The 433053-nt window shown below is 42.7% G+C and overlaps 1 protein-coding gene across 2 annotated transcripts; it reads right to left on the bottom strand.

Moving 5' to 3' along the window:
- Positions 1 to 95911: 95911 nt before the first annotated feature.
- Positions 95912 to 360906, bottom strand: SHISA9 (shisa family member 9). 2 transcript variants are annotated; one of them, XM_077141758.1, is made up of 5 exons: positions 360329 to 360906; positions 348901 to 349028; positions 120626 to 120781; positions 112599 to 112646; positions 95912 to 96421 (listed from the first exon to the last, which is right to left on the bottom strand). In XM_077141758.1, the coding sequence occupies exons 1-5, from the start codon at positions 360889 to 360891 to the stop codon at positions 96042 to 96044; spliced, it is 1275 nt and encodes a 424-aa protein (XP_076997873.1). In that variant the 5' UTR covers positions 360892 to 360906; the 3' UTR covers positions 95912 to 96041. The 2 variants fall into 2 exon arrangements, with proteins under 2 accessions (XP_076997873.1, XP_076997874.1); XM_077141759.1 differs by lacking the exon at positions 112599 to 112646 and having other exon boundaries at positions 360329 to 360891.
- Positions 360907 to 433053: the final 72147 nt, after the last annotated feature.

Here is a 433053-nt window from a genome sequence, read left to right on the forward strand (position 1 = left end):
CAGCCACGTTAGCAAGACGGCAAGCATTTTCTGAAGACCATCAGAAAGAGGAAACAGACTGTGACATCTACCTAGTGTGTGCCACGTAGCTTCTTCATGCACAACAGTTCATCATCATAACATGAAATAAGTATTATTATTTCCATTTTCCAGATAGGAAACCATGGATTAGGGAGGTTAAATGACACTGAAAATCACACTACAAATGCATGGTGGAGCTGTAGTCCAAGTCCAGATCGCATCTGAAGAATAGAAAAGTAGAGATCATCCTGGAATGGACGTTTAGGATTACAATATAACATTTTTCATAATGCTGAAGTCAAGGGGCGAAAATCTACTGTAATGGAGGAGAACAGATGAAATAGCAATGTGGGAAGATTGAAATAAATGCATTCCTTTCTCTTTTTAAAATTTTAACACTCTTAAGGGGACTTAAGTCACTTTGTAAGTTTTGAAACATTAAAATGTATTATGTATAATGTGATTTGCTCATAAAATTATCATGTTTGGTGTATTTAAAGATGTGAGAGCATAGGAAAAAAGAGAAGAGTTTGGGGAAAATAGCTTTTTCTCTCCTTTTTTGAGAAAAATTAAAACATTCGGAAAAAAATCATATTAAAAAGAAGTTTTCTATTTTTTTTCACCAGATGTTCACAATTCTATTTGCAGCCACTAACTTTTCCCTTTCTCTGTTAACTTTTGGGAATCCTCAAACTGGCTCCCTCGAGTTCCCTCACTTGCCAGCGGTCAATGTTCAGCATGACCTTCCCATGTCTTCAGCATCCTTTCCTTCTCTTTGGTGTTGGACGCTTCATGGTACATTTAATTTTTCTGGTCCTTCCTCAACTCCCAGCCTTTTGTCCATGTTCCAACTCAATAGCTCTTTCTTGGTTCTGCCTCTTCCTAATTAGTCTTTGTGGAGTAGTTTCATGTCTGTGGTGGTTCCTGGTGGCTAGTGGTCATCTCACTTAACTGAGCTCTGAAATAGGCTCGGTGGCAGGGTTAGAGGACTGCCTCTTTAAGGCTTTTAAAGGGAAGAGGCTTCCCTCCTACCACATCTGCAATTCTGGAGGATGCAGTTAGGGTTCCTGTCCTGGTAAGAGGAGTGTGGGCTGGACGTTACTCCCAGTTGGCCTCTTAGCCAAGTTCCCTCCCTATTGCCCCCAAATGAGGCTAGGATTTTCAAAGGAGTTTGGCCCAAACCCCTGAAATAACCTACATGGGGTTATTTAAATAGGGGTTGCTTAAATTATGAAGTGTCTATAAAATGAAATACTATCCAGCCATTGAAACATCAAGATAGAGCTGTGTGTACTAACTATGGTGCCATTTTTAAGGAATATTAAATAAGTGAAGCAAAATGCAGAATAGTATGGAAGTATGTTGATTAACATAAAAGAGGATATAAATGAGGTGATAGGTTCATATTTGCTTGTACAAAAGTTCATAACATATCTACAGAAAGAATATTAATAAGCTATAATAGTGGTATGACCTAAGGGACTCAAGGTCAAGAGTAGGAGAGACTTAATTTTCTCTGAATACCCTCTTTTAGTGCTTAATTTTTTGTTATTTGCATGAATTATCTTTTCATAGTTAACTACATAAATACACAAATAGATAAATAAATGAAATTTTAGAAAGAGTTTTATACATTGTAGGAATTCCATAAATATGCCTTAAATAAATTCAATGAAAAAATTGCTAATAGATCAGGGCCCCCATTTCACATGATGGCATGTTCACTTAAGGTGAATCAGAGTGTACTTATTTTCCCTGAGGAAGGAGGGTAGGTGAACTTGGTATGCCTTCAAATGGCTCATGCAGTCATTTAGTCTTTCCTACAACAAACATTAACTAAAAACTTATTATACGATGGCATTAAAAAGGATTTTTGTGCTGCAAAGGTGAATAAAACAGTTGAGGCTCTGGATTTGACAGTGGATTTGACCACTGCTCTATATTGCTATAATATAATGTGATAAATCTGCACCTTGATGATGATAGAATTATAGGTAAGTTTGAAGAAGAAATATTCAACTTTAAGATCTTCTAGTTCAACCTCTTGATGATAAAGTTGAGGAAACTGAGGCTCAGAGAAGGAACCAAACCTCATCAAGGTCACAAAAGGGTAAAGTGGCAGAACCGGGTATATGAGCCAAGAATAATTGTTCAGTATTGCTGTGTAACAAACAGCCCCAATAGCTCACAAACATACATTAATGAGCATTTATTTAGCTTGGGTTATGGATTGGTTAGGGTGGGCTAGGGATTGATGGGGTGGCTCTACCCCACATGCCACTAACCCAGTGGGCCAACTTGGGCATATCTTTCTCCTGGTATGATAAAGATGCAAGAGAGCAGGTGAAAGCATGCAAGGGTTCTGAAAGCCTAATCTCAGAACTTGTGCATCACTTCTACTTCCTTTTCTTGGTTAAAGAGAGTCATATGGCTGAAATTAGAGAGGTGGAAAATTATTTTATATTTTTTTTGTGAGAGAAGCTGTAAAGAAAAAAAGTGTAGATAGAGGAAGAGGGGAAAGACTTGGGGCCAACAATGCAATCTACTTCATGGGTTTCAACTCATGTCTTTTGGTCCCAAGTCCAGTGGAGAAGGATGCCTCATTAAAAAAGAAGTTGATAATATAAGAAAGTCCAAATACCCTGGTGGGTAAGAAGGGCACCTGTAGACTATGCCCTTGTAATCACACTGGCAGTGATAGAGTAAAAATGGATCCTTACTAGAATATTGGTATATAGGACCTTTTCTTTCTTTTCAAAGTCATTCCAACTTGCCTAGATTCAGTAGAGGTCTGTAAGAGTTCAAGGGGGTGGAAGCAAGGGGTCCCTGCTCCAGGTGCCATTTGGAATTGAGAGTATGGGGAATGGTTTAGAAATGTATTTGGGGGAGCAGAAGGGTAGTTGCTCTCCCCTTGATAATTTTCAAAAGTGGGATTTTTTTCAATTATTTGCTTAGAGCTAATATTTGAATATGGTGTTGTTATGAGTGTGGTTGAAACATTTTAGATGATACAAGTCTCAAAGTGCAACTCTGAGGCACAAAAAATAGCAAGCTATGATGCTTCACTGGTCTGCTAACAAAAAGTATAGGCCGGCTCCACTTTCAACAGACCCCACCCCAGCCAGGTGTCTTCTCAAGGCTCCCTTGCTCTTTGATTAGGAACTGGCTGCCTTCCAGTTCAGTGGGCAGGGAGAAAGGCCGGTAGGACTTTGGCTTGTAGTACTTTTTGAAATAGAAAGACTAACCTTGAGTATTACTTTTAGCATGATAAGTCCAGGTGTTTCTTGGGGGCAAGACTTCTGAAAATTGGTAAACACTATTGCAAACACTGAAATAACTTTTATCACACTGTTTAACACCTGAATTATATGTATTGTTTCTGGGAAAGAAGTAAATTTGGTTGGTGAATATTGCAAATTTTTTCAAGATAACTGTTTTCAGGCATTCTGAAATGATTCAGTGAGTTACTGATAATAAGTTACAGAGAGGAGGGAGATGAGAATAATAACAGTTACCCATTTATGGAGCACTGATTATATAGGAAATTTCAACCAAATCATTTTTCCTACTATCTCAATACAGTAGGGACATGCATGTGACTTAATATCAGCCAGACTCTTCCCTGGAACTTTGACTCTTGGGCAACCTAATGATGCAAGGACAGTGGAAACCACTGGGATTTGTCCATTCCAGTGTAGGCACCAATATGAGACCATCAAGAGGTTTCTGTTGCCAAGGCCTTTTGGAGCTGTCCAGATACCTAGTACTGTCCATTCCCTTCCCTACTGAGATCTACTCCATATTTTTTCTAATATTCTCTTTTTTTTCTTAACCAATTGGAGCCAGATTCTCTTGCTTGTGATCAAAGCTGACAATGTAACCCTAGGAGGTGGGTAAATTCTGTTGTGTTTTAAAGGTAAAACGAAACAAAACAACTGAAGTTCTTAGGGTGAAATTATTTGCTAATGTCACCAAATGTTGGTGGGATGTAACATTGGGATTGGAACCCAGCTTGTCTAAATCTAGAATTTGTTCCCTCTTTCCTTTCTTGGGATTGCTTATGAGAAGGTGTCAGAGTTCATGCTGGAAATTGGACTGGAATCCTACAGGTGATTTCTTTCCAACTCTTGAGCTACAGAAACTCTGTGAGCTAGTTGAACTGGCTCAGTGTGGAGCAAGGAAGATACTAATAGATCAAGATTCATAGACCAAAGGGAGGTAATTGCTGATTCAGAGCCAAGGGCCAAATGTTGGATCTGTTACTGAATCACTGGGAGCAAGAGGCTTCCACTTGAGGCTTATGAGAAGCAAAGAGATTTGTGGACCCAATCCTGGGGTGCTGTCTTTGTGACAGTGCATTGCCAGGCTGGCTCCTGTCCATCAGACACTTCACAACATTTTATTTCCAAATGGGTGTTTAGTACAAATGTAATAATAATGAGGAGCAGCATTTATTAAGCACTTATTTTATGCTAAGCACTATACTGTGTTTTGCATGGATTGTCTCCTTTAATTGTCACATCATGATTGGTAAAATATTATCTCCATTTTAGAAAGGAGTAACCAGACAGAAAGTTAAAGAACTTTACTAATGTCTCATAGGTGGGATTCAAACCTAAACATTCTTATGGCAGCAGTACACTCCCAAGCAAACATAACAGAAAGATTCTCAGACCCTGTGGTAGTTAGATTCAGTTGTCAACTTGGCCAGGTGAAGGTGCCTAGTTCTGTTGCTGTGGACATGAGCCAATGGTACGTGAACCTCATTTGTTGCTCATTAAATCTGCAGTTGGCTAGGAGGCGTGCCTGCTGCAATGAATGATGTTTGATTTCATTGGCTGGTGCTTAGATGAGAGAGCTCAACGTAGCACAGCCCAAGCAGCTCGGCATTCCTCATCACAGCACTCGCAGCTCAGCCCAGGCCTTTGGAGATGCAGAAAAAAATCACCCCGGGGAAAGTTGTTGGAACCCAGAGGCCTGGAGAGAAGGCCAGCAGAGACCATCCTGTGCCTTCCCATGTAAGAAAGAACTTCAGTGGAACATTAGCTGTGTTTCCTCTGAAGAACTAACAAAATAAATCCCTTTTATTAAAAGCCAATCCATCTCTGGTGTGTTGCATTTCGGCAGCTGGCAAACTAGAACAGACCCTCCAATAACTGATTTATTATGCCACCTACTTCTCATAACTGTGGTCTGGGTTCTGGGGTCACATGAATTAGGACATTGGCTGGCTGGTGCATCTTGGATTTTATTGGCCAGGTGATATCTCCCATGACAGGAGCATTTAACAAACTTCCAGGCCAGGTTTGATTCAGAGGGAAAGGATTTCACAGATTTTATAGCCCCAAAATCTGCCTCCAAAATAATGTCTCAAGTTTTCCCTATCCCACCCAATTTTGTCCTTCCCCCCAAAGGATGGGATGAGTATGAGGGGATGGGTAAAGGGGTCCTCTTCTGGAGAGACAGCAGTTACTATTTCCTTTTTCTGACCTGAAGTGTTTTATCTCAGCCTTTGACATTCAAAATAGGCCTTGACCAATCTCCTTTATAAATCATATAGTCTAGGTTTTTGTATGCAAAACCCAACTACAGCCTATAGGGCCCCACCTGGCTCTGAGCTTGGACCTATACTCAGCTAACTGAATTAGCTGCTGAGAGAAGGAAAGCTGGAAAACCATGATGCAGATGTTTGACTACTCAAAGTCTTTCTGGCTCTAGCACTGAGGGAAGGTTGCAGGTCTGAAGTTCTATGCTCATTTTCAGCTGTCTTTTTGTACCAAGCCACTATATGATCGTTACTATTATTCCCGTCAACTCTGGCTGATTTCCCAAGCTGGTTGGGAAAACTCAGTGAAGGCGCTGAGTTCCTTCAGGGTCATTAGCACAGCTCTCAGATGAGGATAACATACTACCTGGCTGGCAAAGTCATTAGGACTATTAGAGGAGATGACATTTGTGACACGTTTGGTATAAATACTAAGATATATATAATATATACACATAGACAATATATAGACATAATTCTGTTACGTTGTTTAGCAAGCATTTGTTGAGTGCCTATTGTATGTATGTCAAGTATGCTGTTAGGGAATTGTGATATCATATTTAATTATAACAAATCCCTGAGATTAATTGCTATTGTTAGCCCCATTTCACAGATAGAGAATTCCAAAAGTTTAAATACTCAAGGTCACATTATTTTTTAAATATATTTATTAATTTAAAAAAAATTAACAACAAACGAACTAAAACATTAACATGTGATCATTCCATTCTACATATATAATCAGTAATTCACAATATCATCACTTAGTTGCATATTAATTATTTCTTAGAACATTTGCATCAATTCAGCAAAAGAAATAAAAAATAAAAAGACAACAGAAAAAGAAATAAAACAAAAACAGAAAAAAAGATCATACATACCATACTCCTTACCCCTCACTTTCATTGATCACCAGCATTTCATACTAAATTTATTTTAACATTTGTTCCCCCTATTATTTATTTTTATTCCATATGTTCTACTCGTCTGTTGACAAGGTAGATAAAAGGAGCATCAGACACAAGGTTTCACAATCACACAGTCACATTGTGGAAGCTATATCATTATTCAATCATCATCAAGAAACATGGCTACTGGAACACAGCTCTACATTTTCACACAGTTCCCTCCAGCCTCTCCTTTACATCTTGAATAACAAGGTGATATCTACTTAAAGGGTAAGAATAACCTCCACGATAACCTCTCGACTCTATTTGGAATTTCTCAGCCATTAACATTTTGTCTCATTTCACTCTTCCCCCTTTTGGTTGAGAAGGTTTTCTCAATCCCCTGATGCTGAGTCTCAGCCCATTCTAGGGTTTTTCTTAATCCTCAAGGTCACATTATTAATTGGTGAAGATTTTTGTTATTGTAACTATTATTATTATTATTTTTGTCATAGATGAGACCCAACCCTCTACCAGTGCCTAAATCCCATTTGTATATTACATAAACACACTCAGAAATTCTCAGACATACATTATGAAATATATACACTCATTTAATTATAGTATTTTCCTTCCCCCTCTATCAATAAAATGCCTTTCTCCTTTGTATTATTCCTTTCCATGCCCCTCTAATCTGATAAGCTAACCCATGGAAGATGCTAACAATGATTTTATTGCAATAACTTCCTGAAGGTAGCTGCACTTTAACAGGTGACTTCTGGGCACCACAATGTAAAAACTGTCAGAATTATTTGGTTTTAGGAAAATGAATTTCAACCCTATGACAGAAAGACAAAGAGAGAATCCTAGGAAAAGAGCATTCACTCAATGAAATGTTATTGATCACCAACTATATGCCACACACTGTACAAGATTCTAAAGACAATGCCATAACACGAGAGACTTGACGTCACAGGTATTAGAGTCTCGTGGTATTACTGTTGTTCTCCATTACGCCCTTCTAGTATGACCTAAAGATGGATATCTTGTTGGCCATAATATAGGGATTATAATCCCATTTGGAATCCTCATTGTGGATTCCTAAAATCTGAGAGCTGTGCTGCCCAATGTGGCAGCCACTAGCCACACTGGGCTATTTATATTTGAACTTGAATTTATTAAAATCAAGTAAAGTTGGAAATTCAGTTTCTCAATGGCACTAGCTACATTGCAAGTTCTCAATATCTCCAGATGGCTAATGGTTACCATTTTGGATGGCACATATATATAACATTTCCATCATTGCAGAACATTTCATTGGGAGCATTGGACTAGGGACCATCAAAGAATGAAGACAGCTTAGAGATCTCTAAATCTGCCCTCTCATTTTGAAAATGGTGAATCTGAAGACCAAGGAGAGGTGGGTGGGCACAGAATGTGTCTGTGGTTAATCCCGCTACAACTGGAATCTTTGAGTGTCTCTGTTGAATAATCACTCCCTCTTCACCTAATTTGTCAGCCTTCCATCACAAAGCAATAGTGAAGAGTCATCAGCTTCAGATACAACACTACTGTGAATACTCAGGGTAGGATTTGGCGTTTAGAAGAGGTCCTTCTCCAGAGGAAACTCTGCTATTTCCAGAGGGATGCATGGGTATCAGTGTATAGTCAGGGTTCTTTAGAGAAACCAAACCAGCAGGAGATATCTGTGAATACGAGATGTATAAAAATGTCTCACACAACTGTGGGGATGCAAGAGTCCAACATCCATAGCACAGACTGCAAGGCAGGCAATTCCGATGGAAATCCTGACAGACTCCACAGGAAAGGCTTGCTAGCTGGAAAAGCAGTGAAAATCCTCTCTTCTCCCTTAGAGGTCTTCAATTGATTGAATCCAATCCATTGGATTGGATTCTTTCATTAATGGAAGTCATATCATTAGTTGATCATAGATGTAATCAGTCACAGATGCCATCACCTGACTGATGCTTTAATAAACCAGCCTTCTAGTTTTTAACCAGACACGAACTATCCTTGCAGTAATAGTCAGGCCAGTGCTTGCCTGACCAGACAACTGGGCACCATCACCTGGCCATGCTGACATCTGAACCCAACCATCGCAATAAGTAAAACAGAAACACTAATAATGGCAGCTCCCTTATGTGTGGTGACTAGTACAGTGCCAAGTATTTCATGTGCATTCTCTCATTTAAACCTCCTCGCCCATCCCATGAGTTTGGTATCATTATCACAGAAAAGGAAACCAAGGCTCAGAAAGGTGAAGTCACTTTCCCAGCATCAGCCAACTACAGAAAGAAATCTGAGTTGGAATCCTGGTCTCTCAGTCCCAAAGCCCATCACTATTTTGCCTACTTTCTAACCTCACATTTCATTTTAAAGCCTCGTCTTAATGGCTTAAGCAACAATTACAATTGCAGATTTTCCTCTTTCCTCGCCTTGCTTCAAATTGAAAGATCAAAACAAATGTAAAACCAAAATTTAAACTAGAACCATCCCCACTGGAAAAGCCACACATGCTCTGTTCCTTGGCCCTGATTTTAGCAGCACTGTGTTCACCATCCCTGCACTGAGGCCCTGGGAATGCTTCGGTGGGACCAGGTGTTCCTTTTCAAACTCAGGACTGTACCTCATGGACGGATATGAAGGGTTAAAATTCAAGCCAGAGGGTGCACGGGTGGTTCAGTGGTAGAATACTCGCCTTCCATGCGGGAGACCAGGGTTCAATTCCCGGACCATGCACGCCCTCAAAAAATAAAAATTCAGTGCAGCAGTACACTTTCTCCCCATCCATCGCCACCACCTTACAAGACAGGGAGAAAGGAAAGGCTCAAAGGCCCACTAGAAGTTGGATTCTTTCCCACCTCAGCCTGCTGTGCCGTTTCAATTCTGTGTCAGACAAGGAGGCGAGTCAGCGTTATTCTTGTGCGATAAAGTGTTAACATCTCTTATTCATGTAGGGTTTACCTCTTAGTGTCATTGTGACAACTGAAATATTTGTTTGAGGGCTCTCCCGACAGGTCTCCCAGGGCAGGAAGAAAGCAGCTGGCTGGAGGGCTTTCTCACTAAGTTTGCTTTGCAAAAATAAACATGGTGGTGAAATGAGTCCACGGGGACAGCCTGAGTCCTGTTGGGACCAGCAGCCTGGGAAGGTGGACTAGACGCATACCTTCTGGGATTTTTGAATGTCAGCTAAACAATTTGGGCTTGATTTTGTAAGTGACTAAGGATTGTGGAAGTGGCTTTTTGTATTGTTTTTAGCAGAAGATTGTCATGATCGGGGTTTATCTTGTAAATTTTAGGCACCTACTATGTACCAGGAACTCTTCTAGGCTCTGTGAATGCAGGGGCGAACTATTCAAACAGAACAGGCTTTCAGGAAGCTTATATTGATCTAGTATGATGGCTCACAAATGGGGGAAAACAGCCCCCTGCCCCCAGGGGACATTTGGAAATGTCAGGAGACATTTTGGATTTTCACAACTGGGGGGAGGAGTGTGTGCTACTGGCATGTAGTGGGTAGAGGCCAGGGATGCTGCCAAAATCCTAAAATGCACAGGACAGCCCCCATAACAAAGAACTCTCTGGCCCAAAATATCAATAGTGCTCAGGTTGTAAAACTCTGATGTAGTAAGTTATAAATTCATGAAGCATACAGACTTCTACTTCTTACATAAAAATTACAGAAGCTAACACAGTGCACAGATTAGGTAAATAGCAGATCATGTTAACTAGGGTATGCATGGGATAGCTTTAGAAATTGCCCATTCATATACTGTTCTAGTTTGCAAGCTGCCAGAATGCAATACACCAGAAATGGAATAGCTTTTAAAAAGTGGAATTTATTAAGTTCCAGGTTTACATGCTCTAAGGCTGTGAAAATGTCCAAATTAAAGCAAGGCTATAGAAATGTCCAATCTAAGGCATCCAGGGAAAGAAGGCCAATGACATTCAGGGTTTCTCTCTCAACTGGAAAGGCACATGGTGAACATGGTGCCATCTGCCAGCTTTCTCTCCAGGTTTCTCATTTCATGAAGCTCCCCAATTGTCCAAGGGGTGACTTCTTTCTTCATCTCCAAAGATCTCTGGCTGTGTGGACTCTGGTGTTCTGGTTGCTCTCTGGTTCCCTCTTAAAGGGCTCCAGTAAGCAAGCCCACCCTGAATGGGGGGAGACCCATCTCCATGGAAACCATCCAATCAAAAGTTATCACCCACAATCGGGTGGGTCACATCTCCATGGATAATTGAAAAGCTCCCACCTAGCAATATTGAATAAGGATTAAATAAAGAACATGGCTTTTATGGGGTACACCACAGATTCAGACGGACAGATATATCAGTATTAGATATAATGTATTTCACACAGGAAAATTTGAGCACCTGGGGTAAAAAAAAGATTTGTGACGTTCTAGGTATCAGGCAGATTTTGAGATAAGCAGCTAGTACCTTTAACGTTTGCCAGGTGAAGGAACGAACAGCAGCCAACAATCATTCAACACCTAATATGTATATGGTATGTGTGATGTATCATCTCATGGAATCCTCCCAACAGCCCTGTAAGGGAGGGCTATTGTGGTCTCCATTTTATAGGTGAAGGAACTGAGGCACAGAAAGGTTAAGAATTTGCCTGAGGTTGCACAGCTAGTAAGCATGAGAGAAGGCAGTTTGACCCCAGGTCCTGCACTCTTTACCCAGTATCCTCTTGGGGAAGTCCTCCCCACTAAGTGTGATATGGGGGTTGGAGAGTTGTTGATAAGCATCCTCGCTGTGACCCAAGCCAGGCCCATTGGACTCTGGCCTGGAACATTGACTTGAACTTCGAGACATAGTTCAGAAAAATTGAAGAGAAATGGTTGCTACAGTTTCAAGACTTCCTGTCATCTCAACTCCAGGTGTCATCCTGGGTACCCACTTTGTTGTCCATCCGTGAGCTCCCCTTTTACTCACCAACAAATTGCTTTTCTGCTTATACAAGCTATTTTGTTTGCAACCAGATGATTCTGGTACAGAGGAGAGTTTCTGGACCTCTGGGGCTCTGCCGGGCTCTGGAAGCAGGAGTCCATCTGTGCAGGGGAAAAGGCTAGTAGGTGTGAAGTCAGGGCTGACGCTCCACTCAGGAATGGGGGATGGAGGGGCAGAGAGGCGAGAGGAGGAGCAGCCAGGCCTCCCATCTTTCTAAGACCAGGATGGCGGGAGGTGCGTGGCCTTGCATCAGGCTGCCTAGGCTTAAACACCAGCTCTATCTTACTAGCTGTATAACTCTGAACAAGTTAATGCCTCTGAATCTGTTTCTCCTTCTTGATGGGGGGGGGGGGCAGTATATTAATACCTGCTTTGTACAGTTGATGGAAGAACCAAATAAACTAACAGTGCATTTCCTTACTTCTAAGGTGCACATTTTTCACATTTTTACATTTCTGAAATTGAGATGCATTTCTGAAATTGAGATACATTTCTGAAATTGAGATGATACAATGGATGTATCACAAGCTTTGGATGGCTTTTTTTTTCCTGTTAGTGGTGCATAAAGTCAAAATAGAAGTTATCGATGTCATCTGAGGTTCATGGAGATATAGTAGGCCTAGAATGGTGTAAGGGCTTTAAATATTAGGGATTATTGTTTCTATTGATCTCTCCAGCTTCCAGCACATCATAAGCCCTCAGTGAGTGTGTGTTCAGAGAAAATCCCGGATGAGTTTGAGCCTGACCCATTCATGTCTTGGAGTACTTGGACCTAGTAAGGAGCAAGGAGAGGTCAGAACTCCAGGCCCCTTCCTGGGGAAGGAGGTCAACAGAAAGCTACAAATTAAATCCCTATAAAGGAAGAAATGATAAAACTCCAGTTGCAATAAATCACTCTGGACAGGTTCTCTGAGTTTTCAGGCAACTTTTACAATTACATTTCTTCTCTGTTCCATGATGTGCAATACAAAGCCACTGACCTCTCTAACCCAGCTTCCTGGCCCACCAACAACCCATCCAGGCTGCAGGTGACAACCAGGGACTCTACAGTAGGTGGGCATTTGCTCCATGCCCATTCTCTGTCGGCTCGTGATAAGCCTTTTCCAAATGTGATCCTCATCTCTTCAGTTTGGCCACAAAATTGAGCATTTGTGGCTCTGTTGGTTATTGTCACTGTAATTGTGTCAATTACATGACGCTTTCTAAAATCAGATTTTATTAACTCTAACTTACAGAGGCATTCATAAGTGGGCATGCAGTTGATCTGGAAGTTTTTATCAATATCTGCTCCTGCTAAATAGTTGACCATAGAGACGGTAAGGTGAGTGTGATGATTAAGAAACTGTGTGCTGGCATCTAACAGCTTGGGTCCATGTCTTCACTCCTAAATATGTGACCTTTCTTCTCAAGAAAGTTCCCAACTTCTTCCAGCCTCAATTTCCTCAGCTGCAAAATGAGAATAATAATAGCTAACAATATTTATGTACCAGGCACTCTTCCATGCAGTTTAAATACAATCATTCATTTAATCCTAACCAATAAGGTAGAGGTCCTATTAACACCCCCATTTTACAGATGAGGAAAGTGGTGCCTGGAAAGGTTAGGTTACTTGCCCAATTAATGACTCGACTGTGGCAGGCTTTCTCCAGAGTCCATGCTCTTAACTTTAACTCTAAACTGCCTCCTGAACCTGAGAGGAAGAACTGTGGTCGATTAAATGAGACAATGGATGTGAAGTCAGCACTAGGCTTTATAAGCATGACAAATGTTGGCTACTCTTGAGGCAGCATCTCTTTATGGAGCTCTTACTTAGCATGGGCCATGCATTGTGCTGTGTCCCTTAACAAGCATTGTCTGTCATCCTCATAATAACCCTAGAAAGTAGGGAATTTTATTTACCCCATTAGATGAAGAGCAGGATGGAGAGGTTTCTTCCATTCAAATAATTTTGTATCGGGAGCACTGTTGTAGGTGCTGTGATAGAGGTGATTTACCTAAGGGCACTCAACTACCAAGTGGGCAGGTCTCCCTGACTCCCAGTCCTATTTTCTATCCATTGCATTCATGCCTCCAGCAATATATCTGCTTTGAACAAAGATCTACAGACAGATCATTCCTGTGTAGACCACAATGACCCAGCACATACTGAGTTCCCTAGAATTGATTCTAAGTTGCCAGAGCAGGAAAGAAGCATGGGGACCTTCTAGTTCCAGTCTTCTCTTTGCAGTAGAAGAAAGGAGGTTAAGACCTGCCCAGGGGATGCAGCTCATTGTTAACAAGGCCAGAGTAAGATTCTTTGGCCTCTGCCTCCCAGCCAAGGCACCTGTCCTGAGTTGGACTAAAGAGAAAGCCAAGCCCTTCATGGAGCCGGGTCTGGAACATGTCAGTTTAGAAGTTACTTTGGGTTTCATTTACAATACAGGATACCAAGTAAAATTTGAATTTTAGATAATGGCGAAGAAATTTTCAGTGTAAGTATGTTCGAATATTGCATGCGACACACTTACACTAAAAATATTCTTCGTTGATCTGACGTTCAAGCTTAACTGAGTTTGAATATACATGCATATATAAATTCCTCATACATATTTTATAAAATATCTATCTAGCTATATAAGTTTTTCTTTCTAAATCTGGCAACCCTATGGATGTCCTTGGTTTTGCCTACAGAGCAAGAAGAATCAAACAGACACACAGAATGCAGACACGAGAGAAAGAAAACATCTTTCCGGTCTAAACTCAGCCCCTTCTTGCATTCTGTCCCTTGAATTCCAAGTGGACTCCTCCACTTTACAATCAAGCAACCTTGGAAGATAGGTCTTAGCAGAAAAAAATGCGGATGTTGAAGTGTAAAATCAACACCGTTAATTTAAAAATAGTGAAGAATTTAGTTAAAAATTTCAATCCCATCTCCCAATTTTTTTGCTAGAATTCTCCAAAATTGACTGGTTTAAATGATGCATGATTCCACAAAAGGTCGTTTATTTTATCCCCATCTTATAGAGTTAGAATACCTCTGTTAAATAAATAGGACTTTGAGGATGAAAACGTGAAAATCAGGAGAGTTATCCCATGGGCTCAGGGGAAGGGAAGGTGACTGCAGAGGAACACACAAAGGGCTCCAACTGAATTGACGTTTTAATTTCTCAAGCTGTGCAATGGATACCTGGGTGTTCATTTAATTGCCCTTTATATGTTTTTTAATGTCACGAATATTTTATAGTAGAAAAAAATATTTTATAAAAAAACAAAAGCCTGCCTCCAGTGTTTGAACTCACAACTGTCTAAACATAGGTTGGGTGGGAAAGCTTAAACATTTGTTTTCTTCCATTTCTTTATTTATTTAAAATAAAGAACTTGAGTTTTTTTTTTTTTTTTTTTTTTTTTTGAGGTTTAGCCTGGAGTTCCAGGACATGGGCCATTTGAATCTTTGTTTTCCCAGTATAAAATTTTCAGCAGTTAGAACAATGCATGACAAATAGTGTTCAATGTATATTGAAGCCATGAGTGGGAAAACCCACTAAATCGATGGCTGAAACCTTTCTCTTGCGTTCAGGTATTCTCCATCTTTCCCCCTGTCCTTGCCCATTATGGACATGATTATGCCTGGGCATTATGTTGGGAGTGGGACAGGATTGGCAGACAGGAACTTGAAGGTATTATAGTCACTGGGGTAGTTAGTCTAGCTTTGTGAAAGCCTCTCACCCTCTGGCATATTTGGTCTAGAACCAAACGCCCGGAGGTCATTGCTCAAGGAGCCAGTATGTGACCCACGGAGTCTCCACCACTTTGCCTTCTGAAATGGTCTGCCTGGAACCACGTGTTCTAGTTTGCTAGCTGCTGGAATGCAACACACCAGAGATGGATTGGCTTTTAATAAAAGGGGATTTATTTCATTAGTTCTTCAGAGGAAAGGCAGCTAACTTTCTGCTGAGGTTCTTTCTTATGTGGGAAGGCTCAGGGTGATCTCTGCTGGCCTTCTCTCCAGGTCTCTGGGTTCCAACAACTTTCCCTGGGGTGATTTCCTTCTGCATCTCCAAAGGCCTGGGCTGAGCTGCGAGTGCTGAGATGAGGTATGCTGAGCTGTTTAGGCTGTGCTACATTGTGCTCTCTCATTTAAGCACCAGCCAATTAAATCAAACATCACTCATTGCAGCAGGCACGCCTCCTAGCCAACTGCAGATGTAATGAGCAACAGATGAGCTTCACGTACCATTGGCTCATGTCCACAGTAACAGAACCAGGTGCCTTCACCTGGCCAAGTTGACAACTGAATCTAACTACCACACCACGTGTCCTTGTGCCCCTTGGAGCGTTGATTATGAGGGGTGGGGAAGGCCCAGCAACCATTACAGTGGCTTCCAGCCTCTTGCCCTTTCATTCCACCTCACTGAATGATGCCATTTGAAATTTGAATAGCATTTTTCATCCACATCATCACTCACGAGCACCATAACAAGGTTTTCCTTCAAGAGGACAGTCCCAGAACAAGAACTAGTTTGATGAATGTGAAAGACCAGTTCATACATCCTGCTGCTTTGGGGGTTTAAAAGCCCCATCACATTCTGTGTTCTGTCCTATTATTCATGTGGTGGCTCAAAATAATTATTTCCTGAGAGGATCTTAGCATTTCAGATGCATTTTGAATGTCATGAAAGCATGGACGAAACATGAGCATTAGATGCAGCACAAGGACAAGACAGAAAACAAATTGCCTGGTCTCTGTGATACATGGCATCCAGAGTAAACAAAGTGAGCCTCAAGAAAGTGAGTTCATCTTATTTACCATGAAATCCAACTTTAATTGCAGGCAAGGTCATTTATCATCCTCACCTAAAATCCTGGAAATAAGCCATTTATGTTTTCCTGAAGAGCCAAACTTATAAGGTGGATTTAAGAGATGTTTTTTTAAAAAGGTAAGTATTTTTTTTTAAAAATAATCACTCTCATAAAGTGACAAAAACTGCTTTCTGGTCATTTCCTCTCCATTAAAGACATCTAAACCACTTATTGATTGCTGTAAAGAGCGAGAGAAAAAAGACCGCATACAAATTGAATAAGGACTTAGAGGTTTATTCCATCAGAGCTATAATTCAAATAGGCTTTGTGAAGAATTTTTGTCTAATTAGTCATTGTAATCAGGTACCTGTGGGAATAAGTGTTCATGCTTAGAGCAGACAACCAATTAATCATGTCTATAGTCAGCATAATGGCTGGCATCAAATCCCATGCTCTCTAGACTCCTATATGGCAAATATGAAACAGGAAGCTCTCCTGTTCTTTTACTGAAATGGGGGACAAACCCCCTTTCTGCACTCTAAGACCTCCATTGTACTCAGCCCTGAACCCTGGTGGTCTCAGCCATAAACCAAGGTAAAATCATAGCAAGAAATATAGATAAAGCACATGAAAAGCTATGCCATTCAGGAATGCATAATATACATTTCATAATATAGTAACTAATATTATTAAAAACAATTACCAGAGGGTGGATCAATTATATATTAATTGCATATATTAGTTGATTTAATCCTTATACAAACTCTGAGATGTAAGACCCTTTTACAGATGATGAAACTGAGCTGTGGAGTGATGAAGTAACTTGCTCAAGTTTGCACAGATGGAGCTGAAATACAAACACAGACCAGCCTGATGAACATCTGTGATTTATTTTATTTAATACCATGGAACCATGATGTTAATATATTAAGTGAAATAGGATAAAATCTATGCATGCAGTATAATTATCTCATTCATAAATATTTATTAAGTGCATCCTAATAACTGGACCCTAGTGTGTGTGTGTGTATTAGCTCATTTCAAGATAGGTCTACAAATTCTTTGATGTTCCTCACTTCTAATAAATAGGTTAAGTCAGAAGTTATGGTGTATGTCTCCAGAGACAAGGTTACAGGAGGCCCCATGGGTTCCTGATTGCCCTCTTGCTCTTGGCTTGCTCGCTTTGGGGGACATTAGCTACCATGAGGAGCCCTTTTATGAAGAGGCTCACATAGAAAGAAACTGAGGCCTCCTGCCTCCAGCCATATGAATGCAGCATCCTGGAAGCAAATCTTCCATCCCTGGTTAGGTTTCTTATGATGGCAGCTACAACTGACATCTTCACTGCAGCTTTATGAAAGACCCACAGCAGCCTGTCACTCCCAGACTCTTAGAAACCAGCTGAAATGCTGAATGTTTGTGGTTCTTTTTTTTTTTTTTTTTTTTTTTTTTTTTTTTTTTTTATTTTTTTTTTATTAATTAAAAAAAGAATTAACAAAACAATTAGAAATCATTCCAATCTACATGTACAATCAGTAATTCTTAATAACATCACATAGTTGCATATTCATCATTTCTTAGTACATTTGCATCGATTTAGAAAAAGAAATAAAAAGACAACAGAATAAGAATTAAAACAATAATAGAAAGAAAAAAAAAACAAAAAAAACAAAAACAAAAAACCTATACCTCACATGCAGCTTCATTCAGTGTTTTAACATAATTGCATTACAATTGGGTAGTATTGTGCTGTCCATTTCTGAGTTTTTATATCCAGTCCCGTTGTACAGTCTGTATCCCTTCATCTCCAATTATCCCTTCTCTTTTTTTTTTTTTTTTTAATTAACGGAAAAAAAGAAATTAACCCAACATTAAGAGATCATACCATTCTACACATGCAATCATTAATTCTTAACATCATCACATAGATGCATGATCATCATTTCTTAGTACATTTGCATTGGTTTAGAAGAACTAGCAACATAACCGAAAAAGATATAGAGTGTTAATATAGAGAAAAAAATAAAAGTAATAATAGTAAAATCAAAACAAAACAAAACAAAAACCTATAGCTCAGATGCAGCTTCATTCAGTGTTTTAACATGATTACTTTACAATTAGGTATTATTGTGCTGTCCATTTTTGAGTTTTTGTATCTAGTCCTGTTGCACAGTCTGTATCCCTTCAGCTTCAATTACCCATTGTCTTACCCTGTTTCTAACTCCTGCTGAACTCTGTTACCAATGACATATTTCAAGTTTATTCTCGAATGTCCGTTCACATCAGTGGGACCATACAGTATTTGTCCTTTAGTTTTTGGCTGGATTCACTCAGCATAATATTCTCTAGGTTCATCCATGTTATTACATGGTTCATAAGTTTATCTTGTCTTAAAGCTGCATAATATTCCATCGTATGTATATACCACAGTTTGTTTAGCCACTCTTCTGTTGATGGAGATTTTGGCTGTTTCCATCTCTTTGCAATTGTAAATAATGCTGCTATAAACATTGGTGTGCAAATGTCCGTTTGTGTCTTTGCCCTTAAGTCCTTTGAGTAGATACCTAGCAATGGTATTGCTGGGTCGTATGGCAATTCTATATTCAGCTTTTTGAGGAACCGCCAAACTGCCTTCCACAGTGGTTGCACCCTTTGACATTCCCACCAACAGTGGATAAGTGTGCCTCTTTCTCCGCATCCTCTCCAGCACTTGTCATTTTCTGTTTTGTTGATAATGGCCATTCTGGTGGGTGTGAGATGATATCTCATTGTGGTTTTGATTTGCATTTCTCTAATGGCCAGGGACATTGAGCATCTCTTCATGTGCCTCTTGGCCATCCGTATTTCCTCTTCTGAGAGGTGTCTGTTCAGGTCTTTTTCCCATTTTGTAATTGGGTTGGCTGTCTTTTTGTTGTTGAGATGAACAATCTCTTTATAAATTCTGGATACTAGACCTTTATCTGATATATCATTTCCAAATATTGTCTCCCATTGTGAAGGCTGTCTTCCTACTTTCTTGATGAAGTTCTTTGATGCACAAAAGTGTTTAATTTTGAGGAGTTCCCATTTATTTATTTCCTTCTTCAGTGCTCTTGCTTTAGGTTTAAGGTCCATGAAACCGCCTCCAGTTGTAAGATCCATAAGATATCTCCCAACATTTTCCTCTAACTGTTTTATGGTCTTAGACCTAATGTTTAGATCTTTGATCCATTTTGAGTTAACTTTTGTATAGGGTGTGAGAGATGGGTCTTCTTTCATTCTTTTGCATATGGATATCCAGTTCTCTAGGCACCATTTATTGAAGAGACTGCTCTGTCCCAGGTGAGTTGGCTTGACTGCCTTATCAAAGATCAAATGTCCATAGATGAGAGGGTCTATATCTGAGCACTCTATTCGATTCCATTGGTCGATATATCTATCTTTATGCCAATACCATGCTGTTTTGACCACTGTGGCTTCATAATATGCCTTAAAGTCAGGCAGCGCGAGACCTCCAGCTTCGTTTTTTTTCCTCAAGATGTTTTTAGCAATTTGGGGCACCCTGCCCTTCCAGATAAATTTGCTTATTGGTTTTTCTATTTCTGAAAAATAAGTTGTTGGGATTTTGATTGGTATTGCATTGAATCTGTAAATCAATTTAGGTAGGATTGACATCTTAACTATATTTAGTCTTCCAATCCATGAACATGGTATGCCCTTCCATCTATTTAGGTCTTCTGTGATTTCTTTTAGCAGTTTTTTGTAGTTTTCTTTATGTAGGTTTTTTGTCTCTTTAGTTAAATTTATTCCTAGGTATTTTATTCTTTTAGTTGCAATTGTAAATGGGATTCGTTTCTTGATTTCCCCCTCAGCTTGTTCATTACTAGTGTATAGAAATGCTACAGATTTTTGAATGTTGATCTTGTAACCTGCTACTTTGCTGTACTCATTTATTAGCTCTAGTAGTTTTGTTGTGGATTTTTCCGGGTTTTCGACGTATAGTATCATATCGTCTGCAAACAGTGATAGTTTTACTTCTTCCTTTCCAATTTTGATGCCTTGTATTTCTTTTTCTTGTCTAATTGCTCTGGCTAGAACCTCCAACACAATGTTGAATAATAGAGGTGATAGTGGACATCCTTGTCTTGTTCCTGATCTTAGGGGGAAAGTTTTCAATTTTTCCCCATTGAGGATGATATTAGCTGTGGGTTTTTCATATATTCCCTCTATCATTTTAAGGAAGTTCCCTTGTATTCCTATCTTTTGAAGTGTTTTCAACAGGAAAGGATGTTGAATCTTGTCGAATGCCTTCTCTGCATCAATTGAGATGATCATGTGATTTTTCTGCTTTGATTTGTTGATATGGTGTATTACATTAATTGATTTTCTTATGTTGAACCATCCTTGCATACCTGGGATGAATCCTACTTGGTCATGATGTATAATTCTTTTAATGTGTTGTTGGATACGATTTGCTAGAATTTTATTGAGGATTTTTGCATCTGTATTCATTAGAGAGATTGGTCTGTAGTTTTCTTTTTTTGTAATATCTTTGCCTGGTTTTGGTATGAGGGTGATGTTGGCTTCATAGAATGAATTAGGTAGTTTTCCCTCCACTTCGATTTTTTTGAAGAGTTTGAAGAGAATTGGTACTAATTCTTTCTGGAACGTTTGGTAGAATTCACATGTGAAGCCATCAGGTCCTGGACTTTTCTTTTTAGGAAGCTTTTGAATGACTAATTCAATTTCTTTACTTGTGATTGGTTTGTTGAGGTCATCTATGTCTTCTTGAGTCAAAGTTGGTTGTTCATGTCTTTCCAGGAACCTGTCCATTTCCTCTAAATTGTTGTATTTATTAGCATAAAGTTGTTCATAGTATCCTGTTATTACCTCCTTTATTTCTGTGAGGTCAGTAGTTATGTCTCCTCTTCCATTTCTGATCTTATTTATTTGCATCCTCTCTCTTCTTCTTTTTGTCAGTCTTGCTAAGGGCCCATCAATCTTATTGATTTTCTCATAGAACCAACTTCTGGCCTTATTGATTTTCTCTATTGTTTTCATGTTTTCAATTTCATTTATTTGTGCTCTAATCTTTGTTATTTCTTTCCTTTTGCTTGCTTTGGGGTTAGCTTGCTGTTCTTTCTCCAGTTCTTCCAAATGGATAGTTAATTCCTGAATTTTTGCCTTTTCTTCTTTTCTGATATAGGCATTTAGAGCAATAAATTTCCCTCTTAGCACTGCCTTTGCTGCGTCCCATAAGTTTTGATATGTTGTGTTTTCATTTTCATTCGCCTCGAGGTATTTGCTAATTTCTCTTGCAATTTCTTCTTTGACCCAGTCGTTGTTTAGGAGTGTGTTGTTGAGCCTCCACGTATTTGTGAATTTTCTGGCACTCTGCCTATTATTGATTTCCAACATCATTCCTTTATGGTCCGAGAAAGTGTTGTGTAAGATTTCAATCTTTTTAAATTTGTTAAGACTTGCTTTGTGACCCAGCATATGGTCTATCTTTGAGAATGATCCATGAGCACTTGAGAAAAAGGTGTATCCTGCTGTTGTGGGATGTAATGTCCTATAAATGTCTATTAAGTCTAGTTCATTTATAGTAATATTCAGATTCTCTATTTCTTTGTTGATCCTCTGTCTAGATGTTCTGTCCCTTGATGAGAGTGGTGAGTTGAAGTCTCCAACTATTATGGTATATGAGTCTATTTCCCTTTTCAGTGTTTGCAGTATATTCCTCACGTATTTTGGGGCATTCTGATTCGGTGCGTAAATATTTATGATTGTTATGTCTTCTTGTTTAATTGTTCCTTTTATTAGTATATAGTGTCCTTCTTTGTCTCTTTTAACTGTTTTACATTTGAAGTCTAATTTGTTGGATATTAGTATAGCCACTCCTGCTCTTTTCTGGTTGTTATTTGCATGAAATATCTTTTCCCAACCTTTCACTTTCAACCTATGTTTATCTTTGGGTCTAAGATGTGTTTCCTGTAGACAGCATATAGAAGGATCCTGTTTTTTAATCCATTCTGCCAATCTATGTCTTTTGATTGGGGAATTCAGTCCATTGACATTTAGTGTTATTACTGTTTGGATAATATTTTCCTCTAACATTTTGCCTTTTGTATTATATATATCATATCTGATTTTCCTTCTTTCTACACTCTTTTCCATATCTCTCTCTTCTGTCTTTTTGTATCTGACTCTAGTGCTCCCTTTAGTATTTCTTGCAGAGCTGGTCTCTTGGTCACAAATTCTTTCAGTGACTTTTTGTCTGAGAATGTTTTAATTTCTCCCTCATTTTTGAAGGATAATTTTGCTGGATATAGGAGTCTTGGTTGGCAGTTTTTCTCTTTTAGTATTTTAAATATATCATCCCACTGTCTTCTACCTTCCATGGTTTCTGCTGAGAAATCTACACAAAGTCTTATTGGGTTTCCCTTGTATGTAATGGATTGTTTTTCTCTTGCTGCTTTCAAGATCTTCTCTTTCTCTTTGACCTCTGACATTCTAACTAGTAAGTGTCTTGGAGAACGCCTATTTGGGTCTAATCTCTTTGGGGTGCGCTGCACTTCTTGGATCTGTAATTTTAGGTCTTTCATAAGAGTTGGGAAATTTTCAGTGATAATTTCTTCCATTAGTTTTTCTCCTCCTTTTCCCTTCTCTTCTCCTTCTGGGACACCCACAACACGTATATTTGTGCGGTTCATATTGTCCTTGAGTTCCCTGATACCCTGTTCAAATTTTTCCATTCTTTTCCCTATAGTTTCTGTTTCTTTTTGGAATTCAGATGTTCCATCCTCCAAATCACTAATTCTATCTTCTGTCTCTTTAAATCTATCATTGTAGCTATCCATTATTTTTTCTATGTTTGCTACTTTATCCTTCACTTCCATAAGTTCTGCGATTTGTTTTTTCAGTTTTTCTATTTCTTCTTTATGTTCAGCCCATGTCCTCTTCATGTCCTCCCTCAATTTATCGATTTCATTTTTGAAGAGGTTTTCCATTTCTGTTCGTATATTCAGCATTAGTTGTCTCAGCTCTTGTGTCTCATTTGAGCTATTGGTTTGTTCCTTTGACTGAGCCATATTCTCAATCTTTTGAGCGTGGACAGTTATCTTCTGCTGCTGGCGTCTGGGCATTTATTCAGATTTCTCTTGGTGTTGGACCCAGCAAGGTTGTAATATTTTTCTGTGAAATCTCTGGGTTCTGTTTTTCTTATCCTGCCCAGTAGGTGGCGCTCGTGGCACACGTTTGTCTGCGGGTCCCACCAGTAAAAGGTGCTGTGGGACCTTAAACTTTCGAAAACTCTCGCCGTCCTGGGGGTTCGCTAGCCGAAACGGCTTGAGCCGGCCCGGGGTCCGAACGCAGGGAGGGTTGCTGGTCGCCGCAGCCAGGGAAAGAGCCCGTCCGAATTTCCTAGTCGGCCCTGGGCAACACGCGTGGCGGGAGGGCGCCAGCGGCAGCGGCCCGCCCGAGAGAGTGCACGTTCCCCGGGAGTCACGGGTTTGGAAGGGGCCTCCCCCACCCGTCACCGTTCTCCGCGGCCTGGGGGTTTCCGATCCAATTCTCTCAGTTGGTCCGGGGGCTGCGCGTGGTGTGGGCGCCAGCCGTCTTTGTTTCAGGGGACCGCCTCTCCAATTCTCCCAGCCGGCCCGGGAAGGGGGAAGGGAGTAACTCCGGCCGCTTGCCACCCCGCCCGGTAAGGCCCGCGCGCCTCGGCGATCTCACCCGAGCTGCTTCTCTCAGCCAGCCAGCCGTTCCAGGATGGGGTACGCTGTCTTTTTTATCTCTGTTGTGGCTTTGGGCGCTTTCTGTATCGTTTCTACTCCCCTAGTAGGTGTCCTGGAGAAGAAACTAAGATCCGCGCGTCTTACTAAGCCGCCATCTTCCAGCAGAGTACTGTTTGTGGTTCTTGTTGCTGTTTTTGCATGAGCAGGTACTGGGAATTGAACCCGGGTCTCCAGCATGGCAGGCAAGAACTCGGCCCACCCAAATGCTTGCTGTTTTAAGCTGCTAAATTTTAGGATAATTTGTTGAACAGTGAAGATTACTAATATTTTGTGTGTGTGCAGGTGAACCCATGTGTGTGATCCCATAGTAATCCAAGAAAATTGTAGAATAGCTTTGTGGAGCCTCCTCTGCATCTGTTCCAAAGGCTCAGCTGCTCTTTGTCATCCTCTTCCATTGGTTAATGGCATAGTCACTCGCTTGTTCAACAGAGCAATGAACCCCCGGTCATGGTGACTCCTTCCTGTCTCCACTCCTCCCTCCTACAGATTGACCACCAAATCATGTAAACACCATGTCCTATTTGGTATCTGCTTTCCATCTATTACTACTCTAGCTTATTCATTTCTTTAAAAATACTGTCTGTAGCATCTTCTTTGAACTCCTACTAACACTTCAAGGCCCTAGAACTCGTCATTAATACTTGCTTCCCCTGCCACCTCTGTATCGTTCACAATTCCAGCTTTGCAATTTCTGATTATCTGTCCATCCTATCTGCCCATGAGTTCCTGGCAGGCAGGGACTGAACTGCTCTATCTATAGCAAGGGTCTGGTAGGGGCTGTGCCTTGAAAACATTACTGGTTTTAAGGATTATCTATTGCTATGTAACAAATAAGTCCAAAACATTGTGGCTTAAATACTAAACATTTATTATCTCACAGTGTTTGGTTGGTCAGTATCTTAGTTTCCCATCTGCTATGACAAATACCAAACAGTGGGTAGGCTTAACAACAGGAATTTATTGGCTCATGGTTTCAGAGGCTGGAAGGCATGCTTCTTCCTGGAAACAATAGCATTCTGGCTGGCTGTCTCTCTTGGGTTCCTTGTGGAACCCTCCCTGTGGCATTTTTGTCTGTGTTCAGTTTTCTTTGCTTTTAAAGCCTTCTGCCATATTGAATTAAGGCCCACCATTATTGAGTTTGGTCACATCTTAACTAATAAGCACATATTCAAAGGTCCTAATTACAAATGGGTTCAAACCCACAGGTCTAGGAGCTGGTACATGAAATGGCCTTTTGTGGGGGTCATCTGACTCAGTATCTCTCACAAGGTCTTGACTGGACCGTAGTCATCATCTCCAGGCTTAACTGGGGGATGGTCACATACAGGCTCACTCATGTGGCTGTTGGCGGGACTAGGGTCCCCATTGACTGGCTGGAGTCATCCATGCCTCACCACGTGTCCCTCTCCCTAGGACAGTCCACAGCATGGCAGCTGGCTTCCATCAGAATGAGCAGGGGAGACAGCAAGGGGGGAGCAGACAGAGGCAAGAGTCTTTGTAGCCTAACCTCACTCAGAAGGGACATTCCATCAATTTTGCCATTTTGCATTTATTAAAAGCAAATTTTCAGGCAAGCACACTCACAAGAAAGTGACTACAAAGAGCATGAATACTGGGGGTGCAGCCACTAGGTGTCCCCTTAGAAGCTGTCTTCCATAGTCATCTTGGTTTGTATCCCAGAACAGGGCCAACTTTGAGTGTCCGTCACCTGGTTTCTTGCAGAGCCATCTTCAACTCCTCCTGCTCTGAACCCTTCTTGGAAAAGAATAACTGACTCCTCTTCACATGGAAATCAGTGAATAACAGTCCTTCACTTAGCTCAGTTTATCCATCCATTTATTCTTCCATTTTTTCAGCCCTCGGCATACATTTCAGTTCCTCGTCCATAAAATAAGGTTAATAATAGGGCTCATAATGTTGTGATGATTAATAGTGCACGTAAAAACTGTTAGCATATTTCTTAAAACTACGAATGACCAACAAATGTTATCAGCTATTAGTATTAGTGTTGTTGATGATGATGTTGTTATTTGCCCGTGGAGGTCAGTATCTGAAAGGCAGCTTCCATTGCGGTGGGTCACGAGAAGGCACCACTCATACCAATCCCCCTCAGAACCCGAAACCAGGAAACCCGAGGAGGAGGACGTGGCAACCCTTTGGGGCGTGAATGTAGGGGCCCCAAGACAGAGGCTGGAAGTGGACTGAGGATGAGAAGCAGGTTCTGACCCAGAAAGCTGCAGTGTGGTCAGAAACCACGCTGGGAAGTGGGACTTTTGCATGTTTCCTGCTTTAAACATGTTTTCCCAGTTGGTTTTCTTTAGCAGTTAATAAGGGCTTTTAAAAGTTAAGGATATCTCAGCTATACTAAGGGACCCCAGTGATGATATCCTTGCAGGCTGTTGAAAGATTAAATCCAGGAAAAGGAAGGGAAATAGCATTTATTGAGTGACAGTGATTAAGCGACGGGTGCACTTTAGGTTCTACTTCCATTATCTCATCATTCTCACCCAATCGTATTAGGTGAGTACTTAGTCCTATTCCTTTGTTTTATTTCATGTTATTTTATTTTACTTTATCTTGAGGTGAAATTCATGTGACATAAAATTAACCATTTAAGATGGAAAAATTCAATGGCAACTTAGTACGTTCATAATGTTGTCCATTATCTAGTTCCAAGACATGTTCATAAGCCCAAAAGGAAACCCCATATCCATTAAACAGTTACCCAGAGCCCTTGACATCCACCCATCTGCTTCCTGTCTCTCTAGACTTACCTATTTGGGGTATTTCAGTTATATGGGATCATACAATAGGTGAATTATGGGGCCTGGCTTCTTTCACGTAAATGTGATGCTTTTGAGGTTCACTCATGTTGTATCATGTAGCAGAACTTCAATCCTTTTTGCAGCTGAATAATATTCCATTATATGTGTAAGCCACAATTTGTTTATCCATTCATGTACTGGTGGATACTCAGGTTTTTTCTGCCTTTTGGCTCTCATTAGTAATGCTGCTATGAACACTAGTGTGCAAATACATATTTAAGTTTCTGTGCTCAGTCCTTCTGGGTATATACTAAGGAGTGTAATTGCCAGATCAAATAATAATTTTATGTTTAACTTTTTAGCAACTGCCTTTGCAGTCCCTTTAGTAGACGGTGAAAATAATGTGAATGCTTTATATCAAAGCTCCTCAGACAGAAAACACCTTGTGTTTTCACTGGATCACATTTCCACATAGGAAGGCTTCCTAGAGAGGGATTGAGCATAGCAGGAAGCATTTCACTCATTCTGGGAAGTCAAGGAAGGAAGACACTTTAGGGAGAGTGTGGCCAGGCTGGGTGGATCCCCTCCCTCTTAGGGCCTTCTCCTCTGGGTGGCTCTGAGTTTAGTATTGGGGAGAGAGGCCAGATCCCACGGTGATATCATGAATAGAGGCAGAAGCAGATGGCTCCGTCTGGCTGCAGCCAAGGACCTGCTTGGAAAGAGCTAAGACCAAAAGGACTGCAGTGATTTGTCCTAGGGTGGGGGCTGGCTGCCTGTATTATTTTTTTTTTTTTTTTTTTTTTTTTTTTTTTTTAAAGGAAAGACAGAGAGAAGGAAGGAAGGATAGAAGGAAGGAAGGAAGGAAGAAAGGGAAACATCTTTTAAACATTTGCTTGTTTTTATTGTATTCTGTTTCTCCGTTTTTGGTACATGGGCTGGGGCCGGGAATCGAACCGAGGTCCTCCGGCATAGCAGGCAAGCACTTTGCCCGCTGAGCCACCGCGGCCCGCCCTGCCTGTATTATTATTTGCCTTTCCCAGTTAGAGAAGCTGGTCTTTGTCAGGCTTCATTTAAGTAAGACTTGCTCATTCCTGGATAGACTTTTTAATTTAGACACATGCACACTCCCCCCGACACGTACCCATGCACACAAGCTAGGCTATGAACTGTCTTGCCTTCTAAAGGACAGGTTAATTTCCTGCCTGCACAGCTCAGTTCTGTCAGGGCACAAACAAAAGATTGCATGGACAGATTGCTGGCTTTTCTGTTTCTCCATTAACAACTGTGAGTCAGCCAGACAAAGAGACAAGGTTCTGTATTCTATAAGGTAATGAGAAAGGAAATGACCAGCCCAGATCATGCCATCCCCCCTCACTCTCTAAAACCTTCTTTGTCTACCCAGGATCCTTTAAAATTAAGCTGAACTCCTCACTCCGGGCATTCAAATCCCTGTGCAGTAGTAAAAATGCTACCATGATCAAAGCTAATCCCCATACATCAGGCATGTTTCATAAACTATCCTTTCGGTCTTTTCAGTAATTTTGCGAGGCAGACGAGATTAACCTCATTTTACAATGAGTAAGGGAAGGCATGATCAGTGGTTGAAGCTATGTCTTGGCCTGATTCCAAAGCCTGTGCCCCCTCAGCTCCACGGTGGCCCCCAACTTCATTCAACAACTCATCAGGTTCACAACATTGTCACACACACACAAATCCACACCATCAATTACTTAATCATTTTATTTGTCATCATGTTTAATGCCCATTTCAACCTCATGCCAATCAGTAAAATAATATTATGATAAAAATTAGCAGAGCACTTTCAGAAGTTTAAAAGTCCTTACTTGTGTACCACCAGGAGTATTTTGTGCATTTCTCGTGTCTTGTTTGACAATACACTGCAGCTCATGATTCAAAGTGTTGTCCAAGGGGTAATGATTCAACATCACCTGGGAGCCTGTCAGAAATGCCGAAGCGCGCCCCATGCCAGATATAGTGAAACAGGACCCGCCCCCCAGGTGAATTGTGTGCACAGTAAAACTTGAGAAACCTTGGCCTATATTATATGATGTCATGATGTAACTGCCTTCACCCTTTCTGACCTCTCCTCTGTGTCATCTGCTCCCATACGGCCTTGGCCGACCTGGCCACCCCCTCCAAGCACTCTTGGTCCCACTGGTTACCTACATGGCCACGCAGATGCTCAAGGACATTTCCAACAGTGAGCTCTGGCTTGAAGTACCTGGGCAGCACAGGGCACTGCCTCTGGCATGCAGATTGCACATTTTCCATGGAAGAGTGAATACACGTTTTTAGAGAAGCAGGAAGAAAGGGAAAAGAAAGAGGAAAAAAGAAAGAAAAGAAGGAAGCAGTAGTGAAAGAAGAGGGCAGGAAAGGAAAAGACAGAGAGTAGAGATAAAGAAAATAGACCCAGGAGAGAGAGAGAAAGGAGAAAGAGAGAGCGAGAGAAAGAGTTATGCAAGGGAGAGGGAGATTCTACTATGGGAGAGAAGTGCCCCATTTTTGTGCATTTGGCAGAACTCGCATTTCTGCTGAATGAAATCTCGTCCCTTGAGTGACTTCCCCCTGGCTGGTGGCCAGCACGGAGAGTGGAAGCAGGAGACAGTGACACGGGCACAGTTATATTGATTCCAAATAGACTCCCCGGGGAGCACATCAGAATCATTTTCAAGATTCAATTGAATTGACTGGTTCTTCAAATTAAATTCTTTCATTGCAGCTCAGCTCCTGAGCAATCACCCAGTTCTGTCCTAAAGGGGCTCCGATTCCCAATTAATAAATGAGATATTGAGTAATCTGACTTTGCATTTTGCCAGCAGGGCAAACCAAAGGAGAGAGGAGTTGGGAAATGGAAGGATCTACCTCTCTGACTTTTTTCCTGCAGGGCCTGCCTGGGTGAGCTGGTTTGGGGGAAGTGAGGTGGGGGAGCAGGGTTAAATTTGCAGGGAAGCTCCAAAAATGAATCCTTGTTCCAGGGGAGCTGGCTTCTCTTTGCAGCTTGTTACATCATAAGATCCCCCTCAGAAACAGAATCTGGGGGTGGATTGGGTCTCAGAAGTCATAATATCTTGAGATGCAGGAGTAATAGAGAGAAAGGTGGGCAAGAACCTGCTACTTCTGGGCTCTGTTCTCCCCACTTCCAACACCTTGAATTCTTTTGCTTGGAACCTGGTGCGATTTCACATCCTGGAGGAGGCGAGCAGCTGAGCAGCTCTGAAATAGGGGCGGCATTGGAATGGAAGTGGAGGCGGAACATCTGGGATGGGTGAAGTTCTTTCAGGAAACCACGTTTTCACCTGGTGCTCAGCACACACCATCTCCTTTCAGTTCTCCCAGTAACCCTCAGGAGAAGTCCCACTGTCACCTGCAATTCAAAGATGAGGAAACAGAAGCCCAGAATAGTGAAAGTGTTTCTGTGAATAGTGGTGGGGATGTGGCATTGCCAGGATTGGAACCAAGATCTGTCCATCTGCAGGTCTACAGAGGTCACGTGGTGGGATGGATAAGAGCGCGGACCCTGGAGCCAGCCCATCTATTTTTGAATCTTAGCTCTTCTGTCTATCAGCTGTGTGATCTTGAGGAAGTAACATACAGTCTCTGAGCCTCAGCTTCAGGTCTGTAAAATGGAGACAGAAATGGTACCCTCTTTACAGGGTCACTAAGAGGAAAGGAACCTAGAGCCTAGAGCAATGACTGTCCTAACAACACAGGAGCTGATAGGGGGGGGTGGTGAATTAATTTTGTACCCTTCACCACAAAGCAACATTCAATGCAGTAAAAGAGTGAGAGTGCATTTTTGGGAGGGTATAGTGTAGACAAAGGAAGAGGGTTATCTCAACTAGGGTTGAGGGTATTGTGTAGACAAGGGAAGAGAGTTATCTCAACCTTTATTGGTTGAGCAGGAAGTTGTCAGGCTGCACTTCTGCACATCCTGGTGCCCACCTTTACCCCAAGGCAGTTTTTGCCTTATTCTTGCGGCTCTACAGGAAGCCAAGGAGACTGGCCATTTTGGCCAAGTGGGTCTGTGGATCAGTCTCCAGGCACCTCATGCAGGGCACTTTCCACCATGCCCCAAACCAGAGCCTGCAGGTGTGCAGAAAGAAGGGCTTCATGTGCCCTCCTGATAACAGAGCTCTTTCCGTTGCTCCAAAGCCATAACCAGGCTAACCCTCAGTGTGGGGGCCAGCGCGTGTTAGAGCCGACTTGCAGGTCCTCCTCCCTCAGGGCCCAGTTAACTGAATGCACTCCCCCAGGGGCTGCAGGTCGGCATCTCCCCAGACACAGCCTGGCTCCAGCACACAGGCTGTACTCTGACCTTAGGTGCCAAGCAAGCTGGGTGCAACTTTGCTCAGTGGTTAAGAACCCAAGCCCTGGAATCAGGCAGAAGTGAGTTCAAATCTCAGGCGCAGACTCTGTAAGGCTTTGGGGCCAAAAACTCCCAGCTCTACCCTTTACCCAGCTCTGGGTCCAGGAGAAGTAAGCCCCAAGTTTCTTTACCATAAAATGAGAATAATATTTCCTACTTCTTAAAGTTGTGGGGATGATCAAGATAAAGTAATCCATGTAAAACTTTTAGCACAATACCTGGAAAGTAATCTCCTAATAATTGTTTAGCATCACTGGTATTATTGATATTGATAATTAGTAAAATTAACAAGTATTGTATTACTTCTCTAGGGCTTTTATAATCAGTTGCCTCAAACTGGGTAGCTTAAAACAACACACATTTATTCTCTTCCAGCTCTGAGGGCTAGAAGTCTGAAATCAAGTATGCTGGCAGTGGCATACTTTCTCTGCAGGTTCTAGGGGAGAATCCTTTCTTGCCTCTTCCAGCTTCTTGGACCCCAGGCATTCATTTGGTTTGTGGCACCATAGCTCTAATCTCTGCCTCCATTTTCAAAGGGCCACCTTCTCCCTGTGTGTTTCCCTCTCACTCTTCCTTTTCTTCTAAGAACGCCAGTCTCACTGGATTAGGTCTCACCCTAATCTGGTATGACCTCATATTAACTTGATACCTCTGTAAAGAGCTTATTTCCAAATACAGTTATATTTACTGGTACAGGGCTTAGGACTTCAACAGGCCTGTGGTTGGGACACAATTCAAAATAATTATTGATGGAGAAGTCAAGTTTTCAGGGGAACTTTTACCAATATGAGTCCATCATCAGTTCCTTCTAGCCTACCAGGTCCTGAATTCCTGAGCCACCTGAAGGACCGAATGGTGGCCAGGACGGCTGCTGAATGTTTACATAGAAAGGGACCATCTGGGTATTTGAATAATGACCTCCTCCTTTTTTTCAGTTGAGAAACAGGTGTCAGTGGATGGAACCTGAGCATATTTCCTCTACCCTAAGAGGTTCAACGGAGACAAGGATTTCTTAGAGCACTGATGGTTCTGCCCGTGTCGGAGGGGGCACCTGCAGTTTACGTTCTCCCTCTTCTTCTAGTTGTCAGGTAACCCAGAGCCAAGCACCATAATGCCCTGCATGCTATTTCTTGCTAAGTCAACCATTTTGGTCTTTTGCCCGAGAGACTCTGTACGTGCTGTATCTTTGTCTGGAATCCCTTCTGCCAGATGTGAGAATGGCTCTTTCTCATCTCAATCAGGTATCTGTCGCCTTAGAGACACCATATCTCCAGCTGTTCCACTTCCAATCACATCTCCAGCCTGGGCACTCTCCCTCTCCTTCTATATCTTCCAAGGGCAAAGAGAAACTCCAAACACAGACTTAGGTCGATTTGGTCTCAAAAAACCCCACAGTATAAGTTTATGCCAATTTCCTATAAAATTATATGGCAAAATGTTGAAAGGGGCTGTATGGACGTATAGATCCCACTGATTAACACTGCAAGTATAAATAAGTTCTTGCATGATCTAAAAAAATATATACATATGGCAAAATGATCAAGACCTTTAAAAATAGCCATTCTTCCTCAACTCAGCAGTCTGACTCATAGTACGAGCCTATGGAAATAATATAGGATACACAGAGTGGTGAACAAGACCGTTTATTAAGGTAGCATTTACAGAAGTGAAAAAGTTGGAAATAACCTTAATAATTAACCATCGGGGAATGGATTTAAATGTTATTGAACATAAGTATGTTAGTACATCTGGCAGGCATTTTGAGATTTTAATACTGTGGGAATGCCATTAGAGTGAAAAAATCTGGATATTCATCTTTATTTACAGCATAATCCTAAATGGACACATGGGAGACGATAACTGAAACTAAAGGTTATCACCAATAGCTACAGTTCTCCAAAGAAACAGAAACAACAGGATATATTAAGAGATTTATTTTAAAGGACTGGATTTATTTTAAATTATGTGACTGTGGGCGCTGCCAAGTCCAAAATCTGTAGGGCAGGCCAGCAGGCTGGAAATTCCAATAAGAAACTATGTGTTTGCCATGCTTCCAAAATCCAAATGGGAGGCCATTGGGCTGGAAACTCATAGAGTTATGTTGTTGACTTAAGGGAGAATTTCTTCTTTCTCTGGTGACCTCCCTTCTTTGTTCTTATTTAAAGACTTCAACTGACTGAATGAGGCCCACCCACCTCACGGAGAGTCATCTCTTTACTTAAAGTCAACTGACTGTAGATGTATTCCCATCTGCAAAATACCCTCACAGCAACATTTAGGCTAGTGTTAGCCAAAAACACTGGACACCATACACAAGCCAAACTGATGCATGAAATTCACCATCACAGGCAGGAATATGGTTGATTATTTTCTTTACTTTCTTTGTATGTTCTCAATGGTTTTGTTTTTTTTTTGTTTTGTTTACAATGAACATATAATGCGTTTATAATAAGCATGTAAGACTGTAATCTACACAAAGGGTGTTTTTAAGGCCCTTTCCTGTACCTTGCTGCCATGAGCAACTGTGAAGCCCACAACAGCCTGTGACCCTCCACCCTAAAAGTCACTGGCCACATTCCCAGTGTTTCTCGATGCAGCGAGGCGGAGAGCTGTGTGTTTTCCGCCTGCTGCTCAGAAAATAGCAAGCACAGCAAACAACAATAATGGGTCCATATCACCAGGATTTGTTACTAAAATTGCTAAAAAATATGACTTGAGGATGTAACCACTTATTTACCCACCATCAAAAATCCCAGCATCTTCTGGAAAAAGAATGGAGCATGGGGAATTTTGCAGAGGAAAAAAAAATCTTAAATCTTTCCTTACAAATTAACAGGGAAAGAGGTGGGGTTGATAGTAGAGGAAATAAATACTTTTTCTGTTATTACTACTAAACACACAACAAAGGAGCTGGATTTGACAGCATGAGAGCAACAGGTGAGACCTACAGAAGGACTGGAAATTGCAGACCCTTTTCAGATTTGCAAGAAAGGGTGGGGAAATCCTACTCCTCCTTTAACAGAAAAATACAGAGTCTGATATAGGCCCAAGAGAAGCGGACTTGTCCCATAACGGCCTCCGTTGTGACTGGCAATTCAAAGCAAAGCTCTAGGAGAATAGGAAAGGAAAAAAAAATGTCCTCTATCAATTGTGCTTTCCTCTGAGTTTTCAGACTTTCTCTTTGGCTCACCACAGGCATTGCTCTCTTTTTGTACAATTGGGTGGTGAATTTTTCATCACTATTTTTCCCATCCTCTTGACTTCCAACTCCTGGCAAAAATCCTGCACATCGCTGTTAAACCACATCTGCTAGGCACCTGAGAAACGCCTCTCACCTGCCCAGCTCCCTGCAGAAAGGAGAACAGCAGGAAGAAACTGCTCACAGCTGGTGCCAGGCCTACTATGCAAACCAAGGCCAGTCTCAGCCTGGGCTCCAGTTCTAAATTTCCACTGCTCTCTAAAGGACTGGCCAATGTCAGGCAATGCCTACTTGATATCTTGGGCCCATGCCAGGGCAGGACAATCAGCCAGAGTTTTGTGAAGACTCTGTTGAGAGCTTGGGGATTGATTTTTGAAGCTCTTATTGAGTTCAGTACTTTTCCAGAAGGGTGGGAGGCCTGGATTGGCTGAGCAGCTTCCCTGAATTCAGGCTGATAAAACTATCCAGGATCAGGCCAACTCTCTGTCAGATAATGGTCTCAAACTGGTGGTCCCTATTCAAATTCAGCTCATAAATGTATTTTCCTTGGCCCAACTAGTGATTTTTTAATTTAAATTACTTGCCAAAATTTTAAACGCAGATGTTTCCATATGAAAGTCTGCATTTCTTACTTTTTTTTCTCAAAAATTAAAATATTTAGTTGTATAGTGTTGTGGTCGAGAGCATGAACTATGAGCCAGATTTCCTGGCTTAGAATCCTAGTTCTGCCACCTACTTAGCTGTGTGATTTCTGGCAAGTAACCTAACCTCTCTGTGCTCTACTTTCCACACCTGTAAAATAAAAATAAAAATAATAGCACCTCAATGAATTAATATAAACAGAGCTTTTAAAATAGTGCCTACCATCTGTAAATGTGAAAACAGTTATACTATGTAGGGGTTGGTTATTATTATTAACACTAGGCCTGCATTCACATGACACTTATCCCCCTCCATCTAGAAGGGCATGCCCACTGCATTTCATTATGCTTCCTATTCAACTGGCTTCTCTCATCATTTTAACTGCCTGGCCTCTGGAACTAAAGTTTTGCGAACGCTGCTCTCAAATGAAGATATAATATGGGCCTATGTGGGGTCTTTATAAACCCATGAGTGTAATCATGCCTTGGGCAACATATCAGGATCCTACAACTGCAAATTTCTTGGCACCAGAAAGTCTATAAGCTGCTTAGGTGGGATATTATTTCCTGCCCTTGTCTTCGCCATATACCTTGCTTTGGGCAACTGAATTAAACTAATTGATGAGGTATTCTTAGAGGTCTTGGCATGTTTTCACTGGGCATCTTGTACTTTCTCCATCACTGTTGAAAAGGAAAATCTCAGGCTAGTTGCTGTTCCCTGGAAGAAAGGGAGTGACACATGAAATAGGGTTTCTCTAACTAAGACGATCCAGTCAAACCCAACAGAGAGTCCCAGCTGACCCACAGAAATATTTACAAACCCAGCAGAGATCAGCTGATCCCAGCCTAGATCAGCCAGTCCTCACAAACCTACGGTCACATGAGATATAATAACAAACAAATGTTGTTTTATGTCAGAGTTTTGAGTGGTTGTTACGCAGCAGACACTAACTGATACACTGGCCAGCAAAACCCTTTAATAGTCCCGAGGACCAAAGGGAACATTGTAACAATTTCTGGGATACAATGATGATGCTGTCTATGGTTAGATAAGACCAGAAGTTCTCTGAGAACTGGGCTGCTCTCTTACTCACATGGTCAAACATCCAAGAGTTGGAGTGTTAGAGAAGCCAGTTGACAGCTGAGTTCCCCAACCCTTCAGACAACTTGGGACAAAACCACACTACACAGCCTGGTCCAGCCCACAGTCCTTCCCCATGAATTTTTTCAGATGCCCGGGCTTATTTTCTCATGGTTCTTGTCATCTCCACATCCTGATAGAAACAATATCACCAGGAATGTTTGGTTTGGCTTGGTTTGGTTTGAAGTTCATTCTGGATACACAATGGGAGAATGGACTAGAGGAAAGTGAGAGCAGAGGCAGAGGCAGGACAAGTTAGGAAGCCACTGGAGGTGTCCAGGTGGGAGTTAGTGTGTCTTGAATGAAGAGTCCAGGAATGAAGAAGGAAATAGGTGGCCAGACTCAATAACAAAAATAATATCAATGACAACACTCATCAGGTGCTTGTTAAGGGTCAGGCACTGCTCTGAGAGCATGACAAATTTGGTCAACAGTCTAATGAGTTCAGTACTATTAAGCCCTCCCCTCCCTTTATTGTATAAATGAGGATGCTCAGCCTAAGCAAATTGCCCAAGGTGACTTAGCCTGCAAGTGGCAGAGAGAAAACTCAAGCTCAGGCAGTCTGGGCTCTCAGCCATGCCCAGTTCTGCCACTGCGTTATTTGAGAGCTAGGTAGGTGGTAGAGCAAACAGGACCTTCTGGTTGCCTACCTAGGAACTAATATTCATAACAATTCAAAAATAACATGGTTTTCTCATGTGTTCTAAAGAGTGGTGTGTGTGTGTGCACGCGCATGCAGGTGTGTGAACACACACTTCCCGTTTACAATGACAAATAACGCAAAGGTCTCTGTCATTTTCCCTTAATTTGGGGTAAGAGAAGACTCAGAAGAGAATAATTATCATGAACTATTTGAAGGATTGTCATGTGGAAGTGTTCTCTGGAGACCAAAGAATTAGAATTGGGACAAATAGAAATTTCTTCAAGATGATTTTATTTTAATATAAGGAATAACTTTCCATGGTCAGAACTTTACTTGGATGGAATGAGCTGCCTTGGAGTTCAAGGATAGCTGCCACTAAAATTGCCTAAGCAGGGACTGGGCATCACCTGACATAAACGAAGAATAAGATATTTTAGCAGGGTGTGTGTAGATGTTGTGTGTGTGTGTGTTGCGCGGGGGGGGGGGGGTAATGAAGAGGGAGGGAGGGAGTAAAGTGTGAGGGGAGTAAACAAATTATTTCAAAACAATTACAGGACCATTGTCTGAAATTACTTGCTCTGAATTTGCCTCCCACAGCTGGGTACTCATTTTAATCCTGTGGAATAAATGGAGGCTACTTGGAATCTGTTTGCCTTTTTTATTTTTCCAGTAAATGCAGTAGCCAAGCTTCAACAAAATAAGCAGCACTACAAAGGCAAAAACAATGACAAAAAAAAAAAAAAAACCAGAGTATTCTTGCCTTTGCCTTCTTGCAAACAGAACCATGTTTGATGAGGAGCAGCTTTCCTACTCTTTAGGGCAGAGATCAATGCTGGCTTTTCTGCTAAAGCAAGCAAGCATTTTCTTTTTCTTCCTTCCTTCCTTCCTTCCTTCCTTCCTTCCTTCCTTCCTTCCTTCCTTCCTTCCTTCCTTCCTTCCTTCCTCCCTTCCTCCCTTCCTCCCTTCCTCCCTTCCTCCCTTCCTCCCTTCCTCCCTTCCTCCCTTCCTTCCTTTCCTTCTTTCTTTCTTTCTTTCTTTCTTTCTTTCTTTCTTGCTTGTTGTATTTGTTGATTGCTCACTTGCTTGCTTGCCAAAATATGCTGCTGGAACAGGGACACAGAGTGTCCTCATTCAATTGGATGTCCTAGCACTTCCCCCTTGGACCCGATTTAAAAAGTGCCTTGAAAGAGGTCACTCACCACACAGCCCCACAGGACACAGGACACAAGACGGCCCCAAGTCCATTATCCCCTCCCTGCTCTCGTCCTGAGCTTGATGTTTCGATTTTCTTTCTGTATCACTTCCCCCTCATCCAAGAGGCTGGTGGTATCTGGTAGAGACCAGATGACCAGTTACGGATAAGGAGTGGACCTCTGGTACATGGGCTTGACTGCATACTGGAGGCCACCAGGAAGAGATATCAAGAGAAATGCAGACTGGATATTTGAGAAAAAATTGAAAAGATGAAAAAATTTATCAGATTTGAAACTATGTCACTACATCTTAATATAAGCACAGAGGTAGGTACCAGAGATCAAATGAAAATATCAGGTAAATGTGAACACAGGGTCATTCCAAGAGGTGAGATTCAAAGGGAGGAATAAAGAGAGTGACCCAAACCTTTTTTGATGAACTGGACAGGGACACCCCACTCCTCAATTGTAGGGTCCCAACTTCTGACGTGAACAAGTGTGGTAGGTGTAGCTTGATTTAGAAGCAGAGGTCAAGGCAAATACACATATTTTAAGCAGTAATTGAGTCTCATCTGTGACAGTTCGGAGGCTCCTAGAAATCCAGATTTCAGCCCACCTTTGGTTTTTACCTAGTTCAACACCATGAACAGAACACAGAGACCATGGTAGCTCCACGTTTTATCTCTGCTTTTCCTTAACGTCACATCTTAAAGAGAGAGAAATTTCCAGAACTGGTAATAATCGTAAGAAACATCATTCAAACTACAGAAAGTAAAAGAGGGGAATTTATAGACTCAAAAATAAATAGGTCATGAACCCCAAGAAAGTAAATGCAATCTTCGCAGGAGGCTGTGGGACCAAAAATGAAAAGCCACTACTTTCTCAATCTCTCTCTGCAGTAGTCCCATGTTGTTTTCTTCACAATGTTTCCTAGGAAGCTCAGAGGCAAGCTTGTCATTCATTTATCACAAGGGGATTAGGATGTAATAGCATGCATTTTTAAGCCCTGTTTCTGGTTCCATTTTTCAGCTTTACTCTTCTATTTTTAAATTACTTTGAACATATTTTGAATTTGGGATTTCTCCTTTTGCGTTATATGACATTGTTTCCTGGAAAATAATTCAGTCAAATAAATTAAAACATGCACTGAACAAAAGGAAAAATAATGTATGAATGCACTGATATGAAATTATTAGAATATGCAATTCCTAGAGTTAGAAACTGAAAAACAGGTTACCAGGGGCTGGAGTGGGGTAGGAAATGGGAATCTAATGTTTAATTGGTACTTTCTGTTTGGAGTGATGGAAAAATTTTTGTCACAGATGGTGGTGATGGTAGCATAGCATATTACATGTAATTAACACCACTGAATTACATATCTGAATATGGTTAAAAGTGGAAATTTTAGGTTGCATATATGCTAACTAAAAAAATTAAAAAGCAATTGGAATATACAACACAGACAGTGATCTTTCATTTAAACTATAGACTGTAGTTAATATTATAATATTATAACTATATGGTTTCATCAATTGTTACAAAGGTGTCACCTTAATGCAAAGTGTTAAAAATAGGGTAACCTGTGTGTGAGGGAGAGTATATGGGGACTTTGTAATTTCTGCATGTTTTTTTATATATCTTCAAATTTGCTAATAAAGAAATTTAAATGTACTTGAGCATACGCAGACATGCATGCCCATATGTGATCACAAGATCTACACACAAGAAAAGAATTGAGAACACTCTATGAATGACATGAAACCAGACCAAACACATAACGTGTGTTTGGGTAATGGAGTTAGTGAGGTCATTTAGCTGTTCCTGGGGACACTTTCAATGTCTAGACCAGCCGTGGAAGGTGTGATTTGTGAAGACAGCGGCAACGATAAGTTCCATCCCACATGCCCACGGGCGATGGGACGTTGCCACTCCACCCATCAAGACCCAGAGTCTGTGTCTTCACATCTTGACTCCTGGTTGGCTGGAAGACTTGCTTTGACCAAGATTAAGTGGTGGAAGTGATCTTGTGGCAAGTTTGAGCATCAAAGAGAACTCGCACTGTCCACTTTCATGCTCTGGACGGCTTCTCTGAGATGGCCGTGGAAGGAAGTTGGTCTAGCCTGCTGAAAGAGGAGCATCTGCATGAGAAATAACCAAGGCACCCCAGGCAGCAGCCAGTGTGTTCTTCCACGGCTATGGCGGTTCATAGAGCGAGTTAATGCCAGAGGCTGGACTCCTCTAACTTAGTGCCTCTGAGCAGTGTGTTCAGCACTGCAGCTGCCCTCGGCGGGGAAAGGCAGCTGACGCTCCTCTGCGATGGAACAAGGAGAGGACCACGCTGAGTGTCAAAAGATGCAACTCTAACCCAAGCCAAGTCGAACCCTTGCTGTGCATCCATAAGCCAGTCAGGTGACCCCTCTGGGTTTTAGTCCCCTCTCCTACGTGATGAGCAGGTTGGAGAAGTGAATCCCCGAGGTCTCTTTAAGTTCTAATCATTCCTGATCGTGCGGCTCTAAACTCATGCCTTCCCAGCTCTTTAGTCACAGCAGGATCTCAGGGCTTTTACTGTGACAGGCTGGAAGCCAGCGAGGGGGAGGCGGGGGGTTACATTTCATTCTGTCAGCTCCCCTTCTTCTAAAGGGTAACATTGTCACTCACAGCTTATCTTGCTGTGAACTTTCCTTAATGGTTTAGTTGGACTCAGGCTCAGATTAATCATCCTGGGCAACAGGCAACACGACAAACTCATCACTAATTAATTGGCAGTGACACGAGACACCCTGTTCCCTGGTGCAGAAGGTCTTTTTCTAATTCCGTCTCCATCCTCTGGGTGTTCCTTTTGGCTAAAGGCACAGGTGAGCACCCACCGTGAGAAGCAACACCAAGACGCGCCCTTGAGGAACGTGTGTTTCTGTTTCCATCTTCATCCACCAAATCAATTCTGCTTTGGCCTTTTTTTCCATAAATGAAAATGTTTGCCCTTTCATAATGGGAAATAATCAAATATTATTGCTACAAATGCAATACTTTGGAAGTGAGGATTAGGTCATACCATAAATAGGCTCTGAATTTTGACATTTTAAAAGTTTCTTTTTTTCATCAGAGATGCAGTCACTCTTTTCTATGCAATACCATCTCACCTATAGTCACCCCTGAGTCTCCAGGGCATAGAACAGTAAAGGTCGTTCAACAATTGACTCTCTCTTATAAGAGAGTCTTATTGTCTTATAAGACAACTACACTTACTTTTTCTCCTCTCTCGTCCTCTATTAGTTCCTCACATCACAGTACTCTTGCTTTCATCACCACATGAACAATCCACAATTACAAGGGGCATTAACACAAGTCAGAGTAGGCAAGGAAGAGGATTTTTTGCTCATGTGTCCAGAAAGGAAGTTGGAATAGCTCACAGAAATCAAGGAAAAGATTTGGGCATTTGGGTTTGAAAATTCATCCAGAAGCTCAATGCTGCTAGAAATGAATCAATTAAAAAAAAACCCAGTTGCACTCTCCTTTCTCTCTCTCTCTCTCTCTGAATCTCTTCTCTGCTCCTCTTGGTTTCTATTTATTTGTTGACTTCACCTTTTCTTGCTACAGATGGACCTTTCTTTGATGACTGAAGAACATACCTTTAACCAACTCCAGGGTTACCTCTTTCTAGATCCCTGACTCCAAAAACAAGACAGCAACTGTCCTACAAGGTCCAGGAAGAAAACAGGCCAGAGGGAACTCAAGTTGGCCCGTTTTGGACCACTTGCACAAACCTGAGCTAAACCCATGGTTATGAGGGGTGGAAAGTTTTGATTTGTCAGATTCTCACTTTAGTGGTCAGGAGGGAGACATGGAAATGTGATAGGCACTCGACACATGCTGCCAGGAGAAAGCAGGAGGGAAAGCAGGCCGGGCACACAGGAACCAGTGTACTCCCCTTCCTTGGTGGACTCTCCAATATCAATGGACACATGTCAGTCTTCCTCTTCCCTTACCCACCTGCAGCATTTGACCCTGTTTACCCCCATTCTCTCCTGAAAATGTTTTTTATTGATTTAGATGATACCACCCTATTCTAGTTTTTCTTTTGTCTCCATGACCTTTCATCCCCTTATGTTCTCTTCTTGCCTGATTTTACCTGTCCTGTGTTTCTAATTCTCATTATCTCCTGGCCTCTTAGATAGAAACTTCTGCTGACATTTCCCACATGAGCTACCGAGTAAATCCTGCTGCCTACAAACAGTTCCACCTATGCCTCACACTCAGATGTCCAGGACTGAACACAACAGCTTTCCCCACAAATGTCTCCTCCACCATTGTTTCTTCCACATTCCTCGGCCCTATGAATGGATCAGTATTCCTCCATTAGCTAAGGCAGAAACTGAGAAGCTTGTCTTCATCGAGACATCCCTTTCCCTCACCCCAAGGTTCAAGCAATCTTTCCTTTCACTGTCAGCACCTTAGTAAAAGTGACCATTATTCCTCAGCTGGATTTGTACAACACTCTCCTAAGCGGACTCCCTGATTTCAGCTTCGCTCCCTGGAATCTAGTCTCCACTCTGCAACCAAAATTTGATGGTGCTTTCCCTCTGCATATAACTCAGCGCACACACAAAAGAATCTGCAAGGGTCTGGTTCCCAGTTGCCTTCCCAGCGTTATCTCTTTCTCTTTCCTTCCCTCACCCTCGGTATTCACAATTCCTTAATGATCTTTCTGGTTTCAGCTTCACTGCCTCTGCCTCTGGGAATCCTTCCCTTGCCCCCATATTTAATTAGGCTCTCATAGTACCCTGTTATTACTCCTGTTGTAGGTCAGCTGTACAGTTTGTGAATGACATACTTACTCCCTTCCTGCTCTATTAAATCATTAAGTTCCTCAACTTAATGATTTAAAAAAGAGTAGTGTTTTTGTGTATTGTCTACTATTGTCAGTGCATTAATACTTGTTTAATGAATGAACCAATGAAGTAAAGAGTGAAAAGGTGTGCAAACCCATAGCCACACTTCAGTTGCATATGACTATAATCCATTCAATGTGGGCAACTCAGGTCTTACTAAACACAAAACCAAACAAACAAAACAAAATACAGCTTCACCCTTAATGGGGATCTGTAAAACTACTAAGAAGTATCATCTTATGGCTCTAAAGAAGAAGTTTATTTGTACCTTTCTGCTAACTTTACTACATTCTTCCCCCAAATTTATTCTATCCATCAATGTCTGCTATGCTTTCCATCAGTGAATGAAGATCTTTTTATTAATGATCATCCTTCAGTGACAAACACACATCAAAGTGCTTAGTTGGACTTTGCAAATGATACGTTCTTATTACTCTTTTCACTAATGTAAGGTTAATGGTTTCCTAATTGCTATAATAAACACACAGCTGCTATATTTTACCAGGAAAAGTGTTTCACTCAGATCTGTATGTCTATTTTATCTGGGCTCTTGACTGAGATTTTACACTGGTGTGAACCACTTTTAATGATTAAAAAAAAATGTTTGGCCATAGCTGTTGCTGAAAAATGGGGTGTTGACTTGTAAATGGATACATCTGGTTTAAAATGAATGAGTAAAATGACAGAAGAAATATATGCATATATTAAAAAATAATCCATTGCAGAACTAGAAAAATGCGAGGGCATCCACCAACACACTCTGATGGGAGGGAGAAGCAGCTGGAAAAAACTGATAATAGATCTAGAAGGGCTAAAGAGCGAATGAGCTAGGATCATCAGCAGAGTAAGTATTTAAAAGGTAGAACAGTGAAGGCAGGCCATTGATATCAGAAGATAGGTTTTGTCTGACATTCATCCTTAGGATAATGACTATGTATGGATCTTTGACCCAGAAATTCTTAATAAAGAAGGCCCTCCAGAGTGTAATCTCTGGCCAGAAAGGTGGCACTCTGTCTCAGATGACTTAGAGCTTTCAGGAATCAGCTTGTTCTCATATTAAAAAAAAATTTTCCACTTACACACCTTAAAGGAAATCCCTCTTAACTTCACATCTTCTCCTCTACTCCCTTCTTTTAAAAACACCAGAATTAAGGCCTTTATGATCAAAATCTGCATTTGTTACCAAAAGAACATGAAATTTCACTTGGGTTAAAGACTTATTCCCTGGCTGCCAATACTGCTTAATATAAATTTCATTAATAATTATGAGCAGGGACAAATAAACACCATACATTTGAAGAAACATAACAGTATGAAAGAGCATTTCAAAATACAATAACAACAAATTACTCTGTGGGGAAAATGAATAGAGTAAACCAGAAGGAAACTTACTAAGCTATCACATCAAGGAGAAAGAACAGCTGCTAAGGGAAAGAAACAACCAGAACTCTCAAAAGCCAAATTTGAAAACCATGGTTGTCAAGCTAAAAGCCAAAATTTAATAGGTGGGTTCTATGCATGGTAGAGTGGATACCACTGAAATTTGTAAAATGGACTGGAATGTTAAGATGAGGGATTCTTTCAGAACTGGTACAATAGGTCATAAAAGGGGAAAAAACATTAAGATAGGTGTCAGATAAACCCACAGGTCTAATATCTGTTTAATAAAAGTTCTGGAAGTAGAAAACAGAAGAATGAAAGATAACAAATGATTAAAATAAATAATAAAAGAAATTTTATCTGCGCTGAAGAAAAGGCTGGAATATTTCATTTATCCACAAAATTTTATCAAACCACCTATATGTCAGGCACTATTTAAATGTGGGATAAAACAGACAAAGATCACATCCAAATACAGCCCCCGACCTTATCTGAATTTCATACAGTAAAAGAAACTGCTAAATTCTTCTTCAGCCCATAATGGAACAAGAGGCATTAGCCTAGCCTTCTCAGTTAATAAGTCTAAAACTAGACAAAATATATGTAGCAAAAGATTTTCAGACAGTGGAAATCAGATAGCACAAGACTATGGCTCTGAAATAAGGAAAACTCACAGGTGAGCCCCAGGATCACACAACTTTCTGTCTTGGGAAAATTTCCCCAGCACGAAACAGAGATTTGGAATTTGAGAGAAGTCAGCAATTTTACTAAGTTAAGGAGGCAAAGGCTGGACTTTGGGGCATGGGAAGCAGCTAGAATCTGTGAAGCGGGACATGAACGAGAGAGACACCATGCAGAGAGGAGAGTCCTACAAGTCCAAACGGGGGTTCGTTGCAAGTCCAGGGCTGGTTGGCCCATCTCCAGATGAGACAGCTGAAGGTTTACAGATAGCAGCTGCTGAGGGTTGAAAATGGTACAGACGCTAGAGGTCAAGCAGTACTGGAGGATGAATGAGGACAAGAGAATTTGTTATTCTGATCCTAAATGGAGAGAATTTGTAAACATAGCTTTAACATAACTGAAATCCAGCTGATGCAAGAAAGACTTCATTTTAGGGTTAAGACACACCTCAGAACAAGATCTGTTCTTGACCTGTAGTACCAGAGCTTGAATGTAAGACACCAGTCTCCTTTAGGGTGGAGGGAGTTTGGAGGTTGAAACCACCTAATTTGGAGGGATTTCGTAAGCACTTTTTCAGAGATCTGTGCTAAGGCAGTATTAAAACAAACCTTTACAATTGTATGGTAATCAGCAGCAGTTGAATTACTTTGAAAATAAGAATTAACATTCTTATGAAAAGCAGAATCCAATGACTCTATATTATCTGCTGTGTCCACTATTTAATTAGAAACTACTACCCATACAAAGAAACAGGGAAAAGCCATCTTTAGTCAAGAAAGAAAAGCTGTCAAAATAAACTAAACTTCAGATGGCCCAAATGGGGTATTTAGCAGACAATTCACAGATTCAAGATTTTCAAGTGGCTGTTATAAATATGAGCAAAGATACAAGGAAAATAATTCAAATATTAGAGAAAAATATGGTACCAATAAGTGAACAGACAGAAAATAGCAGCAGTTAAACGGAAAGTATAAGAAAGAACCAAATTAAAAGTCTAAAACACAAATGTACAATAATTGAGATGAAAAATTCACTGGATTTGAAAGTCAGTGATTTCAAAAGAATCATTAGAAGTTATCCAATAAAAATAACAGAGAGAAAAAAAGATTATAGGAATATTAGCATCTTGGGGGACAATATCAAATGATCTGACATTCATGTAATTGAGGTCTCCAAAAGAGAAGAGCGTGAGATTGGGACAGTAAAAAATCCAAAGAAATAGTGGCTAAAAAATTCACAAATATAATTAGAAAAATAAGACATTGTTATAGTGCCAAGGAGCTCAGTAAATACAAACACAACAACACTTAAGAGATTTATAGTCAAACTGCAGAAAACAAAAGATAAATAACTCTGAATGCAACAAGAGGAAAGCAGATACATAACTATACAAAAGATAGGGATAAGAATTGTTTTTGACTTCTTATCAGAAACAATGGAGGCCACAGCCAATAGAAAAATATCTTTAATATGCAGAAGGAAAAAATAAAGCCAGGCAAACCAAAAGTTATATCCAGCAAAAACTGGCCTTCAAGATTAAGGGTGAATTGTAGGCACTTGTAAATAATTTAAAGCTGAAAAAAAGACATTACCAGAGGATCTTCATTAGGATAAGAGCTAAAGAAGGTCCTTCTGGCCAAAGAGCAATGATACCAGATGGAAACTTGGATCTGCATTACAGAATGATGAGTATTGGAAATGATAAATATGTAAAAATATATAAAATACCAAGCTTTCCTTCTCCTCATAATTTCCTTAAAAAAACTGAATGAATAAAAATAACATTTGGAAACGATGCTAAAAATATACATAGGCATAAAAAAAATGGTGGCTCTGCATGATAGAATTATACTGTTATTACATTTGTAAGGTGGAAGCAGGAAATAGAAAGACAGAAGTGGGAAGTGGTCCAAGTGTGATCTGAAAAGGGGGAAAAGAAAGCAGAAAGTATGAAGTATTTGGTGTGAAGTATGAAGAAGCACAATATGACTCTATATAAACTATATGTAATATTGATAGACCTAAAACAATCACTAAAAACAGATGAGGTATGATTAAGAAGTCAAGAAAAGTATAATAACTAAAAAATATTTAAATAAACCAAAATAATAAGGAAAAGTAATAGAAACAAAACAGAAACTAAAAATGGAAAAGAAATAGAAAGATGATCAACTTAAACATAATCAAATTAATAATCCCACTAAATGTAAATGCACCACACAAAATTAAAAATCAGGAATCATGTTGAATTAAAAAATCTATGCAACATACTTTTAAATTTTTAAATGTTTTAATATAAATACACAGAAATATTGAAATTAGAAAGAAGGAAATAGTCATACTGTACAAACAGTAAACATATGAAAACAGGACTGACCATATTAATAGATTTTAAGATGAAGAGTTTTAAAGAGATAAAGAGAAACATTACATAATAATAAAATGATGATTTTGTCTGAAATAGATAAGACTCCCAAAAGTGTGTGCACTAAATTACAGTGTTAAAATTTATGAAATAGAAAATTAAAAATAAAATAAATAAAAATAAAAATAAATGTATGAAACAGAAACTGGCAAAAATACAGAGAAAAATTTTTCAAAATCATAGTTGAAGATGTTAATGAGTCCTTCTCATAAAATGATAGAATAAGTAGGAAAAAATTTAATAAGATTAAAGAAGTTGAAAACAACACTATGAACTGACCTAGTTGACACAACAGAACCAATAATTGCAGGATATTCATTCTTTTCAGGGGCACTTGAAACATTCACTAAAGGAGGATATATGCTGAGCCATAAAATAAGTCTCATTAAATTTGAAAAGATTGAACTCTCACAGGTATATATTTTAATTAAAACAGAATTCAGTAAGAATAAATGATAACCAGACATCTAAAAAATTCTCCAGATATGTGGAAATTTGACAACATAATTCTAAAGAACCAATGGGCCAAAGAAAAAGATCACGAAGAAAAATTTAAAATAGATTTTGATATAAATGATAATAAAAATCCAGCATATCAAAATTTGTAAAAACACAATTAAATAAATGTTATGAATGTCAATCTTCCAAAAGAAACCAGGCTTAAAATCTACTATTTAAGATTTTGCCTTAAGACTCTAGTAAAGATGAACAAAGTAAACCTAGTGGCAAAGAAGTAACACAGGTAAGCTAGAAATCAATGGAAATAAATTTTTAAAAGATAAATAAGGGAGAAAAATTTTAAAGCCAAAAGTTAGTCTTTTGAAAAGATCCACAAAATTGATAAAATGCTAGAAGGATATCAAGAAAAAAGAGGGAAAACAAATAATTAGCAAATTAGGAGTGAAAGTGGAATATTACTACAGATTCTTCAGACATCAAAAGACTACAAGGGAAAAAAAAGACTATAAGGGAATATTAATATTTTTTATGACAAAATATCTGACAACTAAGATTAATTGAACAAAATCCTTGAAAAATACAAATTACTAAAATGGATGTAAGAAAAAATAGGAAATCTTAATAATTCTTTATCTATGAAAGAAATTTAATTTATAATAAAAATTACTTAAGGCACAGATATTTTTTCTGGTGAATTCTATAAAATATTTTCAAGTGGACTAATGCCAGCTGTTCTAGTTTGCTAGCTGCCTGGATGCAGTATACCAGAAACAGAGCAGCTTTTAAGAGGGGGAATTTATTAAGTTGCAAGTCCACAGTTCTAAAGCCATAAAAATGTCCCAACTAAAGCAAGGCTATAGAAATGTCAAATCTAAGACATCCAAGGAAAGATACCTTGGTTCAAGAAGGCCAATGACATTCAGGGTTTCTCTCTCAACTGGAAAGGCACATGGCAAACATGGCAACATCTGCTAGCTTTCTCTCCAGGCTTCTCGTTTCATGAAGCTCCCCTGGGGGCGCTTTCCTTCGTCATCTCCAAATGTCTCTGGCTCTGTGGGCTCTCGTGGTTCTCGTGGCTCTGTCGCTTTTTCCAAAATGGTTCCCTCTTAAAGGGCTCCAGTAAGCACCCCACCTTGAATGGGTGGGGACACATCTCCATGGAACCCATCAAATCAAAAGTTACCACCCACAATTGGGTGGGTTATTTCTCCATGGGAATAATCAGAAAGCTCCCAGCCAGCAATATTGAATGAGGATAAAAGGACATGGCTTTTCTGGGGTCTACCACAGACTCAAATTGGTACACCAACCTTTCACAGATATTTTAGATTAAAGAGGATGAGGGAACAGTTCTTACATTATTTTATGAAGCTAGTGTAATCCTGATATCAAAAGAAGACCAAAGCATTGCAAAAAAGAAAATTCCACAACAGTTTCCCACTGGAACAGAGATGCAAAAATATTCCACAAAATATTAGCAGATTAAATCCAATAATATATGAATTTTATGACAAGTAGGGTTTGTTCCAGGAATATAAGGTTAATTTAATATCCAATGGAATTTACCACATAAATAGAATGAAGCAGGAAAAAATATATGATTTCTTAATAGATGCTGAAGAAGCAATTGACAAATTCACCACCCATTGATAATAATAAAGAAAACCCTCAGGAAGCTATAAATAGAAGAAAATTTCCTCAAAATGACAAACGGCATTTTGAAAAACCTACAGTTAATGTCTTATTGAATGGTGAAAAATTAAATTCTTTACTCCTCAATAAGAACAAAGCAAATATGACTGATCTCACAAATTCTATTCAACATTTTACTGACAATAGAATAAGCAAAAGAAATAAAGCACAAATATCGCAAAAGAAGAACAAACATAAAAAGAATTTATGTCTTCATTCATAAATAATGTGTTATCTTTATAGAAAATCCTAGAGAAACCACAAAAAGACTGCAGTCACTGATAAGTGAATTCGGCAAGGTAGCAAGATAAGGTTCAATATATAAAATCAATTTTATTTCTGTATGTAGTCCACAATTAGAAAATGAAATATACGTGTCAATTACCAAAGCTTCAAAAACATAAATATTAGGAGTACACATTTTAAAAATATACAAGGAGGGTACAAGGGTAGTTCAGTGGTAGAATTCTCACCTGCCATGTGGGAGACCTGGGTTTGATTCCAAGTCAATGCACTTCCCCCCAAAAAACAAAACAAATAAGCAAAACAAACAAAAATTCAACAAATGGTGCTGCAATAACAGAATCTCACTTGGAAAAAATAATGAAATGTGATCCCACCATACAGCATTTGGTTGTTTAAAATATATATACATATTTTTAATGCTATATATATATATAAGAACTCTATAATGAAAACTAAAAAATATTTTGAGAAGATTTTAAGAGTAAAGAAATGAAGAGCTACACCAGATTCATGAATTGAATGACTCCTCAATTTTTTTAAGCCTTTGATTTCCAAATCTACCAACAATTTCAATTCTATCCAACTAAAAGCTCAGGAGACATTTTTTTTTGTAGAAACAGAAAAACCAATCATAACATTTTTACAGAAATTTGGAAAACTTAGACTAGCCAAAACAATTCTGAAAAAGAACAGACCTGTAGAGTTTTTGCTACTTTTTCTAATGCTTATAAGAAAGCCAGTGTAATCAAATAGAATAATATTGGCATGAAGGTAAACGAATTATAAAATAGAATAGAAAGTCTAGGAAATTATCTACATAAAACTGAATTCAATAATGGTGTCAATGTAATTAAACGAGGAAGGAATGGTATCAATAACAAATGGTGCAGGAAAAAAGTGTATTCTTTTTTAAAAAAAAAACTCACCTTTGTATCTTCATATTCAACAAAATGAAACTGAAGTGTATTGCACAACTAAACATGAAGTTAAAACTGTTAGAATCTAAATTCTTGCCTGCCATGCTAGAGAATGGGGTTCGATTTCCAGAACCTGCCCATGCCAAAAACAAAACAAACAAACAAACAAAAACTGTTAGAATCTATAAAAAGATTTGTATGCTATTCTAGTTTGCTAGTGGTTGGAATGCAATATGCCAGAAACAGAATGTCTTTTAAAAAGGGAAATTTAACCAGACACTAGTTTACAGTTCAAAGGCCTAGGAAATGTCCCAATTAAAACAAGTCTATAGAAATGTCCAATTGAAGGCATCCAGGGAAAGATACCTTGGTTAAAGAAGACTGATGAAGTTCAGGGTTTCTCTCTCAAGTGAGAAGACACATGACAAACACAGTCAGAGTTTCTTTCTCATCTGGAAAGGCACATGGTCAGGGTTCCTCTATCATCTGGAAGGACACATGGCAAACATGGCATCATCTGATAGCTTCTTCTCCTGGCTTCCTGTTTAATGGAGCTCCCTGGGAGACATTTTCCTTCTTCATCTCCAAAGGTCACTGGCTGGTGGACTCTGCCTCTTGTGGCTATGTCATTCTACTCTGCTCTCTCTGAATCTCTTTCATTCTCCAAAATGTTTCTTCTTTTATAGGACTCCAGAAAGTTATCAGGACCCACAAATGGGTGGAGACATGTCGTCACCTAGTCCAGTTTAACAACCATCTTGATTAAATCCCATCTCCAGGGAGATGATCTAACTACCGATTCAAACATATAGTATTGAATAGGGATTATTCTGCCTTTACAAAATGGGCTTTAGATTAAAACATGGCTTTCCTAGGGGACATACATCCTTTCAAACCAGCACATATGCCAATTAGATAATCTAGATGAAATGGACAAATTCATAAAAATGCACAAATTACCAAAACTGAATAAAGAAGAAATAGGAAATCTCAACAGACCTATAACTAGAAAAGATCTTGAGCCATTAATCAAAAACTACCAATGAAGAAAAGTCAGATGGTGTCAGTAGTGAATACTACCAAACATTTAAAGTCAAACTAACAACAATCTTACTCAAATTCTTCAAAAAAAAAAAAAAAAAAAGAAGAAGAGGTGGGAACACTTCCTAATACATTCTATGAGGCAAGCATTATCCTGAAACTGGAGCCATACAAAGATAATAGAAAATCTTAAAAGATAAAAGAAAATTATATAATATCCCTCATGAATATAAACAGAAAAATCTTCAACAAAATACTAGCAAACCAAATCCAGAAGCACATTCAAAGAATTATGTACTGTGACCAAGTGTCGTTTATCCCAGGAATGAAAGAGTGGCCCAACATAAGGAAACTAGTAAGTGTAAATAAGCATATTAATAGAACAAAGGAACAGACACAGAAAAAGCATTATACAAAATCCAATACTACTTAGAAAACCAAAAATAGAGGGAATTTCTTTAACATGATAAATAAGGCATTTAGCAAAACCCACATCTCTTATCATACTCAATGGTGAAAGACTGAAAGGTTCCTAAAATTAGGAATGAGGAAAGGATGCTCACCATCACCACTATTATTCAGGATTATACTGGGCACAAATCAGATGAAAAAGAGCTGAGAAAATCTGAACGGTTAAATATGGGCAATTCTAAAGTTCTAGAATAAGTTAGAACAAGCATCAAAGAAGAGCCTTAACACAAACCCAATCAACAATAAAACCCTAGACAAGAGGGAGAAAGGAACCTTTAGAGTTAACGCATCAAAATAATCAGATGCCTAGACATCAACAAAAAATACAAGCCATACGAAGAAACAGGAAAATCCAGTTCAGTCAAGGGAACATACTGAAATTTCAGAGGAGAGAGACGTTGGAATAATTAATCAAAGATGTTCAAACAAGTATCCTAAATAAATTCAAGGAGATGAAGGAAAATATGCATAAAAGATACAGGATATTAAGACAATGTGTGAGCATAAAGAAGAACGTGAATGTTGAATAAGAAACATAACAGAAATTATGACAATGAAGGTACAATAATAGATATGAAAACTGCACTGGATAAGAAAATAAAGACAAAAATAAATAACAGGAGGGATAAGGGTTTTGGGATGTTTTGTGTGTTCTTTATTATTTTTGTTTCTATTTTTTCTGGAGTATTGAAAATATTCTAAAATTGATTGTGGTGTGGAATGCACAACTATTTGATGATACTGAGAGGCACTGATTGTATACTTTGGATGATTATATGGTATGTGAATGTATCTCAATAAAATCATATTAAAATACACTGGAGACACACTACAGAAGATTTGAACAGGCAGAAGAAAGAGTCAGAAACTAGAAGCCAGGACTATCGCAATCATACAGTCAGAAGAAGAGACAGAGAAAAGGATAGAAAATATTGAGCAGTGAGTGTCTCAAGGATTTCAATGAAAGCATGAAGTGCGCTGACATATATGGCATGGGTGTCCCAGAAGAAGAAAAGGGAAAAGGGGAAGAAAGAATATTTGAGGAAATAATGGCCAAATATTTCCCAACTCTTATGAAAGACAGAAATATACATGTCTAAGAAATGCAATTACTCCAAACAGAATAAATCCTAATATAGCTACTCTGAGACACACACTAATCAGAATTTCAAATGCCAAAGATAGAGCGAGAACTCTGTAAGCCACAAAAGTAAAGCAATTCATCACAGACAAGAGGTCCTAAATAAGACCAAGAGTTGATTTCTCATCAGAAACCATGGAGGTGAGATGGCACTGGTATGATATATTTAAGGCACAGAAAGGGAAAAATTTCTAGCCCAAAATTCTTTATCCAGCAAAATTGGCCTTCAAAAATGAGGAAGTGTTTAAAATATTCACAGATAAACAAAAAATGGGAGTTTGTCAACAAAAGGTCTGCCCTACAAGAATTACTAAAGGGAGTTCTGCAGTTTGAAAGGAAAAAACAGGAGAGAATGGATTGGAGCAGTATAAGAAATGAATATCATCAGTAAGGGTAACTAAAAGGATAAATGCAAAACCCAATAGTTCTGTATCCTGGATATGCAACTCTACTCTTTATTTCATGTAAGAATTAGAATACAATTGAAGAGAAAGGCATATTCCCTGATAATGGACATGGAAACTATAAGGTGGTAAACTGGGACAAAATGTAAGGGGAATGGAGGTATATGAAAGCAGAATTTGGGTATGCTATTGAAGCTAAGTTGGTATCTTTTCATATTAGTGGGTTATAGATGTACGTTGGGTAATAAAACCCCCAGAGTAACCACATAAATAGTATTTTTAAAATATACAGAAACAGGAATGAGAAAGGGATGAGTCAGATACATCACAAAAGATCAATTATACAGAAAGGAGGTGGCAATAAAGGAAAAAAAGAGGCAAAAAAAAATATGAATACAAAAACCAAAGAATAAAATGGTTGAACCAAGTACTGCCTTTACAATAATAACTATGAATGTTAAAGGATTAAACTCCTCAATCAAAAGACTTAGGTTGGTAGAATGGAAGAAAAAAAAAACATGATCCAACTATATGTTGTTTACAAGAGACTCATCTTAGACCCAAAGACACAAATAGGTTGCAAGTGAAAAGATGCAAAAAGATATTCCATGCAAATACTAAACAAATAAGAGCTGAGGTTGCTATGCTAATATTGGACAAAGCAGACTTTAAGTCAAAAACTGTTATAAGAGAAAAAGAAGGACACTATATATTAATAAAAGGTGAATTCACCAAAAAGAAATAACAGTCATCAATATTTATGCATCTAACCAAAGTGCCCCAAAATACTTGAGGCAAAACTGACAAAACCGAAGGGAGGACTAGATGTTTCTACAATGATAGTTGGAGAGCTCATAGACAACTCTCATCAATAGACAGAACATCTCCACGGAGGATCAAGAAGGAAACAGAGGACTAGAGCAATATGATAAATGAACTAGACCTGCAAACATAAACACATCATCGCACCCCAAAGCAGCAGGATATACATTCCTCTGAAGTGCACATGACTCATTCTCCAGGATAGACAGCAATGTTGGGTCACAAAACATGTCTCAGTACATGTAGAAAAGTTGGAATAATACAAAGCATCTTCTCCAACCATAATGTAATGGAGCTGGAAGTCAATAGGTGGAGAACTGGAAAATTCACAAATATATGGAAAGTCAAAACACACTCTTCAACAGTCAGTGAGTCAAAGAAGAAATTAAAAGGGCAATAAGTAAATAGCTTGCGAAGAATGAAAATGAGGCCACAATGTTTCAAAACGTATGGGATACAGCAAAGTCAGTGCTGAAAGGGAAATTTATAGACCAAATGCTCAAAATTAAAAAAAAAAGAAGAAAGAACTAAAATCAGAGACCTAACTGCAAACAGCTTTGCAGTTATTTTTTTCTAGAAATAACAAAAAAAAAAACAAATCCGAAAGCAAACAGGATGAAAGAGGTAACAGCAATTAAAGCATAAATAAAATAGAGAATTTTAAAAAGTTGTATAGAATTAGTAAAACCAAAAGTTGGTTCTTTGAGAAGGTCAATAAAATTGACAACCCCTTAGCTATTCTGCCAAAAAAAGAGAAGACACAAATAAATATAATCAGAAGTGAGGTGGGGATATTACTACTGACCCTACAGAAATAAAATGGATCATGACAGCATATTATGAACAATATTAAGCCAAAAAATTAGACAACCAAGGTGAAATTGACAAATTCCTAGAAACACATGAACAACCTACACTGATTGTAGAAGAAGGAGAAGCCCTCAGCAGACCAATTACAATTAAAAAACTTGAATCGATCATCAGAAACCTTTCAACAAAAAAGTCCATGACCAGATGATTTCACTGGTATATTCTACCATTCCATAAAGCATTAATACTAATTAATTCTTTTCTATCATTCCAAAAAGAAATAATATCAATTCTACGCCAACTCTCCCAAACAAATGAAGAGTATGACCTAGGTCATTGTATGAAGCCAACATCACCCTAATCTTTAGCCAGATAAAGATAGTACAAGAAAAGAAAATAACAAACCAATTTCTCTTATGAATATAGATGCAAAAATCCTCAAAAATACTTACAAATCGAATCAAATAGTGCATCAAAAGAATTATCCACTATCATCATTTGGGTTTTATCCCAGGTATGCCAGGGTGGTTCAATGTAAGAAAATCATTTCATGTAAAACACCACATCACCAAAATGAAGAGAAAAAAATTACATATGGTCATCTCAATTGATGCAGAAAAGACATTCGGCAAAATTCAGCATGCTTTCTAGATAAAAAACACTTAGAAAAATAAGAATAGAAGGTAATCTCCCCAGATCATAAAGGGCATATATTAGAAAACCCACAATTACATCATACTCAGTGGTGAAAGACTGAAAGCTTTCACTCTGAGGTATGGAAAAAGACAAGGATGTCCACTTTCATTACTGTACTGGAAGTACATTAACTTGTACTGGAAGTTCTAACTAGAACAATTAGGCAAGAAAAAGAAATAAAAAGCATCTAAATTGGAAACAAAGAACTAGAAGTTTCACTATTTAAAAATGACATGATCCTATATGTAGAAAATCCTGAAAAATCTACAGCAAAGCTACTAGAGCTAATAAATTTAGCAAAGTGGTGAGATAAAAGATCAATACACTAAATAGTAGTTTACATTACATTATAGTAATGACCTATCTGAGGTGGAAATCAAGAAAAAAAATCCATTTATGAATAGCAACTAATAAAATCAAATATCTAGGAATAAATTAAACCAAGAATGTGAAAGACCTATACGCAGAAAACTACAGAACATGACTAAAAAGAAGACTTAAATAAATGGAAAGGCATTCTGTGTTCATGGATTGGAAGACTAAATATCTTTAAGATGGCAGTCCTACCCAAAGTAATTTACAGATTCAATGCAATCCAAATGGAAATTTCAACTGCCTATTTTGTAGAAATGGAAAAGCCAATTATTAAATTTATTTGGAAGGGTAAGGGATCCGAAATAACCTTTCTTGAGAAGGTTAAAATTGGAGGACTCCTCTTTCTGATTTTAAAGCAGATTACAAAGCTACAGTGGTCAAAACAGCATGATACTGGCACAAGGGTAGATATATGAGCCAATGGAATCCAATGGAAGTTGATCTTCAAACCTCTGGACGATTGATTTTTGACAAGCCTGTCAAGTCCACTCAATTGGGAAAAAATAGTCTGTTCAATAAATTGTGCCGGGAGAACCAGATATCCACATATAAAAGAATGAAAGAGGATCCCTGTTCTCACACATTCAAACATTAACACAAAATGAATCCAAGACATAAATATACAATGAATCAAAGGAATAACTATAAAAGTTTCCTAGAAGAAACTGTAGGGAAGCTTTTACATGATCTTATTAAGGTAATTGTTTCATGGACTTTACACCCAAAGCACAAGCAACAAAATAAAAACAGATAAAATAAAACTTTTGCTTTTAAGAAGCAAAGTACCACGTGTTGACAAGGATGTGGAACAACTGGAAGTCTCATGTATTGCTACCAGGAGTGTAAAATGTTACAAGAGGGCAGGCCACGGTGGCTCGGGTGCAGGAATGCTTGCCTGCAGTGCCAGAGGACCCGAGTTCGATTCCCGGTGCCTGCCCATGTTTAAAAAAATAGATATATTACAAGAGCTTGTTAGTTTTCTCATAAAATTATATATATACAGAACATAAGACCCAGAAAACTCCTAAGAATTTATTCAGAGGAAATACATGTCCATAAAGCAATTTGCCCCCCAATATTCATAACAGCATTATTCATTAGATCCCAAAACTGGGATCAACACCAATTTCCATCAATAGATAAAGAAATAAACAAATTGTGATACATTCATACCATGGAAAGCAATTGAGCATTGAAAAGGAAAAAAAAAAAAGACTATTGACACAGCAACAACATGAATAAATGTCACAGACATTATGTTGAGTAAAAGGCAGACAAAATAATGTGTTTATATGAAATTCTAGAACATGCAAAACTAATCTATAGCAATTGAAATCTGACCAATTCTCATCTAGCTTGAGGAGGGGGTAAAAATCAACAGCCAAGAAGCTCAAGAAAATTTCTGGGGAGATAAAAATATTTCATGTCTTGATTGGGGTGGTGTTCACACAGATATACAAAGCTGTCAGCCTGTATGATTAAAATGAGTGACTTTATTTTATTTGTTTAAATTTCAGTAGAGTTCGTAAAAATCATTGACGACAAAACAATGCTAAAATGTTGAAAAGAAAGAAATCAGAACTATACCGACCTTAGGCTTCTCATCTGCTAAAGTGATAGAGTAATGTCTTAAATTCCAATAGAATATGATTTTGAAGGTTTATTTCCATATCCAGACAAAATTGTATATGCAATGCAATCTCAGTTGTATAGAAGTTTGTATAGAAAATATCTGAAAACAGTGATGCCACTTATTAATATGGATTATTCTCTAGATATAGAAAATAAACTATGTATTAAACACCTAACACTACTTATCATGGGTTTTTAAAATGTCACTCTTGATTCTCATAGCAGTTCTGTGTGGTAAGGTTTATTTTTTCTTTTTTTGTCCAACCTTACACAGCTGATACAGATTAGCGCTGGACTCAAGCCCATGACTTCTGAATGGAAAGATGCTTGATTGCATGCCTTGCCACCAGATTCAAGCTATTTAGATTTCCAGTTTAGTAACAGATACCCCTGCTGCATCAAACAACCATTGCCCCAACTCATATTGGACCCAAAGCCCAGCATTCTGGGTTTGACTTCCAAAGGACCTTGGGAATTTGTGCATGACTAGAGGTAATTGAATTCTCAGCATCGATTGATGTCTTTCTGCTGTAGGGAATTAACAAGATCTCCCTGAGACCTGTTTGATTCCGCTGGATCTCTTCCAAAGAAGAAATGCTATCATTGCTAAATGCTTTCCCAGCTTCAAGGCAAGATGAACGATTTTTTCAAGCATTCTGATTCACACAGAGATAGCATGTCATGGAATTTGGGCTACTTGACATGACCAGGAACTTTTTCTTCCCTTCTTCTCTCAGGGTCAGCCAGGGAGTAATTTGGCTCCCTTCTGTCTGCCCACATTATCTCTACTTTGGGGAATTAACAACCACTTCACTGCACAGCTGCTAGAGGCTGGAATAATTAATTAAACTTTAAAATAAAACCATTTGCAAACTTCTACATCTGAAACTATAGGAGAGGGTTGCCTCCTCAAGGCATTTAAGCTGGTTATCAAGGGAAAGGAAACTTTCTTTGCAAGAGTATGTTAGCATCTAAAGGACATTTCTTAAACATGTGTGTGTGTGTGTGTGTGTGTGTGTGTGTGTGTGTGTAACATTAAAGCAGAAAAATTTTGTTGTATATAACAATTGGAAATTTACCTACAACATGAAAATGGATACTAATGGAGAGAGTGAGCACCAGGACACCAAATTATAAACAGATGAATAAAAATGACAATTCAAGATGTTACCAGGCCCATCTTCCCTTCTTATCAGGTGCTATACCAACTTTTAAATGGTCCTGTGACTATGGCAGGAATTCACATTTTTATGCTTGCTTTTATGAGGCTTCTATGAGAAGTAAGCAAGCTAATGGCACCTGTTTTAGATCCTTATCTAGCCAAATGCCTTACTTTTGCAGGTGAAGAATAGTGACCTTCTCAAAGTCACAGCCCCTGATTCATTTGTAAAAACAACCACTTTGGAAGAGCTTAGATTTATTTTCTTCATTGATATTTTCAGTTCTAATCAATTCAGAACTGATAGTCTGAAAACCCTGGGGGATTGCCGGATTTGACAGTGCTTTCTGATTCCAAGGACTTGGAGCATTTATAACCACCCCGGAGTTATGGAATTTCTGAGGCTTCTGGGAAAGAATGAGAGTTCACTCAGCCTTTACTCTGTTCCTGGCCCTATTGTCTCTTTGTATAAATAATCTCATTAAATTTGCATAACTGCCTTGTGAAATAGGCACTCTCTTTTAATAGATAGAGAAAATAGCTTAGAGAGTTAAGCAACTTACTCAAAATGAGACAGCTATTCAACGGCAGACCTGAGATTTCAAAATGCCCTGATTAGGACCCATCATTGAGATGTCTCATCAGTAGAGTGGCAGTTTCTTCAGTTGCATTGGCATTGGGAGGAGTGGAAAGACTGCATGGCCAGAAAATGATACCTCTGTTTTAAATTTCTCCCCCAAATGGAGGTTTGCAGCTGATGGTGGGTCAAGACAGCATAATGCATAATCAAATGGTAACCTAAGCAAGAGTCGGGGATTAAATCATGTCCCCCACAAAGGGCAGATTCAGGTATCAAACCCTAGTCCTGTGGATGTGAACCCATTTCTAAATAGGACTTTTGACGATGTGACTAGTTAAGGTGTGCCCAAGCTGAATGAGGGTGGGTCTTGATTCAATGTGGCTGAACTCCTTATAAGCAAAAGAAACTGGACAAGGAAGAGAAGCCATGGGAGAGACACAAAGCTGGAAGCCAATGGAACCCAGAAGAGAAGAAAATGCTGTCATGTATAACGCCATATGATAGAAAAGTCAAGAAAACCCCAGAGATTGACAACCATCCAGGAGATACCAACCTGGGAGAAAGCAGGCCTTCTAGTCTCTGAAACTCGGAGTCAATAAATCCCTGTTGTTAAGCCAACAAATTGTAGGGTGTTTGTCGTAGCAGCTGGGACACTAAAATGGCACGTCTCTGTCACTGCTATGATTCTGTGGCTTTATAAGTTCAGAAAATGAGAAAGAAAGCTATAACCCCGGTCCCCCTAAGAGTTTAAAATTCCAAACAACAACAGAGAGAGGAAGAGAGAGCAAGACAGAGAGAGACGAAGAGAGGGAGGGAGGAAATCAGTGAGCTGATGGAGATCAGTAATATCTTTAGCTGTCACTCAGGACATAAGTGATACTAAAGGCTGTAGGGAAAATGACCAAATAAATGAGATACATGTATAGTCCTGGTGGTTAATGATGCAATGTGAGTAGATCAGAAAGAAGAGGAGAGAAAGGCAATAGGCTTTTCCTGAAATAGAGATCAGAAATTTTATTTGTTATCCATCTTCCATCTGTACATGTATCATCTCACTTACTCCTCATATAACTGGTATCCACCTCTCTATAAACTCAAGAGTGCAAAATCTGGGGTTTTGTTTTCCCCTGCAATCTTTGAGTTTGCATCTACCTCACTGGCAAAATCTCCAATAGCCCTATCTTGGGTTTCGCCTATCAATTTCACTCACACCAGGAAGAACTAGGGTTTTATGCAGTTCTACATGTGGGAGAGTGGGGGATTGGGGTAGTTGTCCAACTTGCAGACTCAGTAAGAGCAAAGAATGGCATTTAGATATTTGCTATCATCATTGATTCTTGCTGCCTTAATGTACTGCTTTTTTAAAAAACAACTCTATTGAGGTATATTTTTACATATCATAAAATTCACCCATTTCGATGTTACAATTCAATGATCTTTTAGTAACTTACCAAGTGGTACAGCCATCATAAATCAGTTTTAGAAAATGTTTACCAACACCCCCCACCATAAGATCCCTTATTCCCATTTATGGTTAATCACCATTGCCACCCCCAGCTCCAGGCAGCCACTTATTTATTTTTGTTTTCTAACTTTTCTTGACATTTGTATCAATAGAATCATACAATATGCAGTCTCTGTGTCTGATTTGGTTTCATGTCACATAACGTTTTCGAGGTTCATCCATAGTGTAGCGTGTTGGTACTGTGCTCCTTTTTGTTGTTGCATAGTAATCCATTATTTGTATATACCACATTTTTTCTATCCATTCATCAATAGCCAAGCAAAGACTTGTGCATGAAGATGCATAGCAGCATTATTCATCACAGCCCAAACTAGAAACAACCTAAGTGTCCGACAATTGTATTGTTTTTCTTGAAGGTCTGAATCTATGGTTTCCAAGCCACTTGAAGGTTTTGATTCAGTGGTCCTGAAAGAGTTCAGAGCATTTGTATTCTGAGTTTTTATAGGGGATGAGAATCTGTTCTACAGACTTCAACTAATGTTGATCCCTTCCCACTGCCTTGATGCTACAGTTCCTGGACAACCATTGTTGTTATTTGATATCCTTGCCTGATAATTATACTTGGCCAAAGATGCCCAGATATAGGTTCCACATTACAGCTCCTCACTTCATGTCATGTTTGAGCCACCCTTCTGCTAGCCACCGAATTCAAAGCCCCACCTCTTTTCTTAGGGTCTGAGGTCAGTGGTCAGTTCACTCTTCCTTTTAAATCCTCAAAATCCAAATGCCTGATGCATTCCCCCTTTACAAGAAAGTAATTCCATTGACTCTTCTTCCCAAGCGAGACTCCAGACCCCACTTCCACACAAGGATCTCCTCTCAATGGCTCAAAAGTGATTTCCTCTATAAGAGAGATTCTTCAAGTGATTTCAAGGCACCAAACACTATCCTTCTAATTAGAAGCTATTTTTAGTGTCCAATCCCTCCCATTTCCTATTTATTGAATATATATTTTTGATTATTAAGATAGAGAAAAAAACATATTCGCTGACTACTGAGGCTTGACACAACCTACACAGTCACTCCATGATATGTGTACCATTATTATCCTTACTTTCAAATGAGCATGTTGATTCTCAGATAGGTAAGTTGGCCAAGGTCACACAGCTGGTAATTGTAGATCGAACATTTCCACTCAATCTTCTTGACTCCAAAGCCTGTGTATTTTCTACTGCAATTTGCTGGCTTCTGTCCGCCTTGCTTCTTTGCAGGGCAAGGATTTCCACATTCCCTTTAAAATGCAATTTAATTGTAAATACATTCCTGCAAAGCGCATTCTATCTCCCTTATTTTCTCTTTTCCTTCCTCACTCTCCAAAAAGAGAGTCATTAGGAAGGTACATTTTGTTTCTAAGTCTGCTTTGCCTTGTACAAAAGTTCTCCTTCCAAAAATTTAGTGAAGATACCCTGGAGAGTCACAATGGTGTCCTAATACACTCCCTGCTGGATCTGTGCAATCCTAGAGTTCTGAGTAACTCATCAGCCTCATACCACAAAGCCCTCCTCCTTGTCTCAGCTTGGCTGCAGCCTGAAGACCCTCACCATCAAGGGGAAATGTAAACTAAGGGCAAACTGTATTTTTCATCAAATAAACAGTTGGATTCTGTTGGAGTCTGGTGAGCAAGGCAGGGCATTGCTTCATTTAAGCCCTTATCAGAGCCTAGCAAACACGTCCACCCCAGGTGGCTGGTTTTAAATTTTCTGTGGAAGGAAAAACAATGATAATTGGGTCAGTCTCTCAGGGTCTCATCTGGGTGTCCTTGCATTGAACTACAGCTCGGTTTTGGCAAATGCCAGGCTTGCTTTTGGAGAGATTTTCTAGAAGTTTTGCCACATCTGTAGGGATTATAGGAGAATGGAACTGGGATTGCATTACAGATCCCTTATTTACAAGGTCTATGTCCTTGGGCAAGCTACTTCACCTTTCCGAGTCACAGATTCCCACCTACCTCTACAGCTTTATTTCTAGTCATTGCTTCCTTTATTCATTCACTTTATCCATACTGCCTCAAATGTATGACCCCAGGGCCTTTGCATATGCTGTTCCCGTTGCAAAAACACTCACAGAACATTAGAGTTGTTAGAGGCCATTTTATCTACCTCCTTCATTTTATAGAGTAGGAAACTGAGGAACAGAGGGGAAAATGATTTTCCCGAGATCACACAGCAAATCAATAGCAGAAGGGTGCATTAGACAGAGGCCCACTGTTAAGAAAAGGGTGGGAGATAGGGAGTGAAAAGAACATGAACATCCCCATCATAGAAGAAATGCTTTCAGTATGTGAACACCAAAAATTCAGCATCCCTGGAATTGTGGAGAAAGACCTGTTATGTATTTGCTTTGCCCATTTCATGCCCAAGGAAAAAGAGACTAAGAGAGATTGGATAGCATTTCCAGTGTACACAGCTGTTAATTGACTGATCTGGGATTTAATTCAGGGCTCTGCATTCAAAGCCATCCTATACAGCCTAGAAGAATTCAGGCAGGCTGCATCACCCTTACATTGCTTTGCTTACAAACATGCATAAGCCTGTTCCTCTCTCAAAGACCAGCTCAAATTCAACACCTTCTGAAAGCCTCCCTTGATTCCCTTCCTGAATAAAATATCCTCTCTTATCTCTGCCACCATGGCCCTTTGTATGTACCACTGTGGAGCTCTGCTGACTCAGTTTACAGTGGTTTGTGCACGTGGACCTACCCACCACTCCATTGTTGCTTGCTGAGGCTGGGACGATGTATTAACCTTTACGTCTGTCCAATGTAAACAGAGTTGGGCACATAACAGATGCTCAGCAAAAATCTATTGAATATGTAACAAAATTAGTGGTATTGATTTTCCTCAAGAATTGTCATCTACTCTGACTGCATGTTGAGTTTAAAAAGAATTAAAGGACCCCCAGGATTGATACAAAGGCATTTAACTTATTAGGACAGAAATACCATATTAAAACTGTGCCACCATATTAAGAATGAAAATATGCTGACACTGAGGATGGAAGTGAGACCATTAACACTATGGAGAGGCACTCCCTTACGTTCTCCTACACACAGGCAACGTTAAGTACGGATTAGCATCCCGCACAGCATGCATCTCTCAAAGAGAGCAGTAAGGCAAGACTTATTCATGTTCACTTTCCACCATCTCCTCATCACCACCCCCAGTGCTTACCACAAAACATCTGTTCAGCCCCAGATGAACTGAGTATGTTTCAGGGGATAACCTGAAGGGTTGGGTATCCATCCCTGAAGCACTCCCCATAAATTTGTGTCTCAACTGCACCCAGCTGCATCTCCCTTGGTGTGAGTCCTTTAAGCTTTTGCTCTCTGCTCATGCTTTCCAGGTGGAATCCTTTAACCACAGAAATTCTTGAGTCACAGGAATGTCTGTCCCAATACTTGGGAGAACAGGTGCTGAACCAAGAAAGACTGAGAAGCAAGCAAAGAAGCCCCAGTCAAAAGCTCCTGAATGCACCAAATGCTGAACCAAGTTCTCACAACCACCGGCAGGGTCTCATCAGTTCAATTTTACCGATAAGAAAACCCAATCAGAAATATAAAGCAGTGATCCCAAGGACACAGAGAGAAGATGGGGTGGAGAACAGACCTAGGTTGGCTGTAAAAGGATTCTGTCAGTTAACATTGCCCCTCTTGTTATTCACTTAGATTACTTTCTTCTTTTCATAACCATAAATAACACTGCCACAAACTTTTCTTTGTTTTGGTACAGAAAACTTTGGCTGCATTTAGGATTGCTGTCTTGGAGGTAGCATTATGGATATTTTTAAGGCTCTTGATTGATGTTGCCAAATTGCTTTCCAAAACGGCTGTACAAATTCACACTCCAGCAGTGTAAGAGAGTATCAATTTTACCACACCCCCATCGATTTGGGTATTCTCATTTTTTGGAAATGTTGCACATTTGCGAGCTGAAAATAGTATCTCAATTTTAATTTGCATTACTTTCATTACTAGGAAGGCTGAACATTTTCCCATATGTTTTTTTAAAGCAGTTTTGTTTCCTCTTTGTGATTATTTTCCTGTTATTTTAGCTTTCAGGATCTTAGTAATTTTTGTGATGGTTTTGTAAGCTCTTTTACGTCAAAAATATAAAGCTCACTTCTTAGAATATTGTCCCATTTTGTTTCCTTTTAACATTGTTTAAACTAAAGGACTTCTTTTAAAATGCAATTAAATACATCAATCAGTCTTTTATTTTGCGATTTTTATTCACCCACAGTCCTCTCTGTTCAGCATCTTGATAAATGCTCAATTTCATTTTATTTGCTTTTTAAATTTTTATTAAAATGTGTGTCTTTTACTCTATCTGAAAGCTTTATTTTTATATTTTTTCAGTGTTGAACCTGATGTGAGGCTCAACCTGAATTGCCAGTTTTCTAGCTAACATTTTTCCCAGCACTGCAGTGAATGATTCGTTGCCTTCTCCATGACTTCTTTTTTATGGCAGTTTTGTTGAGATATATTCATATAACATACAATCCATCCACAGTGTACAGTCAGTGGTATGTAGAATAAAATAGGTGTGCATTCATCACCACAATCAACTTTAGAACATTTTCATTACTGCAAAAAGAAAAATCCCACACCCCTTAGCAGCCACCTGTCAATCTCTCTATCCTTCCCCAGCCTTATATAACCACTAATCTAATTCTGTCTCTACATATTTATTTATATTTAACATTTTATACAATGGTATCATACCATATGTAGACTTTGTGTCTGGCTTCTTTCACGTAGCATCACGACTTATTATTGTTGTGGTTGTTAAATTAGAGAACCTGTAGTTTTACATAAAAATTATGAAAAAATAAAACGTTCCCATATACCCCCCCTTCTGTTGACACTTTGCATTGGTATAGTACCTTTGTTACAATTGATGAAAGAATATTAAAATATTACTGTTAACAGTCCATTCTTTGCATTTCATGGATTTACCCCTATACCACCCTATTATTAACATCTTGCAATGGTGACATATATTTGTTTTAGTTCATGAAAGAACATTCTATTTTTGAACTATTAACCAGTCATTGTCTGAAACAGGTTTCATTGTGTTACACAGTCCCATGTTTTATCATCTAGCTTTTCTTCTACTAACACATTCAACCACATTCACACATATAATTCAGAACTCTTCATTACACTGACAATAATGTGCTACCATCACCACTATACCTTTCCAAACATTTACAATCAAACTAATTAACAATTCTACACAAATAAAGCATCAGCTCCACATTAGCTATCCCTATACTATCTCTTGGTAACCTATATTCTAGATTCTAACTCTAGGAGATTGCTTATTATAACTAGTCATATCAATTAAACTATATAATATTTGTCTTTCTGTGCCTGGCTTCTTTCACTCAGCATGATATCCTCAAGTTTCATCCATGTTGTTGCATGCATCAGGACTGCATTCCCTCTTACTGCCTACTAATATTCCATCACATGTATATACCACGTTTTGTTCATCTGTTCATCAGTTGAGGAACACTTAGGTTGCTTCCATCTACTTCACAGCAAATATGAAGAATGCTGCTATAACATTAGTGTTTAAACGTCTGTTCACATCCCTGCTTTCCGTTCTTCTGGGTATATACCTCATAGAGGGATGACTGGATCATACGGCAATTCTATACTTAGCTTTTTGAGGAACCACCAAACTGTCTTCCACAGCGGCTGCACCATTTTACATTAAAATGATTCACCAAAAGCAGTGAATCAGTGTTCCTATTTCTCCATATCCCCTCCAACACTTGTAATTTTCTGATTTTTTCATAGTGGCCATTCCAGGTGTATGAAATATCTCATTATTATATAGAAAATGGTTTTGATATGCATTTCCTGATAGCTAGTGATGTTGACCATCTTTTAATGTGCTTTCAAGCCATTTTTATTTCTTCTTTACATATTCTGAATATTAAATCCTTAATGGATATGTGGTTTCCAAATATTTTCTCCCATTGAGTAGGCTGTCTTTTCTCTTTCTCGGCAAACTTCTTTGATGAACAAAAGTTTTTAATTTTGAGGAGGTTTCATTTATTTATTTCTTTGTTGTTGTTGCTTGTGCTTTGAAACCATTGACTCCACAAGATTTGAAGATGCTTACCTACATTTTCTTCTAGGATTCTTACAATCCTGGTTCTTATATTTAGGTCTTTGATCCATTTTGAGTTCATTTTTGTATAAAGGTGTGAGAATAGGGGTCCTCTTTCATTCTTTTGGATATGGATATCCAGTTCTCCCAGCACCATTTGTTGAAGAAGCTTCATTCTGAGTTGCGTGGACTTGGTGGCTTTCTCAAATATCAATTGGCCACAGAGGGGAGGATTTATTTCTGAACTCTTAATTCAATTCTATTGGTCAATATATCTATCTTGCCAAGCTGCTTTGATTACTGCAGCTTTGTAACTTGCCTTAAAGTCAGGAAGAGTGAGTCTTCCATCTTTATTCTTTTTTATCAAGATATTTTTGGTTAATCATGGTTCCTTACCCTTCAAAAACAAATTGATAATTGCCATTTCCATTTCTTCAAAGTGGACTATTGGAGTTTTGATTGGAATTGTGTTGCATCTGTAAATCAATTTGGGTAGGATTGACATCTTACTATTTAGTCTTCCAATCCATGAACATGGAATATCCTTCAATTTATTTAGGTCTTCTTTCATTTCTTCTAGCAATGTTTTATAGTTTTCTGTGTAGAAGTCTTTCCTATCCTTGGTTAGATTTATTCATAGATATTTGATTCTTTAAGTTGCTATTGTAAGTGGATTTTTTTCTTTATTTCCTCCTTAGATTCTTCATTACTACTGTATAGAAGCACTACTGATTTTTTGTTTGCTATTCTTGTATCCAACCACTTTGCTGAATCATTTATTAACTCTAGTAGCTTTGTTGTAGGTTTTTCAGGATTTTCTATATATAAGATAGTGTCATTTGCAAATAGTAAAACTTCTATTTCTTCATTTCCAATTTGAATGCACTTTATTTCTTTTTCTTAATTGCTTTAGCTAGAATTTTAGCATAATGTTGAATAACAGTGGTGATGGAGAGCATCTTGTTCCAGTGAAAGTTTTCAGCCTTTTACCATTGAGTATGATGTTAGCTGTGGGTTTTTCCTATAATGCCCTTTGTCATCTTGAGGAAGTTTCCTTCTATTCCTATCTTTCAAAGTGTTTTTATCAAGAAAGGATGCTGGATTTGTCAAATGCCTTTTCTGGGTCAATTGAGATAATCATGTGGTCTATCCCTTTGATTTATTAATGTGGTGGGTTACATTAGTTGATTTTCTTGTGCTGAAACACCTTTGCATACCTGGAATAAAGCCTACTTGATTATGGTGTATAATTCTTTTAATGTGCTGTAAGTACATTTTGTAAGTATTCAATTTGTAAGTATTTTGTTGAGGTTTCTGCATCTATATTCATTAAAGAAGTTGGTTTGTAATTTTATTTTCTTGTAGTATCATTGTTTGGTATTAGGGCAATATTGGCTTCATAGAATGAGTTAAGTATTGTTCCTTCCTCCTTTTTTTTTTTTTTTTTGGCATGGGCAGGCACGAGGAATCAAACCCAGGTCTCTGACATGGCAGGCGAGAACTCTGTCTGCTGAGCCACCATGGCCTGACCCCTCCTCCTCATTCTTGTGGAAGAATTTGGGAAAGATTGGTATTAATTCTTCTTGGAATGATTGGTAGAATTCAATAAGTCATCTGATCCTGGGCTTCTCTTTTTTGGGAAATTTTTGATGACTGGTTCCTGTGATTTCAGGAATCTGTCCCATTTTCATCTAAGTTGTCTAATTTGGGTCTAACGTGATTATTTTGTAGATAGCATATAGATGGACCACACTTTTTTATCCAGTCTGCCAATCTGCGTCTTTTGATTGATAAGTTTATTCCCTTAACATTCAGTGTTATTACTGTTAAGGCAGTACTTACTTCAGCCAGTTTATCATTTGGTTTTTATATGCCACATCTTATTTTTGTCTCTATTTTTACCCTTTTAGTTACCCTTATTGATAATCTTCATTTCTACTCTCTCCTCCAAGCCTCACTCCCCTGTTTTTTCAGAATTTGCAGAACTCCCTTTAGTATTTCTTCTAGGACAGGTCTTTTGCTGAGGAATTATCTCAGTTTCTGTTTATCTGTGAATATTTTTAACTCACGTTTTTGAAGGACAATTTAGCTGGATAAAGAATTCTGGGCTGCCAGTTTTTCTCTTTCAGTGTCTTATATATATCATACCACTGCATTCTTGCCTCCATGTTTCCTGATGAGAAATTGACACTTAATCTTATTGTAGTTCCCTTGTGTGCTGGTTTGAATCTGTTATGTTCTCCAGAAAAGCATATTCTTAATTATCATCCAGTATTTCTGGGTGGGAGCTTTTTGATTATTTCCATAGAGATGTGACCCACCCAGTTGTGGGTGGCAACTTCTGATTAGATGGTTTCCATAGAGATGTGTCTCCACCCATTTAAGGTGGAGTCCTTTATTAGAGAATCATTTTGGAAAAAGCTTCAGAGCTATTAGAGCCACAAGGGCCATCGGAACCTGCAGAGCCAACAGAACAGACAGAGCTCTGTGGAGGCCACTGGAAAGAAAGCTAGCAGATCTTGCTATGTGTCTTTCCAGCTGAGAGAGAAACCCTGAACATCACTGGCCTCCTTAAACCAAGGTATCTTTCTTTGGATGCCTTAGATTGGACATTTTATTGCCTTGCTTTAATTTGGACATTTTCACAGCCTTATAATTGTAAACTTGCAACTTAATAGATTCCTCTTTTTAAAAGTTGTTCTGTATCTGGTATATTACATTTTGGCAGCTTGCCAACTAACACACCTTGTATGATTAATTGTTTTTCTCTTTCTGCTTTCAGCAATCTCTCTTTATTTTGGCATTTGGTTTTCTGATTACTAAGGTCTCAGAGGAGGTATATTAGGATTTATTCTGTTTGGAGTACATTGCACTTCTTGGACATGCGTCATTCATAAAAGTTGGGAAATTTGCAGCCATTATTTCCTCAAATATTCTTTCTTCCCCTTTTCCCTTCTCTTCTCCTTCTCGGACACCCATGACACAGTTGTTTGTGCACTTTGTGCTGTTTTTCAATTCTATGATAGCCTGCTCATTTTTTTTTTTCATTCTTTTCCTATCCATCCTTCTGTGTGTAAGATTTCTATTGTCCTATCTTCTAGCTTGCTTTTTTTTCTGCCTTTACAAATCTGCTATTGTATGGATGTGTATTTTTTTTAATCTCTTCAATTGTATCTTTCATCCCCATATGTTCTGCTATGTTTCTTTTCATACTTTCAAATTCTTCATTAGGCTCACCCAGCATCTTCTAAATATTTTTTATCTTGTTAGCCATATTTTCCTTCATCTCTTTGAATTGATTTAGAAGGTTTGAACATCTTCAACTAGTTGTTCCAAGTTCTGCATCTCCTCTGACATTTTGATTAGTTCCTTTGACTCAACCATATCTTTCTGCTTCTTAGAACTTCTTGTAATTTTTTGCTCATGTCTAGCATTTGATTATTTTGATGAGTTTAATCTGCAGGTCAGTTTTTCTCTCTTGCCTCAGGTTTTATCATTGTTTGGCTTTGTGTTAAGACTTTTTTGTTTTTACTCTTATTTCAACTTATTCTAGACCTTTAGAATTAACCATGCTTAACTGATCATATTTTCTCACCTCTTCTTCATCTGATTCTTGCCCTGGATATTTGGTATGATTTTTAAGACTTCACTACTTGTGCAAATGTTTCAACCCCAGGAGAAAGCTCCCTTTCCTCTGTTCCTTCTCTGGGAATCTAGATCTGTTCTATTTGCTTTTGTATTGCCTCTACAGTCATGTTTTTATACTCCTTCCTTGACCCTAGTTGTTTCTGCCTGGAGGGAAAACTCTGGGAAGAGGGTCACCACAGAGGGGACTTTCCCAAGTCACTATTTCTAAGCCAAATCAGGGCCAGGAACCCACAAACGGGGCACAGATCAGTTTCAAAGAGCCCTAGGGAGAAAGTTAGGAAAGATGCCAAAAAGCCTTCTTGACAGTTCCCCAAAAGTGTGCTTTCCTGGCCTGCCCAGGAGATGGTACTTTTCAGCAAACATCCCCACAGCCCTAAAGTGGCCACTGTCAGGGGTAGAGAGGACACAGCGACTGCAGCTAGCCCTTTCAGGACCCACTGATCTAAATTTGCCTATCAAAAGCCATGATCAGATTGTATACTTTGGATGGTTTGTATGATGTGTAACTATAACTCAATAAAACTACATTTAAAACAAACAAACAAAAAACCCTCTTTAGTTATGCTAGAAAATAAACCCTGTTTTCTTAAGCTAAAAAAAAAAAAGCCATGCCCAGTACTCAGCCATGCCCCTTCTCGGAGAAGAGGGCTTCCACATCCCTCTCTGTCTGCAGCAGCCAGCCAGGGACTGGCTCCCCAGGTGGCTCACCTCAAGAGTCAGGGATGGACGCTGGCAGTTGCTGTGGAGTGAGAAAATCACAGTTTTTCTTACAGTTTCTCAATCTCTTCATCCTGCTCTTTCCTGGTTGCTGTACAGTGCACACTTGGTTTCCAGAGCCCCATAACAGATGTTTCAGACAGTTTCTGCCTGTGCACCAGCTGATTTTGGAGGAAGAATGATTCCTGGAAGTCCCTCCTCTGCCGTCTTCCCCATCCTGTGACTTCTTATCAAAAACGAAGATCTCACTCCTGAGAGTGACTGTTTTTCATCCTTCCCTTTTCTGAGCTGTTCAAGGACCTATGCAGATGTCCTTTTGTCTCTCTGTTCTACCTGCCTATCTAATGGTTTCCTCCTCCAGCAGGTTCCATAGAGCTACCCTAGGCCTTCTAGCTAAGTATCTTTTCATCTTGCAGGGTTTGTTTTTGCATTTGCAATGTCTGCCTACATTCTATGAGACCTGGACCTCCCTGAGCAATTCCAATGGGAAACAGCATCAGCCAGTGCCTGTGGGAAGGCTACTAGTGCATTTGAACCTGCCGACATTGCCCCTATCAAAGCCAACTCTTTCTAGGCTGGACAAGCCTCTAGGTGGGAACAGGATCTACAGGATTCTACAGAAGCACTGTAAGCCCTGGGAACCATAGATCCCTCATCCTGGTCCAAGAGTGGGGAAAAAAATCATCCCATTAAATAGAACTAAATTGTTTCCCAAAGAGGTAAATCAATCAAGTCTGGAATGGAACAATGAATAAATAGTAATATGTGCATATTTTAAAATAGAGAGCTAATTTTCTAGAAGAAATAGCTAACCATTGAAATCTCTGTCTTTGAGGAGATACCCAAAAGGGAGGGAGAAGTGATGGAGAAGAGGACCTTTGCTTTTCTGTACAGAGCTAATGGATATTTCTAGCTATGTACATGCAATTACATTGATATAAAAACAACATCATTTTTTAAATGATCCACTGAACATGCAATGCAAAAACAAAACAAATGCAAACAAAATATGCGTTCACTTTCTGGTTTGGTGTTTGGGGAGCAGGATTGAATTTTCCTCTTTTGATCCTGTATTTAAGAACAGAAATTTTCACTGTCCAAGCCTGAAGATGGAGATAAATTAAAGTTTAGAAGATTGATCTCAATGTAAATTGATGCCGCAAACATTCTCCACACATTAACACATTATTCCTTTAAAACAAAGTCCCCCAAATATGCTTGTTTTTTTTATTTGTTTGTTGCTATTGTTTTTTAATTATCTGTTGCCTCTTTCCCTTTGAAAAGGGCCATTTGTGTCTCCCATACTAAATTATCTACACTTTAAGACAACAGACCAGGGTGGCATTGGTTTCCCTAGCCTCAGCCCGTGTCATGTGGTTTAATGCTGTGAATATATTGAATGAATATTTGCTGAGTGAGTAAATGCATGAAAAACAAATGAATAGAAAGTTGTCAGGTCTCAGGAAGTCAGTGTGATGGTGCCCTTTCCTCCATGCAGGCATAGATTAAAACTTTCTATGATAGCTAAGTATCTTACCACTGCTTTGTGTTCATAATTCTAGAAATCAGCCCTTTTAATTGAGACAACACTTGTAAAATGCATAACACAAGACCTGGCCCATAACTAGAGACCATGTCCAGGTCATTTTTTACTCCATCTTTCTCCTTGATGATTAAAATCGCTCACATTTATGTCTCACATTGACTTTTTCAAAGAACTTTCACACATCTGTTTTATACAATGATAGGATCATGAGGGCAATGCTATCCTTCTTGATTGACAGGCAGGGAGCAGAAACCTGGAGATACAATGTGACTTGTCCAAAGTCCCATATCTGATAGCTGGTGGAACCAGAACTCAAACCCAGTTCTTCTGTCTCCAGGTCCAAACAACTTAAGATCTAACACATCTGCCACACCACTCTTTCATGGAGCAGGAGCCATGAGCTGTGATGCTTCCAAAGACAGGTGGAGACCTGGTGACCCTGGGTGGTTCTGATGTTGAACGCCAGGGTTTAATTACAACTTATCCAGAGCCTCTGGGACTCAAGCCTGGGAAATGTCAATACCAGAAGTAAGTATTCTTTTCACTCAACTTTTATTGCTATTCCCAAACTATCAGCTCAAAATGAAATTATTAGAAGGAGGGAATTCTGAAAAATGTAACTCAAAGATGCAGACAAGATAGACATTCTGTGAGCATAATAAAGTATGAAAGCAAAACTAGCATGATATTAATCTTTGCAGTACAAAAGGTTGACTGTCTTTTAAATACTCCATCCTGAGGTCAGACAGCCAAGAGGAACTCTGCCCCTGATTTTCACCATTTGACAAGATTTGAAAACAATTCCTCTCTTTGCCCCTGCCTCCATTTATCTATGGAAGTTGATCCAAGGATTGTAAATCAGCAACCCAAAAAGGAGGGCATGGTACAGTGGGGCAGGGGGAGGTTCCAAAGCTCAGCATTGTGTGAGTAGTTATGTCAATATTTGTAAAATTTATGAATAAAATTCCACTTTAAGAAACTGAGGAAAGAATGTAGATCTTCTCCTTGAAAAAATACAACCATGTAACAAGAATTTTTCATATTTTATATATTCGGACACCTCATAGATTTTTAAAGACTTTTTATTTTGAATTATTTATAAACTCATAAGAAGTTTGTGAAGTAGTACTGACAGATCCATATACCCTTCATCCAGCTTTTCCCAGTGTTGGCATCTTACATAACTACAGTATCTTATCAAAACCAAGATATTAATATTGGCACAATCCCACACAATAATTTATATGCAATTTCAGAGGATCTGTGGATCCTAGAAAGCTATCCAAAAACTTCATGGCCATAGAGTCACCAAGTTAAATGTGTTTTCCTTCGTTTATGCCAACTCTCCTCACCAAGGAAACACCTAAGAAAGCTGTTCATGATAACAGGTACTTTTGGTTGAACAGAGGGGAAGGGAGTGAAGGCCCTGGTAATGAGGTTTAAGAGATGAGACATATTCTGAATCCACAGGAAAGATTAGTCATGTTGCAAGGCAATTTAAGGCTGGTGAACTGTGGCCTCCTGGTACCCAGATGGAGATGGGGAAATAAAGGAGTCATCCCATGGCTGTGCATGGGGGTGGGGGTCTAGGCCTGGGTGCATCTAAGAAGAGTAATTTAGAAGGAAGAGAAGAGAGGGACATAGGGTGTGCGTGAGAGATCATTGATGTTCCCTTCTGTAAGGTGGAATAAGAAAAGATTAAATTTACAAATTTCAATTGGGTTTTCGTAGTATATATTTTACACCCCGCAACCTTCATTCAGAGACTTTCAAACCATGCTTCATGTTGAGTGGCCTATTACATGGGATTAGAGCTGGTATCTCTTTCTTCCTTCCTTCCTTCATTCAACAACAACAACAAAAATTTAGAGCCAACTCCCTGAGCCAGAATAGAGAGGCTCTACAAATCCTACTATAGGCCAAGTTGAAAGAGTAAATATGATAGAGCTTCTATCATCAAGGATCATTCATACTAGCAGGCAAGGCAGTGGGTCACAAATATGATCCCATCTAATAAGGTCTCTAATATAGACAAAGTGCAGTGAGAGATAAAAGGGTCTAGTGTGTTTGGAAATGGAAGGAGTAAGGAAAATGATGCTGGAAATTCATCAGAGGGCTGAGGATGCCAGAATCAGGAACTGGACTTTAAGAACGTTGTATGAAAACTAAAATACTCTGGCTGTACTGTGTACACATTCAAGCTGTCTCACATCAGCAAAGAGCTGGTATCAACTCCATTCTTTCCAGGCTCTGAACATATCAGGATCAGTTTTCCTCATTGGATGACTGATAGTCTGTGTTCTTCCAGATTGTTCAGGGGTATTTGAGAGTGGTGGAGTTGTTGGTTTCCTCTCAGTCTAAGCCTTAAACAGAATTCCTGACTCTTATCACCACTTGCTAAGTCTCTGTAGAGGGAGCCCATCTGCACTGGATTATTTAATTAATGCCTACGTTATCTCTCTATGTTAGCTACTTTGAAGCTGTTGTCATTTATTTGATATTAAAGCTGCTCAGTGATGTACCCTCAAGCTATACTTGCTGGCAAACTCCCATATACTGACATCCTCTAGCACAGAACTTAGAGGCAAGGCAAGAGATATTTTGACATCTGAGGGTGTTCACATTTGGTCCTGAGAGAGTTGGCCCCTGATGAGTTTGAATCTCATCAACTCCCATCACACAGTCTTCTCCATCAAAAACCTCTTGAGGTCATGGAAGTCATGGTCACCAGCTCATATGCCTTCACAGTCCTCAGATAAAATGTTTTCATGATTATTTGACTTCAGGACTTGACATTTGGTGGACTTATGGCACTGTTAATCCATCACTGTCTTCAGGCATGAAGTTATAAAATGTTAAAAGCAATGGTTTGGGGTTATTTAAAAAAAGCACTTCATGAATGTGATCATGGAGCTAGGATATGGATGCCCAAAATTTCATTCCTGATCCACTTCAGAATACGTCCTCAAACTCCATGAGCCTGGAGAAAGTTGTTGAGAGTCTTGGGCTCTGGAATCAGGGAAAACTCCAATTTGAATTGGGCTCTGGCACTAATCAGCCATGTATCCTTGGTCAAGTCACTTAAAGTCAGAGCCCAGCACAAAATACGAATGCTGCCATCATCACCATCACCGTTACCACTAGGTATCAAAATATTATCAAAAAAACCACCACCATCGTTGTCATTTAGTATATCACCATCACCACCACCACCATCATTATCAACAACCCTATGGATATGGGCTGTTAGATACCCCTTCCCTGGGCTCCCCCAAATTCTAAACTTTCCCATAATATCACATTTTACCTCTAGATTCCTCAAGTGCATGGACAATGTAGTCTTATCACTGTTTCCTCAGTTCCTAGCAATGTGTTAGGCATCCAGTAATTATTCAGTGAATGAAGGTTAAATAAGAGAATGGACAAGTAGAAGGGAACCAGTTATTACTGGCCACCTATTATATACAATATGCTTTACAAACGTATTTCTAGTCCTCAAAGAAACCTTGAAATCTTTTCATTTCTATTCCCATTTCTCGTCTGGAAAAATAAAGACTCTGTAAAGTTAAGTGACTTTATCAAGTACACACAGTCACTAAGGGGTAGTGCTAATAGTCTTTTCATACCAGGATGATTCCCTAATGAACCAGAGAACTTATTTACTCAGAATCTTCTTTCCTCTGTCTATTCTAGGTAATCAAAGTTAACTGTCTATAAATGGGGCTGGAGGAGAGGGGCATTAAAGTTGGGATGTAGATGGCAGATGGCCAAACACTAAATTACATGGCCTCAGGGCTACTAAGATTTTCTACTCAAAATCTAGCCACTTAAAGAAAATGCACACTTCTTTTTTTTCCGTTTGCAAAACTATCCAGCCGCACAGGGTGTGCTGAGAAATCTGGTCCTGATGTTTTTATTTGCAAAGAGAGCTGCTAACAAATCTTATATTTCTTTGCAAAGAAAATGGCAAACATAAGTTTAAGTCACCCATAAAATAAAGTATTTAAGCTGAGTTTTCCTCCAAAAAGCATATAATAGGGAGATTTCAGATTTAATTTGCTGCTGAGTGGCACAGAAAGGAGTCAAAGTATTAAGAAGAGAGAGAGCTTTCCAATTCTAAAGGTCAAGTTAAGGTTTTTTACATAAATGTTTGATGCAAGGTGGACACTCCTAAAGAGATAGAAACATCAGCAATAACATCTGGATTGTTTCTCAAAGCCATAATATTTAAATTGGTAGAAATGATACTTGGAGGAAATGGTATCTGCCAACATCCTTCTGCTTTCTGAGCAGGAGCAACCAAAATAAGATGATGTCATTGTAAAAGTAAAACATAACATAGTCCCAGAGACCTGAATCCCAGGGATAATGATGGTGTGATGATGGTGGTGCCATTTTGAGCATTCACTGTGTGGTAGTTAGATTCAGTTGTCAACTTGGCCAGGTGAAGGCACCTAGGTCTGTTGCTGTGGACATGAGCCAATGATACGTGAGCCTCATCAGTTGCTGATTACATCTGCAGTCGGCTAGGAAGCATGCCTGCTGCAATGAATGACATTTGACTTAATTGGTTGGTGCTTACATGAGAGACTCAATGTAGCACAACCCAAGCAGCTCACCATACCTCATCTCAGCACTCGCAGCTCAGCCCAGGCCTTTGGAGATGCAGAAAGGAATCACCCTGGGGAAAGTTGTTGGAACCCAGAGGCTTGGAAAGGTCAGCAGAGATCATCCTGTGCTTTCCCATATAAGAAAGAAACTCAGATGAAAGTTAGCTGCCTTTCCTTTGAAGAACTAATGAAATAAATCCCCTTTTATTAAAAGCCAATCTGTCTCTGGTGTGTCGCATTCTGGCAGCTAGCAAACTGTATACCAGCACAAGTGATGAAGTTAGACAGACCTGGGTTCAAATTCTTACTTCTATACTTGAGTGGTGCTTGTGTGGGACAACAGAAGTAGAAGTGAAAGAATGGCAGTGATGGCTTAATTTAGATTGACCCCAAGATACATGAATCCTTTGTATGAAAAAAAGAGAGAGAAAGAGAAGGGAGAGAAATAGTTTCAGATATGGAGAACAAGAGAGAAGAGAGAGAGGATAAAGAAGAAAGAATCTTTTATGGTAAATCAGACTTTAGAGGCTGTGAAATACATAGAAAGGAAGAAAGACTTATTCAGAACCCACATAAAAAGAGAATGTGTATGTGAGAAACAGAGAGAGAGAGAAGAGAGTGTACAAAAGCAAGAGGGAAGAGAGAGGAGAGAGAGAGAGTAAAAAAAGAGTTGAGGGGATGACACAGAGGCAGAACCAAAAAAAGAGGAAATGGAAGGGAAACTGGGGGAACAAAGCAATATGAAAGGGGCTTCTGCTGGCAGGAAGAAATAATAGACCCAAATTCTCTCTATTGTGCAACTTCTGCACAATTCTAACTCATGCCTAATTCTCCACCACCCAGTATTAATCTGCTGATCAATTATGAGAATATGTTGCCTCTGGGCTCACCTGCTCAACAAAACTAGCACGTAATGAGATGGAAAGAAAGGGCTGTTCCTTCATTTGCAAACGTACAATTCTCTCACTCTGCTCCCAAAGTTTCCACTAAGGATTCACTGGGAAGCTCCAGAGAGAGCAGAAGTTTGATGTCACATCAGAAGGATTTACCTCTGGGACTCTTTGGTTCTTGGCAAGATGTTCAGACCAAGAGGCCCCTTTCTGGAAAAGTGTTGTGGAAATTTCTGACAATCCTCTACATGATGGATGGAGAAGTTCAGAAATAACAAGTAAAATGAATAAGCAATCAGTCTATTCTTGAGTCTTCTAATTGGATGTCTCAGAGTCTCCTGGGATTCCCTAAACTATAGCACTGTTCCCGGCGTCACCCAATGAACAACCAAGGCTGGAGATGTCATAACCCATAACAAATATTCTAATCGGGATTGATGGTCACTCTGGAAGCAGTGACATGTTGCCCTCTTATCTACACCTTCCTCATGATCCATGAAATATGGACATGAAAAAGTTCTTAATAAAAGAATTGATTTGGGTTTGAATTCCAGACCTGTCTGATTCAAGCTCCATACTTTAGGAAATCACTTCACCCTCCTGAGCTTCATTTTCCTAATCTAAAATTAGGGTTCATAGTTCCCACCTCATATGATTTTTGTGAAGACTCGTGCTAATATATGCAAATTGCCTGGCACATAGTAGACATTCGATAAATAATAGCTATTAGTATTTTTATTATAGAGGGCATCTTTGGCAAGGATGCACAGAACTGGCAGCCTGACAAATAAGAAGCCAGAGCTACATTTTGAGAACAACCATTGGAGTGTGTGGTAGCCCTAATTAGAATTCTCATTAAGTTTTGATAATGAGAAATGTGTGAGAAGACACTTTTCAATCCCCCAAGAGAAAACAGGAAGTGGGAGCACATCTAAAAAGCAAAGCAAAGCAAAGCAAAGTTACTTTCAATGGCATCTCATGCTTTTCTTCTTAATCTTGGCAAGTATTCAGAGTACACAGATGAGACATCTCTCCTGTTTGCACCTTTTGACCTGATGACAGTGTTTCATATTTCTGTCCAGGGATAATTACTGCCCAACTGGGTATTTTTCCCTGCCGGCTTAAGAACTGATGTGCCCTCAGGATAAATGAGGACATCAGAATGGAGTATGATGTGAGGAGACGGACTTGCACATGAGGTTCAGGGATACAGTTTTAAATGGCAGGATTGCCCTGGGGCACCCCTTTATAAGAGCTTTGCCCTGTGACACGGCTATGGGGGGCAAGTTAGAAAGACTATGCAAGGATGAAGGCATGTTTCCCATGAGCTTCTGTACTGGCATCAGGATTGGGTTATGATCCGGGTTCATATCACTAGAAATGCTAATGCCTTTGTTTTATTGAGCGGGAGGGAGCCATGCACAGAATCAAGTCAAAGATAAAGAAACGCAATGCTTTTAAGAAATCTTTGAGATCTCTCTGCTGCCATCTCTAATGTCTCTTGTATCTTTGGACAGATTTTCCCATAAGCACTGATACCATTGTTATGGTGGCAGGAGAGACATCAACTCACAACCTGCAACTTCCAAACAGTTCTTGCTATTCATTTACCAACTATTTATTGAATGCCTACTATGTTCCAGGCATGGTTTTATGTGCTGGAGATTGTATAACTTCGTGGAGTTTCTATTCCAATGAGAGGAGACGGAAAATGAAAGTAAACATGAGTAAGTAAAGTATATAGTAGTTTAGGAAGAACTAAGTGCTGAAAGAGGACAAGTAGAGCCTGTTAAGGTCAGGAAGGAAGTAGGGTGCACAGGCAGGGAAGAGGAGGTGAAATATTGGTTGGGTGTCAGAATGGGCTTCACTGAGAAGGTAAAATATGAGCTGAGACTGGAAGGAAGTGAGGAATTGAGCCAAGGAAGAGAGCAGCAGGAAGAGGGGTCCTGCAGGTTTTCTCAGCATTAGCACCGTTGACATTTGAGGCTGTGTAATTCTTTGTTGGGGGTGAGGAGAGCTGCCCTATGCATTGTAGGATGTTTCACAGCATCCCTGGACTCCACCCACTGGATGCTAGGAGCATCTGTCCCCCAGATGTGGCAACCAAAAATATTCAAACATTGCCAAATGTTCCATGGGGGTATAAAATTGCCCTTGGTTGAGACCGCTGCCAAAGGGCTCAAGGTAAATGCAAGCTTAGAGCATTTAAAGAGCAGCAGAGGCCAGTAGTGGCTGGAGCAGTGACTGAGGGGGCGGACGGGGAATGGGTGGGGGTGGGATAGAGCATATAGTCCTTTCAGCTTTGATACTTTAACTCTAGTTGGAGTGAAATGGAAGGAATTGAAGAAAGAGTAAGATGAGTTGTCTTAAGGGAAGATAGTACGTACCAGGCATTGTTACAGAATATTTTGTCCATTGTAACCAAACCTAGCTCACAGAGTTGGGATTTGAACCTAGTTCTCTCTGGCAAAGTGGGAAGTAGACAGGTTACCTATCCCTACTCTGTCATTAACTAAATTATTGGGCTGCTGGATGACTATTCCAGGCATAACATTCCTACCAAAAATTCAGGCTGGTATCAACAAATAAGGAGGTGTCAGCCTGGGATGCCCCCACACACTAGAACCTGGGCAAGGTGCTGCATGCTGGTGCTTATTTAGAGAAGGTGATTCCAAGGAGAAGGCCAAGGAGCAGGGAAGAGTCAAACAGAGAAGAAAAGCCAACCCCACACGGTTGTAGGAATTGATAATCACTATAGACAAGTGGGTTTTTGGGCCCACTAAGAACCCTCTGAGAAGCAGGTAGAATGCACTCCAAGAAATGGAAATGGGGACTATACACCACCAGTTCCCATCCGCTACTGGTCAAAGTTTGGCTCATGAATTATCCACCCTCACACTTCAGGGTCTGTATATGCCTCACACAGTACTCGCTGGAATATTCTCTGCTATGGTACAGAGGGATGAGAGGTTGAGATGGAGCATCTCTTCACTCAAAGGCCATTACTTATCTGGAAGGAAGTGAGGAATTGAGCCAAGGAAGAGAGCAGCAGGAAGAGGGGTCCTGCAGGAAGAGGGGTCCTGCAGGAGTAAATGGTCTGAGAATCAAACCCGTGTTCCCACATGGAAAGCAAGCATTCTACCACTGAACCACACATGCACCCAGGCCATTGCTTTTGAATCATGGAAGCTCCTCTTAGAGTTTCCCCATCTGCCATTCTGTCTGGTCCTTACAGCAACTCTAGGGGGAAACAGGTTGGTGTAAAGAGCCCTATTTCTGCAGATGCAGAAAGATGCTTAGGAACCCTTCACAACTAGGCCAGTGTCACACAATGTCACATAGCCAAGCCCAGGCCCCTGGAAGAGATCCTTAAATGGGAAAGACCCCAGCACCCACATCAGAATCCCTGGTGTGCTCCTTAAAATGCAGATTCCTGGGCCTCAAGAGCTATTTAATCATGAGATTCGAGTCTCAGAAGAACTGTTATGAACAAGTCACCAGAATCCACCTCTCCATCTGCAGCAGGACCCTCAACGTGAAGATGAAATGGCCGAGGGGGTTCTTGCCATAACATGGTTTCTGGGGCCCTGGATATCAATCTCCCCCAAGTCCAAAGCTAGTCCTCCCCCAAAGACTGGAAATCAAAAAAGGAAGTTGTTACTAAATGAGCACCTAGCATATGCCATTCCCAGAGTTGAGCACCATGGGGTAGAAACAAGAATATTTAAGAAGGGAGAGTTCCTGGCCAAGAGACAAGAGCAGTCCTAAAAGATCACTGGAGGCCATCTCTATATCACATGGATGAGGAAAACAGTGTCCTAGATCACACAGCCTCTGAGCAGGAATTAAGACCACAGGTTTTCTGGCTCCTATCCATTTCTCAGAAAGTCCACCTACCTGCCAGAAAGCAGGAAACCACCTGTGTGGCCCAGGCCCACCCAATGTAATCAACCCCAAATTTTCTTTGCCATTCCCAGGACAGCCCACTCAGGACAGCTTTCTGCACCCTTTTCTTGTTTTTCCCCCAAGCATTAGTTAAGTTGAGGATGGTTTTCCCATTATCTCCAAGGCAACTTCTGTTACACCTGAGGGTCTCAATCAGATTGAACCCCCCAGAACCTCCTAGATTGTGGCAAGCCTTGGAAATCAGCACGGGGGACAGGACGTGGACAGGGCAGTTGAGTGCATATCCTCCAGGTGATGTGAAATCTAGGTGTGGGGTGGGGGCAGGAGGGTGTAAGACAGAAGTACAGGAAGTAAAGGAGGAGGGAAGTGAGGGCAAAAGAAGCAGAGGAGAAGTGACTGCGTCAAAACCAGTGCCAGAGAGAAGGGGAGACAGATAAAGAGCGTGAGAATGTTCAGGCACAGGCACAGAAACTGCAACTTATGTGTCTGCCTTTCCCACCACATGCCAAGATCCTCGAAGGCAGGGCCTGTGTCTGATTCATTGTGTCCCCAATGCTTAGCTCTGAACCTGGCATATAGCAGATGCTCAATATATGCTTGTCAAAGAAATTGGTGAACATAAACAACTCCAGCCAGAACAAACCTTCAACAAAGTATCATTATGACTAGTTTGTAAATGAGAAAATTCCAAGCTAGATGAATTTGGTTGCCCAAAGTGACACCGTCTATGAAAAGGTAGGCTGGGATTATATTCTAAACCAGGCTGACTCCAAAGCCATGCCACAATGTCTTCTACTAGCCATGTTTTGGTGGGGCTATTCTCTAAACTCCCTGTATTTATGAACCAAAGAAAACTCATCTTGTCTAACTGCATTAGTCAGGTCAGGGCTAATGTCCCCCAAAAGTCAGAAAAGGGAAGTATAACCAACAAGGTTGGTGCCCCCCCCCCCCCAAAACCCTCATGTCCCTTCTTTTATTTCTGTGCACCCCTCCCCTTCTGTGTATTTTTTATTCTAACTGCCAGCATCTGAGACTTCTTTTGGACCACTGCTTTGGGGCCTGGTATCTCTTTTCCACTACATTCATTGAGCCAGAAGTTGCTGGTGGTTTCCACCACCTTAGCTAATGGCTGGTGCATATACATGTAGGAAAGCCCAGTTCCCTTACTGGGGTGGGTACAAATGCAGAAGAGTGATGCTCTCCAGTGCTACTATGTGGATGGTGCCTGAAATTGCAGTCTGGCTTGGCTTCTTCCCTTTGATTAACTTCCAGTTTCCTTTACCAGTTTCTCCCATTATCCCTTTCTTCCTTGCACACGAATCCTTGTCTCCTGATCTGTTTCTCTGGACCAGACTCAGACAAAAGAGAAAATAAAACATGTCACCCTGTGCCAGTTTGCAACTGTTGTGTACCCCAGAAAAAAGATACCCTTTGATCCTCATTCAATATTGCTGGGTGGGGTCTTTTTTATTGTTTCCATGGAGATGTGACCCACCCAATTGTGGGTGGTAACTTTTGATTGTTTGGTTTCCATGGAGACGTGTCTCTACCCATTCAAGGTGGTCGTTTACTGGAGCCCTTTAAGAGTGAACCATTTTGGAAAATTTTAGCCAGAGATCTCTGGAGATGCAAAAGGAAAACACCTCTAGGGAAGCCTTCTGAAATAAGGAGAGAAAGCTAACAGATGTCACCCTGTGACTTCCCAGCTGAGAGAGGTGTCCAGAGGCCAAAGACCCCAGCAGATGCCAGCCACGTACCTCCCCACCCTGACAGAGGTGTTCCGGATGGCATCAACCTTTATTGAGTGACGTTAACCTCTTTTGGTGCCTTTAATTTGCAACTTTATAAATTTCCTTTTTAAAAGCCATTCCATTTCTGGCATATTGCGTTCCAGCAGCTTTTAACAAACTGAAACACACCCTATTAGCCTGGTTGCCAATGGAAGGGACTCAATGATAATCAGATGCTTTATATTAATAACAGCTCCAGTTTGGTGAGCATCCGCTGTGATTAAATGTTTCACATATCTTTTCTCAAATGCTCCAACAACACTGCAAGCTCTGAGAAGCTCAGGAAGTTTCCCAAGGTCACATAGCTGGAAGAGTTAGTGTGAGTATTCAAATCTGAGGTTATCTGACATCAAGGATTCCCCTACCTATGATGGCTCTCTTTATGGAGCTTGCTTATCTATCTGTCCATCTTTTATCTTTTTATTTTGGAGGGGGTGAGGGGGCAGCAGAGGAATCTCTATATTCTCAAGGCCCAGGACAATGCCTATCATTGTGCTCTGTATTTATTGAATGAATAACTAAAGGAGGTGCTTTGGACAGAACCAAGCACTCAGAAGTTTTCTCCAATACATCTAATGGCTGAGTTCTGAGAAAGCAACAAATATACCAGGAAGAACAAGGAGACTCAGGCTAAAAGTGTTCACTTTTGTACCCTGAATCTGAAGACACAACTGACACTCAATTTGTGGAATTCCTGTGCATTCATTTCAAGTGTCTTAGATAAAAGTACAGCAAAATACAAAAACAAATTTACAGCATCACAAAAGCTTCAAATTACCTGAAAATAAGGCACCTGCACATCAAAATTGCCTCTTTACAGTCTTCCCATTTTGTACCTTTTTGGATGAAGACAATGAAATATTCTAGTAGGATGTTGAGATATTTTTTAAAAATGAGGTGCCCTTTTATGTTGGATTTTTTGAAAGAGGCATTATGAGATTTGAATCTAACTGAAGCCTCTGAACTTGCAAAGAGGAAAAATTCAAGAGGAGATGACAAAATTATTTCTAGCAACCATGACATTTCTTGATGTGAAATGCTTTCTTTGAACTGTTACAACACAGCACGAGTTAGGATTTGGAGTCTGACAAGAAAATAAGTGAGATGCCAAGCTGGCAATGTAGACACTTTTCTCTTACAAAGGTTTTGCCTCAATGACTGAATGCAGACAGTACCAGCAACTTTAAGATGGTTCAGTGGGATGGTAGAAATAGTGGAACCAGGAAAACACAGGTTATAGCTCCAGCATGTGCCGTGTGACCTTGAGTAAACTGTTTAATTATTCAGTTTCACTATCTACAAAATGTGATTAATAACCCATTTGGGATTGCTTGGAGGATTAAAGATCAAGTATATAAAGCTCTTAGCACAAAAAAGAAGATTAGTTAAGATGATGATGTGATGATGATGATGATGGTGATGAAGGTAGCAGATAATATTGAGTATTTTTATTTGCAAGACACTTTGCTCAGTGTTTTTTTTTTCTGTTGTATTTACTAAGGAAATTATGAAGATGAGCCTCGAAATTTCAAGACTTAATAAGATAGAAGATTATTCTTCACTAACATAAAGTTTAATTAGTGGTGGGAGTGGTGGTGAGGGAATTCGCTGCTCTCCCAAACCATTCAGAGACTTGGGGTAAACAAGGCCCTGCTATGTTCAACATGTATTTTCTAAGATTGCCCTGAGCACTGGTATCCATCCAGCAGATGAGGAAAAAGATGGGGGTGTCATGCTGGAGGTTTTTATGGGCCAGGACTGAAGGTGACCTATATCATTTCCACCTATATTGGCCAAAATTCAGTCATGTGGCCATTATCTAGATGCAAGGGGAGAAGGGCCAAGAAACAAAGTTGCTGTCTGGGCAACCACAACTCCCCATCAGATCTTTTTGGACAGCCAGCTATCTTGCACTCATACATTACCTAATCAAGTTCTCACACAATAAACCTGAATGGTGCATGCTATTATCCATATTTTTGAAGATGGAGAAGCTGAGACACAGAAAGTAATCAATGACAGGGTTCAGATTTACTCCTGGGATCATAATTGTGATATAGATGTCACATGCTGCTGAGATATCCACTACTCACGAAAGACATAATAGCTTAGGTGTTTATACTGGTGGAAGCTCAGAGATCATCTGTAGCAGACAGCCTCTGATCCTTGCTTTCTTGTCTTCACAGCCTTGTGCAATCCCCAAACCTTGAGCAAATTGCTTCTAACCAGTAGAATATGGCAATGTTGAGGGGTTGTCACTTCTACGCTTAGGTTACAAAAGATAGTAGTGACTTCTGTTTTGCTAGCAGAATCTCTCCTTGGCTGGTTTTGATGAAGCAAGCTACCATGTTGGAGAGGCCCACAGGCAAGGAACTGGAGGGTGGCCTCTGACCAACAGCCAGCAAGGAACTGGCTCAATCCAACCATCCTGGAGGAACTGAATCCTGAAAATAACCATGCAAGTGAGCTTGGAGTAGGTCCTTCCCCAGTTGAGCCTTCAGATGAAAGTCCACTGATTGTGGCTTCATGAGAAACCATGAAGAAAGGAACCCAGCTAAGCCATGCTCAAATTCCTGGCCCACAGAGACTGAGATCACAACTGTGCATTGTTTTAAGTGGCTATGTTTGGGGGTAATTATATAGCTTGCCACAATAGATAACTCACATACCATCTAAAGACAGGTTCTTAAGCTTTTTACTACCATAGTCCTCATTAGTAATGATTTTATACCTCCACCCCAAAGATCCCTTGATCTGAAATATTCCTTCTACTGAGAAAATCACATTCATTACATGAGAATTAATTTTCTTTCTTATATTTTAAGTTCATCACAGCTACACCTAATAGGGTCTGGCAGTAAACTCAGGTCTCTGACATGCTCTTGACATCACCAACAACCAAAGAAATAGAAGAAAAGGCACCACATCAAGTTCAGATACATTTTTCCCAAAGCAAAGAAGTTTGATGTTACTTTCAATTCCTCCTGCAGCACTTTGGAGTATGTGATGATTTCTGAATGAGGTTTCACAACACTGAAAATAATATTGTCTGGGAATCATGCTCAGAGCTTTATGGAGGGTATCTCATTTCATGCTCATAAATACCCTTTAATGGGTACAATTATTATGTCCACTATTGCGATGCTCCAGAGATCCCACTCTTACCCAAAATGTTAACACTGCCTCCTAGTGAGAGATCTTGTTATTTAATGTATTAATTTTAACAAATATGTTGCTGGTTTCCCAAGTCACACAACATTCTTTTGGCTTGTCCCAGAGCCACCTCTAGGTCCTCCTTTCCTTCCCACGTCACCAGCCCTCAAGCACGCCGAAGACCAAGTCCGCTCTTTGGGCAACCTGTGGAAGATGGAGGACGAGCTTAAAGAGTGTGAAGAAAACAAGGGTGGAGGCAGCATCAGGCCAGTTTCATGCCTCCAGGGCAGAGGCAGCTGCCAGAAATTGGGGGATCAATGGGCCTTCCTGACCCAGAGCAGCATCCTTTTCCCTTGACTTCACCCTAGTTCCCTGGAACAACTTTGCTCCACATTATGGCTCTCAGTTTCGACTCCAAAGGAGGCAAGCACAGATAGGGATCATGCAGGAATGAAATGGATCATCTTGAAAATGGTCGACTTTGGAACTAGACACATCTGGGTTTCAATTTTGACCCTGCCACTCAATAAACATCTGACCTTGAATGAGTCCCTTCACCTCTCTGAACCTTTCTTTGCCATCTCGAAAATGGGCATGCTGGCTTTTTCCTCAGACCATGGGGAAGAAAAGACAAAGGTATGTCTTAAAGAAGGCATATTCTAAATATTAATCCTTGTTCCAATGGATGTGACTCCACCTGTAAATAGTATCTTTGACTGTGTTGAAGTGAGTCAGAGTGGGGACTCATTTGTAAATAGCAACTTCATCTTTGGAAGAGCCTATTTAGGTGTGGGCAACTAAACCAGGGGGGGGTCTTGGTCCATACTATGGGAGGCCTTATAAAGAGAAATTAGAGGAGGCCATTGGAATAAGCCAGAAGTCAGCAGAACCTGGAAGAACAAATACAAGCAGAGAGACACCACCACGTGTTGGGAGGCAGAGCTGTAAACCAAGAAACCCTAAGGATGGTGGCAAGCAAGCACCAGCGTCTATGCTATAGACACCAGGGGGAGGGCATGGCCTTGCTGCCGCCTTAATGTGTGCTTCTAGCCCCCCAAACCATGAGCCAATAAATTCTTACTGTTTGAGCCAACCATGGTGTGGTGTTTATCACAGCAACCCTGGAAAGCTAAGACAGTGCCTCTCCCAGTGTATGGTATATAATAGGTGCTCAAGAAATGGTGACCAAAGCCCTTGTTGCTATAATGATAATGATTACTATCTTTCCCAGGCTAAGATAGTCTGAATTTATGAGGAAGGAAGACCTAATTCCGTTTTATGTGATGAATACATCTCTAGTAAAGTTGATTACAAAAACAAAAAAACAAAAAAAACAGACCCCCATAGGGTCTGACAGTATCTGATATGAAGTCATTGGAGATGGGAGATCCAAACTGGTGGGCACCAAGGTAGGGAGAGCTTGTTCTGAACTGGGGGCCCTGACTTTTAACTGTTTTCAACACGACTTCAAATGAGTAGGGCTCAGGCAGGTCTGACGAGAGCTTCCTGAACCTATGTCATCTGCCTTTCTCTTTGGACAGGGGTGAAGAACTGGGTATGTTGTTGCAATCTACCCCAGAGCCTTACTGGCCTCATAAGGAGGAGGGAGGGCATTTAGTTTGACTGCTTAAATAAATTCCACAGCACAGTGGATGGGTAAGAGAGTGACTCAAAAAGATCTAGGCTTCAATGGGCACTGCCCCTGATGTGCTGGGTTACTTTGTGCAATCTGCTTAACCTCTCTGTGCCTCAGTGTCTTCTTCTGCAGTGGGGGATAATAAAATAGGGTTATCAAAAGGATTTAATGAAATAATAATTATGATAAAAGCTAACATCTAAGTGTTTACCAGGTATGAGGACTGTCTTTATATCTATTATTTTATTTCTCACAACAGCCAGCAGTAGTAGTATTATCATACGTATTTTAAAAATGAGACAATCGAAGCATGGAGAGGTGGGTTAGTAGCTCTAAGTCCCGGTAGTCAATGGCTGGTTAACCTGGGACTCACAAACTATCAAGGGGAATTCTTTCATTCATAGAAACAATTCAGTGGGTTTGCAAACTTCAATGGAGAAAACCTCACCTCTATTTTCTCTAGCTTCTAACTGAAATTTAGCATACCATTCAAGTATGAATGTAGACAACAAACCACAGTGATGCTGGCACTGACCTGGGACTTTTTCACCAACAGAATCATAGATACTGTTATTTCACATGGTGGCCATAGCAGAGATCTCAAAGAATTGTTTTACATTCATCTCTACTTTGAAACCTGCTACTAGACCATGCCATTTTGTGCAGTGGCAAAAATACATTTATATTACCAGATCACAAATGTGAGCTTTAAAAATAGTTTCATGACTGTATTTCAAACTAACGGGATTCTTTTGTAATTCTGTTGTATTATCTAGTACGCATATTAAAATGTTATTAAGAGAAGGCACCCATAGGTCTGCCAAAGAGGGTCATGGCACAAAAAATGGGGTTCAGAACCTCCATACTAGCCCATGGCTGACAGAACAAAACAAAGCCCTCATGATACTTCCTGGCAAGGGCTCAATTTGCAGAAGTCGTGGCTCTAACAATTATTATTCCACCTGGCAAAATACTGGCCATCAGAGGCAAAGCCTGGAAGTGGTGGGGAGCCCATGCTTGCTGACTATCAAATGCCAGAGATGAGGAAGTGAAAGAGCAGCATCAGAGATTCTCTACCACGATCTCCTAGAGATGAAGAATAGAGTCCCAGAGACTCCATTCTACAGAGAACTAGTTCAGGTCCCAGTGCACATAGCAAGTTGGTGCTGGAGTCCATACCTCCCACCAGGTTTCTGGGGTCTCCTCTTTTCACCACAAGATATGACCCACCCACATTTGACAGGAAGCAACAGGGTGGACTTGGGTTCCATTCCCGGTGCCTGCCCATGCAAAAAAAAAAAAAAAAGAAAGAAAGAAAGAAAGAAAGAAAAAAAGGTGAGTCTCTCTCTTTGGAACCACACACCTCCACCCCATTCCCTCACATATCCCAGTGTCTTCAGAATGAGCCCACATCACGCAATGCCTCTTCCAAGTGTGATCCAGGAGTTACGGCCTCAGTATGATGGGATGCTTTTAACAATACTGAATCCTGGGCCCCAGTTCAGACACACCTCACTGAAGCTCTTCAGAAGAAGCTTGGAACTCAGTGTTTTCATCAAGATTCCCCACTGATTCACACTCTAATCCAAGTGAGAACTACTGGCATATATAATTAGAGTATGAGCTCTCGAGTTCAAATCCCAGCTCTATCACTCACTACTTCAGTTACTTTCAGCAAATTGCTAAAACATTTAGAAAGATCCTGCATCACCAATGTAGTACCTACCTTACACAGTTGGGAGGATCAAATGTGACAATGCATGTGAAGTCTTGCACAGCATTTGGTGCTAATGAGCACTTCACACACATACTTAGATTGTCATTGCCCTAGTGGAATAGTCTGCCCTCCCCTTTCCCACAGAGGCAGGATTCTCTGCTCTGCTCCTTATCCATGATGCCGCCATGTTTACTGTCAGCAGCTCCACCCCTAATAACCAGAAAAGCCCTCTGATAACCAGAACCACACCCCAAAGAGAGCCCCTGGGATCTGCAGCACCAAATGAAACTGTGGCCAATGAAGGATCTCCAAGTCCCAGAGAAAGAAACGTGTATCTGATTGCAGATTGCGGCCCACAGTTCCCTTTGCTTGACATTGATGGCATCTCTAAGTATCCAAGGGAGTGGAAACTTCACCCCCAGGAGGCCTCAGACCTCTGGCTTTGAGCAGCCACTTGAAGTTCCTGTCCTCATGCTTTGTGCCCTTAGGACCCCAGGGCAATGCCTGATTTCCAGCTGCCAGTCAGGGCATCTCCCACCTTGGGCCTTCTCCCAAGCCATGGAACTCTCTGCCTTTGCAGACAACAGCTTGGGAGTGGCATCAACAGTCCCTGGAAGCAAAGTTCAGTTGAAGTCTGATGGGAGTTGGATGTGTTAATAACCCATCTCCCTTACCCCATGGGTGGAATAATTCCGAGATGCATGTTCTGTACCATCTTCAGAGTTTCTCTGCAGGAACAAGTGCCAATTGCCCATCTAAGTAACTGGCTTGATAGTGTGTCCTTCCCTGGTTGCTTTCTCTTCCCTCTCTTACCTCTCAATTCCCCTTCACTTCTCAAATAAACTACTGCATTTGAATCCTTATCCAGACCCTCTTTCTGAAGGAAACATTAAGACAGTTTGAAACCTGAAAGCTTCAAACGCAGTGCTAACAGAGGTCAGACAGGAAATGAAATTTAATAAATAGCAGAAGAATCCAATCTTCCATCCTCTCAACCCTGGTCACGTTTCAAAACAAAAATCCTAAACTCAGCAAGATTCTTGAACATTAAGAATAAATTTAGTTATGATGATGAGACTAGAAAAGGCAGAAAAGTGAACTCAGAGATGTGACACAGACACAAAACGACTTCAAATTAAAAAGTCTCCTAGAAAATGTGTTTAAATCTCTGTTAACTAGAAATTTCCTTTACCTTCAGCCATCCCCTATAAACCTTGAGCATTAGAGTTTGAGCTCTCTCTGTTAATATTGATGTTCCCTGCTAAAAATCCAGATTAGGAAGGAGGGCCCAAGAGAGGTAGATGCCAAACCCAGCAGTATCACATATAATCAGTTTTATTGCCAGGTAAGAAATTCATATTAATATAGTGAATACATATGTTTACAAATAAACATTCTTAGAAAACAAACAAATGTGGTTTTTTTTTCTTCATTGTAGGAAGTATTATTGGTATCATAAACTCTGCAGTTGTTGACAAGTATTAACACAGGTTTACTTGCAGAACATACGGTTACTAAAATATTCGCACATAAAATATGCTCCATTTACACAAAAATACTGGAGGGAATTAAATGGGAATGCCAGGCGGAGCCCAAGGCGGATGGAGGCTGAGACGCTCTGGAAGGGAAAAGGAAAGTCAAACAAGTGGTCCCTTTAGGGTAGAGTTCGGTGGACAGCTAAAGGAAAGAAGTTGAGTCTAGTGCAGGGCATGGGATGGAGGGGACGGTCTCTCTGCTTTATTCTGGTTGCTTTCTTCTTAGTCTCCCCACCCCCCACTTGTTTGACCTTGTCTTGGAACACAGCACAGACAGTTCCATGGTTGTGAAAGGTCCATCCACCCTTCCTGATATCTAAACATAAATAGACCTTCCCTGTCAAGAGTCTCCCGCCTCCTACACACACACATACACTCTGTTCAGCTCCCAAGGTTAATGAGGCTGAGACGTGCCATACCCTTCTCAGGGCTGCACCCATGCCACATCCTATTGATCAGGTTGCACCTTTACTGCCAAAACTACAGCTGCCGACCCCAAGTAGCCAGGCTCCCTTGATGAAGCTCACTCAGAAGAGAAGCAGCATGGAGAAGAAATAAAATAATGTACATTTAGAGACCAAGAAAGACCCTTAATCAGGGTTAGGATAGGGCGAGAGGAAGCGGGTCAAGGGCGAGGAGTAAGTAATGATTGGTTAAAAGGGAGACTAGATTTTCACAACATTCTGAGCTGGAGGGAATGTCACAAATGCACGAACCCAGTAGTTCCTGAAGAGTGGGCTTTGCACGACTCATGGATGCAAAATGATTTTAGGTAGTATATGGGCATGGCGTTAATGAACATGGGGTCACATAGGAAGTGATTCCTTTTTCTTTTGTGTTTCAGTCCATCTGATTACTTCAAGGACAAAGTCTCCGTTGGGTGCTGGTATGTCATTAACACCTGCTAATCTCTTTTTAACAGAGAGAGTGCATGCCTGGCTTTAGAGTCAGACCCTTTAAAAAGCAACAGTTTCAAGTTAGAATTCAATAATGTCATTTTGTTGCTTTGTGGTTACTTTTATGCTTACTTTCCGTTTATGGCAACGGATACTGGCTTTCTATTTGTGATGATGGCGTGGAATTTTCCTTTTAACAAATCTATTAAGAATGCATCAATGTAATTCAAATCTTATAAAAGTAATACACAGATATGCCAAACATGTATACTGCAGGTATGTGGACAACTAATGTCAAGGAAACACTGATCAAATCCATTGGTGCTTTTCTCCACTCTGAGGATCACTGGGATTTGGCCAAGGAATCTGAGAAGGTGGGGCATTAAATCTCCCACCCTTACTTTATCCGGCATAGAGCCATTATTATTATTAATTTTTTTTTTTTGGTGGGGGGGAGATGCATGATCCAGGAATCAAACCTGAGGCTCCTGCATGGAAGGCAAGCATTCTACCACTGAACCACCTGTGCACCCCTGGAGCTATTTCTAGATGGAGACCTCCTATGGCTGGCTCTAAGTACGATTTCGGTTTTAAAAATGGACAGAAGTTTTGCTGTTTCAAAAAGCTTGATCTAGCCCAAATCTCCCACATTGCAGACAGGGAGACTAAGACCCAGAGAGAAAAAAAATACATTGCCAGTGTCCCTGATCAGCTGAGACTGAGAGAGAATGAACACCCGGTTATCCTGATTCCATCATGTCAGGTTGAAGAGACAGGCAGGGCTGAGAGAGAGCAAATGTTGGAGCTCAGGATTCCAGAGAATGCTCTGGGTCTTGTTTGACCAGACTACCTGCAGCTTTTGTCACAGAGGAGCTGGGCAGTCTCTTGGAGGTTCCTTTTCATTAGCGACAGCTCGTAGGGGCTGGTTGAAAACAGCTCACTTTCAATGAAAATCTCTTCTCCTTCAACGCTACTCTTTGGGCTTTTCACTAAACCAATCGAACTAGTAGGAAACTGTTTTTCTTGGGGCAACCACGGGCTATGGACAATGAGAACCAATCTGAAAGACAACCTCAGGAAATTCTAAATGGAGAATGAAGGCATTGAAATAGCTGGGGAGGTGATTTAAAGGGACCATGGGAATTATGGAACCCAGAAATGTTTTGACAGGTTTGGGGGTTAGAAAATGGTAGGATTTGTGGATTTTTGAGCATTGGGGGGAAATGGGGAGAAAGTCTTCACCCTTAGGTACCCCTGACATTGCAGCAGCCCCTCTCATAGGGTATTTATGAGGTGGGCTCACCAACGAAAGGAAGGATGGCAACATCTTCTACTACTGCAGAAAAACAGAAGGGAGGAAGTCCAGGGGAACACAGGGTGCACTTGGGAAACAAGACTGTCATTAAACAACAGTGACACATTGAAGGCACCACCCACGCTTAACTCAGTTTCATTCCAAAGCAGTTGAAGTTCGGCAGCGGCGGCGACAACGCGCTGACGGGGAAGGGAAGTCAGGGACAGAGTTATTAGAGGACTTGTTTCTGGGTCTGGTTTCCCGTCTCAGAGGCAAGGGAGAAACACAGGAAGTCGGAGACTTCTGGGTCCTCTTCTCACCTGTAGACTTTTCCAGCTGTGGATTTTGTTGGTGTTGATGGTGTCATTTTTTGATTTCCTAAGTCTTGAAGATTTGGGCCAAAAATTAATCTGCTGCTCCTGTCTGTTTTGTGTTGGGCTTATAATTTTGTTTTTCTTTTAAAAATTTATTTCATATTCTCTGGACCCTCTCCCCGCCATAAAAGTCTATTCCCTCCCATTTCCACTTTATGGGACTTTACGGGAGTTCTCCAAAATGTTCTTTCCTTCCCATCACTGTCAGTGGGTTCAGGGTCTGTTTGTTTTTTGTGTGTCTGTTTGTGTGTTGTTGTTTTTTGCTTCCATCATTGATGATATGAAAAGTACTGTAAATATAACAGTTAGGAGTTCAGTAATGTCTTGCACTTGTCAAAATGTTGTGTCCACATTGCCACTTCTTGGGATTAGGAAATGCTTGTAATGTGCACAACTTGTAACTTCAGAACAACTCCTCTTCTGAAGCACATTTTTCTCTTGTCTTCACTCTCCTTCCACCCCCTTTCACCCTGGCGTTTTCACCTAGAAACAGACAGCGTGTGGCAAATGGCATATGTGCTCAAATGGACAATTTCTCTAAATTGTGCTACGATCACTTTTTCATCACGAATTACAGTTTCAACTTGAAAGGAAAAGGAAAATTAGCCCCCTAGTTTGGGCATGTGAGTTGGCCATCTTGGGCCCAACATCCAAGAGTGTGCCTCAGTTTACCCTTTGCTGTATTGCTGAGAGTCCACGCTTCAGTCTTCCACTGCTTCCCGCCGACACATGTTAGGCATGACCCAGGAAAAGCATGATTCTGTGTCACTGGTAGGTTTTTAATTGATTTGTGTTAAGAGCAAGTGTGTGGGTGTGTTTGGGGGGGGCAGGACAGGGCGGGTGTAGGCTGGGATATTTTTTGCCTCTCTCAGTTGAGTGTGGTCTCCAGGATGCTCCCTGTCGCAAAAGCTCAGACAGTCACTTCTGTTTTGCTGTTGGTGATGAAGTATGGCTGTGGGGGTGGGTAGTGCTGCGTGCGAGTTCCCAAGGGGTCGCTGGAGCCCGACTCTGCCGTGCCGAGCTTGCCCTTGTTACCATACGCCTGCCGCCGAAGAGACTGGTCATTGGGGTCCCAGCTCTTAAAGTTGGGGGTAGAGTTGTAGGCCAGGGGATGTGGGAGCATCTTAGTGGTGCGGGACTTCTGTCCATTCGGCTTGGCAGGGCCGTGCTCTGGGCTGAAGGCTCGAGGCTCATCCTCCACTCTCACCGGATGCAGAGGTAGGCTGCCCTTAGCCGCTAGCTCAGCCAGGTGTCGCCGCTTGGCATAGAAGTCGTCACTGACCTTGTCAGCTGTGCATGGGGACAGGCGAATGAAGAAGAGAGGAGAGAGCAGGGAGAGGAAGAGAAAGGAGAGAGAGAATTAGGGATTGGCAGGTAAACCTGAGAACAGCCTAACAGTGGGCCAACAGTTCAAACAAGACACACATTGGAAACTCCACCTGGAACAAGACAGAGGGAAAGGCAGCGCCACGTGCTTCTTGCAAACAAGAGCCAGACCAAGAGGTTGAGGGCAGCTCCAAGGAAACGTCTAGATTCCCCCCAAATAATATTTCCACTATCTCACTTAGGACTCTGCTGTCCATGGCCTTCGTATAAAACTTATGTTGTTTCTACATGATTAAGTGATACATTCTAGTTAGAGAAAGAATTGACCATGTTGAGAAATATTCATATCTCTCACCTACCGCTCAAGACAGCAGATATCAATACTTGAGGGTATTTTCTTCTGTGTTTTCAATTAACAGAGTTTTCATGGGGATTTCTATTTCTTGGCTTGTTTTTGTTTTTTGCTTTTAATAGTTAAAGCACACCATGTACAAATCCCACTACACTTACATTGGCCGAATTTCTATTTTCTAGCACCATCAGCGTCTGCATATGGAAAGTTGTCACAATCAAAAGGTATGTTTCATAGGATTGTTTGGAGGGTTAAATGATGGGATGTGTATAAAAGTGCTTGGACATTAGCCACCGCCATTATCATCATCATCAACTTGGATTCCATTTCTCATGTAAAATTCTATCCAGTGTTTTTCCATGTCGTTAGAAATCACTAATAAATAGCACTTTAATGCCTACTAAATATTTCATTGAGTGGAACTATCTCAATTCAATCAATCCCCTATTGATGAACATTCAAGCTCTGCCAATAGTTTGCTATTATAAATAAGGCTAGACTCTTCCAACCTAAAGCTTTTCTTCTGTACTTAGAAAATGGAATTAAGAATAAGTCTAAAAATATTTTCTTTATCTACATGGGGAGTTGGCAAATTATGGCCCATAGGCTAAGTCTGAGCCACTACCTGTGTTTTTAATAAAGTTTTAATGTAACACAGCCGAGGCCATATGTTTCCATATTATCTATGACTGCTTTTGCACTGCTATGACAAAGCTGATTACTTGTGACAGCGACTGTATGCCTCACAAAGCCTGCAATATTTACTGCCCAGCCATTTACAGAAAAAGTTTGTTGTCTCTTGGTATAGATTATGTGAAGTGGAATTACTTCCAAGGGGTATAAACATTGTTAAGTCTCTTGATACAAATTGCCAACCATTCTCCAAAAGGATTGTAGCAGTTTGTACTCCCTTTCACGACATGCTTTCCAGCATTCAATATCATTATTTATTATTTATTTATTTAGCTAATTCTATGAGATCTCATTTTATTTCATTTTCTCTTACAATTTATATATTTTAAGAGTCTTTACACTTCTAAAGTTAATTTCTTACAAACAAACCTTTGAACCTACATCTCTCTGGAGACCAGACATACCCTTTCATCCACATTGTCAACATCCCATACCCTTGCCACATGTGAATTTATGTCAATTAATGGAGACCATCAAACTCCCATGTTTTTTTCTCATTTGATCCTTTAAACAACTCCAAGACCCCGAGAGGTAGGGAAAATGGTGATTATTATCCTTGCTTGCTAGACTAGGAAATGATCTAGCTCAGGGACATACAATGATTTCACAAAGCTTTCTCACAGCTAGTGACTGAGCCAGGATGAAACCAAGTCTATGAGCCAAGTCTATGGTTTTTGATAGACCAGAGAGGGAAAGCTCTGGGATATGCCCCACTTGCCCTTGCTTTGTCCTGGCAGACATCACTTGTTAATCACAGCCCTCTTTCTGGTAAGCCTGGCCTCTGCTCAGAATCTTCTTCTACATAGCACTCCAGGAAGCTAATAGTAACTCTCTAGGCTTAATACCATTTAAGTTGGGCTTCTGTTCCTGTAATGCAAATAGTTCTTATGTGGGGCTCTCAAGAGAAACTTTTCCTTTCCCTAAATTCGAGCTATCTGAAGCTACAAAATGTCAGCACCAAAGGAACCTTAGAATCTGCTATTTAAGATGTGAGGCGCACACATTCCTGAAAAATCATGAATTGCTTAAGTTAAGATTAGGGCTGGAACTAGAACTTCAGCTTCCTGACTTCCAAAGGAAAGTTCTAGGTTTCCAAAGCCATGTTGCTTCAACAGAAAGTTACTCTGAGACTCCTCCTTAGACATCAAAATCCCTTTATCAATACCTCCTGGACAGTTTCACTGGCCTCTCTCACTCAAAGTGTCTAAGCTGGAATTTATCAACTTTGCTCATACATGTTCTTATAGCCCTTCCTTATCTCTTGGGACCACCAACTACCTAGTAACTCCAGCCACAAAGTTGGATGCAGTTGTAAATTTCCTCCTCCTACTCTCCCCAGAACATGCAGAATCACCAAGTCCCTCCATGTATATCTAACAAATATTTCTCACTCCTAATTCCTTTCTTCTACCACCTTTGAACAGTGCTCTACAGCAGCTACCAAACTGGCCACGTACCTTCAATTTTACCTCTTCCAATCCATTATTCACACTGCAGCCAAAGGCATATTTCTAAAATGCAGAACTAATCATATCAGTCATCTACCAAAACCACCTCAAGTTGCTTGGCCAGTCTTTTAATCATTCATCAAGTAGAAATAATGAATAACCACTTATCATTCTGCTATACATTGGAAAACAAAGAATAGAGTGGGCATATACTAGGGAGGGACAGATAGTAACCAAATAATCCACAAATTATATATAAAAGTATCTTAGTTTCCCAACTGCTAAAACAAATACCATGCAATGGGTTGACTTAACAACAGGAATTTTTTGGCTTATGGTTTCAGAGGCTGGAGGGCTTGCTTCCTTCCAGGATTGGTATTTCCTGACTGGCTGGAAATCTTTGGGGTTCCTTGGCTTTTCCATTACACAGCAGTTCACACATGGCAGTGTCTTCATTCTCTTTTGGGTTCCACTGACTTCCAGCTTCAGACTACTCCCCTATGGCTTCATCTCTCTATGTCTAAATTTTCATCCTCCTTATAAATGACTCCAGTAATCTAGATGAAAGTCCAACCTGATTAAATTGGGCAACACCTTAACTGAAGCAACATCTTCAAGGGATCCTATTGACACTGGGTCCACACCTATCAGAATGCATACCAAGACCAAGAACATATCCAAACTGGGGTACACAAGTCAACCCACCACAAAGTAGGTTTGTAAGAGAATTATCCAAATTTATTAATATGTATAACAAGGTACCTGATCTGGTCTGAGAACCAGATGTTCGAGCTGAGATGTTTTACCCCTTCATTTGCAACAGGCTCACTACCATGCATCTTTCGAGAGTTAGCTAAGGTGTTGCCTTCCCGGATTCCATTAGGCTCTCTCAGTGGCCTCTGTTTTCTCTATTGTGGCATGACTACACTGTTTTATAATTTTCCATTTTCACATCTGTTTCCTCCCGTTAGACCATGAGTGCTTTGAGAGCAGGAACCTTATCCTTTCATCTGTGTGGCTCAGTTTTCCACAACCCTGACTGTACATGGGATTCACGTGGAGAGATGTTAAAGCATTCAGATACCTGGACCCCACCCTAGACCATTTAAATCAAAATCTCTGAAAAGGTTGCCCAGAAATACTTTTCTGAAAGCTCTCTGGGTGATTTTAATGTGCCAGGGTTGAAAACCAAAAGTAAAGCCCAGTATCTAGCATCATGCTGGCATATACTTTTGTCTAGAGAACTAATTGGAGGTGGTCTTCCATCTTACTTCTCCATTTGGGGGCAGTCAGGTTAGACTTTCTTGAAGAAATGCTCTTTTAGTTGAGATTTGAAGGTGAAGCAAAACAGAAAGAGCATTCTAGGCAGGGGACTATTTGGTATATTGCAAGAATGGCCATATGCAGATCTTTCCATCAAGAGGTAGAGTCTGTTTTCATACCGCTTGAATCTGGGCTGGTCATCTGACTGGCTTTGACTGTAGAATGTAGCCTAAATCATGATATGCATGTTCTGAACTGGCCTGGTAGAAGCTCTGCAGCTTTTCTTGTCATGGTTTTGGAACCCTGCTTCCATGTGAACAAGAAAGCCCAGGTTTAGCCTCCTGGAGGATGAGAAATCCACAGTCCAGTTCCCAAGTTCACCATAGCCAACAGCCTGCATGAGTAAGGTTCTCCTAGATTACACAGCTAGTAGGAGACCTGCCAGCTGACCACAAATACTGAGCAAGACCACCTGAAAGCAGTCAATAGAGCACAACCCAGCTGACACAGAAGCATAAGCCCAAGAGATATTGTTATGTTAAACTACTGAGTTTGGGGTAGTTTGTTATAAAACAATAGGTAACTGTGGTAGTTAGATTCAGTTGTCAACTTGGCCAGGTGAAGGTGCCTAGTAATATTGCTGTGGACATGAGCCAATGGTATGTGAACCTCATCTGTTGCTGGTTACATCTGTAGTTGGCTAGGAGGCGTGCCTGCTGCAATGAGTGATGTTTGACTTAATTGGCAGGTGCTTAAATGAGAGACTCAATGTAGCACAGCCCAAGCAGCTCGGCATACCTCATCTCAGCACTCGCAGCTCAGCCCAGGCCTTTGGCAGTGCAAAAAGAAATCACGCTGGGGAAAGTTGTTGGAACCCAGAGGCCTGGAGAGAAGGCCAGCAGAGATCACCCTCTGCCTTTCCACATAAGAGAGAACCTCAGTTGAAAGTTAGCTGCCTTTCCTCTGAAGAACTAATGAAATAAATCCCCTTTTATTAAAAGCCAATCCATCTCTGGTGTGTTGCATTCCGGCAGCTAGTAAACTAGAACTGTAACTGATACAGAACAGTATTTGCAAATGCTCTGATGCAGGAAACTGAGAGGATATACATGTGGTGGAATGGAGAAAGCAATGGAGAAAGCAATGGGCCACAGGATCATCTAACGTCTTGTAGGTCAGACTGTATCACTCACATCTACATATGTGTCTGACCATTTTCCCTCCACTAGACTCTAAGGTGGATTGGTAAGAGAATTATCCAGGTTTACTAATATGTATAACAAGGTCCTGACCTGGTCTGAGAACCAGAGGTTTGAGCTGAGATATCTTACCCCTTCGTTTACAACAGGCTCACTACTATTCCATCTTTCAAGAGTTAGCTAAGGCGTTGCCTTCCCTAATTTATAAAGCAGTGTTGAGCAGGCACCAATATGACACCTGGGGACTAAAACTATCCTCCAAATAGATATATTTTCAAGATAATTTCAACAAGGATGGGATTGGAGGTTAGGTGCACGAACAGTTCCCATAACACGGAAATGCAATTGTATGAAACCGCCTGGCCAAAGTATTTCTGGTCTTCTCTGATTTGGATTCAGAAGGGGTGGGGTGGGAAGAGACACTTTCCTGGCCACTCTCAGCCATGTGCAGTGTGGATACTGCCTTCAGTACATTAAAAAAACTCCCCTGAACAAAAGAGGATTCATTGAGCAGCCTTGTAAACCCCATTAATAAATGCATTAGCCTAATTAGCCCCGGTACCTGGTGGGCAGATGGTTGGTATGCCAACTAAGAGACAGATGTGTGAGCCTTGCAACAACATTGGTCCCCTCCAGTTTGATTTCTCTTCATTTAAAAAGAGGAAGAAAGAAAGAAAAAGGTGCTTTCCTTCCAATGAGCTTAATTGCCTTGAAGGAACCAGGGCAGTAAAATTAACTGTACCTTCCTCCATCTGTCTCTCCCTTAATTAGCAGCAGACACTTGCACAGGTGTAAGGAGGAGTGGTGTCTCGCTTCCATGAAAATGGAAAGAGCCAGGTAACAGCCAGTTTTCAAAACAAGCTGCACATCTGAGGTCTCAGCAGGTGGCCTCCCACCTACCTTCTTTCCTTGGGCCAAAGATATCTTTAAGAGCGGTTCCTACAGCTCATCCTCATTTGGTGATATGATTGAGTCCCAGGTGATGGATTTCACCAGGTAAGTAATGCCCCGATCAAAGCTTTCACAATTCCTCATTTGATTTGTTCCTGCCTTGATTAAGAATATGATGAAATGGAGTGATCAATCCTTCCACCGACACTCAAGAATAGAAGTCAGAAACTAGAATACAGGTTACCAGGGGCTGGGGTGGAGATAGGGTATGGACGATTAATGCCTAATTGGTTCAGAATTTCTACTTGGGATGATAGAAAAGATTTGGTAATGGATGGTGGTGACGGGGGCACAATTATTGTGAATGTAATTAACAGCACTGAAATACATATTTGAATGTGGTTAAAAGAAAATTTAAGTTGTATATATGTTATCAGAATAAAACTTTTTTAAAAAATGGTTGTACAACAAAAACAATGAGCCCTCATGTTTACTATGGGCTATTAACAGTAGTATTAATAGTACAATTATAATAATATTCTCTCATCAATTATAACAAAGGTATTGCACTATTGCAAGGTGTTAATAATAAGGTAGTATATGGGAACTTTCTATTTTCTGTATGATTTTTTGGTAAACATACCACTTCCAAATTAAACATTTTATATAAAAAAGGAGAAAATCCAAATCCTATGCAGTGGCCTACAGGGTCTGCTGGGCCTGGACTCTGGCTACTTGTCCACCCCCATTATGGTCCCACTACCCAGGATTCCTCTCTGTTCCTGAATGCACCGAGCGTTTTGCCATTTCAGGGCCTCTGGACCTGGCCCCTGTTGTTCCCTCTGCTGAAAATGCTCTTCTTTTCTGTCGCACATCTGAATCCTTCTTATCATTTTGTTCTCTGATCAAAGGTCACCTCCTCAGAAAAGGTCTCCATGAGGACCCAGTCAAAAGAGACCCCCCCACACACATTTAGGAGGTATCTTTTTAGTAACCTGTGCATTGTCTGTCTCCCTGGACTAGAACATACGCTCCAATTAGGGCAGAGCTATCATCTGTTCTGCTCACGGCTGTCCCCCCAACCTACAGCCCAGTGCCTGATGCACAGTAGGGGGTTGGTAATATGCATTTGATGAAGGAAGGCATTAAAGATATTTCCGTTCCAATGACAGTCTCTAAAATACTAGAAATGAGCAGGATGCTTCACCTTCTGATCATGTCATCCATATTGCAAAAGATTAGGTGATCTGTTCTTTCCAAGGATTGAAGGGCTGGAGCTTAGGTTAAGTGTCTTTGTGTAACCATGCTGCTGCCCCAGCTCCAGATTCCTGCCTGCAAACTTGCAGAGGCCTGAATATCCATCATCAGTGCCAACTCAGGCGAGGTTGATCAACGTCACTTAAAGAGGACAAAGGTCAGGTAGAGTCTGCTCAACACAGCAGAGGGCTGGGTGCTGCCCTGGCTTCCTTGCCCACTCCCCCACCTGATCAGTAGTAAATTAAAGCATAATAGCTTACCTTTATTAAGTGTGTTCTCCATGTCAGGTACATCCTAGGGGTTTACATTGTTATCCCTTTAATCTTCTCAACACCCTAATGAAGCAGTTGCTATTACTGGTCTCATAAATGGGGAAACTGAGGCTGTTAGCGCTTTGGCTACTTATCCAAGTGATGGAGCTGGGGTTTGAATCCAGCATACTTGGCTCTGATGGCTAAATTTATGGCTACAAGGTACACCATTTAGTTAGCCATTTGTTTGCCTTGCAGAAGATGGGGCTTGTTTCCTTGAGAAGGGCCTATCTGCAGGAAAATATTCCTCCAAAATTAAAGAGCAGGCCATGAGAATTATGCAGGGCAAACACTCTCCTTGATTATTCCTCTCAAGACATCAGGGATTGAGGCACGGTACACATATAAATATCATATTCTCAAGAGGAAATGTCAAAATGCTGCGGATAGAAGTTTAATGAAGTCCCAAATCCCCTCAAAGGAAAATATATTTCTTTTGTTCCTCAAGGTGAGGCAGAGAAAGGAGCTGGTGGCAACGTCAGATTCCCCTTGCCCAGTCTAGGCTTCTCTGGAGGTCTCCAGACACTGGCTGGAAGGCTGGCTAAAAACAAGCCAGAAGATGGACTTCTGTTGCTGAGCTGGGCTGGTTAAAGGGCTTCTGGAAGAGATTAAGATTTCCTGGTCATCACTCAGAGCTGGACACTCTGCCAGGTGCTTTACAGCTGTCATCTCATTTAGTTGACCCCTTGCCAATGAGGTAGGGCTCTTCAAAGTATATAATACTTATTCCTTTCCTGGCATTGAAGTGGGAGCATATTTTGAGATATCAGCCAATATTTCTTTTCCCTGGGCTTTCATTATGCCTGTGCCATCACCCAGAGAACAGCAATTAATTTCCATGAGGACAAAGAGCAAAAGTAATGGTTTTGCATCCCACACTAAACTTTTGTAAGATCTGAGTCTTCAGCGGTAAGATCTGGGAATGTTCAGAAAGGGGGTTTAATGAGACTGAGAGCTGGAAGGAATCAGTACACGAGGTTTAAACAGCAAATAACAAAGTTTGGAAGAATGCCTATCTGATTTTTATGACTGTAAAATCTTCTTTACTTCATGGTGGAAAAAGTATGAGCTTTGAGAGTCAATGGATCTGGGTTCAAACCCTAACTTTTCCATTTAATCCATTAGGCCCTTGAGCAAATTACCGAAATTCTCTAACTCTCACATATAAGATTGAAAATGAAATTGCCTTGCCTATATTGCAGGGGGTTGAATGCAATAAAGAAAATTATGTGAGGTCTCCAACAACGTCCTAGTCTAAAAGTAGGTACTCAATGGATGTTACCTACTATTGCTGCTTTTTAAGAAAATAAAACGATATAAAATGAGGATAATAGAATCTACCTTATAGAGCGTAGGGGAGAATTAAATGAGACAAGGCATGTAAAAGCATGAAACATTAGGCATGGTGCATAGCAGGGCTGCTTAAATATATACCCCGTCTTTATCCGAGGAGATGTAGCAGACTGCTATTTGTCCACCGGATCCATTCCACCGATTTTTCTTGCTTGCATGGCTCCCGGGCTCCAATTGGCCTGGAAGCTGAACTTGGCACGTGACTGTTCTCTCACCAGTGGGATGTTAGCAAAGTGATGCAACTAATTTCTCATTTCACCTCACTTGCATAAAAGAAAATTGTTTGCCCTGGGTTTGCTCTCCTCCCCCTTCTCCCAGGCTAGAATGATGTTATGGCAGCAACCAGCTATACCAGTGCAGATAAGGAATATACGGCTGGAAATGTTGGCACAACAAGGTTGGAGGACCCTGAGTCCCTGAGTGACCACCTGGAGCAGAGCTGCCCCACCAACCTGGACCACTCACCTGGGACTTTTTATTACATGAGAGGGAAGCATACTTCTTGTCTTCCTTGGGCCACTGTATTTTGGGGACCCTTTGTTACAATAGGACAGTATTTACTTTTACTCAGACAGGAATGTTTAAAAATGCCCAGGCATTTCTCTCTTCTTTTGAAATACACACTATAAAGCTGTGCAGCTTCCTGAGGCTGTCTCAGCAGGCAGAAACAAGAAAGGCAGGGAAAAAGCCTAGCTTCCAAGGCAGGCAGGGGCCAGGGAGGAACAGGAAGGTTTATCTTGATGGTAAATTAGCCCTGTTTCCCCTGGTCCAGGACTTTGTTGAAGAGATATAAGTAGGGAGATTCATAATTGAACCAGATCCCAATGAAGCTCAGGGTTCTGGGCAGTTCCCGTGGGGTCCTATATCTCCCCTGAAGCCATAGTGTTTTAAGAGAGGGAATTGTAAAGGGGAGCACAGGAGCCAGGCCCTCTTTTTGTCTTAACCCTGAGGGCTCCCAAAAGGGGGCATTGCTGCCTCTGCTGGGAGAGGCTGAGACCCCCTGGCTTGGGTTTTGCAGCAAAGCCATCCTGGCTGTACCCTTGGCCACCTTTATGCCAGCTGCAGGGAGCCCTCTGGGGGGCCCCGGCAGGACTCTGTCTCTTCCTTAGGTAGTCCTGCTGTGCAGTCACCACTTTCTGAAAAGCTGTTGGACAAAGGTGGGCAGGTTCCTGCACCAGCCGTGGCTGACCCCCAGGGTCCTGGATGGAAATTGTGTTCACTCACTGCCTCTCCATCCATCCTGCATGGCTGCTCCCGGGATGGAGGTAATTCTTTCCAGGAATTCAAGGTTTGGTTTGTCCGGCTGTTAAAACTGTATACAACTGGTGGTTTTTGTAATGAAGCAATTTAAGGTAAAGAATCTTTAGTCCTACCCACCTCCTTCTACCTTGTTTGAGCTTCATAGGACGACGCCACAGTGGATGGGCATGAACTGCGGTGCCCTGTGACGGGGCAATAGGTTCAATGCATTAGTGGCCTCAATTCTCCACCCTTCCTGGTAGCTGCACTCTTTTCCATGTGCCTTTAAACTCCTCCAATAAAGAGGACATAACACAAATAGAAATTTGAAAAAAACATTTGCTGGGTTTTGGTTCCTTACTTGAATCTCTTCCATTATCATGAGAACATATCTGGGCCTTCCTTCTCTGAAGATGAGACAGGTGGCACAGAGCCAAGTCACTCCGATGATTCCAGCTAAAACCTCCTAGATCAACCAACACCCAGTCAACTCCCAGGCAAAGGGGTGAACCTAGCTGAGACCCGAAACTCAGCTCAGCCTTAATCACTGGCATGTAGAATCCTGATCTAAATAAATATTGAGCTAAATAAACTCTAAGCCATGAAATTTGAGGTCGTTTCTTACACAGCATTATTGTGACAATAGATAACTGATACAGATGTAATCATTTGCCACTCTTTTTCCAGAAATAGCCCACAATTCTCAGATGGGAATCTACTCCCATGTGCTTTGGATGACAAACCCCTCCACTCATCCACCCCCAGCTATTCCCCAATGACTCCAAACCACCCACCTCACTGTCCTCACCATAATTATTTGTTCAGAGGTAGGAACATGACAAGCCAAGCTAATTAGAGCAAAGCCTGGGATTTTTACCTGTAGAGACAGAGGGGGCCAAAGAGACCAATAATCCCCAACTTTCCATTTTATAGAAGAGGCAATTGCAGCTGTAGACTTAAGGACAGGCAACTGGGTAAAATTGGTGTTGGGTCTAGAACACAGGTCTCTTGACCTGTATCTACTTGGTTTTCTGCTATTTCACACTGATTTCTATCTGTTTGGTTTTCTCTTTGTTTCTCAGTGTCTGTTCAGAAAAGACAACAGGAGTCCCTTCAAATGCTACACCCAGCTTCATTTGAGTAATTAGAAAAAATGTTTGTTGAGTTACCACAATGTGTTATACACCATGGGCATCGTGTGAGGGGCTGGGGAAGTTTGGAATGAGTGGCCATCTGGCTGGCTTAGTCTCAGAGGGACTTGCTTTCAAATTAGTAAAACATTTATTGTTATCTTGATGCACGAGAATTTTCTGAAAAGTAGAGAACCTCCTCCACTTGCTCACATCTTGCCCTGTGGGTTCCCACGGAAGCTGCCCACACTCTAGGGCTTGCTGTGTGCTTTTCAAAAGGGGCTGAACTCAGGGGCTGCTGAGATTTGATTATTATTTAAAAACATCACTTCACATCGCCACCCTCCTCTCTCCTTCATCCGTACCCATGGTTTACACCAAACCAGTAACCCAAATCAGGAAATTGCAAGAGCCTGAATTTCATGAAGTAATGTTTTAAGGCTACTTTCAGGTGATGGCTTCCCCCGAATTGTCTCTAGAATTTGTGCACTTCAACTGGAACTCAAATTACACATTTTCTATTGCCTTGAGCCTCTGTGCTCTCTTGGATGAAAATTTCTCACCAAGCTATATCAATTTTCTTGGAAGAAAGACAGAGAGCTAGCACTTACTAACTACCTACTATGTACCAGACCCTATTTTAGCCATTTTGCCCCATGTAAATCCTCCTAGAGAAAGGTGATAAAGCAATATCATCCTGTCCATGCAACAGATGATAAACCAATGCCCAGAGATTTTAGTAATTTGGCTGTCAAATTTCTCTGCCACAGCTAAGAAACCAAATTCAAGTCTATCCAATTCCAAATGTTTTACCTTCCAGGTATTGTTCCAACTTAAAGTCCAATGAAGAAAACTAACAACAAGAATATCCTTACTTGGTTGCATGCTAGCATGTGAAAATTGGTGCTCTGGGGTGGTCTGTGTTTACGTCTAGAGTTGGGTCCCAGAAAAAGAAGGTCCAAGTTTTAGTGTCCATAAAAATCACCCAAGGGTGGGCCACGGTGGCTCAGCAGGCAAGAATGCTTGCCTGCCATGCCAGAGGACCCAGGTTTGATTCCAGGTGCCTGCCCATGTTTAAAAAAAAAAAAAATCACCCAAGGGGTATAGTTATAAAAACATGAATATGCTGAGACTCCACACCCAGAAGTTCCAGTGTCTCAGGAGTAGGTGGGGCCCAGGATTTACATTTGTATCAAGCAGCTTTTGTAATTCTCAGTCAAGTCTTTAGACCACTCTGAGGTCTGTGTACTGGTGCTGGGTCTGATGTAATTGGCCTGTGTGACTTTATCATTTATTTCAGGGGGGACTCAGTTTTCTCATCTATATACACAGAAAGCCTGAGTGAAGTGTATTTCTTTCTGAATGACTCCATTGCATGACTAAAAATTATCTCTGAAGCAGACGTATGTGGAGATTTTGTGAGAACTGGTGTCTTTGACATTTATTTAGCATCTATTATATTCCAGGACCTGCGCGACAAATTCTGTTTGCACCATCTCATAAAACTAGACCCCAAGCCCTCTGGAATGGAGATAGTAGCGTTGCCCCTACTTCGGCAGTGGTAGAAATGGAAGTTAAGAGCTGTAGGTGAGCCTGGGCACACAGCCTGACGCCAGTCAGAACCAGGGCAGCTCAATCAGTTTCCCCAAGTTCAGGGCTTCAATGTGCCACTGGACTAAAGGGCAGATCAGGTGCAAACATTTATTTTTCAAGAATGAACAGTTTTCCAAAGACATTGATCCATTTTGATTAGGATAGCTTGAATTCTCACTCTTCAACCAAGAATTCTGGAGGTTCCCAGGACGGGGCATGGATGGGGCACCAGCAGTGGCCGGTAGGGGGCGACGTGCACAGAAGGCCCTATGCAGGGAAAAATTAATAGCGCAAACTTTGTGTGATGTTTGCCCCTCCTGTCTGGTTCCCCACCAAACTGAGTTAAAGGCAATGCAAGTGGCAGCAGGCAACTTGTATCTTCAGAGAAATTGTCCTTCCTCCTTCACAACTACCGCTTCCTAATCCAGCCTCACCAGGAGACACACAGCCTCTGCCACCTTCCACCCACTCTGTCTTCCCAGCAACACCAGTGCCACTGGATGTTAACTAATTTTCCTTACGAGAAAAGAGATCAGTTGTCAAAAGTATTGAGGAAATGATGGGTTAAACTGAGTTTAACAGATTTCATTGCCACGCGATTTCTCAGTGCCTTAAATGTGCTCACCTGCTAATAACTGTAAAGCAATACTAGTTAGAGCTATTGGGCATTTCCATATGTCAGTATTGTGACACGTGTTTTCCATGTATCTCATCGTCATAACAACCTAGGAGGTAGGTTATACTATCATCCCCATTTTTCAGATCAGAAAATAGGGGCTCAGAGAAGGTGAATGGCTTGCTGAAAGTAACACACCTAGTAACCTATAGAGGGGAAGGACAAGACTGGAATCCAGGTGTATCGGGTTCTAAGCCCATCACACTCTGCTTGGCCCTCCCCTTTTAGAAGGTGGCAGAGAGGGGGAGGTGTTGGACATGCAGACTCTAGTCTTGTTTTCCTGCCTCCTGAAGACCCAGGGTCTGCAGACTGAGGTAGAAGTACTAAAAGAAGGATCAAGGATCTCAAAAGAATTTGGACTTGGCCCTGTTTTGGATGCCCTTCCCCACCCCACCCCCACCCCCACCCCCCAGACAAGGCAGGATAAAGAAAGACGTATTCATCAGAACAGGTGGGGCTAGCCTGGTTTGGGTAGAAAAACAGCTTCCAAGCCCACGCTTTTGACCTGCTCTGAAATATTCAGACAATAAAACGGGCTGACCTAAGGACGAGGATGCTGCCTGCCTCCAGGCTCTGTCACGGGGATCATAATAGCTTTGTTTTTCACAAGGGAGGAAAAAAAAAAAGTTAATGCCTCAAATTAATAGGTCTGTCATGTTCCAAATTGTTTGCTTTTCTAAAAATGGACTTTGACATGTGAACAGTTATTATCTAATGCAAGACCCCCAAATCTGTCTCTCTCAAGACAACTGGGTAGTCAGCAGATTCTTATTAGACAGAAGAGTTAAAGCTCTCTCTCTCTTCAGTGCAGGAACACAATGGCCACCCAGAGCTCGGGTTGTTTCTGAGCCTCTGGAACCCTGTCCAAGCGGGCTTTCTCAGAACCCTGAGCCCACGTAAAGGTACCTGGAGACCTAATCAAAGGGCCTTAGATACTCAGCAAGATTTCTCTACTGCAGTCGTTCTCAAAGGGTGGTTCCCCAGAGCAGCAGAGGTAGCCAAGAACCTAATAGAAACATAAATTCTCAGACCCCACCCAAGACCTACTGAGTCAGAAATTCCAAAAGTGGACCCAGCCATGTTAAGCAAGCCCTCCAGGTGATACTGATGCACCCGAAGTGGCTCAGATTAAAGGAGCACTGGTCTATTGCTCCCTTCTCCTCCCTCAAATTTGCTCACTTAGCACATTCTGCAGTCTCTTAATTATCCCTCCACTCCATTCTCTTCTCTCAACCCCCTACCTACCCCAGTACAAGTCACCATCCACTGGGATGAAGGCAAGCGACTCCCAATGCCCGTCCACTTCCAATCCGCCCTCCCGTGACCCAGTCTCGACTTGGAAGCCAGAATGATCTTTGGAAAATACAAAAACAAGCAAGCCAGTATTCTGTCCGGAAACCTGGCCATGTCTTCTCATTTCTCTGCCTTCAAGGTCATTAAAGAGCTCTGTGCGCACCTCCTTGGGTGGGCTACCTCGTCCCCCCACATCCCCACCAAAGCCAACAAAACATAGGAGTGAAGAAAGAACAGACCGGAGTTTCAAGTCTGATTTGAAAAGAGCCCAGCATAGGGGCAGAGAGCTTAGGTATTAGAGTCTGATAGAGACAGGCTCAAATCAGAGCTCTGCACTTAGCAGCTGTTTGACTTTGGGCAAGTGATTTAACTTTTCTCATACACCCATGACTTATGTCTAGGCGGAAATGGCAATATCCACACAGCAGGGTTAATGGAGAAGTAAATGATGAAATGGACATAGAGGGCCCAGCACTCTGCCTGGCCCACAGTAGGGAGTCGATAAATTGTAGCTATTGCCCAGCCCCAGTCACCCTGCTAGGAAGCCACACCCTCATGTTGACCAACTCCACAGTGCCTGCTGCTTCCCGTGATGCCTCAGGAAAGTTAAAAGTGGCTTTGTGATCCCTAAATGGCCAATCATTCACAAGACCCTGGGCCAATAACTTGACTCTGTTCCCCCTCAAAAGTTGTGCTTTGTCCCCTGCATTCATTTACCTTGTGCTCTGCCAATGTGGTATTCTGGGAAAAACAACCATTTCCTGGACGTCTTACCTGACATAATACCCTAGTTTCCTGAAAGCTGCTGTAACAAAGTACTTCAAAACCAGGTGGCTTAAAAAAAAAAAACCAGAAATTTATTGTCTCACATTTCTGGAGGAGAGAAGTCTAAAATCTGTAGGCGAAGAGCCTTCCTTGCTTCTTCCTAGCTTCTGACGGTTTGCTGGTAATTCTTGGGCTTCAAACTTTGTCTCATTACATGGCCTTCCCTTCTGTGTCTGCACTTCTTCTCCCCTTCTTATAAGGACACCAGTCAGATTGGATTTAGCCTCATTTTAACTCACCTGTCACGACCCTATTTCCAAATAAGGTCACATCTGAGCTGCTGGGAATTAAGACTTCAACATATCTTTTTGGAAGACTCAATTCAACCCACACTAGATGGTTTCTGATAGTGGAGTTTTCCTTCAGGCAATGAACACTGGGAAGGAGAGGTAGCACACTGTTCAGCAACTGCCCAGAGCACAGACAAACCACACCCCTGGCCCCATGCACACACAACACCTACACACTTGAACTTAGACGAACTTGCAAGGGCCACTGAAAGCCAACACACATGCGTACTGGGTCACACATGGGCACCAGGATTTCTCTGTGCCTTTACTCATTCATATTTAACCTGACAACACCTGGACAAACGAGCTACAAAAAGCCATACGGTACCTTTGGGTGACTTAAGTGTCGCCACTGCCCATTCACCATCACAACTTCCTAAAAAAATAACAATTGAGAGATGCTGATCTGCTTGCTGGGCTTTCCCTCTTTTCTGCGCCCTCAGACAGGGCTGTCCAGCTGTAGCCTCCAAAGGGACAGGCCTCAGGGGGTGGGAGAAAAGACAGGCATGCAAATGCAGCTAATGCTACAACCTGTGCCTCTTTCTACAAGGCTTTGTAGCAGTGTCAAGGTAAAGCTTGACAGATCAAAAGAGGTATTTTGAAAGGGACCTAAGAGTTTTCAGTTGCTTAAGGTAAAGAGAATTCTTAGGCAGTAAATCCAGCTCTAAGTCCTTAGCCCGCCAAGGAAGAAAGGAAAATGTGAGTTACTTGAGGTCACTTTGGCTGATGACAACACTCTGTTGACATGAGACGAATGTGTGCCCCTGTTTTATTGTCATCACCCTCCTGAAAAGGGCCACAGTATTGGCTCCAAATTCAAGGTTGGGGCAGGCACTTTAAATGCTGGGTGGCAGGTCACATTGAGAAGGGCCTGTGCGTATTACAAAGTCCACGAATTCCACTGTCTCCATATTGTCCCTCTTTCTAAGATGTGGAAATTCCCCTAAACACTAAAGGGATCAATCTTGTTATCTGATAACCCCATAATAAATTATACATTGCTTTATGGAACAGATGTGTGCCTGACATTTGGTTATAAATCAGTTTCTCCAAGTTGAGTTCTTTTTCAGATGGACCAAACGAGCCCTGGGGAGCTCAAATTCTTGGCAGAATCCTAAGGTGGCTCTTTTCCTGACGTCACGGATGGTGAGCAAGACCAATGAGACAACTCTCCCCCTCCTTGACAGGTCTTGTCTGTAAGATTGGGTTTTACTCAAAACAAGGCAAACCTACCCATGTGTGTGAGGAGCAGCCTCTGCCCATTGAGTGGTGGCCTGACCAATTAGCAGATGCCACTAGCCACCCTTTCCTTTCTTAGGAATCTATCTGGGAAGACCAAGTCCTCCACATTTCTACACAATTTCCAGAGATATATCAGGCTGCCAGCTGAGGCGACCCAGGGAACAGTCTGTGATCTGAATGATTATGGAGCACAGATTCGGCCCCATTTAAACATTTTTGGTTGGCCTCTCAGGCATGCCAAAGGACACTCAAATTGCCACATTTCCCCTGTGGATCTGAACTCTACACTCTCATCGCTCACAACAGAGGGGAAATTGGAGTGACAGGAGAAGAGTGATGAGGTTAAAACTAAGTGTGACCGACTCTCCCGCCACCCTCAGATGACTTGGTGTTTCTTCTCCCTCTGAGCCATGGGCACTGACATCTGGAAATAGTGATGCTGCCCCAGATCTTCCTGGGTGGGTGGACTCAAGGCTGGCTGAGTCAAAGTCACTGACCCCAGAAAATACATCTTCCAGCCAAATCAATTGCATCCCTGTTTGCCTTGAATGCAGGGACCATGTCTTCATCACCCCTGCTCCCAGTACCTAAGACAGAGCTTCGTTCTGACAAGGTAGTGACAAGTTTTGCTTGGTAGACCCATTGGTAATGAGGGCACTTCATATAGTAGCACCCAGTCTAATAAATATATTGTGAAGGCCCTACTATGTCCTTGGTGGCACTAGCAAACATTAAATGAATCCCAATTGGGTGAAAAATTAAATGCCACTTAAAAGAGGGTAGAATCATACCAGTTTTGTGGCTAACATATCACTTAGAATAATATATTCATGGTTCACTCATGTGGCATCGTGTTTCAGAACTTCATTCCTTTTTATGGCCGTATAGTATTCCATTGTCTGGATATACCACATCTTGTTTATCCATGCATCTGTTAATGGACATTTAGGTTGTTTCCACCTTTACACTATATGAAACTCCCATAATAGGTAAATCCATAGAGATAGAAAGCAGATTGGTGGTTAACAGGGAATTCAGGGAAGGGAAATGAGGAATGACTTAATGGGAGGTGATGAAAGTATCTTGGAACCATGATAGAGGTGATGGCTGAACAACACTGTAAATGTAGTAAATGCCATTAAGTTGTTCACTTTAAAGTGGTTAATGGTTAATTTTCTGTTATGTGAATTTTACCCCAATAAAAAGAAATTTGACTCACAAAAAGGGGGGGGTGACTGGGCCTCCTAACCCTGCTTTTCCTTCCTTTAGTTCATGGAAGGAACACAGGAATCTGAAGCACACAATCCTGAGTCTAACTCTTGGTCCTGCCATTTACTAAAAGTGTGACTTTGGGAAAATTACTTAACTCTTTTGAGCCTATTTCCAGATCTGTAAAACAGCAAGGCTTCCCTCAGAAGTGTGCTGTTCAGGAGTTCAGTGATATTAGCTTCCTTTATGCCCTAGCTTTTAAAAGAATTAAACTAGTAATGGTCAGCCCATAGCTGGCAGCCTCAAGCATCTCTTAGGAATTTCATATGATTTCTGCAGTACAGGTGAAGAGGGCATTCATGCCATGTTGAAGTGCATTGATGCTGGGTTTTAAAAAGTGGTATTGGAAAATATTACATTTTTCTGGCAAAATAGCTGCACTTGTCTGTCAAATGGCCACAGAGAAACTATTTTTTTATTAAGATTTTGAATGAAAAAATAGGGCACTGCAGCATTTTATTTTGATGCTGGTACATTCTGGCTCTTTCTTATCCCTGGTCATCAAGGTTTCCCTGATCCATGTAAAGGGCACATTGTGTCAGGAACCTCTGGCAGCTGAGGAGTTAAACTCTTAGACATGTAGAAGGGAAGCTGGACCTGGAACCTAGAGGAGATAAATGCCAAAAATTCAAGCAATGTCTGTTTGTAAAGACCACTTGGAACTGTAAACGAAGGTGGTCTTTCTCCAGTTCTGGATGTGGGCGCCATCCTGCTCTGAATTAGCAGTTGACCCTTAGAGAGATTTTCAAACACCTACTCTGCAAACATCACCCTGTGATACTCACACAGTCACCTCAAGGTGGGTGGGCTCTCACATAGTAACCATCCATCATGTGGGTGTTTGGGGCCAGGGAGCATGTACTTAACTGAACTTTTAGGTTGAATCTGGCCAAGTCTATAGAAAAACAGACTTCTTGACTTTAACCCTGATTGAAAATATTGCTAAAATGTTTGGGTATCCCACATTTCTGACTTAGTAAGGAGAACCAATTGAGCAAAACTGAATCTTTCTTTGATGAATTGTATACCCAAACGATTGAGCCTCAATCTACACTGTCCCCAGACTGCAGATGTGGAAAGCGTAGGGGGATGGGCTCTTTGCTGGCACTTAGGATGGCTCCAGGAAGCCATTTGCTGTCTTGTTTGTTAGCTTGTTTGTCTGTTTGTTCATCAGCTCGCCACATGAGTTGCTTTCATATCATCTATCTTTCCCAACAAACTGGAATGAAAAATGTGGATCTAGGTCTCCCTCCCTCCAAAATGAAATCTGGAAAATTACACGGTAATCAAGGTGGCACTGTATCTTGAAGATTAGAGGAAGAATATGACCAGCAAGGAGCTCTGGTCTGAATACTTTAATATATTGCAGTAGATGCTGAGGTCTAACTATGTGCCAAGCCACTATGCTAAGAACTGTACATGCACTATATAGCTGATCTTCCCAACAACCTATTAGGGATGCATTATTATTATTATCCCAATTTTATAAATGGAAAAATGAAGACCTTTAGAGTTGTCACTTTTGCAATTATTTAATAAATATCTGAGCCAGGTCTTGGAGATGATCCTGACTCATTCCAGTGGTCACGCTACCTTCTGCCACTTTGCTGATCACCTCACTCATCTTCCTTGAGGCGGTGCCTACCACAGGGTGTCATTCATTGGTTCTACAAACATGTATCGGGGCCCTTAGTAAGTGTCCTACATCATGTTAGGTGCTTGGGATATATCAATGAACAGGACAGTTTGTGCTGTACCTCAATGGTACCCACAATCAAGAGATACTCAAGACAAAATGTTTGGAAAATGAGTGAATGAATTAAATGAATATAATTTACCCCATCACCCCTTCTAGTAGAGAGTGCTATGCAGTTTAGCCCTCAGGGTTTTCTTAATGTGCTAATTTCCTACCAATAGGTGGGGAGTGAGCCCCTTGGGGGCATATAAACCACATCCCTCAATTATAGGGAGAAAAGACCTTTCTTTAATTGAAAGAAATTTAATTTCTTTAATGAATGAGGGTAATTTCAACAAATAATAATAAAATAAAATGCAAAGAAAAGCAGATTCAGGGAAAATTTGTTTCAGGAACACCCAACAATCAAAACCCTTTTTTCTCAAAGAGTTGAGCTCTTTGATTTTACCTGGCAGTGAATGAATAGAGCATGTTTCATGGCCCACTGGTATTCTGAGCTAGAATGAGTGGAACTGTAATTTTCTAGTTTTAAAATGAGAATGGACCTTGGAGACCATATGGTTCAGCTTCCTCATTTTTCGTGAAAAATTTGGGTCCAGAGAGCTTTAGTGTCTGATTCAAAGTCACACAGCTCAGTAAGCTACACTAGGGCCTAGATTAAGACCAAGTCTCTGGTACCTACCATATGTTCTGAATATTAAAGCCACTAAGAGAAATTTAATTTCCTGAGGTATTTTTGAACTTGAAAGTTAACTCTAATGGGTGTCCAACCCTCTCTCTCATCACTGATTGAATTTTTAAAAATGAATCTGGTTATCAGGGGTTGCAAATCTTTCAACAGCAAGCCATTTTTTAAGCAACTCCTCTCCTGGGTGGTAATGATTTCATTAATGAAATGCATTTCATCATTCACACCATGGTCACATTATGCCTTAATAAAGAACCCTTGAGAGAACATTTATTATGGGATTTGCATTTCATTTGTGTAGGCAGATGCTGGACTCCTGGGTCAGGCTAGTCCCTCCTCAGTCTTCTCACTGATGCTTCATTTGCTAGAGATTCATAAGACCCTCTGTGACTCCGGTAAAAACCCATAAACTCTGATGATAGTCAGAGAGAAGGACAGAAAAAGAATCAACGAGGATTGGGGAGGGTTCTTCAAGTGGGATCCTTCAGGGTTTTCTAGAATATCAAGGGGTGTCCTTATAAAACCCAGCTATTCTTTCTGTGTCAAAAACAAGCTGTTTCATCCAATGATACAAACATTTCAGGAGTTCCTGATTTGTGGAAGAAAGTGTTACTCCAAAGTGTCAAATGTATTGTCATACATCAAGTTTAGTTCCAAACTCCTTACAGATATTTGCTATGTAAAGGAACCCTGCATAAAACATTGAAAGAATCAAGGAGTTCTGTTGGAATAGCCATCTAATATTTATCCAAAGAGCTACTGGGTGTTGAGGGAAGGAGATACTGGACCTAAGTTCAAGGAATGGGTTGCAGAGGGTAATGTGGCCAATTGGAAAGCAAAAAGATATCTGGCTGATTTTTCATGCCAGAAGAAGAAGCAAATGTAACAGCAAATGCTGTCTCCCCAACTAACTGGCTCAGAAAGGGAGGTAGGTCACCAAATAGTGTGCGAAGGCATTAATGATTACGTGGGCAGAAATGCCCTGGCACTTGCTCTCCTAGGCAACGGTTCTCATCCCTTTCCTAATAATTCTTTGGTCTACCTGAACATGCCTAGAATGCATATGCTATGCAAACACGTAACACAGAATGGAGGGAATCTTTGGTTATGGGGTGTGGTGGGAGTTGAGCAGGATGTAGAAATTCAACCCAAAACCTGATAACTGTATATAAGGTCATACAAGGCTCTAGATTTGGAAAAGCCTGTGTCATCTACACAACCTCTGCCCTTGTTATAATAAAGTTGGTTTTGCCCCTGTCTGAACAGTTCCATCTGGAAATCCTGGGAGACAGGGAACGTGGATTCCTGAAGATAAACTTCTGGAACGAACACTTACTAAGGACCTATATTGCATGTGTGGTACTAGACTAGGCACCAATATTTTGTTTTGTGAATCTGATTTCTGTACTTCATGGTTACCACAAACATCACTGCCTATGACAGTATCGAGACTTTGGTTTCCGATGTTAGTTTGTAAGGGAATTGGGATATTTCATACTAGAATCTCATTATCAAGTGTTTTCCATACCATCTCTAACAGGGAGCTTGGAAGGGGGAAAGAAAAGAAGATAAGAAGCTGATAATAAAGAAAGCACCTGGTCTGTGAGGTTTTCTACCTCCTAAAAGCAGGCCAGGAACCAAAAGTATGTGGAAAGTACTCCTCTTATAAATATCTAAAGAAGAGAAGGACCTCCACTGAGAAAATGGAGTTCTACTCCAAAGTGAATTGTTTCATTACTCTGGGGCTTCTGGCAGCCAGTTCTGCTGGGAAGGAGGATGTCTAAAGAGACCTGAGCATTTTGTGAGATGGAAATCAGGACAGGGTTCAGCCATGGACTATTAGCAAGGAGACAGAGGAGCAGTGGAGAAGCGCAATGACTAACATATGTTGAACGTTCACTCTTTGTTAAGCCAGAATAGGAGTCATCTCGGTTTTGCCTCTCATGTGCCTCACCTTTATGTGCCTTTTAGAATAAAGGAGTGAGACCCCTTAGGAGGGGATGAGTGTTGTCTGAGGCCACACAGGTAGTAAGCAGCAGAGATAGGATTTGAATTCAGGTCCCCCTGGCTCTTCCAGCTTCTCCAAAATAGGCTCACAGAATGGATGGGTTAAGTAGAAAGCCTGGCTTAAAAATCTCTCCTATGAGAACCCACAGGGCACGGGGAAGAGGAGCGGAGAGGAATCCTCCCTTGCATTAAGAACGCACAGGAACTTAGAGAGCAAGCAAAGGGCTTAGAGGAGGAATTTCAGAGCAAGCAGTTGGGAAGGGACTTGGTTTCCCTAGATATTGGGCTGATGGAATGCTTTTCCTCCAATGCCTCTCATCCCTGCCTGGCTTCACATTAGAATCATCTAGAGAGCTGTTCAAAAATGTCCATGTCTGGGCATCATCCCAGACCAATTCAATCAAAATCTCTAGGGAAGGGCTGGGGTGTCAGTTAGTGTTAGCTGCTCATCAGGTGATTCTAACAATATGCAGACATGGTTGAGAATTACTGGCTTAGGGAAGCCTGAGATTGCTACAGACCATCACAACTCAGAAATCACAGCTTTGCTGTGACTTCCGTCCAGAACTCTGCAATGAGCAACTTGTTCAGGAGCCTGAGTAGCTGTTACCCTCCTCGTGTGTGAGGGAGAGGAAGAAACCGAAGGTGAGCCAGCTAGTGGGAGGGCAGCGGCACGAGCATAGGCTCCGGAGTGCTGAAAACCAGGTTCCAGTCTCACCTCTGTCTCCCGCAGCCTGTTTGATTTGGGGGCACATGAGGTTAGCCCCTGAGTCTGTGTGCTAATCGGAACATTGGGACAATTCTTGCACCTCCCTCTTTGGATTGTCTGGAGAAAAATGACATGATGCATGTAAAAAGTCTAACGCAGCACCTGGCACTTGGTAAGAACTCCATTACTAGTTGCTCCAGGCTGCCCATCCCAAGAAATATTTACATCTTGAAGTGCAGAGGCTACCTGTGATAGGAAGGCACATCCTTTTCTGACCTCTCCAAGGTGGAACTGACTGAGTGGATGACCAGCTTTACCCACTAAAGGGCAAGGCATTCCTGAGGCGGACAGACACGGGTTCTAAGTCGATTCTAGGTTCACCGTGAAGATTCATTAGGGAAGACAGTGGATGATGAAGAGGTTGGTCATTAGAACAAATGAGCATTGAAGGTCTCCCCAGGAAACAGCCCTCGCGTGCACCCCACCCCCACCCCAAGCACCCTGCCCCCACCCACCAAGGGCAGGACTGAGGTGGGTCAGAGATAGCAGCTGAGGGGCTTTGGGTCCCAGGCAGAAAGAAAGAGAGAGAGAGAGATGCAGATAGGTGTGGGGGGGGGGGGAGCAGAGGGGAAGAAAAGAGAGAGAAAGAATTAGGAAAAGAAAGTTAGAGAGAAAGAACTCCAGATGGAGCAGAAAATAAAGAGGAACAAGAAACAAGAGGGAGATCCATGCAGGAGCCCTTACCGACTGCCTTTAAGGACGCATACTTGTTGAGTTCTTTGCCTGGTGGCTGCTGTTCGTAAGGGTTGGAGATCTGGCCCAGGTTGGGGTAGGAATGCGGGTGGCCCATCTGCTGGAGCAGCGGCGAGGTGGGGACCGCATTGTTCATCTGGGTGGTGTCTGCAAGTGAAGAGACAGGGGAAGATGGTCACAGACGGAGCAGAGCCGTCTACCCGCCCCCACCCTCGCTGTCCCCGGAGACCAGCGCTCTCCCCAGCCCTTGGGACAAAGGTGGGAGAAGAGCAGAGGGTGTATAGATACACCGGGAACTGGCTCCACAGTCTTCACCGGAGGCCAGTGGAGGATGGGTGGGGTGTTTCTCTGATAACAACTCTCAGCAAGTGCCCAGAACCTTCTCCACTTCCCCCCTAAATGACCACGTTTCAATCCTATCATTTTAGGAGTCACTTCTGTGATCAGACAGTGAATGTATATGAAGGTACTCAACCCCACGGAAATGCACGACAGAAAGACAATAAGGAGCTATTTCTGCGCAAAGATCGGCAAATATTAAAGGGACACCAGTACTGGAGAGATTATTGGGAATTGGGCGATTTTGTAAGCTGATGGTGGGTGTGCAATTTGCTACATTTTCAGAAAGTAATTTGTCAGTCTACATTAAAATTTATAATACATATTTATGTTGACCGAACAATACCACTTCTAAGGATTGAACCACGGAAATAAAAGCACCAGAATATAAGGATGGTTGTTCCGAGCTGGTTTTACATTATTGTCTATAAAATGAAATTATAAGAAACATGGGAATAATCTGAATTCCTATCAATGAGGAAATTGTTAAATACTTTATTATACGTCCATATTGTGGAATACCTTGCAGCAGTCAGAAAAAACGAGTTAAAAGTGAGTTAATTTTAGACATACCAAACTTGATAATTTCTTATGGTTTATATTAAGGGAGGGAAAAGCAAACTTAAAAATTATAAAAATAATATAGCATTTTTGTTAAATAAAAGAGAATCTATGCCTATTTTTGCCTGCTGTGGTTTGAACAAGCCATAAAATACAAAGACCCCAATTGAACAGTGGCTACTTGGGAAGAATGTGATTTACGTGGAGAGAGTTCAAGAAGCTCTCCCTGAGGAAATGTTCTCTGAGCTGAGATATGGAGGAAGAATCCATGTGTTAAGTGTTGTGGAGAGCAGAGGGTTCTAGGGTGGGTGTTTAAGCAGAGGAGACAGCATGGGCCAAGGTCTCAAAGCTGGAAGGAACAAGGCATGTGTACAAACTTAAAGGATGTCACCTGTCCTTCAGCCACACTTGGCCAGAGGATTTCCATCATCAGCCCCAGAGTAATGGATGCACAGGAAGGAGACAAGAGCTAAATGGGAGACATATAGTCTAGCGAAATAACGATGGCTCGGTTTCAGGCAGGAAATATGGGTTCTTTCAGCTTTGTGGAGCATATATACCAATCTGCATGTACACTGGAGTAGATTCTGGTTCTACACTGAAAGAGCTCCTTTAACAGGCAGATGCACCCATTTCCCAACTACTAACAACTCCCAGCTGCCTCCATGTCCACAGGATTGTTCTCAACTGATGAGAGCTGTCACCTGTGGTGTTAGAGGCCTCCCCCATAACTCCTGAGGTGGCCACAAACAGTGCCTGGCTGACACCAAGACACAAAGAGCAGCCCCCTTTCCTCAAAGTGGAGAGAACTTTACACTCCTGAGCTTCCCCTGGATTGGGTGAATCTAGAACCTGTGTTGACAGACCTTTTCTGTCAAGGGTCAGATTGTAATATTTGCAGGCCATATAGTCTTTGTCAACACTCCTCAGTGCTGACATTGTACTGCAGAAGCCACTCTAGACAATCCGTAAGCAAGGAGGTGTAGCTGGGTTCCAGTGAAACCATATTTCCAAAAACACGTGGTGGCTGGATTTGGCCTAAGGGACATGATTTGATGATCCCTTTTGCGTCAGTTTGAATCTGTGGTAGACCCCAGAAAAGCCATGTCCTTTAATCCTCATTCAACATGGCTCAGTGGGAGCATTTTGATCATTTCCATGGAGATGTGACCCACCCAATTGTGAGTGGTAACTTTTGATTAGATGATTTCCATGGAGGTGTGTCTCCACCCATTGAAGGTGGAGTTGCTTACTGGAATCCTTTAAAAGAGGAAACATTTTGGAGAGAGTCCCTTTTGTAGAGCCACGAAAAGCCAGCAGATGCCACCGTGTTCACCAAGTGCCCTGCCAGCTGAGAGAGAAAAACATTAAAAGTGATCGGCCCTCTTGAAACCAAAGTGTCTTTTCCCAGATGCCTTAAACTGGACATTTCTATAGACTTGTTTTAATTGGACATTTTCTCAGCCTTAGAACTGTAAACTTGTAACTTACTAAATTCCCCTTTTTAAAAGCCATTGCATTTCTGGTATATTGCATTCTGGCAGCTAGCAAACTAGAACACCTTTTGTAGACTTTACCAGAGACCCCATCTTTGTTTGGCTTTTGTTGGCAAAGATCTTCCCTATTTTGTTTCCCTCAAAACCCTAGAGGGTTTTTTTTTTTTCACTTTATTTTCTTAAAAGTACTCCTTCAAAGTCACATGTACTTGAACCCCTGTCTCAGGCTCTTCTTTATAGCCAGCCCATAAACTAATTAATTAAAATCTTATTATTAATAACTTTATTTTTGGAAATAGCTCCCAAACACTAGTCCGTCTAGTTAAAGAATTTATACTTCCCAATCCTCTTATCTGGTCACAGCCTTTTCTGCCAACTCTTTACTCCCCCATCCTGAGACTCCACTAGGCTCAAACCCTGTTTCCACACCAGCTGAGCACTTTGTTAGAGAAAAAATAGCTGTAGAGATATTCCGTGGCACTTGGGAGAGTATTTTATATTATTAAACAGAATACTTAAAATGCCATTTAAAAATATTTGCTTTTCAATTACTTTTCCCAAGCCCTGAGCTACCTCCAGGGCAGGGAGCAGTTACTTCATTTTTAAGTGTGCATGAGGGAGAAGGCCCACCAAAATTATCCCTCACAGAAAAAGAGGAGAGGCTGCCCCAAAGTCATGCTCCTGTTTGCACATTCAGAACCGCAGGAAGCAACTTTCTGACAGTTTTAGATAGCCATTTTGTCTTTGCTTCCAGGCACTGAGTATTTAGAAATATCGAAATCCAGTCTCAAAGCAGCAATCAAGAATTATTAAACAGCCATTTATGACTGGGTTTTTTAAATGTTATGTTCATTTTCCTAGACAGAAAGCTGTACCAGACCTGGCAACCAGTTGCCCTGAGAATTTTCCACAAATACATACCAAGCTTAGGAGGAGAAACGAAAGCACAGGAGGGAGGTACACTGAGGTTGGCATCCAAGGAAAGTAGATTCATGGAGTGAGTGAAGTGTGTAGAGCGGGCATGATCTGGGTTCTAACTGTGAGAGCCTGCCCTTGTTAAGTTGAGAGGAGAAATAAACATATGCATATAATTACATACACACACACAACACATATTTACACAGTCACAACCAAAGAGGAGTCTCGTGAGACCAACAAGTCTTGCCCAGAGCTTCTAGACACACTCCAGCCCCAGGTGTTTTACCCGCCTCTGTAGAAAGATACTCCCTAAGTAATGCCAAGAGAAAAGTTTCCCCTGCTTTGTCCTAATTTTGCAGCACTTGATGACCCTAAGAAATAACTAATGAGTGCTTCCTGTTCTGTGGTGCTGGACTCGGTCAAGACCACTGGTCAGCAAAGAAGTTGGTGGCGTCCCTGTGCTTTCCTTACTTAGATGGAGAAGGGGCCTCATATATCTGAGAACCATTCCCAAAGAGAGGTAAAATACAATTACTAATTGAAAGCATCTGGCAGACTCACACCAAGGTTACCGCAGTGTAAGTGCAGTTAATTATGTGGTCCCTCTTAGTCACTAGACAGAGAAATAAAACAGATGCCATGTTGCTAGGGGCAGCTAAGGTAAAAACACGCAGTTTAGAAGCATTGAGAGAATGCTCCAAGGTTCTCAGTACACAAGTGACAAATAACTACCTGGAATAGAACAGTTTGGAGGGAGAACAACACAAGCCACTCCTTGAAGAAGTGGCACAATCCAAGGAAGATCCACAGAGAGCGGCTCTAGATGGTCAAATGGGGTTGTTTGGTGGCGCACGTGTCATGTGCCAAGTCCTTGGTAAAGAACTTCTCGTGCACTTTAATCAGCATAACTCCATGAGGTACTGATATAGGGACAAGACATTTTTTAAATAACCATTTTATTTTGGAAGAGTTTTAGATTTACTGAAACAGACAGCATGAAGAGTTTCCAATTAACCCACATCCAGATTCCCCTAATCTTAATATTTTACATCAGTATGACACATTAGTTACAATTAAGGAAACACTATTGAAACATTAGCATTACCTAAAGACTATACTCTATTCACATTTCCTTACTTTTTACCTACTATCCCTTTCCTGTCCCAGGATCCTACCCAGGATAGCAGGTGACACATAGTCTTCATGTCTCCTTAGGCTCCTCTTGGTTGAGACAGTTTCTCAGACTATCCTTGTTTGCGGTGACCTTGGCAGCTTTGAGGAGAACTGGTGTGTTCCTCGTGATTATCCTGGTGTCACGGGTTTTCAGTGGCAGGAAGACCACAGAGGGAAAATGTCATTGTCACCACATCACAACAAAGATACCCACTATCAGCATGACATCACTAGTGATGTTCACTGGTCACCTGGCTGACATATGGCTTTCTCTGCCATAAACGTACTCTATTCTCCCCCTTCCCACATTGATTTCTTTGGAAGGAAGTCCCTGTGCATAACCTACACTTAAGGATCAGGGAGTTAGGTTCCATCTCCTTGACTGCCAAGTACCCGTATAATTTATTTGGAATTTTTCTGCATGGGAGATTTCTCTTTTTTTCTTCCATTTATTCAGTTATTTATTCAATCATTTATTAAGATCAGGGTGGACACTGATACTCGGTTATAATCAAATACTGCTTTATTTTGTTGCTTACATCCTACTGGCTCTGGCTATTGGGTGCCTTTTGGTGGGCTCCTGTGTCCCTTTGACATTCACCAATCATTTTCTTTGAGCACTTATTTTCTGGCACTATAAGATGCTCCAGGCTCATCTTGGATAGTTCCTGTCCTAGTCCTGGAATCAGAAATTTCTTCGAAGGGTCCTGGTTCCCTTTATTAGAGAATGTATTAGAAACCAAGGTGGGCACTAAGTGTGCTCATTGCATCCAGTCCCCTTCAGCTGACAGAGCAAGAAATATTTGCATATACTTACCCATATATATATATATATATACACACACACACACATATCTATAAAGAATTCTATGTATAGCCATCTATACCTAATTATGATTTCATAGTGACATCTACAACTCTAATCCATTACGGTACAGAGACCATTCCAGCCTCCTCTCCCTGCTTATCTATAACCTCCCACCCCAACAATGTACAACCTGACTTCTACCATCCTCCATCCAATTATTTTATTGTTCACTTCAAGTATACAGTTGTAGCAGTATCAGAATTGTTAACCATTACCCCCATGAGAAACACCTTTATCACCTACAGTACAGTGCTTATAGACAATATATATTTTTCTAATTATTAATATATTTTTCTCTCTTGTCTTCTTAAGTAAGTGATATTTGCCCTCAATAGTTTAGGGGCTGTGTTTGCCCAAGTGAGGTGGGGACATTAGCATTTATTACAGAAAGAACAAAGAAAAATGATGATGATGTTAATTGTAATGATGAAAATGGTGAAATCATACTTTTATACATTATAAACATGTATAGAAGGGTTATTCAGTGCCAGGCACTATTCCATGTGCTAACTAATCTCATCTTCCCCAAGAATCCCTATAAAATACTAGTATTAATCCCATTTTGTAGATAGAGAGACCAAGGCACAGAAAAGTTTTACCCAAAGTCAGACTGTTAGTTAAGTGGCAGAGCCAGTCTTTGAAACGAACTCTAAAATATCTGCTTTCAGGCATTTTCTTATTGTCCTAGAGGGAGTTGATATTCAAATTTTGGCACGCAAAATTATTTTGAAGCCAGATGATAATGACCTTTCAAGCCACACTACTGTCTTTGGAAGTTTTTTTTAAAAATTCCTTTATCTTCACTCTTTAGCATATTAAGGATCAGACTTGATTGATAAAACCAGAGGTTTTGGCAAAGGTGGACCAGACAAGAAAAGGGATGGGAAGCCTGACTCCTCAGGTTCTGGGACAGCTTGAAAGGAGAAGAAAGAAAGAGACAGGGGAGACTAGGATCATGTCACACAACTTTCCCTCTTTGGACTTCAGACCCATGGATGGGGGAAGACTGTTGGACGAGTTGAGGGAAATGCTATGAGCAGAATCTCTTGCTCTGCTCTCCGGTTTGGGGCCCTGGGAGGGGGAGGTGCTCAGAGTGAAGAGACGCTGAGCTGTGCCATGGAAGCTAAGCCAGGTAGGAAATGGAGTGGCATGGTCTGACTGAAAGATGGCCTAGCTGACACTCCCCCAAAGACCTTCACAGAACTAGACAGTGTGAGCTCAGGAGCCGTGCCATGGAACCTTTCACTGTGGGGCACTGGGGTCCTCACAGAGGCAGGCAATACATTTCCTTCACTTTCATTCCTTTCTCCTTACTCTGCCAAGCAGGTGGTCACCTCAGGACAACTCAAACAAAAGTAATATACTCAGAAAGGGCAAAAGGAAAAGCATGGTAGCCATGTAAAAACGTTTACCCCTGTTTGTCTAGAAATTACAATCCCATTTTATAGATAAGGAGACCAGAGCTGAGAGACGTTAAGTGGCTTTCCCAGAGTTACACACCATGTTAATAACAGTATCAGAACTTGATCCAGGGTTTGTCTAATGGAAAAATTGGTGAGTCCTCCGTTAAGCTAGGCTGCCCCAAGTTTGCGGTAGAAAGAATAGACTGGAGGTCCAAGTATGAACCTAGTCTATGAAGAGAGATTCCTATATCTTGAGTACCTTCTTGCTTCCTCCAAAATTTTTCACTCACATGAGGAACCCAAATCTATGCCATTTTCTTTATTCTTTTATCCAGAGAATGGAATTTACTGTTACATCCAGAGAACAATCAGGGCTTTTTCCTATTCTGAGAATCCTCTTATTTCTTTGCAGAACCCACCTGCACCCTGACCTCTCTAACTTGGATCATCCATCTATTCCCCCCAACATATTGAGTGCCTACAGTGCTAGACATTGTCTTCGTAGACAAGTTCTGGCTCCTACATGATTTGCTAATTAGAGGAACTCATAAAATATTTCCAAAGTGTTTCAAGCTTGAGAGGACCATGACTCCCTGTTGGCCCTCCCCACTCTTCCCAGTGTACTCTCTGGGCGTTATAACGCCATCTCAGCTGTCTCTCTCCATCAACATCCTGAAATAATGATTTTGATTTTGAGTTGGTCAGTTCTGAGGTTAAATTCTGACTCTTTCCATTTATCAAGAGCATCTTTGGATGCATTATGTAGCCTTTTGAGCCTCGGTCTTCTCAGCCCCAACATAAGAAGCATAATAGTTTCCTCATGGGATTGCTGTGAGGTTTAGAGACAGCATGTCTCCCATACTTAGCATTGCACTAGAAACACAGGGGACATTCAAGAAATCGTACCTGTATGGTAGAGTTATATTACTTTCCATTGTCCAGAAAACCAAGGCAACGTGATGGGGGTGAGGCATAGCAGAAGAGGGTATTAGGTTTCCATAAGGAACTCTCTGGGCTCAGAATGCTTGATTTCAAATTATTCAGTTGTCTTAGAAACTGGACTAACAGAGGAAATGAACAAGAGATATCCATGCAAGGACCAATTGCACTGGTAATTCTCATAGAAGCAACAAAAACAAGTAAGAGATTAGGTACTCAGAAACCGTAAAAAAGATCTGACTTTTAGCTCCGTTTTCCTTTCTTTCCTTTCCAAGCCCTTATGTCTGGCATTCTTTTGAAGGGAGAACCTGAAAATTATAATTTGAAAAACCATGCATATTTCCTCTGGCCATGAGCAAGGGAAATAAACACATGCAATCCAACTCAAAATTACCCTGAATTTGTCCAAAGAGAACATAGCAGGCTATGCTCCCACCAGAAAACATTTACGCAGGAAGAGAATTAAATTCATCTTATTGTATCTTAGTGGCAGAGGAACCAGCAGGGATCTTCAGTGGAGAAAAAATACACATATTTAATTGTAAAACCCTTGGCAGATGGGGTATTTGTATTACCCAAGTGTATGCCTTTTTCTAATGAAAACTTTTTTTTTTTTTTACCATTTAGGGTGACAAAAGTTTGAAACTGGAGTTGTTAAACAAATATTTATTTAATGCTCACTTTTGACCAGTTTTTATGCAGGCTCTGGGGAACTGAGGTTCATTTCAAGGGCTCAGATTGCGCTCAAAGAAGGTTACAGTCTAGGGTAGAAGGCAGACCAGCAACAAGGCAGGTGAGGTGGAAGAGTTACAGTCAACATGGTTATTGCCACTGTGATGCTTTGAAGCTGTATGTACCCCTGAGAAACATACTCTTAAATTTGATCCATTCCTGTGGGTGTAAATCCATTGGAAATGGGACCTCTGGAAGACGTTGCTTCAGTTAAGGTGTGTCCTACCTCAACCAGGATGGGTCTTAATCTCTATTACTGGAGTCCTCTCTTTATAAGAGAATGAAATTCAGACAGAGAGAGAAAGCCCCAGAAGCAAGACGCTGAAAAGGAACTCTGAAGAGAGGAAAGAGACCAGGAGACACGTCCATGTGACAAAGGAATCGAGGTAGCTGGCCCCAGAATACCACAGTCTCTGGGGAGAAAGCATTGCCTCGATGATGCCTTGATTTGGATATTTCCCCAGCCTCAAAACTGAAAGTGAATCAATTCCCATTGCCTGGCCCTACCCATTTCAGGGTATTTGCTTAAGCATCCCAGGCAGCTGAAACAGCCATCAACACAAGATCCTGTGAAAACTCAAAGGAGTGGCACCTAAGCCCCTTTTTAGAAAGGAGAGCTTTTTCATCTGCATTTAGAGAGAGAGATGGAGAGAGAAAGAGAGCATCAAAGACACTTAAAGAAAGAGGAGGACATTTTTTAACTTGAAATACCATGGGTTATACGTTCAAGAAAATACCATCGTTGGCGCCATTTCTGAAACAGGACATCTTTAGGGAGACTTGGCTCACTGTCACACCAAAGTTTATTTTATGTCCACAGCTGCCATTTTCCCGGAAGTCAACAGCATGAGATAGTATAACCGTGAGCATCTGCCCCTTATCTCAGTAGCCCCAGGAGTGCAATGGGAGTTTAACTTCTGGTTTTCTTCTCTTCCTTCCCCTCCTTCCTTTTATTTTGTAATTTTGCTTTCTCCTCCATTGTGATCATCTGTTTTATCAGCCACACGGTGGGCAACAGCCAGCACCCTTGGCCTTCTTTGTTCCTCCTCCCAATGTATTGTGGGATTAGAAACAATATACCCAAGTTTGCTAAAATAATTATAAATCATTTACTGTAAAATAATAATACATTTTGCAAATATGTAAAAACCTTATTTTCTTCTGCAAAATGCCCTCCTTCTACCTCTTTTCCAAGGTAACTCTGAATCATCTTTTAGGTCTCAGCTTGAACATTATGACCTCTAAGAGAACTCCCCAACCCCACTCCATCACTAATTATTCCTGTAGCTCCCCATACTTCCCTTCTTGAACCACATCAACACTTTTATTTCTTTTGAAAGCCTGTTTTCCTCATACCTCCTTGAGGTCAGGAAGTATGTCCATCTTCCTTGGCACTCCATTTTCAGTGCCTTGCCTAGCTCTATGCATGGAGCTGAATTCTAAGATGTAAAAGGAGGAGGGAAAAAAACATTTTTCAGGCACCTGCTCTAAGATAAGCATCATTCAAGGTGCTTTTCCTAAAAGGTCAGATATTACCCTAAGAAAAATGTATGCTTTTTCATATATAGTTTAGCAACAGCCATTTTGGTAGCTCTGAAATTTGATTTCCTTCTTCAGACTTTGGGTTCAGTGGGCAAGTATTCTGTTTATGGACCAGTTGATACCTGGAGCAGCAAATGACAGCAACAAAAAAGCAAAGCAATATATAAAATGAAGAAACTGGGCTCAATATAACCAAAAAATAAAGATACTCCAGGGCTGATTAGGGATTAGAAGAAACCGTTGTTCCCACAAGATTCATTAGAATTAAAGCATGGCTTTTCTAGGGTACATAAATTCTTTCAAGCCAACACACCCACTTATCAAATATCACCATGTGCCAAACCCAGGCCAGGCATCATTTGAGATACTAGGGAAAGAGAAATGGATAAAATCCATCCTTGACTCTTAGAAGTTCACTGTCCAATAGGGGAGCACATAGGTAAACAACTTCTCTATAGCACATGTGGTATTAAAAGTAGGTACAAAGATCATAGGTAACTTCTGCTTCAAGATGGGCCATACCTTATAGTAACCCCTCCTGTACTGAGTACTGAGAAATAATTATCAAGATATAAAAAAGTAAACATGAAACTACATATATAAAACCACAATAATATATCACTATACACTTTATATGAATATAAAGGAGAAAACAAACTTGACAATGCGATGTGAGGATGCAGAGTAACTGAAACTCTCATACACTGTTGGTAGGAATGTAGAATGGCACAACCTCTAATGGTTTAGCAATTTCTTATAAGATTAAACAAATACTTACAATACGGCCCTGCAATCCCACTCCTAGGTGTCTAAGAGCAATGAAACCTACAGTCACATAAAAACTTGTACATGAACGTTCAAAGTGTATTCATTCATAATATCCAAAAATGGTGCATAAGCCAAATGTCTTTCAATTAGAGGCCAAATGTCTTTCAATTGGTGAACTTATAAAATGGTTCAAAATCCACACAGTGGAACACCACTCAGGAGTAAAAAGGAGTGGACTATAATTATATACATTATGTTAAGTAAAAGAAGCCAGACTCAGAATACCAGATACTGTATAGCTTCATTATATGGCAGTCCAGAAAAGGCAAAAGTATATATAGAGAAAACAGAGACTGGCTGCCAAGGGGTTGGGATAGGTGGGTTGGCTACAAAGGGGCAGCCAGAGGGAATTTGGGGGGCTGATGGACCCATCCTGTGTCCTGATTGTGGTGGTGGTTACATGACTTTGTGCATCTGTCAAATCTGATAGAATTTGTTCATCAAAAGAGTGAATTTTACTCTGTGAATTATAAAGTGTACTAAAAATATATTTTAAAAATACATAAAGGCATCACCCTACTTGGAAACAAAGAATACTTCTGGTGGACTAGAAACTGCTAGGAATCTCTGAAATATGGGGCCTAGATGGAATCAGATTAAAAAAGGAATTCACAGCCCAGGATCCAAGCCAGAGATGACAGCTTCAGGAGATGAGTTCAAACATTTCAAATATCCAGAGGCAGTGGTGCTGGCAACAGGAGAGGGCAAGGGTATTAGGTTAATAGCTGTCTGCTGCAGTGGAAGTAATGAGATAAGAAGATCTCAAAACATCTTGCCTCTTGCCAATCCCCTGGCTACCCTCCATCAGGCAATTATCATGATTGTGAGATCTGGAGTTGGATTCTCAGAGTAGTGGTCCAAAGTGGGTGTGGATGCTCAGGAAGAAAGAATCACTGTCAACCATAAGAGCAGTTGCCCAGGCATCCCACGCAGACACTTTCGGTCCCTCCACCTCCTCCTTCTGCATAGAGTGTAGATCAGAAGCTACATGTCACAACAGGTCCTCTCTATCCCCACACGTGAAGACAGAGCAAGAGTACTTTTAACATGGAATTTCAGCCACAACCATTAGCATCTAATCCAGAGTCGCTGAACATATGAAAACACCAAAACTGCAAAAATGAAAAGATAAATTCAAAAAGTGAAGAACTTAAATCTAAGGAAACAGACAATCGAATAAAAAGAACCAAACTTTAAAATAAGTGTAATTAACATGCTCAGATAAGAGAGGCTATCACATGCATGAAACAGGAACAAGTAGCTATGAAAAAAGAACCCAATCAAGTTCTTCAAAAAAGAAAAACAGAGTTGTTGAAACACAGATAAAGAACTTCCTAGAGATTTAATTATATCTGGAGGATTCAGGGAAGGCTTTCCTGAATTTGCCATCTCTCAAATGGGAGATCATTTCTAGCATAAGAAACAGCAAAGACAGAGGTAAATAGCCATGAAAAAGCATGCTGTTTTTAAGAAGCCATTAGAAACTCAATGTTGCTGCTGCTTACAGAACATGGAGAAAAGATCCTTGTGGCTCTGCCTTAGTTACTGGCACTAGTCATGAATTACTTTGCAGTAAAGTGTTTCATCTTCTGAGCACGCAAATACATAATATTTGCACTTTCAATTCATGTGCTTCATTTTACTCTTTATCATCTATTGACACCTGGGGCAGATCATATTATCCATGGATGGCTGTCACAATATCTCCCTATCTCACATGTTCTTTTTATGTGATGTCCACACTCCTCCCATTGAGTGGTGGGCCTCTGTCCCCTCTTCTTGAAACTGGGCAGGTCCTTGTGACTGCCTAGACCAATAGAATATGGCAGAAATGATGCTATGGAAATTCCATGGTTAGTTTACAAAATGCCAGGTAATTCTGCTTTGCTTTCTTGGGACACTAGCTCTTGGAACTCAGCTGCCATGCTGTGAGGAAGACAAAGCCATAGATGCTCCATCTGACAGCCCGTGCTGAGGTTCTAACTGACAACCAGCATCAATTGCCAGACATGTGAGTGAAGAAACCTCAAGATGACTTCTGCCCCAGCCACCATCTGACTGCAACTGCATGAGAGACCCTGAGTGAGAACTCCCTACCTGAGCACAGTTAACTCCCAGAACTACAGTAAATAAAAGAAAATGATTATTTTCGTGTTAAGTTACTAAGTTGTAGCTACAGCAATAGATACTGAAAAACATCTTGGTCTATAGACTTGAAAACAATGGGTTTTCATTTCTTTAAAATAGTGTCCAATTTCAAGTTTACAGGAAATCAAGTGAGATGAAATTTGACCTTAAATCCCAGCCCTTACCATATGTGGAACAATCAGAGGAGAAACAGGACTCTCACATCCTTGAAACAGTGTTATAAACCCATCTTGTCACCATTGCCAGCTGTAGGTGGGATGAAAGAGAGGAAGGAAAATGATAAGGAAGGATGCAGAACCAAAAAGGTTCCTCTTTTAGCTCATTTTTCTAGACTACTCTGGAAGAACGAAGGTTTTGTACAATGAGCACTGGACTTGAAGTTTGGCCTTTGGATCTTAAATCAGTGACTTTACTTCTCCAAACCTCCCCTTCCTCATATATAAAATAAATGATACTTTTTTATAGTGAATGCCCATCCTCAACAATATCTAGTGAAAAAACCTAGAAGGGTAAAGGAAAAGGAGATATTGGGGTGGGTTAAACCTTTACTTTAGGATGAATCACAACTTAGGATGTCCCAGATTGAATAATTTTATCTATATTTTCTCCAAGCTTTATAGATACACCAGCACTATGTAGCTTCTAGTCACACTTGCTGGTCCTATTTCTTGTCTCCCTATGCTAGACCCCTAACATCCAAAGGCAACTAGGCATCACGCCTAAAACTGATAGTTTGGGGTGCATGCTTTCATCCTTTTGATTCTTCCTTCAAAATATTTCCCAAATTCACCCATCTCCCTCCATCTCCATCAGTTCTTTCTTAGGCCAACCACCATCATCTTCTAACTGGACCTCTGACTGGGATTCCTCTCTTTGGCCTGCCTACCTCCAATTCATTAGCCACTCAGAAGTCAGGGTAATATTCTAAACAAAGGCTATCACATCTTACCTTGAAACCCTCTAATACATTCCCATTGTACTTCAGGGTAAAATAAAAATCTACACCATCTGCTACAAAGTCCTGCATGTTCTAGCACCTCTCCATCAATTTCTGCCCCCCAGCTATACCTGCCCTCTCTTGGTCCCCAAATACCCACGTTATTTCCCACCCCAGAGCCTTCACATATATTCTACCGTGGCTTAGAATGCTTTCTCTTCTCCTGATTTCTCATTCACCTTTCTGAACTCCTCTTCTATTTTCTTAGGAAAGGCTTTCATGAGCCTTCTTAGGAAAGGTTTTCATGAGCCTTCTCCTCCATATAAATCTGGACAATAGTGACAACAACCTGTACTTTACCATTGTAATCCTCATAGTGCATTAACAAATTTATTTGCACAATTATTTAATTAATCTCTATCTTCTCCACCAGATGTGCAATGATCATATCTGTTTTGCAAAATGTCGGGCCCATGGTAACTGCTTGGGGCATGTTTTCAGATGAAAAGATAATGAATTAGCACTGACTGCAGGACCCCATATTTTGTATTGGTTGACTCTGTGATTCCATCAGGTGTCTTCTAGGGCAGGAATAACTTGCCATATGAAAAGGAGAATGCTCCTCCAAACCAGCTTCCCAAAGATGAGGAACTTTGCATTCTACTCAGTCCTTTGTACAGTGTTGGTAATCCTGAATCCATGAGGGCAGCTTAGTCTTTCTGTTTCCATCATCCACTTATAGATGAGGAAGGGGAGGTTTGGAGAAGTCAAGTCACTGATTTGAGGTCCAAAGGCTAAACTCCAAGTCCAGTGCTCACTGTGCAAAACCTTCCTTCTTCCAGAGTAGTCTAGAAAAATGAGCTAAAAGAAGAACCTTTTTGGTTCTGTATCCTTATCATTTTCCTTCCCTTCTTTCATCCCAGTCAGAGGGACAGTTAGAAGATGCTGGTGGTTGGCCTTAAAAAGAGCTGATGGAGATGGAGGGAGATGGGTGAATTTGGGAAATATTTTGAAGGGAGAATCAAAAGGATGAAACCATGCACCCCAAACTATCACTTCTAAGTGTGATGCCTAGTTGCCTTTGGATGTTAGGGGTCTAGCGTAGGGAGACAAGAAACAGGACCAGCAAGGGTGACTAGAAGCTACATAGTGCTGGCATATCTATAAAGCTTGGAGAAAACATAAATAAAATTATTCAATCAGGGACATCCCAAGTTGTGATGCATCCTTAAATCTCTCTTAAACCTGAGAGTTTAAGATCTCACTCGATCCATTTATCTTTTTTGACTCTGAGCACATCTGTCAGCCTATGGACAGGTTGCTTCTAGGAAAGGGGTCTACCCCTGGCCTAAACTTCTGTGACCAGCTGCAGGGTTGGAGACACATAGGATTTGACATGGTCAATATCCCTTAATTGGGCTATGGGTAGGCAATTTACCTTAGAAGTGAGGAGAGGGCAGACACTCTGGGTCTATCTACTCTTCTTTATGGGAGCCAAGTGTTAAAAGTATAAAAATGTTTAAAAAAAAGAGTTTATATTCATTGAAAACATACTTCAAGTTCATAATAAACGTCTAGCTCTAAAAGCCCCTTCTAGCTATACAGCCTAGGTTCTTGGGGTAATAGAAGTTAAGGACCTAAGTTAAGCACTGGCCATTTGCCTCAGAGACTCTTAGGAGAGCTTCCTACTCACCAAATATCTCTCTCATATTGTAAAGCCATCAGTGTTCTGGGGGAGATCAATACAAAGAAAGAAACCTAAAAAGATGGTCAAGTTTTATCCCTCCAATTCCATTCTGTTTTCAACAAAATACTTTACACCCACATCCTTTTCCCAGGAAACAGTAGAGGGAGTTTTTGGCTGTGACCTCTATTTGTGTTACGAGATCTCTATCTACTTTCATCCAATGGTTTTATCTCATTCTTTAACTTTCCGATTGGCCATGGATTCTTGGATTTCTACACTGAACCTCAAAATTCCTAATTCATAGAACAAATAGGGAAGAATAGACTTTCCCTTTTCACAGCCATACCTTCATTTCTAGAGGGTCATCACTGGGGCTGAGGCCAGGACACAGGCTTAGTTATCAGAGGCTTCTCCTTCAATTACTTGAGAAGGAAAGGAGATGGAATGTGGGCTCTGTCGTCCAACTGCCTGCCTGGGTTTAAATCCTGGCTCTGCCTTTTAGTAGCTATAGGACTGCATAAATGACTTAACACTTTAAATTGTTTCCTCAACTGTAAAACAGTAATAATTATAGTATCTACCTTGTAATGAGGACCTGAAGATAAAATAAGATGAAACAAGAAAAGGTGCTTGTGCTGGTTTGAAAGGATGTATGGACCCTAGAAAAGCCATGTTTTTATCAAAATTCCATTTCATAAAGGTAGACTAATCCCTATTCAATACTATATATTTGAAACTGTAATCAGATCATCTCCCGGGAAGTATGATTTAATCAAGAGTGGTTGTTAAGCTGAATTAGATGATGACATGTCTCCACCCATTTGGGTGGGTCTTGAGAAGTTTCTGGAGTCCTATAAAAGAGGAAACATTTTGGAGAATGTGAGAGATTCTGAGAGAGCAGAGCAGAACGACATAGTCACGAGAAGCAGAGTCCACCAGCTAGGGACCTTTGGAGATGAAGAAAGAACATGCCTGCCGGGGAGCTTCATGAAACAGGAAGCCAGGAGAGAAAGCTAGCAGATGATGCCGTGTTCACCATGTGCCCTTCAAGATGAGAGAGAAACTCTGACTGTGTTTGCCATGTGCCCTTCCACTTTGAGAGAGAAACCCTGAACTTCATCGGCCTTCTTGAAACAAGGTATCTTTCCCTGGATGCCTTAGATTGTACATTTCTATAACCTTGCTTTAATTGGGACAATTTCTGGGCCTTAGAACTATAAACCAGCAACTTATTAAATTCCCCTTCTTAAAAGTCATTCCATTTCTGGTATATTGCAGCTAGCAAACTAGAACAGTGCTTATGCCTAGTCAGAACCCTATGGCTATTAGGGAGCTGTTGTTATTGTTATGGTGGCATTTAGCCACTCCAAGCCTTTAAGTGTCAATCCTTAGACCATCCTACATTTCAATATCAGGCCCATCTCTTTCTGGAATTATTAATAATATGACTGCGAGGGCAACAAAAAAGAAACCAGCTGGGTTTGAGAAATTGGACCTGGAAATAGACCAAGATAGTAATTGTTTGTCTCAACACCTAAGCATCATCTTTCACATTGCTAGCCCCAAACCTGGCTCCTCTCTAAGGCCCCACAGACCCAGGGCTGGAGGCTGGCTTCTCTGGCCCACTCTCCCAGGTTCCTGGCAGTGGTTTTCTGGAGATGGGGAGGACTTTCCCAGTGTTTCAGAGTTCGATAACTCTGCCAAATGGCCAAGTAGTTAAATGTTGAGGGCTGTAAATGAGGCTCATCTGTCAGTTGTGGGCGGACATCAGCTCCATCTGCTGTGCCAGGAGCAGGGAGAGGAATTGGAGGAAGCAACTTGTAAACTGTGAGCCCAAGATGGAAGGCAGACGCTTCTTTAGGAGATAGTAGAACTGTGTATCTAGAAGACACTTCCAGTCCCTTCAAACACTTTAGGGTGTGTCCATGATCACATGGCAAAAATGTGCCAGTACCAGGATGAGAGCCACTTCTTCAGGATTCTAGACTTCTGTCTCCATACCCATGCCTGCCCCTTCCTTGTGTTAACTCATGAGTGGAGGAGACGATCTCAGCATCTTAAGAAGGATAAAATATCCCAGCTCTCTTTTCAATGCTCATATTTGTTCTTTAAACTCAAGCACCTTTATACCTCTACATAACCTCAGCATAGACATGATCATTCACTCACTCTCATTCATTCATTCAACAGGTATCTTTGGAGTGTCTGTCTCTAGGTGTAAAGTATCATCGCAGGAACTGTGAATCAGTGAAAAAAATGGGCCCAGTTCCTGCCTCCTGGAGCTTATAAGCTAATGAGAAAGACAGATATGAGGTCTAAAGAAAATCATCATGCATGGATATAGACTTAAAAATAATGTCTGTTTTTTCAAGAACATTTATTATTTTGGTTCTGCCTAAATCACATGTGAGCTTTGCTTTTCCCACATGCAAAGTTTTTTGTATATAGTGATCCTTTTCGTTGGGCAGATGGCCATAGGGCAACCAAATTCTCAAGGGGTGGGTTTGTGCAGCAGAGACAGACATCTAAAGAGACAAATTCTAGGCTTCTAAGCTTCAACACAGCATTTCTATGGACAAGAATTTGTTGAGCTAGCTGTTGTTTCTGTCCCGAAGATACAAGAAATTCTGGGCTATTGAAGAGGGAAGAGTTAGGTAAGAGAACAACTGAGTGAATTGTCAGCTTGGGTTCTCTGAGTTGGAGTCATACAGGCTACTCAGAGTAGAGACAAACTACAGATTTCCTGAATTCTCAGATCTTCAAAAACATCTTAGGAGTTGCTCCCTCATCTCCCAGTTTGGCCATGATTCGGAGATACCGCCAGCTGGAGGTCTGAGCGGGGGAAAGGGAATGCAGAGAGAATGAGGCTTTCCCCAGTCCACAAATGAGAAGGATCCCCAGCCCCAAGCCCTCAAAGATCAAAAGCTGGAAAAACAGTCTATAATTGGAGTGGCGCATCCTCCCCAGCCTCGGAGTAACCACATGAATGAGTCAGCACCATGGCTTAGTTATTGTCTCAACAGCAGATTAAAGACAGTAAGAAGTGAAGAGATGTGGGTGATCAGAGAGTTCCTGCTCTGTAAGGCCATTATCTGTCTTGAGCTTCAGTCCACCCCACCACCCACTCCTCCATGTGAGGTTATAATATAACAATAAGCCTGCAATTATATTTTACTTGTGAAAAAAATAGTGATGACTCAGAAAGCCAGCTCACAGATGTAACTGGCACCACTGGTTATGTAAGCGGGTGGGGGCCAAGGCTTGGGCTGAGTTCAAAACCCCCAAAGTGAGTCCATGTTTTTGAGACTGCTTGGGTGTGCCGGGCCAGTCCCCTGGTCCTGGCTAGCCTAAGATTGTTGGACTCAAGAGAGGTGACACCAGACAGAGGTTAAGATCTGGGTTCTGATGAGAGGAAGCTATAAAACCTGGACGGATCTAAAGGTCAGGACAAAGACACAGCAGCGGACAAAGCATGGGTCATGTGACCAGAGACCAAAGAGGTAACTGATGTTGGTCAAGAACAAAATGAGTGATGTGTCCAGGGGTAGAAGCCTGTGAGGACAAATAACGATCACAAATAAGACCTTTACCCAAATATGCCTTGATGCTATATAAGCCCACTTCAAATTTAGATGCAATTTTTTTTTCAATTTTATTGAGATATATTCACAAACAAAAACCACCTGAATTACACAATCACTGACTCACAGTACCATCACATAGTTGTGCATATATCCCCGTGATCAATTTTAGAACATTTTCTTTACTCCAGAACAGAAATAAGCATAAAAAATAAAACCCAAATCCTCCCATATCCATTACTCCCCCCTATTGTTGATCCATAGTGTTGGTGTAATAAATTTGTTACTGTTGATGACGTACTTTTTCTTTTATTGTGGTAACATATATATGACACAAAATTTCCCATTTCAACTATTTTTTAAGTGTACACTTCAGTAGTATTAATTACATTCACAATATTGTGGTATCATCACCACTATCCAGTACCAGGACTTTTTTATAACTCCAAACAGAAACTTTGTACCCATTAGGCAAAAATTCCCCGTTCCTCCCTCCCCTGGTCCCTGGTAACCTCTAATACACTTTCTGTATCTATTAATTTGCTTATTTTAGATATTTTATATAAATGTGAAATCATACTATATTTGTCATTTTGTAACCTGGCTTATTTCAGTCAAGACAATGCTTTCTAGTTCCATCTGTGTGGTAGCATGTATCATATCTTTATTCCTTTTAATGGCTGAATAATATTCCATTATATGGATAGCCAACATTTTGTTTATCCATTCACCTGTCGATGGATTATATGCAATTGTGGAGACCAGAGTGAAGGTAGAATGAATTGACTAAGGGAATGTAATTAGCTGATATAAATTCTTAACCTCAGGTAATAAAAATCACATATCAGAGATTAAACTAAATTACAAAAATGCAAAGTTATATTTCAGAGAGAGAAAGAGGATATATATCTGGGTTCAAATGCCAGCTCTGCTACTTATTAGCTACATAGCTTTGACCCAATTAGTTACTGCTTCTTGTTTGGTTGCCTTTAAGTGATATTCTAATCAGAATGACACTGTATCACTGGAAGCATGAAGTGTCAGGGTGGGGGGCATTTTTTATTGTCAAATTGATAATGAGGAGGTTCCTGGCATTGTGGAAGGGAATTGCTAAATGCCCTGTAACGTGTGGGGTCCCACCTAGGGGTCTGTCACACCCCACAGCCTAACAGTGCCATTGCTGAGGCACACTGCAGGGTCCCTTTAAGCGTGACATGAAACCCGCTGCAGAATGAGCTTATCCAGCCCTGGCTCTCTTATGGGTCATGTGTGATCCTGACCATCTGCCCCTTGCCAGTGGTGGGCACGGAACTGAATCTGTGTCCAGCTCAGCACTTTGTCACTGGGCCTGAACCACCCAAGTCACAGAACTTTCCAGACTCCAAAGTGCCTTTATCATCCACTTCTCACTTCCAGCCCTACAGCATCTCTATAGAGTAGGAAGAATCCCCTTTCTAAAAGGGGAAAGTGAAGACCAGAGAGAACATCACACACTGATCTCGGAACTGAGCCGGTCCATGATGGTGCCCCATTCTGAAGACCAGGAACCAAAAATTTCTCTAGTGTCCTCCTGTGAGCTCTGGAAGTCACTGGTAAAGAGAGAAGAATATCGCTTTGTCCAGGTGAGGAGGCTTGCTTTCCCTGTTTCACAGCTGCCTCTGGTCAAGACTCAGCACAGCAATCGCCTTGGTTCCTCTGAGCCTCTCAGACTCCCCTGGCCTCCTTACCAGGAAGAAAGAAGGACCTGAAGTGCCACCTTAATATGAAACCATCTTCTCCTTCCTTTCATGCCCCACGTCTCAAAGAAGGGCGTCCCCACTCACCCACTTCTCGAACCCAAAACTTAGGCCCCATCCTGGACTTCTCCATCACCTCAGACACAATCCCTACTGACTGACCAAGTCCGTCGATTCTTCCACTCTTGTGCATAAATATTCCCCACATTTCTCAGCGCCCACTCTGCCTCCAGTTCTCCTTCCATTTTCCCTGCCCTAGGTCAGGCCACCACCATCTCGCATAAGGACTGCTGCCCCAGGGAAGAGGGAAGGGCATCAACCACCTCTCAGCTTCTCAACTTCCAGGAGCTCAAGAACCATTTCTACTAGGGAGGGAAGCTTCTAGGAACTGCTTTTGTGACAAATTTTAAGTTCCAAGAGGAGGAGGGATATCTACGGTCTCAGAATCCAGCACAAGGCTGGGCCCGGCGTAAAGACATTTACTGTTGGATAAACAAACAGGAAGCTGCAAGTTTTCATACGAGAAGCCTCACAATAAAAGAAAACCACATTTTTCTGTAAAAAAAAATCACTAACATTGTATTTTTCACATGGAAAGAAAGCTAGAGGCATAGAATAATATACATGGAGTTAAAGGACTTTGGAAATCATCTAGTCCAACTTCTCATTTTACTAAGGCCCAGAGAGGGGGTATGGCTTGTTGAACCCCCACTCCCCAAACCAGCCTGTCCCCAGGAGAAGAAGGGTGGGACAAAACTGCTCCCAGCTGAGAACTACTGCACTAGCCCATGAGGTCCATGAGGGCGGGGACTGTGCCTTCCTGATTTTTATATTCTTATTATGCAACATGGGTTTTGGAACATGGGAACCATGCAGTCAATTTAATATGTAATTATGAAAATACATATGTGTATGTGGTAGGGTGTGTGGGGAGGGAGTATGTATGCATGCGCACAAAAGCTATTTCCATATGTGGCTTCCAAAATACATTTGTTGCAAAATAAATGATGTTTTAGGCTTCTGGGCTACATTCAATCCCTCTATGCATTTGTGTTGCATTGTTGAAACAGAAGTAACCAAAAATGTTGGTGCTAATCAAAATTTAACAACCTTTTGTTTCTGGATTGGTGATTGTGTGTGTATGTGTTCATCTTTTCTGGCTGATAAACAGTTCCCATTCAAACAATATTCTCGTGGAGAAGAAAATGTATTTTCCGTGAAACAAGAAAACCCTTTCTTCATTCCAGCAAAGGGGCATTATTGAGTCATTAAAGCCTCATTATATGCTGAGCCCCTAATATACTGGTCTTTACTTGGGAGCACATGGCAATCACAAGGAAGAAATTTTATTGCCAGATGAACAGATCGGGAAGTAAGATATTATGAAATGAGCTATTAGGCAGCAGATAAGTAATTAGGTGACAAGCAAAGTACATTATTTGGCATTTCAAATATTTCATTTCATCACCAGTTCATTAAAATCCCACCTCCTCTCTCATGGCCCACCAGGAATTTACAAGAAGATCATTTACCAAAAAAAAAAAAAAAAAAAAAATCATCAGGATAATTGAATTGTGATCAAGTCATATGATAGTTTTTAGCACTTTTCTATGAGTCTAAAAAGGCAGGCAAAATGAGATTTGAATTGTCACTGAAAGGCTGACTGACTGCTGTTCTCCCCAGCATAAAGGTGATGATAAAGTGGTGTTTTCATCATTATTTTGCAAAAAAAAAAAAAAAAAAATAGGAACAGAGAGGTCATAGATGGTACCATAAGAAGGGAAAATAGTGAATACCAAAAATCAAGATGATTGTGCATTCTTTTGAAAGGCTTTCCACATTAATTTTATGCTGTGCCTAAAGACTGGGCTCAAGCTAATAAATTCCCCTGCAATCAGCAAGTTACCTGACTTCCTGTTTAATCTTCTAGTCCTGAAGCCAAATGGCATCTTTAAGTAAGGACTTCTTGTATGTCTACTGCCCTAAAGATGTACAGATGTTATAATTAGGGAACTTTCCATTCCCTGGGCATCTCTGAAGGATGGGCATATAGTTAGGGCCCATTTAATATTCATGGATTGATTAATGTGGTTATCAATTGATACAATAAGAGCAATATGCAAAGCAGAGACCCTAGTTATAAATAAAAGGCTTGAGTCCTAAAAGTTAAAACAAAACAAAACAAAATGTATTCTTCAGTTCAGTTCATTGTTTTTTCTCACCATGGACATTCACTTGAGAAAGGCAGAAGAGAAGAGGAAAGGACAGGAGAGGTGGGTGGGGGAGAGAGAAATAGGGAGAGGAAAAAGCAAGAAAACGTTATGTACATTAAAGAATCCGAAACAGGAGGATAAATATTTTTGCTTTGACTATGTCATCTAATAGTGGCTATAAATCTAGAAGTAAGTCCTACCATTAGTATCATTTGCCAAATGTGGAAATGAAGGATCACAGAGGTAAAGTGATTTATTCAGCATCACCGTTAACTCTGCCTCTTCATCTGTGGTATGCATGTGCGTGTTGTCTACACACAAATGTAAACTTGGCCATGTCCCCTCCCTAAAATGCTCCAATGGTTTTCCATTCTCTTAGGGTAAAGGTGACAGTCCTTAATAGGGCATACCCAGCCTGTCCCACCTGGCGCCGGCCCGCTCTCCAGCCTCCTGTCACTCCACTGCCCCACTCACTCACGACACTTGCAGCCACCTGGCCTCTTGCCAGTTTCCCGAATGTCATCTGTTCTTTTACCTCCCATGGCAGGACCTTTGCGAATACTGCTGCCTCTGCCCAAAACACCACCCGTTCGTCTACTCACTCCTGTCCAGTTACCTCCTTCCCTCCTTCATCCCAGCTTAAGGGGAAACTGACTCTCCGGGATTGTGTCCATGGCCTCAGCTATTGGCTCTCACAGTACGGCTCACCTGTGACATCCATCCCACTTGCACTTGCGCCCCAGTCTCTGTGATTTATTGATTACTGTACCCCTTCCATCAGACTGCAACCCGCTAAGTTCAGGCACCAGGTGTACTCTGCTCTGCACTGTTTACCTTGCACTTCTCCCAGTATACAGCAAGTAGAGGGACTCATTTAGGATTCTTCAAAGGAGTGAAGAGCTAAACAAACGTATAAATTTAAGTGCCTATATTTTGGACTTCACACTTATGAATCCAGAACTAGTTTGTACACCGCTAGAGACCCAGGGCAGCCCCAGAAAGCCCCAAGAGAAGAGAACGATTCAGAGCTGGGGCACAGAGCATAACCTTCCACCAGGAGCGATCAACCATCGTCATTAGCTTTGGGTAGACTAGTACTTGGACTGTATGACAAAGACGGCATTAGTCTCTGACTTTGGGTCCAGGCTGCTTGTAATTGTTTGAGAAATCCAAAGCCAGGAATCTGACAAAATGTTTTGTTTATTCCTGCCTTAAAAATGATACATCAGCTGCTGGCTGGTGGTTTTCATAAATTCTTCAGCTACAGTTACATTTTTCAATCCACATTTCACATTGAGGACTCTTTATGAAAATGACTATAAGAGGAATTTAATGGGATTATGGTTTTTTTGAAGCTTTATCTCCCTAATTAATACCCCAGGGGGGAGAACGTTTTTTTCTAACATAACGGCCTTTCAGTGTTAAAAGGGCTTAATATTATGGTAAAATATGTTAACTTCCCTGGCACTCTGACCCAACTGATAGAAAGAAAAGGGAGCGCATCTGTCTTCCTGGAGCTTCTGCCACCACAAATGGTGTTGTTTTTGGTATTTTCATAATGAACTAATCAACTGCTTATTCGCTAATTATGTCTACATTAAAAACTTATTACTCTGGAAAAGGGCTGCACTACAATTGACCTTCCATCTAGAGTTTGGAGAGGTGAGTATCACAAGACAACTGGAAGACAGAGGAAATGGCCCAACCAGGAGCAGGATAGTTTTCTCCTCTCTGGAACAGGTGCAAGGTCTTCTGAGGGGTCACCATATGCAGAGAGATGAAAGTTCAAAAGCTTGAAGCTATTCCTACTCTGCTAGGGGCCATGCCTCAGTAGGTTTCACTATAATTATCAAAATGGTACAAAGAACTATAATGATGACATCACTTATCCAGCAAAGTATTTGCGCCAGGCACAATGCATACTTAATAATATCCACATCAACTCTATGAGGCAATATTAATGAACACTCTTACTGATAAAGAAACTGGGGCTCACATAGAGATGGTGACTTGTTCCAGACCACAGGGCTGGTCAGTGGCATAAGTGGAATGTGACCGTGTCCTTCTGACTGCACCGTCTTCTCCCTGGACTCTTAGCCTGCCAGGGGATGTGGGCAAAATTAGAAAGTAGGTGCCCATGAGATCCACAGGAAATGCAAGCTCTCTAGCTGCTCCTAGGCTCTCACTGCTTCCTGACCAGCTTTCTCGAGGGCATATATTCACAAGTGTCTCAAAGATCCCCTCTTCCCTTCCCTAGTGTTGCAGGGAGACAATGCGTTCTAGCCGCGATACCTGGGCACACAGGAAGACTACATTTCCCAGCCTCCCTTGCGGCTAGACTGGAAGCATGTGATTCACGCTGGCCAATGGGGTGTGGGCAGAAGGGATGTAAGCCACTTCCGGGCTTGCACCTCAAAAACCTCTAGGAAATGCCTTCGTGTGTTCTGCTGTGGTGACTTTTGGAGGACGTCTTGGATGCGCTGGTACAAGATAGAGGCCGGCTACCCAACGTGCGGCAGAGTTTGAGTAGGTAAAAAAAGTCGTGTGTGTTAAGGTTCTGGGTTTCCTATTTATTCCTTGCTGCTGCACAACCGAGTCTAGCCGAACTATACCTGGAGGCAAGTTCTTCAAATCGCCTCCTTTCCTCTCAAAATCGCTGCTGCTTTTAACTTCATTGTACCAACCGTCTTAGTTTGCTTGGGCTGCTGTAACAAAGTAGCACACACCTACCTGGTGGCTTAAACAACAGGAATTTATAGTCTTAGAGTTCTGGAGGCCGACGGTCTGAAAAATCAAGGTGTGGGCAGGACGAGGCTCCCTCTGAAGTCTGCAGGACTCGGGTGGTGGCTTGTGTCAGTCCAGGGCCTTCTTTACCTTATGGTATGACCCTGTCTCTGCCACCAAAGTCTGGCTGTCTTTGCTCTCTGTCTGTGTTCGCGTTTCCACTCCTTATAAGGACACCAGTCATATTGGATTAAGACCATCCTTATCCAATTTGGCCTCATCTTATCAAGAACATCTTCAAAGATGGTATATCCCAAATAGGATCATATTCATGACACCAGGGGTGAGGACTTGAATATATCTTTTGGAAGGACACCATTTAATCCTTAACACCAACTTCCCAAGTGCAGTGGGTGTCACTCATGGCCCTGATTTATACTCTCCTGCCACCAATGGGACCTTGTCTCTCTAACCATGTTATAACACAGTAGCCATGATATGCCTATGGCCGTTTAAGTTTAATTAGACAAAATAAAATGAAAAATTCAGTCCCTCAGTTGCACTAGCCACATTTCACTAGCTCAGTAGCCTCACGTGTTGCCCATGTTGGGCAGCACATATGTAGAGAATCTACTTCATTGCAGAAAGGTCTGTGGGGCAGCACTGGACTAGACCTGTTACCACCTCCATCTCTGATCATTTTCGGCCTCTCTCCTTCCCTGGGCTATTTCTCTCTGTTTTCATATTTGTTCTCTCCTTTAAAAAAAGAGCACCCCCTAAGGTAATCATTGCATCTCTCCATCCTGTGTTCAATCAGTGGACATTTATTGAGCACTTCCTTATGCTCGGCACCAGAGATATGATGGTCATCAAGACAGACATGGGTCTCTACCTCAAGGAGACTACTGGGAAATAAGAATTAAATAAATTCAATGTATATGAAATTGGTATATGGTACTTTCCATGAAGGAAATCGACACATTAGCTGAGACTGAGATTACAGGTGGTCAGGACAGTGCTTTACACGGGATGACATTTGAGCTGAGGCCTGAGCAGCCATCAGCCATGGAAAGAGCATGAAGTGCTTGAAGCAGACTGAACAGCCTAGAAAATCTAAGACGGGAGACCAAGAAGAAGTGGCCAAGTTCCAAGACAGAAGCTTGGAGATGTCAAGGGGGAGAATGCTCCAGGAAGAAGGGAGTGAGTATGCCAGATGCCATAGAAGTGGATAAAATGAGAATGAAAAAGTGTTCTCCTAAAGAAAAAAACATTTGAAAGAGTACTCTTCCCACTGGCTCCTCTTCTTCCCTGCTTCCTCCAGCATGGTCTGGCTTCTTTGCCCAGAAGCACCCTGTGAGGTCACTAACAGCTTCCCACTCATCACATTCAGTGACCTCCCCTTTGCCCTCATTTTTGGCAGCTCTCTACAACATTTGGGGGAAAAGGCAGAGACAAAACAGACAGAAATTCCTGACTTCAAGGCTGTGACACTCTATGGGGGAGAAAAACAATACAATCTGCACACATATAATGCCAGGTAATACTGAGCTCTGTGGACAAAATTAAAGCAGGGGAAAGGATGGAGAGTGTGAAGGGGTGGGGGAGAACTTTTATTAGAAAAAGTTGAGAGGAAAGACTTTTTCAATCTTGCCTTGCAGGGCATAACAAGAAGCAGGCACTTGATCCTAACGGCACAGAAGATGTCATAAAACTGTTGAGCAGGGGAGTGACATGTCCAAATGTTTTATCAAGAGGGTTGAGATGTGAAGGAGAAGTTGGTCAGTGCCTTCTAAAGAGGGAGCAGGAAGGGGCTCCAGGCAGAAGGAACAGTGAGAGTAAAAGCCCAGATGCGAGTAAAGGTAACAGGTCTGAAGGAACTCTTAGTGTCCTGACATAGCTGGAGTTTAGAGAGAGGGAGTCGTAGAAAAGCCACCGTCTTGGGCAATTCCCTTCACTTCTCAAGACCTTGATTTTCTGATCTATGAAATGGAAGATAATAAAACTGACACTTGCGGGATTAAAGGGAGACATGTATAGAGTCCTGAGCACACCCTCCTGCAAAAAGTTCCCAGTAGAACCCAGTGGCTGGGAAATCATGGACTCCAGATTGATTGCCTGATAATAACTGCTATTTTCTAGAAGGTTGTATTGGGCCCATCATGTGGGGTCAAAGTTGCTTCTTGGGCCCGACTTAAAAGCACCTTGCTGTTTTTATAAAGATCTGTTGACATGATTTATTGGGAACCATGACCACTAACATTTTTAAGTGCTCAATAAATCCTACAAGCATCCTGGTAAATTAATCTTAATAAATCCACAGCAAGAAGGACTTTGTTTGTTGACCAGCATATGATGGTGTGTCTTTCCTCTTGTCTGTTGTGGGAATGGATGTTGTGTGTGAAACTGAGCTGCCTGAAGACAGAGGAAAAATACATTATAAAGTGCCTTCTCCACTCAGGGTCTAAAGTATCTGCACATACGCTGCATATGTGCAGATACTTTATACCTTGGCCTCAGTTTCCCTATCCATCCAATGGTGGAGGGGATGTAATAGTTTCTATCACACTTTCATGGTTTTTCCAAATTCACCCTACCTATACTACTATTTATTTAATAATTCTTATGATGAAGTCAGGTCTAATATTATTACCTTGACTTAATCTAAGAGCAAGATCTATAAAATTGGTTTGATGTGCTAGCTACATTTTACTCTCATAAATTAGCCATTGAAATTGCAATGAAGCTCATCTGTGTACCCCCAGAAGTCTTCTCCTGTGCACCTAGGGGCACATGTATTACACTGAGTTGATGGATCAATGTTCTCGGGAGGCAGTGAGGTATAGAGGCAGTGACTCTGGAATCTGGAGTCCGCCAGCCTGAATTCTTCTCATGGTTCTTTTGTTTTCTGGGTGATTTGGAGCAGGGCACTTGACCTCTCTGAGCTTCAGTTTACTCATTTTAAAGATATTTAGAGAATAACATTTAACACTTTAAGATAAATAGATAATAAGGTTTAAGGTTCACCTTCTAGGCTTCTTTTAAGGGTTAAATAAAATGAGCCAAAATTCAAGAAAAAATTTAATCAGTATCTGGCATATAGTATGTGCTCAGTAAATATTAGTTGTGTTATTCTTGCTGATACTTCTCCTCTTTTTCTCTAGAAGGCATTAGACGGTGCCAGGATTGTGACAGGTGTGATTGAGGGGAAATTATGCAAGACTGGGAAAAGAGCCACCTGGAAGGATTAGAGGGAATAATCCCAGGGCTCAGTCAGAGATGGAAATAGTTCCTGTTCTCACCAGCCACAGTGGAAACCTCAAAAGTCATGGTGCATTGGGTAGAAGACCCAGAAAGGTTCCGGCTTAGTATTGGGCCAAAATTATTCCTAGAATAAATGTTTCTCTGGTCTTGACTAGCAACATTTAAATACAAGGCATAAAGACAAAACTGTTTCCAGCTACCTAATCTGCATCCCAGAACAAAACTCAATAATATTCATGGAAATAGATAAATATCCCTCTCTCTCTCACACACACAAGGTAAACTTTTAAATGTCTGGTATTCAATTTTAAAAAATCAGACATGTAGAGAAGCAGGAAAAATGACTGATAGTTGTCATAAAAATCAATCAATTGAAACTTACACAAATAATAGAATTAGTAGACAAAAATATTAAGCCACTTATTATAACTGAATTCCACACATCCAAGAATTTAAAGAAAGGAGTAAGAATGCTAAATAGGAGCATGAGAGATATCTAAGAGACTCAACTAAAGCATCTAGAGACAAAAACTACAATATATGGGATGAGAAATGATGTTGCCTTGAATTAAAAGCAAATTACATGATGCACAGTAAAAAATCAGTAAACTAGAAGACATAGTAATATAAAAGATCTAAAATGAAACAATGAAATTAAAAGACTACGAATACATGAATGAACGGCAGCAACCTATTGTAAAACTTCAAGTGGCCTAAAAATATGTTGACTCATTCCCCAAGGGAGAGAAGAGAAGGGGAGCAAAAAATATTTTTAAATTAATAGTCAAATATTTTCCAAATTTAGTTTAAAAAAAAACACGATACATCCACAAATCCAAAACTTTAACAAATCAAAACCACGAGAAGTATGAAGAAAACCACACAAAGGCACATCATAATCAAACTGCTGAGTAATGATAAACAGAAGATCTTATAAACAACCAAAAGGAAAATGACACATTACATATGGGGAAACACAGATGAGAGGCAGACTTCTCATCCAGGAACAGCGCAATCCAGAAGAGGAGCATAGATGGAGCATTTTCTGGGCCATAAAATAATCTCAATTAATATAAAAGGGTTCAAAGCATACATAGTACATTCTGAGACCACAGCAGTAACAGAAAAGTCCCTAAAACCAGTAATATAAAAGTATCTAAAATCCATAAATATTTGGAAACTAAATAACACACTTCTAAATAACCTGTGTCTCAAAGCAAAGAACAAAAGGGAAATGCTAATGGATTTTGACATGAAAAGGCAATATATTGAGATTTATGGGATGCGTCTATAGCAGTTCTAAGAGGGTGACTTGCAGCATTAAATGCGTACGTTAGAAGGAGCCTTTCAAAAGTACGACCTCAGCTTCCAACTTAGAAAACACATAAGGAAGGAAAAAATCAATCCTAAAAACTTTTCCAATAGCTGAAGGGGAGGGGATATTTTGCAGCTCATTCTAGGAGGTAAGAATTGCACTGATACCAAAACAAAGGCATGATAAGAAAAAAAACTACAGACGAATGTCATAAACATACATGCAAAATTCCTCAAAATGCTTTTATTAAATCAAGTTCAACAATATATAAAAATTACTAAATAATGATTAAATGGGGATTATTCCAGGAGTCCAAGGCTGGGTTAGCATTGGAAAATCAATCAATGCAATTCATAACATTAACTATCTAAAAATGAAAGTCATATGATCATCTCAATAAATGCAAAAAAGTCATTTGATAAAATCCAGCATTCATTTTGAGTAAAACTTTGAGCAAACTAAGAATAAAGGAGAACTTCAAATTGATAAAAGCACCTATGAAAAGTGTACAGTCTATAACATCCCCTGTACCATGAGGAACAAGGCAAGAAGAGCCACTTTGGCTATTTCTATTCAGTATTTTACTGGAGGTCCTAAACAGCACAATGAAGCAAGAAAAAGAAAAGGAATCCATACTGGAAAGGAAAAATTTTAAATGCCTTTACTTGTAGGTGACGTAATCTATTGTGTAGAAATTCTTTGGAATCTATATACATATACCAAAAGAAATCTATTACAACTAATAAGTGATCTTGGCAAGGTTGCGGAATACAAGATTAATATACAAAACTCAATGGTATTTCCCTAGAATAGCAATGAGCTATTGGAAGTTTAAATTTTGAAAGTAACATTTATAAAAGCATCAAAAATATGAACTATTAGGGGTGAATCTGACAAAAGATTTGCAAGACCTTTGCACAGAAAATACAAAACCTTAAAGAAGACCTATTAATGGAGGGATATATACTGTGTTAATGGCTGGAAAGATTCAATATTGTTAAAATGGCAGTTCTCTCCAAGTTAATCTGTGGATTCAGTGCAGTCAATCCCACTCAAAATCAAACAGTTTTGGAAATGACAAGCTGATTCTTAAATTTCATATGGAAATTCAAAGGAAAAGAATAAAGTTGTTTTAGAGTTTATTAAATAACTTTTCTAAAGTCAGAGGTAGATCATGCCTCCCTCATCCCTTCAGTGACACCCAGGATTTATTGAGCACTCATTCTGTCCCCATAATTTGCTCCGATCAAACACTGCTGAAGGCATTTTCTCATTTCATCCTTACCATGACCCTAGAAGTTTAACATTATTAGCTTCCTTTTGCAACAAGAAAACCAAGTCTCAGTGAGGTTAAGTGACTTGTCCAAGGTCACCCAATTTATAACTATCTTCTTTAAGAACACAGTATTAAGGAACAAAATAATAAATGCTAATTTGGAATTTATTTTTCCCTTCTTCCCTTCCTTTCCCTTCCCTCCCTCCCTTCCCTCCCTTGCCATCTTTCTCCCCCCCCATCTCTTTCTTGCAAATAAAAAACATTCTGAACAAGACATGCAGCTTAAGAATTAAGATAGATAAGAATCATCTTTTGACATAAAGGATAACTACTCCATGATAAAATAGGATGTATTCAAAACCCCTTCCTCTTTTGCTTATATCAGTATATTTTTCAATGTAAATGACTAATTTAATTTACCTTCCTTTCCAGAGCACTTGCAATTGAAATAGTTTTCAAGTGTTCTGACATCTACTTTGCTTAAACTCCCCTATTTTCTTATGGCAGTTATCACATACTTACATGATAATAGCCACTTTCCATGTCAAACGCCATTACAATAAAATCCTGTGGGTAACACTCTGTCATGGCCCAGTAGTGGCCTATTTATTTCCTGGTCCATTTTCCATAACCCAAATCTATCACAGCAAAGAATTTAGACAAGCCTTGAATTTGTTTTAGTGGAATTTGGTTTATCACTCCAGCAATCAGTCCCATGTTTTAAAGATGGGCACTGCACCCAGCAAGGTGACTGCTGCTGATGCAAGGTATAAAAGAATACCCCCTACCTCTCAAAATGTTTTTCCTTGACAGTCTTATAAGAATTGCCTACAGGGCGGGCCACGGTGGCTCAGCAGGCAGAATTCTCGCCTGCCATGCCGGAGACCTGGGTTCCATTTTTCTGGGGGGAAATTCTTGCCTGCCCATGCAAAAAAAGAAAAAAAGAATTGCCTGCAAATTTGATTTGTCTCATAACAGCCCCTATATCCAAACAAATATCTCCCTTCTCTGTGCCCCAAGAAAGAATTACATCATTCTACACCCACTCATACATTCTAAAACTCAAACTTCTTGCTTCTTCTACACCAGCTAGGCCTCCAGAGAACATGAGACCAAGCTGCATACTCACTGTCCCCAGGATAAAGCTCTCTCCCACCCCATTCCACACACCCACCCTTCTGGCTTCGTTTATTAAACCTGACGTTATCTACTGGGGAATGTTCGTGGCCATATGGGCTGATTCATCCTCTGGTGACAGCCACGTTGGAGGTCCAGCTCTGCCATTGCATTTTCCCCATCACCAGAATAAAGCCCCCAGGGTAACAGGTTTGTAGAGACTCCTCATTTCTACCACTGGTGGACAAAAAGACCTAGAAGTGGTTTCCTTTCCTTATAGGGGAAAGTCCAAACCCTCTACCCCAGGCCATGTCTAACTTTATCTTGCCTGAGGTGAGTACTCAAGGATCCACTGCATATAAAAGAGGATGGAAGATGTAGAAGGCAGGGGTTGAGTGATCTGGAATGCAGAGACAAGAAAGACTATTTGGTCACTTCCTGGGTCCTCTTATGTTGTCATATGGTTCTGGGGATGGCTGGGACAGAAGCGCATCCTTGAGTACAGGGGGAACATGGGTCTTAGCTGTAGGGGGACAGATCAGAGATTGAGGTGGGAAAACTGACGAAAGTTGTTCAGAGAAAGACTGAGAAGTGTGAGAGTACGAGTCTCATATTGGGCTAGCCACATGGGTGCTGAGTCTGACGACATAAAGGCTTGGGCAGTTCAAGCCATACAGACCTTGGGAAAAATCCTGGTTGATGTCACAAAGACTGAACCATCAATTCAGCAAAGCATCCTCTTGGACTTCTGACCATCCTGAGAGGTTATAATTTTCCATATTCATCTTCAAAAGCCTTCAGCAGCCTGGAGCACCCCACAGCCTATAATTCTCTCTCTTCCCAGCTCCCTGGAAACCAGCCTGAACAGAAATGTCTGAGAATTTCCATACCTTTGGCATGAGCCAGAGTTTGCCTTTTCTAGAAAATTATTTGCAAACCTTCAGCTCATTCCTCAATTTCTTCTGCCATGAGGAATGGGGTTAGGAAGAGAAACCAGGGTCATTTCAATCCCAATTTCCACCCAAAGGCTGAGAATCAACTTGTTTCCTTGAAGCCACCCAGTTTGAAAAAGAGAGTGTTGATTTCTTGCCTACTCTTTCTGAGCCAGAGGCAGTGAAATTAAGAGGCATCAGGGAGAGATCCCTACTTCCCTTCTGTCGGAATGTTCCTAGCAGAGGTATTCCAGTAGACCTATGTATGGGTGTGACAAGGAGGCTGTTAAATGTTAGTTTTAGAATGCTGGGTCTTTAAACTGAGCCCGAGGGCTGTTCAGACTGTCCCCAGAGACTACATACTAGGATTGTCACATGAGACTTTGGTTCCCATGCTCCATGTGCGTGTATGGGCCTTCCAATTTGACTGTATTGGCCAAACATGACCCAGTTTTTGTTAGATGCACCTCACCTGATCCAGAATACACCTCACTCCATCATCTGCTTTTGGGTTCATCATTTTGTATGAAATTCCAGCTCGAAGGAACGAGCAACACCTATGCAGCATAATACACAACTGGGGGAGGGACTAATCCAATCAACAGGTATAAATTATGTAACTCTTCCATGAAATATACTCTAGGCATAGTTAGTAACAGGCAAATGCCTAGAAGTAGAAGACACAGGAGGCCTGACTTGCAGAAAACATATTACCCAATTGAACAGTCCAAGATAGCAAGTACTAAGGAGTCCAGCTCCTGGCCAAAAACCTATGTGTGTTTCTTCAGGGCTGACCATGGGCAATTACAAAGGCTTCACCTGGCGGGCCTCATGGGGGACGGCTGCCTCCTCAGCTCAGAACAGGTGCACAGCCAATGCACTGCAGTCTCTGAAGGGGGCTGCAGAAAACGACTCAGCCTTCCACTTCCTGCTCTTAGGCATATCTGTGTCCCCAATCTGAGGCCTTCCTCAGGTGCCTCAGCTGAGACCCACTTATTGTGGGAAAAAGGAGAGAACTTGAAGATACTTTCTCCACACTGATTCAGGAGTTTTCCATTCCTAGTTCCCTCTCTCTTCCTCTCAGCTCCCAGGGCTATAAAACTGTAGGAACCCATATTTGTGGGAGAAGGAGAATGAAGAAGAGAGGGAGGCAATATGAGTTACGGAAGCATTCATAGAAGGGAGAAATCTCTGGCGACAGGCCAGTCATGGGGAGCTTTACCCAGGGGATGGATATGAACCTGGGCCTTGGAGCACAGGTAAATGATTGGGACATCTCCATGAGCCTCTGCGCTCCCTAGGATGAGTCATATATAGGTATCTGATACCAAAGGAAGGCTTTGGTGGCAGAAAATTATAGCAAATGTTTGTCAAGAGAAGAGTGTAGGCTCAAAGTATGCTTCTGGTTAATGAACCAAGACCCATTCATGCCCATTTCTGTCAATCTCCTGTGTAAAATTTGACTGTGGTTTTACGCAAAGGGAAGACCATTTCCAGTCTTGAGCTCCTTCTCAGATTTGGACAGAACTGAGCTCCCTTGCCTTGTTTCTCTGAAACAGTTATTCTCAGGAACTCTTATGAGCCACTGGGGGTCTGAAGACAAATCACCTGGAATTTTCAGCCTCATGGACCAAAGGAGCCTCTACCTCCTCCACAGATAGGAAGGGGCAACCTTCTAGGAAACCCCAGAAACTTAAGCCCTGAAGTTCCTTCTGGACACAAAGGCAAGGAACTGGAATTTGTGGAGCACATATAATGTCCTAGGTACTTCACAAGAGTTAACTTACGTAGCCTTCGTATTGATCCCTAGAGAGGGGTATTAGTTCCCCAGTTTTACAGTGTAAGAGTTCCTATTTTATTTGACAGCTTTTAGTTTAGTTTGTTTTTGTTGTCAGGTTTTTGTTTGTTGTGGTGATCGTGCAATTTTAAAATCTAAAACCTCACCCTGTGTGTGAGGAATTCCCCCATTTTATCAGTCTTGGAAAGAGACACAGCCCACCTCCAAGAAATTGCAAAAGCCAATACTTGCTTTCCCAGCCTCCCTTGCTTCGGGGACCTACACTTGGCCAATCCGATGCACCAGCCCTAGACTGAATTGGGAGCTGGCAGCACAAGGAACAGGGGCAGAGAAGAGGCTCTAGGAGTGGTAGCACCGTGGGAACAGCCAGTGGCTGCTGGGCGGGGCAGCAGGACCTCACAGGACTGCTTCTGCAGCCTGATTTTGATGGTGGTTCTGGCTTCTGGGTCTCTTTTGGCTTCTCATTTCTGAGCCTCGTTGCCCAGACTTCCTGGAAATTCTCTGAGTTCCCCAATATCCCTTCAGTAAATTCCCTCTCTGACTGAATCACTCAGAGTTGGGTTCTTTTGCTTGCAACCTGGCTGGTTCAGACTCAAGGATGACAAGAAGGTATCAGGCAGTGAGCAGCAGAGCTTGGGATTCAAACGCTGATCGAGCAAAAGTCAAAGCCCATTATTTCTACTGTTTTCCAAGGGGAACATTGGAAAAATTGTCATCTTATTTTACAGATGAGAGACAGAGAGGAGAAATAACCACCCTGCTGAGAAGCCAACAGAGCTCCGAATGGGTACTAGGTTAAGGGCTCAAGCCCCCAGTTCTGTTTTAATGTACGATGAAGCCCCTGCCCCACCACTCTCTACCATCGTCTTCTGACATACAATTTTTGTTTTAAATTAACTGAGGAGTCCTGTGTTCAAAGGAGCAAGTAGAAGAGCTCAGAAGCAGGAGAGGGTAGAGACCAGACATACCGAATTGGGGGCTCGCCAGACCTTGAGCAGCTATTTCTGAGATCTTAGGCCAAGAACCAGATTCAAGTCTGTGCTCCCCACCAGTCTCTGAGATGCTGGGAAAGGGAATGAATGAATGTCTGGTTTCCTCGGGGGCAGGTACCTCTCATGGGGAGCAAGCCGGAAGGACACCTGAGAGGCATTGGGGGTCATTCAGCAGTAACATTAAACTGCTTTTATCCTTAGTTTTCACACGTGCAAAATGGGGACAACACCACTACCTGGTCAGGTCTGTGAGAGAATCAAAAATAACAATTTTAGCACAACATAGAGCACATCATAAGTGTTGCACTCTGTAAGTGCCTTACATACATTAATACTTTCAGTCTTACCAAAACCTCATGATCACTGTTTTGCTGGTGAGGAAAAGGGTCACAGAAAGGGTAAGTAAGTTGTCCAAAGTCACACAGCAAGTGATTAGCAGAGCTAGGATTTGAACCCAGACATTCTGGCTGCAAAATCTGTGATCTTCGATGCTATGCTAATCGAGTATAATAATATATGCAAAAAAGCTTTGTAACTGTAAATTGCTTCGCACATATTAGCAAACAGTGCACTCGATGTCAGGTTAGATTAGCGGCTCTAAGGAAGGAGATTGGCTGTCTTGCAGCCCCAGTCTCCAGCACCATGTTTAGCCTACAGTGAGTAAGGAAAACATTTTAATGGAGTGAATGAATGGATGGATGAATAAATGAATGGACCAGTAAGATGAAAATTCAGATAGCGGCAGAGGAAATGGAGAGGAAAGAGCCATTTGGGACAGAGAAAGAGCAGAACATAGAGACAAAGCTCTACAAGGGAATCTCTGACGCATGCTTAAAAAATCCTCAATCAGGTTTTACAAAGGAAATTTGCACATTCCTTCTCTATATCTGCAGAATAATGTTCAGTTCCTTCTTTCATGCCTTTATGTTATGTATTATACAACACATAATTTGTAGTTGTGCACAGAGATGACAGAATTCATCATTGTACATATGCATAGTTATGCAGAGTTCTGTGTATAAACAGAATTCCACACGTTTTCCCAGCTATTGGTGTACGTACTGTGCAATGACATAATTTAGGTGCGCATACATTTGGACATATCAGTGAGAGTTTGAAGAATGGTGTGCATCTACAGAGTTCAGCTTATACCCCTTAGAGGTACCCCTTAGAGCTTACCATGTGCCAAGCACTGTCCTAAGCTCATATCAAGAATCACTCATTTAATCCTCACAGCAGTTGGGGATGCACCCACTTGTGCATCGTGTGGCTCTGTCAGTGCTGCACACAGATTTCTGTTAGGTTGGCACAGGCTCAGACTGGCTGTCAATTTTCTGCTGCTTAACCCAAGCTACATGAATAATGCCAGGAAGACACACTTTCCCGGACTGGAAGTAGTAGCAATGAATTAAAAGATAGATCATAAAGTCTTTTCAAAATACCATCCACTTAAGAAACAGCAGACACCCAGCCTGCATTTTCTTGCTGGGTAAACACGTTCCCACCACCCTACCCACTTAAATAAGGCTCATTCCACTTTGGCATCCCCGCAAACACATTTTTTTACAGTTTCTTTTTCAAAAACAAGATTGCTCCCTCGGCAACTGTTTCCAAGCACATTCGCTCATTCTGGGAGAGGGGAGGAAAGAAGCAGAGAAAGGCTTGTGTTACTATACGGAGAATGCAGAACAGGAGAAGGGGGAGACGGAGAAGTAGGGAAGAGGCAGGGAAGCTAATGGCATAGTAAGGTGTGCTGCTCCAAAATGGACTAGGTTAAATGCCCCCTGACCTAGCAGTGCTTTCCTTGGGATCAGTCGTTGCTAGTTTAAATATTATGGTCTGGGCAACCCCATCTAGCACTCTCCCATCCTCCACCATACACACTGTTAAAGGCCACACGAAGGTGGAGCTAACAAGGAGATCAAAATGATTCCCCTGAGAGGGGACATCTTGTTAACAGTGGCATTTTCTCACTACTATGTTGACCACTTATAAGGACAAAGTAGTAGTACCTGAGTACATGGGGGAGACCAGAGGAAAAGAACTAAGCATTCACAATCCATTTCATTCCAATCTATCACTTTGATACTAATAAATGACTCTGTTCCGGCCAATTCCTTCCATTCCATTCTATCTTAAAGGGTCACTCCACATCATTCCCGTGCATTCCACTCCAATCTATTCCATTCTCATCCGCTGCATTCCACTCACATTCCAGTTCAGTCCGTCTGTCCTGATCTCCTTCCATGTCTTCTCGCTCTGTTCCACCTCAGTCTCTTCTACTGTAAGCCGGTCTGTCCCAATTCATTCTTATTGACCATTTCAATCCATTCCGCTAAAATCTGCAGAAAGTATTTCATGAGCATAGACCTTTGTGAGCGGCCCTGTATGTCATGAGGGATATTGAGAGAGTGGCAGAATCCCCGCTTTTGCATTCTTCTCGGGGAAGCAGAAATAACCATTACAGAACAACATGGGAACCATGTAGGCCTGTCTGGTTTCATAGACCAGGTGAATCAAGAATCATGAATAACGGAAAGATGCTAAGCCTGAGATCCTAATTCTCAAGGTAAATCATGAATAAGAAACCAAGACTGGTTTGTTGCCATGTGGAGTAGAGTTAAGAGTTTAAACTTGCAGCCAGACTAAATAAATGGTCACCTTCCAGATCTTTCCCTTAAAAGCTGTATTAGACAGGATTATGCTGCTGTAACAAACAGCCTCAAAAATTTCCCTTCTTTATAACAACAAAGTTTTATTTTTCACTCATGATTCATCTCTCTCATGTGTTGGCTTGGTCTCTGCTCTGTGTTATCATCTCTGACAAAACCCAGGGTGACAAAGAAGCCCCTGTGGAACACTGCATATCACCCTGGCCAATACAAGGCAAACTATGTATTCACTCTTAAAGCTTCCACCCAGAAGTGCTGTGCCTCCTTTCTGCTCACATTTCACTGTCCAAAGCAAGTCATATGCTTCTACCCAGTTCCAGGTACAGGGGAGAGAAGTCACGCTTTGCAAAGGACAGAGACCAGGGAGATTCTCTTGTGCTTTGGAGGAGGGTCAGAATTATGGGGCAGGCAGAGCTAATGACTAACTCACCAGCTGGGTGCTCATGGGCCCATAACTTCTTTGAACATCAGGTTCCTAATTCCTATACGATGGGAATAATTAAATCACACCTCATAGATCTGTTGTTAAGCTTAAATGAGATAGGTACACAAAAATCTTGGCATATAGTAGGTGCTTAATAATTATTAATTCCTCAAGCCTCTGCAGCTATCTCCCAGCCAGTCTCCTTGAAAATACATCAGAGACACAAGCTAGATGGCTGTCATCTGGGAACAGAGAGGAGTTTTCACCCCCACTCTCAACCTTCAGATCTGTTGCCTCTCTTTGCAACAGGAGCTTCAACCACGTGTTTGTTGATGATCCATCTGCTTCGCAAAACTAATTATATCACAACACTGATTTCTGATGGGCATAGACCAATACCCAGAGATGCTTCGTTCCCAAACATTGCATTAAAAAGTACCATAATCCCTGGTGCAGAAGTGTAACCAAAATGAACCATCATCAAGTACAATATTTTCTCATGCTCCAGAGAAGGCTGGCAAACGTCCTAGAACATCAGGCTTTGGTCCTCTCCACAGGACTTTATTTAATTGCTTTCTGGAGTTTGTAATGGGGTAGAGACCTGGTTGTATGGGGCATGTTTTTGCCTTATCTAAATGCTCTGTGGGCAGCAGGGCCCAAGGACATGCCCTCTCCCGTCTTGGGAAGTCACCCATTGGAATTCCACCACAAGATTCTAGAATGGTGGGTGCAGCATACCTCTACAATACACTGCACATTTGCAACTCGTAGAACAAGGAAGAACTAGAACAAGAGTAAGAAAATCTCACTGTCCATTAATTTATACAGCCAACATTTATCGAGCACCTTCTCTATGGTAAATCTTGAAGCAAAATTATGATTCTCCACCCATGAGTGGATTGCAATCACCAAGCTTTCCATTACAAACTATTGTAAAAAATATATATATATTGAGAGGCAGACCCTGCTACAGACACATACTGATTGTTTTAATTGATATTTGTATTGGTTTCTTGTTGCTGCTGTGACAAATTACCACAAATTTAGTAGCTTAAAACAACATAAATTTATTATCCTACACCTCTGGATATTGGAAGTTCAAAACGGGGCTCACCAAGCTAAAATCTAGGTGTCAGCAGGGCTCTGTTGCTTTCTGGAGGGCAGAATTTGCTTTCTTGCCTTTTCTAGCTGCTAGGGGCCTCCTACATTCCTTGGCTCCTGGACCCCCTCACTTTTCCCAGCACTGGCTGACTGAGCCCTCACACTGCATTACTATTTCACACTTGTGCCTCCCTCTTCCACATTTAAAATAACCTTGTCAATACAGTGGCCCTCCCAGATAATCTAGGATATTCTTTTTATTTTAAAATCAGCTGATTCGCAACTTCGTTTCCATCTGCAACTTTAATTCCCTCCTCCAGGTAGCACAATATATTTACAGGTTCTGGGGATTAGGATGTGACCATTTTTAGGGGGCCATTTTTCTGCCTACACAGTATCCATTCTGTATTTTTCTGATAGAGCCTTAATGAGTGCCATCCTTCCCTGGCCAAGGACTGAACATATGGCCAAAGGAAGGCAGGCCAATCAGACACCCTTTCCCTGGGATTTGAATCTTGAGTTGAGTCACCCATTATGGGAAATGGTAGAAGTTCAATTATTTCAACGACATGGTACCCTGAGAAGACCCATTTAGTCCAGCGTCTCTCAAATCTCCCTGGTCTCTGTCCTTTTGAAGTGTGGTTCTCTAGCATTCCCTTGGGTTCCGAGAGCTATCCCACAGTTCTTTCAATAGATTCATTATTTTTTTTAAAGTCACCCAGTGTTAGTTTATGTTGCTTGCAATGCAAGAGCCCTGACAGATTTAGACTCAAAAAGAGACACAGGGAGATAAGCGGAGAAACCCAGAAAGCCTAAAGAGAAACAGGGACAAAAACAGAGCAACCTTTCCTGACTTATATGGAGGACAGCTGATTTATTTTGGACATTAAAAAAAAATGATTCTGAAGTAAATAGTTTGGGCAGATGTATTTATTTCTAGGGAGCAGTAGACTTGTTATATGCATCGTTGGTTATTTTCACAGTTCCATTGTTGGAACTAGCCCGTTTCATTTATTTATACCAAGTAAAAAAAGAAGAAAAAAGCAGTAGGATAATATGCATGAAATAAGGTTTCCGTTTTGTTTTCTTCCCTGATCTTTTTCTCACACCATTTAATAGAGAAGCCACACAAAGGATGTATAAGCCATTCATTCATTCATTCAATAATAACACCTACTATGTGCCAGAAAACCTAGGGATGCAGAGATTTAAAAGTAAGACTTGCTGGCTTCGAGGGTCCTATTTATTCATTTCTTAAACTTACCAGCTATGTGCCTGCTAGTTCACGGTCCTGTATTCATGGAGGGTAAAGTCTATGAAGGAGGCATGTACTAACGTGCAGACAGCAAGGCTGTCTATTTCCTGAATGAGAAAAGTACAGTTGGCTATTTAATATGCATGTAAAACTTATTTAGTTCAAGTGTTTGTAACAGTTTAATTATGCAGCCATGTAAATTTGGAAATATTCTTTATATAATTAGAAATAGATACTAATTGAGAAGGTTTACAGGAACATGTCTTGGTGGGTGAGATATATAAAGACACAAGTGAAATACGGAGGGTAAAGTTACTGAGCCTTTATATTGTGATCCTAAGAGAAAAATGAGCTGTTGGTCATTCAGCCAAATGGAAGGGGAATATAGTCCATTGAAAAGCAAAGAGATTGTGTACCACTGTCGGTTGTCCCATTTTTGGCATTTTCTTCTCATGTTAATGATAGTATAACCAGAAAGCCCATATGCAAGTGAAGTAATAATTAGGATAAAGAAATCCAGAGTTTGCTAGTTCTACCATAGAAGGATTGGGATAGAGTGTGGAAGAGTTTTGAGATGACGACAGAGAGTAAAATAATGTGGAGGAGAATTTAGGGAGTCAATAAAAGAAACAGGCCAAAACCGAATGCTTAGCTGGGAAGGGATAGACACCTACCTCGGGCTGCTTCCAGGATGATGGTTGAAACCCAACTAAGTAAATCAAGTCTTCATGGTTGCATATTGTTTCACCTGCCTGGCTCCTCACCATCACTGCATGGGGAGAGCCGTAGACAGTGCTCCTCAAACTGTATTATAATGTGTCACCTCATTGTTAAAATTCCTATTTTGATTCAGTAAACCTGGGGTAAGATCTGAAATTTTGCATTTCTAAAAAGCACTGAGGTGATGATGAAGCTACCAGTCCCCAGAACACACTTTGAGTAGTAAGGCTAGAAGTGGACTGATCTCGTTCTCTTGGAGGCTGTTAGGAGCCCTCTTCCTTATCTATGCTCCAGGTCTCTTGCTCCTGACAAAGAAAGCCAAGTCTGCTCCAAGAGAGAAGGCTTGGAGAGAGAGTGGGTTCACCACAAGGAATAGTGAGAGAGCAGGAGAAGAAGCCTAGTTCATATCTGGGAAGGCATTATAGGAGACATAACACTTGAGCCACTCTTGAAGGGTGGGTAGAAATTAATCAAGCAAACAAGGTACAGGATGGCAGTACATGCAGAAGAGATACTATGTGAAAAGACACAAGGTGTGTGCAAATGTGGGGTAGTTGGTGAAATACTGGAAGGTCAAGATGAGTGAAGAGTAAAATGCTGCCTTTGAGGGAAACAAAAAGCGGGCCTCATTACAAGTTCTTTAACTAGAGTTGACACACTGAACAATGAGCTAAGTTAAAAAAATGATAATGATGACTATTGAGTACTTACAACATGCTAAATACTAAACATCCCAGCAATCCCCATTTTACATTTGTGAGGTTCAGAGAAATAAATTAAAATTCCAGGTTTAGGGACCTGGAATTTAACCAAGGCAATTTGATTCCAGACATCATCTGCTTCAACATTAACCTATAATACTGCCCACCTAGCGACATAGTGGCCACTCTATTCCTGCTTGGAGGTGGATTCGGGAAATTCTCCGTGATCCTTTGCCCAGTGGGCACACGCAACAAAACCCAAGGCCTCAAACCAAAGACCTTCCACCTGAGCCCCTCATCTCTGTTTCTAGGCTCACAGCCTAACCAAGTCAGTTGGAGTCCCCACTCTTTTACAAAGACAGTTCAAGAGAGCTTGGGAAGGAACACTTAGTAAGAACGAGACTATTTTTCATATGTTATTTTGGACATGAGTTGTCACCAAACAAAGCCCAATGTGGTCAAGGAAGCTCATGTAATCAGCTGAGAGCATCACTTCCCCCTAAATATCCCATCATTTAACTAGAGCAGGAAACAACTTCCTTTAGAGCACCTGCTGCTTCTGCCCCTGCTGCTGCTGCTGGATGAAAGGGCACTGCACTACCATCACTGAGGGTAGAGCAGCCACTGACGTCAGAAGTCAGGTCTGCTGGAGTTACATAATCCCGGAGGCTGCTCGGGCAGCAAATAAGGCCATTTTTAACCTTAGGAGGGCTAAAAATAGGCAAATAGAATGTTATTTCCCCATAAACTTTTTAAGCTTTAAATTGTATTTTCAGTGACCCTAAGTTAGGATTGGGCTTGGCCTCAGGTAATTTTCTCACAGTTGAATTATTATCTCTAGAAAATAGATATGGTATATATGCATGGTCTGGTAGTGGTACACATGTGTGTATATGTGTGTGTGAGTGTATGAATGAGGATGTATATGTGTATTTGTATGTGTGTGTGTGTGAGGGGTGGATGGATGGGTGGATGGATGAATGGATAAACAGATGACAGATGGATAGATAGGTACATGATGGATGGACAGACAGACGGATGGATGGATGGATGGATGGATAGAATGAATGTGGGCTCTGGTTTGCTGTGGTGTTGTGGTAGAGGGATGAGTGTCAATATGACTGGGGTGGTTAGATGAGCATGGGGTGTGTATATTTTGTGGGATGGAAGGTTTTGATGCAGAATGTGGTACATGTCTGGCTAAGAGCATGCTTTGGGTAAGAGTAATGTGGTGATTGTGTATGGCACGTGTTTATTGATGTGTTTGCAAGGGTATGTAAAAACTGTGTAAACCTAAGGCATCACATGTGCTCTGCAGCTTCCCTATGTGAGGAATTGGATATATTTCACTGAGTGTGTATGTGGGGAATGTGTATTTGGGTATGTTCAGGATGTTTGAGTATACACTTATGGATAGGAGCCAGAAATACGGAGTTGAACGTGTGTATTCTAGAAGGGGTGTGTGTGTGTATGTGTGTGTGTGCGTGTGTGCCATGAATGATAACACCAGGAAAAATGGTCAAAGAGCACTGAGAACCCTCTCCTATGGTTATGATCCTCCTGCAACATATTCCCAAAGACCTGTTGGAAGGTGTTCTCCAGAATTCTGACCCACTGCTCTGCCTTGACTCTGTGGGGCTACACTCTAACTGCTCCTGTGACCAGAGGCAAAGTGTTTGGGGATAGGTAGCATTTCTTGGTACATATGGACTCCTCTCAAGCTCTGGTCTGTAGATAGGGGTTTTCTCACCTGATGAAGATTGTAAAAACAAGCAAGGAAGCAAACAAACAAATCACTTCTCATCAGAAATAGCCTAGATTTTAAAAGTTCACACTTTTCCATGAAAATTAAGAAAATACAATGTCACTATTTTATGGTCAGAGCTTGAACAAATACTTTCTCTTCCTCGTTCTAATTTATTTATTTTACCCACTCCAGCCACATATGTACTGAAGAGTTCTTCAGTGGTGCTCCACAGCCCTTAGTATAGGGTTGAGCATTAGCATACCATCCATGACCCCCCCGTGACCTGACTCTGACCAGTTCTGATTTCTTGCCACTCTTCCATACCACCACATGTTCTAGACTCATGCATCTCCTCACTTCTTCTCAAAGGAGTGTCAACAAAGAAACTCATGTTGCTGCCCTTTGTGCTGTATAAAAATTACTCAGCATCCTTCTGCAATAATACCAATAAGGATCAGGAAGGACATTGCTACTCAACTCATTCATTCATTCATTCAAAATATGTTTGAATAATTACGAGGTTGCAGGAACCCAATTTATACAGTGGTCAGCCAAAAAGACATGTCCTCCTCCCTTATAAAAAGCTTATAGATTAAAATGAACTAAAATCAGACTTTTCTCCAGAAACCTAGTCCTATAACCTGTGCTCCTGAATCTGGAAAGAAAGAGAGAGTGAATAAAAGGTCCCATCCATCCAGGTGGTATTTGATTAATCAGGACTAAGAGTGTGAGTTCAGGATTAGGCACCTCTGCATTTGAAACCCGACTCTGCCAACATTAAGAAATGTGATTTTCCCAGAGTGATTCCATCAGTGAGGGGAAAAGTATTTGCAAAGCCCCCTTTGGGGACGGGTGAGAACGGGGAGAAATTCAACTTCCCCAAGTTGAGTTCTTGATATTCTCACAAGCACTGTGGACAACCAAAGCTATAGGCTGAGCCCCCAGTCTTGGGGTTTGTTCATATGAAACTTAACCCCACAAAGGATAGGTCAAGTCTACTTAAAATTTAGGCCTAAGAGTCACCCCCAAGAGAGCCTCTTTTGTTGCTCAGATGTGGCCTCTCTCTCCAGCCAACACAAGCAATCTCACCACCCTCCCCCTGTGTACGTGGGACATGACTCCCAGGGGTGTGGACCTTCCTGGCAATGTGGGACAGAAATCCTAGAATGAGCTGAGACTCAGCATCAAGGGATTAAGAAAAACCCTAGAGTGAGTGAGCTAAAACTGAGCATCAAGGGATTGAGAAAACCTTCTCAACCAAAAGGGGGAAGAGTGAAATGAGACAAAGTGTCAATGGCTGAGAGATTCCAAACAGAGTCGAGAGGTTGTCCTGGGGGTTATTCCTATTCATTGAGTAGATATCACCTTGTTATTCAAGATGTAAGGGAGAGGCTGGAGGGAACTGCCTGAAAATGTAGAGCTGTGTTCCAGTAGCCATGTTTCTTGAGGATGATTGAATAATGATATAGCTTTCACAGTGTGACTGTGTGATTGTGAAAACCTTGTGTCTAGATGCTCCTTTTATCTACCTTGTCAACAAACGAGTAGACATATGGAATAAAAATAGATAATGGGAGGAACAAATGTTAAAATAAATTTAGTTTGAAATGCTAGTGATCAGTGAAGGCGAGGGGTAAGGGGTATGGTAGGTATAATCTTTTTTTTTCTCTCTGTTTTCGTTTTATTTCTTTTTCTAGTCTTTTTGTTTCTTTTAATGAATGGATGCCAATGTTCTAAGAAATGATGAATATGGAACTAAGTGATGGTATTGTGAATTACTGATTATCTTTGTTAATGTTTTATATCATTTGTTAAATTTTTTAAATTAATAAATAAATTTTTTTTTAAATGATGGATATAGCAGGGCACCCATGGGGGAGCCTGTTTGCTCAAGTGCATCCATATTAGCAAGAAGCAAAGACCCCAGACCCAGATCTTATTTAACTAGTTCTGCAGAAAATAAATAAATAAGTGTGATTTTGAGCAAGTTTCTTAAACTCCCTGTGCCTCAACTATTCAGGGCATAAATCTGCCTCAAAGGGTTGAATGCAATGATTCATTAAATGAATGCAATGATTCCATTAAAAAGGCTCAATTCATGTTGACTTTAAAAGGATGTGCACCTCATACGTGGGCTATGGTTAAAAGGAAAGCATCAGCACTACCACAGCAGCAGCAGAGGTGCAGAATGAGGAGAGGAACCAGAGTTAAGAGGAGGTTTAGATTTCCTGTTTGGTGAGGGTGTGTTTGTTGGTTATATTTCTCTTGGAAAAAAAACATGATCTAAAATTGCGAGTGTGGATGGCCTGTGGACTTTGAACTTTGGGCATTGTGCCAGTTTGAAAAGGTTTATGTACCCAGAAAACCCATGTTTTAATCCTAACCCCATTTTGTAAAGGCAGCCATTTCTTCTAATCTCTATTCAATACTGTATGTTTGAAACTGTAATTAGATCACCTCCCTGGAGATGTGACTCGAATCAAAAGTGGTTGTTAAACTGGATTAGGTGGAGACCTGTCTCCACCCATTCGGGTGGGTCTTGATTAGTTTACTGGAATCCTATAAAAGAGGAAACATTTTGGAGAAAGAGAGAGATTCAGAGAGAGCAGAGAAGAATGACATAGCCACAAGAAACAGAGAGTCCACCAGCCAGCAACCTTTGGAGATGAAGAAGGAAAACGCCTCCCGGGGAGCTTCATGAAACAGGAAGCCAGGAGAGAAAGGTAGCAGATGATGCTGTGTTTGCCATGTGCCTTTCCACTTGAGAGAGAAACCCTGAACTTCATCGGCCTTCCTGAACCAAGGTATCTTTACCTGGATGTCTTAGATTGGACATTTCTATAGACTTGTTTTAATTAGGACATTTTCTCAGACTCAGAACTGTAAACTAGCAACTGATTTAATTCCCCTTTTAAAAGGCATTCTGCTTCTGCTATGTTGCATTCTGACAGCTAGGAAACTAGAACAGGCATTATACATGATGCCCAATGTATGCAGGCGGCTGAAGGATGCAGTGACTGAGAAGTAAATTGGCAAAGGATGGTGTATACATATGATCAAATATTGTGCTGCTACAAAAAGGAATGAAGTCATGAGGTGTGCAACAACTGTGAATGAACGTGTGGGACATTTGGTGAAGCAAAATAAGGCAGAAATGATGGTTTTGTTTAGAAAATGCTTATAAGAAAACAGGGCCTAGAATGTAAGCTTCTATAGCAAACACATTTAGTCAGGAGTGGTAATTATTATTTCTGGATTTCAAGAAGCTGTTATTTATTTATTTATTTATTTATTTATTTATTTATTTATTTATTTATTTATAACCTGATAGTTACAGATAAGAACTAAACTGATCAGGTCGGAGTTAAAGTAATTCAGAACACGGGTAAGGAAGACATTGTCTATATTTTAGAGCCACACATACTCTTCGAAACCAAAAGAAGAAAGGTTTATTTGTTCTGGAACCTAAATTTTCTGTAGCACATAATGTAACTCAAAGTGTCTGGATAGCTCATTTGAACAATTGAAATACAGGGAGCCTAGAATAAGAAAGAGGTCCTTTAATCCTGTATAGCTTAATGTAATTCCTGGACATCCTAGAGTATATTAAGCAGATAATCAGAAAGTATTGGCAAAGTCCCTTAAGGGATGGGAGAAAAAATACGGAGCTCTTAAACTTTACTATTAGGGAATCCCCTGATACTGTGTCAAACTTTAGGGGCATCCAAATCAATAGGCCAAGCCCTTGATCTTGAGGCTTACCTTGATGAAGCTTATGTAGGTAGTGGCGAAGCTTAGACTACCTATAGGCATGGCTAAGAGTTACTTCATGAGGACCTCTGTTATTGCTCAGATGTGGCTTCACTCTCTCTAGGTCCAACTCTGCAAGTGAAATCATTGCCCTCCTCCCCATGTGGGCCATGACATCCAGGAGTGAAAGTCTCCCTGGTGGCATAGGAGATGACTCCCAAGGATGAATGCAGCCCTGGCACCATGAGATCAACAATTCCATCCGGACCAAAAGGGGGAAAAGAAGTGTAATTAATAAAGTATCAGTGGCAGAGAGAGTTAAAATAGAGTCGAGAGACTACCCTGGAGGTTGCTCGTATGCAAGCTTCAGTTAGACATTGCTACCTATCATGACCTGCCAACCTCCAACCAGGACCATTCCAGCCAATCCTAAAGAACACCTAGGGCAATTTATAAGATTCCACAAGGGTTCCATGCACTAGAGTAACTTTCCCAAAGCCTACAAGCTCCAGATGGGTCCCTGAACTAAATAAGTCCTGAAACCTGAAACCTAGAGGGTTCAGCCTCTCCAGAATATCAGATAGTTCCATCTCCCTACCCCATATTATTGACAGACCCTTCCAATATGCAAAACTTAGAATGGCCATAGCCCAAACATCCCTAAAGAGTGGGACAGAAAGATCAAAGGTGATGGAGTATAACAGAGAAGATAGGATTTAACAAATAATTATGATTGCTGAATCGTTAAATTGGTATCTCTTTTAGTCTCCAGTATCTTAGAGCAGCTAGAAGTAAAAACCTAAAATTGTGGAATTGTAACCTATGCCAAACTCTGAAATATGTTCTACAACAAATTGTGGTGCTGTGCTTTGAAATTTATTGCTCTTTTGTACATATGTTATTTTAAAAAAAAAAAACAGTCAATTGTGATGATAAAAAAAAATATTATTCCTTCTAGCCTCCTATATTCTGGAGCAGCTGGAAGGAAAAATCTGAGAGGATCCTATGGTAGCCCATGACAGACTCTGGGATCTGTCCTGTAACTACTTGTTGAACAGTGCCTTGGAAACTATTGCCTATTTCTTTCTTCATTTTGTATATATGTTATATTATACAATAAAAAAAAAGTTTAAAAAATTCACTTAAATTCCTTCCAGTGGGCTTGGGTTATGATCCTTATCTTTTCCTGAAAACAGAAATGTGGACTTCAGTTAAAGCCTAGTCCTCTAGTAATAGTTTTCACTGTGACTTTTTAATGATGACCTAAAACCTAAGCTCCATGAGGACAGAGAGTTTTTGTCTGTTTTGTTCACTGATAGATACTGTCAGTATTTAGAACAGTGCCTAGCACTCAGTAGGTATTCAGTAAGTATTTATGCACGTAATAAATACTATACTAATTCTCTGGCAGCAGCCTCCAGAGGTTAATTTGTCCAATCATTATTATTATGAATAGCTGCCACTTTCCACATACTACTATACAATGTGTTCCTATACCTCATCTCTAATTCTCTTCACAAAAATCACAGAGAAGATCTGATTAGTTCATTTTATGCCTGAATAAGTTAAGACCACTTGCCCAAGACCACATAGCTAAAAAGCGGTCCAGCTGGGTTTTGAATCCAGGCCTGCTTACAACGCTGTCCTGCAAGCTAGGCACACCCATGCTTTCCTGGGGAGAGGCACAGAGTCCTTTTTCCCTCTCCACCCTCTCCTCCCTCTCCTCTCCTGGTGGGGTCTCCTCATCTGGATGGTGAGGGGCACAAGGGAAGAGGCTGGCACACAAAACAATGGGGCTGAAGAAACCACTCTGTCAATAACTGCTGGAAAATCATGACGCTAATTAAGAAAGATGTTCCTTGTGCTGCCAAAAGCTCTGTCTTCTGGCAGGGATCAATAAATCAAAAATAATTGTTTACTTTGCCCAGGCTCCTTCCCTTCTCTCCTGCTTGTATTTTCTCCTTCTTTCTTTGTATAATGTGAAAGTTGATGAAGGAGCCTCATTTTCACTAATGAAAGAAACTTAATTTTTTTGGGCACGCTATCCCTCATTAAGAAGAGCAAAATCCACTTAGTGGTGGTTTCTGTTGCCCTCCATTTGTCCACACTGGGTCTGAGATCAGCAGAAGGCCAGTTTTAGCATGAAATTTAAGCTGCCATTAAATGTCTTTCTATTGTTTTCGGAAAGACACTTAATAGATGGTAAAAGTCAGTAAAAATGGCAGATGCCCTTTTTTCACTCTTGTTTCTTGTTTCTTCTCCCCTTCCCTCCAATAGTGTAAAACAGTGTTGAGTCTCCAACAAACTTGGAATCTAGAAACCAAGTTACCCACTGAATAGAAGAGAAATACCAGAGCAGCTACAGGTAATGCTGACTTAAAGAAATAACGCGCGCGCGCACACACACACACACACACACACACACACACACACACACACACACACACAAACTTCCAGGCTAGGGTATAAGGTTCTTGCTCAGCCAGACACACAACAACGAAAGTAAAGTAAGAAGGCATTGGTCATGCCCATCCTAGGACTGATTGACATGTGTTACCCTGTCCTACCCACCCGAGGACATTTTCTGGCATATGTAATAGGTCAAGTGGTATGCTAATAAATTTTTAACAACCAGCTTTCTGGGGAAGATGAAAGTCCAAATTTGTAAGATTTGCCAATTATCGTAGTGGAAGTACTTCCACCATGGTCAATTTCAAGCAATCAACATGATGTTGCTGAACATAGATTTGGGAAGAGATGTGCACAGTGGTTCTCGTGAATCAGAATAAGCAGATTCCAGCATCCCTAGTGGTACTGGCTCAGGCATCCTTTGTAATTTATCTTCCCATGTGGTTCAGACAATGGGAGAGAATTCATTGCTCTGCATTGGCACTGCTTGCTTGATGGTTGGCTCTTTTCTTCAAGGAGAATAGACATGTTTTCATGATGGTTCATGCATCATCAGTCTCCTGGGAATCAGTCCCCTGCAGCCAGATCACCTCAGGAAGTAAGCAGCAAGGCTAAGGAGCACAGCTGGGTCCTGGTGGTTAGACTACAGTGTGACTGTCCACTGAAGAAAAGGGCAGCTGGCCCACTGGCCTTCCCTCTGCCTCATGTGAGATCCTCATCACCCTGTGTTGTAACTGTTTCCTTCCTTCCTTAATAGTCTCTTTTGGTAGGCTCTGAATTCCAAAAGGAAAGGTATGGGGATGTACTCATCCTTGGCACAATGCGGTGTTAGGGCAAAGTTTTCATTAATACATTAAGTGAGCAGGCTAATTAGAATAAAGGAAACAGCTACCAAGGGCCTTTATCCACCTTCACATGCTGCTAAATTCATCCCCACTAACTTGAAGATGTCTTCTCTCATAAACATATAAAAGGGGAAATTAGGATGGCCTTACAGCCCCTGATACAGATGCCACAGCTTCCTGAATCATGCCCCCTCCAAAAAAATCCCTAACCAGTGTGCTAATGTACTTTCACTGGGTTCTTGAGTAGGAAAGTCTTTGCATCACCATGGAAACATAAGTGAACTAGTGAGTTGGTAATAAAATAAAGTTAATAATCAGATGGTAATAAAACAATGAACTTGTGGTAAACCAAGAGACAGGAATGCTTTGAGCCAGATGATGACCAATCAAAAGGATTGTTGAGAGAGGGAGAGAGAATGCATCACGCCAGACTTCCCAGGGGGGGCCAGGAAACTGTATAAAACTAATATCAAGACGTGGAATTTGAGTGTTGTAGACTGCTTGTTCCTACTTTTAAAGTACCCATTGTAACTGACCGCAGAGGGTTATAATACATTGGGTTCTGATTACCCACATTTTGACAGAATATGAAAACCAAATGCAGCCTAGAGGAACTCAGGAGCTGCAAAAGAATTAAACTGTCTGGTGCAGGCAGCAGAGACTGGGGCACTCAAACTTTATGGCTCCAGAAGGGACGAAGTGAATTTTTAAGGATTTGGGATAGGAGGAGATCCAGTAAGTACTTGGGGCTACACCATTCCTCATGGTTATGCTAGACACCCCATTTCTAGCACAATTTCCATGATTCCTGGGCTCCCACTTCACTCAAGGCTAAACTCAGACGAGAAAGAGCTGGAGTCAGACCTGGGCAGAACCATTACCAACTGGCCATGGGCACAAGGATGGTGCTTCAGACATGTTCCCAGAATGGGGGTTCTGGGAATTTAATTCAAGTAGAATAGAAAGTTCTGTTTATTTCATCTTGTGTGATGAAGAATCTTTCTAAAATCTGAATTAATTTCCTGCTTGGAAAATATATAGCTCTAGCCCTCCAGGGTTATCAATAGGACTCCCATTCTCACCAAGCAGTATCACAGCTGTAAAGGCTATGGGAAGCACTCCGAGCCTTCTCTAAATCTAACATTTCATGCCGAAACCCAGGATGGCTTCCTTGAGAAAAACTGATCGGTGAGGAACCTCTACTTTGCCACTGCCATCCAAGCAAACAACACCGGACACTAATTCCATGGCTGAGACCCTACATCGTGCAAGCTCTAGAGCCTTTTATTCCATCTCCAGTCCACAATATTACTCAAAGCCACATGGAAAACATTCTTCTGTTGCAAGAGTTTCAATATCAGCTTCTTACCCCAAAATCTCCCCCTTTTACCTCAGCGCCAGGAAGGAAGAAAACCAAAGCCCTCACATGGACTCCTAACAGCAGGAAGCAGCCATAATGAACACTTCACTCCCTTTCCTCGCACTTTCTCCCTGGCCTGACCCAACAGTTCTTCCCTACCCATTCTTTCTTTCTTTCTATATGTATATAAAAAACCAAAGGCTGGAATGTTGAGTAACACCCCTTTCCCCATGATGTGACTAGCCCTTAAAGGGTATTCCAACAGCTGTTCCATAATGGGCAGCCCCTAAAGGATATTCCCACAGTAATTCCACAGTTGATCCTACACCCACCCTCGGGCAGCTGCATCCACGCCACAGCAGTTACTGCCCTGCCTGACTGCAGTGGTCTTTAACTTTTCACCCTGCCCAGACCCTCAGGTATCAAGATCCTCTAATTGCTCTCCCCTGTGGGCTGAAGTCTGACTTCAGACCTCCACCATGCTGGTTCCTGAATAAATTCCTTCACCTGTGGAGAAATAAAAGGTTATGGGAAGCACTGAGAGCCAGTTGCTGGCCACTTTGTGTTTAAACATATTCCTGTGACTTGTCTGGTTTCTTATTTGACTCACAACAAGAAAAGGGCGGAAACCTCAATTAATTAAAAGGCTATTAAATGGGAAACTAGGTGAAAGGTACACAGAAGCTCTCTGTACTATTTTTGCAACTTTTCTATAAATCCTAAAACTATTCTAAAACAAAACATTTATTAAAAGCAAAAAAAAAAAAGGATGAAGTGATTTGTAGCTTAATGATATTTTGCATAGGGTCCACGCTATCACTCAGCCCATAAAGAGATCTTTCTACCAGACAAGATTAATTTGACTCTCCTGTTTAAGACTTTCCATTGGCTTATCTCCAATATATTGAAAATGAAAAGAAAATGACAGGAAGGAAATAAACCAAAATGACAGCAATGATTGCTTTTGGATGGTGGAATTCCATAGGTAAGGTGGAGGAAAGATATATTTCTTTAATTTTTCTTTGCCTTCTAAATTTTCCACAATTACCTTTGAGGGAAAGGGGACTTGCAAAAGGTTTCACTGTTGCCCTGTCATCTACACTAAAGTTCCTTATTGTAATATGCCAAGGTTTTCATGTTTTGGACCAGACAACTTCTCCAGTTTCATCATCCACTATCCTCCCTCCCTCTTAAGATACCACCAGGTCTAGATAATGCTAAATACCCACAGTTGTCTCAGACACGTTCTGCTGTTTCCAAAACTCTGAGACTTTGTACATTTACTCCTTCAGCTTCAAATGCCTTCCCCTGTCCCTAGTTCAATGTTTCGATGTTTTCCTTCAAAATCTGGCTGAGATACACTTTTCTTGAGAAGCCTTCCCTGACCCCACCAAACCTCCTTAGAGAATTCACTGCTGTCCCCTCACTGCTGTCCACACATCTCTTTCACTGACTTATCACACTGATTAGTACTGATCTGTTTGCAAGTTTAGCCAGACTTGAGACTGCTGAGGACAAGGACAATGGCTGATGTCTCACTGCATCCCCAGCATCTCCTATAGTGCCTAGTATATGGAACTTGCTGTGATAAATCTTTGTTGGGAGGATTTATTGAATGCACTAGCAAGCAGATGTTTAGCTACCTCCAGGAGGGAACACTATCTACTTGCAAAAGAGGAAGGACTGACCAAGAGCCAAAAGCCAAAGCAGAGAATCAGAGCCAAGCTGGGAAGTCAGATCCGAGGTGACTTGGGCCATGACAAAGGCAGAGAAATAGAGATGATCAAGAACCTCCTCTGAGTCAGAGTCAATGGCTTTAGAAGTGACTCTGAACAGCAAGGGCCACCTCCTCTGAGATCTCAAGGTGACAGTTTTAAAGTTGCCTTGCTGTGAGATGTCAGGTAACAGATTCTGGTCTTACTTGTCTTGTTTATTCATATGTATCTTGGATTGTGAGGAATAAAAGGCCCAACAGATATTGTCAAATCTAGTGCTTTATAAACTGCATTGCACAGAAATCTTGGATTCTGTGGAAAATTTCAAAGATCGGATATGTGGGGTCAACCAGTGCCCAGACCATGCTCTCACCCCATCGTGCACACCTCAACCAAGGTGGCTCCATTTGTCACAGGCTTACATATTGGCATCCCAGAGAAAGTTCTTTTAGAAATGGTCCTGCTACTAAAATGAAGGGAGAGAGGGAGAAAGATAAAGTGAGAGAGAGAGGAAAGGGAGGAAGGAAAAGGGATGAGAAGGAAGGAAGAGAAAGAGACACAGTGGGGAAGGAGGAAAGAAGGAATCACGGAGGAAGGTAAGAGAGAGAAAGAAAGGAAAGGAGAAGAAACTGAGGGAGGAAGGGCAGAAGGGAGGTAATGGATGGAGGGATAAGACGAGTGAGGTGAAGGAAAAGGAAGGAAAGATGAAAACAAACTCCTAAGAAAATTCAAGCCTGTCATGAGGAAATAAAAGCCAGGAGAAAGACGATGTTTCTGAGGTTCAGAGGAAGGTGATGGCAGTCAGTAATGACAACTCTGGCCCTGCAATTCCTCTTATGGTAAATGCAGTACACCATTTTTGTGGGTTGACCTATATTCCATCCCCCACCCACCCAAGGTCATGTTCAAGTCCAAAGTTGGTCCTATGGATGTCAATCCATTCATAAATAGGATCTCAGAAGATCCTATTAGTTAAAGTGAGGCCGAACTGAATCAGGGTGGCCTTAACCTAATATGACTTAGTCCTGGTAAGAAGAGAAAATTTAGATGCCGGAGGAGACAGACAGGGAGGCAGATGGTCAAGCAAAGGAGGCAAAGACTGAGTTATGGATTGCTGGTGAGCCGCTACCAGAACACTACAGATGTTGGAGAAAGTATGGTCCTACTAACACCTTGCATTTGGATTTCTAGCCTCCCAAACTGCAAGACAATAAATTTCTGTTGTTTAAGGCCAACTAGTCTGTGGTACTTTGTTACAGCTGCCCTGGAAAACTAGGACAAGGGCAGAGGCTACCTTGAAGTGTTGAGAGACCCTGAGGCAAGGACAGAGCTAAATCTTTCCTCCCTCTACCTCACCATGCCAACAGGGTGCCCTAATAGATGCTCCAAGACCAAGATGTCCATTGAAGTGATAAGCAAATTTGGACATAGGTACTGGTGGATTTAAAACTTCTAATAGGAGATCAGATTCTCTGTCTTTCTCATGATCCATGAATTCTGCAAATAGAATATTGTCAAATAGGGGATCTCTATGACCTGCTAAAATGAATACGGGAAAGTGATTCATAATTAGAGCAGTGACTGTTTGCATGTAGATAACTTCTGGCGTGCTTGGAAAGCCATTATCATCCTAAATGCTTAAGCACTCCCCTCTGAGGTAGCTATAATCCCGAATCATTGAAAAAAATCTATTCAAAAACAGTGCAAAAGAGAACTTGAATGAGGCTGAGGTGGGGTCAGTGGAGTCTGAGGTCTCAGAGTTGCCATATTGGTTCACTAACTATGCAATTTCTGAAGACCTCACATGTGTCAGGTACTGTCCTTGGAGATGGACATACAGAGATGAAGGAACTGCTTGGTAAAGGCATAGAGAGAAGAATGACAGTTATGACTATCTGGGAGAGTAATTTGATACAGCTGGAGTTCAGAATGCAAAATCAAAGGCATGAGGCAGGGAGTACGTTCAATTATTTAAACACTAGGTCCTCCATTGAGGGCTTTCTAATGAACCTTCTCAGTGTGATCAGGTTCAACACCATTCACACTAATAGGTTTTAGAAGTGAAGCTGTCTTTCTTTTGTCCCAACTCGAAGACACTTAAATTACCAGTTCATCCTCCAAATTTCTTGAGACATGACCTCACATTTAACTACCACTGCAGGATATGAGAATTGTGCCTACCCTCGTACAATGGCCTCTAGATAGAGGCCACTGCCTGTTTACTATTTGGGCTCAGACAAATATGTTTCATTCAACTCCACTTCACCAGATAAGAGAGTCAGCATCATTGTCAAGACAAAAGAGGACCTGGCTTTGTATGAGCTGAGACAGGCTTGAAAATTTCTGGAAGGGAAACAAAAATATATCCTGCTGAAATTCCTACAGAGATGGCAAGTGTGTGCCCTCTGTGCCACTGCTTCCACATTTTGGGTGACAATCCCTACTCTTTCCTGCTAAGCCCAAATACTACCTCAGAAGCCTTCTTAACCCAGCTCCCCAGGAAACCACTACTGACAAAGAGGAGTTATTGCCTTTGAGGAAACCTTCCCTACCCCTTTAATGTATCCTTGACTGAGAGACATTAATCAAAATAAATGCCTTAATGGGAACAGGAAAGAAAGGCTACTTAATGTGCCATTTTCCTTTATCAGTAAGAAGAATTCTATTTATCATTTTTCAGTAGGAAGAATTCTGATCTTGGGGTCACCAGATGGAGTTAGCAACTACCAATTCAGAAAGTGATTCTTGTATGTTTCATTCAAGAGGGAAAAAAGAGAAAGGGGAGGAAATACACATTTACTGAGCCTCTACTATGTGTTACACACTTTACTAAGAATAGTTCATCCAATCCTCACGAAAACCTTATGTGGCAAATATTGTCATCTACATTCTACAGAGGAGTTTCAGAGAAGTTAAATGATTTGCCAGGTGTCAAACACCTAGGAGATGGAAACAGCTAGTAGATGTATTAATGGAAAACATGACAACAAAAGAGCAAGTGCTTCAGGGTGGTTATTCCTAGAGAGCTCTGACAGCTCAAGAGCCAGTGTGTTTTCTAAAAGGGCCCTTCCAGGCCCAGATCTCTGAGTTTCAAATGGCTTGGGACATGAGGTTAAGCTTACAGGTGATGATGAAAAAACCCCGAGAGTCAAGCGCTGGAACTTTTCCTCCAGGAGGTCAAAATCCTTCAGGAATAAAATGGCAGTTTCATCAGACTAAACCCAAAGGAGTACTCTGTTACTTAAATTGCTGATTTTGCAACCTGGTTTATTTCTCCTTGTTGGCCCTTGAGAGGGAGTATAATATAATAAATGTATTACTCTTGTTGTTATTGACATTATTTTATATTATAATAATATGCCGATTATTATCATTATTATTATTATAACAATTGCATGGGGTGGGTTCTCCAGAAACAGATGATGAGACAGAATTTCGGGTGCAATAAGTTCATTGAAATCAACGTCTGTGAAGAGAAGAGGGAAGAAACAAGATAGGGCAGAGGGAGAAAGTAAACAGTGATGGGGCTTGAAAAGCCTGGGACAACCCAGCTAGGAGCTCAGGAAGAAACAGTGACTATGACACCCCCTTTCAGTCCAAAATGTTCCTGCATCTCTGTCCCCCCCAGTCACTGGACACTGGCTGTCCCGAGAAGAAAGTGACGAGACAGTTGTGTACAGCCAAGGTAGACCCTGAAAGAGCTCTCTGTAACCGGGCAGCATGTCCTTCTCTGAAGATGGATCCACATGGTGCATCTTCTAATGACAACTACTAATGAGGGATGAGACTCGACACTTTATGACGCGTCCATATCCATAGCGTATTTGCTCCTCACAATTCAGTTCTGACCATAGCATGCTATAGTAGATTCTACTTTTGTTCAAAACTTCTGCAGCTTCCTTACGGAGGAATTACTTCTTATCCCCCGGACCTCAGGCTTGGTCACATGGTTTGCTTGGCCAGCAATGATCAGGTACCATTTCTGAGTAGAAGTGTGAATACAACTGCATGTGCTCTGCCACCTTCTCTTTTTTTAATTTTCCTTTGCTAAGAGTCCAGGATGTCCCACGCAGGGACTGCTCTTTCAGCACGAGCCCCAGAATGAAGTTGTGTGGAACAGAGCTGTAGCCATTCCACAGTGGAGATAGAATCCTTGGTGGTTTTAAGCCACTAAGATGTGGGGCTGTCTTTTGTTACCACAACATGAAGTAGTCTAGACTGAAACACCTCCCATCATCTACAAGACATGAACTCCATGCTCCTCAGCAAGGCTTTACAGAATCCAGACCCTGCCTACCTCTGCAGTCTCACCTCTCACCAGGCCTTACCTCCATGCTCTGCTCCAGCCACATGGGACCCATTTCTGTTCGTAGAAAACTCCTCTCCCTTCTCCTGCTCAATCTGTTTGCTAGACTAAATAATAGCCAGCACATACTGAGGCATGAGCATGTGCCAGGCACTGTACTAAGGGTGCAATGAGACTTTTGTCCTTCTAAATGAAATTAAGGCAGGTATCACTACTGTTCCTTGTTTTACAAGTGGGGAAACTGAGGCTGAGAGGTTAAGTAACTTAATTTCTACTTAGCAGTGAAACACAAGGCAGGGTGGTTCTATTACCTGCCTCTTAATTCCAGTGCTGTCCCGTAGCAATCTTTCTATGTCCAGACTCTAACAAAGTTTCATTCTCATAGTAGACACTCAATAAATGATAGCCCTGGTGATTCAAGTTCAGGACGGTCAGAGGGATCTTCTCTAGTGCAGACAATGAGGGTGCGCATTGTATAGAAAATGTTAGAACAATAATAAAATAAAATAACATTTGGTAAACTTTATCATATGACCATGCACCGGCCATTCTAAACAATGCCAGTGATAAAATATTCTTCCCTGCCAATGCAAACTGTCCCCAACTTCCTATCCCCTTTGGTACAGGTCTGAATGGTTTTGCTAAATGAACAATGAAACAGTTAATAGCATTGACGATAATGAGAAAGATAAAGATGTAGCAGTTAACAGGGAACAAGCCAATTACTTCCATGAATTTCAAAGCAAAGCTCGCAGCCTAGTTGGACATGTTTCTTCCCTTGGAAAATGTGGGTGGAATGAGGTGAAACTTGCTGAATGGACATGGTCTTGGGAAAGGAAGGAAACCATCTAAACTCCCAATCCAAGGAGCTCTGCCTCAGCCAGCAACCTGAGATGTGGACTGGGGACAGGGAAATGTCCCACCTTGGTGTCCCCACCTCTGCCTATGATTAGAGCTGCAGAGATGGAGGGGTGACTCTGGAAAGACTGGAAAAAAAATTTGGCAATTACCCAAGTTTCAACAGCCCACTGCCCACCAAACTGTAAACTGTCAGTGACTTCAGGTAAAAGGGAAAGGAAAGTCATGGTTATTCCTTATGAGTAAATTCTGTTTCTCACCATGGATGAACATTTCATGGACATTTATCATAATAGAGGATGGAAATTTCCAGATTTCCAGCCCACCTTCCCTCCACATCAGGACAAAATCCCCTTTTATCTGGTAAAAACCAAAGTCCAAAAAAAAGAAAGAATTTTAAAAGATCCCCGTTAGCTCTGTAACCCCAACCTGGGAGGCTGGGTTGTCTATCCGTCTGCCTCCCTGACTCCAAACTAGATTGTGAATTCCCAGAATATGGAGATGATACCTCCATCATCTTTGGTTCCTACCTAAAAAAAACTAGTCCTTGGCTTATTGAATGAATAAATGATGCCTTTGTTTCTTCCCGTTATGGTTTAAACTAGGTGTCCCTCTCCTGGAAAACCTCCCCCACGTGATGGACCTGGCCACCGGGAATGTCCTCCTCGTGCATGGAGGGACCTAGAGATCTGGGCTGGGAGACAAATCCAAAACTGTTTGGTTTCACCCAGAAATGCTTCATCAGCTGCCCACCCTCTCCCTGATGTCTTCTCCAGTGACCTTACAAAACAGTTGACTATGTGAGTGAGATGATCTCTAATAGAGGTGAATTGTTTCCAATACCTTTTCCAAACACCCGAGAATTTTTCTCTTCATGAGGAAGGCACATGCCACAACTGACTTTAGAACCGTGTTTCTCAAATGGAGGAGACTTTGCCCCCAGTGTGGACAGCGTCCAGAGACACTTTCAGTGTTCACAGCGGGGTGGGGAAAGGGCAGGGATTCTGCTCAACATCCTACAGCGGCCAGGGCAGCCCCCAGCAAAGACGTGTCCAGCCCACAATGCCAGTTCTGCCAAGGTTGAGAAACTTTGCATTTAGAGACATGGGAGGTTGGGAACCGTTGTGAGGAAGTCACAAATCCTGTGGCAGAAAAAAAAATAGTAATAAATGTAACAATAAAGTAGTAAAAAGATAATGGTAAGAGCAGCAGCAGCAGTTAGCACCTACTACATTCCAGACACTGTTCTAAGTGCTTTACACGTAACTCTCTGAATCCTCACTACAGCTTTCGGGGAGGTTCTATCACTATCCCCAGTCTAAAATGAGAAAACCAAGGCATCCAATGTCACCTGGGCAATGAGACCCAGAGCTGGTGCCATTTAGTCAATCTGGCTCCAAATCTGTATTCTCAATCACATTGGGATATTGAAAATCAGGGAGGGTTTCTGATCTGACGTTCAGACAATGTATTCACAAAAGCAACACAAGCTCCTGTGTCTGCTGCTCAGGTTACAACACCACAAAACAAGGAGTCCGCAGTTCCCTAGGTTTCTGTAGAAGGAAGATTTCAGGACTGAACACTGAATAGTGACTAATGTTTGCAGTTGGTTGGAACAAATGGCAAATCCATGAGTCCGAGCTCGGTTTCTATTTCCACCATGGTGGGTAATGAAGGGGGTTGGTGCAGTGGAAAGAACATGCTGTTAGGAAGCAGGAAACGTGGATTTGGGGAACAGCTCTGCCATGAATATGTTACGGGACTTTGGGCAAGAGACTTAAGCTCTCAAGCTTGATCTTTCCTTTTTTTTTGGTATTTCTGTCTTCTCCATTTTAGCTAAACTGGTTGTTGTGTAGAGCAGTTGACAAACTATGGCGTGCAGGACAGTTCAGCTGTCACATGTATTCTTGTTGGAACATAACCACACCCTTCTTTTATAGATAGTTCATATCCATTTTTGCACTATCACAGCAGAGTTGAGTAGTTGCAACGGAGACCATATGGTTCCTAAAGCCTAAAATATTTGCTTTCTGGTCTTTTACAAAAACGGTTTCCAAGCTCTGATGTGGAAGCAATTCATTGGGGATTCATTTTAATCCATAAAATTGGAAAATAAAAACCCACACCTGCGTTACATACTATACTGAAATATTGTGACATTCCAATAAAATGACGTATGTGGAAGTCGTTTGAAAAAGTGCCAAGAAATGCATATAGTCGTAATAAATGATGGGGATGCAATGTGACAGTGAAAAATATATAGAGGATGGGAATCATGCCTGAGTTTGAATCCCAGTCTGACCAATTATTAGTGTTGGGATCTTAGGAGAGTTATTAAATTCCTTGAGCCTCTGTTTACTTAATGGAGGATAATATTATTAAATGAGGTGAGGGCAGATAATGCATAATGAGGATAATTATACTTAATCCATAAGGTCACTGGAAGGATTAAATAAGACACAGTCAATGATTTATTGATTTGCTGGTTGGCTATGTCCGGCCGCTCCCCCACGGCAGGCCAGGGCGCAGGTACGACTCCTGCCATCCTGGCAGTATTATGGGGTGGACAGACTCTGGGGAAGGCGTTTCAGATCATGCAAGTTCTTTGAAAACTGCTAGGGCCATTCACATTAAGTGGTATCATTACTATTCTGCGACTAATGCAGTTTTTCTTCTTCATAGCCCTAATTAATGCATAAAATTAGCTTATTTTTCCTTTATATATTAACTGCCACCAGAAAGGAGGCTTTAAAAAGAAAGGAACTCTGTCTTCTCATTCACTCCTCTTTCTAGAGCAAATCAATGCCCTTGAGTCATTGGTAAGAGGAGACCAAACCATACACATAAAACCTCTCTTCTGTAAACAGCCAAGTTCTGTTGAGCTATTATTTTTTGCCCTCGCTACAGAGGCCCGCGTGTGGGTGCAGGCAGGGAAGTGAACGTGGACATGACAAAGTTGAATTCTGACACCATCATGGGCACAGACATGGGCATACAGAAATGGTGCAGATGAATTTTAACAGCATTTGGGAACCAAAAATGTTCATGCCCTAAGCAGAATAAGGGGCTTCCAGACCCCAAGTCCACCTCTCACCGGGACATAAGGCAGACTCACAAGTCACAGACCAAGGGTGGGCTTTGGGCCCAGCTAATCTGCATATGCAAGAGAACTTGACATAATGCTTCTCAAGAGCATCCCATGCCCCATCTCATTTAATTCTCCCATCAACCCTCCGTGATCAATCTTATTATTATCCTCATTTTCCAGATGAGCAAATTGAGGCTTAGAGAGGTGAAGTTCAAGGTCACTTAACCAGTGGGGCTTCCCAGCTGCTTGACATTGAGCAAAGCCTTCATCCCTCCATCCTGCTGTCCCCTCATCTGTAAAATCAGAGTAACAACACTCATTCCTGATAAGTTTATTAAGAGGATGAGATTAAAAAAAAGAAGAAGAAGCATGTAAATACCTGGCATTTAAAAAGGGATCAAAAGATACATCACCTTTCTCCCCTCCCCCCTTTGTTTGTCCTCCCTTTCTTTCCATTTCTTCCTTTTATTCTCTCTTCTCTTCCCTTCCCCAGGAGAACCATTTTGTCCTAAGCAAGGTTCTGGAATCAAAAGCTCAGCGGCAAGCAGAGCCCGCATCCTCACGTGACTCCACCACCAGGCTTGCCAGTGTGCACCAAACCCTTAATAGTGTTTACACTCCATCTGGGCACCTGATTATCTTAAGGATGCCAAATTCAAAATAGCACAATCTCTGTGCGCCCCAAGAAAGGGCCCATTCACAGACACGGGCCTCGGACGCCAGAGAAAAGTGTCTAAGAGAAGAACTGAGGCCCTGTGGTACTTAGAACAAGCAGGGCCTGAAGGTCAGCGTGAGTTGAGGTCTCCCTAGGATCCCCTCCTTCCCATCTGAGTTTCTCGGGGTATATCCACCTCCAAAGTGCCATGCCTCAGTCTCATGCAGGGCCGGTCTGTGATTGTGGGGTTTAATTCTTGCAATGACCCCCTGATGTAGAGGTAGCTAACCCCATTTCTCAGACAAAGCACTGAGGCTTAGAGGAAGTTTGCTCTTCTAGAACAGAATTCCTCAGCTCATACTGCAGCCCAGAGTCCCAGGAAAGGGGTCTCGTGTGCAACTTAAGCTCATCTTTTGGAGAAAAGGCAAAGAGAAACCCTACTATAAGGTTTTTCCTCCTTTTCCTCTCTCCCGCCACTTTCTTCTTCTCTTCCTTTTCTCTTTGCTTTTTTCCCCCCTGCTTTTATTCTCTATCCCTCCTTTTTCTTGCTTTACCCCTCCTTTTCTTGTCCCCCATCTTCTGCATTGATTAACTGCCTCCTGTGTCCAGCCTTATGCCACATATTGAGAATGTGCCAGATCAGCTGTCTCTGCCCTCAAGAAACTGATATTTGGATGGAAGGGGGAAAACAGCAAATAAGAAAACCACAGTAATGAAATAAGCATTATGATGTGCTGAACCAGAAGGGGGGTGTGAGGTGTGGAGGAGGGACCCCCAGGGAAGGCTTCCTCTTCCAGGCAGCCTCCATATCACCACCCAAACTGCTGAACATGCTGAAGATGTCCCCATCCACATGTATGGGGCTGCCAAGGCTCTGCCAACCTCTTGATTTCTCAATACCTGCACTGAGCTGCTTAAGGGCTTCCCACTGGCTAGGCTATGTCATGGACTCTGACCCCTCATCGCCCCCTGCCAGTTTCTAATAGGGCTGACCATTGCCGAGATATCCATAATCATTGTTAAGAGAAAAGGAATGTAGTCTGCTGTCTGTCCCAGACCACGGTCCTAACGCCAGCGCAATGTGGGTCCAACATTAGACCCACATCAGAGCTGACCGATGCCCAGTGTTCATGGGCACAGTTTCATAAGCAGTGAGCAAACATTTAGTAAGCACTCACTATGTCTTTGCTCCAAGCTGAGAGGTTTCACAATCAGCAAGCACCTCCTATAGGGGTGGTCTTGTGTAGGATGGATAACGTACTGGGTTTGGAGCCAAACACATCTTGACCCAAATTGTGGGGTTTGGGATGAGAAGCTTCAACTCTATGAGGCTCTATGTCTCATCTTTACAATGTGGATAGTAACACCTGTACTGCAGGACTGTTCACCAGAATGGAGACCTGTACATTGTCTCATCACCATAAAAGTAGAACATGGTGGATGATACTTATTAATTCTAAATATCATGGGTATAGTTCATCATAATCATCACAATGGCCCCGTGAGTTAGGTTTCATCACCCCCTCATTTACCAGGAATGAAGTAGAGACTCAGAGAGTTGAAGTCACCTGCCCAAAGACACATCGTTGAGAAAATGGTGAGACCAGGCTGGAGACCCTGGCTCGCAGTTCAGCGCTCTTTCACTCAGGATGCCCCATCCCACAGCACAAGTTACTGTCAGGAAATCAGTGGTGAATTCACACTTCAAGTTCCATTACATTGGCCCCCAATGGGTTCACAGTTGTAATAACCTGTCTGGAACTCAGGGGACCACGTGTGTCCTAGATGTGATTCTGTCCCTGTCTTTTCCCTGCATTCCCTGGAAAGTCACAAGCACACCGCAAATAGCAAAAGTCTCCAGACTCTTCATGCTCTCCCAGGTTCAATCTCTCTTGGGTTTGGGAAACTGATACCATCGCTCCCCCAGCCTTCCCCACCCAGGCTAATGAGCGCTCATTGTGGCAACCTCTCTCCAAAGCCCTTCTTTCCTCTCAGCTTGAAAAAGCTCCAATTTGATGATTGTTCATTATCCCCCCATTTAGACAATTTTCAACACACAGTGGAACCTTTAAACAGTGTGAACAATGTTGTCAGTCTTCCACGTGCTGGCTCCGCTAGGCATTAAGAGGTAAATTGACTGCGCAGCGGGAGGGGAATTAGGAACACGGTTTCCATTAATAGTAACAGGGGAGCAAGTGAGCCCCGAAGTTCGGCCATGGGAGGGGGCGTCAGAGACCCCTATATACCAGGGACTGGGTCAAGTGTGTGTCAGGGTTCAGAGCCCCCACATTAGTCCCTTTCCCCACCATGGGGAGTTACCAGCTTTGCTAACTGCAGGGCACAATGGGATAATGGAGAAGGCAGCAATCATACCTTGAGCACGTTCTGTACGCAAAACCACTTTTACTAATGTTATCTCATTTTATCCTGGGAATAATAGGAGTCTCATTCACACTTGGTGGAAGAGAACATAGGGGTGAATATCCAAAGTCCCACAGTTAGTATGTGATTGAGCCAGGATTTGAAATGTGGTCCTAAAGTTCTATAACTAATAACCATTTTTACTCTATGAAGGACTTGCTTCCTGAATTCTTGCTAATATCTCTCTTTTGCCTAAACAGGGCTGCTTTCCTTGGAGGGAGGTGGAGGATTATAAATGCATAACCTCCTATTATAATCCAAAAGGAAGCCTTTGCCCAACCTTGCTGGACTTATTTTTTGCCAGCTGTGCTCTCCAGTCACCCCATCCCTTTGTCCTTATGAAACTAGGATGCGTTCCCCTTATCAGTGCCATTCAATCCCGTGCTTCTTGCTATTTTGCTTAGAATAGCCACTTCTCTGCCTCTTGAGTAGGTATCAAAGAAACAGCATCTGAGCCACTATTCCCCCATCTCATATCCATAACAGGCACCATTAATCAATTTCCCACTGAGAAGCCACTACCAATGGATCACATTAGGCACTCAAGATTTAATCTGTTTGTCATTTTATGGCCCAAGCCAATTGCAGCTCCTAAATACATGAATGGATGTATTCCTTTATCGAACCCAGTCTCTTCTTTCCTGCCACTCCTCGCAAGAGAACAGAAAATCAAATCAGCTATATTCTAATTTATGAGTTTACTCATATCTTTTATTTTTCCTATCCACTCAGCCCACCCCCAAAGATTTCTAACCTGGAAAAATGGGCTTAAGTCCTTAGTTCTATCACATGTGTTTGAGTTATATGACTTTAGGCAAGTTGTAAAACAAACATGATACTATCTTTCCTACAGTTTGGTTTGCAGATCAGGTGAGAACATAGAGCATCAGAGGCAGTGTCTAACGCAATGGCGAGTCCACTGAATTCAATACCCTTCTCCCTCATGGCCCCAACCACCAATACCCACACCTGCCTACCTGCTCCTTACAGAAAAGGGGGCTGGGTAAGGCTATGCCACCAACCTGCCCATCCAAGTGGCACTCTGCATATTTCTTTTCAGATTTTGAATAGACACCCCAAACATCTTAGGAGCATCTCTTTCTTCTTCCACCACCACAGACTGGCTGGTTTTCCACATCACAGAGATTTCTCTGTTGCATTCCTGCCAGCATTTAGGAAGGAGGGGACTGTCATGTCACCCTGAGGAAAACCACGTACCAGGTTCAAGAACAATTGCTGGTGGCTTGGCAAGAAATGCCCATGTCCTGAAGGGACAGCAAAAGGGGACCTTTAGGGAACCAGGAACTGGCAGAACCACACAATTCTGCAATGGTGGGCTAAACAGCCTGCAGCTGGACCGCATAAAGAAGCTGAATTTCCTGCTCCTAAAGCCAGTGTCCATCTCAGTGCATTTATTCCTTCGACAACAGCCATAACGGCAAAAGCACTGAGCCCCACTATGGGCCAGGCTTGTGTCAGGTCTACCCTGTCATTACTCCATATACTTCTGCCACGAGCCACCTGCTGAAAAATTGATCTTAACATGGGACATGCATTGAGAATGTCCAACGCGCTGGGCAATGGGCCAAGCACTTTATTTGAACCATCTTGGTCAATCCTCAGATAATTCCATGAAATAATATGGTTCCCATCATTTTCCCAATGGGGAAACTGAGGCTGAGAGAGAAGGATGCTGAATATGTCTGCTGATAGATCCATCCTTTCTCTGTGTGCATGTTAAGTTAGTGCTCTATTATAAAATTGTGCTCACTGTAAAAACTTTGAAACAAAAATGTACAAAGTGAAATATTAATGATGCCTTTTCCCATTACTTAGCCCCTTCCTCAGAAATTAATATTGGTGCAGTTTAGTGTGAATCTTTGTGGGCACTGCCTTTGCCAAAAAAAGCATATTAACCATAATTCATCATATATTACACCATTCTTCTATTAGAGTTTTGTGTTAATATTTTTAATGTTTTGGACATTAAACTCTTCACCAGAGTTAAAAATGAATACTTGATTATTGTAGGAAATCACAGAAGGCAGAGACAGATTGTTTTAACTGCCCATCACGTCACTGCCCAGCCCTGAACTGTACCACTGTAGCTGGGCTATAGTGATGGAAAGGGCTGGAGATAAGCAGACATAAATGGAATCCAGTTCTCTCCCTTATGAGCTAAGTAACTTGAAAAAAATCCCTTCACGTCTTTGGGTGTCATTTCTCCCATCTGTAAAATGGGCTTTTAATGCCTGCTCAAAGAATTCCACGTGCTTAGCAAGGTCACTGTCATATGATGTTAGAAACAAAAGTTTCTCTCCGCTAAGGGCAGCACTACATGGTGTGATCAGCTTCGTCCCCCACACACCCTTCCTCGAAGGAAGCAGCCTTTCCCCAGCATCCTTGGTATTTCTTTCCTTCTCCTTTGCAAACTTCCAGGACTATTTCTTTGTCTCTTCTTTCTCCTCACTCCTCTCTCTCTCAGCATGTTCCTCTCTCATTAATATTTGCAAAAAGTCAGGCTGCTGGGTTTCATTGTGTTTTCACGCCTTGTTTTGCCACCTTCTTAGCAGAATTGATTTGACATAAATATTTATGTATAAAAATCTGTTCCCCCAGTCCCTGGTGTTCTCCACCCTACAGCCTACCCTAGGGAGTCTTTGGGGCACTGCCAACCTGGTGCCTCCATCAGCCCAATGGAGAAATGGGGCCGTACGACTTCATCCTGAGTCATGAGGTAGGAAGGGATGTTTGATGGGACTCTACTCAATCAGCAAGTCCCCCGGTAACAGGTCTGCACTGATAGGCCGAACAACCCCACAGATCTAGAATGGAATGTATCAAGTTCCACTGCGTTACAATAGACAGACCCCTGAGAGCTCCCTGCTGGTGAGAGCAATTCTCCATTCAAACGAACCTGGCCAAAGATAAGAAATATATATACTTAATTGCGTATATGCATCTTTCCTTATTTTGATTCATTTTCACATCCCCACATCTACCTGTTCCTCCCGTGGCCAGCTATAGTCACACCCATTCTGAGACCACCCTGTCCTTATCCCTTTATGTCATGTTCCCAAACTTCCCGGAGTCCCTTCCCCTATTTACAAAGTCATCTACCACTCCTCTTCCAAAAAAATGTATCTCTTAGTTTTATCTCCTATTGAAGGCAGGCTTCCATGTTCCCTTAAATATGTACATGCAATTCATTGATTAAAGCATTACTAGTCCATCTTGCAGATGGGTAAGACTCAAAGAGATTAAGGCATTTATTCAAGTTACTAAGCTGGTAAGGGAGAGAACTGGAATTCTGTTCACATAGGATCTTGGCAACCCCAGGGGTCTTTCTCCCACTACACTAAAGCTGCCTTTAGTGCAGTTCAAGGTGGGAGATGTGGTGTGATGGGTAATTAAAACAACCTACCTTTGCAGCCTTTGTGTTGCTCATGCTCAGACAACAATGAAATATTGGCTTCCATTTAATATTGCTTATCTGATATAACTAGTTGTCTGGAACCCAGCCCAATGTGTTTGCTTTGAGCTAAGCATAAGACCCCCACCATAGCTCCCCAGGGCTCTGCCCAGAAGGAATGCCGTTTTGAGTACAACTCAGGTCCCAGGGTCACTTCCCATGGAGGAAACAGCAAAGAGAGAGCCTGCAGCCCACATCTTTTGGAAGGCTATGAAGAGAGGCAGTAGGCAAGGACCCTAAGGTAGGAAAACTTCAACTATAACCCTGGATTATCAATCACACACTGTTTGACCTAGCCAAGTTATTTAATCTTTTCTCAATCCCAATATTACTTTATCTGTACAATGAGGATGATATGTGGTCCCTCCTTCATAACGTTGTCACAGGGAATAAATAATGTGGAATACCACAAGAAATGACAAAGGAGATATAACTTCAGAAACTGCTGAGATTAGAAGAATGATGAGAGAAGAATATACAAAGAAAGTTTCGCCATAAATTATCCACCCAGATGAAATGGTCAGTTTTTCAAGGGAAATTATACTACTCAGATTGACCCAAGAAAATGTAAAAACCATAGTTGACCAAAGTCCATTTACAATTGAAAAGTAGTTTTATGGAGCTCCTCTTTCAACTTGTCCATAAGTTTTGAAATTTTCAAAATCAAAAGCTAGGGGAAAAGTCCACTCATAGAAAGACACTATCCCAAAATGGTTTTTCAGCCAAATTCTAGCAAACCTTCAAGAAACAGTGTTTTAGTTTGCTAAAGCTGCCAAAATGCAACACGCCAGAGATGGATCGGCTTTTAAAAAGGGAATTTATTTAGTTACACATTTATAGTTCCTCAGAGGAAAAGCAGCTAGCTTTCATCTGAGTTTCTCTGTCAATGGGAAGGCACATGGCGATGTCTGATGGCCTTCTCTCCTGGCTTCTGGATTCCAGCAGCTTTCCCTAGGGTGATTCTTTTCTGCATCTCCACATGTCAGGGCTGAGCTGCGAGTGCTGAAATGAGGTATGCTGAACTGTTTGGGCTGTGCTGTGTTGAGTTCTCATCTGACCTCTCTCTTTTAAGCCTCCAGCTAATTAAATTAAACTATGCTCATTGAGGAAGTCACACCCTTTAGCCCACTGCAGATGTAATCAGCCATAGATGAACTTCATATGCTGATGATTCAAGTCCACAGAAACAGAATGGGCCAAGTTGACACATGAACCTAACTATCACACACAGTCACCTCCATTTTACTCAAACTGTTCTACAGCATTGGAAAGGATGGGACATTTCCCTAGATTTGTGATGGCACAAGGACAATCTTGATACCAAGACTGGACAAAGACCACAAGATAGGGGTCCTCACCCAATTCCTCTACTGGAGAAAGACCATGCAAGAAAACCAATCTCCATTAAAAACAGCTGCAAAACAGAAATGAAAACCCTAACTGAAATGATGCATACTAAATGCCCGCTGTCTGTTCACTAATTGGCCTCAATTAGTATGATGTCATGACTTACAAATAAGGATGGTATCATGTCCTGGCAACTATAGCTATCATTATTATAAAAATGACAGTTTCTGTTTCAAGTCCTGTAGCATTTTCAGCTTTTCCAAAGTGCTTTTAAGAATGAAATTTATGGAAACCACTGAAATAGAGAAACTCAGGAAAAGAATGTAAATCTTAAAAGTCTTGAAATAAAAGTTACCTAATACAATAATACAAAATCAACACAACAACAAAAAATGGAAGCATAAACGCCTGAGACACACATACATATGCGTGCACACAAGACAGAGTATTAATTAAATTGAAGTGTGAGACATGCTAGGGTAGAAGGGTCATAGGAAAAAGTACCTGTGAGCAAACCTCATTTTTTGAAATTTTTCATAATAAAGAGTTAAAAGATTCCACTTCAATTTTATAGTTAATAAATGAATTTTCAAAAAAGAAGAATTAGAGGTACTATTTAAAAATATAAATGTGACCAGCAGAAAAACTTTAAAACTGACTACAGAAACCACTGAAATGAACAGGAATTTAGGAAAAACAGAGGCCCCCAAAATATCTAGATTGGTGATTTTCAACCTTGCAGTCGATTCAAATACTTGGGGAAGCTTTGAAAATTTTTTGATACCCAAGCTACATGCCAGACCAATTACATAAGAAATTCTGGGAGTGGGAGCCAGGCTCCATCAGTGATTCCAATGTGTGCCTAATCTCAAGAAGCACCAACCTAGAGCAAAATAAATTGGGGGAAGGGAAGAGGATACAAAACATCAAGGAAATATGAAGAACAGAAACATTACAAAAATGATAGAAATAGAAATGAAATCAAGCAATCAAAAGAAAAAAGACACTTAGACTGGGTCAAAAAAGTCAAAATCGATCCCCCATTGGCATGCCACAATGAGATTAAATGATGTATTATTTAAAAGAGCACTGTATCCGAGTCAGAAAACCTCTGAAATCAAGGGCACCAGCTAAGGCTGTGTGATCTTGAGCAAGATACCTCCCCTCTGCCAGTGTCGGTTTCCACTGGTGTAATTCAAGGACCTGGCCATCCCCAGGGAGGCTCAAATGAGATAAGGATGGAAGAAAGCATTGTAAACATCAGGGTAGCAGATCTTGCTTCTCAACCTGTGGTCTGCAGAGCAGCAGCCATGGCGTCCCCTAGGAGCTTGTACCAATGTGAGATCTCAGGACTCTCCTTGGACACACTGAGTCAGAACCTTCAGTTTAACAAGATTTCCCAGATGATCCGTGCACACATTAAAGTTTGAAAAGCCCTGCTCCAGGTGGCCGTCTGACCTTCCCAAGAGTTAGGAAGACAAGAATGATCGCCTGTTCCTGCTGCCTCATGCGTTTGCACTTGCGGCTCCCTCTACCAAACCGCTCTCCAACATTCTCCTCTGGCTGACTCCTCCTTTATCTTTGGGTCTCAGCTTCGATCAACTCCAGGAAGTGCTCCCGGGTATGCGTGAAGTGCTCCAGGGCATGCACACACACAAGCTTGGGTGACCTGCCCCTTCTTTGCATCTTTGTATCACAACCTTTAACCTGCTATATTGTATAATTCTTGGCTTATGGGCTGTCCTGCAACCCTAAGCTGTGAGCCTTTTAAGAGCATTTCAGTAAGCACCTACAAGGTACAGAAAGGTCTTGCATATCCATATCTTAGTATAGAAGATGTCTGTATTCTTTTCCTATGGCTTCTGTAACAAATTGTAACAAACTTGGTGCTTTAAAACAATAGCAATGTGTTCTCTCTCAGTTCTGGAGGTCAAAAATCTGAAATCAAGATGTCAGCAGGCCTGTACTCTCTCCAAAGGCTCTAGGAGAGAATCTGATCCCTGCCTCTTCCAGTTCCTGACAGTTCTGGAATCTCTGCCTCCTTGATCATATCACCTCCTTCTCTTCTCCATGTGTCTCTTTTACAAGGGCATTTCTCATAGGATTTAGGATGCATGCAGATAACACAATATGAGCTTATCATCTTGAGATCCTTAACTTCATTACATCTATAAAGATTTTTTCGAAATAAGGTCACATTCAAGGATTAGGACATGAATGTATCTTTTGGGGGACCACTATCCAGCTACACACTCTCAGATTAGTTATCCTAGAAGGTGTGCTGAGTTCATGAATATCCACTTTACAACTGCAGAAGCTGAAGCTCAGCATGTTTAAAAACAAACAATAAAGATCTTCCTGGCATCACACAGCTAAAATATCACTGGAACAAGCATCTAGATCAGATCAGCGTCCTACAGACCAAGCTGTTTGTCCTGATATATACAAAGGCCCTAACCTATATTCATAGGTGTAAGGCATTTATTACATATCTACTATGTGCCAGGAGTTGTGTTAGGCACTTTATGTCTACGAAATCTCCTTTTTCCAACAACCTTGAAGGGTAGACATTGTCACCATTTTACAGATAAGGAAACTGAGACTCGGTTAAGATAAGGAATGTGTCCAGCATCTTAAGGTGGGGGCAGTCACATGGGAACCAGGATCTGAACACAGGTCTAGCTGACTCCTTTCATACATTCAGCAAATAGTTACCGAGTGTCCACCACGTGTCAGGCATGACAGGGTTCAAGACACACGCTTTTCTAGGAACTTTCCTGGGCACAGGCTCATGAAGCTTAGCAGCTAGCTCTGAAACAGTGCTCTCTGCCCACTGCTCCACACTGCCTGGCTCTCAAACCACAAATCTCCTCCACCTTCTCAATCTGAAACCTCCAGCAGTGTCCCCTTGACCATGCAATAAACCATCTTCCCCTTTACAAGCTCCCTCAGAGCCAACAGAACGTTAGAGGCAAGAACAACTTGGGAAGCACCCTTGAATGGGAACCCAAGGACTTGAGATCATCATTTTTTCCCAACCACCATCACCCCTTATGTCTCGTGCCAGGTAGACTCCACTATTAATTTTTTTCCAACCTAACAAAACTTTCCTAAGTACCCAGACACTGGCTGGAGGAGAGAAAGTGTTGAGTGAAGCATGAATATAAAATAGCATCAAAGAAAACAGTAAGTTGCAGTCCCAACTTTAAGGAATTTAGTCCATATCTGTAGCCTATGTAGCGCACTACAGATATAAACCCAAGTATAAGGCGGAATGGAGAATTAAACTGAAAACTTGACTTGGAGATCCCAGAGTTATCCATTCAGGAAGTAGTATCTGAATGGAGCCTAAAAGTCTGCCTAGATGTCTACAGGAAGAGATGAGGAGGGCTAGAAATAGTGGGAGGCGAGAGTATTCTTGAGCAGGAAAGTCAGAGGACTTTGTTCATAAAAATGTCAGCATTGGAAGGAATTGTACAAACAGTTCATCTAGAGTTTGCAAACTCAGATGTCTACAGGTAGGGCTGTTGGCCACTTGGTATGAACCAGTGTCATGGGTCTACCAGTTAGTCATGGCCAAGTCCAGTGTGATCAAGCCATCATACGTTTGTATTATTTGCTGCCCAGGGCAACCCTTTATAGGAACCAGGCAAGAAAATAAATGAGTGAGTGAGTGAGTGAAAGAAGACAGGTGAAAATAGTTAGCCAGCCAGAAAGATGAATAGCTATGACTCTAGCCAATGATAGATGGATGGATGGATAGATAGATAGATAGATAGATAGATAGATAGATAGATAGATATGATATATATGATACATATAGATAGGGAGATACAGATTAGATGTAAATAAGAAAGAAAGAAGAGGAAAGAAGGGAGGGAAGGAGGAAGGAAGGAAGGGAAAGAAGGAGGGAGGAAGGAAGGGAAAGGAAGAAAGGTAGGGAGGGGGAGGAAAACAGAGAGAAAGAAGAGAGAGAGAGAGAAAGGTAGGAAGGTAGGAAGAAAACTATAGGGACAGCTAAATGGATGGATGGGTGAATGGAACTAGATGCAACACTTAGTTAGACATCAACATGTATAAAGCCCCAAATCAAATGTTGAGTGAAAAAGAAAAGCAAGATGCAAAATAAAATGTAAAGTATGATACAATTCATATATATCAAAGCATATACATACACTCTACATTGTTTATCGAAACATACATCTATATGTAGAAGTTGAAAGGTATGATTAGGTGTAGGAAGGAAACCCATGAAATTCATGATTGTAACTGCCTGGTTGGGAGAGGGTAGGATACAGGGAAGGGGTGATTTCAATACTATCTGTAACCTATTAGTTCTCATGTTAAAAAAAAAATTGAATAAATAGGACCAAATGTTAACAAATATCTCTTCTGGGTGGAGAGAACCTGAGGGATTGTCACCCAATTCTTAGTACTCTTCCGTATATTTTAGTTTCCTCAAAATAAAAATTATAATTTAAGAAAAAATAAAGTTGGAAGTGGAGTAGACTTCGATATAATGGTTTTGCTAATTGTTAAGTCTCTGTGCTCTGGGAGCAACAGTCATTTGTTTCTAGGAATGTTTTGACCAACATAGGTAATCTCCAGAAGTTTTCCAGGCACGATTCCAGGTTTGCAGCAGGTCCTCATTAAGTGTTTGCTGAGTGAATGAATAAATGAACAAATGGCAGAATAAATGAGTGGTCCCTGCTATAATTTAGGACAGAGCCTACATTGACTGGGCATCAATTTAAATGCCCTCCTGATTACAGCCACAAAACCCTCTTCCTCCCTAAGATACAGTCCTGGGCCTTTTTCCAGTTTCTATTGTGTTCAGTCCTTTCTACTCCCTGGGTTCCAAGAACATAACCACAGAATGCAAATAAATGAGCCCAGTCATTTTGAGGACATTCTCAGTTCCCTGGCTGGGTCCCTGCAGCAGCTGAATATTAAGCACATTAACTCTGACCTCCCTGCCCAAATTCCTTTGTACTGGATGCAGTAATGAGCCTCTGAGGCAAGACAATTTTTCCCAGGGCTTCAGTGTCTATTCCTGTCCAATTAGAGACACCTACAAGACCTGAGGAAGGTTGCCAATCAATTCAAAGATGCTGGACCAAACAAACCAGTATGATCCTCTCCTACCCCTGGTGCTGGGAAGTCAAGATGATGTAGTGACATCCAGGCTCGGTCAGGATGGGAACCCCCTAGAAAAACCAATCTCTCTAACCCCACCCCTAACCCTAACCCTAACCTAACTTGATTGTGAGGACCCCCTTACCCAGACACACAGTAAATGCTGTCCCAATGGTCCTTTGAAAACTATCACTGCCACTATCGCTACAGCTGACGAGAATCCTGTTGATTTAGGTCAAACTAGATCTGAAAATCAGGAAGATGTGTTCAGATTTGTTGATTTACCATCAGTGAGCTGGGAAGGGATAAGGGCAAAAAGGAAACCTAATTCCAAGTGGCACAAGTTTTATTAAAGAGTAAAATGTCAATCCCACCCATTTTTTGATCTCCACAAAGGTAAACTGGAGCAATGAACCTGGGTAGCTTTCAATGGTCTCTTAAAGATACTACTGAGCATGTCTTCCCAACATGGAAATCATTGGGAAGCACAAAAAAATGGAGCCACAACCAACCCAGACTCACAAACAGGAACAAATCATTTGTTAAGCCTAAATCAATCCTAAATTTGCTTACATAAATAACAAAAAAACTCATGGTTCTCAATGAGAAGTGCCGTTTAGAATCACCTGTGTTTGTATGCCCAGGACTCAACTGAGAGGCCCCAAATCAGTGGGTGTGGGGTAGGGACCTGGAATTTTGAAAATATTTCTCTAGAGATTCAAAGGCCCAGCCTTGATTTAGGTCCCTTAAAACTAATATATTTCAAAACTGTGGCTAATGAATAAGAACCAAACCTTTTTCCTTCCTCCTGTCCTTTCTTCATTTTGTTCTTACTTTCTTCCTTTTTTCCCTCTTTCTCTCACTCTTTTCCTTCTACCCTCCCCTCTTCTCTTCCTTTAATTCAGCAGACATGCATTGATTATCTCTGATGAACAAAAACATCAGACTGCTTTCCAAATGTAGCAAGAAACAAAGTTTATTTAGCTTCTGTTATAGGTTGAATTATTCCCCCTAAAAGACATGTTCAAATATCAACCCCTAGTACCATGATTGTGACCTTATTCGGAAGTAGGGTCTTGGAAGATAAAATTAGCTAAGTTGAGGCCAAGCTGCATTAGGGTGGGCCCTCATCCAATCTGATGTCCTTATAAAACGAAGAAAACGTGGACACAGGTACAGAGAGGGAAGAAGGCCCCGTGACCATGGAGGCAGGATTAAAATGCTGCAACTGCAAGCCAAGGAATGCCAAGGATTACCAGCAAACACCAGAAGGTAGAAGCGGTGAGGAAGGATTCTGACCTACAGATTTCAAAGGGAGCATGGCCCCACGAACACCTTGATTTCAGACTTCTGGACTCGAGAACTATGCGAGAATAAAGTTCTGCTGTATGAGGCCACCCAGCTGTGGTAGTCTGTTAGACAGCCCTTGGAAACTAAGAGAGCATCTGACTCAAGTATTCCAGGTCTTTCTCTACCCAGGTTTGGGCCATAGTTTCCACCACCTGTCCCACCCTACATTCTTACCCGTTTTCTTTTTAACAGTGTAACTAACTGGACTTTGGATGGTGTGGCGGAAGGTGATGAGGCCTTGGTTTTTGTTTCATTTTGTTTTGTTTCTTTTTCTGTATTAGAGAAGTTGTAGAATTTGCAGAACCATCATGCATAAAATATTGGGCTCCCGTCCACCCCCCCCCCCCACCAACACCCTGCATTGGACATTTGCCACAATTGATGATAGCACATTTTTTATAACTGTTCTATTAACTAAAGTCTATGGTTTAACTTAGGGTGCACTGTTTGTACAGTGTATTTCCACGGGTTTATTTTTATTTGGTTACCATATATACCGTATATATGCCACATATACCGTCTATATATTTGGTTACTATATATATATCCAATATACAATGTAACATTTCCCCTTTTAATCATATTCAGACATATATTTCAGTTCTTCTAATTGCGTTCATAATGTTGTGCTCCCATCACCATCATCCATTACCAAAACTTTTCCATCATTCCAAATAGGAACCATGTACATTTCAAGCCTTAACTTCTCATTCTCTAGCCCTACCCTGTCCGCTGGCAACCTGTATTCTAGATTCCAACTCTATGAATTTGCTCTTCCAAATGTTGCAAATCAGTGAGATCAGACAATATTTGTCCTTTTGTGTCTGTCTTATCTCACTCAGCATGCTGCCTTCAAGGGTCATCCATGTGGTCACATGTATCAGGTCTTCATTACTTTTTATGACTGAATAATATTCCCTTGTATGTATACACCACATTTTATTTATCCATTCATTGGTTGAGGGATACTTGTGTTGCTTCCATCTTTTGACAATTGTGAATAATGCCACTATGAACATCAGTGTGCAAATATCTGTTCAAGTCTCTACTTTCAGTTCTTTTGGGTATAAACCTCGTAGTGGGATTGCTGGGTCATATGGTAGTTCTATATTTAGTTTTTTGAGGAACCACCAAACTGTCTTCCACAGTGGCTGTACCATTTCACACGGCCACCATCACTGGACGAGTGTTCCTATTTCTCCCCATTCTCTCCAACACTTATTACCCAATTTCTTTTTTAATAACAGTCATTCTAATGGGTGTAGAATGGTATCTCCCTGTGGTTTTGACAACTAATGATGTTGAGGATCTTTTCATGTGCCTTCTGGCCATTTTTATATCTTCTTTGGAGAGGGGCCTTCCATTTTGAATTGCAGATCCACTTCCTAGCTGTGTCTTTCGGCAAGTTTCCTAACCTCTCCGGACCTCAGTTTCTTCATTTGCTAACACAAGGTGAAGTAGGCCAGATGGCCCCTCACCCTCAGGATGACCATGGTCTCCCTCCCTGCTTCAGACATGGTACAGCCACACACTGACAGAATCAAAATCTTTGGGGAAAGGCAATACAAATTGTCTGCCATTACTTGGATTAGACCAAGATTTAATTTCAACTACCTGATAGAAGACAGGCTCAAAATAGGAAATTACTTTAGGATTAGAAAATTAAATTTAAAAATAATAGAAACATTTAATATCTGTTATGGTCTTTCTAAGTATCAGCCACTAATGCTAAGTATTTTACACAGATGATCGCAATGAACCCTCAAAACAGGTCAGTATTATTTTCAGTCCTACCTAACAGATGAGAAAACCAAGGCACAGAAAGGTTCGATAGATTATCTTAGAACCTTCTCCAACCAGGATTGAAACCCAGGCAGCTGGAAGCCCGAAATCACCTTCTCAGCAAGCAAGTGAGGTGCATCTCTTGCGCTCCTGAGTTCATGAGCTGAGCTTCTCATTTCCTACAGTTAAATCATAGGAACTGAATTTTTTGAGCACCTTCAGTCCTATTAAGAGAGGATCGATTACCACTAAGGAGCCCAGCAGCACTGGCATCTGCTCAATCTATATAGATCCCTTGTGTCTGGGACATACAAAGGTTCAATTCAGCTCCGTCTGCTCACCAAATTTCCCAGATTCCCACCGGATAAACGAGGCCTCGTGTCATCTCTGATCAGTCTCTCTTCTTATCACAGTTCTTTGGCTGGCTGGCTGGCCTCATTTTCCTGTCACACAATCAGGACACTGTTTCTGATTCTCCTAGCCACCTTTTATTCTTGCTAAAGTTTCAGGTCCCCCCACTCTGAGCTTTGGGATACTGAAATAGATCCAAGCATTCACGGAAGCTGCAGAGGGGTCTCTTTTCAAATGCCACTCGTTCCTCCCAGAGAAAAGAAGAGCAAACACCGCCCACATTTCACACCAGCCATCCAGGTTCACCTTTCTAGCACAGCATTCATCTCTTTTGTCTCGTGCATGAAAAGCCCTTTTCAGCAGGGAGACTTCAGGGCTGCTTTTACAAACACTGCCCTAGGCCCATCTAGGGAAAAAGCCGAGTTCAGACAGCTCGGACTTCTCTGTGCTCCCTCTTCCTCAGGGTTGGCTGTGGCAGGAAGGGGCTACTGCGAGGAGTGACGGGTGGGGAAAATGTCCTCCACCAAATGGCTGGGCAGGAAGCTCCTGAAATCCCATGGCCATCTCATCTGCAGTTGGGTGTGGGAAGCAACTTGGCCAGGAAGCATGTTCACACATGGCTCTTTCAACGTGGCTGGGAGGACATTGCAACACAGTTTAAAAACCAAGCCATGAGTTTCTTGAAATTTTAAACAGAAGCTCTCCCTACAACCCAGCGATTCCACTCTTAGGTATCTACCCAAGAGAAATGAAAATGTATGTCCACATAAAAATGAGTGCACAATGTTCATAGCACAAACTGAATAGCCTAGAAGTAGAAAGAACCCAAATGCCCATTAATGAGTGAATGGATTTTTTTTTAATTCCATAGTATGGAATACTATTGAGCAATAAAACTGGAATCCATGTGCTACAGGCTCAGCACAGACAAACACCAAAAATGTTATGCTGAGTGGGTGGGCCACGGTGGCTCAGCACGTAGAGTTCTCGCCTGCCATGCCGGAGACCCAGGTTCAATTCTCGGTGCCTGCTCATGTTAAAAAAAAAAAACGTTATGCTGAGTGAAAGATGTTAGATACATTAGATACAAAAGATCATACATTGTCTGATCCCATTTATAATATGACATGTCCAGAAAAGGCAAATGTGTAGAGACAGAAAATAGATTAGTGGTTGCTAGAGCTGGGACAAGAATAAGAGATCGTATTGGGGTGATGAAAATGTTCTAACACTGAATTGTGATAATTTCACCAGGTAAATTTTAGGAAAATTGTGCCTCCATTAGGTTTGTTGGTTTGTTTGTGTTAGCCATTAAACATTCAGGGTTTTTTAGATAACCAAATGATGTGTACAGATTATTATTCATTACCCAATGGCTACCCCTGGGAGGCCCAGGTGTGGAGTGAGTGAGTGCCAGGGCCACCCCTCAACTGGGAAAAGGAACAAGGTGTTCACTGACCACAATATTTGGTAATTAAAAAAAAAAAAGGTAATGATTTAATTTTTTTTGACTCCTGAAACATTCATAAAATACGTCAAATGACACCAAGGTCAAGAAAGCCAGGTCAAAACAGCCACCCTAAATCCTCTGTGCACCTGTCCCAGGCCTGGAGATAACAGTTTCATTTATTCCATCCCACATGATGCTGCTCAGATGATCCTAGAAGGTCTTGGTCACTTCAGGGCACTACATTTTAGGAGGAATATTGAAAAACTGAATATACCCAGGGAAACTGTCTCAACCTCTGGCTTATGACATTTTCTTGTGGTATGATCAGTTGCCATGTGCATTGCTTTGAATCATAAAATACCAAAGTTTGAAAGTGGTTCGCTTAGAAATTAAAAAAAAAAAAAAAAAGGACAGAATCAGATTCAAGATCTCTCCAGTGGTAAAAGCAATCTTGCTCTCATCCCAATCTGCTCTCTGGTTCCTGTCCTGATTTTTTTTCCATTTAGCATTACATTATAAACATTGTGCCAGAGATTAATAAATCTACCCTCCAAAGCATCCTGAGCTAAAGGCAGACTTCCTTACCAGAGATCCTTTCCTTCGCCACCCTATTTAATTTAGCATCTCGTCCACCACTCTCTTGTCCTCCCACCTGAAATTCTTTTCTTCTGAGCTTTGTTTACCACCTCACACAGTGTTCTTTTTTTACCAGCTGACTCCCAAGTGGCTGCAACGGGACCTGGCATGTGATAGGTGCTCAAGAAATATCCACTGAACCAAGAGTGAAATGAGTGAAATTCAGGATACTATAAAACCATAACTGGAAGCTGTTTCTTAAAAAAAATTTACAAAAAACTCAAATCGAACCAACTTCCATCTATAGGACTTAGTATAATGTAGCACTTTGTCCTATGCCAGACTAGACCCCTACATACAAGCCCTCCCTAATCTAGCTCAGTTTGACTCAAGATTAAAGATCTACCACGGGCCTCACACACCCATTGCCACCATTTGGTTTCCTCCATCCCCATTTGGTCTCCTAAATGTTCTACTTGCCTTTCGTTTCACAGCCACCATTTGTCCTCCAATGCACTTTTCATGGCATCCCAGGCTCTTGGTGGCCTGACCTCAGCTACCTGGTCAGTTTCACCTGCACCATTGTCTCACCCTGCTGGGCTCTCATTCAGGAAAATAACAGCCCTAAAGCCTGCTATCCCTGACTCTCCCCCCATGACTTCTGGAGCCTGTTTCCTGTCTTCCCCTTGACTGCCCATCTACTTATTTGATCTGTACTCCATCTAAAGTTCAACTCTAATCTTTATTTACAAGTAAGATTATTTGCTTTAGCCCCTCACTCTCTGAACACTTGAAGACAGAGAAGAGTAAACAAGTTTTGATACCTATTATGTGAAACAGAAATTTCACTCGCAAATGACAAAAAAAAAAACTTAAGCCAGTGCAAACCAAAGAACAATAACAACAAAAAGGAAAAACAAAAATGAATTTATTAGTTCACACACCTGGAAAAGTCCAGGCAGGACCAGATTCAGAAACTCAAACAATATGATCAGAACTTTCTCTCCCTTTCCTTCTCTTGGCTCTGTTCACTCTGGGTTGGCTCAGGAAAACCTTCCCTACCTGGTCACTAGTTATAATGGACTTCACACCCCTGATCTCAGAAAGCTGGAATGGGCATATTTCCTGGTATTTTTAGTCAAAGTCTCAGAGAAGACAGGGACAGGCCCAACTAGGGTCACAGGTCTATTTTTTAATGAACCCCTGTGCCCATGGTGACTCAGCCCTCTGGCCAGGATCAAGGGACAGTCCCTGGAGTGGGTGATTTCGGTCAAGCCCATTTGAGAATGGGCTGAAAATGGACAAGACTGGTCACTCAAAGGAAATAAACAGTGCCCACCACATCTAGTGCGTATCAGGCAGCATAGCAGACCTTCACAAACACCCTGGGTAGATATCAGTATATCCCAATCAGGAAACTGAGGGTCGGAAAGCTTAAATGGGTTGCCCAATAGTACAGAGCTAGTAAGTGGTAGAGGTAGGTTCTGACTCAGAAACTTAAACACACCTCAAACTCCCTGCTATACATCAGACTCTATACTGGCCCCAGAAGATACAGAGATGAGAAATATATGATCTTTGCAGCAGGGAGACAGACTTGCCAGCTTACAATTATGACATAATGTGGTAACACGTGCTATCATTCACACCAAGCTCTGGAAGTTGGTGGAGCTTAAGAAGCAGAGAGCTCCACTCTTGAGTCACTGAAATCTGGGTTCCGCTTCCAGCTCTGCCACTTACTAGCCATTGAGCCTTGAGAGAATTGCTAAATCTCTCTCAGGCTCAATTTCTTTATCTGCAAAGAGAAGCAGGAGGGCTGGGGATCCTGCAGGGTTAAAGGCAAACAGGCAGGAAGGAGTACGATGCCCACTGAAAAGGAAACAGAGAGGCTCAGAGAGAGGAAGGAGCCAAGTCTGGCTGAGATACAAGAATAAATTGTGTCCATGACAGACGCCAAATGCTGGAATCTTCCAAAGTCAATATAGCATACGAGATGGTGCTCTCAAATACAGCTCCATATTCCCCAACCTCGGAGCTCAGTCCCCCAAGCTGGGCAGGGCCAAGTTTCCAGCAAGCCCAAGAGGATCTGAGAAACCAGTCAGGACCGAGCTTCTCAGCCCCTGGGCAGCTCTTCTCAGCAGCTGAGCTTGATTCCTCCTGACAGCACAAGCAATTGCCAAGCCCAAAATGAAACCAACTGCTTAGAAAGTTCAGCTCCCTTTCCTTGCTCTATTTTCTCTCTCCCCACACTCGCAGCCATCCTGCTGGCACGGACCCAGACCTCCCTCCTCCGGAGTCTCCCCACATCCAGCCTAATTGGGAGGCTGCGGGAAGCCCCGTGGGGACATCCTGCCCACCCTCCCTCCTTCCAAAGCTCTCCCTACAAGAAGAAGCTTTGCAGAGATGGAAGCAGGAGGCCGGGAGACCTGTCGTGGTAAGCAAAGAAGAGGGAGGCTGCTGGCTTAAAAATGCAGTTCAGACAGATCCCAGCAGGGAGCAAGCGTGGCAGGGGATTATAATAAAAAAGCGGTGTCTCCTCCAACCTTAGACACCTTCAGCCCACAGATGCAACATACATTAGGAAACAAGGTCCAAGATAAAAGAAACTAATTACTTTACTAAGCTGTACGCTCATAAGAAACATTTCAAAAGTGTAAATATAAAGAAATGCATGTCTCAGCATCACTGCCTACAATGATAATGAAAATTAATACCATGAGCTGATGCTAAATAAATATTGATTTTTATCTTCGTTGTGGTTCTTTGCTGCTAAGCATTTCTCATGCTTTAATGTAATCTGCACTACAACCTTGTGAAGTAGTACGTATGCCCATTTTATGGACAAGGAAACCGAGGCTCCATTAAACTAAGTAACCTATGATGGCAAAGCCAGTAAGCAATGGAGTAGGAACTCAAAATAGGGTCTATCTGAATCCAAAGTCCATACATTAAAAACAAACAAACAAACAAAAATCAGCTTTATTGAGGTATAATTTACACACCATAAATTTGTTCATTGTAAGTGTACAAGTATGTAATTTTTAGTAAATTTATAGCATTGCAATCATTACCATCATCCAGTAAGAAAACTTCTCTATCAACCCAAATGCTTCTTGCACCCATTTTATTATTAATCCCTGTTCCCACCTCCAGCCCCAGGCAATCTATAATCTACTCCTATCTCCAGAGTTGCTTTTCTGGACATTTCACAATGGAATCACATAATATGTCTTTTACATCTAACTGTTTCACTTAGCACAGTGCTTTTGAGGATTTTCCATGTCATCACATATAACAGTGTTTTGTTCCTTTTTTATTGCTGAATTGTATTCCATTTATTATATGGATATACCACATATCTATTTACCAATTGAGGGATATTTTGGATCATTTCCACTTTGGAGCTATTATGAAGAATGAATAAACGAGTAAATGATGTGAACATGAGTATTTACGTTTATGTCTTTGTATGAACATATGGTTTCATGCCTCTTAAGTAGATTCCTGTGAAATTGTGGGTCCAATATATAGTAAGATTATATTCAACTCTGTAAGAAACCTACAAACTGATGTTCAAAGCTGTTACGCTGTTTTACATTCCCACCCAAACACATACTATTAAACATTACTATATCCCATCTAGGAGTCGATCTGAAGTTCAGACATGTCTGTGAGTGTGAAGAATGGATACACCGGGATGCCTACAACTATGTTTTTACCTGAGTCGATTGCACAAGGGCTTTGGCTGGGTACAAAGAGATGTTCATGCCCCAGAAGAGAGATGAGAGTGAAGCAAGAGCCAGATGTGTGGCCTCTGGAGCTATCTAGGAGGGGATGAGTGAAGAACCAAAGCCTGTGTCTTCATGACACCCTAAGGTGCAATGTCCAAGCAGGGTAGCTTTGGGGTTCAGATAGTACAGTGTAGGGGCAAGGAGATGCCTTCTTCCCTCTGCCCTGTCTTCAGAGTTGGCAACTTCGTTAGCATTGCCAGAAAGAACCCATGGCATGGTGGCACCGGGGAGCCCGCTTCAGAGGCAGCTGGGAAGCACCCTCTAGAGCCTCTCAACCTGCAAACATTGACAATGAGGCCAAAGAGGAAGAAAAAACATGGTGGACATTGTGAGTTGAATTCAGATTACCAAAAGCAAGTCTTCAGTAAACCTGCCCCAAGAATCCCTAGACATAACAGAGGGAGACTTTGCATGGGCAGAAGTCCTCCGTGTGTGAATGCGGACAAGAGCCAGAAAATGTGGCCAACATCTGCCACTGTGACTCCACCTTACCAGCAAGTGGGGTGGCCTGTAAAAGTGGAGTGGACAGTGTTCAAGGGCAGAGCTGACTGTCACCTGAGCCTCTGTCTGCTCCGCAGAGACCTGCAGACCTGGCTTCCTTCCCATCACCCTCGCTCCTTGCGCTCACCTGCTCGTGGGACCTTAACAAAACTCTATGGCCTGGAATGGGCAATAACTCACATCAGAAGCATCGTCACTTCTCCTATGCATGACTAAAACTCTATAAATCAGTCTCACTAGAGAGAGAGAAATCTCCAGGAGAATAGCTTTGAGAAGGGGGCTTTCAGCCTGCCCCGGGAGATGGGCAAGCAGGAAAGGCAGGGGACAAAGGCCCAGAAAAACTTCTTCTTTGGCATATAGTCAGCCTTGAACCCACCTGAACTCCAATCCCATCTCCGCTCTCGACTCATTATGTGACCTTGGACAAGCCACATACTCTTGTTGAGCCTTAGTTTACTCATGCTAAAATGAATAAACTAGGGTGTGTGGATGGTCCCGTATTAGAATGTTCACCTTTCATACAGGAGGCACGGGTTCGATTCCCGGACCATGTAAACTGCACCCCCTGCAAAAAAAAAAAAAAAAATATATATATATATATATATATATGAGTAAACTACCTCATAGGCTGTTGAGAGGATCTGAGATAATATATTCCAAGAAATGAACACATTGTGTGCCCTTGATAACAGTGGAAACACAAAGGTTTTTGCTTTTCTAAAGGATATACAGCATTTAGCTATATGCATAGTCTATCAGGGACTTTCTCCTCCCTCTGCCAAGACATGGACCTGTCTCCCTTAAGAATGGAGAGTCTGGAAGTGGAGTTAGCAATTTATCCTTTAAATTAAGATGACTTTTGGCCCAGGCAGAATAATAATTATTTTCCCAGCACAGCAACTGTACTGGATGCCACATATTGATTGGGGATTAACAGGGACAAAACGAGTCACAGAGAGTGAATTCTCCCCAAACGTCAAGGGGAATCAGTGAAGCATCGTAGAGCAGGGAAACGGGGAGGAAAGGAGAGTCAGAAGGGAGAGCACAAGGAGGAAAATCAATTACGACGTCATGGATGAAATGTTTTCCTGAGTCCCAGCTGCAGCCCTAACTTTGCCGTGTGATCAAGTTGCCCAAGAAGGCTGCATTAGGGCATCCGATGAGACAGATGGAAAATGTGTCCTCTCCCTGGCCCGTCAGTGTCTCAGAGTGAAGAAGGGACTACGGCAACCACATTTAGAGAAAACAGCCAACCTGGCCTACCCAGGTGAGAACAGTGGGGTCTGGCAGAGATGAAAGAAAGCCTGACTCTGGGACCCACAGGGCTGGGCAGAATTCTACCAAAAGGGCAACTTTAGTCCCCTTGACACTCCTTCTGAAGCCTTCTCTGCTCTGGCTGGTGAGCCTAGAGCTGTGCTAGGTGCTGGGGATGCAACAAAGGATAGGAGGAGGGGATCATAAATGGTCATTGGCCAGGGAGACACAAGGGTCTCTGCGACCTGGGGACAGGCACGGATATAGTCCCACTGTGCCTCATTCAGATCTGTTGTTCCGACCATAAAGGATTCAAACTCAAAAGCCTGTGGAAGGAGCGAGCATGAGGACAGGAAGGGAACCTCGATCAGTAGAATGGATTTGGGGTGAATTGGGGAGCAAATGTTTGACTGACAGGAGGCAGCCCTTTTCAGCACCGCCCCATTCTCCATGCAGGAATTCGGGCTTGGTGTGGCCAGATCCTCCCGACATTTCCAGAAAAGCCCAAGTCTGGAATTCAGGGTGAAATTTTCTGATTTTCAAAAGCCAGCAACAATTTCAAACAGATTTTTTTAAACATGGTTAAATAACCCAAACACAGGATGATTTTTGGCCAGATCTGGCCCCACGGTCTCTGGTTTGCAACCCTGCACTCATCAGCATGCCCCTACTTTTAAGGACACTTGTGTGACCCTTTCTCCTAGAAGGTAAACATCTCGAGGACAGGAGCAAACTTCCAGTCTCTTTAGACTCCTGGACAGTCCTGTGCACAGGCCCAGGTTCAGAGTATGGGTAAAGCAGGCAAGCACCCATGGTTGTAACCCTCACAGTAACAGATGCCAAAAGGAATGTTTGGACCCAGATTCTGGTGTGTCACCTTACGCCAGTAGATGAGGCATGCATAGTGCCACAAATTCCTAGACCTGTTCACCTGGGCATATTGTTAGAAATAATCATCTGCTAATGCCAAGTCCCTATCTACCCTCCCCCACATCCCCCCACCCCACCCATAAAAGGGTGCAGCCCAAATCTTTAGGAGAGTCAGTATATATACCTGGGAGGAGGATGTGTGCTGAAAAGATACTGCAGATTTATTTTGTTTTGCAGAGTGTTGAGAAATATAAGTTGAATTACTGGCCCACATATAAGCCTAGAAGATTTTAGTCTGCATTTTGGAATTCTCTTGAAGAATCAGCTCTAGCGGCTCTGAGCTAGACACACAGCAGCACCTGGCGGGAGCTGAACTGGGGCCTTCTGTTAAATGGCCATGTGTCCTTCACTTTGCCACAGTCCCCACCTCTCCCTGTTTTCTTGCACCCAGCCTGGCCCCTAACCATGCATGGAGTTTTGACCCTACCTTAAGGTGTGAGGGAAAGTAGTCACAGATATAGAGACCACAGGCTCTCTAATCTCCTGGATTTTGCCCCATTCCCCTTGGGTTCATTCTCAACACCACAGCTGGATTGCAACTTGCAAAACATAAGTCTGATCATACCACTTCTCTGCTCAGTACCCCACAGTGACTCCTAGCTCAATCAGAGGGAAATCCCAAGTCCTCAAAAGAGCCCACAGGCCAGGTACAATTGGCCTGCCCTGAGATAAAGACTCCCAGTCTCCTGCTCTTCCCCCACCTCTCCACTCCCCCATCCCCATACCATCCTGCGACTCACTGTATTCCAGCCACATCAACTCCTCACTGTTCTTCCGATATCCCGGATATCCCCAGCAGCTCCTGCCTCAAGGCCTTTGAGCTTGCCATCCCCTCTGCCTGGTACTCTCCTCCCCCAGATATATAAGCAACTCACTCCCTCACCTCCTTGGAATTGTGGCTTGAAATGTCACCTTCCCATAAAGACATCCCTCATCAGCCTACTTAAAAATCACTTTCTAATTTTCTTTTTATTGTTCCCCATCACATTTACTACCTTCTAATATTTTAATAATTTGGCTATTTATTTTGTTTCTTATCTGTCTCCCTGTACTTAGAATGTCCCATGAGGGCAGAAATATCTGTGTGTTTCATTCACTCTATTTCCCATCATCTAAATCAGGGGTCAGCAAACTTTTCCAGTAGAGGGCCAGATAGGAAATATTTTAGACTTAGTGGGCCCTACTTTCTCTGTTACAACTACTCCACCCTGCTATTACAGCACCAAACAGCCATTGCTATAAACCAGTGGATGGTGGTGGCTACCTTCTAATAACAACGTATATGCCAAAAGAGGCAGGCGCTGGACTCAGCCTCGATCAGCCATAGTTTTCTAATCCCTGTTCTAGAACAGTGCCTAGAGCCGACTAAGTATTCCATAAATATTTGCTGAATGAGTTCAACGGCACGAGTCTCAGCTCCCTACACACAATACTCTTCTTTAAACTACCCCTGAGCTCAATCCTTCACTACTCTACACACCAACCCATCCTGCATTTGCAGAACCGGGGATCAGAGAGGCAAAGAGAGCTATTCAAGGATCACCGAGCCAGGGAGAGGCAGAGCCAGGCCTGATTCCAGAACCACCTTGCCTCCTTGCCATCCCATGGAAGGCGGGAAGCAATGATCACAGGCAGGGAGTGGGCGGGAACCCACAGCCTGGTCCTTGAAGGGGACTCTGGACATTCTATCCAGTGAATCTTCCAGAAACTACTTAATTCCTTTGGGTTAATTCAAGGTCACTTTCTCCAGCCCTTCTTCCTTTCTAGCCTGGAAGTGGTTCATAGTTTACTCCAAGGGAAAAGGCCCCCTCTTGCTTTCAGAGAACAGGATTCAGAAATCCAGAAGGCAAAATGAAAGCTCAGGACCAGCAAGTCAGAGGGAAACAAGAGTTCCTTAGATTCCTGGGGCTCTGATGAATGCCAACACAGAACATTCAATCCTGAATTAGAATTAAGTGAATCAATAATAGTCCTTAATTGCAAAAGCTGTATTTATGGATACCAATCATGCACCAGGGATTCAATTTGGCAGTTTATATTCATTATGTTTAAATCTTACTACAACCCAACAAGGAAAGCATTTTTACTTCATTTCTACAGATGAGGAAACCAAGGTTCAGAGAGGTTGTCACTTTTGCTTGAGATCACACAGCTCCTAAGCATCGCAGTCAGGACTTGGTTTATGTGTCTCCTCAGCATCCACATTAAGAGCATACACTCTGGAGTCAACCAGTCCTCATTCAAAACCTTGGACAGGGGACTTCACCTCTCTGACCCACAATTGCTTGATGACATTGGATAATAGCAGTAGTATCTGTGTTAGTTTGCTAGGGCTGCTGCAGCAAAGAACCACAAATTGGGAGGCTTAAAACAGGAGAAATTTATCGTCTCAGTTCTAGAGACTAGAAGTCCAAAATCAAGGTGTCAGCAGGACATTTCCATCTGAAACTATAGGGAAAACCCTTCCTTGCCCCTTCAGTGTCTTCTGGTCGCCAGGAATCCTTGGCTTTCCTTGGCCTGCAGATGCATCACCCCAGTCTCTGCCCTCTCCATCTCCCCATGGATGTCCCCCTGGTGTCTGTCTGTCTCCATGTCCAAATGTTCCCCTTCTTCTAAGGACACCAGTCATATCGCATTAGGCGCCACCTTGACCCAATCTGTCATTGTAATTAACTCCATCTTCAAAGATGCTATTTCCAAATAAGGTACATTCTCAGGACTGGGGGCCAGAACTTGTACAACTCTTTCGTGCGGGACGCAATTCAACCCCTAGTAATATCTAATTCATAAGGTTGTTTAGAAACTACTGCAGGTAAATCACTAAACACAGTCCCTCACCCACGATGATGCTGGTTGCAATTACCACTAGAACACTAGAACAGTACTATGTCTACCAGTTTCTTTTGCTTTGACTCAGAATCACAAGGTTCTCATCATTGGCAGGACCAGTCTCATGAAGGAGGGTGTTATCTATTATGATAGTCTACTGTTCTAAAACTCTTCTCCACCCCACAGTCTCCCAGTGCTGTTCAACAGCACCCCAATTCGGAAGGACATTCCTGGCAAAGTAGAAGCCCCTAGAGACGATATGACTGGACATTGCTGCAGGACCTATCTGGTGGCCCATGCCATAAACTGCCTCCTCTTTGCTTGGGATAAAAAAGGGAAGAGCCCTGTTCTAGTGGTCAAGGGTCCTACAGATTGAACACTAACTCACTGTGTGACTTCAGGCAACTCCCTCACCCTTCCTGTGCCTCAGTTTCTTCCAATATAACATGAAGCGGTGGATCTAGATGCATTCCAGGACCACTGTAGATTCTATGCAGGGATTCACTCACTGTGCCACTCACTCAGGTGCTCACTCAACCGTTCACTCGACAAATATTTATCAAGTGCTAACTACATACTAACTATTTAGGATAAAATATAGGTACCACCCATACCTCTAACTTCTAGTGGGGGAAGATAGATAATAAACGCATAAGTAAATATATAAGTTCAGATATTGATATAGGCACCCCCCCAAAAAAAAAACATAAAGTGGAGATAGAAGAGGGAATAAAGTAGTTACTTTAAACAGGTGTCATGAATGTCCTCTCTGAACAGGTGACATGAAAAGAGGGAGTCAGCCATGTGAAAATCTGGGGGAAGAGAGTTTCGGGTAGAAGAAACAGAACATTCCAAAGCCTGATGTTAGAATTAGCTTGGGGTCTTCATGGAACATCCTCATTGAAAACACATTTTGTGAGGCTAAAGCTGAGCAGGTGAAGAAGTCTATATCTAATAAAAGTCCATGGAATGAAATTTCCAAGATAAGCTCTGCCTTGACTTCAAAGAGCTACTCACAGCAGGTGTAGGCACCATGCAAAGTCTTTAGGTATCTACAAGAACACCAAATGGATGATGCCAACTTTACTCAGACATTTCCTACACCTAGAACTACCTTCCCTGTCTTCTCTACATCTCTTAAGGTTCAGCTTGGGTATCAGCCTTGCCTAGGAACCTTTCCCTCAGCTGGGTTGGATTTCTCCCTCTGCACTCCCATGGAAGCCTACATCTCTCACATGGGGTCACACATTAGATAATCTTTGGTATAACTGCTCACTTCCTCTACTAATCAATCAGCTTTTTACAGGCAGGGACCATATCTTTGTCTCTATGCTCCCTTTAAATCGTTCAAGATCCAGCACATTGGAGGTGCTCGGTGTATCGTCAAAACCAGCTTCCATTTATTAAACGTCTACTACAAGCTAAGCCTGCACAAAGCACTTGAAGTTCATTTTCGCATTCCATTCTCTAAACCACCCTATGACTTAGGTATTATTATCCCCATTTTATGGGTTTGGAAACTAAGGCTCAGAAGAGTTAAGTGACTTGCTCCAAGTTGCACAATTAACCCCTAGTGCAGCGGAAATTCAAATTTGTCTTCGTTTTGCCTGAGCTGCTATCATGAATACCATGCAATGGGTTGGCTTACCCAACAGGAATATTTTGGCTCATGGTTTTCAGGCTAGCAGAAATTCCAAACCAAGATAACTGCAAGGCTTGCTCTCTCCCCAAACAGTGTAGTGCTCTGGCTCTGGCTGCTGGCAGTCATGGGGTTCTCTGGTGCTCTTGACATATGACAATGCTAATTTCCCTCTCCCTGCCCTTCCAGGTCCCTGCTGACTTCTGGCTTCTGGCACCCCTCCCCACACCACCCCTCCATGGCTTTCTCTCACTATGCCTGAATTTCTTCTGCTTATAAAGGATTACAGAAATCCAGCACACCCTCATTCAGTCAGGACACACCTTAACTAAAATTAACACCCTCATGAAGTCCTATTTACAATGGGTTCATACCTACAGGAGTGCAGAGTAAGGAGAGGTCTCAATTGTGCACCTAATTCAGTCTACCACAAAACTCAAATGCTCCTGAATCCAAAGCTTTCCTTATTTATTACCAAAACAGTGGTTCTCAAAATGTGGTCCCTGGACCAGCATCACCTGGGAACATGTTGGAAAAGTAAAGGCTTGACCCTCATCCTAGACCTAATGAACCAGAAACTCGGAGCACAGGGTGCAGCGACCTGCATTTTCATCAGCCTTACAAGTGATTCTCAAATTTGAGAATCATTGCACTTGAATTTATTACTTCACAGTATAAACTGGTTAATGTTTTATTGAGTATTCACTCCATGGCAGATATTATGTTAAATTCTGGAGATACAGTGGTGAAAAGAAACCATCATCAGCTCCTGCCTTTATGGAGTGAATTGTCCAGTGATTGTTGAACGAACGTTATACCCTTTCATACTTGGAAACCCTAGGCTAGGGCTTTTTTAAACTGATGACTGCCTCAACCGCAACCCTTTCTCTTGACATATGCAAATTGTACAAAAGTCCCTGTATGCTAGAACAGTCCTGAGAAGGACACTGGCAGCCCCCCAGTACTTCCTTCCTTAGTTTCTCTCCCCTGGAACCCTGAGGTAGCCATACATCCCTTGAGAAACGATCATCTACCTCTCCCACTCATTGCCACTTCCCCACTTAAAAAAAACATGCACTGCAGAATGTAAGGGTAAGTTAACCAACCCAGAAACGACACAGCAAAACTGATCACTTCTCTGGTTAGTTTGGAAACACATAATTAAATTGTTCATTGTAGGTTAATGGATTCAGTTGTCTCCAACAAGAAGACCCATGCCACTCTCCTTCTGAGAAAGAGGTTCCAGCTACAAGGTACCTGCAAGCATGGTCACAAACAGTGACTGCTCAGAAGGTTCTGCTATTCTCTCTCACAATTATCCCTGGAGCACAAGAAGTAGTTGACAAACCACTCTCTTTCAAGGAGGAAGAGAGGGAATGATGAAGTCTACAGAGAAGGGAGGAGAAGAAAATGAAGAAATATGCATTTACCAAACACATATTATGTGCCCAGCATTGTGCTAGCTGTTTACGTATATGTTATCTTTAGTTTTTGTAACACATGCACAGTTGTGATAATATACCTATTTTAAAAGAGGAAACCAGGACTCAGAGAGGTTAAAGACTTGCCCAAGGTCACACAGCTTGTAAGGAACAACGCTTGAACAGGTCAACTGGACTACAGTGACCATGCTCTGATAGACTAAGGGACAGTTTACTTCTCATTACATGCAAAACGAAGTTTACAAGCCAAATCGCAGTCAGGTCCAGAAAATTCCTTCACCAGGAAAAATATACTTCATCCCCAATTTCAAAAACATGAATCTCATTTAACAAGGAAAATAATATGTTCGGTATTAATACCGAGACAAAATGGAATTAAATTTGGCTTTTCCTCTGACTTTGAGAAAACATTCAGAGTATCTTTTTCTATTTTAGGCACTATTACAACCAGAGCAGTCAAAGTGAATTAGTTTGGGGGATATTTTTTTTTTCATTTTTGCCTAGTCATCTGTAAACAAGATCTATTAAAATAATTAAATGCAAATTCGGTAATTTCCGCAACATTTAACTCAAAAATAGCAGAATTTATAAGAATGGGTATATTTAGCACTAAATTGGCTCTTAGCTTACTTTTGTCTAATGGCCTATTTTAAAGTCATCTTCCGAGGATGAGAAGTTCAGTTGGGTGCTTTGTCAACTGCTTCATGAAGTTCCAATGGGGCAAAATATATCCTCTGCCCTCACCCCAAATCAAAGGGGCACATGTGGTGATTCTGTCACATTTTACCTTTTCTCCTTGCGTATGGCAATGACAATCTTTCCATTCCCAGAATCTCTCTGTTGGCACTGTGGCAAATACCCAAAAGAGAATGGAAAAGTACCAGGATGCCTGGCCCGCCTCCTTGAGACTGAGACCTGACTGCAGGGTATGCTGTTAGGACATTCCTTTATTGGGTGTGGCTGGAGCTGGGCAGAGGAGGGAGGAGGCAGACAGAAAGAGGAGGGCGAGCCACACCTTTTGAAATCCTCTTCTCTGCCAGAGGAAGGAGCATCTGAGTCCACGACAATTTCATCTGAACTGCTTTGCCTGTGCTGTCTCTCTACAGCCTCGTGGTACAGTGCAGGCTCCACAGAGAGGCCTTGCACAGTGAGATACAGAGGGTGCAAAGGCAGAGGGTGGGGGAGGCCCAGGAAAAAAGTACCAGACCCCCGAGGAAATTCTCAATGCACAAAAGAAAGTCTGGAAAAAAGATTCTAGGACAGATTCGGAACAAGAGCTACTCAAAGGGACTTGGCTTTCCCTGGGCTTTCTCAGATTTATAATCTCCTGCTCCCGTATCACCATGACCACCCCTCTCCATGTACAAGTTATACCTTGGATTTTAATAGTAAGTCACTCTTTCCAGATCCTTACTTGGAAATCCACGATGGCTAATGCTCATAGAACCCCTTCTTGGGTGGACCCTGCCCATTCCAAATGCTGAACTGTATCTAGAAGTAGTCTGCCATTTATTATACTTTTACAATGAACTTGGTATTTTTTGAAGGAACTTCTTTTAATGCATTACTCAGTCAATCCTAACCACAGTCCTGCAAAATGAGATTTATTACCATCCCCATTTTATGGTTAAACAAACTGAGGCCCAGCGATGGAAAGTAACTAAATAAAAGTCACCCAGGAAGTAAGTGGCAAAGTCGGGATCAAACCAGAGTTTCCACAACCCCTCTTCACACTGAGAGACAGGACTTACAACAGAAAGTCCTCCCCACTGAGACATCTTGTCACCTGAGGTTGAAATGAAGTCCCAGGTCAAGGCTAAGAGAGAAGTCTAGTCAGCTGAGCTGGCTGCCACATGTTTCCCATTCCCTCTGACTCCTTTTCTGCCAGCTGATCCTCAGGTAGACCTGATCCTCTGGAAGACCCCAAAGTTGCATCCCTTTCCATCTCTGCCCAGTATTTCCACAAATGGGCTTTGATACCATATTCCATCTCTCATAATCTCTGTAAGCCTGATTCTTAGGGGTAAAAAAATAAACCCTCTTTATAAAGCATTAAAATCAGACTCTTTCCAACTTCCATACATTTGTCATTTTTCCCACGTAGGACATACACACAACTTCCATATATTGGTCATTTTTCCCAAAGAGGACACACACACTTTTCCCTGCCTTTCCAAGTTTATTTTCCTCAACTCTGATGCATATAAAGTATCTTAAATTTCTTTCTAATCCATCTTCCTTTCTCCATTTCGACTGTTACCACTCTCACCTCCTAATCTACTCTGGACTTCTTCCAATCCATCCTCAACTTCATTTTTTCTACACTCTGAGTAATTTCCTCAGATTCAACTTTCAGTTCACTAACTCCTTCTGAAGCTCTGTCTAATTTGTTTAACTCAAAAATTGAGTATTGAATTTCAATGATGACATTCCTTATCTCTGTAAGTTTTATTCATTTTTAAGCCTTCCTATGAATTTTTACTAATATCTCATGCTTGCATTATGGCCTCTCATCCTTCTTTTATCTCTGATTGTTTTAAACAACTTATTTTATAGTCTCTTTGAGATGGTTCTATCATCTCAAGTTCTTAAGATTCTACTTCTGCTTATTGTACTTGCTAACTTTACAATATGTGAGGTGCTTAATCGTGTGGCCTGTGTTTTCATTAGTAGTTCGACTACAACTGAGGTTCTTACACTCTTTGTAAAACTTCTGTGAGCCAAGGGATGTACAAGTACCCCTCCAAAATGGTTTTACTCACCAGGGTTTCCTTGGCCCTGGATTAGTTACTTTAATTTTTCACATTAAGATTTTTACACTAGGTGAATATATCCCCACATGGTAGGAATTTTGCCTTTTGCTTTCTTCCCAGAGGGTTTCTTTTTCTCAACCTTGAACTCTAGGCAGGCAACAATCTTCCTCATAGCTTCCTTGTAGATGTGGGCAGAGTTTATTTTTTAGAGCTTTCAAAAAGGAGGCAGAGTTCTAGCCCTGTGTGGTGGCATCAGTTGCAGTTTTGCACATCACACTGGCCTAAAGCTACATTTTCTGTCTTTTGGTGGGACACTGGCCCTTATCCCTTAGGACTTATATCCCACTTGGAACTCTTCTTTTATGGTTTCTAAGAATTTCCCTTTCTTTCAAATATGTGTTTGTGTGTCTATATGCATATAAAAATGTATATGTATCTATGTCTATATATGTGTATGTTATGTGTATATTTATATACATTTATATGTGTATTTATATATATATATATATCTGCACTAGTTCTATGTGTTTGAAGAAGAAAGGGGGAGGGCTGGGCAAGTTATCTACCATGTTGCTATTCCCTTCACTCCCCATATCACAGCAGCCTGAAAAATACTCCTCAAACAAAAATTCTATCCTGGTACACATACATACAGCCCTGCTTACCTTCATTTAATGTTCCCAGTGAATAAAGAGCCAAATCTCCAGCCTCCTTTCTCATAAAACTCAATACCCTTCTCTGCTCTAGAGCCCTCCCAGCCGTCCTCTAACAAACTGGTCTCAGACCTTTCCACCATGGACCTGCACACAAACTATTCTTTCTGCCTGGGATGTTCTTTCAGCCCCTCCCCCAAGTCACTTTCCTAGTTAACCTCTTGCCATTCTCTAAAGCCCAGTTTGAACATTGCTTCCATGGACAAAAACTTTCTGAACTCAAACTACGTCAGGTCACTTGGTTATGTGTCCACCCACATCCTCAACATCTGCATGGATGGTTCTTATCACAAGTATTATTTTTTTTTGAGTTTTTTTAAAACTTTTTTTATTAATTAAAAAAAATTAACAAACAAAACATTTAGATGTCATTCCATTCTACATATACAATCAGTAATTCTTAATATCATCACATAGTTGCATATTCATCATTTCTTAGTACATTTGCATCGATTTAGAAAAAGAAATTAAAGGACAACAGAAAAAGAAATAAAATGATAATAAAGAAAAAAAACTATACGTACCATACCCCTTACCCCTCGCTTTCATTTACCACTATTTCAAACTGAATTTATTTTAACATTTGTTCCCCCTATTATTTATTTTTATTCCATATGTTCTACTCTTCTGTTGATATAGTAGCTAAAAGGAGCATCAGACATAAGGTTTTCACATTCACAGAGTCTCATTGTGAAGGCTATATCATTGTTCAATCATCATCGAGAAACATGACTACTGGAACACAGCACTACATTTTCAGGCAGTTCCCTCCAGCCTCTCCACTACATCTTGAACAACAAGGTGATATCTACTTAATGCATAAGAATAACCTCCAGGATAACCTCTCGACTCTGTTTGGAATCTCTCAGCCATTGACACTTTGTCTCATTTTACTCTTCCCCCTTTTGGTCGAGAAGGTTCTCTCAATCCCTTGATGTTAATACTCTTCCACAATTATTATTTTAATCTCATAAAGGTTAGTTTGATTTCTAACTTTCCCATTGTGACTCTAACAAGGAACCCCATCTGGTTTTGGCACCACTGTATCCCCAGTGACTAGAAAAATGAATAGTTGTCAAATACAAGTGAGAGCCCTCACTCCAGCCCTCCCCGGCACCCTCAAAAATCTGCACCTGAGCTCACCGCGTTTTCCCTGCAAGCCTCTTCTAAAGCACGTTATCTGGGAGGTTTATTCACCATGTGATCAATATACGCTTCTAAGTAACAAGGGGTCCTTGAGTTCATAGGAATATATTTCCACAAAGCAATAGCAGCTTCTCTCTTTGCTATTTGCAAAGAAAACCAGTGTGGACTAAAACTCGCTGGGTTTGAAGACAGATACATTCCTAGAGGTTTGGTCTTGGATCTGCCCTAATCTCTATATGAGTTTGAGCAATTTGATCTTTTCTGTGCCTCAGGTTCCTTATTTTATAAAGTAAAGGGGTTGGCCCAGATAAACTGTAAGAAACAGTTCTACATTTTGAGAAAACTATGATGCTATGAATCAGCTCATTGCAAGAAGATTGTCTTCACTCTTCCTCCAGTACCCACTGGCAGCGTGGCCCTGGGCAAATCACTTGATCTTGCTGTCCTTTGGTTCTCATATTTGTAAACTAGAGCTAACCACAGGCCCTGCCTCCCTTTCCCTTTGTCACCAGACATTATCCACCAGGTATGATGGAGGCTATTTGTGCCCCTCCCAGATTCTCTTTACCAGGAGCACCATCCCTCCACCAGCTGCTATTTAGTGATGGTTGCTAATGGGCTCATTAAACCCTCTTTTATGGAACATTGAACTTAGGAGCCAATTTACCAGGGAGCTTACTCCCCTCAACCCTCTGGAGCAGCCCACAGTCAATAACTGACGGACACAGGAGCAAAGAAGGCCAGCCCTCTTGCCTCAGTATGGGGCCAGCTATGAGATACAATTGACGTTCCAGGGATCCCCGAGGGATCAGAATGAAGATAAGTTGAGACTGCCAGATCCTTGAGAGCCCCTTCCCCTGGGTGATCCTGCTTTGCCAATCTGGAAAACATCTCTGTCATTAAATCCAGTAGATTATAAGAAGGTGTGCTAAGAAGTAATCTGCAATCCAATCCTACTTAGGGGGAGATGTGTGCTATGATTACCTAAATAATATGTCATAGATGTAGGGATTAGTGGCAGAGGAGTGAGGCAGCATATTTTTGCCACCTCATATCAAAACCATACCTCGAAGACCTGCTATAATGTCTAATTTTCCTTGCACCAGAAAGCCCTTCCTCATGTTCATCCTAAATAATTCATATTGCAATTGCAGTCCAGCTTTCCTTAGCCTATTCACAGAGGCCATGAGGACTGGCTTGTCAGCCTCATCTGACCCTTTTTACATTCATGATAAAGAGTGCTATAAAGTTGTCTTTCCCATCTCTACTTCTTCCCTGTGCTAAATGATCCCTTCCCAGAGCTTTGGATATAAATTTGGATGAGGCACTCCCTCTCCATATAAAATGACTGCAAAGAAGACTAGATCTCTAAGAGGTTCCACCTTGGGGGAATCACATTTTCTATCCATTCTTGGGTATAACCAAAACTCCCTGAATTAAATCAAGTGAGAATAATAACGGTTTTGAAAACCTCAATCCTACATAACTTAGCAACTCTTCTCCCACAGCATATCTATTTTACATCTCTGGTGATTGACTTTAATTCATCTGCAAACTAGTAACTAGGAATTCTGGGTACATAACAACGAAAGAAAAGAATGTGCACCCTGCCCCCCAATGCAAAAAAACACCATTGCTGTCATACCTCCTTTTCTTTTAGGAAATTTCTGCTCCCCTAATGTCCATGGTCTTGGTGAAACTGTCAATCACCTTGTCTCACCCTCCCTTACCAGCCAAAGAACAGACACATGATCCAAGACAGGCCAATGGATCTCTTCCTGGGACTTTTACTCTCAAATGGAATAAGACAGGGTGGAGATAACGGTGGTCACTGGCCAAATGATGGTGTCCAGACAAGACCGTCCAATTGTTCAGCTTCCTACATACCTTAGAGTTTGCCTGGTTCCCAGCTCCCTTCTCTTACCCATTCAATATATTTTCATTTCACTTACATTAGCCAAGGTTGGTTTCCACTGCTTGCATCAACGAACGCTAATGTGTAGTATTAATACTCCAAGAAGGTGTTTCCTGGATTTTTAAAACCTTAATTATATATTTTAAAATAACTATTTCACACTTGGGTTGGCATTACATAAGTATTCGGGCCTAGAAATCAATGGCCAGGATTTCCCATGTATAAACCAATGCCCGGACAACAGAATTTTTGTCAAGGAACCACAGTAATCTGAAATTGCTTCTGTGATGTTGATCTAATGTCTCATTAAAAGTAGGCGAATCAAGGGGAATGCAAATGCTGTCAAACTGAGCAAGCATTGTCAGGAGAAAACGGATCTTTCAGGAGAAATGCGTTGTTTACAGGGTGTCCTGACTGACACACGCATCCTCCTCTTGTTAAAGCACTTTGCAAAAAATTGAGTTTAATTTGCTAATTGCACAGTGTAAATCATTTAGCAGTGGAATGGGTTTTGTGTTGTCATGTTTAATGACCCACCTTTTTTGCACGCTACTTTAGTTCATCATTCCAGAACGATAATGATAATAACAGAAACAAAAACAATACGTAGTGTGGGCTTACAACGTGCAAGATGCTGCACCAAGCACTCTGCCTGCAACACCTGGTTTCTGCCTCGCAAGACCCCATGTTCTGTCATCCATGTTCTCTAGATTGAAAATGGGTGCTTAAGGAGAAATAATTCCAAGTGTGCACAGCATATAGGAAGCACGGTTCGAATTCAGACCTGTGACCCCAGCCACTATATCATGCCATCAGCAAAGGGTCTTCTATGTACAAGGGGCTGTGCTAGGCATACATTCTATGCCATGAGGAATCCTCAACACAATCATCTGAACTAGATTTTAGATCCCCATTTTACAGAAGAGGGAGCTGAGACTCAAGAGGGTTAAGTAACTTGCCCAAAGTCACTCAGCTAAGTTCAAACCCAGGCTGCTTGGCTGCTACAGATTCCCAGCTCTAACTTTTCTGTTGTGCCTGCTCAAGAGAAGGTTACACACGTGCTCCTCTTTCTGCTTCTAATTAATTTAACAAGTATATTTGAAGAGTTTTAGCATCCCTGCCCAGAGTCCCTAATGCTGGGTTTCACACCTAGCAGATTATGAGTTGATAGAGAATAGATCAAATACTTAGAAAAGTGCCAGGCCAACTCTAAGTGCTCTGTATCCATTTGCTCTTTTCCTCTCTTATCATTATTACTTAAGAGAATCAAACCTTGTTTCCAAACATCTCACAAGCACCTGTTTCTGCTCCAACCATTTAGGTGCTCATTACAACCATTACTGTTTTATTCAACAAAACAAGCCCCCTGGGATTTCTATTGTTTAGCCATCTATTCATCCTCCCTGGCTTCTTTTTATTTGTTTTGCCCCACTTTTATCATCATAGTGTAACTTGCTGCATGTCCTTACAAGTAATCTAAATTGAGGGATATATCATATTTATATATTTTATCTATCTATAGAGGGATAGCTATAGATAGATAAACTTGCCTGCCTGTCTTTCTGTCCATCTGTTCATCCATTCATCCATCCATCCATCTATCCATTGGGCTTTTCTTTAATTTAAACTGGACTTCTGCCCCAACCCCAATTAATCCAAATTGACTAACACTGGCTATAATTAGAAGTGGCAGCAACAGGTGCAGGAAGAGGACGAAGCTCTGACTTCCCTACAGGACCCTGTTTCAAGCCTTTTGTCTAAATTCCTGCCCGAGGCTGGCACACCAAAACCCAGTGCTCCCTTAGACAGATTCTGATGGTTGGCCTCTTGCCAGGCTGGCGGAGCTACAACTTTTCAACTGGGCAGGGAGAACATAGTAGAAGTTTTGGGGGGCACATCCCACCATCTGCCTTTCTAAGAATGGCTCCCCACATACAAAAATGGGCCTCTGCAACCATTTTTAAATGAAGCTATCTCTTGTTCCTGATCATTCCTGATTGGGCCAGAGGTGATCCCCCCGACACAAGCTAGACCAATCATATCCTTTCTCCTGGAAATGTGAAATAGGGTGTTAGAGACTGGCCTTCATCTGGGTTTGTATTTGAACTAAGTCACTGGGGGGATTGCAATTGCAACTTTGAGGTGGTCACCTTTTGTCACATGGATGAAATAGAGAAAGGAGGTCTGGACATAGGGAGGGACTGAGGAGGTGAGAGAGAGGGGGAAGCAGAGGGAGAGGAGATGAAGAAAGAGGAGGTCAACTGCAGAGCAAACCTGAGCTCAGAAACTGTTCTGACTGGAGAGAAAGGCAGAGGGATAAGGCTTCATTCTGTGGGGTTTCCAGTTCCTGGCCCTGGGACCCCATGACACTGAGCTGCACTGCCATGGTCTATGAGATATCCCTGGATCTTGAAAAAAATAAAAGCCCTATTTGCTTTATTAGCTTGAGTAGGTTTCTGCTTCTTGCCTCAAAACTAGTCAACCAAGGCAAATTATTACTACTACCAGTAAGATCTTATGCTCATGGGATCCTTAATTCCAAGCAATGACCCTCAATGTTATTTATTCATTAATTCAACAAATATTTGAGGGCCAACTATGCTCCAGGCAACAGGACAGACAGTGAAGATACAGTGTCAGGCAAGCTAGAGACTTTTCATACTCTGTGAAGACAATGATAAAGTAGAACAAAGTGGAATAAGGGTTCCTGGAAAAGAAGGGAAGCCAAGACAGGAAAACAGTTATCACACAGTGCTATTGCTAAGGCCACATAATGAAGGTCCAAGAAACCTATCCATCCTCCTCCTGGAGCAACAGACAGGCCTTGGGGCAGTTGGAATGTGGAGGGAAGAGAATGGGGAAATGGGAAAAGGATTGGATGAGGGGCTGCAGAATAGTCTGAGCCTTCATTCCAGTATTGACAAACTATCTGACCTCAAGACAAGTCTCCAAACCTCTCTGTGGTTCCAAACTTCTAAAATGGCAGGCAGCTTGTGTGTGTGTGTGTGTGTGTGTGTGTGTTTTGTGTGTGTGTTTTGGGGAGGAGGTGTGAATAGAAAGTACCCAGGTTAACAAGTTGTATCTTATATAACTCTATATCCTGGAGCCTCAAGCAAAGGAGCTCATACTTGGAATGCTTTCTGAGGCAGAGGCAGAGTAGCATCTTAAAAAGACCGTGGGACCTGAAGTTAGACCACTGGTTCTCAACTGGGGATAATCTCGCCCCCCCACCCCACCCAGGGGAATATTTGGAAAGGTCTGGAGCCATCTTTGGTTGTCACAAGTGTAGAGGGGAGGGTGTCTGTTCCTGGCATCTTGCAAGTAGGGGCCAGGCATGCTGCTAAATGTCCTACAATGGAGAGGCCAGCTCCCACCACAAAGAATGATCCAGCCCCAAATGTCAACAGAGCTGAGATCGAGAAACCCTGAGCTGGACAAATCCTGGTGTTGCCTTAACAACACTGTGCCCTTTGACAGGCTACATTTTTCTTTAGACCTTATTACATCTTCAGTGGAATGGGAATCAATCACACCTTCAGTATAGAGATTTTATGAGGGTTGAATAAAATAATGCATGTGACATGTCCTGCAAAGGAGAGAAAACCAATGGTGACAATAAATATCATTAACTGAACAAGCCACTCCAGCATAGCCTCACCAGGAACCTCCAGGCTGAGTTTTCATAACTAAAAGGATCCCCTGGGTAGCCCATGGCCTAGATGCTTCTACCAACCCGGCACTCTCCCCACCTTCCTAGCTCTTGCAGGCGCTGGCACAGCACATCTTGAATTCAAAAGGCCTTTCTAAGGGGTCAAGCCATGAGGAGCTGCTTGGGATCCCTTGGCTTCAGGATCCAGAAGACTAGTTCCTCTTGCCATCCAGTCCCTCTGCCTCTGGAAGGAGTGATACCAGGTGCTGGAGATCAGAACATGGAAACTTCTCAAGTGTGTGATTATATGGCATGAGATGTCATCATGCCATTTATTCTTATTTCTTCATTGCTAAAGGGAATATAGGCATATCTTGGAGATATTGCAGGTTTGGTTCCAGACCTCATCATAAAGTGAATATCACCATAAAGCAAGTCACACAATCATTTTTGGTTTCCCAGTATATGTAAAAGTTATGTTTACACAACATTGTAGTCTTTTATGGACTGACTATGATCCGGTGGGCAACATGGGGCTGGGGCTTTTACCTGCAGGCCTGGAGAGTTATGGCTGGAGGCCAGGACTTTCCTAACTTTAGTGTGCATCAGAATCACCTGCAGGGCTTCTTACCCCCAAGACCGCTGAGCCCCACCCCAGCGCTTCTGATTCGGTAGGTCTGGGGTAGGGCCTTAGAATTTGCATTTCTAACAAGCTCCCAAGTGATACTCATGCTTCTTCTCTGTGAACACACTTTGCAGACTACTCTTAGCAAATACGCCACATCCAAGTGATGTGATATCCTGGTGTCTGACAAGTGTCAGGTATCTACACTGAAGAGAAGTATTGGAACATGGCAGAAAACTTTTGTCCCCATCCTTCATCCCTGACCATCTAACAAGCACACACTCTAACTTCTCCTAGCTGTGACTGATCCTTAAGGAACAGTAAAGCCTACTATATATATATATATATACACATATATTTAAAAGGGGGGGAGTTTTGAGCTGGCCCACATCTGCCTCTGCATCTTGCCAGCTATGTTTCAGATAGATCATTTCATCTCTCTGAGCCTCAGTTCCCTCCTCTGTAAAATGGGGCTAAGAGTCCGAGTGGCCCAAGCATGGCTCTTGGAAAGATTGAATGAGTCTATGCATGTCAGTTGTATAAGCCCCGCTCTGTGGTGGGGGCTGGCCTCTCCATTGTAGGACATTCAGCAACATCCCTGGCCCCAACCCTTACCCCCCAAATTCACATCCTTCCTGGAACCTCATAATGTGACCTTATTTGAAAATAGGGTCTTTTAGGTATAATTAGTCAAGAGAGGCCACACTGGATTAGGAAGAGCCCTAAATCCAAAATGACAGGGGTCCTTACAAGAGGAGGAGAGACAGAGAGACAGAGACACACCCAAAGGAACGGAAGCCAAGAAAAGAAGGAGTCAGAGATGGGGGCAGAGCAGTGACAAGCCAAGAATGCCGAGGGTATCAACCACCCCAGAAGCCGGGAGATGGGCATGGGACAGAATCTTCCATGGAGCCTCCGGAGGGAGCATGATTTCAGATTTCTGGCCCCCAGAGCAGTGAGAGAATAAATTTCGTGTGACGCACCCTGAGCGTGGTGCTGTTTTTGGTGGCCCCAGGAAGCTAATATGGAAGTGTAGCTATTGCCAGGCTAAACATCCCAGTGAGTCAACCATCAGGCGGGATGACCCCGAGATTGATATGCGGTGCCAAGACAGCAGGACGAACTCTGACCCTGGTTTTGCCATAGGGTGGCTGAAAGGGAGTGGTGTATCCTGCTAACTGCCTCTCCTGGTCCTGCAAAGCCCTGCATTCCTCCAAAAGCACCCAGCCGCCACCCAGCCGCCACCCAGCCACGTCTCCAGAGCAGAAGATGGCAAGTAATCACACTACTTGCTTCTGGACACCGTGGTGTCTCCCGAGGACGTGCCTCCTTAGCTTTGATCTAGCAGGCTTACCTGCTGTAGGTCCCAGGTTTCCTTCCAGCCGCCGCTTCTCAGCATCACTGAACTGGATGTGACACTTTGAGGACACCGGGGAGTTTGACTCAGCCAGCCAACTGCCCACTGGAGACTGGCGGGCACTCAAGCCTTCAGAAGGGTCTGAACTGAAATGAGGAATGAGGACTCATGTGGAAAAGCAGGGTTCTCTCGCTCAGCACCCCTGCAATTTTAATGGCTTTTTTTTTTTTTTTTTTTTGCCTGCATGGGCAGGCACCGGGAATCCAACCTGGGTCTCCGGCATGGCAGGCGAGAACTCTGCCTGCTGAGCCACTGTGGCCTGCCCTGCATCCCTGCAATTCTAAAGCAGCGCAGAGGAGAACTTAAGCAATTCGAGAAGCTAGGTGTCAGAAAGTTCTGGGTTCAAACCGGGGTTGTGACACTGGGGTGCTGTATAAGCCCCAGGAATCCCTCAACCTCTCTGAGCCTTAAACACTTCATCTGTGGAATGGAGATATGAGGAACTGCCTTATGGGGAGGAGTCAATGAAATAATCTACATTTAAGTACTTCTCAAAGTGTCTTCCTAGCATACTGAAAGTGTTCAAAAATGCCCTATTTAGCTGATTCTCATCCCCCATATTGGAAAAGCCCAAAACACTGAATCACAGTGTTTGGGTTCACAAAACCCAACCTACTGTAGATCTTTCCCTTGTCAGCTTGAAAGATGAGTAAGGAGGTGTAATGTGTTAGCTCCTGAGGACTTCGGGGCTCCATGAAATGGATGGATACTCAAGAGAGAGTATCCAATGGTTAGAGGTGGGGGACAGAGGGTAGGAGAGATCCTGAGAATATTTCATCCATCCCCTTGACTTTGTGGGCACTGACCTTACTATAGCTCACGTCTCTTCTCTCAAGTCCCCAGGTAAGTTAGCGCTGAAGGCTTCCTGATAACAAGACACACTTGGGTTTGAATCTCAGCTCTACACTTACCAGCTCTGCAACCTTAACCAAGTTATGTAACATCTCTTGGCCTCCCCTCCTTATCTGTAAAGTGGGGAGAAAAACAGCACCTACCGCCTGGCCTTGCTAATGAGCTAACCTATGGAAAAGCTTAGCAAAGAGTGACTGAGAAATGGATGCTAACTATTTATTATTACTATTATTATTATTATTATTATTATTATTATTATTATTATTATTATTATTATTGCCAAACCCCCAAGCCTCTAGCACACACGCCTTTCTTGCAGATGTGTTAGCGTGGCCGTAGTCTGCATGCAACTCTGCAGCCTCCCTGGGACAGGAACTCCTTCCCCAGCAGAAAAGCTCTTCCCACTGCGGCACGGTCAGGCTCCCTTCATATTCTGGAGAGTGTCCCTCCCCCGAAGGGAACTGAGGACAAGAATCACTCCAAAAATCTGCCCGCCAACCCAGAGTCGGCCCGGCTGGGCTGTCCAATCACATGTGTTCCCCCTGCAGTGGTTTCCTAGGTAACCAGCACTCCAGTGCCAACCCAGAGAGAAGAGGTGCTGGGCGAGGGGAGGCTGAGGGGACAGGAAAGAGAAAGGCACCCACAGAGGCAGATCTGCCGATAAAGGGTCAGAGACAGGGAGGGCCTGACTGACAAACAGGGAGAGTCATGGAGACAGAGGTGGGGGACTCAGAGCGGGAAGAAGCAGGGAAGGATGCAAGGGGGGAACCCGTCTCTTTTTGCTGTTTATACACATGCACATACACACCCACCCACACACAGGGCTGGTTTTTTAAAGGAAAAATGGTTATAATCACAATCTCCAAAATGAAGCTCCCAGGTGGTAAGACTTCTCGGTGACACTCTCACTGGTTCGGAGACCCACACAGGCCCCTGGAACTCTTTTCCCTCTGCAGGTCACTGGGGAAGCTGGGCTTCTGCATGGCTCACCCACAGTATTTGTTGGGACTCAGCCTGGCAAAGCCATGCCTCAATGTCAAATTGATTTACGGAGCTCTAGGATAGGATGGAAGGAGACCCTGGGAGACAACCAGTCCAGACTCCATCTAAAACCAGGACCACTCCTTGCCTTGCATACTGCTGTGCAAGGGCTTGTACTTTGGGAGATACCCCCAGTGCCCCTTAGTGATGGAAAGAGTGAGAATGAGTGCACACATGAGCGTGTTCATAATCCTCTCGTGAGCATTTTAATTTTTAGGTCCACACAACTGCATGATCTATTGATAGAGTATTTCCTCCTGCGGACCAGGCACTCTTTTATATGCACTGCCTCATTTCCTCTTCACAACAACCCTATGAGGTTACGACAACTGCTGTTGGCCTATTTTATGAACTGAGAAACCGAGGCACAGGAAGGTAAAAAGTGCTGAGTCCACACCATGGATGGGGAAACTGAGGCAAGGGAAGGTAAAGAGTCCTATCTAAGCTTCCATGCTATCACTGGGGAAAGAGAGACACAGGAAAGTGAAGAGAGCTGTCTAAAGGCTCACACCATGGGTGGAGAAGCCGAGGCATCACCAGCTGAAGAGTGCGACTCAAAAGATCACACCATCGATGGGGAAACAGAGGCACAGGAAGGTGAAAAGAGCTGTCCAAGGACTCCCTTCTCTCAATCATGGAGCCATTACTGAAAGCCAGGGAGCCCTATGCCAGACCCTCCCGAAAGAATAGCCACATCTGTGCCAGCCTAGAACTGACTGGATGATAGAGAAGGCAAACTAGTAAAAGATGACTTGAATATAGCATGGCTAGGGTGAAGGCAGTTTTCTGAGGATTTGGGGAAGTGGCCTCTAAAGTCATATCTGAAGATTGAAGAGGAATTGGTGGGAGGATAGATGGGGGCCAAAGGCAGGAGCACAGGGACATTCCAAGCAGAGTAGGTAACAAGAATGCAGGCTTACTAGAAACCCCAGGCAAAGTGTAAAAGTCTGGCTGGAGTTTGACTGTGGCAGGGATGCAGGAGCAGATGAGATTAGAAAGGTGGGCAAAGGCCAGTAAAGGCAGGACCTAAGCTGCAATATCGAGTTTAGACTCTATCCAGAGGGCAAAGCCATTGATGATTTTCTTTATTTTAGGACAAGAATGATAAGATCAGTTTTGTCTTCTAGAAAGAACCCAGCGATTTCAGCCAAGAAGGCAGATTGAAGGGGGCAAGGCCAGCTGGGGAGACACTGAATCACGTCTGATTCTCACCAGCGAGGCACATACGGAAACCAAGGCACAGAGAGGAGAGGCTATTTGCCCAAAGTCTCTCAACTGGAGAGTCATGGAGCTCGGATTTGAACTTGAGTTTATCTAACTCCAGAGCCAGCCCTTTAGCACCAGCCCCCACCCCCATCCCACCCCCCAATCTGGGTATCACTAATTGGCTCATAAATCTCTTGGCCAACAGGAATCTGTAGCAGATTCTGCAATGACCATTTCCCCTGCATCTGGACAAGATCTCACACCATCATTGAGAAAGAAAATACGAGTAAGTGACACTGAGTATACACCCGGTCTGACCCGCTTGGGAGTTTTCCACTTCTCGTGTTTAATTCTCCATGGAGTGTCATGACCCCATGTCCCCAGAATCTTCCCAGGCACTAGCTGCTCCTTCCTACTGAGCATTAATCCTAAGATCTGAAGCATCTAAGACTCTAGGAGACCGTGATGGTGCTTTAGCCCTACTCAGAAAAGATACTTTCTCCAGATCCCATGTCCATCCTGTGATCTAAAAGAAGTGATTTAGAATAAGCCTCCTAGAGTACTGAGGGTGAGATCCCTGGATCCCAGGAGAGCAATGCCAACTATTTGCCGAGGGACCTTTAACAAGTCTGAGAAACAGTTTAAAATATATCTTCAAAAACTATCTGACAACAGATGTCCTGTTTTTAGTTCACTGGATTGAAAATCATTTTTTTAACTGCATATATTTGTTGAACACCTACTGCGTGATAACATGATGAAAGGTGCTTTACATTCATTATCTGTTTCATTCTTAAAACACCCCTATGAGGCAGGAATGGTTAGGATTCCTGTTTTACAGATAAGGAATGTAAGGCTTAAGGCTTATGGCGGTTAACTGCCTGCCTTATTAACCAAATTGTCAATCAATTCATTCAACAAGTTAATTGAGCACCTACGATGTACTTTTCCAGATGCTAGAGCCACCCCCACTGAATAAAACAAAAAAACACAAACTGAAAACATGGTCCTTATGGAACTTATATTCTAGAGAGCAGAGACAGGAAGTAAATAAACATATAAACATATACAGATAAACATACATAGAACTCAAATAAACATGATAAACAATGATGGTGATAAGTGCTATGATGGAAAAAGGAAAAAAAAAAAGGAAAAGTTGATATTGTATCAGGCAGGATTAGTTAGGTTATGGTGCAATAACAAACAACCCCCAAATCCCAATGGCTGGCCCATTTCTCACTCACACCACATGCCAAATGCAAGTAGGCAGGGGTAGATGTCGTCACTCAGGGATCAAGGCTGATGGAGGCGTCTTCTGAGCGTGGGTTTCCTCTCAGTGTGATAACTATGGCAGGAAGAAGAGGCATGGAAAATCATGCACTAGCTCTTAAAGCTTCCACCAAGAAGTGATACATGTCACTTCTGCTTACATTTCATTGGCCAAAGCAAGTCACATGGCCAGTGCTAATTACAATGTGGGTGGGAAAGAGCAACCCTACTCTGTCCCTGGAAGTTGGAGAACCAGAGTATTCTGAAGAGCCCTTGTGACTTGCACAGTGAGGAACAGAGAGTAACCGAGGGGACTGCTTTGAGTAGGGAAGCCGGGGAAGGCCCCTTTGATGATAAATTGCAGGATTAGGATTTGAACCCTGATTTTTCACAAGCCCCTGCCTTCCCCTAACCCAGGATACTAGGATGAATTATCAATGGACAAAAAAGACAGCTCATCCACCACCTGTACACAAAACCAACGTGCACATTGAGATGCGGAAGTCAGTCCATTGTCAAGGTCCGGTTCCGATTGATGAAAGACCTGCTAAGTCATCCTGACAAGCAGAGATTCTAGCAGCATCAGACAAGAGTCACTGCTTTTGCCTCCTTGGAAAATTCAAAGGTCGCACATCTTGGTTCAGAAACTTATTTTCTTCTACCTAAGAGTCATAGGGTGGAAAACATGACGAACCTTCTAACCTTCCATGGCAACTGAATTGTTATATTAGGCAAAACACTAAAAGTGGAGAAGAAACTTCACCTGAGGGCTACAAACATGGGTAAAAAGGCCACACGAATGCCTGAAGTTAACATTTTTAAATCAAATGGTTAACAGATGTCTTTCTCATGTGAACAGAGATAGCTTCAGTCGGTTGTGCCCTGGACGTGGCTTTGACCTGCAATTGTTTCCTCTTTTCTCTGAAAAGCTCACTGGCCGCCTTGCTTATAGGACATCCCACTCTGACCCCAGCCCTGAGCTGTGTCCATGCCGGGACCCAACTTACATGTGGTGAAGAGATGGGTTTGAGAAAAGGAGAAACGGAGAAGGGAGTGGGGGAGAAAGGGTGGGGAAGGCAAGGAGATGAAAAGAGAGGGGGGAAGGTGGACAGGAAGATAGTGACCATTAAATGGGCTCATTTTCTAGGACACAAAACAGGGGGACAATAAGAAGGGAGCAAGTAGGGGAGATGCAGGCTCATCGGCTCTGCTGGCAGAGCAGGACCATGGACAGGGAACCTCGGGTGGGAAAGGCAAGATTCTGAAGCTGCAGCCTGGACTGCCTCTGTCCAGGGGGAGGGTTTAGCACTTACCAAGTGGTTACTCCTCAACCCTGAGGTTGAGAAGTGGGGACTCGGGTCCCCATTTCACAGCTGAAGGCACAAAGGGAGGGCTACAGACTGTGTCATTCCAATCTCAGCTCAGATCCCACCACCACGTCATCAAGCCCCTTTGTCCCCTCTGTCTGTGCACCCTCCCTCCCCAGCCAGTCTCTCCCTTGAGCCCAATTGATTTCACTTCCCAGGACTTGCCACTAGCAGAAGTCCCCTCGCTCCTGTATCTGCTCACTTATGTCTCGCCTGTCTCCACGATGAGAAGACGAGCTCCCTAAGCCCGGGCATCTCCTTGCTCTCAATTGACCACTGCATTCCCAGCATCCATGCAAGGGCCTGGCACACAGTAGGTGCTCCACAAAGATACTCGATTGAACAAAGGAATGGCCATACCCGTCGTGCACAACTCTGCGTCTCAGCTTTCAGCAGCGGAAGAGTCAGGTGCTGCTTTAATGGGCACAGAGTTTCTGTCTGAGATGATGAAAAAGTTGTGGAAATAGCGGTGGTGATGGTTGCACAACATGTAATTAATGCCACTGAATTATACACTTAAAAATGATTAGAATGACACATTTTATGTTATATATATTTTACCCCAATAAAAAAATTAAGTCAGAAATAAAGGAGGTAAGAGGTAGAAGCAAAAGCATGAGTCCAAACAAAGGAGGTAGCAGGAGAGCAGGCAGCTCCGGAGCCCACATGGAGCTGCCCCAGCCAGGAAGCTTTGGGCAGAAGTCCTGGGCAGGGCAAGCCCAGGGCTGGGCTGGGTGAGATGGACTATCAGGCCCGGGGCCAGGGATACCCAGAGACCCCTGCTTTTCAGGGCCCCAGAAAGCTCAGTGCCCAGCTTTTCAGCAGCACCATCCCCACACGCAGTCTCCCGGCAGCACATTTCCACGTGCCTCTGCCCCATCATCCTGGGTGTCTCCGTCTCCCTTCACTGCCTAGGTGCCCTTGGCTGGAGGTCGTCACAATCCTTGCTGCAAAGTGGATAAATGAAAATGCACACCCAAAATAAAGTAGCCTGCTTTTCTGGTGTGAGGAAAGGAGAGGATGCCAAAGGACAGGGCATTTATGAAGACCTGCTGCTCAGTTATCTCATTGATGCCACACAGTCAATCATCCGGGTAAAAAGCAGTATTGTCCCCCTTTACAGATGAGGAAACTGAGGTCCAGAGATAACAATGGCGATGGTTAATATGCTTTGGGCCCTCTGTAAATGCCAGACACTGTCCTAGCACTTCACATGAATTTTCTCGATTTCAGGTCAGAACAATGTACTTTTATCAAACCCATTTTACAAACAAGGGACTTGAGGCACTGGGACACGGAGCCACCCAGCTGGTAAGCAGTGAATCTAAAGCACACCCACGCTGGGGGGCGGGCTCCCAACATGGTGGTCTTTCCATCAGGAGCAGGGACTAGGGTGAGGCAAGTGAGGCACTTTCCTCAAGTGCAAAATGTATGGGGGTGCCAAAAAGCTCAGTAAGCAGGATAAGTAATATTTTGATGCAATAGTTTTAAAAATCAAAATCAATTTTAAAAATCCATGTAAATAAAGATGCAATTTGTCATCATGTTCGAGCTTAAGGCCATAGGAAAAACCAGTCACACTGGCCTCACCCTAGCCAAGGAAACTCCTCTGAGTAACCTGGTCTGTGGCTTATAACGGCCCTGATACCTCACACCCTCAAATAATAAAAATCTAGCATTCATGGCAGCATTTTAGGCTGTCAGAGCTCGTTAGCAAACATTCTGCAATTGAAGTCTCAGTAAAACCTGTCGAGGAAGTCAGGACCCATATTGGAATACCTGCTTCTCAGCTACAGCCTCAGGACCCAGAGAGGTTAAGCAACCTGCACTAGGGCACACAGCCGCATCAGTTGTACTTAGATGCAGCCCTTATTCTACTCCATAGCACTTTGCAGGTACAAAACCAACTATCTTCTTTGCCTATGAGATTTAATAAGATTTACCTGAATTCCTCCACTCTCTGTATAGGATCCCTACAGTTAGAAACAATTTGAGCAACAGATTTAGCAAATAAAAATACAGATTGCTCAGTTAAATCTGAGTTTCAGATAAACAATGGATAATTTTTAGTATAAATATGCCCCATGCAATATTTGGGACATACTCATACTGAAAAGTTATCCAGTGTTTATCTGAAATCCAGATTTAACTTAAAATACAGGGTCTCCTGTATTTTATTTAGTTGCAAGAGACTTAGGATGATAATAAAAATCAGACCTAGCACTTAACTGGGCACATACTCCTATCATTTCCCTCCCTCACTCCCTGTCCTGTCCCTCTGACTGGCCTTTCCCCAGCTCCTCAGGCACATCAAGCTCTTTCCAGCCTAAAGAACCTTGCTTTGGTTCCTCCATCTGCTTGAAATGCTTCCTACCTCCTCAGAGAAGCCTTCCCCACCACCTCATGTCCTGTCTCTTTTGCTGCCTCAGTCTCTTGTGTTTTTTTGCAGCAGAAATTGCAACTTGCAGTTTTTGCATTATATGGCTAGTAACTTGGTTTGGAGCTGACTCTCTCCAATGGATTGCAAGCTCCAGAGGCTGTGTTGGCTGGTCCCATCGTATTCCCCTCTCCTAGCACAGTGCCCCATAGTAACTGGTGAATACATCTGTTGAGTTGTCCCTAAAGCATCTGCATCCCTAAAGCATCGTGTGCTTCCCTGAAGCATTCTCAAAAGTCACCCCATGCCTGAGTTCCCTTTAACCCAGACAGTGCACAAGCCTGCAAAGTTCAAAGGCTTTTGCTGATAGTCAACCATCTCAGACCTTGAAACTCATCAACCTTCACATTACTTCCCTGAACAACAATAACAACCAAAAAAAAAAAATGTATTATATAACTCTAGATGGGGGAATAGTCATCAAAAATATTTCCTTGCCTAACATCATCCTGTTATTATTTTGACATCTGTGTAGGCTGTGGAATAATTCTTTTAACTCTGTGTGTGGGGCATATTTATGTCTCTGGCTGTAGCATGGAACATATGCAAAAGGCTTCTGAAGGCTATTCTAGTAGGTCTTGCTTGTCGCCATATCAGGTCTGTGAAGAGGATCTGAAAAAGCATCTCTGCTGTTTACTATATCTTAACGGGGATCCGTTTCAAAGTGGCAGGGTGATAACCAAGCCCTGCCTTTATCATCTGCAGGCAACTTTTGTCTCGATAGAAACAGCTGCATTGGGGCCAAAAGGTCTCCATCTCATGACACTGAACATGAATTGCAGGAGACTGTCTTAGTTTACAAGGCTACTATGACAAAAATCACACAATGGATTGGCTTAAACAATGGGAAACAACTGGCTCAGGGTTTTGAGACTAGGAAAGGTCTAAAACCGAGGCATGAGCAAGGTAATACTTTCTCCTTGAACACTGGCATTCCGGGGTGGGCTTCCCCTGATGCTGGGGTCCTCGGCTTTCCCCACCCCACAGTGATGCCCACAGAGACGTCCTCTCTTTTCACATCTGGGTCCTGCTGGCGTCCAGCTCCCGGCTCCTCCCTGTGGCTTCCTCTCTAGAAGGTTCCCGGAAACAGGATTAAGGTCCATCCTCAGCCAGGCGACCGTGCCTTAGTTAAAATAACCTCACAAGAGGCCCCATTCACCATGAGTTCACAGCCACAGGAATGGATTAAGATTAAAAGCATGTTATTTCTGGGATACACAGCTCAATTTGCCACGGGGACACCATCTGATCTCAAATTGTAGCAGCAGCAGGAGCAGCTGCACTGGTGGGACCTGCCATGCTCAGGTACTCACTGCACGAAGCTGGTTCCAGGCATTATTTCATCAAATCCTCCTCTTCACCCTCCGCAGTCAATTCCATTCTCCCCACTTCTCTAAAGACAAAACTGGGGCCCAGTGAGAGGTTAAGAAACTTCTCCATGTCCTCAGAGCAGGAGATTTTTAACCTATTTCTTCCTTCTAAAGGTACATATGCATTCTAGCTGCAGGACAATAGCATGTCCGTGTCATAGGAAGGAGCAGGAAAGAAACTAAGTGGTTTTCCCAATGACCATGTACATCAGCCTAAGGTGGCCCAGTGGGCACCAGGAAGGAGTGGAGAGAGCTGGGACCTTGGAGTCAGGCCCATCTAGGGTGCAATCCGGCCATGTGCACTTAGTTGACGTGTGACTCTGGGACAAGGCTCATGCTTCTCTGACTCCCACTTACCTCATTTGTAAAATGGGGATAATAGTCACTCCTACCTCATGAAAAACTTTTATTGACTAATATGGTCAAAAAATGCATGAAAACACCTTCCCAAACATCCATGCCCATTACGTATTGAACTGTGTCCTCCAAAAAGTCATGCTCAAGTCTTGTGAATAAGACTGTATTTGGAAAAAAGCATCTTTAAAGATACCATTAGTTAAGATGAGGCCAAACTGCAGTAGGGTGGACCCTAATCCTGTATGACTGGTGTCCTCATAAGTAGAGGACGTTTGCACATAGTCGGTAGGAGACAGAAGGAAGACGGCCATGTGATGGAGGCAGGGGCTGCATTATGCCACGGACTGCCAGCGAGTCACAGCCAGGACGCTACAGACTTCAAAGGAAGCCTGGTCCCACTGACACCTTGATTTCAGACTCCTGGCCTCCAAAACTGTGGAACAATAAATTGCTGTTGTTTTAAGCCCCCCACAGTTTGTGGTCCTTTGTTACCACAGCCCCAGTAGCCTAAGACAGTGTCCACACGCACAACCCATCAAACACCTTGGCCAAACGATCCAGGGTTACAGATTTCCCCTTGGTGGGCTGGTGGGTTGGTTGGTTTGGGTATTAGGTGTACTGGTCCTGACCCGGATCGCTGCTCAGCGTGGTGGCAGCTGGCATCGTGGAGGGAGCTGCTGTGCAGCGGCTCTGAGCACATGCAAAAGCCTTCCATGCCCCTCCCTGCGTGACAACCCTTGCAGCTATATTGGGCTTGGAGGGCAAGCCTGGGAGAGACCCTTCGTGGCTCTAGCCACTTTATTCCCAGCATCACAAGCTTTTCTGTCTGGGCCTCACTCTTCTCAACTCTAAAATGGGCAAGTTGATGACCACCTATTATGAAAATTGTGGGAGGAAATGAAGGAAGTTGTAAAGCACCCCCTGGTTCAGGCAGAGCTTAACAAGTTCTTGTCATGAGTTGCCTTGCTGTGACTACCAGGGAGCCCCTGAGTAACAGGCACAGGGCTGTACCCTGGTAACATCCAGACTTGCAGATGTTGAGGACCATTGGCTGCCTTTCCTGTTGAGGAAAGTCAATCACCCTAGGTCAGGCCTCAGAACCTGTATCTTCAACAAGCTCGTAGGTGTTCTTATCACCAGGCAATACGCAAGGCAAGTGACGTGGCCAATCACTGGGCAAATAATGCCTATGCCTGGGCCCCACGCTACCCCCAGCTCTTCTGGATCAGAATCTCCAGGGGTGATGCCCACACCCCTATATGTGAAAGTAGCTCCCCACCTGATATTGAGGTACACTCCTGATTAAGAATCATTGCTTTGGGGCAGCAGTTCTCAAACTGCAAAGTATCAAAGCCCATTGGGAATGTACTTGAAATGCAGACTCTCAGGCCCTTACTTCCCAAATATGATTCTGTGGCCAACACCCCACATGGGTTGACTCAAAAATCTACGTTTTAACAAGACCTATCCCACAAGTAGTTATGATGCAGGGAACTCAGGGACTCCCTGTCTAGAAAACATTATCTTCCAAACTTGTAGGATCTAAGAATGACCAGGGCCCTTGCCTTCCAGAAGTGAGAGCCCCGTTCCGTACTTGGCAGAATTCTGAACACCCCACATGGGTTGACTCAATCAACCTTCATTACAACATTACAAGGCAGGAGGCACATTTCAGAGTGAAGGAAACCAAGGCATAGAGAAGTGAGAGTATTTACAAGACCTCAGAGCTAGTAAGTGTCAGACCCTGGATTTGAACTCAAGCACCCCAGCTCCAGAGCTGTGCTACTACCCATCAAATCTCACCACCTCATTACTGATTTAGCTCTAGTCTTCATCCATGGTTAAGAGTCCCTCCTATATCCAAAGTTATCTACATGTCTGACTCTGATGTCTGTAGGTGATCCCAACTCAGAGGGACCAACCCTGTTCCCACTGGCCAGGGGAAATGGGCTTAGGGACAGGCCTCTAGTTCCTGGCCTTGAGGACCTCGCAGGTGGTTAGGGCCTCCTTTAGACAAAGCCTGGTTTATCTCTACCCTGGAAAATGCACTTCTCTCCTCTTTCCAACTCCTCTTGGAGCAAAGTGGATATCCCCCAGCAAAATTGCTGTCATTTAGTACTGAGCAAAGCATACAAGCTTTCCCTGCAGTCCTGCTGCCCTGGTAAAGCGGATTCAGAGCGCAGCCCATTTAAGTGCATGGCCCCTATAGCTCACACACTCATTCAACCAACATATACTGAACATCTGCTATGTGCCAGGCCCTGAGCCCTGCCTTGGGGAATCCATGCTGAGTCCCTGCCATCCTGGAGCTCATAATCCACCTCGGGAGACAGATCTGCAACCCAATAAGCACATTTGTCTCCCAAGTATTGTGCAAGCCGTGTGTTATGGCTGCAGTAAGAGGCTGCAGGTCAGCATGGCACCTCCCCTGGCACCGCTTAGCAAAGGCTCCTTAGCTGTTACCAAGGACAGTCAGTAGTTTGTTTAGACATTTTTAGCTGAGCCTAAGAAAGATTTTAAAAGCCAAACAAAACACCTTGTTTGAATAGCATGTAACAGAACACGGACTTTGCTGCATTCTTAGCAGTTCCGGTGACTTCTCTGTTGTCCAAGAATGAGCTCAGGGTTTCTCTGAGAGGCACACAGCCTCCACAGTTCTGTGAAGGAAGCAGGGTGGGAGGACAAGGAGAGAGCTTTAGAATTCTGCTCATCACTTGTAAATCAGAGTTGAATGCTGGCTCATTCGTCAATGGATCCAACAAAGTCGTACTGCAGTTCTCTTCGAGGTGGGATTCCAAGTGTAGAAGCCAAGACGCTTACCTGTGATCATCCTTAAGACTGTAGGGAAATAAGGGCCCCAGGGCACAGAAATAGAGGGAGGCAATCCTTCATTCATCCCTTAAACATTTGTGTGGGGCCTACTGTGTGTTAGGGCCTGTGCTAGAACTGGAGAGACAGTGAGCAGCGAAGATTAACCCAGCCACTGCTCTCACTGAGCCTAAAGGAAACAGAATGGCACGTACTTATGGGCACAGAGCCTCGAACAAGATGCCTGAGATCTGATCACAGTTCTGTATTCATACAGGTGATCATGGGCAAATCACTCAACCCTCCTGGCTCTCCAGTTTCCCCATCTGTAAAATGGGCATAACCATAGAACCTACCACATGAGGTGGTTGTGTGGGTCTTATCAGCTAAAATGAATCAAGTGCTCGGAACAGCGTCTGGCCCAGGAAAACAACATCTTCTACTGTCATCGAGATGGAAAAATGAAGGAGGGGCCTATCAATTGACCAATGACATACACAAATGTAAGCTGGCTCTTGTGATAACTGGGGCACTCTGAAGTTATAGGATAAAGGGACTTGATTTGGAGAGGTCAGGAAAGGTTTACCCTAAGGAAGAGATGTTTGAGTGGAAAATTGAAAGACAAGGGACAGCAAGGGAAGACTAGAGGGAAGAGTGAACCAGAAGTGGGAGCAGCACATACAAAGGCCCTGTGGCAGGAGGGAGCATAGACATTTCCGAGACCTGCAAGAAGGTCAGTGTGACTGGAAAGCACAGCGTGCAGGGAACATAGTTCAAGATGGGGGCTGGAGGTGCAGGCAGAGGCCATAGAGAGGCAGCTCATGTTGAAGATTTTTCTCTATTCTAATCATCTGCCTTGAGGCAAGTCTAAAACCTCCTCATACCAAGCAAATCATTATTTGCCTTTTTATTAACCATCTCTAGAGGAGTCTCACAACCCCCCCTTCACAAAATCCTACAGTTGCCCCGAAAATAAGTCAAATTTGTCAGCTATTTTTAAAAGGAGGTTAAGATGGAAAGTCAAAGGCATTCTCCTTGATTCACCAATAAGAATTTCCAAGGCTGTGTGTGTAGTCAAATGACTTACAAGGCTCCTTGGTTCCCAGAAATATCGGGGAGTTTAAAATAGAACAGTCATCATTTGCTGCTGAAGAAACTTCAATGCCACACAGAAAAAGTGGAAGAGAAAGGAGAGAACGAACACTCGTTGGGGGCCAGCCATATACTGGGTTTGGACTGGGCAGCGGGCTCCTTTTGAGTGTTTCTTATTTAATCCCCACATTGCGCTGAATAAGAAAGATTATTGCTATTCCCTGTTTTACAGCTGACGATCTGAGGCTCTTACATGGCTTGTTCGAGGCCAGTGTTTGAACTAAATGCCTGAACCTAGTGGCATTTTCTGCTACCCTTGATTAGTGGTCAAGGTGATGAAGACAAAGGGATGGTTAAAGGTGGAAGGTCAGTTTAGCTGGTCCCCACCCATAACGGTGGCCCATCATGCTGGTTTGGCTGTGAATAGGAGAGTCCCACATCCCAGGAAACCCCTCAGTAGTGACCATGCCTCTCATACCAAAGCAACCAGGAATGTCCTCACAAGGTAGGGCCCTGGAAAAATTTTGAAATTGGGTAATATAACTGGGCATGGAGGCTCCATGCTTAACAGTGAACTTGTTCAAATGCCTATACCCCCAGAAATTCATGGGAAAGGAAGAAGGTGAGAAAACGATATATTAAGAGCTAATGGCACATAGAGAGACCATGTTTTCCAAACCCAAGGATGGAATCTTTATTCAGTTTTCAAATATCTGTTGAACTCCTACTAAGTGCCAGGAATGGTTCTCTGTGCTGTCATCTCTGATGACAGGGATACAATGTCCCTGTCATCACACAGGTTATAGTTCAATAGGAAAGATACAAAAATAAGCAATCCTATATAAGCAACATAACATTGGGGTCTGGTCTGGGCGTTAAAGGAAATAAAGCCACTGATGTGAAAGAGAGTGAGTGGGGTTGGAGAGGAGAGACTTCTCTGCCTGAAGTGGTCACAGAAGGGGTGTCTGAGGAGGTGACATCTGAGCTAAGAAGTAGGCAATGAAGCCGCGTCCATCATCTGGGGGCAGAGTGGCCCAGGCACCGAGAGCAGTAAGTACAAGTGCCCAGTCACTGAGGCAGGAACAAGCCTGGTGAATTTTAGATACACAGAGGGAAGTCGGGGACTCTAGAACACCGGGAGGAAGGAGGAGAACCCGGGGAGATGATGTCAGAGACAGGCAATGGGCGAGGCGCTCTGATTGTAACTCAGGCTGGATGGAAGCCTACAGGAAGACGCCATGGCGAATGGTATGCTCTGATCCCATGTTCTAAATGAACCCTTGGACCACTGTCTGGATAATGGATTGTGGGGACTAGAGTGGTGGCAGGAGACCTGTGAGGAGGCTCTGGTTGTGACACAGATGATACATGATGGAAGCTAGGACCAGGGTGGAGGCGGCGGAGATGAAATGAAGTGATAACATGCAAACTACACTGCGGAGGTAAGATCCTGGAGCCTGATGATGGATTGGATGCAGGGGACGGGTGTGTAGGGGAGACATTCCTAAAGAAGTTCTAGATTTTTAATAGTCATGTCAACTAGAATAACTCACTTAACTTCTCTGTGTCTTAGTTTCCCCAATAATAAGTGAGCATTTATTTATTATTATTAACCCACTCCCATTGGTTCTGGGAGAACCAAATACATGCCTAGCTCAGGGCCAAGCCCAGGTAGCATTAGGAAAAAAAACTAATGTGTTTTTCCATTAGGCTGTTCGAAGTTTGGCTGTCACTGGAAAAGAACAACATATGGTTAAAGAAATTTAGCTGAATTCAGGGAAACAGAAACAGCTCTGCAGCAACAAGGAGCCATGTGGATTTCTTGGTTCATTGAACTCATCTGAATAGGGTCTGTACACAGTGTCTGCCAGTCGGTTGTATTTTTGCCATAGATTGGGTTCTAGACTCGATTGTTTCAGTGCAGTTGGCAGCTTCAGTGTCTGAGATGTGGTTGATCTGTTACTCATCATCCGTCAGCGTGGGGCAGGGATGACTCTGTCCTACTAATGACTGCTTGTAGGGCTCTCAGGAGACAAAGTCCAACAATGGGGTTCAGTGGCCTCATTTCTCCACTCCTTCGCATATAATCTTTAATCATCTTTAGAGCCTAATAGTTCGGGTGACATGTTCAGCAAGATTTATTACAGACAAACTATTTCCTTCCCACATCCCTGAAGTATATTCAGAAAGGGCGGGGGGGGGGGGGGGAATCTCTGCATCACTAATGGAAACATAAAGCTCCTCAGAGATGGGAAACCTGGAGTTTCATAGCACGCTGCTTATTTTTTTCTTTTCTTGGTTTATTATTACTTTTTAATAACTGGGGGGTTTCCAGCTTCTTTGGTTAAGCTAGATGTATTTAGTCCTCTTCAAGGATCTGAGACTTGCAATGAGAAGAATTTAATTTTTTTTAATGTTTTAGGAATGCAAAAACTGTACAGGGGCAACATTGAGAAAAAATGGGTCTTGATCCAAAGCTGTCCTTTCCCTCTGGATATGTGGGCCGGCTTCTGACACTCCCTTTGTTTGCTCAGTTGTTTCTTTATAACCGTCTTGCCCTAACACATTTGCTGCTCATTTCACTAAACCTTAAGAAAGACAGAGAGAGAGAAAAGGGGAGAGGAAGGAAGGAAAGGTAGGAGGGAGGCAGAGAGGGAAGGAAGGAAGGAAGTAGATGGAAAGGTGGGTATTAAGAGCTAATGCTGTATAGACTGAATTTTGCAAACCCCAAACTGGAGCATGTAATGCCACATTGCAGAAGGTAACAGGTTTTCTGTGTGTACATTCTAGCAAACGAGTGCAACAGCATCATTTCATTGAATCCTCACAACCACCCTCAGAGATAGGAATTACTATTTCAGATGATGAAATCTAGACCCAAGGTCACTCAGCTAAGAAGTGGTAAAACAGAAGAGGAACGAAAGCACACTGCTCTGCATGGTGGGGGGGGGGGGTGCCCATTGGGGTGACATGGCAGAATATTTGAAATGGGGATTATCCTGGTGAATACTTCCTGATGAATCTTAGGAGACAGGATTTCACTTGGAAAGATCTTGACCTTGGAAGCACAAAAACCAAACTATTCCCTATTACTGAATTGTGGAGGCATGAAGGGCATACAGTGACTTTCCCATGCCCTGGTTTCCCCCATTTAATTTTGAAGATAATGCTTACTGCATTTTCTAGCACAAAGGTAATATATGTTTACCATAGGAAATTATAGAACTATTGAGAATCCAAAAAGAAAAAAAATAAAATGTTTATCCATCATATCCCCACCTGATATTAATTTCAACATTTTGTTTTATACCAATATTTCTGTATATAGTTACAACACAGGAAGGATATTGTGCACACTACTTTGTACCTGGGCTTTTAAAAAACTTATCAATATATCATAGACTTATTTCCATTTTAATAGTTATTCCATATCATCTTGGTGTGGTGCCATAGTATTTTCTTTATATAAATCATCATCTTTCAAGCTGATTTCTTTAAGATAAATTTCTAGAAGTTGTTTCTCCTTTTGAGAAGAAGTTGGATAACCTTTATCCTTAAAGACTTTAGGGACAAATTAAGAGAACAAATCAAAGGAAAAAATATCAGGAGTGGGGTTCCAGGTGCTGTACCAATCCACAGAGGACGGGGAACCTGACTCCCGTGTCATCCCCTCTCCAATGGAAGCATTGCTCAAGGTGAAAATCATCTAGCATCATAAGCTGGGGTGGGGCAGAAGGGTGAAGTAAGGACACTTGGACCGCACTGCCCCAGGAGGAAAAGCAGCAGGAAGAACAGAGGATTCATTATCCTTTCAGAATTTTTTCTTTGTCTAATTTGCCCCTTTTGACAGGAAAGACTTAAGCTACAGATATAGAAGAAATTCATGCTGTCAAGAGCTGTTCTTGTTTTAGTTAAAACACAGGCAGCTAGTGTTCTACACAATCCTTCCTCCCTCACTACCATCACTGATTTCATGGGGAATACAACAGAAGACATATTTTCCTCCCCAGAGCAACAGGGGCAATGCCAGGCTAGGTCATTTCTCAGTGAATTTTCATTTCAAACCTGGAGCAAGAGAAGCAAAGGAAGTGATAGCCTACTGAAATCTTACTGAAAGCCAAACACAGGGCTAGGTTCTTGAGAAGTCATAAAATGAAACCTAGGTCATCTGGTCAACCGGCCATCTGTGACATAACAGACAGGGAAAGCGAGATAGAGATGCTCATCAACTTGCCAGAAATAACACAGCTGTTAAGGAGTGTAGTCAGCCCAAGACCTAGTGGACTAAACACCAGGTGTGCCAACTCTCCAGAGCAGACTGGAACATCCATTGATATTGCATTTTACTTCTAATCCATAAAAGAGCTCCACAACTTCTGGAGATTTACCTTGCAAAATATCAAAAATACGCCTGCAAGTCTCTCTCTCTCTCTCTCTCTCTCTCTCTCTCTCCAAAATTAGAATGGCTGCTCAAGGCTTTGGAATTGCCAATACTTTCGGACCAGAGCCTGCTGAGCCTGAAATAGGACTTTATTTATATCCAATAAAGATTTCTTTTAGGATTACTTTTCCCACCAGAGATTCCAGCACCTTGCACATTGCCCTGTGGACCAGAAACACTCATTGAATTACTAAAGGATTTAATGAATTGAATGATGGAATCAATGAATAAGTAATAGGAGAAATAAAATATTAAATGAATGAGTGAATGTACTTAATTGAATAATTAATTCATGTCTGAATGGTCTACTCAGTGAAACCCACACATATTTGACCAGTTAGATCTCGTGACATCCACACCCTAAGCGTTCTAGCTTGTTAAATTTATTGTTTCATTTTTATTGTGGTAACATATGCATAACACAAAATTTCCCACATCAGACATCTTCAAATGTACAACTCAATGGTATTAATTGCATTCTCAATATTGCACTACCATTATCAAAACTTTTTAATCTATCAGACAGAAACTCTGCACCCACTAAGCAATAACTCCTTATTTTCCCTCCCCAGGCCCCTGGAAACCTCTAATCTAATTTCTGTCTCTGTGGACCTGCTTATTCTAGATGGTTCTTATAAGTGAAGTCATGTAATATTTGTCCTTTTGTGTCTGGCTTATTTCACACATGATATCTTCAAGGCTCATCTATGTTGCAGTGTGCAGCAGTACCCCATTTCTTTTTATGGTCAGATAATATTCCAATATATCTGTATACCACGTTTTGTTCATCCATTCATCTCTTGATGGACATGTGGGTTGCTTTCACCTTTATGAATAATACTGCTATGAACACTGGTGTGCAAATTCCTGTTTTCAGTTCTTGGGGGTATATCAGCTAAAATTGGCATTGCCACATCATATGGTAAGTCTAACTTAATTTTTTGAGGAACTGCTAAACTATTTTCCACCTTGTCTGCACCATTTTACATTCCCACTAGGATATACAAGGATACCAATTTCTCGTTAAACTTACCAACATTTGTTATTCTCTGTTTTTAAAATAATAGCCATCCTAGCGGGTATGCAGTTGTATCTCATTGTGGTTTTAAGCTGCATTTCCCCAACGACTAATGATGTTCATGGATTTCTCATGAACTCTAAAGCTTGTCTTGGAAAAGAGTTCTTTCTCTTAGACACCTAGACCCATAAAGTACTTTTTAAAAATGTTTTAAGTCCATGAGCCATTTTCAATGGATCAAAAGGCTTATTGGAAATTGTACTCCCAGGAGATGCCTGAATTTGCTTTGAATTATACAGATGCTTGCCCTCCTTATCATGCTGAGCAGAAGTTCTGATGATCCCATCTGATTTGAGTTATGCTTATTACTTCATCATCATTCATTGTTTGAGATATGTCATTTATCAAAACACAGAGCTTGTGTGGGAAAACAAGAAATTAGTTATTTGGTGTGCAAATGGTTGGAGATATGCTACCTCCAAACTGAGGCCTCTAAATCCATACCAAGAAAAGCCTGGTGTGGGGGTTCTCTTAGAACCTCCAGAAAGTGTCAGAAGACTTGACGGTAAATTCAACTAACCACTAATTTGGCATGCTGGACACTGGAAAACAAATGGGCTTTTAGAGTTTGCTGGATTAGGTTTGAATTCCGCTTTCACACAGTGTAAATCCATGCACATTTCTCAACTTCTCTGAGTTTTGGTTTCCTTCTATGTGAAAAGACACTTAGAACTTGACCTTAAGATGATGATCCAGGGAAAAAGATGCTATGTAAGTACTCAGCATAGGACTTGGGACATGAAAAGTCTTTAGTAAGTTTTACCAATTTATCATTCAATAAAAATAATAACATTTATTTTAATTAAAACCCATTGTGGTAGCCTCAGGTAAGAGAAAGGATGTAAAGAACCTAGCATAGATTTTGGCATGCAAGCGGTACTGATAAATGTTTGTTTTTCATCACTTTTCCCCAGATGGTCCCATTGGGGATTTTTGCATGTATTATTTTTCTGGAGGGCAGAACCATGCAGTAAAAATGTAAGCTCCTTCCAGAAAGCTACCAGCATAAACCTAACCCCCAGCACCTGTGTCAGACATCATAGAGACCTCTGGCTTGGCACCAGGCAAACAGACAAGCTACAAACTTCTTTCTCTGGTTCAAGAAAGTCTGATTAAGATAAAAACTGCAAATCAGCTATCGTCTATGGCTGGCTACATTCCAGCATCGGAAGCCACAGCTGGAAACCCATTGGAGAAAGAACCTCGCATGACCCGTCATCTCCAACGTCCATCCCATCTGTCAGTCCATTCTCTGTGGGCACTGGGCTGGTTGGATGGGAACACACGGCAGCAGAGGCCACTCTAACCCAGAGCTTCCAGGAGAACATCCTGGCCTGGAGGAAATGATGCTTCCTATGAAGCATGACAGGTGAGCGGAAATTAGCTAGGCAAAGGCAGAGGTGGAGTGCTTCGAGCAGAGGAAATAATGTTATCAAAGATTGGAAGGGGAAAGAGGACAAAAAAAAGTCCACAGAATTGAAAGACGCTGAGGAGGGATAGTGTGAAAAGTGTGAGGAAAAAGGAAAGTTAGAAGTCAAATAGACCACCGCCGTATCCGCAGAGTGTCATGGGCTGTGGCATGTAGTGTCCCCAACTTGTTCGAGCAACGGGGAGCCAAGGAAGGCTTTGGCAGGAAGAGGCTCAATCAAATTTCTTTTTATTTTTTTCTCCATTTCTTTTAACTTCTTTCTCATTGTATAATATAAATATATATACAAAGCAAACAAAGAAAAAAGCAATCATTTTCAAAGCATTCTTCAACAAGTAGTTACAGGACAGAACCCAGAGTGTGTCATGGGCTACCATTCCATCCTCTCAGATGTTTCCTTCTAGCTGCTCCAGAATCTAGGAGACTAGAAGGAGTAAATATTTTTTATCATCTCAATCAACTTTCTCTGTGAAAAATAACATATATACAAAAAAGCAATAAATCTCAAAGCACATCATCACCATTAGTTATAGAACAGATTTCAGAGTTCGGCATGGGTTAAAATTCCACACTTTGAGGTTTTTACTTCTAGCTGCTCTAAGATACTGGAGACTAAAATCAAGCTTCCTCTTATGAAGCTTGTCCTGACTGCTATGTAGGGAATACAAGTTCTCCCAATGGCTTTCTGTGGGAATAACTATGGGTTATTCACACCTTTCCTGTATTCTGTTTTTCTGCAAGATGAGATAAGAAGACTGATGATACAGAACCATAGCGAGAATCCATCCCGGCCTTCTCCAGGGATGGCCCAGGAAACACTCTGAGTCATGTAGCCCCCAGCTCATGAAAATATTCTAGAAGCTTTGCTCTCTGGGCATCTGGATCCCAGATCCAGGGTACCTGTCACACTTAGAAGCAGCTCCAACACTTCCATCTGAACCTGAATTTAGGTTCAGAAAATAGAGCCTCCCTCATTAAAGTCCCTTCTGGCACAAATCCACTATGACTCTACGTTCATCTTGAATACAACCAGGCTGTGTAATAAATACACAACCACACAGGAAAAGCTGCCTCTCCCCTTGAAAGGGAGAAAAGAAATAGATCAGATATCTGCCTTGCACCAGCATCAGCTCTGCAACTTTGGCCCCTTTCGTGATATCTGATTAATATGCTATTGCATTTGCAGCAAATGAATGGGCTTTGATGGTATTTGGAGGCTGCCTCCCCAATTCCACTGCGAGAGAGTTACGAGTTTAAACAAACATTGACATATAATAAATCCATGCCCCTGCACACTCGTCGGAAAGTCTGACTTAATAGGTCTGACTGTCTTGAAATTTGGATTGAATTCATAACAGTGATGTGAGCTGTCTTATCAGGAAAGACAGGCTGCAGCTGGAGAAAGGACAAAATCCTTCCTTCCCAGACATGGGGTGGTCTGTCTCATGGGGACAGCTCACACAAAAGCTACCTCGTCCCTCTCTGCCTCATTATCCAACTTTATTTTCTTCCCAGGGCGTATCTGGGTCTGAAATTATCTGGTTTGCGTTTCTGTTTACTGATTTATCACCTGTAGAGTGAGGCTCTGACTGTTCACCATTGTAACCCTAGCATTTTCCACAGAGCCAGGACCATAGTAGACACTCAATAAATTTCTCGAGCAAATAATTAAATACAGAGTCTTTCATAGCTCACACCGTATCCATGAGCCACCCTAGCTATTTAAGCCAAAACAGTAGCAGGGAGTGGCTTGGGTTCTGGACCCAGAATGGCTGCACTGGAAGCTCTATTCTGCCGCTAACTGTGGAACCCCAGGCAAATCAGTCATCTACTTGCATCTGTAAAATGGGTTAAAACACCCATTTCATAGAACTTAGAACAGTGGCTAGTAAATCACTCAAAATATTACTAAATTAATATTTTGCATGGGTTTATAACTTTTATTGAACTTTTTAAAAACTTTACTCCCACTAATAACAAATATGTTTAATCTCTATAACAACACTGTGTGGGGGATGCTATTATTATCCCCACCTCCTAGATCAGGAAACTGAGCCACAAGTAACTTGCCCAAGGTCAGACAGCCCTAAAGGGCAGGGCTGGGATTCAAACCCATGTCTTTCTGGCCACATAGATGTCCACAAGTGCTGGGTGGATTTGACATCTGCTTGCCTGGAAGAGGGGGCTACTTAAACTACACCTAGGACCCTTCCCTCAGTAGGACAGTCACATTCCACCCAGTAAAAGAGATCACATGTTGAATCTGCTAAACCCTGTGAGCCAGTTTCCAGGCAAACTATAAATAGAGCCCTTCTCCTTTAATTCGGAGACAACAAATACCCGTTTCTTTAGCCAGGCTGAGCTCTGGAGCATGATACAAGGAGAAATAAAATATTCTTACAATCAGAAAGGGGGCCAGCTGGGTAAGCAAGGACCAGGTGAGGTATAAGGAAGTTAAACAGAGAAGCAAGCTTTTCTTTAGTATCCCAGAGAAATGAGGGACTGATTTGGCTGGGAAGGATGCCAAGGGGACTTCCTGGAGGAGAGGAAATTTGGATTAGGTTTTGGAGGATTGGTCAGCAAAATCAGTAAGCCAGCTAATAAGGCATTCTTGGCAGAGAGAAAAGCAAAAGACTCAAAGTGTGAAAGCGTATGGTTCTGGACTAAAGAGTATTAATTTAAGGAGCAGGCAGAATTCGAGGAGGTTGTTGGGGCAGAGAGAGTTCAGCCTGTGCAAGGCTAAGAAGTTTGAACTTCCTAGTGCAGGAAGTGAGATGTCAATTTTGGCTCTTTGGCACAGGAGCCCTTTAAAATCCAATCCCAGAGTCACAGAGCAACCACATGTGGTAGGGAATAGCTAGTTGTTTGCTAAACCCATTTCTCTTTCCTCCTGGGTGCGCAGTTTGACAGCATTTCTCTTGCAGATGGCCATGTGACTGAGTTCTAGACATCAGAGGATGGGTGGGTCTGATGTACCCACTCCAAGGCCAGGCCCATGGAAACCTCCAATCGCCAGCCAGAGAGGGCCACCATCCTCGCCGTAGTATGGAGATGAAAGTTCCTTCATCATCCTGGGTTGCTGAAGGACTGCATGGAGCAGAGAACCTCATCCCCACCCCTGCCCCTGCCAACGGCTGCCCAAGAACACATGCTTGGACTTACGGTGAATGTAAAATAACTTTCTATTTCACTAAGCCCCCGAGATCTCAGGGCTTATTTGTTACAGCAACTACCATTTCCTTCACTAATATACCCTAGTTCATTCCACATATATTCTTTGAGCATTTGTTATGTGTCAGAGATTCTTCTAGACATCAGTGATATGGAGGTACAAGGTAAATGGTCCCCGCTCTCAAGCAACTTTGGTGGGAGGAGGCATATCATAAACAGGGGAGGAAATAAGATCACTTGGACTGTGATAAGAGCTACAAAAGAAATGACGTGATGGTGTGGCTAGAGAATGGGACAAGGCACTTAGCCTTTTTTTTGAAACAAAAATGCTCCATTTCAGAACCCAAGCCTTCTAGAGACCAAAGATCCAGAGAACTGTGATAAAAGGGCCACTCTTGAGATCCGCTTCATCAAAAAATCAGGAAATCTTTCCTCTCTACCTTCTAACTCCCAACTCAGATGAAGCCGAATGCTCTAGGCTGGGGAAGCCTTCACAAGAACAACCGAAGCATTTGTTCAGAGCCTGCTAAGATGCTTGCAAAGTGTGCCTACGCTTGGCTGAACTACACTTTATGCCATAAATTGCTATTGTATTTGCCATTAATTATGATCGAAGCAGATTTCCATTTCCTTAATCCTACAGACCAGCCCCCAAAGAAACAAACTCCATCAATGAGCAGAGAACCAACCACCAGCATGGCTTCAACATTTTGCCCAGTAGCATGTGCTCAGATTGATGGGGACGCCTTCCAGGGATGAGTCAAAGAAGTACAGACAGGTGGAGGTGAAGGTACCAACAGTTCTGGGACTCCTGATTTTTCTTGTGATCAGCATTAAGGCTGTGTTCTGCAGCCCTTCTAGCCAGCAGATTATGGAAAAGCTTGGCAATTCTACTAGTTCTTAAGATACAGAAATACTTTCATGCTTGTTGTAAATAGCCACTGCCCTGAGAATCCTAAGTGGCCTCCCACCCCCACCAATTACCCAGATGCTAAACTCACTCCCTCAAAATCCTCAAGACCTTCTCACAATCCAGAAACCAGAAGGCTAAAGCCAGGCATTTGGCAAGCAGCTCCAAGACCTTGCTGATTGATGCTGCTCATGTGATAATATTTGTTGAATATCCTTGGCATTACCCCTGAACTTGCATCAGAATCCCCTAGGGGGGCTATTAGAATTTCAGATTCCCAAATCCCACCAAAGACATACTGAATTGGACTCCAGGGTGGGGGAGGGAGATGCACAGGAGTCGACTTTTAGGAAGCTTCCTCAATGAGTCCTGGCCTAAGCACTGTTTTGACACTTTGTTAAAATGAGGGGAACTGGTTTGTGCATTCATTTGATCACATCAGCTTTGAAACTTGAGCAGAGCCTCAGAAGCCTTAAAACAAACTCTTCCTTAGGATTAGAAAATACAACAGAAGTCCTATCAGGTGCTGCCTGGCTCCAAAGGGGACAGGAACAAACAGAGAGAAGACAGGACCTGAGCTGAACCCTGGCGCAGCCTCATAATGGGACTGCAGATGTCGGGTTGGGGGTGGGCAGAGCCCAGGAGGAGCCAAGCAGGAGTCCCAGGTCTGGGCCATCCCCGATGAGAAGAGGAGCCCAAGGCTCCAGCAAGTGTGGGATAGCGAGGCAAGCGGAGACCAGGCTGGGTGGATGGGCAGGCCGTGCGTGCTCCACCAGGGAGGAGAAGGTGAGCACAGCAAGTCCTCTGGGAGGCCCGCTCAGCCCCTGTGGCTACCCAGACTGCTGGGATATAAAACAACCAACATCAGCCTCGGTTGTGAACTGCTGGGAGGAGAAGATGCCTGTGTTTTGCTCAGGACTGCCCCCGGGTGCCTTGCCCGGTCCCTGCATAGAGCTGGACATCAGTGATGCAGCATTTGCTGAATGAACGGAGGGAGGGATGAAGGGCCTTGTATGTGCCTCTGTGACTCTCCTCACTTCTAGGTTGGGGCCACTAGCATGAAGTCCAAGATCCCACATTCATTCCCTGCACCCAGTGCTAACAAATTCAGGCTTGCTCTCAAAAACAGCTTGGCAAGGAAAGCAGTGCAGCTCAAGACAAGCAACGATTGTTTTTGACTCCCTACAAGTTGCATGTTTGTTTTCACTTGCACCCAAACTCCAACTCCAAGCGTCCGCAGACCCTAGTTTGATAGGAAGGGGAAAAAAAGAAACTCTTCTTTACTGAGTGACTCTTCTATATTCATTAAATCGAAAATTCTTCTGGGAACCTGCTATGGGTTGGGCACCAAAGAAGGTACTGTGTTGATACAGTAGGAAACACAATAGAGGAGGTCCCTGTCCTCTCAACATGTGTATTCCAATGACAGAGTCAGGCTGTAAACAGGAATGAGATAATGTGGAGTATGAAAAATGCAATGAAAACAATTAAACAGGGAGATGCAAAAGAAAGAGTCAGGCAGGGAGACAAGCTTTGTAGAAAAGGAGCTGATTTGTAGAAATGACCTTTGAGCTGAAATCTGGATGAGAAGTAGATGGTGAGGCAAACATCAGAGGGAAAAGCACACCGGGCAGTGGTAACAGCAAGTGTAAAGGCCCTGGGGTGCACACAGGTGTCACGTTTGAGCAGTACAAAGAAGCCCACTGTGATTGGAACTGGGTGGTCAAGGCAGAGGAAAGGGTGGATGAGGCTGGAGAGGGAGGCAGAGACTAGCTCAAGCAGGCCTTGCAGGGCAGACAGGAGCTTGCCAGGGGAAGGGTTCCCACTGGGGTGGTCACATGACATGCTTTGTTTTAAAAGGAAACTAAGGCTGCAGTGCGGAGAGTGGACTGTAGGGGGAGCAAGATGGAACCAGGGAGACCTGGTAGGAGGCTGTGGCAGACCACCAGCAGGGACATAGGAGTGGCTGGGACCAAAATGGGGACTTTGCAGGTACCAAGAAGCAGAGAGATTCAGAGACATTAAGTAAGTGGGGTTGACAAGACTCTAGAGAGAGAGAGGAATCAAGCCAGCCAACAACCAACAGGGATGACATGGAATGGCTTATCATCCCCATTCCTCAGATAAGGAAACTGAGGCTGAGGTCCCAAAGCTGGAACTCTCGGGGCCAGGACCTGAAGCCAGGTGTGTGCGGCCCCTGAGCCCCCATATTGTCTTCATTCTGCCCTCCTCTTAGGCAGTTTTTCTCTGCAGTCACAGCCAAAGGACAGGTGCACGGGTTTGTTCATCCCCTGTGCACCAACTGATCCTCATCTGGGGAGGAAAAATGAACCTTTGCACTAGTTAATGCCACACTGCTTGTTGATTTAGGCAAATTCTTGGCAGCTCCAATTCATCTTCCAATGGGTAATGTAATCAGGGCCTGCATTATACGGTATCTTTCTCTGGGCTCTGAATATGCCACCCTCCTTAGTCTCACAACCTCCGCCATGAGTTATGGAATTAAATAAACACATGGCATTGACACATCGGCCAGGCAGATCTTTTCCCATATAATGAAACCGGGGGTGGGAGATTTCAACAAAGCGCTAGAGTCAAGATGCTGGACAGGGAAAGGTTGGACGTAGGAAGACTAGGAGGCTCCTTGTTGAGTTCAGGCAAGATGTGAGAGCAGGACCCATGGAGATGCCAGCATGAACAGGGCCAGATGGCGGCAGCCCTTTGTCCATCTCATTTAACAGAGCGACTTCTCCCCATCCTCTCCCGCGGCATTCTGCCCAGTACCTTGAGGCTCTCTTAGCCGTAACTCATACCCTCCTTGGCTGCTGTCCTTGCCCTTGGGTCAGACGCTTTGTAAAGCCAATGCTCATGAACATCGAGTGACACTGCTGTTTCTACCCTGTGAGAACTAAGGGGGGGAAGTCTGCCTGACAAGTAATTCTTTTGTATGTTAAAAAAACACTCGTCAGAGACTTAGGGAATGCGGCTGAAGTTCCTGAACACATCGCCACGTACACACGCTTGCCTGCTGACTCTCTCTGCCTCCAGACACCCATCCTGCAAAGCCTGGTAGGAATGCCCTTTCTGTTTCAGAACCTGGGGTTTCCGACATTTTCAAGTCTAACCTTTGAGTGGTGGAGGCATGTTCTCTTCGCAATGGCAGAGATGCAGGAAAGCAAACAGAAACACACCAAGGCACTTCAGCTTTAGGCTCAGAGCTGGCATAGCATGGTCACCTCGACCATATTCTACTGGTCAAAGGCCAGACCAAATTCAAGAGGAGGGGAAGCAGACGCCTCCCTTTTGGTAATAGAAACAGCATCATGCAGGAAGAAGTGGTCTGCAATTCCAATCTGCCCCATCAGTCTCCAAGTGGCCTATAAAGATAAATGTAAATTACTTCCTGCTCTCACATCTCACTAACTCTGGTCTGAGGCTGAATAGCTATGATCCAATTTGCCCTCATCCCAGAAAAAAGAACATCCCAATGACCGAACATCTGTAAGATGTGAGTCAGCGGTGCGGCTCCTTAGCAAGCCTAGCAACAGGGCCAGGAGGTGGAACAGAAGCTGTGAGGTTGGGTGACTCCTAAGGAGCGCAGAGGATGCTCCTGCCCCTCTACCAACTCCGTGCCTCTTGAGTTCCCCCCATCCTGCTACATGGGCTAGAGCCCAAGGAGTCAAGCAGACTGTTTACCTGGTGGAGGTGAAGACTCTGACCCCAGCTGAAGTTACCTTAACAAGCTTCCTTCACTTTATCCACTGTAGGCTAAGCTATCTTGGACTCTGATCCTGAAAACAAGGGAGGTAGACTGGAGTATGTTGAGAAGATCCGCCTTACTGTGGACACCCACCCAACTCGCTGTGACCATTCCTATTGGTCTCCCACTCACAGACATATCAGGGGCCCTGGAAGTCTGTTTATGAAACAGGGCACTGCTCCCATGCCTGAGGCTTAGCTTACTTGAATGCAAGTGGGCTCCTGACCCAAGCTGGGCCAGAACTCTTTCTTCAGCATTTGGAATTGGGATATTCACTCCTGCCTAGAGGCTGGCCTTGTCATAGTTTGGGAAGTATGGGGTTGGCAGCTTTGCCCATTAGAAGACCGTATGAATCAGAGAACCAGAGAAAGACAGACTTCAGAGAAGAAAAAAGTATAGAGTGGGAAAGAAATCTAAATGGCTTCCAAATCTCTGGCTTGAGTAACTTCTTATACTGATATTTTATTGTTTTCACTTGTCCAACATTCATTCCTCTTTTATCAGGTACTAGGAATGTGGATTTCCTTTGGAGGGACACTGTTTCCCCATTCATTTCCACATCATTTGCATGAAATTGGCCCCTAATTCCAGGACAAGCCTAGCCAAATAAGAGCATCAGATTCCTCTAGCCACAGTTATAATTTCAGGGATGGGAACATGAGCCAATTAGAGGCCATCAAAGTTAACGTCAGGAGCCAGGCAGAAGAGACTACAGGAAGAGGCATCCTCTCATTTACACTAGACTTGAAGCTGTGGCTATGAGCCAGGCACTGCTGCCACCATCTTGTCACCAGGAGGGCAAAACCTGCCTGAAAAGGGAGCCAGCACAGCAGAAGGCAGGGCTGAGAGCTGGAAACCAAGGCCAGCTGACATCACATTGCTTGAGTTCTTTGATCCAGCTGTGACAAAAGCAAGATCTTCCCCTGAACTTTTTTTTACACAAGCCCATAAATTCTCTTTTTATCTTAGCAAGTGTTCGTTTTTCTGTTCCTTATAACAAAAGTCGTGACAGTGACTTCCCTGAAGCCATGTGACATTCCTACCCAAGAGACAACCCCATAAACTAGTAAATCCCTCTTAGGAAGCTTCAATAGTTTCTCTTACTAACAATCAATAGCCATAACAATTCAGTACTCTTCTACCCTCTATCATTTGAAGATGAAAGGGGTGGGATGGGACATTCTAATGTCTGCTCTGCCCAGGGCACTGTGCTAGGCATTTTCCTTCATTAAACAGTCAGCTCTGCTATTGGACAACATATGCATTCCTAAAAACCACTGCTCCATTGAAAATCATGCAATAAAAACCACAGGGTTTATGGGAAATGTATTAGGGGCACAATACTCAAATATTTCATCAGTGATACAATGGAAAAAAAAAAAGGTAGGGACCTAAATAAAAACAGTAGCATAGTTTTACACACTAGATTGTTAAGATATGTTAAGAAATGACACAGTGAATATGGTACTTTATTGAAAAAGACAAGAAATCTGCTTGTAAAAGTGGGCGCTGGAAGGGTTATAGCTTATGAGCTATTGCAAAGTCGTGAGATTTGGACAAAATCTTAACCACAGATGTGTGTGTGTATGGCCCAAACTCAGGTAGCTGGTAGATGCTTGAGATGTGTGCCTATGTGCATTTTTTTATCCTTACATGGCTCTGTTCAGCTGAGTGTAGTTTTCTGCATTCACTTATTGTTTCCTATGGATGAAATGGCACATAAGCAAATGTGAAATTCATGTTATGTGCAAATTGTTCTTCAATATATCAATCTCATCGAGACAAATTCATGTTTTCAGAACAAGTGTCAGCAAAACTGTCAGCATCATATGAACCTCGCCTTAACTTTATGGCATGGACATTATTTTTTCCTATTTTTAAAATGAAGAAATTGAGGCCCCAGGGCCAGTGAGTGGCAGAGCTAAGATTTTCAAACCCAAGCTTGTCAGACTCTAAAGCTGCCATTCTTACCACACGATATGCTGTCCATGAGCACCAGAGTTTCCTTGGGATACTTCCAAGTTACCCTTGACTGTCTCCCTGTCAACTTGGTACAGTAAGTAGCAATGACACCATGGTGCTCTCTCTGCCTCAGTCATCCCATCTATAAAATGGAGCAGCTTCCATTTGCTACCCACCCACCTTATGGAGAAGGTGCAGTGTTGGCAAAGCAATACAGCTCATACAGCTCACAAAGCATGAGAAATAGGGGCTCTTCATCCAAACCCCTCCAGAGAGGAAATTGAAGGCCAGAGAGAGCAGGGGACTCACCAAGGTTACAACAGAAAGGCGGTGACAGAAGAGGGATTAAAATCTGGAACTGCGGATTTCTAGCACAGTCGTTTTCCAGTAAGATCCATTATAGCCGTGGTGCCCAGTAGGACCTGGCTTAGCCGCTGTTTGCTGAAACCAGCCCCTCTCCCTCAACACAAAAGAGCTGACAAGAACAGCCAGCAGGTCTGTGCTCAGCCTTTGAAGCCTTCCAGTTCTGCAAAGTCACTTGGCCGCACATAAACCCATGGCTCATTATCCTGACACTGAGTAATAACCCTGTGCTGGGAGCCAGGCTAATCAATCACTCAACCAATATTTCCCGAGAACTCCCGGTCAGTGACTACCTCCCTTCTTACCACAAAGGGACCTTCACCCATCTCCCCCTTGCATTCCTCTCCTACAAATGTTTTTATAGAGTTTGCCTACCGGGCAAACTGCATTTATTAGAGAACAATTCATTCTTCTCTACCATATTTTATTCATCAAAGCCTTAAAGAGCTGCCAATGAATGCCTCTGAGCCACTAGAGATAACCACACTTTACTCTGTTGCTGTAATTCTAGCCAGCAGCAGAAAAATGTGGTCTGGATCACAGGATGGTTCTAGAAGCAAGCTCTGAAATAAAATTCGGTGCAAGTAGTTTATGTGGTAGGTGATCTCAGAAAGGGGAGTGGGGAAGTGGGACAGGGCAAGGAAGCAAGACAATGCAGTGTAAATGGGCAGGAGGTCACGGTGGGCCACCGGAGCGCAATCCTGCAGGACCCCCTGGGCAATGCTGCAGAACATGCCTCAGAGTTGCCTCTGAAAGATGAGCCTTTACTTCCAGAGACACCCACCCTCGAATGCAAGAGTGGATGCCAGAGAAAGCCTTCGGATGGAGAGAGTGGGAGGCTCTTATAGAAGGATGTATTTGGGAAGGGAAGTATAGGAGAAGAGCAGGACACCAGTGAACCTGCTACCTGGTCATAGGTAAATGCTCCCTTTTTAAAAGACAATTTAAAATATTTTTAAAAGTCTTAATAGATGACATTAAGTGCCTACTGTGTGCCAAGCACTATGCGGACCACACAGTGGGCATTATATCATTTAATCCTGACAGCAGCAGCATGAGGTAGGTCCTATAATTACTTTCATTTTATAGATGAGGAAACTGATTCATAGGGAACTTAAGTAAATCGGCAAGGGTCAAAGGGCTGGGATGAAGATGAGACTTAAATCCGCATGTGTGCTGACATTGTGTGTGACATTGTGACATCCAATGCCATTGTCTCTCTCCTATCTTACTACCTTCTGCCGGCAGAAAGCACAAAGGTGATGAGACAGAGGTGGAGCTATCTAATTCTGAAGGGAGAGAGATCTGAAAGAGAGCCAAGTACCCATCTAGGAAGGTTATAACCCAGGAAAGGTCTATGGAGTAGACTGCTGATACAATTGCATCCATCCCTCCATTTTCCAGGAACAGCACCTCTACTTTCCTTTGGGAAAGGACGCCACCCCCATTCACAGGCAACATTATGTAGTTTTGAAGGGCTGATCCCACCCCCTGGCTTTAGCACATGACCCAGACCTGATCAGTCAGAAAATTCCACCACCACCGCTACAGTGAATGGTTCATGGGAAGTCATATGACCCCAGCTGTCCAATGACAATCTAGCCCGGAACTTTTATATGGGAAGAAGCAACGCCCTTTCTATTGGGGTTGCAGAGCTGAGGTACACAAACCGCTGAGGGAGACGCCTGCCTGACAATGAAGCCACAGAGAGATAAGCAGAGCCCAGAGATAGAAGCATATTCTTTAATGAACTTTGTTGTGGTTTAATTTATGTACAATAAATTGCATCCATGTTAAGTGTAGAGCTTGATAAATTTTGATGCATTTATAGTCATGAAGCCATCATGACAATCAAGAGATGAATATTTTCATCACCTCCAAAAGATACCACATGCCTATTTGCAGAGGATTATGCACCCCAGCCCAAGGTAGCCACTGGTACATTCTCTGCCACTACAGTTTTTCTAGAAGCTCATGTGTATAGAATCATACAGCACAGGCTTGAGTATCTGGCTTTTTTTCACTCTGTATAATGTTCCTGAGATACAACTACATTTTTGTGTGCTTCAATATTCATTCCTTTTTATTGCTGAGAATTATTTCATTGTGTGGATGCACCACAGTTTGTGTATTCATTCTCCTGTTGAGGAACATTTGCGTTATTTCCAGCGTTGGGCTGTTATGAATAAAGCTACCATGAATATTAGAGTATATTTCTTCTTGTGGGCATAAGTTTCAATTCTCTTGGGTAGATACATAGGCATGGAATTGCTAGGTGTGAGCTAAGTATATGCTTAATTTCAGGTTTAATTACATAAGAAACAAAGGGCAGACTTTAACAATATCTTTTGAGCATGCATTTCTAGCTGGATCCCTTAATTTTTTGTTACATGATCCAATAATGCTATTAATTTATTAAGCAAATTTGACATGGGTTGTACTGCTACTCATAAGTGAAGACTATTGATGGATTCCATTTGCCAGTTAATGACCTCCATAAGTGCTGGCTAGAGTTTCCATAGAAAGCTGGGTATTCTTCACCAAATACTTGAAAACCAATAATGCAGCCCAACATTGAGAATAGAAATCTTGGGGCTCTCTAATGTTTTGCTGTTCCAATAGGTGGACTATGTCCCCAAATTCTCAGGTACAGTGATTTGGGGCTTAGAGAGGAGACATGCAAATTCTCCAGGTCTCTTCTAGACCACAAAACTTCAGTTAGCTATGGTATCCTGGAGGCAGAGTCAATGACTTTTAACCCTGCACCCTAAGATTATAACTTTGGATTCAGAAGGAGGACTGGTTTCCCCTTTCCCTGGTCAATGTCTTTGAGCTTCACATCCCTATAACATGGAGATAATGCCAATTATCATAGCTAATGGAAGTTTTCTATTGTGTTAAGTTCTTTGTAAGCATTTTATAGGTAATCCCCAAAGCAGCTCTATGAGAAGACTACCATTATTACTCATATTTATGGAGAGGGAAATTAAGGTTCAAAGAGGTTAATAAGAGCTAGGAAGAGAGAGGTAAGATGTGGTCTATGCTTATCTGACTTTAAAGTAGGCAGCCAAGACTGATTAGATTCTACTAATCAGCAAATGCATATTGAATGTCTATTATATTCAATGCCCCATGTCAGAGGGTCTCACTCCTGGCTGCACATTAGAATTCTCTAGAGATTTTTTTTTAAATCCAGATGTCTAGGCAACTTAATTGTGCCTGAACAATTAAATCAGAATATCTGAGGATGGAACCAAAGCATCAGTATTTTCAAAAGCCTCCCCCTCCAGGGGTTCTAATGCACAGCCAAGTTTGAGAACCAGTAGTTCTAGGTCAGTGGTTTTCCAACTTAAGCATGCATCAGAATCACATGGAGGATTTGTCACGACAGATTGCCAGCTCCCATGCCCAGAGTTACTGATTCAGTAGGGGTCTGAGATGCATCCTGAGAGTTTGTATTTCTAACAAGTTCCCAGGTGATGCTGCAGCTGCTGGTCTGGGAACCAAATAAAAAAATCAGTTCTCACCTTTATCCATAAATGTTGGCTAGACTTTCTAATGAAAGCTGGGGATTCTTCACCAAGTTATGATACAGTGTGGTAAATATTATAATAAATGACATGTAGGATATTCTAGAAACTCAGAGAAGGGGGACATCAGATATGCATGGAGATCCAGTGAAAATCCAAGAAGAGATGATGTTGTACTGATTTTTAAAGAATCCTCTTAAAATACTGAAATCAATCCCAAGGTAACTGAGAGCATAAATTAGCTAATATAGGAAAACACCTATGTAACACAAAAAGTGCCTGGCACATGGGAGGTACTCAATAAAAGCTCTCCCAGACCAAGTCACATGGGGTCCCACTATCTTCTACCCAGACATCCCACCCTAAGATCTGCTGCTGTTCATTAGCAGTGATGCTCACCACGTTTGCATTTAACAGAATGTACCTGGCAATTAGATCCCAGCTCCAAAGCTGCTACCTGCAGATGAGCAGAGAGCTTACTCCACAGATAGATGCCCATCTGGTATGGAGAAGCATTGTATGTTCCTGCAGATTCAGCCTGCCCAGGCATTGTTCAAAGTGCTTTATGTACAAGTTGCACAAAGATGGATATTATCTTCCCTAGTTGATAGTTGAAGAAACAGAGGCTCAGAGAGGTAAAATAACCAGGTCAGCCCATAAGTGGTGAATATGAGATTTGGACCCAGATCCATCTCATTCCAACCTACTCTTTACATTACACTACATCACCTCCCTCGGAAAATCCTGCCTGGTCTGCTCCAATCCCAGCCCTGTTGGGAATGGGAAATCCAAACCCTTTAATATTTGATACATGACACTGGCTTCCCTGCAGTGCCAACTGGCCAGGAATGCCAAAAAGGGTGTCACACCTACACCCTGAACCAGCCAAAATCTGTCTCTGAACCCCCGCCTGCAGAGGCCCTCAGCCAGCTGGGCTGTCCAGCACCTGGATTCCAGCTGCCAAAGGCAAGCAGGTGGACGCCAAACTGGAGGAAGCCAAGGATGAGCGCTGACAGCTTCTCTGCTGCAAAATAAGTGTTCTGGGATTGGCCTTTTCCTATGGCTGCTAATGACAGGCTGTGTGATGCCTCCTCTGTCCTAGAAAGAGCATGGCCTCTGCAATCAGCAGACCTGGGTTCAATGTCTACGTGTGCTTGAGGTAGCTGTTGACTTTCTCAGAGCATCTATTTCCATCTTTAAAATGGAGATAACTATACCACTGGGTGTTTAGGGGGATAATAATAATAATAAAATAGATATGAGACATGGAGAGTTTTAGGCAGTTCCTAGTACATGGTAGACTCCCTATCACCACTAGTCCCTCCACTTCCTTGGTCTCTCCTTTCCCTGAATTGGAGGTGGTAAATCATAGTTCAGAGAGTGGAAGGGAAGGAACCTCACCCCCTTCTACCTTCGCACTCTTATCTCCTTCTGTCCACATTCCCCCTCAGCCGATAGAGAAAAGGATGGTCAGTTACTCCAATTTCCATGTTCCTCTCCCTCATCCCAGCTTCTAGTCCTCCTGTCTCCCATGGGAAAAGAAGTTTCTAAGCTGATTGTTCAGAATTAGATGCATTGACTGAGCCATGGTTTAAAGTGGGCCTGATAACTGGGTCCTAAAAATCAGAAGCCAAGCCCCCCTCCCTCTTTCCCTTCCTGCCCCTATGCTTGGAAGACTCTCTTTGCTTTCGTCTCTATAGGGTAAGCATGCTGACAGTGGGATATCTACAGCAGTGTTGTGTATATCCAACATTGCGGACTGGATAGTTCTTTGTTCCATATATGTTGGGCAGCAGGGGGGAGGAGTGGGTGTTCGCTCCTGTTTATTGTAGGACATCGAGCAGCAATCCTGGATTCTACCCACTAGATACCGGTGGCCAATCTTTCACCAACGGTGGCCATCAAAAGTGTCTCAGTTCACTGCCAAGCTCACCCTGAGTGAGAGGTGCAGGGGAAAGCAAAATTGTCCCTGGTTGAGAACCACTGCTCTAGAGGAGGATCTAGTAAGCATGAGCTTTGTCAGGGAAGAGTAAGACAAGCCATGAGATAGAGTGAGCAAGTCCAGCATCTCCTTGGCACAACCAACCCTTCCAGATTCAAGAGACCCAGGAATAGAAATCTCTGATGAGGCTTCTGGACCTGAGGTTCATGTACCAGCACAGGTCACCGGAGAAGCCCAGGACTGAGGAAACCCCAGGTTCTTGCAACTATGAACAAAAGCAGGACTTTGTGTGCTTGTATGTAATTCCATCATATGAGGACTTGAGGGGAAGAGGGAGGGTGATAGGAATCTGGATATCTGATTCAGCCCCAGATGCTTCACAACAGTAACTGCAAAGGTTGTGGATCTATCCCTGTAGGATGTCAGAGGTCTAGTATAGTTTGGCCAGCTTGGTCCATATAATGCAAATGGGGAAGGGAGATGGAGCCACAAAGGATATGTAGGAATCAAGTCCCAAAGAGTCTTGCGTGCCCTACTAAGGAGTATGGACCTGGTCCTGCAGTTTGAGGTGATTCAAAGTTCACTTGGACCACCTGCATCAGAATCACCTGCAGGCTCCTGCAAATACAGAGAAACCCCCCACTACTGAATCCAGGTCTTTCAGGATGGGGGCATAGAAATGTGCATTTTAATAACAGGCACATTAGAATTTCATATCCAAAGCTGAGAGGTGACTGGGAGTCAATAAAGTGTTTTAAGCAGATGTCTACTTTGAAAAGATGGCCAGCTGCAGGGCTTCTCCTGAACCAGAAATAACTATGTTAGAGGCAAAGAGATGGCAGTGAGAAATCTTGAATGTCTTGCCTGGGACTCTTCTCTCCACCCCTCTGCAAATTGCCTTCATCCCCATGGAAACTACTCCTCTTCTCTAACCTTTTATCATTGATATATACCTTATATCAAAAGTATAGCTTGTAATGGAAGACCCCTGAGGTGGAGGATTTGGGTGCTGGGTAAAGGCTAGGAGGTAGAATAGACATATGAGAGTAGGAGAAGAGAATGAGAGAGAAGAACCGGAAGGACACAGGAACAGCACAGGATCTGGCCTTAGTTAACCATTGTCATGGCTTCCTAAGGAAGTAGGGCCACCCAGGATGAGCCTAGATTCAAATCGGAGGCCAGCTCCAATTTGTTAGATTTGGGGCCAGGGATTTGGGGTTGAGGAGTGGCTGTTAGGGGGATGCCAGGCCCACAGGGGCTCAATAAACTACCCACAGTGAATCCTGCCAATTATGAATGCTTCTAAGACAGGCAGAAAGGATGGGCAGCAAAAGCTGGCCTCAGTGAGCCTCCAGCAGTGCTTGCCACTGTTCAGCCAAGGGTCAGGGCTCTGAGCAAGGTCCTTATTGGTGAACAGTATAAACTTAAGGCTTAGGAAAGATTGAATGGCCTTAACTGGTATAAGAATAAGACCAAATCCAGAGCTTTTTCCTGTAAGTTGCCAGAAGTCTTTGAGAACGGAATATGGGCATGAGGGGGTTGCCTTAAGTCTCAGCTGATCCTTTGTTGGATGAGGGTTGCCTTAGTTTTCCAGGGCTGCTACAACAAATACCTCAGACTGGTTGGCTTAAACAAGAGGAATTTATAAGAGCTCACATTTTGGAGGCTAGATTCCAAAATCAAGGTATCGGTAGACTGTGCCTTCTCCAGCCTGTAGTGTCCTGGTGGTGGCTTGCTGGCCACCAGTCTCTGCCCCCAACACAGGGTGGTCTGTCTTTTTGTGTCTCTTCCCATGGCTTGTGTTTCTGTGTCCAGGTTTCCTTTTCTTATATGGACCCCAGTCATATAGGATTAAGGCCCACCTTGTTTCTGTTTGGCCTCATCTTTAAAAAAAAAGATACCATTTACAAAAGAGTTCACGCCCACTGGACCAGGGGTTAGGACTTGAATATGTCTTTGTAAGGGACATGATTCAACCTACCATTAAAGGGGTTGGAGGAGTCAATTTCTAAGGCAAAGACATTCCAGGTTGAGCACATGAATTGGTACAGCTTGAGTGGGGCAGACATTAGTGGAATCCATGCCCTTGCAATGCTGATATCACACAAGGTTGTCTTTGAGCCCTGTCTGTTATGTATAACTTACAGTTGCTCTGAACCTCAGTTTCTCTTTTCTGTAAAATGGTGATATAACCTCCCTCATGATGTTACTGTAAATAAAATAAGATAATCCACGAAAAGTGTTTAGCCCAGTGCCTGGCACATGGATGGTACTTCAGTATCAGCCAACTATTATTACAGTTGATGATGACGATGATAACATTATATCAAAGAGTACGGACTTGGGCAGTGCGATGGTGGCTCAGTGGCAGAGTTCCCGCCTGCCCAGCCAGAGGCCGGGGTTCAATTTCCAGAGCCTGCCCATGCCAAAAAAAAGAGGAGGGACTTTCAATAAGGCAAATCTACATGGGACTTCCAGCTTAGTCAGTAGCTGTAAGACTCTCAGCAAATTCCTTAACTTTCTTCAGTTTCAGTTTCCTCATTATGAAATAGGTCAAATGCTTCCATGGCAGCTGTTAATGTAGATAATGCATGGAAAAGTGCCTGACACAGAATCCCAGATCCTATCCTTTCAGACAAACAAAGTAACCCATGGGTCAGGACTCTCCCCACCCCACCCCAAGCATACACACAAGCTCCTCCTCTTCCCTTCAAAATGTACTTCAAAATACCTAATACTGGGAATGTTTACTAGGTGGAAATGGCTCTTCTTGGGAGCTATGTTTTTTTTTTTTTTGGCTTTTAAAAAGGGGAATTTAATAAGTTGCTAGTTTACAGTTTTTTTTATTAATTAAAGAATAAAAAGAAATTAACACAACATTTAGAAATCATTCCATTCTACATATGCAATCAGTAATTCTTAACATCAGCACATAGATGCATGATCATCATTTCTTAGTACATTTGTATTGATTTAGGAAAAGAACTAGCAAAACAACAGAAAAAGATATAGAATGTTAATATAGAGAAAAAAATAAAGATAATAACAATAGTAAAAAAAAAGAAAAGGAAAAAGAAAAAAAAGACAAACAAACAAAGAGACAGACAAAAAAGAAACCTATAGCTCAGATGCAGCTTCATTCAGTGTTTTAACATTACTTTACAATTAGGTATTATTGTGCTGTCCATTTGGGAGCTATGCTTTTAAATGTCACTAAAAAGTACCTGAAAAGCACCATGACATCATATTCCTGATTTTCTAAGATACTCTTGATTTTATGTCAACTTTTACCCACAGAGGTCATTCCTCTAACATATGACTTAATCCTTTCTAAATAAAGATAGTCATAGGTCAGAAAAATAAAATGTGCTCTGAGTTTGAGTGGTAGGATTTGCTAATATAAACACACAAGTGGTAAAATCTTCACCAACCATAGAGCCTTCTCTCCAATGACAAAGACATTCTCTGCCCTCACCACCACCCAATGCATAACGAGCCACGCTGTCACATGCTTGGGAATTGAGCCTTACTATCCACCCACTCGTCCCATGCACAGGATGTCACCGAGGAGTTAGACAGCTCTAGGAATCTGGAGAATCACTTTCCAGCTGAAAACACCAGGACTGTTGAAGCTATCCAAGGCTGAGAAGCTACAGAAATTAATTTGTCATTATGACATTGGCAGTAGATTTCAAAGTATTGATGAATCAGCTGCTCCAGACACTTTGGATCTCCAGGAGGGAATCTGGATATCCAGAGGGACCTGTTCCTCGGGCTACAACCTCCCCAGGCATGTGCCCACATTTCAGGGCCATTTTCGGCTGACAATTACTGCGTGGCTCCCAGTGAAATCAAACCCAGAAGCCAAGAAGACATGGTCCAAAAATAAAAGTGAAAAAATATAGTTGGTTCTCAATTTTCCGCAGTACGGGGTGGAGGTGGGGGGCACAGAACAGAGCAAACAGCATTGGCTTTATAGATAAAGACCTGAGCTCAAATCCTGGCTCTACCACCTATCAAAACTGGGCAAATTGTTTAATCGATTTGAACCTTAATCTTCTCATCTTTGAAATGGGAACACTACCTTTCAAGGTATCATAAGAACAAACACAGACTGTGTTTGTGTATGAAGCAGGTGGCAGAACACTTTTTCCCCAAGGGACCAGATAATACACATATTGGGCTTTGCAGGACTGTAAAATCTCTCCCAACTGCTTACCTCTGCTTTGTAGCAGGAAAGCAGCCACAGACAACACACATAAACGAACGGGCATGGCTGTGTCCCAGTAAAACTTTATTTACAAGAACAGTCAGCAGGTCAGATTTGGCCCAGGTCTTTTAGTGTGCCATGCCCTAACTAAAAAGCATGAAGCCCAGTGTCTACACCTGGAAGACAATCAACAAATAGTAGCTTTGATGGTGCAGATGTGCCCAAAAGGGAGGATCAGCCACCATTCATTTGCTGAGTGCTTCTGGGTGTTCAGCCCTCAGCTAGGCACCGAGGGGAGAAAAAGACACGATGGTGAGGTCCCCACCTTCCAGGTACTTCCAACACAACCAACCAAGTCAATAACAGGGCTAGAAGAAAATGATTAGAGAGAAGTCTTCGATGTTCTGTGAGCTCACACTATTTTGAACAAAAGAACCCAGTCCCACTGTAAGGTCTCATTCATAAGGGTGAGTGTGTGTGTCTGGGAGTGTGCATGTGTTTGACAGCCTTAACCCTGCATCCTGTCCCCGGTTCAAAATGTATCCCATCTCACTTCTCGGGTTGGTGCAAAGCAGTAACCCAGAATGAGGTTTTCTTTGCAAAGTCCCCTTTTGGTGTTCCTGCTCTCTGCAGAGTCAGAGGAATATTTGATTTTTTACAGACCTCCTGTCGGAACATTCACCAGTGTAAGGAAATAAGCACAAATGAAAGAGAGTGAATTGGATTAATTAAGGACATTATCACTTGCTCTGTTTAATTGCCTGCTAGCAGCCATTCCCAAACTGCTGTCAGAAGATGTTAACAAGTGTGCCCAGAAAAAAAGGGAAGGGTCAAATGATTGTAGGAAATCCTCCTTCTTTGAGATTCTCAACTCATTATTAACGTATTAAAACCTCTGTTGAATCCTTCGGCAGATAATCCCTATTAAATTTGTTCCCTGAACAGACAACTCAGACAACTCTGGATTTGAATCCCAACTCTGACATCAGCTGTTTTACCTTGGGCATATTCCTACAACTGCTCTGTGCCTCAGTTTCCCCATCTGTAAAATAGGGATAATAAATATCTACTTCATTGCATCTTTTTCTTTTTTTTTTTTTTGCATGGGTAGGCACTGGGAATCCAGCAGGGTCTCCGGCATGGCAGGTGAGAACTCTGCCACTGGGCCACTGTTGCACCACCCCCATTGCATCATTATATGGAGCACCTGGTCCTGTAACAAGGGCTTTAAAGGTTGCAATGCTCTTCCCACCTTATTTAACGGCTTTGACAACCTGCTGCAGTGGACTTGGGTGAAGCTAAAGCCATGGAGAGATCTGAAAAGTCCTGCATGGGTTAAAGAAGGAGGTCCTTTAAGAGTCAGCCTTCTTACAGGCTTGTAGCAGAACATTTGGCAAATAACTGTTTAGCACCTAGAGGACACTGGAGCATGGGATATGCAAACTGGAACTGATCCCTGGCCATGTAGAACTTGGAGTTGTGGGTTTCCCTGCCCATTAGCCACTTCAAGGAGCCCCTGGCCAGGTGCTCCAGGCAGATGGAAGCCCACTTTCAGTGCGAGGTTCTGAATATCACAGCTGGGAGTCTTGAAAGCCATCACAGGCTCCAGGCTAAGAAACAAAAGACACCAGCATTCTTAGCTCTGGACTCCTCATTCCAGAGGAACTGGTGGCAGCCAGCCCCAGCAGAGGCCAAACAACCTGCAGGGGGCGTGTTTCTGGTCAAAGCTGTAGGCTTCGAGCTCATTAGCACTGGGTGCTTGGAAACCCGCCAGCCCTGGGTCCCCGCCACAGGTCGCAAGTCCCAGCCAGGTGCCAGAAAGCACGGAAAAGCCCTTGCTCCTGCCCCAGCAGCTTAATCAGTAACAGCTTCAGAGATGGAGACGGGCAGGGACAAAGGTAGGTCCCCTCTCCATCTCTCTGTCTCCCTCCAACCCCCCCCTCCCTCTGGGATGCTAAAAATAGTCTAATTAGATTGCCCCCCCGCCTGGGTACCATGGAGATAGCAAGCACCGGGGCTGCCACAGGGTTTAATACTCTTCTGAAAGTTCTCTCCACCCCGTCTGGCCATAGCTGATGGAGACCCAGGACCCGACACTGCAGGAAGAAGGAGGAGGAAAGTCACAGGGTGGCATTGGGTGAGTGGCACACGTGGAGAGGGGGACACGTGCACAAACATTGAGGGACACAACTGTACTGTTAGGATGCTGTGCAACCCCCCACCTCATTTTCCATGACCTCGCTTCTTCCTCCAGAAACACTCAGTGAGTGATTACAATATGTAGAGGACAGCAGGTTAAAGAGAGGTGTGCCACAAGTTTCTGATTGCCTCTTTGATATAAAAAGAAGATGCACCCTGTCCCCTGTCTGGCCTTGTCTCCCACCCTCTCCTTCCCACCCACCATGTTCCAGTCTCAAGGGTATTCTACCTAAACCTCACTCGCGCAAGCTCGTCCCTACCTCAGGGCCTTAGCACTTGCTGTTCCCTCTGCCTGGAACCCTCTTCCCCAGGACCTTCCCATGACTGACTCCAAGGTCACCCCCTCGGAAAGGGCCGCTCTGTCCACCTGTCTAACATAGCTCCATCTTTCCACCTCACTGTGTCACTTTTGGTAATGTTATCCAGTTTTGCTTTTTCCTTGAAATGATCATAGTTTCATAGGCTGAAATCATCCTTCCTATGTGCTCATTGCCTGTCCATCCGCACAGGAATTATGAGCTGCATTAGACAGGTGCGTTGTCTATTTGGGTCACTGCTGTCCGTATCAGGTGCTCAATAAATATATTTTTGGAAGAAATGAACAAGTTCCTTGGGGACTCATTCAAGCAGAGACTTGACAAGTATCTTTATTCAAATAGCTTTCTTAAAGGCCAGATAATTGAGGCAGGAAGAGTCAGATTCCAATAATGCTCACATCAAGATTTTGTAGGTTAACAAATGAAAATTCAGACTTAATAAACCTATGATGCCAAGGATTCTGGTTTTCTGATCATATGATTCTATGTAGCAGAGATTTCAGCTAAAATTCTACATTTCTACAATTCTATTATCCTAATGAGTCTATGTGCCAAGTATCCTACAGTTCTAAAAGAGAATGCTAGGTCCAGGAATCTAGGAAATAATGACTCTGAAGCTCAGATACTCTGAGTCCAGGGCTCTGTCGGTCTAAGCACAATTTCCTATTTCCTAGAGTAGGGTCTTAACTTGGCGCTCATCAGAAGAATCTGGCCCACCAACCCCTTTTACTTTAGGCTCTGCAATGCCAGCCTGCAAAGAGATTTTTAAAAATTAATACCCAACATTTGAAACTTTGGATGCTTCACCCTTTTTATAAACATTTTTATTGTGATGACATATACACAACTCCCTTTTTAACCACTTTCAGTGAACTAATTCAGTTATAATAACTCAATTATAATAACTACATTTTACAATATTGTGCTGCCATCACCACCATCCATTACCGAAACTTTTGCATCACACCAACTAGAAACTCGGTACCCATTAAACAATAGCACCCCATTCCATTGCCATCTCCAAACACTGGTAACTTCTAATTCACTCCATTTCTCTATGAATCTGCATATTCTAGCTACTTCATATAAGTGAAGGCATACCACTGTCTTTTTGTGACTAGCTTATTTCACTCAACCTGATGTTTTCAAGGTTCATCCATGCTGCAGCATGTATTAGAACTTCATTTTTAAGTTGAATAATATCCATTGTGTGGATATACCACATTTTGTTTAGCCATTCATCCACTGATGGACACTTGGGTTGATGTGACTAATGCTTCTATGAATACTGATGTACAAGAATCTGTCCAAATCCCTATTTTTAATTCTTTGGGGTTTATACCAAGGAGTGGGGTTGCTGGGTCATATGGTAATTCAATGATCAGCCTTTTGAGAAACAACCCAACTGTTTTTCCAGAGTGGTTGGATGAGTCCCACCAATAACGTACAAGGGTTCCTATTTCTCCACATCCTCACCAACATCTCCAGCTTCAGTTTTTTTATAGAAGGGAAGAGCTGGCCTTGCTTGGCCTCCATTCCCACCAGGTAAGGAAGGCCACAACTGGGTGTTGCCTTTCGCCCCCAGGGGTGCACGTGTGCTGCCATTTACCTCCTACACCTGGGCATTTTGCTGTTCATCTTGGCTGCCTGGCCCCTGCAGGCATTTGGGATTGCAACCTTGGATATGAGGCTTCCAGGATCCTATCCTTATTTAAGTTTCAGTGTGTGTCTGAGACTCTTGTGAACTCTATGAAAAAGTAAGGCAACAGAGGAGAAGCTTCTGGGATAGCAGCTGCAGCTGGTTTCTTCCTCAGACCCACTCACACACTTGGCCCTTCCACCTGTCCCATATCTTCTGGAGAGGAAAGTAAGCCAGCAGACACCAAAAGGGGTCAGGGAAGCTGGGAAAGGAAATGAGAGGGGTTGCAGAGACAAAACTTTCTGCAAATACTCTGCCGAGGTTTATGATCCTAGCAAGGCATGTGCCACGTGCATTTCCTTCTTCATGATGTTGTTTCTGCTGATCCACCTTCATGGAATGCCCTTCTCAATCCTTTATAGCTATTCAAGACCCAGATCAAACCCTACCACCTCTAGGAGGCACAGTGTTCAGAATCTAGTTCAAAGCCAGCCTGCCTGGATCAGACTGCCAGCAACTTTACTTACAGCTGGAAAACCTTGAGCTTAACCTATCCATCCCCAATTAACGTCCTTGTTCATAAGACAGGCTTATATTAGCACCTACCATGAGTTTTTGAGATGTTTAAGTGGGAAAACACACACACACACACACACACACACACACACACACACACACACCTTTAGAATAGAGCCCAAACCCAATAAAGGCTCAACAATGTTAGCTTTTATAATTCCCTATCTCCATTGGGGTCCTTCTCTCTGAATCACAAAAGCTTTGAAACCACTGATTCTTAGTTATAAGCTACCTTGTGTTGCTCACTGTTTTATGGATATTTTATAATTATTGCATTAATTCAGTCAGTCAGTCATCAAACATTTCTTGAGGCACTATCTTAGTTAGGAAAAAGACTTGGGTACAATGTTTTTTTGGGGATATGGTCCAAGGAAACCCCAATAGAGGAGTGGAGAGGTGGCATGAGGAAGGATACAGACAATTCGGGCTCATTCCCATTGGGGACCTCTGGAGGTCAGTGTAGAAAACATCCCAGGGTTGTCCCACCCAAGGAGTAAGGAAATTGGGACATTAACCCACCAATGCCCATTTTTAGCCAATGTTTTGTGGTTGTTATTTATCCGGCAATGCTCCCTAGTGCCTTAGCTCCCTGGCACTGACATCCTGTCCCCTGCACATCCTAAGTGTTCTCCTGTGGCCAGGGAAAGCCCTTAGGCAGAGTCACAGGCACTTGAGGAGGGAAGCCTACAGCTTGTGTGGGAAATCTGAGGGCAGAAGCAATAAGGACAGGCCACCAATAGTGCTGCTTCAGTCACCTACAAGGGCCAAGTGCTGGGGTTATAAAGACAGTGCTCCTTTCCACTGTGGGATTTAAAAGGAAATAAATGTAAACAAGGGTGTGTGGAAAGAGTTGCAGGAGCTGAGTAGATTATAGGACAAAAGAAGGGTGCAAGGAAGGGAGAGGCCAGTTCTATGCAGGGGTGGGATCCATAAGGAATAGCTGCAGAGAAGAGACAGACATGGACAAAGGGTTGGACACTGGACACAGGTGGGCACATTCAAGGGGCTGTGAGCACATCTCCATGGGTCTAGTGAGACATGACACTTGGAGAAGCATACAGAGAGGTCCAGATCATGATGACAGCTCTGTAGGCCATGTTAAAAAGCTTTTGCTCATGGGTGCACAAGTGGTTCAGTAGTAGAATGTGCACCTGCTATGCAGGAAACCTGGGTTCAATTCCCAGCCCATGTACCAACTCAAGGGCAATGGGAAGCCTTCAGGTTTTTGAGCAAGGGAGATGTATGATGTTTAGATTCCTCTGACTACAGCAGGGAGATCAATTGGAAAGAAGCAAAGACAAAGGAAGAGACACAAATATGGTGACTATGGCAGTAAATTCAAGTAAGAGATGAAGAATACTTGCACTGGGAGGATGGGGAAGAGGAGGCTGATGTGGGAGATGTGCAAGACATAGGAACCACAGGACTGGGGACCTTTTGGGTGGGGGGAGGGGGAAAGGGAGAAGTTCAAGATGATCCCCCAGTCTCTGGTTGAGGAACTGGGTGGTGGGAGAAGCCATCTGCTGAGATCCATAAAACAGGAGGAGGGGCTGGGCTGATGGAAGAGACAGTGAATTACATTTTGAATATGTAATGGAATGTCCAGTAGACATCTGGCTGTGTGGATCTGGAACTCAAGAAAGAGAGAGAGTTGAGAGTTGGAGATGGAAATCCCTAAAGGGCAAGAACTTGGTCTGTGTTGTTCACTGTTGTATCTCCAGCATCTAGAGCACACCTGCCAGGTAGATAATCTCCATAAATATTTGTTGATTGAATGAGTGAATGATTTGTAGGACTCATCAAAGTTGAGATGACTGTGAGGCAGCAAAAATTATGGGAGGATGACAAAACAAGAGCTGCAGATGCCCACAGTTAGTGACAGGCAAGAAAAGAGGAGCTTGAGCTGATGGTCTCAGAGGTAGAAGGGAAATGGAGGAAAACTTGGAACTTGAAAATCATAGGAGGGGCAAGTTTCAAAGACCAGAGCCTGGTCAATGGTGTCGTACACTCTAATAGTATCAAGCAAGCTGAAGAGAGAGAAAGAAGAGAACGTTAGACTCAGCAATGGATTCCTATGTTTCTCAAATGAACTATAAACTTCTGAAAGCAGGGTCCTGGTCTTTCCATTGTAGTGTCTAATACAGCTCATTTTCTCATTTCTCCTCTCCCTTGTCCATCCCACAAATACATATTAAGCATCTTTTGTGAGCCAGGCATCATGCAACAGACTGCCAATAGAACAATGAACAAGACCTATAAACTGATGAATGAATGAATGAATGAAGAAATGAATGAATCGACTACTGAAAGGACCTGCAAATTCCTTGAGGACAGTCTATGTGTCTTCCTTCACTGGCATTCTCATTGGATGCAGTCACAAGTTGGAGAGGCAGAGAATGTGATCGGTAAATATTGAATGAACATCATGGATTGACTGGCACGTTGATAGGTAGCAATGAAGTGGGACCCTTCTCCTCCTCACACACAGCAGCCTTGTAGCTGCTCATTTGTGGTGTGACCTCTCCCATCCCAGGTTTAGAAAACAATCCAAGGGACAGGATCTTAGAGCAAGCACACCCACCCAGGTTGCCAAGGTCTAAACTGGCCCCTTCCTTTGGGGAGGAAATAAAGAGTCTGGCAAGCATATTTTTCTTTCCTTCAAATCATGCAAATGCTCAAATGTGAGTCTCTTCTTTGCACAGATGATATGTTAGCTAATAAAAGCTCGTCTGAAATCAGCCTCTCAGAATGTATGTGTGTGTGAGTGAGTGAGTATGTGAGTGTATGTGTGTTTCACTGCCCATCTGTAGCCTGAGCTGCAGGGAGACATATGCCTTTGTGGGTGACTTTGCAATTCAAAAGGACTCCAACAATCTGGGCTCAACTCTCTGAAATAAGAGCCTCCCACTGCTTCAGACCTTCCCCTGCTCACAAGCTGAGGTCACGCAAGAACAGCTGTGTGGCAGCAATGACTTCCAAACAGGCAGCAACCTCTGGATGCCAGTGCCCAAGAGACAACATGCTTGTAGTGCACATCTGTGAGTTGTGCCCTCCAGTATCCATTCTTCCTTATTCTGGTACCAGCCCTGCCCTGCTGCTCCCCACTCTCCAGCCATGTGGTCAGGTGGGACCAACGTCAATGCCTAGTTTCAGGAATTGGCACATGCCGCAGGCCTGGCCGATCAGAAGGTCCCATTGGCATGAGGATGATAGTAGGGATAGGAACTCTTCAGATGGGTCCAGTGAGCATCAATCCCAGGACACTCGTGACAACTACTGAGCAGGAGGAACTTTCTTTCTAGTAACAGAAGAAAAACCAGATTTAAATCCCATCTTTTCCACCCCTTACTAACTGTGATCTTGGGCAAATGACTTAGTTTCTCTGAGTCTCATTTTTCTTATTGATAAAATGGGTATTCACCCATATGATTCTGGTATGGTGCAAAATGACTTGGAACATCACACGTGCTTCCTAAATGTTGTTTGTCCTCCACCCCCACTCCAGCCTCTTCTCCCTCTACACTTCCTCCGCAGCTGATCTCATTTGTCTTATAACCTTAGAAAACTCTAAAATTTAAATCCCCAGCACTGATCTCTATTCTGAGTTCTAGATTCTTAGGTCCAACTGCTGACCTGACATTCCTGGATGTCTCCCAAGCACCCCAAACTTGATGATGCCTCACCTGAGCTAGTGATCCACTCCCCCAGCCCATCCCTACCTACTCCACAAACCAAACAGCTTCATCTCAAGAATGACACCTCCATTGGTCTTAACTCTCAACTCAAAATCCAGGAGGCATCCCTGACAACTCTCTCTCCAACCCTCATAACTAAATCATCAACAACTTATGTTGATGTAGTCTCCAATGTATTTCTTGATCTGGCCCCTTTTCCTTTTCAACCTCTCGCTTGTCCTACCTTAGTTTGCCAGGTTACTGACAAATGCCACACAATGGATTTGGCTTAACAACAGGAATTTACTGACTCATGGTTTCAGAGGCCAGAAGTCCAGAAAAAAGATGTTGGGCCAGACCATGCTTTCTCCCTTGGTGCTAGCATGCCACAAACTTGGGTTCCTTGGCCTGCAACTCTGCCTCCTGTCACGTGGAAGCCCTTTCCTTGTGTCTGCTCTTCCAGTTTCTGCTAATTTCCAGCTTCTGCCTCTTCCTTGTGGCTTTCTCTGACTTCTGGCTTCTGTTGATATGAATTAAAACCGACCCTGATACAGCTGGGCACACCTTGACTAAAAAGAACTTATACCTGAGTTCACATGAATAGGAACAGAGACTAAGATTAAGAGCATGTCTCTCATTGGGGCATATAATTCAGCCTACCACACCACCCTAGGCTAAATTATATCATCTCCTGCCCAGACGACTGGAACAACCCACCCTTGACCAAGCATCCAGAGATCTCTTTGTAAAATGCAAATCTGATCAAGTCAATCCCCCAGCTAAAAGTCTTCCAATGACTTCCCAGTGATCTATAAGGAACCCAAAATCCCTTACTCTAGTCCAAAAAGGGACCCTGAATTGATCCAGCCAATACCTCTGGCCTCTCCCTTGACCATGTCTTTGACCCTAACTTTGGAGACTGGTCTAGCCATCAAGTGACCTGGGTTCTAGTCCCTGAAATGCCATAGGCTGTCTTTTGAGCCATGACTACATTATACCCCTCCTTTGGATCTCCCTAAAGTGGGTAAGTTGGTTACCAGGGACACTTCCAGTTGTGTGAAAAGCTAGGCTTTTCACATAGCCCCCTTTGAGGTAGGCTGAAGAAAGAGACCCATCTGCCTCCCCCACCCTCTGCCACTACCAACGTCTTCCCCTCAGACACCCCGTGAACACTTACAGAGTGCTAAGAACATGCCATCTCAACCCTGGCTTCCCCTCCCTGCTTTATTTCCTGCCAGGCCTGGCACATTGCTCTCCCAGGACACCTCTGTAATAGAAGTCATAAAAAATGCATGCCCAGCACACGATTTATCCAAAGCCCATTCATTAGTCCTGCCACATAGAACATTGTGGGTGTTGTAACTTCTGATTATTTGTTGTTGTTAGTGGTGGTTTCAGGTTGCTTTTATGTCCTCTGCCCTGTAATGGAGAGAATTATTCATGCCAGTTGGGCACGTAGGAACATGGCCAAACCAACTAAAGATGCCAGTGTCTGAAAAGGTTTGGCAGTCCATCAGACTTAGCGAGCTAGCACAGAAAGGAGAGCAAAGGCTTTGGGGACCCTCAGATCTGGCTCTAAATCTAGATTCAGCCACTTTCCAACATGTAACCTTTGGCAAAATGGATCATGTTCTTCCTCTGCTCAAATCCTTCCGAAGTTCCCCAGAAATTTATGGCTCAAGTCACAAGTTACAAGACCCTACACGATCTGGCCCTTTCCACAGCTCTGATCTCACCTTGCACCACATATGCCTTCTGTCTCTCACTCTGCTTCAGCCACACTGGTCTTCCTTCTCCCTGAACTCTTTGCCATTTCCAAGTGTTTGCTGCACATGCTATTCCCTCCAGCTGGAATGGACTCCCCTCTCCAATGCCAAATATTCCCACAGATCTCAGCTCAGTGGTTTTCTCATAGGGAAGCTTCTCTTGATGGCCTCTCCATACATCCAAGTGACCCTCTCAGATGCACTCATAAGCCGTCTTTCTGTAGCATGTATCGTGATTGTAATTAAATCCTTAGTTGAGAGTGAATCTTCCTGCCTACCTTCCCTCCTAGAGTGTAAGCTCTAGGAAGAAAGGAACCAAGGAGACTGACTGGTTCTACCTTGCAATGCCAGCTCTTCACACGGTGCCTGGCACATCCATTTTTATCAACTGCGTGAATGACTAAGTGATTTAACCTCCTGGAGTCTCTTGCTTACGTACAATGGGTTAATCATGACTAACTCCTAGGATGATTGCAGGGAGAAGCAGCGACATTTCTGAAGGTTTACTACCATGCCTGGCACATGTTACGGGGATCAGTAAAAGGTTTAGGGAGATGGGAAAAAGTTCTCAACTGTGGCTCTGCCACTTAGTAGGCAAGTGACACTGAAAACACAACACCTCTCTGATCACCCGGAACTGTTATGAGGGTTAAATGAGATCTTATACGTAAATATCTTGGCATATAACAGGCACTTCATAAAGCACAGATGTTATTTCTCTAGGTCAGGCCGGTGGTTTTCAACCATCAGGGAAGATTTACAAAACACACACCTACAACCCTTCCATGGCCACTTAAATCCATCTACCCCAGGGGAGCATTCTGAGCATTTATATTTCATTCCAACATTTTATTATGAAAATTTTCAAACATACATAAAAGTTGAAAGATGTTTACAGTGACCACTCACCTAAACTCTACATCTAGCATTAGAATATACTTGCTTTATCACATATTTATCCATCTATCCATTCTCGATCCACCCACCAATCCATCTTATTTTTTGTGCACGTCAAACTATATTGCAGACATCAGCAATAGCCCCTAAATATTTTAGCATGTTTGCCATATCGTTAGCGAGGGTACTATGTATGTTTATATATTTTTTTCCTTTTGAGATAAGATTCACTTGGAATGCAGCACACAAATGTGAAATGTGATGCTTTATGAATGGAGCATAGCATACACCCACGTGGCCCCAAACGCCATTGAGACAGAAAACATAACCATCATCCCAGAAAGTGCACTCGCACCACTCCTCAGCAAATCCATGCCCTCACTCCCCAGAATCAACCACTCTTCTGATGGTTCTCCACTACAGGTTAGTCTGGGCCATTGCAATTTTAACTGCCTTAGAGACAATTCTTTGTGACGCTTCAGAACCACAGGCCTAGGGGATTGTACATGCCCTAGAGGTCCTCCAAACAGGAGACCCCACAGAGTAGCAGAAAGACCTCCCTGGGCCTTTTTCAATTGCCTGAGGAGGCAAACAAACCCTCAGGATTGCCAGCTGGAGGAGAAAAGGAAAGCAAATCCCCGGGACCCCTACCCCACCCCTCTTCAGTAAGGGCATCTGAAGCCTGTTCTACTGGCCCACAGGGAACCAGGGTTTTGAAAACAAGCCACACAAGATGCATCAGCTGTCCAAGAAAAAACTTTATTTTTGGAATGTGAGCCATTCAGTCTTCTACAGCATGCGCCCGGTATCTGCGTTTAAATGCCAAGGGGTAAATAGGCAGCATAACAATGAAAATGGAAACTAATAACTTTTGAACACTCACTCTGTGGCAAGAGCTATGGCCAGCGAGTCACACGAATTGACTCACAGAGGTCTCCTAGCAGACACTGTTAGTGCCCCACCTGATCCCTGGGATTGCTTTTATCAGCTGCTGTGGACACAGCTTTTAAGGGCTGACACCTGCAAGTGCCATCAGGCAATCGGAGTCACCTGTCCCAGAGGTGCTGGGCAGGGACTTCTCCCAGTCTGGAGTGGTCCACAGCCACTTTCCTCCTTGCCTCAAGGGAGAACGAACTCTGGGGTGCAGTTTACACTCCAGAGCTCTCCACAGGATCATGCTGAGGCTAGTCTCCCCTTTCCCTATCCTGTTTCCCTTACTCTCTGTTGGGGACTGAATCCCGTCATCAGGACTGAATCCCTGTTCTTGAGGGTGTGAACCCATTTGTAAAAGGGAACTTGAAGATGTTATTATTAGTTAAGGCATGGACTCCTTCATGAATAGGAGCTCCAGAGATCCTATTTAGATGAGGCCAAATTAGATGAGGAATCTGGACAGGCCTTAATCCATAGGACCGGAGGCAACTCAGATACAGTCAGAGAAGCCACAAAAGGACACCAAGAAGCCAAAGAATGACGCACACTGCCATGTGACAGAGGCAGAGACACAAGCTAAGGAACCCCAAGGGTTGTAGCAAGCCAGCCCCGGAATGCTACACCCTCCAGGGAAGGCATGGCCTGTTGAGACCTTGACTTTGGACTTTTAGCCTCCAAAACTCCTGTTGCTTGAGCCAACTGGAGTGTGGTATTTGTCGTAGCAGCCCTGGCAAACTAAAACACTTTCTCTTGGGACTTTCCTGAGGGTGATCCCTTAATAAATCATCCGCATATAAGTCCCCAAATCAGGGAATCTGACCTAATCCACTGATTCTAGAGATGGGGAAATCAGGCACAGGGAATTGAAGCAGCCTGCCCATGGTCACCAAGCAAGAACTGGAGAAACCAAAATTCAGTCCCAGGTCCATCTGTCTCCAGAGCTTTTATCTGAATGATCACCTGTAAATCAAGGTCAAGAATGCCTATTTCATGGGATGATAAGGAGGATGCAATAATAGTATGTGTAAGAGTGACTTAAGAGTGATAAACAAATGTAAAGGACTCAAATCATTATTCCCCACAGATGAGAAGTTCAAGTCCGTTGGCAGACTACCCACCAAAACCCACTTCTCTTCTTCCTGGGCACACAGCTGGACATAGTTCCCAGCCTCCATTGCACACATCACTCGCCATGTGGCCAGCTCTGGCCAATGGGATGTGAGAGGAATGATGCGTGCACTTGTGAACAAGTGCATTCTGTACACTCTTTCTCTTTCTGCTGGCTATAGCTCAACAGCCTCAAGGGCCTATTTCCACAGTTCCCAATCTAGATAACAAGGCACCACAGCAAACTCATGGGGTGCCACAGGATGTTTTAAATTTATGAGGGAAAGCACAGCAACATCTGTTAGACACCGCAAGAACTATTAGCTCAAGGTAGTTCAAGGTTTTACATCAATCATTATCTTCTTTTCAATGATGTCATATCTTTGCAGAGCTGGGTTTTTGGCAGTTGCTGTGATAAAAAGCAAATACTTCCTGAAGGTCACTGTGGAAAAGGAAATGAGATTGGAGGGGCATCCCCTCTGATTCCAAGGTTTGAGAAGTTATGCAGTTGAGTTTTTCAGACATAAATACTCATTAAGTTGTTGGAACATAACTACTTAAAAGTCAGCTAGCTGTTTCTTTAACATAGGGTGCTGTGAAAAAAATAAGACATTAAGAGCAGCCTGAACTTAATGTTTTTGAACATCTGCCCTAGGAATGGCAGAACCACAAGCCAAAAGGAGCCTGGCTTGTAAATTACCACATAGGGAATAGCTGTGCACCAACCAGGAACACCTGCCTTGAACTGTCATGACAGCAAAAAACACATTTCTATTGTGTTTGAGACATTACACCTTTTTGTGCCAATTTTCTACAATGATGTAGGCTACCTTAACTAACACAGCCCCTCATGGCTTTAAAAAGTGAACCTACTTCTTTGTATGTTCCTCTTAATATCAGAAAACCCATGAGGAGCAACACAAAACTAGGCATGCTCAGCTTTAAGAAAATATGATGTTCTGGAGAACAGGATACCTTAACCCAGCAAACATGTATTGTGCATTACTTTGTCCCATGCACAAATCCATGGGGATACAAAAAATGAATAAAACTTGGGCCCAGCCCATGGTGCTCTCTTCTGGTGGTGCGGGGAAGACATAATCAAATACAATGAATTCTCAGCCTTCGGTACATAAAACACTCCCTGGGCCAAGGAGGCGCTACTGAAACTGGGTCTTGCCAAATGGCAGTCTGGCCATGTTATGGTTGAGTAGAGAGAGGTCCACCAGGATGAAGGAAAGTTGGATACAACAGCTCAAAGATGTGAAAGACTTTGGAATAAGACCCTCAATGAGGCACCACTGTGAAAAGAATTTGGCAAAACCCAGGTGGCGCCCAGCCCATGAACAGCCTCAAATTCTAGGTTAAGCCTAAACTGGAAATGAGCCAAATGTCATCCACAGGAGAATAGATATATACTCTGTGGTATATCCACACAATGAAATACTACTCAGCAATGAAAAAGAATGAACTATTAGTACAGACAATATGGTGAACCTCAAAAACATTGTCAAGCAAAAGAAGCCAAACTCCAAAGAAGACACACTCTATGATCCATTTATATAATGTTCAAGAGAATGCAAAACTCATCTATAGTGAAAAAAATCAGAACACTGTTTACCTCTGGGGAGTGGACAGGGCTGATTGAGAAGGGGCACCAGGGGACTTCTGGGGAAATGGAAATTTTCTTGGAGCATTTTTTACATGGGTACACACATCTGCATAAACGCACTCAGTTGTACAGTTAAGATATGTGCATATCATTGTATGCAAATTATATTTAATTAAAGTAAATTCTAGGCTATGGATTTGGCAGTTGGGGGCTGCAGAAGACAATCACCAGCATGATGAGTGGTTTTATCCCCAGAGGACTCAGTACTGGGTGCCTTACATGAAGCATATTTTGGTAGCCATCTTTTTCTCATTTTCTGAGCCACAGAGCCTTTTTTTCAAAACCAGATATTATTCTGCACTCCAAAATAACAGTCCAAAAGGAAATTGCTCTGTTTAAAGTCTAGATAAGTGATCAAAAGCCACTAGATGTCTTATCTTGGAGGCCTCCTCTTCCTCCCTACAAGAGCTCTGAGTTATACCCAAGGAACCTAGGCTCAGTGAATTCCAGGTTGAGAACCATTGACCCGAGAGGGACAGCAGGGCTGCTGGGTTCAGTTGCGCAGTTGAGCACTGCACAATTCCAGACTATAATGTTAATGGAATCCTTTGTGGGTGTGCAGTGCAGCTGCACTGGGGGCCATACTGCTAATACGAGCAAATATGGCAGACCCAGAAAACATGACAAATGGTAACTAGCACTCATCCAAAGGATCAAGCTCAGGAGGGTGGGGTGCGAGCTGTGAAACCAGTGAACAAAGCCCTGTTTAAGGGGAACAGCTGCTACTCACCTCCAACTAATTGTTGCTATGTATTTCCCACACACATAGGACTGCCAGATCTGCTTTTTCAAGAGAAGCCAGAAATCTGGATTTATATGTAGCCTCCCTGTTTTTAAATACTTGGAATTAATTTAATTGAAAAAAAAAAAAAAACTTTGTGTAGTCCAAATCAAATGTATCTGCAAGATAAATCTAACTTTCCTGGCCACCAATTTGCAAGTACTGGTTTAAAACTTTAATCAGAAAGCATCTGAGTTCCAAGGCACAGGTGCATTGCCCCTTTGTGGCCTGGGCAAGTGCAGGAGATCTGAGGGTCAAGAGGCTTCACTAACACCTTCCTTCAGATTCTAAGGAATGATACAGTCAGGATGGCCAAACACCCAGGCACGAACCATAACTCAAGAGGCAGGTGAGAGCAGGTTCCTGCACATCAGGTACCCTTTGCTAACGATACACCAAAGTGCCTCCCAGTCCTCAAGCAGCTCAGCATAAGCACAACTTAAAAGACTAAACAAAACAAAACTGCCTAATCAACATGCTTATTTGATCATCTAAAGGCAGACTTTTCTATATAAATAAATGAATGAACGCAAACATGTTTCAATTTTATTTTTCTTAAAGTCCTTCTTCTATATGATTACCTTGAGAACTCCTCTAAGGTTTAGGAACTCTCATTCTTAAGATTGGAAACAAAATGAAGGAAAGAGAGAGTAGGGAAACCAAGCATCATTTTAGTTGGGTTCAATGCTCCATTTTGTTGACATTTGAGACATTCCCGTCAGGCCAATGTTTCTCAAAGTGTGATCCACAGACCACCCCCACCATAGAATCACCTGGGAAGCTTCTTAAAAGTTCAAATCCCTGGTTCTCACAAGATACCAACTGAATTGGCATGTATGTGTGTGTGATCAAGACCCCTGCTTTCTCAGGGAGTGTCCTCAGTAGGATTCAGGTACACCGTAAAGCTCAAGAAACACTGGGCCAAAAGCCCCCTTGGGGGAATGTCAAGAAAGGTGGAAAAGTCAACTTTCCCATTTGGAGAATTCCTGATATTCTTGCAAGCAGTGGGGACAATCAAATCAATAGGCCAAACCATCAGTCTTGGGGTTTGTACATATGAAACTTATCCCCAAAAAGGATAGGCTAAGCCTACTTAAAATTAGGCCTAAGAGTCACCCCCAGAGAACCTCTTTTGTTGCTCAGATGTGGCCTCTCTCTCTCAGCCAACACAACAAGCAAACTCACTGCCCTCCCCCAGTCTACGTGGGTTAGGACTCCCAGGGGTGTAAACCTCACTGGCAACGTGGGACAGAAATCCTAGAATGAGCTGGGACTCAGTATCAAGGGATTGAGAAGGACTGAAAGGGGGAAGAGAGAAATGAGACAAAATAAAGTGTCAGTGGCTGAGAGATTTCAGAGTGGCGAGGTTATCCTGGAGGTTATTCTTATGCATTATATAAGATATTCCCATTTCAGTTTAAGGTGTATTAGAGAGGCTAGAGGGAAGTGCCTGAAATTGTAGAGCTGTGTTCCAGTATAAAAGTTTCTTTAAGATAATTGTATAATGATACACTTTTGCAAAGTGACTGTGTGACTGTGAAAACCGTGTTCTGAGGTTCCTTTTATCTAAGATATGGACAGATGAGAAAAAATATGGATTAAAAATAGATAAATAATAGGGGGAACAAATGTTAAAATGAATTGGGTAGAGGGAAATATTAGTGGTCACTGAGAGGAAGGGGTAAGGAGTATGGTATGTATGAGTTTTTTCTTTTTATTTCTTTTTCTGGAGTGATGCAAATGTTCTAAGAAATGATCATGGTGATGAATACACAACTATGTGATTATATTGTGAGCCACTGACTGCACACCAAGTATGGAATGTTCATATGTTAAAAATATTCATATTTGTATGTTGTTTGGTTTTATCAATAAAAATTAAAAAAAAAAGAAACATGGGCCAAATTCCATATTGTTTACAAGCCAGTGGAAAGGAAGTCATGTCTTTAGCCCAAAACTTGCTTGTGAGCCCAAGACACGTGTATCCATCTGTGGACTTGATATCACCACATGGCCATCTCACAGGTTTCTCAAATTAACAAGAATAAAACCAAATTCCTGATTCTCCTCATTGAAATAAATGGTACCTCCATTCATCCAGCTGCCTAGGATAGAAACGTACACATCATCTTTGAAAGCTCCATTTTCCTCACACATGACATCATATCCCCTCGTCAATCATGGTGGTTCTACCTCTATAACAAACAACCCCAACATCTTAGTGACCGAAGACCACAGTGGGTCAGTTCCAGCTCTGCTGGACTCTGTTGGGCTTGCTTGGTCTCAGGATGCAGGTCAAGTTCTGGTCCTCATCCCAGAACCTGAGCTGAAGGAGCACCCACCTCTACCAGCAACCTGGGACTTGCTGAATTGGCAGGATACCCGAGGTGGGTAGACACATCCAAGGCTTCTTAAAGCCTCCAGTCAGACTGTACACCTTCAGTTCTGCCTATATGTCATCAGCCTAGACTTGGTACATGGCCAAGCCCAACATTAGTGGGACAGGAAAGTACACTCTTCTAATGGGGATGGGGAAAGTAAATATTTGCTGAGAAATAATACAAGTGCTTTGTGGCCTCCAAAGTAGATCCCAGCTCCATCCATTTAGTCCCATCACCATTGCTACGCTGCTCCAAGTCACTGTCACCTCTCACCTGGGTGTCTACAATGGCCTCCAGCAAGTCTACTCACCTCCATTGGCCCCTCCAATCTGTTATTCACCCAGCAGCCAGCATGATCTTTTCAAGGGTCCATCAGCTCATGTTGTATCTTCCAATGACTTCCCATTGCACTTAGGAAAAGTCCAAATTCCATTTTCTGACCTCCGAGACCCTACATGAACTGTGTCCCCTGACTATCTCTCTAGCACAGGAATATTTAACCTGGGGTTCACTGATACACACACACCCCTTCACCCCACAAGGAGTATCCAGATTCATTCCTTCCACCTCCCCCCTACTCAAGCCACCACAGCCTCCCTTCAGGTCCCCCTACCCCACCACCCTCTTTTCTGGCTCCCAGCCCTTCCAGATGCCTTCCCTCCACCTGGAAGCCCCTCCCCATTCTCACTGCTGCCCCGCCTTCCTCCTCTTCACCTTAGAGATCTCTGTTCAAAATTCCCTTCCTCAGAAAGGCTATTTGTGATTACCTACTACTAGGGCTGCTCATTCTAGTCTCTTAACCTATACTTACTATACACTGAAATTATAATGGGCAATTAATGGCTTAATGTCTGCCTCCCTTATACAGGGTATAAACTCCAGGAGGCAGGGGCTGTCACTATTAAGGGCAGGGCTGTCACTATTTTGTCCACCATTGAGTCACCAGTGTTGAATTCAGGGAACATAGCAGATCCTCAGTCACTGTTTGCTGAACAAATGCCGAACTAACTTTACTGAGCACCTAGATGTCTTCTGTTATTTGACTTAATCCTCATACATGCTTTAGGCAAATTAACCAGAGGGAAGTGAAACTCAGAAAGGGAGAGTAGCATGCCTAAAGTCACACCTCTAAGAAAAAATCAGAGTCCAGATTAAAACTCAGATGTTCTTATTTCTGGAACCCATTCAATTCACTATTGTGCTAAGTTGCTGCCTCTAGAGGAAACCTGAAAGCAATAACTCAGTATAACAGGACCTGAGACAATTTGTCATGCCCAGTTCTTTGCTACCCAACCCAACCTCAGTGACACCCCATTCTTCCTGCAGTCAGCATGTCTGATAGAGGGTACAGTTGAGGCCCATGGAGAAGCTGAAGCTCCTCCATCCTCCCCTCCACCCAACCCCCTGCCAAGAAATGTGTCATCTCTTTTGGAGAAGAAGCTCTGGGTACCAAAAAATAAATAAAAATCAATGAATTACTTAAGAAATCCAAGATGGGAAATGAGTAGATCACAAGGCAGCACATGCCAAAAGGCCGAATGAACAGTACTGAAATACCACACGAGAAGGTTGATGTAATCTTTCTGTGCCTCCATTTCCCCACCTATAAAATGGGATGATAATAAAAGTCACTGCCTCACGGAAGAGTTAGAAGGAATCAAAGCAATTAAGCAAGTGAAATGTTCAGCTTAACATTGGGTACCTGGTGAGTATTTACCATTCCTGGAAGGCAGGACCTCCAAAATCTGTAAGGCACCACTTGTCATTTTGCAAAGCAAAGATGACAGACAGAGTGACATCTGTAGGCCCTGCTATTGCAGAGTTGCAATAGTAGGAGATTATGTGATGAAATTGGCGGAAAGAACCCTGTGTTATGGCTGAAAGAGCAGTGGTTCCTGAAACGGAAAAACTAGGATCTAGATGAGATGCTGATTCTTACCATGAGACCCCCCGGCTTTTTTTTCCCCCTTTACTGAGCCTAAATTTCCTTGACTGAAGACAATAGGCATGAGTAGCAGTATTCGTCAAATATATCATTCTTTTACCGCCTTCACAGTTTTTGTCATGTCCACGCACTACTCACAGCATTGCTTATTTATTTTCATTTATATTAATTTATTCACGAATATTTACTGAGCGCCTACTGTGTGCCAGGCACTCGTCTAGGCATGAAATATGGCTCTTAACGACTTTTCTTTTTTACTTTATATCTATTCTACCCCATCCTGAGCACTAATATCCATGAACTCACTATGCTGACAAATTAGTGGCAAATATTTTTTCCTAATGTACATAAAATACAAATGCATGACTATTAAAAGGGAAAGACTTCAGTGTCCACTTAGATTGTCCCCGAAGGCTACCAGTGACACAAGGCAGATGCTTTGAGTTCACGTGGGTCTGGATAAAAGCGAACATCCTTGCAGCTCTCAAACCTGCACATCATTCTGAATTGCTCTGAAGAGAAGATTGACACAGTTTATCTCCTTCCCTTCCAACCCACTCTGATGGAGCACTGAACAGAGTGAAGAGAACCAAGTAATTATTCGGCAATTACACGTCCTTTTTTCTTTTTCTGAGCCTGAGACTAGGGCTCTGTCAGTTTGAGAAATGCTTGAACTTTCTGGATCTCTGTTTTCAATTTACACTCCAAACTTCAGGCGCTTTCATCTCCTTCTCTTCAGTACAATGGGGCATTTGTTTTCACCCAGGCAATGGCGTTTTCATCTTCAAAGAATATTATCAACTTTCAATGACCTCTTTATATCTGACAGGGGAAAGGCTCCAAATAAAAAAAAAAAAAAACCATAATCATCCTACCAGACAGCTCTCTTATCAAATAATATTTAGTAAGTTACGTATAATGAGTCAAAAATGTATGTTCTGAGCTGCCTTTGAAATACAACAAAGGTTTGAAAAAGAAGACTTTCCCACCAGTCAATTAAAAATCCCAAAAACTTCAGTAGAAAAACGGATTAAGGACATGAACTGATAATTCACAGGAGAAGAAAAACAAATAGCTAACAAGCATTTTAAAAGCTACTCAACTTCCTTAGTAATGAAAGAAAATGCAAATGAAGACAACAAGCGGGTCTTTGTTTATTTGTTTCAAATTAACAAAGGGCTATAAGATAATTTTTCCACGCTAGCTAAAGTGGGGTGAAAGAGGTATTGATGGTGGAAGAATGGTGTTTATACATTTCCGGAAAGCAATTTGACATTGTGTTGTAAGATCCTTCAAAGAGGGTATAATCTTTGACAATCTTTGACTCAGTAATTCATCTTTTAGGAATCAACCCTAAGAGAACCGTAGAAGAGCTACCTGTCAAACACGTTTGGCTAATAGACAAGGATATCCGTCATGATGGAACGTCTAAGAATAGAATTTCTCAACTGCAGCATTATTGATATTTGGGGTTCTGATAAGTAATTCTTTGTTGAAGGGAGATGTGCTGTGCACTGTAGGATATTTAGCAACACTCCTGAACTCTACCCACTAGATGTCGATAGCACACTCCGCTCCCCCAGTTAGGACAATCAGAATGGATTCAGACATTGCAAAATGGTCCCCAGGCGGGGTGGGGGTTGGTGCAAAATCACCCCCTGGTTTAAGAGTAAAAACTTTTTTTTACCACCTAAATTTCCAAGTATGAAAAATGGTTATGCTCCATTCATAGGAGGGAGTATTTTGTATTCATTTAAACTACTGCTTTTAAGGAGTACTTAATAGCAGAAAACCCAATCATATTCAAATGGTATGTAGAAAAAACAGAAAAATAAAAAACAAAGAGGATGCACAGATGGTTCAGTGGTAGAATGCTTGCCTTCCATACAGGAGACATGGGTTCAATTATTGGACGATGCGCTCAAAAAAAAACAAAGAACACAATTGTTTAAATAGCCATGTGTTCTTCAAAAAAGCAGACTGAAAGGAAATAAAGCAAATACTCACAGCAATTATCTCCAGGTAGCAGGATAAAAAGCAGTTTTCAAAATCTCTTTCAGTTCCAAAAACTAAGAGAATGGATTTCTAGTCCAAAAAACTTAGTTTAAGTTCTGGTTTAAGTGACTGTGCCACTTTCTAGCTCTTACTTCCTCTTGCTGAGTTCCTGGTAGCCTCAGAGTCTCTGTGACTTCAGCTGCAGAAGGAGACACCCACAGTGCTTCTTACACAGAGGGCTAGAGACTAAACATGACAATGCACGTAAAGCGTGCATGTGCCCGGCAGGTCATTAAAGGTTAGTTGTCATGAATAAGGATTAAACTTTTTATTCTGGTAACATATATACAAGCTAAAGGTTCTCATTTTAACCACTTTCAAGTATAACAATTCAGTGGTGTTCATTATATTCACAGTTTTGCTGTAACCATCACCATCAACCATACCGAAAGCACTCATTTCTTTAATTAAAAAAAAAGCTTTTCTTACAGAAAAAATAAGCAAAAATAAATAAATAAATAACACCAAGCAAGAAAGAGCATGTTTAATGTCTCTGAGGAGCCACAACGCCTGAGAACGAGCGATGGCTGATGGTTGGCATTTGGCGCTAGGCAGAACCTGTTAATGGCAGAACGAATCAGAGAAGAAAACTCCGCCTGCCCTAAGGAGCAACCCGTGGGAAAATGTGACTCAAATTGCACTGGATAAAGAGCCAAAGGCACTACAGGGCCTGCAGTCACCAAGGGGGGTTAACTGTCTGAGAGTTTAACCCACCAGTGAAGGGCCTCCCAAAGAGGCATTGGGAATTTGGTCTGGAAATGTGATTGTGCATATCGTGGTCCATTTGAACTGGAGCCAGGGGAGCCTAAGAGGACTGCGATGCTGCCACTGGGGTGTAGTGGATAGAATCTCGGGGAACTGGCTGCAAGGACATGCCATCTTGTCTTGCCTAGTTCCTTTCCCTCTTTGGGTCCCTTACAATGGATGTATTTAGAGAAGTAGCATACATAGCTTAGTGAACAAGGACAGGAAATCTGGAGATCAACCACCTACAGGTGAATCCGGGCTCCACCATATACCAGTTATTATAACTTTGAGCAAGTTACTTAAATCGTGACTCCAAACCTCCTTTTCTGCAAAAGGTGGACGATTGTACCTGTGCTCTGAAACTATTCAGCATGGGTCCAGGTAGCGGCTAGCAAGCACTCAGTAAAATGGTGGCTCTACTCCACATATGGAATTAGAACCATCTTCAAAGCAGATTTAGTCCTTTTAAAATTCTGAATGTGGTATAGACAATGGACAGACACACAAAGGATAAAAGGCAATGAGTCTGCCTGTAGGATTCATTGCAACACTTTCTCGACCTCAATTCTCTCTTCCCCTCAACACTTATCAGGGGTGCCACGTCCTGGGCAGGTGCTGGCAAGACTGAGATGGCCAGTAACGGTGTCTTGGTCTCAACTTGCTCAGAGCCTAGTGGAGAAGACAGGAGATGGACTCAGCTCACTGCAGTGAGAGGAGGAAGTGACGCCCCGTGACTGAGCATCCAGGCCCGGGGGCCAGACCAGCCCATTGTAATTCCAGATCTTGCCAGTCCTGTGGCTCTGGACGAGTTACTTCACCTCTCCCAGACTCAGTATTTTCATCTATAAAATGGGGGTGATAATAGTAGCACTTCTGCCTCAAGGGGTGGTTGTCAGGACTAAATGAGAGGAAGTTCTTAGAACTGTGCCTGGCACCCAGTTTGTGCTTAATGAATACAAGCTGTCCCCCACCATTAAGTCCAGGCAGCTGGATGTCCGGCTCCTGGAAGGAAAGCCTCGTTCTGTGTCCTCCCAGTGGGACTGAGCCAACCCCTGCAATGTCCAGTGTGGGCAGACCTCCCCTCACTGCTGAAGTGTCCCATCAGCATGACCGTGCACGTCCAGAGGAAGCATTCTTGGGAATGAAGATACTGATAAAAAGATGGATAGACACACACGCTGTCATCGTTTTCACTGTTCTCTCCCTCAAACACACACACACACACACAAGATGTGACTATAACAAGTATTTCATTCATTTTCTAAAAAGAAAGAAAAATCCAAATTACTTCCAAACACCATCTCACACTCTGCTCATTGCACTATGAAAACTATAAATAGAAAGGAAGGAAGGCAGGGAAGGAGGGACAGAGAGAGAAAGAGAAGGACAGAGGCAAGGAGAATGATAGAATGATGGAGAAGTAACTGTGGACAAGGCAAAGGCTGGAACACCTGCAGACACGCTCTCCTGGCCTCAGGCGACAGGTGTCTTCTCCGTGACTCTTCCACCTGACACCGGCTTTCCCAGAAGCCCCCTCTGGCGACTCTGTGTGGTCCTCAAGCCAAATGCACGCATGCGTTTGTGGTGATTGCCGACAGAAGCCAGTTCTTTCTTTCCCTGGCATGGGCCGGAACAGGCCGACGGGCTGGAGGATGCTGGGGAACAACAGTGGCATTGTGATTTCTGGAGGAGTGCCACCTCTGAGTGACACATCTGGGCCAGCCTGCCATCCTTAATTTCTGGTGCACGCACATACACACACACACACACACACACACGCTTCTGTGTAACCCTGTGTGTGCCCACTTGAAGGAGTCAGAGTCAAAATATTTAACAGCCAAGGTGATGTGACTGCAGACCATTCAGGTGGACAATGGATCCCAGCTTTGGGGCAGAGTTCTGCAAGTTTCCAGCTGCTACTCCTTTAGTTAAAAATCCTGCGGGGGGGGGGTGGGGGGGTCCGAGGATCCAAAGGAAGGTCTAGGGTAGCAGGGAAGCACTAGAGGAAACAGGTCAATGGCGATTTTCCAATTGACATGGAAGCATTTCTGTATATTATCACCCACTCCGGGCATATTAGTGTATACCAGCGGTCTTAGGCTGGGTTTGCTAGAAGAAGAACCTGCAATGAGGATGTGTGTTCAAGTGATTTATTGGGCAACTTCTCCCAGAGAATTAAATATATATATTTAATTTATATATTAATATATATATTAAGGAAGTGGATGAAGCAGAACAAAGAAAGGAAGGAAGCCCTGGAAGGAAGGACCTTTAAGCAAGGTCCTATGGAGGGTAACTCACCCTGAGCCCCTGCAATGTAAGTCTGCTGCACTGCTGACCTGACCGAAGGCACAAGGCTGGGCTTCCATGCTCCTGCAGTGGTGAAGCAGAGTACAAACTTCAGGCGGGTGGCTCTCTGCACCAAGGCAAAGCAGCACCAATAAGCAGGGAAGAACTCTTAAAAAAGACTACCAATACTGGCTGCTGGAAGCAGAGGAAAACCAAAGGTTGGGGATGACAACTACAGTATAAAGGGAAAAGAGGGACCTAGAAAAGCATCAACATTGTCTATAACATGTGCTGAATGTCAGCCCAAACCCTTCTACGGGGAAGGAACACATACAAATGACCAAAGTGCTTCTCATCAGGTGACACCCGCTCAGGCACTCAAAATTTCATCTGTTCAGTAATTCACATCTGGTTGGCCTCCCTACCTCCAGCGTCACCCCCTTCAATCCCAAAGAGTAGTAAGAGCTAAAATGGATAGAGTGTCCACAACATGCCAGGGACTGTTCAGAAGACGTGTCCAACCTCATAACTCTTCAAGGTGGTCTTACTCTTCCCATTTTCCAGATGAGCAAACTAAGGCTCAGAGAGTTCAAGAAACTTAAAGAAGGTTTCACATCAAAAATGGCAACAGAGAAATTTCAATATAACTCAAGCCTGCCAGACTCCAGAGTTATTGTTCTTTCCACTCCACTCCCCTCCCAACACCATCTCTTTCTGATGTCAACATGACCCTGGGATGAGGATTCCTGTGCAAGTAACTTATGAGGGAAGGGATCCCAGGAGAAACTAGTAAGGGAGTGGGAGAAGCAGGACAGGGGAAGGGCATAAGCCAAGCAAGAACAATTTCAGGGAAAAATCCCAACATCAGCCGGATCCCATATGGAGCTCTGGAGTCTACATTAGGCTTCAGAGTTTGTCCCATCTTGAGGCAGGAAAACTGGGCCTTCATATCCCCACACCAGGCAGTCACCCAGGCGGGCATGTAAACTCCCAGGTAGAGTGGCTCCAGTGGCCCAAGGCAGTCCTTCACAGAGATCCAGAGGAGCTGACCATTTGAAACAAAGCACACAGAAGCATGCCGAAGAGTTCCAAGGAGACCCGGACAGCTACCGACCATGCCCACCAGAGCAGCCATCCCTCTTAGCAAAGCCCAGCACGGCTTTCCCGCACCCTGGGCTCTGAACCCTAAGAACCAACTTCGAAGCTGCCTGGGGACAAAAAAATAAAATCAAAAGCATCTTTCCAAATATTCTAAAGATCATCTTGAGGACCCTTTACAAGAGCTGATTACCTAAGCACGACTAATCTAAGGAAAGTATCCCATTTCCCACCTCTAAAGAGAGAAGGAGACATAATGGAGTAACTTGTCCCTGCATCTCCAGCATTATTCATACAGATAGCTGTAAATAGGAGGGAATTTTACTGTTCACAGAACTTCAGAAAATTGAGCTCATCTATTGGGGGAAAATAAGGGGAAGCTGAGCTTTAATGTGAAATTTGTCTGCAAGGAAGATGATTGAACACATTAGAACGGCTTCAATTTTTACTGTGGCAGACATTGAATGTGCCTTTCATTTCTCTCTGCAGCTCAGTACCTCTGCTCATTTCCTTGATGCTTGAGGCTCCGATGTTAAGGAAGCTGAAAGAGATGGGAATCAATGTGTTGGCAAAAGAGAAACAGGACAAATTGGTGAAAAGGCTAGGGACCCTAGGCTGGAAAACAGGGAAGGAATGTCATGATGCAGGTGAGAAACCGGAAATGGACTCAAGCTTCAAAATCCATATCAATTACCAAGTATTTAAATAAAAAGCACCAACAGCCAAGTGAAAGGGATTCCAACAGAGGAGTCAAGACCAAGAGGCAGTAGAGACATGCCATCTTAACTGGGTACCATTTAGTTTCAAGGAATAGAGACACACTGACTAGCTTGAGGTGAATGGGGATTTTAACTGGAAGAATCAGAGCTAGAAGATAAAGCTTACCAGGCTAAAAACCCAGAAAATTAGAAACCAAAAGCCCTCTTCCTTCTCTGACACCACATTAAAAAAACAGTAATATTGTATGTCCCCAGCACTGAATGCTTTACCCGCATTATCTCAGTTGACACAAGAAATGTCTGAAGTACAAATATTCCAATTTTACAGATGGGAAAACTGAGGCACCAAGAAGTAAAGGAAACTTCTCAAGGTCACACAATTTGAAAGTGGTAGAATTAGGACTCAAACTTTGTCCTCCAAACCATTGCCTTCTACTACCGACCCCCTGAGCTCTGCCTCAGCTTCTCTTGCTGGGTCCATTATATTTTGGATGCTTCTCTACACAGACTGGCGTTTCCCTACCTTGGCAGGCTTGCAGAGTGGAGAAATGGTCAACCCAAACCTGTATCGAAATGATACCCAAAATACCAGAATAGGATACACAAATTCCTCCACATCAATAATTACATTCAGCAGCTCCCAATAATACCTGACAAGCATGCCTGTGTCTTCTGGTTCAAATTCTCAAAGTTAAGAGTCTAATTGGCTTCTCACTCCTTCACCTGTAATTAAGGGGTGGGGATGATTATTATATTATAAATTGAGGGTAACTAGTGAGTGGGGTGGTAACTTCTCTATGAAGTGGGTGTGTGAGTGGGGAAAATGGTAGGTATCTATAATGCCCTCGTTTATTCATTCAAAGCTCATTGCATGAGCATCTAATTCTTTGCTAGGCACCAGGGTTGCAGAGGTAAGAAATGATCATACCTGCCCTTATGTGGTTTGCAATATCTGCAATAGATGCATAAGTAAATCATTGCTATCCAGAGAAGTAATTAGTATGGTTGAGAGAAATAAGGAGATGCCATCTTGCAGAGGGGATGTGCCTAGTCTAACCTAGAAAGTCAGGGATGCATGCTGCAGACAGCACTCATGAACCAAATCTGAACAGATGGGGAGGTATGACCTACAGTGCATGCCTGAAAAGCATGCCCTACTGGGGGACTTTGGGAAACTGAGTACAATGGGAAGAGACAGTATATGAAGGAGCAGCAGAAACAAGGTTGTGAGGATTGAGTTGATATATGTAATGCATTTAGAACAGTGTCTGACATATAGTAATCATTCTGCCATTGGTAAAATTCCAGAAGGTGGCAGGGAGTTCTGAGAGGTGTTAGGCAGAGGGGTGGTCTATGCAAAGCTCCCTTTGAGAAAGACCCAGCAGGTGGAGATGAAGAGGCGAGACGGCCACTTCCACTTCAGAGTAGGATGCTAGCCTGGCTCCGCGGCTGGCTCCTTCCTCCGCGATGGAGCCTGGAGGAGCTGGAGGGGAAAGCAGAGGAGCTACTGGGCTATCTGAGGGTGGATTTGGCCTGGGGCAAGTGAAGGATGATTTGGATCTGAAGCAAAATCTGCCCAGCACGCCGTGGGAAGACAGACTGGAGGAGGGACGGTGGGAACGTGTCCTGGCTGCTCTTTCGCCTTGCAATGGAGCAAACAGCACCTGCCTCCGCACCCCAACTCAGACCTCAGTCAGGTGCTGGCAGGGATAAGATTAGAGCAGGGGGCAAGTCCTGGGCTTGTGATACTGAGAGAAAGACAGGTGAGGGCTACCTGACCTCAGGGAGGTTGCTTTCTCAAATCCCCACCTCTCCCCCTTCACCTCCCTCCCAGCGTCCCCTCCTAATGTTGTCATTCACATCGCCCAGCTGAGTAGTTCAATGTCTTTAGGGTAAAACGAGTTCACAACTCAAAATAACAAGATATTTGACGAGCGCAACCATTTCAAAGGAAAATGGTGGATTACAAATTCCCACAGAAGCAAACATATTAGGACAGAGGCACTTAGAATTTAAAATTAGGCTTTCATTAAACATATTAAAGAGATAAAAGAAGAAATTAGCAATATAAAACAAGAACTAGAAAGTATAAAAAAGAACCAAGCTGAACTATCAAACATTAATATATATAATGTTTGAAGTAAAGGGTACAATATGTAATTAAATGGACACAGAATGGATACAGGTGAAGAGTAGATTAATGATTTGGAAGATCAGACTGAGGAAATCTTCCAGAAAAGAAAAGGAAAACAAAAAAGGCATAAATCATATACAGGATAGAAGGGAAGCCCTAACATAAGGATACCAGGACTATCAGAAATAGAAATAAAAATGCGGAAGAAGAAATATTTGAAGAAATAATGGATACATATTTCTCAAAACAAAAGAAAAAGATGAAATAATAGAGTCTATAAAGTTCCAAAGAGGAGAAACGAGGAAAAATCCACATCTGGACACAGTATAGTAAAATCCAAGAAAATATCAAAAGCAAAGAAGAAATTCTAAAATCTTCCAGGGAGAAAAAGCAGATTGTTTTTTTTAAAGGAAGAATAGATAGGCAGAATTTTCTCATCATCAGTACCGTATCCATGAATGCATGAAGTAATATTTTCAAAGAATTCCATGAAAAAGACTTAGCACTTAAAATGCTATAACCAATTAAGCTTCATTTGCATATGAAGGTCTGACAATATTTTCAGGCACACAAGTCTTCTACGATTTGCCACACAAAGTCCCCCATGAAAATACGTTGGAGGAACTCCAACAAAAAGAGGAGAGATGTGTCCAGGTGATGGTTGCAGATAAACAGATGGAGATGACTGAACGCCTTGGTAAAGCTTAGTGTTGTCTTGAAAGAATAGTGAAGACCAAATAAAAAGTGATTATATCCATAAAAACACAGAACTCAAAGTCTCTAGATCCTCTCTATTCAAAATAGGCTTCCTGAACCAGAGGCACTGGCCTCCCTTTAATAACATCCCCAGGTGAATGCACATTAAAGTTTGAGAAGCAGTCATCTAGAGCATGTCAGTATAATAGATGTGGAGACAGGGAAAGGACAAGACAAAGGATGGGAGAGAAGGCTACGCTCTTATCCTATTAGAGGGGAGAGAGAGAGAGAGATCCACTTTTGAAAGAAGGTAAGGATTAAAAAGACATTTTAAAAATGAGACAGAGTGAATTAAATTAAAGCGGATTAATGGAACTCAAAACAAGTGAACTGAACAACACATCACGGATGGCTATCAGGAGGTGGGGAAAAGAGAAAGTCCAAATACACGTTTTGAAAAACTTAAAGCAGCCAATAGAAAACATAAACATTCATGACTATAAAAAGACACAATGAAATATATCAAAGAAAAGTGAGAAAATGATGAGCTGAGATCTCAGAATAACTGCTGACTCGGAGGGCACATGGCTGGATGCATGCTGTTGCAAAAACTCTAGCTTTTGTTGGGAGCATGAGATCCTGGGGGCCTATTACATTATTTAAAATAATTAACTATAACTATTAAGCATAATTAACTAAAAAAAGCATCTTGCCTGGAACAATGAGTGTGTCACAAACCAAGGATTATGATTAATCCAATTTCGTACACCTGAGGTTCAAAAACTAACAAAAGTCCAGCACCTGACACGGTGTCTTGCACAGGCAGATACCCAAGAGTTGCTTATTGAATAAATAAAGGATTATTTTAACAGCGATGCAAAGGCAAATCAGAAAGGGATTGGGCAAAGACCAGCAAGAGGGTTTGGCTATACCCCAAGCAAGAACTGATGGAGGTAAGAGCAGTGGAAACAGGGGGGAGGTGGGGTTATGTCTAGGGATTTGAATTAGCTGTGGAGAGTGAGAGGGGAGAGGAGTAGAGGTTAGTGACCAAGTTCTGGGATTCTGGGACCACGAATCATCCCGTAATTCCAAAAGACTGTGTCTCAGTGTTGCCGGAGGATTCTATTCTCCCAACATTTTATTATGAAAACTTTCCCATATCCAGAAAATTTGGAAGGATCGTATGGTTAAAACTCACATACTTATCCCCTGGATTCTATCATTAATATTTGGATATACTTTCTTTCAACACACATCTATCCATCCCTCCATCCTTCCATCAACCCATCTTTTTATTTTTAAGGAGGGGGGAGCAGTTCTCTTGCAGGTACTGCTTATGCACATTGTGATAGGAAGAAAACAAATATAAGAGGGAAAGTTTCACCTCCTTAAACATAGAAACCAAATGATCTGCAGTGATTTCAACCCCGCCCCCACCCCTGTAGCTGCAGCCCTTTGGGGCTGTTGATAACGTCAGTCACATGAGATATTAAACTGATTGCTCTGGAAACAAATACCGTTGTCCTTAATTGTACTTCATAGGAGTTTTATGGGGGTGACAATTTGCATCATTGGTATCTGGTCTGGGGTTTGGAAACACACTCCTTGCCTAATATTTCAAATTATTTACCATCTACATGGAGCATAATTAAATTCTGAGTGTTTCAAATAATACTCAGCTGTCACTTACAATCAAAATTGACTCCTTGGGTTACACAGGGCTCTTTCTTCTCTATATGAATCAGCAATCATAATTTGATGAAATAGGGCTGTGCTTATGAAACTTCTTTCCCAAGAGGGTATAAAAGCCAAAATTGTTTCTTCTGGAATAAACAACCAGCCATCCCATTATCCTATAACAAGTCATTTGTTGCCATTTTGGTTAATGGCAGTATGATTTAGATATGGGCCAAATTCAAGTTTCCATTTTATTTTCTAGAAAACAGCATTCTATCACTGTACCTTCTGCCTATCTTCTCACTCGCCCTCCCTCTCTCCCTCTCCCCCTTCCCCACTCTTTCTCCCTCTCTCTCTCTCTCTCCCCCGCCCCCGCCCCGTCCCCCTTGCCTTCCCCCTCCCCTGCTCTTGTCTTTGCACCAGCTGGCACCCCTGCCTAGAACAAGCCTCCACACATCCACCCTTATTCACCTACCTACTTTCCTCTCAGTCTTCAAAGCTATGCTTAGGCGTCAGCTCTCCAAGAAGCCTTGTTGATTCCCCAATTTGGACTTCCCGCAATGCAATATGCTTCCTTCTGTCATAAAACTCACTGCTCTATATCCTGGTGGCTTCCCTCGCCAAACTGTGAAACTCGCCAAGGAACGGGCCATTTCTCTCGTTTATATGTCTGCAGTGCCTGTTCTTGGGGTATCTACCATGGTTGTCCCCTTCTTGGTCATCCAGTCATCAAATATTTGTTAAGCATCTGCTAAGAAATGTTAGTAGTCAACAGGGTAGCAATACGTCCTGCCTTCCCGGAGCTACACTTCACACTTATGCATGCACACACACCTACACACAGCAGGAGACCCTTCCCCCTTTCAACTGGAGGGATAGAGCCTGAGCTTTAGATGCAAGAGAAACCTGGGTTCCTGTCTGGGCTCAAAACCTACTAAACATATAGCCTTGGGCAAATTTAGATTAGCCTCTCTGGACCTCAGTTTCCTCTTCTGTTAAATGAGCATGAGAAAATTCCACCTTACAGAGTGGGTTGTGAGGACTCAGTCCAATGCATGTGAAGCATGTAGCCAGTGCTTTTTATGTAGTGTTGCAAACTGATTTGCAGTTATAATTATAATTACAATCAGTCACCCCAGCTCAAATTCTTTACATTTCCTTGCCATGTAAGGATACAAGACCAAATAATTCCAAACCAGTTTAATAGCTCTGTAGTCATTATTTTTGTTCACTGATATTTCCAATTCTATTCCCTCTGGGTAGGACTGTACTTGCCAATTTAGGTGCAGCCATGTACTTGCTTTTGTCTGTGAAATGTTAGCAGCAGTCATTAAGAGCTACTCTGTGACTCGTGACATTCTCTTCATCCGGACTTGGAGACTGGCAACATCTCAGATCACAGAAGTGCCGATAGTCTGGGATCCTGAGCAGGTACCACTTGGAGCATGACCCTTACCTACTTGTAATAGACTCATGGCATGAGTAAGTAATAAGCATTTGTTGTTTTAAGCCACTGAGATTAGGGATTGTTTGTTACGCAGCATAACACAGACTATTTTGACTAACACGCAATCACAAGCATACTAAGGAGCCCTGATCTCCAGAAAAAATATCTAATACACTCTCTACTCTCACTGCTCCCTATTTTTCCCATATCACACTCAAGCATAATGTTCTAATCATCCAAAGAAATTATGCAATCCTAGATGGGTTTTGTTATTGTTTCATTTTTTGCAAAACATCAAAAATTTATTGCCTCAGTTCTAGAGGCTAGAAGTCTGAAATCAAGGTATCAGAAGGGTCAAGCTCCTTCTGAAGTTTGTAGAGAAGAATCTGCTTCATGCCTCCTCTCTGGGCTTCTGACCAGTAGCTGGCAATCCTTTGCAGTTATTGGGTGCTGACATAACTTAGTCTCTGCCTCTGTTGTCACATGTCCAGCTTCTCTCTGTGTGTCTGTGTCTCCTCTCCCCTTCTTATATGCACACCGGTTGTGCTGGATTAAGGGCTCTCCCTTACTCCAGTATGATCTCATTCTAAAAACTGGAATAATACATATATGACATGAAATTCCTAGATGCTCTTTTGATTTTGTCGTAAGCACCATCTCTTTCTAGAGCCTTTCCTGGCTTACTTCAAGGCCCTCTGGTCCCTGGTACATCTTTCCATTTTCACTCAGCTGTTTCATTCTCTCTACCTTTCTAAACAGACCCAGCCTGGAACTAGGGTTGACTGACTCCTTACCCTGATGTTTCCCTGCCACCCGCTATAACCTCACTTACTACCTACCCCCAAAGTCAAAGTCACAGTTGCAGTGGAAACCCAAAGCCACACCTTAATACACCTGGAATGATTCAGAGAGGTTCTGAGAGTGGGGCAAATGTCTTTGGTCCAAAAACACAGGGTAAGTGAATTTCAGAGGAACTAAGCATCTTAACAGATTTTTGTGACTCTGTTGTGATGGCGGCTGAATAGGAATTATTCAGCAGGGGCTGCTTGATCCCAGATTTTTCAAGCTAAGAGAGGATACACCCACAGCAGTGGACACAAAAGGACAGAAGAAAATCCAAAGGCCCATACCCTTCAAATATTAATGAATCTCTTTTCCGAGAGCAATCAGAGGGAGAAGACACTCATAATCTGAAGGCAACTCGTGATTGGTACAGACATGTTGCCAAGTGAAACTAATTGAGAATCACAGTAAAACTTTGATTAGCCAGGATGCTCAGGGTCATCAGATCTTCTGATGAATTAAAATTTAACTAGGAATTTCTATTGATGTAATGCTCACTGCCAGAATTGCTGTTCAAGTAAATGAAGCTTTCTCCTTTCTTTATAAGTCCAGGCCACCAAATATGATTTCAAACTTCTCATGGATGACCAAGAATTTTGACAATTTTCTGGGTCATCATCCATCTCCTGCCAGTCCCCTTGGCCACCAAGGCTATCTTAAGTTCACCAATTCCTGATCCAGGCCATCCCTTGTCATAATGCCATGCCTTTGCTCCTTAGTTGCCATTGCCTGAATGCCTTACCTTGGCCGTTACCACCTGAATATTTAAATGTCCAATTTCCATAAATCCCAACTACTGGAGCAGAGCTAATAGTTCTACTCTGAGTCCCCACAATACTTTGTTCATGGGGTTGTAACAGATCACAGCACATGGCAATTTATCTCTTAGCTTATCTATCTATGACAACCTGCCATGCTTAACCAAAAACTCCTCAACAGCAGGGAATTTATCTTATACAATTCTGTGTTCACAGAACCAAGCACAGTGTCTGGCTATAATAGGTGCTCAACAAATACTTGTCGAATGGATGGATGGGTGGATGAATGAATGAATTGGACTATTGTACATGTAGGTCAACATGATACAAGAGTATGAATCTCAGCTGACTCCATAGCAATCCCCAAAGTTTATATCAATACAGAGAGATAAATACAAATACGGGTAATGTGGTAGTTAGATGCAGGTGTCAACTTGGCCAGTGGAGGTGCCTAGTTCTATTGCTGTGGACATGAGCCAATGGTACGTGAACCTCATCTGTTGCTGAGTACATCTGCAGTTGGCTAGGAGGCGTGCCTGCTGCAATGAATGATGTTTGATTTTATTGGCTGGTGCTTAAATGAGAGAGCACAACGTAGCACAGCCCAAGCAGCTCAGCATACCTCATCTCAGCACTCGCAGCTCAGCCCAGGCCTTTGGAGATACAGAAAGGAATCACCCTGGGGAAAGTTGTTGGAACCCAGAGGCCCAGAGAGAAGGCCAGCAGAGATCACTCTGTGCCTTCCCACATAAGAAAGAACCTCAGTTGAAAGTCAGCTGCCCTTCTTCTGAAGAACTATAGGTTAACTAAATAAATCCCCTTTTATTGAAAGCCAATCCATCTCTGGTGTGTTGCATTCCGGCAGCTAGCAAACTAGAACAGGTAATATAATATAGATGTAGGTGTACGTATAGGTGTGAATGTTGGTATATAGATATATAAAGATAAAGTGAGAGAGACAGAGAGATAGAGTCCCAGGTTTCAAGAATTTGCGTTGAGTGAACTAAAAATCCCAGTGATTTGAGGAGTCTTGTTAATAGAGACTCACTGAGAATTAGAAAGCACTAACGAGGCACACCCTACGCATCCATAGCAGTTAGATACAGATTAACTTTCAGAAAGTACAGTCCCCCTACCTTTAAGGGACTTTGGTCATTTCCGCTTGCCTAGTATCCGTGCCCCCTTCTCTTGGTAAAAGTAAACTAATTTTGCTCCAGTGAACCCTCTCTTTCCCACTGCATACAGTTTTAGTAGAATTATCAATAAAGATATCCTGCCCTCTCCTGGACAAGGAGTGGCCTGAGCTTGTCCAAATATATTCTCTCTCTTCATAAGTTGAGTCATGAGCCTATGTACACAAGGGCTGATATTCCAGATATTCTGGACCTCCCAGGTCCCTGAACTCCTTCTGAGGCCTCATTCTTCAGCTTTTCACGATGGTCAGAATTGCTTTCGGTTGCTGGCCACCAAAGAATACTGACCGTGCCAATGCTGGAGGGTCTGTTCTATCTTCATCCTTCCCCAATCTCCTCTCCCAGTAACAACCTTGATGGCCAGCTATGCACGATAAGGAAAACAAGCTCACTTTTATGCCATAGGCAACAGAATCCAGAAGAGAACTTGCAGAATATTTCATTAATCCCCTCCAAATAATACCTGGACAAAGGAAAGCCTTTCCCAACATCACACAGCCAGCTGGTGACAAAGCAAAGACTCAGACACAGGACTCAGAACTCCCAACCCAGTGACCTTCCCACTGTACTCAAATCAGTGGTACCATCCCTGCCTCGAGGGGCCATTTTTACAAATATTTATACCTCAAAATATCTTAGGAATCTGTCATTATTTTGCTAACTTAAAAGTAGAGTGGTTGTAGAAATCCTATGTGATCACCTCAATCTATGTTGCTTAGCTCCCATGCGCACAAAAGATCTGCTGACTTCATTAAATCCATTTTGTCTACAAGAGGAAAGGGGAGGGAGAGGGTAAATTCCTCTTTCCCTTTCCAGTTGCCCGAAAACTCGTTCCACTTGCACAGCGACGGCCCAAATGGAATTGACTAGCTTGGTCTGTAGCCCATATCTTTATGGGAATCAAGAGCCACTTTCAAAGTGCCACTAGAATTGAGCTGTCCAGGGGAGCACAGGGACATTTTCTGTGATTTTCTATTTTCCTAAAGAACCTGCTAGCCCAGAGAAGCCTCCTGATCCTATCCCACTCCAGAATAGCTGAGGGCATTTAAAAAGGGAAAGAAGAAAGACAAAAGGTCAACTTTTTTTGAAACTTGGATTCTGCTGCCAGGAACTTCCCAGAAGCCTGATAGGATATAACTGCCTCCCAAACGGCCCCCTACCACTACAACTGCCCACAAAGTCAGTTTCCAGAAAAATAATAATCATTCCATTCCACCGCTCAAAGTCCCTCACTGGTTCCTGAGTCACTGTCCAATATGGTGGCCACAGGTCACGTGCAGCTACTTAAATTTCACTTTGAATGATTTAAGGTGAAATAAAATTAAGAAATAAGTTTACTTACTTATGCCAAGTGCTCCATAGTCATGTATCATTTGGGGCAACATTGGAGGGGGGTCTAAAAGGTTCCCTGTGATTTTGCCCCTGCCAACATCTCACCCCATTATGGGTTACCCTTGTTCTTGTTCACACTGGCCTCTTGTTTGGTTTCAGAACTTGCTGAACATCTTCCTGCCCCAAGACCTTTGCACCTGTGGCTTCCCTTGGCTGGACCACTCCTCCACTCTGCTCTACTAGTTCTTCTTCTCTTTCAAATCCTCAGTCAAGCAATGCCTTTTCGGAGAGCCTTTCTTGCAATTTCCTAGCAAATGCATTCCCCTGCCTTTTAATAGCTGTTCTCACAACTACTTGAAATGTTCCTATTTATTTATTGCTTCCCTTCCCCCACCCACTACCTACCATATAAACCCTATGAAATCAGGGATCTTAGCTTATTTACATGCAGCCATATCCCCAGCTGTTCACAAGTTTCACAAGAAACTTGTACCCAATAAATAAACTAAATGTAAGGCAAACACAGACCAGAATCCACGGAACAGTCCCCCAAAGAGAAAGCATTATGGGGCACCCCACGGGTACCGCTAGACATGAACTGAACCGCGAGATGAAAAGCTGCCCCGGCTCTCTCCAGTTTTACAGGATTGTCTTCACTTTGGCTGCTCTAATTGCATCATAGATCCACCTGGAGAACAAGGAGGCTAGGATTAATAATAATGGCGATCATTAAGATAATCAGGCACAACGCATGGCTCCCAGGGCTTCTCCTCCTAATGAGGGAGGATCCTCACGCACGCCTGGGGTGAGGAAGGGGACTCATGAATTCTTTAAACACCAGCAATCTCAAAGCACAGGGCAGATGCTGGCCTCTCCAGTTGTGCACCAAATTAGGCCACAGTTTCCCCTCATCCCTTCCCCAAGCTTCAGGGGCTGACTCATGCTTCATGTGAAGATCTTTTTTTTTTCCACCAAGGTCAGGAATTCAGCCAAGGCACAGAGCTGGTTTCTGCCTGCCTCTCCACCAGAGCCCGGCCCAGTCCCGTCTTCCCCCTACCCCGGGCTTCCCACCCCCATGTGTGGTCAGGGATGAGCTGAGCTGCCGGGCTACTGACGGAGGCTGCAGGATTTACTAGGCAGTAGCAGAGCAGGTGAGCTGAGGGGGGCCTGCCAGCGCCTTCTGCACAGGGAAAGTTGGGAATTGGAGAAGGGAACAAGGAAGGTCAAGCACGCACCAGCCCTTCCGTATTTGCCCCGAGCATTTTATAGCTGCAGAAGCTGACAGGGTGCTTTGTGCGGTCTCGCCATTAAGATTGGATAATTAGTAGCTCTGAAGCTTGGGCTAAAGGGGAGCCCTTGGCAGTGACTTTCCTGCCCAGAGCCCAGGTGAGGGTCTTGTGAGCGTCCCCAGATCCCCTTTCCCCAAATCCCCACTGTACTCTTCAGTCGCTTTCTAATGGTCACGTGGGATGAGTGTTTCATCCATTCAGTTAATACTGGACGAGTGCCTACCATGGGGCAGGTCCCATTCCAGACACTGGAGATGAGTCAATTAAACAGATAAAAACTGCCATCCTGGTCACATTCTAAGGCATAAGCCCCCAGAAGAGAGGGACGATGTCTGTGATTATTTTTATCATTCTTACTCAATATTTGCATAACAACTAAAAGGAAATAAAAGGCAATGGAATGCAGTCCATTTAATCATCACTCAGCCCAAGAAATCAAAAAAATTACAACTATATTTAAAGCCCCCTGTGTCCCTCCCCCAGTCCCACTCCACCGCCCCCTCCCATCCTCAAGTCTCCACTATACTGAATCTGATGTCGCTCATCTTTTACTGCTACTCTGTTGCATGTTCCTTAAACAGTTCATTATATTGTTTGGCTTTTTTTATGTTATGTTTACACTTCACAAAATTTACTTTCCTGCACAATGTAAGGACTTACTGCACACCGTCCCGAGTCATGTGTTTATTTAGTGCTTTTAATGCAGACCTTACATTGAGCGATAACATCTTACCAAACAGTGCACACGTCCCAGGCGCACAGAGTGACGAATTCCCTCCAAGCGGATCCACCAGTAGAGTCAGCGCCCAGAGGTTTTAAAAATAATTCCTGAGAGTGGGCCACGGTGGCTCAGCAGGCAGAGTTCTCGCCTGCCATGCCGGAGACCCGGGTTCCATTCCAGGTGCCTGCCCATGCAAAAATAAATCCATCCATCCATATATATATATTATATATATATAAAATATTTGCCCTAGTACCCAACAGCACCTCGGATCTCCTTCCACTCACCACCCTCCACCCAGAGCAGTGAGTTTCATGACAGTTATACCATAGATTAATGTTGCTTGTTCTAGAATAGGGGTCAGCAAACCATGGCCAACTCTGACCCCTGAGCCAAACCCAGTCCATCTCCAGTTTTTTGTAAAAAAATGTTTTACTGGTGCACAGACACGCTCATTCATTCAGGTAGTGTCTACGGCTGCTTTTGCATCACAACAGTGGAGTGGAATCGTTGCCACAGAGACGGGATGGCTCACAGGCTTAAAATATTTACCGTCTAACCCTTACAGAAAAGTTTGCCAGCCCCTATTTGAGCACTTCACATAAATGGAATCATCCAGAACTTACACCTGTTTACCTGACTTCTTTTTGCTCAACGGTATGTTTGTGAGACTCACGCATGTCATCGCTGAAAGCTGTTTATTCTCATTTGAGGTATGGTATTCCATTTTATGATTAGCCCACAATTTATTTATCCATTCTACTTGCTGATGGGTATTTGGGTTGTGTCCAGTTTGGGCCTATTGTGGAGAGCGCTGCTACAAACATTCTCATGTACGTCTCTTTATTTTTTTTTTTACCATAATAGAATTTTTATTTTTTAAACGCAGGAAAAAATGTACAAAAATGATATAGTGCAGCAATTTGACTCCAGGTATATACTTAAGAGAAATGAAAACATATGTCCATGCAAAAACTTGTACACAAATGTTCCCAGAAGCATTATTCACAATAGCCAAAAAGTGGAAATAACCTAAATATACAACAACTGATGAACAGATAAACAACCTGGGTTTATCCATGCAATGGAATATTATTCAGCCATAAAAAGGAATGAAGTTCTGATACATGCTACAATGTGAATGAACCCTGAAACATTATACCAAGTGAAAGAAGTCAGACACAAAAGGACACATATTGTATGATTTCATTTATAAGGAATGTCCAGAACAGGCAAATCTGCAGAGACAGAAAGCAAGTTGGTGGCAGCCAGGGGCTTGACGGTGGACAGGAGATCATGTAAGTCTCTTGACGTAGTTCATTCAATGCAACGACTGTAAGGCAATCAATTACACAGCCGACCATGATTTATTACTCTTTCACCTGATAAGGGGCAGTTTGGGCCCTAGCCCCCATGGGAGTCTGCCCGTGCGAGTCACCCAGCAGCTTCAAACACGTGTGACAACTGTGTCCCACTCCCCAGAGATTGTGGTTTAGTCGATCTGGGATGCAGTGTGAGCTTTGTGATGTCTCAAAGATCTCCAGGTGATTCCAGCAGGCAGACACGTTTAGGAACCACAGCTGTAGGTTGTTTACAATTTCTCTCTCCATTACCAACAACACCTGCAATAACCGCTCTCTGCCCGCTTCTCTGTACCCACGGCCAGGGTCTCTTTAGGATCTACACTGAGAACAGGAATGGCTGGCTCAGAGGGCAGGAGCAAATACCGCCCGTGGGTTGTCTTACACAACAGGAATTGATTGACTCACAATCCTGAGATTAAACGTCCAAAATGAAGGTACTGGCCAGGCCACACCTCCTTCAACATCTTTGACATTCCCTTGGTGGCTTCCTGGCCATCCATCATCTCTGCCTCCAGCTCTTGGCCAACTGTCTGTTCCTGTCTCCTCCCATGGCTTGTGCTTCTTTGTACAAATTTTGTATGTTCAAAAGGAATCCCACTCAGCTTGACCCAGGCCCACTCTGACTTAGTTTGGCCCATCTTAATAGAATCTTTAAAGTCCCTATTTACAAACGAATCCACACCCACAAGACCGGGGTTACGACTTGAACATATCTTTGCGGAGACATTATTCAATCTAACGCATCTGTCATGTTTTTGAATTCTGCTGGTCTGCTCCTCTGCATGTCACAAAAAGCTTGGCAATCTGGTGAATTCTTTCCTTTTCAGGCCAGATTGTGTGTCTATAAAATATTACCCCTGACCAAGTCACAACACCAGACTTCAAACAGAGCTGTAGTATACACACTTTATCCCTTTAAATTTCCAAAGGGCTCAGCTTTCGAGACAAAAATAATAACACGGTGAGTTGCTGGGTCAAACCTTTCCTGTAGGCCACACGCCTTCAGACATTTTACTTATGTAGCCCATGAATTCCCGCTATTGTTTAAATTTCTGTTGCAGAAAGCAGAAAATGCCCAGAGCTTTGACTGATGCACCATCACCCCCTCAGGTCATAGTTCAGCTATGGTCCTCCAAGAAATTACTTTTGAAACTTGTTCATTTAATCCGGCAACAGATATTTTATTGAGTGTCTGCAGTGTGCCAGGCTCGAGGACAGTGGGTACTTTCTTGTCTCCTACAAGTCCAGCTCTGGTTGGATTTATGTTCTAAGCCTTTTTCCAACCCAGTATTGCAAGTCAGATCTAGAAATAGAGTGATTTCCTAACATAACGGGCAGGTCGGGGGCTGGCCCAACCCCGGCAGCAGTTTGTTCTAATGAAAACCACGATGTGTCTGTGGTATTTGAAGATTCCTTGTTTGCAGGGAGGTTTTCATTTAGATAATTACAAGGCGTGACTTAAAGAGCTTCAGGAGACCCCTTGGTGAGAGGGAAGAGATTATATGAATGTTTTTCTCTCTGCTACAGCATCCAGAACATGGGGGAAAAAAAGCTTGTCTTATTGCCATCTGCCTGAGGTGAGTATAAGCTAACTCTGGGCTAAATCTGCACAGCCTGGCTCTCACAACTTGGCTCAAAAGCTCCACCACTGGGATATCTGGTGAAATGGGCTGCTGGGTCAGAGAGCCATGGATTCAAATCCCAGGCTGACGAGTTCCTTGCCCTATAACCTTGAGCCATCGACAGACCTTCCTGTGTGCCTCAGTTTCCCCATCCTAGGGTTATGATGACGATTCTGCCATAAGTATATATTTAGTAGAACACTTCGCACAGAACAGGGCTTCGAGAAATGCTCCCCATATGATTCACTGTTGCCGCTGCCATCACCACCATCATCAGTAGCTGCAGCAGTAATTACTGCTCACTCTGAATGAACCCTTGCTCCCTTGAATTCCCGTCTCCCAGTTGTGTCTCTCTCATGCCTTTATCAAGTGCCCCCGATGTTATGGTCATCTCTGCCCATGTCACATGTCCCCTGCTGCATGCTGAGCCCCTGAAAGCCAAAGCTGTGCCACACTCACCTTTGCCCCCAGAGCCCAGCGTTGGAGGGGTGGGTGAGCCTCTTGCCCCTCCTGGGCTCTCTGCCCTGCTGAGACACCCTCCCTGTCCCTCCCCTCTCCCAGCCATCCTGCTCCCAATATGCTTTCAGCTGGCAAGAAAAGCAAATGGCACTTTGAGTGTCCCCAGCCCAGGCTCCGGCTGTTCCTGGGACTCCAATGGCCAAGCCACAGAAGTGGCAGGCCCAAGGAGAAGAGGACGTGAGTGGACAAATCCCGGGGAGTTCATAGAATGGCCGGAAGACTTGGGGGACCAGGCTGGGAGGTAGGATCAGGAGCAGGGCTTGGGGGACAGGCCCGATCTGTAGGGCTCTGCTGGAGAGGCTGGGCGCCCGGAGATGAGCTCCGATAGCCCCCGTGGTCAGTGTCAGGCCGGCCCATAATGCAACAGTCCCAACTTGATGCCAGTGGGGGAAACAGAATTCCCCAAGTGGGAACAGACATGTTCTTGGGAGGGGGGTGGCTGAAAAATGAATGTGCCAAGCACGGTTTTCACAATGAAGGGACTGAGAAATAATGGCGAGAAAGGCCAGGACGGCATTCCCTGACACCCAGAACTAACAGCCGCCCAAAGAGCTGGGATCACACCCGCCCTCTGGCTCCGCTGGCCCTGGACAAGTCCTTGAGCCCCTCTGAACCTCAGTTTCCTCTTCCTGCCGCCTAGGGCTGCTGCAGCGAGGATGTAAGCTCACGTGTGTGAAATGACAACTGGCACATAAGGGCCAATGAGGCGACAGTGCTTCCTTCCCACCTGCCTGGAGCGAGCCCAGGCAAGTAAGGCTGGGCAAGGCAGGCGGGCGGCCAGGCCTGGAGAGGCGCACTCAGCCGTGGGCCAGGGTCTCCTCGCTGCGAGCCCTGCTTTGCAGGTTACCACGGGTAGCGCTGATCCCATTTTAATTATTCTTCCCAGGCCTGAGGTGTTGGCTGTTGGTCCTGTCTGAGCCATGCTGGGAGACGCAGCTCCCAGGCAGGGAAAGGCCAGCTCGGCAGATAGGTGTGATCGCACCTGACAGCCGGTCCACAGGCACGGCTTGGCAGAAACCTGATTTGGGAGGAACTCGCTGCTCGCCACTGGAGGGTTGGTTGCAGGAAAAATTCTAATGCCAGGGGCCCCTGTGCCCTCTGGGGCTGAGAATGGGCTCTGGTTTCAATAGCATTTTGGAAGATGATAATGTCACTGTGCTCCCCCTTCTTTCACATTCTTCCCCCCACATCTTCACCTGGAAGCCTCCCTGTTCGACTTTCAGGGTTAGTGCCCTGGCCTTCCGCTTAGCTTTTCAGCCTTATCTCTGTTCAGTTGGCTGTATTCACATGCACATGTTCCTATGCGTGCCTCGGGGACTTTGCACCTGCTATCTCCACGGCTCCCACCTCTTTCCCCAACCAATTCTTCCTCACCCACCAAAAGGCAGTGCAAGGGTCACCACTTCCAAGAAGCCCTCCCTGACTACATCCTGTCCCTGGTTATGTGCCCTTTCTCTGGGCTTCCATGTATTCTCCCACTTATCAAATGGAAATTGTCTGTGTCCATGACCAATTCACCCAAGATACCACCACGAGTGCTCTTTAACATTGAACCCCTTGACCACAGCCTGACACAGTAATTGCTCAGCTAAATGAGGGAATGGCTCTTCACTGCGGAATATAGGTATATTACAAACGCAAAGGGATGGACCCGTAGCGGGAATATGTGGGTTGGTTGGAGAAAAGTAGGGTCAAGCACAGCATTCATGGCCCAGTACAATCTAGCCCTGTCCACCTCTGCAAGCAAGGCCATCCCAGACCACTGGATGATCCCAGATCATCCCAGCCACACAATTCACTGCTTCCTGCCTCTGAGGCATTGCAGGGTACTGTTCCCTCTTCCTGGAATGCCTTCCCCTCAAAATGCTCTCTGCTCCCCATCTACTTGTCAAACTCCTATTCATATCACAAAATCCTGCTGAAGCATCTCCTCTTCTTCCTGGAAGCCTTCCCCAACTTTCCTCCCCCATCTATTTATTCCCCCCTTGAGTCTTGCACGGCTCTTGCTGAAAGCACACTGCATCACAGTTATGCATGGCAGTGTCTCTCTGGCCCTTTAGATGGTAACACCCCATGAGAGCAAAAACTGTTTCTCAATCATTGGCATCTTCCTAGCGCCTAACACAGTGCCGGTATACAGTAGGTACTCAGCAAATAGCCATCGAACAATAAACGATCAGTCATGCCCTTCACAGAGTAACTGTGTGACCTTGGCAAGTCACCTAACCACTCTGTGCCTCCATTTCCTCACCCACAAATGGTGATCTTAGGTTGTTGTGAGAATTAAACGAGACAGTGCAGGTAAAGCACTCTGTAAGTGCTCAATAAAAGTTAGATAATATTACCTTCCACCTAGGGAGACAGTTGTTAAAAGTAAGAGATTGATAAATTGCTGTTATTAAGACTAGGAACTTAATAGAGCAGGAAAGATGAAATCAAGGGGCTGTTTATTCAAGGAAAGATTAAAACATCAGTGATCAGACCATGAAGTACCCGAAAGGATAAAATTAAATGAGCTTTTACCTCTGTATGAGTTTCCTAGAGCTGCTGCCGTTAACAAATTACTATATACGAGGTGGCTTCAAAACAAAAACAGAAATGTGTGGTCTCGCAGTTCTGGAAGCCAGAAGTCTGAAATCAAGGTGCTCCCTTTGAAGGCTCTAAAGAAAGACTCTTCCTTACCTCTTCTAGCTACTGGTGGCTCCTGCAACCCTTGGTGTCTCTTCGACATGAGTTGTTGGCTTTAGGACCCACCCTAATCCAGTGTGATGTCCTCTTAACTTTAAGCACATCCGCAAAGACCCTATTTCCCAATATGTCCACATTCTGAGGCTCTGGGTAGACAAAAACTTGGGGGCTGCACTCTTCAACCCAGGGCTACCACCAGTAATTGACAGCCAAGCCCCCGCCCCCCCGCCCCCCTAAACTTACAGACACTGCCGTTAGGGCCCAGCCCATTGCATTTGTAGTCCATTTTTGAATAAGAATTCATACTGAGTGCCCACTCCCGTCCCCATCTATCTTGCCCCTGCCATATACAGCTGCTCTTCCTACTTTCTTCTTTATCCTTCCTGTGTTTCTTTATGAAAATGCATGCACATAAAAAGATAGAGTCTTATTCCCCACTGCTACAGATGGAGTCACATCCCCCACCAAGATGTGTTCAAACCCCAGCGCCATGTCCCGTGGCTATGAACCCGTTTGTCAATAGGGTCCTTGGAAATGCTATCACTTAGAAGGAGACTGTTGTAGTTTGCTAGCTGCTAGAATGCAATATACCAGAAATGAAATGGCTTTTAAAAGGGGGAATTTAATAAGTTGCTAGTTTACAGTTCTAAGGCTGAGAAAATGTCCCAATTAAAACAAGTCTATAGAAATGTCCAATCTAAGGCATCCAACCAGGGAAAGATATATTGGCTCTAGAAGGCTGATGAAGTTCAGGGTTTCTCTCTCAAGTGAGACGGCACATGGCGAACACAGTCAGGGCTTCTCTATCAGCTGGAAGGACACATGTGAACACAGCGTCTGAACACGGCATCATCTGCTAGCTTTCTCTCCTGGCTTCCGGTTTCGTGAAGCTCCCCGGGAGGCGTTTTCCTTCTTCATCTCCAAAGGTCGCTGGCTGGTGGACTCTCTGCTTTGTGGTGCTGCAGCATTTTCTGCTCTCTCTGAATCTCCCATTCTCCAAAATATTTCCTCTTTTATAGGACTCCAATAAACCAATCAAGACCCACCCAAATGGGTGGAGACACATCGTCACCTAATCTTAGTTTAACAACCACTCTTGACTAAATCACATCTCCAGGGAGATGATCTGATTACAGTTTCAAACATACAGTATTGAATAGGGATTAGTCTACCTTTATGAAATGGGATTTTGATTAAAACATGGCTTTTCTAGGGGACATACATCCTTTCGAACCAGCATAGAGACCAAACCGCCTCAGGGCAGCCTTACTCCAAAACGGCTGGAACCCTTAGAAGCAGCGGAAATTTGGACACAGTCAGGAGGGGACAGACGAGGAGAGAGACGGCCACGTGGCGGAGGCAGGGGCTGAGTTCTGGATTGCTGGCAAAGGAGCGCCAGGACGCTGAGACCTCAGAGGACGCAGCTTCTCCTAACACCTGCAGCTGTGACTTCCTCTCTCCTCCAGGACTGTGAGGCAGAAGGTTCCTGCCGTTTGGGGCACCTGGTCTGCAGCCCCAGGCAAGGCTAAGACACTCCCTCTTTTGGACACTGTCCTGCCCCTTGCTTTTTGCCATTTAACATGATCTTCTGGGGTCCCTTCCCTATTGGGATTTAGAGATTGTCCTTTTTTGTTTTCACACTTGCAGATCAAGCCATTGTGAGGCTGCCCTGTAGTTTATTAAACCCGCTCCCTGTTGAGGGAGCCATGTACACTCCTGGCCTGAAGGAACCTTTTGGAAATGAAAATCGGACCATATTACTCTCCCACTTCCCTCCCTTCCATGGCTTCCCACTGCTCTCAAGGAAAACACCAGAATCTTCCCCAAAGCCCCTTGCACGCCCTGCTGGCTTCCCTGCACCAGCCACCCCTCCACCTCCTCTCTCTGGCCCCACTGGACTCCTAGCCATTTCTCCCCGAGCCCCCTCAGGGTCCCAGGAGCCGTGGACCCTGCCTGCCTGCGCGGCTGCCCACCCTCCCTGCCCCCCGGTCACGCTTTCCTCCTCCTCTCCCGCAGGTCCAAGCACCCACTCCTCAGGACAGCGTTCCCTGACCCCTGACCGAACCCCCCTTCCACCCTCTCATGCCATCCTTTTCCACTACACATGCTCAGATGCAATTATACCCCCGATTGCACAACTAGCCGTTATTGTCTGGTGCCCCCCGACTCTGTTACAGGAGAGCAGGAAACGCACTCAGGTTATTTCTCACAGGCTCCCCAGTGCCTCTATAATCAGTACTTGGAACTGTTTTGTTCTAGAAGGAAAAGGAGTGGAAGGGAAACAAAGTAAGAGGGAGACGAGCAGGAGGGAGAGAATAGAGGGAAAGGAGAGGGGAAGGGAGAGAAGGGGAGGGGAGAGAAATGGACTTATTAGGCAAACTTCCTGTACCTCGCACGAGCTTAGACACTGCAGTAGAGGGGAATGATAAATAGAAAAAAAATGTTTAAACAGTCTTCTTGCAGTCTAGTTGGAGATAATCCATTTATTCAAAAAAATGTAACTAGAATTTAAGGCTATCCCAGATCAGGGCCAAATGCCAAATGAGCACACCAGGCAAATAAACACATAAGGAATGTGAGGCCTGTTTTGACCTATTTATAAAGCATTTCTTCAAAGGTTCCATAAATATGTAGTCCCAAATACTATATAATTAGAAGCCATAATTCCTAGTCCTGAAGGAAACCTTTGCACTTTAACATTTAATTTTAAATGTAAACTATCTTTATACAGTTGGTTTTTTAATAATAAAAAAAGCATTTTAATTCAAAATCAACACTATCGTCTTCTTTCCCCAAACTCCTATTTAGAGTGTTTCAACTGTTGGCTCAAAGGTTAGTGCAGCAGGGGCAACTTGTGCAAAGAGCCCCAGGAATGGAACGCTCTGCCACTAATTTGGGGTTTTCATGAGCAAGTCTCTACACCTGCCAGGGCTGCGTTTCTTCTTTGACACAGAGGGGCAGGATGAAATGACAACTGAAGGATGCCACAGCTCTCAGGACGTGTGACCTCCTCTGCCCTGGTGATTTGACCCCAATAGAGGGGATCCTGTCTCCCAAGAGTCTGAACCCCTTTCATTTGTTAGCCACCCTAAGTTCCTTAGGGAAGGAGGTGAGGGCATGATTTCATCTGAGGTTTCTAGAGAGTTTACAGAGCTACAGCCTTTCCCAGGCATTGCCTCTGGTGGAATGGAAGCCCAGAGGAGGTCAATATTTCTGAATGAACGAAATGAAGGAACAAAGAAATAAATGAACTCACTAATGGATCTTGCCCAGGAGAGCCAATCAGCTCACCAGGGTCTTGCACAGAACAGGCCTATGCCCAGCTCCTCAGGTCAGGCATGCCATTGTTTCCTCGGGAACCAGGTTCATTCATTCAATAAATATTTATGGAGCCTCTATTATGAGCCAGGCACTGAAAACTCCGCATTGAACAAGCAAGTCCAAATCATCTTTAAAACATAAATTGGATCACTCTGTTCCCTTACTTAAAATCTTTCAATGGCTTCCCAGTGCAATACATTCAAAATTCAAACTCCTTACCATCTAGCCTTCAAGGCCTTGTTAAGCCTTCTTTTATGACATTATCTGGAGTCACTTGCATCAAGGTCCGCTCTGTCCGGCCACATTGGCCCAGCTGGGTTCAGCCACACCACAGCCAACCCTCAGACCCAACCCTCATGGGAGGAAGAGAAATGAACGTCTGATAAATGTTTGTTGATGTAAGACACTGAGATCTGGGGGGTTATTTGTTATGCGGCATCATCGCAGTAATAGCTGCCAAAGAGTAAGTAGCACCATTTACTAGATGCAAAATCTTAGCAAAGTCGCTTAACTTCTTTGAACCTCAGTGTGCTTTAAGAATTTTTAGATCTATGTTCATCTTTTCTCAATTTATTTCATAGAGTGACTGGAAGATGCAAAAACTGTAAAAGCCTATTCCAAATATAAGATAGCCTCCTAGGTTTCAGGTTTGCCAGCCAGACCCGAGGGAAAATCTGTGGCTATCCTGACAAGATAGCATGACTGAGCAGGCCAACTCCGGGCCATCGCTTATGAAGAAATCTTGTGTCTAGCCAGCACACACTCTGAACCAAAGCCCTCACTCTGTTCAACTTTCCTTCTGGCCCTGCCAAACAAAGACCTGGGCTTCAGAAGGAAATTTCCATAAGCCAGGAAGCAAAAGACTGTTTTCCTTCTAGGACTTTATCTAAGGGAAATGATCATATGTACTCATCATTGGAAGTACAAGGATATCCATCAGAATGCTGCTTAAAATGGTGAGAAAAGAGAAACACAACTACATGTCCAATGACAGAGAACTGGATAAATCTATGACACACCTCTGTGCAGTGACATACTATGCAACCATTTATAGTGGTGTCAGATGAGAAAGGTTTTGCAAATGGTACTCCCTGGTAACCTACAAGAGCCACAGAGGCAGTTTAGGAACCAATTTGGGCAAGGGAACAAAGCAACGAGACAGAATTGCAGTTCTTCTCTTCCTGTTTCATTCAAAGAAGCTGTTTTTATCTGTCTTATAAATTTGGTTTCCAGTGACATTTTTGCACATACAAAGGATTTAGATGCTCCTAAAAGATGTTTGAAAACCACCCCTGAAGAAGAATGATGAAATGCTTCTGCCAAGTTATGAAAAGGAAACAATCAAAAACAAAATAGCATTTACAGTAGGATTTCATTGTGTAGCAAAAAAAAAAAAAAAGAAACAGAGAGAGGGGTGGGGAGAAAGGACTAGATGAATACACTTTAAAATGTTAGCAGTGTTTATCTCTATCTCTAGGTAAGAGCAGAGATTACTTTTGTTGTCTTCTTTTGGCTTATCTAAACATTCTAAATTTTAAGTGATGAATAAACATGACTTCAGTAATAAGCAATAAACACTTTTTGGCTATAAATGTTGCACGTCATCATGGGGAAAAGGAAACTCAGGGTCTTTGGGGACCTGAATTAGTTTCTGGGAATCTAAACTCCCTCCAGCATAGTGGTGGGAAAGAGTCATGGGAAGCAAACGTCCCCCAAATGTCCAGATGAGTCAGTTAGCCTCAGGGCTGTGATGGGCCCTGGTTGGGGGAGAAGCTGCTAATGACCACGAGGTTACTAGGAAGCAAAGGCCATTAAGTTAAGAGAGCAGGCGATTAAAACTTGTCTCTGGGGATGGGGGCAACTGGGCCAATCCTGGTTGGCTAGAGTTCTTGTCAAGGAAAGTGGCGGCAAGCTCACAGAAAGTAGAAGCAGTTAAGGATGTAGGAGGTCAGGTGCAAAGCTCTCAGGGAGAAACCAATGGAAACTCTAAGGCAGGGGGAAAATGCAGCAACCCACACCCCCTGGCTTCAGTTTTCACCTCTATTAAAAGGAAATGATAACGTTGTACTGGCTATTGTGAGGAAATAACACAAGTAATATGTGCAGACTGTTCCCCCTGCTGCCTAGGATATAGTAGTTGCTTGACAAATTCGTTTATTCATTCTCTGCCCTCTAGCTATGAAGGAAAGATGTGTACCTGTGGAGAGATAAATAACAAAAGCACCAGGCTTAAAAAGCAGCCTCTGGAATTACAATGACTGGGCTGTCATCCCTGTTCCACCAATGAGTGGCTGGGCAATCCAAGATTGTCCTTTAACCACTATGACCCTCAGTTTCTTCATTTGTAAAACAGAAATGGTAGAGATGTCTATCTCAGAGAGTGGTTTCTAGAATTTTTAAAAGATAAAAAATGTAAAGTACTCAGCCCTAGTATTTGGCCAAAAAGAATTAGCTGCTATTATTATTCATTCAAATGTGTAAGAACTGAAGAGGAAATTTTATTCCTACTAGCTGGTAGAAAGGTGTCAAGAGGAACTGAGGAGATAGCATGTCCCTCTTCAGACCACTTTTCCTAATACACACACATGTACATACACACACACACACTGCTACCCATGTGATCTTCTAATAACACAAATCCAACCATGCTACCCCTCTACTTAGAAACATCCAATTGCTTCCATTGCCTTCAGGATAAAACCCAAGCTCCTTTGCATGCCAACAACCTGAGTGGTCTGAATTCTGCCCACCTTTCCTGTCTCCTGAACTCTTATTTCACCCAAGTGCACCCCACGCCATGGCCATCTCTAACTTCTTTACTTCCTTAAACATTCATTCCATGCCTCTGTGCCTTTGCACAAGCTGTTCCATCTGCCTGGAATGCCCTTTCTAATGCCTCTTTTCCCACTTTGCTCATTGCCAGTTCACTGTTGTCTTTCTGAAAACTTATCTTTCATGTCTCAATTCATCTCATCACATCTTCTTGAACAGCCTCGTATGATCATTCCTCCACCATCTCAGGCTGAAACAAGATCTCATGCTCAACACTTTCCTAATACTTCTCCACCAGCCTGAGCCCCAAGGCTGCCTCTGCCACCAGGCTTGGCTCATGGTAGGTCCTTGATGAACAAGAGATTGGAATGAAGCAAATATTCCCAACAAATCAATGGCCTTATGCCTCCTCCGCCCCAAAAGCAAAGAGCACCACTGATGAACCGGGCACCCCTGGGCAAATGAATCACCCCTCTATGCCTCAGCGTCTCGTCTACCGCATGGGGCTCGTCATGGTTCTGCCTTAGTATCATGACAAAGATACATTGGTCAACGTCCGTAAAGCACAGAGTAGGCACTATATAAGCATTAGCTCTTTTTATTCTACTTTCAGGCCTCTGCTCAACTGTCCCCTTGTCGGAAAGACCTTCCCTGCCCATCCTATGTGAGGCACCCCACACACACCATCATGTGATATTCCTCTGCCCCTCTTTGGTTTGTTTTTCACAAGCCATATCACTGCCAGAAATTGCATTATCTACTTATCTGCTTATGTATTTATTATTAGTCTCCCTACTAAAATGCAAGCTCAGAGATCGGGGCCTGTGCACGACTTATGCTCCATTGTGTACCCAATACTGAAAATGGGTTTGGCACATAGCAGGTGGTCAATAAATGTTTGTGATGGAAAGGGGGACAGGAAGGAGGAATATGCGACTTCGTTCTTGAAGGAAGAATAGGGTTTTGATAAGAGGAGAGTGAAGACTGGGAGACCATGCTGACCTTTGGGACGGGAGAGAATTGGGGAAGAGCCTTCTGAAAACCAGGCGGTCAGGCTTATGGGAGATTCTCAGCATTTACACGGAAGGACAGTGCATGGGACTGCCAGAGTTCACCACAGAACCAGTGGAGAATTTCGGGTCCAACCTAAACAGATCTCAAAAGCCCCAAAATCCTCCAGAGGCTGAGGAATCACTTTAACGGAGCAATTCCACTTTGGGAAAGCAGGAGCTGCAGAGCTGCTATTTCCCCCACAATTTCATATTAATTATTTCCCTGCCTAAGGCATTATATGTTAATTGCTCTCAATTGAAAAGACTCTATGTTTATGCCTGTGCTAGCAAAGGCTAGCGGGACATGTCATTTAAAAAATATATCACGCAAGTCCCCAGGATGACACTGCCCCCACCTTTCAGCTTGGCTCAGTTGTACAGACCCTCAGAATACCAAATAGCATCTTCAAATACCATATTGACACACATATGTTCTACTCCTCCAATTTTTAAGAAGGAAATAAATGTTTGGTTTTGTTTTCCCTCCTTCTGCATACTTCTCCATCATTTGCCTCTCATGCATGAAGAGTTTCACAGTCCAAGCTCCCTGAAGTAAAGTTTCCCCCCAAACCTTCCTCCTTTAGACACAAATTATCTCCTAGTCCATAGCCAAGGCAGGGTCAAATCATTTGTAAGAGGATCTCTCCCCTAACAAGGAAAGCAGATGGGAGTGTAGAGGACATGCTAACGGTACCTTGCCCAGACCCTCTTTCCAAGGCTGGTGTACCCAATCCTTCCAATATGAACAGTGGCAGCCAACAGCTTACAATCGCTTTTTGCTCTAGAAGGAGGGCAGTCTACAATGGCCCACAAGCCAAGCTGTAAATAAATCTTTATTGGAATACAGTCACTCCCATTGGTTTGTGTGTTGCCTAGGGCTGCTTCCACTCTACAACTGCAGAAATGACTCACTGCAACAGAGACTGTACGGCCCACAAAGTCTAAAATATTTACGATCTGGCCCCTTATATAAAAAGTTTGCCAAGCTCCTGCTTCTCCAGCAGTGTGGCTGGTCCAATAGGGAAATATAATGAGAGCCATGAATGCAAGCCACATATGTAAAATTTCACATTTTCAAGCAGCCACGTTAAAAAATAAAAGGAAACAAGTGAAATTAATTTTAAGAAGATATTTCACTTAAATGACTGTATCTGAACATCTCACCATGTGATTTTTTAAAAATTCCTAATCATCTCTTCATAGGATGCCTTTGAAATCTGGTGTGTATTTTATACTTACAACACAATGCAACTCGGACAAGCCGCATTTCAAGTGCTTGATAGTCACATGGGGCCAGTGGCACCATATTGGAAAGGGCAGCTCCAGAGAATTTCCTTTGGGTGAATGCAAGGTGCTACACCTAGAGGTATGGCAGCCCTGTCCTCAAGGGGCAGCCTTCAGTCACTGACGATTGTCATGGAAATATAAAAGGTCTTTGCTTTAAGGTGGGAATAACTCTGTGGTGCAATTTATGCTCCAAAACCCAGCCGTAGGATGAGACTGGAGCTGGGCTCCGGCTGAGACCGTCTCCTTGCCTGGCTCCCCACTGCCTGCTCCTGTCTCCATCACTTCCTTCCAGATTCCTTCTGAGAAAACGCCCCCCAAAAATGACTGGCCCAGGAATCCCCATCTCAGGCTCTGCTTGTAGGAAATTTATCCCACGGCAGGAAAAGAAGGGGACAAATATTTACTGAGTACCTATCTATCATATGTCAGACACTTGATAAATATTATCTCATCCTTGCCACAAAGCTATGAGATGGAAAATGTCATCCATATTTTAAAGCTAAGGAAACTAACATAAATGAATATACCCAACCATACAATGATATATCATGGAGTTATTTAAAATTGTGCTTACAAAGCTATGTAATAAACTTTTATGTTTAAATACTTATAGGTGTAATGTTGTTAAGGAAACATAAGACAAAAATGCTCTATTTGAATATATGTTTTTTAAAATATTAACTTTTTTTAATCTTAAAAAGAAATTACATAATGTCATCAATGACTTACTTGAGCAATGATCATTATTAGTTGATTATTTTTCTTCTATTTTATAATATTATATATATATGTATGTTTTTTCAGCTTTTCCAGGTAAGTAAGTGCTAGTTTGCTAGCTGCCAGAATGCAATATACCAGAATGGAATGGCTTTTAAAAAGGGGAATTTAATGAGTTGCTAGTTCACAGTTCTAAGACCAAGAAAATGTCCATATTAGTCTATAGAAATGTCCAATCAAAGGCATCCAGGGAAAGATACCTTGGTTCAAGAAGGCCAATGAAGTTCAGGGTTTCTCTCTCAACTGGATGGGTACCTGACGAACACAGTCAGAGTTTCTCTCTCATCTGGAAAGGCACGTGGTGAACACGATCAGGGTTCCTCTCTCAAGTGGAAGGGGACATGACGAACTCAGTGTCATCTGCTAGCTTCTTCTCCTGGCTTCCTGTTTCATGAAGCTCCCTGGGAGGCATGTTCCTTCTTCATCTCCAAAGGCCTGGCTGATGGACTCTGCTTCTTGTGGGTATGTCGCTCTGCTCTGTTCTTTGAATCACTCTCATTCTCCAAATGTTTCCTCTTTTACAGGACTTCACAAACTAATCAAGACCCAACCAAATGGATTTAACAACCGCTCTTGATTGAGTCATATCTCCAAGGAGATGATCTAATTGCAGTTTCAAATATACAGTACTTAACAGGGATTAGAAGAAATGGCTGCCTTTACAAAATGGGATTAGGATTAAAACTTGGTTTTTCTTGGGTACATACATCATTTTAAACCGGCACAGTAAAAGTTCCTTTTCTGATTTGATTTGGATTGTCTTGAGTGTACTACAGAAGAATAGTTAAAGAGCTTGGCTTGGTTTGGAGGTTCAAATCCCAGCCCAGCCACTTTCTATTCTATGACCTCGGGCAAATGAGGGAATGTCTCGAAAACCTCAATTTCCCATCTTTAAAGGGCATGGATCGCAAAGGCTTGTGGTGGGAACTAAGCAAGCATTTGGGTTTAAAGTATTTACTTAGTATATGGCCTGGCACATTATATGTTCCCACCAGCTGGTAGATCAATACATGAAGCCACTTTGCCCCAAACATGTGGTCTTTAGCCAACTCCATGTTTCCTCAAATACCTGTCATCATCTTCCAGACCCTCTGAACTCAGGTTGCCCCAGGCTCTGCTTCAGAACCCACAACTGGCAGTTATGAGTCAAGGAACCATCACCACTCGGGGGCTCACTCTCGCTCCAATCTGTGCAATAATTATGCCACTCGAGTCCCCTTTCTCAGGGGATCCAGGCCTCTATTTCACAGCTGTACACCAACAGCTTCGAGGGGCAGGAAGCTCTTTCTTCTTCTCCTTTGTGTGATTAATGAGACTTAAATTGGCCCAGTGATAGATGGGTTATCCTAGAGGCATCTAATATTTAAAACTGAATTTTCCTTTGACAAAAATAGTCCGTGGATTTCTAGAGCTTCTGTCCCGGTTTCCCTGTTAGCTAGCACACGACGTCTTGCCCTTGCTGAATGAATTCCTGTGAAACATTTACCATTACTGAGGGCTGAGATGCCCTTTTCTCTTTCGCTGCCCCTATGCAGGCAGAGCGCGTGCTGTACATCTTTATCTTAAGTGACCAGACTTGTTTATAGCTGCTCCAAATAATTACATTTGGATCCATTTGTGCTCGGTACAGCCCAGACCGTGAGCTCCTCTGATTAAGGCTTCCTAAATGGAAGTCTTCCCTGGAAATGAGCCTTAAGTGGATTTCTCCACTTAAACAAGTTGCTGTCCCAGATATCCACTCAGTCCTTGAGAGAAGTTTCTGGACCATGCTGTGCTCTCTTATACCGCCTTAAGCCTTTTTTTTAATTACTTCATTTTTTTCTCACCTTACCCCTCCCTCTCATTGACCACTAGTGTTTCCATCTATCCAATTTATTTTACCCTTTGTCCCCATTACTATTTATTTATTTATTTTTATCCATGTTTGTTACTCATCTGTCCATACCCTAGATAAAAGAAGCATCATACACAAGGTTCTCACAATCACACGGTCACGTTGTCAGTGTTATATCTTTATGCAATCATCTTCAAGAATCAAGGTTACTGGAACACAGCTCAACAGTTTCAGGCACTTCCCTGTAGCCTCTCCAATACACCATAAACTTAAAAGGGATATCTATATAACATATAAGAATAACCTCCAAGATAACCTCTCAACTCTGTTTGGAATCTCTCAGCCACTAACACTTTATTTTGCCTCACTTCTCTCTTCCCTCTTTTGGTCATGAAGGCTTTCTCAAACCCTTGATGCTGAGTCCCAGCTCATCCTGAGATTTCTGTCCCACGTTGCCATGGAGATTTACACCCCTGGGAGTCATGTCCCACTACTGAGGTGGGTTGTGAGTTCACCTGCTGAGTTGGCTTAGCGAGAGGCCACATCTGAGCAACAAAAGAGGTCCTCTGGGAGTGACTCTTATGCATCGTGACAAGTAGGCTGAGCCTTACACCCTTCTGCAGGGACACTCGGCTCTGCCAGACCTGCATGAACCTGCCCGTCTTCTTCACCTCTAACCCAAACCTTACCATTTCTGCACGTCCCAGAGGGAAAGTGACCTGTACCACCAGGCCACACAGATTATTTGGAAACCACATTCATTCTCACTCTTCTCTGATCCCCTAGACTAGATGCTGGCCAACTCTCTCTGTAAAGGACCAGACAGCAAATACTTTAGGTTTTGCAGCCAAGATGGTCTCTGCCACCATGACTCAAGCCTGCCATTGTGGCGCAAACAGACATACAGAATATGTGAAGTAATGAACGTGGTTGTGTTCCAATAAAACTTTATTTACAAAACCAGGGAGCAGGCTGGATTTGGCCCTCAGGTTGGAGTTTGCAGACTCCTGCCAGAGAGACATGCAATGGCAGCCCTTGTGCCTTGCGCAGATCCCCTCTATCACCTGCTGTCAATATTGGCAGCTAGTGGCTCACAGCTGCTGCCTCTTCTCTACCTTGGCTACTGTGGACTTCTTTCCTAGGAGGTTGCTTCCCACCCACACCCTCCCATGGAACAGCCAGACTTGAGGGAAAAATGGCTGGCCACCTGCCTCAAGTCGGGACCAGCCCTGTGTGTAATCCACGCTTCTGAGTTCCCTCTGGGGTCACTGAAGTATGTTTTCGAACAAGACCACAGCCTCGCCTAGCTTAGTTCCCTGCCCCACCCTGCTTCCTCTCTCCCCTTCTGAGACAAGTCCCTCAATAATAAATCAGATGCTCCTAAATCCCTATACCAGGCTTTGATACTAGGAAACCCACTTGTTACAGATTGACTCGTGTCCCCGCAAAAGATATAATCGAGTCCTAATCCCTAGCCCCAAGAGTTGTAACCTCATTCGGAAACAAGGTATTTGACGATGTTAGCAGTTAAGGCCAAACTGGAATAGAGAGTGGCCCTTAAACCAGTGTGACTTTCCTTATAAGCAAAGGAAAGGTGAACAATCAGTACAAGAGAGATGGCCATGTGACAGAGGCAGAGACCGAGTTAAAGCACCAGAGGTCAAGGATTGCCATGAATTGCCAGCCACCACCAGAAGCCAGGAGAGGCATGGAACGGATTCTCCCCTTTAACAGGAAGCATGCCCCTGCCAACACATCGACCTGGGACTTAGAACTGTGAGCAATAAATCACTGTTGTTTTAAGCCACCTGGTTTGTGGTCTGGCAGTCCTGGGAATCTAAAACACTGTATGCGGTTCTTCAGAGAAGGGGAAACAACAGGAGATTATATCATGCATATATTTATACATAAAATTCATTATATATTAATGATCTATAAATAGATGTATTATTAGATTATATAGGCTGATATATATGTGCAATGTATTATATATCACTAATCATATATAAATAAAGATTTATTGTAAGAATTTATTATAGGAATGCAATCATGGGAATTGGCACATCCAGGCTCTGTAGGGCAGGCTGCAAGCTGGAAGCTGCGATGAAGGTGAAGTTGTGTTCCCCAGAAGCCCTCTGCCAATGATGAACTAGGATTTGGTGGTAAATTCCCCAGCTGCCTTGCCCTCCAGCTGGGATGGCTGTGAGCTGTAGTCTCCTCTTTCTTCTTGAGTTCTCTGGCAAGATTGAACTCCAGTAGCCTATACTGGTAACATACCAGTACTATACCCTTTACTGACTTCCTTTTCTTGCTTCCACTTGCCTTACAGCATTTCCTGGGACCACCACCCAAATACGTGGCCTGCCATTAATCTCTGGTCTCAGGCTGCTTCTGGGGGAGCCAACACACACACACACACACACACACACACACACACACACACACATATCCTGGCATGTTGCCACTGAGAAAGCTCCCCCAGATTTCCAAACACTGGTACGGAGAGAAGGAGGGTATAGTACTATTTCTGCATTAAAAGAAACATTTAAGTCTCATAGCTACTTTCTAGCTACATACCTTTGGCTCTAAGAAAAGCCCAAGCCAGAGTCATTGCGCAGAAAACTGCAAATCCTCTGTGCTTGCTGTTTTTATTCCATAATCCAGCTCTTTCAATCCAGTTCCTCCATGAAGTTTCAAGTTGTAACAATGATTTTCAGTTCAAATTAGGAAACTAAACAGGGGATACAAAATAACCACAGGGCTTTGGGCTTAGCAATATTCCAGAAAATAAATAATCATATTAATAATAATAATAACAATGTCAGGAGCCAGTATTTATTGAGTGTCATTATGTGCCTGAAAGAGAGCTAAGGCTTTACATTAATTATTTCAGTCCCCTGAGAAGAGGAAATGTGGCTGCTCAGAGGCCAACGGAGCCTAGAAATTAGAATTAAAAGTGTGCCAGTTCACTTAGTCAACAATTATTCACTGAGCATCTATTAAGTGTCAGAAAATGTCACAGGTAGAGGGGTTAAACAGGGAGCAAATCATTCAAGGTGCTTCCTCTCATGGAAGTCACATTCTAATACATCAGTGATTCTAAAGCAAGGAGCAGTTTTGTCCCGCAGGGGACATGTGTAAATGTCTGAAGACATTCCTGGTCGTCACACTGCAGGGGTGTGAGTGGAGGTCAGAGATGTTGCTAAAGTTCCTGCAATGCACAGGACAGCCCCTCACAACACAAAATTATCTGGCTCCATAAAGCAGTAGTATGGAGATTAAGAAATGCTGCAATAATAGTGGGGGAAGACAGAATGACATAAAGAAATCAACTTAGAATTTCAAGATGTGCCAGTATCTTCCCCTTAGTTTTCATTCTCAACCTGGAAAATGGGATTTACCTTCTATTAGCCCCTCATCAAGGTCTACAAATTGAACCAAGCGGTCTTTTATACCCATCCAAAGTCACATCCCTGTAATAGAACGGAGGTCTTGGCTAGTATGGCCAAGTTTCCCCACCTCCGGCACATTCCACAGCTCAACTGGCTGTTAAGTTGGCTGAATATTATTTCTAACCAGCCCCACCCTCCCTTTGTAAGGAGAGATGCAGAGATGTATTAATTCGGTCTGTTGACATATCTTGTCATTTATTTATTCCACCTCATTTCACACAGAACCTGAGCAGTGAAGTAAAATATAAATAAACAAACACACATCAAAAACAAGGAAAATATAAATTAGAATAAGGGGTGTATAGTGTTTTTGTTGGTTTGGGGGTTTTGGAGTGTGTGTGTGTGTGTGTGTGTGTGTGTGTATGTGTGTGTGTGTGTGTGTGTTGTGTGTCTACTTAGAATCTCTTCCTTGAACAATTACTCCTCACAAGACATATGCCACACGTGCAACAAGCGCGCTTTATCTTCCGCAGTAATCCTGATCAGGTTGAGCCTATGCGAACTGAGTGGCGTAGACGCCATTCACCCTAACCGCGGACACCTGACTCTCAGACTGACCAATCAGAACACTACTTCCCTTAATCAAAGTGATTGGTCCAGAGATGGGCATGTGACCTAACTAGGACCAATCATAAGCCTCCCCAAGGCTTTTCCAAACTCATAGGGAAATATGCTCTCTCCTTCTCCGGGGTCTCCAGCATTAAGGATATGCAGGATTAGGGTTGCCCAAACCCATCTTGTGGACACAGGGAAGATCTACAAATTAAGCCAAAAGAGGCACACAAAGGCTGAAGAGGGAAAGACAGAGCCCGAGCCCTGAGAACCTTGTTTGCCTCCCTTGATCTAGCTGTGCCTGAAGTACAGTGATAGGACCTAATAAACTCTTTTTTGTTTGCACTGGGTTTTTAGCACTTGAATGTAAACGAGTGTTCTAGTTTGCTAGCTGCCAGAATGCAACACACCAGACACAGATTGGCTTTTAATAAAAGGGGATTTATTTTGTTAGTTCTTCAGAGGAAAGAGAGCTAACTTTCCACTGAGGTTCTTCCTTACGTGGGAAGGCACAGGATGGTCTCTGCTGGTCTTCTCTCCAGGCCCCTGGGTTCCAGCAACTTTCCCCGGGGTGACTTCTTTCTGCATCTCCAAAGGCCTGGGCTGAGCTGCGAGTGCTGAGATGAGGAATGCCGAGCTGCAGGGGCTGTGCTACGTTGTGCTCTCTTATTTAAGCACCAGCCAATTAAGTCAAACGTCACTCATTGCAGCAGGCACGTCTCCTAGTCGACTGTAGATGTAATGAGCAACAGATGAGATTCACGTACCATTGGCTCATGTCCGCAGCAACAAATAAGGTACGTTCACGTGGCCAAGTTGACAACTGAATCTGACTACCACAAAGTGTATGACAAAATATAGGCTCTAGGCCAGGAGGAGAGCCTAAGGGACAATGGGGGCAGAGGTGAGGGTCGATGTAGTTTAAAATCTGACTCTGTGCTTCTGGGGAGACAAAGTGAACTGGTTAGTTACATTGTCCTCATTATCCATGAAGGGAAAACCTTCAAGTTCTTTAAGAGAGTCAAAGGCTTTTCCTAGCACATACTTCTCAATGAGCAATGGGCTTTGGAGAAGGAAATCCTGAGAGATGTGGCCTCACTGATTGACACCCTGCACTGAATGCAGTCATGGGATTTACAGGGCTACTATATACAGGCTCTGCCTCTGGCTGCTGAGTGACTCACCCCTGCTTAGTTGGCCAACTTGGTCTACGGCTTTGGGAGAGACCGTTGAGGCTAAGTGTGCACATGCCCAAAGGTTCTCACCCCACGTAAGCAGTCCAGTTACTGTTCCCAAAACATTTTACCCATACTAATACCCAACCCACTTCTGCCCTCTCCTTCTCAGAAATAAGCTCACTTGTACCAACTTCTGAAAGATCCACTCTCCCCAGCCAAGGAGAGAAGTACAGGAGGATAGGAACCTCCTGCCCCTGGGCCTGAGAAGGGCTTCACGGAGGCCCCTGCAGGGCTGTCTTCCAGAACATCCCTGTGCTTTGACTCCTGTCTCCATGATTAATTCAAGCTGTTGGGATCTCATGTAAGCATCAGACTGTCACTGAACTGAGGATCCCAAATGGCTCCATCCCAAGTAACAGATGTTCCAGTCTCCCTGTCCTTACAAAGCCAGAAAATGCCACCATGCCCCAAAACTCGTCTTTGAGTGGTGATGCTTTGGTGGGGCATGTTATGACCATGTGCCCCACTCAATTGCCCCAGACAAAGGTAGGTTTTTAGCAGAGTATTATAACTGGTGATGCTTCGTCATATAGGGTGGGGTTTATTTGTTTGTTTGTTTTAGCTACCCTGGGAACGGTGCCAAGGGTTTTACCTGCATTGTTTCATTTCATCTTCACAACAGCTCAATTGTTAACTGGATAATAACAGCACCATTTATAGGGGAGGAGAGAGGTTATTTATCTTGCCCAAGGCCACACCATTAAGGTAAGGGACAGAACTGGATTTGAGACCATGTCTGACAGACCCTGCTTCATTCTCTGTCTCATGCCTGGAAGCGGACCCCACTGCACCACAAGCAGGCAGGGGAACCCCTCTGTCCCTCGAGTTCATCTGACTAAAAATCCCTTCCTTCCCAGCTGATCCACAAATAACTCACACCATTCAAATACATCTGAGAGGGGTTACACTTTAATTCAGCATCTACCACTTACACTAGAGTAAAAATTAGTTAGATGCATAAGTAGGACCCTAAAGGCAATATTTCTCAGAATATGGCTAGGGACCAGCTACATGAGAATCACTTGGGAATATGATATTTTCAAGCATACATATATCCCAGCTCCAACCCCAGACTTGCTTTTTCAATATCTCTGCCCTAAGAGAATAAGGTTCAGCCAAGAGCATTTACCATTAACAAGAGAACTTGCTCTGCTGGGTATATGCTATGTGCTTCATAATATCTGTCATCCCTAACATTTTAAAACAAGGGCAGGGGAAGGCAGGTGATAGAGGAGGAAGGCTGAGAAAAATTGATACTGTGGCACAAGACAGACATATTTGGGGACTCGAGTTTCCACGCAGCCACTTGGGCAAGTGACAGCCTCCCTGAGTAGCAGGTTAATTTGCACAGTGAATGGGAGCTATGGTTCAGGGCCAGTAAAGGAAAACTCTTACCTATAGAATCATTCAAAGTATAAGAATAAAAATGTGCTCATAGCCTGTGCATACAAGGAGTATATTCCGCTACCAACAACAAACTCCTGAGATAAAATTAGGGGACAATCAGGGCTGGTCAGGAAAAAAACACATCCTGGTGGAGCTTTACCCCGATTCTCCCCCCAAAACATCATCTGAATGTATTAATCTAGTGACTATTCACCCCAACGCTGACTGGCAGCATGGGACACACATGGTGGGAAACAGTATTTACTACCCTAGAAGAGTTTTTATCAAGTTAGATAATAGATACTCCTATGAAAGTTAAATTATGCACAAAAGGGAAAATTAAAAGGCAGAAATGAGACTTAGTGTCTAGGAGTCAATAAATAGAAGCTGAGTTTTTATCAAGTTAGATAATAGATACTCCTATGAAAGTTAAATTATGCACAAAAGGGAAAATTAAAAGGCAGAAATGAGACTTAGTGTCTAGGAGTCAATAAATGGAAGCTGACTTGGAAAGATCAAGAGTGAGCAAGACAGAGTGATGAGAGCTTAGGAAAAGGACAGAATGGCCACAAGGAGCTGAGTTTAGCCTTGCGGCTCTCAGAAGGTGTGGGATTCAGCTGAAGAGAAAGGAGAAGGGCACTGCAGAGAAGAGCTGATGAGGCCATTGACAGCTCCTCTGTGCCCCGCACTCCCCAGTGTGCTGGGTTTCTGGAAGAATAAAAGCCAACACACCCAAAAATATACAGAATGGAAGAAGCACAGCTTTCTTCTGCCTGTTCCTGGGAGAGGCTCCAACACCTGATCCAGGCTGTCCCTCTCTCACTAGCCCTGGAAGAGAGACACAGTTTTATAAGGACCACAATCCATATGAAAATTGTGGACTCAGCCACCTATTGGAGAGTGGACCCCATGAGGTCTCTATGCTATCAAGGGTGCCAGTGGTTTGAGTTCATCCACCCCTTTGGGTCTTCCACTTCTCACCTTCTAAATTCATGTCTGATACCCTTCTTCCAGGCTCAGTTTACAACCCCTGGGATGGGCAAAAGATGCACCTAAATCTAAACGCACTGATAGGGAACGATCTCCCTGCTTAGGTGAAATAAGCAAGGCACAGAAAAGTTAATAAAAAAGCATAGACTCTATTTTGGAGGATTTACTTTAAACTTCTTATGGTGGTTTTCTCTGAGAAAAAGGGCTGGGAGCTAAAGGATAGGAAGCACTTAGTGTTGTTTTATATGCCTGTATTGCTCGATTATTTTTTTCCATGCCCATACTGGCCTATTCAGATAGATACACATCTTAATAAGAAAAAGATTGACTACATGGACATGGACAGACTGTTACGCAAAAATTCCAAGTGCCACGAACCATCTAAAAACCAATCCCTAAGACTCCAACAAATATGGGCAGAGGGCAGTGGGAGGCTTGCACAATGCAGGGGCGGCCTGTGGCTCCCGAGAGGAGCAGCTCATCACATGAAGGTGGCTGGGTGCATTTTCTGTTTGGGTTCCAACAGTGACCTAAGAAGACAGCTTTAGGGTAAGGAACAAACAAATGCCCACCAGCTGGCCCACAAAGAGTCAGGCAGGCTGACAAACAAGCAGGAGCTCTATGGCGTTATCTGTGGGTACCAAGTTTGGAAACCCACAGTTTCATAGAAACTGTGCATTGGAGTTCTTTCTTCTGCAGGGATCAGGGACCAGAGAGAGTGGATAAAATCGTGTTCAGCCAAAATTACACACACGATGGCTGTTTCTGCAGTTGAGTGCCAGATGAAATAAATGGCTCATGTGTAGGGGCCAAGTTATATGAAAAATGCATATCTTTAAATGCTAGAATCACACTGAGGAGAAGCTCGTGGGAAGTGAGTCTGTCTGAGGGAAAGGCAGACTCATGTCTCCTATCCCACAATCAGCATATGCTCATTGTGCGGAGTGATGAACAGAAATACTCACATTATTTATGTTTCTCGCTCTCTCTCTCCCTCTCACCCTCTCCCTTGCTCTCTCCCCTATTCCCTTCTCCCATCCTTGAGACCACAGAGTTGAATTCCTTTAACTTTAATGCATGTATGCCTGACTGCACTCTATAAGGAGGTAAGAGAATATGGCATTGGACTGACCTGGCTCCTCTTCCAACCTTGGAAACCTAGAGAATTATTATAGTCAGATCCCAACTGCTCAAGCATCCCTAGTTTCCTAGCAACCCTCAAAATGCTTTGGTAAAGGGCTGGAACAAGGACTTCATGGGTAAGGTGGTGACAACAGTGCTTGAGATTGCTGGAGAGCTTTCCCCAAATTGCCTTGAAGTTCTTTTTTGGCCATTATCCCAACAACCCAACAAGACACCTGTTAGAGAAGTCATGGGAGGCAGCACATCTGCTCAAGAACTCCCACAGGCTCAGTTCTCAATTCCTTAACCTGGACTTCAAAGCCTTCAACCCAGCAATCATTCGTCATCACTCATGGTGGCAGTGCCCCCACCTAAGCTGGGTTGGTTCCCTTCCACCTGCCTTCGTGGCCATCTGCAAATGCACACCTCCATGTGCCCAAAGCCAATCTGCTCACCCCTCCCTCCTTTACCAAACACACCCCTTCCTCTCAATGCATGCCATGATCCAGATCTCACTTTGAAGTATTCCATTTGCCTCACCCAAAAATGGTCTCCCCACAATCACTTCTGACAATTTTTGCTGGAGACATTATAGAGGTTCCATTATTATGTCTAACTGGAGACCACGCAAACACATCCCCACAGTGAAAGAACACCCAAAGCACTAAGCCACAGGTAATTTTTCCAGGAAAAAACATCTAGGCAGTTTCCAGATGTTGGTAGAATTGAATGGTATGGAAGTGACTGGGACAGATGTAAGCCCATGTATACATCCAGAGGAGAAGAGATCAAGCAGGAGAGGGGATTTGTTTGAATCTTTCTTTGGAAGTATGTTTCCCTGTCTGGATGCCTAGCATTCATTCCCTACTTCTGACCAGCATCTCAATTGCATTTTGGAGAATCTCCTCTCCCTCATTATGTACAATCTTAGTAAGACAGTCAGTCAAAAGTTCCCACCCTCCCTAGCCAAGGATTGATCATTGACCCACTGTGGGCCAAGCATACACTCTCCTCGGACCTTACATGTAAGTGGAATGGACACAAAGAGAGAGAGATGGCTGGAATGATACATATCAGCATGGGAGCGCTTATAAGAACTATGTATCCACCATGTCATCAGCTCTGGTTAGAGCAGAATAGGGTCTTACTCAGCCCAAGTTTGGTCCTTCAGAATGTTCCTTTAATTCCATGAGCCGACCAATTATCTTCAAAAAAAACTTCCTTTTTGCTTCAGTCAGACAGAACTGCTTTCTGTTGCTTGTAACCAAAACTTTCTGATATTGATTAATTACTCTGAGCCTTGAAAAATGAGAAAGACTAGGGTGCAGAGATGGGAGAAAAGCAAATTATTAATAGCTTTGGCCTCCACTTCCTGTCGCAAGCCTCTCTAAGGGGCTTGACTGATCATTTTGAAATGGGCATAAAGCAAAATTCTCATCAGTAAGGTCTGCCAGAAAGCAGAATGGATTGCCATGGGACATAATGAGCTCACCATCACAGAAAGTAATTAAATAGAACCAGATCAACATTAATCCAAGCTTCTAAGTCTTTCTCCTGAATACTATTCCCTATATGTCAATAATGGCTATGCAAAAAGAAGTTCAATGTATATATTAGCTTGAAAAACACCGAAATGAACATATTTTAAATGTTTCTGTTGCATTTATTGCATTTATTCTCAGAGTCTTTAATGTGTTAATATATTTTAAAAATCTCCAAGAGGTGGAGAGAGTGTGCAACTATGCCCAAATTTATTTGGCCAAGGAAATCTAAATTGGCAAAATATCTCAAAGGACTAGTGTTCAATGAAACACCCATTGGAAAGCACTATTTGGAGCCAGCTCATGCATTTAAACATTATAATATAATATACTTACATGCATTATAATATATGTAAAGTACTTGCTATAATACCTAGCACACAATAGGTGCTCGGAAATTCTAACTATGGTACATAGTTGGAAACTGGATCTTACTTTCTTCTCATTTATGAAAAAATTTATCTTTTTCCACATTTATCTTCATCACCTCTTCCCCTCCCTCACCAGACTGCAGCCCCACTGGGCTTCCTTTACTTCCACAAACACAATGAAACACTTTCCTGCCTCAGAGCCCTGGCCCATTTTATTTTTTCTGCCTAGAATGCCCAATCTTTACCTGAATGACTCCTTTTCATTCATCTTTTTGGTCACACCTTTACCATGTCTTCCTTGGTAAGGTCAGCCTTGTTATTCTTTATCCCCTCACCTTACCTGTTTCCTCCCATACTGATCACAAATAGCAACTCTTAAAGTTTTTATCTACGTGCTATTTGAACAGTATTCTCCCATAGGATGTAAGCTCTAGAGTTCAGAAACCTGGCTTGTTTTATGCAGCATTAGCACAGTGCCTCACTAGATAACACAAGACAAAGATGCGTTGAATGAATGCATAGTGCAGAAGTCCTTCTCTTTATAAAGGATGTTAAATAACATAATATATCCTAGTTTCAATAGCAGAGTTTAAAGAATACAAATGCGTTTGTCATGCTGCTCTTTGTTATATCAACCACGACTTTTTAAAACCAAAGATGTTCCTGTTAAAATACATTTCTGGGTTAGCATTCTTATAGGAAACTAAAGGAACGCAGTTCAGATATGTATGTCATTTTCCGGTCATCCTACAATGCGGGAAATATCTTAGAGAATTAAAAAGAGTAGAAGGTTATCGTGTGCCTCTAACTATCCATTCATGCATTCAGTCATCCATTAAACAAAGATATGTTAATCACCTACTATACATCCAAACACCATATGTTAGGCACTTGGCACTTGAGGCCTTCCCAAGCCATCAATTTGGTTTACATTCCCTCATTTTATATTGCACTTATCTTCCCTCATTTACAAAATCACAAGTCCTCTGAGGGGCTTTTATTATATTTGTAGTAGACAGAGAAGTGCAAATATGTGCCACACAAGGACTAACCTATTCTTCTCTCACAGCAGACATGACTAATCAATCACAGTCCTCACACCTACCGAGCTGAATTATAGCCTCAGAATCCTTTCCAGCACCCCACTTCAGACAGCCACTACCCCTCACTGTGGCCGTCACCCCAAAACGAAACCTATCTGTCTACTTCAGAGGGAAGAAAGAGCTCAGGCTTTGGAATCAGGTCAATATGTATTTGAATCCTGACCCCACCAACTATTAGATGCCCATTTACTCTGTAAGATAAAGGTAACCCTGTCCACTTTGCAGGGTTGTTAAGAGAATTAAGTGGATAAGATATTTGAAACACCTGGCTCCCAGCAAGGGTTCAGTAAAGGCTAATTATCAGCATTATTACTTTTACCCCAGGCATACCTCATACACAGCTTGACATATAGCAATTGCTAAATAAAATGGGCTGCATGAACAGAAACCTTGCTGAAGCAACTACAATGGGACATGAAGCTCAAAAAGCAGGAAAAGGTGACCATGAACCTTCCTTCCCTCCCCATTATCCACAACATAATATATCCCACTTTCCTTCTGAGCATTTACTAAAAAGTGTCCCGGGCTGAGGAGAGGCAGGGGATGCTCAGACACTCCTGCCTGAAGATCCAGAGACAGCACCTTTTGTTCTTAAGTGTTTTTCTTAGCTTGACCTGGTTTGGCTCCAGGGGTAGGATTATAAGATCTGGTGGCATATTTGGGGCATTTTTGGGATTCAGAGTCAAAGGGGAGGTAAATACTTGATTTTAACCACAGAGAAGCCAAGGCCTGGGGCTTGCCATTAGATAGTTACCCAATTATAGGATACGAAATGGATCTGTGGATCTGTTGTGTTATTTTTTCTTTGTACCCACAAACTCTTCCCCTTGAGTTTCAAGATTTCCTTTTAAATATAATTAAATGTGAAACATAGCTGTAGGAGATTTAATGGTCTCCTGGACAATACATTAAAATCAATATTGTGATCCTAAGCAGGGGATATTGAAGGTTACTTTGCATCACCAGAGATAAATGCTTTTATTATCCATATCAACAAAACAGTCATTTCATAAATATTAAACACACCCAATTCCCTCCATAGTTTTCTTTCATGCTAATGAAATTGAGAGTCAGCATGGATGGGGCATTGAGAGGCAAGCTATGATACAGAGAAGTCAAAAGGAATGAAATGGGAGGGAATGCCATTGAAAAAATCAATTGCAATTGAATTGGTGGACTAGACTTTGAAAATATTGACTTGGTGTGAAATTTCATAATTGCCAGGTAATGCTGGAATACGCATTTATGAGCTTTTACATGTATGCAACTTCTCTTGGGACATAATTTGGCATTTTCTAAACTCTAAAACCAACATAGAGGGTTTTAGTCCACAAGAAATAAAACCCTAATGAATTGATAATGCAAAAGTAATAACAATTAAACAGGAATATGTGGCCGCATAGTATTTGGACAGTATTCATTCATTCAACACATTTTTATAGAGTACTTACTATGTACCAGATACTATGCTACTCTACTAGGCACTGGAGATATGGTGGGAAATGAGACAGACAAGAATTCTGGTCTTGTGAAGCTGACATTTGGGTGGAGAAGATATAAAAGAAAAAGCAAACTAGATAATTTTAGTTAACTAAAATATGATAAGAACTATGAGGAAAATAAAATGGTGACCTAATAGAGAGGGAGGGCGGTGGGAGTCTTTACACAGGGTGGGCTACTTTCTACAGGGAAGGTGTCCTCTAAGAGGGAAAGGTTACCCAAGTCCTAAATGACTGCAAACAGCTGCAGGAAGAGTGTTGCAGGAAGAAGGAACAGCAACTGCAAAACCCCAGAAGTGGAAGCAATCTTGGCACATTAATACCAGAAAAGAGAGCTCACCATGGTAAAGAGAATGGGATAAAGGAAGAAGGAAATGAGCTCAGGCCAGGCAAGGGATTTAATTTTTATTGTTCTTGTGATGTAGAACTCAACTGGCAGATTTTAAGCAGAGGAGATATATAATGAAGATAAAATGAAAATCCAAATGTCACTTTATCCACAAGTTGCCCAATTAATAATTCTGACTTGAGATCATATCTGTACTGTGTCTATAAAGAGGCCATTGCTAATGGCATAAGCAAAATATTCACTCATAGAAACAACCATACCATGTGAAGATTTTTGTAATTATATGAATGTATGCACTATTCATGTAAGTAACACATTAACAAATACATTTTTAAAGAAGCAGTGCCAGGGTCTGAACCTAGTCACCTCCAAATTGATTGGCAATGCAAAATGTTCATAAAGAATAATTTTTAAAATCCATGCTTAGGTAATATCCTTGTCAGCTATTACCAAAGAATTGCTTGATCAATGACCTTTTTTGTCTTTGAATAAATGCATTAAACTTTTAAAAATAATACTTTGGAGAAAGATGTGCTTCTGCCATTCCTTGTTGCCACTCAATTTTAAAAAATCAGATACCATATCACTGCCCTTGCCAAAACATGGCTTTAAACAATTCAATATTTTGTTAAAATATCAAGAACGTTTGATTATTTCAAAGGACTTCCTTTGGATGAAAGATGAGGCAACCAACTAAAGTAGCACTGTATCAATAGCCAAGAAGTCTATCCCTTCCCATCACATCCTTAAGTCTATTATATAGAATTGCCCAGTAAACATGTATTTGTAATCAGTGGTTTTTTCCTAACTAGTAATACTTATATTTAAAACAGTGTTAACCAGACAAGGCTCTGGTTACGTTATATAACTTTCAGCAATTCCTTGCATTTTCCTGGACCTTAGATTCATCATTTGTAAAATGCTGAGAATGGACTTAAAATAAGCTCTATGAAATCATTATAGATATATATAATCTCCAGTCTGTATCCTCAGCACCAAGAACAAATACCTAGCATATTGTAGGTATTCAGTAAATACTAATTTACTCATTAGATGATCAGACAAATTAAGGAATGATCAGAAACAAATACCTAGCATTTTGTAGGTATTCAGTAAATACTAATTTACTCATTAGATGATCAGACAAATTAAGGAATGATCAGAAATTCCCAAACACAAAGCCATGTTCTCATTTTCAACAGACTCAGGGCAGAGAGAGACAGGAATAAGAACAGGAGAATAAGTTTATCATCACACTAAATTCATTTGATTTTAGACCTCTTTCTTTCCTAAATGTATGATGTTAAAATGTCCATATCTTCTGTGAAATAATGGTGATAATACTTAATGGTTCCTATTTATTTAATTTCCTTGTTTGGCAAAATTTTAAATTTAGCACACTATGTTAGTCCCTCTTTTCTTCTTGCTCTATATTTTTTTTCCTTCTTTTTTACTGTTCATCATCTTTGAAATCAGAAATGTGGTAAACCAAAGAGCAAGGGATTGCCAAAGTCCCCTCCAGCTTCAAAGATCTGTGAGATTGTCCTTTCTATTTGGATAGCGCTTTAAACCAGTTTACACGGTGCATTTCAGAACCATGGACAGATCTCCACAGTGGAGACCCATCTTCCTGGACAAACGACTCATTTTAAATGAGAATCCCTGGTAAACATATGTGTGCATCAAGAGTGGCAGTCTTAGTGCAAGCACACAAATTTGGGACAAACACCTAAATTAATGAGTTTAAGTCTTCATGTAATGAAATATTCAGATTATGATTACACTTAGTTTCATTAACTGTGTTCTCAGACTAATGTGATGGGATTTCCTTTTCAGCTTGTAATTAACTTTATTGAGAATGCTTACTGGGACTTTTAGGCAGTTTCCTAAAAGCTTATTATAAATTATTTTAATATCTGTATTATATTATTTATATATATTATGTTACTAAATTTTATATCGGCTGTTATTTTTCAAAGAAGAAAAAATTTAACACTAATCTATTCAAGACAGGAACGGCAGGCTGACTGAACTGAAAGAATACTATAAAAAGAACCTATATTCATCTCCTGATAACTGATCCTGATATTTTGGTCTTCCCGTGTCAGACGTGGCATTGCTATTTTCCAACCACAAGCAATATGACCCTAAAATTCTTTTCTCTCCTTATACAATTTGTACAAAACTAATCAGACCTGCAAGAAAGGTCTGCATTCTAAGACTAATTATTCCACCCTTAGTCAAAGGCAAACAAAGTCAAAACATGAAAAATTTCTGCTCTCTTTTACTCTGTTTCCTGGAAAGTTGTTGGGGAGTATTTTTCCTTTCAGAACAAGCTATCGATTTCTCAGGAAAAGCTGCCCCGAACTCTCCTCCCTCCCCTCTAGCCCAGAAATTTTGGAGGGTAGGGGGCTCCTGCAATCTCTCATAGCAATCTATATTTATTCCTATCACATCATTTTGTAATTTAACTGCTTACTTTTCCATTTCCTGCCCTGTATTTTTTAAAATATTTTTATTGAGAAATCTTCATACACATACAGACCATGAATGGTATCCAATCAGTGGCTCACAAATATCATCACACAGTTGTGCATTCATCACCATGACCATTTATAGACTATTTGCATCACTCCAGAAAAAGAAATTAGAAGGAAAAACTCATCCACCCCATGCCCCTTACCTGTCCCTTTCATTGACCACCAGTACTTCCATCTACCCTTTATCCACCCCCCATTATTTATTTATATCCTTATTTTTTTACTCATCTTTCCATACCCTGGATAAAAGGAGCATCAGACACGAGGTTCTCACAATCACACAGTCACATTGTAAAAGCTACATAGTTATATAGTCGTCTTCAAGAATCAAGGTTAGTTCAGTGGTATAATGCTCACCTTCCATGCGGGAGAACCAGGTTTGATTCTCTGACCATGCACCAAAAAAAAAAAAAAAAAAAGAATCAAGGCTACTGAAACACAGTTCAACAATTTCAGGCACTTCCCTTCAGCCACTCCAATACATCATCACTAAAAAGGGACATCTATATAATGCATAACAATCACCTTCAGGATAACCTCTCGACTCTGTTTGCAATCTCACAGATACTGAGACTTTATTTTGTCTCATTTCTCTCTTTCCCCTTTTGATCAAGGAGGCTCTCTCATTCCCATGATGCTGGGTCCTGGCTTATCCCAGGGGGTCCTGTCCCACGTTGCCACGGGGAGTTGCACCCCAGGGAGTCACATAGTGGGGAAGTCCTGCCCTGTATTTAAACTCCAAGAAGAAAAACCCTGTATTTGGCTTGTTCATCCTGTACTTCCAATTCCTAGCACATTCCCTGACACACAACAGGGATTTTAATAAATATCTGTTGAGTATTGATTGTATGAAAATGTTAATATCAGGAAAGTAGAGGGTGGCAAAAATATGGGTCCTCCAGGACAGAAATAGCAACTTTATCTCAGTTTGTCCTTTATTGAAGATAAGTTTAGCCTAAAACAGTGACTCTTAGTGGGAATCGATAAACAGTAAAAAGGAAGAAAGAAGTACAGGACATAATCTGGTGCATCACCCAGGATGGATTCTCGGGAAAGGCACCCAGGAAGGTCATGAATAGAGGGCACAGTTTAAAGCCAGGCAGGCCTGGGTTCAAGTCCAGGGTCTAAACTTCTTACCAAATATCTCTGTGGCCTTGAGCTGGCTACTTAAACACCCTGCGTCGCAGTTACCTCATCTAGAATATGTGGGTTTAGTACCCATTTAAGTACTTAATGGAATTGTTATGGGAAATAAAATGTATGCTTGTGATAGGCGCAGAACAAATGTTCAAGTGTTTTATCACTCCTTTTTTTATCCACCTAAGTGTTGATCACACAGTAGGAATGCCATATCATTTCATCCAGACACATAAATAGAAATGCTCTCCCAATGGAATGATGTACCATGATTGGCTTTCTCTGGTATGGAAGGAACAGAACCTGGCATCTTTTCAACTAAACCAGACACTGTGTGCAATACTTAGACATTCTTTACAAATAGTTCTACAGCTGGTTGGAAGCACTTTGGAAAGGCAAGGCAAATCTAATTAGGCAATGCCATGTGGCCAGCTTTGGTAGAAATTTTTGAAGAGATCCTAGGAGATGACTTTCAGAATGTGATTTTGTTTTCTCTTAAGGGCTTTCTCTGTTGCATGTGTGTGCGCGCGCGCACACACACACACACACACACAATTACATTCTCTGGATGGAGATACAAGACACGTTTGGGGATCATCTAGATTCCTACTGGCCTGGTTTACTGGTGTAAATAACATCTTAAAACTCATGCGTTTTAAAAGGGAATAGAACAAAAACATAAGACAGAAACAAATGGCTGAGAATGGGACAGCTGCTCCATTAGCACTATTTCCTTGGGAAAGAATTGACAGCTTCTTCAGTTCTCATTTGCATCACAAACATTAGTAGTAACAAACACACACACAAACACACAAATTGTGTTATCACCCAGCACACAGACTGAAAACATTTTCACGGTGAAGACAACTATACAATGAATTCATGCTGATGTGTATCACTGTCCCCTAGTGAACAAATGTCTTTCACGCCAATATTCACTCATTCCACAATTAATAGTAGTAACAATCAACATTTATGTTCTCGGACATTATGTTGAATTGCTTATACATGTTATTTCATTTAATCCTCACAACAATCTTGTAAGGAAGATATTATTTAACCCATTTTATAGAATAGAAAACTGAAGTTCAGAGAATTAAATTAATTTTTCCAAGACTGCATTATTAATAAATGACAGAGCAGATACCTAATCCCAGTTATGTCTACCTCCAAACTCAAATCCCCTGTGCCTTGTTGAAATAACTCTAACAGGTTAGACGTGTTTGCTGAGCACTGCCCCATGTCAGAAACACTTCTTAACTCTGGATACTTCAAAAAGACACCAGATATCTTGCTCTAAAACCACACAAAGTCAATTCAGGACACTGCATGGAACTTACAATTGTTCTCAGCAAATCCATCTTAGATTAACTATATAATTTACTAAGGCCATGCACGAAAACCATTACAATCATATATCTTCATGTGAAACAATGAGTTCTGCCCCACTGTGGAAGAAAAATCAATGAGGTTTCTAAAAACAAGAGTGTTAATAGCTGTGACTTCATAGAAGAAGGTCAAGCCCTCACATGGAACCAGCCAAGTTCTCTCAAAACTCAAAATCCCAAGGGTCCTGATAATGGATTTCCCTGTACTTCTTACTGGGTTTGTGTGAGAGATTGATCCATTCATGCATTCATTCATTCATTCATTCATTCAACAATTCTACTGACCACATTATTTCTAGGCACCAGATATTCAAGGGTGAGTAAAACAAATGCAATCCCCGGACTCCCGAAAACTGAAAACTTCAATTCTCAACCCACCCTTCTTACAGGACCTACCCCACCACCGCACCGAGATGGAGCTCTAGGTACCCTCCACCCACCCACCTCATTGAATCAAGGTCAGATAGCTGATCCCATGGAAAGCCAGGTCACTGGCTGGTCAAAAACAGTCATATTCCATATTCTCTTTCTCTCTCTGTCTGGATAAGGTGAACTCAAAGATATGGTGACTGAACACAGTAAGGACAGAGAAAAATAATGATCCTTTACCTATTCCAATCACTGAAGCCCCTGAGGTTGGCCCATTTCCCACCCTTCCTGAATCCTGGGTTTTCATCATGAAACCCCCCAGGTGTCCCCAGTACCATGCAGACTCCGGCATCAGACAGACCTGGGTTTGTATCCTGGCTTGTCTATTTACCAGCTGGGATGTTACAGACAAGTTCTTAAATTTTTAGCTTTTTATTATGGATATTTTCAAATAGATACAAACACAAAGAGAAGAGTATAATGAACCCCTATGTATCGATCACCTAGCTGTAATAACTGCCAATCTTTTTCTATTTTATTTCGTCCACCAGCTCCCCGCAATTTTAATTTTTGCTGGAGTATTTTTAAAGCAAATCCCAGTCATCACGTCAGATGAATTCTTATGTTGACATGATCCTCAATTTTCTTATTCAAAAATGGGAATAATGAGACTTCCTCTGTAGACGGTTTTCATTCATTCAACAAAAATTGATGATGATGCTGCCAGGAGTCACCCAGTTCCTGGTGCAGGCGCTGCTGTAACCGTGACAGTGCAAATAATTGGCTCTCATGGAGTTGACACTGCAGTGGCAGAGGTGTGCATCAAATAATGAGTGGGCCCATGTCAGAAAAGATCAAATGTTGTAAAGAAAATAACCAGGGAATGGAAACTAGGAGATGTTTTGGGGGCCAGCAATAGATAAGAAAGTCTTCTCTAAAGTGGTGGCAACTGGGCTGAGAAGGAAGAGAGCTGCACCATCCAGCAGAGGCCCCACGCAGCAAGTACAAAGGCCCTGTGGCAGGGGCGAGCTAGGCTGCTTGAGAATTAATTTAGTATTAGATGAGCTAACACATTCAAAGCACTTAGGACAGTAGCTGGCACACAGAATATATTCGACAAATGTTAGTTATTATTTCTCCTGCGGGAGTACTTACCACAAGAACAGATAAATTGGAGTGTACTTTGGAAACAGCTCTCTTTCCTAGAGTGCCAAAAGATCTCTGAGTTCACTTGCCATATGCTTTAACCATTTCTGTTCCTGGGGCAAGACTAAACCATTCTGCAAATGGGTGATGTTGGCTAGTGGTTAAAAGCACACATCCCGGAGCCTGACTGTCTCAGTTGAAATCCCAGTTGCACCCTTTCTTGGCTGTATGGCTTTGGGAAAACTACTTAACCTCTCAGAGCCTCAATTTCCCCAATTTCACAATGGGAAAAATTTTTTAAAAATTGGAGATTCAAAATGTTGACATATCTGAAAGCCTTAGAACGCTGCTGCTCTATCAGATTAGTGTTCCCTAACACTAAAATACAACCTCATGTATTTTTTTACTCTTATACACTCATATCTATGTTTGTCTTTTTGCCTGCCCTGGCTAGGAAATTCCCCTAACATTTTTTTAAATATTTGGGAGTGTCCTCTTGGTATTTCCAAAAGTCAGGTGGGGACATTCCAGGTGTCCTTGGTAAATATTTATTGAAATGACTGGAAATCCTATTGGCCCTGGATACAAGCCATGCAACCTCTCCATAAGCTAAAACAGGGTTCTGCTTTTCATCCAGATCCATGTACATCTACTCAAGAATGGTCCTAGAAGAGTAGAGAGTGGGGTGAGGCTAGAACAGTCAACTGGTCTTTATGCTGGAGTCTGTGTCCTGAAACAGTAAGTCAGCATTTCAGCTCAGCCTGAGGTGAGATTCCACTTGCTCTGATGAAGCTAGGGGTCGTAAACTCATACGGAACACAAGAGTATTTTGCCTCGTGAGGGTACGTGAGAGCATGGTCAAGGCCACAAATGGTTCCATTCCAACAGTCACCAGAATGATTTTAGGTGGATATTTTTATAGCCCTGAGAGGCAGTTTTTATACTGGGGCAATAAATGCTTTATCATTGCTGCTGACCTACTTAGGGTTAAGTCTCCACCGCATCCGTATTATACAATCTAGATTGTACAACCACAGTTCTACTGTCAAAAGAATGCTGTACTAAACATAATCAATGGGGTGTCTTCGCATTGGACCCTGAGCCAGAAAGGGGCATGAGTGAAATTCAAGTCAAGTCTGGAGTTGAGTTAAAAGTAATGTGCTGGTGCTGGATTTCTCAACTGTGGCAAATGTACCCTGGTAATGTAAAATGCTTACATCAGGAAGAAGTGGGTGAGGAGTCGATGGAAACTCTCTGTACCATCTTTGCAACTTTTCTGTAAATACAAAGATATTCCAAAATAAAATTGTTACTTTCAAAAACAAAAAATAAAAAAAAGTTTAAAGGGTGCTGTAAACACAAATGATTGAGAAATATTCATCCAGATGTATGCACAGCCCCTCGCTCAAATCTCCCCACTTTCAGGAAGAGTGAAGGGAGCCTACATTTACACTGCAGTCCCAAAGGCAGGGGGTGGGGTGTCACTGGCAGACAGGGAGGTTGGGGTGGGGAAGACAGAGTACGTTCAACGAACTTGAGGACAAAATGTGCCTTCAAAAGCAAACTATAATTATACAAAAGCCAGAGGAGCAGTTTCAGAAAATCACTATCTCATCTGAATCTACATCCTGTTAATCAAAGAGGTCGAGGCCCTTTTGATTATCAGACTAAATATTTTTAGGCTATATCACTGGATGCCTGGAAAGAACATGAACAGCATCAGCTGAAGAAAAACCAGTCTTCAGCTAAATAGGTAAGTCACAGGAAAAATCAACCCCAGAAACTTTTTACAAGAATAATGGGCAAAACATTTCCCTTATTGCAGTTTTCTCTCCCTGTTTGCCTCCACCCAAGTCCATCTCCATTCCCTCCCCACTTCCAAATACTCAGAATTCTACACTGACCACTGATTCTCTTAGCATTTGGCTAGGGCATAAAAGATCAGAAAGTGACGAGGTATTAGCATCAAGAAGAAGCAGGGAGAGAAATAGATGGAGATTATTATTCTCTTGGAGTAATGTAGATTAGGTCTTGAATAGAGATGGAAATGACATTTAAGTTGAGACTAATGAATTCCCAATCAAATATGGCAACCTGGATGTTTAGGAAAGAACAGCCTTAAAGTGGCAATATTCTCCTCTTCTTACTGTACAACAACAAGATCAATCTTTCTTTCCTTTTTTTTGCAATGGTAAATCTTGTAGCTCTCATAACGCCTAAAAAAGGGGTATTGTATTCAATAGGTGCATTCAAATTCTGATTCCAAGGATTAGTTTCACTTTCTAATTATTTGTCTAGAGTTCTTCTCTCCTGGTTTTCTGTCAATCAAAGTGGGCTTCATGACAGCATGGCTTTTAAACCCCCTAGGAACTGATAAATATCAGTCATCTAGTCTGATGCTCTCAATGAACTCACAAAACCATTCTATCTTAGGAACATCAAAATTTTCTCTGTGTCCAATATGTAAAGAGTTCCTATAAATCAATAAGATAGTAAGCCATTAACAAGCTCCCTATTATTATCAACTACTTAATTAATTTGCTATATGAATTAAACTTATGACTATAAATCAGTAAAAAGGCTACATGTTTTTAATTTTTCAGATATTCCCAAGAATGCTGGGATAGTTAACATTTGTGGAAATGCATGTAAGAATGCAGTGTTCACAACGTTACACCTGATATTCTCTCTTTTAGCTTAACAGGAATTTTCTGATATACTTGCACCCAGTAAACTACACACTCTTTCCCTTCACTGGAAAGGACACTGGTTTCTGAGGGACAATTATAGCCTAAAAGCCAGAATCATAAATAACCAATTTAGCCTGTCACAAGAGACCTTGTAAATTACTCAGGGCCTAGATACCCATCTTCGGTGGTAATTTAATATCAATACAACTTTAAAAGTCTCTTTTTAAAGCACAATTCATTATTGTTCCCTGTCCTTTTGCCCCATGGAATAATGAAACTTGGGTGACTTCAATGAGTTTGTTATTTCAGTTGTGTCATGATTCAAAATCATCATAAAATTTAAACACCAAATAAAAAACCTGTCCTGTTAATGCTCACATTGATAACCAGGAACCTAATACCATTTTAGCTTTCTCTGCTCCACGATCACATTGACTCACAATGTCTGAGACCCACATATGTCAAGGCTCAACTTATTTTCCAGTGTAAAGGGACTGGAGAGAATATGTTAATTTCCCTCAAAGCCAGAATAGGACACAGCAATGCTATGTCACAGTTGGTGCAATTTACCATACATTTAGGTTGTGGGATTTGGTCACAAAACTTCCATTGGCTCTGAAATGCGGTTATTTTTCACACCGTCCTACAATCTAGGTTATAAGTAAATAATGCCAAATTATTTAATATAATAAAACCTGCAACATTCTATTCAGTGGCCCATGTTTCAAACTTTGTAAACATTGACCCTGCCAACACATTGCAACAATTTCCGAACCATAAATAATCATCACCATGCAGAATCAGAGAATTCCTGCCACCTATCTCAAAGTCCACATACATTCGCCTTACCACTGAGCATACAACTTTGCCACCAAATCATCCAAAACTATGATTCAGCAAATAAAACCCTGATGCAATGCTAAATAGTTTCAGTAACGGCAGCTGTAAAATGTGCAACACCACAACTGTTCCTGCTTTTAGAAACCTCCAGCCACAACTAAATGCATCCTTTGAATTGTCTGGCTTTTGTTATTTTAAACCAAGCCCTCCACATTACTTCAATGTGGGGGTTATGTGAAAACATAATTGTTAGGAATAACCACAGTAGTACAGTATTGTCAAAAACTAAACAATCTGGTTTTTCCTTCACTTCTATTAGTCAGTGCATCAGCTTCATCATATATGTTGTACATACACACCTTTTAAAGGAAAGAATATCTTTGGGAGAATACCAATATCCCCAAAACGTTCTACCTGCTGAAAAATGGCTATTGAAACACAGTGGCAGAGACAGATCAGTAGAACAACGGAACCAAATTTTCTGTTGAATCACACGTACACATTCCAAACCAGCATGACCATAACTCAACACCTGCCTACACACACACACACACACACACACACAAACACACAAAAGTATTTCATGGATTATTTTTATGATACTCCAGTTTTATGAAAAATAGGTCTAATTCCTCTATCCCTGTATCTGTCAGTTGACAACAGCATGAAACATTAAAGATGCAACTGTTTTACCTCAGCAGACAGATTAAGAAGCAGTGGCTCATCAGTTAACAAATTATTCAATCAAGATGAACCACCAAAAGTGGATTAATGGTGAACAGATTCTCAGATCCACCAACCAGGAGATCCACCAACCAGGAGATCCACCAACCAGGAGATCCACCAACCAGGAGATCCACCAACCAGGAGATCCACTGGTTAATCAAGTCCCCAACCCTAATGGGCCAACCAAGGGTGCCATGAGTTAATGGAGCAATCAACCAAGAGGAACCAAGTTAACAGAAGTTAACTGTTAACCGGTTAACAGAAGAATCAACCCAAGAAACCAATCAAGTGGACCACTAGTTAACAGAGCAACCAACCAAGTGAAAAATGAAGATACCAAATTTGGCTTCATCCAGAAGAGCTGAAATAAAGCTTCTAACCAGCCAACAACAAGGTGGGGGGCCTCTTACGTAATCCAAACGCACAGAGGAACCCTGAGGGCAACCACGGCCTGGGTCAGCACACAGGGCTGGAGACGGCTTGTGCAGCTGTACTTACGAAGGTTATTTATGGGGGTCCTCGTGTCCATGTTTTCATAATGCTGGACGTGGACGACAATGTTAAGGTCTCTCTCCATGTGGTCAGTGTTGCAGTGTCCCTGGGGCCTCATGACATCCGCAAGAGCCCTGAAAGAAGAGTTTAGACCTGTTCATTTGAAATACGCGTGGCACCTCCTGTTCCACCCAGCGCTGCCCTTGTGAGCAGAACGCAAGACCCCGACTTCCTTGGGGCTGCCATTCTAATCGGGGTGGAGTAGAGAAGAGGCATCACTTAGTAAATAAGATTGCTGCAATTCAAGGTTCCATAAGAGCTTTACACAGAAGAGCTCACGTGCTTCTCACAATAGCCCTAGTGCTATCTTTATCTATACTATATCTGTATCTATACATCTACACAGGACTGGCTACCTCATAGAGTGGTAGAGAGCCTGAAATGATAAATGAATGTAATGTATCTTTACCGTGCCTGCATTTGAGACATACCCCACAGATTTAGTTCCATCCCTTCATCTCCAACACTAGACACCAACGCATCAAATACAGCAGTAGCCCAATATTACTGACAATAGCTAACATTTATTGAGTGCTTACCATAACTCAGACACACGCTAATCGCTTTCCCTGCCTACACTCAACCAAGCAGCACAAAACACCTTAGGAGCCTTTTGACTGCTCTTCTTCAGGGGAGTAAATGAAGGCCCAGAGAGGTATATTAACCCGCTCAAGTTCACACAGCTGGTAGGTTGTGGCACAAGGATTTGAACCGGAAATCAGTGCTCACAGCCCTGCACCCTTTGTACTGGGTTTCCCTCACTGTGGAGGGTGCTGTGGACCCTTCCACTCCCCACCCCTGCTGCTGTTCCCTGTCATCAATAGCTGGGAAAGGAGGGAAAGACCAGGAACCTAAGCGCCAGCTGGATTTTGCCCCTTTGCACTGATCATCGCATTTAATCCCCTTAACACTCTCCCAAGGGCCAATATTTTCATCACTGTTTGTCTGGGGTTTTTTGTTGTTTTTTTTTAACCAATAAGGAAGGAAGCAGAGAGCTGTTAAGTGAGCATTCCAAAGAGCTGTAAACCTAGGGAAGAAGCTGAGCGTCTGCAATACCAGAAGAGGGCAGAGATCACTGTCAAATGGATCCCACACCTAAGGCTGGACCTCGCCAATGTTTCCTTTCCTTCGCTCCCCATGTGTTTATCTAGATATACAAGTATCCTTGAAATATATATAATATTGTAGGTGTTGATGTCTATGGGTGTATCTTTTACACAAATGTCTTACTAGTTACCATAAATCTCACTCTGTCTCTTCCTTTGTTCACTCAACATGAGAGCTAACCATACTGCTGAATGTGAATCTCTTTCATCACGTGCACCGCTGCATAGTATTCTGTCATATTTCCCTTATCTTCAGGGATTATAGCACCTCAGGCAACTAATAAAGCAGAGGAGCTGACCAAACAGGATGGATGTTGGCTATGAGCGTCCAGTCGTTCCACCGTGAACCAAAAGAACACCAGCTCTGCTGACCCGTTCTCCTAATTAAGGAATCTAGATGGCCACCCCCTCCCACCTCGGTAAACACCACCTTGATAAACATTTTTCTATCAGCCTCGGCGTGCCTCAGGGTGAGTTCTCCTGAGGTCTGTAACCCCAAGCGGCATTGCCATGTTTGACTGTATACCCTGATGCTCTTTTCCGTTCACTGTATGAGTCCACATAAAGGAAGGGAGACAGAGAAGGAAGCTGAGATGTTTGAGTGAAGCCCGTGCACAAACCTCACCCGTGAACGCAGCTGGCCCAGCCTGTCCACAGAAACTCACCCGACAATGTCAGTGGTTCTCAAGGTGCATCGGCATCCCAGGGGAAATTTTCAGATGCACCTAAACCTACTAGGAATGCAGTCCAGAAATCTGTGTGTCCACACACCTTCCTTGTGCTTCTGCTGCACGCTCAAGTTTGAGAGTGTTCCAGGGCAACTGAGGCCTGTGCTTGCCTCAAGTTGGTCATGGTCAATGGGGCATGGGCCATAGCTGGTGAGAAGAAGGCAAGGACAGGAGTGGGACCCAGGTCAATGCAGCCAGAACCCTCTGGGAGTCAGAAGGAAAGGTTGAGCCCACTGAGACAAGAGAATAACTATGGCTCCCATTCATTTATCCAACAAAGATTTATTGTTCACTGCATGCCAGGCACTATTCAGGACCTTGGAGAATCAGAATTGTACAGGATGGACAAGTCGCTGCCTTCATGAAGTCTCTCATCTATAGAATATGAAAAATTAGCAAGTTGTATATAATGATTGGCATTGCCAAGGAAATAAAAGTCTAACATGATCAAAGATGCCACATGCATGGCGTCTTTATTGACAACAGCCGAAAAGTGGAAACAAGCCAAATATCCATCAACTGATGAATGGATGGCCAAAATGTGCTATAGGAAACAGAATACTTTTCAGTCCTAAGAATAAATGAAGTACTGATACATGTTACAACATAGAGGAGCCATGAAAACTTTACGCTCAGTGAAAGGAAGCTAACACAAGAAGTCACATGGCGTATGGTACCATGTATACGAAATGTCCAGAAGCACCAAATTCAGAGTGACAGAAAGAGAATTATTGGTTTCCAGGGAGCAGGGAAGAGGAGAACTTGAAAGTGACCGCTAATGGATACAGGTGTTCTTTCAGGGTGAGGAAAATGTTCTGGAATGAGAGGTGATGGTTGCATGACACTGTGAATAAAAAAAAAAAAAAAAAAAAAAAAAAAACCACTGAATTGTACACTTGAAAAATACATAAAAGTGTTGCGTGAAAGAGAGAGACTGGGTGGTGCGGGAATGCTTTCCTGAGGCGGTGGCCTTGAACTTGAGCTCTGAATGGTGATGTGAAATTGAGCTCTAGAAAGAGCCTTCCTCAGGGAAGGAACTATGGTGTGCCGACCTCGGGGCAGGAGAGAGCTCTGCATATTTGGGAGCAAGCAAGAAGGCCAAACAGCTGGAACGTGATGAGTGGGGAGGATGACCTTACAAGCTTTGGATCATCAGACTCATTTTACAGAGAGAAAAACTGCCAACTTAACCCAGCTGATCAGTGGAAGGCCTGAGATGCAAACTTGAGTGTCTTTGAAATAAAAGTCCGGGCTCCTTCCTGCCTCCAGGCAATAGGACAGCCCTCAAACTCAAAGGGGCTGCTGGGAAGGAAAGTTCGAGGCAAAGGGCAAATGCCTGTCCAAACCTAATTTGCTGCAGGTTCTTAATCTTAATCATGATCTTCAAGAGAATCCCTGAACCCCTCTGAAGTTGAATGTACATTTTTCTCAAAACAGAAGCTGTGGATTCCATTGTATTCTGCAAGGAGCCCCCCGAGAATTCCAAAATATTCACGCTTTCAAGAGGGTAGCAAAGTAACCAGCATGTCTACCGTGAACTTGGCCAGCTCTGCCATCTGTAGATGCCCTGGGCTTCTCCTGAATGCCAAAACAGCTCAAAACCCTTTTCACCAGGGTTGCCCTTCACAGAAATGGAGGCTGGGATTCTTAGAGCCTACCATTTCCCTGGACAAGGAATCTCCAACATGTAGTTCACTCACGCCAGGCACTGCATACGATTATCTGTCATGGGGAAAGAAAATGTGAGGCCCTCCATGTATGATTGATGGTCATTAGAACTGAGAAGTCATCTGGGTGTAGATGCTGGTGGCCTCACTCGGAACGCCCATGGCAGATGGGAGAAGCAAAATCATGGCCCACGGTATGGACGGGGGTCCTCACGACGTTCAAAGATGCATTTCCTGTCTTCCAGTTTATGGGCACCCCTCCAGGATCTTTGCAGATGAAATAATCTAGTTTTAACTAATTTGACCATTACAAAACATGTCTTAAAATATGGCAGAGGATGTGTGTGTTGGTAGCTCAGCATCGCAAATGTAATGAATGCCACTGGACGGTACACTTAAAAATGTTAAAATGAGGAATTTCGTTTACATATATGGTACCTCAATAAAATTATACATATAGATAAATAATCTCCCGTAACAAAATCCACAACCTGATCATCGTACTGATAACGCAAGCACAAAAAAAAAACGGCAGAGTTGATTCTTCCCTGCTCTACAGCAGCTTTTCACAAAGTTAAAACAATGACAGCGAACTCAGATCCGAAACACGTCAGCTGAAACATAATCAAAACACTCATGAAGAATATTCAAAATATGGATTGATTTATTAATGAGGAACCTCGCCCTCGGCACACAGTATGCCTGGAGAGCCAAGCTAACGATAGCATGAAGCCATCACGACCAGTGACAGGTTCTAAAGTAACATTTATTTCACCGCCACTCATTATAAAATTTATGTTTTCAATAGAACGTTTTAAAATTAAGCTCCGTTTTAAATTTAAACAGAACACTTTTTAAAAACAAAATGCATGTTTCACAATATACCTAACAATTGTTTGCTGATACATACTAATAAGACAAATGTGCACATATTGGGGGCACATCCTAAAAATAGTTTACAAATTGCCACATGTCTAGAAAATTCAATGAATGAGAAGGTGGAAAGAACTATGTACCCCAAACAAATGCATAAGGATTTGGCATTTGTTTGAGGCCCATAGTTTGAGTGCTTCTCAAACTTTAATGCACATTCAAATCACCTGGGGCTCTTGACAAACTGCAGCCCCTGACTTAATAGCCTGGGGGCTGAGTGGGGAAGGGGGAAGGGGGAAGGGAGGCAGGGGTTGCGATTCTGCCCAGCTCCCCACAAGATGCTGCTGCTGCTGGTCCAGAGACCACACTCCAAGCAGCAAGGCCCCGAGGCCACCTCGTGAAGAAGCTACACTCTCTTTCAGTCCTTACCCCATCAGAAGGATTATGTCGAAACACAAGAAATTTCCATTTCTAAGGCTGAAAACGATCGAATGTCAGCAATTACAGTGGGTGCCACTTATTATGTGTCTATTTGTTGATTTATTTTGTGTTACCTGTTTCCTGCCATTTGGCTGGCCAGCAAGTAGGTGCTCAATAAATACCTCCTGGAGGAGAGAATGAATGGGTGCACAAGGAGACATGTGCTTATGACATGTAAACTAGAATGTCAGGGCCCAGAAGCACCCTGTGCCAGGTGCTATTGTAGCACCTGGGACACAAATGTTGGGGAAAGCAGTTATTGTCCCTGCATCCTCACTGTACACCATAGTGGGAGGGGACAGATAGTTAACTTGAAAACTGATAAATGAGTAATTCTCTAGTGCAATGTGAAAGGGAGCAAGTGAAACCAAGGAATGGGCTAGAATGAAGGGGGGGGGGGGGCACAAAGCCTGGATAGTGAAGGTTTCAGGGAGAGGCTGAGACCTGGATGTTGAAGGGGGGCCACTCAGGGGACTCCATGGTGCAAATGACCTTGGCATATCTGAGGGACTAAAAGAAAATGCCAAATCCCTTCTCTTTCCAATTACCGTGAGCAAACAACAAGACCCCCATATTTCATAGAGAGCTGAGTTCCAGTTTCTCGATCCAGAGCCGCCACGTTGTCTCCAAGCCCGAACCCTGTTCCGATGTTGAAATTCTTGTTAAGGATTCCTGAGCATTCCTCTTGCAGAAGCAGCATCATTTATTTCTCAAGAATGCAAGGGCAATGGGCATGCGGGAACTTTCTGGAGCGGTAGTTACACAAGTATAGACAGCTGTTAAAACTCATCAGACAGTACACTTAAAATGGGTGCATTTTATTGTGTGCATTACACCTCGAGAAAGTTGATTTTTAAAATGCAAATGATTCAGGGTCCAAAGAGCAGCAAATGTATCCTGCAAGGAAAAATAACTTGACCAACAACATATGCATGCACGGACTTCTCCAGCCTGGGAAGTTGATCGAAGCCAAAGGATAACCACAAATGTACAGGAAGAAGGGGAGGTGGATGGGAAGTCAAAAGAAAAGAGAGAGAAGGCAAGGGAAAGGAGGAGAGTTCATCACTTGATGCCATTTCTTTGCAAGGGACTCCAGCTCTTCTGAACTGTGTGTGAAAAACACACAGGACATCGTAATTTGCCGCTCAGATTTCTGATTTCTGATTCCATTTGATGGTTGGCAAAATAATGACGTGTGTTCCCTACTGGCTTCACATCTAGAGGTGCTCCTGCACCCAAGTTCATTGAGCATCGACGCCTGCACCAAGAGGTCTGGCCATGTCGGGGGCAGATGCAGAAAACATTCCTAGTCTTGCTCTTACTGCGGCGCCTTAAGCTGGCCCTGACGCACATACTGTCATTTGCAGGACAGCAAACACTTCTGTGAGAATGGAGAAGACCGCTGGTCCCGCAGGCTTGAGCTCAAAGGCAATGTGGCCCAATGGTCGAGGACCTGTGCTTTGGCCTCAGACTGTTTGGGTTTGACGTCTGACTCCTTTGCCCACCAGGTGCTTGGTCATCCTCTCCCAAAGCAATCTGTGCCTCCGTAAATGGCAGACTGTCACTGAGCCCACCCCAGGTGGGAAGGAGAGTTGTGAAATCAAATGAAACCCGATGCATCGGCTTATGGCAACACAGCAAAGCCAGCAAGGGTCCTTCACCATCACTAGTCCAACCCCTTGCGATGCATTTCATGGAGTCACACAGGGAGCTTCCCTCCTATTCCAAACCTGCCAGCTCCTGCTAAGATTAAAATGCAAGTCCAGAGAGGTTACAAGATATGATCAGTGTTGCACAGCTAAATAGGGCACAGCCTAGCAGACCAAGAGCTAGGCACACAGACCAAAGCATTGCTGCCTTCAGTAGGCCAGGGGTAAGAAATTCAAATAACAGGGATGGCGATAAAGGGGAAGAGTTGCTGAGCAGTCTCCATGTGGCAGGATCTGTGCTAAGAGCATTCCAAGACTGGTCTCACTGAATGCTCACCGCAAGCTTACATCAGGATCGTCATCATTCCCTTTTCAGATGAGCACACGAGAGTCAGAGGGGTGAAGCAACTTTCCCAAGGCCACACAGCTATTCAGTGGTGGAGCCAGGACTGACACTCAGGACACCTGAGTGGAGCTCATGCTGTTAAGATTAGCCTTGAATGCCTCCCTGGAATCACCCAAGGCAGCGACTGGCATAAACCCAAGAGTTTCCTAAGTCCAGTTACCACTCAGCGGCAACTAACCATTACTGTGTCAAAATGCAATTCCAGAGTCGTCAGACCTACCGATGTTTTCAAGAGAAATCAGAAATCTGGACTTCTGGGGGCAAAATCTCCCAGTTTTGAAACGCTGCCAATTGATCCTAAGTTGATTTTAAAACACTGTGCATAATAGAGACTAAAGAGACTTAACAGCCAAATGTAATGAATCTTGATTAGATCCTGATTTGAAAACTCAAGCTATAAAAGATATTTTTGGTGCAAATGGGAAAATTTGAATATGAGTGGCTATTTGAAGATACTATGGAATTTTTGTTCATTTTCTTGGGTGTGATAATGGAATCGTGTCATATAGGAGAGTAGCCTTGTTCTTAGGAGATCCATGCTGAAGTATATAGGGATGAAGTGTCATGTCTGCAACTTATTTTCAAATGCTTTGGACAAAAAAAAAAGGAAGAAAGAAAAGAAGTAAATATAGAGAGAGAGCAATAGCAAAATAAGTATGACAAAATACTAATCATTGCTAAATCTAGATCAGTGATTCTCAAATGGGGGGCAATTTTGTTCCTTAGGGGACATTTGGCAATGTCTGGAGGCATTGTTTAATTGTTACAACTGGGGTGGGAAGTGCCACTGGTATCTAATTGATAGATGCCAGGGATGCTGCCAATATCCTCCAATGCACAGGACAGAATCCACAACAAAGGATGATCTGTCCCCAAATGTCAATAATGCCAAGATTGAGAAACCCTGCTCTAGATAAAGGATATACAGGAGTTCATTTAAATAATTCTTCAAGTTTTCTGCATGTTTAAATTGTTTCACCATAAAAAGTCAAGGAAAACAAAAATTAGAAGAAAAAATACATAAATAGTAATGTTTTATGGAACAAACAAAACATGTCATTGGGTTCAGTAAGTAGAGCTGGCTACCGTAGCTGAACGTGCCTGGGGTGGCTGCTGAGTGGGCGAGCTAGCTTTTGCAGAGTTATCCCAGTAGCACGTGCAGACCCACAGACCCCTCTGGAATCACTGTCTTCCAACTTATCTCAGTCCTATTCAGCCCAGAAGGAAGCAGGCCATATGCCTGGGACTCTGAGCAGACAAACTGACATCTCCAAGTCCCCAGCTGGAAGGACACAAGCGCGCTGGTCACCAAGTTTGCAAACAACAGCAACGCACTACAGATCTTTGAAGGGATGAGATGAGAACTGACCTCCCCCCCTCAGTGTCCTTTTCAGCCCCTGATGAAACAAATTAAGAGGGCTGCTCCGGCAAGTTAATTTCACCTGGAAGCCACCTTCTAGCGGCCTTTCCGACGCCAGGTTTGGCCTGCCAGCCCCTCACTGCCCTCCCCCCCCAACCCCTTAGCACCACCTGGCAAAATCTAATGAGCCAATTCCCATGGCTGGGACTCAAAATGTTTAACTGCACAAGGAATGCATGATGCCTTTGGAGGGCCACCCGAGTATCACAGAAACACACATGAAGGTTTCACACACGGAGCAAATGAGTATCAGAAGCAAATAAGAGTCTCCTTGGCCTCTCTCCTTTCTTTTGGGTTAAGTCATCTATCCCCCAACCCTGAAAAACATGCCCAAAACCAAGACCAGTCTTTCTCGAAGTGGCAACCACTTTATATCAGAGCCATCCGAGAAGGTAGGCAAATGCAGATTTCTGGGGCCTATGCCTGACCCAGGATTCAGAATCTCCATGGATAGAGCCCAAGGGTCTGCATTTTAGCCAGCTCTGCCAGATTCTGATGGTCAATGGGAAAATGTCTGCTCCAGACACAGGTGAAAGCATGGACTGCATTGTTTCCTAACACTGTGACCTTGGACAAGTCACCCACCTTGAGTCATGATTTCCTTGTCTGATAAATGGGAATAAAAATAGTGCTTGTCCATAGGGTAGATGCGAAAACGAAATGAGAGAATGTTAGACACACACACACACACACACACACACATACACACAGAGAGGCTTAGTACAGTGCCTGGCACACATTCGCTCAACACATTAGTATATTTTCCTTAGCAGTACTTAGCAGAATATTGGAGTCACCTGGGAGCTTTTTAAAATACAGATGCTCAGTCCCCCCTCTAGAGATTCTGACTTAGTCTCGGGCGGGACTCCAGCAGGGACATCTTGAAAGCATTCCTGGTGATTCTAAGTAGCAGCCAGGATTGGAAACTACCCTTTAGAAGCTATCAGCAAAAGATCAGCATTTTTTTTCTCGTCAGGAGCGTGCACTTTCACTCAGTTCTGAAATTCCCAGACTTGCTACAAGGACACCTGTGTTGACTTCTGCTACCCCAGGACTGGGTCACCCTGGATTTCATGTCTAAGAAGACATCCCCTGTTGAAGAATCTAGCCACAACTCCCCTTAGCTGGAATTATTTTTCCTCCCCAACAGAGCTAGAAGGGGGCAGGGCAGGGAAGCTGGGTCCCTTGTGGGCCCTTAGGTACCCAGCTGGGTGGAATGCAGTCTCACTCTTCAGAGCACCCAGATGAAACCCAGCCTGAGGCAGCCTCTCACTTTCTCCCACAGATACCCAAAGATTCGTTCCCCTTCCAAACCCCTTGCCCCCAGTCACTGGACAGGGCTCCTTTAAGAGCTGGTTTGCCAAGGAAAGGGTTTGGTGGAGGTTTCAGCAGAGGCAGTTAAGCAGAATCTGCAAGGCAGCCTATCAGGCTCTGAGTGAATCTTCCCCTGCCAGGGTGAACCAGCTGCAGCCTCCAGGTCTCACCTTTACCTTAACAAAGACCTGGGGAAGCAATAAGTCTAGCCAGGACTGTGGGGGGAAAGTGAAAGACACCCCCCCACCCCCCCCCACCTTGGGGCTGGTCACAAGGCACCTTGGGGTTGCAGGAGGGGGGCGGGGTAGTCCTTTAGTAGGTCAGGCTTTCTTGAGTCCCACCCCCACCCCCATTCCGGGTTTACTTCTGTACCTCTAAGGAGCCCTTTGCCTCCAAACCTCACCATCAGTCCACACCTCCCAGCTGACCCCAAAAGAGAGGAACTTCCTCACCTCTTCCCCCCAATCCCTCCCCTCCCGGAAAAAAAAAATCATCGAATACCCTCTGCGTATAAATAGAAAATAATTACTAGTGAGGTGATGATGTTCCTTCGCCTATTTTTGGTGGGTCTCTTTGTTCAGAATTTTTAGGCAGGCGCACGGAGCGCGTGCACACACGGGCGCGCACAGGGCCCCGGAAGAGGTGCGGGGTCTGGGAAGGAGCTTGGAGACAGAAAGGTACCCACGGCGACTTTGTGGCCCAGCCTAGGGAAGGGGACAGAAAAAGCTTGCCCCGCAGCCATCCGGCTCTTCGCAGGCCGCCTTTCGCTCCTTCAAACCCGCCTGCCCCAACCTCACACCAGCCCCAGACCCCTCCGGGTCCGAGCTGCGTCCTCTGCCTCCAAAGTTACCGGATTGTGCGAATCAATTTAGACACTTTAAAAAAAGCAAAAGGCAAATAGCTCCATTAATCCCCAAATGCCTTCTCCCGTCTGCTGCGACTTGCCGGTGCTTAGGACTTGCATAATGAATGAGGCCGAGGGAAAAGTTGGCGAATCCGGTTGCCCGGGGTGATGAGGGCTCACCGGGAGGGGGCTCGAGCCCCTGGAGTCCGCCTCGGCCTGGGCAAGGCGCGCAGCACGCCGTGAGGCCGCTGCCCCGGGCAGGGAGAAGGGGCCAAAGGGGAACGAGCCCCCGAGGCCCCGATTCTCCGGAGCCGCCCCGACCCTCGCAGCTCGCGAGGCGGCCGCTCCTGGCAAGGCTTTTGTTCTCGCCCTCCCCTCACTGTCCGCCTCCCTCGCCTCATTTTCGCAAGTCGTCTGAGTTGCAGGCGGCGCACACCCTCCTTTCCTCCCTCCCTCACACACGCGCGCGCGGACTCACACACTCACACACGCCCCCTTCCCTTTCGGGCACGCCTGCCCCTGTTTACCTTAGAGAGGCCAGCACCTGGAATCCGAGGGATGCCAGGGACCCCGTCCCCCAGACCCAGGACTTCAGGACCCGGAGCTCCCCAGCTGCCCTTCCGGAGTCCGCCTCAACCGTCGGCTGGGGGATGGCAAGAGGTAGAGGGGCTCCGAGACCCCAAACACAGACACGCACACACGCGCGCGCGCACACACGCTCAGAGCCACACCTGTGCTGAGCCCAGCGCCGTCCCCCCCCCCCCCCGCGCTCCGAAGTTGGCTCCCCTGGTGACCTCCCCCAGCGCAGAGGCTGGAAAAGGGGGGGAGGGGAGGGGAGAGAAGGGAGAGCGGCGCCCGGAGGGGGGGCCGAGGGGGAGGCAGCCCACCTGGACATGTGCTCCCTCTGGGGCCGGTGCGCCTTCTCCAGCCCCAGCTTGGTGAAGATGCCCACCAGCACCATGACGGCCACCACCCCGCAGATGATGTAGACGATCAGGTTGGTTTTGTCCTTGGTGGGGTCGTGCAGGGGGTCGTCCTTGCGCGCGGGGGGCTTGCCCGTGTTGAGCCAGAGCGGGGTGTCGTAGTTGGTGCAGGTGCTCTGGTTCAGTCGCCGCTTCTTAAATGTGCAGCAGAACCGGAAGCCACAAGTCCCGCAGCAGAAGATGAAGTCGCCCGAGCTGCAGTTGAACGGCGGGTCCCACTGGCCCATGACATCGAAGTAGCCCCGGCAGAAGTCCGGCGTGGGCGCCCGGGTCGGGGGCGCGTCCGAGACCCCCGCGCCCTCGCCAGCTTCTCCGGAGGCTGCCCCGGAGCGGTTGCCCCCCGCTAGCACCACCACGCCGCCCAGTTGCGCCAGCTGCCCGTGCCCTGCTCGCTCCTGCGCCCGGCACACGCGGGCGCACAGCTCGGTGAGGAAGCAGCCGAGGAGCAGCCGGAGGACGCGGCGCATGGTGTCTCCCAGCCCGGGCTCGGCCGCTCGGCCGCCGCTGGAGCCGCTGCAGCCGCCTCTCGAGGCGCCGCCGAAGCTGCCGAGGCTGCTGCCGGGGGCTGCGAGCCGCCGCGGGCCGCACATGCAGGGAGCGGCGCGGGGCGCTCGGGGGTCGGCAGCCACTGCGCTCGGCTCAGCCCGCGTTCGCCTCCAGCGCGCCGCGCGCCGAGGGGCCGGCCGGGGAGGAGCGCGCCGGCCGGGCGGGGGAGGAGGAGCGGGGGCAAGCGCCCAGTGCCAGGCCGGCCGGCCACAGGCGGAGGCGGGGGCCGGAGAGCAGAGGAGGGTCTGTCCGTCCGCGCCTCCCCTCGGCCGGCGGGCTCCGGACTCGCCGCCGCGCGCCGGCTCGCAGGATCCCTCTCACCTCTCCAGCTAGCCAAGTGCGCTGGAGAGAAGCGACACTTGTGGAATGAAGGGAGGGCAGGCGGGAAGGGGGAGGGGGGTGGAGGGCGGGCAGAGGAGGCGCGGGGCTGTTGGGGGGGGAGCGGGAGCGAGCTGGAGGGGGCGGGGGCGCCAGGAGAGGTGACTCCGGCGGGCGGGAGCGAGTTGGGGGGCGTGTGGAGCGGAGCGAGGCGGGCGGGCGGGGTGGAGCGAGCTTCGGCTGCCGCCGGGGCCCGAGGAACAGCTCGGCTTTCGCGCAGGTGGAGGACCGCGGCGGGACCTCCAGCACAGTCTCCAGGCGCTTAGGCGCGGCTCAGACCAGCCCAAGGCGGCGCCGCCCCGGGCTTTTGCAGAAGTGCGCGCGCAGAAGCTGTGGCCGGAATCTGCCCACCAGAGAAGGGGTGATCCCGAGGGGATGAGGCAGGCTAGGTGGCTTCCATCCGGAGAGGTCGGACCACTGTGGCCGGGTTCGCCCCTCCCAGGTGCGCGGGGCCGCCTCGCCCTTCCCCTTGCTGTGCATTCCTGCCGAATGCGCCACCCGGACGGCTCAACTCCCTGGGCCCAGGCGAGCCCCGAGGCTGAGCGGGGAAGGCGGGTAGCAAGCCCCTAGGCTTGGAGTCAGCACCCCCAGGAAAGGGGCTTGGAATGAACTCAAGTCAAGGAAGCTCAGGGTGTCAGGGAGAGGCAGGAGGCAAGGCCCAGGCAATGACATGTCCCGGAAGGTCTTTCCTTGGGACTCCGCAGTCCCTCGGACCTTCGTCCCCGCGGCGATCCCGGGGCTCCACAGCAGGGCATACCGCGCCGCCGCCTCTGCGCGCCCGGATCTGGCGCAGCGCAAGGCCTGGCCACCCAGCTTCCGCCACCCTCCCGGACCTGGAGCCCGCGCATCCGTCTCCGGAGCCGGCTGGCCTGTGTCCCCACGGAGACCCCCGGACATCCTCACCGGGGCCTGGGGAGCCCGGCCCTGCTTCCTCCTGTCGCCTCTCCTGTGCCTCTCGGCGTTTCCAAATCTGCCCTTTCTTTCCTCAGCCAATTCCAGCCAGCCATCGGCCCTCTCCCATTTCTCCCACTTCTTCCTCTCCTCTGCTTGAATTTGACTCCCCGTAGCCCCCAGAACAGGGTTGGTACCAAAGCTGCTACACCAAATTTAGATCTCCACCCGCCCCGGCGTTTTGTTTTTTAATTGCATTAACTAAGTATACACTTTGCAGTCTGCTAGGCGATTTGCAGGGAAATGGTGTTTCCACCACCCTCCTCTCCATTTGGCTGCAGCCCAAGGCTTCTCGGGGCATTTTCAAAGAACTGAGAAGTTTGACCACATGTAAAGTGATTTATTGAGCTCCCCTTGATTGAGATAGGCTAGAGGGGTTTATTAGGGTTTTATTGCAACTTTCTCAGAATGAAAAAGAGCTTGTCTCCTCCTGCCTTCTCTTTGAAGAAACATCGCTGACTGTCTCTCCAAAGATTTGCAAAGAATGAGCCTCCCCTGGCAAACACATGCCAAGGCCACCTTGATATAACCTATCCAGGGAGTTCAGCAGCCCCTGGAAGACTGACTGTGTGATATCCCAAACCCACATGGAGGAGGTGTCACATTGTTTCCTCCACATTCTTTGATCCCATTATAATGGGATCCCCAAAATAAGACAATGCGTGGTATGTCCCTGACTGGCAACCCACGCCCACCACCCCTGTGTGAGTCCTTGCAAACACAAGCATTGGTGTGTCAGAGCTAATGATAGCTGACATTTACTCCAGGCTTGCAACATACTCTCGAAGCCTCCTTTTCTAAAATCACCTCCTCCAGGAAGCTTAAAGCCTTGCTTGGCATATAGCAAATAATGTGGAAATATTTACTGAACCACTGAGTGAATGGTCCCTTTCAACTCTCCATCCTAGGTAATATGGCTAGGCCCAGATGGCAGAGGGAGACACGGAGACCCAAAGCAATTAAATGAGTTGCCCACAGTAGCTCAGCAAGCATATGCCAAAGTAGGCATCTGACTCCAAGAAATTTGACTCCGGAGCCTGTGTTGTAACCACGTAGCGCAGTGCCTTCTTAAAGCAGGCTTCCAAACCCCCTATCCACTTGACATTAGATGAGATATCTATAGCATATATATTTATATATATATATATATGTATATTTTGTGTTTGTTGTCTGTCTCACCGCCCCCCATTAAAATGTAAATTCCATAACAGAAAGGATCTTGAAACTCTTGCTGTGTCTCCCAGCACCTAGAACACTGCTAGACCCAATAAGCCACTCAGAAACAATTTATGGGATGAATTAATTCATTAGTTAATTAAGGGTCTTTTATACAAGACCCTGTTCTAGTCCAAGAGAGGAAAGGAATATTCAGGATGCGGGTTATGGAGCTTCTGCTGTCATTGACACTTACAGAGGGGCTGGGAAGCCTCTCTCCATAGGAAATCGGAACTGCAAAGGGTGGGCTTTCTACAGTCAAGGAATCTGAGGCTCAGAGAGATCAAGGGCTTTGTCCAAGGTCACATGGTGAGTAAAGGGGTTGGATGCAAGCTGCCCGACTCCTGGGCCAGTGCTCTCCCCACGCCCACCTCCACCAGGCAGCCTCCCAGCCAGCCCCTGGGCTGAGGACAGGGTTTAACCAATGACGTGGTGGAAGGGGGCGGTCACAAACTCCTTCCCACAGAGGTGGGAGTTTAAAGGCATTCCTAAATTGCGTTTAAAAAAAAAAAAAAAACATAAAAGAGACACAATCTGGACCCAAAAGTCTATTTCAGAATCTGCCTCCACATCTCTGTAAAACACTGCCTGTCACCAGGGCATCTGACTCGGGGCCTCAGAGGAGACTCCCTCTGGCTGCTGCTCCCGAGTTTAATTAACAGAGACTGCCCCCTGTTTGTGACAAGGAGAGTGCAGGGCTTTTGCTTCGGAAAGCACATCCGCCCCGCCCTCGTGGCTTATTTGCCGGTGATTCTAAACCTGGAGTCCCTTATCCCGGCGGTGAGCATTCTTCCCAAACCGACCAAACCGAATTCCCAGCCTGCCCTGGCTGCGGCTGCCCCGGGAAGATGGCTGGAGCCTATTCCGCAAGTCTTTGCTAAGGATGTAGGAGAGGGCGAGTTATCTTGGTTCATTTGGCTTTTCCAATGGCTGTGTCAAGTCAGTAAATGTAGTCACTACTTCATAAGAGGCGGGTGATTATTGAAATCTTGCCCCCGTTTGGAACACGTGATTGCGACGGCATTACTTTCAGGGTTCCTAGGGGTTTTCATAAACTTCCCAATTGAAATACCGGGCAAGTTCGTGGAAGATGAAAAATCATCATAAGCTGTGCCCTCACATCGCCCCCCCCCCCCGCCGCCACCATCACCACCACCCAAATGAATTCATGCAAATGTGTTGAAATTAAAATGCAACTCTTAATGAAAGTACTTTCTATGAAACAGATTATGACATTATTATTTACAAAGCAGCCACTTTTACTATCTAAAGGAGAAACTCATTTGCTCCAGTCTTAATTATGTCAGACTGCAATGTACGCTGCAAGGAGAATGCAATTGTACTCCCCAACAATTAGAGAACTTGGTGATGTGACAAAGGATGCTTGCTTTCCAGGGCGGGGCAATGGCCATAGCAATTCAGTGCACTTGGTTAGTTGTCCCCCCTCCCCTGACCAAATGAGTTGTTTGCTAAATTGTCCTTATCAGGTGGCTTTTAGGGTTTCGAAGAGGTTTCTAAGCAACTGTTAGCCTTGAGGAAAAACAGAGCAGAAACAAAATGTAGCTAGCACCTTGTCAGGTTCAAGCAACATACTGATTTGATGTATTTTGCCCTCTCATTCTGAAGATATGAAAGGAGGCTTAGAAAAGAAGTGAAATGGGTCCAACGTGTGAGTTCCTCAGACTAGATGATTTTAGGTGGTACCCCGACAAACATTTTTTTCCGTTAGGACTTTCCTATTGATTTCAGCGTATATTAGAAAAAATAATAGCACATCCAAGACATGACTTCATAGGGGTAAATGCTTAAGGTATCATTAATTCCTTTAAGTACCTCTATTTAAGAAAAATAATGCATGCATTATAGTCAGGTGGTTCCCAAATAAGGAAAACAATGCAAAGGGTTTTGTAACAGGCTGAAGTTTATGATTCACGTGGGTTTGGGAGTCAGGCCAGTATTTCGCAGCCTCAGCACCACTGACGTTTGGGCTTCCTAATTCTTTGCCGGGGGTCAGGGAGGCCCCGTTCCATGCGTTGTAGGATGTTCAGCAGTGTCCCTGGTCTCTGCCCAGATGCCAGTGGCACCCCCTGCCCCCTCCAGTTGTGACGTCAAAAATGTAGACAGCCAGACATTGTCCAGTGTCCTCTAGAGGTAAAATCAGCTGCAACCTACTCAGGTCTGTGTTTAAATCCTGGCTCTTCCTCATATAAGATCAATGTCCCTGAATAAGTCACTTGGCCTCTCAGAGGCTCATTTTCTTTGTCTACATAAGCTGGGGATAAGAAGACTGCCTCTCCCAGTGAAGTATCCCAGACACTCCAAACCCCTTGTAAAGTGCTCAGCACAGGGAGCAGAACCTCAGCAGGCCTTAATCAAGGACCACGATTACTGCTATTGCAATAAACCCAAAGGACCTACTGGGTGTCAGGCATTGCTCTGAGTATGGTGGAAATAGACAACACAGACAAGGCTTTCACCTCCAGGATTTCAAAGTCTCAGACTAATATCTAGGCAGAGCCAGCTTCATGGGCGTGTGAGCTGGGCAGCTGCCCAGAGCCCGCACCCAGAAGTGCCCATGCTTATTCCAATGTTCTGCATTTGCTGTCTTAAGATTCTGCATCATTTTTAAACCAGGGGTCCCACATTTTCACATTGTACTGGGCCATCTTAGGTAGCTGGTCCTCCTCTATGGAGATGATGTTGCTCTAGCAAATATACGAATCTGCTTTATGGGAATTTGGAGAAGGAAATTCAGTTCCCCTTGCAGAAGTTAAATAAGGAGGGCTTCTCAGAGATGGTGACTTCTGTGCAATCCTAAATTAAATGTATGTAAGCATTCTTAGAATAGTAAAAGGAAGAATTATGGTAGACTCTCTTTAGAAAGTCCCCAAATGCTCGTCTACAGAACAATATTGATATGTCTTGACGTTTTCCCTGGTTCATAGAAAACTGAGGAAAAAAAAAGTGAATGAAATACGGGTTCAATAAACACCTCTCTCTATTGTATAATCTATTTGTATTGAATTCATTTTCTTTCTAAAGTAATGTTGCAGTTAGCAGATGTTAGGTTTGTGCTTCTGAGGATTTTGTTTTTTTGTTTTTATTTTTGTTTTTGTGTGTATTTTTTTTCTTAATCTTTTTTCAGGGAAAAAACGTAAAACCTGTTTATCTTCTCTAATGTTTGATAATTTTATTGCAGGTGAAACCCAAGAGGCTGGGACCACTAAATTAAGTGCCCCACAGTAGCTTTTGTTCACAATGTATGCTGTAAATTGAAGCAATTACCTGAATAATTTAAGTCCTTTCAACTGTGCTGTGAAAGCAAAACAAGTTTTGGGGTCATACATTTTCCAGCTAGTTACATGGACTAAAGTAACTAGATGCATACCCAGGAATCAGCAGAGACTAGATGAAAACCCCTTAGCTATTGGCTCCCCAGACCCATGTCTCTTTACTCAGAGAGACAGCTAAAAATACTACTTGCATCTGTTAGCTTTTGCCATGTAACAAATCACCCCAAAACACAGTGGTTCAAACAGCAACTATTTATTTAGTTAACAGCTCTGTGGGTCAGCGACTTTGGCCGGTCTCAGCTGGGTGGGTCTCCTGGTCTTGGTGGAAATCACTCATGCACCTGCTGTCCGCCACCAGGTAGGCTGGGCCTGGTTGGTCTAGGACGATCTTTACCTTATCTCTACTCCATGAGGTCTTTCACTCCATCACACTAGCCCAGGCTTTTTCACACGGTGGTTGGGCAGTTCCAAAAGGTAAGAGACAGCATGCCGGTCCTACTGAGGCCCCAGGTCTGAACAGGTTCGCCAAGATATCTGCCACATTCTGCTGACCAAGTCAAGTCACAAGGCCAGGCCAGATTCAAGAGGTGGAGAAATAGACATCTTTTGGTGGAAAGAGCTGCAAAGTCACACTAAATAGGAGCCTACATACAGGAACTTGTGAGTGACTGCAGCCATTTGTGACATCGGTCTACCACATAGCCCAAATCCCATTGCCATCAACCACAGTAAAATGAAAATCTCTATATCACTTAAACTTTATAGCCAACGATGTTCAAGAAGAGTGCTATACCTGAATTCTAATGCTATAGCAACCAAAGAAATGACAGTGACACAAAGCTGTATAAGCTGTTTATACCTCCAGATTCAGTACAGACCTTGGAAATACAAAAGTTCAGTGCACCTACTTCCAACATGTGTCCAAGCCAGGAAACTGGGAGGTGGTTTTCTATGGTGCCACCCCTTTGCTTCAACTGCCATAGCCAGTCCATCACCAACTTCTGTCAACATTCTTTCCAGAATAGATATTAACTCCTTCCTTTCCTTTCTTCCCCATTGTTCTGCTTTAGTTCAGGCCCTCATCATCTTTTCATAATAATTGCTGTAGACTCCTGAATAGTCTGCCTCCTTCAACTCTCATCCTAACCCCTCCTACCCCATGTCCTCATCCCAAATCCAATTGCCTTTCACTTGTTTCAAAAGCGTGTACTGAATGCTTGCCCTGTCCCATGCACTATGCAAGGGGCTAAGAATACGATAGGTGGTAAGATAGACCATCCTTGCCCTGATTGAGGTTCTAGTCTGGTAAAGAAAAGAAACAAGAAGACAAATGTATTAGTCAGGATTGGTTATCTGTGTAATAAATGGTGCCCCAAATCTCAGTGGCTTAAAACAAGAAATGATGACAACTCAAGAATCCAGGTCCCTTCCATCATGTAGCTCTGTCATCCAGAAATCATTTACTCTAGCCACGTGGATAGCAGAGAGAGCTTGGAAGATTGAGCGGTGCAATGTATGGCCAGACCCAGAAGTGGCATGTGTCATGCCCACCATATTCCATTGGCCAAACTCATCACATGGCCCAGAACTTATGTGTAAAAGAGGCGGGGAAATGCGATCTTCCCATGTGCCTGGAAAGAGGATTTGGTGAGTATCCAACCAGTTCTTGCCTCAACAGACAATCGTAATACATGTCATAGATGGTGTAGTTAAGAAGTCCCCTGTGGGAACCAGAGAAGAGAGGCATTTAATACATCCTGGAGATCAGGAAGTCAGTGTGGGCAGCTGAATACTGGCCCCCAATGATAGCTGGGCCCTAATCACTGGAACCTGTGAATGTTACCGTCATGGTTAAAGGGACCTTACAGATGTGATTAAGTTAAAGCTCTTGAGGTAGGGAAACTATCCTGGATTATCTGGGTATAATCACAAGTTTTCTTGTAAGACAGGAGCAGAGGGAGACTTGACTACAGGAGAGGAAAAGGTGATGTGATGACTAGAGAAGAAATTAGAATGATGCTCTTTGAAGATGGTGGAAGGGTCCACTAGCCAAGGAATGCAGGTGCCACCAGAAGCTGAAACAGGCAAGGAGTCCCTGGAGGCCCCAGAAGGGATCAGCCCTGCTGACACCTTGATTGTAACCCTTTAAGGCTCAGTCCATACTTCTGGCCTCAGAAGTTTAAGGGAATATTGGGAAACTAATGCAGGCAGCAGTACCTAAACCGAGTTCCAGATAATGAGCCCTCATTTGTGAACTAGGCAAGAAAGATAGGAGGGCAGGAAAGAGATGGCAGTTAAGGCTGAGTGGTAGCCAAGGATCAGATCCAACAGGATTTTGCTGGGGTGGGGGTGGGATGAATTTTAACCTGAGGGATGCTGGGAAACCAGAAATGATCTGATCAAGATTTGCAATTTTGAGGGATGGCACTGGAAGCTCTGTGGACAAATGACCAGGAGGTGCAATGAGGCAAGATCAGGTAGAAGGCAGTTGCATTAATCTGGGCAGAAAATGGCAAGGTAACAAACCAGGGTCATGGCAGAGGAATACTTGAGTGAATCATTAGACTCAACAGACCTGTTGGTTGGCTATCTTTGGCCAAGGAAGAAATGGGACATTTGCTCAGCCAGCAGCCTCAGCTGCTCTGATGATCAGTGGGATCATGCCAGTTCAGCCACCCATCCAGGACAGAGACAAAATGGTGGAGGCTGAAGATGCAGGGCAGGTACCTGGGATACCCAAGTGTATCCCCATGGGATAGCCCGTGGATGTCATCCCCCAGATCCTACCATTTATTTCTATGGCACCATGCCCTTTATAACTATCATAAAGTTAGTTCAAACTCCATGCCCCACTTAATAGGAAATCCAGCCTTACCCTCACCCCACGATCAAGGAATTTAGATTTATCTTAATCTTTTCCAGCTCTGATTTCCTGCTCCTGCTAGCACAGCTAGGCAGATGTGTACTTCACAGAGTCTCCCAACCAAGGGGTCCGCTGGGGATGACTCTACTGGCCATGTAGTGCCCATTGGTGTATATTAGAAATAGTTAGATGTTGGCATGGCTGGAACTTGGGACATTTGTAGAAAAGACCAGAGATGAAAGCCAATTGGGGGGTCAGATTAAAGAGCCTGTTTGCTCTCAATCATCCTTCTTCATCAAAACGCATTAAGGAAAGAGTGACATGCTCAGATCTGCATCTCATGCAGATCCACTCCGCCAGCTAATCTGGTCCTTTGTCATCCATCCAGGACCGAGGAAAAATCAACTGGTCTGGGCTGAGGGCCTGTGGGGGACCAGCTTCCTCCATGTGCAGAGAGGAGCCAAAAATGCTGAAAAGGAAAAATGGGTCCAATTTCAAGGAGAAGCAGAGATGAGAGATAAAGACACTTGACTACATGGACGATGGCTTTCTGGTTCCTGGGATTTTATAGGACGTTCCAGGATCCCTGCATAAAGCCCTCCCACCTTCCTCCCGGTTTTGTTGAAATGAACTCAAGCTGATACCTATTGCTCACACAGAGAAAACCTGGTCCAGACACTTGGTCTCCAGTTTCTCTATTCAGGCCTCACCACCAAATGTTACATTTTATTATTTCCTCCCTGATTCCATGAATTGGATTGATAGAGAATGAAGAGAATGAGACAGAAACAGAAAGAGAAAGAAGTAGAAAGAAACTTGCTCACATTCATACACAAAGACATCTGTAAAAAGATGTCCTTTATGGCATATTTTGCAATGAGAAAGAATTGAAAACAACCAAAATTCCCATCAGTGAGCAATTAGCTAAATAAATTATGGTACTTCCATATCATGTGTGCCAATTTGAATCTGCTGTGTACCCCAGAAAAGCTGCGTCCTTTAATCCTCATTCCATATTGCTGGATGGGAGCTTTTTGGTTGTTCCCATGGAGATGGGACCCACCCAATTGTGGGTCATAACTTTTGATTAGAAGGTTCCCATGGAGATGTGTCTCCACCCATTCAAGTTGGGGTTGCTTACTGGAGCCCTTTAGAGGCAACCGTTTGGGAAAAAGCTTTAGAGCCACGAGAGGCACCAGAACCAACAGAGCCAAAAGAACAGACAGAGACCTGGGGAGCTGTTGAAGAGAAAACTAGCAGATCTCACCATGTGCCTTTCCAGCTGGGAGAGAAACCCAGGAATACAATTCACCAATTAATAAGAGTGGACTGTTTAAAAAATCTGCAACTCAGTTTAGGCATTACTGTTTTACCATTCCCAGGTATGTTAAATATATCCTGTTATTCATATATGATAATATCAAATAATCTTTAAGACGTCATTTTTTAAAAAGCAAAACAAAAAAATAACATGCTTATGCTTGGAATTTAAAGACTGTTTTTGGGAAAATTCACCAGAAGCAGTGGTATCCTTAAGAAATAGAAACTTCAGTGGAGGAAGAAGGACTTTTCCCTGGATACTTTTGTGTACTATTGTTTTAAAACCATGTATATACTTTATTTAAGAAAAGTAATTGATTAAAGTGCTTTTTGAAAGAAGAAAAAAGGAGGGAGGAATGGATAAAGGGTAGGTGAAAGGCAAAGAAGAAAAGAAAGAGCTTCATATAGAATGGATTGAAAAATTTTAAAAACCTGAATTCCAATCCCAACTGTGACATTACCAGGCCCTTGACCAAATCATTTCCCTTCTCTTTGTTTTTTCATCTGTAAAACAGGTCAGCAGAATTAGATGATCTCTAAGGTCCCAATTCCAAAAGTTGTCTGCAATATGCACTGCCAGAGCTAATTGCTTGGATGGAACTTTCTTTCAAATTAAAGCAGTAATTGTCCTGGCTTCCCATAGCAGCAGAAGATGTCACCATGATAATATAAAATGACTTTCTCTTTATTAGAGTCACCTTTGGAATCTAGTACCTTATAGAATAGAAATAACCTAGTTGCAAATCATATAGATTAAAGACGATTTTCTTGTAAGAGGCACATTTGCGTTCCTGATCAGCACCCCCGTCCTACCCCCTTTTTCTGAGAAATGTCTCTGTCCCCCCTTCTCTCCCCACTCCCATGGCCTGCAGTCAGAGCTGGTGGTCATCCGGCCCAGGAGAAGCCCGTCACCCAGTGACAATGGACAGCTTGATCTCAGGAGCCCTGAGACTCGGGGAGGTTGGTGGTGGAGCTCCATTGCCTTAATTTAGGAACCAGATTAAAAGTTGTGTGAGGGCAGGCATTGTGACAGTCTTGTTCACTGCTGTGCATCCAGAGCCCATCATTATTTCTGGCACATAGTAGGTGTTCAGTGAACATTAGGTGAAAGGAAAAATATGTCAACCAGAGGGAACAACCGTAACCTTTTACAGCTACAAGTGCCTGGTACCATCCCAGTTCCTTTCCTTTTAGAGAACTAGATTTCCACGTTTTCTTTGGGTTTTTGTGGGATTTATATATATTTTTTAAATCCTCTTTTCTCTTGAATAGATTTTAGATTCAATCACCCAAAAGAACTTTAAGACTATTTGGGTTTTTTGTTTTGTTTTGTTTTGTTTTGTTTTAGAAGTACCAATCATTTTTTTTCCTGATAGTACCATCTTTCAATCAGATGTTACCAAAATTCATAGCAAGATGTTCTAGCCAATAGACACTTACTGTCATGTATTAAGCTAGGGACTGTGGGAGAGCTAAAAGAGCAATAATATTCTGTGCCTGTCATCAGGAAGTTCACAATCAGGAGAAAAACAGACACACAATTAACTCATTCTGATAGCAGATATAGTTTGCCTTAGCAAAGTACCACAAACTCCCATATTCTCATTTCATGCTTCTAGCCTCTTCTTCCACTAATTCCACCCTGTAGCCTGTTCTAGTTTGCTAGCTGCCGGAATGCAATATACCAGAAACAGAAAGGCTTTTAAAAGGGAATTTTAATAAGTTGATAGTTTACAGTTCTAAGGCCGAGAAGATGTCCCAATTAAAGCAAATCTATAGAAATGTCCAATCTAAGGCATCCAGGGAAAGATATCTTGGTTCAAGAAGGCCGAAGAAGTTCAGGGTTTCTCTCTCAAGTGGAAGGCACATGACGAACACAGTCAGAGTTTCTCTGTCATCTGGAAGGGCACATGGTGAGCATGGAGTCATCTGCTAGCTTCTTCTCCTGGTTTCCTGTTTCATGAAGCTCTCCGGGAGGCATTTTCCTTCTTCATCTCCAAAGGTCCCTGCGGTGGACTCTGCTACTGGTGGCTATGTCGGTCTGCTCTGCTCTCTCTGAATCTCAAGCCCCAAAATGTTTCCTCTTTTATACTTTCCTTGTCTGTACTTTGAACTTGATTAATTCAAAACTAATCAAGACACACCCAAATGGTTGGAGACATACCTCTACCTAATCCAGCTTAAGAACCACTTTTGTTTAAATCACATCTCCAGGAAGTTGATCTGATTACGTTTCAAACATACAATACTGAATAGGGATTAGAAGAAATGGCTGCCTTTACAAAATGGGATTAGGATTAAAACATGGCTCTTCTAAGGTACATACATCATTTCAAACCAGCACATAGCCCATAATTTGGCCACACAAGTTGCCAACATTCCTTTCCCAGCTTAAAACAACAGAAATGTATTCTCTCACAATTCAGGAGACCAGAATTCCAAAATCAAGGTGTTGACAGGGTTGATTCCTTCTGGAAACTCTGGGGGAGAAACTGTCCCTTGTCTGTCACCTAGCCTCTAGGGTTTCTTGGCTTGTAGATATCATTTCCATCTCTTACTCCATCTTCACGTGGCTTTCTCCTCTCCTCTCTTTGTCTTCACACAACCTTCTGACAAGGACACCAGTTATTGGATTTAAGACTCTAACGTTTCTTTTGGGGGAAACAATTCAACCCAAAACAGAAATCAGAAAGGGCTTCATAGAGGAGGTGATTCTGAAGATGGGCTTTGAAGATCTAGTAGGAGGTTCCAGGGAAAGAGCATTCTGGGCAAAGAAAACATTTTGAATTGAGGCATCGGGGAAAGGAATATTGGCACCTTGTGTGGCCAAAATAAAGGGCTACATGGTGGAATTAGTGAAAGAACAGGCTAGAAGCATGAAATGAGAATATGGGACTGAAGCACATGGGCTTTTAGAAGATTGCAGCTTAGTGTTTCAGATTATTCAGGCCAAAAGGGATCCTTAAAATGGTGGTACATTGGGCTGGTCTCAAAGTGTTGCAAGGAAGTCCTGAGGTCCTAGAGACTCTTCAGTACAGAAGAAGAAAGATGATTAGACTGCTGACGGCCACTTGTTCTATGCAAACTGTGTGTTGTTTCTCCCCAAAGCATCCACCAGGCACTGAATGCTCACTAAGCACCATATAAAAGTGGTTAAAAATGACTCAAGCTTTGGTTTGAGCAAAGTCACATTCAAGACAGAATATATGGATGGGGATGTGGCTTGGTGGGTGAAAGCAGTTTTATACACAAGGGCCAAATGTAGAAACATGATGAGCTGCTACAATGAAATTAAAATAGCTGGCGAAATGGGTACTTATGCCCTGGTGGGGAATGTATAAATTGGTACCACCATCTGCAGGGAAGGGGGTGGGCATTTGACTCTATTAAGATATTTATTGCATGAACCTTGAAATAAAAAATTCTACCTCAAGGAATTGAATTAGTCCATTGTATGAAAGTATATAAGATTGTGGACCAAAACGTTTTTGCAATATTGTTTATAATGGGAAACAACCTAAATGTCCATCAGTAGGAAACTGGTTAAATAAACAGAAGATAAATTAGTAAAACAGACCACTAGAATATGGTCATCTCTAAGCAGTGGTATTTAAGATGGAGATTTGTACATTTTACGTTTTCATTTCTTATTTGATTTCTTGTGGTATGCCTTACTTTTTATTTGTTTTTTTACTTTACTTTTTATTATCTATTTATTTATTTATTTTTGCATGGGCAGTCACTGGGAATCGAACCTGGGTCTCTGGAATCGAACCTGAGTAAGGCAGGCAAGAACTCTACCTGCTGAGCCACCATGGCCTGCCCCATGCCTTACTTTTGTATCGTTAATAAATCCAAAAAGTTTTCCATAATCAAACGTAGCATTATTGAATCCCATAGAAAATATATGTGTTCTTCAACTTAAATTACTCACTTTATTGAATGGAAAAGGTTAGTGAAAAGAAAGCCTGTGCCTATTTTATACACATTTGGGGAACAAAAAAAATAACGAGCTGGGCGTTTGAAAATAGGTCAGGACTAGGTTTTAAAACCAATGTCTGTCCTCAACTCAGTGTCCCTTGATGAACTCATAAAATGCACAATTACTAGACCTGCCACGTTAGTGACAAAATCAGCCTTACAGTAGCAGACACTGTTGGCATTCCACCCAGATCCCCTTGGATTCCTTTGACCATTTCTTGTGTCCCTTACATGCTTCGGTGCACTTTTGCTTCCAATGTCAGGCACAAGTAAGTCTTTGGAAAAGGAGGAACCTCAGGCATTTGAGGAAAATTCATCAGGAAGCCCCATGAGCCAGGAGGGCTTGGAGCTTACATCCCTTTGGGGAGCATTTCGTCAATTACTTGTATGAGCATGAAAGTCCCACTCTCTTGCCTTGTGCTGGGATAACTCTCAGGTATAGATTGCACGCCAGAGTTCTGTGCAAGATCAGGTTGGATCTACCTGCTGTGGAACTTTTCTTGAGATCCCACCTTTGTTGGGTGTGGTAGGTTGCGTTGTGCACCCCAGAAACACATGGTCTTAATCTTAACCCCATTCCTTTGGGTGTGAACCCATTGTAAACAGGACATTTTAAAGGTGTTCTTTTGTTCTTTTTGGTTAAGCTGTGGCCAACTGTATCAGACTGGGGTTAATCCATATTACTGGAGGCCTTATAAAGAGAACCTAGAAGTGACAAATGCCAGAAAGGAGAGGAAATCACCATGTGAGGGGAGGCAGAGATACCAAGCCAAGGACCTCCAATGATTACCAGCAGCCAGTACCAGCCCACTACCCACCCAGGGTGAAAGCACGCTTTCTAGCCTCTGAGACCATTAGACAATCAATTCCTGTTGTTTAAGCCAATCCATTGTGTGACATTTGTCATAGCAGCTGGGAAAGTAGGATTCTGGGCTGCTTCTCCTTCCCTTCTGAGTTCTTCCTGCAAGTGCTTCCTTTAATAAATAAACAGCAATGAATTCTCATCTCAGAATCTTCTTCTGGAGAAACCAATCTCAGACAATCATCCTTATATGTTCATACTCAAAAGCACAAATCAATGATCCAAGACCAGCAGTGGAAAGGTCCAGTTCCATGTTTTCACAAAACAGGATCATTCAAAACATGGTTAATGTAGTGATGGTTTCTTGAAGCATCAACTCTAGTATTTTATTCAGAGTCTAACCTGCTAATGATTCTGTCTATTGAAAGATGCATTGGCTCTTCAGGTTCACATGTATTAGACCAGTAGATTTCATTTAAGAAATTACATTCTTCTAATTACATTTATCCTTGCAATTACCAACATCTGGAAAACCAAAGAAACCATTGTGCGTTATTTTATTTCTTTCATCTCTCTATTCTTGTTGAAAGGATAGAACTGTGTTTGCAATCCCAAATCACTTTTCACATCAGAGGGGAGATCTTTTATTCCTCTTCCTTGGAGCCTCATGAACTTTATCTGAAGATTAAATGAGTTCAGTAAATTAAATGGCCAGCAACCCTTGGCGTTCCTTGGCCTGTGGTATGACTCGATTTCTGCCTCTGTCATTACGTGGCCATATTCTCTGTCTATCTAGGTCTCCTCTCTTCTTCTTTTTATTGCACATGGTGGACACACAATCAGTCAGCTTCCTTCATTCTCAATCTGTGGTGTAAGAGGATGCTCTAATTCTGTCATCCACGAAGTGTGGCCCTACATCAGAATCACCCGGAGTCCTTACCTAGCGCAGATTCCTCAGCTCCATCCCCCTGAATCAGAATCTCTGGGAAAGACTCAGGACTCTATTTGAATGTTTATGCATTCTAATATTTAAAAATCACTGTCTGTGTCTTGGTTTCCTAAGTCTGCCAATACAAAGTACTGCAAACTAGATGGCTTGAAAGAACTTAATTTTATGATCTCACAGTGCTGGAAGATAGAAGTCAAGGTATCAGAAGGACCATGCTTCCTCTGACATTTCTAGGAAAGGCTCCGTCCCATGCCAAGGGTGGTGGCCAGCAACCCTTGGCGTTCCTTGGCCTGTGGTATAACTCGATTTCTGCCTCTGTCCTTACGTGGCCATCTTCTCTGTCTATCTAGGTCTCCTCTCTCCTTCTTATAAGGACACTAGGCATTTAGGATTAAGATCCTACTCTACTCCAGTATGATCTCATTTTAATTTGCCTGATTCCATCTATAATAACCCTTGTTCCAAATAAGGAGATCTTCTGAGGCATTAGGGATTAGGACTTCAATGTATCTTTTTGTTGGGGGGGGGATATAATTCAACTCAATACAGCCTGATTCAGTGGTTTCCACCTTGGCTTGTCATGAAAGTATGAGTGTGTTAACTATGGTTTCATTTGAAAATCACAGAAAATCCAATAAAACTAATTTAAATTAAAGAATATAAAATGGGAGGATTTGTTCACAAAACTAAAGAGCCCAAAATGGGATTTAGGTTTGGCTGGATCCAGAGACTCAGAGGCTGCCTACAAGATTCCATCTGTCTCCTCCATCTCCTGGTACTCTGATCTTCTCAGTTGGCTTCACTCGTGGCTTCCCCATGTGGAGAAAACATAGCTCCCGGCAGCTCTGTGCTTCCCTTGGCCTGACAGCCTGTGACCCTCAAAGGCAGGAGAAGAAGCCTCTTGCCCAGTAGTTTCAGTAAAAGTCTCTAGGAGGTGTCTGGGTCACAGGTTCATCTTTGCCCTGATCTGTAGATAGGGAAGGTCTGAGTCATGTGTCCATTGGCAGAGCTGTCAGTTTCCATTCCACCTAAATCATGCAAAATGGGTTTCCCCCAAGAAGAACTGGGGAGGACTGTTTTCCCAAATAGATACCAAGTAGACATCGCATTCACTCCAACCAGGAAATGCATTCCTTAAAAGTCACTGAAGTGATTCCGACCACCCATATCTGGAAGTAGAGTCTGGTTGGTCTCAAGCGTCAGTACGAATAAGCCTGTTACCCCACTGACAGAATGCCCTGTGTGTATGCTCTAATTTGTGATTTCAGAGCTAATATAGCAAAACCTGCAAATGTGTGTCTGTGATTTTAAGATGGCAGACTTTTCTTTTCCCAATAATGGACAAGAATAGTTAGGGTAAGCTCCAGAGACGTAGTTACCTTAAGATGATCAGAAAGTCTCAAAACCACCCATTTTTCCTCATTGAGTCTTGCCTCACCTGTCTTGGGAGAGACAAAAGTGAGAGCATAGGATGTGAGACTGGGCCCCCTGCTTCAGCTGGGGGTTAATTTTCTGTAAACATTTTTAGCCAGAGAATGCAAACTTGGATTGCCACCTCTTAACAGAGAGCAAAAGGTTGACATTAGAAGGAGCTTCAGAAAAAATTGTCTGGTTGTTCTCCAGGGTGACAATTTAGTGTAACATCTACCAAGCTAACTTGCTGACAGTATCAGGGGAAAAACCCAGACACAATGAAAAGAGAAAAAGCCATCATAATATAGATGATTTCTTGATGAAAAAAAATATTGTAGTTCAGTTGGTACAGTTCAATTTCTCCCTTGATATTTGTCAATAGAGAATTTTTTTTTTTTGGACTGAAAAAAGAAATCCAGTCCATCCGTATATACTTGTTTATATCAATGCTGGGGAGGAGAAGGAAGAAGAAAGTCCATTCATCAGACCCCCCTGTCATCTTGAAAAACTACCTTGCCCAGAATTGTAATGCTCCTACAGCTGAGGTGAGCAACAACTGAGGTGAGACCCAAAAGGACTTGGAATCTAATATGAAACGTGCACAAAAAAAAAAAGTGCATCAAGGCATCGGGAGATGATGGTGGGGAAAATGCTGAGAATAGGTCTTGGTTGTGTCTTTTGGGGCCAATGTGCTTGCATCAGAGTATCATATGTAAAGAGCAAAACACCACCTCATTTTAATAACACACTGAATTGCCTACCCATACACAGGAGATCACGATGTTAGCCAATTAAAAAAAATCAAATCTCAAATGCAGGTACAGCAAGCCAATATTTTGTTTGTTTGTTTGTTTGTTTGTTTTAGATCAGACAGCTGAAAGAAATCTATAAGTCTTACACGGTACCTGAAGAATTAAAAAAGATGTCACAACTAAGATAGCAATATCCAAGCCACATTGCGGGGAGAGTGTGACAGGAGAGGATGCTTAAAAGACAAGTCAGCAAAATATTGGAAAATGCGGGGGACAGCAGGAAATCCATGCGTGTGTTGGTTACACCCCCACTCTCCATTCACCGGACAGCAAAGTGACCTCTTTCGTGGTGGTTTTAGGAATTTCGTCTTGTGCAATACTTCAATTCTCCCCAAATGGAATTGTTATTCAGACACACTTTGGTTTACTGTTATTGCTTTTTAAAGCGACCTGTTCCATATAGGACTGTCCTCTCTCTCTTATAAATGGAACTGGATATTCATTTAATAATTCATTCATTCACTCTTTATTTATTTATTTATTTGCTAAGCACTGGAGATACAGCAATGAAAAAAAAAAAAACAGACAAAAACCGCTGACCTCAGGGAGCTTGTGTCCTAGAACACACTGTCCAGTAAAGTAGCCATCGGCCACATGAGCTATTGAGCACCTGAAAAGTGTCTGGACTGACTTGAGATGTGCTGTAAATGTAAAATGCACACGGGATTTCAGACCTTCGTATAAAAGAAAAATGTGAAGCATCTCCAGCTTTTAGGATCGCGATGATGCTATTTTGGGCAGGGAGAATATGTTATCAAAATTATTTTCACCATTTTTTCTTTTCACTTCTTTACTGGAACTCCTGGAAAATTTGTAATGTAAAATTATATGTCTTTCTTTTGAACAGCATTGTTCTAACCTCACCCCCATCCCAACACCACCTGGGCAAACATCAACGAGTCTTTTTGTAGTTCTGACGCCTACCATCAGTTTGCGAGTTTGAACTTGTGACTTGTAAGTCCAGTCTTGGAGAGGTTCTTAGGCTCCACAGTTGGAATTCATAGAACTCATCCCTGGTGGTGTCAAGACTTTTCTGCATGGTTTAAAGAGCCAAGACTCCTGTAGACCTAGACATGACTTGTGAAGCCACGCTTCTAGCTGCATGTGCGTGTGTTAAATAAATGTTCTTAGTGAGCACGGTGTGGCAGCAAAATAAATCATTGACTGTAAACAAATGTGACACACAATTGTGAGCAAGAATTAAAGATACAAAAATACCTTGGTAGACTGTGAGGCTCCACCCCTCCCCATTTTTTTTCCTTATGACTACTTTGTTTCTCTTAACGTGATCCAAATTTCTTTGATTTTTTTCTTTTACTATTTTATTGTGAAATACGTGTATGTAAGAAAAGTGCACTATTTAACATATCATTAGTAAGTACACATCCCTGTAACTGCCAAAAAGGTCGTGAATAGAATGTTCCCAGCCTACAGAATCCCCATCCCAACTCCCTACCTCTCTCCAAGCTTTTGAGATAACTCTTTCTTGCCTTTCTTTATAGATTTACAAGCCATGTTTACATCCCTGTACAAAATAATTTCATTTTGCCTATTTTTGAACTTTATACAAGTGGCACCATACTGTATGTAATCTTTTGGATCTTGCTTCTTTTGCACAGCATTATGTTCTTTAGATTCACCCACATAGCGGTGTGTGGCTTTGCCAAGTTAATTTTGCCTGCTGTATAGTATTCCATTGTGTAACTATACAATGTGTTTACCCGTTCCTCTGATGAGAGACATTTAGGCTGCTTCCACTTTGGGGACATCTTGAACAAAATCCCTGCAGAACTTAGCTCTACATGCATTTTTGTCTGAGGTTGAATAAAAGCAGTTCATCTGAATCTCTCATTAGAGTCATAAAGCTCCCAGAATGCATCTAAAACTCTGCTCTAGCTCCAAGTTTTAATCATTCAATGCTATTTGACTTCAAACCCTAGGGACTGTCTAGCTCTTTCATTTTTCCCGTTCTTCTTCGTCTCTCTGCATAAAGGGGAAAGGGAGCTTCTGATTCATGTCTGTGATGGTTAGGTGCCGGTGTCAACTTAGCCAAGTGGTGATGCCCTGTTGTCTGGTCAGACAAGCACCGGCCTGACTATCGCTGCAAGGGTATTTCGTGGCTGGTTGATAAACCAGAAGCCTGGTGTATTAAGTCATCAGTCAGTTGGTTACATCTGCAGTTGATTACATCTGTGATCAACTAAGGTGTGTCTCCCACAATGAGATAATCCAATCAGTTGAAGGAGTTTAAGGGAGAAGAGAGACTCTTTCACTGCTTCTTCAGCCAGCCAGCCTCTCCTGTGGAGTTCGTCCAGACCCTTCATCAGAGTCTCCAGCTTCATAGCTGGCCTCATGGATTTTGGACTCTTCCATTCCCGCAGTTGTGTGAGACACTCTTATAAATCTCATATTTACAGATGTCTCCTGTTGCTTCTGTTTCTCTAGAGAACCCTGTCTAACACAATGCCTATTGTTGCATTTCCATCATGTTGCTCACCAGAGCAATTCAGCTAAAGGAAAATCTGACACAATCTTAAAACCAGCCACTGACTCCCCATTATCATCTGGATAAAGCTCCAAATCCTTAATAGGGCTCCCCTGTCTGATTGCCAGCCACCCACAGCCCTACATTCCCCTTTTCAGTAATACTCAAAGACCTCTAGTTCACAGCATGCTCCCTGTTTCCCATTATCCCATGCCTTTGGCCGTGCTATTCTCCTTTCTTTCCCAAATCTTGTTTTCCACACAAACTCCCACCCATCATCCTTCAAGACTCAACTCAAACATCATCTCCTCCAGAAAACCCTGCTTCCTGCTGCTCCCCCAGCCTCTTGGCCAGGGTGGGTACCGTTATGCTTGCATCCCACATCCCCACATCCCTGTGCCCATCCCTCTGTCTAGCCGTGCATCTCACTATATTAGGATTGTCTGCATCCCTTCTCACTGTGCTGAGAGCTCCTTCTCATTTATCTTTGTATCTTCAGTGCTAAACACAGTGCCAGACACTTGGTAAGTGCTAAGCAAATATTGGTTGAATTGAACTGAAATTTGCATTTGAACTTGGCTTAGCCTGGAAGAGGATGGCTTGCTGCATTCAGGCATGAACAATGCTAGGGGGCGCCACTCCCTATGTTACAAATAACTACATTATAAGTGGTGCCTCCCGCAGCTGTGGGACCCAGCCCTGCTAACCCCCACCCCACTCTTCCTGCTAGTGTCATTTCCAAATCAGGAAAAATATGTTCTTCGTCTGACCCACTCTCTCCCTCATCCCCATCCTCTGACACCTAGAGTTGCTACCTCAATTTAATTAGAATCAAACAACCGTAGAATCACCTAATACCACTCTATCCTTAAAAGACATTTCTTTCTTAATGAAGACAGACCTCCAGGTGAGAGCATATATTTCAGACAGAACACAGCCAGCCAGTGTTTTTATGGATATACAGTTTATGCTTAATAATTCAATATGATACTGAACCTAAGGTCAGCTTTCAGAATCTGAAGGAATTAACTTACGACTCCCTAAATAAAGTGGAGGACATTACATTAAAATTTTATTAGCGGAATAAAATATACTAGAAGACCCTCTTTTCAAAATATTTTATATGTTTGATTTCTTTTTTATGTGCTTCTCCCTTGAAGTCAAAAGCAGGGCATGTGGTCCAGTCAACTACGTTGGCTAGTTGGGTGGCTGAAAACTGATTTTATTACAATCTGCAGAGAAAAGCATGGAAGAGAGAAGTCGGTGATGTAAAATGTTCTCTCTCGCTTGTCCCACACCTGTGGCAGGCTTCATCCGTTGATTCCCGCATTCATTTCCTCTGAGGCTGGCAGAGAATCCTCTCCTCGTTGAGATGGTCCAACCAGCAGCCACCACCAGAGCTGACATAACAGGTGAAACACACTGACACTTCAGGTTGGAAAAGTACAAGAAATGTGAAGGTCATTCCTTGTGTGTCTAAATCGGGTGAGGGTAGACTGTAGCTGATACGAGGAGGTCCCAAATGCACTAGCTGTCGATATGCAGCTGGAATGTGGCTGCTCCCTGAGGTTCCTTCCGGTTTCTCCAGCTGCCACGGATTTTTCTCATCGCTGATTGTTAACATTCCTTTTAATTCGTGCTGGAGATTTTAGCATCCAATTCAGTTGCTCAGTTCCCTGGGAGCAGGGACAGTATCTTAACTTGGTGTGGACGTGGCAGAATGCTGAGCCCCAAGAAGAGATTCTCACTTAATTAGTCCCTCTTTTTGAAGGGACTTACTCTCTCTGTAAACATCAAAGAAAAAACCTAAAGGAAAACTTTAGGTGAGCGATTGAGCTAAAACAACAACGAAAATAGTTTCCTTATCCCATCAGGCCTAACATCTTCCAACCTTTTATACTCAAAACGGTGGGAGAAGTCAATTCAGAGACCACAAGATCTGAAATTCAGAAGACATTCCATTAATGCTGAGTTTAATAATTTAATATTTTTTAAAAACCCTCCACACCTCAGATTCAACAAGATTATTAATGTTGAATTTTTGTCATGCTCTGAACTTTAAAATTCTGCCAACGTCTTTCCCTGGAACACCCTCTTCTGTCAATGTAATGACTTGCTCTTCCTAAGATTTGCTTGTTCCCTCTGCTTTGCTGCAGTCGTTCACTCCATCTGAAATTCTTTTCCTCTTTCATCTCCACATGTCCCAGTACTGCCTGGCCTCCCAAGCCAATCCAGAAGCTGGTTCTGCTGTGAAACCTCTTCTGCCTCCCTGATAGAACTGTTAGGCTCCCACTTTAGTTGTTCATGGAATAGTCTCTGCAGCACACTTTGGGTTTGGATCCCATGGCACTTAAGAACATGAGACAGAGCTGATCAAATGGGATCTAAGTTAGACTTAGGATTGAAGAACTTAGAATTTAAGAACTTTGCTATCTGAATATGTAGATTTTAACCTTGTTGCCATAAGTTTAAATTAGTTCATGAAACTTACTGCACAAACACAGGCTTTACAATGATTAGATGGATGCTTTATTTAAATATGCCTATGGTTAAGCTAAGATAGCCACTGTTGGTGGTGCTTAGCATTTTGTTTGTTTTCTTAATATTAAAAAAAAAAGAAATATGGGTCAAGAGTCTGGCAGAATGGGTCAGACCTGGTTCAGATCCTGGCTTTGTCACTTATTGGCTGAGTGGCCTCAAGCAAAGTCTTTAGCTTCTCTAGGCCTCCATTTCCTCATCTGGAAAATGGAGATAAAAAGAGCATCTACCTCAAGGAGTTCTTTTGGGGATGAAATAAAGTGATGAATGCAAACTACTTCACAGCTGGGCACACTTATTTAATTTTAATTATTGTTATCATGCAATCTGATAATGGTTATCATTTTAATACTTGGCCTTCCACATTGCACACATTTAAGTTTAAGAATATGTCATTATCTTCCCTAGTTAATTTTAAGTATCTCAAAGGCATTGGTGAATTAACTTTCCACATCTGCACCAGTTATCTTTTGTTGACAAATTTAGTGGCTTAAAATAACATTATTTATTTAATGTAGCCACCCTTAAAACTTTAGCAGGCATCAGAATCACTGGGAGGGCTTGAACCCTTGGACCCCACCCCTAGAATTTGTGATGCAGTAATTCTAAGGGGAGCCTGAAGATTTGCATTTCTGAGAGGTCCCCAGGTGTGCTGATGCAGTTGGGCTTGGGGAACACACTTTGAGAACCACTGAGTTAGCGCAGAGTCATGTGGGTTGGTGAACTGGGCAGGGCTCAGCGGGGCTGTTCTCCTGGGCGTGGCTCACTCCCGCACCTGAGATCAGAGCACCTCAGCTCTAGTTCCTGGGGTTGGCTGGCTGCCAGCTCAGGGGCCAGGGTGGCTGGGTCCCTTGTCTAATCATTCAGATGATCAGCTCAGGATTTTTCACTTGGCTGGTCATAGGGTTTCAAAACCAAGGCCCCCTGAGTCTAGACCAGCGCTCTTGTCACTGTGGTCATGGCCCAGTGTTTAAAGCTGATCAGAAGGCCAGTCCAGACTCGGGAATGGGGAAGTCACTCCACCTACTGACAGGAGAACTGGAAAGTCACATCGCAAAGGGGTGGGGTGGAGAGGCACAATCTGTGGCCCTGTTTGCAATCTACCTCCCTATTACTGAGTCTACAACCTAATTGGTGCACAGCATATGCTCATTGAATGAGTAAAGGATTCTCCTAGCAACTGAGTTTTAAAATTTTCCAAATGGTATCAACTCACCGGTGCATTATAATCTAGTTTATATGTATATGGGATGTATATGGGATCAGTGATGAGTGCTGGATTTCCCACATTCTGGCTGCCCTGATCTTGACTCCAGAGCCTCGGGGTTCCCATGTATAAAATGGGGATTATAGTTCTTATCTCACACAGTTGTGAGGATTAAATTTGAGAAGCAGTACCTTGCAGAAGTTTTGGAATTTCCTGAGCAATTTAACCTCTCTAGCCCTCAGTTTTCTTGTCTGGTAAATGGGCACGATCATCTCCATCTCCCAGCGCTTTGCGGACAGGGCGGGGAGGTGGGGGGAGGGATGGAAGGGAGGAGGAGATGGCGCATGCGCTCAGAGTGCCCGCCTCCTGGAGAGCGCACCCTGATGGTAAGTGGGGTCACATGACCAGGCACTGTGCACTGTGTGCGGTAAACTCGGTGGCTGCCGCGCCCAACCTTACCTCTCAGAAATCTTTCCTGTTCGATTTGGTACCCAAAGAGCCCGGACCAAGAACTCCACATACCCGAAGGCCACCCAAAGATGCTAAGCTTCCGAAATCCACACCTGCCAGGGGCCACCCCAACACCTCCATCCCCACCCCAACCCCCCAACTCCTAGCCCTGGGGCCCTGCCCACTTCTCCCGCTGCATCTGCCCACAGCTCCACGGCCTCCGCTTGTAAAGCGAAAGTAGGTCGCCTCGATATTTCAGATTATAAAGGCAGCGAGATGCAGGGGAAAGAGATGGAGTGGGTGGAGCCTATAGCCAGGGATGAGAGAGCTGAGGGAATTCATAAACCTTTTACAACTGCTGCTACCCTAGACAGGAAAGGGAGGCAGGGAGGGAAGGAAGGAAGGAGGAAAGGAGGGAGCCGAGAGAGTAGATCCGGCAGCCCCACAGCCAGTGGGAGGGCGGAGGCTGGAGAGGCTAAAAAAGAGCAGTCCTGTCCACTCTCATTCCATTTCCTGAGCTAGTCCAGCCACCAGGAAGGCCACACACGCTGCTAAAGCTTTCCAAGTGGTCCCTGGGGCTTCCCTCCCTCCAGGTGACTTCCACTGAGGCCAGTGTTCCCGGGCCCCCTGCCAGGAAGCCCTTCCTCTGCCTGTGCAGTTAAAAGGGCTGCATTCAAATAATCACCTTCAGAGCCAAGAAGGCCTCTGAGCTGGAAGGGTGAGCTCCGGCTGCAGTTGGGGGCAAGCTGGAGCAATGCAGCTTCTCTGCCTGCAGCCCAGCTGCTCTCAGCCTCCCTTCTCCGGCAGGCATAGCCGTGCTTTGCAGTCCCGCGGGGCTGTGGATGATTCTCTCCTGGGCCAGGGGGTTAGAGCCGAGCCAGCGCCGGGGTTCAGATCAGTCCAGGAGAGCAGGAAGGGCTGAGGAGGTGCAAGGGATCTGGACATTCCCCCTGGGGAAGCTCAAGGCTGTTCTTTCACTAGGAGAAGGTTCCCCTTCTACCCCCGGGTGCTTCTGCAGGTGTAAGGGACGCTTTGGCCAGCGCATCGAGCTGAGGTGTCGACTGGTCCCGGAGCACACCTTCTAAGGGAGGGAAGCAGGGGTTAAATGGCCAGTTGGAAAACTGGCATCCGAGAGTAAAGGCAACAATGGGGTGACGTGCCCGGTGATCTGCGAGGAGTGGGAGCCAGTGGGGAGGAGCAAAACAAGGCAGAGGGACCTGGGAGGGCTTCGCCAAGGAAAAGACACTTAAGCCAAAACCCGAATGTTGTGACAAAGCAAAGATCTGAGCAGAGAGTATCTCGGATGGAGGAATAGGCAGGCCAAGCCTGTGAGTTTGGAACAAGCTTAGCATGTTGGAAGACCAGAAACGTCAACATGATGAGAACAAAAATGAATTAATGAGTGCTGAAAGTAGAGCGGTCCTACGTGGGACATGACTCCCAGGGATGTGGACCTTCCTGGCAACGTGGGACAGAAATCCTAGAATGAGCTGAGACTCAGCATCAAGGAAATGAGAAGACCTTCTAGACCAAAAGGGGGAAGAGAGAAATGAGACAAAATAAAGCGTCAATGGCTGAGAGATTTCAAACAGTCGAGAGGTTATCCTGGAGGTTATTCTTACGCATTATATAGATATTCCCTTTTTAGTTAAGGTATATTGGAGAGGCTGGAGGTAAGTGCCTGAAAATGTAGAGCTGTGTTCCAGTAGCCATGTTTCTTGAAGTTGATTGTATGATACAGCTTTCACAATGTGACTGTGTGATTGTGAAAACCTTGTGTCTGATGCTCCTTTTGTCTACAGTATGGACAGGTGAGTAAAACATATGGATTAAAAATAAATAATAGGAAATCAAAACCACAATGAGATATCATCTCACACCCACCAGAATGGCCATTATCAACAAAACAGAAAATGACAAGTGCTGGAGAGGATGCGGAGAAAGAGGCACACTTATCCACTGTTGGTGGGAATGTCAAAGGGTGCAACCACTGTGGAAGGCAGTTTGGCGGTTCCTCAAAAAGCTGAATATAGAATTGCCATACGACCCAGCAATACCATTGCTAGGTATCTACTCAAAGGACTTAAGGGCAAAGACACAAACGGACATTTGCACACCAATGTTTATAGCAGCGTTATTTACAATTGCAAAGAGATGGAAACAGCCAAAATCTCCATCAACAGAAGAGTGGCTAAACAAACTGTGGTATATACATACGATGGAATATTATGCAGCTTTAAGACAAGATAAACTTATGAACCATGTAATAACATGGATGGACCTAGAGAATATTATGCTGAGTGAATCCAGCCAAAAACTAAAGGACAAATACTGTATGGTCCCACTGATGTGAACGGACATTCGAGAATAAACTTGAAATATGTCATTGGTAACAGAGTTCAGCAGGAGTTAGAAACAGGGTAAGACAATGGGTAATTGAAGCTGAAGGGATACAGACTGTGCAACAGGACTAGATACAAAAACTCAAAAATGGACAGCACAATAATACCTAATTGTAAAGTAATCATGTTAAAATACTGAATGAAGCTGCATCTGAGCTATAGGGTTTTTTTTTGTTTTTGTTTGCTTGTTGGTTTGTTTGTTGTTGTTGTTTTTTACTATTACTATTACTTTTATTTCTTTTCTTTATATTAACATTTTATATCTTTTTCTGTTGTGTTGCTAGTTCCTCTAAACCGATGCAAATGTACTAAGAAACAATGATCATGCATCTATGTGATGATGTTAAGAATTACTGAGTGCATATGTAGAACGGTATGATTTCTAAATGTTGTGTTAATTTCTTTTTTTTTTTTCCGTTAATAAAAATAAAAATAAAAAAAAATAAATAAATAAATAAATAAATAAATAATAGGGGTACAAATGTTAAAATAAATTTAGTAGATTGAAATACTAGTGATCAATGAAAGGGAGTGATAAGGGGTATAGAAAAAAAATTGGGAAACAGCCTAAAATATATTGGGTAGATGGAAATACTAGCAGTCAAAGAGAGGGAGGGATAAGGGGTATGGCATGTGTGAGGTTCCTTTCCTTTTTTCTTTTTATTTCTTTTACTGAATTGATGCAAATTTTCTAAGAAATGATCATACATAGTTGTACGATAATGTGATGATATTGTGAGTTATTGATTATATACCAGGAATGGAATGATCATATGGTAAGAATGTTCATGTTTGTATGTTGTTATGCTTAAAAAAAATTTTTTTAATTAAAGAAAAAAAAAAAAAGAAGAAAGCAGAGTGGTGGGTCATCGCGGTAGCCAGCCTCCAAGATGGCCCCAGTGACCCCTGCGTCCTAGGGCCCGTGACCTTGTGTACGCCATGAGTAGGGCTGACCCATGTCACCAATAGTCCATTGGGGGGATGACAGTAGGACTTCTGAGCCTGGATCATAAAATGGCATTGCAGCCTCTGCTTCGCGCTCCCTTGGATCAGCCCCTGTGGAGTATGCAGGTCACCATGGCGTGACACCAGAGCGGCACCCACGGGAAGCTCCACATGTTAAAGAACGGAGACCAGCAGCCAGCACCAGCCGTCTTAGCCCAAGAAAGACTTCAGGTGGCTGCAGCCCCAGGCGTCTCACCACCACCTCACGAAGGATGGTGAGGTAAGACTACCCAGCTAAGCCATGCCCAAAGTCCCACCCCACAGAGCTTGCATGAGATAGCAAAGGTTTGCTATTGTTAGAAGCCCCTATGTTTTGGGGGTGACTTGGTGTGCTGCAACAGAAGGCAAAGGGACCAGGGAATAATGCAGCCATGAAGGACCGTGGGTAAGAAGCTCCGGTTTTATTTTCAGTACCATTAGAGGACTTTCCACAGGGGATGACATGATCCTGTAAGGTCATTCCGGGTTCTGTAGGAGAAGGGGGAACAGCAGGGCGAGGGAGTGAGGAAGTGCTGAAGGCACCCCACCTCCCCAAGCTCCTTCTGACTGTCTGAGGTGCCCCTTCATTTCTCTCTCACCACCTGTGTTAGTTAGATTCAGTTGTCAACTTGGCCAGGTGAGCATACCTAATCTTGTTGCTGCGGACATAAACCAATGGTACGTGAACCTCATCTGTTGCCAATTACATCTGCAGTCGGCTAGGAGGCGTGTCTGCTGCAATGAGTGATGTTTGACTTAATTGGCTGGTGCTTAAATGAGAGATCGCAACATAGCACAGCCTAGCAGCTCGGCATTCCTCATCTCAGCACTTGCAGCTCAGCCCAGGCTCTTGGAGATGGAGAAAGAAATCACACCGGGGAAAGTTGTTGGAACCCAGGGGCCTGGAGAGAAGACCAGCAGAGACCATCCTGTGCCTTCCACGTAAGAAAGAACCTCAGTGGAAAGTTAGCTGCCTTTCCTCTTAAGAACTAACGAAATAAATCCCCTTTTATTAAAAGCCAGTCCGTCTCTGGTGTGTTGCATTCTGGCAGCTAGCAAACTAGAACACCACCCAACCCCAGCCTTGTTTGTGTCGCAGGAACTAATGGGAGGCGAGGGCAACTTTGAAGTTTGGACCCATGGAGCATTCTATTTAATTGCTGTCCTCCAATTTTTACCCTCTGTGTTCGCCAGGCATTTCCAGCTCATCACATGATGGCTTCACATTGTCTGGCTCTCCTGTAATTGGGTGAGGTCCTGTGACTGGTTCAAGAAAATGAGCTGTGAGAGGAAGGGTCCTGGATAGCCAGCCAGATCATTTCATTGTCAACTGGAGACTGGCCAGAGTGCTCATCTTTCATTAAGAAACCCTTGATGGAGGCTTCTCCATTTTTCTGGATCCTGAGATAGCAAGAGGAGCCAAACACTCCTTGCCAGCCTTCGACGTACACGGCACGAAGGAGAAATAAACCGTTTCTGTTTTAAGCTACCAGGATTTTGGGGGTGTTTGTCCTTTCAATATATCCTATCCTTTATTGACTGGTACACCGTCTTCTAAAACCAGGTGTTTTTAATAACTACCATTTGTGGGGTGCCTACATCACCCAGATTACTTACTATCCATGACCTCATTCAATTCTCACATCTTCTGCAAGGTGAAAATGATTATCCCCACTTTACACATGAAGAGACAGAGGCTAAGGGAAAAAAAAATAAGTTAAAGGATCCGGGGCAGGGGATGGAATTATTATCCTTGGAGCGCTCAGACCTTCATCATTTAATTTATTTTAGGACAAGTGGTATTGCCCTTCAAAAACCTATTGTATCAACCAGAAACGCTCTCCCACTACTTCAAGCAAAGCAGAACTCAATGAAAAGAATTCTGTTCTCACGCAATCGTGAACCTGACGCTGGAGCAGCAGACTCCAAGCTGGCCTCCGGGATGGGCAGCCGAGCAGCACCACCACCTGGACCCATCAGCCAAAGAGGGAGCTGGAACAGGGCGAAGCTCCTTTCAGACATTTGACCTTGGGCCACCTGAGCCAAGACCCAGAGACGAGGGCGCGACCACCCCCTCTGCTGTCCCCAGAGTCACGCCTCATCTGCCACAAGCCGGGCCAGCAAACCACATGTCTCTCTCCACCGCCACCACCCCTCGTCCTCAACTTCTTTCCAAATTCAAGCCTCACGTGAATCCGGGGGATTGGTGCATTCTAAATCAGGTCTGGAAATCTAGCTGCCAGGGAGGCTGCAAAATGTAATCTCTAGCTTTCCAGACTCTGCGACAAAGGGAGGTTTTCTATAAAGAGGCTGGATCGATGTAGAGGGAGGTGGTCTACCGCGTTCACCGCCCAGCACCGTCTAGGAAACGCCCGCCACGCGGCCACGTCGACAAGCGGGGGCCGGCTCACTCGCGGGGCCCTGATGAGAGGCAAATAAGATCAAGAATGTGGACACACTCAGACAGCACTGTCTTCTTGAGAGTGAAAATACAGATCTTCCCAGTAGCCCTATGTGGTTGGGAAGGGTTCGAGCCTGATCCCACGAAGTGACCAGATTTCTCAAACTTGAAAGCAGCCAGACTGTCCACCCCTGACTGTCACGTCCCATCCAGCCTGGACATTATGTGTTTCTTAATTAGTGTTAGTGGGATGTGCTGACTTCCTCCAGGTGCGAGGAGGAATCTCTGCATATTTCCGATTATTTCATCAGGGATTCTAATTGGTGCCTTGGACCCACCCAGTTTATTTTCTAATGAAGACGCTATTCAAATGCGTCATACTTGAATCACTGCATTTGACAGTGAGCTCCAGGGAAGCTTCTGGGGAATGTTCGTTTTTGGTGGTGCTCCATTTAGTTTGGAATCAAGGAACAGTTCTTTGACTTCCAGAAAGGATGGGACAGGCTGCCCCAAAACAGGGTTGGGGCATGGTTTCTGAATCAGCGGCTGGCAGCACTCCGTGTTGCGGGTCTGCTGCATGCCAGGCATGAGGCGGGAGGGTGGCATGAGAGCTGGAAGAACCAGCTCTAGAAGATGACAGCGCAGCTTCCGAGTCCAGCTGAGCCTTTGATTTGATTTGGGGCAATTGGGTCAAGCCCACAGAGCCTCCGTTTCTTCAACGGTAAAATTTGGTTAATTCATTTTCGAAGTAACGTTGAGGCGTTTAAATGAATTTGTGAGTCTCAGAACACCGGTGGCAGTGCATAGAGTGTCACAGGTGAGGGCCCCAGAGCCCCAGCGCTTGGCTTGTATCCTGGGTCTTCACTACCCATGCAGCCTTTCTCCCATCACATAACTTCCCTGTACCTCAGTTTTCTCATCTGTACAATGGAGATAACAGCACCCACCTCATTAGATTTTTCTCAAAATTAAAGGAAATTGTGGGAATAAATGAATTCCCCTCCAATGAGAATAAGCCATGGCTATTGATTCAGAGCTTGCTATAATAGGAGAGCCGGTCCCCTTAATTTGCATTTGGTAAACTCAAAGGCAGGCAGGATAGTATAAAAGCTTTATAGTGTAATAAAGGGAAGACTTCAGGTGTGTCTGATTGGAAATTGTTGGCATGGGGAAGGTGGAGATGAGCTAACTAGAAGTGGGGCATCCTGTGTGATGGGTTAAGAAAGCATGTCTGGCTTTCTCTTGTTGGTTGGTTCTAAGATGGAAGTGGAGGCAAAGTTAGGGAAGCTGGCAGCTACTGATCTAGCCCTTAGCTGTTGAGCTGATGGCTTCAGAAATTATGGTTTTGATTTCTGGGCTGATCACAGGCAGAGAGTAATTTAGCTCCTGGCCTGGTTGCTGAGGATTGTGGGTCCAAGTTCTATTTGTATAGATGGTCTGGCCATTGATCCTTTGTGTAGTCAATCTCTCAACATTAAGTACTAATAGATGCTATTATTTTAATGGACGAGAGTATCCAAGACATAGTGAGCACTTGATAAATAGTAGCCTTCAGTAAGTAAAAACAACCAACCATACCCCAGAAAACCTCAACCATGAACTTCTGGGAGAGACACTTTCTCTTGAGACTTTGCTTGTTTCCGCTCTGAAATATTAGGCATTGATTGAATACGGCTCACAGTGTCTCACCATTGCCTGGAGAATTTGTTAAAATGCAGATTTCTAGGCCTTACCCCAGAGTTTTCAATTCAGTAGATCTAGGGTAGGGACTGGATAACTTGTGTTTGTAACCAGTTCCCAGGTTCTGTTTGTGCTGTTGTTCCTGGAAACTTTGAACTTGGTTTCAAAAAGCTGCCATGGCAAATGCCCACAAGTTAAGTGGCTTAAAACAACTGACAGTTGCTGTCTCCGTTCTGGAGGCTGGACATCTGAAAACAAGGTATCAGAAGGACCACACTCCCTCTTCATTCTTTAGGGAAGAATCCGTTCCTCTCTCTCCCCTAGCTTTTGATGATGACCCGCAATCCTTGGCATTTCTTGATTTATGGCATAACTCAATCTCTGCCTCCATCGGGGCTAAGACTCTTCTCTCTCCGTGTCTACCTGGTGTCCTCTCTCCTTGTAGGGCCACCCCTCATATTGGATTAGGGTCCAACTTAATCCAGTTTGGCCTCCTTTAATTAATCCCATCTTCAAAGAGAGTCTATTTCCAGTAGGGTAACATTCGCAGGACTGGAGTTAGGATCTGAGCATGGCTTTTGGGGAGTCACAATTCAACCCATAGCACACTAATTTAATAGCTTAACTTTCAGGGAGTCATTTCATTTCTGAGCTCAGCCCCATAAGCCATCCATTAGCCATGTTCCCGTCACTGTGCCTCATGCTGCTCTCTCAGGATGGCAGCCCACATGGAAAAGGGCCACAAGAATTCACTTGCATGTCCTTTCTTTGATGCCATCCTCTCACCTTAAGAATGATCACCAGTCTCCCAGGAAAATAATTAAGAATATTAAACCCTGACCTATAGCCCTGTGCTGAAAAATGTACTTTTCCATACATACTTTCACAGCTGCACAACCTCTGACTAATTCTGGTTCGGCAAGAGTTAATGATATTTGTCTTGGTGCACCCCAAATGCAAGGGAGTAGAAAGTCCTCTGGTTTCTACATTAAAATTCAAGAGAAATTGGGGGGGGGGGGTCTTGAAAGACTTAGAACTCTGTTTTTGATTCATTTTTTTAACATTCCCCTTGCTTCTGAATTTTATTAGCCTTGCCTTAATATTGTGACCAAAACTAATTTTAGACCAAAGAAGAAGCCATTATTCTTGATTTTCCTTAGAATATATTTTACCTTCCGAAGCTTGGCAAGTAGGAAAATGCAATTTGCTATTAAATGGGCCTTACTAATTTGCAGTATTATCTTTTAAAGAAGTTTTGAGAAAAAAAAAAAAGAAATAATAGCGAATCATAGAAAAAAAAACTTAGAGAAGAAAAAGATGTGACAAACACAAAAGGCAAGTAATAACGCTGCAGACTTAAAGCGGTGGTTAACAAACATTTTTGTAAAGTGCCACATAGTAAATATTTTCGGCTTTGGGAAGCGTTCGCTCTCTGTCACAACTACTCAGCGTTACCACTGTTGTGTGAAAGCAGCTGCAGATACTGTACAAAGGAGCGGCTATGGCTGTGTTCCAATAAAACTTGGTCAATGCTGAAATTTGAGTTTCATATCATTTTCACAAATAGCAAATATTGTCTTCTTTTTTTTTCTTCCTACCATTTAATGACATAAAGACCTTTCTCATCTTACAGGCTGCACAAAAGTAGATGTGTAATCAGGAGCCCTCTTCAAAAGTGCGTGTATCAGGAGAACAACATTTTCTTTTATAGATATGCATCATGCAAATGAGGAAGGCAGTTACAACCACAAAGTGAGATCTTTGTTTGCAGATTTTTAAATGGGGGCTCAGTTGTGTGATCTTTTGAAAGTCACTTTCACACGGTCACACAAGTATTAAGTGCTAGATTTGAACCTAAACATGGCTGACTTCAAAGACCGTGCTCTGTCTACTGATCACAGAGTGTTAAGTTCCATTTTCTCCTTACTTCATAGTAATAAAATCCAAAATTTTAACCTAGGGATATAGCCAACCAGAATAAAGATTACACATCCCAGCCTCCCCTGTAGTTAGGAGCTGTCCTGCAACCCTTTGCCTCATCTTCCTCCCTTTCTTCTTCCTGGAGGCTGGAGCTCCAGCAGCCATTTTGTGTAAGGAGGTAGAAGCAATATATTGAGTATAGAGGGAGCTAGGGTCCCTGAGAACTGAGGGACTGCCTCACCTAGAACACCTTCCTCTAGATTTGATTTATGTGAAAAAGAAACTTCAATCATGTGAGCCAGAGTAATCAGGGTTTCCTTGCAGCAGAACTTAATCTTAATCATTATACAATCCATCATCATATTTGGGGAAGACGCCTTAAAACGACCATCAATGCCAATTTTCATCTCAAAATGTTTGGGGGGAATACGTTTAGGTAAGGCAATACCCATAAATATGCAGCTTGTTCAAAGGGAATGCGTAATGGAATTCTTCCTGAAGCGATTGGTGCTGAATTGTATTTTTGGTAAGCATTGAAATTCATTGCTCACCCAAAACAAATATTGACTTTCCCTTCACACTGTGCAACATTCATGCTTCAAGCAATAAACTGAGATGGAGAGTGAGAGGTGAAGAGAAAGGCTTTACAAGCTTCTCCACAGGTACAATGGGTGGGCTAGTTTTTTATAATACCATTAAGAAATATCAGAATTGAAGCAAAGTAAATAGCTTTGGATTATAAATATAGTGAGGACACATACAAAATGTCTTTTGTAAACATTGTTTTAAATGTACTGTATTTTCTATAATATTTACTCAAAATTGTATTTCCTTTCAAACTCTCAAGGGACTCTACTAACGATAATTCTTTTTTACATTTTAGGGAAAGATAAACAGATACTCAGGGATTTTTGAGGTAAGACTGACTTGGAAAAACAACAAGAGAAAAGCTGAAGCTAAAAGCCTTTCTACCTCATTCAAAATCCTGAAAAAGTACCCTAAGTGGCATTTAGAAAATAGAGATATGATCCCACAGCATGGAACAAACAGTTCCTAAGGGTCAGTTCCTACTAGAATGTTCTAAAGGAAGGCACAGAACTTCATTATTGTTTTTGTGCTGATAGAAAACATCGCCCTGAAATATGAAATTAACATTCAATGTCAAAGTTTCATCATTTTGACAATGAAAAAGATTTATAAAAGCCAATAATTATCCACTTTAAGCTCTACATTTAGCATTATCCTTTGAGCAATTCCTAATTAGTGATGATCTCCAAATGGTCATTTTGGCTTAATTTAATCTCAAACATTTTTCCCTTATGACACTTGATTTGTTAATTTTCAGCTTAACTATGGGGGAAGAAAGAGTGAATTTGTCAACAGTAGCCCACAAATAGGAATGAACTGTGAGCCTGTGTATTTCAGAAGGTCTTTCTTTAAACCATCTGGCACCAGATCTAAATCCTAGATCATGTTATAGCTGTTAGATCAATTTTTTGTCAAAATGGATCTTGAGGAGTTATGCTACTTTTTGGGCAACAATTCCCTCTTTTTTTTTTTTAACCAGTGTTTTGGTCCCCAAAATACATCAAATGAATATGCTATAAGAAGTGATAGTTGGACATATGATTTGGACCAATGGCGTCCTCTACAATTTACTTGACACAGCTGCTTCAAGTCAGAAAATACCGAGGTGAATAAACTCGAATTGTGACCCGTGTTTTGGTGAAATATTTTCCATGCATACATATATCGAGAGAGGGATGGAGAGGCAGTGTCTTCTGGAACACATGTGCCATCTCCATGAGCAGACTCGTGTTTAAGCTTGGTTTGTCCTAAAGACATTTTTTTCTGAGCTTAACTGTTATTTTTTTTCCTTGCAGTTTGAGTGCCAGTTACCCATGCCCCAAAGGGCTGAGAAATTACCAAAGAAAATAGTGCAGAAAGAAAAATGCACCTTTCAGAAAGTCCTTGCATACCTCTAACAACTATTACCCAACAATATATCTCACCTTCCTCCTTCAGTGAGTACAATAAGCCTTCTTTGTATTCCATTTTGTGTACAAGCTATATTTCTTTATTTTAAAATTTCCATGTATCACTTACATAAACTTGTTTTCACTGATATATTTTTCTAGCTTCAAAAAAACTGTGGGAATATTATGGATTGAGGTGGAGTGCATCATAATTTTTTTCCCATTAAAAGTAATGAAAATGTCTTTTCCCCCCCACTGCATAATGACATTTTACTAAGCAACAGAGTTTTCAGAAATGAATTAAAGCTGTTAAGCAAGAGATAGGTCTGTAGACTACCCCCCATGTAGAGCCAGGTCAATAAATAGTCTTTCCCACTCCCTCTTGTTCTTACGTTCTTCTTGTATGTAAGGCAAGCTGTAATACTGCCCCTAAGATTTTCTTCCCGCCCTCCCCAATGAGGTGTTCAAGTCCTGAACAATCCCCAGGCCTGGGAAGATGATGGATTTTGTTCCCATGACTAGGGTATGTTATATGGCATAGCTGGCCTTATATTAGAGCGATTAGCTAGGTGGGATTGACCTAATCCTATGAGCCCTTTAAAAGCATCGCTTTCTCTGTCTGGTTGCAGAAAGGGAAGTCAGAGAGATTCAGAGCATGGGAGGGAGTCAGTTCAGAGGAGGCTCTCTGTTGCCAAGATGGGGAGAGGTCCACTTGTCGAGAACCCCAAACTAACTTCTAGCACAGAGAACAGTACCTGGCTGACAGCCAGAAAGACAGTGAGAACCTCAGTCCTGCACCCACGAGGCAATGAATTTCACTAGCAACCTGAACGAGCCAGGACGCTTCTGCTAGTCAAGCCTCCAGCTTAAGGTGCAACCAACCAGTGCCTTTATCCCAGCCTTGGGATGCGTGTGGCCAGACTTCAGACCTACAGAGATGAGGGCAAGTAAAAGCACATTGTTTTAAGCTGCTATGTTGATATTAATTTGTTATCCAGTAACAGAAAAATGGTATCAGCCAGGATAGGTCAAGTAATAGTATAGTTTAAAAATTTAAATAAAAAAAAAAACGATCATCTTAGAATCATAAAATGATATAGGTTTATTTCCCACTCATATAAACACCCAATGTGAGTCATTAGATGAGCTCCGCTCAGAATAATCACTCTAGGATCTGGTCTGCTGGAGGTGCATTTTAGAATGTGTTTCCATGATTTCTAGGGAAGAACGGAGCTAGCCTGGCTCACACCAGCAATTGCACACGCCAGCCTGGTAGTAATACAGGTCCCTTCTGCCCCTCCTTGGCCAACTCTAATCACGTGGTCCTGCCCAATTCCAGTGAGATGGAGAAATACGCTCGCCTGCCTAGATGGAGAAGGCACGGGATACTGGGGAACAATAATAACTTCAACCACAGTTGAATCTGTTAGCTTCTCTCCTCCATTCCCTTTCTTCTAGACCATGGCAGCCTCTGCCAACACCAGGCAGCGGCAGTTGGATTGAAACATGTGCCTGGTCAAGGACCTCCGATGAGATGTATTTGGATGAAGCAACCCCACGGGGATGTTCTATTTAGCCTATAAACTATTCTTTAAAGATAGTTGCCAACATTTTAAAAATTGGAACTTTTCACCTAAAAATTGGAATCTGTGGCTTCTTTCAAAAAATGTTGAAGATCAGACAGTGATCTGTTTCAACAAATGAAGTGGAACTATATGACCTGACTATGATGTTTTCCATGGAGTATTGTCATGTGAAAAAAAAAAATCAAGTAAAACATTCTTATAGCATGTTCCTACACAGGAAAGTAAAGAAAGAAATCTAGAAGATAACACACAAATCTATAAATAATAGTGTTAGGAGTGTAATGAAGTTGGGGGGCGGGTTCTACAGGGTCCCAGAATTTAATTGTAGTATTTTATCTGCCCAGAGAAACTCACCAAATTTGGATGCCACCTAAATAAATATTAGAGCCAATTTAATGCTTGAAATTGAGAAAAGAACTTACTACCATTTTAAAAAAGTGTTTTATTTTCTGAAACATGGGAGAATAAAATTTCAATCCATTAAAAAAATTAACCATTTTTTAATGAATTCTGCTGCTCTCCACTTTCATACAAAAACAGAAAACAACTTAAGCAGGGATTTAAAAATCTCCAAGGTGTTTCACAAACCAGCACAGATCCGCTTTCATTAGTATTTCTACCTGTTTAGTGCAAAAATTGGTGATAGTCCTTAGACTAACCTTGAGACATGGAGAGAGCGTCAGTTGTCAGAGAAAGATTGAGCTGTGATCTGGCTCTGCAGTGGCCAGCGACGGCTGTGTCTGCTCAGCAGCCCTATGATCTTTTAGAATTACTCATCCCCTACCAGTAGAGGATTTTTTGGCTTTGGGTCACCCATAAATTATTCCCCCCTTTCCTTTGGGAAGTAAACCCCGTCACCTGTTGTATACAGAACTATTGGTGGGCAAATCCAAGTGTATGCCCCCTATGGAAAGAAAATTAATGTCTTCCCCCCATAAAAGATCCACACCCACAACCCCAGAGCCTGGGTATGTCACGCACACATGGCAGCAGGGCTATGCAGGTTCGAAAGGATGCATGGACCCTAGAAAAGCCATGTTTTAATCCTAATCCCATTTTGTAAAGGCAGCCATTTCTTCTAATCCCTATTCAGTACTGTATGTTTGAGTCTGTAATTAGATCATCTCCCTGGAGATGTGACTCAATCAAGAGTGGTTGTTAAACTGGATTAGGTGGAGACGTGTCTCCACCCGTTTGGGTGGGTCTTGATTAGTTTACTGGAATCCTATAAAAGAGGAAACATTTTGGAGAAAGTGGGAGATTCTGAGAGCAGAACGACATAGCCATGAGAAGCAGAGGGTCCACCAGCCAGTGACCTTTGGAAATGAAGAAGGAAAATGCCTCCCGAGGAACTTCGTGAAGGAAAGCCAGGGGAGAAAGCTAGCAGATGACACCATGTTTGCCACATGTCTTTCCAGAGGAGAGAAAAGCCCTGACCCTGTTCTCCATATGCCTTCTCACTTCATCGGCCTTCTTGAACCAAGGTATCTTTCCCTGGATGCCATTGATTGGACATTTCTATAGACTTGTTTTAACTGGGACATTTTCTCGGCCTTAGAACTGTAAACTAGCAACTTATTAAATTCCCCCTTTTAAAAGTCACTCTGTTTTTGGTATACAGCATTCCAGCAGCTAGCAAACTAGAACAGGGGGAATTACGGTTACAGGTGGAATTAAGGTTGCTACTCAGCTGACCTTGACATAGGAAGAGCAGAGTCCTGGGTCCTTAAGAGTGGAAGAGAAAGGCGGAAGAACAGAGCCAGAGAAAGATGTGAAGTATGGAAGAAGAGTCAGAAGGAAATGCAGCAACTCAGGCTTTGAAGCAGAGGGAGCAGTCCAAGAGTCAAAGAGAGCAGGTGGCCTCCAGGATCTGGAAAAGGCAAAAAAAAACGGATTCTGCCCTAGAACCGCCAGAAAGAACCAAAACCCTGCCAATACCTTGATTTTAGCCATGAAGTTGGTGCCAGACTCCAAACCTCCAGAACTGTAGCATATTAGATTTGTGTTGTTGTAAATGGCTAAGTTTGCGTTAATTTGTTTCAGTAGCAATAAAAAGCGACAGTGGACTCCCCTGCTGCTGCAGAAGCCGAGGGGGAGGTTTCTAGCAGAGTTTTTTCTGGTCCCCCTCAAGCGGAAGCTCAGCCACATCTCTACTGTTCTCCCAGTTTGATTCAAATCTTTTCTTCCTTTGTGCGACATGCACACATCCTTGTAATAAATGCCCCCTTTTGTTCAAGCTGGTTGGAGTTGGGTTCCTCTTGGTTGCAGCAAAGAGCCCTGATCACATTTGCTATAACAAGCAGAGGACTGTTTTTCAATAGATTTTTCAGTTCTAAGGATTACAATTAAAATAGCTTTGACATTCAATACCTTCATCAACCAGGTAATGACAGTAGTTCGAATCCTCTCGAGGACATCAAGATTTGAATGCATTTTTTTTAATATACGATCTCCTTGTCTTTCCCTTATTTCTCAGATTCCAGTCTTGGACAGGTTGTTCCCCGAAGTGTTTATCTACTGGCTCCTAGAATTGTACAAATCTTGAAATGTTCTAGCCTTGATTTCCTTATCTGTGAATTATGGATGATGCCACACAAGACGGTCTTGAAGATTCCATGAAATAAGACACTTAGATGCGTCCTCCAGGGCCTGGCATATAGCAAGTACTCAGTAAATGCTGGTGGACAAAATAAAACCAAAGACAGATGAGCCACTCTGAGCTTCATTTCCCTTATTTATAAAACAAGGTTGGTATCACACAAGCAGTGAACTATGTGTAAATTATGGGCTATGATTAATAGTCCAATTATAAAATATTTTCCTCTATTATACCAAAGGTACCACATTAATGCAGAGTTAATAATGGGGGGTGGGGTGGGGAGTAAATGGGAATCCTGCATGATGTTTCTGTGAACTACAACATCTCAAAAATTTCATTAGGAAAAAATGAGGTTGGCATCTTTCTCACACATGCTGTTAGGGATTAAAAGAGGTGAAGTATTTAAAGAGCTTGGCTGGCACAAAAATTTTGGTTGGCTTCAGCCTGCCTCTTCTCACAGATAAAGGCAGCAGCAACTCAAGCTGAGTCTTTTTTTTTTTTTTTTTTCCTTTTGCCCAACAGCGTCCTCATTTCTATTTCTGAGAGTAGGACAAGACTAGAGTTAGGGCTATGCTTATTTCTGAAGTTACTTGCTAAATACATGCTCACATAGCCTTGGTGAACCCTGCCATTAGGTGAAGAATCAGAGGCAATGGACACCTTCTGATTTCCCAGAAAAGCATCTCTGCTTGCCCTTCCCAGCCCCACATTCCCCAAAGAGCAGATGGCATGCACATGTGCATGCAATAACTGCTGATCGAAGTCCAGGGTTTAATTACCCTGTTTGCCAATCAGCTTTTCAGAAGTTCATGTAAGCTTTAACTAAGAAGGACAAGATGATTTAAAAGAGAAAACGTCAAGATTTCCCATTGAGCCATATGAAGAAAAACAGTTTTAATGGGTTACTACCATCTTTTCTAGCACATGAGATGAGCAGGTATATAACATATGTCCCAATTCCACACTTACATTTTGGAATATGAAATGCTACTTTTCACTGTAGATGTACTGAAAGTGATTTAAAAGTAGTTTTGCTGGGATGGGGTGGGGGAGGCAGGAACGTATTACTTTTTGTCAATTTAAGTGTATTTTAGTGAGTGTGTACTAAGACCTAATGGAATAATATTACCTCTAGCTGCACTAATCCAGGTAAAAAATAGATAAAATCAGCTTAAAAAGGAAGTATTTTGGTATTGATGATTATTGTTCTGCAGCAAAGTTAATCATAAACTTAAACCTAGTATATTAAGGAATTAACCCCACTTTACCTCCCTCTGCTCAGCTGTGTTGTCTGCAGCTTGCTATTTTTGTTAAGGGTCCTACCTTAAAAAATGACTTACCTGTGCTGTGACGTTTTGTATTGCAGCGATCAGCCACTAGGGGCAGCATCTTCCATTTTTTCCCAGCCACTTGTATGGCTGGGTAGCTTAGGTGGGCATTTTCGTGTGTGCAGGAAACACGCAGTTGCTAGCTTTGTGACCTTAGGAAATTGCTTCTCTTTGGGCCCCTGTTTTGTAGGAAGGATTTGGGCCAGCTGACTTTAAAATACCACGGTCCCATGGTTATTATTGCTATGGTTAAGATGGGAAAGTATAGTGGAGGGCTGGGTTTTATTCCAGAGACTACCGTTAGTTTTGCTCTGTGACTTAGAGTAAGTCAACCACTCTATCTGCTTCTTAGTTTGCGTAATTGTGAAAATGGGATGAAGTTAGTGCTTCCCAAATCCCAGTTCTTCTTACTACTCGCAAATATTAATTCCTGGTCAAATAAGTTTTAAGGAGCACTAGGCAAAGAAAGTTGAATGGTTTACTTTCTATAGACTCTCACAGAGCCTTTTAAATGATAACATGGTAGATGCGGAGAGTGCAAGGCTGATCAGATGATGTTGGTGGTGGGAGAAAAAGAGACAGAAGAGAAAGAAAGCGATAGAAAAGTTTAGACAAGACAAACAAGCAATGTTTGTTAAACACTTACTAAGTGCCCCTTAGAAATCCTATGAGAAAGGTACCGTAGTCTTATTGTCACCATCTTTCAACCAAAGAAACCTGGCTCCAAGAGGTTCAGACTGCTGCCCGAGATCTCTCCACTGACCCGAGGAATCTACAATTCAATCTAGTCCTGCTGGGACTCCAAGCTTAGGCTCCCAACCACAACGCTATTTTGCCTCTTCCAATATCTCATAGTACTCTTGAGGACTTCAAAGTCTCATGCATGCATCTTCCCCTTAGGTTTGTTTTTGTTTTTTTTTCTTCCTCTTAGGTTTTAATCACCGGAAAGTAATAAACCAATTTCTGTTGAAACTGGGACATGTACTGCAGGAAGTTCACTTGGTGATTTTAGGGGATACTCAGATGTACCCACAAAGGGGGGATGGTACTCCTTTTATTTTTACTTTTTACTTTGAAATAATTTTGTTTTATTTTGAAATGATTATTGTACTTTTTATTTTGAGTAATTCACAGGAAGTTGCTGCAAAAGCAACAGAGCCCCATGCATCCTTCCCTCAGCCTCCCCCAATGATGATGTATTATATAACCGTAGTACAATATCAAAACCAGGGAACTGGCATTGGTGCCATGTTGTTAACTAAACTACAGACCCTATTCAGATTGCACCTGTACTCATTTGTTTGTGTATGTGCGTGTGAATGGGTTGCATATGTGTGAGTGTGTAAAATTCCATGCATATATTTGTGTAACCACCACCAAAATCCCAACATAGAATGGGTCCATCACCACAAAGGAACTCCCTCTTCGATCTTCATTTTTCAATTCACTTGAATACCTCAAAGAAAAAGTCCAAGTATATGTGTATTTCTTTAACACCGAACATTCTCTCCTTTCTTCTTTTTAAAAGAGACCACATGCCTTAGCCTGAGTCCTCACCAGATGCAGAATCCGCCAAAGATGTATTGACATTATTTTTTCCTCTCTAAGTTTATACATGCCTATTTACGGTGGGAGATACTGGTTTACCGGGGTCATAAGCAGTGAGATAATTTTTTTTTTCCTTTAAACAAGGTTGAAAAATAATACAGGGGGTCTGTGGTTAGGGCAGAAAAAAATTAGAGAAGATGATATTCGAATATATGAAGGACAACTGGATTAAGAAAAACTTTGACCCTAATTCAGATTCGTAAACGTATAGGACATCTAACAGGGATAAGAAAACACGGATGCTGCCACTGGAAAGCCATAGCATGCCCACTGAAGCTGGAGATTAAAGGAGGGTGTTTTAATTCTTGCATTTCGAGGCCTTTTCGTTCAAGGAGATTTCGGTTTGGCTGGTCCCTCACCACAGTGACTCATTCGGCCAGTCCTTGCAGTCTTCCCGTGAGTAAATTTTGTTGCAGCAGGTAGTTCACTCGCTGGCTAGGAGTAAGCACCAGCCTTAGGCAGCAGGAATGCGGGCCTCTGACGAGGGCTCCTGATCCAGCAAAGGGCAGGTCAGCAGTTTGCTAAAATGAGCTGGGAGGGAGATGGGGAGAAAACTCTTCGGTCCCCATAAGAACCAAATGTACGTTGAAGCTGGCATGGTAGAGGTGATGCTAAAAGGCAATTAAACACAGAGAGCTAATAAAGATGGCCCAGCTAACTGTTTAACTAATTATTTCAGCTTTCGTGTCTCTTCTTGTTCAAGCAATCCAAAGAACATATTATGGCGCTTTGAGATAAATGGTTTAGATCCACACTGAGTCAAAAATCAATTAATTTGTAAAGCCTTAGTGCTGGAAATAATGTCAGGTCCATCATTTTCTGGGCAACTGATTTTTCAAGGTGATTTGGCTTGAGGTCCTTGAAGTTTTCGCTTTGTATGTGAAATGATATATTTGGTTTGTTTGCTCAAATCATTCATTCGTTTATTCATTTATTCAATAAATATGTACTGAGCCCCTACAATATGTCCTAGCACTAGAGATGCAGGGATTGAACAATCCAAGTTCTTATATTCTTGGAGCTGACATTTCATTGGGGAGACAGGCAGTACACAGATGAATGCACAGTGTCGTGCCACATGGCAGGTGCAATGAAGCAAGCAAATATATAGCAGAAGAGTGGGGGACGAGACATGAGGGCCTCTTGAAGGAAGGGACAGTCTGAGCAATGAACCAAGAAAAGCATTTATTGAACACCTACTGTGTGCTAGGCATGTGGGTGTCGGGGGGAAGGGCAAAGGGGAATAAAAAGATTAAACGGACACCCAACCTTGTAAGCAAGGCATAAATAGCAAGAGTAATGATCTTGAAGGATTATGTACAGCACTTTCCCTAATATCCCTCCAAAACAGCCCTTGTTATTTCCACTTCACAGTGATGATTTAGGGACTCAGAAAATGTGAATGATGCTTTACAGTTGAAAAGTGCTGGCACCAAGAATCTAGCTCAGGTCTGTTTGGTCCTAAAGCTGTTTCCCTCATACTCGTTTCCTTTTCTTACAGAGATAATGTGCTGCTAAAATTGGAGAAGGGACAGGTGAATTAAATACCCTTGGTAGTAGAGCCATGAAGAGATCATCACCTGTCAAGTAGGAAGTAGAACACAAGGTACTCCTAAATATTATTTCACTGACAAATCGAAACATATTTGAGGATCTTATTAGGTTTGGGTTCAGCATTCTGAACATCAGTTATTACTGGTCTGTAGATACATAGAAATATAGACAAATAAAAGATTATTGTGGTTAATATGTTTCTGAATAACAGAAATTTTTTTTAATAACAGAAATTTTGACTCATTAGAAGAGATGAGAGAAAAATAGACGGGAAAGTTGAGTACTTTGTATATATCAAACTCAAATTTCTCTCCCATGTTTCAGGTGCATCTATCCAACTAAGGTCTCTACTTTTAGGTCTAACAGGCATCTTAAGCTCAACATGCACCAAAACAAAACTTCTGATCCTTTCCCCAAAAAACTCTTTTCCCCACAGTTGTTTCTATCTCATGCCATGACAATTCCATCCTTCCAGTAGCTCAGGACACAATTTCAGAAGCGTCTTAGCCTTTCTCTTGGCATCCAGTCTATCAGAAAATCACACTTTACTGTCCCGATCTGAGATATCATCAACTCTCCTTCAGATTTCTGCAAGAGTCTCTTAATAGGTCTCCTGGCTTGGATATTTCCTTCCCTCCAGTCAACTCTCAACCCAGCAGTCAGAACAATCTTTTTATAATGCAAGTCAGATCATGACCATCCTCTGCTCAAGATCCTGAAGTGGCCCCCCATTTCTTGCAAATTAAAGGCAAAGCTCAAACAATGGCACGGAAGGACTTGGTGGGATGTTGTGCTCCCATCCCCTCTCTGACCACTAATTCTTGACGTCTTCATTTGCTCCCAGTGCACTGTTCTTGCTGTTCATTCTTTGTGCCTCTTGGAGCCTTTGCTCGAGCATTTTCCCCTGCCTGGAACTCTCTGGCCTCAGAGATAGACTTGGCTAAGTCCCTCACCTTTTCCAAATTGTTGTTGAATGTTGGCCTTCTCCATGAGAGCTACGCTGACCACCCTATTAAATATCCCAGCTGGCTTCTCCCTGTCCTGGCGTCCTCAGTCCCCTTTGCAATACTCTGTGCTTTTCCCATAGCACAGGCATCCTCTCTGTGCTAGGTTGAGTTAGGTACCCCGACAAACGCATGTTCTTAATCTTAATGTACATCCCTGTGGGTGTGAACCCATTGTCAATAGGACCTTTTGAAGGTATTATTTTTAGTTAAGGTGTGGCTGTCTGAATCAGGGTGGGGTTAATCCATGTTACTGGAAGTGACAGAAGCCAGAAAGGAGAGGAAATTATGTGAGAGGAGGCAGAAAGATAAGCCAAGGAATCCAAGGGCTGTCAGCTAGTACAAAAAGGCTACAGACTCTGGAAGAAACCAAGCCTTGCAAATATCTTGATTTTTGTTTTTTACCTCTTTAACCTCAAAACCATGAGCCAATAAATTCCCATTGTTTAAGCCAACTCACTGTGTGGCGTTTGTCATAGGAGCTCTGGCAACCTAAAATAATGTCCTATCAGACTATGCAAAGTATCTGTTACATCTATTGTTGGAATTCCCCCAACAATAGATTGGGAGAATTGGGCCTCCCAATTGGGCCTCCCCCAACGCCAGGCATAAGCTCCATTAGGGCAAGTGTCTGTTTTGTTCACTCACGTATCCCAAGTACCCTAAGCAGTGCCTGACACAAAGTAGACATGCAATAAATATTTGCAGAATAAATGAATGTCTGTCCCAAAGAGGACCATCTCCCACCCTTCAACCTAAATGAAGTTTGGCATATTTAATTATTTAACTGAGAAAGTTATGCCAACGCTGCTTGAAGAGTGAGACAACAGAGTCTAATTTTTCCAGTTCATCTGCTCTCTTGATCACATTGCATGCTAGGGATCCTAAATGTCCTACCACCAACAATTCTGGGGTCTGGAAAGTAGAACAACCATGAGAAGTTAAAAATTCAACTTCTCTGGGGCATTTTGCAATGTAGGAAGCAGTTGATTTGTTCCACAGGCAAACTCTTAGCACGGCAGGGCAACTGCAACCTACATCATTTCAGAAGAGTTCTGAGCTAGCTAGAAAATCTGACAAGATGGTGGCCCTTGCATCTTTTAAAATTCCTTCTCCAGAGAGGAAGAATAGGCCTTTTAGTGGCTAAGCTTCTGCCATAACAAAAAATCTATCCACCACTGCATGCTGAAAGGAATGATCGAGTGGAGAGGAGATCTATTTAGTGCACAGGTGAGAGGGAAAGGCATGCAATGCATAAAACACTGCTCTCTTACGTGGGCAGCACAGAATGTCTCTCCATTGTCATTGGAGAGAGGGAATGAAGGCAGGAAGGTGGTGGGGTTGCAGGGAAGTGAGGAATGTATGTTTTGTCTGCCTTCTCTTCAACCCATTGATAAGGAATTCCCACCTCGGGGTTCTGGAGATGGCTGAACACATGACACTTGACACCAGATTGATGAGCTCAATAGCAGCTCACTATTTTTGTAGACTCCCAGCCCAGGGAAAAGAACAGAGCATTCCACGTAGAGTCACATGGGGGCTGCACTCAGGGACAGGGTGAACCAGTAGGGGCTGTGGGATGCAGCCTTTGTAGTAACAAGGGGGTGGGATGACATTTTACCTGGGAGAGGGTGTGATTTAAATAATTCAATGGGTAGGCAGGAAAGTCAAATCTATTAGGTGAGGGACTGGGTGGAATGGAGCTGGTCCAGCGAGAGGGGAGCTAGCCAGGTGGGAGACTGTTCCTGCTAAGTGGGGGGCATATTTGACAAGAGCATGAGGACTCACAGGTAGGTCTTTGGGACCCTGTGAGACTCAAGGATGTCAAGACAGCATTGAAATTTTAGACCTTACAATACATTGTGGTGGTGGGAAGATGAGAGGAGAAGCTATGAAACCATTATCTTCGAAAGAGAACTCACTGAAAGCCCAGTAGATGAGACCTATTGGACTCATATCCAACTACAAGTTCAGATATGTAGTTGCATATGTAAAGAGTACAGAGTAACAACTCTGTAAACAAACAAAGGAATACACCAATACCTAAAAGAAACTGAAGAAAATAAACCAAAATGTTACTGAAAAAAAAATCATCTGGCCATTTATTGAGCTTCCTCATTCCTGCCTTGGTTTTCTTGGTTCCTCAGGGGGTCTTGAGTAGGAATTGTTGGTGCTGGCTAACTTAGGTCCTCACACTTCTCATGTGTAAAACATCCATTGATGCATAGAATCATGTCAACATACATCAAAAGGCTTAAAAGCGTCCAAATGCTTTGATGCATTAGTGCCATTTTGTAATCTCTATTTTAAGGAATTCATTCTTTAGTTCTCCAAATCTTCAAATGCAGAGTGGTTTAGACTATAAAACTAGCAAATGGATAATAACAAAAAAAAATTGATAATGTCCTGAATGTCCAATTGTAGGAGAGAGGTTTAGTAAATTAGGATAGACCCATAATTGCACCTAAATCTTTTGATTCTCAGGGCTCGTATGTGTATATCAATATTTATTAGAACCTTATTTTGCAGCAGCAAAGTTGGAAAAACTAAATATTAATAAATAGAAGTATGGTTAAGTAAATTTTAGTATCTCTATACAATAGAACAATAAGCAGCTGTTAAGAATAATGAGGTAAATATATATATATATACAAACATAGAAAAATACATATGTAGATAAACTCCATTCGGGATGTTTCCTTTCTGTTTTGTTCACTGATGTAGCATTGACATTTAGAAAAGTACCTACATGTATTAGGTGCTTGATAAACAGTTTGAATAATAAATATATTTCTTGGCATTAAAAAAAAAAGAAAGAAAGGAGAAGAGGCTACAAAAATGTACACCCTATAACCGATTTGTCAATATTATCTTTTAGTCAGGATAGGATAGATTATGCTGCTGTAACAGAAAACCCCTATTTCTCAATCACGAATTGGCTGGGAGCTCTGCTCTGTGCTGTCTTTTCTCTAGAGCCTGGACAATGAAGTAGCTACTAAGTGGAGCACCTGCCAGTTGTTATGAAAGAGAACACAAAAGCCCTGGGTCTTACTTCAGCAATTAAATGCTAACAACTTATTGACCAGAACTAGTCACATGGTCTAACCAAAACACTAACCAGCCAGCAAGTGCAATCCCAGTGTATGCCCAGAAAGTGAAGAGCTGGAAATGCTTGGCCAATAGTGCAAGTGACTTTCACAAGCACTATGTTGGAAGACACGTGCAGAATTGTTAACAATAGTTAGAACTAAAAAAAAAACATTTGAGGAGGCACTAGGAGTCTTCCATTTTTATGGGTGTATGATTCTTCATTTTTTTTGACACTTTGCAACTAATGCATTCTATACAGAAATATTTTTAAAGCCCTTTTTGAGGAGGTGGTCACACACATAAATTTTAAATGCATCTTAATATAATGAAATATTCCGCATCTTTACAAATATTTAGGAATTATTTTCCTCATGCGGAGAAATTTTTATGCTATGCTATTAAGTGGCGCTATTTCAACTGTCTAAAGAAATACTCAGAAAAAGAACACTAAAAAGAAATATCCCAAAATATTTGCAGCACTTTATTCAGGTATATTATGCCTGTTTTCTTCTTCTCTTCTTTCTCCTTATATCCCATTATACTCTCCAAATTTTCTACCATGATAAAGTGTTGCTATTATGAAGAGAAAAGATATAAACAAAAAAGGCTGATGCCCACTGAAAAGATGGTCTATATATACCAATTATATCTCTTAAAACATCAGTGGACAAATATGCACACAGCCCTAACTTTTTAGAAAAAAAGAGATAAATGGACATTTCCTGTCTCTGAAAACCTTGAGTGTTATAAAATCACTGGAAATAGAAATGGGATTATAGTAAAAATAGTAACTCTCAAGAGTTGTTCATTTAATATAAAGCGGGTGAAAAACTACATCTTATAATAAACTATTTTCAACTGCTATTCTAAAGTAAGTCTCCTACAAAACTTCAAATACACACCCCCACAAAAACTTTCCCATTTCAAAAATAAATCATTATTTTCCACTGGTCTTGATGAAAACACTCAGAATCAATGTTCATATCTTACTTTCCTCTTATGTGCAATCAGCTCTGAGTTTAACATTATGTTGAATTACGGAATTTCAAAGCCAGAAGAGCCTTGAGCAATAATACACTGGAAGAAATGGAAGTACAATAAGATAAAAAATAATAATAATAAAAAGCTAGCTTTTATTGAGCACTAGCTCTGTGCACAGTGCACAGACAGTTGTGTTTCTCCACCTTGGAACTAATGCTGTTTGGGGCCAGATGATTCTCTGTTGTGGGAAACTGTCCTGTGCATTATGGGGTGTTTACAGCATCCCCTGCCTCCACCCACTGGATGCCGTAGCAACCACCCTCCCTCCGCCACTCAGTTACGACAACCAAAACCTCTCCAGAGATTCTGCCCCATGTCTCCTGTACGACAATTGAGAACACTGCCAAACAATTTTTTAAAAAGACATTCTCATGACAAGGGAGATACTGTGATGCCCATTTTAGAGATAGCAAAACCAAGGCTCAGGGTGCATGGGTGGTTCAGTGGTAGAATGCTCACCTTCCATGCGGGAGAGCCACGTTTGATTCCTGAACCATGCACCCCTCCAAAACAAACAAACAAAAACCCACACCACGCCTGGCATCTTGCCAAGCCCTTTACAGGCATGCTTTCACAGAATCCTCACATCAGCCTTCTGAAATGGCTTCGCTCATTATTCTCATTTCTTGTGGTAGGAGAAAACTGAAACTCAGTTTTCTGAGTTTAGTTTCAGCTAAACAGTGCGAGCCTGGGTTAGAATACAGCTTCCTTGGATCCTTAATGAGCACCCGCAAATGCGCCCAAATTCTGGGGTCTTATTATTATACCACATTCGAGGCCAAGGAAGGAAGGAAGGGAGAGAGAGAGAGAATATGACTTCCTCATACGATTAGAGGTAAGGTGTGCTGTAATTGAGCTTATTGGTCATTCATTCATTCGTTCGTTCATTCATTGATTTACACTACACACTCCAAACACTGGGGAGCCAGTAAAGAGCATTGTCTCAAATCCTCAACTCCCCACTACCAGTTGTACAACCGTGACTCACTCACTTAACTGTCCTGAGGCTCAAGCCTCATTTTTCCTATGTAAAATTGGGATAAGCACCTACTGTGTGGGATTATTATGAAGGTAAAATGAAATAATGCATGGAAAATGCATAGCAGAATATAAGGCATGTAGTAAGTGATCAATAAAAATTTTAACCAATGTTATTTCGTTGTGGTGGTGTCGTTACTTCCCAGAAGGAACTGAACTGGCTAAATTCTAAATGCATGCAGAGTTGAATAATATGACAACAGCCATTGAAGAACCATCAAGCCAGGGAAATGCAATTGGAATGTCAAAGCAATTCATAAGTAGTCTAATATGATTGTATTTACCTGCTGTTCTATATGTTACTTAATCCACATTAACCCATGTTTATCATTAAAACTGAAGAAACGAAGATTTGACTATACGTCGGCAAATGTGATAAAATATCCCTATTACGCAATTGTACTCAGAGGAGACTAAAATACATTTACAATTTTTTAGATTTCTTAACATCATTTTGCCTGCTTCTACTTTGAGGATTTGGGGGCGAAAAAGAAAACAACTTCTGTTGCTAGGAACATTTCAATAAATGAAGATATTTTTCTGCCCACAAAGATGCCCCTATGAACCAGTTCTCCTGTTCTCCCCTAGACCAAATTGCACGCAGATGCATGGCTGAGTTTGAAGATGTTTGTGAAGGCTAGTTCCCTTCAGTTCTGAAATTTTTTTTACAGGTTTAAGATACAAAAGGGGAGGGGGAAAAAGAGTGGGTGAATAACTTACATACTTTCTCCCATGGAAACTTGCCCAATTTGTATTTATCCTTATACAAGTAGACTGGATATTCTAAACATCATACGGGAAGGTTCTTTTAATAGTTAATGGTCAGGATCTGGCATTGGGAGTCTTATGACCATTTATCTCACTTTCTAAAGCTACCTCCAAATAAAATGCATGGAACTAATTAATTCACCCACCTTGAATGGCTCTTTCAGCTTTCCACTTGGGAGATTCAATTTACAAAGATAATACCTTCAGAAAAATGCTTGAGCCCATATAAGAATAATCAGATTAATCTTCCTGAGAAGTAATTGGGTTAATTCGTTTGGAAATGCAACAGAGCATAGAGGTTAATTGTGGGGCTTCAGAATTTGACAGAACAGGTCTCAAGCCCTAGCTTTGCTGTTTACTTGTGGCAAGCAGACTCTAAAATGCCTCCCCACGATCCCCGCCTCCTGGGATTCATGCGTTTGTGCAATCCTCCCCCCTTGCGAGTGGGACGGGTCTGGTCATACGCTTCTAACCAACACAATATGGGAAAAGCAATGGGATTTCACTTCTGTGATTAGGCTACTGAAGATATGTGTTCTCTTTTGCTGGAAGGCTTCCCTTCTTCCCCTGCTGGCTTTGATGAAGCACCTGTGTCATGAGCTGCCATGTCGAAAAGATCCACGTCCCAAGAGACTGGGGGCAACTAGAGCCAACAGCCAGCAGGGAGCTGAGTCCCCCAGGCCAAGCCCCCTGAAGGAACTGAATCCTGCCAACAGCACTGTAAGTGCACTTGGAAGTGGGTCCTTCCTCACTTGAGTCTTCAGATGAGACCTTAGGTCCTGGACGATACCCAGAGTGCAGCCTCATGCGAGACCCTGGGGCTGAGCACCCGACTGAGCTGTGTCCAGACTCCTAAACCACAGATGCTGCGAGATTTAAATATTCATTGTTTTAGGCTGCTAAATCTGTGTTAATTTGTCTTGTAGCAATAGATAACTAATAAAGCACCTACATCACCTTGAGAGAGCCATTTAACCACTCTGAGCTCCAGTTCATCACCTAAAGTGGAAATGCCAATACCTATATCTCAGGGTGGGTATAAGGATGCAATGACTTAATGCTTAGCTTTGTAGCTGGCACGTTGTAAGTTCACAATGACATTTACTTTTATTTTATTGATAGCATTCTGTATTCACAATGCATACCAACTTCAGAAGCTAATGCAATGTACAGAAATTTTAAATATATAAGCCAGTTTTTTTAGAAATCATTTTCTAGAAATTCTGTTACAGTAGATGTGAGAAGAAGCACAGTTTGAGTTTCTAACTGCCTGATTCTTGTGCAGTGAGAGTTTGGGAATGCAGCTGTAGAACTCTGTCCCAAAAGGGAGGCAACTGGAAACAAAATTCTCATAGAAAAATCTAGTGGGAAAAAGGAGTGCAGACACTTACTGGATAAGAGTAAACTGATCTACCCAAGACTTAGAGGTTAGTCTAGCAAGGGTGAGTGGGTGGGAACTGGGCAGTCTAACACCCTCTCAGTGGGAGTAGAGGGCACTCAGACAAAATCATCAACGTATTACATGTGTATATTCTTTAATTTAACAATCCCATTTTTAGAAATAATCCTTAAAATTATCAAAAAAGTACACTATGTTTAAATTGTTCATTGCAGCATTACTTATAAATATGAGGTTGAACTGTATGAAATTGCTGATCTTCAACCATTTTTGACCTATTAAAATAGCAATTTCGTTTAGTTTCCGCCTAAAAGCACAGAATTTAAAACAATTACAGAATCCAAATGGAATTGTGGAATAGCAGCATATTTTTTATAGATTTACATGGACCAGTGGTATCAACATGTTGCATGAAGAAAACGGTTTTACGGAATAGCATCCTTTCATTCCCTTAAGCTACTTTCCCGGAGCTCTCTGGCAAGTGGGGAAGGCATGGAAATAAATGAACAAATCCTAATTTTGTGTGTACTTATTCCTCACTTCCTGGCGTGTCCAGGTAGAGGACCTTCCATCTTAGCAATCTCCCCGACCTCACGCCATTCCTTCTCAACTCCCTGGAGAAGGATGGAGAATGAACTGAGCATACCTGGCCCTGGGTCCTTTGGCTTCTCTCCTTGGGTCTGCCTGGTTCCAGATATTTCCTGGCCTGCTCTTCCCTGCCCTGGAAGCCAGCAGGTTCCACCTGGCAGAAGGAGCTCCCCACTGGCTGGCTGGCAACGGCTGGACAAGTGAGAATGTCTAATTCAAGGGCAGAGCACATTAGAAAGCCCATTTGTATATGATATAAACTAGCCTTTTTTTTTTTTTGGTAATAGAAGAGATACGTCCATCTCTTTATATATCTAATACAATATCCTTTTATATCTAATAAAGGAAATATATTCATCTCCACCTGACTGATTCCTATACCCATCTTGCAATTGTCAATGAACTGAAATCAGGAGCAGTAGTGTTATTTTTCTGGATCTCCTAAAAATCACCCCAACAAACATGCACACACCTATAGACAGTAAAAAGATCATATATATTCCAAACTGATTAATTGTGGCAATATCTGAAAAGGATGGAATTACAAGAAACTTTCATTTTCTCCTAATTACTTCAATATTTTATAATGACCATAACTTTATTAGGTAATTGAACTTTCCTGGAAAATTAAGGAGGTCCCTTAAATTTTACATAAGCTTCCTTTTGCATTTCCCATAACAATCGACTACCCAGTTGGCAGACAAAACATGAATACAAAACTAGCAAAGAAGAGTCAGAAAAAGAAAAGAAAATTGGAAAGAATTTGATATACACAGTTTCAAAAATATAAGCATCTAAATACAAATGATGGGAAAAAAACCTCAGAATTTGGTCAGACTTTCTCATCCTTATTTTGGTTTTATTTTCAATTATAGAGAAAGGGATACCATGATTTTGCATCTTGGGCTTCTAAAAGTCATAATCCAATTTTTTAACATGGATTTCAGCTCTCCCAGGAATATTGTTTACAAGGAAAAGCTTTCTCTAATAAAGCACTAGGGGACAAAGCAGGGGGAAAAATCTCTTTGCTCTCTTGTTTTTAAATTTTTCCTGCATTGAAAGTCTGTGTTAAGCAGGGTTAAGCCTGTACTGCTGTGTTCTGCTTTTGCTGTTTTGCACATGTGGGTGACAGTCATAAGGACTGCACTGCAGAGTGTCACAGCACAACGTGGCTTGAGAACCCAGGCCAATGACTGATCTGCCATCAGTGCTACCCCTGGGACCACCCAAGATGTTAAATAATCACCAGCTTTAGATCCTTTTGTTGTTTACCTGACAGGTAGGACTAGATGCCATCCCTCCTTTGTTCCCTTCAGTGAGGCAGTTTGGTATTGCATCATTATCCTGATGTAGGGTACGTTATTAGTATTCAATCACTGTTGTGACAAATTACCACAAACGTCATGGCTGAAAACAACACAAATTGATTTTCTCAGGGTTCTGGAAGTCAAAAGACTGGAATGTGTCTTCTGGGCTAAAATCAAAGTGTCAGCAGAGTTTCCTCTTTCTGCAGGCTCTAGGGGAAAGTCTGTTTCCCTGCCTTTTCCATCCACTAGAAGCTGCCTGCATTCCTTCGCTCGTGGCCCCTTCCTCCATCTTCATTTCTCTCTCTGGTTCCTTCACCTCTCCTTCTGCAGCCGTACCCCACTCCCCACTTCTCTTCCTCTGCTTCCACTTTATGAGGGCCCTTATGATTGCATTGGGCCCACCCATATAATCTAGAACAATCTCCCCATCTCAATAGTCTTCACTTAATCACACCTGCAAAGTCCCTTTTCCCATGTAAGCTAACATAGCCACAGGTTCTGAGGGTTAGGGCATGGACATTTTGGGGCTCCATTATTCAGCTGACCACAGGAACATATTCCCATACCAAATAACATCATATCACCTGGACTGTTATTCTCTTCTCCATTCCCTTTCAGCCATACTGATGACATCAAGGAGCCAGTCTCTGTTGGTGCTAGCATACCTTCTACACCTTCTAATGGCTGCTAATCTTCCTTTACCCACGATCAGGCCTTTGGCTCAGAATTTTCAGCAGACAACATGTCTAGCTAGGATTGAATAATGCTTTCACTATATTTGTTTTTACAGTTACCTTCTACTATGAGAGTTAATATAGGTTTTCCATTTTCATTTTGTATTTAAGTCTAAAAGATGACTTAATTTAAGGTTCTACCTAAACAACTAGTCTAATAACAGGGATATTGTGAAGGTTGTACTCATGTTACTGAAGTTCAAGAAACATGAGTATACTGCAAAGAACCCTTTAGGCAGAGAGCCCGGGTATCATAGTCAGGTTCATGTGTCAACGTGGTCAGGTGGTTGTGCCCGTTTCTCTGGTTAGGCAAGCACTGGCCTGTCTGTTGCTATGAGGACATTTCATAGAATTAAATCATGATCACGTTGGCTGCATACACAGCTGATTGCATTTGTAATCAGCCAAAGGGAGTGTCTTCTGCAATGAGTGATGCTTAATCTAATCACTGCAAGGCATTTTTTTTTTCAGCATGGGCAGGCACCAGGAACCGAACCCAGATCTCTAGCATGACAGGTAACAATTCTACCTGCTGCACCACCATCGCACTGCCTGGAAGGCCTTTAAGGAGGATTCAGAAGAGAATCCTGTTTCAGCCAGCAAGCCTCTCCTGTGGAGTTCGTCCAGACCCTTCATCAGAGTCGCCAGCTTCACAGCCTGCCTGCCCTATGGATTTTGGACTCTACATTCCCATGGTTACATGAGATACTTTTATTAATTTTATATCTACAGATATTTCCTGCTGATTCTGTTTCTCTAGAGAACCTTAGCTAATCCACAGAGTGACACATTGCCTCTTCTGGCTGGCCTTGTCAGCTTCTGATCAGTCTATTTCTTCTCTGTAAAATGTGCATAATACATGGAGACAATGCATGCAATCCATTGGACACAGGTGGATCCAATAAATGGTAATGGTTATTAAAATTATACCTATGTGTCAATAAATCAATATCCTTACAAGTCTTCCTGTAATCACTATTAATTTTTCCTTCCTCACTTTCCATGCCTGGCTTCCTCCAACAATACATAGCTTTGATAGACAAGGAATTCTGATGAAGAGGGGCCTGGGATTATCCCAGATTCCCCTAAGAAACCAGTGGGGTTGTTTAAAATTAGGTTATTTGAAATACACTCTGGGGGTGGTGCAACAGTGGCTCAGTGGCAAGAATTCTCAACTGCTGAGCTGGAGATCGAGTTTGATTCCCGGAGCATGCCCATGCAAAAAAAAAAAAAAAAAATATATATATATATATATATATACACACACACACACACACACACACACACACACATATAAAGGCTGATGACTTTTGTCAGATACTAGATGTTTCTGGGGAGAAACAGATCCCCATATTTCCTCCTACCCCATCATGTCCACTGACATCATTCTATAATCTCACTCCTGACTTAATCATGAGTATTTGTTACTTCAGGATTAATACTCTATTTTCTAGAACAGGTCAAAACAAAAGTTACAAGGGCTTAGATGCTGGAACATTTAATAGACTCTTAATGCAAAAGGAAAGTGTTTCCTGGAAACGTTCCATCCAATACAAAAAACTGGGTTATAATCATATAAGGTTCCTTAAATGCTTATTTGCCTTCCAAAGTCTCAATCTAAACTGATCTCAAATAGCCTGAAAGGAGATTGAAGGGTTTTCTGTCCAGTTTGGCCTCACTGGACTTCCAGATCTGCAAGTTGACACTTTTTCTTCTGTGCGAGGGATGTTGGACTCACTTCTCCAAGCATATGCTATTCTAGACAAGACATTGCAGAAGTGATATTTCTTTCAATAGAAACCTTCCTGTTAACTATTCTTCCCAGATCTAAGACACTTGGATTCATCAATTCATTAATAATTCATTCTTAATATTAATGCTCACATTTACTGTTCAGATACTTTTCAAATGAGTTACATTTAATCCTCAAAACAGGCAAAACTGAGAGCCTGTGATGCCTTATCCTTCAACCCATCAGTCCTTCTTAGAGTTTTGCAAAAACTTATTTTCTCTGATAAATTCCTTTTTGCTTGGAGCCTCGACAGTGGTTTCTTTTCCCTGGCAGAGCACTGACTGATGTCACACCCCTTTGGTATGATGAGATACTTATCCCCATGTAACAGAGAAAAACAGAGGGAGTCCAGCGGGGTTAGTAACCTTCGTCATTGCACTTATTAAGCAACTTCTCTGTGCCAGGTACTAAGCTGGGCTCACGGGTAAAACGGTGACCAAGTCATCATTCTCAGGCATGTTTCAGCCTAGAAATCAAGTTTCAGCCTGGAAACTTTTCGAATGGCAAAGATTAAAATGGAGCCCTTGCTGCAGCATATCATACCCATCAGGTATCACCGATATACATTACCTTCATTTCTCCTTGAGATTGATCCCACCCCGATTTACAAATTTGAGCAACATTTCACACAACAGGTTGAAAATGAAAATTTATTCAATAGTCGTTAAGTCCTTTAGGTTTGATAAAGAAATAAGATGTATGTGGGTGTGTGAAAGTGGAAAGACAACCTACTCAATGGCAGAAAATGTTTGAAAAACACATATCTGATAGTATCTAGAACATATAAAGAGATCCTATAATTCAATAATAAAAAGACACCCAACCAATTAAAAATGCACAAAAGATTTGAATAGACATTTCTCCAAAGAGGATGTACAAACGGCTAAAAAGCACATGAAAAGATACTCAGCATCACTAGTTATTAGGGAAATGCAAATCAAAACCCACAATGAGAAACCATTTCACACCCACTAGAGTAGCTGCTATTTAAAAATAAATAACAGAAAATTACAAGTATTGAAGATGATGTGGAGAAATATTAACACTCAGTCATTGCTGGTGGGAACGTAAGATGGTGCAGCCACTGTGGAAGACAGTTTGGTAGTTCCTCTGCAAGTTAAGTACAGAACTGCCATAGGATCTGGCAATCACTCTATTAGGTATATACACTGAAGAATTGAAAGCAGGGACCTGATAGATTTTTGCCCACTGATATTCACATGGCATTATTCGCAATTGACAAAAGGTAGAAGCAACCAACCCAAGTGTCCATTAACCGATGAATGGCTTTTTAGAAGTTTGGTATGCACATAGGATGCACTATTACTCAGTGTTAAAAAGAAATGAAGTTCTAGGGACCATGGGTGGTTCAGTGGTAGAATGCTCACCTTCCATGCAGGAGACCTGGGTTCAATTCCTGGACCATGCACCCCCCGCCCAAAAAAAAGGAATGAAGTTCTGCTTCATGCAACAACATGGATGAACCTTGAACACATCATATTGAATGAAATAAGGCAGACACAAAAGAGAGATAAATGTCTTCTATCTCACTGATATGCGATAATTATAATAAGCAAACTCATAGGACTAGAATCTAGATTATAGGTTACCAGGGGCTGGGTTGGAGTTAGGGAGAGCTGAGTTAATACTTAAATTGTACAGAATTGCTACCTGGATTGATTGTAAAGTTTCAGAAATGGATGGTGGTGATGGTTGCACAACACCGTGAATGTAGCTAAAAACACTGAATTATATATGCAAAGGTTGTTAAAAGGGGACATTTTAGATTGTATATCTGTTACTGGAATAAAAATTAAAAAGATAAAACATAGGGCTGTAAAACACAGTGAACCTTATTGTAAATGACGGACTATAGTCAATAGTGCAATTATAAAAATATTCTTTCATCAATTGTACCAAAGCTGCCATACCAGTGCACAATGTTAATAATAGGGGGGCTGGGGTATATGGGAACAGTGTATTTCCTACATGGTTTTTCTGTCAACCTGCAACTTCTTTAATTAAAAATTTGGAAAAAAGATGTGTGTGCAAAAGGGCATGTGTGTGGGGGAGGGGGGAGCGGTGCCATCTCGCTGGCCCTGGCCCTGGGGCTTACGGCTGGTTCACTTCCCAATCGGCTCTGTGCTGGAGGGTTTTGACTCCTCTGGAGTGGGATCCCGGTTCTGCCCATGGTGGGCACCCAGGGGAGCCTGGAGGCTTAGAGGAGGTATTTCCCCACTGACTCTCTGTCTTTAGCAATGTCTTTGGCAGGTACTCTGTTTCCTCTATGGCTCTCACTCCCAGGCCCCACTTTTACCCCACCACCCCTGACTCTCAGCTCGGGTAACACCTCCCCTTCCCTCTGACCCCCCCACCCAGGGGTGAGAAGGGTTTCCTGCTGCTGCCAATCTCTGCTTGTCTCACTGACCCTTGTTTGGCTTCTCAACTCTTCCCTTTCTTGGGTAGCGAATGCCTTGCATTAAATTCCCCATGTGATGAGTATTTGGAGAGTTCTGCTTTCTGTTTGGGGCCCTGAATGAGAAAATGATGTTAGGGGAGAAAAAAAAGAATCAGTCACACCAAGCAAACACTAGATGACACAAAGGTCTTCTGAAACGGATGATATCATCAATTTTCAATCAGAAAAGTAAAGAAAAGCTGGAGTCCTCAGAAGTTACCAAAGTTTCAGTCAGAAAATAAAATGTATGATCAATAACTGGTGACTTAAGAAAGCTTCCATTGGTTGTCTTTCTTCAGCTCAGTTATCTTTCACATACAATGTGTCCCAATTACTCCCCTAATTTCTTTTGCGCTCCACTCTGTGATGGTTTATCTTCTGTCCCGAGGAGCTCTTGATTGAAAATGAATGACGTGGGCAGGCTACAGTGGCTCAGCAGACAGAGTTCTTATCTGCCATGCCAGAGACCCAGGTTCGATTCCTGGTGCCTGCCCGTGCAAAAATAAATAAATAAATAATATGAAAGACGTGTTCAACTAGTTCTAGATATCTAAGAATTGATGGGGGAAAACACTTATTCTATATGCATTGGGGAAAGTTATTTAAACTTTCTGAGCCTCAATTCCCTCATTTGTGAAATAGGAAAAACTATGGTCCCCACCACATGAGGATAAACCGAGCACATAATAGGTGCTCAGGATGTTAGCCATTGCTATGGTGATTGCATTGTCCCTGGAATCCTTGAACTCTCTGAGGCATCTGCTCCTTATCATCTGCTTTTTATCATCTGCTCCTTATCATCTGCTTCTTTTGTTCCCATGACCTTGCACTATCCCCATCCATCTAAACTCTCCTTTTCTGCCTCCTTTATTGCCTTGTCATCCTCTTCCTAGCCTTCACTGTGGGTGAAGATCCCTGTCTCCAGTTCTCTGCTCTTTTTCTTGCCCTGATGGTGTATCTCAAGGGTTTAACCATCACCTCTATATATGTAATTCCAAATCAACAACACCAACACTGCCTTCTCAGTGGATTTGTATTTCCAACTGACTTTGGAGATAAAATATAGATAAAATTTATATTTATCTTTGGAGACAAAATATAGACTTATTGAGGATTTAGACAGAATCTAACTCAAGGGTCTCAAACTCAGCTGCATACGGAGGCCAGACAGATAACCTAAATGTGTGAAGCAGGCCGGGAACAGGATGACAAGTGATGATTGATAATTTGCCTCAGTGTTAAGAGGAAAGTAGGGTGCAGGTGGGGTGGTGGGAAAACTGGGGATCATATGTCCAACCCAAGGGGGCCAGTGCCCCTTAGCTCTAACTGATTTCTGGAGGTAAAAAATCCCGACTTTTGCATAAAATCTCCCAATTCTGAAATGACATAGCTAATTAAAATGCAAAATCCTATGTAGAATGAATAAACCATGTTTGCTTTCAGTTTGCCTTATTCTGTTTTAATACGGTGTCCTTAATTTTTAAAGTTCAACTGACTGAGGCCCAGAAGGGTGATATGATGGATTCATTGTTAAAATGTTGCACAGCCTTAACCAGAATCCACACCTCCTGACTCCAAATTCTCTCAGCTTTCACTCGTTTCAAAAATTAATTCGTTATCTTTTTTTCATCTCAAACTGTCTTCCTTCCACCGAACATATTTTTGTGAGTAGAATCCCTTTTTTTTTTCTGGCTGGTAACTAAGCCTCTGATTGCTGTCTTACGTTCTCCGTGTTTTTTTTTTTTTCTTACCAGACATTCTTTTTCCTAGCACCTCTTTCCCTCATTTTTTCTTTCCAATTCTGATGATCAGAGTTCGCGTTTCCATTACTGCCTTCAGATCCAGTTTCTTCCAACCTGAGCCATGATCTGTCTGTCTGTCTATCTTAAAACAACTCCTCTTAAAAACCTGGCATTTAAGATTCCTCACAATCTGGCCCCGGAAACGGGTCATTTCCCAGTCCTCTGACCTCCTTCCACCCTCCCTGCCCTTCTCTCCCCACACGCTGAATTTCCTGCTCTCACCTCTAGGCGGAGCTCAAGGCCCTCCTCCTTTTCCTCCCTTGGACTGTTGACCTCAGACAGCAATGGGACCACATCAAGGGGGAACCCTTAGTCCATTCCTCTCCTCTTGAAAGCCTGCTGGCCAGCTTCAGCTATTAATAGTGATGATATCACAACAGGTGCCATTTTTGAGAGCTGACCATGAGCAAGTCAAAGGATTTTTCTGACAGGTTTTCTCATTTCATTTCCCTCCCAATCCTATGAAGTGTCCCATTTTGCACATGAGGACACGGTGTCTTGCAGGACTACAAGTCACACAGCCACTAAGTGGTCACGCTCAGATGCTCCCTGGGTCTGTCTGCCTCCAAAGTGCAAGCAAGCGCTCACCCACAGGAGGTGCTTTCCTACATTCCCATCAACCATAAATTCTGCGGTCCCAGAATGTCTAACTTTTTTGCAACCTTTATACTGCCTCGATTTTCTCATCTTTCGAATGCCAATCATACAATCCTGGACCGTTCCCTAGGGCTGCCATATATCCCCACAAAGTGGGTTGCTTAAAACCACCGAAATTTATTCTCTCACAGTTCCAGCGGCCAGAAGATGAGGGTGTTGGCAGAGCCAGTTCCCTCCAAAGACTCTAGAGAAGACGCCATCCTTGCCTCAGAAGCTTTGAACCACCAGCGAAACCGGGCAGAAACATCTTTCTCAAAGCTCCAGAAAACAGCTAAAGGGCAAGGTGCAGTCACAGGGCGAGGGCGAACCAAGCGAAAGGCTAAATTAAAAGCAGCAAGATCTCCTGATGTCCTGGCTGGCTGCTCCTCCACCACTCCCCAGCTCACCCCATGCGGATCCCCGGGCCCGGTTCTGGAGGGAGCAGAGGAGCCCTCATGCTCACACTGGGAGCATGTGGGTCTGGACCAATCTGTCTGGTGGTGGCCTGAGAGACTTGCCTTCTGAGATCTTGCCATGGGTGTAGAAGGCAGCTCGCCCAGCTCTCCTGTGCAACACTGAGGGACAGCAGTCAGCTCGTGGTACCTGGAGGAAGGGATTCCTGGCTCTAAGGACAAACCGTGCAATGCCCAGGACTGGGAGGAAACGGCTAGGGAAGACATTTGAAACCATGTAAACCATTCCCAGATGCAAATGTCCAAGACAAGTGAGATTGTGCAGGTGGGACCAGGGAGGACCCTATGCTTTGGCCTGGGGCTATTCTCCAAAATCATCATCTGCATAAGCCCTGAAGGCGAGCACTCACATGGTCGGTCTGCAAGGACAGGGGAAGGTGTTTTCTTTTCTCCTCCTCCTCCTCCTCCTTCATTTGTTAGCTTCTGGCATTCAAGAAAAACTCGCTAGTTGGATATAAGTTTAAGGAACAGTTGCCTCGGAGTCTAAATTCCAGTGATAACACATTAAAATATCAAAATGTCCAGGTTTCAACAAAAGGTTACAAAACATATAAAGAAACAGGAAGTGATGGCCCAGACAAAGGAGAAGATTAAAGTCTTAAAAACAATGAATGGGGAGAACCAGGTCTGGTATATACCAAAGACTTTAAAATAAAGTGATCCTAAATATGCTCAAAGAGCTAAAGGAAAACATGGACAAAAAACTACAGGAAATCAGGGAAATGGTAGATGAACAGTAAGAGAATATCAATAGAGAGATGGGAATTATGAAAAGGAACCAGAGAGAGCTGAAGACCACAGCAACAGAAATGAAAAATTCCACAGAGGGTTGGTTCAACAGCAGATTGGAGCTGGCAGAACTTAAAAAATCAGAAAATTTAAGACAATTGGCATCATTCAGTCTGAGGAGCAGAAAGAAGAAAGAGTGAAGAAAAGTGAACAGAGCCTCAGGAGCCTGTGGGAAACCATCAGGCAGACCAATGTACGCATTGTGGGAGTCCGAGAAGGGGAAGAGAGAAAGGGGCAAAGAGAATATTCAAGGAAGTCATGGCTAGAAATGTCTCTGATTTAACAAAAGACATGAAGATACACATCCAAGATGCTCCATGAATTCCAAACAGGATAAACCCAAATAGACCCATGCCCAGATTATAATCAAACTGTCAAATGTCAAAGATAAAGAGAGAATCCTAAAAACCACAAGAAAAAGACAGTGTTACACACAAGAGAGCCTCAAGAAGATGAAATGCCAGTTTCTCATTGGAAACCATGGAGGTGGGATGGCAGTGGGCTGACATAGTTATAGTGCTGGAAGCAAAAAATTGCCAACCAAGAATTCAACATATGGCAAAACTGTCTTTCAAAAACGAGGGAGAGATGAAGACATTTGCAGATAAACAAAAGCTGAGGGAGCTCATCAGCACTCCAGCCAGCCCTATAGGAAATGCTGAAGGGACCTCTGCAGGCTGAAAGAAAAGGACAATAGACAATAGGTCAAAGCCGCATGAAGAAATAAAGATCTCCAGTGAGGGTAATGGCTGGGGAAAATCTAAATGCCAGCATTATTGTCTTTTGGTCTGTAACTTCATTTTTTAATTCCTACATGAGCTAAAAGACGAATACATAAAATGTAGTGACTAATCAGAGGTTTTAAGCTCATAATATATAAACATGCAATTTGTGACAAGAGCGACACAAAGACTGGGGGGGAGGACAGAAGTTAAGCTAGTATCAAAGCAACCAAGATTGTTATGTTCTTATATATTTAGGATTTAAGTCATGGTAACTACAAAGAAAATATTGGGAAATATGCAAGCTCATAGAGAACAAGAAATTAGAGTATGGGTTGCCAGGGGTGGGGGGGAATGGGGAATGAGAGTTAATGCATAATGGGTTAGGGTTTCTGTGTGGGGAGTTGGGAAAGTTCTGGTAATGTAAGTTGGTAAGGGTATCACAATATTGGGAATGTGATTAATTCTATTGACAGGTTTGCATGGGAGTGGCTGAGATGGGGAAGTTTATATTGTATCATATTCCTACAATTAAAAAACAAAAACCAAGAAGAAAGAGCAATTGAAGAGAAAATGACAATTAAATGCAACATATGATCCTGGTTGGTATCTAGCAAGGGAGGAGAAAAGACTCAAAGAGACATTACTGGGCTACATGAAAAAATTGGTATATAGTCCATAAGCTTTATCTCAATGCTAAATTTCTTGAACAAAATAACAGCATTTCAGGTGGTTACATGAATGAATATCCTTGTTCTTAGGAAATATACATGGCAGTATTAAGTGTTCAAGGAAGATGGTGCATACAACTTACTCCAGTGTTCAGAAAATGGAAAGATCAGATGTAAATATTTGGCTAGATGGAAAGAATGATACCACAATGTGGCAAAATGTTACAACTGGCATATCTGAGTGTGCCAGTTTGAAAGTGTTGTGAACCCCAGAAAAGCCACATTCTTTAATCCTCATTCAATATTGCTGGGTGGGAGCTTTTTTATTATTTCCATGGAGATGTGACCCACCCAACTGTAGGTGGTAACATTTGATTAGATGGTTTCCATGGAGATGTGTCTCCACCCATTTAAGGTGGGGTTGCTTACTGGGGCCCTTTAAGAGTGAACCATTTTGGGAAAAGCTACAGAGCCATGAGAGCCACCAGAACTGACAGCCAAAGGACGGTTCCCTGGGAACCCATCGGAGAGAAAGTTAGCAGATCTTGCCACGTGCCTTTCCAACTGAGAGAGAAACCCCTGAATGTCATTGGCCTTCTTGAACCAAGGTACCTTTCCCTGGATGCCTTAGATTGGACATTTCTATAGCCTTGCTTTAATTTGGACATTTTTACGGCCTAGAACTGTAAACTTGCAACTTAATAAATTCCCCTTTTTAAAAGCCATTCTGTTTCTGGTACATCACATTCCGGCAGCTAGCAAACTAGAACATTGGGTCTCTATGGAGGTAGGGGTATGTTGAAGTTCTCTGTATGGGTTTGTATTACAATTTTCACTGTTTTGTAAGTTCAAAAGTATTTCAAAATGCAGAGTTGAAAAGAAAAAAGAAAGGGGATCAGAACCTGTTATGTGGGTGCCAGTGGTCAGCTCGCTGATTTCACAATTTTTCCCAGCCCTGGCCCTGCTCTTAGCCATCCTACACTGATCAATTTGTTACAAAACACACTCCTAGGAACTGAGGCTGGGCTGATTGAAGTAAGACAGGATGGCCCTTTGAAGGTGGGAGCCTCTCTAACCTCTCCCTTGAAGATAAAATGAATCCTCCGTACAAAAGGTTCTGACCCATTTTCTAGATTCCAGAGAAACCTGCTAGTGCATAAAGCCAAGACACTGGTTTCCAGTACAGAAAACTTAAATTAATTAATTAGTTAATTAATTTAATTAAATGAGACCATGTATCAGAAGGCACATATCACAGTGCCCCAGTGACTCAACAAATGTTATCTCCCTTCTCTCATCACACCTACCGCAACAGGCTTTAACGTTCCCTTGCCACTCACCAACGTGGATAGTTGGCCTCATCTCTGAGTCTAGACAAGCTGTTTTCCACCCTGCTGCATATCAGAATCACCTGGGACATTTTTAAGACCAGTGCTCAGGTCTCATCTAAGTCTCATTCAATCAGAAATTCCAGGGTGGGCAAGCGTGTGCTTACAAAGCTCCCTGGGTGATTCCAACATGCAGCCAGGGTGAGAATCACTAATTGAGACTCCCGTGGTCAGAGTCCCAAAAGAGAAAATCCGAAATTTGCTGCTGGAGTGCCATATTTTCTCCAGTACATTAGCTCAATGAAGAACTGGGCTAGTGCTATGGGGAGAGCAAAACCAGCAAGACTTGTCAATTTGTTGGGCTTGTGTGTAGTCATTCTTTGTTGTGGGAAAAAGTGCATTGTTAGGACATTAGCAAACCCAGAATTGGCTTTCAATCAAACAGTGCCCTACAGGATGGAGATGGAAAACCCAGAATTGGCTTTCAATCAATTGTGCCCCACAGGATGGAGACGGAAAAATAAAATGAAAGCAGGGGAAAGTCAAGGTGTGTCAATGGCATTTGCTGATGAAACCAGTGGTTTTCAACTTGGTCCTAGGCACCTAGTGGCAGAAATATCAACCAGAAACAGCCAGGAGCTATTGGAGTGGTCATGAAGTATGGCAGTGGAGCTACTAGGGTTACAAAGAAGCTGTTATAGTTACATAGAGGAAGTTGGTAGCTGGCAAAAACAATGGAGCAAAGGGAACCAAGAGCCTAGCATTCAAAACAAATGAGATATAATACAAATTATAATAATTTAGAACCTATACTCAGCCCAATATCTTGCATTTGAGGTTAACTGCATCCTACTTCTCTGGTCAAGCAGAGAAGCTGGATTCAAATGGGGTTGAAAGCACGGGCATAGAAGCCTCAGAATTGTCCATAAGGTGACCCCTGCCTTATTAGCATAGCAAAAGACACACCCAGAGATGGAGACTTTATGCCATTTTTGAACATGCAATGTATGAAACAATATGTGGTCAATTTAGGATTATACAACCCTTTACATGCTCATTAATTAGCAGTCAACAGATCATTATAGATGCAAATAATCCTAGCTTTATGTAAAACACCTGGTCCCAAGCTACCCAAGTCTATTTAAGACCAGGATGGAAAGGTTGGGAGTTCTGACTTCCAGACAAGGGCTGGATCCAGGCCTCTACAGGGTCAAATAAATTCTTTGAATTGCCTCTTGTAGTTCATATAACTTAAAGTGGTCACCATTGGCTCTCTCCAAAGGTTGGTGGTCTTGCAACCTAACAGAACCAACTTCTGTTACTTTGCATGGACACATGACAAATCTAACACTTAAGAAGAACAGCACTGTGTGTGTGTGTGTGTGTGTGTGTGTGTGTGTGTGTGTGTGTGTGATGATGGTGGTGGAACTGAAGTATGCAGAATTTTATAGTTGTTGTTATTCATTGTGAACTGACCCGGAGACCTACTACCTCGGCACATGGAGTAACGGAATAGAATTTGATATCTTCCTCTGGGATTCTCAACATTAGTAAGGTTAATTTGGGTGCAAATTCAGTTCAACTTAATGATTGGGGTCTCCTATGTGTCAGGTGCTGTCTGGAAACTTAGTCTACTCCAGCCGCTAAGTTTTGGGGCGCTTATATTTCCACAGGGGAACTTCAATTGTGCACTCAGCATACAATTGAGAGGATTGGCACTTTCAGGAGACACTTATTCTTGCTAAGGAAGGAGAGAAGGACTCTTCACAATCCAAATGAATAACTGTGAAATATTTAAATGCTTTCTGAGGCTGAGATACCTACTGTGATAAGGAAAATGAAGAGTGGGAAATAAGAGTAAGCTCCTAGAATCAGGCAAGAAAGTTATTTACAAGGGCTATTAAGGCAATGTGGGGGAAAAAGAAAAGAAAACAAATGGATGACCAAAAGCCTAAGTGGGGATATGCAATTCAAGTTTCTTGATTCTACAATGGAAAAGGATATGAACAATGAGTATTCCCTTCAAAGACTGAGAACTTGAACTCGATCAGTTAGGGATACTTTCGGCTGTTTGGGCTCTGCATACCTCTGAGGTGCTATTGCACAGAAGAGCAAAAGTAACTAGATTGGGTTCACTGGCTCCTGTTTTCTCAGTGATGCTCTGAGGCAGGTTGTCCACTAGAAATTTCAGCAACGAAGGGACTGTTTCATACCTGTGCTACCCAGCATGGTAGCTGCTAGCCTAGAGTTGCCAAATAACATATAGGATATCTGCCTAAATTGGAATTTAAGATAAAATATATCCAAATATACTTATACTAAAAAAAAAAATCATTGCTTATCCCTTTATTTGAAATTCACATTTACCTGGGTATCCTATATTTTTGTTTGCCAGCTCTGGCAACCCTAGTCATATGTGGCTTTGGAGCACTTGAAATGTGCCAGGTGGGACTGGGAAACTGTAATTTTAATTTTATTGCATTTTGATTCATTTAAATAGCCACACTAGTATGGTAGACTAGAGGCTACCATTATTGGATGGTGTAGGCCGAAGAAGCTGGGAATGTAATGGTACATCTGCCAGAGTGAGAGTTCATCTGGGATGGTTCAGGATCTCAAGTTTTCCACCCCAGGTTCTAAATGTGGGAAACCCTGCCTCAGCAATGGGAATCCCAAGTGTACTGCCATGCTAGGAGGCCTCCTGTGGCTTATCTGACTAATAACAACCACAATCAAATCAAGGTATTTATTGGGTAATTATTATGTGCTATAAATAATAGCCTTACATGCTGCAGGTCATAGAACCCTCCCACAATCCCGCAGGTAGACATGACTATCAACAGAGAGGTGAAGTGATCTGCCTAAGATAACAGAGCTAGGAAGTAGGATAAATGGGCTTAAATTCGGGTCATCTGACTCACCAACTTGGACTCCCAGTCAACCCAGGAGGGCCTGCAAATGATGGAGCCCAGTGGGCACACCTTTTAAAAGTCAAGACCTAAGAATCTCTTCTAACCACTGGTAGACAACGGGGAGGATTGATGAAAGAGTACCAAACAGGCATGGATATTAATCACGAGAGGCAGAAGGAGGGTGGAAAGGGGAATCCTGGTCTCCCATTTTGGTAAGTGAGGGGGTGATTCCAGGCAAATTATCTAGCCTCCCTGAGGCTCAGCGATCTCATCTTTAAAATAAGGTAGAACGTCATAAGTAAGAGAATATACATGAAATGCCTAAGCAGGCCCTCACAGCAAATAACACTTGCATTATGTTCATCACACATAGAAATACTATTTTACTTCTAATAACCAGAAAAAAAATTGTAGGCTGTACTGCTCACCTAGAAGGGTTGCAATGATATCTAAAAGTCTTAAGGAAACAAATTGCTTTTTAAATTGGAGAACATAGTGTGTATCCAGGGACATTTCAGAAACTTCTCTAACATCTTGCAAAGAGAAAAAAAAAAGTGAAGCTCTTCCTAATAACAAGACTGTAACAATATGAGCAAAGCTGGCAAAGTAAAAAAAATAAAGAACTCATTTTTTGGTTCACAGTGCACATGGCATTTTGACCTTATCTAAAAACCAAGCTATTAAGCTTTCAGCATTTAAAAATCACTGAATGTGTAAAACTGACATCTTTGTGCCTTTTGAGAACTTTCCTTTATCTCTGCCTCCACTTCATCCCACAATCCATCCCTGAGTCTACCTAAATGGATACAGGTGAGAAAAGGGTAACAGTGAGAGGTGTCTAATGCCCATATTGCTTGGTAATTATATCGTGTTTCCACTTCCCCAAATATCTCAAATGTGCTTCAATTACGAGCCCCAATCTGGGAATCCAATGTGGCCAAAGGATGGGCCTCTGGCAGTCTCACTAGGAATGACTCTGTCCGTTAATCCAGAATCCAAGTACTTTTCCTTGGGCCTTGTTCTCTTATCCCAAGCCTATTGGCTCAAATCTGTAAACCAGCCACATGTCTCCAAGTCCGTTTAATCTTTGTGGTCCAGTTTAATACCTGGGCATCTTGGAAACAAGCGATCCAAGTAAGGGAAGGAGAAGACAGGAAGGACTTGCTAGAAGCAAATGTTAGAAACAGTGAGAAGTGACAGCTCACACAGCCTGGCAATGAGGAGGAGACGGAAGGTCTATAATAAATAGATGGAAGAACTGTTAAAGCTCAGCAGACTAGGGCCACTTAGTGTTCAGACAAACGGTTTTGCTTGCTTCATGGAGTGAGGTTATAATGTAGCCCAGTGTGCTGGTTTGAAACTGTTGTACCCCAGGAAAGCCACGTTCTTCTAATCCTAATCCAATCTTGTGGGAGCAGACCTATTGTTTGAGTGGGATCTTTTGATTAGGTTGTTTCCATGGTAATATCCCTCCCATTCAAAGTGGGTCTTAATTAGTTTACTGGAGTCCTTAAAAGAGTTGATACAGAGAGCAGATGCCTAGACACAGACATTTGCAGATGCTTGAAGAACCAACATAGAAATCAACACAGCCTGGGAGCAATGGACCAGAAAATGCCAGCCACATGCCTTCCTAGCTGACAGAGGTGTCCCAGAATCCGGCAGTCTTTCTCCTGAGAAGGTGCTCTCTTGTTGATGCCTTAATTTGGACATTTTCATGGCATTAGAATTGTAACTTGTAATTTAGTAAATCCCCTTTATAAAAGCCAATCCGTATCTGGTATATGGCATTCTGGCAGCTTTAGCAAACAGAAGCACCCGGTATAGCAAGAGACATTCTTAATAAATTACCTGGAGCTCTAAATAACAACACCTTTGAATTTGGATTCTTTACAAGGATATGTTACAAGGGTTAGCATGGAAGAAAAAGGCCATTTTTAAGAGGATGGAGAGGGGGCATGGCTTAGCCAAGCTACGCGTCCCATTCTCCTCTCTGACCTTCAGAGAGGAGCGTGTATCCAAATTGGCATTGCAGTGATGCAGGGGGATGTTTGCTGGGAGCTTCTGAGAAAAAAACGGCTTCCTCTTTCCTCCCAGCGTTGGCTCATGAAGATGTGGTCCGGAACGGCTGTAGCCATTCTGTGCCTGTGGAGAGGCGGTCTGGAGCCTCCCTGTGATAGGAGGGAATCCAGTCTTTGGAGACTGGATAGAGCCAGTATTATAAAAGTCTGAGAGGATAAATGGAGGGAAGCTGGATTCTTATGCTATCATATGAGCCCTTGGATCAAACCCCACCTGAAGCAGCACTGGAGTTTCAATTGATATCAGCTAATGGATTCCTATTTCTGATTAAGCCAATTTGAACAGATATTTGAATTTGCAATGAAATGATGACTAGCTGATACAGGAGATGATGCCTGAATAGAATCTTGAAAGAGTAGGAGAACTTTGACCAGAAAAGAATGAATGGAGGAGTATCCCAACAATAACAATAACAATAATAATACTAACCAAATCAACCGTGGCAAAAAAATATATATATATCAACTATATCGTATGTTCAAGAAACTCCGCTTAGTACTTCATTGATTGCTCACAACAACCATGAGACTGGGGTTATGATTATTTACATTTTAGATGAAGGAGCTGACACTCAGAGAGATTAAGTGCCTTGCCCAGCGTCACACAGCTAGGAAGTGGATTCTGATGCCCAGGCTATGTGTTCTTTTCATGCTGCCTGTCTGCCTCCTCTAAGCTTCCAGGCAGACAACTGAAAAGAAGAGCAGATTCAGGAGAGAGGAACCGCTGATCTGTACACCACAGATGGGATAAGGGA

Source organism: Tamandua tetradactyla, chromosome 23, assembly GCF_023851605.1.
Source record: "Tamandua tetradactyla isolate mTamTet1 chromosome 23, mTamTet1.pri, whole genome shotgun sequence".
In the NCBI taxonomy this organism is placed as follows: domain Eukaryota; kingdom Metazoa; phylum Chordata; class Mammalia; order Pilosa; family Myrmecophagidae; genus Tamandua; species Tamandua tetradactyla.

Bases quoted from the DNA above. Each gene is read 5' to 3' on its own strand.
- SHISA9 (XM_077141758.1), bottom strand. From the start codon at position 360,891: ATGCGCCGCGTCCTCCGGCTGCTCCTCGGCTGCTTCCTCACCGAGCTG. The intron at 112,647-120,625 runs GTAAGGGCTCCT...TTATTTTTTTAG, and splicing joins TGCGTCCTTAAAGGCAGTCG to GAAGTTGTGATGGTGAATGG. The intron at 96,422-112,598 runs GTACCGTATGGC...CCCCATGCACAG, and splicing joins GACACTTAAGTCACCCAAAG to CTGACAAGGTCAGTGACGAC.